General features: G+C 42.3%; 1 protein-coding gene and 1 long non-coding RNA gene across 3 annotated transcripts; both read left to right on the forward strand.

The window, feature by feature from the left end:
* The first annotated feature begins 35,020 nt into the window (after window positions 1–35,020).
* On the forward strand, window positions 35,021–61,664 carry LOC143973998 (uncharacterized). The gene is made up of 3 exons (XR_013272146.1): window positions 35,021–35,230; window positions 55,629–55,708; window positions 61,607–61,664. It is a non-coding gene; the product is annotated as an uncharacterized LOC143973998 (long non-coding RNA).
* Window positions 61,665–61,676: 12 nt separating this feature from the next.
* On the forward strand, window positions 61,677–326,655 carry TRPM3 (transient receptor potential cation channel subfamily M member 3). 2 transcript variants are annotated; one of them, XM_077474953.1, is made up of 24 exons: window positions 61,677–61,811; window positions 64,925–65,138; window positions 66,061–66,185; window positions 76,853–77,024; window positions 109,597–109,771; window positions 141,271–141,394; window positions 148,313–148,385; window positions 151,586–151,686; window positions 151,824–151,958; window positions 160,925–160,975; window positions 189,764–189,904; window positions 195,890–195,919; window positions 211,726–212,015; window positions 221,660–221,888; window positions 223,231–223,398; window positions 224,046–224,126; window positions 235,285–235,422; window positions 238,174–238,302; window positions 247,923–248,174; window positions 260,831–261,005; window positions 294,756–294,906; window positions 302,588–302,787; window positions 319,961–320,093; window positions 322,488–326,655. In XM_077474953.1, the coding sequence occupies exons 1-24, from the start codon at window positions 61,809–61,811 to the stop codon at window positions 323,917–323,919; spliced, it is 4,722 nt and encodes a 1,573-aa protein (XP_077331079.1). In that variant the 5' UTR covers window positions 61,677–61,808; the 3' UTR covers window positions 323,920–326,655. The 2 variants fall into 2 exon arrangements, with proteins under 2 accessions (XP_077331079.1, XP_077331080.1); XM_077474954.1 differs by lacking the exon at window positions 224,046–224,126.
* Window positions 326,656–576,716: the final 250,061 nt, after the last annotated feature.

Here is a 576,716-nt window from a genome sequence, read left to right on the forward strand (position 1 = left end):
TATATATATATATATATATATATATATATATATATATATATATATATATATAGATATATATATATATATATATATATATATATATATATATATATATATTATCTCACAAAAGTGACTACATCCCTCACATTTTGTAAAAAAAATTATTATATCTTTTCATGTGACAACACTGAAGAAATTACACTTTGCTACGATGTAAAGAAGTGAGTGGCATCTTTATCAAACATGATAACGAATTCAAACACACCTCCAAGACGACCACTGCCTTGCTATAGAAGCTAAGGGTAAAGGTGATGGACTGGCCAAGCATGTCTCCAGACCTAAACCCTATTGAGCATCTGTGGGGCATCCTCAAACGGAAGATGGAGGAGAGCAAGGTCTCTAACATCCACCAGCTCTGTGATGTCGTCTTGGAGGAGTGGAAAAGGACTACAGTGGCAACCTTTGAAGCTCTGGTGAACTCCATGCCCAAGAGGGTTAAGGTAGTGCTGGAAAATAATGGTGGCCACACAAAATATTGACATTTTGGGCCCAATTTGGACATTTTCACTTAGAGGTGTGCTTACTTTTTGTTGCCAGCAGTTTAGACATTAATGGCTGTGTGTTAAGTTATTTTCACAAGACAGCAAATTTACACTGTTATACAAACTGTACACTCACTACTTTGTAGCAAAGTGTAATTTCTTCAGTGTTGTCACATGAAAAGATATAATAACATATTTACACAAATGTGTGGGGTGTACTCACTTTTGTGAGATACTGTATATACATATTCACAAATTAATATGTTGTAATCAAATGTAATCCATTTATAAATAAAGTAATGTATTATTTCCATCTGTGTCCTTGCTATTGAAATTAAACTTCACTTGTTGGTTTGGTGATCAAACAGTAGGTGAATACATCTCCACAATGGAGGCATAGGAAGCAGTAAAAATCCCATATATGTTCTCACTTTTCCCCATTACATATTAAATAATGTTTATTGTGGCCTATAAATCTGGTGATCACAAAGGAAATGAGGAAATATCTCCCCAATGGCGACAAAACAGTCCTAAAAACCTGACAGATTTTTTTAACCCATTCTCACTCTATTGAAAACTCTATTGAAAACTAAGCAAAGATTATAGCTAGAGTTGTGCTTTAAAAATGAGTGAACTTTCTACCAATGTAGCCTGTGCTTCTGTCCAAGATTTCAAGTAGACAAGGGAGCACATAAGAGATTACAGAGGAGCTTAAAATGATTGTAAACTATCACCTTGTAAAACAACCCATTTAGTTTAAAATTGAAATGAAATGCAAAACATTTGTATATAGATATAAAAAAAAACACTATACATGCATCTTTTCCCTTTTTTATAAGTGATTACATTCCCTATATTTTCAGCTGCATAAGAGCTGGGGAAGGAGAAGCAACAGCACACTGAACTTTTCAGTGAATGGCTGTACAGTGGGGGCGTGTCAGGACAAGTCTGATCATTATAGGAGAGCAGGCTGAGTTCCCAACATAGCTAGAGAACTGACCCCGTTGTGCTATCCTGCTTAGTGTGGTCAGTTTCTAATAAGAGAGCAGAGGGACTGGCAGGATCACCAGGGATTTCACACAGGAAGTAATAACAGGAGACTTTCTCATACAAGTACATGGTATAGCAGGCATATATCAGAAATTTGAAATGCTGGGGTAGCAAACACTTTAAAAAAAGAGTAAGTGGTCAGGATTAAGGAGGACCCTCCTTTCCACTGCTGACCATTTGGACATTTCTGTGGAGGGAGCAGAGCACAGTGTGAAGGCTTATGTTAATAAAGTGAACCTAACAAAATTTTTATGGATTTAAATGGAACTCCAGGAATTATCTTTTTTTTTTCAAATTTACATTGATCCAGTTTGGCTTGATGTAAGTTTCCATAGCTGATATTCATAGATCCACCAGGAATGCTGAAACCGTACTACTATAGTAGTCTGCACTACATACAATGAGAGCCATGATCTTCCAGGTGCTGTTCCAGTGGCTTCCTCTCTGCATACTGAACTCACAGAGTAGCTTGCTTGGCACCCCCCCCCCCCCCCCATACAGAGAACATCTTGTATTATTTTTTCAGTTAAAAATTACATAATCAGTCCATCCTCTCTACCTTGTATAATAGGAAAATGTATTGCATTCATTTAAAAAAAAAAATACGAGAGACATTCTCTGAATGGCAGCAGTGCCAAGCAAGTAATGCTTTGTGTTCAGTGTTCAATTAGGAAGCTGCTGGAGCAGCAGCCAGAAGAATATGGCAATTACTATATATAGTGAGGACTGCCACAGTTATTTTCTGCATTTCCAGCAGCCCTCCAGATATCAAATATGGAATATTTTACCAAGTCAAGCTGAACCAATGCACATTTGCAAAAAAAAAAAAAGGAAAATCCTTGGAGTTCCACTTTAAATCGAGATTTCCTCCTTGAGGATGAAGTTTCATAGCACACTGTGGGTGTGATTTACTAAAACTGGTGCACACAGAATCTGGTGCAGCAGTGCACAGTAACCAGTTAGCTTCTAACTTCAGCTTCTTCAATTAAGCTTTGACAAAAAAACGTAGAAGCTGATTGGCTACTATGCACAGCTGCACCAGATTCTATGTGAACCAGTTTTAGTAAATCTCCCCTTTTGTCACTAAGGGCGTGGTTTACCTGACTTCAGAAATAGGTTCATCACAGGTTAACAAGTAAAAGACAGTGACAGACACAATGTTTTTTTTTTACTGAAACTGGAGAGTGCAAAATAGATGCAGCTCTGCATAGAAATTAATCAGCTTCTAGCTGTTTTATCAAAGCTTAAAGAGGAAGTAAACCCTGATGGGTTTATTTCCTCTTTGATTCCCTGCAAAGGTAAAACATAATGGGCTACTGTGCATCGCATAGTAGTCCATTATGTGTCACTTACCTGACAAAGGAGCCATCAAAGTCACCGCTGTCCCCTGTAGTTCGAGTGTCCATCTTCTTGGTGGTTCTCGCTGCTCCGGCGCTGCGATTCACCGGAGCAGCAATGACGTCACTCCCGCGCATGTGCACGGGAGCCGACACTCGCGGCATTTTGCAGCGATCTGTGGCTTGCCCAGTGCGCCTGCGCACCGCTGTCTACGACGCATTGCGCCGTAGACAGCGGTGGCTGTCTTCAGGTAAATATCTCCTAAACCGTATAGGTTTAGGAGATATTTCTTGGACCTACAGGTAAGCCTTAATCTAGGCTTACCTGTAGGTCAAAGTGCTTTGTAAGGGTTTACAACCACTTTAATTGAACATGCTAAAGTTAGAAGCTACCATGCACAGCTGCATCAGATTTTGCACTCTCCAGTTTTATTGAATCAATCCCTTAGGCCGCGTACACACGGGCGGACTGTCTGACGGACTTGGTCCGCTGAAACGTGTTTCAGCGGACAATCCGCTCGTGTGTGGGCTTCAGCAGACTTTTTCAGCGGACAGTCTGGCGGACTAAGTCTTTCGGAATTTCCGTAATATTGTCCATCCAAACTTGGTTTCAGCGGACAGTCCGCTCGTGAGTAGGCTGGTTCGACGGACTAAGTATGGCGCATGCTCAGAAAGGATTTACACGGCCGAAGGTTGCATTGCAGTGTATTGGACGTCGAATTTCTAGTCCCGTCGTACGTGCCGTACACGTCATCGCGCAAGCTTTCAGCGGACTGTCTGTTCGTCGTGTGTGGTCAAGTCCGTTCATTCAAAAGTAGGACGGACTGTCTGTCGGATTGTCTGACGGACTTCGTTGGACGGATAGTCTGCCCGTGTGTACGCGGCCTTAGTGTGGTATCTGTAGGTAAGGCTTAATTTTCATTTTAAAATGCTGTTTTTATTTTTTTATTTTAGACAGAGTGGATATGGATTAGGATGCTTATTAGGATTGTCAGGTTTGTCATTATTATTTGTCATGTGTTCCATTATTAGTGAAAGTGGAAGTAAAAGAAAATCACAAATTTTTGGTTGTCCCCAGAAAAGTAATCTTCTTTTGACCCTGGTGACAACCAAGGATTCCTTCATTTTGGAGGGATTTGCCCTCAATTCCCATTTGAACTATGAGACAGGACATGAAGGTGAATCTCCCCAGTGGAACACAGATGGCAAAAATAAACTGACAGGGCTTGTAACCCTCCCGCACTTCATCCAAAAGCTCAGTTGTGATTGAATGCACAATTTACTGCAGGTTACAGGGAGACAGACTGGCCAGGTGGCACCATGACAAGAGGGCATACATTAGGAAACATTGACGAATGGCAAAGAGTTTGAACAGGGGCCTCTGCAAGTTATGTCTACTTCTGCAAGCACACTATCTCCCACTTAAAAAAGAAAAAAACTTTCACTATAAATAATGAATTTAGCCTTTTTAATGTTAGCATGCAATCTGACAAAATAAAAATCCTTTACTAAACAAACATATAGAGAAACTGACTGCATTCATTGCATATTTGGTTCCTAGTTTTTTGTTTTTTTGAATATTGCATTTTGGAATCTATGCATATGATCCCTTTATTAGTAACTTGAGGAATTAGATGTTTAATGTCTAGATGTTATTCAAGTGATATTTGTGCCAGTACAGTAATTAGTGATCTGTAAAAAACCCAAATTAACTATAGCAGACCTGATATATGTAGTAAGCAGTAAACTGGATCAATGTATTTAACGTTGCTTCAAATTACTCACTTTCTACACTTACAACTGTTTGTTAAGTCATTTATAAAAATGTCCTTATTTTCAACTCTAAAGAACAAGTATCCAAATCATTGCTAATTGAGATATGACTTAGATCACCAAAAGGTTCTTGATTTTCAATGGGCAGTGGTGTGGACAATGCTGTGTATTTGCATGTAGGCCTTCATTTGTTTCTATGAGAACCCTTTCACACTGAGCCACAGGCAGCATTAGCGGTAAAGCGTCACTAGTTTTAGCAGCGATTTACCGCTTTTTTACCATCGCTATTCGGCCGATAGCGGGTTGCTTTTAACCCCCACTAGCGGCCGAAGAAAGAGCTAAATGCGCCCGTGTCGCGCCACTGCCGAAGTGCTTTGCAGGCGCTTCGGCAGCAGTGCCCATTTATTTAAATGGGCAAGAGCGGTGGAGGAGTGGTGTATACACCGCTCCTCCACGGCCCCAAAGATGCTGCTTAAAGGCCTTTTTTAACTTCCTGCCAGTACAGCACCCCAGTGTGAAAGCACTCAAGCTTTCACATTGGGGTGGCAGGGAGACGTTTTTCAGGTGCTTTATAGGCACTAGTTTTAGCCCTTTAGCTCCTGAAAAACGCCTCAGTGTGAAAGGGGTCACAATGTTTGAACATTAAATACAGCACAAGCCATTACATAACCATAACGGTCTACTATAATTATGGGTTCATACTGAATACAGTACCTTCCCCAAAATGTGCAAGTCAGTAACAGAAAAGGTCAGATTAAAATCTCATATCAGGGTGGGCATTCAGAGAAGGCTGACACGTTACATAAGCCCCCCACCAGAACACAGTTCAGCCTAAGGCAAAAAACAGTGAAAGTCAGATGGAATGCAGAGGTATTATAAAATCTCTATTAGCAGGCTGTAAACCATCTGCAGAACAACTCATGAATATGCATCCATGAGTCTGTTTAGTTTTGGCTTAAAATTGACCTTCCAGAGCCAAACGCTATACATGTCTCATAACAATGTGCTACAATGGAGATATTGTCACAAATGTGACTAACCTAATACATGGAAAGATTTCAGTCAGTTACATATTAAATACATCTATACCACAAGGTCCTACACACATTAGCCCTCTTAAGTAAAATGTACATAATATCCATATCATATTTAATCTTTAATGCATTGTAATTGTATTCTGTTCCATAATATGAATGAATGAATAACTTATATAGCGCTACATATGCAAACTAAATCGCCTCAAGGCACTTTTGCCACCAGTGTCCATCTGGGTCTTCAGAAATCCAGAACTCCAGAGATGGGTCTTGAGCTCCTTCCACATGGTCTTCTTCCAAGCGAATGTCCACGGGTAGAGCATTCCATAGACGTGGTCCTTGGACTGCGAACCTTAGTTCACTTTTTAATTTATATCAGGTCTTAGGGAATGTGGAGGAGGTTCTGGTTAGTTGACCGGGGGGGGGGCGACCTGGGGTGTAGGGCTTTATTTTGCAGAGGTATTGCAGGGCTTTTCTTTGTATACATTTGTGAGTGAGGCAAAGGGTCTTGATCGTAACCCAGTCCTTCAAGGCTAGCCAATGGAGGGTCCTCAGGGACGGGTGATTGTTTCCCAGGTTTTTTTTTCCTGGTACCAGTCTGGCTGGTGTGTTCTGGACGATTTTCAGATGTGAAATTTGATAACTGGGAAGTCCTAGGTAGAGGGAATTTGCGTAGTCGAGTCAGGAGTTGATGATTGTTCCAACTGCTGCTGTATCTCCTTTCAGGATGAAGGGGATGAGTGTACGCAATAGGCGAAGAAGGTAGTGGGATTTGCTGATTACTGATCCTATTTGTGCATCCATTGTCATGCCTGAGTCAAAGATGACTCAGAGGCTTTTGGCTTTAGTGCTGGGGGTGATGGGTTGTCTGAGGATGGTGAGTGGTGTGGACAACATGCCAGGGTTTTTGTTTCGGTTTGCATGGAGGAAGGCTGGTTGTAGTAAAACAATATCATAAAGAAATGTAGGTGTACTTTTACTAATGAAAAAATTTGCATTAAGGATGTGTCCCCTGGAGCATAATAAAACACTTCAACACTCCTCAGAACCTTTAATTGGGTGTTATTTCTGTAAACACCCTCTGCAGGGACCGGGAAAGTTGGCTGTATTTGCAGTTCTGGTCTCTCATTCACCATTGGAACTATGAAGGAATACTTAGAGTCATTTATAAGAGGTGGTGACTGTGATATATCAGAATAGACTTACTCTGCATATGAACTGGACTCTGCACAGAACCAGAGACCAGGCATACTTTGCTTAAGTATTATTCACTTTTATTACTTTTTGCTTTACTGGAGCTTAGTACCTATTTTTTTTTTTTTTTGTGTGTGTATTTCTGTTGTAATTTGTTTCTTGCACCACTTTTCCTACCTTTTAATAAAACAATATTTAAAAATTGTTAGGCTGTATATCTGAATTTTTTTGAACAGATAGTAAAAAAAAAAAAAAGTCTGCCTCCGTGAGGTCCTGTATTGTAATCTCTGTTACATACCTGCTTGATGTAACAGTCAGTGTTACAAATGTTACTTGTAGTGGTGGCTACAGCATGGTTGTACATTGGATCATCATATTTTTGGTTTCTTAATGAGCATTAGGATAAAGAAGGTCATTTAAATTAGATTTAAGAGTGGAATTCCTTGGGTAAAATTGAAACACTTTAAAAAACAAAGTCTGTATTAAACCTCTATACACATACTGTATATGCTGGCTTGTTTGGGAAATAAAGACCCAAATATGCTGTAGTCACACGGGCAAAGTGTTTGTGCCTTGGGCAGTTGCTTGGTTTGATTTATTGTACTCCAGCTCTGTTTAAAAGTGGGGTGTGGTTAAGCTTTCCAAAATGTCACTGCATATGCTAATGATAATAATGCCTAATTCTCTACAGATTATAGGCCTTAACCACTTGCTTACTGGGCACTTAAACCCCCCTCAGTCCCAGACCAATTTTCAGCTTTCAGCGCTGATGCACTTTGAATGACAATTGCGCGGGCATACAACACTGTACCCAAATGAATTTTTTTCCCCACAAATAGAGCTTTCTTTTGGTGGTATTTAATTACAGCTGGGGGTTTTATTTTTTGCTAAACAAACAAAAAAAGATGCAAAAAAAAAATCATGTTTAATAGTTTGTTATAAAATTTTGCAAACAGGTCATTTTTCTCCTTCATTGAAGTGCGCTGATGAGGCGGCACTGATAGGCTGCACTGGTGGGCACTAATAGGCTGCATTGGTGGGCACTGATAGGCTGCATTGGTGGGCACTGATAGGCTGCACTGGTGGGCACTGATAGGCATAGTTAAGGCGGCACTAATAGGCACAGATAAGGCGGCACCGATGGGCACAGATAAGGCAGCACTGATGGGCAAAGATGGGCACAGATAAGATGGCACGGATGGGTGGCACAGATGGGTGGCACGGATGGGTGGCACTAAGGGGCACTGATAGGTACCACTGATAGATGGGACTGATGGGCACTGATAGGTGGCACTGATAGGTGGCTCTGATAGGTGGCACTGCTGGGCACTGATGGGCAGCACTGCTGGGCACTGATGGGCACTGGTAGATGACACTGATGGGCACGGATATGTGGCACTGGGGTGCAGCACCTTTGTTGAGGCAGATTGTGAGCACTGCTGAGTGGCACTGTGGGCACTGCTGGGTGGCACTGCTGGGTGGCACTGTGGGCACTGCTGGGTGGCAATGTGGGCACTGCTGGGTGGCACTATGGGCACTGCAGGGTGGCACTGACGGGGGGCACTTATTTTTTTATTATGTTCAGTGATGAGGGGGCAGGTGGGCGCGAGGAGGAATAATAGCCGATTACCGGCTCCGTTATATCACATGATCAGCTGTCATTGGCTGACAGCTGATCACGTGATAAGGGGTCGGGATCGACCCCTTGCTTGGATCGGTGATCAGGCGAGTCTCGTAGACTCGCCGATCACAGAGCGCACAGCGCGCGCCCCTCAGGGGACGCGCAGGCCGCTCGTGCACGGGACCACGTCAATAGACGTAGTCCCGGCAAAGGAGATCCGCGCTGTAGCCGTCATTCGGCTATAGCGTGGGTCTCAAGTGGTTAAAACATTTCATGAACATATAGGACACAATGAGATGTTCTTCATCACCTTATGTTCAAAGTTAGGTGTCACTACAAATCAGTAGAGCAGTAGATTTTAATGTTTTTTTACATCTCTAGTTACTACCTTTAGTAATGCAAGAATTAATATGGTATCACTCCATTTGACATAAGAGTTACTCACAAAGAAAAAGGCAAAGCCCAAACAATGATTGCTTAGCCCAGGGAATGGTTGTTCCTACATTGCCCATACAACCAGGTAGGTGAAATGTGCTACTGAACCAGGATTGAGGGCACAGTGCTATTTCCACAAACAGTGGGAGGTGGGGGAGATTTACGAAAAGTGGTGCACGCAGAATCTGGTGCAGCTGGGCATGGCAACCAATCAGCTTCTAACGTCAGCTTGTTCAATTAAGCTTTGACAATAAAATATAGACGCTAATTGTTTACTATGCACAGCTGCGCCTGATTCTGTGTGCACCCGTTTTAGTAGATCTCCCCCAGTGTGATACTGAGTTTGGGGAGGAAGGAAGTAGCTTTTTCTAGGGTGCCACAAAGATTTCCAGGTAGATTTTCAAGCTGGGCAATTTACATAGCTGATGTGGTGCTAAACTTGGGATGGAGGGAGTGTTTTTCTCAGAGATACCACTTACTTGGGTTTGGGTAAATGGGTTTCCAATTATGACCAAAGATTACAGGGACATTTTCAGGTAGATGTTATACTGAATGGAAAAAAAATGTATGCAAGAAGATCTTATCTGTTGTATAAATAGAACCCTTGGTGCTAGCACCAAGAACAAACACACACGTATGTCAAGCAATTTTGTTCCATTCACTCTTTACTGTGAAAGCTGCCTTGTATATATGTACAGCTATAGAGGAAGATAAGTTTTACTTAGCTACCTTAACTGAAGGTTCACACTTGTGCGATGCGGGAACCAGCGCAATTACAGCACCGGTTCCCGCATCGCATCTTTCCCATAGGCAGTTCACACTGCCTCTGTGAACCGCTGTGGGTTTTAATACAATGTTAATGAGACCCCCAGATCAGTTCAATGATCACAGTGCAAACTGTAGATTCGGATAGGAATCAGATTGCATGGGCGGAAACACCCATGCAAACCGATTCCTGTGTGGGGAGGGGGGGGTCCCTGCACTATTTTTCTGTGTGATTCTAATGCAAGTTCAGCCATAAAACTGTATGGCTGAACTCACATTGCTCAGACATCGCATGTGATCATTGTATGATAATGATGCATGATATAACTCTTGATGCATCTTTCTTGAGTGGTCCCATTGAGTATAACTGGAAATCTTATCAAATTATTCCCTGTTATTGTGTTTTTTTTACTCTCACTCTTCTCTTTCTTTGTTATTATTAGTATTAAAATACAATAAAAATAACAGTTGATATAAAAATATAAAATGTATGTTACAAACAGGTGATTGATTTATTTATCCATTTACTGTATAGCTGAATAATAATGTAACATGCATGGATTAGATATACTGTTCAGTTCAGCTGATAGTTCTGCACATAGAAAAGATTACTTGTTTGTTGCTCTCAAAGCATAATGCCTTGGGAATACACAAATACTACTTTTAAAGTGGTACTTGCATTTTCAAAATGTTTCTTCCTGGAGTTCCTGACACATAAACAGACACAAAGGGTGTTCCTTGGTGTTGTGGACTGATGACCGATGAAATTTTAATATACCGTACCAGTTTCCAGCAGCGTTGAATTTAGGTCATATATGCTTGCTGGAGCACTATGAATTTCTGAATGTGTCTGTGCCCTAGAGCCTGCTTTAAGCTGCATGGAATCACAGGTAAACCACTGTACAGTAAATCCTTTTTATTTTACTGTTTGAGGAAATGTTATGGAAAATAAAGCAGCCTTGAGACTTATAGAATTAGATTTACAAGATTGTACGAACTCTCTTCGGTTTGTATGAAACAGGAATAGCTAGTAAATGAGAACCATGAAAAATATATTTTGCTATCTCTATTTTAGTTAAAGTGAATCTCAATTTTCAGCCAGTTGCTTTACATGGTTTAAGCAATTAAAAGTAATTAAAAATAGGATGATTATTTTGCCTTGATACAATAAGCACAATAACTTCACCAGTTTCAATAAATAGTGCTGGATGGTTAAAATGCTTTGTAAATAACACCTCTATGCTACAGATGCACTGATTAAGGGCTTTAAAGCTCAGCTCTACACATATATACGACACAAATTAATTCAGTTTTGTATTTATTAATACAATGATGCATTTATCTTTTTTATGCAAGAGTTTACATGAATTTGACTTGATATCATCTTGCAGTCCCATATACAGTATAGCTTAGACCAAGGGAGAAACAGCACATGGAGTTAAAGGGGTTGTAAAGGTTTGTGTTTTTTTTTCACCTTAATGCATCCTATGCATTAAAGAGGAGGGCCAGCTGTAATTTTTTTTTTAAAGCCAGCAGCTACAAACACAGACTTACCTGTACAGGGCACGCGCGATGTCGGCCGCCCGAGGCCGACCCGCCCCTACGGCTCTCGGGTCCTGGCGCCACCATTCTATCTAAGGGAAGCAGGCAGTGGAGCTTTGCGGCTTCACTGCCCGTTTCCTACTGCGCATGCGTGGGACGCGCAGCGCTTTGTGAATGGGGGCGCGCTGTGTTCTGGGACACACAGTGCCCCATTACCCAGAAGACAATGCGGGGAAGAGAGTGAAGACTGAAGATCACCGCGGAGTAGGAAGAGGCAGATTAGGACGATCTGCCTAGCAACAGGCATTTCTGGTAAGTTTAAAAAACACTATTTTTTTGCAACATTTTAACCACATGCTGACCAGGACATAGCCGAAAGACAGCTACAGAGCGGTCGGCTTGTTCTGGGTGGACATCCATGGGATGTCCTCACAGAATCTTGCTCCCGCGCGCCCCCTGGGGCACTCTCCCCCGGGAACATCTGTGACCGCCGAGTCCAGAGGACCCAGCGCATCACGGATCACGGTAAACGGCCGCTGATAGTGGCCGTTTGCCATGTGATCACACCTTCAAATGACAGAGCGATCACTTGTAAACACGTCATGACGCAGGTTCCTCCCTCCCCTCTATGTACCGATTGGTACAGTGAGAGGGGAGAGGGGGAGAGATGGCAGCAGTGCTGTGGGCTGGATGTGTAGTGCCCACAGCACTGCTCGTGACAATCCTCTGCACATACTATGCATCACTGTGTAATACTCTGCCAATACTGGGCAATACTCTGCAACACTGTGTAATACTCTGCCAATACTCTGCAACACTGTGCAATACTCTGCAACACTGTGCAATACTCTGCCAATACTGCAATACTCTGCTAATACTCGCAAATACTTGCCAATACTTGCCAATACTCTGCCAATACTCACCAATACTCTGCAATAAATTTTAACAGAAACAAATAATTTTTTTTTTTTTTTTACCAAATTTTCTGTCTTTTTTGATTTATAGCGCAAAAAATAAAAAACCCAGCAGTGATTAAATACCACCAAAAGAAAGCTCTATTTATGGGAAAAAAAGGAGAAACATTTCATATGGGTATAGTGTTGCATGACTGATTAATTGTCATTCAAATTGTGAGAGCATCACAAACTGAAAATATGTCTGGTTAGGAAGGGGGTTTAAGTGGCCAGAGGTGAAGTGGTTAATGTAGTTTTGTTTTTCGGGGTGGCCCTCCCCTTTAAAGAGGAAGTAAAGCAAAATACACCCTGCAAAACAAAGGCATAATGAGCTAGTATACATAGCATACTAGCTCATTATGAATTACTTACCTGAGATCGAAGCCCATGCATCGGCCCTCGTTTGCCTCCTCTGACGCCGCCATCTATCCCGGAGTGACTTCTGGGTATCGTGGCTCCGGCCATTCACAGTGACGTCACTCCCACCCATGTGTGCTGGTTCCGCTAATGGCATGATCGCCGTTAGAAACGGCAAGCTCAGTGCATCTGCGCTCGATGTCTACAGCGTAGTAGCCGTAGACATCGGTGCCGCTACTTCTGCAATTATCTAAACCTTTTAGGTTTGGGAGATATTTCTTGCACCTACAGGTAAGCCTTAATCTATGCTTTCATGTAGGCTAAAGTGGTTTTAATGGGTTTACAACCACTTTAAGGTGAAAAAACACCTGTCAGTGACCAACCCCGAGCCCCTTAGTTTTACTTACCTGAACCCTCAAACTTGTCCCACTGTTGATTAGATAGATTGATAGCAGCACAGCCATTGGCTTTTTTATTTTATTTTTTATTTTGAGAAGGAGGAGACAGGAGAATATCCTTAACATTCTTGGAAGGTAACACATGGATCAATCTCGTATTATGTTAATTGTGGTTTTCATGTGTTTTATATATGTGTATGTTAAGCATGTTTAGATATGTGTGTGTATATATATATATATATATATATATATGTTTGTGTGTGTGTGTGTGTGTGTGTGTGTGTGTGTGTGTGTGTGTGTTTTTTAATGTAATGATATGGAATGTTTTTATGTGAAAAATATATTAATAAACATAATTGAAAACAATCAAATCCAATGACACGGCCGCTGTAGGACCGGGTCAAGTTCTGCATTCAGCGTCTATGGACCCGGGAGTGCGCCCACAAGGTAACCCCCCAGGAGAGCGCTTCTCCCGGGGGGTTATCTGATGCGGGGAGGAGCTAAGACAGCCGCCGAAGGACCCCAGAAGACCAGGATTGGGGCAAGTATGACATGTTTGTTATTTAAAAAAAAAATAATTACCTTTAGTGTCACTTTAATCAGTTGTGCAGCTGTGCTGATGTGCTAACAATAAATATGCTGATAGAAGGTGATACCAGACTGCTAGAGTAATGAGCTCAGCATTGAGCTGTTTCCTTTTTTTCACTGTTCAGTCAAATGCTGGGGGGAGGATCAAGACCTGTAAATTACTTAACTGAAACAGAAAAATAGCAGGTTCTGACCTTGCCTGTGCATTGTGGAAGGGCTGTGTAAATTTCAGAACTGGTTGGACACAAATACAAATCCTTTCTCATCAAGACAGCTCTCGTATATGCATTCCATCTATGTATTTAGCTTTTTGCCTGGAATTCAGTTTTGAAGTATAACTAAAGACAAACCCATTTTTAGTTTTGGATAGAGTGGAGATGGATTAGAACACCTGTCTGTTTCTTGTGCGGTCTGTGTCCCCGCTAGGGAGATTCACCCTCTCAATTTGTCCTGTTTACCATTATCATCGAAAGTAAAAGTAGAAGACAATCCCAAATTTGGGGTTGAAACTATAAAAGTAATTGAGGCTACTCTTCCAATGGGGACAATAGTTCTGGTGATAGCAGTGACATCCCAAAAATCACTCACTTTGGAGGGATTTCCCTCACTTCCTGTTTTGACAGGAAGTGAAGTGAAGTCTCCACAATGGGACACAGATGGCAAAAAAAAACTGACAGGGGTTATAGACCCCTCTTACTCTATCCAAAATGAAAAAAAAATGCCTTTAGTTCTACTTTACATTGAAGTACATGATAACAATGTAGAAGTCTATGGTAAGCCTTAGGTACAGACGTGACTGTAAACCAGAAGAAGAACAACATAAGAGATTGCATGGAGATTAGTGTAGGTTGGGATTGTCAGTATAAATCACACTCAGTTCTCTCCCCTATTTAGAATTATACAATAAACATGGATTTTGCTTCTTTTCTTTTATAATTATATTCCCTGGCGGTACGATTATTTCGGATTTTAGGTGCTAAAAGCGGTACCATTATTTTGCATGAAAATTTGGCGTTTTATATTGTAGTCCTGCAATTCTTAGGAATAACTCACTTAAATCTGTCCAAACCAGAGTCTAGCAGACATCCCGGGTATAATAAAGTTTGAAAAATAAAATCATAAATTATAATATAATAAATAATTATAAATAATTGTACCAAATAATAATATAACAATAATAAAAATGATTCAATAATGTAATCACATCAAAAACACTGAAATTTGCTCAGTTGCAGAATTGTCACTGTCATTACTTTTCAGTATTTGATGACGGATCTCCCCACAAATCGCTATCGCTCAATTCTGCGAGTGATTCTAATTTATTATCGCTGTTTTCTAGCTGGTCTAAAACCATTTTTGATGTAAAAGGGCAGTTTTGGTTGCTATGGACAATCTCCAGTTTCCAGGCATAAAGAACAGGTTTTATTACATAAAACTGCATGCAGGACACTGGGCAGACCACTAGGGACAACGGGGATGTGAAATATTTACATACAGCAATGTAATCTGTAAGATTACATTATACTGTATGTTTACTGTTTGTTTCACTTTTTGAATTTGGCGCCGATCTCCGTCCCCGTGCGTCGCAACGCTCGCAGGGCACGGAGATCGGCGATGTGATGCATCGAGCGAGACACGGCTCGCTCGTACAGCGAGGAGACAACGCTGGATCCGAGGGAGAAGGTAAGTAAACCTCCTCCTGGATCCATCGATGCGGTCCCGAGTCTGGCTCGGGGATACCGCTTTTGGTATGAAAATTCCACCCCGAGCCAGACTCGGGAATACCGTCAGGGGGGTTAAAATATAAAAAAATAAGGTGACTGCTATCCCCTTTGGTAGGCACCTCTTCAACTACTTAAATTACCGTGATGGTATGATTATGTCAGATTTTTGCATCTTAAAGTGGTACAATTGTTTTGCATATAAATTTGGCATTTTATATTGTAGGCCTGTAATTTTTAGCAATAACACACTTAAATCTGTCCAAACAAAAGTATAGTAGATATCCCAGGTATGATAAAGTTTGAAACACAAAAGCATAAATTATAATATAATAAATAACTATAAATAATTTGAAAAAATAATAATATAATAATAAAATGAATTTCCCCACAATTCACTATCTCTCAATTCTGCAAGTGTTCTAATTTACTATCGCTGTTTTCTAGCTGGTCTAAAACCACTTTTGACGCAAAGGGACACTTTTTGGTTGCAATGGACAATCTTAAGGCAGAAAGAACAGCAGTATATAATATAAAACTGCATGCAGGGCATAGGGCAAAGCACTGGGGACAAAAGGGAGGTGAAATAATTTGATACAGTAATGTAATCTGTAAGATTACAGTGCACTGTATGTGTTATGAATTTTGTACTTAACACATACAATAAACTGTAATCTGCAAGATTACATTAATGTATCAAATCTTTTCACATCCCTTTTGTCCCTAGTGCTTTGTTCAGTGCCCTGCATGCTCTCTGTATTATATATACTGTTCTTTCTGCCTGGAAACTTGACAACGTCCATGGCATCCAAAAAGCATCCCTCTACGTCAAAAGTGGGTTTAAACCAGCTAGAAAACAGCAATAGTGAATTGGAATCACTTGCAGAGTTGAGCGATAGTGATTCGTGGGGAAATTCGTCATCATACACTGAAAGTGATGACAGCGACGATTCTGCGACTGAGCAAATTTCAGTGTTTTTGATTTGATTACATTATTGAATAACATGTATTAGCATTATTATATTATTATCTTTTTTATAATTATTTATAGTTATTTATTATATTATAATTTATGATTTTGTGTTTCAATCTTTAGCATGTCTACTGGACTCTTGTTTGGACAGATTTAAGTGAGTTATTCCTAAGAATTACAGGCCTACAATATAAAACTCAAAATTTCAATGCAAAACAATGTACCGCTTTGACAATCAACAATCTGACATAATCATATCGCAAGAGAGGTTAAACCAGCCATGGATCAATGGATCAATAATTTTGATTCATCTATGGGCAGGCTGGTTTTACAGAAGTTGATGTCTCCATCAACTTCTGTACAACCAACCTGTTGGAAAATGTAAATGGTTTCTTAATCAGTGTCGCCGACTATAGTGTATTCTGACGATGAGGAAGACTACCAGTTGTCAAAATACAATAGATCTGCAGGAGGGATTCCCGCTGGATGGATGAGAAAATTATGGCCTTCCTAAGGGTAGGGGAAAGTAATTTATGGTGATCATAATAAACTGCAACTAGGGGTAGAGGAGTTAACATAAGTGGCTTTTCTGGCTAGAAAAGATTACAGGCAGTGTGTACTATATAAATAACAGAAAATTCTGTATAAATGTACAATATGGTGTTAAAGCACCAGTGTGAATTCCATGATTTTTTTTTATTATACAGAGAATTATAAGAGGGTTTTTTTTACCTTATTTTTTTACACTGAGCTAGTAGAAAAGGTGAGTTATATGAGCAAATAATTTTAACCCAAGCCTAACATGTTAAGACCAATATGAATTCATTTCATTGAACGTCAGCTAATGAAGCTTTGGAGCTTTAATTATCCACAGCTTAATAAAAGCCCTAATCTGTATTAAATGAAATCCTTCAATAAATCACATGGAAACAATGTGTAAGTAATAATCAACAAGCCTTGTTACAAAAGCCTGCTGTGGCAACAGTACTGGAATGTACTGTGTAATCAGATTCCACAAGGTTTAAGAAACACAGCCTGTTATCTAACAAGTGCTACACTACACAATCGGCGCGCTTTCCTGCAGACAGCACTCTGATTCTTAAACAAGGTCATTTTTTACCTCGGGAAGGTCAGCAGCTTTCAAATGGTTTTTAAAGTTGAACTCCAGGGACCAAAACCATGAAACTTTGCTGTGGGTCCATCTCCCCACTACAAAATTTAACTGCTCATTTTGCCAAGGAGATGATAAATAGGGTGATATACTTACCCTATTCTTGTTACCATCAGATCTTCTCCTCTTCATGTGACCTGTCCCCCAAAGTCTCTTCTCTTCGCCGCATGACCAGTCACAGTTTTCTGATGACCATACAATGCAGGGCCAGCAGTCACCTTATTTGCTTTATTTAACATCCCCTAGGAAAATGAGTAGTTAACCTTTGTAGTGGCGATAGGGGTGGGAGACTCACCGCAAGGTAAATACATTTCTTCCCAGGGTGGATGGATAATATGTAATATATATACACTATACTACACAAATGTAACACATACCACTTCGAGCCTTGTACCCTCCTTGACCCTTTTTGATTGCTCCCTACCATGAAATTATATCTACTTTGGGTAAAAGTGTATTGTATTTGACTTGTCAAGTATGCATAACTCCACAGGTCATGTCAGCTTATACACATGTTTGATATCAATTATTTTAATTGCATATATTACTGATTAGTTACCAGGTTGGAATAAACCTTAACATCTTGGAATATGCAAATGTCTACCAGAAATGTTCAAAGGATGTTTATCTTTATAGTGACAGACATTGCTCCCATAATATTACACTTGATATCTAGGAACGTACCTGGGTTCAGTTTGTGGGAGGTTTGCTGAACTGTGATGACATTTTAAATGTAAACCACACCACCTAAAGTCAAATTTTTAAAATCAGTTTTGGCCATTTTCAAGGCTATTAGCCAAGGGATTGTCAAACACCATTTAGGTGAAAGTGAATAATCAAAAATGCCCAATTCCTTTAAAGCGGAGTTCCACCCTAAAGTGGAACTTCAGCTCATCGGAACCCTCCCCCCCTCCAGTGTCACATTTGACACCTTTCAGGGGAAGGGGGATGCAGATACCTGTCTAAGACAGGTATTTGCACCCACTTCTGGGCGTAGACTCCCACGGGAGTCTATGCCTCCTCCTGTCCCGCTGCGCTGTCTGCTGGGACACACACAGGTCCCAGAGACAGCGCGGAGCATTCTCATTGCGCTGCGTGACTCGCGCATGCGCAGTAGTGAACCAGAAAGTGAAGCTGCAAAGCTTCACTTCCTGATTCCCTCACCGAGAATGGCGGCGGCAGCCGCCGAGAGCCGAGGGATTGCTCAGTTTCAGCTGCTGACATCGCTGCACTCCAGGAATGGTAAGTTGCTGGCTTTTAATAATTTTTTTTTCATGTGGACTCCCTCTTTGAATAACATATTTAGGAGGATACTGAAAAACAGCCTGTAAAGTTGTGCACCTGTACAATGTATACAATGCATTACAGCAAAAGTGATATTTATAAAGAAAAAAATATATACAAATTCAACTGCAGGTGACAGGACACCTGTCTGCTTAGTTTTCCTTGTGAAAAACTCAGGCAATCTTTGGAGGACTGTGTATGTATGTGTCCTTCGCGCTACTAGGAGTGGTAAATAATAGTGTCTATCTTAAAATAAAATGACGTGATATATAAAATTGCTGCAAAATCTAGAGTGTTCACATAAACACAAACTAAATGGTAAAATGAAATATGGGGTCATTGAGATTTTTATTGCACAAAATCACCCCATATTTAATCTTCGGAGGACCTCCATGCTGTTAAAATAGAAGAAAAAGCCAGAAATGTCCCTTTTTCTATAGTACATCCAAAAAAATAATAAGGTCCCTTCACAAATTATGCCAGAATCCATATGCCTGATAAGGTTTTTTTTAGGGATTTTCACAGGGAATACCATGAAGAAAAAAAGGCACAGGTTTCCCTCTCAAAATCCATATCAGACCCCTCAGGACCGTCAAGAGTTAGCCCATGCAAAAGGCATAAAAAATTGATTTGGTAGTAATAAAATGTATCACTTCCTCCTGTAGCCAAAAGTTTAGCACAGCAGGTGGCGAACACCCTTTTTAATTTACACATTCTCAGAATGATGAAAAGGGCAAAGTTTGGACCAAAGCCTACTTTGGTCCAAACCAGAAGCTCATGCCTGCTGATAACTAGTTCATGTAGATATTTTTTGTAAAATCCCTCAGAAATTCCATATTTCTTATATGTTTTAAAGCCAATCCGGGCCAATTTTTTTTGACCTTATAGTGAGCTTTAGTCAGATTAGCTGTGTGTCTGTTAGCATTCTCTACGCATAAAGTGTATCATCTTAGCCACTTGCTGTGTTAATGTTCTCCAGCAGGTTGCTGGAGATATCATTTTGTGTTGAGAATGCTAATACATGGCTAGAAGCACAGCAAAAGAAGACAAATTAATTAGGATTTTTTTTTAACACTATTGATTACCACAATCAAACAAAAGCACAGTGGATAAGTACATAATAGACCACTTAATTTTATTAATTTTAAGCTGGCATTTGCTAAAAATGAATGAAGTTTGATTGCAACAATATTTATTATGAATAAAATCATAAACACTTAAAGTAATTAATTGAATGAATCATGAAAATGATAAAAAGTAGCCCCAAAATTTTGGACCTTTAGTAAAGAGTCATGTTGTAAAGGATTTTGGTGGTAGGGGATTCAACAAAGCTGCCATGCACATTGGTATTATACATTACATTGGTTTTATATACGCTGAAGCATTTTTAAACAAGGTCTAAAAGTAATCTGCAGATAATGTAATCCAATAGTATTCATACACATTAAGTAGGGTATATTGGCATTACTTGAACAGCAGTAATGCTCATGACATTACCACCCTTGAAAAAAATAATACATGGCATTCTATGAATGGTGGCAATGCTAGCTCAGTGCAGGATCCCGAGATTGCATATATTACTTTAGTAGCACAGAATACTACAGTGATTGTCAGCTTCCCCAGCAGTCCCTACAGTATGGAATATGCAATATCTATGCTGGACCAATGTAAGTATGCAATAAAGATCATATCTGGTATTCATCTTTAACATTTTACCCGACCCCCTCAGTGAAACTCAGAATAATTACACTAAGGATTAAAGAATGTACCACAATTATTGGGAAAAAGCACAGTGGACAGTAGATAATAGATGATTTTTTCCCATTAATTTTGTCGCCACATAGAGTTTGCAGTGATTGTCCAGCTACCACTGCATACATGTGCCCACTCTTCCTGCGTATTCCTATGGCTTGGTCCATATATCTTTGAATGGCTGGGGGCATTAAGTATCCATCCCATAGCCTCCCTGGCGGTATTCCCGAGTCTGGCTTGGGGTGAGATTTAATTACCATAAGCGGTATTCCCGAGCCAGACTCGGGGTGGCATCGCTGGATCCATGTAGAGGTTACTTACCTTGTCCCCTGGATCCAGCGATGTCTCCCCGCTGTGATCAGCGAGCCGCCGTGTCTCGCTCGATCTGTGACAGTGCCGAGCTCCGTTCCCTGCGAGCGGTGTGACGCACGGGCATGGAGTTCAGCGCCAAATTCAAAAAGTAAAAAACACAGTATAGATACTGTACAGTATACTGTAATCTTACAGATTACATTACTGTATCAAATAATTACACATCCCTTTTGTCCCTAGTGGTCTGTACAGTGTCCTGCATGCAGTTTTATATTATAAATACTGTTCTTTATGCCAGGAAACTGGAAATTGTCCATAGCAACCCAAAAATGTCAGTTTACATCAAAAGTGGTTATAGACCAGCTAGAAAACAGCAATAATAAATTAGAATCACTTGCAGAATTGAGCGATAGTAGTTTGTGGGGAAATCCGTCATCAAACACTAAAGTAATGACAGCGATAATTCTGCAACTCAGCATATTATTTATGGTGGTTATTTATTTTACTATATATACTGTATATATATATATATATATATATATATATATATATATATATATATATATATATATATATATATATATATATATATATATATATATATATAAAATATTATATTATAATTTATGATTTCATATTTCTAATTTTATCATACCCGGGATGTCTATTAGACTCTTGTTTGGACCGATTTAAGTGAATTATTTCTAAGAATTACAGGCCCACAATATAAAATGCCAAATTTCCATGCAAAATAATGGTACCGCTTTCAGCACCTAAAATCTGAAATAGGTTAATATCCACATGCATGATAAAATTTTGTGCCTAAACCTGCCCCATTTTGGTAAAGTGAGCAGAATGAGCCCTGAATCTAAAACTTACACCACGACAAATGTACACAAACTCCCTAGCTGCTCCTGAAAATGTAAGTGAGGTGAGTAGTGTTTGGCCTGCTAGCTATTGAGGCATTCAAAAAGAAATGGTACGCCTTACAGTTTGGAAATAGCTTTCATAAGAACATTTGTACTGTGCTTATGTAGGGTAATACAATAGGGTTTGTTTACTAAAGGCAACTAGACTGTGCACATTGGAAAGTGCAGTTGTACTCTGCAAGAGCAGCTGCTCCAAAGCTTAGTAAAAGAGAAAAAGCGCTGTTGCCTTCCATCATCCAATCACTTGCAAGCAAAAATGGCGATTTTTTCATTTTCCTTGCACATGGTTGGATATTCTTTGCAAAGTGAAGCTTTCCCACCTTTCGGTTCAGCTGCTGTGAGAAAAGGATATCTCTGTAAAAAATGGACTCCCAGTGTGACAGCACTAAGGGGTTGATTTATTTAAAGTAAATAAAACTTGTAATTGTAAAATGCAGTTGCAGTCTCAAAGGACAGTTGCTCCAGAGCTTAGTAAATGAGCAGAAGCGCTACTGACTTCATCATCCAACCACGTGCAAGGGAAAATGCTGAGTTTTTATTTTCCTTTCCTTATTTTCCTTGCATGTGACTTGGATATTCTTTGCAAAGTCAAGTTTTACCTCATTTACTAAGCTTTGGAGCAACTGCATTCGCAGAGTTCAACTGCATTTTGCAAAGTGCACAGTCTATTTGCCTTTAGTAAATCAAGCCCTAAATGGCTGCACTCTCATGTTGTGCCATGTCATTTTTCATACCCAGAGGTGCCTGGTATTTCTTTTTGAGCAGAACAGAGTAGCAGGGAAAGTAAGTAATAGTAAGAATATTCTGGGGAGGGGGATTAAAGCAATCCTGTCGCTTTCCCCTAATGAGAAAAAACATAGGTTTTCTTTAAGAGAACTCTCACAAAAACTATTTCTTTAGGCCTCAATGCTCTAGACAAGTCTATGTCCTTTAGTGGTTATACATATATAACAAATAATAAGTTCCTGACATACTTGAGTCAACCCTATGCATCTTTCCACTGGATCAGACCAAGTTATTTAACGTTTTAAAATTGCAACTGTTTAAATGTCATGTTAGACATCATAGTCTGTATTGCATGTTTCTTTATTACAACATACGCGTATGTTCCACTCCATTGTCAATAAAACTTTTTGGGAAAAATAAATAAATAAATAAATAATAAATTGCAGAGCTGATGTGCTTATGCTACTGCACCTTTAACTCACTTGGGCTTTAAACTTCACTTTTATTTCATATAATTAAAATATTATAACTATGTATAACCTTAAACAAAACCCAAATCTCAATTATCTCTGTTCCTACAGAGAATTATCAGGAGTATCGATCATTTATGATGGTTGAAGGTCTTAATATTTAGATGCATTGTCTGCGTAGTATCATTCTTTCTCATAGGATATTGCTATCTCCCCTAGAAATCACTAGTCTACTGTTTAGCCAATGCATCTATATCCCCTCTGGTCCTTTAATATATCTACACATAACTATCTAATCAATGTCAGTCGTAAACAGCAATAAACTATAACTTACAGTCTAATAATTGTTTTTTAAGTTATACACTTGTAGTGAAGTCTCCGGTAAAAGTGGTTTAGATGAGTGGTGGCATAAGAGCATTGCTTAGGCAATTACTAATCATTTGCTTTAAGGAAAGAGTTGACCTCTGATCATTGAATGCTTGCATGATCAGTTCCTTTGTTCTAATAGTAAGACCTCTTCCTGAGATAATGGCGAATTTTGGATCATGAATAAAAAGCTCATTTATTAGAAAACCTATGACAGAATGCAACAATTTTCTGTAATTTGTAATGCACTCAGTTTGCAACTTTCAGCATTACAGTATGACTATTCCATGTTATGTACCTAATGGCTAGAAGCCCTGCTTGACAAAAAAAAAAAAATCTGATTTAACCACTTCTTGTTTGCAAGTTAAAATCAGTATTGTTTGCTAGAAAATGACCTAGAAGCCAAACATTATATATATATTTTTAACAAAGACTCTGGAGAACAAAATGACGGGCATTGCAATATTAAATATCACACGGTATTTGCGTAGCGGTCTTTCAAACGCATTTTTTTTGTTAAATGATACACTTCGCTGAATTAAAAAAGAAAAAACCTGTAAAGTTAGCTCAATTTGTTTGTATATTTTTTTGTTAAATGATACACTTCGCTGAATTAAAAAAAAAAAACTGTAAAGTTAGCTCAATTTGTTTGTATATTGTGAAAAATTATGTTATGTAGAGTAAATAGATAACCTAACATGTTATGGTTGATGACAAACTACGGTACTTAAATATCTCCATAAGCAACGCTTTAAACATTTTTAATGGTTACCAGATCAGAGTTGCAGAGGGGGTCTTTTGCTAGAATTATTTGAACACTGTTTACATTTGCGGACCCGACTTATGTATGTGTTTCCTTTGGTGCGCGGGGACGGGGACGCTTTACTTTTTTTTCCTTATTTATTTATTTTTTTATTTTTTACACGGTCTCTTAAATAAAAAAAACTCTGATCACTTTTATTGCTGTCACAAGGGATGTGAACATCCCTTGTGACAGTAATAGGCAGTGGCAGGTACTCTTTATGGAGGGATCTGGGGTCTAAAAACCATGTTTTGACCATGTGAAAGCCTCCTAACTTTGCTGAAGGAATGCTGTTAAACCCTCTTGGATCCTATGCCTCTGTCTGGTATTCCTACATCCATTCATGTAGCCCAAACCTTGTGGTAAGGAAAAGCCATAGGTCCTTGTCAACCATTTGTACTGTGCTGTTATTCTAATAATCTTCTCAGTTGAAATCTGAGAGTGAACACAGAAAAGAAAATAATAAAGATTGATAAAACCTGAAAAAAGGTAGGATTAGATCGTCTGACTGAGACAATTATATTTCAATTGTCTCTATGAATATCTGCATATTTTTTGGAGTATCGGAACACAATCCAGGGTGTCCAAATAGCATGACATTTTTCCACAGATTCATTGGCTTGGGCCACTGTTTCCTCCATTGTGTATGTGTCTGTTACTTTGTTCAACCATTCAACCACTGTAGGGACTCTGGAGGACCGCCAGTACACCGGCACCAGTGCTTTGGCTGCATTAAGGAGGTGTTTAAGCAGTGAATGTTTGTATCTCTTCAGGGGTACGTCAGTAATGTGTAGAAGACAACAAGCCGCATCTAATGTGGTTGAGGTATCTGTAATTTGTGTGATCAGAGTTCTCACCTCATCCCAAAAGGGCGTCAGCTTAGAACAACTCCACCAAATATGCGTGAGTGTCCCCACATCTCCTTGGCATCTCCAGCATATTTCTGGGACCTGTGGGAACCATCTATGTAATTTGTCAGGGGTGTGGTACCAATTTTTCAGCAGCTTGTAGCACGTCTCTTGTGTTTTTGTGCTAATAGAGCACTTGTGGGCCAGTGCACAGGCGCCCCCCCCCCATTGAGAGTCAGTGATATTCTTCTGGAGCCCAATAGACCATTTTCTCCTGAATCTGTCATCAACGTGTCTAGTTAGCTTCTGTAGCCAACTGTAGGCCACTGAGGTCACCCTATATAGTCTCTCGCCAGACACACAAACCACCTCCAAATCAGTCAACTGTCTATTGAAGTATTTTTTGTGTTTTGGGGAGGTAACAAAGCTTCTGGTCTGGAAGTATGTCCATAGAGGAATCGAAGGTTCCTCCCAATCCCTCCTAAGAGCCTCCAAGTCTTTCATTTTGCCACGAGATAAGCAATCTTTCACCAATCTTGAGGCATCAGAGGTTGTATTATGAAAGAGAGCGTTCCCCATTCCCGGAATAAAGTCAGGGTTGTCTTGGAGCGGTGTCAAAGGGCTAAGAGGGGTCGGCACAGCAAATTGCTTTGTGTTTGCGTGTAGTACTGTCAGCGTAGTCTCTGTCAGAGGGTTTAAACTGATCGTTTCCTTAAGTCTGCTCAAGTTAGTCCATGGAGAAAAGCGCAATCTGTTTTCTGTGAGCATATCTTCCAGTCTTACCCAGTCTTTGTCTTACCCATGACAGTGCCAATCAATTATCCTAGTGATTTGCGCTGCTAACTGATATTTCTTGAAGTCTGGCAACCCCATCCCCCCCATTTCTTTGGGTTTCGTCAATAAAACAAATCTGATCCTCGCTCTCCCGTTATGCCATAGGAAACGCAGGACCAAGGAGTTTAGTTTATGGAAGAAACTTCTGGGGATGTGAACTGGCAACGCTCTAAACAGGTAGATCAGCCTTGGTAACACAGACATTTTCAGGATTGCCACCCGGCTGAACCATGAGAACAACCCCAAGCCCCAAGACCGTAAGTCTCCTTCAATTGTTTTCAACAGCGGGGAAAAGTTGTGTTCGAAAACCTTTTTGGTATCCGGGGTCACCCAAACCCCCAGGTACTTAAGTGCTACAGCCTCCCATTGGAAGGGACAATTTTGCTTGGTTCTGCTTAACTCCTCCGGAGTCAAGTCTACGTTTAAAGCCTCAGACTTGGAGTAGTTAATTTTTAAATTTGAAATATAGCCAAATTTTGCAAATACTTCCAGTAGATTGGGGATCGTCGTATGTGGTTCTGTCAAAAAAAACACCAAATCATTGGCGTAAGCCGCAACTTTAAACTCCCTGTCCCGAATCCTGAATCCTCTAATCGAACCATCGTTATTGATTGCTCTAATGAACGGCTCGAGGGATAAAATAAAGGGGTGACAAAGGGCAACCTTGTCTAATTTCGTTCGCAATGATCACTGGTTCCGACAAGGAGCCGTTAGTCCTCACTCTGGCTGTGGGATTTTGATAGATTGCTGAGATCCAGGACATCATCCGGGCCTTCAGTCCCACCTGTTTACACGTAGCCATCATATAATCCCACGCCACTCGATCGAAGGCCTTCTCCGCATCCGTGGACAGGAGAAGGCCTCCGATCTTCCCCAAATGAGCCGTCTGCATCAGCAAAAGTGTTTTAATAATGTTGTCTTTGGCCTCCCTCCCTGGCATAAAGCCAACCTGTTCCGGACCAATCAACTACGACAAAAGTGGGCTCAATCTATTAGCCAGGATCTTGGTCAGGATTTCGAGATCCAGATTTAGGAGTGATATTGGCCTGTAGTTCGCACACGATGATGGATCTTTATTAGGTTTGGGTATCACCGCTATATGGGCCGACAAAAACTCAGGAGTGACCCTCTGTGGCGAGGACAGGGAGTTCAAGGCCTTTTTTAGAGGGTTGGAGAGAATATCTAAAAAAGTTTTATAATAGATGGCTGAATAGCCATCTGGCCCTGGGCTTTTCCCTGTCTTTAAGTCGGTTATAGCTCGTTTAAGTTCTTCGTCTGAGATCTGTGCGTCAAGTGATATTGAGTCATGTTCCCCAAGGGTAGGGAGTCCGCTCTCTCGTAGAAATTCTCTAATAATTTGGGATCTATTTCCGTCCAGGTCCTTGGGTCTGTGTTGAGGGGGTAGGTTATATAACCCCATGTAATATTTATGAAAATGGGCCGCAATATCATCGTTATTTACATCTAGGGAACCCTCCGTATTTCGAATGCCATTGATCTGGCCGGAATTATGCTCTCTCAGGGCCCTGGCTAACAGTCTGCCTGCTTTATTTCCCCCTTCATAGTAGATCTTTTTTTTAAAGAAGAGCAGACGCTTGGCTTTAATGTGCATCAAGTCCTGTAATTGCTTCCTGGTGTTCAGTAAGTCTGTGGCCGTACGTTCGCATAATGTGCGCTTGTGCAATGTTTCGAGTCTGCCTATTTTCTCAAGTAGGCCTGTCATCTCTTTCTCCTGTTCCCGTTTACGTCTTGCCCCCAACTTGATTAGTACCCCCCTAATAGTACACTTGTGCGCTTCCCAAAGCACTAAAGGCTCTGTGTCAGGTAGATCATTAAGTGAGAAAAACTCTTGGAGAGCCGTCACAATCTGGGGCAGAATTATGGGGTCTGTCAGGAGGGAAGGGTTTAGTTTCCAAGTGTTGCTTTTCTGTCTCTGTTTACTGAAATCCATTGATACAGCAATGGGGGCATGGTCAGAAATAGCCTGTGTGCCGATTTTGGCTTCACTAATCGCCGGCAGGTCACGCTGTGTCACAAACAAATAATCAATGCAGGAATATTTATTGTGTGGGATCGAATAGTATGTATAATCCCTACCCTCTGGGTTTAGTAGGCGCCAAGAGTCTACTAATTGCAGGGTCTGTAAAAGTTTTTTGATCTTCTTCAAAATTTGAAATGTGACACAGGACCTACCCGTGGAAGTGTCCGCCAAAGGATCTAGTGGGATGTTAAAGTCCCCGCCTAGAATGATACAGCCCGATGCAAAGCCCTGTAACTCCCTCACCAGGTGTCTACAAAATTGAAGATGACTTGTGTTGGGGAAATAAACATTGGCCAGAGTGAGAGGTCTGCCCCTGTAAGAGCCTTTCAGAAAAATGTATCGTCCCTCTGGATCTGACACCGTCTCGGACACCTCAAAAGGGGTGTCCTTACCCAGGAGAATTGAAACACCCTTCGTCTTTGACAGGCTATTCGTTGCATGAAAAGCTTTCGTAAAAAATTTATTTGTCAGTCTGTGCGTCTGGCGAGAAACGAAATGCGTCTCCTGAAGGAAGACACATTGTGGCTTACCTCTTTGCAGTTCTCTAAGTACCGTGGTTCTCTTTTCTGGGATGTTCAGTCCCTTCACATTGAGCAAAATCACCATAGGCATGCGCCTCAATGTTGCGTAAGCCATTTATTTAGCTATGTGAATCAGTATCACTGGATAAATTTGTCAAGACAAATCCAACCTACAACGGTATGAAATACAAGATTAGTGGATATCAGTGTATAAACAACCCTCAAAAAGTCTATCTTACTCCTTGACTATGTATTTCAATAAAATGCTAATAGTAGAATATAGGTAAGACAGAGAGAGAGTGAAAGAGAGAAAGAAAGAGAAAAAAAAAAGGAAAATGGGGGGAGGGGGGTTAGATGGGGGGAGGCATAATAGGGGGTAGAAAGATAGGAACAGCAGAAAGGAGAGAGCTGTCCCCAGTTAGTAAGTAAATTATTATATAACCTCTGAGCCCAACCAACAGGGTGTTAAATTAGCCTCTCTTAGGATCGGAAAAATATCCCAGTCCAGAAAGGCTTGGTAGGAACGTGGGTCAGACCAGATAGCGTAACGTTCTATCTAAGGAGCCGACCAGATTATGCGGCTAATAACACAACAATACAAAAAAGAAAGATATACCCAGCAAACAACCAGACAATTCGGGTACAATAGTACCAACAAAGCTTGAAAATGTCAACTATAATTGCGCTGGGATAGGGGAGAGAATCAGCAAATTATCAACCAAATAATGATTTAAAAGTTTGTCATCAAAGCTCAACCTCTCACAAGGAGAGGGTCTACAGTATATTCGCAGCAGCCCACAACTGCAAGTCACTGTCCATCTGGGTTTGCGTTACATGTAACAAAAAGTTAAATAACAAGGTATGCCATTCCTCGGACCTCCATCAAGGATTAAGGCATCCTAATTCTGCTTGCCTTCTTCCTTTGCCATGAGTCCAGCAGTATAGATGGCCTCTTCGCCTGTGCCTGCTGTGGCATTTTTATTTGCCTGTCCAACATAGTATAACCGACCCACACTATAAGTGGGCAAAAATAATACAGCAAATGGGATGAAGGAACCGTCACCCGGAAAACAGAAGTGTATTAATGAGGCCCTATGCACTTGAAGGCTTGTGGCATGTCCTTCTAAGCTTTAGTAACTTATGAGGGCATTAAAGTAGTTCCCCAGGAACAGTGACTATCCATGGATCACTAAGTAAATTAGCCTTGGCCCTCCTCCCTGGACCTGGATGGTGTGGGTCTGGAGTTAGGAGTCCCCATGGAGGAATGGCTTCCTTTGTTGTTCCTCAATCGCTTTGTCAGGCGTTTTTCCGGGGTAGATAGAGGTGAGCTGGGAGGGCTCTTGTTACCCAGCGGCATCTGAAACTCCTGATACCAGTCAGGTAGAGACACCAGGTCTATATGCAGGGCCTCACAAAAATCTGGAAGGTCTTGGGGGGTACGAAGAGAGATCTGTTTACCTCCCTGCATGACTACCAGTGCGAAGGGAAAGTGCCATGTGTACCGGATCTCTTTTTCCCTGAGGACATCAAGCAGGGGGCGCATAGCTCTTGTGTTACGCAATGAGATTTGTGATAAGTCCTGAAAGAGCATAATGGAGGCTCCGTTGAAAATTATGCGATCATTCCTCCTGGCTCTTCTCATTATATCCTCCTTGAGGGGAAAGCTCTGGAGGCAACATATAATGTCCCTGGGGGGTGCCGAGTCGGGGCCCTTCGCCCTGAGTGCTCTGTGCGCTCGTACCAAATCTATTGCAGTGTCTTCTTGTCTGTCTAATAGGCTGTTAAAAAGTCTCTGCAACGCTGGGACAATTTGTTCTGATTCCACAGATTAGGGTATCCCCCGTACCCTAATATTGTTCCTCCTCCCCCTGTTGTCCAAATCTTCCAAATGGCGATTCATTTCAATAAAGTGTGATGAGTGCACCTCAGCCACTGACTCTAGGGCCCGTATCTCCTTATCCCTTCGCTTCCCTGCCGCCTCCGGTGCCGAGATCTTTTCCGTGAGGACAAGCAGATTGGATTTTAAATCCATGATGGCAGCTGAAAATGTGGACTTTATGTCTGCTGCAAAGCCCGACATATGTTCATATGTGAGGGGTTTGGAGGGGTGTGAGAGACTCCTACCTGCGTCTTCAGTAGCGGACTGCGAGTCTTCACTGAAATCCTCCTCCTCGCCATGTTCCTGCACCATCTTGTCCGGCCCGCTCTGTCTCTGCATGGATTGAGAACAGAAGATTTCATTGATATTCCATGCGGTACCGTTGGACAGGGTCCGCCGGGCGCTGGAGTGAGGGGTGAGCTGGATTTTCCTACCGATAGCAGGCTGCTAGTGCTTGACGATATAGTCTCTTTGCCGATTCTCTCCCTGAACTCAGCTAGTGCGCCGCCATCCTCGCCGCTGGCTAAGCCACGCCCCCCGTAATATGTCTTTCTTATACTTTTTGTCAAAATCTTAATAACAAGATTAAAACAGGAAAAATCCAGTTCGCTCAAGCATTATATTTCAGGTAAAGGCGGAGTGTCCCCCCATGGGTTTGCTTTCATCCACTTGTTTCATTCACCCCTAGGTACTCCCAATGATCCAGCTGCATGTTTCATAACATAAAATGAATAAAAAATAAATAAAAAAATGTGGCCTATACCTTTAGCGGTTTCAATTTTTATAAAGCAATTAAAGCAATAAAATATTAGACTTGTGCACAACTGAAAATTTAGTTTCGTTTTGTTTTCATTCAAAAAATACATTAGTTCAATCTGTTATATTTGTTATGTTACGTTAATTCATTTTTGAATAATTTGTTACTTCAGTAGAGTGTCGATATTCTTTATACCAAATCGATTCATTTTGTATGGGGCTTTGCTGGGCATAGTGAAGATTCCTGGAGTAGGATTAAGGGCCCATTCACACTATGTGCAATTACCTGTGTTTTCACTTACTGGATGAATGCAGAGGTAACTGCAATGAAACATAGAAAACAATATGTGTTTTCTATGTGTTATGTGCACACTAAAAATTATATAGAGTTTATATGCTTTCCAGAGATGTGCGTTAAAATGCAACTTGTTTTTTTTTTTTTAATAGAAAGTGGAAACAGAGCCGCACACCATTGCCTTTATTCAGTGAAGCTGGTTTCCAAAACAGCCCTGCCTTAGGCCATGCCCCTCTGGTGCATTTCTGTTTCAATATTTTTATTGAAGTTTCAAGAATTATAACAAGCCATGGTTTGCCCATGCAGGGGTGACATCGAACAGGCATGTAAAGAAACAGCGTATGAACATGTAATGAGTAACATAACAGTAAACTGTTACCAGGACCATAAGCCTCTATTCACACCTGGGTGTTCCAGAATTGCGGGTGATTCTATCCCCGATTCCAGAATCGTGACAAAACGAGGGACACGTTTGCAAAGCTATTACTTCTAATGGAACCTCAATTGGGGTGTGATTTTGCCACGATTGTCACGCGATAAATCACACTGCAATTGCGCCATATTGCAACTTGTGATGCTGTCGGCCAATAAGAAGCTCCTGCTCCTTTTTGAGTGGCAAAATCACACTGTGATTGGGGTACCATTAGAAGTAAGATTTTGGAATGCCCAGGTGTAAATGAAGCCTAAAGGATCAGCTTAAAAAATAGGCAGCTATCACAGGCTTGATTACTCTGTTCCCTGGAGGACAGCAATCTACATTGATAGCCTCCATATCAGTAATGAAGGGAAAAGGGAGGAAGCAGAGAAAGAGAAAAAAAGAGAGCGGAAGAAGAGAGAAGAGGAGAAGGGGACCAAGAGAGTGCCCTCCGGTGCATTTCATCCCAATTGGTCTTAGTAGTAGAGTATATATTGGGGTAAAACGCATCAGGGGTGCAGCCTAATTCATCAACTGTGTTTTGAAAGCCAGCTACACTGAATATGGCCTATGGTGTACATCTCTGCTTTCAAATTTTGCTACACATAGTGAGTGAGACGAGCACTTGATAGCTGGCACCTGATGTTGTAACAGGACCTGAGGAGCCGTTTTAGTGCCGGTTCACACTATGCGGTGCAGGGACCGCATGTTATTTTGAACAGGATTCACACCGCATTCCTGTCCAAATCACATGTGATTCTTCAGCAGTGCGATTTGAGCCATTACTCTCTATGGCTCAAATCGCACGGAATCTGTAACAAAAATGTGCAGCACCCTTTTTTTGGTCGCACAGGATCACACTGTGTATTGCAAACCAATTTTGGGGTATCGTTAACTTAGCATACACACCCTTAGCGGTTCACATGAACGGGGTGCAGATTGGATGCGATGCGGAATCTGCACAGAATTAGTAGCAAATTTGCACAGCATCAGTGGGAACTGGCACTGACAGGGCTTTGAGTGATGCAGTTTATTGTTGGACCTTTACATGTTTGCATTTTTTCTGACAGTCAGGCACAAAACCACACACAAATGTACTGCACCACAAAGCACCTTTCATTCATAACAATTAGATCAGAGGAAACATACCTTTGAAAAAAAAAGAACTATGCAGAAAAACTCACATAAGTGTGCACACAAACATGCAGAAATGCACATAAAAAATGTGCAGAAACGCATGTAACTGCAGGCCAACAGAAAAATGTTTTTACAGCTTTTTTATGTGCATTATAGTGGTAAGGGTTCCTAAAGGTAAGTATTTAGATACAGTATGTTGGAAGCACTGAAGGAGTAAGGCTAAACTTTAACCTTCACTAATTGTAAAGATAACCTTTAACCACTTACTGACCACCCTGTAGCAATTTTACTGCTGCAGTGCTGCATGTGTGCGCTGGATCACCTATATATACGTGATCCAGCACATCCAGGTAGCGGATGCGAATGTGCGTCACGGTCGGGGGGGAGCTAATCAGTGGGTACTGCGGACTTGATGTTCGCTGGCACCTGATGATCATCCTGCAGAGACACAGAATGGTGGTCTGCCTATGTTACAAGGCAGATCACCATTCTGACAGGAGGAAAGGCATGGATCATGTGCCTCTACAAAACAGGGATTCATGTCTTCCCCTAGTAAAAGCACCTCCCACACTGTACAAGGACACAGGCTAGGCACACATTTAACCCTTTGATTTCCCCTGATGTTAACCCCATTGTCATTAGTACAGTGACAGTGCATATTTGTGCAGTGTCACTGGTCCCCAAAAAGTGTCAAAAGTGTCAGAGTCCGAATGCCCAATATCAACGCCCCGCTATAAGACACTGATCGCTGTCATTACTAGTAAAAACTACTAGTAAAACTACTAGCAAAAAATAAATAAATAAAAATGAATAAAAATATCCCATATTTTGTAGACACTATAATTTTTGCACAAATTAATCAATATACGCTTATTGTTTTTTTTTTTTACCAAAAATACTATATGTAACAGAATACACACAGCTATAAGTTGCTGATCGCCGCCATTACTAGTAAAAAAATAAAAAAATAAAAATGAATAAAAATATCCCATAGTTTGTAGACGCTATAACTTTTGCACATACGAATCAATACACGCTTATTGTTTTTTTTTTACTAAAAATACTGTATGTAGCAGAATACATATTGGCCTAAATTTATGAAGAAATTATATTTTTACATTTTTTTTTGTTTTTCTTTTGAAATTGTCTTTTGAAATTTTTATTATTTTTCTTTTGAAATGGTCTCTCATTTTATGTTCATAACGCAAAAACAAAACGCACAGGTGATCAAAAGAAATCGCTATTTGTGTGAAAAAAAGCATAACATTTTTATTTGGGTACAGCGCCGCACGACCGCGCAATTGTCAGTGAAAGTAACGCAGCGCCGTATCACAAAAAAATGGCCCGGTCATGAAGTGGGGTGAATCTTCTGAAGCTGAAGTAGTTAAAGTCCAACTCCAACAACAGCTTTTTTTTTGGATAAAGTTGAAAAGCAACAGTTTTCCAAAGCTATATGTGTTAAATTTGTAAAGATTGAAGGATGTTGAGGGTATTTCTAAATCATTTTCTGTATAGTTTTTATGGATGTTAATACCTATGAAATAGACAGGAGATGAGTGATTCTCCCTCACTTTGTTTCTGATTGACAATGACACCCATCAGATAGCAGGGAAATGATAAGCGATCTCCTGAATAAGGACCCAGACATCAATATAACGTTTTTGTCTCTTAGCATGTCTGCTGTCATCTAACATCCTATTCTTTCAAATCAATGACTCTACCTACGGAAGTTGCTAGTATAAGCAGACAATTCATTCAAATCCTTAGTATCTGTCTGGTGCTTAGCAGTTGAATGTTTTCAATATCCGTGCAGTTTTCATGTACTTGTCATTTAAGCACTGCCAGTGAAGAGCAGCAATGTTAGTGGTTGCAGCAATGTGTACGACGTAAAGTACCCCAACTGGTCTGCTGTAAACACACTGGATTCATTCTTTGCAGATTAACAATACACTTGTGTGTGCAGATTCCTCAGCGCTTTAGCACACTGTGCCTTTTGAAGAATTTGCTTTTTACAGCTAAGCTTTCAGAGGCCAGTACACCTTATCACACTTTCACATGCTTTCATTCTGGAGCAAAAAAATAAAAAAAAAAGCAGCCTGTCAGGGCTTGTGCCAGTTAAATCCAAGCTCTCAGGGGATTTTTATTTATTTTTTTGGCGTCAGATTAGATGTTGAAATCATGCAGTGTACTTGGGGTCTGCCGTGAATGTCTGTGGAACTTTTAATGAGGCTAATCCCACAGCACTACATTCCAAGTAGCTAATGGGCTCAGGTGCAGTGCAGAGTCTGCCATCAGTTCAGGAAGAATGGAGTGGCTTGTGCGGTGGGCGGTCGCGTTATTTGAATAACGGTCAGCAACAGAGTACCATGGAGGACACACACTTCAGAGGACTGACTGCCTTTGGTGCTCACGGTGCTTGCAACTCAGGTAAAAATGTTCTTTTTTTTTAAACACTAACTCTTACTAAACAGAATGTTGTTCTTCAGCTACAGAATAGTAGATTCAATATAACATAAAACTGTAAAAAATATTTATTTAAGCAGCAAAAAAACTTCTAAAATACTGAAAAGTGACATTTTAAATAATCACCTAAATTTACCATGATTTAGTTTACTATTAAGGCAACTTAACATACCTTTACACCTTACATAGCCACTAAGGGTGATTTACAATAGAAGTGGTGAATGTTCACTGAACAATACAAATGCTCTCTTAGTAAATAAAACTCTACAATACTGAACATTTTCATTTAAAATGATCACTTAACTTTACAGTGATTTAGTTTACTATTGAAGCTACTCAACATACTTTTACACCTTACATAGTCACTAAGAGTGATTTACTATAGGAGTGGTGAATGCTCACTGAACAATATGAATGCTCGCTTAGTAAATAAAACTCTAAAATACTGTAAAATGTCATTTAAAATGATCACTTAACTTTACAGTGATTTGATTTACTAATGAAGCTACTTAACATACCTTTACACCTTACATACCCACTATGGATGATTTACTATAGGAGTGGTGAATGTTCACTAAACAATATGAATGATCTTTTAGTAAAAAACTCAAATTCTAAAAAAAATTAATAAAAAATAATCACTTTAATTTACAGTGATTTTGTTTACTAATGAAGCAACTTAACATACCTTTACACCTTACATAGCCACTAAGGGTGATTTACAATAGGAGTGGTGAATGTTCACTGAACAATACAAATGCTCTCTTATTAAATAAAATTCTAAAATACAGATTTTTTTTATTTAAAAGTATCACTTAACTTTACAGTGATTTGGTTTACTAATGAAGCTACTTAACATACCTTTACACCTTACATACCCACTATGGATGATTTACTATAGGAGTGGTGAATGCTCACTGAAGAATATGAATGATCTTTTAGTAAAAAACTTGAATTCTAAAAACATTTAATCAAAAATAATCACTTCAATTTACAGTGATTTTGTTTACTAATGAAGCTATTTAACCCTACATACTCACTAAGGGTGTATTTTCTATAGGGGTGGTGAATGTTCCCTGAACAATATGAATGCTCTCTTATTAAATAAAATTCTAAAATACAGATTTTTTTTATTTAAAAGTATCACTTAACTTTACAGTAAATTAGTTTACTATTGAGGCTACTCAACATACATTTACACCCTACATACCCACTAAGGGTGTATTTACTATAGGAGTGATGAATGTTCAATGAACAATATGAATGCTCTCTTATTAAATAAAACTCTAAAATACAGATTTTTTTTCATTTTAAATTAGCACTTAACTTTACAGTGATTCAGTTTACTATTGAGGCTACTCAACATACCTTTACACCCTACATACCCACTAAGGGTGTATTTACTATAGGAGTGGTGAATGTTCAATGAACAATATGAATGCTCTCTTAGTAAATACAACTCTAAATACTAAAATACTGTAAAATGTAATTTAAAAGGATCACTTAACTTTACAGTGATTTTGTTTACTAGTGAAGTTTCTTAACATAACTTTACACCTTACATACCCACTATGGGTGATTTACTATAGGAGTGGCAAATATTCACTGAACAATGCCAATGCTCTCTTAGTAAATAAGACTCTAAAATACTAAAAAATTCATTTTAAAATTATCACTTTAACTTTACAGTGATTTCGTTTACTAATGAAGCTACTTAAAATACCTTTACACCATACATACCCACTATGGGTGATTTACTATAGGAATGGTGAATGTTCACTGAACAATATGAATGCTCTTTTAGTAAAAAAAACTCAAATTCTAAAAAAATTTTATAAAAAAGAATCACTTAAATTTACAGTGTTTTTGTTTACTAATGAAGCTACTTAACATACCTTTACACCCTACATACCCACTAAGGGTGTATTTACTATAGGAGTGGTGAATGTTCCCTGAACAATATGAATGTTCTCTTATTAAATAAAACTCTAAAATACTGATTTTTTATTTATTTAAAATTACAACTTTACAATGATTTAGTTTACTATTGAGGCTACTCAACATACCTTTACCCCCTACATACCCACTAAGGGTGATTTATACTATAGTAGTAGTGAATGTTCACTTAACAACATGAATCTGAGTGCTCTCGTAAGCTGGCCATACATTATACAATTTTCTTGTTCAAATTTCTTTAGATTTACCTTCAGCTATGTAGTGTGAGGGCCTGCCTGATTTGTATACAAATTTAAAGTGTTTAGGTTTGACCTCGAATTATATGATTTTTGGAAATCAAAAATAATATGTATAATGCATGGCCAGATATAGGAAATGCGGTGAAGCTCTGTTCCTGTAAATGTCCAATCATGTACAAGTGACTTACTGAAAAAACAAAAAAAAGATATTGCCTTGCATAGGATTGGTTGATTGCAATGAGCCCAGCTTCCTCCATTAGATCAACCCCATTGTCTGATACTAACCATTCCGACAAAGTTAAAATACAATTAGGTATTATATGAGATACAATTGATTGTAAAGGATAACATTGCAATATAAAAAAAGCATGTCTAAAATTTGGGATAAAGTTTTACTATATATGAAAATTGCTCCTAATGTAGGTGCATGGATTAGCACAGCATCACTGATCACAGTCTTTACTGCAATAATGAACATCTATTTAACTACAGTGGAATGTTTAGGTTGGCCCTCCCGCTGTGGACCTGTACATTTGTTAACCTGTAGATGAAAATGTCACTTTGTATGGTCAACTAATAATATTTATACAATAAGGATTATTAGATGTTCTTAAAGCATGGTGGTGTAGACGTATTGTTAGAATATACAGGCATACCCCACTTTTAAGTACACAATGGGTTTTATTTACTAAAGCTGGAAAGTGCAGAATCAGGCTCACTTCTGCATAGAAACCAATGAGCTTCTAACCCCAGCTGGTTTCTATGCAGAAGTGAGCCTGATTTTTCACTTTCCAGCTTTAGTAAATAAACCACATTGTGTACTTAAAAGTGGGGTATGCCTGTATACAACTCTTGGATGAATGAACTATGTCAGGAATGCTCATAGAAGAAGCAGCTTCAGCTATTTCTAAGCAGAAGTTACTTTCTGAACTTGATTTACTAAGGTCATGGTCACGTTCCCAGCGTTGGTGAAAAATGTTCATGCTCCCTCACCATCAAAATCATGCTCACTTAGACTATGTCATCTATTTATGGTTATGTTCATATGCATTGGCACAGGTGCATTGACGCTTGATCTGTGAGAATAAACTTATCAATTTAATATAATAGTTAATGCTTAACCACTTCATTACAGGTCATTTACACCCCCTTCCTGCCCAGGCCAATTTTCAGCTTTCAGCGCTGTCACACTTTAAATTACAATTGTGCGGTCATGCAACACTGTATCTTAAAATATAGATCAGTCCTGATGTACTTATTTCCCTAGGGGACTGAAAATGCCAGGTCAGTACAAATACCCCGCTCCCCAAAAAAATAACCCCTTTTTGGAAAGTAGACAAGATATTTAGTATGAGGCATGGTGAGTTTTTTTGAAGTTGTAATTTTGTTGTCACAATCTTTTCTATACATACTGTCACCAGTACAGTGCAGCGCCATCATATAACTGGTGTGGTGGTGATCAGGGTCACTGACTGGTGACAGTATGTAAAAACAAATATATATATATATTTTATCTTTTTTAAGATTATTTTTCCACATACTGTGGCCAGAACAATACAGTGTTACTATGGTAATACTGTACTACTTTGGGGGAGGTGATCAGGATTTTCTTTTACACACTAAAATTGCTTGTAACAAAGATAACCACTGTTATAAGAAACCATTTTTATGAATGAAATCCATTCATTTAGTTAGCTAATCACCTGGTACAGATGGGCTGTGATTGGTCCTATCTGTACCATGTAATCACTATGACCAATCACAGAGATCAGGACAATAGCACACAATGAACGGTATGCATGGAATCCATTCATAGTGTACAATTACCATGTGATCTGCTGTGATTGGTCACAGTGTACAGGCATCGGTGCGGTACAATGATCTTTCATCCACTGCATACAGTGGACACAGCAGGTGACAGGTAATGCCACAGTGCCATCCATGGGGTGTGCACAAGGCGTGATCCTGAGAAGATGTCATATGATGTCCACCCAGGATGGGAGAGATCCCACCTGGCCATCATTTGCCTATATGGCAGGCAGGAGGTGACTAAAGTGATTGTAAACCCCTATTTTTTTAAAATAATAAACATCTCAAGCTTACCTGCTCTGGGCAATGGTTTTGCACAGAGATGCCGCAGTCCGCCTTTTCTGGGGTAGCCCACCGACACTCCAGGCTCCTCCTCCCCCGACCGAGTGTCCACTCTAGCAAGCCGCTTTCTATAGGGGCACTCATGCAGGCTCGCTTCCGAGTCAGGCTCTGTGTGTCCATAGACAAACTCCTTCCTTACTTGCTATGATTGACAGCAGTGGCAGCCAATGAGTCTATAAAGAGGGAGAGAGCCGCTAGTCTCATGCACATCGCTGGATCAAGATCGGGCTCAAGTAAGTATGGGGGGCTGGGGGTGAGCTGTACTCAGAAGTTTTTTATATATATATATATATATATATATATATATATATATATATATATATATATATAGTAAATAAATATGTAGACTATAAAATAAAAAATGTAAATAGTCTATTTATGTGTAAATGTACATATGTATACTTAGATACATTCTTCCATTTTACGGTCCGTCCATGCAACTGAATTTCAGGATGCCCCTTTTGCATAATGTATCCTTTAACCTTAGTAGATGACTAGGTGATTCTATGCTTTATATTTGTATTGTATTTTGTTAATTTTTGAAGCCATATTGTGAATACTTTTCTTGTTTCTGGGTCGGTGAGGGTTCCTACTCACAGATGATATTTTTATATATTGAACTATGTGAAAGGATTTAATAAAACCTTAAAATAAACTAAAACAATCCTTCATTTACTATTACTATTTTTTTAACCTTATTTATTCAATTAATTTAGTCATTGCACTTGATATGAATGTTGAATGCTGCCTGATCCATGGATTTTAATAGAGCAAGATTATTCAACATGTGTTGTAAGATTCTTTCAGCGTCGCTGATGAAAAACCACCCCCTCATTTCAGGTGTTTTACCTTAATTCTTTCTGTGGCCATTTGATAAATAGGAGGGTTAGCCTTTACTAGAGTGAGCAATACCCAGGATTCTCATGAGTAAAGCTTCAGTTCCTGTATTTCTTTAGGTGTAGATGAGCCTTAGAAAATATCCCAACAAAAGTTAAACCACTATTGCAGTGGCTGCCTGGAATTTCAGCTCAGTGTAGACGTCTGAGAAAAGCAAAAAAGTTTTTTTCTACATGTTACTGGTGTTGTGGCATTTGAATTTTTTTGACAACTTTAGAAAATCACAGCATCTGCAGAATTAGATGAACAGCTAATTTTAGTAGCATAAACATAAATATTGGCTTTAACTCAAATTCATGAAAGAAAAATCTGCCAGTAGCTGCCAGAGAGATGGCTTAGAAGAATAGCTAGATACACAAATGCATATATTAGGAGTAACTTAGGACTTAGAAATATTTTGATGGTGTAAGCTCCCCAGGCAGATATTCATATGCATGCCAGCAGAATGTGGAATCATAAATATTCATAAACGTTCCTTTTATTTTTTATTGATTAGTTTATATTATTATTTCGTTTTTTAAATTCAACAACATAAATTGCCATTTTTCAAATATAGTCCGAAGAAAATAATTATATTGTTATTTATCTTTTTAAGTGGAGTGGTAGAACATAAAACAATGAAATATTAAATGCTGATATGTTTAATTTTTTACTTCACTTTAAGCAAACATATCCAAACTTATATTATCTGGGACAATTAGGAATAATAGTAAAAAAAATAAATAAAAACAAATAAACCATTGTCAAATATTTGTATCCAAAACTAGTCCAAAACGAATGTTTGCTTAGTCCTGAGGGGGGGGGGGGGGGGGGTTGTATGTATGTTGAAATAGGCTATTAAAACCAAAAGGTTGTGTGTTCAGGTTTCTTATTCACTTTTATTAAATGAAGGTAAAGTAACCTTGCTGCATTGTTTATAGTGCTGTAATAAATACTTTGTCCCTAATTTTTCAAGCTGCAATAGTATGTAATGCACCTTAACACTAAGCTGAAAAGGCTTTCATTTTATCACGCCTTCAAGTGGAACTATGGGCAAAGTCAGAAATGATGTATATGATGTCTGTCATTAGCATAAATGCAACCGTTTTCGTTTTTGAGTGCCCATAACGGTTTTATTACCTGTTGATACTGCCAGGACATCTATTATTTTTCCACATCCTGTGACAAGATGACAATTCTTTTCATTTTGCTATGAAATCATCCAGCAATGTTTTAAACCTGTGGATTGGGAAGTCTTTGATTAACTCCTGAATGTTGAAGGTAAAAAATACACTTTAGCACCCCAAACCAGTTTTGCAACTTTGACATGCATTAATAAAACTGTACATATATTTGAAACTACTTAAAGTTATTGTAAAGTCTCATTTAAAAAATAAAAATAAATAACAAACATGTAATATTATGCAGTTGGTTTTGCACAGAGCAGCCCTGACCCTCCTATTCTCGGGTGCCTCTTTGCTGCTCCTGGCCCTCCCTCCTATCGAGTGCCCCCACAGTCAGCAGATTCTTATGGGGGCACCCGAATCACAGGTCCATGTGTCCATTTAGAGACAGAGCCCTGACTCAGCCCTGCCCCACCCCCTCTCTCCGCTGATTGGCTGACTGACTTTGATTGACAGCCACAGCCAATGGCACCGATGCTGTGTCTCAGCCAATCAGGAGGAGTGTCCCAGATGACTTAGACATTCGTGTACATCGCTGGATAGAGATGGGGCTCAGGTAAGTAATTAGGGGGGTGCTGGGGTGGCTGTTACACACAAAAGGTTTTTTTTTATATCTTAATGCATAGAATGCATTAAGATAAAAATCCTTCTGCCTTTACAACTCCTTTAATGTATCTTGGTGAATTATACCTTAATGTATTCAGGACACAGTGTACCTTAATATGTTAGTCAATTTTTTTTATTATATTATAAAAAAGCTGGCCAAATAAACCAAAAAGGTGTTTTTAATTTTAGCTGTTTATTTCTTATTATTATAATAACCCACCATCAAAGAACAAGACAAAATAAATTCTCCTACTCCCAACGCTAATGGTGATACCCCATATGGGTAAATTATTTGTTGCTTACGCCCATAGTATGGCCCGGTAACAATAGTGCACATTTTTATTTTGATTTCCTCCTACATAAACACACCAATACTTAATTTAAAAAAACAACAACTTTTTTTTTAATACTAGTTAAAACATACTGACACTGACACCAACCCTGACACTAAAGCAAACTATATGATGCCCTGAACTAACTATTATATCTTTATTTTCATTTATGTTTCACAAAACCTTTTTTTTTAGTCATCCACTAGGGAGAAGATAAAGAGGCTATGCATATTTTCCTCCTTGCCAATGAGAAATAGTAGAGGGGCAGGTTCTATTCACAGTGATTACTGTGATTGGCTATCATTAGACCCAAAGTTGTCAATGACATCTCAGACTTGGTACTGGGCTGAGCACACTTTCAGCACAAACACAGGTACACATTTATGTGGGCCACTTCTGTGATGCTGCATATATGTGTTACACGGATGGAGACAGGCTAACATGTAGTTTTAAGAGACAATAAACTACGCCTAATTCCTGAATGTTTTAAGCAGTTAAAGCAAATTATTGCTAGTTTTTATTTCTTTTGGAAAAAAAGATTTAAACCATATGAACAAGTGCAGACCAGACGCAGGTGCCAATTTGACTGCTGTGTGGGTGCAGCAGTGTCCCTGAATGCATCCCATGTGAGCAAAGATGGCCTTTTGCACATGTGTATGGATAAGTATGTCTGTATGAATGAGACCCAAGAGTACTGTAGATGGATCCAAGTAAATATTCAGCTGATTAAATGGTTTATAATAATTTTGAAAATTGTGGTTTCTTTAAAAACATATAATTTTTAAATATATAAAAACATTTAAACAATATCAAGGTAAAATAATTAATTAATATAGATTGTCAGAAGAAGGTCATGTTTTGCTTCCAAACTTGGTAAACGCCTAGCTGAAAGTTCAATTTAAATTAACTAAATATATTTCAGGTCGATCAAAACCAAAGATATTCAATGTCCCAAGGTTTTCTTTACTTAAAAAACAGCCATAGCCTGTTTGGAACAGCCTGATTCCTGCCAGTAGCTGCAGCGTTGAACCCTTGTTGTCTGTAGGGAAGCCATGAGCTCCTTGCAAAGATCCAACACACCCCCTGATTAGTCAGAGCTAAAGCTCTCTAATCACCAGGAACCAGAGGTTTTGCTAATCCCAGTGCTATTGGTTTGGCTCAAGAGGGGGGAGTTTTAAACTTCTGCAATGATACCACTGCTCTCCTACAAAGAACAAGGGTCCACACTTTGGGGGAGATTTACTAAAACTGGTTCACTCAGAATCTGGTGAAGCTGTGCATGGTAGCCAATCAGCTTTTAACTTCAGGTTGTTCAATTAAACTTTGCCAATAGAATGCGGAAGCTGATTGTTTGCAGAGCTGCACCAAATTTGAACTTTTGCACTGGACTTTTCACATTTGCACCAGACTTTGCCCTGCACTGCAGCTACTGACAGGGGTCACACGTTTCTACTTTGGCTGAAGTTGTAGAAATAAAACAAACTGTAAGGCATTGAACATTTTCTGTTATGATGCACCTGAAATGTATTTGGCTGATTTAACTAAAGGCTCCGATCGCCTTTATTTCCTACTAGAAGTATAATATTTGGGCTACTAGCGTGTTTCCTAGACAAATAACTAGTGGTTGTAAAAATAAAAATAAACTGTGGATATCAACAAAGCAAAGCATAGATATTTGGTCTGTATAGTCCTGAAATAGCTAGCTAATAGCAGAGACTCAGTGGCTCCTTGCACATTGTTATATAGGCTGGCATGTGCCCATTCTTGTCTATGCTGCAAGTTCATTCCCCTACATAAGCCACTCTTATCCCAGCTGTGATCATGATGGATGAATCATATAGTATTGTAAACATCAAAGAATTGTGATGAAAAGTCATACAAGTTTAGCATGCCCTTACACGGCTATACATTTAAGTATTAAAGGAAAGCAACAAACAGAATTTATAACCTACTTCCTGAAAGTTATCCTTAGTTTGTAATGAGTTCCAAACAAAAGATGCACTTGACTGATGAGCTGAGCTTGAAAAAAATGTGGCAAAACATTTATGGTGTAATAATGTTTGGGAAAATTGTAATACAAGTAATAATACTGGTGTGCACTACCAGTTATATGTAGCACACTGAATGCAACTGGAAAGCTTTTGTCTGGCCACAAAAAGGTCAATTTCAACCATTTAGTAATTGCAGCAGGCGAGCAAGATGTTGATCAAAGAGAAGCTGAGTTTGACAGAAAGGTTCTTGGAACCAGCGCTTGATTGTTTCCCTTTTCTTAGGAAAAGATCGCAATCTATTCATCACTCTCACACTGAACATTGCAAAATGACTGGGAGACTGCTACAGTCAATCATTGCCGTGATTGTTTTTTAGGACAAATAGAAATCAAAGTCATCTAAAAGACTTCAATGACTTATCAGCACAATTCTGTTTCTAGTTTATAACCATCTCTACCCAGAAAGGTATAACTTTTGAATAGTAATATTCATCTGAATACGAAGAAAATAAAATTGCAAAACTAGTTTATGACATGTACTTTACAGTTTTTCTTTTGAATCCCAGTGTCTATCCCAGAATCCTAATCCCAGTGGTCTATTTGCAACTTTTTTTCAACCAGTGCTCTATTTTCAATTTTCTTTTCCTTTAGCTTTAATATATAGAAATTTATGAATAAGTTCACTGGTTGTCAACTTGATGTTCCCATTCACTACATAGACCTGAGAAATACACATCCCTCTTCTTAGCACAGAATTAACTGCACAGATGTATGGGTAAAATATCTATATTAAAATATAACGTTTCAGAAAGAAGAAAAAGTCCACTAATTCATAAACACTGCACATAAAGGGGTTGATATTCTAAAGGAGTAGGGAATGTTCACTTGTCATATAATACCATATTATTGTATAAAAAAAATACTATCTTTTCCTGCACATGATTGGATGGCTGAAGTGAATCCACCTATTTACTAAGCTAATAAAAAGACATGGGGATTGATATATTAACATCCTTATATGCATTACTGAACTTAGGATCGATATGCTAAAGAAATACTGTAGAGCAGGGTTACTTTGAAAACTGTATGTTCACTTAGCTTGGTAAATAAGATGAAGCCAGGTTTACTCTGAATCAGTGGTGGCCCGTACACTGTGGGCGCACGAGGGCTGCCTCCCCCCATCCATGCACCCGGCCCCTTTCATGATGCCGGACGCATGGATTCCCATGGTGGGGTTCGGGAGGGGGTGGTACTTTTTGAAGCACCTGAATAGGCTTCAAAATAGGGTGGGCTCGGGGCGCAGAGAGTGCGCCCTGATCCCACCCAATTGTGTGACGATAGCAAATTAATTTTTGCTATTTTCACACTAACCTTCCTCCCCCGCCAATCAGGAGGCAGGGTGTCAGACCTTTTTCCTGACTGGCCAAAGCGCTAGGCCACACTATTGGATGCCTGGCGCTTAGGAGGAGGAGCGGATTCAGTCTTCTGGTGCACTCACTGCACTAGGAGGAGCTGCTGCCTGGCGGTAAGTCAGGGGGGTCTGTCAGAGCCACGCACAGGGGGGTTGGGGGTGCTGCCAGAGCCGTGAACCCAACTGAGTGGGGGGGTCGGTGGGCACAGTGGCTGCATTTGACAGGCACAAGTGACTGCTTTTGATGGGCACAAGTGGCTGCATTTGATGGGCACAGTGGCTGCATTTGATAGGCATAAGTGGCTGCATATGATAGGCACTAATGGCTGCATTTATGGGCACAAGTGGCTCCATATGATGGGCACAAGTGGCTACATATGATGGGCACAGTGGCTGCATATGATGGGCACAAGTGGCTGCATATGATGGGCACAGTAGCTGCATATGATGGGCGCAGTTGCTACGTTTGATGGGCACAATGGCTGCAATTGATGGGCACAGTGGTTGCATTTGATGGGTGCAGTGAGGCTGCAATTGATGGGCACAGTGAGGCTGCAATTAATGGGGTTCAACATTTTTCAGTTTGCGCCCCCCCCCCCCCCCAAAAAAAAATTTTTTTAGCACCAGCCACCACTGCTCTGAATGCCCAGCATTTCTAAATGTAAACTTAAAAAGCTGAACTTTTACTTACACATGATTGAATGATTAAAGTGAACACCGCTTCACCTCATTCATCAAGCAAAGTGAAGTGAACATAAACTTTCCAAAGAAAACATGCTCTTTACCTTTAGCAAATCAAACCCAAAATACAGTAATGCCTACATGCTGCATATATAGAAGTAGAAAATGTCAATTGAATAAAGTTGTGTTAACTTTGAATATCCAATAATTTGAAAAATAAATAAAAAATTGTAATTGCATTGTTGCTTATACATGACTCTATGATTAATGTGAACACAGCATCACCTCATTCACTAAGTTAAGTAAATAAACACTCTTTTTTGCAAACTGTAGGCAGGTATTCTGTATTTCTTTAGTAAACTAGCCTTCATATAATTTAATGTACATTGAAGGACTGCCATCGAGAATTAACATGCATAAGGCAGATCCCTCCCACCCAGGAAGGTTGACAACAGAAGCTGTTGTTTTCCTGCCTGCAGCAGAGCTACCACATGCTTTGATATAGCTTACTTATAGCTATACTTTCTATGCATTGGCCCGGATTTACTAAGGTTTGTACATCAATTGCGCTTGAACTGTTACATTGTATCATAATATGAGATTGTAAAAAAAAAACAAATTTGTAATAAAAAAGCCTTAGTAATTTCTATAGTGGGAAGTATTGTACTGTTTATGCACGTAACTTTGTGCACGTGACATGAGCAGAAGTTCAAGCACCTAGCTGTAGTATAAGATTTAATATGCTGGTTATTGGAGTGGATATTCCAATGATAAATATCTGTGCATGCTCTACTTATACAGTATATCAAAGCAAGTTAAAAATGTAACGTAATGCTTTATTGTATGTGCTTGTTGTAAAACTTTATGTAACAATGGAACATGTATGAAAAATATCTATGCGTATTTATATTTTTATGTATGGGGTACCTGGGGTGTTTGTAGGAAAATGCTTTTATAAGTATTTGGCAACATATGTGTAACAGTGTTTTATGAATATATTTGTTTACTGGAAGCAATGTAATTTTGTGATATTATGTAATGATTTTCATATGTTGGTACCAAGACTTGTAGTTTTTGTTAGGATCTTTTGTGGTGCGCTACCACTACTCTTGGGTGGAGGAGGGGATGGGGCTTATAGTGGCACATGCAGCAAAATGCAACACCTCCTCATCACCTATCAACCGCCCCTCTGAAAAGCCAACTATTGAGGGTCGCTCTTCAGAAAGCTACCACAAGTGTAAATAAGCCCTAAGGGAGGGAGAAAGCTAAGGGGCTCCTGAGAGAGTCCTGAGGAGAAAAGGGGAAGTCTAGCGCTGAGTTGTCCCCCCCCCCATGTTCTCACAGTTCACATTTCAGTCTTAGCGTGGTGCCTGTTTGAAGGCAACTTCTGCATCTTCCCATCATGGGTCATGTGATATGTCACATGAGAAGGGGAGACAGCAAGAAGGCCAGTTTGCTCTAACTCCCCTGAAGCCATGCTGAAACTGTGGTGAGTTCTCATCTTCTTTCCACCCACAGCAGGTTGCTATGAGTATTACGGTGGTTAAGTTGTTTGAACTTCCGCTGAGTAGCACCAGGGTTATTGGTTGGAATCCCAACCACGGCACTACCTGCCTGGATTTTGCATGTTCTCCCTGTACTTGTGTGGGTTTCCTCCAGGTACTCTGGTTTCCTCCCATGCTCTAAAGACATGCTGGTGGAATTATTTGCTCCTGTCTAAATTGGCCCTAGTATATGTATGTATGAATGTGAGTTAGGGACCTTAGATTGTAAGCTCTTTGAGTACAGGGACATGTGGACAGGGACATGTGAATGTACATAATATGCGTAAATTCTCAGTGTTATATAAATACCTGTAATAAATAATAAATAAATATTGGTGGGAGGAAAGAGCAGAATCCTCCCTACAGCAGCTATCAGCTCCCTTGATATTCTGATAGAAGTGATGCTGCAGTCATTCCTGCCAGTAAGCCCTTGTACACACGGTCGGACATTGCGACGGAAAATGTCAGATCGGACCATGTTGTCGGATAATCCGACCGTGTGTGGGCTACATCTGACTTTTTCCGTCGGAATGTCCGACCAACAAAGTTTGAGTGCTGGATATAAAATTTTCTGACAACATGATCCGATCGGACTTTGTCTGATTGTTTGTAGAGAATTCCGATTGGACAAAGTGCCACGCATGCTTAGATCAAATTTACGAGACCAAAGCTATTGGCTACTAGACTGAACGTAGTCCCGTCGTAACGAAATAACATCATCACGTTCTGAACGATCGGATTTTCCGACAACTTTGTCCGACCGTGTGTATGCAACACCAGTTTAGGACAAAATCCGTCAGAAAAAATCAGACGGATTTTGTTGTCGGAATGTCCGACCGTGTGTATGGGGGCTAAGGGGTAGGAAAAGTGGAGGAGCAAGAGAAGATCCCAGGGGCATTGCTTAGGGCACCTCATGGCAAGCAGTAATGTAATGCACTATGCACGCTGAAACATATGATAGAAGTGCCCAAACTGTTAACAGTGAGGGGGCCTAAGGTCATTGTTAAACAAAATATGAGTCTTGTTGTACCAATAAAATATACTCTGATTGCTGTGCCACAAGTGAGAGAGTGAGAGTCCTCATATAAACCTCAGCAAAAAAAAAAAAAAAAACTGTCATTCCATATGTTTTTTTTTCCACACTTAAAATAGTCATAGAGCTAACACTGAACCTATCCTAAAGAAGAACTTAATTAAAGTAGTCAGGACCTCCTTAAAAACCAACAACTGTTGAGGCAATTAACACGTTGGTGAAAAATAAATAGTGTAGAGCAGGGGCGCTCAACCTTTTGAAGCACGAGGGCCACTTAAGCGACTTGGTAACTGGTCACGGGCCACAATGAGCAGAGCAGGCAGATGTTTGGTCCGTGTCCGCTCTGCATAGACATAGCTCACTTTATTTTTTTAGCGGATCGGATTGGAGGTAGGACACAAGTCGGTTTACATCTGCCACTCCTTAGAGGTGAATGGAGGGTCCAAATGGGTCAGACTGACCGTGTGAAAGGGGCACAAGGCTGCTTTCACACTGATGCACTGCGGTTTTTCCGCACTGCGGGTGCAACGCAGTGTACCTTTGAATACATAACGCAGATTGCAAAGGTTCAGGGTGTGTAAAATGCACAACATACAAGGGTCTGGAGTTTGTAATACATAGAATGCAAGGGACAGGAGTGTGTACTGAATTATAGGGGTCAGGAGTACAAAATGAAAAGAGTGCAGGAGTCGGTGGTGTGTAACGGACAGTGTAGGGACCAGAGACTGCAAAATTCTCCCAACAAGCAAAACTCAACCCCCATTTAGGGGGAAATGCCCACAACCACACTCCCAGCACAAACCCTCTCGCCTCTTCTAGCATGACTCTTCTCTATCCAATCTCCCCTCCCATCAAAAATCTACTTCCTCAGCCCACATCCTCTTCCACCCCTCCAAATCCCTCCCCAACACTAATCCCCCTCCAATTCCCCCTTCCAGCACAAATATTCTCCCCCTTCCACCACAAAAACCCCTACCAACCATAATCCTCTCCCCTTCCCTACATAAACACTCTATCACACCCCCCACAAATGTCCCTTCTAGTACAAATCACCTTCCACCCAGCACAATCCACCCCACCCCCCGCCCCCAGCATAAATTTTCCACTCCAATTCCCCCTCCCAGCACAAATCTTCCCCTTCTAGCACAAATCCTCTTCTCTATCCAGTTTATCCCTACAACACAAATACTCCCTCCCAAATACCTCCTTCTAGTACAAATCCTCTTTTTCCCCCACCCACCTAAGTTCCCCCTACCAGCACAAATCCCACCAAATTTCACTTCCCAGCACAAATGCTTCTCCCTTCCCAAACCTCTCCTTCTAGAAAAATCTTCTTACCTCTCCAAATCCCCCCTCCCCTCATAACTGTTGTTATAATGTGCAGCCAGCAGGGAGAGATGCTGGCTGCTGTAGTGTTGCCAATTGCTGCACTGGGGATCTGGGGCACCCCACTGAAAATGCAGGCAAGTGTCCTGGGCAGGATAATTAGTTCAATAAATGACATAAATCAGCGGATCCACTCATGAGGATGTCATCTTCTTGCAGGAAGGGGAGGGGCTACACATAGTCAGCCATAGTGGAGTTCACACTACATATCTGAGCAATGTATACCTTAGTGCTGAGAGAAAGCACTATTTCCTTTGAGTATGCTTAGTTGTTACTTGCTTTTTAAAACATTTTGATTAAATGGCCTTATACAATTATGGAATTTTTTTTCTGCCTAATTTATCTCAGTGGGGATACACGTTTGTCCTGTGATGGGAAGACCAAGATTAATCACAAGTGTTGTTAGACCGGATTATTTACTTGACTGGTTCTATGTTTTAGAATTATTCACCATCTTAAACATTGTGAACTGTTTTTACTTTTTGTGAACTTTCCTTTGTGTGAAGGGGAGACTAATCATCTTATTAATAATGATTTTCACATACTTGTTTGTATATGTGCATATTATATGCATTGCTTTTGGCATTTCTAGACTGTTTGCACTATTTTTAGTGACATTTACTAAACTTGGAGCGGCCAGAACCTGGTGAAGCAGTACATAGCAACCAGTCAGCTTGTTCAATTAAGCATCGATAATAAAGCTGGGTTCACACTGGTGCGACATACGCCTCGACTTTGGGAGCACATGTCGCATGACGTGTAAAAATCAATGGTTCACTTTTGACAGCAGTCTTAACTTGTCTGACACAAGTCGGTCTGACTTTGAAAACGGTTCCTGCACTACTTTGGTCCGACTTTGGTCAATTTTCAGCCTATTCAATATCATTGAAGTTAGATCAAAGTCGGATCCTCATCCTAACGATTTGACTTGTGACATCCGATATGGTGATTATAGCAGCAAGAAAAGGAATTTATGTCACTCTGGGATTGTTTTGATTGGTCAACGGACAGGTCGTACTATCTCAGTGATGGCGAACCTTGGCACCCCTGATGTTTTGGAACTACATTTCCCATGATGCTCATGCACTCCGCAGTGTAGTGGAGCATCATGGGAAATGTAGTTTCAAAACATCTGGAGTGCCAAGGTTCGCCATCACTGTACTATCTCAAAGTCAGAGCAAAATTGTATCCTGTTCATTTAAGTCGGATGGAAGTAGGACCGATGTCGCAGGGCAAAGTTGGATCGACAATCGTATAACAGTTGTGTCATACCAGTGTAAACCCGGTCAAAATTCTAGAAGCTGATTGGTTACTATGCACAGCTGCGCCAGAATCTGTGTGCTCCAGTTTTAGTAAATTCCCCCCTCAGTATCATTATAATTGTATATGTGTACATTTGTTATATTTATAGCGCTAAGTGCTGAGTGATAAAAGTTTATATTGTTATTTTTTGGGTTATTTTTTAGACAGTCACTGGCTTAGCACTGATAGCACTTTATTTTCAGCAGGGATTTTTATATTTGTGTGTTAAATATATTTATAGCACTAAACCCTGTGTCACCCAAATATAGATCTTGCACTTAGCCTGCAGTAAGAAATCATTAATAATTGCAGTTCCTAATTAATATTGGTACATTGAGTAAAGCTGTGGGCAAGCAAAGAATAAATGCCTCGGCTGCTTTTTAATTCTAGTCCAGTATTTTAAAACGGCAAGTAGTTTTAAGAGTACTGAAACGAACACATTTCCAAAGCGATGATGTTATGGATATATTAAGAAAGAAAATATTGATTAGCCATAAACTTATATAGCACATAGTCTGTGTTTCAATTACCACATAGCATTGTTTGAAGTATGTACTGGCATTAATAAGGGAATTGAACAATAGTTTCTCAAGAGAAAATTCATACCTCCCTTCATAGCCTCAGTATGTCTAGAATGCCTAGGGCAAAATAAAAGTAAGATTGCAGAAAATGACTCTTGTAAATGTTTCTTGCTAGCACAAAAACAAGTATTTTCTGGTGCAAAACAAGAAAATTGAACAAATTCAGAAGTGCATACATGACCTGCCCTTTCAATTCCAGTTTTGTTGAGAAAAAAGTCCTCTAGATCAATCACTAGACTTTTGGAAAACTTTACTTTACTTTTGATTTGTAGTTACTGATGCAGGTCCTAAAAGTGGATTTTCTGAAACTGACTCTCATCTGACCTCATACTCTATACACAGGTCTGAAAAGAGCAGAGAGATAGCAATGGCTGCACGCAATATCCAGTTGAAGTTTTTGGCAATAGTTATGGCCAACAGCAGATTTAATATGGAGAGATACAAAATATCTTATGTAGAATATACAGTATCTCACAAAAGTGAGTACACCCTTCAGATTTTTGTAAATATTTTATTATATATTTTCAAGTGATAACACTGAAGAAATTACACTTTTCTACAATGTAAAGTAGTGAGTGTACAGCTTGTATAACAGTGTAAATTTTCTGTCCCCTCAAAATAACTCATTACGCAGTTATTAAACCGCTGGCAACAAAAGTGAGTACACCCCTAAGTGAAAATGTCCAAATTGGGCCCAAAGTGTCAAAATTGTGTGTGGCCACCATTATTTTCTAGCACTGTCCTAACCTTCTTGGGCATGGAGTTTACCAGACCTTTACAGGTTGCCACTGAAGTCCTTTTCCACTCCTCCAGAATTATTATATTATTATACAGGATTTAGATAGCGCCAACAGTTTATGCAGCGCTTTACAATATAAAAGGGAGACAATACAGTTATAATACAATAAAATACAAGAGGATTAAGAGGGACCTAGTCAGAAGAGCTTACAATATAATAGGGTGGGGCAGGTGGTACAAAGGGATGTAACTGTGGGGAATGAGCTGTTGGAATTGGTAGGAGATTAGTTGGAGACGTGATAGGCTTTCCTGAAGAGATGAGTTTTCAGGGATCGCTTGAAGGTAGCAAGGGGAGGGGATAGCTGGAAAGGTTTAGGTAGCGAGTTCCAGAAGATGAGAGAGGCTCTGGAGAAATCCTGGAGACGAGCATAGGAGGAGGAGATGAGAGAGCTTGAGAGCAGGAGGTCTTGAGAAGAGCGAAGAGGACAATTTGGGTGATATTTGGAGACTGTATTGGTGATGTAGCTTGGGGCAGAGTTGTGAATGGCTTTGACATCATGGAGCTGGTGGATGTTAGAGACCTTGTTCTCCTCCACCTTCCATTTGAGGATGCCCCACAGATTCTCAATAGGGTTTAGGTCTGGATACATGCTTGGTTAGTCCAACACCTTTACCATCAGCTTCTTTAGCAAGGCAGTGGTCATCTTGGATGTGTGTTTGGGGCCATTGTCATATTAGCATACTGCCCTGCAGCCCAATCTCCGGAGGGAAGGGATCATGCTCTGTCACAGTATGTTACAGTACATGTTGGCATTCATGGTTCCTGAACTGTAGCTCCCCAGTGCCAGCAGCACTCATGTAGCCCCAGACCATGACACTCCCACGACCATGCTTGACTGTAGGCAAGACACACTTGTCTTTGTACTCCTCACCTGGTTGCCGCCACACACGCTTGACACCATCTGAACCCAATAACTTTATCTTGGTCTCATCAGACCACAGGACATGGTTCCAGTAACCCATGTCCTTAGTCTGCTTGTCTTCAGAAAACTGTTTGCAGGCTTTTTTGTGCATCATCTTTAGAAGAGGCTACCTTCTGGGAGGCAGCCATGCAGTTCAATTTGATGCAGTGTGTGGCGTATGGTCTGAGCACCGACAGGCTGATCCCCCCACCCCTTCAACCTCTGCAACAATGCTGGTAGCACTCATATGTCTATTTTCCAAAGACAACCTCTGGATATGATGCTGAGCATGTGAACTCAACTTTTTTGGTCAACCATGGCATGGCCTGTTCTGAGTGGAACCTGTCCTGTTAAACTGCTGTATGGTCTTGGCCACCGTGCTGCAGCTCAGTTTCAGTGTCTTGGCAATCTTCTTATAGCCTAGGCCATCTTTATGTGGAGCAACAATTCTTTTTTCCAGATCATCAGTGAGTTGTTTGCCATGAGGTGCCATGTTGAACTTCCAGTGACCAATATGAGAGTGAGAGCGATAACACCAAATTTAACACAATTGAGCCCTATTCATAGCTGAGACCTTGTAACACTAACGAGTCACATGACATCAGGGAGGGAAAATAGCTAATTGGGCCCAATTTGGACATTTCACTTAGGGGTGTATTCACTTTTGTTGCCAGTGGTTTAGACATTAATGCCTGTTTGTTGCGTTACTTTGAGGGAACAGCAAATTTACACCGTTATACAATCTGTAAACTCACTACTTTACATTGTAGCAAAGTGTAATTTCTTCAGTGTGGTCACAGGAAAAGATAGAATATAATATTTTAAAAAATGTGAGGGGTGTACTCACTTTTCTGAGATACTGTATATATATATATATATATATATATATATATATATATATATATATATATATATATATATATATATATATATAGTTTATGTACTATTATTATTAATATTATTTAATTTATTACAAAAAAGAAATTCATCACAGGTGTATATTGTATCGAAGTACAAAAGGTTTATGAAAAAGTAGGAAACTGAATGATATGCAGGTAACAAAACGTTGAATGTACTTACGTACTTATCTTTTTTTCTTAATTTAGGGAAAGATAAAGGTTACATGGAGCTGCATTTAAAACAAATCATCATGTGCATTATAGTGGTGTAATGAATCCAGGCCTAAAGAACAAATGATCATAGGTCTGTGGTAGGGATGTTATAGTGCCCCTGATTGTACATAATACATCACAACTAGTCAATCAATATTTTTTATATTAAATTATCATTTAAGATAAGTAGGCTGCTTATAACTTTTCTTTCCAGCTTCTGTACTGTTACTTCACATTAAAATGCTCATGATTTACTTTTTTTATTTTAATTTCTTTAGGCCCAGAAATCATGGATCGAAAGAGTATTTCACAAGAGAGAATGCGTTCACATTATACCCAGCACCAAAGACCCCCATAGGTAAGTAATGCTATATAAAAAAAAATAAGAAAAGATCTGTCACACAAGAGTTTTAGTCTTTTTTTCTACTGAAGGAATGGCTTCTGATGTCTTCCCTTTACATAATCCCTAAGTCTTGTCTTCACATGCCAGTACTAAAAGCTTAAAACTGACAAGCCTTACAGAGATTCTCCAATAAAATACTTACATTTTACTTCAATATGTACGATATGGGAGACATATCTTCATCTATTTCCAGTAGGATGACACAGCTATATATTCCACACAGAACATATAGGATACCCAAGTGGTTATAAAAAATCAGATATAGAGACTCTCCTCTTTATCTAAGCCCTTGTACACGCGGTCGGACATTCCGACAACAAAATCCATCCGATGGATTTTGTCCGAAACTGGTGTTGCATACACACGGTTGGACAAAGTTGTCGGAAAATCCGATCCTTCAGAACGTGATGACGTTATTTTGTTATGATGGGACTACGTTCAGGCTAGTAGCCAATAGCTTTGGTCTAGGAATTTGATCTGAGCATGCGTGGCACATTGTCCGATCGGAATTCTCTACACAGACAAAGTCCGATCGGATCATGTTGTCGGAAAGTTTTATAGCCCAGCTCTAAAACTTTGTCCGTCGGATATTCGGATGGAAACAGTCCGATGGAGCCCACACACAGTTGGATTATGCGACAACACGGTCCGATCGGACATTTCCCGTCGGAATGTCCGACCGTGTGTACAAGGGCTTAAATGTCTTGAGAGCTAGGCGATCTAATGCATATGTTGTGGCATTGTCCCAAATTGTTTAGTCATTGACAAGAAATAGTGGATATAATTAATACGGTGTAGGATATTCAAATTCCTCTCATCTCACTTATTTTTGGGTGGGTTGAATTTCTTTGAGGTAAATATCTCTTAAATCTTGGCTAATAATTGCCTTCTGTTTTTGGCAAGAAAATTAGTGGCTAGAAAATGGCTTTCTCCAGCTCCTCTCACAGTGGGTGATTGGATTTAGGATGTAAATACTTCTCTCAATTGGGAATAATTGATATATCAAAGAAGAGGATGCCCTAATAAGTTTGAAAAAAATGTGACTTGCATTTGTAAATGCAACCTAAGGTTGCCCCCTGAGGAATTTATCCAAGATAGGCTACTATGTTAATAGTTTATATAATTATATTTTAAGCGATTCTGTAGTGAGTTATATTTATATATAAGGCTTATGTTATAGCATAGGAGTACTACCTGCTGAACAAGCTGAGATTGGTGTTTGTTTTATAGTCATATGACTATTATATGATAATATTACCCTTACAGGCTTTTATATTATTGTGTAAGAAAAGGGTTCATCAATTAAAATGATTAATCTCGAAAACAGGCAACACACATGTAGTTTCTAGGTAAGTAAATTACCAATACAGTTGATTTTCAATTGTCATCAGGGAGCTGCAAAGCTGAACTTGGATGTATTAGAGTGATATTTCTGATTAACAAGATGTATGTATTACAGTAATGGCTGACCAAAAAGACAAATGCTTTGGCAGGTAAAACAGTATATGCATATACTGTATTTGTTTGTCTGGATTTCCACTATAAAGTAGATGACATATAGTGTTTGCAAACTATTACATAAACTCATGCAAGTGACTAGCCTCAGGTGATACACAGATATGAAAAAAATCCTATTACTTCACTTGTACCTTTATAGAGGAAGTAAACCCTGATGGGTTTACTTACTCTTTGTCTCCCTGCAAAGGTAAAACATAATGGGCTACTATGCATCGCATAGTAGCTCATTATGTGTCACTTACCTTACACAGGAGCCAGCGATGTAACCATTGTCCCATGTTGCATGAAGCGTCCATCTTCTTCTGGGTATCGTTGCTCCGGCGCTGTGAGTGGCCGGAGCAGCGATGATGTCCATGCCTGCATTGCATAGTGGAAGGAACATGGACCTGTCATCCACCTGCTCAGCGGGGATCAGCAAAGAGATCCCCTACTGAGCCGGCTGAATTACTTGGACAGATTCCACCCCATGTGAAAGGAGCCCAAGGCTTCATGTACACTAGCACTTTCCGTTGAAGCTCACATAAACGCAGCAGCTCCTAAAATCTACTAAAAGCATATGTGTAGACTTTTATGGAGCTATGTTTAGGAGATTTGGCCAAAAATGCCAAAAGCCAAAACTCAAGTTTTGGAGCTGACAGAGTAAGCTAGTGTACAAGTTTGGAGCCATTTCTGTCTTCCTTCTCAAAATGCTAGTTGTCTGTCTCCAAACATTTAGGCCTCATGCACACAGCTGCTCCTAGGGGCATCTGATGTGCTTTTTTCATGCCTCTAAACGCCCCTCCATGTTAGCCTATGTGTATATGCACAAATAGGCTTTTAGCAGCTTTTAGTGGCAGGAGCTTTTAGAGACTTTTGGAGGCAAGAAAAACCCCACTGCCAGTGCATCCAGGAGCAGCAGAATTTGGACAGAACAAATGCTTGACGCTACTAAAAGTTGCTAAAAGCTGCTAAAAGCTAGTGCTTGAGTATTAATTAATTTCAATGGTCAGAATACATGATTTATTCTGGCCAAAGAAATGAATTAACGCCCAAGAGCTTGATGCCTCTAAAAGCTCCTAAATGCTTGTAAAAGCTTTAGACCGGGGGTCTCAAACTGGCTGCCCTCCAGCTGTTGCGGAACTACAAGTCCCATCATTTCTCTGCCTGTGGGAGTTATGCTTGCAACTGTCAGCCTTGCAATGCATCATAGGACTTATGGTTCCGCAACAGCTAGAGGGCCCCCAGTTTGAGATGCCTGCTTTAGACACTTTTAGACCTCATACACACAGGACATTTAAAAAATGCCAGCGCTGCTGCCATGAAAAAGCATCCTTAAAAACACGTTTTTGAATAGCATTTTGTGGGTGTTTATTGGCGTTTTTTCATGTTTTTGGCCTTCCTTCAGTAAAAACACTCCCTATAATGTAAAAATGTGTTTAGCAGCATTTAGCCACATTTAGCAGCATTTTTGGGTTGTTTTTTGGTTTTACAGCTCAGCGTCCTCTGCTCCTGGATGCACAAGCTGTCTTTTTTTCTACCGCCCCTAAACGATTATGCCTCCAAATGCCCCTGAACATTCATGTGCGCATGCACACGTAGGCTAACATGGAGGCGCAATTAAAGGCAGTTAAAAAAAGTCAGACGCCCCTAACAGGAGCTTTAACCACTTGGGTACCGCGCTATTGCCGAATGACGGCATTAGCGCGGACCTAGATTTCCAGGACTACGTCTATTGACGTCGTCCTGGTTACGAGCGGCCTGCGCGCCCCCTGAGGGGCGCACGGCGCGCTCTGTGATCGGCGAGTCCGTGAGACTCGCCTGATCACCGATCCGTGTAAGGGGTCGATCCCGACCCCTTATCACGTGATCAGCTGTCAGCCAATGACAGCTGATCATGTGATAGAACGGAGCCGGTAATCGGCTATTATTCCTCCTCGCGCTGACAGCGCGAGGAGAAAAAAAAAAAGCCGATCACCGGCGGCCGTGATCGGGACATCAGTCCCGATCACGGCCAGCAATGAAAGGCACCACATGCCACCTGCCAGTGCCCACCTGCCTCCCGCAGTGCCATCCTGAAAAATAACAAAGTAAAAGTAAGTGCCCCCCGTCTGTGCCCATAATGCCCACAATGCCACCCCACAGTGCCACCCACAGTGCCACCCACAGTGCCACCCACAGTGCCACCCCACAGTGCCACCCACAGTGCCACCCACAGTGCCACCCAATCTGCCTCAAAGGTGCTGCACCCCAGTGCCGCCCATCAGTGCCCAGCAGTGCCGCCCATCAGTGCCCAGCAGTGCCGCCCATCAGTGCCCAGCAGTGCCACCTATCAGAGCCACCTATCAGTGCCACCTATCAGTGCCCATCAGTCCCATCTATCTGTGGTACCTATCAGTGCCCATCCGTGCCACCCATCCGTGCCACTTATCCGTGCCACCCATCCGTGCCATCTTATCTGTGCCCATCTTTGCCCATCAGTGCCGCCTTATCTGTGCCCATCGGTGCCGCCTTATCTGTGCCTATTAGTGCCGCCTTAACTATGCCTATCAGTGCCCACAAGTGCAGCCTATCAGTGCCCACCAATGCAGCCTATCAGTGCCCACCAATGCAGCCCATCAGTGCCCACCAATGCAGCCTATCAGTGCCGCCTTATCAGCGCACTTCAATGAAGGAGAAAAATGACCCGTTTGCAAAATTTTATAACAAACTATTAAAACATGATTTTTTTTTTTTTTTTTTTGCATCTTTTTTTGTTTGTTTAGCAAAAAATAAAACTCCGAGCTGTAACTAAATACCACCAAAAGAAAGCTCTATTTGTGGGAAAAAAATGATAGAAATTTCATTTGGGTACAGTGTTGTATGCCCGCGCAATTGTCATTCAAAGTGCATCAGCGCTGAAAGCTGAAAATTGGTCTGGGACTGAGGGGGGTTTAAGTGCCCAGTAAGCAAGTGGTTAAAAATGTCCTGTGTGCGTGAGCCCTTACAAGCGTTTTTTCTGCTAAAACGCTGCTGCTCTCTAGGAGAGTTAAAAAAAAACGTCCTGTGTGCATGAGGCATTAGTCATTGAGCTGAAACATGTTTACAGCAACCAAAGCAGAATGAAACCAATGTACATTATCTGCATACTTGTAGGTTAGTTACTCAGTAACTACTGAAGACACTGGGATTCATTTACTAAAGACAAATACTCTGTACAATTTGAAATGGGAATTTTACCCAGAGCTTAGTGAATGCAGAGAAACTTCCCATTGCAAAGAGTACCTGATCATGTGCAAGGAAAATAAAAGCAGAATTTATGTTTGCATATGATTGGATGATGGAAGTCAGCTGATTATTCCATTTATTCACTAAGCTCTAGGGAAAATTTCCTTGCAAAGTGAAGTCTATTTGCGTTTAGTAAACCAACCCAACAGAATCAGCATGACAAATAGTTAACTAAAAGATGTTTGGGATGACAGAATTCATATTTCTTTAGTGCATGTTTTCTTTAAATATGACATCTCATTGACAATTTAGCATGTAAGCAAAGTAAATGAATTTTGGAACGCCATCTCTCATAGTTCCCGATGAAAACTGATGGCTGACTTTTTGTGGCATTCCAGAGCAAAAAAATGATCCTAGGAATCCAGCTTCATATTCTGTCGATCAATAAACTAAGCAAAGCAACTGTCCATCTCTGGCTGAATCCTCTGTGTAATCTTGTAATCTAGAAAGAAACATGTCTCTCAACACTGTAGAAGTAGTCCAAGTGAGACCATTGCATGGAGCTGTAGATCCTGAATATTAGAAGACCAACATGTGAATTAAAGTGCATCAAAAGCCTTTTTAATATAGTAGGGAAGAGACAGAGAATTTATTAAATGGTCATTGCTATATCCATGTCCCTACTCTGGACATTCTTCCTCCCTTTTTGTCCTGTAATCTATGTCACCAATTTAGAAAGTGACAGGAGATCCAAAATGTTACTGTTGTTAATAGAAAATGAGGTGAGTGAAAACCTTCCAGTGAAGACACCTGCGGTCTACCAAATTTCCAATTGGCTTTGGCTAAATAACAATACAATTCTAAAATCCAATAAGCTGTTATCAAAACTGCAACATGAATGAGAACATCTGTGTTGTCATGAATCTACATTATCTTAATACAAAGTATTTGGGAAAGGGCACAAATGAAGTTTAATCCAAGTACAAACAAACAAAACATTGAATCTGATATCTTGCCTACTACTCTGCATAGTGTGAATGCATTACACAGCACTGACACTGTCCTGGGAAACATGATCACCTTTTTTTCATTCTGCAGAATGCTGTGCTGTCATTGTAAAACACTAAGTGTATTGTTTTATTCGTACTGTAGGTGTTGTTGTGGGCGGCTCATAGGCCAGCATGTTGGGCTGACTCCAAGCATATCAATCATCCAAAATGAAAAGAATGAAGGCAGACTGGGGCGTAATGATGTTCAGTCAGAGAAGTGGTCAATCGGAAAACACACACAGCTGAGCCCCACTGATGCCTTCGGCACCATTGAATTCCAAGGAGGGGGGCACTCCAATAAGGCTATGGTACATTTGCATTATTTGTTCTTGAATTTCTCTGCATAGTGACAATCTTCCTGCACAAATTCACCTTATCCTGTTGTACATTATGATTAACACTATGCATATTTCATATTCATAAGTTGTTTAGTACTAGAGTGATTAAGAAATGAAGTAGCATTGTTTTCACAAGAGATGCACATCCAGAAGCAAAGCAATCAACCACTAGCACCTTTGGATTTGACCAAATTATAATAATAAAAATATAACTCCAGATATCTTCAAAATAGATCATTGATAGGCAAAAGTGTTATACTGAACCAGTGGCGTCCCATCCATTAGGGGCGCAGGGGTGCCACCCCCTAATCCATGCACCCGACCCATAAGCTACATTCAGGGTGCCAGAAGCGTGGATTTGAATAGGTTTTTTTTATTGAAGCACATGATTAGAGCCTGAGGCTCTTAATTGGCTTAAAAAAAGGGTGGGCTCAGGCCTGAGAGCACTGCGCCCTGAGCCCACCCAGTTGTGTGACAATAGCAAATTAATAGTCTCTATTGCCTTCTTGATTCTCCTCTCGGCCAATCAGGAAAAGTGGCTCCTGGGACCCGATTGGCCAGGAAGTCTTAGGACTCCCAGCTAATCAGGTCTCTATTCAGCCAGACGAAGAAGCAACGTCCCCCGGCTGTTCCCTGGAGCAAGGAGCAGCATCGGCATCAGCCTCTTAAGGTAAAACCTCTGATCGCTACCTCCCGTCTCCCGTCGGTGGGGGGGTCAGGTTTGTTTGCCACCCCTCCAAAATATTAAGCACCAACCGCCACTGTAGTGAACATATTCTTCTCAAATTTGAGAAATTTTTAGACTATGTATAAAGGTTTGGTCATCCCTATGGGGTGGACTTACAGACTCATTAGCTATATATACTTATTTTGTTACATACAGTGTCCACCTCATGGGGATTAATATCAAAACATAAACTAGTCCAAGAATAAGTAAAAAGGAAACACTTTAACATTATGAACCAGACAATCCTTAGTTCTTTGCTCACATGGCTTGATTACCAAAAAACTAAATTCAATAAGGTTTATATTAGACTTGTGCACAACGGAAAATTTCGTTTAGTTTCGGTTCGTTGTCATTCGTAAAATACATCATTTCGTTCTGTTATATTCGTTATGTTACGTTAATACGTTCTCGGATAATTCGTTATTATTCGTAGATTGTCGAATTCATTTGTTCGTATTCGTTGAAATTCACAAAATAGACATTCGTGATAATGATTCGTAGTTTGGAAAGTCGTTTGTTTATTGAATCTTTTAACACACACAATGACAACGTCTCTTCTCCTCGGCTCAAATACAATACAACACCCTTCTAACTCAGTTCTCAGGAAAGCACTTTACCAGTAATCCATCCTCCGGCAAAAAATTAATTAGCTGATTGGACTATAAGATTTACTTTGAGCTGACCTTTTGTTTCATTAGATCTTTAAAGAATTTTTTTTTTTTTTACCCAATCATGTCAAATTCATTCGAATTCATTTGTTATATTTGTTTCGTATTCGTTGTTATTCGTTATTTTTTTATTCGGACATTCGGATGCATCCAAATGTCCGAAAGATGCAAAATTCGGACGAATTTCGATTCGTTACGAAACGAATTGCACAAGCCTAGTTTATATGCTACAGTTCATTTACTAAAGGAGCAGGGGTAATTCACTTAGTAAGGTGAATATTCTCTTTGCAAAGTGAAAGGTGGAAAATAATATAAACCTTTTTTGAATACCTAATCATATGCATGTTTTTATTTCTTTTGCACAGGGTGATCACATGTCCATCATATTTGCGAACATTGATTTTGCAATTGAAACGTACACTTTGTCAAGTAAAAAGCCTTTAGCAAATGAATCCCACTATGCACAGTCATGTCTACCATGGCTGGCAAATCTTTATAAATTATGACCAGAGCATTTAATTCATGTATATATAACCACGTATTACATTAAGCAGCTTTCAGCAGAAATAAGTAATTCTGCCCAAATTCTGGCTTCAAGCAAGAAACTTGGTAAATGTATTACATGAGGCAGGATTTTAGGCATCATACTTTAGCTTAGGCACCTATGTATACAGCACACTTCAGCTATAGTGACTTTAATACTCATTGTTATAGCTGTTACCTAAACAAATATTAATGTGTAGTATGTGCCTATTTACATATTTACCACCATGGCATTTTCAGTTGTCATGGGAATGTTCCATCTGATTTCATCCCTACATAAGAAGGGATTTAACCCTCCTTCAGCTTCTGGGTATATACGTTTACATCCTAATATTGAAGGCTATCTGTGAAATGTTCTTGTAGGTGGAAAAATATGTGCAGCGCTCAAGCATGTAACCATAAGTCTGGATGGACCAATGGTGTGCAATAAACTTTTTCCAGAGATAGAGTGAACACAATAAGGTACTCTATCTCTGGAAAAAGTTTATTGGCACATCCATTGGTCCATCCAGACTTCATTCCAGTCAAATCTATCTGGAAGCGGGGCCATAAGAACTCTTTACATTACCTTTGTATTCAACATATGGACTAGGTCCTATATCTTATTGTGTCTCAACAACACAATTTGAGTTTCTATACTCTTGTTTGCACTTACATTTTTTGTTTGATCACAACTGTATGATTATTTATATTATTTGTAGTGTATTACTTACAATTCACTGTATGTCATGTTCCCATCCTTACGGTTACATGCTTGAGTGCTGCACATATTTTTCCACATGCTACTTTGAACTTTGTTTGTTTGAGTGTCAGCTGCTAAATATATATTTATTAGTGTTCACTGAGGTTTAGCGCAGTTTTTCCCCCCTTTTTTCACTTAAATGTTCTTGTAGCCTGAGCTAATGACATCTTGAGACATCTTGAGAATATTAGATTATTTTAGAAGATTTCATACCAATGTGTAAATTTAATTCAACCTTATATTTACATATATTATTTACAACTTATGCTTGAGACAAAAAATGTAATACAGAGCTGGGTTATATGGTAACACATTTCCATACCCTTATGTTGTTACAACATAATAATAATATATTTATGTAATTATTTATATTACTTCTTTGTTTGTTTCTGCTTGTCTCCAGTATGTGCGTGTTTCATTTGACACCAAGCCTGACCTGCTGCTGCATCTCATGACGAAAGAGTGGCAGCTAGAACTGCCAAAGCTCCTCATATCTGTTCACGGAGGCCTCCAAAACTTTGAGCTCCAGCCAAAACTGAAACAGGTCTTCGGGAAAGGCCTAATCAAAGCTGCTATGACAACAGGAGCTTGGATATTCACTGGTGGAGTCAACACTGGTAAAAAAAAAAATAAAGCACTTTGTAACTGATGGTTTAACAATTTAAAAAGACATGGGAAAAAAGGAAAATTAAAATTTACTAAAACTGGAGAGTGTAAAATCTGGTGTAGCTCTGCATTAGAAACCAATCAGCTTGAGCTGCATTATCTGCACTTACTAAAATAAAGTATAAACGATGATCAAAGTACACATCTCATGGGAGCTGCCATTACAGAAATCTGAGTGAGTTGAAGCCAAATCATAAGCATGACAGACAGGAAACTAGCAATCTCACAAGGATAGATCATCAATGGAAAGCAATATAATTATCTAATGGCATGTTTATTTTAAAGTGTTTCTAAAGTTAGTTTTGGATAGAATGTGGAAGTGTTACAACTCTTCGGGTTTTTATTGTCCACTGAAACAGAAAAGGATTGGCAATCAAAAATTTGTGAATTGTCACAAAATCAGAAATAAAGGGGAAATCCTCCAATGGGGATATCTACTCTGATGTTTACGATTTAAGAGGTAATTTCCACTTACCTTGTAGATATTTTCTTCCACTTCTTGTTGTGTTCTTGGGAAGAAAGTTAAGAAAATCTCCTCAATTGAATGTGTATTCTTCCATACTCCATTCAAACAAAATATAAAAAAAAACACTTTAGCTTTATGTGTATTTTAAAATAGAAAATTGTGTTATTTTCAGGTCAGTCATAGACAGAAGTGTTTAAAAGATTTTCTAAACAGTAATTTCACATTTAAAAACGTACATAAGGTAGTAATTTTATTGACGATAAGCAACAAACAGCTTGCGTTATATTTTCAAAGCAGTATAATAAATTGGATAAGAGATATGGCATTTGATAAAAGTTCAGAATGTCCCAGTTATGTTACTTAGAATATATTATGTTATGTTATTTAATATGAATACAATTTTCTAGGTGTCATTCGTCATGTTGGTGATGCTTTAAAAGATCATGCATCAAAATCTAGAGGAAAGATCTGCACAATTGGTATTGCCCCTTGGGGAATAGTAGAAAATCAAGAGGACCTTATTGGCAAAGACGTAAGTTATCTTTTTGCTAAGATGTTTTTATAATTACACTTCATAATCTGCAATTCGTTTCCCGATGTTGTACTTATACACACGTTAATGTAAAACCAATTGCTGGAGTCTACCAATTAAAATAATTCATCATCACAAATCAGTGCTTAAATTATACGTACATTACAAAGAATATGCCAGCTTTTCAATTATTTGATTACAAACCTATCATATTTAATGCCAAAAGAAGTATAAGTTAGTGAAGGAGTACTGAAGAATGTCTTACAATAGATAGTGTAGGGAAAGAAAGAGTGCAACATCACAGATTTAGGAGCTCAAAAGTATTTATTTATCATAAAAGGCATTGATCCCAGAGTGGGGCTGGTCAGCACTTGAAGCCCAGATGAAGGGGGAACATTGCTAACCCCCAAAATGTATTGACTTTTAGGATTAGATACTTTAAACTGTGGTTTGATACCCTTGTTTTTTTCCCCATATACTTATCTGTGTTCATGTAAGGTGCCTTTGAAGGATCTTTGTTTTTGAGCCCCACCTAGCAATAGTCATTGTAGTCTGAATAATCACAGTCTGAATGCATTTCGTTGACAGGCTTTCACACTGCATTTTTCTTTATAAAGTTCAAATAGATGTTGTACATTTAGATTGTAACACCTGTGCAGTTTTATAATTTCCTATAATTGTCCAACAAATTGTGTGAAGAATTACTTCCATTATCCAAGCATGTGAAAAGAAATTGCCTGTTTACTTATTTCATCAGAAAATGATTGGATACTTGAAGCAAATATTCATACGTTTGTGTGAAAATTCTCTATTCCTTTAATAAATCAGCCTATTTATGTTAATAGATGGATGAAATGTGTTTTCAGGTACATTTAATTTTCCTGTCAGGTCAGTTTGAGATATTTCTAAGTTAATTTAAACATACTTCTGATTCGTTTATGACTTCCTGTCAAGTTGCTTTTTAACATATTACAAGCTACATCAAGCTGTTTTTTAATATCTAATGGCTTGTATGGCTAGAAAAACAGTTGTCCAAATTCCCTGGAGAAGGAAATACAACTGTCCTTGTAGGGAACAAAAGCTCAGAATGGCTTTTTGGGTCTTCATCCAAATGCCAGATGTTTTACTAGTTTGCCTGTAGCCAGACACCATATTTTATCAAAGATGGTACTCCTTCACTTACTTAGGCCTCATGTATAGTGATGGACGAACTTCCGACGGGACGTTTCGCGAACGCGGACTGCGAACGTGGCCGATAGTTCGCGAACCGGAATGTTCGCGGCGGGCCCCATTGACTTCAATGGGAGGCGAACTTCGCAAACCTACAGGTCAAATTTGCAGCCACAAAATAATTAATAGCTGTGCAAACATAGTCCCACCACATGGCCAATGACATAACACATGTATGAGGTGAATCTGGGATCAACAACTACAAGCATTCTTTTTCTATATGGGAAATTGTTGTGACAATTCAGGACTGTGGAGCGCATGAAGGCAATGGAGGAGAGGGAAGGTCAGGGACCAGGGTAGGCAAAGAAGAGGGTGCAGGAGATGATCACCAGCAGCGTGACATACAGCAATGACACCTGACCGTGATAGAGTCACCTGACAACAGCACCGTGATAGAGAGCACTGACATCAGCACTGACATTAGCAGCTTGACATAAAGCACTAACACCAGCACCGTGATATACAGCACTGACAGCAGCACCGTGATAAAGAGTACTGATATCAGCACCGTGATATACTGCACTGACACATGCACCGTAAGCAGCCCCAGGAGGAAGTCAGCATAGCACAGGGATGGTGGGAGCCCCTCATAATGAGCATAGCACAGGGATGGTGGGAGCCCCTCATAATGAGCATAGCACAGGGATGGTGGGAGCCCCTCATAATAAACATAGCACAGGGATGGTGGGAGCCCCTCATAATAAGCAGCCCCAGGAGCAAGTCAGCATAGCACAGGGATGGTGGGAGCCCCAGTAGAAATATGACACCGCTCAACCTCTTCAAAGAGGAGGGTACGGGCATATAGTACGGTGTGCTTTTTTTGGACAAGGAAGTGAGCCAAATGAAGAAAGAAGGTCTCTGTGCTCGATTAAAAAAATTGTTTATAGACATATACATGGTCTACTGGTCACATGTGTTGAATTCCTCCGAGATCCATGCCTCATTCATTTTTAGAAATGTGAGGTAGTTAACACTGTCGTGAGCTAGGCGAGTACGCTTATCAGTCACGATCCCCCCTGCTGCGCTGAACGTCCTTTCGGACAGGACACTGGATGAGGGGCAAGCCAACAGTTCGATTGCAAATTGGGCAAGCTCTGGCCAGAGGTCAAGCCTGCCCACCCAGTAGTCCAGGGGTTCATCACTCCTCAGAGCGTCCACATCGGCCGTTAACCCGATGTAGTCAGACACCTGACGGTCTAGGCGTTCCCTGATGCTGGATCCGGATGACACCTGTCGATGGGTCGGCTGAAAGAATGACCTCATATCCGAAGTCACCAACACATCTTCAAACCGGCCTCTTCTTGCAGGCGCTGTTGGATTGGTACCCACAACTCCTTCTCTGGGAGTGGGAATTGCTCCTCTGCCAGCGCACGCAAAAGCAGAATGCAGCATTTCTCAAAACAAGGCCTGGAAGAGCTCCATTCTGCCCGTCCTCTGTGACGGCGGTAACATTTTCGCCATTTTGTGTTTGTACCGGGGGTCTAAGTACGTTGCCACCCAGTACTGGTCCTTGACCCTTATGCTTTTTATACGGGGGTCCCTATTAAAACACTGGGGCATGAAGGCCCCCATTTGCACTAAAGTGGAAGCGGTGTGGTGGCCTGGCTCCTGCTCATCATCCAGGATAATGTCGTCCTCTTCATTCTCCTCTCCCCATCCACGCACAACAGGGATCCCAGAAAGGTTTAAAGCATGCTCTTCTTGCTCCTCCTCATCCGCCCCGGCACCATCCTCCTCTGACTCCTCTTCAAACTCCTGTTGTTGACTTGTCTCAGATAGAGTAGCCCCCCCTGGGAATTCATCCAGCATTGCGACTTCCTCATCTTCCCGCTCCTGCTCCTCCACAGCTTGATCAATGACACGACGCAATGCACGCTCCATAAAGAAGGCATAAGGTACCATGTCACTGATGGCGCCATGGCTGCGACTGACCAGTTTGGTGATCTCCTCAAATGGGCGAAGAAGTCTGCATGCGTCGCGCATGAGCAGCCACTGGCGCTGTGAAAAAAAACCCAGCTCCCCAGAACCAGTTCTGCCGCAGAGTTCATACAGGTAGACGTTAACTGCACGTTTCTGCTGGAGCAGCCTATCAAGCATATAGAAGGTTGAGTTCCATCGCGTCAGGCAATCGCAAATAAGACGTCTGACCGGCAGATTGTGTCGCCGCTGAATGTCAGCAAGGTGAGCCATGGCCGTGTAAGATCTTCTGAAATGGGCCGAGATTTTCCTTGCCTGCCGCAAGATGTCCTGGACCCCAGGGTATTTGACAACGAATCGCTGCATGACCAAGTTTAAGACGTGTGCCATGCATGGCACGTGTGTGATTTTGCCCTATTACAATGCGCTAAGCAGATTGGCACCGTTGTCACACACCACTTTACCAACTGTCAAATTGAGCAGTGTTAGCCACTGATCTGCCTGTGAATGCAAAGCTGAAAGGAGTGCCGGGCCAGTGTGGCTCTTGGCTTCCAGGCACAACAGACGCAGCACGGCATGGCAACGTCTCACCTGGCATGTCTAATAGGTTCTGGGGAGCTTGGGCGGCGCAGCGGAAGAGACGCTAGCAGCGGAAAAGGAGGAGTCAGCCGAGGAGGAGGATGGAGTAGGAGGAGGAGGAGAAGAAGAGTCAGGCCTGCATGCAATCCGTGACGGTAAAACCAAATCTACATGGGTGCCACGGGTTACATGCTTGACGGCCGTCAGAAGGTTCACCCAGTGGGCAGTAAAAGTGATATACCTTCCCTGCCCGTGTTTGCTAGACCACGTGTCTGTGGTCAGATGTATCTTGGCACCGACACTGTGTGCCAGAGATACATTCACTTGCCGCTGAACATGGCCCTATAGCTCTGGGATGCTCCTTCTCTGAGAAATACTTCCTTCCTGGGACCTTCCATCGTGGTGTTCCAATGGCCACAAATTTGCAAAAGGCCTCCGAGTCCACCAGTTTATATGGCAGTAGTTGGCGGGCTATCAGTTCTGACAAGCCAGCCATCAACCATTGGGCAAGAGGGTTATCCGGCGTCATCATTTTTTACGCTCGAACTTTAGGCCCACGAAGCCTGCCTTTTTGCAGAAAAACGTGAGCTTGGCGTGATGGAAGGTGGAGTGGAGGACAATTGTGAGGAGAGAGGAGAAGGAGAAGTAGAAGACGAGGCTGGACGGTGAGAGCCTGGAGTGTGGCTTTGTGTGTTCCGTTGCTCCCACTCGGCTCGGTGATGGCTGCTCATGTGCCTTCTTAAGGCGGTCGTCCCTAGGTGAGTGTTGGGCTTACCGCGACTAATGCGCTGACTGCAAAGATTGCAGAAGGCAACACTATTGTCAGCAGCGGACACGTTAAAAAAAGCCCACACTGCGGAGCCATGTGCCGGTGTCCTGGGAGCGCCAGATGTGACCGTACATGGTCGATGACTCGCTCCTGATACATTTGCAGTCTGCTTTGTCCCTCCTGTGCAATGTAAGTTATTCCTGCTTCTCCTCCCTATCTGCTGGTCCATATCTCCCTCTGAACTCCCCTCCTCTTCCTCTCTTGTGGGCTCCCACGTGACACTACTAGACACGTCATCATCAACGTCACCTTCCCCACCGCTATAAGTAGAGATCTCGGAGTAGGCAGCAACACCAGGGACCAACCTCCTCCTTGGGCTGATCTGGGTACTGTCGTCAGACTGCTGAGTAGCGGTTGTTGCTACCTCCTCTTCCTGATCCAATGCCAGGAGTGGCTGCGCATCAGAAATGTCCTCTTGATATGGATCGGAAAATAATTCCTGTGACTCAAGCGGAAGGTATGTGGTGTTGGTGGTAGTGGTGTTGTTGGTGGTAGTGTTTTTGGGGGTGCACATAGCAGAGAGTGAAGAAGAGGGTGCAGATAGAGAGGATGAGGAGGGTAAAGAAGAGTAAGGCTGAGCGAGCCACTCAACCAAGTCTTGTGTGTCCTTTAAAGTAATTGAACGCACCTTCTGCAACTTCCCACTTTGGCTCAAGCCTGTTGCTCCTGCCCTACCCCTACCACCCCTGTGGAAGGGCTTGCCTCTTCCTCTGCCTGTCATTTTTTAAATGACCCTGTGACAAAACTATCAGTCCCTATACCGATGAAGGACTGCTGCAGTATAGGGCAGCGGTCAGTCAGCAGTAGTGCACCTCAACCCTATGTATTGTGGACCTATACCAGTCCTTATAGAATGGCAGACTGTACCTCACTCAACCCTATGTACTGTAGTACCCTATACCTTACCAGTCCTTATAAGGACCTTTGTGGAACAAGTAGGTTGTGTGTGAGTGATTAGCAGACTGTACGTCAGTCCCTATACCGATGAAGGACTGCTGCAGTATAGGGCAGCGGTCAGCAGTAGTGCACCTCAACCCTATGTATTGTGGGCCTATACCAGTCCTTATAGAATGGCAGATTGTACTTCACTCAACCCTATGTACTGTAGTACCCTATACCTTACCAGTCCTTATAAGGACCTTTGTGGAACAAGTAGGTTGTGTGTGAGTGATTAGCAGACTGTACGTCAGTCCCTATACCGATGAAGGACTGCTGCAGTATAGGGCAGCGGTCAGCAGTAGTGCACCTCAACCCTATGTATTGTGGACCTATACCAGTCCTTATAGAATGGCAGACTGTACTTCACTCAACCCTATGTACTGTAGTACCCTATACCTTACCAGTCCTTATAAGGACCTTTGTGGAACAAGTAGGTTGTGTGTGACTGATTAGCAGACTGTACGTCAGTCCCTATACTGATAAAGGACTGCTGCAGTATAGGGCAGCGGTCAGCAGTAGTGCACCTCAACCCTATGTATTGTGGACCTATACCAGTCCTTATAGAATAGCAGACTGTACCTCACTCAACCCTCTGTACTGTAGCACGCTACACCAGGTTACCAGTCCTTATAAGGACCTTTGTGGAACAAGTAGGTTGTGTGTGAGTGATTAGCAGACTGTACATCAGTCCCTATACTGATGAAGGACTGCTGCAGTATAGGGCAGCGGTCAGCAGTAGTGCACCTCGACCCTATGTATTGTGGACCTATACCAGTCCTTATAGAATAGCAGACTGTACCTCACTCAACCCTATGTACTGTAGCACGCTACACCAGGTTACCAGTCCTTATAAGGACCTTTGTGGAACAAGTAGGTTGTGTGTGAGTGATTAGCAGACTGTACGTCAGTCCCTATACTGATGAAGGACTGCTGCAGTATAGGGCAGCGGTCAGTCAGCAGTAGTGCACCTCAACCCTATGTATTGTGGACCTATACCAGTCCTTATAGAATAGCAGACTGTACCGTACTCAACCCTATGTACTGTAGCACCCTAGACAGACCAAGTTACCAGTCCTTATAAGGACCTTTGTGGAACAAGTAGGTTGTGTGTGACTGATTAGCAGACTGTACGTCAGTCCATATACTGATGAAGGACTGCTGCAGTATAGGGCAGCGGTCAGCAGTAGTGCACCTCAACCCTATGTATTGTGGACCTATACCAGTCCTTATAGAATAGCAGACTGTACCTCACTCAACCCTATGTACTGTAGCACCCTAGACAGACCAAGTTACCAGTCCTTATAAGGACCTTTGTGGAACAAGTAGGTTGTGTGTGACTGATTAGCAGACTGTACGTCAGTCCCTATACCGATGAAGGACTGCTGCAGTATAGGGCAGCGGTCAGCAGTAGTGCACCTCAACCCTATGTATTGTGGAGCTATACCAGTCCTTATAAAATAGCAGAGTGTACCTCACTCAACCCTATGTACTGTAGCACGCTACACCAGGTTATTACCAGTCCTTATAAAGGACCTTTGTGGAACAAGTAGGTTGTGAATGATTAGCAGACTGCAGCAGAAGGGCAGCAGTCAAGTATAATATTCTTTCTATATTTGGAAGAAAGAATATTATACGTGTACAAGCCTATTACCATACCACTGATACCAGTCCTGAAAAGAACCTTTGTGGACCTAATATAGTAACAGCTACTGATTAAACTGACCCTCACTGCCTCACACACTGCTTCCTGCCTGTCCCTATATAAACTGACAAAACAGAGGCTGCTGGAACAATAACTGGTTACTGGAATAGCACTTTTGTGGGCCTGATAGTAACAGCTACTGATTAAACTGACCCTCACTGCCTCACACACTGCTTCCTGCCTGTCCCTATATAAACTGACAAAACAGAGGCTGCTGGAACAATAACTGGTTACTGGAATAGCACTTTTGTGGACCTGATAGTAACAGCTAATGATTAAACTGACTCTCCCTGCAGCACACACCGTCCTGTCCCTTTCTCTAAACTGACAAAAGACACTCAGTAGCACATCAAACCTATATACACCTAACACCTATACCAGTCCTGAAAAGAACTTTTGTGTACCAAATAGCTAGCGATTTGGGTCACTGCAATCTCTCCCTGCTCCACACAGCAACCTCTCCCTATAGTGTCAGAAGAAAGAATGTAAAATGGCCGCCGGATCGGGTGTATTTATTAGTTAGGGGGAATGTCCAAGTGTCCATGTGCTGTAATGTCTCAATTGGCTGTCCTGTACCCCATGATGGATGTGTCATCATAGGTCAAAGTTCTTTTACACAGTAAACACGGAAGTCCGCCGGGCGAACGGCGCCAATAATCCCCCGAACGGGCGGACCGCGAACAGCTGAAATTCGCCGCAAAACGACCGCCGGGCGAACCGTTCGGCCATAACTTCTCATGTACACAGGGCAGTTGAAAACCTCTTCTGAACACTGGAAACTCTCTGTATCTCTGTCTCTCGCTCTCTCTCTCTCTGTCGCTCTGTCTCTCCCTCTCTCTCTCTCTAACTGTCTCTCTCCTCTCTGTCTGTCTGTCTCTCTCTTTGTTTCTCTCTGTCTGTCTCTCTCTTTCTGTTTATCTGTCTCTTCTTTCTCTGCCTGTCTCTCTCTTTCTCTCTGTTTCTCTCTCTCTGTCTGTCTGTCTCAATCTTTCTGTTTATCTGCCTCTTCTTTCTCTGGCTGTATCTCTCTCTGGTTCTCTCTCTCTCTCTTTCTTTTTATCTGTCTCTTCTTTCTCTGGCTGTCTCTCTCTCTCTTTCTTTCTGTTTATCTGCCTCTTCTTCCTCTGGCTGTCTCTCTCTCTGTCTCTCTTGCTGTCTGCCTATCTCTGTATGTCTCTCACTCTCTATCTCTCTCTGTCTCTCTCTCTGTTTGTCTCTCTATGTCTGTCTCTCTCTGTCTCTCGCTTTCTATCTCCCCATCTCTCTCTCTGACTGTCTCTCTCTCCTCTGTCTGTCTGTCTCTGTTTCTCTCTCTCTCTCTCTCTCTTTCTTTTTATCTGTCTCTTCTTTCTCTGTCTCTATCTCTGTCTCTGTTTCTCTCTCTCTTTCTCTCTCTCTCTCTCTCTCTCTCTCTCTCTCTCTCTCTCTCTCTCTCTCTCTCTCTCTCTGTTTCTCTCTCTCTTTCTGTTTATCTGTCTCTTCTTTCTCTGGCTTTCTCTCTCTCTCCCTCTCTGTCTCTCTCTGTCTCTCTGTGTCTGTCTCTCTCTGTCTGTGTCTGTTTTTCTCTCTCTCTCTAACTGTCTGTGTTTCTCTCTCTGTCTGTCGGTCTGTCTCTCTCTGTCTGTTGATCTGCCTCTCTCTGTCCCTCTGTGTCTGTCTGTCTGTCTCTATGTAATGAGTTTCCCCCTCAAAAAAAAGATCCATAACGGAATCTTTGAAGTTGGTAGAGATTTTAAAGGGAACCCACACAAAAAATGGCATTTGGCATCACAAAATCCATACAAGACCATACTTAGCTCTTTTTGGACTGGTGTATGTATTGTCTCAAGTATGCTGATTACCCCTCTACGTTTTGTTTTGGGAGTACATATCAAATAGCCTTTTTGACGTGCAGAATAGACCAGGGACTGGGCCTAAGTAGTTTAGTAAAAGACAGCTGTGAGGGCTTACAACAATCTGTCCACAAAAATTCTGTGTGTTGAGCGAATTAACATACATATTTAACCAATACTTACATTTATTTGCTAACTGAATCCAGCATTCTATCGATTTGCTAGATTGTATCTTTTCTTACAAAGCCTTATTTATTTCCAATGCTCCTCAGCTCCATCTAGTGGCCATAATGTGGTATTTTACTATTGCCTATAATGAAGAAACATTTGTTCAGAAGAGAAAATAGTCTAAAAAAAACATTCATTATTGCCCAAATCATCCAGAATGAATGTACATGCAGATTCACTTGATGAATGTGTTAGTGTCTGGAAGTCAATATCTGTATATGGCATGGTACATCCCCTGTCTCCTATGATACATTACTGCGTGGAAGCTATCTATTCAGGAAATGAGCATGGGTTTGTGGAAGCTGTGCCCTATACCTGGAAGTACAAGTTTTTTTCCCAGTGCAAAGTGGCTTATCTGAGCAGTAGGGAGGCACTGTCAGGCTATGAATAGGAAAGTTGTGGCATGAGTGCACATGAATACAGAGTTATTTTAAACTCACAAGATATTCAATCTACAGGTGTTAGTGGCCAAATGTTAATTGTATTTTTTTTTCTAAATAGAATTACAGTCAATGGGTGTCCCTGAATAATTGTAATACAATGAACTTAGATTAGGTGCCTAGTGCAGTAACCGAATCCATATAAAATAACTTGCATTTAATTTTTCCTTGTTAAAAGTTTTTTTATTGATCATACACCAAATTAAAAGTGTATTAATTACATGTACAAAGATACATAGGGTAAGCTTTTTTGTTACACAGTATTACTCATATAAATGTTTAACATGAAATTTTAAACATTAATAGTCAGGTACACATGACTTAAAATAAAGGTGGAAAGAAATACATTAACTTCTTTTAAGGGTATTTAATATTTCTGTGCCACCTATAATTATGAAATTATGAAATTAGTTAGCATTTCGTTTTTCAATGTAATAAATACATCTTTATGAGCCATACTTACTGTAGATAGACTTTTATCCTTTGAAAACACTTCAACAGTTTGATAATGTGTTTTTTGTGCAGAAGGAATGCTATACACTTCTCAGCACTACCACACAAAGGGTTCTGTGTAATCTGAAAAAGGATGTTAAAAGGTGGACACCATCTTTAAGGGACCATGTTACAAATCTAGTTACCTGGGTGGTAAGGTTTTGATGGAAACAGCCAATGATTTAGCAAATAGATGAAGGTACATTGCCCTAGAACTGGTATGTGATACAGGAGTCATGAAATAGCTTCTTCTATCAGTTATTGAAGTGAGATCATGGAAGTGTTAAGAATAGTAGTAGTAGTAGTAAATGAGAAAAAAAAACGTAAAAACTGAAAATGGGCATTATGTGTTACAACTGGCTGAAAAATCATGTAACCCTTATGCAGAACTTGTTTAGGATAATGTTATGCATTCTATACTGAATATTTATATTCATTTCCTCCTTTACTAACATTACCAATTATACTGATTTTTAAAGGTGGTGCGACCTTATCAAACCATGTCTAACCCCATGAGCAAACTTACAGTACTTAACAGTATGCACTCGCATTTCATTCTTGCTGATAATGGGACAACCGGCAAGTATGGAGCCGAAGTCAAACTAAGGAGGCAACTGGAAAAGCACATATCTCTGCAGAAAATTAATACAAGTAAGCAAATGGCTGAAATTGTTAGTATGGCAACACTGTTTGATGTCACTGTTTTCTTTTCTCAACTACCAGATAACTGTGCACTTCACCAGCTACATTTTCAGGGACTGCTATATCTAGGAGAAAATCTTCAAATCTTGGGACTATCCAGGTTGTTACAAAAAACTATCAGCAAATGTATTGATCTAAACCATCGATGTTAAATTAGCTGTACTTCTAACTAAAAACATCAGGTATTAAGCAGACATGGATTGGCCATTTCTTATCAAAAAGTAAGTGTCTGTTTCATGCTGGCTTAGAAATATAATATCTAACAGCCCACACACTGGTCTGAAGGTTGCACTTACAGTCCAAAACCATTAAGAAGCATCCGGAGGTGGCCACGCCTTCTGAAACATTTTGCCCTACCAACTGGGGGTTTAGTCATAGAGGTCAGTGGAGCAGTGCTGGCTGAGGCTATCATATACACGCTACATGGCCCAGGCTGGATGAGCGTTGTCTTAAACTTGTTCTACTGGCGCCTCTGGAAGTGTGAGATTTGCACCAGCACCAGAATTCCTGATCACCATCAGGGAAGCATGCTGCACTCTTGCTTGGAGCAGTTTTACAAGGTCTGACAGGTCACACTTAGAAGCATTGCTGACATAGGCTACAGAATACAAAGGGTCATTATATATCTAGGAATGTCACCTGCTACTACCTTGTAACTAGGGTATGCTTTTGATCAAATGTACAGCTATCCTTTAAAGTTTAACTCCAGGAAAATATCAAATATACAGCTGAAATACATATATGATATCCATTTTACCTGTCAAAGAATTTGTATTTCTGGCCATATAGTCCTGCTGGACAGAGGAGCCATAATGGGGACCTGGCTATTTAAACATATGTAAACCCCTAAACAAAAAAATATTCTTGGAACTTACCAGTCTTTCATTGAGGTGACTACATTTGTTTCTTTCCCTAGGCTTTTGTTTCCTTTTTACTTGGTGATCCTTCTCACTTACTATACTGTGTCTATGGAGGGAGTCATTGTTGCCACTCATGCTGGACTTCAGTCGTGTCTTCCTTTCCCTCATTTGCATGAGTGAGAGATTAAAAGTTTACAGAGGGGAAATAACATTGTTTGTGCTTTCTGTTTACTTGACAAGGACGCTGCATTTCTGCCAAGATCAATAGGTGTTTTCTCTTCTAGCTCAAAATATGTAATTAGCCTGAAAAATTAAAACTGACACTGCATCTAAGGACTGGTAAACTGCAATATATAAAATGTTGGTTCCTGGGTTTAGATATCCTTTATAAATATAGTTATGGTACCTCCCTGCCACCAGGCTGTGTTGGAACAGCAGACTAATTATCTTATCCCTTGCTTTTCCCTCATCGTGCTGCTTATCAGAATATTTGCATGCACTACTCCAGACTGACTGCTAGTGCTGTCCCTTCCATCTGTCAGCATACAATTCTATTGTAAAGAGGATTACAAGAGTCTGATACCATGTAAAATTCACTCTCACTAGTTACATTTAAAAATACAAATTATAAGTGCACAAGTGCATTATTTGGTGTATTTAAATATTTAAAATAAATATTTAAAATAATTTCAATGCATATAGTGATACCTCTATTGCTTTAGAGTAGGAATGAGGGCTAAAGATTATGGAAGACCGGAGGATTCATTTTTACTAAATGCTAGGGTCAGTAGCAAGAGTCCATTTTACGTTGTGTACAGAAGAGTGCAGTTATTAGAATAAGATGTAATGAGTTCTCTCTGCTTTTTTTGTTGCTTCTACCAATCTACCTTGTGTATAAAAGAAACATTGAATGTAAATGGTAGATTGACATATTGGAATTTGTGAACATCGTATTCCTATACAGTTTATTTTATGCCTGCAATAACCATAGCCATAAAAAAGCCTAGATCATCTAACCTGAATACCTAAGTTCTGTAAAGTTGTCATGGTCTTTCCTAATACAAGCAAAAAGGGGGGGTCTTATTCGTAATTTCTTGATATGTTCATATGTTCATCCTTTAATGAACGTGACTTAATAATGATTCCAGATTACAGTTATGTAAACTGTTTACATTTCTCTAATTTGGTATAACAGTAAAATGGGCAGTGACCCATACTTACTAATTAGATTGATCTTTTTCTTAGCCTGACTATGGTAAACTAAGATTTTTATAGGCTTGTTACTGTATTTTTCATTGCACTTCATGCAGCTTTGTGGAAATAGCCAGAATAAGGTTGTGATGTTTTAAAATATTACTTTTTATCTTCTTCAGTTAATTTTCAACATGCTGCATTGATTCACAAAAATGCAGCACACAGTCGTATAACTGAAAACTGAAAATTCCTGTTACTGAAATAAATGAAAACATGCATGAAAAACAACAAAGAAAAATGTTTTGTATTGTTTAAATGACCCTATTTTACAATAAGGACCTTGTGTTTTCTCTGGATAGATCATAGACTAGAAAACAGTCCTCAAAGCTAGTGATGAGCCAAACACCTACGTTGGGATGTTAAAATTGTACCTTAATGAAATCAATTGAAACCCAATCTTAGAAAGCTATAATGCCATTTTCTTGGCTATTAGACAAGGTATTGTCAAACAAAGGGCATGGCAAGTAGATAGTGCCCTAAGTGACATGTACCAAAGCAAACTTTTAAAAAACAAATTTGCTTTGGTGGGGAGCAGTGTTTTTTTTAAATGCTTATAGGGCAATGTGAAGAATTCATATAACATGCTTAAGGGATGCCTCCTGTAAGCCTGTAAAGTGATCTGTGTAATGTATATACAACCAACTACATTAAAATTGACATTTAAAGGGATTTGGTATGGATATGTCTTGGGGGTACCCCATGCAAAAAAAAACAAGAAAAAAGCATGCTTCCCCAATATCCATAGTAGACCCTTATCTGAGCATGCAGGGGAAAATAAGCATGTAACTCCACATGAACTATACCAGGCCACATACCCTCAAAAAAAAACTATTCAGCACAACCATGGCCCAGTGGTTGAGGGGGTCTGCAGCAGGGGACTTGTTGGAATCAGAAACTCCCTTTAAAATAACAGGACACTTAATTATCTGCCCTCTCCCCACATAAATGAGTAAGGAGTTAATAATACCCCTACTTATTCACAAAAAACAATGTAAAGTTAATAAACAGACTGATACATATTTACACTGATACTGATACATATTTGGGGGATGATCACTGGGTGGGCAGAGCCTGATGGGGAACCCAGAGGCTAGTGCCCCATCAGGTCTGACTGGCTGCTGATTGACAGCACACAGCAGTTGGCGGGTTCAAAAGCAGTTATTGGACTGACTAGTAGCTATGGATCTGCCTTATGCCTTGTGCTTTCAATCAACAGCAAGACAGACCTGATGGGAAACTAGTCTCTCAGTTCCGCATCAGGCTTCTCCCACCCCAGTCTAAATTTCTTCATCCAGATGCTTTCAGTGTGACAGGTGCAGTAGTCATGGTGGAAGGGACTGAGTGTACTGAGGAAGGACACTATGGGGGTTATTTACAAAAGGCAAATCCACTTTTCACTTTCACTCATTGAAAGTGAACTGAAAGTACACTTGGAAGTGCAGTCACTCTAAATCTAAGGGGTAGATCTGAAATGAGTGGAAGCTCTGTTGATTTAATCATCCAACCATGTGCAAGCTAAAATGCTGTTTTTTATTTTCCTTGCATGTCCCCCTCAGACCCACAGCGACTTTACTTCCAAGTGCACTTGCAGTGCAAAGTGGATTTGCCTTTAGTAAACCCCCTATGACTTCAGTGCAACCACTGACAGATTCATGTACCTGTCTTTGCTGCCTCTCAATGGATTTCTAAAGGGAGTCTATGACCCCCTTTATGGATCCCCAGATTATTCTGGTAACTTGTTAAATCAATGCATTATTGAATATTTATATTATAGGTATCTCCTAGGTTTTAGATTAGGTTCACAGCTCCTGTCAAACATGGTGATTAGTAGTGATACATTGGGGGTTATTTACTAAAGGCAAGTGCACTTGGAAGTGCATTGCAATTGCACTTGGGAGAGCAGTCACTGTAGATCTGAGGGGGATATGCAAGGACAATAAAAAACAACATTTTAGCTTGCACATGATTGAATGATAGAAATCAGCAGAGCTTCCACTCATTTCAAATCTTCCTCTCAGATCGACAGTGACTGCACTTTCACGTGCACTTGCAATGCACTTCCGAGTGCATTTGCAGTGCACTTATAGTGCACAGTAGATTAGCCTTTAGTAAATCAACCCCATTATATCATTGCTATAATGATTCTAAGGCCTTGTATAGACAAATACAACATGCCTTCAGGTGCATTCAGCTTGCATTTGAAATGTGCCTGGAGATGCAATTTCTTTCATTCTGACCTCCTTCCTAGCTGCTTGGGATTGCTTTGAGCTGTTTTTGAATTTCCAATGACTTTGTGGAGACAAGAAGTTGTGACATAAACAAATACAGCAACAGTGTATATTAACTCTAATACAGCATTGTTTATGCAAATTATGTCTATAAACTAAGGGACCGTTTAATGATGTCATGGTGACATGTACATAAAACATTTCACCCATCTGTCCCTAGCATTTATGGCTGCAGTCCAAACACTAAACAAAAAAATCTGGGATCAGCAAGTTTGCTCCTACTTCCTAAAACTTACCATGACCAGTTATCAAAATTAATATTTAGCCACACTTGCTGTTGAAATCTTTCCACACAACACTTGCATACAGATATATACGGTTTCCATGTATTTATCCTGCTTTCTTTTTTTTGTCACATAAGGGATCACTTTAATTTAAAGCATCACATTAGTATATGTTATTTGTTTAAAAAAAAAAGCAATGCATGTGTTATTTGGGGAAAACAGAAGATGGCAAAAGCTTATTTTTGTTCTATTCAGCACATTCCCATTGGTGATGCTTAAAAAAAAGAGTCTTCACTGATAATGCCTGTGTATATGACTTTTTTCTTCTCTTTTATTAGTTACTATGAAAAGCAGAAATAACACGCTTTTTATCATGCATGTTATGGATAATTTGTTTGCTACAGCTGTGTATATGTTGTATATGGATACTGAGGTATAGATATGTTCTGCAATTTGAGTTTAGGTCAAGAGGACAGGAATGTATAAAGTAATTAAACAGCTGTACTATCAAGAAAAATGCTCCAAAGCGCTAATGTATGAATTTGAAATACAAGGCTGTGTCTCCTTCAGCAGAGACTGGTGGATACCAGATAAGAAAGCTTATTTATCAAATTAGCTATTTCTTTTCATGCAAGTATTTCACGCTATGTCAAATCCAGAATTCAACAATTAATTCTCATTGCAATGCCAGACAGGCTACAAGGAATGATTATCTCATTAATGATGAGTGTTTTCAGTTCCTTTTAAACTGTATAATTAAATGTATAACTGCTACTTCAGAGCAAAAAATAGTCTACAATAGGCAAGCACCAGCTAAAATATTTTCTTTATTTTACTTACATTTTTAAAGTTTTCAAGTTATTTAGTTATTATGGAAAAAAAAAAATATTTCAGGAACATTCAACTGTAGATGACTAATTTTTGTGTGCTTAATAATTTTAATTTGTTTTGAGTCCATCCAGTTTAACATTCTACGTTTATACAATAAGATTAATAAATCTGCAACAGGAAGGCGAAGTGGTCACTCTCTGATGCTTGCATGTACCTCTCTATGTCTTCCAGAGCATCTGAAACCTCCAAAACTAAAGGTGTTCTGGCTGGTTTGTTCAACCTGCCTCTCTGTATCTATTGACTTTTTATATTGATGGGCAAGCTTAGTAGCCAATAGCAAAGCAAAAGGGCAGGAGGAGGGTAATCTTTCATGCTCCAAGTTGGTATTTGCCTACTGAAAAGGTACCTGAAGCCAATAACAGATAACCAGAAGTACTACAAGCACTAAAGGCTACTTTCTTTGCATTGCTTTTGGATATTTAAAATGTTATTGATGTTGATAGCTATTTTAAAGCAGAACTCCATCTATTTTTTATTTTGAATGGGTGGGATAAGCGTTGATTCCCCTTATCCAAGCTGCCACCATGCATGACTCCAGCAGGAAGATCCCCCACCACCTTTGACCCAGGCATAACAGACAGGGCTTTGACATAGGGTGAACTCTGAGGGCTGGGCAGTGGCAAAGCTAGACATTCCTTCACCCGGGGCAAAGAGCCCCTCATAATATGCACAGCAGAGGTACAGCCCCAGGAGTAAGTCAGCATAGCACAGGGATGGTGGGAGCCCCTCATAATAAGCAGCCCCAGGAGGAAGTCAGCACAGCGCAGGGATGGTGGGAGCCCCTCATAATGAGCATAGCACAGGGATGGTGGGAGCCCCTCATAATGAGCATAGCACAGGGATGGTGGGAGCCCCTCATAATATGCACAGCAGAGGTACAGCCCCAGGAGGAAGTCAGCACAGCACAGGGATGGTCGGAGCCCCTCATAATGAGCATAGCACAGGGATGGTGGGAGCCCCTCATAATATAAAAATACAAAAAATGCGGCGCTACCTAAAAGACTAATAGAATGCAATACTAAAACACATATAGTGCAACAGTGAATCCACCTCACTAGAAGTGAAAAAGTGCAATATTCAACCGTGAATACTCTAGTATCCAATAAAATAAAGTGTATAAATCTTCAAAACATCATGCTTGAAATAATAACAAAATATTAAATGTGAAAATTGCTGAATAAATACTCTTATAAAAACAGTACAAGGAATGACAAATAATAAATAAAAGGTGCTTCTCTAATGAAGTCCATGCAATTAAACAGTGAACATGTATCACAGTTCATGCAAAATTAATAAAGTGTTCTCCAAATCCGTGACTATCCACCGATCAACTTCAGTGCCCAATTTCAGTGCCACAACTCCGTGCACCAACTATTTCCCCCAGCCTCTCACCTCAGAAATCAAATATAAAAGCACTGCAACAAAACCGATATTCACTCGTCCTTAGCAGTCCAGCTTCAGCAGGATACCACTGTATATATAGGAATAGTGTTTCCCCAGTATCTTCAAACAGATGAAATGATCGTTTGTGGTACATAGGAAAGATAAGGGGAGGCTCTCATGGGTAGTAATCAACAGCAGCGTTTTAATAGATAAAATAAATCACTTACATTAAAGCAAATGACAGCAAACATCGCAAATACGAACGGAGCAAGTGACAACAAAACTCCGCAAATCCGAACGGAACTTCCGGTCTCGGCCGCGAACGGAAGTGATGAGTGCAACACCAAAAGCTCCCTCCCTGACGCGTTGCGTCACGACCTCGTGACTTTTTCAAAGGGAGCCCCTCATAATATGCACAGCAGAGGTACAGCCCCAGGAGGAAGTCAGCACAGCACAGGGATGGTGGGAGCCCCTCATAATAAGCATCCCCAGGAGGAAGTCAGCACAGGGATGGTGGGAGCCCCTCATAATAAGCAACCCCAGGAGAAATATGACACCGCTCAACCTCTTCAAACAGGAGGGTACGGCATATAGTACGGTGTGCTTTTTTTGTACAAGGAAGTGAGACAAATGAAGAAAGAAGGTCTGTGTGTTCGATTAAAAAAATAGTTTATAGACATATACATGGTCTACTGGTCACATGTGTTGAATTCCTCCGAGATCCATGCCTCATTCATTTTTAGAAATGTGAGGTAGTTAACACTGTCGTGAGCTAGGCGAGTACGCTTATCGGTTACGATCCCCCCTGCTGCGCTGAACGTCCTTTCGGACAGGACACTGGATGAGGGGCAAGCCAACAGTTCGATTGCAAATTGGGCAAGTTCTGGCCAGAGGTCAAGCCTGCCCACCCAGTAGTCCAGGGGTTCATCACTCCTCAGAGCGTCCACATCGGCCGTTAACCCGATGTAGTCGGACACCTAACGGTCTAGGCGTTCCTTGATGCTGGATCCAGATGACACCTGTCGATGGGTCGGCTGAAAGAATGACCTCATATCAGAAGTCACCAACACATCTTCAAACCGGTCTCTTCTTGCAGGCGCTGTTGGATTGGTACTCGCAATTCCTTCTCTGGGAGTGGGAATTGCTCCTCTGCCAGCGCACGCAAAAGCAGAATGCAGCATTTCTCAAAGCAAGGCCTGGAAGTGCTCCATTCTGACAGCCCTCTGTAACATTTCCGCCATTTTGTGTTTGTACCGGGGGTCTAAGTACGTTGCCACCCAGTACTGGTCCTTGACCCTTATGCTTTTTATACGGGGGTCCCTATTAAAACACTGGAGCATGAAGGCCCCCATTTGCACTAAAGTGGAAGCGGTGTGGTGGCCTGGCTCCTGCTCATCATCCAGGATAATGTCGTCCTCTTCATTCTCCTCTCCCCATTCACGCACAACAACAGGGATGCCAGAAAGGTTTAAAGCATACTCTTCTTGCTCCTCCTCATCCGCCCCGGCACCATCCTCCTCTGACTCCTCTTCAGACTCCTGTTGTTGACTTGTCTCAGATAGAGTAGCCCCCCGGGAATTCATCCAGCATTGCGACTTCCTCATCTTCCCGCTCCTCCTCCTCCACAGCTTGATCAATAACACGACGCAATGCACGCTCCATAAAGAAGGCATAAGGTACCATGTCACTGATGGCGCCATGACTGCGACTGACCAGTTTGGTGATCTCCTCAAATGGCCGCAGAAGTCTGCATGCGTCGCGCATGAGCAGCCACTGGCGCGGTGAAATAAAAACCCAGCTCCCCAGAACCTGTTCTGCCGCAGAGTTCATACAGGTAGACGTTAACTGCACGTTTCTGCTGGAGCAGCCTATTAAGCATATAGAAGGTTGAGTTACATCGCGTCGGGCAATCGCAAATAAGACGTCTGACCGGCAGATTGTGTCGCCGCTGAATGTCAGCAAGGCGAGCCATGGCCGTGTAAGATCTTCTGAAATGGGCCGAGATTTTCCTTGCCTGCCGCAAGATGTCCTGGACCCCAGGGTATTTGACAACGAATCACTGCACGACCAAGTTTAAGACGTGTGCCATGCATGGCACTTGCGTAATTTTGCCCTGTTTCAATGCGCTAAGCAGATTGGCACCATTGTCACACACCACTTTACCAACTGTCAAATTGAGCGGTGTTAGCCACTGATCTGCCTGTGAATGCAAAGCTGAAAGGAGTGCCGGGCCAGTGTGGCTCTTGGCTTCCAGGCACAACAGACGCAGCATGGCCTGGCAATGTCTCACCTGGCATGTCGAATAGGTTCAGGGGAGCTTGGGCGGTGCAGCGGAAGAGACGCTAGCAGCGGAAAAGGAGGAGTCAGCCGAGGAGGAGAGGGAGGAGGATGGAGTAGGAGGAGGATGGAGTAGGAGGAGGAGGAGAAGAAGAGCCAGGCCTGCCACGGGTTACATGCTTGATGGCCGTCAGAAGGTTCACCCAGTGGGCAGTAAAAGTGAAGTGATATACCTTCCCTGCCCGTGTTTGCTAGACCACGTGTCTGTGGTCAGATGTATCTTGGCACCGACACTGTGTGCCAGAGATACATTCACTTGCCGCTGAACATAGCCATATAGCTACGGGATGCCCTTCTGTGAGAAATACTTCCTTCCTGGGACCTTCCATTGTGGTGTTCCAATGGCCACAAATTTTCGGAAGGCCTCCGAGTCCACCAGTTTATATGGCAGTAGTTGGCGGGCTATTAGTTCTGACAAGCCAGTCGTCAACCGTTGGGCAAGAGGGTTATCCGGCGTCATCATTTTTTTACGCTCGACCATTAGGCCCACGGAAGACTGCCTTTTTGCAGAAAAACTTGAGCTTAGCGTGATGGAAGGTGGAGTTGAGGACAATTGTGAGGAGAGAGGAGAAGGAGAAGTAGAAGACGAGGCTGGACGGTGAGAGCCTGGAGTGTGGCTTTGTGTGTTCCGTTGCTCCCACTGGGCTCGGTGATGGCAGCTTATGTGCCTTCTTAAGGCGGTCGTCCCTAGGTGAGTGTTGGGCTTACCGCGACTAATGCATTGACTGCAAAGATTGCAGAAGGCAACACTATTGTCAGCAGCGGACACGTTAAAAAAAGCCCACACTGCGGAGCCATGTGCCGGCGTCCTGGGAGCGCCAGATGTGACCGTACATGGTCGATGACTCGCTCCTGATACATTAGCAGTCTGCTTTGTCCCTCCTGTGCAATGTAAGTTATTCCTGCTTCTCCTCCCTATCTGCTGGTCCATATCTCCCTCTGAACTCCCCTCCTCTTCCTCTCTTGTGGGCACCCACGTGACATCACTAGACACGTCATCATCGACGTCACCTTCCCCACCGCTATAATTAGAGATCTCAGAGTAGGCAGAAACACCGGTGACCAGCCTCCTCCTTGGGCTGATCTGGGTACTGTCGCCAGACTGCTGAGTGGCGTTTGTTGCTACCTCCTCTTCCTGATCCAATGCCAAGAGTGGCTGCGCATCAGAAATGTCTTGATATGGATCGGAAAATAATTCCTGTGACTCAAGTGGAAGGTATGTGGTGGTGGTGGTGTTGTTGGAGGTAGTGTCTTTGGGGGTGCACATAGCAGAGAGTGAAGAAGAGGGTGCAGATCGAGAGGATGAGGAGGGTGCAGAAGAGTAAGGCTGAGTGAGCCACTCAACCAATTCTGGTGCTTCCTTCCGCACGCACCTTCTGCAATTTCCCACTTTGGCTCAAACCTGTTGCTCCTGCCCTACCCCTACCACCTGCCTCTTCCTCTGCCTGTCATTTTTTAAATGACCCTGTGACAAAACTCTCAGTCTCTATACTGATAAAGGACTGCTGCAGAATAGGGCAGCAGTCAGCAGTAGTGCACCTCAACCCTATATATTGTGGAGCTATACCAGTCCTTAAGGATTAGCAGACTGTACCTCACTCAACCCTATATACTCTAGTACGCTATACCTTACCAGTCCTTATAAGGACCTTTGTGCAACTAGTAGGTTGTGATTAGCAGACTGTACCTCAGTCCCTATACTCATAAAGGACTACTGCAGCAGAAGGGCAGCAGTCAAGTATAATATTCTTTCTATATTTGGAAGAAAGAATATTATACGTGTCCAACGCTATTACCATACCAGTCCTGAAAAGGACCTTTGTGGACCTAATAGTAACAACTACTGATTAAACTGACTGTCCCTCACTGCCACACACAGCTTCCTGTCTGTCCCTATTTAAACAGACAAAACACAGGCTGCTGCAACAATAACTTGAATAGCACTCAAAACTATATCCTGTACTACTACACCATACCAGTCCTGAAAAGGACTTTTTTGGACCTAAGAGTAACAGCTAATGATTAAACTGACTGTCCCTCTCTGCAACACACAGCGTCCTATCTGTCCCTCTCTCAGCACTGACAAAAGACAATCTGCTGCAACAATGACTTGAATAGCAGTGCCTCAAACCTATATCCTGAACTACACCTATACCATACCAGTCCTTAAAAGAACTTTTGTGGACCTAATAGCTAGCGATTTGGGTCACTGCAGTCTCTCCCTGCTCCACACAGCAACCTCTCCCTATAGTGACAGTAGAAAGAATGTAAAATGGCCACCGGATCGGGTCTATTTATAAGTTAGGGGGAATGTCCAAGTGTCCATGTGCTGTAATGTGTCAATTGGTTGTCCTGTACCACATGATGGATGTGTCATCATTGGTCAGAGTTTTTTTACACAGTAAACACGTAAGTCCGCCGGGCGAACAGCGGCAATAGTCCGCCGATCCGGCGGACCGCGAACAGCCGAAATTCGCCGCGAACCGACCGCCGGGCGAACCGTTCGGCCATCCCTATTTGCAGATCATGTGCACTAGAGCTTGAATCTTAATTAACAACTTGGTGCAGCATGCAAAGCACTGCCCCACACAGTACAATGTGGTGGTACATACCTTTTATAATTATTGCTGGTGGTAGTAAATTAATTTCAGCCAAAATTATTTGCATTATATTGAGTAATTGAATGTCTCCATTTAAAAATAACTAATTACAGTATTTGTTACTGATTTTGTCCTTATTTAAAAAAAAAAATAACCTGTGTATACTACTATTAAGTAATGTTTCTCAAGCTCCAACACCCAAGAAGTAAAATTGCCACACTTTGTGGCCGCTAACTTATCAGTGTATGTTGTAAAAGAAAAAAGGATAAAAATACAAACCTACTGTAGTTAACAGGCTATTTAATACATTTCAAATTAGGAATTGTTTATCCAAGGCGTAAGCCAAGAAAGAAAGTGAAATAATAGTGTATTTGGGTCTGCTGCTAAACTAAAAGGGAAATATATGGAAACTACTAATACAACTATTTTTTGCCATAAAAACATCAATTTGAGCTAATGCAAATTACTGTCGCAATATCAAATCAAAGTCAAGGTCATAAACTCAATGATATTGATCTCTAAATAAATAGTGTGCTGCCTGGATAAGGAGATTTAACAAGTTTAGTTCTAGTTAAAAGCTTCTGATTATGTGTTGCTCAGTATGAGCTCAAAAGCTCAATTTTACTTTGGTTCTAATTACAATTGACAGTGATAATCCAGTACCTAAACCATTACCAATAACGGGGGCTTTTAAACATTTCACTTAAGGATTAATGTGTATTTGAATTTTAGATATATGTAGTCTTTTTAATGTTTAGCCTATATAATAGTAGGGGATTTTTAAAGCACAAACGGTGCATCAAAATTAGCTTTAAAGAAGAAAGAAAGAAATAAGAAAAATGAAATATGTTTCAAATTATTGGTTGAAAAACAGTTAGCTTATATAAATAGATTGACTGTTGCGGGAGTGCTGATATGATACTGCACAGATAAACTGGAATCAAGCAAAAATATTTCTACATATTTTGCACTTGTTCAAGCTATTGTTTAATTTCCCAAATGAAAAATCAGTGTGTAAATTATATATATATATATATATATATATATATATAGAGAGAGAGAGAGAGAGAGAGAGAGAGAGAGAGAGAGAGAGATAGAGAGATACGGAGAGAGATAGAGAGAGAGAGAGACAAAATAGTTTAAAGATTCTTACATTTTAGAAAAAAGTTTGAGAATCTAAATTTTGCAGAGGCTTGTAAACATATGTAATGTTTATATTACAGAGAGATTTTTTTTCTACTCTGAGACCAATTTTTTTTTATTTTGGGCAATAGCATTTTTATCTGATGATGGAGGCTGAAGGTGGTCACCACCAAAAGCTACTGCAAAATATTTTTTTCTCACTGTGCCATAATAGAATTTATGTAAACCCCCAAACCAATTTTCAATATGTTTGGTATTATGCCTCATCTAGTGTTCCTAAGCAAATATTTTTTAATCTGTTGCTAAGTTTCTTACCTGAAGATCCAGTAACAGGGCTTCCTGTTGTAGGCAAGCAATGCTAACACTGCCTCACAATAATAGCAGTATTGTCAGACTGTGGTGTGATTTACTTCAATTGGCTGTTGAGCTGCCTATCCAATTTGGGCATGTCTCCTGCAGCCTTGTTAGAAAGCCCAAAAGCCAACTGTAGTAGTGTGCATTGGCAAGTGGCCAATGTTACTGCTGTTTGCAAGGTAGTGGATTCCTGTTGTCAGCTTGAAAGTACTGTTGCAGATTCACATAAAACAATTTGGCTTAGAAAACTTTATACAATAAGACCTGATAACAAACATACTGGCAGACATACATTATTCAGGAATACCAATATATCTAAACTTATTTCCAGATCCCACCAATTGATTAAAGTTCTTGTTTTAACTGATATAGAACTTTAAACACTGGGGGTGATTTATAACAGAGAGCGGGTATCAATATCAGCTATAAACAGGGCATTGCAGTGATTACACCACACTGTATCCGCATTTTACATTTTATTCATGACATGCATGCTAAGGAATCTTCAGGTGGTCTTCAGATGGTTTTCTGCATGTCATATTATCATTTGACCTGCTAAAGTCTGTTCAGAATACCAGTTCAAGGGAGACAAAAACTTTTATGAATGTGCTATATTTTTTAAGCAGAGGTTTGACTGTGGTTGGGCCATTCTGTTGCTTTATAAATTGGGCCCATGAAGTTGTATTTATGACTTTCCTGTTTTACTTATCTGCAAACTTTTATATGTATTTTTTATTCTATTCTGTGCATTATTTATATTTTAAACCTGGAAACAGTCATAAATATTAACCATGGGTCTAAGAAATGTTTCTGGCACTGTATTTATTGCTGCAACATTTTCTGCTTATTTTATGGAATCTAGCCATTTTAGTGCTAGGGGATTTGGGAAAGTGTCTATCATTTTTTAGCTGCAGGATATTGTTAAGGGTCCCAGAATGGATTCAGTCATGGATTCATAGTAAACTTCTTGAGGATGAAGGGCTTTCCCTCTAGCACTAAAAACTAGGAAGTTCATGACACAGTTTTAGCTAGGATAGTTAACCCTACAGCAGTTTTGGCATATGAAGGATGCCAGCAATAATCAAAGATAAAATCTCTATTTTTATGCTATTTGGGTGTAATATATGCAACCATTTAATGTATTTTAAAGGGACTTCTCTGAACAGTTTATGTAAATGATTTGTGTTTGTATACTGTATGTATACACCATAGATATGCTTTTCAAGACCGTTGAAGTCATTATTAAATATTATGATTATACGCGTGTTATTTCAGATACTGATACACCAATGTAATTTGCCAGAGATTAGATTATGCACCTTATTTACTAAAATATGGAGAGGGGAGTGGTGGTCCTTTATTCTAGATTTTAACTGCCCCTAAACATGAGTGGATGTTTGAAGTTACTTTAGGTTTACGTCATTTTACTTCACTTCTAATTGCCTTCCTTCATACTTTTGTAAATCACAAGAATGATATTATTTGAAAAAAAAATACAAAATCTTTGCTTCCCAGAATAAAGATAATGTTAAACTGGTAACTAAATCTCAATGTCTGAAATTAAAATCATGCATTGTGTATTTTAATACTGTTTAGTCAGCATACCCCGAAAAGATCGCTGATCCTGTCACCTAGCAGTGTGGAAATATATTGCACTCGCTAGATTAAAGGTATATCTAAACATAAGAACCAAGATTTTATATATTGCAAGTTACCATTTCTTAGATGTGGCTTCTGCATTAGTTTTCCTTTTTTCAGGCTCCATAACCCTTTGAGAACCATAAGATTACCATCATCAATATAAAAATAATTATATTTGTTTCCCTTTAAGAATTTATTTGAACAATAAATAAAACCATTTCCACACTTGTGTCATTTTTGGGAGAGGAATTATGACAACCATTTGTTGATAAGAACTTATATTTTGACTCAAACAAAAAAAAGTATTTTAAGTTCTTAATCAGATGATACAGGCAATTAAAAACATGGGACAAATATGTCCCTTGGTCCTCAAAGGATTAAGTGACACTAAATTATATCCATATCTCCAAAAATGTTCCATACATGTTCACTACCTAATGGCCCTGTAATCTATTTTTCATAACATAATTTCTTTCTGTGTTTTTCTCCCTCTATGTAACATCCTTATGAGCACAAGAGCCTCTCCTTTTCTCCCTCACTTATATTTGTTTGAAACAAGCAGTTGATCACATTAGTTGCAGTCAAATACACTGCTTTATGAGCACTACAAATCCTATAGTCTATATGCAATAAATCCCAACTACCCCATTACAAGGCTTCCCTCACCACTCACCAGACTAATGGCTGCTGGCTCCAAAATGTGGTCCTTAATCCATTCTCATCAAAGGCAGAGAAACAAGAATGGAGCTGTTCAACTTTGAAGATTCCAAGGTTAATTTATTGCTATCACCTGATGCAAAGAAAATCCACCTTACACATTTCACTCCAACAGAGGCTTAGTCATACAGAGGCTTAGTCATATAGTGCCTATAGAATTCCCATAGACCATAATTACAGTCCCTAGTTCGTCTTGGGAGCGAGCAAGAGTGGGTGGCTATGCTCCTACATATAGTGAAACCATGTAGAAAAAATGTAGCCACCGTTTAACTGGAAGTCAGAACACATCGGCAAAAAGAAAAGTTTAGCGTCACTTTTTCATTTTACCTAATGATCAGCCAGTTACACTTTGTATGGTGATAAGGCTCACCCTCCATACTGTATCTATGGAGAAGTGACAGTTTCGCCTTGGACTACAGAACATCTCCTTTTTTCTTTTTTCCATTACATGGATGAGGTGGTGTTCTGTGGCATACAGAGGTGATGTGGGTAGAAATGGTAACATTGCTTGTTATATCAATGCAGCAGAGGTAGAGAGCATGGGAATTTACAAGTTTACTGGATTTTTGTCAAGTTCAACATGTATTCAGGTGTACTGAGAACATTCTAAAGATACAAAACACAGAGAAACATGTATGCATTGGAGAGATGTGCTGAATATATATATATATATATATATATATATATATATATATATATATATATATATATATATATATATATTGCTTTGCTCTCATACTTTTGCCCTACACTTTAACTAAAGTGAACTAAAGTGGGGGGGGGGGGGGCGTGGCTTGATGTCGGACTGAGTGGCTCTCTGGCTCCTTTGTTCCATCCTATGGGGAATCCTGCATCCTACCTTCCTAAAATCAGCACCCTGACTTCTACGCTGTAGTCCAACACCAGTGCACTTCTTTTGCAGCTGTAAAAGATCGCCTATTCACTGAGGGTCTGCAGTATGCTACGCTCTTCCCTGCTAAGTTGCAAATCATTCACGATACCAAAGCTCACTTCTAGACTAATCAGAAAGACACCATGGCTTGGCTAGACGACCACCTCATCGTTATGTGCCACTACTGCATTGAGTCTGAGAATGGGCTCTGCTCCATTCTACCTTTTGTTCATCCTAGGCCCTATCCTGTTACAACTTATGTACCCATTGCACATTGTGCCTTTCCTGGAGCTGAACCTTTTATTCTACAAAGACCATTTCTACACTAAATTGAGCCTTCCTGACTTCAGTACACCTCCCGTACCAGTTAGTTTCAAGGCTATGGGACATTCATAACCTCGGTTGCGGGTTTTTCTGTGACTGTGATGACCAAGCGGGGTGGGTTGGGGGTTCTTTTTTTGCCCTCTTTTTTGCCTTTCTCATTGAGAATGACTAACATTTGGGAAATTTTTTCGTTTCTCTTGTTTTTCATGCTGTTTTTTATTTTCTGTCTCTCGTGCTCTCAAGTTTATATGTCATGAGTGGTATTGCATATACTATTTCGTTCATATTCAGTATCCTTATTGTGGCTCTTATGTATTGACTGATTTGATATGTCTAGGTCACTACAAATTATCTTGTGGAATACCAGAAGAAATATAAGCCCCATATAATTTGTCTTCAAGAAACGCACCTTGTTGGTACAAAATTACTAGCTCTTAAACATCCCTGGCTAGCCAAATCATTTCATGCCAACCACACCTCCTATTCCCGAGGCGTTTCTATTTTTTTAGCCAATTCCCTTCTGGGAGAGGTTGTGACGTGTAATACTGATCCAGAATTGCAATTTATTATTCAAATGCTGAGGATTGCCTCAGTGCCATTTACACTGGTGAACGTCAATGTCCCCCCCCCCCCATTCTTCTCGGATTTAAATCTAAATGATCCCTTCTGCTTCTATCTAAGCCTGATGGCACCCTGCTTTATGTAGGGGACTTCAATGCGGTTTTAGACGGTACTGTCGACCGATTGGGGGTGGTGGTAGACTCAATCCCTGGCTTATTGATTGGGTGCATGTGTATGGTCTCACTGAGCTATGACAGTGGGAGTACCCAGATGTCTGTCAGTATGCCTGTCACTCTGATTCCTTCCACACCATGTCTCGCAAAGATATGGCATTTGCTTCAGACATTACATGTCCTTTCATTTTTTTATGTATTTATTTGCCTAAGGGATATCTGAACATGCACCTCTTTCTGTGGACCTTCTCCTTCTACCATGTTCGAGTCCCGTTATGGGGAGAAAGTAGACAAGGTATTGTGACCTACTGGAATGTGAATTTGGGCACTGCCAACCTCTCTACTGAGTGGGAGGTTTTTAAGACCATGCTGCGGGGCACTTTTATGTCTATTGCTAGTATACTACATAAGAATACCCAACAGTGTACTGAAGAGTTGGAACAGGCCATGCTGGCTGCAGAGTTTGCCTATGCAACTGATCCTGATCCTAGCACCCGAGACTCAGGGCTACATGGCCATAGGGAATATGATCTCAGGCTGCTGGGTCTTACTAAAAAAAAAAAAAACATGCTTTATGTCACCCAGAAAATATTTTAACCTGATAACAAGGCTTACTTAACTAGACCTGACCATACTCCTATATCTTGGGGTGTTACCGTCCATTTTTTCTGACCATACTCCTATATCTATTCCTTGGATTCTGACACCCCAAGGACATGTTAGTGATGTCCCTCCTGACATAGTTGAGGCCTTCCTATCCTTCTACAGAGATCTTTATGCTACCAGAGTCCAATATTCGGAAGGTCAATTATGTGACTACCTGGCTCACGTAACTCTCCACTTCTTTTCGACTCAAACACGAGAGGAGCTGGATGCGCCTCTCTTTGTTGAAGAACTCACAATAGCCATTTCCAAGCTGCTGACACGTAAGACACCTGGCCGAGATGGTTTCCCAGCTGAATGGTATGCCCACTTTCATCACTTATTATGTCCATTCCTTCTACAAACATTCAATAAGTCTTGGAGGCTGGAATCCTTCCTCCCACTACGCGTGAAGCACTGATTGTGCTGTTATTGAAACCTCATAAATATCCCTTTAAATGTGACTCTTACCACCCTATATCCCTGATCAATGTGGATAATAACATCCTAGCCAAAGTGCTGGCCAAATATCTAAATAGGTTAGTTGCGAAATTGGTGCATAGTGACCAAGGAAGTTTTATACCTGGTCGATTTACCAGGATGAATATTTGTAGGCTATTCCAGAATCTGCACTATCCACATGAATGTCCCCCTACCTGTGTCATTGAATCTCTGGATATGTGTAAAGCTTTCAATAGTGTTGAGTGGCCCTACCCATTCCAAATTTTGCAGCTCTATGGCTTTGGCCTTCGCATCGTGGCATGGAAACGCCTCCTGTATAGTGCCATAGTGGCCCGTATTACAGCTAACTCCCATGATACTGATGCCTTTCCAATGCATAGAGGTACTATTCAGGGGTGTCTTTTATAACCCCTCCTATAAGCCTTGGCTATGGAACCCCTTGCCATACGTATCCGTATTTGACCTTTAATTAGAGGCCTCCCTGTTGGTACGATTGAGGAATGTATTTCACTTTACACAGACAATACTTTAGTTTACTTGGCTGTCACGACTGACATCCAGTATCTGCCAATGCTTGTACCTCTACGGAAGCGGCTATTGTCTCTTTAGAGAATCTTCATAATCTCATGTTGTGTCCCGGCCGGTCGAGTCTGCATACCTCCATCTCCCTATTTAAACTTATAATGATCAACATTTCTACTGATTCATGGTTATCATCCCACAATAATCCTTTGTGGTTTAACCCCAATTTACTGGAATTGTATTCTTTGCCTGATACTAGATAACCCTATACAGGTACCACCTTTGAAGTAAAATTATTGAGTTGTTCAGACCCTACTAAAGTTATCTCCACTTACTATTCTGCCCTCGTGACAGATTCTAACCCCATGTTCCACACTGCTCAAGGGAAATGGACATCCCTAAACATACCCTTCATAGAAGCAGACTGGACTGAGTTTAGTTATACTTAAATAACACCTGCTATCTGATCCAAAGACTGCATTATTCAACTTAAGATATTCCATCATTCACATCTTACACCTGCTAGATTACATAAAATGGGTTTATCTCCCCCAGCTGTGTGCTCCCGAGGTTGTGGCCCGGCCGCTGATTTTCTGCAATGTTTCTGGACCTGTCCTCTGTTTCAGGAGTTCTGGGTGGACATAAACTCCTGTATTTCCTCCGCATTGGGTCTGCCAAATATACTAAACCCCAAAAACTGTCATTTTTGGTGACCTGTCGATTCCATCCCATGCCAAGAAACTGCTTTGCATCATATATATATATATATATATATATATATATATATATATATATATATATATATATATGTCCCTTTTTTTTAATGTCCTGGAAGGGATTGAGGCCACCTACATGATCTCATTGGTAACAGTTGGTTAATTACTATTTATCCCTGTATAGACTTACCTTTGAGCACCGTAAAAGAGTCAAAACTTTTCATAAAATCAAATGCATAGCTAGCCCTTTAACTCTGACACCTATATTGTTATGATGAGCTATGACCTTCTGTTTCTGTCTACTGTGTACCTCGCTCTGGCAGTTCTTCTGTCCACTTATATATCTGTGAGACTTTAGATTTTTTTTAAAGGTAATTGATTACAGGAGATGTGTGGGCTGGTTGAAGGAGAACTTTTTATTACCTGTAGCTTGATTTATTTATTCTTTTGTATTATGTACTGTGAATTTTTAGTTTTATTTTTTTTCTCTAGGGTTTTTTTTGTATGTATGTCTTACAAAAAACTCAATAAATATATCTAAAAGAACTAAAGTGCACCTGTGCTTTCTTCAAACATCCAGGTGGAAGTTTTCTTGCAAAAAAACTGGATGCATGAAGTGAACATAAAAGTGCAATACATATTAATAAACGCCAGGATCACAGGATACACATAAACCTATTTAACAGTATAATCCTCAGCAGGTAAAGTGATGATAGAATACCACCTACAGCTTCTGTTTCAAAAACAATTATGGGACAACTTGTGGGCAGATTTTGTGTTGTTGTGCGAACATCAAAGAACAAGTACAGTGAATTTTACTTAAAAATACAAGAAAATAAATCAATATGGCTACAAAGTAATTATAGCCCCAAAGGCAGTAAATAATTTGTGATCAGTGTGAACTAACTGATTTTATATTGTCAAAATTAATCTTTATAGCATAAGTAATAGGTGGAAGAATATAATTTCACATTGAACTCCCTTTTCTCCACCTCTGGTTATAAAATAAGAGAGAGGACACACAACACAGCTGGGTTTTTTTGCTAAAAGAATATTTACATAGCATAGCAAATAAGGTGAAGATTAACCTTCAATCATCTAATCCTGTGCAGGTAAACGATTATATTTTTTTAATTTTCCTTGATCCATATTCTCTAAATAAATATTACTTTTGCACATTGAAATTCCTTTTTTCCTCAGCACATCTGACCCAGTAATTATATTTTACCTATGACAGTTAAATTAAAAAGTAATACAAACTTTTTTTTAACAAACTGATGAAAAAATGTCATGTTTCATCTGTTGATTTAATATTACCAAACTTGTTAAGAATATTTTTGTGCTTCATTCATTATAAACATGCATTCATCATTTAACAGATGGCCATTGCTTTATTAACGGAAGTCATGTGACCCGTGGGCTTCCCTTTGTCATCCTATGCCTGAGAATATATGAAGGGGGCTGGGAAGGCAAAGGGACGTTCAATTGTCATTGCTGACATCTAACTCAACCATCATTCCATCATTAGCCACCTCAAAGTACGTCTACCTGATGCTTATAAATAGATAAATATCCGTAAAATGTTTAATTCTGCAAAGTTTGAGATGTATTATAATTAGTGAATTATAAAAAAGTGTCTGGATTTATTCACTTCTGCAATGTTTTGAATTATTTCCTGATACTGTAATATTTGGCAACTATCATAAATGTTTACAGATATTTTTGAAGTATGATCATTTTGGCATCAGACTTATATCTCATTATATTAGTTTGTAAAACAAATGCATAATACATTGTTTCCTTTCTAATTTGCAATTTGTTTGTGGGCATTTTCATATGAGCAGAGGTAATTTGTAAAGCTGTAATTCTAAAGCAGTAGACAGAATTAAGTGTCATATATTTCTTTACACCAAAAGACACAGGAACATGTATAACAACACATACCTAGAAAAGATCATAACCCATTCTTTCAAATTCTGCCAGAACAAGAATTGCAGCAGTCAAAGGTGAAGTACAAATCGCTGGCACACACTTCTTTACAATTGACATCTATTTAAAACCCCTTTTTGGAAGATGATTTATAAAAGCTGAAAAAAATAGGCATATGGAAACCAATGAATTGATCATCCAAATGAAACAAGGAAGCCAAATAATGAAAATAGGAAGGAGAAGCATGCAGCAAATGTGCTCTAGATCTCCTGTCTAAGATTCAGTAAATGCATATAAGATCTAGTAAAGCGGTTGTCATTTATCACAGTGTATTACAAAGAAAATACATGCTAGGTATTTTGGGCACATATTTATTATTTCATGCAGTCGTCTGACTGGGATTCCATAAATAACAAATGTAACATTAATGAAGCCAAAATTTAGCCGAACCTTGTTTTCAATAAAAGGGGGATGAGATGGGATCATTGTCAGGTTTTTAATGCTGTATCTTTCCACTGTAGAGATGTTCACTGTTTGAGACATAAACAGTAATTAAAAACAGCTTTTTATATAGCTGAGAAGTATTAGAATATCTGTCAGATTCCTATTGTTATCTAAACCCTGACTGAGAAACCTTCCCATCACATTCTGTTGTGGTATTTAACCGGTTCCCGACCAACGCACGACGATGTACGTCGACAGAATGGCACGGGCAGGCATATTGGCGTACAGGTACGTCTAATCTTCAATGGCGCCCTACCATCGGGACGGCGCGCTCCCGCGCTGGTCGGGACCCCCGTGAGTCCGGTCGCGGGACCCGCAGACTCGATCGCCGCGGGCATACCCGCGATCGTCTCACGGGACGGCTGAATGGAGGAAATGCCGTGTAAACAGCATTTCTCCATTCTGCCTAGCAACTAGTGACGCTGATCTCTGCTCCATGTGATTGGAGCAGAGATCAGTGTTCACTAAATGAAAGCCCAACCCCCCCACAGTTAGTAACACACCCCTAGGAACACTTAACCCCTACACTGCCACCCACTGGTTAACCCCTTCACTGCCAGTGTCATTTACACAGGAATCACTGCATTTATATAGCAGTGATTACTGTATAAATGACAATGGTCCCAAAAATGTGTCAAAAATGTCTGATGGGTCCCCCACAATGTCGCAGTCACAATAAAAATCGCTGATCGCCGCCATTACTAGTAAAAAAAAAAAACAATAAAAAATGATTAATAAAAATGCTATAAAACTATCCCTATTTTGTAAACGTTATAACTTTTGCGCAAACCAATCAATAATCGCTTATTGCGATTTTTTTTACCAAAAATATGTAGAAGAATACATATCGGCCTAAACTGAGGGAAAAAAATGTTTTTTTATATATTTTTGGGGGATATTTATTATAACAAAAAGTAAAAAATAATGTGTTTTTTTCAAAATTGACGCTCTATTTTTGTTTATAGCGCAAAAAATAAAAACCACAGGGGTGATCAAATACCACCAAAAGAAAGCTCTATTTGTGGGAAAAAAAGGACGTCAATTTTGTTTGGGGGCCACGTCGCACGACCGCGCAATTGTCAGTTAAAGCGACGCAGTGCCGAATCGCAAAAAGTGGTCTGGTCTTTGACCAGCAAAATGGTCTGGTCTGTAAGTGGTTAAACTTTACCACTTACCCATTAGAATAAAAACACGAAAACTATATAGAGTTAATACACAATTTAACATGATGGGGTAATTACATTTGAAACAATAGTTTATAACTACCTACACAATATCTTCATATGGCTGCCAGCAAATGGAACCTCTGAGAATCGATTAGTTGAGTCTTCATATCTATGTAAACAGTATTCATCTTCATGCATAACAAAAATCGAATTCAGCATATGGGAGGAGGGAACCATATGTTAATTAAATGCATTTTATGCAAATGTGCCTTTACTCTGTATACAGAACTCATTTAGCAAATCATATTACGCTTGTTCTGTTGTATTGTACAAATAAAGCGTTAGCTCAGTGACTATATATCATTCATCAGTTTTTTTTTAGGATGCCTGGGGACTTCTCTGCATTAAAACCTGTCATATACTCCAGTGGGCCAAGTTGGAATGATTCATACTAACAAATGAGTGGCATACAACTGGAAACATTGTTATAATTAAAGTAAACATGTTGCCCTCTTAATGAAATGCAAACTGCCTGGTATTATTTTGATCCAATTGCTTCTATTCTTTAAGTCGCCAACGCGGAACAAGTATGCAGAACAGGAAAGTTAATAATGTCCAAAGTTATTTTCTATATATTTGTTCCAGGTCAGTGACTCAGTGGGGCTGTTAATTTTGCAAATTGAAAGCTAGAAAATTAGGTGAACCTGTGTTCACTTTGAATACCCAATGTATGTGAGAAATTAGAAAAATTCTTTTTTTTTGCTGCCACATAATTGCTTAATGGACATGAACACATCTGCATTTGGTTTACTAAGTGCAAACATTTATTTTGTTAATTGAACAGACTCTATTCCTTTCTTAATCATACTTTACAGGACACAGTATTTTATGCCATTTGCTTATGAAGCTTCCGTCAGGTGATTGGACACCGGGCAACAAAGCTGTATGGACTGCCTGTCCCCTCCCACTCCAAGCAAGCCAACATTTTTCTAAGTTCTTAAGTGAATAAAAAATATCTCTTGAGAGAGGCAGACTCCTTTTTATTTTCCCTACTTTTACTTGTTTTGCTTTTTTTCTTAATATATTCGTCTATTGTTATTCTTTTGCTGAAACATAGCCACTGTGGCTTCTTTTGCAGCTTTCATGTTGTTTGACTCCTAAGCTGAACTTTGGGGGACCGTACCTGGACCCCACCAGAAAGAATAACATGGGGCCAGCATGTAATGTGCTTAGGGCACTAGATCCTGCTTTTGGTGCTTACCGAGGCACTCAGATTCAGGGGCATGGTCCATCTGCTGCTTGCCTCTCTATCTGCATATAGCACAGTTATCCTCCAGATCTGCCTAGATTTCTTTTACAAAGGTTTTTATTGCAAATGAAGTATTACAAAAGTGTACAAAAAATTACTGGTTACAGTAGACATCAGACAGCATCATTTATATAAAAAAATAAAAATAAATAACAAAACAACAAAAAAGACCCGACATCAAAACGTTGGCTATAGTGAGCTGTGTACATAACGCTCATGAAAATCACGAAATGAAAATCCTAAACGATTCTGAATGACTTAATCATCGGCAAAAAATAGCCAATGTAGACAAAGCGTATGAAAACAAAAAAAAAAGAAGTACACATTGGAAAATAAGATAATTAAGAAGTGCAATATAGCCCATCGGGTTCGGATATTTCAGTCTACCATAACCATCAAAATTAACTTGGCTCCGTCTCGGCCAAAGTCTTTAGAGAAAAAAAAAGACTAAGGCAGAAAAGAAGAGATAAATGAAAGTAGGAATCAGAAAGAGAGCAGAAAGAGTAAAAAGAAAAGAACAGAGGAGGGGAGGAGGAGTCCATTCCACTAAAGGGAGCGGGGGGTGCACACGGAGACCCTAGATAGACAAAAGTTGGCTGTTGAATCTGGAAGGTTGGACAGAGGATATCCAGGGCCCCCAGGTTCTGAGAAACTGGTCATGGGTATCGAAAGCCAAGGAGGTAAGTTTTTCATTTATCATGATGTCGCTCATACGGTTTTTAACTGCCTCGAAGCTGAGTGTAGGCATTTTCCAAGACTTAGCAATGATCAATTTTGTTGCATTAAAAAGGTGTTGGGCTAGTTGACGCTCTGGGCGGAGAAGTTCCGGGATAGGTTTACATAATAGAGCTGCATAAGGGTCTCTTCTCAGGTTGGTATGGAACATATTTCTTAACAGGGCGTATACCCGAACCCACAATCTGCAGGCTCTAGGGCAGGTCCACCAAATGTGGGCCATGGACCCTGGTACCGGGCAGCCCCTAAAACAATTAGGGGAATGTGAAGGAATGAATCTTGCCACCCTCTCAGGCGTGTAGTACCACCTATAAAAGACCTTATATGCATTTTCTAATATGAGAACATTCCTGGAACTTTTCATGAGATTTGTGGTCATAATCTGCCAATCTGCCGGGTCCAACCGCGTCCCTAATTCTTTTTCCCATTGGAGATGATATTTGGTTGTTGGGGGTTTGTTGGTAGAAATAATAGAGGAATATATCAATGATATTGTCCCCGGGGAATGAGGAGTAGCCCTACATACCTTTTCGAAGGGAGTTAGAGAGAACGGGTTGGCTGAGCCCGAAGGAGCTGTTGTATGAAATGTTTGAATTGTAGGTAACTGTAATGTTCCCGTAGGGGAATGTCGTGAGAAGAACGTAGCATAGCAAATGTAACTACTCTCGTGGGAGTGAGCAAAGAATGGACATCTGTGAATCCATTAGTGGCCCACCAAGAAAACTGACCAGGATTGTCTCTACTAGGGGGGAATAATGGGCAATAGGAGAGGCGTAGCAAAGGCAGGTGAGGGGATATGAGACCAGCCGAATATTTTATCGAGTCCCAGATGCGAAGCAAGTGGGCCATACACGGCCCTACGCCTTTCGGCCGCTGCGAGGGAGGGAGCCATGGCACAGAGGAAATGGGAATAGGGTGCGAATCCACCAGATCAATAGTGGCCCAGAGAGGCATTTGATAGTTGTCATTAAAACGAGTGATTTGGGCAAGATTGGCCGCCATATAGTACGCTCGGAGGTTGGGGACCGAGAGACCCCCTTCAGACCGCCTCTCGTACATTATCTGCTTATTAATTCGGGGGCGAGAAGCAGCCCAAATAAATTTCAAAAGTTTACGCTGATGGATTCGCAATATATGGGGGGGAACTGGAACGGGCAAAACTCTAAAAAAATATAACAACTTTGGGAGATAAGTCATGCGGATTGCAGTGATTCTACCGAACCAGGAGATCGGGTAATGAGACCAAGAAGATAACAGGGTGTCTAGCTTACGAAAGAGGGGGGGGAAATTAGCCTGGTACAAACCATCATATTTGGGGGTGATACAAATTCCCAGGTAGGGTAGTGAGGGAGGCCATTGAAAGGGGAAACTTTCTTTTATGGTTGACAATTCCGATGGGGAAAGGTTTACTGACATAGCTTTAGACTTTGAGGGGTTAACACGTAAACCGGACAGGGACGCAAATGTCTCCAGGAGAGAAAACAAATTGGGAAGCGAAATTCTAGGTGACGTCATGGTTAATAATATATCATCCGCAAAAAGCGAAATTTTATGCGGAAAACCTGCTACTTCCACGCCTTTGATATCTGGATGTGAACGGATCGACTCCACCAGCGGTTCCATGGCCAATACAAATAAAAGAGGTGAAAGCGGGCAGCCCTGACGAGTGCCCCGTCGTATAGGGAACACATGGGATTCAAACCCATAGTATTTAACTTTAGCTTGGGGGACATCGTACAGGGCTGCCAACCAACGCAGGAATGAGGCTCCGAAACCGTAATGGCGGAGAATGGTCATAAGATATGGCCAAGACAACGTATCGAAAGCCTTGTTCACATCCAGCGACAAAAGCATAGTTTTGAGGGATCGACTATGGGCAATATGCTGTAATTGGATAATTCTACGAATGGCCGCTCCAGCCTGCCTCATCGGAACGAATCCTACTTGGTCCTTTTTAATGAGCCGAGGGAGAAACGAATTTAAACGGTTGGCCAAAATTTTCGTAAGGATTTTCATATCAATATTAATTAAAGATATAGGACGGAAATTCGCCCAGGAAGTATGGTCGCGGTCAGGCTTCGGCAACATCACTATATTAGCTGTCAGTAGGTCTGATGAAAGGCTCTGCCCTTGCTTGACGGAGTTATACATGGCCGCCAAGGGGGCTGCAACTACATCCACCATTTTTCGATAATATAGTGCCGTGAAGCCATCCGGGCCTGGCCGCTTCCCGACCTTGAGGTCCTAAATACTTTCTCTGACCTCAGTCTCCTGGATATCACGGTCCATAAGAGTCATCTGGGCCTCTGTTAAAGTGGGCAGGGCTATTCGCTGGAGAAATTCCGTCCTATCCTGTTCTGTCTTAGAATCTTGGGCTGAGTATAGGGAGGAGAGTCTATACCGAAATTCGTCCAGTATGTGTGCCGGATTACTGGTAAGCTTATTATTATACCTGGTACGCAGAGTTATAGGGGTCAGTTTAGGGTTAAACGTTCGCAACCTCCTAGCCAGGGCCGCAGTGGGTTTATTCGACCTAATATACCAGCGTTGGCGAGACCAGCGCAAAGTGCGTTCTGCTTGTTCGGTAAGACTTAAGTCTAGTTCCATGCGGGCCTGGTCTAGGAGCTTACGATTAGCAAGAGAAGGAGTTTGCTTAAAAAGCGCAGAAATGGAGTCCAAACGGGACTCCAACTTTCTCTACGCCTCCTGCCTCTCCCTTTTGCGTTTAGATGCTATTTGAATGATACGACCCCTGAGTACCGCTTTATATGCCTCCCATAGCGTCACTGGGGGGGAAACTGAAGTTAAATTAAAACGGAAATACTCAGATGACGCCTCTAGTAAGGTATTATGAATGTCTCGTATAGATAACAATGAGTCATTCATAACCCAAGGGGAGGGTTGAGAATTACGCATTAAGGACCGACAAACCACTAGAATGGGATCATGGTCTGTCCAGGGAGCTGCCAAAATAGAAACAGATTCCACTAGGGGGAGGTGTTTTCTATGCATTATAACATGGTCTATTCGGGAATGAAAATTATGCGGGTGGGAATAATGTGTGTAATCTTTGGTTGTCGGGTGTAACTCACGCCAGAGGTCGACCAAATCATGGGTGCGTAACGAACAGGAAAACATTTTAGCTGCGGGGGAAATGGCCTTCTTATCGGATGGATACTTGTCTAATATAGGATTAAGGGCCACATTGGAGTCCCCCGCCAGCAATAGGGTCCCCTTCTGATGCGACGCTAAGAGGGAGCAGATATGTGACAAGAAGGGACCTGGATTAGAATTGGGAGCATAGTAGGTCAAGATAGTAACTTCCGTATCTTGAATGCTGCCCAAAAGCAAAAGATATCTGCCTGCAGGATCTGCTATCTGTTTGTCGCACCGAAAGGGGACCGTCTTGCGAAAGGCAATTAAAACTCCCCTCTGTTTGGTCGGACCATTGGCCTGAAACACCTGTGGATATTGGGAGTCGAAATAGTTAGGGTGTGAAGCAGAGGAAAAATGGGTTTCTTGGAGACACGCGATATCAACGCGTTGCCTTCTGAGATATTTAAACGCTTTTACTCTCTTGGGGGGTGAATTCATACCTTGGACGTTCAGTAACAGCCAACGCAGGGTCATAACGAGTAAGCAGAGAACCGCTTATCAGAGGCTCCGCGTGCATCCCCTATGGACTCAGGAATAAGAAGAAGAAGGGTTAGAGTAGAATAGGAAGTATTAGCATAAGAAGAGATATTAAGAGAGCCAGAAAAAGTAAGCACAGAAGAATCAAAAAAAGCTCGGAAGAGAAATAATAAGAACCACAACTGTGCATGTAAGCGTAGGCCTGGTGGCCTACCAAGAAGTCGGAAGTTGAGAGGGACCATAATCCCACGCAAATACCGAATCTAGGGGGGCGCAGTAGTCCACCTGGCCCACTCGGTCTATCTTAAAAAAATTACAATAAAACAAACATTGAACTTGAGCACTAAGTTACATAATTATTGACTGTAAGTAGAACAGAATACATATGGTAATGTCAGACACGGAGTGCTGGTACTAAAACAACACCAGCGGGTCGAGACAAGCTCGATAACTAGTAGGTCACACAAAGTAAACTGCCTAGATTTCTACAGTGCCTGGACACAGATAGCTTAACCATTTCTGCTCTGCAGTTATAGTTGTACCCGTAGTGGAATATCCCTCACTACCCATGAAAAGGTTGTGCCATCTCTTGTTCAGCAAACAACTTAGAGGGGTCGCCAACAGACCTAATTCTGTTAAGACTGCTGTCCCCAAACTCACTACCCTCCTTTAAAACCTACTTAGCTGCTTATTATGAACTCTCCTCACCTCCCTAAGAAGAATTTTCAGCCACTATGTCTGAAATTATGGATGGGATCTCAGCTTTCTTTACTTTGACTGCTTTTTTGCTGTCAAAGTTGCCAGCTTTGCAATAAGATCTTCATGTTGCTTTTGATCAAGGGGTTATAACCTTTGTTCTAGCACAGGGAAGGTTACAGGGTTTCTTCCCAAACCTGTTCACAGTTCCAAAGACAAACATAGACATTTAACTTACACTGGATCTACTCATTCTCAACAAATTCTTTCAGGTTAAAAAATCCATATGGAATCTGTCCACTCAGTCATTGCTTCCTTTCAGCAGGAGCTTTTCTGACATAGACATAAAGGATGATTTTTGCACATCCCCAATTTTCGGGTGTTTACCAAGGTGCAAGCTCCTTTTCTCACTCTGCTTTACTATCCTCATTGTGGTGTACAATCTACTGCTGAGGAAACAGTAGGCTCAGGCACAGTGCAGACCCCACAAGGATTCAGATGGATCCTAAATCTTCAGAAATCACATTGCCTGAAGTATTTGGGCCTAACTTTAGATATTGCCCAGAGTCTTCCTTCCACCAGTCCATGAGTTGCAAAACCATCTGTTTTTGCACAAGGGTTTTGGACCTGACATGGCCTCCTTTGAGATAGTTCCTTATATGCATTTTAACTCCAACCTGTTGCAACATTCGAGCAGGGTAGGACAAGTAGGCTTAGACTCTAGATTGTCATGCACCTGACCAGCAAGACCAAGCTTGCCCTGGTATGGTGGATCTGCAGCCCAGCACTGGATTTAGAGAAATAATTTCTCCCTATGGTCTGGAGGATGCTCATGATTAATGCTGATGAATATTCTGGAGATAAGATAAGGGCAACTCAGTTGCCCCTTCAATGCTGGACCTCTCAGCTTACCCAACCAGGATTCAGTTGAACATTGCCACAGCCATGGCTTACATCAACCATCAGGGGGGCACCATAATCCATGCAGATCAAACAGAAGCAGGCCTGATCCTCACTTGGACAGAGGCTCCCATTCCAGATCTGACTCCCGTTCACCTCCCAGGTGTGGAAAATTGGTAGTCAGACTTCTTCAGTGGTCAGTGTCTAAACTTCAGAGAATGGTTCCTTCTACTGAAGGTGTTTAATGTGCTATCGCAGGTGGGAATGCCATACAAGCACCTCCTGGTTTCCAGGTTCAACAACAAATTGGCCATTGTAGTTGCCAGGATCAGACATCCTTGGACCTTCACGGTGGATGTTCTGGTGACTCCTGGATCTTCTGTTCTAAGAACCATTCTGCTCAGTTTCTGTCTTTAACTGCTTGCCTTTTGAACCCCCGTTCTTGAGGGACAGAGCCTATTGGACTCAGTCATCTCTATGCTCTTAAAGGCTAGAAAAGTGACTTCTCAGAAAGTCTATCATTGCACTTGGAAGTGCATATCTGCCTTGAGTACCCTTTAAGGTCAAGTTTCGACCTTTACAATTCTTTGGTGAAAGCTTGCCTCTTATTCTTTAGTGAAAGCAATTATATTGGGTGTCACTCATAATGCTTCCAGTGTGCATTATACAGTAGCTCCATAGTATCTCAAACTGGTTCTGTAGGTTTTGCAAAACCCACCCGTTGAATCTATCAGGGATATCTCGTTGTCTACCCTTAATTATAAGATTACGTCTCTCATTGTTATGTCCCGTGCAAGGTGAACTTTTCAGCATTAGGCATTTATTTGCCAGATTTGCAATGGGGCCACTTTGTCTTCAAAATTGTTAGGCTTTACCAGATGCTAGTTTTGATTGTAAAGTGCTTCAAAGTGTTCTCTGAGTTCCTCTGAGCTCTTCCTTGACTCATTTGTTATTTGGGACTGTTACTGCTTTTGGATACCCAGATTGTCTAAGTCTTAAAGAGCCTGTATCCTGTAATGTATGATTAAGAAAACAGGATTTTTTCTTAAACATGAAATCCTTTTTTTTAGTATATTACAGGAAACGAGCCCCCTTCTATGTGTTTTGTATGATCCAACCCTATTATTTCTTGTTTAAAAAAAATGGAGGCTTGCTGAGAGTGGAAGAGATTATACAGGACTGTCCCTACAGCATAGTTTGCTAGTATCCAATCACCTGAAGGAAGCTGTATAACCCAGTGGTCTAATACCTAAAGAACCTGTATCTGGTAAGGTACCTCAAGAAAAGGATTTTACAGGTATGACAAAAATCCTATATCAGTAAAACAACCCTATCAAATTGAAGCCAGAGAGTCACAATGAGAACCAGGCAAGTAGCATTTCCATAGTAACATGCCATTAATGGTAACCTTCATATTTTTCTCATGCAAAGTTTTCTTCAAATAAATTAGTAGCATATAGGGGAAACAACTACCACTGTAAATATATATATATATATATATATATATATATATATATATATATATATATATATATATATATATATATATATATATATATCTTTCTGCATTTTTATCAGTATAATATTTATCATTTGAAATACAACAGGAGTTAAATAATCTATTTATGTCATGTTGGGGACATGGCTATTGTTGTGCTTTTACAGGAATTGGTCAAGGAGTTCCAGTGGTGGCTCTTATTGTGGAAGGTGGGCCGAATGTGATATCGATTGTCCTGGAATATCTTCGTGACAGCCCACCAGTTCCTGTTGTGGTGTGTGATGGAAGCGGACGTGCATCTGATATCCTTGCCTTTGGTCATAAATATTCAGAAGAAGGAGGGTAGGCAGATATGCTTGTGATATACTTATGTTTTAAATGACATAATAAAACTTCTGAGTACATCTGTTACAGTATTTAGAAAATATTGTACAATAAATTAATGTCACCAGACCAGTAATGTATCTGTATGTATATAGGTAATGCATTAATGCAAACTCAACATTTATAAAAGAGGCAAGTTAGTAAAAAAAATCATAGCATAATGCAGGTGAAAAAAATGCCTAGGCTGAACTTGTATGCTTATAGGAAAGCGATGCTTATATTTAAAGAAATATATAACATATACTGTATATTTCCAACACAAGCCATTTTGTAATCCAATAGTATATATAACTATGTAATTCAATTTAGTGACTGTCACTTAGGATCTTTTGCTCTCTTTTTATGGAACTTCCCCAGAAATGTAATTCTCTGCTTGTTGTAATTTGCTCACTGCTTTTCCTAGCAGTTTGCCTCTTTTTATGTGATTATAGCAGGCAGCCTCTCCTATTTGGAGGAAACTACTAAAATGCATGTCAAATACTACATATCAATGAAGAGTCCACAATGTATGTAACTGATTTAATCACTTGACCTCTGGAAGGTTTTACCCCCTTCATGACTAGAGCACGTTTTACTATGCAAGACTACACTATTTTAACTGGAAATTGCACAATCATGCAACACTGTATTCAAATGAAATTGATATCATTATTTTCATCATCATTTTCTTTTGGTGGTATTTGATTACAACTGGGTTTTTTATTTTTCATTATATAAACAAAAAAGACAGAACATTTTGAAAAAAAAAATTCTACATATCCAATTAAAAACATTTAAAAAAAGTCTTCATAAAAAAAGAAAAGAAAAAAAACAATAAATGTATTCAAATTGGTTTGTGTGAAAGTTATAGCATCTACAAAGTTTGCCATGTAAGATGCCTTGAAAAAGTATTCATACTCCTTGAAATTTTCCACATTTTGTTATGTTACAATCAAAAACATAAATTGCTTTTCACAGATGCTCTCCATTAAATCTGACAGAATTAGAGCTATTTTGCAAAGAAGAATGGGCAGAAATTTCACTCTCTAGATGTGCAAAGCTGGTAAAAGACATATACAAAAAGACTTGCAGCTGTAATTGCAGCGAAAGTTGGCTCTACAAAGTATTGACTCAATACCATTGCTTGCCACACTTTTCAGATATTTATTTGTAAAAAAAAATTGAAAACCATTTATCATTTTCCTTCCAATTCACAATTATGTGCCACTTTGTGTTGGGCTATCACATAAAATCACAATAAAATACATTTACATTTTTGGTTGTAACATGACAAAAGGTGGACAATTTCAAGGGGTATGAATACTTTTTCAAGGCACTATATACCGGAATTTACACAGCTATAATGCTGTACTGGTAATGGCTGTGGTCAGTGGTCACTTAGACTTACTGGAACTGTGATAGTGTGGCAGGCAGTCTGGTGCTAATAGACTTTCACTGGGAGTTACAATAATCGACTAACTGACATTAACATCAATAGTGACACTAATACAGTAATCAGATAGTGTACACTGTATTAATGGCAGTTTCTTGGAAGAGGTTACCATCAAGGGGGTAACTGTATGCCTAACAAGTGTAACATGTGTAATATGTGCTGCTTTTAACAGATATAGCAGTTTTTTCTCCCTGCTTTGCAGGCAGAGGAAACAGCCAAATAACTGATCTCTGTACAGAGCCCTATTTGTATGTAAACACAGGACTCTGTGCTGTGATTGGCTACAACCAATCAGCAGGTCTCAACCATAAATCCCTAACCCTAAAGCTAGTACACACTAACAGATCTTTTCATTCAGCCCAGTGGGCTGAACAAAATAAAACTGACAGCTCAGGTTGGAGCTGCTGTGCTAACAATCCAATATTAGTATAGCAATCTCCCCTGCTGTGTTATTGTGTTCTGACAGGCGGATTGCCCTCCCTCCCCAAAGATACTCTGGTCAGCTCTTTCAGCCATTGCCCCTTTGACAGAAGCCGGAAACTGGCTGATTTTTGTCCGACCGGGAGCAGTACACACAGGCCGAATGTCGGCCTGTTTCTATTGAACTGGCCAATGTCACCCAACGTTCGGCCCATGTGTACTAGGCTTTACAGTAACCTGGAACAGGCTAGATGATGTGCATGTGCGTGATCCAGCTTGCCCATGCCGCTGCCGCAATAATTGCACTGTGGGCCGATGGGAGCTGGTTGAGGTGGAAATTCAGTTGAAATGTATACACATATTATCTATGTAAAATAAATCTTTTTTTGTTGTTTTTTATATAACTTTATTATTAGTTAGTACAAGGCAAGATTGACATTCAAGTCAAGATTGACATTCTGCTCATTCTTTTTATGAAGCAGGTAAAAAAAGACAATTCCAGCCACGGACATCAGATTTTTCCACAGCCTTTCCTTTATCCAGGTCTTAACCAGTGATAGAAGGCAGAAAAGTCAGTCTGCTTCTCCCTTTGCCAAAAAGAATATTACGGTGTCACATTAAATCATTTAGTTATCATGGTGATTCATAGATTTGATTACCAGCTACAAATTAATGGCTGTATAATATTAGGCTGCATCTGTACCAGCTAAAAATTAATGGTTGTATAATATTAGGCTGCATCTGTAGTATAAACAATCAGTTCTGAGTGCACAGCTGGCCCAGGAGCAAGTAAAGAATTTGCATAATTCTACCCACCATCCCAGGATGAGGTACAGTGCCTTGCAAAAATATTAACCCCCTTGGCTTGTTACCTATTTTGTTACATTACAGACTTTCGTTCAATTTTTTTAAATCTGAATTATATGTGATGGATCAGAACACAATAGTCTAAGTTGGTGAAGTAAAATTAGAAAAATATATACATAAAACTATTTTTCAGAAATAAAAAACTGATAGTTGGCATGTGCGTATGTATTCACCCCCTTTGTTATGAAGCCCATAAAAAGCTCTGATGCAACCAATTACCTTCAGAAGTCACATAATTTGTGAAATGCTGTCCATCTGTGTGCAATCTAAATGTCACATGATCTATCATTACATATACACACCTTTTTGAAAGGCACCAGAGGCTGCAACACCTAAGCAAGAGGCACCACTAACCAAACACTGCCATGAAGACCAAGGAACTCTTGAAACAAGTAAGAGACAATGTTGTTGAGAAGTACAAGTCAGGGTTAGTATATCAATAAAATCCAAATCTTTGATGATCCCTAGGAGCACCATCAAATCTATCATAACCAAATGGAAAGAACATGGCACAACAGCAAACCTGCCAAGAGATGACTGCACACCAAAACTCACGGACCGGGCAGGGAGGGCATTAATCAGAGAGGCAGCACAGAGACCTAAGTTAACCCTAGAGGAGCTGCAGAGTTCCACAGCAGAGACTGTAGTATCTGTACATAGGATGACAATAAGCCGTACACTCCATAGAGTTGGGCTTTATGGCAGAGTGGCCAGGGGAAAGCCATTACTTTCAGCAAAAAACAAAATGGCACGTTTTGAATTTGCGAAAAAGGCACGTGGGAGACTCCCAAAATGTATGGAGGAAGGTGCTCTGGTCTGATAAGACTAAAATTGAACTTTTTGGCCATCAAAGAAAATGCTATGTCTGGCACAAACCCAACACATCACATCACCTAAAGAACATGTGGGGATGTTTTTCAGCAGTTGGGACTGGGAAACTGGTCAGAGTTGAGGTAAAGATGGATGGTGCTAAATTCAGGGATATTCTTGAGCAAAACCTGTACCACTCTGTGTGTGATTTGAGGCTAGGACGGAGGTTCACCTTCCAGCAGGACAATGACCACAAACACACTGCTAAAGCAACACTTGAGTGGTTTAAGAGGATGTGTTGGAATGGCCTAGTCAAAGCCCAGACCTCAATCCAATAGAAAATCTGTGGTCAGACTTAAATATTGCTGTTCACAAGCACAACCCATACAGCCTGAAGGAGCTGGAGCAGTTTTGCGAGGAGGAATGGGCAAAAATCCCAGTGGTAAGATGTGACAAGCTCAGAGACTTATCCAAAGCAACTTGGAGCTGTGGCTCTACAAAGTATTGACTTTAGGTGGGTGAATAGATATGCACATTGACTTTTTCTGTTATTTTGTCCTATTTGTTGTTTGCTTCACAATAATAAAAGAAAAAACATCTTCAACGTTGTGGGCATGTTCTGTAAATTAAATTAAATGATACAAATCCTAAAACAATCCATGTTAATTCCAGGTTATGAGGCAGAACAAAACAGGAAATATGCCAAGGGGGTGAATACTTTTGCAAGGCACTGTAAAAAACAAAACAAAAAAAAAAACGTATGTTTCATAGAGACATGCAGATACTTTCTGTTTTAAGTAGACCTAATTTTTTCACTTTCTACAAATGTTTAGAGCAAGAGAGGGAGAACAATGCCAGGATATTGTAGCAAAAGAGATGATACAATTGAATGAACACACCTAAACTGAAGCATACTGCAATCTGATGATAATTAAACATATTTGTTCATTTTGTTTGTAGCATTTAAAGCAATATTAAGCCTAAAAGCAACTATGTATTATTTTGCCGATTACTAATTCTTAGTTGTAGTGGCTGTATTTGTTTACTTTTTTAGGCTTTCTTTGCCCCTTTCTTCACCTGGTGATCTGGCCTGTAAGTCGATTGCCTTTTGAAACTCCTCTCTTGCAGATGTAACAGTTAGGGCCGGTTCACACTGCGGCGCGAGGCGAGGCGACACGGCTCGCCTCGCCTCGCTCCCGCAAGTCGTCCCCATTGAGTACAATGGAACCGTTCTGAGAGGAGCGACTCGAGTCGCTCCGACTCAGAAAAAAGGTTCCTGTACTACTTCGGGGCGACTTCGGGGGCGACTTGCATTGACTTCTATGCAGAAGTCCTCTGCAAGTCGCCGCTCACCCCCCCTGCAAGTCGCGGCGAGGAAGTCGGAGACGCCTCGCCGCGGCTCGCAGTGTGAACCGGCCCTTACAGGGATGAGACAAAATATTCAACATTGTCAGGGATGCCTACAAGGATCAATTTTATTTATTTTTGTAAAACCTGTATCTCAAAAGAAAAAAAAACAAAACAGTTTTCTGTAACTCACATAAAGTGTGAGTTGGAGTTTTTTTTCCAATTTGTTAGTGTATTTAAATCATGTTCATCTAACCATTCCTCCCCCCAAACTGACATTGCTGCTGTCCAAAGGTGTCCCCTGTGCTCCTTCACCAAAAGTTGGGGAACTTTAATACAGGAGATGTGTTATTAGCCAGATTACCAGGTGAAAAGGAGGGGAAAAGGCCTACAAATGAAAACAAATACAGCCATCACATCTAAGAATTGGTGATGATGAAGATATGAACAAGTAAAAGGTGCAATACTCTAGTACCTCAGTATGATTATATAAAATCCATAATAGTTCATAGGCAGATATCAGGAGGGGTAGATGAGTGTGTCAGGGCTGCCACCAATGGAGACCAGAAGCAAATTACAGTGAAACTGAGAGAAAAACACAAGGAGAGGGGCACCTCTGAATATATATCAAAACACTTTAATAGTAAAACAAGATCCACTCACATGGAAGAAAGTATTGTTGAGTGCATCTCTGGGCTGAGAAAGTAGGACAACAAGTCACAGTGAGTCCGCTTGTCGCTGGCAAAGTGCAGCACATCAGATCCCATGAATGAGTAGGACGGCGGACAGTCAGAGCCTATGGAAATCAACACTGCGGCTCCAAAGATCCTAGCTGGTGACTGGGATGATGGAAAATGGCCATGCAGTGTCAATCCCAAAGCAAGGCTTGGACAGCAAATAGCAAACCAAAATGTATAATTATTATTATACAGGATTTATATAGAGCCGGCAGTTTATGCAGCGCTTTACAACATTAGGGCAGACAGGACAATTACAATACAATTCGATACAGGGGGGAATCAGAGAGCCCTGCTCGTTAGAGCTTAAAATCCAGGAGGGAAGGTCAAGCTATACAAAAGGGTAATAGCTGTGGGGGATGAGCTAATGGAGAAAATAGTGCAGTTCTTAGATGGAGGCAGAAAAGGCTTCTCTGAAGAGGAAGGTTTTCAGGGATTGCCTAAAAGTGGATAAATTTGGAGACAGTTTGACAGATTGAAGTAGAAAATTCCAGAGGATGGGTGAGGCTCGGGACAAGTCCTGGAGGTGGATATGGGAGGAGGTGATGAGGGAGATAGAGAGCAGGAGGTCTTGGGAGGAACGAAGAGGGCGATAAGGTTGGTATTTTGAGACTAGGCTAGTGATGTACCTGGGGGCAGAGTCGTGGATGGCTTTGTAACTTATTGTTAGTATTTTGAATTTAATTTGTTGGGCAAGTGGCAGCCAATGGAGGGATTGGCAGAGAGGGGTAGCAAACACTGTGCGGTTTGTAAAGTGGATGAGTCTGGCAGCAGGATTCATGATGAACTGCAGGGGGGATAGTCTATTTAAATGTAAGTCAATGTGAAGGGAGTTGTAGTAGTCAAGGTGAGAGATAACCAGGCAGTGAATTTTGTGGTTTCATTGGTTAGAAAGAGACGTCGTTTTGAGATTTTGCGGAGCTTTGGTAAGTGATTGTGGCCAAAAGGAGAGTCAGAGTCCAGGATAACACCTAGCACGCTGACATGTGGGGATGGGTGAATGGTTGTGCCATTGCTCTTGACAGATAAGTCAGGGGAAGAGGCATGTGGGGGCGGAAATATTAAGTTTGGTTTTGGACAAGTTGAGTTTGAGGAAGTGGTGTGGCATCCATACAGATATGTCTGTTAGTAAGTTGGTGATGCTTGAGTAGACTGATGGAGTGAGTTGAGGGGGTGGAGAGGTAGATTTGTGTGTCGCCAGCGTAGAAATGATATTGAAAGCCGTGATAGGCCATCAGCTGACCCAGGGAAGAGGTGTAGATTGAAAATAAAAGAAGTCCAAGAACAGAACCTTTGGAGTAAATTTTATTTTTGAGGAGGAGGTGGTCAACCATTTCAAAGGCAGCTTAACGGTCCAAAAGTAGAGTACAGAATAGTGTCTGTTGGTTTTTGCAGTTAGTAGGTCATTTGTGAGTTTTAAAAGAGCAGTTTCTGTGGCGTGTTGAGTGCAAAATCCAGATTGAAGGGGATCAAGAAGGATATTGTTTTACTATTAAAGTGTTTTTGATATATATTAATATTGATATATTTGATATACAGTACAGACCAAAAGTTTGGACACACCTTCTCTTTCGAAGAGTTTTCTTTATATTCATGACTATGGAAATTGTAGATTCACACTGAAGGCCTCAAAACTATGAATTCACACATGTGGAATTATATACTGAACAAAAAAGTGTGAAACAACTGAAAATATGTCTTATATTCTAGGTTCTTCAAAGTAGCCACCTTTTGCTTTGATTACTGCTCCGCACACTCTTGGCATTCTGTTGATGAGCTTCAAGAGGTAGTCACCTGAAATGGTTTTCACTTCACAGGTGTGCCCTGTCAGGTTTAATAAGTGGGATTTCAAGCCTTATAAATGGGGTTAGGACCATCAGTTGTGTTGTGCAGGAGGTGGATACAGTACACAGCTGATGAATAGACTGTTAGAATTTGTATTATGGCAAGAAAAAAGCAGCTAAGTAAAGAAAAACAAGTGGCCATCATTACTTTAAGAAATTAAGGTCAGTCAGTCCGAACAATTGGGAAAACGTTGAAAGTGTCCCCAAGTGCAGTGGCAAAAACCATCAAGCGCTACAAAGAAACTGTCTCACATGAGGACCGCCCCAGGAAAAGAAGACCAAGAGTCACCTCTGCTGCGGACGATAAGTTCATCCGAGTCACCAGCCTCAGAAATCGCAGGTTAACAGCAGCTCAGATTAGAGAACAGGTCACACAGAGTTCTAGCAGCAGACACATCTCTAGAACAACTGTTAAGAGGAGACTGTGTGATTCAGGCCTTCATGGTAAAATAGCTGCTAGGAAACCACTGTTGAGGACAGGCAACAAGCAGAAGAGACTTGTTTGGGCTAAAGAACACAAGGAATGGACATTAGACCAGTGGAAATCTGTGCTTTGGTCTGATGAGTTCAAGTTTGAGATCTTTGGTTCCAACCACCGTGTATTTTTGCGACGCAGAAGAGGTGAACGGATGGACTCTACATGCCTGGTTCCCACCGTGAAGCATGGAGGAGGAGGAGGTGTGATGGTGGAGGTGTGATGGTGTGGGGGTGCTTTGCTGGTGACACTGTTGGGGATTTATTCAAAATTGAAGGCATACTGAACCAGCATGGCTACCACAGCATCTTGCAGCGGCATGCTATTCCATCCGGTTTGCGTTTAGTTGGACCATCATTTATTTTTCAACAGGACAATGACCCCAAACACACCTCCAGGCTGTGCAAGGGCTATTTGACCAAGAAGGAGAGTGATGGGGTGCTGCGCCAGATGACCTGGCCTCCACAGTCACCGGACCTGAACCCAATCGAGATGGTTTGGGGTGAGATGAACCGCAGAGTGAAGGCAAAAGGGCCAACAAGTACTAAGAATCTCTGGGAACTCCTTCAAGACTGTTGGAAAGCCATTTCAGGTGACTACCTCTTGAAGCTCATCAACAGAATGCCAAGAGTGTGCAGAGCAGTAATCAAAGCAAAAGGTGGCTACTTTGAAGAACCTAGAATATAAGACATATTTTCAGTTGTTTCACACTTTTTTGTTCAGTATATAATTCCACATGTGTTAATTCATAGTTTTGATGCCTTCAGTGTGAATCTACAATTTCCATAGTCATGAAAATAAAGAAAACTCTTTGAATGAGAAGGTGTGTGCAAATTGGTCTGTACTGTATATGCCCCTCTCCTTGTGTTTTTACATCTAAGAATTGGTAATCTGTAATATACTAGCTTTTAGGTTTTGGATTTAATACTGCTTTAATGTCACAATGACTTTACATTTTATCATTGCTTACCTTAGCAGAGATATTTCTGGTATAGTATGCAGCATATATTATTATTATACAGGTTTTATATAGCTCCAACAGTTTGCACAGCGCTTTACAACATGAGGCCAGACATTACAGTTACATTACAATTTGGCACAAGAGGAATCAGAGGTCCCTGCTCGTTAGCGCTTACAATCTAAAAAATAATTTATATATATATATATATATATAATTTCATTTTTTAACTAATAAGATAAAATATTGTGCTATATGGCACCTTCGTATCCCATTGTTACTTTTGAAGACCTTTAACCTTGGGTCACACCAAAAATACAGATTTTATTCAAATCAATGCCCAAAATAATTAGTGCATGGTAGATGCATTCCACCAGCAGAACATTTTATTATACATTGCACAGAGTGAATTTCTTTTCTATTCTTTTAAACCTGAAAAATATGTTTTACTTATGCTGTCAGCTTTTGCACTATTGTGGAAGTAAAGCTGTAAGAAATTTGCTGTGAAAAGAAGAGTTTTCTGCTGACATTAAACCAAATACTAAATGTCAAAACACTTCACAGATGAAAATGAAGATACAGCAAAGGAGAATCTAAGGAATAACGTGCATTAAAATACAAGAGGAAAGGCAGGCATTGTTAAAAAAGTTAAGCATGAAAGCCTGCCAAATACAAAGGTTTTTCAAAAAGTAGTTTCAGTAAAAATGTACAATGATTATTTATGTTTAATTTATATAACATTATGGTTTATGGATTATTATTAATAATAATAGCAATAATCTATATAATGCCATTTTCTCATGTGGTTTTGTACAAATGAAAATAGCACCCCATTGTACAGTCATAAGATGCACTATTAAAATGTATCATGAAACCTGCAATAGACAGTTTAATTATGTAAACTTTTTTGGGGGATGCACAATTTGAAAGAACAAAAAAGTCTCATAAACGCTGGACTTCCATCAGTAAACACAACCTGTTGGTGACATAATAGGGTTGATTTACTAAAGGCAAATAGACTGTTCGCTTTGCAAAGTGTAGTTGCTCCAGAGCTTCGTAAATGAGGTAAAGCTTCACTTTGGAAAAAATACCCCATCACCTCCAAGGAAAATAAAAAAACAGCATTTTTGCTTGCACATGATTGGATCATGAATGTTAGCAGAGCTTCCCCTCATTTACTAAGCTCTGGACCAACTTCTCTTGCAGAGTGCAACTGCACTTTGCAAAGTGCACAGTCTATTAGCCTTTAGTAAATCAACCCCTATGCTACTGCTGTGTAGGCATGGTCCCCTCTAGCTATTACATACAATAGGCTCGGTTTGTAAAGGTTTAACACAAGAATAAGGCCATATATTTTCAGTCATGTAACTGTAATTTTCAAATATCATTGGGTATATCTGAAAAACGACAAATATTTTTTATGGGAATAAGGATCATTATCCTGGTGCATCCATCATAATTCACTCATAAACTCCTACACTTTGCTACCTGTCAACAAACTGATTAAGAATTTGCATTCAGTTGAAAAGAGCTTTAAAGGTTAAAATCCCCAGTGGAAATTTGAACCTGAATGACTACTCTTGAATTGTTAAAAGACTGTAACCCTACCTCTAGAGATTAGTTCAGATTTTATTATTAAAGTTGCATATTCTTTCTATTAGACCAAAAGGGGTTGATTTACTAAAGGCAAATAGACTGTGTACTTTGCAAAGTGCAGTTGCCTTCTGCAAGTGCAGTTGCTCCAGATCTTAGTGAATGAGGTGAAACTTCACTTTGCAAAAAGTACCCAATCACATGCAAGGGAAATAAAAAAGAAGTTTGCACATGATTGGATGATGGAAGCAAGCAGAGCTTTTGCTCATTTACTAAGCTCTACAGCAACTGTTCTTAAAGAGAGCAACTGCAGTTGCCTTTAGTAAATCAACCATAAAGTGTCTGATCGGTATGCGAATCTAAAGCCCCATACACACTATCAGATTATCTGCTGAGTTTTTCCTTCAGATTTACCAAAACCATGTAGTAGAAGGGCCTGCCTGATTGCATACACATTGAAACTCCTAAGGTTTGTCCTCATATTATATGGTTTTGGTAAATCTGAAGGAAAAACTCAGCAGATAATCTGATAGTGTGTATGGGGCTTTAAGCATCTGCTTGAGCTTAAATGTGATAAGGGTCTGTATTGATAGGCTTTTGTTCGCCTCAAGCGAGTTTTGCATTTTTATACAGCTTATATGACTGCAATGCCCACTTAAAGCAGGTCAAATTCACCGGTCAGTGAATTCTGACTGATCTCGGAAGCGTGTCAAACTAATATCAAACTAATGACATTGGCATAAGCCCAAAGCCCATCAACACGGTTTGAAGAAGACACTGAAAACCCACTGCGATTAAAGGTTACAGCAGTCTAGAGAGTTTAGCCAACTTACTAAAGGAGTTGAGAATAATCACGTCACAAATTGTGTGAATATTTATTCAATCATGTGAAAAATAAAAATTCTGTTTATGTGTTTAAACTGCACATGATCAGGTATCCAGAGTGAACAAGAATTTGCTTTTCATATGATAGGATAGTTGAAAGTGGTTGTAAATATTAAAGGTTTTTTACTTTTTTGCATTCCCCACGTTAAGTGAAAAAAGCCTTCCAAGATCAGCTCCTGTCCCTCAGTCCCCCCTAAATACCTACCTGTATCTGATCTTGATTCAGCACTATACCCAAGAGCAGTAGCACTGCTCTTTCTCTCTTCCCACTGGACTTGGAGGCAGTAGTAGTAACCATTTGATTCTGCTTCTGTGAATCAAATCGAGTGAGAAGGGAGCAGGGGGCAGGGCTGAGCCACGCTATGTGGATTTATATATCGCCCACACATCTGCCCCCATAGCAAGTACTTTTAATGTGAGCAGACACTGAAGAGGAGTGGAGAGTGCCAGCAGGGGACCCCAGAAGAGGAGGTTCAGGGCTGGGAGCAGGTACTTATAACATGTTTATTATATGTATTATTTATCAGTCCGGAGCTGAGGCAGGAGACAGGTCAATCTCCAGGGTGGCCTTACAGCCTTAAACCTGGCTGAAAATTATTTTCCAACAGGAGCATAATACAGCTAAATACAGTACATCCATATAACCCTGAGAGGTCAAGCTACACTACCATAACAATTTAAGAGTAGAGATTCAGATTTTCGAAAAAGTCCATTCCACACTGGCTCTTTTAAAGCTGGGGTATTGTTATATTATTATTAATATTGCTGTAGTTCACATTTAAAAAAATAAATAAACAGCTAAGGCACGTAAGCCTAGAGATTATTTCACTGTTGAATATATCTTTGGTAAAAGTCTTCTTTTAAGTGGATGCCACTTCTATATATGTCTCCCTCACACCTACGATCTACTGACCTTCACCTACTGATAAAGTCTTGGGCGCCCTTACCACAACAATCATTTTGAAAGCATTTTATCCAAATAGTAAAACATCTTTAAAAAAAAATCTATAGAAATCTGTAAATCCCTATTTTTGTTTAGTGATAAAACAAACCCTATTGGAAAACACAAACTTGCTTTAGCACTGCACTGGGTCCTTGTGCTAAAATAAAAAAATAAAAAATATCACAGAAGGATGACTCCTGGAGAAATCTCCCCTAACAGATCCTGTGGTAGTAAATCAGAACTGACAGGGAGTCTGCTGTTGGCGGGGTGATGTCAGCAAATAACAACAGGTCAGTGAGTCTTCAGAGTGACATGATCCTGAAAACTTGTGCTAGACAGATGAAGGAGTTTCCTGAATTGGCTCCATTAGGGCAGGCATAAAGAAATTCCAGAAAAATTCTGTTTTAAACAAGTCTATAAATAAGGAACATTCAATGTTTTACTGGTGGGTTTGGATCACAAGATTATCCACATCAAAGATGCTGTAGATATTACACGTTAGACTGTATTTTATTTCAGGGTCTCCATGCTAATAATGGCCACACTAGACAACACTTTCTGGCTTTTTTTTTTTTTTTAAGTGGAACAAAAAGCAAAACATTTTTCTTTAATTTAGAGCAGGCAAATACTTTAACCTCTGTCAGTTACCCATGTAGACAAAACTAGAAGAGAAAGGAAATCTCCCCCTAATGAAGATAAATACTGTATTTGACAGCTATCACAAGAACGGTGGCTCACAGTAGATTTTGTCACTAAGCCTGTTTCTGTTAAACATAACCACAATTACCAAGACAAAAAGTAACACTAAATCTACCAAATAAGAATATACATAGCAAACCTGATTGATTTTAAGCTCCATCAAACACTAAAAATAACATTTTGTGTGGCATTCAAATTTAGGTGAGGATTGATGTTAACTAGGCACCCAACTCTTCAACAGTTTCAAAACAGCCATAGTAGGAGATTCAGACTGATTTGGTTAGTTATCAAATACTATGTTTTAGGTTGTAAGCCACCATGCTACCAATGCCACACTACTAAAAGCTACATTACATGAAAAAAATGAATAACTGGGGTTAATGACTGGGTAGATAAATGCAAGAATAATTTTATAATAAGTTTGGTTACACAAGCATTTCCAAAAGCAACACAGATGAATCCTTTTGCACCAAAAGATCAAGCAGGCACAAAAAATCTTCAAATACTGTTTAACTGTGTTAAATTAACTAAATAAGCTTCCTTGATCATTTCTAAAGAAACACAGCCCTGTAACTTTTAGACACATAATCTTCCAACACTCCTCTCATATCTTCTTAATGTATCTAGCTCATGTGTGAGTATTGATATTTTCTGATATCTACAGGGGTCTTTTTAGATAGTTCTGCACAATAGCTTAGCAAATTTTATAAAAAAATAAAAAAAACACATAACAGCAAGTTCTTTCATAGGGTGATCCGAAAAAAATAGGTTTTCTGTTGTTTTATCGTTGCATGGGCCAAGGTGTATCTAGGCAATAGTGAAGCAAAATTTAGATGCACAAGAATACACAGGTAAGCAAAGCATAAGGGTGATGTAATGTTATTAAAAGAAAGTGTTTTCATCTGCATGGGTCAATTTAGGTAGGTCTAAGTAGTGTATATGTAGTGTATATGTAGCATGGGTTGCGCTAACTCTAAATATAAAAGCACTACGGATACCCCAAGGAAATGGTCACATGGGAACACCCCAGAGTTATCAAATAAAGTGCATTATAGTGCCCAAACTCTCATAGTAAAAAACAAATCACAATATAAAAAACAAATCACAATATATAAAAAAAATTCCCAAATGAGTAATCACTCCTGTGAAGAAAGTGCACAGTGCATAAAGATAAACAATCACTTCAATAATGGTTGATTTCTCTTGTTTCAAAAGTGCTTCTTGTTCTAAATTTAAAGCGCTTCTTGCAATCACCAATCATGTGCTTACACCACCACCAGATAAAATGGCCACTCACCAGACCTAGTCTGTATCTGTGCCTTTAGTTCATTAAGGATAACGACTCCTTTAGGGGTCTCATCAACAGCCTCTCCAAGTAGGAAGGTAGAAACATTCTATGCTATTTGGCTCACAAAAAATAGGGGACCATCATGGTGCAGTAAATAAAGACAGGTTTATTAAAAAATAAAATTACAAACAACAGCTAAATGCTCACTCACATGTGCCAGAGCCGGCACTAAGCATGTCCAGCAATGCATGTGGGAGTATGGCTGGGGTCTAGCTCTTGGTATAGTCAGGAATCCTCAGTAATGATCCGTGGTTCTCAAACATACGTTCCAGTCCTTCTCCCTCCTCCACCGAACCCGATCAACGGGGATCCAAGCAGCCACAACGCGTTTCACAAAATAGGGATGTTGCGTCCTCAGGTAGCTCTAAGTAGGTCTAAGTAGTGGTTTAAAAAGTTCCAACAAATAATATGTAAATTACTCACCTGTCTTCCCATGGGGAACAATATAGTAGCATTTATTCTACAGACTACTGCTTGTAGCAAAACTATTAAGGCTGGGTTCACCCCTGCTCATAGCAGGGGGTCCGGTGCATCCCCGTTCACAGTTTCAGGTCCGAATTAGGTCAGAATTGTTGACTGAATTCAGACCTGAAACAGAGCCAAAGACACACAGGACTCTTCTGCAGTGCACTCCGTGGCCGCCCCGGAGATGTGGGAAACGGCTCTATTGAGAGCCGATCACACTCTCTTGTCATGCAAATTGGATGTTGGGAAATCTGCATTCAATTCGCAATTGTGTGAACCCAGCCTTATATGGTGGAGAGGTTTACCCTAATTAGGCCATTGTATGTTGACTATACCTATAGCCAAATAGTCTCTGAAAATAAACAGAAAATGTTCATCAGATGCAGCATGACAAAGTACAAATATGAAACATTCAGTAATAATGGAGAAAACATGTCAATTATTTTGGATTTTATTTCACAGTATTGACTTTTACAGATGATGCAGTTAATAAAAGGTATAATCTGATTGCTCTCAGCCTGAAGCTAATGTGTCAAATGGTATAGTATTAGATCCACCTATTCCTACAGTCGGGAATGTTTATGTGACCTGGTTTAGGCAGGCTACTAAATATAAAGATTTTTAAAAATTCATCATTTACCATTTTAAATCCTTTTACCACTGCAAATGACATTTCCATGGATAAACTGACTTCATAGGAAGGAAAATTTTATATATATATATATATATATATATATATATAAAAGCAAAGAAACATTTTCCCCTCCCGGTAATAAAAAAATTGTATAGTAATTTACTTTTAGTGAAAGTGGTTGTATATTTGTGTTGTGTGAAAAGGATAATGTTAGGATATTTATTGTGCTGGTTGAATGATTTTCATTCATTTAAATTGGAAAATACTGCAGTTGGCCACTAGATTTTACAAAATATTACAGGATTTTTTTTTTATGATGCTTAGTTCCTTCTAGTAACCAAATGCAGTATTTTCCATTTTAAATCAACTAAAATTTTTAACCAGCACAGCAAATAGCCTAATGACATTTGTTTTTGTCCCATACACTTTTATGTGAAATAGAATTGATAATAGTGATGCAAATACTGTACACTGTATTTCCACAGTATGTGTATAAAACCATGACAATGGCTTAAGACATTTTTGGCTCTGTTTTAGAAGACAAGATTCGCCACTCAAAACTTGATACAGACCAGAGCCCATCCACCCTATATGCTCATTACACAAGCTGCATAGGGCCCTGCCGGTGTGGGGGGCCCCCAAGGGAGGTGTGGCTCTGCTCCCGGAGCTCCAATCTGCTCGGACGATTGTTAGTAACAGCCCCTCTCACCTGTCACTCAGCCACCCGCTGGGCCCATCTGGGCTTTCGGGGGTACCGTTGTTTAGAGCGGGCAATTGGCTCGGCTGTTTTCCCGGAGGAGCAGGAGGGGACTTCCCCCCTCCCGCCTCTCTGAACGGGCCTCCCGTCCCACCTCAAGACCCGATCCTCGGTCTGCCACTTCCGGCAGCTAGAGACAAACTGGAACGAAGCTGTAAACGGTTTTGTTCCAGTCTCCTGATTGTAAACACGGAAGCAACGTCACAAAGTCACTTCGTGTTTACTCGGCTGCCAATGGCGCCGGTTTAAAAAAAAACGGCGATCTGAATACTTTGGAGTGCAAAGGAGGGATCTTTTAGACTCCCGATCCCTCCATAAAGAGTACCCGTCACCACCTATTACTGTCACAAGGGATGTTTATATTCCTTGTGACAGAAATAAAAGTGATAATTTTTTTTTAATTATATACCATTTAATTATATAAAAATAAATAAAATAAATAAGAAAAATATGTTTTTCTAAAGTGCCCCCCGTCCCCGTGAGCTTGCGCAGCAAAGAAAACGCATAAGGAAGTCATGCCCACATATGTAAATGGTGTTCAAATCACACATGTGAGGTATCGCCGTGATCGTCAGAGTGAGGCCGCATACACACGGGCGGATTGTCTGCCCAACTAAGTTCGTCAGGCAATCCGACAGACAGTCCGTCCAAACTTTTGAATGAACGGACTTGCCCACACACGGCACTTTTTGAGCGGACTAATACGGCGGACTAAGTCCGCCATACAATCCGCTCTACTTTTGAAATGAACAGACTCGCCCACACACGCGGAGGAAAGTCCGCTCATTTCGAGCGCGTCTCCAGGTAGGCGGGGCCCGCGAAGGAGACGTCGCTGGCCCCGCCGCCTGGAATGGACTTAAAGGGGAACCCCAACGCCGAAAAAAATCGGCGTGGGGGTCCCCCCAAGTCCACAACAGACCCTTGTCCGAGCACGCTACCCGGCCGGCCAGGAAAGGGGGGCGAGCGAGCGCCCCCCCTCCTGAGCCGTACCAGGCCACGTGCCCTCAACATGGGGGGTGCCTTGGGGAAGGGGGGGCCGCGCGGCTGTCGTTTTTCGCCATTCCACGAGTGCGTGCAATTATAAAGAGTGACATCTTTCACATTATACAAAAAAACTGGGCTAACTTTATGGTTTTATTTTTTTGAAATTCATGAAAGCGTCCCTTTTCCCAAAAAGTTGCATTTAAAACACCACTGCACAAATAATGTATGATATAAATATTGCAACAATATATATATATATATATATATATATATATATATATATATATATATATATATATATATATATATATATATATATATGTATATCATGTTTGGGGGTTCTAAGTAATTTCTAGCAAAAAATACAGATTTTAACTTGTAAACACCAAAGTAGTCAAAATGCACTCATTCTGTATAGGTTAAAAACAGGCACATCTTAATGGTGAAGTCCGGGTGGGCAATGTAGTAGGCGATCTGGCTCCAGAGAAGGTGATCCTTTAGCAATATGCAGTCCCATATGGTGGTGTCCCAGGCTGAGGTTGGCAAGGAGCAGCGGAGCAGCAGAGATCATCAGTCTGTAGGGGCCTAGATCGCATAGTGATGATGCTAATACGCTATTAGTATCTCTCAAAATCCTGAAGAACTGAGAGTAACTTCAACATACTTGACAGAAATGCAGATCTTTAGAATTATAGCAGAGTATTTCAAGAGGTACACCTATGCCTCTTGGTGAAAGCACAATTGAAAATAACATTGAAGCTGGTGGATCAGCTAGAAAGCCAGGCAAGCATCTTTTTCACAAACAACTAAAAGCGCTCTACCGCTCTGTCCTTGAGACTCCTTCAGTTCCAAAGCAGAAGTCATCCAGTCATTCAAATTTATTCACAGCTATGAATAAGGCGGTATAGCCAAAACTCTTGAGTGATCTTGTTTGTTGTTGGTTGCTCTTGTCTTTTTAACAATAAACTTTTGGATATTGATCAAAGCTCTGTGCCAGCCTTTACGATTGTTTGTGTCAGCTGTTTTTTTAGAACCCCCTACCCCCTATGAGGAGATTGGGACCCCCAGTGGTTGGGTGGGCTAGCATTTCATCTAAAAGTAGAGTTCTTGATTTATTTTGATCAATTTATTATTGATTTTATTAGTGAGGAGTTGAAAAAATGGACAGCAGTCCTTTTAAGATGAACAAAAAGTGTATTAACCACCAAAACTCAAGTGAGAGATGGTTAGAGCACAGGATACCCAAGGACACAGCAGAATCCAAGACAAATAATGCAGTCTTTAAAGGTAAGGACCTCCTAGTGCTTGGACAGTGGGGATATAAGTATTTATAATCCAGCATTATTAGAGCATCTTACTCTATTGCAAGGAACACTCTCCAGCAGCAAGCAATACAAAAACACTGGGCTCAAAGAAGACCAAGTGAATGCAGAACCATCAGTTCCGTATAGGCTGGTTACATCTTAGTAGCACTAAATTGGGCCGGGAGGCTACAGTAACAACAGCATAAGGTTACCCAATTTTTTAATTAAATACAGAACATCCTACTGATTATGCCTACTATTAACCGCATCTACAAAACAACTCCCTCATTTGTAGCCACACTCACAAAATCACACACCATTTTCACACGACTTGAAGCATTTAGTCACAGACTTTGGAGATCAAGAGGCAGACATTTGATGTATAAATACAAGATACCTCAGGCACCATGAGAAAGGCAATGATGTGGTGCATGTAGCATGCTGTGGCCAATTGTGGGTGTGGCTAAATCATTATAACAGTAGGTGGGGCCTAAGGGGGTATGAGCCTTTTGCTGCCATGGGTCAAGAGATTTTATACTTTTAGCTACAATAATTATTTAACAAATAGCATTATTTATCTAACTTATTTAACAACTCTTTGATATAAAAAAAAATTCTATACAATCAGGTTGTCAATATTAGTTTTCATTAAAAACAAAATCTATCACCATTATATATAAAACAACCACGTTTTCTACAGGGCTTGATCTCTGTATAGCCAATTATAGATGGTAGCATAAAATATTAGTACTGCCAGGGGCGGCACAATGCCACCAACACACCTCATATGCTGACTGTTTCCCAGAGCAATTGAGCTAGGTTCATGATGGTTCAGATGACATACTGTATACTTACACTATTTGGTCCTAAACACTTAAATCCAATCTGCTTTAGATTAGGGTGACAGTTTGTCTTACTCTTGAATTATTGGGTCCTGTGTGTAATCATGCAAAGTGGACAAACTGTTTTATTCAGCTTCTATCTTTCCATCTTGTATGGCTATAATGTCTGATCTTGTTAATGTGATTCTAAAGCTAGCCAGTCAAATAGAATGGGGGCCAAAACAAGACTTTTGGCTCAGGGTGTCAGGAAATATAAATTCAGTTCTGCTTCTTATCATTTTGCAGTAGATCCACAGTGAATTATTTTACTGTGGGGTATAGAACTGAAGAATATGCACGTGTGACATGCAAAGCCCAAAGAACCAGACATGTTTCTTATGCAACTTTGCTCCCCTGTAAAGTATAAACTGTCAAAATGTTACTTAAATCCAAAATTAAACATGAGTTCACTCCTTTCAGTACAGAAGATTAGCATCTCATGCATACTAATAAATGTGCATAAGCAAACATTGTTAATTTTATAACTGCCCATAGAGTTATTTTATGAGTATCAGTAATTAATTAATCTAGCTACAGAAAGCGTTAGATTTTTTAAAAGGGTAAATCCACCCCAAATTATTTATTTCATGAACACTAGCATCACATGTATCCATAAATTCTATCACCATGAAATTCTTAACAATTCAAAAATCTCTGAACTCCAGCCTTTCTACCATAGCTCTGATAGCTATGGGGCTTTATGTCCAAGAATAATTGAATTCATCCCGTGTTTAATTCTACTAATTCTAATTATTTTTTTAAAGAGTATGTTTTCATTTAACTTCAAGGTACATCTTCCATATAAGAACATAAACACACAAGCTTCAGCAACTGCCCCCATCAGTTACAGTCATTACCGTATATACTCGAGTATAAGCCGAGATTTTCAGCCTCTTTTTTGAGGCTGAAAGTGCCCCCCTCGGCTTATACTCGAGTCATCGCCGTCTGACTGCTCGATCAGCGTATCGAGCAGACAGACGGCGGACATACTACAATTTGAAAGCCGCGCCTCCTTCTCCGCCTCCGCCTGTGATAGGCGGAACACTGAATTTCCCAGCAGCCTGTGTTCCGCCTATCACGGACATCGTCTCATCCTCGTCCGTAGTACGAGGATGAGACGATATCGGTGATAGGCGGAACACAGGCTGCTGGGAAATTCAGTGTTCCGCCTATCACAGGCGGAGGCGGAGGCGGGGCTTTTGAATTTTAGAATGGCCGCCGAGGCGATCCTGGCAAGGCACGGGACGGAGGCAAGGCAAGGCACGGCACGGCACGGGGCGGGACGGAGGCAAGGCACGACACGACACGGGACGGAGGCAAGGAGGCAAGGCACGGCACGGGACGGAGGCAAGGAGGCAAGGCACGGCACGGGACGGAGGCAAGGAGGCAAGGCACGGGACGGAGGCTCGGGACACAGGTAGGCTGGACACACACACACACACACACACACACACACACACACACACACACACACGGACACACACACATGGACACACACACACAGGGATGGATGGATGGAGACACACACACACAGGGATGGATGGATGGATGGAGACACACACACACAGGGATGGATGGATGGATGGAGACACACACACACAGGGATGGATGGATGGATGGAGACACACACACACAGGGATGGATGGATGGATGGACACACACACACACAGGGATGGATGGATGGATGGACACACACACACACAGGGATGGATGGATGGATGGACACACACACACACAGGGATGGACGGACACACAGGGACGGACACACACACAGGGATGGACAGGCATGTCTCACCCTCGGCTTATACACGAGTCAATAAGTTTGCCAGTTTTTTTGGGGGTAAATTGGGGGCCTCGGCTTATATTCGGGTCGGCCTATACTCGAGTATATACGGTAATCATCCAACATATAGAAAATACATATAGAAAAGTAGGACAAACCTTCTTCCTAGTTTAGAAAACAAAAAGAGAGAGTATAAGTAAAGAAAAACTAGATAAGTAAAAGGTAATTTCAAGATTTACAAATAAAACATATCTCCTCCTTCTATGTCATGGACAAACAGCAGGATATTACAGGAAATCTGACCAAAGTGAGGAAGGTTTTTTCTTTGCTTCGATGACAACTCAAATTTTTGGGATTTCCCATTAGAGATATTGCTTCCAGGCCCTTTAGCTAAACCCAAGTGTAGTATCTGTTCTTAGCAGTGTCCAGTAGGGGGGCCTCACCATCATTCTGGCCTTTTGGTAGAAATGGCTATCTGTATAGTGTCTCTTCTGGTATAATGCAGGACCTGAGGGACCTTCCCAATGGTTAAGGAAACCGAAGAGTGCACCACATAAGGTGCGGGTTGGTAATAGTGGTATGGGGGGTTCCAAGAGGCCCAGTGCCTCCTGGTTTGAATGGTGTTACTTGGTCCAGTCATGGGCTGGGTAGGCAGAGAACCCCATGCTGTCAGTGCTGCCTGGGAGTTGGTAGTCCCTGGGGTTCTCTTTGCATTACTATGGGCCTGGAAATCCCACTTTGAGAAGAAGCACATGGCCATGGGGCTTCCCATTTTTTCTGCACTGCACCTCTTGGCTAGGTCTTTTGGATGAGACAGGGACAATTTTTGTTACCATGCCACCATGTATAACCATTGCATATGTTAGGGCACTTATTTATTTAATTTTTCTTCACATGTGTGTCACCTGAACTTATGTTTGTGTTTTCCGTTTCACCCAAATAGAGGGTGTGGGTCCTCAGGCCTACCTATTAGTCTAGGGAGAGGATGTGTGACCATTAGGTTCCTTCCCCACCTGAACCAGGGGGTCTTTATTCGGGAGAGCCCCTCACTTGGTACCCGGTGGATGGCTGCAGCTGACCATGAGAAGAGGGGTTCACCAGGCCTATTGGCTATTGGCTGTGCCACTGACCTTATTTGGAGAATGATGTCACCACAATCCCAATCCCATATGTATATAACCCATGATAGCTTGAAGATAGTGGTACCCAGAGGCATAACTAGAACTTTCAGGGCCCTGGTGCAAGAAACTATTAAGAGCCCCCTGATCCCCAGCTGTAGCCCTTCCCTCTGGGACCTGGGCTTTTTTTTACTGATCCTGTGTCCCTTCCCTCTGGTCCCTGGGCTCTTTCCACTGATAACATGGCTCTTTAGTCCCTTTATTACGGTCGTGCATTTGGACTCTTTCACATGTTCTGCAGTGGGCTCCCTTCCTTCCACCTTGAGACCCTTTGGCTTGTTATTTTTTTTTTACCATTTTATTTTATTTCTTTTTTGCAATTTAAAAAAATTTTTTTACAATTTTTTAGGAGCCCTATTGTGGGGCTTTGGTGACATTTCAGATGTTTCACCTTTGAGACAGAGAAATAAGATTGAGGACACAGCCCTCAATCTCCATCTCTGCAGCCTAAACTGCACAGAATGAATGGACAGGAATAGCTCTCTACAGAGCGTCCTGTTCATTCACAAACTGAAGTATAGTAAACACTGAATGCTGACTCTGTCCATTCAGAAAAGGTCATTTACTGGCACTTTCCCCGCTCTCCATCCTGAAGACAACCTCCGTAGCAGGGGCCAGGAGAATACACAGGGACCAGGGGCAGCAGGGCCAAGATAGGAGGGCTAGCATGGGTGGCATGTAGAGAAACTGATCCCTAGAGAGGAGGAGAAGCAGGCTTTCAGCGGCTGCAGGAGGAAAATTGAAGTAATCAGTTCCTCTATATGCCATCCCCAACTACCCTCCTATCTATGTGTACTAGGGAGATACACAAGCCCCCTGGACCATAAGGCTGGGTTGCAATTGTGAGCCCTGTGACTCCTGTAGCTATGCCCCTGATAGTACCGTTGGGATTGGTCATGTGAGTCAGTGGGTGGCCGGTATCATGATTGATGATGGATTTACAACAAGGCCCTTTTTTGTTAATTTTTTTTTGTCAAGCCTTTGGGCTTCTTTCTAGATGAATATGTACCCCATACTCATTCACATATGAGGGCACTGATGTCTGGGGACCCCTTATTATTAAAGGAGGATTCGGATTCTGATAAGCCCCACCCGCAGACCCCCACCACACCTGGGCAGGGTTGTGGGAAAGAGGCTCTTGTCCTCATCAACATAGGGACATAGGTTATATTAATCCATGTGGCCTAATATTGTTGCTTTGATTGAGGGTCACACACTTTTTTGGGGGGTTTTTCTTGTTGAAATCCCCCTTAAAATACATACCAGACCCAAACGGCCTAGGACCTCATGCTTAGGATTTTTTTTGTTCTTTTTACTGAGGTGCCCCTTTAAAATTTATATAAGACTGGAAGAGAAATATGGTTGTATCAAAAATGATACAACCATATGTATCATTTTTGATAAAGTGGATGTAAAGTTAAAACTTTTATTTTTGTTTTGGAACATCAATTCAGTCATTTTTTTTAAGAAAAAACAGATGAAGTTTACTTCAGTTTTTCAGCAGTTTTTCATCCATTTGCATAAGTTTTTACATTTTTTTTATATTTGCCAGCTAGATTCTTTATGCACTTGAGTCCTGGAGCCATTTTTTCATGCAAAAATGAACTGGTTGTCTCTTTACATTCAATTTTAGTCAAATCCCTTTTTTTAAGGGAAGCAGATGTTCATTCATTTACATCTGTTTTTCCATAGAGATGCATTGATGCCCATTTTTCCTCTGTCAATAGATGGATGAAAAACGGACGACCGATCTGCATGTGTGAAAGAGGCCTAAGACAGTTGTCATACTGAGCAAATGTCCCTACTGTAAGATTTCCTATCACCTCCTGTTCATGACAACTGTAACATTTCCTAGTGCTTTTTATAATAATGGCATAGGCTTTACCACAGCCTTACTTAATCCAACAAATAAGAAAATAGCTTGGATTTACATATACTTTAACTAAAACATTGATAGCAAAGGAAGCCCATGCTGAAAGAAATAGCACACTGCGATTTCTTACCTTCTTCTGAAAATGTTACTTGTTTGGCTGCCATGATGAACTGATGACATCAATTATTTCTTAGTCACTGATGTAGCGGCGGCTCCTGAAGAGGACGCGCTATGCGTTTTTCAAAGTTAAAGTTATGCCTGAACTGCAGTTTAGTTTGGGTACAATTATCTAAAATAGACTTCAGCGTCAGTCTGACTGGACTGTGAAATGTTCAGCCTGGCCACAGGGGGCACTGTCTCTTCTGGCAGGCATGGAACTATGGTCTGGTTAGGAGCTTAAGCTACTCTCTCTCTGAGCCCGCCCAGTGGGAGTGGTGCTCTCGCTGTGCTTTCTGGGAGAGGGTATTTAAGATTCAGACGTCACTGAAACGCAGACGGTTCGGAGTTCCAGTCCAGAATGATGTACTGACTTCATGGTCCTGGTCCTCCTGACCAGCCCCCAGGAAGGCTATGGCCTGGGGTGCGGATCCACCCGATTTTGATGTCTCAGGGCTGGCTAGCCGAGGCTAAAGAAGGATTCTGAGGTGGTTGGGTGCCATCTCCGATTTGGGAGAGACCCAGTGACTTCAAGCATTCCAGGGAAGGACTCTTCAGAAGAAGACCATGTACAGGTTGGTTTCTTATTAAGAGCCTGGAAGGGCTAAGGTACCTGAGAGAATACGGTCTTGTGGATATCGCCAAGCTGGCTGAAAGCCCCAGGTATCCGCCAAGTGTTTTCAAGCTTTCCCTACGTGTTCTACAACAACATCTGTGGCAGAGACATTATCTTGTACATTCTACAATGTCTGTGGCAGAGACTTGTTCCTGAGTAAGCACCTTGTTGGCTGCTAGGCCTTGTGAGAGAGGGACTGTCCAACTTTAGTGATCATCCAGTTGCAAATGGCTATTCTCTGGATGCAGTCAAAGTAAGCAAGTTCTTTAACATTTTGACTTTGACACTAAGAGTACCTGAACTTCGTTTCCAACTCTCTGATCCCAATTTAAGAGACTGTTCATTGTCTACGTTTTGCAAATAAAAACTATTCAAGTGGATCTGTTGTCGGTCTCTCAAATTACTGTGCCATTTACCACGGGACACCCCTGGACATGCAACAAGGAAAACAGAAGGTAACGGTATGCCCAAATATAGCCATCAGCTCCTTCGGTGGTTAGTGCTACACTAACAAGGACCAAGTAAACAGATGAGGAGTACCAAATTAAATCTGATTCACTTGCTGCCCACTTCCTCTAAGTCTGGGGTTTAGAAAATATTGGAGACAGCGTAAGACAGGAAACTAGCATTTTCTAGAATGAGGTCATCAATGGCAGCCTGCATATTTTTCTCCGTGTAGTTTTCCTTTAATACTAGTCATGAAGCGTTTAAAAATCATATAGGGTAGCCTTACGCAAACTTTTTTTTGACAAAGAGGACCCTTAAAAAAAGTTCTGATCTAAGGGTACACCTACTAATGTTTATTATATCTACAGCTCATGCGACATTAGCATGATGGTCATTGGCAAGAATGCTTCTAACATTTGTGGCCAGTGGTAAGAATCCCCACACTACAGATAGTTAAAAAGATTATTGGTGTCAGTGATTACTTGTCTATGAGTCAAAAATTGCTAATAGCTTAATACACCCCTAGAAACCTCTAGAGGAACCCTATTTGAGAAAGACTTATCTAGGATGAATACAATATCTCACATTACCTTTGTCTCTCTCTGCATGCTCTCTTGTCTTCTCCTTTCCACTTTAACAATAAAGAGATATTCTTAACTACTGTTTTAACCAGTAAACATTGGTGACAGATACTTTCTAACATAAAGTTAGACCTAGATACATTTTTCAGCAGGACAAAGAGCAGCAGCAACAGCAGCAAATCAATACCTTGGATAGTCCAATGTGATTTACCATGTTTAACACATTTACAACATAACCATTTATTTTTATTTTTCACAGACATGCTAAAATGTGAATTTTTGACAAAATGTATTTAAAAAAAAAAAACAATATATTATATCTAAAAGTAGAGGACCTGTAATTTTTATAACATATGATCATTTCACAACTGTTTATCATACACCTCACTACCAAACACTCCCACTCGGTTTAAGTAAAGCCAGCTCAATTTTTCCAGTTTATAGACCATAGGTTCAAGTAAAGCCAAATTCATTTTTCTAGTTTATAGAAAAGTTTAATTTAAGAACACATACATTAACTTATTTATTTCAAGTACTTATATAGCACTGTCAATTTACGGAGCGCTTTACATATACATTGTACATTCGCATCAGTCCAGTCCCTGCCCTCAAGGAGCTTTTAATCTAAGATCCCTAACTCACATTACACATTACACATACAAAGACCAATTTGCACAGGAGCCAATTACCCTACCAGCCTGTCTTTGAGGTGTGGGAGGAAACCTACGCAGGCACAGGGTAGAACAAACTGTAGGCAGGTAGTGTCGTGGTAAGGATTCGAGCCTGTTGCTAGGCAAAAGTGACGACCACTACACCACTGTGCTCCCCTAGCAAAAAATATACAAAAAAACTAACTAATTTATTCATCAGTTTAGGTCGATATATACTTTCTTCTACATATTTTTGGTAAAAAAAAATCGCAATAGGCGTGTATTGATTGGTTTGTGCAAAAGTTATTGCATCTTCAAATCATGGAATAGATTTTGGTACTTTTAATTTTTTTATTGTTTTTACTGGTAATGGCAGCGATCTGCGATTTTTAGTGGAACTGTGACATTGCGGCAGACTAATCTGACCCCAAATGACACTTTTTGGGGACCAGTGACATCATTACATTGATCAGTTCTATAAGAATGCACTGGTCAATGTATATATGACTTTGGCAGGTAAGGGTTTAACATTAGGGGTGATCAAGGGGTTAAGTGTGTTCCCTGGGTGTGTTCTAACTGTAGGGGGATGGGCTACCAGAGACATGAGAGAGATTACTGACATATCATCTGGCAAAATGGGGAATTGCCTTGTTTACATAGGCAGATCCCCATTCTGCCTTTGTATACCATGATCGTGAGTTGCCGGTGGACATCAAGTCCACCGGACCCACGGGCACATACTCACGCGGCACGCTATCTCCGTTATCTCCTGTGCAAAGACCAACGTCGCGGTTCACGCAGGAGAGTCGACCTGCTGCAGTGTAATGATCGTGGATGGTCGGGAAGCAGTTAAAGTGTGAACTTTAAAAGATAGCTCTAAAAAGATCTGAAAAACTTCAAAGGTATATTTTAGGTTTTCAGGGTAGTTCAGGCTAAAAAGCATAAATAAGTCCCATAATCTTTATTTCTGATACAAAATGAGAGTGCTATATGAAAAAAATAAATTATACCAATATGCTTGCTTTTCCTGCCAAAGCAGCATAAATATGTTATATTTGTTTTTGAAATGTAATAACATAGTACAAAGGGCGTGAGGCTTTAGGTTACATAATCTAATGTTGAATGTCCAATATCTCAAAAACCAAAGAAACGGAAAACTTGTTTTTGTGGTACAAATCATTACAAACGCAGCACAAACTAATTGTATAATTGTTTTTGGTAATAACATGGGGCGAATTGAGAGAGGTTTCATCAACTATAATGCGCAATATCTTTAAAACCAAATCAGCTCATATGTTCGTTTTTGCAGCACAAATCGGCACAGATGCAGTGGAAGCAAATGTTATATTTGTTTTTCAATTTTAATAACATTGGGTGAAAACCGAATTGGCAGAGACATTCATTTTTGTGGCACAAAATAATGTTTAAGCTTAACAGCTGCAGTTCCTCACCCTGTATCTTGGTTGCATTCTGCAGAATGCAGTAAGCGCAAACTTTGCATGCGCACAAGTGAGTTGTCTCAATAGCTGAATACAACGGATGCATGTCCGTTTATTATAAATATATTAATCAGCAAGTAAAATAAACATTTTGGATGGTATGTTAATCAACATTTAAACATGTGAATGATAATTTGTTCAATGTTCACTCTTACCTTTCAATGGAACTGCAAGGCTTTGTAGTGAAAATCTTGTCATTGGTGGCTCTCTTTTGTCCTGATGGGCATCAAACATATGGGAACTGCCTTGTGCAGGTTTTCAAAGTTCCAAAAGACGTCAAACGCTTTAAAATATAAAGCATCAAAACTCGTGTGGTTGCACGTTTGGCAAACGTGTCCCGCAATTTCAGTCAAATGAAAAGATAATTTTTTTAAGTAAATGTAACTCAATTAGAATATGGAAATGCACATACCTTAAAACTTTTGTCTAGATTACTCAATATTATACATTATTTTTGTAAATGTAAAAGGCTTGTTTTAAGAACTAATGAAAATGAAGTAAGGTACTTAAAATATCAAAGTAAATTACTTAACATTTATTTTTATGTTGAAAAATATAAAAATGTTCATGTTAAAATTACAAGCCAGCAAGATAATTTTTATCAGTGCATCAGAGCCATCTATGTTCACAGATGCTATACCAGTTATGTCAGGCATGTCCAAAGTCCAGCCCGTGGGGGAATCATGGCCCATCTGTAATTTTGACATGTATATCTTTTGTGGCCTCCGATGAATCCCAGAGTGCCAGGGGGCCGCAAAAAATATATATGCTGACTGCCTTGGAGGGAAGGGGAGCGGGACGACTGCCATACATACAGGATAATTTTCTGTTTACATGGCGTCCTGTGTAAAAGGAAGTCCCGTCTCCTGTGCTGCCATTGGATGACTGTTCTGTCCATCATAGGAGGCAGGACTTTCTATTAAAGAGGAAGCCGAGAAAACAGGAGTTTCTCCTGTATGTCTGTTGGTGCTCATCCTGCCCCATCCCTGTCTCCTCCAAGGCTGCAGATGAGCATGAATAAGGCTCCACTGATTGCAATGGTGAGTTTGCATTCATGTCAATGGGGGTGCTGCATTCATGGCAATGGGGGTGCTGCATTCATGGCAATGTGAGTGCTGCATTTATGGCAATGTGAGTGCTGCATTCGTGGCAATGTGGATGCTGCATTCATGACAATGTGCGTGCTGCATTAATGGCATCATGGGTGCTGCATTCATGTCAATGGGGGTGCTGCATTCATGTCAATGGGGGTGCTTCATTCATGGCAATAGTGGGGCTGCATTCATGGCCCTTGTGAAGCTGCAGATGGGCACTGATTAGTCTGCATTTATGGGCACTGAGCCTTATTTTGCTTCATAGTTCTTTATTTAAAATGCAAGATTTTTTCCAGAAATTTAATTTTTAAACTTAAGGTGCGTGTTATAAGCCGATAAATATGGTATATCCAAATAAGATGTCCAAGCTCTTCTCTTCACCACATACAAACACAAAGGCAAGAGAATGCTTGTTGGACAGTGTATTAGTGTTTAGACGAACACACTTAGACCGAATTTTAATGGTTTAAATAATGTCAGGCAAAATGGTTGGCCCTCACGCACGTTCACTTCATCAAATCTGGCCCTCTCTGAAAAAAGTTTGGACACCCCTGAGTTATGAGATGGTTTACATTTTGTTACTGCTCTGCTGTAGAACTTAAGGTGGAGGTAGTAATAAGATTAAAAATGTCAGCTTGCATAGCTGTTTACCCCTTATGAACCAAGACAATTTCATAATTATTTGGCCTACTAAGCTGGCAGCAACTTTGTTATTTATTATGATTTAGACATAATACATTTTTTTTTTCTTTTTTTTGCGGGATGATAAATAAGGCTGTATTGTTATATTGCCTTTTGGTGCTTATGATATTTTCTGTAAAAATAAGGTATTAGAGTATTTTTTTCCTAATATGACACAACTGGTGTTACTGTAGCTATCAAGTACAAATTGTATTAATTTAACATGTTTATCAAAACATCAACATTTTGTTTCTGGTACAAACCATGGTGCATGAACTTACATAAGAATGAGGTTACCTATAAATTAATTAAAATCTTTGAAAAACAAAAAACAATACAAATAAATCATTTCAAAACAAATAAATAATGGGCTTACTAGGGTTATATAGGAGACATTTTATTTAAAAAAAAGACTTTTTATTTAACTTTGCAGGTTTGCTGCATCTATCTACATACAGGAAAATGTTGCTGGTAGACATGGGGTTAGGCACTGACAGCAGCCCTTTTGCTGTGACATACCAACATGTTTTCATACCAACCATACAGTAAAATGGGCTATTTTCAAAGAATCTGGGGATGGCGAATAATAATAATTGCGCAGCATATGCACAGTATGTCACAGTAGAGGAGCTGGCAGTATGTTGTAAACATTCACAGTCTGTGATTGTGCAGTCTCCAGTACCAAAACCTCTCTACCAACATATCTGATGTCAGATGTCAAATGTCATCATGAGATCTCCCTATGCTTGCATTTGATGTTATTATAAGATCTCCTTAAATATGTATTTGAGTTTATCATAAGATCTTCTTCTGTAAGCATCCTATGTATGCATCTGAGGTTATCATAAGGTCTCCCTACGTATGTATCTAAAGTCACCCTAAGCCCACGTACACACGGTCGGAGATTTTGCCAACCAAATCCGTCGGATTTTGCCCGTCGGATTTAGTTCGACGGATTGTGTCCGAAACTGTTGCATACACACGGTCGGGCCAAGTTGGCGAAAAATCCGATCTTTCAGAACGTGATGGCGTAATTTCGTTACGATGGGACTACATTCAGGCTAGTAGCCAATAGCTTTGATGTAGGAATTTGATCTGAGCATGCGTGGCACTTGGTCCGATGAAAATGCTCTACACATGATCAGATTAGGTCCGTCCGGCCCAGTTGGTCGGGAAATATTTCCAACATGTTGTAAAATTGGGTCGGACGGAGATTCGGATGGAATCAGTCCGATGCATACCACACACAGTCGGATTATCTGACAACGCGGTCCGATAAGACTCATTCCGACAGATTCTCTGACCGTGTGTACAAGGGCTAAGATCTCCCTTACTATACATCTGATGTTATTATGAGGTCTCCATGCCAATGTATCTGATGTCTATTTGAGGAGAAGGAGACTGTTTTGTTGTTCTTATGATTGCACCTTTAAGTGACACAGTGTCAATGTTTAGTATATATAGCCACTAGATTTGACCTTAGGAATATTATATTGTACTGTATTTCTCTTTTCAGCCTTATCAATGAATCATTAAGAGATCAACTTCTAGTTACTATCCAGAAGACCTTCACTTATACACGCACTCAGGCCCAGCATCTTTTTATGATCCTTATGGAGTGTATGAAAAAAAAGGAGCTGGTAAGTAAATTAAATGAGGGCTTTGTTTCTAAATCATGGATGGTGACACTAAATATGTAGTTGTGTTCATTATAAATGACATGTAATTCTAAGTAAAAAAGATGATAATACTTTGACACATTAAAAAAGCATGTATGTGTCTGTATACAACAATAACATTATCTGGTTTTATATTCCCATAATGTCCAGCATATGGCAACAACTGATTTTAACTAAACGTAGTGGTGGATAGACTGTAAATGTACTTGCTGTGTGGTGTAACTATGAAGTTAGTTGAATAGTGTATGGTATAATCTAAGTATTAGGGTTCCTTTACTGAACAGATTAAACGAATGGTCTATTTTTATAGGTTGATGATATGTAGAAGGGAGGTTTGCTAATGACTGTTCACAAGAGGACATAGATTGTCATTGCTTACTCTTTCTGCAAATATGTATTAAACGGCAGTCTCTGGCTTCATTGCTTAATGAGTCATTGACCTCAGAAAGCAAAATTATACTACTCAATGCTTCATCAGTTACTACCCTGGAATTAGAGTGCAAGCAAAACCAAGGGGCATGTACCTTGCTTTGTGACAGACTCTCTTTACACGTTCCTTCATATTGGCCATCGATAGGGATGATTTTAAATGAGACTTGTCTTGGTTGAAACATGGTTGAAACATGGATGCTGTCACTGCAGCATCACATTTTCACTCATTGTAAAAATGTTATAAGTCTAGTAGGCCTAAAAAAAGTGACCTGGAACAAGTATACAGTTGATGACTTTTGTTTTTTCTGACTTTCCTGATCTACATACTTGCTCCAGGTATTTAACTCAAAGTATGGTAGCCAACGAGTAAGCAACAGTCAGGTAACTGGTATTTGTGAAGGAGCACAGCAATAGTAGATTCATACTTTTCTCAAGAGAAACGTGAAGGCTGCTACTACTAAATGTTCCTTTTTATTTTATTTTTATGATACATTCCTGGTGGCCATGCCAATTTATAATATCAATACTTTGAGCCACTGACAACTTTGGGGGCTTACTTAGTCTACATACTTGTTCTGGGTCAGTGGGTCAAAATATTGGAGCAAGCTGGGCAGCATAAGAGCCAGATAACTAGCATTTTCAGAAAACATATTTGTTTATCTTAAAACTTAATTATTATTATTCAGTAGCTTGAAAAGCTTATAGATTCAATGGCCTATAATTAGTTAAACTCAATTTATTTTATGCAAACCCTTATGGATATACTTTATGTGGAAACTTGTTTTTTTTTTTTAGAAAGTCATTCTATTTTATTTAATTTACATTGTTTTCAGACTGGCTACCAACTGCACATCAATCACAGCTTCTATACAGTCATTACAAATGAGCTGAAATCACTGTCAGCACTTGTCTGCACATACTGTATGCTATTGATTGTGCAGGACGTTTCAAAATCACTAATCTATCTTTATTTAGACTTACAGTCCTCTACAAACATTGCTGTCCTGATGAAAAATCACCGGGGATTTTATAGCTATGGCCTTTACTTTTTCCAATAAAACAAATATGTTTTAGTTAATGCTTTGTGCTTCACTGAGAATAGGGAGGATTTGTAGAACAATATGTCTAGCAAGGTCTCAGAGGTTTATTGATTAATAACATAGCTTCAGAATCCAATAACTGGATTCATTCCTGTGTCGGGCCATGGTGTTGTAACAACATACTGTCAATGTGAAATAAAATAGAAGGTGTTATTATGACATAGCTACAGGACTGTTGTTTTAAGTGGGCAAAGAAGGGCATTTGCTTCAAGTCCACCAGCACAGGGACTTGTCTGAAAAAGAACTATTACTACTCCCAACTGTCCCTTATTTGGAAGAACTGTTACCCTTTTAAAAATAACTCTCATCATCATCTATTTTGGCTATTGTATACAAATCTGTATAAATAAATGCACTATTTAGTTGCCAAAATTATTTAAATTGCAATAGCATTAGCAGAAATAGAGTATCCAACACTGAAAAGTTGCTACATTTTGATACAACATGGTAGACATGTGCAAAAAGAAAAAATTCGTTTAGTTTCGTTTCGTTTTAATTCGTTAATTCATTAATTTCGTTTAGTTATATTCGTTAACTTCCTTAAATTCGTTTTCGGATTTTGTTTAGTTTTCTACCGAATTCGAAAAATCGGCCACATTCGAAAATATTTCAACGAAATTCGAAAATATTTCTACCAGATTCGAAATGATTTCAACATGATTCGACATTATTTCAACCACATTCGAAAATATTTTGTGACCCGAATTTAGGGCCATGTATCTCGGGGTCACTTGGTGCTAGACACTTCAAATTTGGATATGTTGTAGTGCTAGTACTATTGTGTTTGCATACCAAATTTGGGGTTTCTAGCTATAAGTGACCCCGAGATACATGGCCCTAAAGTCGGGTCACAAAATATTTTCGAATGCGGTTGAAATAATGTTGAATCATGTTGAAATAATTTTGAATGCAGTTGAAATAATGTCGAATCATGTTTAAATAATTTCGAATGCATTCGAAATTATTTCAACATGATTCAACATTATTTCAACCGCATTCGAAAATATTTTGTGACCCGAATTTAGGGCCATGTATCTGGGGGTCACTTGGTGCTAGACATTTCAAATTTGGATATGTTGTAGTGCTAGTACCATTGTGTTTGCATACCAAATTTGGGGTTTCTAGCTATAAGTGACCCCGAGATATGTGGCCCCAAAATCGGGTCGCAAAATGTAATTCTCTGCTCTAACAACTAATAACAGTTTGCGACCCGATTTTGGGGCCACATATCTCGGGGTCACTTATAGCTAGAAGCCCCAAATTTGGTATGAAAACACAATAATACCAGCACTACAACATATCCAAATGAAGTGTCTAGCACCAAGTGACCCCGAGATACATGGCCCTAAATTCGGGTCACAAAATATTTTCGAATGCGGATGAAATAATGTCGAATCATGTTGAAATCATTTCGAATGCAGTTGAAATAATGTCGAATCATGTCGAATTCATTCGAATTAATTCGTTATATTTCTTTTGTATTCGTTGTAATTTGTTATTTTTATTCGGACATTCGGATGCATCCGAATGTCCGAAAGATGCAAAATTCGGCCGAATTTCAATTCGTTACGAAACGAATTGCACAAGCCTACAACATGGTGCTAGCTCACTTTCAAAGTTACAGATTTCAAATCTGTTATCTTTATCCTGGCTTCATAGCCAGATTTTTCAGCAAGTGACCCACGAGTGCAACTATTATCAGACTAACAGGTCAGGAGCCTGCACGTTTAAAACAAGCAAGCATAAGCATCTACCATATTTTTATACCTGCCCTTTAAAGTTATGTTTTGTTAAGGACCCCAAGTGGCTTTGTGATGCTAGCAATTCACCTCAGAAAACAATCCTTGAATCTTTGTGGGTTGTAAAAATTAAGCACCAGTCAAGTAAGGAAGTTTTACAGAGTTTACTAAAGGACCAATTAACTTAGGGAAAAGGGGATTAGGATACTGAATACCAAAAAAGCCCAAATATAAACAGACTGGCATGCTTTACTATTCAACATGTAGAGCAGCTTCAGTACTGCATACTTACTGCTTGGATAAGCCACCAAAGTTACTTGCACTGCCTATAGCTGCACTGTCTATAGCTTCTAACTAACTCTTCTATCCACTTCAGCCCTGGAAGAATTTGCCCCCCTTACTGACCAGAGCACTTTTTGCGATACGGCACTGCGTCGCTTTAACTGAAAATTGCGTGGTTGTGCGACGTTGCACCCAAACAAAATTGACGTCCCCTTTTCCCCACAAATAGAGCTTTCTTTTGGTGTTATTTGATCACCTCTGCGTTTTTTATTTGTTGCGCTATAAACAAAAAAAGAGCGACAATTTTGAAATAAAGGCAATATTTTTTACTTTTTGCTATAATAAATATCCCCAAAAAATATATTAAAAAAAAATAATTTCTGTCACAGTGTAGACCGATATGTATTCTTCGACATATTTTTGGTAAAAAAAATCTCAATAAGCGTATATTGATTGGGGTGCGCAAAAGTTATAGCGTCTACAAAATAGGGGATAGATTTATGCCATTTTTATTATACATTTTTTTATCAGTAATGGTGGCGACCTGCGATTTTTATTATGACTGCGACATTATGGCAGACACATCGGACACGTTTGACACTATTTTGGAACCATTGTCATTTATACAGCGATCAGTGCTATCAAATGCACTGTTTACTGTATAAATGACACTGGAAGGGGTTAAACACTAGGGAGCGATCAAGGGGTTAAGTGTGTCCTATGATGTGATTCTAACTTTGAGGGGGTGGGCTACCACTGACATGACAGCGATCACTGCTCCCGATGGTAGGGAGCAGTAGATCTCTGTCATGTCACTAGGCAGAGCAGGAAAATGACTTGTTCACATAGGCATCTCCCTGTTCTGCCACTCCATAACATGATCGTGGGACATTGGTGGACATCGAGTCCACTGGACCCGTGGGCACGCCCATGGAGTATGCGTGTGCAGACCCACAATGCCGTGTCTTAAAGGGGACGTACCACTTTACCTCTAAGCGGCTAGACACTCTTTAGGAGGCGAAGTTTCACTTCTGGTGCTCCAGTCCTTTTCTTTCTTTGGCACTGCAATAGAGCTTTCCAAGGTCACTCACATATATTTATGCCCTTCCCCAGCATGTACCCCTGGCAATAAACCTCTTTGTGGTTTGCCAAGGAAATATAAATAGCAGAACTATCAACTAGAGCTCAAGCTGACTACAGCCCAGCAGCACTTAATGTAGGCCAAGGAAAATGCCTGCTTAAAGGCAGGGTCCCTACATTTATACATTTTAAATAATTGTCAAAATACATATGTACTTTATGTACAGTACATGGGACTTTGTAATTGTTGCTTTATGCTTATGTATTAGTTTCATTTATGCATTTTAAAATATGCAAATGTGGCCTGGATCTATATCTTTTTGCAAAGCCTTGCTTGTCTGACTGATTGTTTCGGTTTATAGAGGATTGATATTATTTGTTAAAAATAAACTATATTTTGATAATGCAATTCAATATAATTAATAGTGTTACTATTTTTTATGATGCAAACATATTCTGCAAAATATACTTTTACAATAAACACATACCACAAAAGAAGCTTTCAGTCTAATGTATTCATCACAGTCATGCAAACATTGAGTGGAAACAAGTTAGGGCCATTTTTGGCTGTTTTCCTATGTGCAAAGGATCCCAATAGGGCCCCTTTTGAGATTCTTTGCATGGTACTCAGCAGGTGGAACTTGGGCAACTTCTCGTAAGGGCGCATTTATGCTGTATGCATTGGGGCTGTGTTGGGCAGACTAAACAAGACAATTTTCCATCTGTTCTATTAGTTCAGTTCACACCACCACACTGTGGTAGTGTGTGTTGAATAAAATGTAGGACAAGTACCTTTTTTCAGAACAGCCTTCTTAGTTGCATGAAGATGAATGTAATGTAATTTTGTAATATTACAGTAGAGTTATAAAAAAATAAAAAACATGTTGCGCAAAGCACTCCAGTGGCTGCAGTGGAAGCTGGTGTGAATGGGCCTTAAAACTGTCTACACCTGCCATAACCTTCTTTCGGGAGTATCAAATGTCCATGCCCCCATCACATACTGTAGCACCTTCCTCAGATCACTTTGTCCCAAAAGGACTTAATATTCCTATATGGGTCTGCAGATGGAATTATGGTGTGCAGCAGTGGACACAGACACCTGCTGGAGTTGAGTATATCACTGTATCACTTGCAAAGGAGTGTCAGTTTGATTTCTCACACGGTCTCTTCAAAAGACAGTTACTGGATGGGAATAAAATAGCAATGTTTTAGCTTAATTATTTTAAAAAATTGGAAATAATAAGACATAACATGGTTCACTTTAAAGGTTCAGCCTTGGAGAGAGCAGTTTATGAAAACTGCTCTTAAATATGATATTTAAAACAATATTAGGTTCACATCAATTCACTTTAGTAAATAACCTTCAGCTTGTCCTTAATATGGATTGCAGGTTACCTAACCAAGAGTATTAGATGCAATCTTCTTTAGAATTATCATTCTAAAATGCTGGGAGGGAAAGAAGTGAAGAAGAAAAGTACAGTAGTTAATTATTAAAGATTTCGTATAATGTGAAGAAAAGAGGGAAGGACTTTGGAACATACTGATCCAGGAATAAATTGGCACATGTTTTCAATATTACATATTGGTCACTGAAATGTTTCATTATTAGGAAACAAACTTAAATGTAATAAAGTATACTTAGCGTTCTCCAAAGAATTCAGAAACCAAATTGACAAAATGAGGCAAGATTGACTAAATAATTCCATTCCATTTTACCACAATTCTGCCAACTTTGCCACAAAATGTCAACTTCAGTTTATAAAAGATTGCCTAAAATAGCTGCAATGTTAACATGCCATGTAAAAAAGGGTGAAAAGTGTTCAAAACATAAAAATAGGTGAATTGAAGCAAAAACTAAGAAAAATTAGTTCCTTGGAATGGAAGTGATTGCATTCAATTTAGTATAATGGAAATCCTTTGCAACAGTATTTTTCAACAGTTGTCTTTGTCATTTGATGAAATATGCAGTATGTAAAAATGTATATTTTGTCAATTTATATTCAACATTGTTCAAATACAACAAAATGAGTAAAGAAAGCAGAAAGCACAATCGTGTATTAGATATTTTTATCTAAAATAGAGGATCCATTGGTAATTAAACTCCACCTGTGATAAATTACATAATTTGAAGAACAATTTTTTCAGTGACTAAAATGACCTAAGATGACCAGTTATTTGGACCAGTTATTTGGAACATTACAATATAATAATGTCTATTTTATTGTTTTTCATTTTCCAAACTCCAGATTACAGTGTTCAGGATGGGATCAGAAGGTCATCAAGATATTGATTTAGCAATCCTCACAGCCTTGCTTAAAGGTAATTATGTGGAACATATATAATAATCATTCCATTCAATTAGAAGGTTAAAGTCTCAGACATTTATATCCATTGCAGTCAATGTCCCCATGCATTATTAGTATTATCATGTGCTATAATAATGTTGTAATTATTTAAGAATGTGCTCATTAACAAAGAAAACATTCTATGCCCTTGGTACATGCTTACAAATGTCAGTTAATTTAAGTTTATTTTTTACTGTGTGTTACAAAAACATTAACTACACCATAAATGCAAGAACATTAAGCAAGCCAAAAATATTAATGATTACATTTTTTAGACCTGTATGAAAACATAGAGGCAAAGGGGATTGCATGCAGTAGTCCTGGATACAGAAGGATAACTTAAAAAAAAAAAAGAAGTTAATAGGACTTTTCAGCTAAACTGTTTATTATTTGTTTAAATGGACATCAACTATTCATTAAAGTTTTTAATCTAAAGCAGTGGCGTAACTAGAACCTTCAGGGCCCCAATGCAAGAAACCATGAAGGGCCCCCCTGAACCCCAGCCAGGGCCCTTCCCTTCGAGTCTGGCGGTGGAACTCCAGGGCATGGTCACAGGTATGACCTTTGTGAGCCCTGTAGTTCCACCACTGGTATCATTAGTTTTTTTTTTTATAATTTTTTTTTAATTCTTAGGTGCCCCATTGGGGGACTGTCCCTAGGCAGGATGGGGTCCCTGTCCCCAGAAGAGATGAGGTCCTTTTCTCCAGGCAGATGTAGTTACTGCCCCAGGTGAGAAGGGGTCCCGGTCCCCAGGGGAGGTGGGAGTCCCTGTCCCCACGTAAGAAGGGGTCCCTGTGCCCAGGGGAGAGGGAGGGGGTATGTAATGGTGTGTGGGGGATGGGGTCCTCTCACTCACCATGACCAAGCTGTAGGCCGCGCACTCATCCATGTTGGCCTGGGCTCCATCCTGTGTGCTGGATGAGTCGATCAGCATATCTCCCAGAAAGACCTTTCATCATCTGTGTATGATGGGGGAGGAGGGGGGCTGGCACTCATAGGGCTGCACTGCATCTGTGTGCTTAAAGTTTGTTTACCCGGGAGAAGTATGCAGTGCAGTGTGGGCCGGACTCGGGGGAGGGCGGGACTCTGGCCGGGGAGAACAGATATCGGACTGAGCGGCAATGCATGGAGCAGGATAGGGGTACTATGAGGAGCCGGCTGAGGACACAGGTCTTGCGGGGAATGCACAACTAAAGAGCAGCCAGTGCGACAGTCGAGCATGGAGCTCTGCTAGTCACTCTCCACCTCCAGCCACCCGTGTGCATGGTGCACTGGTACGCCTAGCTGCCTATGCTGCTGCTGGCCATATGTAGAGGGGGCTGCGTGGGCCCCTTGCATCACAGGGCCCGGTTGCGGTCGCGACTGCTGCACCCCCTATAGTTACGCCCCTGATCTAAAGCTCAATTAAACTCGTTGCCTTTTGATTTACTTATAGTCTTGTATCCCTGTGTTATTTTGATTGGTAATGCCCTTAAAATATTTAACTTTTAATGATAATTCTGATGTATGCTCTTTCCAGTGCTCTGTGTTGGCATAGATAAGTAACAGCCACATCCCTCAACACAAGCATCCTCACACATATTTGTATAGCAATGGAGCCTGGCCAAATTAAAGTGTTGCATATGGAACCCAGTATTTTACCTAATATCTCAAATTCAACACCTTATTTTCAGTTTATTTGAGTAGGGCCATTTGATTATTATGTTAGATAATCCCTAGACCAGTGATGGCGAGCCTCTGCACCCCCGATGTTTTGGAACTACATTTCCCATAATGCTCATGCACTCTGCAGTGTAGCTGAGCATCATGGGAAATGTAGTTCCAAAACATCTGGGGTGCCAAGGTTTGCAATCACTGGTATAGTGTAGGGTCAGCGTAAATGTCTATTCACAAAGAAGAAAGAAGGTCTATACACTCGATGCAATGGTTCTTCTACATTATCTAAAATTTAAACAACAACCCCACAGCGTACAGTATTTAATGTGATCTATTGTTTTCTTTTAACTTGTTTTAAAAACTTCCCAAATTGAAAACAAACGTCTACCTTCTTCTACCACACAGTTAAATATATAGTTACATGGTTATTCCTTGCAGCATGTACTGTATAATGTGAAGCCAAGAAAACAGAGAATGTTCTATTTGTTATTTATTTATGAAATTGTGTTTTATTCATGTAATGCCTTTTACTGCTAATTCCACATAGTCTTCAATATTGAATGCTTCTTAAATAGCATCACAGTAAGTGTGTAATAACAGATGGATTTGTGCTCCCAACCATGACAACTTGACTGTAATAAACTGAGATAACTATATGCAACTAAATGTGGAGTAACGGAAACAGAAATATAGCAATAGCACCTGGGAAAATTAAAGTATGCACAAAGAACCCAGTTTTTCACTTAATATCCTTGAAGAAATATCAAATTCAAGATCTTAGCCCTTGTACATACGATCGGAGATTCCGACAGAACGTGTCCGATCGGAGCATTTTGTTGGATATTCCGACTGTGTGTGTTCTGCATCGGACTGTTTACATCGGAATATCCGTCGGACCAAATTTTTCAACTTGCCGGAAATATTTTCCGACAAAATGCTCCGATCGGACATACTCCGATCATGTGTAGAGAATTCCGATCGGACAAAGTGCCACGCATGCTCTGATCAAAGTCCTACATCAAAGCTATTGGCTACTAGCCTGAACGTAGTCCCATCGTAATGAAATTACGTCATCACGTTCTGAAAGATCGGATTTTCCGACAACTTTGTCCGACCGTGTGTATGCAACAGTTTCGGACAAGATCCGGATTTTGTCAGACGGATTTGGTTGTCGGAATCTCCGACCATGTGTACAAGGGCTTATTTTCAGTGTATTTGAGTAGAGCCATTTGATTATTATGTTATATGATCCCTATCTATTTGCATTATAGAAGTGCAGATATCATGCATTAGATACTGGCCATAGGCAGCATATTTCTCCTCAAGGGTTATGAATGTACCTGCCATTTCCATTTCTATAGGATTGGACATTAAACTAAGCTTAGTATATTATAAGCTATTACTTTCTGAAATTCCAAATACTGTTAAAACTTTGGCAAAAGTGTTTACCATTGTACAGTGCAAATGTGCTGTACTCCTTTTAAATATTGCTTTTCTTTTGTATCCTTTGTGAAACAGGTGCCAATGCCTCTGCTCCTGATCAACTGAGTCTGGCATTAGCCTGGAACAGAGTGGACATTGCTCGAAGTCAGATCTTTATTTACGGACAACAGTGGCCGGTATATATGTTTAATAATAATGCTAAAAAGTAATGTAGATCTCACATGTCTGGAAATTAGATCAAGAAGATGTAAAAGATCACCATGCAATTAATAGGGGTTTTCAATTTTTTTTCTCTCTGCTTTAAATTGGTTAGGTGGGGTCCTTGGAGCAAGCAATGCTAGATGCACTGGTACTGGATAGAGTTGATTTTGTGAAACTACTTATTGAAAATGGAGTTAGCATGCACCGTTTCCTCACCATCTCTAGAATGGAGGAGCTGTACAATACGGTAAGAAAAACAATACTTCATCCTGTAAAAAGTTTTTCATTATTTTAACAAAGCTACCCTGAGATTGATTTACTAAAGAAGTATAGGCTATTTACTTATCAGTGTGAATTTTCACTTTGCACAGAAAGTTTCCCCTAGTTTAGTGAATGAGGAGAATCTCTGCTACCTTGAATCATCCATCAACATTTTAAATGCTCCATGTATGTGAACAGTTATTCCTTGCAAAGTAAATTTTCACCACATTCACAAGCATAAGTTTACATTTCCATGCAGATTAAATATTACTGTGTAAAATGCTCTACTCCTTTAGTAAATCAACCATATTGTGTGATATTTGTCACTTTAAATCTAAACAACATGGTAAACATTGTATAATTTAACATAACTAAACCCAAGAGCAAACTTTTCATATAATACAGCGTACCAGTCCTTAGCTGTGGTAGATGCATTTATTTTCATTTTTAGGCTAATATTTTCAACAAGTACAGAAAATATCTGTTAAGTTTGCTAGAAATGCAGTGTCCTTGGAACTATGTAACAATCAAGTTTGTCATCATATATTTAAAGACTGTGCAGTTTTCTCTCCTTGCAACTAAACAAAAAACAAGCTTATCATTCTTGTGTAAACTACTAATCCCACCCACCTCCAGGTATTTAGGATTAATAGGGATGAGTGAATCTGCCTGGGTTTGATTCATGGGGAGAGGGTTCATTGAAACTTTCAAAACCCTAACTCAGCATTAAACCCCAGTGAAGTCTATCTTGAAATCTTTATACTAAGTTCTGGCCATTTTCAAGGCTAATCAGTAAGGTATTGTCAAAAAGGACATGCGGAAGTGTACACTGCCTTGGGGGACTTTTTAACAAAGCAAAACTTCTATTTACAAATATTGTACAGCACGGGGCGTGTCCTTTTAATTTGACTTGGAGTCCAACAGGAAAAATAACACTAATCCTTTATAATTAAAATTTGGTAGATGCATTTAAGCTGTATGTGGTTTTATAAAACAGTACAATTTTCATAGACAGCATCAGCAACAGCCTATTCTAGAATCCCATATTTTGGATATGTAAGTGATTTCTAAAAGTATAATTAAAGCCAAAACATTTTTCCATTTTGGGTAAAGTAGGGAATGATGAAATCCCCTGTCTGTTTTTTTTCCATCTATGTCTCATTAGGGAGATTTTGAGTTCAATATATGAGAGAGACGAGTCAGGTTTTATCTTGATTTATAAACAGCAGTGCATTTTTTTTAAAGAAAATAGTAACAAATAATGTGCAGTGGCTGGACAGCATGTAAGCAGCATGTTTAAACCAGAATGAAAGAGTACCACAAGTTACCTGCAGAGCTAATCTGTTACTTAAGGTTCTGCAAACATGCAAATCTGATCTGTTACCGTTATTTCTATAAACATGTGACCTGTTCTTACCTTGTTGTGGCTCAGAACTGTAAGCTACAAGCATCCCCACATTTCACCTACTGATTAATATACAGTAGCTATTGTTGGACCAACATCCATAGCCTGAACAATAGGAGGTTAGACTTTTATCTACAAGCATTTAAAAATCATCTTTAATAAAATAGGTCTATATATGAAGGTGAGCAGAATAGGCACAATGAACAGGCAGTGTTTACTGCAAAGACATCGTTGGAGTGTTTATATGATTTATTTTCAAAGATGGTGATTGCACTTTTTCACATACTTTGGGTTGGATTTTTGGTACATTTATTATTATTTTGTAGTTTTTGTGCTTTTTGTGGGAGGTCCTCTTGATATCTGTTTTATAAGCGCCACACTATATTTTTTCTTTTGTCTTTATTCTTTCAAGTGGCACAGCCTCTTTAAAAGATATTATCTAACTGGTTCCTAAATTAGAATTTCTATTTAGAGCTTGTAAATTATCATTGCAATTAAATGAGTCAGTTTGCAAAGTGAGTTGAACATACTTACTTTGTAACATGATTTTTAATTTACAAAGTTATTATTCACATATTTTAGTAAAAAAGCTGTAGCTGTATTCCGAATGCCCAATAATGTGCAAGGAAAATATAATAATACAAAAGAACAGGATCTTTACTTGTGTATGATTGGATAATTTGAATGAACACAGATTTACCTTATTTACTAAGTTATGTCAGAATTCTTCCTGTAAAATTAGTACAATTTATGCAACGTTAGTATTCTATACTCCTTCAGTAAATAATTCCCAATTCTGTGTAGAAGGTGATAAGTATTCTTTAAATGCTCAGCAACTAATAGACCTAGTATTCATTTTAGGCTCAAAGGGTCGTGATTACAGGAATAGTCAATTTCTTGGTAATTATTTGAGTACATAAGTTACTGGTAGATTCCCAATATAAAATATATTTTCAGGATGAACTCTTTACAAAGTAAATCATTTGTTGTTTTAACTGCCTTCATTGGAGTAGATTATTTCAGTTTCCTTATAAAAAAAAAGGGGGGTCGAGGTACAATTTTTACACACATTAACAACATAATAACAGTTCCAAAACCATAGCATAGCAATGGTCAAGTGATTGCTACCTGATATTGACCTCTTCACAGATTCACTACAGCAAGATAAATGTTTGGTTGATGTTGCAAATATAAATGTTTCATTTTCCAGATCAGAAATGTACTGGTAGAATGAGTTTTCTTTTCCTTTTCTGTTTATGTAAATGTGACAGAGCCCCAGAAATATAACAGAATATGTTAGAATTTACTGATGCTCTAGACTGTGAGTACCTTGTACATTTCCCTAGGGGTATATCATTATAATAATCTCTGATTCATACATATTGAGGAATTCTAATTTTAATCATAAAAGCCAGAGCAGACTTGTTGTTGATTGCTGTGCAGAGAAATTATACATGAAGCCAATAAAATTGATGTGCATAAAACTGATATAACCTACATACATCAGAAAAATATCTGTTCAAATAGCGTTTCTCTTTATATATAAAATAGATATAATGTTCCTCATTATACAGTATAAATTACTTAGAATGTGAGCATAAAATTAAAGAAAATGTCAGACCAAAATGATCATGAGATTATTGATTTGAATGAACCAATAAAGCAGCCTTTTCAAGTACAAGTTAACAGGAACATGTACTTGTATTTGCTTTGTCCTTACGCTGTGTAAACTTAGAGAAGAACTCCAGATGTTCCTCCCCAAAACATCAGATACATTGTGCATGTAAATGAATCACATCCACACTGTAAGTTTGTGTGTAACTTACCTCCTTTAGCAGTATACAGCCGATTTCTGTCTCTGTGGTGTTACTCCTCCTCTTAGCTGAATTTCAGAGTTCTTTCCTTTTCCAGTCCTAATACTACATGTCCCGTGATCCTTAGAGCCTCAGGACGGTCTATGGGATTCACTTGTACCAGTTCTGAGAGCTGATGTGGGTGGGTCCTAGGGTTACTTTGGGTGTTTCTGGACCTTCTTGTAGGTGGTAAAAGATGTATATGTGTCATACCTCCTCCTGTGTTATTCCTGTCCAAAGAATAATGGCTTACTGCAAGACTACAGAAGAAGGGCTATCAGAGGTTATTATGAAGGTGTTTCCTTCATATGTAAATGAATCGCTTCACAGAGAGCAGGGCTCTGGGAGGGTGTGAACCGAGGAGTGGGACTCTTCCTGTTGACACTGGTTGGCATATTTAACTGGGATTTAATTCTAATTGTGATCCATTCCATCCTGACCAGCAGCAGCACAGCTAGCTTTCAGAACAGGCTGTGTATGAAGGTGTTTCCTTCTTGAATAATACTGCGATCTGTGAGGTGGGACTAGGGAGGTTTGGGCTCTCCTCTCTCCTGTAGGTGTGACTGGACAAGATTGAATGCTAATTAGGATGTATTCAATCCCACTCACCATTAGAGCTGTGATGAAAGTTACCTCATTTGCAGAATCTGCAACACTACAGAGGGGAGTGTTACAGACTCTAGCTGCTGCAAAAGGGGCTGTAGAATGATCAGAGTATATCAGCAGGATATACAGAGTGTTACATGATACAAAGATACAACTAAACCCAGAATATCAGGGGATCTGCAGACAACTGAGCAACATGGTACACAGGTATGATCTATGCTGGGATTGATCATTCCATTCAGTTCTAGTAAAAAAAGTTGGAATTCAGCTTTAAACATACATATAGAGAATGATTTGCTAAATCAGTTGAAAATATTTCTCCTGAACTAACTAAAATAATGACGTGAATGGCTTCAGTGCTTCTGCTGCAAATTTTGAGGATGAATTTTTCCACAGTGCATATAGCTATAGAGGTCAATGTGGGCATGCTAACCTCTTTACATGAAAGTCTAGTATATCCCAACTATCTTTGCAATACTGCTGGTCTGCATTGTACTATAACGACTTATGTCAGAAGTGTTATGGTCCCAGGTATGAGTTCACTTTGATCCCATCTGTGGGTTTTCTGGTATCTCATCCATTTATTTTGGAATCTTACAATGTATTTTAGTCCACATATAGTGCACCTAGGACTTATGCTACCCATACATTTGAGATGGTAGATACTTGATCTGCCTGGTTTTGCATGATTAGACAACAGTCTCATATCTCTGGGATCTCCTACCTGCACATCTGCCCACCCTGATCCCCTAATATCTACAGGCAATATCTACAGACAACCTTATGTGGCTGGTTTAGGGAAATTTATGGCTGCATGTGTTGTAGCATTACTATATATCAGGGATATGCAATTAGCAGACCTCCAGCTGTTGCAGAACTACAAGTCCCATGAGGCATAGCAAGACTCTGGCGGCCACAAGCATTATACTAAGAGGCCGAGGCATGATGGGACTTGTAGTTTTACAACAGCTGGAGGTTCACTAATTGCATATTTTTGCTATATATATTCAATCCATATACTTTTTTTTCTATTGTGGTACAAGCTATGCGTGACAATTAGATTAGATGTTTCTACTGAACAAGCAATAAAGGCTGCATTCCATGCCAGTGGCTGATAATCGAGTCTATATTTTGTTCTCCATGTTTTAAAGCTGAAGTTTAGCTAACAATTATTCTAATCCTACAGCTTTAGTGGCCTAACTTACCTGTAATGAAGCTTTGGGTCTCCATGCTAAATTCAATAGAAAATGACCCCCAACAGGGTCTAGCTCCCTCTTTCCTCTTCCTCGCTTAAGAAAAGTTTTTTCATTGTCTTCACTGAATACATCCTCTTAATGGGGGACATGATAAATGACACATTTTTCCCACAGTTAGGAAATCTATGTGGGACACACTTCATTACAGGTAAGTTAGATCACTAAAGCTGCAGGGCTAAAAAATATTCTTAGTTAAGCTTTATCATTAAGTTACCTACCACCTAATTTGTCAATATTCCATGATCTATATGTATAAAATTACTCTTGTGGTCCATTGATATTTGTAATTTATGATGTGCACTAAAAATCCATTGGTATGATAACTGAATTTATATCTGAAGAAAGACATAGGGGTTGGTTTACTAAAACTGGAGAGTGCAAAATCTTGTGTAGCTCTGCATAGAAATGGATAAACTTCTAGGTTTTTTTGGTCAAAGCTTAATTTAAAAAACTGAAGTTAGAAGCTGATTGGCTACCTTGTACAGCTGTACCAAATGTTACAGTCTCTGGTTTTAGTAAATCAACCCAATAGTTTTTCCTCTATTGTACCAGCTTGACCAATCCAGAGGTTCATATCAGATGCAGAACACATCAATGTTTTATAAACAGCCAGACAATTATTAGATAAGTTGGGTCAAACAGCCATATAATGTATACGCAACTTTAGTCAGTGTAATCCATAAAATGTTTTTCTATTGTTCATGTAAACTATATAACAGTAGAGTAAATCAGCACACGGGCTATTACTACATGAAAATTAAGCTTGGTACACGCAGCAATTTTTTTTTCAAATCTCACAGATTCCTGCATCCACACAAGCAATGTGGATGCAGGGATCTCCCCCACTGCCCTGTTGTGCTTTGACAATGGGGACTCCTCCACTATTAGAAAGCACTAATCAGCATTGCAACCATAGTCTGCAGCTGCTGATTGAATCCTGTTTTTCCAGCAGGGTCATTTGACAGAAGCTAGTATAAAGATTGGCTTCTGTTGAATAAAGAGGGCTACACACAGATCGAAATTTGTCTGGGTTTTGCTGAACCAGCTAAATTTCGATACAGTGTACCCAGCTTTACTTTTTCAAAGTGGGTTACTTCATCATCAACAGTTGGATTTCTTTTCAAACTTGCAATTTTTTAGGTGAATGTTAAAGGGGTTGTAAAAGTAATTTTTTTCTTTTTTTTAAATAACAAACATGTCATACTTACCTCCACTGTGATCAGCTTGTTTTGCACAGAGTGGCCCCCGATCTTCCTGTTCTGGGGTCCCATGACGGCTCTCTCCGGAAGCTCTCTCCCGAGGGGGTTACCTTGTGGGTGTGCTCCCATCTCATACACTCTGCGTCCACAGATACAGAGTGTATGCCTCGGTCCTGCCCCCCCCCCCGGTGGCCACGTCATTGGATTTGATTGACAGCAGCGGGAGCCAATGGCTGTGCTGCTATCAATGTAGCCAATCAACGCCGAGACTCCGTGGAGAGGAGGATGCCGGGGATGAGCTGAGCAGGTAAACGGGCTTAGGTAAGTAAAAAGGGAGGGCAGGGGGGGGAGGGCAGGGGGGCCCATCCTTGCCAGGTGTTTTTTCACCTTATTGCATAGGATGCATTAAGGTGAAAAGACACAAACCTTTACAACCTCTTTAAGGCCCCTTTCACACAAGCAGACATACATGCATTCCTATGGGATAGCGGGTGTCTGCTATTATTTTCAAGTGCTTTCATTGTATGTATCAAGATGTTTGTCACATTTTTCTGTTTAATATAACTAAGAAAAATTCCTACAATTACACAAATACAATCTACAGTATAATGAAACAATGAAATAGGAGTCAAGAAGTAGATGTTTGGCTAAGTGTTCTCCTGATGACAACATACTGTCATCTTGTTGTAAATAAAGCCAATGCTTATGAAGCACATATGTGTTATCATTGTCTATTTTCATAAATATAGCCCAAATAGCTCATTAGCAGTGATTAAATGGCAATGGGACTCTAACCCTGAACGTCAAATTTCTTTACCAATAACATATCAAAATGTTTTATTTTACCACATAGTAACACCAGAGCATTGTACATTTGTGAATCATTTGGTGGTTGTGACTAGGGATGAGCCAGACACCTCCCCCCCCCCCCGGTTTGGTTCGGTTCGCACCAGAATATGCGAACAGGCAAAAAATTTGTACAAACACGCGTACACCATTAACCCCCCTGACGGTATTCCCGAGTCTGGCTCGGGGTGGAATTTTCATACCAAAAGCGGTATCCCCGAGCCAGACTCGGGACTGCATCGCTGGATCCAGGAGGAGGTTTACTTACCTTCTCCCTCGGATCCAGCGTTGTCTCCCCGCTGTACGAGCGAGCCGTGTCTCGCTCGATTCATCACATCGCCGATCTCCGTGCCCTGCAAGCGTTGCGACGCACGGGGACGGAGATCGGCGCCAAATTCAAAAAGTGAAACAAACAGTAAACATACAGTATAATGTAATTTTACAGATTACATTGCTGTATGTAAATATTTCACATCCCCTTTGTCCCTAGTGGTCTGCCCAGTGTCCTGCATGCAGTTTTATATAATAAAAACTGTTCTTTATGCCTGGAAACTGGAGATTGTCCATAGCAACCAAAACTGTCACTTTACATCAAAAATTATTTTAGACCAGCTAGAAAACAGCGATAATAAATTGGAATCACTCGCAGAATTGAGCGATAGCGATTTGTGGGGAGATCCGTCATCAAATACTGAAAAGTAATGACAGTGACAATTCTGCAACTGAGCAAATTTCAGTGTTTTTGATTTGATTACATTATTGAATCATTTTTATTATTGTTATATTATTATTTGGTACAATTATTTATAATTATTTATTATATTATAATTTATGATTTCATTTTTCAAACTTTATTATACCCGGGATGTCTGCTAGACTCTGGTTTGGACAGATTTAAGAGAGTTATTCCTAAGAATTGCAGGACTACAATATAAAACGCCAAATTTTCATGCAAAATAATGGTACCGCTTTTAGCACCTAAAATCCGAAATAATCGTACCGCCAGGGAGGTTAAAGTTTATGGGACACGAACATGGAAAATCAAAAGTGTTCTTTTTAAAGGCTTATATGTAAGTTATTGCCATAAAAACGTGTATGGAGACCTGGGTCCCGCAATGCAATATCCATATGCCAGATCAGTGCAAAAAAAGTTTTAAAGACAGTAGTTTTTTCAGGAGCTGTGATTTTAATAATGCTTAAAGTAAAGCGATAAAAATGAAATAATCCCTTAACCCCCATAGAGGAGAATGGAGAGCTGACAGGGCGGTCCCTGCACAGTGTGCAGGGACCGCCCTGTTATCCGCCGGCTCAGCGAGGACAACGGAGCAATCCCCGCTGAGCGAGCGGATCACCATGGGGCGGATCATTACTGACCCGTCCCGTGTGAAAGGGGCCTAACAATTCTTGTTGCAATGAAGTATAGCCCTACTTTCATTTTAATGATAGGCTTATTAGTTTCTATGCAGAGCTGCACTCTCCAGTTTTAGTAAACCAACCCCTATGTCTCTCTCAGTGCTGTGTGTCGTGCGTGTCTTGTGTGCATTAACATGCTCATATCTCTTCTGCTTTTATTCATTCTTTTTTGTGAAGAGTGAAACATCTTTGGAATAGTTCTTCATGTAATTCATGTTTATGTTCCCACTCAAATATTGGTTTGCCAGAACTGCTGCTGACTATGTACGAAATTATTTAGCAGATGTTTGACTGGTCAGGTCTTTCAGTACATGGTGTTTCTATAACCTATTTGCTTCTTTGTTAATTTATTTTCAAATTTTACTGTATTTCAGAGACATGGGCCATCAAATACATTGTACCATTTGGTCAGGGATGTCAAGAAGGTAAGAATTAGCTCATGATCAAGGTAATATTTGTATCTGTTTATAGATTCTAGAAACTCTCTGTTTTGCATGAGCTTTTCTGATGTGATTTATGTTTCTATGTATCTATTTTGTTTGACACCTCAGTTCAAAACACTCATCTCAATCAACATTATTTTCAAGTGCTTTCATTGTATGTATCAAGATGTTTGTCACATTTTTCTGTTTAATATAACTAAGAAAAATTCCTACAATTACACAAATACAATCTACAGTATAATGAAACAATGAAATAGGAGTCAAGAATGAGATGTTTGGCTAAGTGTTCTCCTGATGACAACATACTGTCATCTTGTTGTAAATAAAGGCAATGCTTATGAAGCACATATGTGTTATCATTGTCTGTTTTCATAAATATAGCCCAAATAGCTCATTAGCAGTGATTAAATGGCAATGGGACCCTAACCCTGAACGTCAAATTTCTTTACCAATAACATATCAAAATGTTTTATTTTACCACATAGTAACACCAGAGCATTGTACATTTGTGAATCATTTGGTGGTTGTGACTAGGGATGAGCCGAACACCTCCCCCCCGGTTCGGTTCGGTTCGGTTCGCACCAGAATATGCGAACAGGCAAAAAATTTGTACGAACACGCGTACACCATTAAAGTCTATGGGACACGAACATGGAAAACCAAAAGTGTTCTTTTTAAGGGCTTATATGTAAGTTATTGCCATAAAAACGTGTATGGAGACCTGGGTCCCGCAATGCAATATCCATATGCCAGATCAGAGCTAAAAAAGACAGTAGTTTTTTCAGGAGCTGTGATTTTAATAATGCTTAAAGTAAAGCGATAAAAATGAAATAATCCTTTAACCACTTGACCATTGGGCACTTTTTTTGCGCTATAAATCAAAATAGACTGATCATTCGGTAAAAAATAAAAAATAAATTCTTTGTTTCTGTTAAAGTTTATTGCAGAGTATTGGCGAGTATTGGCTGAGTATTGGCGAGTATTGACAGAGTATTGGCAGAGTATTGGCAGAGTATTGGCAGAGTATTGCAGAGTATTTCAGAGTATTGGCAGAGTATTGCACAGTATTGCACAGTGTTGCAGAGTATTGCACAGTATTGCACAGTATTGTGGAGTATTGCACAGTGTTGCAGTGTATTGGCAGAGAATTGCACATTGTTGCAGAGTACTGCAGAGGCAGAGTACTGCAGAGTATTGTCACTGTGCAGCTCTGTGGGCACTACACATCCAGCCCACAGCGCTGTTGCAATCTCTCCCCCTCTCCCCTCGCACTGTACCAATCGGTACAGAGAGGGGATGGAGGAACCGGTGTCACGTCATGGAGCGATCACATGGTAAGTGACAGTTTACCGTGATTCATGATGCAGCGGGTCTTCTGGACCCAGCGGTCATGGATAATTCCAGGAGAGCACCCCAGGGGGCACGGAAGAGCAAGATTCTGGGAGGACGTCCATGGACACCCTCCCAGAATAAGCCGACCGCGCTGTAGCCGTCTTTCAGCTATGGCCCTGTCGGCATGTGGTTAAATATCCATACCAGGCCCTTCAGGTCTAGTATGGATTTTAAGGGGAACCCTGTGTCAAAATAAAAAATCAATGCCAGACCCTTTTCCAAGCATGCAACCTGGCAGACCGCAGGAAAAGGGGGAATGATAGCGTGCACCCCCTCCTAAACTGTACCAGGCCACTTGCCCTCAACATGGGGAGTCCCTCCAAAACACCTTGTCTCCACAACCCTTGCCTGGTGGTTGTTTGGGTCTGTGGGCAGGGGGCTTATGGAAATCTGGAAGCCCCTTTAACAAGGGGACCCCCGACCCTGCCCCCCATGTGAATGGGCATCAGGTACATTTTACCCCTACACATTCACCAAAAAAGTGTCAAAATAGTAAAAATTACAGTAGACAATTTGGGACAAATCCTTTATTAAAAAAAAAAATAATTAAAAATGTCCCGCGTTGTAAATCCATTATCCATCACACTGCCCAACGAACCGAAAAAAAAAATGCGTCTTCATGGGAGGCTCCTGCCAACTGAAGCCTCTTTGCAATGACAGCTGTTATATAGCTGAGGGCGGGGCCACCCAGTGACGTAAACGGGTGACCCCGCTCCCTCTGATGCCCTTGACGTCAGAGGAACGTTACGGTGACGTAAACGGATGACCTTGCCTTCCTCTGACATAACGTGGCATCAGAGGCAGTGGGGTCAACCGTTTATGTCACTGGGTGGCCCTGCCCTCAGCTATATAACAGCTGTCATCATGAAGAGGCTTCAGTCAGAAGGAGCCTCCCATAGTGGCAGAGTTTTTTCAGTTTTTTTTCTCTGGTCCTCAGACGCTGTGATCTAGGATGAATGGACATCACGGGCAAGGGTTGTGGGGATGAGGCCCTCTTCCCCATCAACATGAGGACAAGGTGTTTTGGTGGACCCCAATGTATCCTCCCATGTTGAGGACATGTGGCCTGGTAAGGTTCAGGAGGGGGGCACTCTCTCATCCCCCTATTTTCCTGCGGCCTGAAATGGATTTTGTGGGACTCCTACACCATTTTAAAAAAAATGTGCGCAGGGTTCCTCTTAATATCCATAACAGACCTGAAGGGCCTGGTATGGATTTTGAGGGGACCCCCACGCATTTTTTTTACATTTTGGTGCAGGGTTCCCCTTAATATTCATACCAGTCCCAAAGGGCCTGGTAATGGACAGGGGGGAACCCATGCCATTTTTTTCAATGATTTTTATCTATATTTCTGGGATCCGACAATTCATTACAGCCGCAAGCAGTATTACATGACATTTAGAAATTTTGCTGTGGTATTGTTCTAAACACGGGGAAAATGCACTACTTTACAGGCATACTAAGGAAACCCCCTTAGGCAAGATATTTAACCACTTCCCACCCGGCCAATGCACATATACGGCCGGGTGGGAGCCGTCTACTACTGATAGGACGTTCAGGAACGTCCATCAGAAGTAGCGGGATTGCGCGCGCGTGCCCGCGCAGCGGCGCGATCCCGATGCGCCCGTGTCACCCGGACACGGCGCATCTCAGACCGGCAGGAGGGCTCTGTGATTGGCCCTCCTGATCACATGACGGCCGTGTCCAATCACGGCCGTCATGTGATGTAAACAAACAGCCGGTTGCTAGGCAATCGGCTCCTCCTCTCCTCACACAGAAGTCATCGCTGAGGAGAGGAGAGCAGATCGCTGCAGCCGGCTGATGATCAGTGAGTATGAGCTGTGTTTTACAGCTTTTTACTCACTGATCACCAGTCTAGTGTACACACAAATCACCACACAGTAAACACACCACACAGTATAAACACAATGTCCCCACACATGTCCCCAAAACATACATGTCCCCAAATAATAAAAACACATGTCCCTAATAATAAAAACATGTCCCCCACATATGTCCCACTAAAATCCCATGTCCCAATGATTATCTGCACACATATGTACGTGATCACCTGCACACATATGTACATGATCATTTGCGTACATATGTCCGTGATCACACAAACCAATTATTATACACTTAACGGATTTTTTTTTACCAAAAACATGTAGCAGAATACATTTTGGCTTAAATTTATGACAAAATTAGATTTTATTGGATTTCTTTTAAAATAGAAAAAAGAAAATATTGTTTTTTTTTTCCAAATTTCCGCTTTTTTGCGCTTATATCGCAAAAAATAAAAAACGGAGTCATGAATAAATACCACCAAAATAAAGCTCTATTTGCGCGAACAAAATGATAAAAATTTCATTTGGGTACAGTGTAGCATGACCGCGCAATTGTCACTGAAAGCGCTAGAGCGCTGAAAGCTGAAAATTGGGCTAGGAAGGAAGGGGGCGAAAGTGCCCTCTATTGAAGTGGTTAAAGAAATATTAAATTTTTATTGTTTCACTTCAAGCATTATTAAAATCACTGCTCCTAAAAAAGGACCACTTTTAAAATGTTTTTTGCATTGACACATGTCCCCTGGGGCAGGACCCAGCTCCCCAAACACTTTTTATGACAATAACTTGCATATAAGCCTTTAAAATGAGCACTTTTGGTTTTTCATGTTAGTGTCCCATAGACTTTAATGGTGTTCCGTAGCTTTCGGATCTTCGGTCTGGTTCGGCAAACAGGTGAACAACCAATGTTTGAGTCGAACATTGGGCTCATCCCTAGTTGTGATTACATAGTCACAAAACCATAATAATTTAGGCCAATAAGGACTTGTTCATAACAGTGTATAAAATTTTCAAACATCATCATGAAATATTAAAACTAAGAGCCATTTCCAGTACATTTGACATCTTATGTAAATGTGACGCAGAAAATTGCTATTAGGTCAAGCTCACAATAAGAATGATTTTATATTCCACTGAGCTGTACTAGGAATCCCCAAGGCAAATTTTATTTCTTTAATGGCCTACTCAGCTTGGTAACCTTATGATTTCAGCTTAGTATAGCATATAATGGATAGTGATGGCCATTAGGATAATAACAGCAATGGTGTTAAATAAGCTAATGTCAAAATATGGACATTTTCTTATTTTTTTCTACCTTGATAATATTCTCGATACATATCATTGTGTGTTGTTCTCACATATGCACCATCAAAAATATTTGTAGAATTTTAGTTTTAATGACTATAGATGCTTTTTGCAAGCACATCTTGTTAGTAAGTTAAGATAAACTGGAAAGATTTGGGAGACTTACAAGATTTTTTGCCATAGAATTTAATATAATATAATAAATGTGTATTTTGTAATGTATAATACACAATATCTTTACAATGCCGATTAAGAAATTAGTGGTATTCAATATTCGGGCATTAACTGACTGAAATGCATTGTTTTTTTACAAAATCAGCCAGTGTATAAAAAACTGTAATGTTCACAAATCACATACTGATGAATACAAACTATATATTGTTTGTTAAGTGTTAATGTTAATACTGATAGCAATGGGTAATTTATAAAGCAGGAAAAGTATGGATTCAAATTTCATAAGTTTTTTGAAAATACGTTTTGCCTAGGGTTGCACATCCACTTTCACATTTTGGGTTTTGTCTGCTGCATGAATATTACAGGCTTAAATTAATAAATGAAAGCTGAGTTATTGCTTTCTAGTAGCTTACAGGAAACTATTAGTTAATAATGTTTTTTGGTTTTAAAGAGTAAAGCCTAATGGACATGGGCTGAATGTCAGGCAACATCAGCCAGTTCAACAAAAAAGGGTCGACATTCGGCCCGTGTGTATGGCAACTGGTTCGACAGAAGCCAGCCATTCAGCCGACTTCTGTCGGACATGCATGCTAGAAAACTAGAGGCCAACCAGCTTCCGATTAGCACTCTCAGCCAATGGCTAAGAGTGCTGACTGGAGTGTTCTGGTGAGGGGGCTGTCCCCCTGTCAGAACACAGGCGCTCAGCAGGGGAGATTGCTGTACTAACATTGGATCATTAGTACAGCGGCTCCAACTGGAGCTGTCATTTTTTTTCTTGTTCAACCCAGTCTGAAATCTCCATCATCCAAAAGTCCAAAGCCACAGAAATATAACAAAGCATGGGGTTGATTTTCAGAAATTATCATTTCAATGGTTCCCACCAACAGGTATTTTAAATTAGTTTTTCTGGAAAACAAGTATGTAGCTCAAAACTCCAAAAGCTAGCAGGAATGTCTTCCTGTTATATATACTATTATTAGAGGAGAAATCATAGAATACCATAGTACAATTCTGATTAATTTTTTTTTATCTTAATAAAATAGGCTTTTTTTTTAACTTGTGACCATTTGCTGACTATTTTGCTTCTCTATAAATCAAAATGATATTTTAGGTAATTGACAGCTTTATGTATCCTTAATAAAAGCCCCCTATATACAGGTATAGGTGGTCAGTGGTAAAATAAAAGGTATCTTTGATTGGTGGTCAGTGGCTGCCTAACATACCTTCCGAATAACAATTTCCCTTAAATGTAAATACGTGCCCATTGTTACTTCATGGCACTTTTATAAAAATATTGCTTTAGTTTGGTGGTCTGTGGTGCCTTATGCCTGAAAATATAGCCCCCTATAATGGCAAACATGCTATTCTGTGCTCATTATATCATATGCCCCTCCTGTAATAGCCTGCTTTAGAGTGGTGATTTTTGCAGCCTCATGCCCCCTAATAATAACTCCCTTTACAACTGGGGGCAGTGGCTGCCCATAATGCATAACATTTACTTTGACTGGATGATTGAACTTGCTTGACCACTTTCTTCTATTCTAGTAGTTCTCTTTTCATGGACTCTGGACTGGCTTAGATTGGATGAAGGCAGGGTGTCTCTAAGCCCTTGTACACACGGTCGGAGATTCCGTCGGAAAGTTTCCTATCGGACCGTTTTGTCGGATATTCCGACTGTGTGTGGTCTGCATCGGACTGTTTCTGTCGGAATATCCGACGGACCAACTTTTCCAACTTGCCGGTAAAATTTTCCGACAAAATGCTCCTATCAGAGATACTCCGATCATGTGTAGCCTACTCCGATGGACAAAGTGCCACGCATGCTCAGATCAAATTCCTAGGCCAAAGCTATTGGCTACTAGCCTGAACGTAGTCCCGTCATAACGAAATAACGTCATCACGTTATGTACAATCGGATTTTCCGACAACTTAGTCTGACCGTGTGTATGCAACATCACTTCTGGACCTCTTCCAGAATTAATCCGTCGGAATTAATCCGTCGGAATTACTCAGACGGATTTGGTTGTCGGAATCTCCGACCGTGTGTACAAGGGCTAAGAGGTTTTGCTCCTTTATTCAGATAGTTGCTTCTGCTTGCATACTTTGAGCACTGTAAGATCCCTGTTGGTTAGAATTATGCTGCCTCCAGCAGGTAGATCAAGGTCCACTCTTCTCTTAGCTGAATCCAGTAATGTAAAACGTTTTATTAAAGGGGAGGTTGTGAGTTAGTGGGTTAATATAATGTTAGGTTACGTTTAAGGGATTTAAGCAGCAGAACCATGTTCAGTGTTAAGAGTAATATTTCATGGTTATGTCAAGGGCTATGCTTATAAGAAAACTACAGGCAAACAGCTAGAAAACACAATGGAAACATACAGTATCTCACAAAAGTGATTACACCCCTCACATTTTTGTAAATATTTTATTATATCTTTTCATGTAACAACACTGAATAAATTACACTCTGCTACCATGTAAATTAGTGAGTGTACAGCTTCTATAACAGTGTAAATTTGCTGTCCCCTCAAAATAACTCAACACACAGCCATTAATGACTAAACCACTCGCAACAAAAGTGAGTACACCCCTACGTGAAAATGCCCAAATTGGGCCCAAAGTGTCAATATTTTGTGTGGCCACTATGATTTTCCAGCACTGCCTTAACCCTCTTGGGCATGGAGTTCACCAGAGCTTCACAGGTTGCCACTGGAGTCCTCTTCCACACCTTCATGACAACGTTACAGAGCTGGTGGATGTTAGAGACCTTGCGCTCCTCCTCCTTCTGTTTGAGGCTGCCCCACAGATGCTCAATAGGGTTTAGGTCTGGAGACGTGCTTGGCCAGTCCATCACCTTTACCCTCAACTTATTTGGAAAGGCAGTGGTCGTCTTGGAGGTGTGTTTGGGGTCGTTATCATGTTGGAACACTGCCCTGCATCCCAGTCTCTGTAGGGATGAGATCCTGATCTGCTTCAGTATGTCACAGTACAGGTTGGCATTCATGGTTCCCTCAATGAACTGTAGCTCCCTAGACTGGCAGCACTAATGCAGCCCCAGACCATGACACTCCCACCACCATGCTTGACTGTAGGCAAGACACACTTGTCTTTGTACTACTCACCTGGTTGCCACCACACACGCTTGACACCATCCAAACCAAATAAGTTTATCTTGGTCTCTTACCGTTTGTTGCACCCGATTGGCGGCACCTCATTCAGCAGTCTCTGTGGAAGGGTTGGAGGCCTCGTGAGCCCCAGGCTCTCTGTGTTGTCCATCGTGTGGAGACCAGGGTTGGAGAGGAGGCTGGTGTCCCAGGATGCCTGGCAGAGCCCGCTGAGTGGTTCCTCAAGCTGTCAGCTCCTGGGGATCTCACTGCCGGCAGTCAGAGTGGGACCGTGATGCTGGTGTAGGCCTCCGCTCGCCAGGTCCCACGGGGGGACAGAGCAAGAGGAGAAGTGGAGGATTGCGGCCATTATAGGGTGGACTGAGATCCGCCGATTGGATCACCTCTCCAGCCGCATTTAGGGCTCCCTCCGTTGCAGGTTGGGCCAGGGCCATGGCCATGTCACCGCTGGAGGCCTTGTGCATGCCCGCTTTGCGCGCTAGGCCTCATGAGGGGACGGAGCTGGAAGATGTGGCTAGCAGCCGTTGTGGGGCAGACCAGAGTCCGCCGACTAGATCCCCACAGAGGCTGCAGTCAGGGCTCCCTCCATCAATGGTAAGGCAGGGAGTGGAATGCTGATGGTCCAGAGGGCGGCTCAGCTGCCAGCGGAACTTGAAGGTATACGTCCGCTCACAGCGCCATCTTGGACACGCCCCCATGCTTGTTATAGTTTACTTTGGAACTTAAGGGGTTTCCCATTTAGTAATGACACAATTATAGTGCATTGGTGTGGTCTGAAAATATAATGGTCATCAATACCGATACCAATGTATTTTTGCCGGAAGGCACTCAAACATTTCTGACATTTTTCATGATTTTCTTTTGCTCTTTACGAGCAAAAGGTGATGTTGATGTGTAAGTAATGCATATTGACATGTTCCTAGCATTTTTCATGGGCTTTCTGGAGCTGTTCAGAGTGTGTGGTCCCTGGTTAACAATGTTGTTAGTGTTTTGTGTCCAGAGGTGCAATCCATGTTGCTTGGCAACATTATAGTCAAAGGAGATTTTTGCATTGTCTGCACTTCTTTTTCTACTAGTTGGTTACTTCAAGCATTTTAAACCTAATTATCAGGGGATCTGACAAAATATCTTTATTTTAAAAACCATGTGATTAATACGTTTACTTAATCAGTACATAAATATTGTTGAATGAGAAGAACTATGGGTATAAGAATCTGTGAACTGACGAAAAACACAATGGTGGTGTCTTCTCACAGATAGTAGAAAACTAATATAAGGAATAAAAAAGTATTGGTGTTACTAAATTGACAACTTGTAGTAGGTGATGTATGCACCATAATAATTATTCCAAGTATATATATATATATATATATATATATATATATATATATATATAGCATTTTGTTGTGCAGTATTGCATAGATCTACTTTGAACAAAAACCTAGGAGTGTGGTGATGGAGGAGGTAAGCAGTAATGACTTAATGACTAGGCCACACTCAGAAATGCCCTAGCGGAGTCCTGGGAGTATTCCAGACAGGCTTCAGGATTTATGTAAATGGCCTAAACCTATATCAAGAACATTATTCAACTTTATGCAGAGCTGCAAACTTTGGTTTTATCTACAGAGGCCCCTTATCTGTATAGGCAGTTTTTGGTAAATCCTTTAACTGGTTGCCGACCAGCCGCCATCATAATACTGAGGAAGGTCAGTATGTTGATGCGAACCATCGTAGCTGTACATCAGCCCTTTATGCGGGGATATCAGGTGCGCACACGCCAGCTGCACTGCGGGGCTGCCGATGCAAGTGGCTAGCAGGCGCAATGACCGCCGGACATGTGTGATCGCCAGCACGAGGGCCAGAACAGGGTCGTGTGTGCGCAAAGACACAAATCCCTGTTCTGTGAGGAGAGGAGAGACAGTTTGTGTGTTCCTACTAGCTAGGAGCAACAATTTGTCATCTCCTCTAGTCAGTCCCATCCCCCTATAGTGAGAACACACACAAGGGAACACAGTTAACCTCTTGATCGTCCCCTAGCGTTAACCCCTTCCCTGCCAGTTAGGCTGCGTACACACGCGGGGACTGTTCGCTCAACTTTGTTCGTCAAACAGTTTCAGCGGACAGTCCGCTCAAAATTAGCATGGACGGACTTGGCCACACACGACGAACGAACAGTCCGCTGAAACCGTGCGCGATGACGTGAACGGCACGCACGACGGGACTAGAAAACGACGTCCTATACACTGCAATGCAACCTTCGGCGTATAAATTCTTTCTGAGCATGCGCGGAACTTTGACGAACAAGCCTACACACGCGGGGACTGTCCGCTCAAACCAAGTTTCAGCGGACAGTTTTTCGGAAATTCCGAAAAACTTTGTTCAGCAGACTGTTCGCTGAAACTGTCCGCTGAAAGCCCACACACGAGCGGACTGTCCGCTGAAACACTGTTCAGCGGACAAAGTAGAGCGAACAGTCCCCGCGTGTGTACGCGGCCTTACATTTACACAGTAATCAGTGCATTTATATAGCACTGATCACTGTATAAATGTCAGTGGTCCCAAAAATGTGTCAAAAGTGTCCGATCTGTCCGTCAAAAATTACTAATCACCGCCATTACTAGATTAAAAAAAAAAATAATAAAAATGCCATAAATCTTTCCCCTATTTTGTAGATGCTATAACTTTTGCTCACACCAATCAATATATGCTTATTGCGATTTTTATTACCAAACATATGTAGAATAATACATATCGACCTAAACTAAGGAAAATAAAAAGGCTTTTTAAAAAAAAAAAAATTGGGGATATTTATTATAGCAAAAAGTACAAAATATTAGGTTTTTTTCAAAACTGTCGGTCTTTTTTTGTTTATAGAGCAAAAAAATAAAAACCACAGAGATGACCAAATACCACCAAAAGAAAGCTTTATTTGTGGGGAAAAAAAGGAAGTAAATTTTGTTTGGATTCAGCATCGCACGACCGCACAGTTGTCAGTTAAAATGACGCAGTGCAGGAATCGCAAAAAATGGCCTGGTCATTGAGCAGCCAAATCTTCCGGGGCTGAAGTGGTTAAGCGAAAAACAAATAAAGTAACAATAAAAAAAGTGTGGTGTCCTCTCTAGACATCAATTTCAGTCCCTTATCAGAGCATGCAGCCTGGTTGGCAAAGGAAAGGGAAGCAGACAACAAGCACCCAGGCCAATGTTCTTAACATTGAGAGGGTACCTCGCCAGGGTCCCCCGCCCTCCATGGAAAAGGACCTTGTCCTGATGTTGACGGGTACAAGGACCTCTTCCCCACATCCCCAGCCTTGTGGAAGTGGAGGTGTGTGGGGGTATTTATTGGACTCAGGAAGCCCCCTTTCAAATGAGAGAGACACCAAATATAAAATCCCTTCTATATGAATGAATAAGTGGTTCTCATTCACAAAAAAAAGTGGCCAACTGTGTCCTTGAAGCCAGATACCATTGGAGCCCACACAAGAGGACATTTTTTTATTTAGCAGCAGCATTAATACTGCCACAAAATGAATTAATTCTAACTGCAGTAGCATCCAGAGGTTCACAAGTCTAGGCATTTGGTTCACCTGTTTGATGAACCATGAACATGTAATGTTTGCTGAAAACCCTGTGTCACAACAAACTCAAAATTCATACGTTTCCCTGTTAGGTAGATATTCCTTTATTACCTGTCTCTGTGACACCTCTCTTCAACTAATGTAGGGACATCTCCATTATGAGGACACATTCAGTAGTAAGCCACAAAACTGCTGACTCCTGTTGATAGAACAAAACAGGAAGAAATGAAAAAACTCTGACAAATACCAATAAACCCTCATCAAAGATGTTAAGCCTTGCCCTACTCTTTTTTTTTTTTTAAAGGGGGGCAAATACCCCCCCCCCTTTTTATAAAAAAAATATATATATTTTTACTGTTTTAACATACAAACATAAGAAAACCACTTCAATAATATTTTTATTATCAGCAATTTCTTCACACCTGTTTAAAAGAAAGATAAAAAGCATGTGGATATAACTTAAAAATTTAAAAAATTCTTAAACTCACCCTCTATATTGGCCTTTATAGTGGAAATAAACTAGTTGATTTTTGTGTTGTTTAACATGTTTAAAATGGTCACATATCTCATAGAATAGTGAGATATGTTCTAGAGGATTAACAGCACAGACTAAAGACAAACTGTACTCAACAAAAGAATAGCTAGTGAGCCCCATCTGGTGGTTTAATCTGCAACTTGCAGACTGAAACAAAACAACAGACTAAGCTTGTATCATTCCCAAATGAACTTGCAAACACATAGAACGTGTTTCTTAAAGGGCCTGAACCATCAAACTTCAGTACAATACAGCATACTGCATGCTAATGGTAATATGTCATGAGTTATTAACATATGGGAGCATAATACTCATCAAAGAAAGTTCTGTTTTAGATTTTAAGCTCATTTTTGTGTGAACGTTGCTTTAGCAGTTTACTTGCCAAGAAATGGAAGAAAGTGAGCTATTATACCGGTCTACAGGTCTTACTATTACACAACAAAACAAAACAGTAGACCTAAAGTATGCAACAGCAAAAACTTTTTTTCTAATTTTCCAGAATTTCCACTGCTATCTGGAGCTCTGTTGGAAAGATTTACCCTCACTTCCAGATTTGCTGGCACTGTTTTACCAGACAGGTAATGAGAGGGAACTATCTAAGAGCAACATAGACATAAATAAAACATTATTTTAGTAGAATACGGGAAGGCTAGAACCCCTGTCACAGTTTATTTCTGTGTACCGTTTTTTTCTCCATCATACTTTCTGGGGAAACTCAGCAAGACAGCAAGTGAGGGCAAATCTCTCTAACGAAGCCTTAGATAGCTAGTAAAAATTCCAATTCTTTCCCACTCTAAAACTAGACAAAAATTGGCTTCACATACATATTACAAAAATATAGAAAGAAAATGTACTGTACATTATTATTATTATTATTATTATTATTATTACAGATTTTCCCAGAAGTCTGTCTAAGATACAGGTCAGATTTCCGGCATAACCTGCAAAGGAAATGTCATTTTTGGTGAGATACTTCCAATAGGAAATTATGTCTAAGGGGATGCAGGCCATGCAGCTTTCCTCATTAGAGCCCTGTAGGTGCAGCTGCTGAATTATAATTATGAAACCACTACCATTAGATTAATTTTCCCACGTCGACACAGACAAAGGTAGGAATCTGCAACAAAGTTTATTAAAATCCTTGCAATGTACATAGATCACCTAAAGGGAAATGTTTTTTCCTCAACAGATATGGAGTTACTCGAATATGGACTTTCAGTAAAACAGTATTTGCATGCAAGTTAAAGTAGAATCCCTGCCTAACACTAATGCCTAGTACACGCTATAAGAAAATAAGATGAAAATAACAGCATTCGGAATGATCAATATTCAAATCCTTAGTACACAGTACAAGATCATGCTAAAAAATTGAACGAATATTCGGCCAATTTTTTTTTATAGTGTGTACTAGGCATAACTGTTTTTAAAAATGTTTAATGGTGAGGATGGAACAGGGTAATTCCCATAACATATCATAGCAAGGGTATTTGAAGGATTCATTTCGGATGCAGAGAACACACACAAAAAAAAGGGGGGGGGGTATAGGGGAGGGGACTGAACGGATGTGTAGAATCTGTCTAAGAAAGGAGAATTGGACTTGGGTGTAAATACAAAAAAGACATTTTTCACAGTGGCCAATGGAATTCTCCAGTTAGAAGCAATATCGGTAATTGTAGTTGGAGGTATAGATCAGGTCACCACAGGATCTCACTGATGAATGGGCCCCCTCAATCTGTTCTCTCCCCTAGGGAGGTGAGGCATTCTGCTTATATAGAAAATCTTAAGAGGGGGGAGGCCCCGAGGAGAGGGAAGGGGAGGTGTAGTGAGGGTATAGATGTCCTTTATCTAGTTAGAGGTTACTCTTGAGGTGTAGTTCAGTGTTGGTAGTGATCAGTTGTGCAATAGTGCCGTCAGCTGCTCCAAGTAAGACTGATAAGTTCTTTCATTTCAGAAATATTTTTCAGGCATGTGAACCATTCCGTGAATGAAGGAGTGTGGGTTGTTCCCAATAGTCAAGAGTGTAGGGCGTAACATGTGTGATCATCGAGTGTACTTCGGTCCAGAAGGTTTGTATGTGGGGGCAGTTCCACCAGATGTGTACCAATGTACCATCGCCTCTGTTAATTCTGTGTAACAGAGTGGGAGTTCAGTACCATCTCGATACAATTTTATATCAATTTTCTTGATTTGTTACATTGACAGACATTGTGTGTGGGTATAGATGTGATTCCAGTCTTTGGGTGAGAGGGCTAAGTCAATGTCTCGCTCCCATGCTGAACAGGCCTTTCCTATAATAGAAGGTCTATTTAGGAAAAGGAGAGCATGAATGGACGAGATGATATGTTGTTGGGGTGTATTTTTGGAACATAGGCTCTCATAAGGAGTAAGGGGTCGAGATTCTTCATTTGAACGATCTAACAAGTGAAGAAAATGGCGAAACCTGCATGTAAGACCATTGAGGTATTGGAGCATTTGATCGCTATGATATAAGGTCTGGCCTTTCTAGCACCTTGTCATTACGGAAGAATTGGTGAGCACAAAATAAATGGTTGGGGGAGTCATTGTTGGACATCCCAGCTGGAAAGTCTGGGTTGAAGGATATAGGTGTCATGGGTACCCCTATTGAGGATAGGCTATATTTCAAGTTAGCCTCTCGAAAACATTCCAACGAAGGGCCAATGAGAGGGTGTTCCTTGAGAGAGGGAGGAAGATGGTATGGTAGTAGCCATGGGATGGATTCCATAGAAAGTCAAGAAAGAATCCTCAAGGGTTACCCAGTCCTTAACTCAGCTGTAGAGATGGCCTTGTGGTTCGCCCCGAGGTCGGTTCGCTGCAAACTTTGCACGTTCGCTATTCGCCGAACCGGCGAACATATGGTGCTATTCGCGGCTGCCATATTCATTTTACATTGTGAAGAACTTTGACCCATGACACATCCATCATTTGGTAAAGGACAGCCAATTGAGACATACAGCACATGAACATACCCCCTACCTTATAAATAGACCTGATCTGGCTGCCATTTGACATTCTGTCTTTTGTCAGTGTAGGGAGAGGTTGCTGTGTGGAGCAGGGACAGACTGTAGTGACACTTATAATGTACACTTATAATATACTTTCAAATATAGAAAGCATATTATAGTGGATTTGTATTGTGCAACATTGTGACTGCTGAGCGGTTCTGCAGCTGTCTTTTGTCAGTGTAGGGAGAGGTTGCTGTGTGGAGCAGGGACAGACTGTAGTGACACAAATCGCTAACTAATAGGTTCACAAAAGTAATTTTAAGGCCTGACATAGGTGTACTATTTGGTGTGCAGTATATAGGGGTGCAATACACTTATAATATACTTTCAAATATAGAAAGCATATTATAGTGGATTTGTATTGTGCAGCATTGTGACTGCTGACTGAGCGGTTCTGCAGCTGTCTTTTGTCAGTGCAGGAAGAGGTTGCTGTGTGGAGCAGGGACAGACTGTAGTGACACAAATCGCTAACTAATAGGTCCACAAAAGTCCTGTTAAGTGTATTATTGTTTGGCATGCAGTATATAGGGGTGTAATACACTTATAATATACTTTCAAATATAGAAAGCACATTATAGTGGATTTGTATTGTGCAGCATTGTGACTGCTGACTGAGCGGTTCAGCGGTGATACTACAACTACAAAGAGTGACAAACGCAATTAGAAAAAAGTATTATAACTGGTGTGATAGACCAGTGGCCCCCCAAAATGACAGATTGAAGCTGGGTGTTAGAACATGGGCAGGGAAGGTATATAACTTGTACTGCCCACTGGGTGAACCTTCTGACGGCCGTCAAGCATGTAACCCGTGGCACCCATGTAGATTTGGTTTTACCGCCATGGATTGCATGCAGGCCTGCCTCTTCTTCTCTTCCTCCTACTCCACCCCCCCTCTCTTCCTCGGCTGACTCCTCCTTTTCCGCTGCTACCGTCTCTTCTGCTGCACCGCCCAAGATCCCCAGAACCTATTCGACATGCCAGGTGAGATGTTGCCATGCTGTGCTGCGTCTGTTGTGCCTGGAAGCCAAGAGCCACACTGGCCCTGCACTCCTTTCAGCTTTGCGTTCACGGGCAGATCAGTGGCTAACACCACTCAATTTGACAGTTGGTAAAGTGGTGTGCGACAACTGTGCCAATCTGAGCGCGTTGAAACAGGGCAAAATTACACACGTGCCATGCATGGCACACATCTTGAACTTGGTCGTGCAGCGATTTGTTGTCAAATACCCTGGGGTCCAGGACGTCTTGCGGCAGACAAAGGAAAATCTCAGCCAATTTCAGAAGATCTTACACGGCCATGGCTCGCCTTGCTGACATTCAGCGGTGACACAATCTGCCTGTCAGACGTCTTATTTGTGACTGCCCGACGTAATGGAACTCAACCTTGTATATGCTTGATAGGCTGCTCCAGCAGAAACGTGCAGGTAATGACTACCTGTACGAGCTCTGCTGCAGGACAGGTTCTGAGAGCTTGTTTTTTTCACCACACCAGTGGCTGCTCATGCGCGATGCATGCAGACTTCTGCGGCCATTTGATGAGATCACCAAACTGGTCAGTCACAGCCATGGCGCCATTAGTGACATCGTACCTTAGGCCTTCTATATGGAGCGTGCATTGCGTCGTGTCATTGATCAAGCCATCGAGGAGCAGGAGCAGAAAGATTAGGAAGTCGCAATGCTGGATGAATTCCCGGGGGGGCTACTCCATCTGAGACAAGTCAACAACAGGAGTCTGAAGAGGAGTCAGAGGAGGATGGTGCCAGGGAGGATGAGGAGGAGAAAGAAGAGCATGCTTTAAACTTTTCTGGGATCCCTGTTGTTGTCCGTGGACAGGGGGAGGAGAACGAGGACGACATTATCCTGGATGATGAGCAGGAGCCAGGCCACCACACTGCTTCCAGTTTAGTGCAAATGGGGGCCTTAATGCTCCAGTGTTTTAAGAGGGACCCCATATAAAAAGCATAAAGGGCAAGGACCAGTACTGGGTGGCAAGGTACTTAGACCCCCGGTACAAACAAAAAATGCCGGAAATGTTACCACCATCACAGAGGGTTGTCAGAATGGAGCACTTTCAGGCCTTGCTTAGAGAAATGCTGCATTCTTCTTTTAAGTGCGCTGGCAGAGGAATTTCCACTCACAGAAAAACAGTTGCGGGTACCAATCCAACAGCGCCTGCAAGAAGAGGGCGGTTTGAAGATGTGTTGGTCACTTCTGATATGAGATCATTCTTTCCGCCGACCCATCGATAGCTGTCATCTGGATCCAGCATCAGTGAACACCTAGACCGACAGGTGTCCGACTACATTGGGTTAACGGCCGATGTGGATGCTCTGCAAAGTGATGAACCCCTGGACTACTGGGTGGGCAGGCTTGACCTCTGGCCAGAGCTTGCACAATTTGCAATGGAGCTTTTGGCTTGCCCCTCGTCCAGTGTCCTGTCCAAAAGGACGTTCAGCGCAGCAGGGGGGATCATGACCGATAAACGCACTCGCCTAGCTCATGACAGTGTTGACTACCTCACATTTCTAAAAATGGAGGCATGGATCTCGGAGGAATTCAACACATGTGACCAGTAGACCGTGTTTAATTCAAATTCCTCATGACAGGCCACAAATATCTGCCACCACCCATAACAATTCATGGTCCCTGTCTTAGGTAAATACAGCGGCATAAAAGGACTTTTATGTCCGTTGAATGCCTAATATTTGGGGCCTGTAATGGCCGAAACTTATTTATCCTGTGAATGCCTAATGTACCTCCATACAAAGTTCTTTGTTGTCAGGTGAACGCCTGTTGGCTAATTTTTGGGGCCTGTACTGTAGGCCTAACTTGGACATCAGGTAGAGAAGATAAGGAGCATACTTCAGACAGGACTTCAAAGGCATAGCTAGGCACACTGCGAGTCATACTGATAGTAAAAGCAATAATAGTGGTATAGCTATATATAATCAGATACGTTCCTGATCCTTCCTTAAGATGGTAGTTTACTATATAGCAGATTGCATCCCTTGGTGCATCTCAGTGCCCTGTAGAGTCACTCCATGTCGATGGGTGTCTCCTGCAGCCTCTCCAGCAGGTCATTGAATATGGTGAGGATCGTTGGTGTTAGCTGGTTCTGTTCCACAGATTCAGGGAGGTCTCGGATACATAGGTTGTGGCGGCATCCTAAGTTATCCAGGTCTTCCAGGTGGTGGTGTATTTCCTGCAGCTGCATACTTTGTGTATATATGGTTACCTGGATCTGATGGCTAGCGGTATCATTGTGGGTTGTCACATCTTCTACCTCCTCAAGATGGCATGCTACTCCTTGTATGTTACTGCGGAGCTCTAAGATGGCAGCGTAGAGCGTACTTTTGACATTAGCCGCAACGTTCTGGATGTCTCCCAGGCTTAATGGCTGAAAGGTTTGTGGAGTAGATGTTGCCGGCTGAGCCGGGAAGGCTCAGAGGGGAGTCTGTAAGGTGAGCTTGCTGGTGCTGGGCTTTCGGAGGCCTGTGAGGAAGCTGGTGTCTCGTGGCTGGGTCTGGAATATTTCCAGAATATTGCGGCTGAGCTGTGTGCTAGAGTTGCGGGGTGAGAGGGAGTAGGGTATTGAGGAGCTCCTGTCCAGTTTCCCCATGTTTGCTTCACTGGATCCCCTCTTTATGAGGAGTGAAGGACCTTGTGGTGTTTGAGCAGAGTGTTTAGGCGTCGATCTTAGTCCGGGTCCTGGCCACGCCCCCTTTGAATTCTATTTTAGGTCACTACAAGTCACCTTTAAATTAAAAGGTAAACTTTAATGAAAAGAACTACAAAGATCTCATAATATGGAAATTCACAACTACATTATGGCAAAAAACAAAATGATATTTGTCAATTTTTCCTCACTTTACCACTGTCATTTTGAATACACAGTATCTGCTCTGATAATCTGCAGAACCTATTCATCTGAGAATGCTATTAAAACTTTCTTGGATAAAGCCGACTGTGAAAACAATAAAATGTATCTACTAACTTCAGCAGACCATTGTAATCCCACGATTGTTACTTTTCCCACAGAGGAAAAATACAATGGGTACATTGTTTTCAAGATGTGAATATACAGCAAATATCAGAAATGTTTGTAATTTGTAACATGGTAAGATATTTTACATGGAAAATAGTACCTCTGCAGTATAGTTTAGAGACAGACGATATTTTTGTAAACCTTATTACAAAAACTAGACTTCACCACCCAGCAGACTTATGTTTCTTCAGGCTTTTTTCTTAACTGTATAATCATAAGTCTTTGCTATTCTGTACACACAAATGCCGCAACCTACTAAAGGGATGAACAAGAGCTGGAAGAAATTTATATGCTATGCTTGATAATCAATAGCTCAACAGTGCAGCATTACCCACTTCAAACCTTGTCCAAATGATCACTCAATATCTACATAACTCATACTGTAAATATAAAGTGCACATTTCAGAATCTAATTGAATACTCCACATCAAGCACTAAGTGTGCTTGTATTCATATCAATACATCATAAAATCAATACATAACTTAAATAAAATGTGATAAAAAAATATTAATACTAATCATAAAGTGCTGTAATAACAAATAACAATGTACAGATAGATAGAAATCACCAACTCATCTTGTATCAACATGTATAAAACTGGGAAGCGAGAAACTACATAGTGCTCTCTAAAAATTTTTATTGAATTAAAGGGATTTAAAACACTTACAATGGAAATGTAAATACAGTTCATCGTTAAAAAAAATAGTCCATCCTTCCTGGTGGCTTCACTTCAGAATCTTGTAAACTGTTTGCCTCTCACTCCTTTTCTGACTAGAGTATTTAACTCCCTAGCAGATGGTTCTACCATCCCCTCCAAACTCTAGAGGCACACATCTCTCTTAACCCGAAGCCAGAAAAGGACCCCTTCCTTTGCACAAATTACTGACCCATATCCTTAATTGGGGTTGATTGAAACATTTTAGCCAAGGCATTAGCAATAGACTACAACCGCTATTGCCCAAACTAATACACCTTGACCAGGTCAGCTTTGTAAGTAGACGAGAGACTAGGTACAACACACTGAAAACCCTCCTACTGACAGATTACCCCCGCACTCATTATATCCCTTTCTGCCTTGTAGTGGTTGATGCAAAAATGGTGTTCAACCGGGTCAGTTGTATGTTCCTACGATTTTGAGGATCATTTCTCTTTACTCATCGTCATTGGCCAGGCTCAGGATGAACAGATCCCTGTCTCCTGCATTTTTTATCTATAAAGGAACATGCTAAAGATGCCCTCTAGCCCCCTATTAAACATTCTCACGATGGAACACCTGGCGATCGCATTGCGATAGAACCCACACATTACAGGTGATTCGGTGGGCCCTCTTCATACAAAACTGGCCTTATTTGCCGAGGACATGCTCCTATTTGTAACATACCCCATAACTCTCTTCACTCAATATTTCTGGAAATTCAAAGATTCAGTAAAGTTAGTAATTTGAAGGTTAATTACACAAACTTGGAACTTCTCAACATTTCTCTATTGGAAGCGGATATGAAGCAACTCTCTACAACCTTTCCTTTCAAGACCTGTATTTCCTTTATACATTACCTAGGGAGGATCCGGATAATGACTAAGATGTCCCAATTATTCTTATTGAATTTTTTCCTATTGCTTTACAAGGTGGATTTGGCTTCTTACAGCTCCATGAGACTTTTGTGACTTGGCAGGATCAATACCAGTTCATCTCCCTGCCTCATATTTTCAAAAACTTCAGTGCATGTTCTAAAAATGTATCTGGAATTCAGCTCATCCCAGAATTTGTTTTGTGACATTGTCCCTCCCGAAGTATCAAGACGGGAAAGAGTACCAGATGATTCTTTTTACCACAAAAGCAGCAGTGTTCACACGAATCCTTGACTGGCTTCACCACTCTTCGTCCGACTTGTGGGTTCAACTGGAAGGTCACATGAATCCTATAGACCTCTGCACCCTTCTGTGGACCCCAGCTGTTCTCGGTGAGGGCCCCTCCATCCTCGTTGACCTAATTCGCCAGACACACCACATGTGGGACCTCATGATACCCACCTTTAATTTATCTAAATACCTAGGCTACATGACCACTGGAGCCTAGGTGGTTATGATACCAATTATCATAATATATGTGTCAAAGCAGAGCTATAGATCTAACAATGTGCAAATAATGTGCAAAAGCACAGAAGATTTTTGCACATTATTTGTTAGATCTATAGCACTGCTTTGACACATATATTATGTAAGAAAGTAGAAAGGAGGCGTTTTCTGGGACTTTAAATGAGGGTACGCCATGTATAGGAGAAAATGACAACATAAAATGAAATTATAGTACATAATTTATTTATTACAGTCTAAAATGCATATCAGGTATTTTGTATCAAATAGATAGGTAGTCAACAGACTTACACTAAATATGCTGCTACATAGCATGCAATACAAATAAAAAAGTAGACATGGCAAATATACATGGTATAGTAAATCGATAGAAGACAAATGTAATAAAGACAAGTAACTGTTGGCATCTAGTGGCATTACAGCCATTCATCGGGAGTGTTATGATGTAATAAACTAGGAAATAAAGGACAGGGGTTAATGAAAATGCCCTTAGAATAAGGGAGGACAGGGGGCTTATGTCCCAAGATGGTGGAGATAGGTTGGGATATTTACTAACAGCCTCAATGCCAAGTCCGGTATCCGCCAAGGAAGATGGGGGTAAGAGGCATGATGTCTCCCCTGCCACATGTTATACCCACCTATAAGGTATACCCACCTTTAATTTATGTAAATACCTAGGCTACATGACCACTGGAGCCTAGGTGGTCATGATACCAATTATCATAATATATATGTCAAAGCAGAGCTATAGATCTAACAAATAATGTGCAAAAACACAGAAGATTTTTGCACATTATTTGTTAGATCTATAGCACTGCTTTGACACATATGTTATGTAAATTGGTATCACAATTTTTTAGCAAGCTGCTTTTTGAGTCTTACCAATTTCTCTACACTGTTTTAAGAACACAGAAGACTCGCCTGGGTTCTCTAGTCGTATTTGCTGCTAACTACAGCTTCATTCTCTGCGATGTCCCTTCACAACTCTTAAAAGTGGCTGCAAAAGCAACAGGCCCTATCTTACCTCCAATCTATCCCCTCGCTACCGGACATCCTAGCCAAACCAACTGACTTTGAATCGCTGCTTGTGCAGAAGGATCTACCAACACACTTGGTCTCCAAGTTATATTCTCTTATCCTGGTGGCGACACACCCAGACCTTCCTTCATACACGTGAACTTGGGAAAAGGATCTTCAACAGACTCACCCCCCTTTGGACTGGCATTGTTTTATCTTGACCCATAAACTGTCATTGGCCACAAAAACTCAATAAAAAGGGTTTAAATTAGTAACCAGATGGTATAGTTATATAGTTACATAGTAGGTGAGGTTGAAAAAAGGCACAAGTCAATCAAATCTAACCTATGTGTGTAATTAAATGTTACTATTACATTGTATATCCCTGTATGTTGTGGTCATTCACGTGCTCTTACAGGTTAAACCTCTTTTCTTCTAATTTTGATAATACAATGGTACAAGTGTCCATTGGTTCTCCATCAATTTAACTGCAACATTCCTGATACCTGTTGGTGGTGTCACATTTCAAAGGGCACTATGCTCCACATCTGGTGGGAATGCCTGCCTATATGGACGTTCTGGACATAGATTTTAGATTATTAGTGTAAACTTATGGTAACTTCTGTTCGCACATCCCCCAGGACAGTCTTTCTATCCATGATTCCTGGACCCTTCAAATCAGTGAAAAAAACATTCCCATGCACTTTGTCGCTGAAGCCAGAGCAGTCATTCCCTGTCACTGGAAATTGACCTCCATACCCTCCCTTGGGGAGTGGAGCAGAACAACTATTGGCACAGGAAGGGACGAACAGTTTTCTCACACCTGAACTGCATGGTCCATGTTCTGTTACTCATACAGGTTCCTGGTTTGGGCTGGCAGAGATTCTAACGCTGCCTTTTGCCAGCCATAACGGAGTGTCCTGCCCTTTTCCCCTCCCTGCCCTAGCTTTTTCTCCTCCCTTTTGATCCTAAGCCCTTCTCCCTCCTTTTGCTGTTTTTCTTTACTAACTTGCATCCTCTGTTATGCGAATACATTATGGACATCTTTATTATTATGTAGATGTGTTCCCCAATGCAGTTAACATGATTGTTTGAATTCTATATGTTTCCATGATGTTATCTGTTATCGACATAAATGTTTTCTATACACTAATCTGATACTGTACATCTATGGTATGCTATTGGTATACATTAAATCTTGATTCTGTGCAAATGTCCCTGGCAGTGGAAACTCTGTTGAATCTCCTCTGTTTCTGTTATTTGTATCTATAAAGCCTATCTATTAAGATTGAACAAAAAATAATCAATCCTTAAAAAAAAGACACATCCAGAGAATATACATATAGATACCGCTCACCACAAGGAATACTCAGTAGCGGCACTCACAACATTATGATGTCATCGGAAACAGGCTCTGCCCCTTTACTTGTTGTGCCCAATAGCAGAACTTCCTCAGAAGGTGCATAGAACATACGTGTGCTAGGCTCCAGGGCAGCTTTGGAGATGGAAGGAGGAGGGGGGGCGTTCATACAAACTGACAACTCCTCTACATATAGATTGCATATAGGAGACAAGGTTGGAGTGGTTAGCGCTTCACTATTGGGTTATTGATTACTTTGGAAGTTGTAGTAAGATCACTTTTTCAGTGTCAGCTTGCTCTCAGAGGTGATTGCACATAATTAAACAGATTGTTGTTGTTATGCTATGCATGCATTGCAGGTTTGAATGAGCAAAGCTACCCGGCATCTCAAGCGCAATTTGTGAACATATGCAAGTGTTATTCTCATGCCCTCGACATTGGGAGGGTGCTTTGATGGGGACAAGGGCCTCATCCCCACAACCCTTGCCGGTGGTTGTGGGGGTCTGCGGGTGGGGGGCTTATCGGAATCTGGAAGCCCCCTTTAACAAGGGGACCCCCAGATCCCGCCCCCCATTTGAAATGGTAATGGGTTGTACCCCTACCATTTCACAAAGAAAGTGTAAAAATTGTAAAAAAAAAACACACAGACGCCCTTGGGATAAGTCCTTTATTAAAAATAAAAAAAAATAAAAAAAAGATTCCAGTGGTGGTAATCCACTCTCGGTATCCTGTGATGGGTGATCATCTCTTCAGGGTCTAGCGATGGATGATCTCTCTTCTCCAGGTCCAGTGTCCAACAATGATGTCCAGCGCAGCTCATCCTGTCTCCACCGGAGACTCCGTGGGAATCCCAGCAGCCTAACAGGTCTCTTAGCTGAGGACGGGGCCACCCGTCACATGACGGTGTCCCCCTCTGACACAAGGGGAAACCCGGGCTTCCCCAGTGACTTGCGGGTGACCCCGCCCCCCTCTGATGTAATGCAGGTTTCCATTCTATAAATTTTAAAAATGTTATATTGTTTTCGCTTAGTATGCAGCAAAGTGAACAAACAAAAGAAAAATCTTCATTAAATGATTACAATGACTCCTTGAATCACCTTTGGCTTAACAAAAACATCATTATTTTGAAATTGTACTCTAATAACACACACAGTCTTTGATTTCAGCAATGTGTGTAGTGAGAATTCGACTGAAGTTCAAAGTAAAATTTGATTTGGATTTCAGTCACGAATTTTGTTACGTTATTCGGAGCATTCAATAAAAATTTGTTTATATTGTAATTCGGATATTCAGATCCGAATCTGTTAATACCGAAAAATGTGTCCGAATATTAATCCGGTCGAAACAAACTGTATATATCTAATATGGTCCTTTAAGACCATCCCAGTGTTGATGCCATCTGACCACACCCACAGTTTTGTTGTGGAGCACAATATTACCGCATACCATTTTTCTTTGTGGGGGGGGCGTTGGTGCAAAAAAAATAACCAGCCCTGGGTGCCAGATGTGCTAGCTACGCCACTGCACACCTTAATATACCATATGAATGCTGTACCCTGTGCATTTGTGTCCATGCAATGTGGGTGCAGAGTAAATACTGTAAGGCTAGTGTATGTGCATCAGTTTTTTAGTCTTGGTAAATCAGACTTTTAATGTCAGCACTAATTGCTCATGGAAATATACAGAGGTTATATTGCTGTTTTTTTAGGGTACCAGTAGATGCACTAGGGAGTATTCCAACTTGCTTGTTTTTTTTTTTTAACAAAAAAATTACTACAAATGTGAAATAAGCTGAGAATGGTGGTAAAAGCTTAAACCTGCATGATTTCATGCTCGTTTACAAAATACAAAATATTAGTATGTCGCATTTGCAGTGCAATTCATTGTAAATGGCACACCAAATGCAGCAAAAAAGACATCCGTATTTTGCACAAAAAATACATATAAAATGCTGCAAAATGCGTAATTAAAAATGTGCAAAGCTTGATGCTCAAAAAGTTGTATAAGCTATCTTGTCAGCTTTGTTACACATGGAGAAGTCCACTGAAATGAATGGGCTGCCTGATTTGTGTGGCAAAGAAAACACATATATGTACTGCACAGTTTAGCAAATTATTCAAAATTTTAGGAAAATGTAAATAGTTTTTTTGCACATGGTATATTTTGTAGCCTATTTGAATCTTCTTAGTCACACACAATAGATTTAATTTGGCCTAGCTACCTATTGTTTGACGTAATTTATGTTTTTAAAGGCCGTAACAGATCGTGGTTGAATTATGAAATTTACGTTGAGGGCTGCAGTTAAGGTGTACAAATTTTCCATGACTCTTTGAGTTTTTGTGTTCTGTCGTGAAAGGTGGTCCACATATTGCAGATATGCTGTAATGCATATCTAACAATATTGCTTATCCTTGCCCATTCCAAGTGTTAAAAATGGCTCATGCTGTGTTCAGCCCAACTATGTTTCAGTTTCTGTGTGTAGATGTTTTCTATATAAGAACTGTGAACTTTCTTCACAGTTGTGTAAGTGGTATTGATATTGTGTTGTCAGAACATATAGCACAAGTGCACTATATATGTGCTATATGTGGTTTAAAAGACAAAAAGGGCTTTTAAGCAGTTGGCAGTAGTCATTTCTGCACAGGAAATGGTTGGAAGAGCTTGGATGAAGATTCATAGTGGACAGGTAAGCTTAAGTTGAGTGTTTGTAGAACACAGGTCTGGTGCTTATTCCTACTTTGTATGTGCATTGGGGGCTGTACAAACCAAGATTAAGGGATTTCCTTTTCTGCCTAGAAATACATTTTGCTCCTAGCAAAACTATCTCTTGGTACAGGTGCAAGTTGTTCATTTCTAACCATTACTAGTTGATACGTGAGACCGGTGATACATAGTTTTTCAACACATGAAGAAAAACAGGGACCTTTCCAATGAATCAGTACAATGGCTTTTCAGAGGCACCTTGCACCTGCTTTAAGACAAGTTAGTTGGAAGCAAATTAGATACATAGTTGGGTGAAAAACTCTTGTGGGATGCCAAACAAAATAAGTATTTATGATTAATTCAGTTAACATATAAGGCATTTACAACGTATGTATTTACTTTATAGAAGCCCCTTATTAAGAAATAATTATTGATAGTTAAATATATAGAAAAGGGCTAAATAGAATATATGTCAAAATGCCAAGTACCGTACTCACTATGTTAGAATTAATATAAATACATTCATTACTGGGTACAGCAATCTTAACAAAAGAATGATTTTGAAAGTAATGGGCCACCTGCACATGGGCACCTGAGCCCATGCAATGTAAATTCCAGTGTATTTCCCTACCCGAAAAGACAAGGTATGACATTTTCTATTTTTTGCATAGGCCTATACACTGTACAAAAATGTTTATACAGTGGTACATTGGATTATGAGCATAATTTGTTCCAGAAGAATGCTTGCAATCCAAAGCACTCATATATCAAAGTGAGTTTCCCCATATGAAACAATGGAAACTCAGATAATCCATTCCAGTGTCACTGCTAGTGTATGCAGTACCACATGTAACCAGAGGTGGGGGGCACCGGAGACATTCGGAAACACTCAAAGAGCACTCAGTGCCACTCGGATGTACTCAGAGAGGCTCGGAAACACTCGGGGACGGTTTTATCTTCTAAACGACTCCGAACGGCTCAGAATGGCTCCAAGTGTCACCGGCGCCTCCGCACCTCTCGCCAAATGCGGTACTGCACATCCCAGAGGCTTGAATCCTGCTCGTTTTGAGAGACAATGCTCGCAAACTGAGTCAGGATTAAAAAAAAAGAATAGCTTATATTGCGAAAACACTCATAAACCACGTTACTCGCAATCCAAGGTATTACTGTATTAACACTGTCATATACCTGAGTACAGCTCCACACAGCCATCCTGTTCGATAGGCAGCTGTGCACAGCACCTGGCCTTTATGGATGGAGGAAATACTCTGGAAATTGCATCTCACAGGTTCAGGCACCTGTATGCATATACTGTACAGTACTGTGCAATAGAGTTTTTGTAAAAATGTACTCTCATGATTTGTTGGCAATTAATTTTCTAATAAAATAAGCAGCTAATTAAATTCAGTGATAATACAATAACTCAAACATTATTTTAAAAATAAGTTGTTGACAGTAAAAGTTTTATAAAGTGGGAAAGGGTTATATGTTGAATATATAACTAACCCAGGAGCCTCATTTTGTGCAGAAATAGCACCATGTTTTATGAGCCATGTAATTATAAATAAAACTATTTTAAATTGTTGCTAAACCCACAAGAGTAAAATCAGTGTGTATATGCAGTAAAGCATGCTTGTTATACTCACTGTGGAATCTAAGGGGTTAATCCTCCACATTGTGTAAAAAGTCTGTTTGATCCTGTGTTCTCTGATCTTCCCCTTCTTACACAGTCCCTAATCCATCTCCTGATAGTACAGAGCCTTGGGGGTACTCTGCACATCCTCAGTTTGATGTGTATTGCTAGAGAGTTTTTTTTTTCTTGGGCAGGTGCATGTGATCGGCACAGGGCCAATTAGCACTGTCCAGACAGAGGGCCAGGGGTCCTGCATCTTTACAGAACAATCAGGGGGAATGAAAACTATTCCTATAAACTTTAACCAGACACTCAAAAAGGCCTAAGACTGTTGTATACTGCTGATGAGAAAAGGTATTTAGCAGTTTATATTTACTAAAATACTTGCATTTCCATGATCTGTGTACTGTGGGAGACTAGATATAATGAATGCAGGATCCTGGGTTTTGTGTCACTTTAAATTTTACTATATTGAAAAAAAAAAAAAAGCTTTTTTTACTCTCAGGAAACCCTTCATAAATCTAATAAAACCATATATAGACATGCAATGTCGAAGAACTCCTGATAGCTTGATTCTTCTTTTCTTTGATGGTATATCAAGCCCTTCCCACAACTTTAACAATATCTAGAAACATGCTATCCTTTCAAGGGAATCTGCGTGCTAGATGTTCCGGATTAAAATTGTCTATCATCTGTGATGTTCATCGAATGCTGCATCTTCTTATTTCATTTATGTCTTCTTTCCAAGCGAGAATATCCAGGTTTCGGTTGGATCTATTTTAAGGTGAATTACATAGCCTAATATCTTTCATTTGTTTCCATACATTTCAATCCATTAATAATTTCATTTACTTTAATGATTGTTTGTATGTATTCTGATAAACATTGTTACCTCCTGTTTTGTGTGCGTGTTCCTCCATTGTTGTGTGTGTGCCTTTCCCACAGGGAAATCTACCTCCAGATTACAGGATAAGCCTGATCGATATTGGTCTCGTTATTGAGTACCTCATGGGTGGAGCCTATCGTTGCAATTACACCAGAAAAAGATTTCGAACTCTGTATCACAATTTATTTGGGCCCAAACGAGTAAGTAAATAATTTTATATTATCATTATAAATTGTAATACATGAATGCATTACCTTTCTACAAAGGCTATGTTATACATTGCATTTATGCTGTGCATCCCAGATCCTCCAGCATGGCCCATTCCAAAACATACAAAATACTCTGTTTTTGAAGTTTTTTTCTACCTTCCACAGCAAAATATCCTGGTATTTAAATACAGTTTCTTTAACAGAGTATCATAATATTTATCAAGAAAGTAAACTATGTTTTACTTTATGGTGTGGATGATGTTAGAGGTCCTGTTGTCTTTGTTTCTTTTTTTTTTATTAAAATTTTTTTTTATTAGAAAATCAAAGATTCCACACTTCCCAGATAGAATTATGTTTTTCCACAATTTCATTAAGTCTAGCCGTAAGCAGTTCCATTATTTCCACACCTCCTGTCTTCTAATGTCATACAGTAGATACAGTGGTGTGAAAAAGTGTTTGCCCCCTTCCTCATTTCCTGTTCCTTTGCATGTTTGTCACACTTAAGTGTTTCGAAACATCAAACCAATTTAAACAATAGTCAAGGACAACACAAGTAAACACAAAATGCAATTTGTAAATGAAGGTGTTTATTATTAAAGGTGAAAAAAAATCCAAACCATCATGGCCCTGTGTGAAAAAGTGTTTGCCCCCCTTGTTTAAACATACTATAACTGTGGTTGTCCACACCTGAGTTCAATTTCTCTAGCCACACCCAGGCCTGATTATTGCCACACCTGTTCACAATCAAGGCATCACTTAAATAGGAGCTGCTTGACACAGTAAGGTCCACCAGAAGATCCTTAAAAGCTACACATCATGCCGAGACCCAAAGAAATTCAGGAACAATTGAGAAAGAAAGTAATTGAGATCTATCAGTCTGGAAAGGGTTATAAAGCCATTTCCAAAGCTTTGGGAATCCAGCGAACCACAGTGAGAGCCATTATCCACAAATGGCGAAGACATGGAACAGTGGTGAACCTTCCCAGGAGTGGCCGGCCGCCAAAAATTACCCCAAGAGCGCAGCGACGACTCATCCAAGAGGTCACAAAAGACCCCACAACAACGTCCAAGGAACTGCAGGCCTCACTTGCCTCAGTTAAGGTCAGCGTTCATGCCTCCACCATCAGGAAAAGACTGGGCAAAAATGGCCTGCATGGCAGAGTTCCAAGGAGAAAACCACTGCTGAGCAAAAAGAACATCAAAGCTCGTCTCAATTTCTCCACAACACATCTTGATGATCCCCAAGACTTTTGGGACAACATTCTGTGGACCGATGAGACAAAAGTGGAACTCTTTGGAAGGTGTGTGTCCAAGTATATCTGGCGTAGAAGGAACACTGCATTTCATAAAAAGAACATTATACCAACAGTAAAATATGGTGGTGGTAGTGTGATGGTCTGGGGCTGTTTTGCTGCTTCAGGACCTGGAAGACTTGCCGTGATAAAAGCAACTATGAATTCTGCTGTCTACCAAGAGATCCTGAAGGAGAATGTCCGACCATCTGTTCGTGTACTCAAGCTGAAACGAACTTGGGTTCTGCAGCAGGACAATGATCCTAAACACACCAGCAAGTCCACCACCGGATGGCTGAAGAAAAACAAAATGAAGACTTTGGAGTGGCCTAGCCAAAGTCCTGACCTGAATCCTATTGAGATGTTGTGGTATGACCTTAAAAAGGCCGTTCATGCTCGAAAACCCTCTAATGTAACTGAATTAGGACAATTCTGCAAAGATGAGTGGGCCAAAATTCCTCCAGGACGCTGTAAAAGCCTCATTGCACGTTATCGCAAACGCTTGGTTGCAGTTGTTGCTGCTAAGGGTGGCCCAACCAGTTATTAGGTTTAGGGGGCAATCACTTTTTCACACAGGGCCATGATGGTTTGGATTTTTTTTCACCTTTAATAATAAACACCTTCATTTACAAATTGCATTTTGTGTTTACTTGTGTTGTCCTTGACTATTGTTTAAATTGGTTTGATGTTCCGAAACACTTAAGTGTGACAAACATGCAAAGGAACAGGAAATGAGGAAGGGGGCAAACACTTTTTCACACCACTGTATATATATATTTTGTGAACACCTTACGTGCTTGCATGCTAATTAAAAAAAAAATTAAAAAAGAACCATTGTAAAAAAAAAATAAAAAAAAAAATTATATTTTCTGTTAAGAAAGACACTCGTAGAACTGCTATGGTAACAGAGGTCTCACCACACTCTGGATCAAAATGTTTTATATGAGACTGTCTGCTACCCCTTATAGTATCTTACATTACTGTGATACTGTGAGCAAGAGTAATGAAAATCAACTTATTCTCAAGAACTATGCTCCATAGAATAGTTACTGTAAATAAACAAAATCCTTTAAAACTTACCTTGTTGTTTTATCTTGACAGTGAACGATTAAAAAGGAGAGATTAGTAAATCAGTCTTGCTTAAAAGGCGACCACTATGCCTACAATTTTGCCTGTCCTCAGCCATTAAGTGCTATTTGTAAAGGGATTTTAAACTTTAACGGCATACATTTTCAATTATGCTAAAATATTTAAATTACCAAAAATGAAAGTTTTTTGCCATTCTTCTCAAAATACTATATTTCTTTCTTCTTCCAAAACTGTGTCAGCAGCACTTGAATCTCTGTGTGATAAAGGATGAGTACTGTTACTATGCAATATATTATCTTAAATAGCACTGCATAAGCTTAAGTCTACCTAGTTTACAGTGTTCTCGACATAACAAGTATTAGCACTGGATGAAATAAAAATAGAGGAAAACACATCTGTATTAAACCACATCTGTATTAAACCATTTCCACAGTCTTAAAAAACAGTTTTACCTTTGGGAAGCAAAGGATTGAAGAAATCAGCAGACAATATAAATCATTAGCTGTTACCACCTTTTGCAGCAATAACTCAGTATCCCCAGCTCCCATACCATATTAACGTGTACTGATTACCTTCTATATTTTTTATGAGCCCATTAAATCATTTTGTATTTGAAAGTTTGACTTCTTATGAAGCTTTAGGCCATCCTACAAATTTTTGCCAATATAACATACTTTTTACGTAAACATTTTTCCTCAAATGTGATACATTTTTTTATTTTTTTCCTTTTCTATGTTGAAGAAAGATTTTAGCAAGTTTTTCTTAACAACAAAACTTGATGAAAACTTTGTAAAATAATTTCTGTTTTTTTAATGACTAAGGGCAGTTTCACATATAAGACATAAATTAAAAGTAAAAGTTTTTACATTTCAGTGCAGCAATTTATGCACATATGCATGTATAGGCATGCATACGCACCTACAGATGCATCTCAAACAATCAGAATATTATCAAAAAGTTTATTTATTTCAGTAATTAAATTCAAAAAGTAAAACATATATTATATAGAGTCATTACACACAGAGTGATATATTTCAAGAATTCCTTTCATTTAATTTTGATGATTATGGCTTGCAGCTAGTGAAAACCCAAAAATCTGTATCTCAAAAAATTAGAATATTACTTAAGACCAATAAAAAAAATTATTTTTTCAAAAAATACAGAAATGTTGGCTTACTGAAAAGTATATCCATGTACAGTATAGTATGCACTCAATACTTGGTCAGGGATCATTTTGCATGTATTCCTGTATCAATGCGATGTGGCATTGAGGTGATCAGCATGTGGCACTGCTGAGGTATTAGGGAAGCCCAGGTTGCTTCCTCTCGGGTCTTCTTCCTCTTGACAATATGCCACAAATTCTCTATGGGGTTTAGGTCAGGCAAATTTGCAGGCCAATCACAGTGATACCATGATCATTAAACCAGGTATTGGTAATTTTGGCAGTGTGGGCAGGTGCCAAGTCCTGCTGGAAAATGAAATCAGCATCTCTATAAAGCTGGTCAGCAGAGGGAAGCATGAAGTGCTCTAGAATTTCCTGGTAGAGGACTGTGCTGAATTTGCACTTGATAAAACACAGTGGACCTGCAAATGACATGACTCCCCAAATCATCATTGACTGTGGAAATTTCAAACTGGACCTCATACAACTCGGATTCTGTGCCTCTCCACTCTTCCTCCAGACTCTGGGACCTTGATTTCCAAATGAAATGTAAAATTGACTTTCATCCGAAAGAGGACTTTGGACCACTGAGCAACAGTCCAGTCCTTTTTCTCCTAAGCCCAGGTAAGACACTTCTGACATGGTCTCTGGTTCAGGAGTGGCTTGACACAAGGAACGTGGCATATGTAGCCCATGTCCTGGATACGTCTGTGTGTGGTGGCTCTTGAAGCACTGACAAAGGACGTAGTCCACTCCTTGTGAATCTCACTAAAATTCTTGAATTGCTTTGAATTTGCTTCATAATCCTCTCAAGGCTGCGGTTGTCCCTGTTGTTTTTGCACCTTTTTCTACCACACTTTTTCCTTTCACTTAACTTTCCAATAATATGCTTGGATACCGCACTCTGTGAACATCCAGCTTCTTTAGTAATGCTCTTTTGTGACTTACCCTCCTCTACTGAACCAGACTGAGAGACCATTTGAAGGCTCAGGAAACCTTTCAAGATGTTTTGAGTTATTTAGCTGATTTGAGTGTGAGACCATTAATCTACAATATTGAGCTTTTTCACAATATTCAAATGTTCTGAGATACTGAATTTTGGGTTTTCACTAGCTGTAAGCCATAATAATCATCAAAATTAAAAGAAAAAATGCACCTGTATATTGCAACACTGGCCATTAGGAGATTAAGAAGATTCTTATGCATATATACGCAAATGAATAATTTGTGCCTTTGCATGCGTGTATGCAAGATCTTTAAGAAACCTTTTTGACTACATTTACATGGGTGTAAAAACTTTACTTATCTTATTTTGTCATTTTCTAGCACACATTTTCCATCATAATAATCAGTAAATACTTGTATAAAACTGTCCTGTTGTTTTTCCAATACCTGCATCTGTCATATATGTATACCAATGTCCCTAGATGCAGATTTTTGGATTTTGTGTTACAGATCTGAATGCAGTACAGGTTTACACACCTGTGTCAATATCTCCATTGAAAACAATGCAGCTGTGTTCCGATCTATAAATAAAAACATTTTTGTAAATGTATCTTTTTACAGTCATATGAATGAAACCTTACACACAATCCGAAAATCGTATCATTTTGACACGATTGTACAATAATCAGATCGTTAGTACAGAGCTTTCGAGAGCTGATCACAACAGTTCATCTAATATTATCTGACCGGACAAACAAAAACTTTGCTTGGACGATATCAGATTGTACGATTTTCGTTTAATTAGTACAGTTGTCATCTGAAAAATACAATACAAATACACTACAACACATGACATCACTTCCGATATTTTATTCTGTCGTACGAGAATTTGCATTACTTTAGAATACTCTTCAGGTTCGATATACAACTAACATGCAAAAAAAAGTACGCTCTACCATCCAATTTTCGAATCGTGTGTTCGGGTCATTACTAAGGATCTTTCAGTCAACAAGCTCCTGATTATAAACATCCTTGCACTGCGCTGAAACTTGCATCACATCGACCCCTACTAAACAGCTGGAGTTTAGCATACAGCCACTCTTTAGGCAGTGTGAATGGGCCCTAAATTTATAGAAAGTTCGGAATGTGTTGATAATGACAGTACAGTCTTTAATAGCTCTGCAATCCATCATGCAGACTGATTTCTTTAAACGGACATAGGTTTTAAGAGCTATCCAGAAAGGAAAATAGCAGAGCAAGGTGGTGGGGCAAGGTAAGGGTATGGGCAAAGTTTTTCAAAAGATATGTAATGCATTGTCATACCTAACTGCCAGGTTGTATTGAAATATAAACAGTTGATTTGAAACGATGGGGCAGGTAATGATATAAGCTGAAAATGATAGCAAACTCTTTCTATGGTCATGGTAGATTGGATCCACATATATTTTATGTGTTTGCGTAATTTCTTTATTATTATTTCCTAAACAGCCAAAAGCACTAAAGCTATTAGGAATGGAGGTGAGTACAGTTTCTAAGTTCTTTTAACTTTCCTGTATTAAAGATAATATATCAACCACTGTCTTATTTTTGTTCATATATTCTGCTGAGAAATATAATGATGTAATGTAAAAATAATCATATCATGCAGCTTTGTTGTCAAACCTAATAGTCCTTTCATTCTTTAAAATATTAATAAGATGGACAATTCTATGGCAAGTAGACATGTGCAATTTGTTTTGGTCTAAATATAAATTCAGACAAATTTTTGTTTATTCGAAAATCCGGATGTATCCAACATGGATACAGTAATGTAGTTAAAGTAGATCCAATGTCAAATACAATGCCAAAAAATTTTGGCGTGGACTTTCCCTTAAAATTCATACCAGACCCGATGGGCCTGGTATGGATTGGGGAGGACCCCACGTTGTTTTTTCTGCATTTTTCACTGCTGGTATTCTTTTGTTTACATTTCAGCTGTCAGCAGGGAAGCTGCTCCTTAACAACCGTTACTTTTCACACAGAATTCGAATATATCGATAATTTTTTGACCGATCCAAATTCTAATCATTCAGAAAATTTTGAATTCATTTGAAAATTAATAAACTAAACTAAACAAATCAAATATATTAAATTAGTAATGTAACAAATCTTTTCCAAACGAACCAAAACAAATGTTTCTGTTCTGCACATGTCTAATGGCAAATATGAACCTGAAGGTGGGGGCTTTATAAACAGTTTAGACACCAGGAACCAGTTTAATAAACTTAGTGTAGCATGTTTTTGTATAGCTTTGGCATGATTTTTAAGAATATTACTGTGAACCTTTATGACATGGATTAAAGCTGACTAATGTTTCAGAGCAGTTTTGCACATGCCCCTTGAAGGACTTTAGTGTGAATTAGTAAATATCTAAGCATTGATCATTTCAGAGCTCAAAACCTGAAACAGAAATATTTTACTAATAGCCCATTCCTTTGTCTTTATGAGTAATGAAGCTGTACTTTTATAGAAATAGTTTTCTTCATCTTGATCCTAACATCACACCACTGCCGCATAACTTTTTTCAATGCCTATATTTAGATTATTTATTATTTATTATTATTTATTATTTAGATGAAGTCTTGCAGAGATAAAAAAAAAAGAGGTATAAAAAAGACATTTGCATAATGTGAATCTCACAGGGAAACTCAATGCAAACAGCTGAACTCTTTAAAATGTTTCCTCTTTCATCTACCAAAGAGATTTTCTGTAGCAAATTTTACTAGTTACACACATTTTCCACATTGTACAGTCGGGCAGGTGACACCTAAAAAACAAAAGATAATACGACGCACTCTGAATATGGCTAGTAAACAAACTCATATAGTGTTGAATGGGAATGAACATAGAGTATAAATAGTATTAATGACCACAATGGGCTGTTACAGTCAGTAATGTCCATGAAGTATAAGGTAAAATAATTAATATAGTTAAAATAATTAAAAAGAAACTGTCCATACAGGGCTGTCAGTTCCAAGTAGAAATGTAAAATGTGCTCTGAAAAAGACAAATGGAAGAGGAACAGCGCCTTCTAAGTGCAGTAAAATGGTAAATTTTAATAAAATGTTAAACATCAATACACTCACAAAAGTGGTTCATAGATGGGCATTGTAATAATTTCAGCATCTGCTAGTTGCCGTCAGAGAGGAGAGGCCATCAGCTGTAAATCCGGCAGAGGGATAGATGATGTGAATGGTCCTAGGCCCGGAAACACCACTGGATACAATGTTTCTGGAGGTCATGGAGTGCAAATACTAGGCACCAGCACTGGTGGGGAATGGCGTCACTTCCGGGTTAGTGGGGAGGAGCCCGCATTCGGGACATGTGTGTCCCTTCTTCAGGCTTTATTATAATGATAATAATACTAATAATAAGGGACACACATGTCCCGAACGCGCGCTCCTCCCCGCTAACCCGGAAGTGACGCCGATCCCTGCCAGTGCTGGTGCCTAGTGTTTGCGCTCCACGACCACCGGAAACATCGTATCCAGCGGTGTTTCCGGGCCTGGGACCATCTACATCACCTATCCCTCTGCCGGATTTACAGCTGATGGCCTCTCCTCTCTGACAGCGACTAATGAATGCTGAAATTATTACAATGCCCATCTATGAACCACTTTTGTGAGTGTATTGATTTTTAAAATTTTATAAAAATTTACCGTTTTCCTGCACTTAGAAGGCACCGTGCCTCTTCCATTTGTCTTTTTCAGGGCAGGTGACACCTGTAGGTTAATTATTCATATTCCTGCTTAAGGACTCAACCTCCTTTATTATCACTAGAGATGAGCTTGGGTGACCTCCGAACTGATCTCTAACCAAACACTTCACTTTTGCATTTTTTTTTACTCTGATGAACTAAAGGGCAAATTTGTTTATGTGAGCTACGAGCTGGATGATTTGTTTATGTGAGCTACAGAGCAAGAATAATCCTCCCCACAGTTCATCAAAGTACCAAGACTGCACAAGTTCAGAATTCAGTTAGAGATGAGTGAAAGGTGAAGTGAAATTAGGAGACCAGAACATTTCTGTTGTCTGTCAGCCATAAGGCCCATTTGTCATGACATTTAGAAGCTGTGAGATGGGCCTTGACATATGAGAGTTCCAGCAGGAGATGGTCATTAAGAATATGAATAACATCTTGTAGATGAAGTGGTTGTGTGGTTTTCCATCATCTCACAACAGCTAGTCTGACAACAGCGAGGGTATGAGTTGTGAATGAAATATGATGAGGCAAGGCCTGGATGCCTACTCCAAGGAGAGTCGGAATGATCACAGTTGCACCAGCATTTCACCGAATGATCTGCGAGTATGGAGGCAAGCTTGTAGGGAGTATAGTACCACTAATGAAATATCTTATGCAAGGATTCCCAGTGTGAGAGGCATTTAGAAAATGTTAGTGGGGGCATAAAGCATATAGTGCCACAGTAGCATAGTGAAGTTAAGGAGGCTCTCGTAGTAGGTGATAGATATTGATTTATTTTACAAGTCAGGTTGGAGGATTAGATGGTAGATGAAGGAGATTCCCTTAGTTTAAAATTTAGATTTTTATAGTGATGAAGCAAGTTCCAACAAAAGGAATGTTAGGCACGTTCATTTTAAAGCAGATATTCCTAACTCAGAGGTATTTAAGGAAGTCTGATGTGGGGAGATTTTATTTAGAACAGAGTTGAGAGAAAGTGATGGGTTTGTTCCCTCTAAAGACATCTCCAACATGTTGGATACCTGCAATGATCCCATTGTTTTAGTAATGAGTGGTGATGAGTTCCATGGAAGCAAGTGGAAGTATTCAAAGAAAAGTTTGGGGATGCCTCTGTAAATTTGTGGGATGGCAAACCAAAGTTTTATGGTTGCTGTAATAGAACTGAGATATACAGTATCTCCAAAAAGTGAGTACGCCCCTCACATTTTTGTAAAAAAAAAATTATATCTTTTCATGTGACAACACTGAAGAAATGACACTTTGCTACAATGTAAAATAGTGAGTATACGGCTTGTATAACAGTGTAAATCTGTTGTCCCCTCAAAATAACTCAACACACAGCCATTAATGTCTAAACCGCTGGCAACAAAAGTGAGTACACCCCTAAGTGAAAATGTCCAAATTGGGCCCAAAGTGTCAATTTTTTGTGTGGCCACCATCATTTTCCAGCTCTGACTTAACCCTCTTGGGCAGGGAGTTCACCAGAGCTTCACAGGTTGCCACTGGAGTCTTCTGCCACTCCTCCATGATGACATCACAGAGTTGGTGGATGTTATAGACCTTGCACTCCTCCACCTTCCATTTGAGGATGCCCTACAGATGCTCAATAGGGTTTAGGTCTGGAGACATGCTTGGCCAGTCTATCACCTTTACCCCCATCTTCTTTAGCAAGGCAGTGGTCATCTTGAAGGTGTGTTTGGGGTCGTTATCATGTTGGAATACTGCCCTGTGTCCCAGTCTCCAAAGGGAAGGGATCATGCTCTGATTCAGTATGTCACATTACATGTTGGCATTCATGCTTCACTCAATGAACTGTAGCTCCTAAGTGCAGGCAACATTCATGCAGCCCCAGACCATGACACTCCCACCACCATGGGCGTCCGCAGAACTTTTTTCAGGGGGGGGCATCATTTTAGGGCCACCCATGCACCACAATGTAATGGATAATGGCGGACAGACCCTCTTACCAGACCCAGCAAAACTATAGCAGTGTTCCCTCTGGCTGGACAATTGCTCACTCTGGGTTCCCCGGGGGCGATTCTGGTCAGTAGTATAGCATGTCTGTACCCTGGCAGTGGCTCAGTCTTTCTCTAGTGGCACTGGGCAGTGTGGCTCTCTCTGGTAGTGCTGGGTAGCGTGGCCCTCTCTGGTAGTGCTGGGTAGCGTGGTTCTCTCTCTGATGCTGAGTAGCGTGGTTCTCTCTCTGATGCTGAGTAGCGTGGTTCTCTCTCTGATGCCAAGTAGCGTGGTTCTCTCTCTGATGCCAAGTAGCGTGGCTCTTTCTCTGGTGGCACTAGGTAGCGTGGCCCTCTCTCTGGTGGCGCTGGGCAGCGGGGCTTTCTCTCTGGTGGCGCTGAGCAGCGGGGCTCTCTCTCTGGTGGCGCTGGGCAGCGGGGCTCTCTCTCTGGTGGCGCTGGGCAGCGGGGCTCTCTCTCTGGTGGCGCTGGGCAGCGGGGCTCTCTCTCTGGTGGCGCTGGGCAGCACACGCCTCTTTTTTTGTCCTGTAGCACTCACTCCCTCAGCTTTTTTCTAGGCTACAGTCTCTCAATCTCTCTCTTGATCGAGCTGTAGCCTCCTTCCTGTGGAAAATGGGGCTGCCAATCCTCGGGACTACATGTCTCATGATGCCCTCCTCTCCTAGTCTCCTTTGATTGGCCCTCGGTAATGGCCAATGTGGAAGGAAAGGAGTAGGCAGGAAGCTGGGCGGGGAACCTGGTGAGAGCCGCCGGCTCTTCTACCTGACAGGAGAAGGGGGGCCAGCGGGGGAAACTTCTGACAGCCCGCAGCTCGCCTTTCTCCTGACACACAGTCGCTGAGTTCTCTGCTGGACTGAGCAGGGAAAAGAGCCCGCAGACACACTATACTGATGGGGGGGGGGGGCTTGACAGCACCTTGATGGTGTCACCCCACTGGCTACCCGCACCTTCATAGTGAAGCCAATGTGCTGAATGTGCCGATCCGATACCCGATTCCAGGGGGGGGGCACTTGACCCCCCTTGCCCCTACCTGCGGACGCCCATGCCCACCACCATGATTGACTGTAGGCAAGACACACTTGTCTTTGTACTCCTCACCTGGTTGCCACCACATGCTTGACCATCTGAACCAAATAAGTGTATCTTTGTCTCAAGAGACCACAGAACATGGTTCCAGTAATCAGTGTCCTTAGTCTGCTTGTCTTCAGCAAAGTGGGCTTTCTTGTGCATCATCTTCTGGGATGTCAGCCATGCAGACCATTTTGTTGTAGTGTGTGGCGTATTGGTCTGAGCACTGACAGGCTGATCCCCCATCCCTTCAACCTCTACAGAAATGCTGGCAGCACTCATATGTTTATTTCCTAAAGTCAACCTTTAGATATGACGCTGAGCATGGTCCACTCAACTTCTTTAGTCAACCATGACCTGTTAAACCACTGTACTGCAGCTCAGTTTCAGGGTCTTGGCAATCTTCTTATAGTCTAGGCCATCTTCATATAGAACAACAATTCTTTTGTTCAGATCCTCAGAGAGTTCTTTGACATGAGGTGCCATGTTGAACTTCCAGTGACCAGTATGAGAGAGTGAGAGCGATGACACCAAATTTAACACACCTGCTCCCTACTCACACCTGAGACCTTGTAACACTAACGAGTCACATGACACGGGGAGGGAAAATGGCTAATTAGGTCCTATTTGGACATTTTCACTTAGGGGTGTACTCACTTTTGTTGCCGGTTGTTTTTGAGGGGACAGCAAATTTACACTGTTATTAAAAGCTGTACACTCACTACTTTAAATTGTAGCAAACTGTCATTTCTTCAGTGTTGCCACATGAAAAGATATAATAAAATATTTACAAAAATGTGAGGGGTGTACTCACTTTTGTGAGATACTGTAAGTGCTAGGACACATGAGTAGAGCAGAAAGCAGCAGCCGCGGTGTTCTTTGCACCACTTGTTCAGTGTGCAGCCAGGAAGACACTGTTGCCAGGCACCACCAGAATTTAGCTTGATCCAGGATAATGGCTTTATAGTATTTTAGGATGCTAAATGCACCCAATTCTGCCCACTTGGTTGAGGTACAGAGCAAGGAGCTCTGAATCTGGGACTGTTCAACAGAGATGAAAGAGTCCAACAGAGATCTTATCAATATGAAAGGGTAAAAAATGAAATGGAAGAGTCCAGAAGTTATATAAGATATGAGAGAGAAGGAACATTTTTAATAATGCTATACTGCCAGCTCTAAATGCTATAGTAGAGCAAAGGTCATGGCATATGTATTGCAGCTTCTCTAACAGCACTTCATAATGAGTATGAAGTAAATCAAAAGAGGGTGAGAGTAGTCTTATACCTAAATAGGTAAAAGACTGTTGTTGCTTGGAGAAGGAGGAAATAATGAAAAGGCATGACCCAAAAGCAGGTCGAGCATGAATGACTTGGTTGGTTTTATATAAGGAGACTAAGCTGAAATTTTCCAGTATGGATTAAAGAGCAGGGAGTGAGGTGATAGGGTCAGTAATAGACAGCAGCACATCATCGTCATACAGTCTGATTTTATGTTCTTGTTTACTGATAAGGATTCCAGATAATAGGGGATTAGAGTGAATGGATTCTACCAGGGGTTCCATAACAAGGGTAAAATAATAGGTGATAAGGGGCATCCTTGTTGGGTGTCATTAGTAATGTAAAATGGGTCAAAGAGAAGGCTGATGTCCAGAAAGTCTCACTAAGTAAGGTATACAGTCCCAGAGTAGCTTTGAGAATGTTGCACTGGAGACCAAATTTAGTAAGGACTTCCTGCAGATAGGTCAAATTGACCCTGTTAAACACCTTCTCTGTGTCTAGTTATAGGAGCAGGGAAGGATTTCTTCAGAATAACAAAAGGTACGAATCTGCAACAAAGGTTGTTATAATCCTTGCAATATACATAGATTACCCAGGGGGAAAGTTTTTTTCCCAACAAAAGTGGAGTTACGCTTTAACAAAGTCAATTAAAAAATGTTCAAAGTTTAGCAAAAGTGTTGCATGGTGATAAGGATTAGGAGTGCAGGACTGATAGGAATTTTATGATCTGTGATGGATAGTTAGTGAAGGTTAGTGGGCTAGTTTCTGGTCATAAGGATCTTTTGGAAGGATAAAATTTCCACTTCTTAGCTCTTGTACACACGGTCGGACATTTCGACAACCAAATCCGTCGGATTTTGTCAGACGGATTTTGTCAGATGGATTTTGTCCTAAACTGTTGCATACACACAGTCGGACAAAGTTGTCAGAAAATCTGATCGTACTTAACATGATGACGTTATTTCGTTAGGACGGGACTACGTTCAGGCTAGTAGCCAATAGCTTTGGTCTAGGAATTTGATCTGAGCATGCGTGGCACTTTATCCGATCGGAATTCTCTACACACGATCGGACAAAGTCCGATCGGATCAAGTTTTGGTAAAATTTTATAGCCCAGCTGGAAAACTTGGTCCGTCGGATACTCCGACGGAAACAGTCCGATGGAGCCCACACACGTGTGTACAAGGGCTTAGATATCAATAATATTTTTTATTTATCTTTAGCAAGATAAGCCAATGCCTTAAAGGGGCTTTGATAGTTCAGTTTTTTCAGGGAATAAAATAAAAGATTAGAGCTTGTACAGGGTTGAGAAAACAGAGGAATAAATAATCATAAATCACAGGTTCTCAAGAACAGGTAATGGTGGTCTTCCTCATTCTCTCCAAAAGTGTACTCCAACATAACTTTCAAGAGCTATAAAGACACAACAGACTAAATGGTCCCATCACTAAGGCCCCTTTCACACTGAGGCATTTTTCAGGCGCTACAGCGCTAAAAATAGCGTCTGTACAGCACCTGAAAAAAGCGTCCCCCTTCACTCTAGTGTGACAGCCGGAGGACATTCACACTGGAGCGGTGCCCTGGCAGGACGGTAAAAAAAAGTCCTGCTAGCAGCATCAGCATAGGTTTTAACCCTTTTTTGGCTGATACCGCCCCGCTAGCAACCGAATACCGCTGCTAAAATGACGGTAAAGCGGCGCTAAAAATAGCGCCGCTTTACCGCCGACACCCGCACTGCCCCAGTGTGAAAGGGGCCTAAATGTTTCTCAGTTGATTATTAAAGCTGTCTCTGAGCAGGGAATACACAATCTTTTTTTAAACAGCATAATCCTTAACTGAAAACACCTGTCAAAAACTTAGCAGTCTTGAAAGAAGTAATTAATTACCCCCTCAGTTATCAAATTTCATATTAGGTGCATATCTGAAGTTCATTATGACTGAGTCTAAAATCTTCGGAGTCTCACCAAAAGCAGCTCCCGCTCAACAAAAATGCAATTCTTCTTGGAAATATAGACTGCAACAAAACCATTATGTCATCTGACAAAGGTCCTCTTAAAAATTTATAAAATCTGCATGAAAAAGTGAGTGTGACTGTGAAAAAGTTTTTAACTCAGGGACGTTCTAGATACAACATAATTATACAAGGCATTCTCAAGTCAACCAAGTCAGGAGAGCTTGCACCTTTGGTGGAAGACATTTGAAAGCATATATTGGAATATCAACCTTTTACAAAAACAGATATTTTCAGAGTTGGCGAACCATTGTTGATTTTACCCAACAAGTCACAACATCTGTAGAATGTATCTCCACAGAATTTAGCTACAATGATTATTGCTTGAAAAAAAAGTAAACTACTGTATATATAATAACACAAGACTGGATATTTTCCAAAGAATAGAAGAAAAAACCTACTGCATTAGTCATCTCTTACAGGGTAAACAACTCACATGCAGATGTATATGCAGATGTATATTTCTTTTTTCCTATGTTGCTAAACTATCTTTTCAAAGACTATAATATATTGGATATTGAAGAATGAGAATATTTACCACCAGTGGTGGCAGGTGCTCAATATTTTTGGGGGGTTGCAAACAAACCTGCCCCCCCTCGTGGGAGATCGATGGCGGCAATCAGTGGCCTTACATTAGGAGGGCGATGCTGCTCCTCGCTCAAGCTTGCCGAGGGAAGAGGCAGGACCGTTGCTCCTCCTCCCAGCCAAACAGGCGTTGCTTCCTGAACAGGAAGTGGGTCCTGAGACCCGATCCTAAGGTCTTAAGACTCCCTGTCAATCGGGTCTCAGGACCCGCTTCCTGATTGGCCTGATTGGAGGAGAATCAGGAAGACATTAGCAAATATTAATTTGCTAATGTCATACTAGTGGGTGCCCTCGGGGCGCAGTGCTCTGCACCCCAAGCGATCCCTTTTTTTTAAATCAATTAGAGTCTCAGGCTCTAATCTTGTGCTTAAAAAAAAACCTATTGAAATCCATGCGTCCGGCACCCTTCATGTAGATTAGGGGCCGGGCACATGGATTAGGGGGGCTGCGCCCCTGCACCCCTGATGGACGGGCCGCCACTGTTTACCACCTCTTTCTCAGACAGACAGTAGAAAACGTAATGCTCATCAGCCAGCCATATCCATGAAGTAAGACTAAAAGAATGGAATGTTACCAGCATCTTCCCAAAAATACAAAGTAGAGACTGTGAAGGTTGATGAGGTGTAATACAACACCTTATATTCAAAGGAACATTAACCAATTTTTCCCATGAGGGATTTTATAGGTTGGAAGGCTAACCAGTGGCGGGAACTACAGGGGTCGCATTCAGCCACCATGGGGGGTTCCAAGATGGAAGAAAGGGGCCGCTGTGGGACAGACCATGCTGGCTTCAGCAGTAGGCTGAGCAATGGAACACCTGAGCCCTCAGATGGTGTATGGTGGCTGTAGGGGCTCTGATCACCCACACATACAAGTTTACTCACTCTGCATGATCGATGGCTCTCTAAGTGGACTCTTTGCATGCAGCAGGCAATTTCATGTGGGACAGCACCCAAAGCTAGAAGGGCTCAGAGTACACTCCACACTGATTTGCCATGTGTCAGCACGATGAGCCAACTTTGAGGTGTTTGCTCCACTCCCCGATCCTTCTGCAGCAGGTGTGAGATCACTGACAACTGCCCTGTGTGTGTTTTAGCTTATGGGTATCCCAGCTTCCAGGTCATTTCTCTGGCACTCAGCAATGCTTCTGTTTTCCCATAGCCTGTCTATAAGCACTGTGTGTCTTTTCCCTCCCACAATGGCTCAGATTCCCCGTGTCCCCTCTCTGTAATACACTCATAATTCAGACTGTGGTCACTGCAAGCCAAATCAGGGATTCCTTACTTACTCTCTCATGTTGTGCTAATCAGTGGTGGAACTACCAGGGTCACAAAGGTCACACTTGCAACTGAGCCCTGGCATTCCACCACTGTGAGGGGGGTCCATGACAGCAGGAGGGGGCCCGCTGCATAATATGTGAAAGGGTCTAATTGCGTTACCATAATAAAGGGCCCTGCTATGGGAGTAAAGGGCCAAGGGATCAGTGGAAAGAGCTCTGGACACAGAGAGAAGGGCCTTGAGCTTGATAGGAAGGGTCCTGGGACTGCTGGAAAGGGCCCCAGGACCAGTGGGTCAGGGGGGCCTGTCATGGTTTCTTGCACCAGGGCCCTGAAGATTCTAGGTATGCCTCTGAGGCTAACCATTTCAATTTTTAAAGGAGGGTTTTCTTTTTTAGGGGAGGTCAATGCAATCTCATGCATTCTCCATTATCACCTAGAGAGAATGTCTGTTGGGCATTAGATGATATAATACTGTATAAATTAACTTTGCTATCATACAAGCAAAGGTTAACGGGATTTTTTTTAGGGCACTTGCTTACTTCCTTTATTTCAATTTAATTGAAAAGTAAATATTTAATATTGTTTGTTTAAGTCTGTTTAAGTCTGTTTTTTACTTACATTTATTTCACATTATTAAGTTAGTAATGCCTTACATTATTAAACCACATGTGTTCTACTGGTTTTTTAGCCTAGATCTTAGTATATGCGGTTTTTACTTATGCATTAAATAAATATCCAGTAGGGATCACCTTTAAAGAGACCCTATTGCCATCTGGCACTCCATAAACTAATGGCAGGCAGGGAATCTGCTCCAAGAGTACTTACAGAAATGTTGCCTACTGCACCCCAACACAGATTGACACTTCTATGAGTGTAGGTAGACGATCCTTCCAGGCCTGCATAACCACTTTCCAACCTTTCAGTTATCATAGCATTTCAATAGCATGAAGAAAAACTCCCAAATGATTGCCTATAAAAGCTGCTTCATAATAATGATCTTATGAGCGTTTGTGCTATTTTTTTCCCATACAAGTGGAGTTACCCTTTAATCTTGGCTAAAATAAATATAAATACACATTAAACTCACACATTAAACTCACAAGTCCATAACACTTATCATAGGTTAGACTATTTCTCTCTAACTCAAATAGTCCTTCAGCATATTAAAAAGGTCAGCATTGGTAATTTTAGATATTCTGATCATGCCCCAGGTATTTTCCATAATAAATAATGGTAAATCAGAAGTAGTAAAATATATAAGCCCTGGACACTAAACCCTTAACTACTTAAATAAAATTAGAGGGGTATTTAAAGAATTTTATTAAATCAATGAAAAAGTCGTTCCCAGTGAAATCAGTGAAATGCTTGATTAGAGGAACTCGAACTGATCATCCAGCAAGACAAAAGAATGATACATGAAAAACATGAGTTGCTAACACATTTAAATAGTCTCAAGCTACATATAAAGATAACCGTAATACTGTGTCTATGAAAGAGTTACATTCTGGGGGGTAGACCTCAATGAATGAGGTCAATGAGTTTAAATATAAAATCAGGAGGACCAGAAAGGAACCTTCCATCTGAAATTATAAAGTCCGTAGAGTCCAAGGAAATTAACAAAAATATCCATTCCATTAAGAACAATATACAACTCTTCTGTGCTCAGATGTGGTGGATGTGGTCGGCATAAGTAGCAGTGTATAATTTCCACAGTGGTCCTCTTCTTGGCTTGGATTTTTTTACAAATCACCAGGTGCTCCCTAGGCCTTACAGCCCTATTTATACAGGGGGATTCAAAATACTAAGGCTGGGTTCACACCTATGCAAATTAGATGCGGGTTTCCACACATCCAATTCATAGCAGGAGAATGTGACTGGCACCCTATGCGGCCTGTTCACATATCTCATATCACATATCTCTGTTGCGGCTGGGGAGCACACTGCACAGAAATGTTGTGCGTCTTTGGCTCCATTTCAGGGTTGAATTCAGGCATAGATTCTGCCCTGATTAATCCCTAAACGGGGAATGGGGACGCACAGCGCTCCTGTGTGATCCGCAGCTGGTTTCTGTGTGAACCGAGCCTTAATAGAGAAAATCGAAAAGGGCACACCAGCTTAGTGCATTACCAATGGTACCATTTATTAGAATAAAAATAATAGACAATTACACTCACAAACACAGATGAGTGTTAGGCTCATAGCATAAAACAGAAGGAAGCTTTGAACATCAGTGTCAGGAGCGTGTAGCACTCCTGTTCCATGACAGCTGCTGGTCTTATTGCAGCACCCTGGTTTTGGCTGAGCCGCATTCTCCTTGTATGTCTGTCCACCTGCAAGGTGTTTGATCTAGCCAGTGTCTGGGTGGAGACCAGACCTGTTTTAGACCAGCCAAACTATGTTAGGGGTAGGGGTGACATTATCACAAGCCTTTAACAAGAAACTTTTTTCTGTGAATAGAGTCCACACAGGCTTGTTTATTGGCAGAGGACCTTTGCAAACTGACATGCCAAGCCTAGGAACTGTCCCTGCGCATGTCTGGGAACGCACCTCCAGCAGTAACTCAGGAAGTAGAGCCCAAAGTTAACCCACCTGATTTTTTTTCTGGTGATCCTCATATGTTTTCCAACTTTAAAAATAGTTGTATGATGAATTTGTCGTGGTCTCAGCCTCTTGCAATCCTTTGTACAACAGAGCTCTGAGAGAGGGAGAAGCAGCACAAGGAGCCAATCGGGTGTTCCGCAGTGCTAAACCGGCTGATAGAAGGAAAGAGAGCAGAGTAACAAAAAAATGAGGTTATTAGTTCAGTGTTGGGACCCTTACTTTTAACCTATTTACACTTGAATAAATAATATAGAGTTTGGGATTAAACTTATAATTTCAGTGTTTGCAGATAACACTGAGCTATGTAGTGGAATAACATGCATTTGTCATACATTCTAGGAGGAATACAAGTATAAAAGATTTAACCTTCACATGTGGAAAGGCTTTGTCAGAGTAAAGGCCCATACACACGATCGGACTTTTTGACAACAACATGCAAATTAGCTGTTTTAAGGCATCATCCGACCGCATGTACGCTCCATCGGACAAACTTTTTCGGTTTTCATTGGACAAAAGTTCGCTCTGCAAACAGACAAATGTTTTGGCAACAAAAGTCCAATGGAGCAAAGCCCGATCGTGTGTACAGAAAACCATAGGACTTTAGTCCAAAGTACAAACACGCATGCTCAGAACCAGAAGAATCAGCATAAGATCAGACAACAATACAGAAGTTGACCAAAGGGTGGTGGTAAAGAGCATAAAAAACACATGATTTGGTGAAAGTTGGCTGAAAAAGTCCTGCCATGTGTATTTTTAACAAGTTCACGGCCAACGCCCTTTGTACAGAAATTCATGGGAAAGTTTGTACAAAGTCGGATCGTGTGTATGAGGCTTAAGAGCTATGAAAATGTGGAATAGGTTTCCTCAGAAAAGCTAGCTAGTTCTGGTCAGTTCATTCGATTTTTTATTTTTTTTTAAAAGCTGTATGCATGCCTAAATGTATGAAAAAACTGGATATTGAAATGTACAGGTGATAACGCCTGAGATTGTTGATCCAGGGAATATCTGATTGCCTTCTGAGGGATCAGGAGGACATTTATTTTCTTCCCATTGGAGCAAATTTATTTATTTTTATTTATTTCAGGTTTCATTTATTTATTTCATTTATTTCTATAGAGCTGTCAATTTATGCAACGCTTTCCATATGTATTGTACATTCACATCAGTCCCTGCCCTCAAGCAGCTTACAAGCTAAGGTCCCTAACTGACATTCATACATATACTAGGACCAATTTAGACAGGATCTGATTAACCTAGTAGCATCTTTAGAGTCTTTTGAGTGTGGGAGGAAACCCATGGAGGCACAGGGAGAACAGGCAATCCTTAGGCAGATGGTGTCGTGGTTGGGATACGAACCAGTGACCCTTTTTGCTGCTAGGTGAAAGTGCTAACCACTACAACACTGTGCTGCCCATTTTGGACCATTCTCTATAGAGGATGGGGGGGGGAGAATTTGAATTTCCTTGGGATTCAGTATATGGAGGTGTTCTATTTATTTATTCTACGTATTCTTTTTTATTGGTTAAACTAGGTGGACATGAGTCTTTTTTCAACTACTATGTAACTACTGTATGTACAGTAATTAGTGTCCTGCTTCTCCTTTCAACTATCCATTCACAGGCTGGGGGCATGGGCAAGACCTGTAATGGGTTGTACACACAATCGGATTTTCCGACAACAAATGTTGGATGTGAGCTTGTTGTCAGAAAGTCTGATCGTGTGTATGCCCCATAGAACATTTGTTCTATGTTTGAGAGCTGGTTCTCAAATTTTCCGACAACTTGTTGTCAGAAATTCCGATTGTGTGTACACAATTCCGATGCACAAAAGTCAACGCATGCTCGGAATCAAGCAGAAGAGCCACACTGGCTATTGAACTTAATTTTTCTCAGCTCGTCCTACGTTTTGTACATCACTGCGTTATTGAAGTTCGGAATTTCCGACAACATTTGTGTGACCGTGTGTATGCAAGACAAGATTGAGCCAACATCCTTCGGAGAACAATCCACGGTTTTGTTGTTGGAAAATCTTATCGTGTGTACATAGCATAATGCGCTGTACACACAATAGGATTTTCCAACGACAAAATCCGTCTGATTTTTTCAGACGGATTTTGGCCCAAACTTGTCTTGCATACACACGGTCGCACAAAGTTGTTGGAAAATCCAGTTCAGAAGGAGGTGACGTACCTCATGTACGACGGGACTATAAAGAGGCCAGTAGCCAATAGCTTTTATCTCATAATTTATTCTGAGCATGGGTGGCACTTTTTGTGTCGGAATTGTCTACACACGATCAGAATTTAAGCGATTGGATTTTGTTGTCGGAAAATTTTGGATCCAGATCTCAAACTTTGTGTGTCGGAAATTCAGACGGAAAAAGTCAGATGGAGCCCACACACGATTGGAGTTTCCAACAACACAGTCCAAGCGCACATTTTCCATCGGAAAGTCCGACAGTGTGTACAGGCCATAAGTGTTACTTAATTGCAACAGAGAAACATCACATCTTCTGCTCTACCAGTCATGGCTGTGTGGCAGAGCTACGTAAATCTCAGAACTGGATAGACAAAAATAGTAAAAGTAAAACAGCTCCCAGATATCTATTTCATCTCTCTATCTTGGTGTTTACTTTTACACATCCAATTTGAAGACAAACAGTTCAGCTTAAACTCACATTCCGATAATATCAAATACAAGCTGAATAAAACTATTTTGTTATTTAGTAATGCATTGTTATTTCTAATATTGTTATAAGCTACCTATCTAAATATGATGTTTGTAATAGGATGATATCCCAATGAGGAGAGGAAGAAATACTACAAAGAAGAAAGAAGAGGAGGTGGACATTGACTTAGATGATCCTGAAATAAATCATTTCCCTTTCCCCTTTCATGAGCTCATGGTATGGGCAGTACTAATGAAAAGACAAAAGATGGCTTTGTTCTTCTGGCAACACGGAGAGGAGGCAATGGCCAAAGCTCTAGTGGCTTGCAAGCTCTGCAAAGCAATGGCACATGAAGCATCTGAAAACGACATGGTTGATGACATTTCACAGGAACTCAATCACAACTCCAGGTCTGTATAATTTAGTAGTAATGTTTTTTTTTTTATCACAATAAATATGAATAATGCAGCAAATTTCAGTATTTCCTAAAAATAATAATTAAAAAACAGCATAAAAGACATACACTATATTATCAAAAGTATTGGGATGCCTGCCTTAACACACACATTTTAATGGCATTTTAATGGCATCTCAGTCTTAATCCATAAGGTTCAATATTGGCCCACCTTTTGCATCTATAACAGGTTCAACTCTCCTGGGAAGGCTGTCCACAAGGTTTAGGAGTGTGTCTATGGGAATGTTTGAGCATTCTTCCAGAATAGCATTTGTTAGGTCAGGCACTGACATTTGATGAGAAGGCCCGGCCTCACAGTCTCTGATATAATTTATCCCAAAGGTGTTCTATCAGGTTGAGGTCAGGACTCTGTGCCGGCAAGTCAAGTTCTTCTACCACAAACTCGCTCATCCATGTCTTTATGGACCTTGCTTTGTGCACTGGTCCAAATCATTTGATGGAGGGGGGTTATGGTGTGGGTTTGTTTTTCAAGAGTTGGGCTTGGCCTCAGCATCAGGCCTCAGCATACCAAGGCATTTTAGACAATGTTTTGATCCCAACAGTTTGATTGGATGGCCACTTCCTGTTCCTGTTCCAATACAACTGCGCACCATTGCACAAATAAGGTCCATAAAGACATGGATGGGCGAGTTTGGGGTGGAGGAATTTGACCGGCCTGCAGTCCTGACCACCAGGGCCGCCTTTAAGGCAGGCCAAAAGGGGCAGCTGCCCTGGGCCCTGTCATTGTTGTGGGGCCCAAAGCAGCTGCCTCATACTTGCCAACTATCCCAGTTTACATTCCCTTGTCCATTGAGGTTTTAGTCCTGTGCTGTGTCCTGATATCTCAGTGTGAAGTGCTGCTACTAATTGTGTACAGATGACTCACCTGCAGACCCTGTGTTTACATGTAAATAACCGGCATTGATATGTAAATAGCAGTGACATGCATAATATAAATAGCTGAGGCCAATGGCATTGATATGTAAAAAAAAAGGCAGCGTTCATATGTATATCATGCCCCCCTGCAGTGAGGAGATGATGTGCTGTAACCTATAGCAACCAGTGAGCAGTATTACTGTACAGTAATCTCTAGCAGCCAATCAACAAGCAGAAATCATGTGCAACTAATCAGTGAGCCTTAAGGAGTGCTGCAACCTATAGCAACCAGTCAGTAAGCAGTAATGATATGCTGTAACCTCTGGCAAGCAATCGCAATCGCTGACTGATCTGATACAGTAAACTGATTTTAAGTCTAGCTGCTATTTATTGTATGTCTCAGAGAAGGTGGAGAGCGAAATTGCATGGTGGCCCTAAGAAAATGTATGCCCAGGGCCCAATCAATATTAAAGACGGCCCTGCTGACCACAACCCATCAGAAAACCTTTGGGATGAATTAGAGCGGAGACTGTGAGCCAGGCCTTCTCGTCTACATCAGTGCCTGAACTCACAAATGCACTTCTGGAAAAAATGGTCAAACATGATGCCAAGATCATGTGCGTGTAAAGGCATGCATCCCAATACTTTTGATAGTATAGTGTATATCAAGTAACCCAAACAAAAGCTTCTTGATTATTATGTTCTTTCATGCAAGCAGTGACAAACTTCTATATATAGAAAAAAACACTTGCCTACCAAGCCAATTTTTCCCACATACATGTAAAAATCTACATTTTTTGCTTAAAAACTTTGTATAACCACCAAACATTATATATTTTCTGAAAGCAATAGCCCTGGAAACTTGTTTTAGTTTAGTTAGTTAGTGGTTGTTGCGATTTTTTATTTTTTAGTATGTGGGTAGAACTTCAAAGAGAAGAAGTAAGTGAGAAATTAATAGTGGGGGTATGTTATAGGCCTCCAATATGAAAGAGGAGGAGTAGCTGGGCCTACTATCACAGTTAGAAATGTCATCTATGTCATCTACTATGTACCCCATGCTCATTCATTCGGCGGCATGGTATCTAGTGGCCCCCTTAATATTAAATTAGACTTCCAAATTCCAATAAGCCCTCACCCGCAGACCCCCACAACCACCTCATTAACATGGGACAAGACACTTTTCCAAGGGGGTCCCCCTGAGAAGGCACCCCCCGTGGTCTGGTATGGTTGAGAAGGAGGGGACCACATGACTCAAAGGGTCTAGTATGTATTTTGGGAGGGGCTCTACACAACTATTTTCATTTCATTCTTGCTGTAGGATGTGCTAAAGCAAAAATTACATTTACAAAAAAAAAAATTATACAGTTTAAATTGCCAGAAAATGACATCCATTGTCTGCGTCTTTAAAAAAAAAAAAGAAAGCACAAAAAGGTCCCCCAAAACACATAGCATACCATTGGAGGGAGAAATAAGCTGTCAATTACACCTTTCAAAGTCAATTACCAGCATTGTAAAACTTTTTTACTTAAAAAAACAAAGTGAGAGAGCACAAGATACGACCCTAAGGGCTTGTTCACATGTGACGTCAGGGGGTGGTAAAACCAGGTGCTTGAACTGAGGTTTTACAGCTCTGACCACCAGCATGAACACTAAAAAACTGCATTAGTTACACCACCTTCTGCACTTGTGAACAAGCCCTAAATGATCATCTTGCTTTTTGTTAATTAACCATTGTGTATAAAGGAAATGCATGAGTATCTCTTTTAATGCTATTAATCTAAAGGATAATTAATTATAACACTTTTAGAGCATAATAAATATAATGATTATTTTACAAGACAGTTTATACAGCGATGCCCCTTTTTCAATCTGTGAGAATATAATTTATCTGAGTAAATTATAACTGTCTCAGCTGCTCGGCAAATTGTCCTATCGCTTTTTATTTACATACTAAAGGTTTTATGTCCTAGTAGATTGTTTTCTAAATGATACGTTTTTTTATTTAAGATATAACATTTACGGTATGTCAAAATTCAACCTGATTTTTACTGACAAGCTAAACAGAAAGGTTTATTTTACTTCAATGTTTATATTATTATATTGGTCTGATGCTGCATCGGTCTTCCACCACCTTTAAGACTGAGAACCGAACAATCAAAGATCATTCAGTCCTTCGCCTTCAGCGATCAGAGAGCTGATAATTGTCAGCCACCAGCTCTCTGCTCTGCCCTTCCAGCGCTCACTGGAGCACTAGGATGTGAGTCAGCTGTCAGTCAGGCATCTGGGTGGATCCCGACACTAACGTCAGGATTTCTTCAGAGTCTGGACCACTGAGTGACATCAGCCGACATCGGGTTTTAGCTCACTGTTGGCTAAATACAGGTAATAGGAGTGCAGAACAAAGAGCTTTGGCCCTACTTTTCCTTTAATTATATACTGTACATGGTCTGCATTATTTTTATTTTGCTTTATTACTGATCTCCATTCTGATATTATTTTAATATCAGCCTTCAGTAATCCTCTGTATGACCTCACTGCAAGACGGAGAGGCAGCTCTCGCAGCTAATGAGGTCTCTACTAATTTGTAATAAGGAATGTGCTTGCAGTAAGATCTAAGACTTGCCTGAGCTGTCCAGCAGGGAGACTGATTCACAAGAATGTCCAAACAAAATTAAAAATTATTTGGTTGGTAAAACAGTCCACGTTTAGTATATGTACAGTGCCTTGCAAAAGTATTCACCCCCTTGGCATTTTTCATGTTTTGTTGCCTCACAACCTGGAATTAACATGGATTGTTTGAGGATTTGCATCATTTAATTTACAGAACATGCCCACAAGATGTGAAGATTTTTTTTATTATTGTGAAGCAAATAACAAATAGGACAAGATAGCAGAAAAAGTCAATGTGCATAACTATTCACCCCCCTAAAGTCAATACTTTGTAAAGCCACCTTCTGCGGCTATCACAGCTCCAAGTTGCTTTGAATAAGTCTCTATGAGCTTGCCACATCTGACCACTGGGATTTTTGCCCATTGCTCCTTGGAAAACTTCCCCAGCTCCTTCAAGTTGGATGGTTCGTGTTTGTGAACAGCAATCTTAGTCTAAGTCTGACCACAGATTTTCTATTGGATTGAGGTCTGGGCTTTGACTAGGCCATTCCAACACATTTACATGTTTCCCATTAAACCACTTAAGTGTTGCATTAGCAGTGTGCTTGGGGTCATTGTCCTGCTGGAAGGTGAACCCCTGTCCTAGCCTCAAATCACACACAGAGTGGTGCAGGTTTTTCTCAAGAATATCCCTGTATTTAGCACCATTCATCTTTCCCTCAACTCTGACCAGTTTCTGTCAGGGCTGGCTTAGCCCTTCCTCCTCTGGGCTGGCCGCTCAGCTGTCAGCTAATTTCCAGCTCTTTTCTCTTTCCACAGTTACCAGCTGTTCCCGATGATACTTGTCTGACCTGCCTATTTAAAGCCTTCCAGCTCACTTTTTCTTTGCCTTCGCGTTGGTCACATCACAAGGAACCATCTCCTGCTGTTTGTTTCAAGACTGGCTTGCTGACATCCCACCTTGAGGTCCTGTCATGGACAGACCTTAGGTGGCGTTTGTTTTGTCCCCAGTTATCCAGAAGGATAAGCCCCTGGTTTTGGTCACCCTTTCTTGGGCTGAGTCATCCATCGAGATACAGGCACTAATCGACTCTGGGGCTGCAGGCCTGTTCATTGATGCTGCATTTGTTTCGCAGCACTCGATTCTGCTGCAGCTGCGTGACACTCCACTTGCCATTGAGGCTCTTGATGGGAGACCTTTACAGCCTGCCCATGTGACTCATGAGACGGTTCCGTTGTCCATGGCCATAGGGGCTCTTCACCATGAGATAATCCAATTCCAAGTTATTCCCTCACCCAGATTTCCGCTGGTTATTGGTTATCCTTGGTTACAGAGGCACAACCCCTCTTTTGATAGGCTCCATGCTGAGGTTCTCTCCTGGTCACCACAATGCAGTGAGACATGCTTTCTGAAGGTATCCAAGGTCCTGTGCACCGCTTCACTCCCCTCCCTGCCGGAGGAGTACCGTGATTTTGGTGATGTCTTTGATAAAGGTCAAGCCGGTAGTTTGCCTTCACACCAGCCTTATGATTGCACAATTGACCTTCAACCTGGTGCCATACCTCCTCGGGGCTGGGTTTACCCTTTGTCGATCTTGGAGGATAAGGACATAGAGGAGTATGTCGCTGACGCACTTTCTCGAGGTTTCATCCGCAAGTCCTCATCTCCGGCTGGTGCTGGTTTCTTCTTTGTGAAAAAGAAGAGCGGTGAACTGAGACCTTGTATAGATTATAGGGGTCTCAATCGTGTCACGATTAAGAATGCCTACCCGATTCCATTGATTACAGAGTTATTTGACTGCCTCAAGGGAGTAAAGGTTTTCACAAAGCTTGACTTGAGAGGGGCATACAATCTCGTGTGCATTAAGGAGGGCGACAAGTGGAAAACTGCGTTTAATACCAGAATAGGCCATTATGAATACCTGGTAATGCCTTTTGGCCTTTGTAACACCCCAGAATTTTTCCAGGAATGTATTAACGATGTCCTCCGAGATTTGTTGCAATTGTGTGATAGCCACCACACAGATGTCTGTTGTGTACTTCAGAAACTAAGAGAGAACAATCTCTATTGTAAACTGGAGAATTGCAAGTTCCATCGTGTACAGGTTACATTCCTGGGCTATGTCATTTCCACTGCTGGTTTTTCGATGGACCCAGAGAAACTGTCGGCAGTCCTACAGTGGCCTCAACCCATGGGTTTACGTCCTCTGCAGCGTTTCCTGGGCTTTGCCAACTACTATCGGAAGTTTATTCGTAACTTCTCGTCTCGGTAACCCACAGAGTTGGTCTCCATTAAGGCCTTTGAGACTCTCAAGGCTGCCTTTGTTTCTGCTCCTGTGTTGGCACATCCTGATCCTAAGTTGTCTTTTATCCTAGAAGTTGATGCTTCTGAGACTGGAGTTGGTGCCCTTCTGTCTCAACATCCTAACTATGAGAGCGCTATGCATCTGTGTGGCTACTTTTCCAAGAAATTGTCACCTGCTGAGTGCAATTATGAGATTGATGACAGAGAGCTGTTGGCGATCATTTTAAACCTGAAAGAATGGAGACATCTCCTTAAAGGTACCACTGTGCCCGTTCTTATTTTTACTGACCATAAGAATCTTACATTCTTGCCTGAGGCTAAGCGACTCTCTCCCAGAAGGGCGCGATGGGCTCTTTTCTTGTCGAGCTTTAATTACATTGTCTCATTCTTACCCGGTACTAAGAATGTAAGGGCTGATGCCTTGTCACGACAATTTTCCTCCACTTCCAAGTCGGAGTCGGTTCCAGTTCCTATGATTCCTCCTGATCGTATCTTGGCTATGGTTTGCACCAGTCTTATTTCTCCTTTGGGTGACAAAATTCTTGCTGCTCAGGTCCATGCCCCTCCTGATAAACCTTGTGACCACTGCTTTGTCCCAGAGAGTCTCTGTACTGCAGTGCTCCAGACTTACCATTCTCCCAAGGTAGCTGGCCATCCTGGGAAGAATCAACTCATTTGGGCCATCTCCCAACAATTCTGGTGGCCTAGTCTACAGGCTGATGTTACTGCCTTCATAGCTGCCTGTCCCGTGTGTGCTCAGAATAAGACTCCACGACACCTTCCAGTGGGCCTCCTACAACCCATACCCAATGGAGAGAGGCCCTAGACTCACCTGTCTATGGATTCCATTGTGGAATTGCCCAACTCCCAAGGCAACACTGTTAGCCTTATGGTGGTTGACCGGTTCTCAAAGATGTGTCATTGTATTCCATTTAAGAAGTTGCCCACCTCTAAGGAACCGGCTTCCATTTTTGCTCGGGAGATCTTTCGCTTACATGGGCTACCCAAGGTGATTGTCTCGGATAGGGGCAGTCAGTTTGTCTCTTGGTTCTGGTGAGCCTTTTGTGCACAGTTGGGAATCCAGCTTGCGTTCTCTTCTGCGTTTCACCCGCAGTCTAATGGGGCCGCAGAACGAGCCAATCAGTCCTTGGAGCAATTCCTACGTTGCTATATTTCTGATCATCATAACAACTGGTCTGACCTATTATCGTGGGCAGAGTTTGCTCACAACAGTGCCTGGAATTCTGCCTCCCGATTGTCTCCATTTATGGCGAATTATGGTTTCCAACCTTCCATGTTGCCTGACTCGTTTGTTCCGCAGAGTATTCCTGCGTTAGAGGAACATCTCCGTGGTCTTCGTGCCACTTGATAATGATAGGTACAGACTCCATGCTGACCGCAGACACCTGCCTGCGCCTTCCTACCAGGTTGGGGACAGGGTCTGGCTGTCATCTCGCAACCTCCGGCTTCGTGTTCCCTCACTGAAGTTTGCACCTCGGTTTATTGGGCCTTCGAGTATCCGCTAACCCAGTAGCTTACGCGTTGGACCTTCCTCCTAGTATGCGCATCTCAAATGTGTTTCATGTCTCCTTATTGAAACCGTTGGTCTGTAACCGATTTACCACCTCGGTGCCACGTCCTCACCCTATTCAGGTTGAGAACCATGAGGAGTATGAGGTGCAATCCATTGTTAACTCCCATTGGTTCCGTGGGCTGGCTTAGCCCTTTCTCCTCTGGGCTGACCACTCAGCTGTCGGCTAATTGCCAGTTCTCTTCTCTTTCCACAGTTACCAGCTGTTCCCAATGATGCTCGTCTGACCTGCCTATTTAAGCCTTCCAGCTCACTTTTTCCTTTGCCTTCACGTTGGTCACATTACAAGGAACCATCTCCTGCTATTTGTTCCAAGACTGGCTTGCTGGCATCCCTCCTGGTTTCTTATCCTGCTTGCAGTTGCTCTCCTTGGATCCCTGACTTCTGGCCTGGCTGATTACCCGATCTGGTTAATGAACTTTGGACTGGCTGACTACCCGATCTGGTTACTGGACTCTGGCTATGCTTGACTATGCTTTTTTCTATTTACCTTTTATTTTTATTAATAAACAAGTGTGATTTGATTGTACTTCTGTCTCTGTCTGTTTCACGGTTTCTGACAGTTTGCCAGTCCCGACTGCTGAAAAACATCCCCACGGCATAATGCTGCCACCACCATGTTTCACTGTGGGGGTGGTGTTCTCTGGGTGAGGTAATGTGTTAGATTTGTGCCAGACATAGCATTTTCTTTGATGGCCAAAAAGTTAAATTTTAGTTTCATCATACCAGAGCACCTTCCTCCATGCATTTTGGAAGTCTCCCACATGCCTTTTCGCAAACTCAAAACGTGCCATTTTTTTTTTTTGCTGAAAGTAATGCCTTTCTTCTGGCTACTCTGCCATAAAACCCAACTCTATGGAGTGTACGGCTTATTGTCGTCCTATGTACAGATACTCCAGTCTCTGCTATGGAACTCTGCAGCTCCTCCAGGGTTACCTTAAGTTTCTGCCCTGCCTCTCTGAATAATGCCCTCCTTGCCTGATATGAGAGTTTTGGTGTGTAGCCGTCTCTTGCCAGGTTTGCTGTTGTGCCATGTTCTTTCCATTTGTTTATAATAGATGTGATGGTGCTCCTAGGGATCATCAAAGATTTGGATATTTTTTTATAACCTAATCCTTACTTGTACTTCTCAACAACATTGTCCCTTACTTGTTTGGAGAGTTCCTTGATCTTCATGGCAGTGTTTGGTTAATGGTGCCTCTTGCTTAGGTGTTGTAGCCTCTGGGGCCTTTCAAAAAGGTGTGTATATGTAATGACAGATCATGTGACACTTAGATTGCACACAGGTGGACATCATTTCACTAATTATGTGACTTCTGAAGGTAATTGGTTGCAGCAGAACTTTTTATGGGCTTCATAACAAAGGGGGTGAATACATACGCACATGCAAATTATCAGTTTTCTATTTCTGAAAAATTGTTTTATGTATATTTTTTGTAATTATACTTCACCAATTTAGACTATTGTGTTCTGATCCATCACATATAATTCAGATTAAAAAAACATTGAACTAAATAAAGGCTGTAATATAACAAAATAGGTAAAAAGCCAAGGGGGGTGAATACTTTTGCAAGGCAATGTAGTTTCATTTCTAAATATGTAGTTGATTTTCCGAAGTTCTACAATATTTGGATACATGGAAATGTTTGGGGAACTGCAGATAAGGCCTGTTTACTGGCCTTATTTTTCACTGTATTTTTTTTTAATGCAAGCAGTTTAGTACTTTCATTTGGCTTGCTATCAGCCTGATCCAGTCTACTATACAGTTCGTACGGCAGAGCTCAGAAAGGAGGAGCGAGAAGCAGTGAGTGATAGAAAGATGAGCTCATCGGCATGCTGCTTCATTCACTGTTCAGTCACAGGTTGGGGGTAGGAAGGAGACCTGTAAATGAAAGTAAACCTGCAGTAGAAAGTGAACCCACACATCTCCTTCTTTATCAGACAGGGCTGTGCTGTGTTGCAAAGCTGTGTTAACCTTAGGACTGCATAGTGTGCTTTCATTGTGCTCCACAGCAACCAATCAGATTTAAAATATTATTTTTTAACTGTCATTTCTCAGTACAGTGTTCAATCTGAATGGTTGCTATAAACAGCTAAAACTGCATATGGTACTTCTTTCCTATGACACCTTGACCAAAAAATACTATGTATCTCCACTATGAAAAAAAGGAACATTCATTGTAAAATGCAATATATAAGAATAATCTTTATGTTCCAGGGAGTTTGGGCAGCTGGCTGTTGAGTTATTGGACCAGTCATACAAGCAGGATGAGCAGTTGGCAATGAAACTGTTGACCTACGAGCTAAAGAACTGGAGCAACGCCACATGCCTGCAGCTTGCTGTAGCAGCCAAGCACCGGGACTTCATTGCTCACACATGCAGCCAAATGCTGCTGACAGATATGTGGATGGGTAGGCTGCGAATGCGTAAAAATTCTGGTCTAAAGGTTGGTGTCAAGTGAGGTGACTAAAAAGTAAAGCCATTTCATTTTTCAAGGTCATTTTAATCATTTCATTTTAAAAATCCATGACAAACATTCATTCTGTACGACCATAACTTCCATGCTAAAAAATTATAACGCACCCCCAAATTTGTATATTTTGAATATAGAGGATTATTTTTAAAAGGAAATAGTAGTCCTAAGATGTAAAATAATATAAATATGATCTCGTCAACAGATTTAAATTAACGAATGTTTCAAATTAACCTTGAAATACAAAGAACAATACAAAATATTTTTTATACATCATGTTGGTACAAGAGAAAAACGGAACTGTCACATATACAAACCAGCTAGTTTTTAATCTGTACACTATATTATAAAAATATCAGTAGAAACATTATGTTTCAGGTAATGATTAATGCATTCTCTTATCATCTCCTTTTTTTTAAATAAAGATCACAAATATATATTTGACAAACAGTATATCATAACATAATTATTTTAAGACAGCAAAAGGTCTTCTTAACCTGTCAAGTGGTCTATATACATTAAAAATAATATAGTGGAATGTAAGGAAAGGGTATTAGGTAAAAGAAAATACAAATTATTGTATTTTTATTTTTTAGTCAGGTAAATTTTAATTATTGCACGTAAACCTTATGGTTACTTTTGTTAGTTGGCAGGTGGGGATTTAAATTCTTTTGTGTGTGTTTACCAAGCTGTCTTTGACCACTTTGCTGAAAAAATCTTGATGTTTACAGAGCTGAATATCTATAACTCAGATTACATGCAGCTGAATAAGTCACACCATATACCCCCTTCTCTGTATGACCTTTACTTTCTGACAGAAAGAGACACTCAAAGGAAAAATTTGCTGCTCTTCTCCTTCATTATAAAACCCAGAATTCTTTTTAAAACCTGTGTCATGGGTCCATAACGTTACATGTTTTTTTTTTATTAACATTTAAATAAGTAGTAAAATATGTAAAATGGTTTAAAAGCATGTAAAAAAAACAAATACTCAAAACCGTTATAATTTCCATACATTTTTAAACCACTCCAGTACGACAGTAGTTCTGCCAACAGAAGGGCGTACTATAAAACGGGATTTAGAGAATTTAGTTCCTAAAAGCTTAATTCGCAAGGCTGTATTCCAATCCCTTAAATCTATGATAAGCATTTGCATTTCAATATCAGCAGTATCAACTTCCCCATCCAATGTTTCAATAAATAAATACTGTACAATGTATGCTAGATGACAACCAAAACTGATTTGTGTGTAACTACAACCCTTAATAATGCATATAATGCTGCATCTGACCATATCCTATTATTGCCTCTTTAGGTGATTCTAGGAATTCTTCTCCCTCCTTCAATTCTTAGTTTAGAGTTTAAAAACAAAGATGAGATGCCATACATGTCCCAAGCAAATGAATTGGAACTGCAAGAAAAGGAAGTGGAAGAACCAGACAAGACTGTAAAAGACAAAGAAGACGATGACATGGAGCTAACGGTACGATTGAGATTTGTAATGCTGATCTCTATTCAGAGTATATCCTCCCTAGAAATGCAATATAGTGTTATTATTGATCAACTGAATATTGCAATTTCGTGTGTCATGTGCAGTAATCTTACCTCTGTGTAACATTCCATCCACACTCGGTCATCCTGCTCAGCCCTTCACCTCTTTCCTTAAACACTTTTAACTTTACTAATACCCTGTTTTGGTTCACTCAAAATGAACTTTCGTGTATGCTTCTAACAATGACTCCTCTGGTGTCCGTGTCTTGAATTCATTCCCTTTCATGCATTGTTCTTGACTTTACTAATATTTTCTATATTTTATACAGTTATTTCGATTTGTTACGTATTTTAGATACTTTTCAAAATTTGAATAACTTACATGATGACAAAATTGCAATTTTTTTTTTTAATCATATAGCCTTTCCCGGCAATCAGTTTTAGTCAATATTTACCACTTTTTTCATCAATCAGCTGTAGCTTCCCCAATTTATTCTTATATTGGCTTCATTGGCTGAATTTTTCACTAGACAAATGAAGCTTTGATGTTCATGGAGGCAACTACCTACAGATATATGAAGGACAATAATAATCTTATTTAAAGGGATGGGCGGTTTAAAATAAAACTTTTTTATGCAGGGAGTGGTGAGGGTGTGGAGTCGCCCACCTGAGGAAACAATCCAAGAAAGAATGGTGGACTTCAAGACAAAATTAAATGCTGTAAGTACTTGGGACCCATTGTCGTGTCCAGAGGGTGAGCAGGATGAACAGATTTTTTATTTTTTTTTTGCTTTTACCACTCGTTCATTCCCTTCATCTAGTATTCTGGTTTAGATAACCCATTCACTTCATATTCTTAGCTCTATCTTTTCCCATTCTTCACCATACAAGGGTGCATTTAAATTGCATTTGGATGATCAAATTGGTGCAATTCTAAGTTAGCTAATCGAAGCATATAATAAAACAGAGTGCACATCCTGGAATTTTGTGAATCCATGTATTATATAAAATAAAATTGTTCTCATAAACAGTATATTTCACAGCGTTGTATACATTAAAATCTCCTTGGCTGTTGTAGTGTACCATTAACCATTATGAACACACAGTCCAGTCACCTCCGGCTGTAGCCACTGCTTTCAACAGCGGTGTGCGGCCTGCAGTGGTTGGAAGTACTGAACACAAGTGGAATGAAGACCAGACTTTGTGTTCACTTTGTGAGTACAATTTGGTTTGATTTAGTAAATTTTACAAGTTAACAAACATCTCATGTGCATCCCATGCTAACAATTGCTGAATGAGAAAACTTGTATTCAAAGAGTTGATATATTAAATGCAAATAGGCTGTGCACTTTGCAAGTGAATGTCTAATTTATGAAGGAATTTTCTCTTAGCTTAGTGAATGTGATGCTAATTCACTTTGCAAAGAATACTCAGTAAGTGCAAGGTAAATTATAAAAAAAAAACAGTAGTTTGGCTTGTACCTGATTGGATGATGGAATTCAGCACAGCTTCACTTCTAAGGGCAAATTCTTTTGCAAAATAAACAGCCTATTTACCTTTAGTAAATCAACCCCTATCACATCATCCATTGATGCAAGTGCTGAAGGTTGTATAAAGAGACAAGCACATGTTTCACAGCAGGACCTTAGCAACATAGCGTGTAAGTGAACCCCAAAGGGATTGACATGTTTTATATATGCAGCATTATAAAAAATAGGGTTCTATTACTATTGCTATGCACGATGAGGTCTCTATTGACAAAAGCAAATAGAAGAGGTAGAGGTCCTGAAACCTTATTGCAGCAATTGCAGAGATGGAAGCAGTGGATCAGCACAATTAAGAACAAGAACTTGTACCCAAATTGACTGTTCTTCTCAAGCTTGCTTACCATAAATATAGATGCATACTTAAAGTGGTTGTATACCCACATTTTTAACTTTTACCTACAGGAAAGCCTATAATAAGGCTTACCTGTAGGTAAAAAAAATATCTCCTAAACCTGTACGGTTTAGGAGATATTCCCCTCGGTATGCGCCGCTGACTGCAGCGGCGCATGCGCACAAGGGGTTTCTCGCCGTCAAAATCCGGCAGCAGCCGAGCGGCCGGACTGAAATCTCCCGCGCGCATGCGCGGGAGTGATGATATCGCGGCTCCGGCCACTCACAGCGCCGGAGCCGCGATACCCGGAAGAAACGCAGAGGGAGCATGTCAGCTCCCTCGGCGTGGATCGGGCCAGATGTCGGGGCCTCGTTTTAAGGTAAGTATTTCATAATGAGCTAGTATGCGGTGCATACTAGCTCATTATGCCTTTTGCTTTGCAGGTTTAAAAAAAAAAAAAAAAATGTGCGGGTTTACTACCGCTTTAAAGCAGTAACCAGCTCCAGATAACAAGTGAAAAACCCATATCTCCCAGGAGTCCTGCACAGAGATTAGGGAGCATTTGACATGCACGTGTCTTTGGGTGATGAGAAAGTCTTCACAGCGTCTGTTTTAGAAAGCCAAAGAAAACATTTATAGGAAGCTATTTTGTCATCTCCTTACCCCTCTTCAAACATTAAAATGTAAGTTCACTTGTTTGAAAAAAAAAAAGTAAACTAAAACTATACACTTTCTTTAAGGCTTCTGGGACATATCAGAGAAATTTTTATTGGACAAAGTGGTTGTGTGCCAGCATGTGACCAATCAGATTCACTCTGATCCTTCCCAGTATCCCCAAGGAAAGTAGAACAGAGGAGTTTTTAAATCCCAGAACCACTGCACCAGCTTCATAGCCACTCATAGCTAATCACCCATGGAGGTAAGTGGTGGGGAGGGTGAAAAGATGAACTTACACTTTAAGTGCAAGAAGGTATAAAAAAAAATTTACGATAAAACTTTGATCTGGACGACTATGGAGAATTTTAAAGCAGTGAAGACGAGGGGATCTAACTGGGGGACATGTTGATGAATATGTCTCCTACATTGAAAGGGTTTTCAACATTAATAAAAAAAAGTGGTGAGTTTGTTTTATAATTATCCAGCGTTACAAATATTATAGCTATGACGGGAATTTATTGTACATATCAAAAGACAGAATCTATACTAATAGAGCTCATTTACACTTGCTTCGACTTCAACACATTAAAGCACCTATTGCTTCAACATGCTTTTTTGATGTGTTTTTAATGCTTCTGTGGAGTGGGTGCAACACCCACCAATACCCTGCAACACTCTGCAATGCTCTGCAACACCCACCAATACCCTGCAACACTCTGCAATGCTCTGCAACACCCGCCAATATCCTGCAATGCTCTGCAATGCAATACTCTGCAATGCCATTTTCTGAGATACCCAGCCATACTCTGAGATACCCAGCCATACCCAGCCATAGTCGGTGATACCCTGCAATACCCAGCCATAGACACCCCCCCTCCCTCTCCGGTGCTTCTACCGACTTGCCAATACGATCAAATCCAGATTTTTTTTTTCAGGCTTCCCAGCTTAGAGGTGAGATGCGGGGTCTTATTGACCCCATATCTCACTGTAAAGAGGACCTGTCATTCCATATTCCTATTACAAGGGATGTTTACATTCCTTGTAATAGGAATAAAAGTGATCAAAAAATTTATTTTTTGGGGAAAAAAATGTCAAACTAAAATAAATAAAGTAAAATGAACAATAAAAAAAATGTTTTTTTTTTTTAAAGCGCCCCTTTCCCCATGTGCTCGCATGCAGAAGCGAACGCATACGTAAGTCCCGCCCACATATGAAAGCGGTGTTCAAACCACACATGTGAGATATCGCTGCGAACGTTAGAGCGAGAGCAATAATTCTAGTCCTAGACCTCCTCTGTAACTCAAAACATATAACCAGTAAAAATTAAATCGGGGATTTAAGTAGCGACGTTTGGCGCCATTCCACGAGCGTGTGCAATTTTGAAGAGTGACATGTTAGGTATCTATTTACTCGGTGTAACTTCATCTTTCACATTATGCAAAAATTGGGCTAACTTTACTGTGTTTTTTTTTTTAAGCACAAAACATTTTTTTTTCCAAAAAAAAGCATTCGAAAAATTGCTGCGCAAATACCATGCGAGATAAAAAGTTGCAACGACCACCATTGTATTCTCCAGGGTGTTTGCTAAAAAAACATATATAATGTTTTGGGATTCTATGTAATTTTCTAGAAAATTATGATTTTTATATTTGGAGAGAAATGTCAGAAGTGTCCTGGGTGCTCCAGAACGCCTGATGGCGCTCCCTGCATGTTGGGCCTCTGTATGTGGCCATACTGTGTAAAAGTCTCACACATGTGGTATCGCCGTACTCGGGAGTAATAGCACAATGTGTTTTGGGGTGTAATTTGTGGTATGCATATGCTGTGTGAAAAATAAACTGATAATATGACAATTTTGTGAAAAAAAAAGTAAAAAAAATCTTGATTTTGCAAAGAATTGTGGGAAAAAATGACAACTTCAAAAAACTCATCATGCCTCTTATTAAATACCTTGGAATGTCTTCTTTCCAAAAAGGGGTCATTTGGGGGGTATTTGTACTTTTCTGGCATGTTAGGGTCTCAAGAATTGAAATAGGCCATCAGTACTTCAGGTGTGATCAATTTTCAGATATTGGCACAATAGCTTGTGGACTCTATAACTTTCACAAAGACCAAATAATATCCACCAATTTGTACTTATTTTTACCAAAGATATGTAGTGGTATAAATGTTGGCCAAAATTTATGAAGAAAAAATTACTAATCTGCTAAATTTTATAACAGAAACAAAGAAAAATTAATTTTTTACAGAATTTTCTGTATTTTTTCTTTTATAGCACAAAAAATAAAAAACCGAGCGGTGATTAAATACCGCCAAAAGAAAGCTCCGTTTGTGTGAAAAAAAGGACAAAAATTTCATATAGGTCCAGTGTTGCATGACTGAGTAATTGTCATTCAAAATGTGAGAGCACCGAAAGCTGAAAATTGGTCTGGTTATTAAGGGTGTTTAAGTGCCCAGTGGTCAAGTGGTTAATGAAGCCTGTTGGATGCCCTGTTTGTGTGTGTGTTGATATCCATGCCTGCATTTTCTCCAAAACAAAGCAAAGCTAAAGCTGAATAAAAGCCTCTCAAAAGCCTTAGGTTCTTCAAGCGAGCTTTGTCATAGGCTTCTATGGAGGCTTTGAAGACGCTTTGAAGCACCACTAAAGAGACATGGGTTATAACCTTTGAAGCAAAGCAAACGCAACGTGTGAACAGGACTGTAAGCTAACTATTTTATTTAGAGATAGGTACCTTTATTGCCATTCAGAGTGTCCAATGCCACAAGTGTAAAGCCCTTAGTGAGGCCCCTGTGCTAAACTAGAAAGCAAAAATGCAAAACCTGTTTTATGTTTGGAATAATAGGAAAAGAATAGAAATTCTGCTCAAATTCTGTTCAGATATTGTTGTTGATGGTTTATTCACTGGGCAGACTTACCCTTACTTTCAATCCTGTGACTGATTTCCAGGTTTTAGTGTAAATGAGTCTCTATAACCATAAAGAGTTTCTTGTTAGCCCAATCCTAAAGTGTATCAATACAAACCCTAAGGGAGGTTGTATATCCTTGATATTACCACACAAAGGAGTTCCTAATAGGGTTTGATATTAGCATAAAGTGGAAAATGTTTTAAAGTATAAAATGGCCTTTTCAAATCTTTTATTTCTCTTAAATTGAAACTTATAGGATTTCATTTATAGGACATACAAAATCAAATTGGAAAAAAAACTTTTATAAAACATGTCTCACTTTATTATACTAATACTGAACCTTGCTTGAGACACCTCCAGATAGCAACATCAAGAGGTTGCTTCAACCAAAACGAGGATATGCTGCTATAGTATGTTGAACAGAAATAAATTAATTGCTTAAAGCCTTTAAAAATGTATTGCACCTTTCTTTGTGTCTATAAATTGAGGAGTGTGCAGCATGGGCTTATTCCTGGTCTCAGTATAAAATGAGAGGAACTTATTGGTTACTCTAGGTAACAGGAGCTTTTTCTGGTTTGAACACTTAGGACCATGTTTGTTTAAAGAAGGCAACTGCTCTTTACTGTTTATTTTTAGGTGTTCTAAGGCTAATGTCAGATGCATTCAAAGAGAATAGTGCACGGTTACTTTAAGCCAGTCACTGTTGCTGGAGATGGTACATGTTCTCAGTGCCTACTGCCTTTGTGTTTTCATTGACTTTACACTAACCCCAAGCGATTTCTACATCCAAGCCATCTTGAAGTGTCATTGCAATTTGCATGGTTTGTCTCCTGATCCTGCATTTTACAGCAGACTCTGGAAATGCCGTCTTTATTTAAAGTCACAAATTAGGTGGAAATAAGGACAATGCTTTGAAAGTAGTCTCAAGCTGATTTGAAATTTAAATTCAGTTATATTAAGGATGTGTCAGGCAGTAATTAAAATTAATGAAATGCATGGACTCTTTTCAACAAGACACAAAGCTCATTTCTACAGAATAATACTTGTCAGAAATTTCAGTTTCGAACAAAATAAGACAAAACAATGGGTTTAATGTTTACTGCGAAATTCTTCAATTATAAAGTCATGATTAGTGTTATTCTACATTGATCAAAACCAGCACAACAAACCAAAACAGACAGGAAATGTGCAAAGATGAAAATTCAACTCAGCAATACGGCAGACTCTTTGAGTGGAAAGTAGAGTACATCCGGCAAATCTTAGCATCCTTTTTTTGTGACTAAAAGCTTTTCACAAGAAACAAAAAAGTAATTGTGCCCTTCACTGCACACGCAATATTTTTAATCACTGACATCTTAGTGGTCCTACTTGATAATAAGCATCAATAAAGTTTTTTACATTCACTATTGTAAAAAAAATAATTAAGGTAGTACCCGCTAAAAGATGGTACAATACTGATATTTGGCAACGGTATGCTATTGATGAAGAGAAATTACAGCCCGGCTCCTTTAACATAATTTTTTAAATGTTGGATAGAATAGGGAAAGGTAAGGATATCTGTCAAATTTTTATTGTAGTCTGTGTGTCCCATGGGCAGATTTCAGGATGTGAGAGGAAATATTTTGAATAGGGACACAAGAAACACACAAAATACATTTTTAGTAAAGCGAGGAATGTTTAGAACTTTTGGTAATGCTTTTATTGCTATTTCTTCTATGGTTGTTACCAAAAATCTCCCCAATGAGGTCATAGACAGAAATGTTAACTTTTCCCCACTCTGTCAAAACGTGGAAATATTTTTAGAGTTATGCCCCGTACACACAATCGGAAATGCTGCCAGCAAAAGTTGGATGTGAGCTTTTGTAGAAAATTCCGACGTTGTGTATGCTCCATCGGACTTTTGCTGGCGGAATTTCCGCCAGCAAAGACTGAGAGCAGGTTCTCAATTTTTCGGTCAGAAAAACTTACGATCAGAAATTCAGATTGTCTGTACCAATTCCGACACGTATAATTCCTACGCATGCTCTGAAACAATTCGACGCATGCTCTGAAGCATTTAGCTTAATTTTTTCGGCTCGTCATAGTGTTGTACGTCACCACATTCTTGACGGTCGAATGTTCAGAGAACTTTTGTGTGACCGTGTGCATGCAAACCAAGCTTGAGCAGAATAGCATCGGAAAAACCATCCAAGATTTTTCCGATCGGAAAATCCACTCGTGTGTACGGGGCATAAGGCTTAAACCTGATTTAAACAAATGTGTGTCTTGACATCAAAATTTCACCTCCTGTCTTGGGGGAATCATTTTTTCCAAATTTGTGTACTAAAAGTGGACATATTTATCATTACTGTGTGTCTACCCCAATAGGCTAAAATGCAATTTTTATGGTTACCACTAAGCAAACAATATACCCTACCTAGCAGATGTGCCTGTTATCCTGGACCCTCTGCACCACACTCAAATACAGAACATTAGGCACATATAAATTAAAAACACAGTTCATTAGATGCTATGCTCCAACTTATGGATTTCAGGTTCAATGTGCTGTGCCTTTTTGATTGGGATAGGTTCTGTAAAAATATTAATATTAACATCTTGCTGTTCCTTGGGTGGTGGTGGATCAGTTGCAGTTGTATGTCACATGTCTCTGTGTTACAATGATCTACTTATATTTCATTTATTGCTGTATTCCAATGTTAGGCCACAGATTCATGTGCTTGTTACAATTGGTAACTTCTTTCATCCTCTGACTGACTGTCGTTTGTTTCTTACCAGCAAACTTTGTTTTCCTTTTTAGGCTTTCTTTCTTTATTTTCAGCTGGTGATCCAGCCAATGAGCATGTTGTTTCAGACAAACCATATACCACTGACAGGGATGCTTACAATAATCATCATTTATTTAAATCCTTTATTCCAAAAGTAAAAAAAAAAAAAATTGCTGTACCTGCTTATAAAAAAAGTTAGCTGGAGTTTGGCAGCAAGTTGTTGGCGTAACTAAATCTGCTAGTACATATAAAATTCACCTCCACCCAGACTGACAATGCTGCTGTCCAAAGTTTTCTCTGTTGCTTCTTCATTAAGAGTATAGCCCCCGAAATACAGAAATTGTGCCCGGATCACCAAGTGAAAACGAATGGGGAAAAAAAATCAAAATGTAAAACGTATACAGCTACAACTCCTAAGCATTGGTAATCTGCAATATATTTCCAAGTAAAACTTATAACATTTAAAAAGTCCAATACATCTTATGTCCTTAAAATGCCATAGCAGCGCTCCTGTCAGTCCATCCACATGTGACAAACTTTTATATGATTCAGCATATAAGAAAAAGGTGAAATTGATTCTTTAGATGGGTGAAGCTTTCGTTACAGTGATCCTAGTTTTCGCTCCTGCACCACATACCCAGAATGCCACCACGTGAGTCACACTCCCCTTAGGGTATAACCTGACCAGAAGTTAATATTTCATATGCCTTAAAATAATCCTTTGCTGTCACTTTAAAGGCAAATCATCCACTAATTCTGTTGGGGTGGGGGTGTAGATGGCTCCAGTGTAGCAGGATCATATAAGAAAGTAAAAATGCCACATAGCATAATCCAGCTTTTAAAATTGTATTGTAGCCAAATGCCCCCCATACCAAATATATGTACTAGCTGGTAAAAATAATAGAGCAATATGTATAAAAAACGCAGCATAGTCACCAGTCTGGCTGTATAGGAAGCCGCCTGTGTCATACTAACAGTCGCGCTGTTTCTTCCTAGTAATTCCCAGCTGGCCATGACACACAAGCATCACTTCCGGTCATTGTGGAGATCTCAAACCTGGTGCACCTAGGTGCGTGATCTCCATGGCGTTTGCGCCAAAATCCTTTAGAAAAAAATCCACGGTTTTGTTGTTGGAAAATCCGATCGTGTGTATGGGGCATAACTACTTGGACAAAGGTTATTACATAAATGTGAATCCATGTCAACAGGTTGTTGGATGCTTAAAATTGTTATCCCATACAATATAATAATATAAGTAATATTGAATATTGTTTTGGTTATTGTAGACCTGCTATAGCCAAACCATTCTCTTCTAACTACCATTGTTCCCTGTTTACCTTTGCTGAGTGTGCAGTTATAGGACTGTTTCCATCTTCTATGGAAGAATTCACACGGCATTCCCTGCACAAAGTGCTGCAAGTAATCATCAAATTGGATGCATTATTTGCAATTATAGCAGTAAAGAACCAGCATTACTAATATAAAAAAATATTTTTACATGTTCTGTTGGTCCATAGAAAGGCTAAAAAGGTGCAAAGAACAGTCTACACAGTACCTCATATGTTGAAGCTGGAGAAAAGTATATAGAAGGGGCAAAATGCTCTTTTCTCAACTTTCCGGTCTCCATATTTGTCTGGATGTATGTCTGTATGTTTGCTTTGTTTGGATCTTCTCTTTTTTGCCTCTAACCCCAGTTACCTTTCTTGGTATAACTTGTGTGTTATTTGGCACTCTTTGATGCTCTTAATTATTTGTTTTTACTACAAATTGGTTTGGTGTTTGTGGCATACCTACCTGAATCAAGTTTGCTGTAAATGTTAATGTCGATTGCATTTCTTTTGCAAGTCTTTGTGAAGAAGGTATACATCATACCTCCCAACTTTTTTCACACAGTATGTAGGCAAATGACTAGTCCCCATATAAAAAACAAACACAGGAGGGTGCCTCCATCTAGGTGTAGCAATTTAGTTTAAAAAAAAGTATAAAAGACAATAAAAAATTCACTCAGTAGATAAAAGTGGATCAAGGCTTGTCATAGACCCATATAGACCAGCATTGGATCACCGTAATGCTGCAGAGTTCAGCAAGCACATGGTTAGCTGAAGCAGAGTTCTTGATGAAAGTGCAGCTGTCAGGCTTCAGGCTGGAATACAAGCATTGGCAGCTTCCAGAAGTGGCAAGATGGCCGCGGCTCTAATCAGCACCTCTCTCTGCTGAGTGATGACAGGAAGTGGAGGGGATGTGGCTACACGTTTCAGGGCAGACAGGAGGCCCTCTTTATCAAACCAAATGACTAGTCCCCACCACATAAAATATGCACTAATATGCACTAATCACTGGCTAAACCACAAAAATGCTTCTTTGACCTCTATTTTTCCTTCAGATAGGCTTTTCAAAATAACAAATGCAGTAATATAGAGGTTGGATAAAAGTTCAGTGCAGCATTACAGTTTTGGTAGTAAAATAGTACATTTTGTATAGGAATGTACACATCAGATCAAAAAGAGGGACATCTGAAGCTGTACAAGGGATAGAGGGATTTGGTCTGAAAGAGAGACAGCCCCTCCAATGATGGACAGCTGGGATCTATGATGCACAATGAATGTTCCTTAAATGTAACCTGTGACTGTGGGCTTAGAAGAACCACGAGCATCTGCTGCATGTAAGGTGCCATAAATCTTGCTGACTGTATCTGTATCTGGACAGTTTTTAAACAGCATTACAAGGCCTTAAAAGGTGAAATTCTTTCACAAACAAATTTAGGACTGCTTATAACCAATAAGTGTCGGAGAAGAATCCTATTTGTGTTTAACACTTATTTTGCAGTTATAAAAAATATGTAATTAAAGTAGAACTAAATGCAAAACTTTTATTTTTTTCATTTTGGATAGAAAAAGGGATGGGTATAACCCCTATCAGTCTTTTTTTGCCATCTGTGTCCTATTGGGGAGGTTTTCAGTCACTTTCTGTCCAATAGCCACAACAAGAAGTGGGAGGAAATCCATTCAAAGTGAGGAAATCCTGGGGTGTAATCAGGGTCACCAGAAGATTTCCCCTCTATTCTCGTTCTAGTGTCAACCCAAAATTTAGAATTTTATTTTTCTCTCCCTTTTGATGATAATGGTAAATAGGATAAATAGAGAGGGTGAATTTTCCTAAGGCCCCTTTCACATAACCGTTGGGTCCATTCACCCCTATGGACTGGCGGATGTAAAGGGACTTGTGTCCGTTTACACCAATCTACGAGTCTGATCCAGTCCATTGAAAACAAACGGAAGGGGATCTGTTCTCCTCTGTATAGGAGGATCAGATCCGAGGGAAGTCTGGTGTAAACCAGTAAAACAGAGCAGGCTGTGTCCATGTCTACTCTACATAAACTGAATGGACATGAACCTGTCATCTGCCCGCTCTGCTCGGATCAGCAGGGGATCAGTGGACAGTGGACTGGGGCACAGACAGCAATAAACACCTGACAGGTGCTCTAATCTCTCTCCCCTCTATCTTAAAAACAAAATAAGAAACAAAAAGTACAGTAGAAATGCAGTACACTTTGAAAACTCTACAATGGCAAAATTTTACCTGGAAAGAAAATGAAGTAAGGAAAATTTTGTAACACGGAACATATTGCTTATGCACCTTCTGAGTAACAAATCAAATATACTCTTTTACAGGCAATGTTGGCAAGAGGTAATGGAGATTCATCCAGAAAGAAAGATGATGAGGAGCATCCAAGACACCGGCTTATACCCCTGGGAAGGAAGATCTATGAATTTTACAATGCACCTATAGTTAAATTTTGGTTTTATACAGTAAGTTTTCTATACTTGCTTACATTATTAATATTATTACTACAACAGTACATAGTATTGATATATATCCTGCACAGTAGTAGGGGATATTCAAAGGGAGTGCTAGCTTATTAATATCTTTTACATGTTTTTGATCGTACCTAGTACATTACATCACAGATTTAATAAAGACTCAGATCATTGCGATACTAATAAGGTTTTTTAACCTCTGTATGCCACATTAAAGCTTTGTTCACACAGGCTTCAGCTAGTACAATAGCAAAGTGTGCAGTTGCAAAGTTTCCAACAAGCTTCAAGCAGCTTTGTTGAAACCAGCCGACACATCCTTAACAACAGCTGACAGCTGAATGTAAAAAAAACATTGCCGGCAATAAAAAATTGTGAAAAAAAATGGCAGTCACCCCCTCAAACTATTCCAGGCCCCTTTGGGTCTGGTATGGATTTGAAAGGAAACCCCATACCAAAATTAAAACAAAATGGCTGGGGGTCCCCCCGCCAATCTATACCAGACCCTGAAGAGGTTTTAAAATGTCCTGTGTACATGAAGCCTAATAGTACCTTGTAATATCCTTCATTATTGAAGTATAAATGATTTAGATGTCCTAAATACTAATTTATGCCATTCTGCCAGTTCATTTCCTTACCCAGGTCCTGTTCCCATTTTTCAATATAAAGTAAGGATAACATGGACTATATTATGGAGATATGACCTGTCATCCTGTCCAGATTCCTGCAAAGATATTCAAATGATATCATTGTATTCAGATCCGTTTGTGATTGGGTTATGGTCCATGTGGGATGACGGTTCAGAGTGTGGAAATGTATTAGTTGAGCTAATTGTGCAGCATGAATGTATTTTATGAGACCTTGCATTCCCTGTCTTCCTTGGCATTTAGGGGTTTATAGCATCCGCTTATTAACTCCAGAATGTTTATTACCCCATATTAATTTTAACAATCTCCTTTGGAGAGAAAGAAGATCAGATTTTGAGTTATCTATTGAGTTCTTTCTGAAAAGATATAAAATTGGCAGAATATTAATATTAATAGAATGTAACCTCCCAAACCATGAAAGTGGGGAACTGGGACCACTTCTGGAGGTCTTCTGAGAGTTTTCTGAATAGGGGAAGGATAGTTACATTTATTCAGATTCTGAAAGGAAAAAGCTACATTGATGCCCTGGTAATAGAGGGCTGCTCATTTAGTAAATTATGGTACTAAAGCTTTTAGCAGGCAGATCTGAATTTACTGCAAGGTTACAAAATTAATGATTGTTGTGTAGTATTTTGTACATAAATTTCAGTTTATGAAATGATTGTTCTGGTTAAACACAATTAACTGCCTTTTTTTTTAAGGGCAGGGACTCAGAAACAGTTTAAACCAGAGACAGACAGGAAGTTTGCAGTTTTAGAAGTTTAGATACTTGAGAAACCATCATTGATGGGATGGCAGTGGGTACTGACAGAGCATGTTAAAGGGGTTGTAAAGCTTTGTGTTTTTTTTTTTAAACAACAAACATGTCATACTTACCTCCTCTGTGCAAAGGTTTTGTACAGAGTGGCCCCCGATCCTCCTCTTCTAGGGTCCCCCAGCTGCGCTCCTGTCTCCTCCCTGCATCGAGTGCGCCCACAGAGAAGCACTCCTATGTCCTGCTGCTGTGTCCATTGACACAGACAGCAGGACTCGGCCCCACCCCCAGGCTCCAGCATCATTGGATTTTATTGACAGCAGCGGGAGCCAATCGCTGTGCTGCTATCAATCTATACAATGAGGACCGAGACAGTGGTTGGAGCTGGTGTGCTTGTCGCCATTGCTGGAAAGAACTGGTTCAGTGTAAAAGGGGGGCTTTGGGGGGGAGTGCTGCAGGACAGCAGGGGGTCTTTCACCTTACACACTATAGAGGGATAGGCTTTGTTCATATTTCATGTCTGAGGTTTACAACCACTCTAAGTTTTGGCACATTCAAATAGTGCAGCACAGAAAATGCAGGCAGCTCAGTGATGGAAACAGGCACCAAAAAAGTCTGTTTCAGCTATTCTTGTATTTGGTTTCATGGAAACATGCAGCAACATTCCCTGTTTATGGGAATGAGCCTCAAATGATTGTGTTACAGTAAAGCTTTTGTCTCACACAATTCCCTAAATTAAAATAAAAAATAAGGTACATGCCATTACCTGCAGCTTTAACCAAATTTATCTTCAAAACCGTACCAGATTCCAAGAAGATCCAATGCTAATTAAACTTGCTGAAAGTCTTAATTTACATACGTACATTACATTCAGCCCTCTCCCACCCATTTAGGAAACTGCCAAGTCAGTTGTACCAAGCACTGTCACATGGCAGGCAGATGTGAACGATTTCCCATATCCCTGGGACTGGGTATTCTTTGATGGGCTTTGGTAGTGCGTAGAGTGAATTACAGCAGGGCCAGATTTGCTATTAAGCATAACAATCTCAAGTCGAGGGGTGGCAACTCTATACCTTTTAGCTGCTTCTGGACCCACCCTATTAAAATAATCCTTCATAATCTTACACCAATGTATGTTGATCACCAGATAGTCATCAAAAGGATTAGTTATAGCCCTCTTTCTAATTCAATTAATGAATTTCGCACCGTGTAAGATTTATTTTTGCAGACCAAACAATGTAATGTCAAAATTACCATAGGGAAAAAGGAACACGTGTAAAACAGCCTTGTATTCTGATACAATGACTTTTTTATTATAACGCTGTTGTGTTTTTCTTTATACAGATGGCTTACATGGGTTATCTTATGCTCTTCAATTATATTGTATTGGTAAAAATGGACCGCTGGCCCTCAATGCAGGAGTGGATTGTTATTTCATACATCTTTACACTGGGAATAGAAAAAGTGAGAGAGGTAAAACACAGTGTAATTCCAAGCATGACTTTTTTTTCTACAATCATGTGTTTCGCATCATTGCCAACACACACTACAATGTCTTCCATATTCTTTACATATTAAGTTATCATTACATCTAATGTTATTTGTTAATTTAAGTGTTAACTAATGTGTTTTAATGTTATTTAAGTGTTTATTTTCTATATAGTTCTACTTGAAGGTTATATTTATCTGTGATGATTTTCTTTTTAACATTCCAGTTTATGGCAAATTAATTTCTGAAATGTTCAAATTGTAAAGGTTTGTTCACACCATACGTGAATGAAAACTGAATGGGACTGATGAGAAAATCACACAGATTTCACTTTCAGAGACATGAGTTCCACATCAGTTTTCATGCATGTTTCAGTGAGCTTTCATGCACGTTAACATCAGTTTTCATCCATGTCAGTTATGTGCCCTGTTCACACCAATGTTGATGTCATATCAGTTTTTTTTTTCCTGTGCAGAAAAGAGCTCATGTTGCAGATTCCTGCGAAGAAAAAAACGGCATGTTGTGGTGTGAACAGGGCACATAGCGAACGCATGCAGAAAAACTGACATATCTGCACCATGTTGTGAACAAGGTTAATGCCGCGTACACACGACCGGTTTTCCCATCGGAATAAACTCCGAAGATTTTTCCGACGGAGTTCCGCTGGAGCTGTCTTGCATACACACGATCACACCACAGTCTGATCGTTAAGAATGCGGTGATGTACAGCACGTACAACAGGACTAGAAAAAGGAAGTTCAATAGCCAGTAGCCAATAGCCTCTGTCTGGTATTTGCCTCAGAGCATGCGTCGTTTTTGGTCCGTCGGAACAGCATACAGACACGTGGTTTTCCCGATAGGAATTGGTTCCGTCGGAAATATTTAAAACATGTTCTATTTCTAGGTCCGTCAGAATTTTCGTAATAAAAAGTCAGATGAGGCATACACACGGTCAGAATATACGATGAAAAGCTTCCGTCTGACTTTTTCTGTCGGACATTCCACTTGTGCGTATGCGGCATAAGGGTGTTTTTTAACAGCAATTTTACGGCAATGTGAAAGTTCTGCCTGAAAAATGTATGTGGAAGTTTGCAGACCGGCCACTAGAGGTCTCTAAAATCTCATGAATTGTGCTGTACTATTAGTTCCGCTATGAACCAATACGGCCTTAGTGTGATAATAAGGGAGTGATGATCAACAAGCATGAGTAAAAAAGCGAATTTTGTTGTACAATACACTGAGGATTGTCTGAGTTATCCAGCTATGCGTTATAAAGCCAGACAAAGATCTAATATAGTTAAAATATTCTAGAGCATATTTATCAAGTAATGAACAATCAACTGGCAATCAGATGACTAAGAGGTTATTTACATAATTTTTAAGTGCATTTACCATAATGCACCAGATCTAGTTCAATCCAAAGCAATTCAATTATATGGAAAGGTATCAGTGAGAAAAAAATTACACATATATAACGACGACATTGCCAATCTGTGTCTCTTTTTGAAGATGGCAATACTTTGAAGATGGCACAGATTTTTATCAATGATACCAGTTTAGGATTTGCTGTACTATGTTAACAATAGACTGGTTTTCCTGCAAATGCAGTCAAACAGGTTGATTGCAGTGCCAATGCAGGCAAACCTAATTTGAATTCAGAGATTTAACTGCTTAAAAATATACCAATATGCCTGATTTATTATTTATAAAAAGCGTTTGAAAAAATAAATAAATAAAAGGAACATCCCTCGCATTCCCAGGACTGGTTAGAAAGTTAAGGGGAAAACAAAACTGACTCTATGGCCCAAAAGGTAAACTACTCTTTAAAAAAAGACAAAGGGGGTTATTTACTAAAGGCAAATCCACTTTGCACTACAAGCGCAAACTACAAGTGCAAAGTGCGACTGCACTTCCAAGTGCACTTTCAGAGCAATTTAAAGTGCACTTTGTAGTGCAAAGTGAATTTGCCTTTCGTAAATAACCTCCATAGTGCAAAGATGAGACTTGATCGCCAGTGATATAGGAGAACCATCAATCAAAGATCATCCAATAAGGAAGCTGACTACAGTAAACAGCAATCTGGCTGCTAGAGATTAATGGGCTGAACCTTGTACATGCCACCGTGAAGAAATGTAATGAACATAATGATATTCATAAAAATGCCTATTTTCTTATGTGTATACATTAGGGATGAGCCGGACACCCATCCCGCCCCACCCCCCCAACCCCCCCCCGTTCGGTTCGCACCAGAACATGCGAACAGGCAAAAAATTAGTTCGAACACGCAAACACCGTTTAAGTCTATGGGACACGAGCATAAATAATCAAAAGACTGTTGTAAACACAGGAAGCATGCGCCCTTTTAAATGCATATTATAGACACCCCCCAGGTACGAAATTTAAAGGAATATTACACTTTTATTGTTTCACTTTAGGCATTATTAAAATCACTGCTCCCGAAAAAACAGCCATTTTTAAAACTTTGTTTGCATTGATACATGTCCCCTGGGGCAGGACCCAGGTCCCCAAACACTTTTTTTATGACAATACCAGGCATATAAGCCTTTAAAATTAGCACTTTTGATTTCTCCCGTAGACTCTTAAAGGGTGTTCCGCAGCTTTTCGAATTTGCTGCGAACACCCAAAATTGTTCGCTGTTCGAACAGCCAATGTTCGAGTCGAACATGAGTTTGGCTCAAACATAAAGCTCATCCCTGGCAGGCATGTACTGGCCATAGGGACTATAGGGAGTTTCCCGGTGGGCCGATGGCTCAGTGGGCCGGTTTCAGTGACAGCCAGTGGCATCGCTGGGGGGACTTTTGGGGCTATAGTTCCAAATCTGGGGCCCAACCACAGGATCCCGGCCCACTACCTGCCCTCTTTCTGGTGACACTGATGTAAGGAGGGGCTCTCTGGGGACCCTGATGTAAGCCGGAGGCTCTCTGGGGAACCTGATGTAAGAGAGAGGCTCTCTGTGGACCCGGATATAAGGGGTTGGCTCTCTAGGGACCCTGATGTGAGGCGGATGATCTCTAGGGACTCTGATGTAAGAGGGGCTCTCTGGGGACCCTGATGTAAGGGAAAGGCTATATGGGGACCCAGATGTAAGGGGAGGCTCTCTGGGGACCCTGATGTAAGGGGAGGCTCTCTGGGGACCAAGATGTAAGAGGGGCTCTCTGGAGACCCTGATGTAAGGGGGGCTCTCTAGGGGCGTTTTTGTGCAATTGTGTACAGTTTATATACTGTTTTTTGCGTGTTTGCAAAATTAAAGTGGGCCGTTCTGCATGAAGTCCAGGGCCAAATTTTTGTCCCAGTCCAGCCCTGATCCCTGGTATACATGTTTCTATGAAACTCCTTACTTATTATATAGTAAACAGCTTAGCTCTGCTTTGGAACCAAAGCGCCAAAACCCTGCTGCCCCCGCACTGGAGGTATGAGGAAGTAAAGAGAAGAACCAGCAACAACCAAGCCTCAGCATCAAGTTTCTGCATTCTTCTTGTATTTCAGCCAATAAGATGTACCTTTTAGACTGACCGCATTTACATGATGACATATGCTTTATTGTCCTTTGTTTATAAAATGTTGGCCACCACCCTGCAATAAACAGAGATGAGGATGTAATCGACCTGAGCAGATTTCAGAGTGGTTACTCCCGGCGTGCATGCACATCTACATTTCATATTAGGAGCAGCAGCAGATATCTAACCTTGAGCCCGATTGTGGTTCAGATCCATTACACCACTTGCCTTACTAAAAAAAATGCAGAATATGTTTAATTGTACACACCAAACAAAGTTGCCTATCTGTCCAGAGTTTTATTTTTCTATTTAGACAGCTGTATACAAGCCTCTTTAATAAGAAGCCATGGTATTTGCAATGGCATTCCTTGTAGATTAAGCCATATGTATTGTACTACATCATGTGACTACAGCCAGTGGTTCCACTTTATGTGAGAAAGTTATAAAAGCTGTATATATTTGGATTATATAAATCCCAGATTAACATAAATCAGTGGACTTTCTGACTCACTGCGTGCAGCATTGGAGGTTACCCAATTGATATCTCCTGCCTGGTGTTGCTCTTTAATACGCATAAAAACACTAGGGAGTGCATTTATTTGTCCTGTGTATTAAAAAAAAAAAAAAAAAAAGGCAAGCACATTTTTGCTAGTAAATTGCAAAGAGAAAATATCAAATAATAATAGTAATCATAAACATAATACTAACTAAATAAATACCTGTCATTTTAGGTAATTTTAGTGTGTTAATTTTTGGCTTTTAAAATCTGTCCCTTAAAGCATTACAGCTGAGGATAGCTGTAGAGTAAAGGACATGGACAGATCTTGGGTCCCAAAGAGGAATGGCTGAGTGCTATACACAAGGACTTAAAATCCCATTTGCTTTGACATAGATCACCACGATCCATGTCAAAGCAAATTGGATTTTAAGAACAAAAATCACGAGGTGGAAAAATGAAAAGGGTTTTATGACAGACAATTATTATTGTGCTCAGAGTCATTATTAATTTATATCCAAAATGGAAAGTTGATTATTATCAGATATTACAATGAAGGCCCATACAATGGTCAGATGAACTCTGAATAGGCAGTTGACTTGCATGTGGAGCCCGTAAATGACACATTCCAAGGGGTTGATTTAGTAAAGGCAAATAGACTGTGCACTCTGCAAGTGCAGTTTCTCCAGAGCTTAGTAAATTAGGTAAAGCTTCACTTTGCTAAGATTACCCAATTACATGCAAGAAAATAAAAAAAAACTGCAATTCTGCTTGCACATGATTGGATGATGGAAGTCAACAGAGATATTCTGTTCATTTACTAATCTCTGGAGCAACTGCTCTTGTAGAATGCAACTGCACTTTGCAAAGTGCACAGTCTATTTTCCTTTAGTAAATCAACCCCCAAGTGTCAAATACACAGAAAAGATTTATTTTTTCATGTTTGACTAATGACCTAATAATGTAAAGTGCATTTTTCTATATACTCTTTCCATTTCAGCAACTGTTGCCTTAAAGCGGAGCTTCACCCAAAGGGGAAGCTCTGCATGCTTGCCCCCCCCCCCCTCCGCTGCGACATTTGGCACATTTTGCTGTGCAACGGGATTATGTGGCAAATCGCGCCTTTAAAAATCTTGCCAGAAAAGGAGCAGGAGCTTCTTCTCTGTCGACAAATGCGCATAGGGCAGCTCATTGAAGTGAATGGGCTGGCCCTATGCGACACGCAAAACCGCATGCAAATCGCTCAGAGTCCCCTTTCAATTCATTCAGCTGTCAACTGGGGAATTCCTGCTGATGGTTGTATATAAACAAAGTAGCCAGGATTGTGTAAAAAAATATATAATTGGCTCCCCAACATTCATACCAGGCCCTTCAGGTATGAATTTTAGCGAGGAAGCCACACACAAAAAAAAAAGGCGTATGCTCCGCCCAATATTTATACCACACACATATGAATTTTAAGGGGGAACCATATGCAAAAATACAATAAAAAAGCATGAGGTCCCACCTAAAATCCACACCAGATTCAAACATACAATCTGGCTGGCCAGGAAAGGAGGAGATGAGAATGCAGACCCCACCTTGTGAATCATACCAAGCCACATGCCCTTAGCGTTGAGAGGGAGATCCTTGTCCCTATGTTGATGAGGAAAAGGGTCTCTTCCCCACCACTCTGATCTGGTGATTGTGATGGTCTATGGGCACAGGGCTATCGGATTCCTGTGAAGTCACTAACCAAATATGGGAGTATAGATACTTGAAAATCCGTGCCTCCCTGCACATTAAACAGAACTTCAGTAATTTTTCCATTTTTCCATCTATTAAATCTTCTACCCTTGTTGTTTTATCTTTGGATAGTAAAACTTTTTTTTCTGCCAGTAAATACCTTATACGGCCTACTTCATGTTTCTTGTCTAGAAAAATGCTTAGGCGTTTGACATCATGCACAGCTCTCTCTCTCACTTTTTTGAGAGTTTGCCAGGACGGGAGGGGGGGGGGGGGGGGGGTGAGTCATAAGAGGGCCAATCAGAGCTGCAGAGCTGGAGGTCTGCCTCTGTGTGTTTGTGTAAATCCAGGAAGTAAACAGTCAGCTGCTTCAACTGCCCACAGTTAAAATGGCTGCAGCCAGACTTAGTGGAGGGTGATTTCTGCAGCATATTTGGCAAGTACAGAATCAAAGTATATATAGAATAATATGCAAAGTGGTTGGAGGGAAGCTACAGAATGGCAAAGATGTGTTTATTACAAATTATGTGAGAAAACTCCAGTTCCTCTTTAATTAAAGTTCTAAATAGCAAGTCAGTTATTATTAACCGCTTCAGCCCTGGAAGATTTTACCCCCTTCCTGACCAGAGCACTTTTTGCGATTTGGCACTGCGTCACTTTAACTGACAATTTCGAGGTCATGCAACCTTGCAGCCAAACAAAATTGCTGTCCTTTTTTTCCCACAAATAGAGCTTTCTTTTTGTGGTATTTGATCTCCTCTGTGGGGTTGTGCTATAAGCATAAAAAAGCGATAATTTCGAAAAAAACTCAATATTTTTTCCTTTTTGCTATAATAAAATATTCCCCAAAAATATATAAAAAATTCCTGCTACATTATGGCGGACACGTTGGAAAATTTTGACACATTTTTGGGACCATTGGCATTTTTACAGTGATCAGTGCTATAAAAAATGCATTGATTACTGTAAAAATGTCACTGGCAGGGAAGGGGTTATCACTAGGGGGTGATCAAGGGGTTAATGTGTTCCCTAGTGTGTTCTAAATGAAGAGTGGAGTGGACTGTGTAGGGGAAGAAATAGATCGCTCTTCATACACTGTATGAACAGACGATCTGTCACTTCTCCCCTCAGAGAACCGGAAACTGTGTGTGTACACACACAGATGCCGTTTCTCCGTGTACCCCGATCGATAGCAGGAGCCCGGCTGTGATCACGACTGTTAATGTCACTTGCATTGGCTCCGTGGGTGAGCAGGGAGCGCACGAGCACCCCTAATGGCCACAGGGCAAAGCAAGCTTATATAACATTGTTTCGCCCAGCCGAGCCATTCTGCCGCAGTTAAACTGCGGCAGCTGGTCAGCAAGTGGTTAACTTAGTTAATGCAACATGCACTTGTATACTAGTCAACTGGAAGTCTCATACTCCTCCAACAATAGCACAATGGCTGAATCAAGCTAAAGACATTAGAATGATGGAAGATCTGAACGGTTCAATCAAGGGCTCAAACAACAAATGTAGAACTACTTGGATCTACTGGTTGGAGTTCTCATGTACAGATGAATACAAACAGTTGTTTTCTGGGTGATGACCTTTCTTCACCAAGTACGTATTTAAAATGCCAGACACGGAGCTTAAATTCCATGCTATTGGGTGTTTTCTGGCATTGGCACCCTCCCTGTAGTAAGGGGAAGGTCTTATTTCCTTGTGGACTCCCCAACCCTTCTAAATTCCTAAAGCCAGGTACACATGGGGCGAATATCGGCCAAAACCAGCCAGTAGAAACTGACCAACTTTCGGCCTGTCTGTACAACTGTCTATCCAATGGAAGCCAATCTCAAGTCCAGCTTCTGTCGAATGAGCATGCTGGAAAACTAGCATCCCACCCAGCACTGGCAGCCAATGACTGGGGGGGGGGGGGGAACTAGCATCCCACCCAGTACTGGCAGCCAATGACTGGGGGGGTGGGTGGAACAAGAATCCCACCCAGTACTGGTAGCCAATAACTACCAGGGGGATAGCCCTGTCAGAATACAATAGCATAGTGGGGGAGACTGCTGCACTAATATCGCGCATGTTAGTATGGTGATCTGTCAGTTTTCTTTTTTCATTCAGCCTGCTGGATTGAAAAGGGACTAAGGCCGCGTACACATGGGCGGACTATCCGTCCAACTAAGTCCGTCAGACAATCCGACAGACAGTCCGTCCTACTTTTGAATGAACGGACTTGACCACACACGACGAACAGACAGTCCGCTGAAAGCTTGCGCAATGACGTGTACAGCACGTACGACGGGACTAGAAATACGACGTCCAATACACTGCAATGCAACCTTCGGCCTAGTAAATAATTTCTGAGCATGCGCCATACTTAGTCCGTCCAACTTGCCTACTCACGAGCGGACTGTACGCTGAAACCAAGTTTGGACGGACAATATTACAGAAATTCCGAAAGACTTAGTCCGCCAGACTGTCCGCTGAAAAAGTCAGCTGAAGCCCACACACGAGCGGATTGTCCGCTGAAACACGTTTCAGCGGACCAAGTCCATCAGACAGTCCGCCCGTGTGTACGCGGCCTTACAGTGTATACCAGGCTTAAAGGGTAACTCCACTTTCGTAAATAACTTTTAACTAACTTGTAACTCCACTTTAAGAAAAATAGCAAATAAAGAAAAAATATTATAGAGTATATAATTGCGACACAAGTCATATTGTAATTGAATGTTATTAAAAAATACCTTTCCTTTTCAATCTGCAGCTCTGTAATTTTCTGAAAATGCAATGCAGCATGTCTACCTGGAGGTGTCCAAATGTGTACAAAACTCCCCCAGAAACATAATTTCCTTCTTGTGTGATTGGCTTACTGATTTTCCCAGAAGTCTTCACTAAGATACAAGTCAGATTCCAGGGATCCCCTGCAACAGAAATTTAATTTTTGGTGAGCTACTCCCAATAAGAAATCATGTCTAAAGGGATGCAGACCCAGAAGCTTTCTTCATTAGTGCCCTGCAGGTGCTGCAGCTGGTTGATAATTATGATACCACTCCCATTAGATACACTTTCAAAATGGACACAAACACAGGGGTGTTTTCAGAAAAACGAAAGGTAGGAATCTGCAACAAAGTTTGTTAAAATCCTTGCAATGACATGGATCACCCATGGGCAGTGATTTTTCTCAACAAAAGAGTTACTCTTTAACTCTTCCTCTTTTCCCATAAGAGCACCAGCCCCATCCTTAATACCCATTGGCTACAGCCTTTTGAGAACTCATTTTACTTGTCATTACTTCATTACTGGGGTTGGGCTCATCCCTATCCCTGCTCCTGTTTTATAATTAAAAGTTTGAATATTGGGTATTCTGTTTACATACAGTAAATTATCGAGATCGGCAAGAATGGTATTGCTACTGATAACAATAAGAATTTAGTGAGCAATTTGTTGTATTTTGCAATATATTTGCTTATAATTTATGTAGTATCTGCTTATGATGTATGTACACTGTATTCATGTTTCTGTATCTAGATTCTGATGAAGTGATACTCTGAAATATTGTAAACTGTAATTGTTTTGATTGGTCCCATTTATGTTGTATGCTTTCTTTGATGAAAAATAGAATGCATTAATAAAAATACAAGTGCTAAATAATTCCACCTTGGGTAATTCTGAAAGAAATGAACAGAATTATGACATTAAATATGATATGATGTCCTGACAAGCTGAACCTGATGTTATAAATTACATTTTGTTTGCGATCTTTCTCCTGAAATGCATGTTTATAGATGGTGTTTATAAATTTCAATCAATATTGGACATAAAGTTCCTGTCATCCCAAGTATTGATTGTGGTCATGTGCTGTGTTTCCACACAGATCTTAATGTCTGAACCAGGGAAGTTGTTACAGAAGTTTAAGGTTTGGCTGCAGGAATATTGGAATGTGACAGATCTCATCTCTATCCTTCTCTTCTCTATTGGAATGATATTTCGCTTACAAGAGCAACCTTACAGCAGCTACGGGAGAGTGATATACTGTGTAAACATCATCTACTGGTATATACGCTTGCTTGATATTTTTGGTGTCAACAAGTATCTTGGACCATATGTTATGATGATTGGAAAAATGGTAAGTCAATTCTAAAGCATAATGTCAATGTGATCATTCAACCTGTGCTTTGGTTTAGAGAAAGGCTCCATTTGGAAAATGGAAATGATTGCGTGATTGGCTCATTGCCAAAAGTATATGGAGATGGAAGTCCGAATGAAGACATCAACTGTTATAGGCATTTTAATTTTTCTGACAAACTTTCTGTATGTCTAATATGGGATTGAAATTATGCCCCTTTTCATATCACAACACCAAGATTCTCAGGTGATGATAAGGAAGGCAGGCCCTACCACACCCCCCAGACGTTTTTAGAAAGCACTTACTGAACCAAGTATCAGTTTCTGCTGAACAGGGCAAGGTAATACTTTGAAATAATATTTGGTTAAATCTTTGCAATATATTCAATTCACTGGGATAAAATTGTTGTTAAATGGTTACATCAAGTGTGCCAAAACTGAAATTGTACAACATTTCGCAGTAACGAAAAAAATTTTTTTTCCAAAAGTGTTGATAAATGTAAAGTTATGCACTTGGGGGCTAAGAATATGCATGCATCATACATACTAAGGGGAGTATAACTGGGGAAATCAATGGTAGAGAAGGATTTGGGTGTGCTAGTAGAACATAAGCTTAATAATAACATGCAATGCCAAATTGCAGTTTTCAAAGCAAGCAAAATCCTTTCTTGTACTAAGAGAGGTATGGTCTCCAGAGACAGAGATATCATTTTGCCCCTGTACAAATTATTAGTAAGACCTCATCTGGAATATGCAATTCAGTTTTGGGTGCCAGTTCATAAAAAGGATATCGGGGATCTAGAGAAAGTGCAGAGAAGAACAACCAAACTGATAAGAAGCATGGAGAAACTCAGCTATGAGAATAGATTAGCTGAACTGAATTTATTCTCTCTTGATGATCAACATGTATAAATACATAAGTGAACTTGGTGGTGAGTTATTCTCTTGGTCATAGCAGAGGACAAGGGGGCACTCTTTATGTCTGGAGGAAAAGAGATATCATCTATGCAGGTCTTGAGAAGAACGAAAATAATTATTAGGTTGGTATTTTGAGACTAGGTCAGTGATGTAGCTGGGGGCAGAGTTGTGGATGGCTTTGTAAGTAGTTGTTAGTATTTTGAATTTAATTAGTTGGGTGAGTGGAAGCCAGTGGAGGGCTTGACAGAGAGGAGTAGCAGACACAGAACGATTGGTAAGGCGGATGAGTCTGGCAGCAGCATTCATGATGGATTGAAGGGGGATAGACTATATACAGGAAAGCCAATGAGGAGGGAGTTGCGGTAGTCGAGACGAGAGATCACCAGGGAGTGAATTAAGAGCTTTGTTGTGTCATGGGTTAGAAAGGGGTGTATTTTGGAGATGTTGCAGAGATTGAGGTGGCAAGATTTGGACAGTGATTGGATGTGTCTTAAAGGAGAGTTCATGGGATGGGCTTATAGTTGTGTCATTGATTTTGACAGAAAGATCAGGAGAAGAGGTACAAGGGGAAGGAAAAATGATAAGTTTGGTTTTAGATTAGATTAAATTTGAGGAAGTGGTGTGACATCCAGACTGATATTTCGGATAGTAAATTAGTGATATGAAAGGAGACTGAAACAGTGAGCTGAGGGGTAGATAAATAAATGTGAGTGTCATTAGCGTAGAGATGGTATTGGAAGCCATGGAAGGCTATCAGCTGACCCAGGTTGCGTGCTCCGATAAGGGTCTGGTATGGATTTTTGGGGGGACCCAACACCATTTTATTTAAATGTTTGTACGGGGTTCCCCTTAAAATCCATACCAGACCTGATGGGTCGGGTATGGATTTTGAGGGGGACTCCCCCACCATTTTTTAAAAAATTTTGGCACGGGGTTCCCCTTAATATCTATACCAGACCTGAAGGGCCTTGTGTGGAATTTAGGGGGATCCCCATGCATTTTTTTTTTACTTTTGGTTCTGGGTTCCCCTGTGGGGAAATCCTCATGCCGTTTTTATCAATGAACTTTTATGTGCATTGCGGACCGACAATTCATTGTAGCCGCGAGTACTTTTTAATGACTTTTTTTTCCTTTAGAAATGTCATTTTGCTGTCAGACTATTTTAAACACGGGAAACATGTGCCCCTTTACAGGCATACTATAGACACTCCCCAGGTATGAAATTTAAAGGAATATTACACTTTTATTGTTTCACTTTAAGCATTATTAAAATCACTACTCCCGCAAAAAAACTGCCATTTTTAAAACTTTTTTTGCATTGATACATGTCCCCTGGCGCAGGACCCAGGCCCCCCAACACTTTTTATGACAATACCATTCATATAAGCCTTTATAATTAGCACTTTTGATTTCTCCCATAGACTTTTAAATGGTGTTCCGCGGCTTTTGAATTTGCCGCAAGCACACAAAATTGTTCGCTGTGTGGTGAACTGGCGAACATCCAATGTTCGAGTCGAACATGAGTTTGACTTGAACATAAAGCTCATCCCTGATTGAAAATAGGAGAGGTCCAAAAACATAACCTTGGGGGACCCCAACAGAGAAAGGAAGAGGAGAGGAGGAAGTAGAATTGTAAGTAACGCTAAAGGTGAAGTTGGATAAGTAGGAAGAGAACCAGTGAAGAGTACAGACACAGAGACCAGGCATGGAGATTTTTGATGAGGAGGGGGTGGTCAACCATATCACAGGCAGCAGGTCCAGTAATAGGAGTACAGAATAGTGTCCCTTGGTTTTGGCCATTAGTAGATCATTTGTTCATTTTAGGAGAGTAGTTTCTGTGGAGTGTTGAGGATGAAATCCAGACTGAAGGGAATCAAGAAGGCTATTATCAGCAAGGTGGTTGCTCAGTCAGTTGTAGATCAGACATTCACGGAGTTTGAATAAAAAGGGGAGCAAGGAGATGGGGTGTAGGTTGGTAAGATTGGATGGGTCCAGTGAGGGCTTCTTAAGTATGGGGCTGACAACTGCATGTTTTACAGAGTTAGCAAAGATGCCAGAAGAGAGAGAGAGAGATTGAAGATGTGGGTTAGAGAGTGTAGAATAGAGCCAGAGGGTGAACATAGCATTTACCAGGTAACAGGATCCAGGGGCAGTTGGTTATAATGGCGTTAGCAAGTAGTTTAGCAACCTTGTCTATAGTGGCGGGGTTGAAAGAGGGAAGTATGAAATGATTGTATCTGTGGGCTTGAAGTGTGGAGCGTGGAGGGTTACTGAACAGTCGAGATATCCTCATGAATTGTATCAATCTTCTGTTTAAAGTGATTGGCGATCTCCTGGGCAGTGAGTGAGTTGGTGGGTGGAGGCAGTGGAGGATGAAGTAGTGAGCTGAAGGTAGAGAAGAGTTGATGGGGACGAAATGATAAGGTGTTAATGAGAGAGATAAAGTAGGTCTGCTTGGCAGTGAGAAGGCAGGAATTGTATTTATGGAGGACAGATTTATACTGGCTGAAATCTTTCTGGGACTTCGTCTTACGCCACAGATGCTCAAGAGCATGGCTGTGTTTTTTCAGACTTTTAGTGTCATCTGTTTGCCAAGGTTGAAGGGGACGGGGCCCGATTCTGTGTGTAGTGAGGGGGGCCAATGTGTCCAGTTAGGCTAGAAGTGAAGTGTTGTAGGCAGAAGTGGCTAGGTTGGTACAGGACAGGGGTGCGATTTTGTCATAGAGGTGGGCAGTAGAAGAGTAGAGAAGAGAAGGGTTGAGATGGCATAGGTTTCTACGGGTAACCAATAGGCAGTTGGAGGGAGAGGAGGTGAAGGTGGAGGAGAGGAAGAGAGTGAAACTAATAAGGTAGTGATTAGATGGTGGGTAAGATAGGTAAGGATAGTTGCAGAGGTATACGCTCACTTTATTGCTAAAATTACTGTGAAATTCAAGACTTAGCTGGGTGTACTAAGATGTCCCCTGCCTTTTTCTGACTGCAGGTGTTCTGTGAGATGAGCAAACCTGGTAGCTGTGGAACACATGCGCAGCTGAGAAAATGTCACTTCCGTTAGCTAATCGGACAAGTTATCAATTTTGTATAAAAAGTACAATGTTTAAATGTAGTTTTTTATTTTTAGAACTGTAGTCACAATAGCCTAAAAATAGATCCAGTACCACACATTCTGCAATTTCCCTGTTGCCACAACTGAATGTTGGACATTTCCTACTAGACACCATAGATATTTCAAGCACTGGTAAAAGCAGACAGAAACAACCTAGGTAACAATTACTACTGGTAAGGATGACTGTTTTGTTGCTTACCATATTACATTTTTTAAACGATAGGGCTGTGTAGATAACTGTAGATATTTCACCAATTCTATATATTTTTACATATAATACTTATATAGTACTTTTACTCGGCTAGTGGTAATCCAAAGTCTAGCCAACTTTTGTATCCCTGATTGCAGATTTTATAAGCCTTTGGGCAGGATAACATTTTTCCTCCTAGGTAGACATAAGCTTTATCCCACCCACCAGTAACGTAAAACTTGTCCCTGTGTATGTGGAGGATACCAATGATCCATGGAATATGAATAAATAATTGCTTCATAGCATAGCATGATGGTATCAGTATAGCTCACCCACAATGTTTCCACTGCTCTACCAGAAATTAAGCAACTAATTAAAAAGCACTGGCACTTTTTTCTCATTCAGTTCCTAAATGTTTGTTTTTTGACAGGTAATTATATACATCTGATATTTACAATTTTTATAAACTGGTGGCAAAAATTCCAATAGAAGCTTAGTTTTGAATGCAGACCAGAATAGCAGGATGATGTTACACATATTTGAATGAGTCAGAGGAGACACATTACTCCTACTCTGCTAATAGGGGTGATGCCTTCTAGATCCTCTAGCACGTGCACAGCTAGCACTGGATTTTCCTATTAGACAGCACAGTAAGCACTGCACACACAAAAGTATGGAAGTACCTTAATATGAAATGTCCATTTGTAAAATAAGGATTTTATACAAATAATAAAAAAAACAAAATCATTCTGTGTAATTAAAAAAAAACATATACACACACACACACACACAAATGAAAACATGAAATAGGGCATGAACCATCAGAGATAATGGCACAACATGACTTGCAATGATCAACTTACCAAAATATAAAATTATGCCAGGCAACCAGTAAAGTAAAAAAAGTAGCCAGAAAATTATCATGGTAATTGGGTCCATTAATATATTTGATACAAGTTTAATAGTGGTATTCATTATAAATAGTTAATTATAGCAGTCACGTCTAGATGTGGTATAAGCAATTGCAATGTTTGATAGCTGCAGCATAGAAGGGTACATGTGAAATACTGTGTTTATTAAACTTTTATTGAATGAGTAATAGTAAAATTGCCAAGTATTAAAAACAGTTTAGTTTCTAATTTACTGTGTACTGATATATCACATTTTAAAATCTGTGTGATGCTCAGTACATCTGTTTGTTCTCTTCATTAAACCTTAAACTTCAGAAGGCATTGAGCTAAGTAACATACATTTTCAGAGTCTGAGACACATTTTAAATTGCCTTTTTTAAACATCTTTACATGTATTTTAGCACTAACCAAATGAAAGAGGAAGGACAGATTTTACTTAACCACTTCCCACCCGGCCGATGCATATATACGGCCGGGTGGGAGCCGTCTACTCCTGATATGACGTTCAGGAACGTCATTCAGGAGTAGCGGGATCGCGCGCGCGCGCGCCCGCGCAGCGGCGCGATCCCGATGTGCTCGTGTCACCCGGACACGGCACATCTCAGATCGGCAGGAGGGCTCTGTGATTGGCCCTCCTGATCACATGACGGCCGTGTCCAATCACGGCCGTCATGTGATGTAAACAAACAGCCGGTTGCTAGGCAATCGGCTCTCCTCACACGGAAGTCACCGCTGAGGAGAGGAGAGCAGAACGCTGCAGCCGGCTGATGATCAGTGAGTATGGGCTGCTTTTTACAGCTTTTTACTCACTGATCATCAGTGTAGTGTAAACACACAACACACCACACAGTACAAACACAGTCCCCACATATGTCCCCAAAACACACATGTCCCCAAAACATACATGTCCCCAAATAATAAAAACACATGTCCCTAATAATAAAAACATGTCCTCCACATATGTCCCACTAAAATCACATGTCCCAATGATTATCTGCACACATATGTACGTGATCACCTGCACACATATGTACATGATCATTTGCGTACATATATCCGTGATCACACAAACCAATTATTATACACTTAACGGAATTTTTTTTACCAAAAACATGTAGCAGAATACATTTTGGCTTAAATTTATGACAAAATTTGATTTTATTGGATTTCTTTTCAAATAGAAAAAAGAAAATATTGTTTTTTTTCCAAATTTCCGCAATTTTTGCGCTTATATCGCAAAAAAAAAAAAACGGAGTCGTGAATAAATAACACCAAAATAAAGCTCTATTTGTGCGAACAAAATGATAACAATTTCATTTGGGTACAGTGTAGCATGACCGCGCAATTGTCACTGAAAGCGCTAGAGCGCTGAAAGCTGAAAATTGGGCTGGGAAGGAAGGGGGTGAAAGTGCCCTGTATTGTAGTGGTTAAGAAAAGACATCAATATATTTAAAAACACTCACAATAACAGTATCTTTAACACATACAGTATAGAATAAACCTGCATTAAAGCTTGTATCTGCCTACTCCAAGGACTGCCAGTATGCCTGAACTTTTTATTTTTTTATTCAGATTTTATTTTCTGCTTATGAGGTGCCTATAGACATACAGTAACACAAACATGAACAATACAGTTACACAGGTAACGATAATTGTACAAGCATTGCAATACAGCAGCACCATGAAAGAACAGGGCATTAAAAAATATCAGATGAACGGCTCATTGGGGTTGATTTATTAAAGGAAAATAGACTGTGCACTTTGCAAAGTGCATTTGCACTATGCGAGAGCAGTTGCTCCAGAGCTTAGTAAATGAGGAAAAGCTCTGCTGAATTTCATTATCCAATCATATACAAGCAAAAAGGCTGTTTTTAAAATTTTACTTGCACCTGATTGGGTATTCTTTGCAAAGTGAAGCTTTACCTCATTTACTAAGCTCTGGAGCAACAGAACTTGCAGAGTGCAATTGTACTTTGCAAAGTGCGCAGTCTATTTGCCTTTCGTAAAACAACCCCATAGAGAGCAGGCATAGAAAATAAAGGCAATTGTCATGAAAAAAACACTTATGCCGCGTACACACGAGCGGACTTTTCAACATCCAAAGTCCGACGGACTGAGTCCGTCAGACTATTCGATCGTGTGTGGGCTGCAACGGACTTTTGACTCGCCAAAGTCCGAAGGACTTTAGAATATGGAACATGCTTCAAATTTTCCAGACGGAACTCCGCCGGACCCGGTCCCTTCCAAAACTCCGCTCGTGTGTATGCTATTCCGACGGACTAAAACCGACACTAGGGCAGCTATTGGCTACTGGCTATGAACTTCCGTATTCGAATCCAGTCGTACGTCATCACGTTTGAATCCGTCGGAGTTTAGTGTGATTATGTATGGCCAAGTCCGCTCCGCCGAAAAGTCCGTCAGAACTCCGTCGGAACTCCGGCAGAACTCCGACGGAACTCCTTCGGAAGTCTGTCGGACATAAGTCCTCTCGTGTGTACGGGGCTTAAAGGATACCAAGGAGCATACTTTTTGCACCTCATCTCAAAAAGGCTTATTCACATCTTTGTGTGTGCATTCCTGGTCTCAGAAAGTTAATCTAGGACATCCCCAGTCTCATTAAAGCGGTTCCAACTAAGATTGTATTTTTTAAGGGAGCCCCTGTTTATATGTGATTTTTTTCAAATGCTATCAGCTTATTAAGTTCAGAGAACCAGTTTTGTTTTGTATGAGCAACACAGTAATGGTGAAAGCATCCAGGGGTGACCAAATATCCAACTATTCAAGGAAGTGGGTGACTACGAATAGAAATATCATATATTTCGTCAAGTTTAAGGATTATTGTATCACAGTAACTTACTAGTTTTGGACAACAGCAGAGGAGGTTAATCAGATCGCCTGGCAAAGCCCCACACTTAAAACATCCTGGGGAGTGTCTACAACCAACGACATGAAAGAAAGGTAGGGTTCTATAAGCCCTGTGGAAAATGAAAAATTGAGTCAACTTATGAGTGGGAGACAAAGAAACCAAAGTAAGGGCCCTGAAGAATTTCCTCCCATGGTCTCCCGGACAGTTCCTCATGCCGGAAATTTGGTTGGATACCAAACAGGAATAAAATACAAGCTAGTTTTAATTATTAACTCTTAAAACTCTATAGCCTTAAATATATCTTTACCTCCTCATATTTTATAACAAGCACCAACATCCCTCCCTTTCTCATGGTCCACTTCACGCCTAGGGATAACTCTCACACCCATCTTTCTGACATTTTCACTGCCAATTATCCTCCAATTTTGCGTCAAATATCTATGCTTCTGACACAATGGTCCTCTCTACCATTATCCGGAATAGGTAAAATTAACGTAATAAAGATGGCTATACTGCCCAAAATTCTTTATCTTTTTCGAGTTTTACCTATCCCTGCAGCATACTTTCTCAGAATACTACAACGTAAGGCATTAACTTTCGTTTTGGGCTTCTTTAAGCCCCATCTGCCCAAACACACTCTTTACCTTCCAAAGCAGAAAGGGAGACTTATGTTTCCTAATTTTACCCCCTATTACCATGCATCTCAATTAGCCCATATCCCTAAATATCACGCAAAACCTGAAATTCCGCTTTGGGATGCACTGGAATCAATAGATTGCAATAACCAATCTCGTATGGTCTAATTCCTTCGACCGTAAAAAGAAAACAATAATCCTAAAAATAAACATACACTAGCCATTTGAGATACATTTAAATTAATAAATGGACTACAATCTCCCAATATACCTCTTTTATCATTTCTTAAAAATCCACTTTTCTATCCTGCTTGGTCTTACCCTAAATCTTTTAAAGCATGGACCTCCACTAATCTAACTCAACTCTGTGAACTAGCATCCTCTACTTCATTCAAAACTTTCCCTGACCTATGTGAAAATCACAAACTTCCTAATTCAGAGCTCTTTTGATATCTTCAGATTAAACATTTCTTTATGCCCTATATACAAGGAAGAATTAATTTAGACAAATGAACTTGCTTTGAAAATATATGTAAACGTTACCCACACACTAAGGGAATTATTTCAACTCTTTACACTCATCCTATTACTAAACCCAACTCAGACCCACCATCATATGTGCCTAAGTGGTTGATGAATCTTGGGTTTTCGTTGGAAGCAGACGAATGGGATAAGATTTGGATCACAACTAAGTCATCCTCACAAAATATAGCTGCCTTAGAGACAAATTACAAAGTACTCACACGGTGGTATTTGGTCTCTGTCAGAATCATGAAATATGCTCCAAATTATTACGCATCTTGTTTTCGTGGCTTTGGTGATCTTGGATCATATCTCCATACTCAGTGGGATTGCCCGGTAGCAAAAAAATTCTGGAAAGATGTATTTCTTATTATTTCAACACTGTTGGAAATCCCTAACCGGCCACTCTCTCCTACCACCAATTCAAACTCTTATTACAGATCACTGCAGCTGTGAAACAAACAATTGCCAAAGCTTGGAAAACCCCGTACTTAATAGTTGCTGAAACTAAAAATAGAGTCAAGCAAGCAATGATCCATGCCAAAACAGAGGCTATAACTCAAGATAAAATATCCAACTTTGAGAACATATGGAATCCCTGGGTGACCACAATATGTATTATAAGATTTTAGATTCTATAATAATTTTTTATTATTATTATTTAAAAACTATACTCTTGATAATATTTAAGACCTTTTTTTTATCTGAGGTCATCTTATATTAACCTGGTCTAAGTTGGTTTTATCCTTTCTTATACAATGTATGACGTAATCTTTTGAGTAGTTAGATCCATGCTAAAATTGTTTTAGTTTATGTTGGAACTACAACTCAATATTATTACCATATATGTGATCTTTTCTTTTGCTGCCACCATATGTACTTATGTATGCTAATTGTTAGAATTCAATAAACAAATTTGACAATTAAAAATAAAATAAAAAATACAAGCTACTTTGAGCATATCAGAGCTTTCTCTATGGCTCTCATTCATGAGTTAGCTGTTCTATGCAGAAAGGGGGAGGCTATAACATCAGTAAGTTGACAATTGCTGGTCACTCTTCTGATCAATAATCAGCATTTTCTTTAGATTAACCGCTTCACCCCCGGAAAATCTTACCCCCTTCCTGATCGGAGCACTTTTTGCAATTCAGTAATGCGTCGCTTTAAATGACAATTGTGTGGTCGTGCAACGTTGCACCCAAACAAATTTTTTTCCCACAAGTAGGGCTTTATTTTGGTGGTATTTGATCACCTCTGCAGTTTTTATTTTTTGCACTATAAACAAAAAAAAAGGGCGACAATTTAGAAAAAAAAAATATACCCCAAAAATATATAAAAACTATTTTTTTCCTCAGTTTAGGCCGATATGTATTCTTCTATATTTTTGGTAAAAAAAATCAAAATAAGCATATATTGATTGGTTTGCGCAAAAGTTATAGCGTCTACAAAATAGGGGATAGTTTGATGGCATTTTTATTATTAACTTTTTTTATTAGTAATGGCGGTGATCTGTGATTTGTATCATGACTGCAACATTATGACGGACACATTGGACACTTTTGACACTATTTTGGGACCATTGTCATTTATACAGCGATCAGTGCTATAAAAATGCACTGATTACTGTGTAAATGACACTGGCAGGGAAGGGGGTAAAATACTAAGGGGCGATCAAGGGGTTAAGTGTGTCCTAGGGAGTGATTCTAACTGTGGGTGATGGGCTTCCACTCACATGACAATGATCACTGCTCCCGATGACAGGGACCAGTGATCTCTGTCATGTCACTAGGCAGAACAGGGAAATGCCTCGTTTACATAGGCATCTCCCCATTCTGCGGCTCCGTGATGCGATCGCCGGGACACTGGCGGACATCAAGTCTGAGGGTTCCGCATGCATCCGCTAGCCCCGCCAATTAAAGGGGGCATACAGGTACGCCCATTTGCCCAAGGCTGCCACTGTGCCAACGTATATAAGCGTGCAGTGGTCGGTGGTTAATAGAGGGATCGTTCTGTATGAGACCAGATATGTTTTTTAAGTAATCATACACTGTAAAATTTCAAATTCTCAAATGTTGGACTTTTCAGTATACCCTACTGCAAATAAATAAACCATTTCAATTTTAAAGAGGACCTTCAGTAATTTTTTTTCAATTTTCCATCTATTAAATCTTCTGTCCATGTTGTTTTAAATTTGGATAGTAAAACTTTTTTCTGCCAGTAAATACTGTACCCGATACAACCCACTTCCTGTTTATTGTCTGGTAAAAAGCCTAAGCTTATGACATCATGCATAGCTCCCTCTCTCACTCTCGTGAGTCATAAGAGGACCAATGAGAGCATGTTTATGTCTGTGTAAATACAGGAAGTGAAGAGGCAGCAGCTTCAGCTGCCCACAGTTAAAATGGTTGTAGCCAGACTTAGTGGAGGGAGATTTCTGTAACACATTTGGGAAGCGCAGAATCACAGTATATATAAAATAATATACAAAGGGGTTGGAGGGATGCTTCAGTATGACAAAGATGTTTTTAATTACAAATTATGTGAGCAGACTGCATTTCCTCTTTAAGTTTATGGAGAATGGAGAATATAGCCAATTAGGCATAAAAATAAGAATTCCATTATATGAATCCTGGCACTCCTTGGAGTCCAGTGTACAAGACGTGTATTGTTTACTGTTTAACATATAGAAGGCACACAGGAAGGTAACTTGCTACAAAGTAGACTTGAATGGATGATCGATAACAGCCTTTCTCAACCTGGAATCCACCTGAAGATGCCAGGGGTTCCTTGAGTAGTAGTGAATTGATCTCCCACCTACAAAGACCATTGGTGTAAGGGTTTACTTCTACATTGTCTAGTTTTACTACAGGACACTTTTTCACTATCTGCATTTTTTAAATCAATTATTATTCATTCTATTTCAAGACTGGAAATGAAAATATTTTAATCATGTATAGCAAGCGGGTGTTAAACATTATCTATCCTTGGTGTCCAATACACTAGGTGTGTCACATTCTTTATTTAAAACTTTCTATCTGGCTGATCACGCTAATGTACTGTAAACTGCAGGTAGTCATTTTTAGCAGGGGTTTCCTAAGGCTTGAAAATTATTTTCAGGGTTTCTTAAAGGTAAAACAATTGAGAAAGGCTGATGTATAAGTGCAGTCATTTACATTATACCCATCTCCATTTGAGTTAATTTTGGTATATAGAAGGGAGAGGGTTCATCAGAAAGGAATAATCTATATGGATGATGTTGTTTGAACACACTTAGGTATACTACAGAGCCCTGTGAAAAAGAGTACATTTTAGGAAATGGTTCACTTATCCAGTGCGTTTTCCATCAACTGCTTATTTATATACTGTAAAATCTTAGTTGCATGTTTCTTCATAACAGCCTAATTTTCTTACTATTTCATTTCTGTAATATCTCCCCAGCTATCCTATCAATGTAGTGTGGAAAGACTAATCTTTTTCCTTTTTCATTTCCTATATCCTAACTTATGCAGATGATCGACATGATGTACTTTGTGATCATTATGTTAGTGGTGCTGATGAGTTTTGGTGTGGCAAGGCAATCTATCCTCTTCCCCAATGAGGAGCCATCATGGAAACTGGCAAAGAACATTTTTTACATGCCCTACTGGATGATCTATGGTGAAGTGTTTGCCGATCAGATAGACCGTAAGAAAGTCTTTTATGATTCTTTAGCTATTCAGATAATTAATACAGAAGAAACAAAGAATTCTTGTTTTAGTCATGTTCAGCCAATACATGGCTCAAATAGCAAACCATTCTCTGTGTTGTGGGAGCATTAATGGAAAATCCTGGTGGATAGAGGAATCCTCCCCATTGTGCTATTGTATTCTAACAGCAATGACTCCTCTGCTGTCAAAATATACTGATTAGCACTACAGCTGAACAGGAATGGCCATAGATGGATCAAAGTTCGTCCCATACTTACTGAACTGGACAAGTTTTGATCCATCTATGTCCAGCTAAACTTTTGTATTATAATCATGGAACAAGCACCACCTGCACCACCATAGACAAGCCAAAAGTGTTTCTTCTTGGTTCTATACTGCAATGGTCTATTTCAGCAGCAAGTTTTTAATGTGTGCTGTATCTTCTGAGTCTCATGGGCTGCTCCTCATGGCAGTCCAAAAGCATAATTTATACGTCAACACCCTCTATTCTCACTATGTATAAACACAAGAGCTTATCTACACACTATGTGCGTGTCTATTGTAGAATTATACAATCAGCAGCTGCCTAATTGATCATTTCTAAAAATGAATTTCATCAAATACACTATACAAATGTTCGGTCAGCAGATGAGGAGCCCAAAAATATAAACAGTCTCTCGGCTGCTCACTGCTGCACCAGAACTGCAGCGCTCAAAAAAATAGTCCAAAAGCATAGCTTACAGTTTACGTGGCAAAAAAAAAAATCTACTGAAGCTGTAAAATCCAATAGGTACCCCAAGGGATCTGAGATTGAATTTCAGATCCAAAGAATGCTAACGTATTACTGAACATGACACGAGTCAAGACTGTACAATGTGATTTTTATGGGGTCTGTGATTAAGTGTTTCCTAGGGGTTAAACAAAACTATTTTTTAGTCAAATGGAGAGCGCTGGGGTGGGCCTTATTGATGCTTATTGGGTTGTGTGCTGGAGATACTAAACAAGTGAAGCTGAAAGTTAGCTGTTGTGTATACACATAATTAAATACTGTTGAAGGTGTCTGTAACAATGAGAATGCTAATAAGGCAATTCAAGTGAAACAGAGCTGCAATCAGCAAGGAATAGATCACCAAAGCAGCAGTTTACTGCTGCAGGAATTGGCAACAGCTCTGTCCAAGCTAGGGCAGGCCATACATTATGAAATTTTCAATTTTCTTTCCTTCAACCATGAGTTGAAGGAAAGAAAGACAGAATTTCTCATGCAGCACTATTGTGTTCTGCCACTGGGGAGCAAAGGGAGCCTTCAACACTGGCAGAATACAATACAGACTTCCCCACTGACAGAATACAACGATCACTGCCAGCGGCCATAGCCGCCAGCAGTGACCACACAAAGGAATATGACAGTCAATGGATTGACTTCAGTATAACCAACCTACCCATAGATGACTCCAAATTTGTCAGTTTCCTGCTGAACTGGCAAAATTCCAATTTGTTATGGCCAGCTTAAAGTGGAGCTCCAGGCTCCCTCAGAAAAAAATAAAAGTCAGCAGCTACAAATACTGTAGCTGCTGATTTTTAATATTAGGACACTTACCTGTCCACGAATCCAACAGTGTCTTCACCCAAACCAATTTTCCAGTCAGCTGTCGGGTGCTGTAACTGCCATCTCAGCTAAGGAAAACCAGCAGTGAAGCCTTGCGGCTTCACAGCCAGTTCCCTACTGCGCATGTGCGAAGCGCCCTGCATTTTGTGAATAAACCAGCGGCAGAGGAAGGAGGAGGGGGACCAAACTTCCAGCTGAGTTTGTTATGACGAGCTCAGCCAGAAGTGGCAATGGGTGCCTGTCAAAACCAGCTCCCCACTCCCCCCGAAAGGTTCCAAATGTGGCAGCAGAGGGGGGGCAGGCAAATGGAGCTTCCCCTTTTGGGTGGAGCTCTACTTTCAGTGCCATGACAGCTATTGTGATATCGCTACCAATATAAACATTATTTAGAAGACTATTTGTGCAATTCCTAAGCATGTAAATGATACAGTATCGAAAAAAGATAAACACAATAAAGTAAACGCAATAAGCTGAGTCCATAAAGCAATACATTTCAAACAACAGCAAATATGACTTCTAAACTCATCTGAAGAGTTTAACACAAACACTTGAAAGAATTAAAAAAATAAGTTAACCAATACTATACATCTTGTTCAATTTAAACACTCATGTCATTGAAGGTCAACATTTAATAACAGAGACACTAAAGTAATGGAAGGCTTGCGGGACAGCACAATGTACCTAGTATATTGACAGAAGGAAATTAGGTCAGAAAGACAATGTGCTGTAGCAGAAGCATTTTTGGGTTATCAAGGTAAAGATGGTATGTGTGGACTATATAGTCAAAAGTGGCATAAGGTATAGACAATATTGTTGTGTTATTGTGTGCAGATATGTTATTTGATTTTTAGCTCGCAGGAGCAGGGCCCTCCTTACCCTCTTGTATTGAAGTGTATTGTTGCTGTAATGTCTCCCATTATATCATAAAGCGCTGTGCAAACTGTTGGTGATATATAAATCCAATATAATAATATGCTGTAGGCCAGTATAATATTCCATTATATTAACAGCAGGTCACTATCACCATGCTACTGATGCTACACAATTCCTGATTCACTGTAGCCTTTTTCATTTTTATCCTGTGTCTGCATACCTGTCATTAATTACATAGTTGCTCAAAAGTACAAATTTGCTACGGTCCAGGAAAAATAACTAAAAATAAAAAATAAAATAACTAAAAACACAACTAAAGTATGACAAAAAAAAATGTATTGTTATTGATTGCACCCACCCTGCATATTTTTTTTTTTTTAACTCCATCCAGCTTTCCCAAAGTTCCGACTTATTCCACTCTCATCCCAGTCACTATTTTAAAGCTGTTCTATTTTATATTTATGTCTTTCTAGTGCCTGCCAATGTGGTGCTACTAAACTTTTAGCAACGTTTATCAAGTGTGGTATTAGGGTATTTTTATAATGTTTTGTTGGAATCTCCATACCATGAAACAAACATACCCATGGGTCTTCAGGCAGTTCTATATCTGTAATTTCTTTGATCAGGGCTAGCACTTCCTTCCAAAAATGTTTTATTTTAGGATAGTCCCACTATATATGTGTCATATTCCAAATGGAATCACATCCCACCAGCAATTAGGAGATTTTTCTATTTGAAAATTATGAGTTATCTCCAGGGTTATATACCATCTAGATATACATTTATAGTTAATTTCTATAGTGTTTGTGTCTACGGCGAAACAAAAAAATAATTTTATGATTCTTTTTTATTGCACATCATTCACCCGTGTCCCCAAATGTTTTTCCCATTTTTAGATGTATGTCGGTCTCCCATCTCCGGCTAACTCCACTAGTATTTTATATACTTGGGATATCCCACTTTTGATCTTATTGGTTGTGGTAGTGATAATACAAAGTGCCTCAACTGAAAGTACCGCCATTCATCGATCTCCACCCATTCTTTATCTTTTATTTCCTGTAGTGTAAATAATTCTCCTTTTGTAAAATAAAATTGTGTCCCTTAATGAGATTAATGGTGAATTACATTTCCAGTTTGATTTTTAATGTGTTAAATCCCAAATTTTCAATACTTCCATATAGTGATGGCCGAACGGTTCGCCCGGCGGTCGTTTCGCGGCGAATTTCCGACTTTCGCCGTCCGCGGGTTCGAACGCCTTTTTCCGTCGTTCGCCCCGGCGGACTTACGTGTTTAATGTATACAAGAACTTTAACCTTTCGTGACACGTTTATCATGTGTTACAGGACAACCAATTGAGACATGACAGCTCATGGACACTTGGACATTCCCCCTAACCTATAAATACACCCGATCCGGTGGCCATTTTACATTCTTTCTTCTGTCACTGTAGGGAAAGGATCCTGTGTGGAGTAGGGACAGAGAAAACGCTAGCTATTTGGTACACAAAAGTTCTTTTCAGGACTGGTATAGGTGTTAGGTCAGCAGCCTGAGTTTCTTTTGTCAGTTTAGATAAAGGGACAGAGCGCTGTATGCTGCTATTTTAGGGACAGCTCAGCCAGATTAGTCTTTCTTCATCATCATCATCATCATCATCATTAGCTGTTACTATCAGGTCCACAAAAGAGCTGTTCCAGCTAATCGTTCCAGCCTACTCTTTTTTGCCAATTTGTATAGGGACAGGCAGGAAGCAGTGTGTCAGGCAGTGAGGATAATTTTAAAGACTTGCTGTTACTATTAGTTCCACAAAGGTTCTTTTCAGGACTGGTATCAGTGGTACGGTAATAGGCTTGTACACGTATAATATTCTTTCTTCCAAATATAGAAAGAATATTATACTTGACTGCTGCCCTTCTGCTGCAGTCTGCTAATCATTCACAACTCACTTGTTCCACAAAGCTCTTTATCAGGACTGGTAACTTGGTCTGTCTAGGGTGCTACGGTACATAGGCTTGGGTGCGGTACAGTCTGCTGTTCTGTAAGGACCGCTATCGGTCCACAATACATAGGGTTGCCGTGCACTACTGCTGACCGCTGCCCTATACTGCAGCAGTCCTTCAGCGGTATAGGGACTGACGCACAGTCTGCTAAACACTAATACACAACCTGCTTGGTCCACAAAAGTTCTTATAAGGACTGGTAACTTGGTATAGGGTGCTACGGTACATAGGCCTGAGTGCAGTACAGTCTGCTGTTCTGTAAGGACCGCTAACGGTCCACAATACATAGGGTTGCCGTGCACTACTGCTGACCGCTGCCCTATACTGCAGCAGTCCTTCATTGGTATAGGGACTGACGTACAGTCTGCTAATCACTAACACACAACCTGCTTGGTCCACAAAAGTTCTTATAAGGACTGGTAACTTGGTATAGGGTGCTACGGTACATAGGCCTGAGTGCAGTACAGTCTGCTGTTCTGTAAGGACCGCTATCGGTCCACAATACATAGGGTTGCCGTGCACTACTGCTGACCGCTGCCCTATACTGCAGCAGTCCTTCATTGGTATAGGGACTGACGTACAGTCTGCTAATCACTAACACACAACCTGCTTGGTCCACAAAAGTTCTTATAAGGACTGGTAACTTGGTATAGGGTGCTACGGTACATAGGCCTGAGTGCGTTACAGTCTGCTGTTCTGTAAGGACCGCTATCGGTCCACAATACATAGGGTTGCCGTGCACTACTGCTGACCGCTGCCCTATACTGCAGCAGTCCTTCAGCGGTATAGGGACTGACGCACAGTCTGCTAAACACTAACACACAACCTGCTTGGTCCACAAAAGTTTTTATAAGGACTGGTAACTTGGTATAGGGTGCTACGGTACATAGGCCTGAGTGCAGTACAGTCTGCTGTTCTGTAAGGACCGCTATCGGTCCACAATACATAGGGTTGCCGTGCACTACTGCTGACCGCTGCCCTATACTGCAGCAGTCCTTCATTGGTATAGGGACTGACGTACAGTCTGCTAATCACTAACACACAACCTGCTTGGTCCACAAAAGTTCTTATAAGGACTGGTAACTTGGTATAGGGTGCTACGGTACATAGGCCTGAGTGCGTTACAGTCTGCTGTTCTGTAAGGACCGCTATCGGTCCACAATACATAGGGTTGCCGTGCACTACTGCTGACCGCTGCCCTATACTGCAGCAGTCCTTCATTGGTATAGGGACTGACGTACAGTCTGCTAATCACTAACACACAACCTGCTTGGTCCACAAAAGTTCTTATAAGGACTGGTAACTTGGTATAGGGTGCTACGGTACATAGGCCTGAGTGCGTTACAGTCTGCTGTTCTGTAAGGACCGCTATCGGTCCACAATACATAGGGTTGCCGTGCACTACTGCTGACCGCTGCCCTATACTGCAGCAGTCCTTCATTGGTATAGGGACTGACGTACAGTCTGCTAATCACTAACACACAACCTGCTTGGTCCACAAAAGTTCTTATAAGGACTGGTAACTTGGTATAGGGTGCTACGGTACATAGGCCTGAGTGCGTTACAGTCTGCTGTTCTGTAAGGACCGCTATCGGTCCACAATACATAGGGTTGCCGTGCACTACTGCTGACCGCTGCCCTATACTGCAGCAGTCCTTCAGCGGTATAGGGACTGACGCACAGTCTGCTAAACACTAACACACAACCTGCTTGGTCCACAAAAGTTTTTATAAGGACTGGTAACTTGGTATAGGGTGCTACGGTACATAGGCCTGAGTGCAGTACAGTCTGCTGTTCTGTAAGGACCGCTATCGGTCCACAATACATAGGGTTGCCGTGCACTACTGCTGACCGCTGCCCTATACTGCAGCAGTCCTTCATTGGTATAGGGACTGACGTACAGTCTGCTAATCACTAACACACAACCTGCTTGGTCCACAAAAGTTCTTATAAGGACTGGTAACTTGGTATAGGGTGCTACGGTACATAGGCCTGAGTGCGTTACAGTCTGCTGTTCTGTAAGGACCGCTATCGGTCCACAATACATAGGGTTGCCGTGCACTACTGCTGACCGCTGCCCTATACTGCAGCAGTCCTTCATTGGTATAGGGACTGACGTACAGTCTGCTAATCACTAACACACAACCTGCTTGTTCCACAAAAGTTCTTATAAGGACTGGTAACTTGGTATAGGGTGCTACGGTACATAGGCTTGAGTGCGGTACAGTCTGCTGTTCTGTAAGGACCGCTATCGGTCCACAATAGATAGGGTTGACGTGCACCACTGCTGACCGCTGCCCTATACTGCAGCAGTCCTTCAGCGGTATAGGGACTGACGTACAGTCTGCTAATCACTAACACACAACCTGCTTGTTCCACAAAAGTTCTTATAAGGACTGGTAACTTGGTATAGGGTGCTACGGTACATAGGCTTGAGTGCGGTACAGTCTGCTGTTCTGTAAGGACCGCTATCGGTCCACAATAGATAGGGTTGACGTGCACCACTGCTGACCGCTGCCCTATACTGCAGCAGTCCTTCAGCGGTATAGGGACTGACGTACAGTCTGCTAAACACTAATACACAACCTGCTTGGTCCACAAAAGTTCTTATAAGGACTGGTAACTTGGTATAGGGTGCTACGGTACATAGGCTTGAGTGCGGTACAGTCTGCTGTTCTGTAAGGACCGCTATCGGTCCACAATAGATAGGGTTGACGTGCACCACTGCTGACCGCTGCCCTATACTGCAGCAGTCCTTCAGCGGTATAGGGACTGACGTACAGTCTGCTAAACACTAATACACAACCTGCTTGGTCCACAAAAGTTCTTATAAGGACTGGTAACTTGGTATAGGGTGCTACGGTACATAGGCTTGAGTGCGGTACAGTCTGCTGTTCTGTAAGGACCGCTATCGGTCCACAATAGATAGGGTTGACGTGCACCACTGCTGACCGCTGCCCTATACTGCAGCAGTCCTTCAGCGGTATAGGGACTGACGTACAGTCTGCTAAACACTAATACACAACCTGCTTGGTCCACAAAAGTTCTTATAAGGACTGGTAACTTGGTATAGGGTGCTACGGTACATAGGCTTGAGTGCGGTACAGTCTGCTGTTCTGTAAGGACCGCTATCGGTCCACAATAGATAGGGTTGACGTGCACCACTGCTGACCGCTGCCCTATACTGCAGCAGTCCTTCAGCGGTATAGGGACTGACGTACAGTCTGCTAAACACTAATACACAACCTGCTTGGTCCACAAAAGTTCTTATAAGGACTGGTAACTTGGTATAGGGTGCTACGGTACATAGGCTTGAGTGCGGTACAGTCTGCTGTTCTGTAAGGACCGCTATCGGTCCACAATAGATAGGGTTGACGTGCACCACTGCTGACCGCTGCCCTATACTGCAGCAGTCCTTCAGCGGTATAGGGACTGACGTACAGTCTGCTAAACACTAATACACAACCTGCTTGGTCCACAAAAGTTCTTATAAGGACTGGTAACTTGGTATAGGGTGCTACGGTACATAGGCTTGAGTGCGGTACAGTCTGCTGTTCTGTAAGGACCGCTATCGGTCCACAATAGATAGGGTTGACGTGCACCACTGCTGACCGCTGCCCTATACTGCAGCAGTCCTTCAGCGGTATAGGGACTGACGTACAGTCTGCTAAACACTAATACACAACCTGCTTGGTCCACAAAAGTTCTTATAAGGACTGGTAACTTGGTATAGGGTGCTACGGTACATAGGCTTGAGTGCGGTACAGTCTGCTGTTCTGTAAGGACCGCTATAGGTCCACAATAGATAGGGTTGACGTGCACCACTGCTGACCGCTCACCTATACTGCAGCAGTCCTTCAGCGGTATAGGGACTAAGAGTTTTGTCACAGGGTCATTTAAAAAATGACATGCAGAGGAAGAGGCAGGCCCTTCCGCAGGGGTGGTAGGGGTAGGGCAGGAGCAACAGGCTTGAGCCAAAGTGGGAAGTTGCAGAAGGTGCGTTCAATTACTTTAAAGGATGCACCAGACTTGGTTGAGTGGCTCGCTCAGCCTTACTCTTCTGCACCCTCCTCATCCTCTCGATCTGCACCCTCTTCTTCACTCTCTGCTATGTGCACCCCCAAAGACACTACCACCAACAACACGACCACCACCACCACCACCACATACCTTCCGCTTGAGTCACTGGAATTATTTTCCGATCCATATCAAGAGGACATTTCTGATGCGCAGCCACTCTTGGTATTGGATCAGGAAGAGGAGGTAGCAACAAGCGCTACTCAGCAGTCTGACGCCAGTACCCAGATCAGCCCAAGGAGGAGGTTGGTCCCCGGTGTTGCTGCCTACTCTACTTATAGCGGTGGGGAAGGTGACGTTGATGATGACGTGTCTAGTGATGTCACGTGGGTGCCCACAAGAGAGGAAGAGGAGGGGAGTTCAGAGGGAGATATGGACCAGCAGATAGGGAGGAGAAGCAGCAATGACTTACATTGCACAGCAGGGACAAAGCAGACTGCAAATGTATCAGGAGCGAGTCATCGACCATGTACGGTCACATCTGGCGCTCCCAGGACACCGGCACATGGCTCCGCAGTGTGGGCTTTTTTTAACGTGTCCGCTGCTGACAATAGCGTTGCCATCTGCAATCTTTGCAGTCAACGCGTTAGTCGCGGTAAGCCCAATACTCACCTAGGGACGACCGCCTTAAGAAGGCACATGAGCAGCCATCACCGAGCCCAGTGGGAGCAACGGAACACACAAAGCCACACTGCAGGCTCTCACCGTCCAGCCTCGTCTTCTACTTCTCCTTCTCCTCTCTCCTCACAATTGTCCTCCACTCCACCTTCCATCACGCCAAGCTCACATTTTTCTGCAAAAAGGCAGGCTTCCGTGGGCCTAATGTTTGAGCGTAAAAAAATGATGACGCCGGATAACCCTCTTGCCCAACGGTTGGCGGCTGGCTTGTCAGAACTCATAGCCCGCCAACTACTGCCATATAAACTGGTGGACTCGGAGGCCTTTCGCAAATTTGTGGCCATTGGAACACCACAATGGAAGGTCCCAGGAAGGAAGTATTTCTCAGAGAAGGGCATCCCAGAGCTATATGGCCATGTTCAGCGGCAAGTGAATGTATCTCTGGCACACAGTGTCGGTGCCAAGATACATCTGACCACAGACACGTGGTCTAGCAAACACGGGCAGGGAAGGTATATCAGTTTTACTGCCCACTGGGTGAACCTTCTGACGGCCGTCAAGCATGTAACCCGTGGCACCCGTGTAGATTTGGTTTTACCGCCACGGATTGCATGCAGGCCTGACTCTTCTTCTCCTCCTCCTACTCCATCCTCCTCCCTCTCCTCCTCAGCTGCCTCCTCCTTTTCCGCTGCTAGCGTCTCTTCCACTGCACCGCCCAAGCTCCCCAGAACCTATTCCACATGCCAGGTGAGACGTTGCCATGCCGTGCTGCGTCTGTTGTGCCTGGAAGCAAAGAGCCACACTGGCCCGGCACTCCTTTCAGCTTTGCGTTCACAGGCAGATGAGTGGCTAACACCGCTCAATTTGACAGTTGGTAAAGTGGTGTGTGACAACGGTGCCAATCTGCTTAGCGCATTGAAACAGGGCAAAATCACGCACGTGCCGTGCATGGCACACGTCTTAAACTTGGTCGTGCAGCGATTCCTTGTCAAATACCCTGGGGTCCAGGACATCTTGCGGCAGGCAAGGAAAATCTCGGCCCATTTCAGAAGATCTTACACGGCCATGGCTCGCCTTGCTGACATTCAGCGGCGACACCATCTGCCGGTCAGACGTCTTATTTGCGATTGCCCGACGCGATGGAACTCAACCTTCTATATGCTTGATAGGCTGCTCCAGCAGAAACGTGCAGTTAACGTCTACCTGTATGAACTCTGCGAAAGAAACGGTTCTGGGGAGCTGGGTTTTTTTTCACCGCGCCAGTGGCTGCTCATGCGCGACACATGCAGACTTCTGCGGCCATTTGAGGAGATCACCAAACTGGTCAGTCGCAGCCATGGCGCCATCAGTGACATGGTACCTTATGCCTTCTTTCTGGAGCGTGCATTGCGTCGTGTCATTGATCAGGCTGTGGAGGAGCAGGAGCGGGAAGATGAGGAAGTCGCAATGCTGGATGAATTCCCAGGGGGGGCTACTCTATCTGAGACAAGTCAACAACAGGAGTCTGATGAGGAGTCAGAGGAGGATGGTGCCGGGGCGGATGAGCAGGAGCAAGAAGAGCATGCTTTAAACCTTTCTGGGATCCCTGTTGTGCGAGGATGGGGAGAGGAGAATGAAGAGGACGACATTATCCTGGATGATGAGCAGGAGCCAGGCCACCACACCGCTTCCACTTTAGTGCAAATGGGGGCCTTCATGCTCCAGTGTTTTAATAGGGACCCCCGTATAAAAAGCATGAGGGTCAAGGACCAGTACTGGGTGGCAACGTACTTAGACCCCCGGTACAAACACAAAATGGCGGAAATGTTACCGCCGTCGCAGAGGGCTGTCAGAATGCAGCACTTCCAGGCCTTGCTTCGAGAAATGCTGCATTCTGCTTTTGCGTGCGCTGGCAGAGGAGCAATTCCCACTCCCAGAGAAGGATTTGCGGGTACCAATCCAACAGCGCCTGCAAGAAGAGGCCGGTTTGAAGATGTGTTGGTGACTTCGGATATGAGGTCATTCTTTCAGCCGACCCATCGACAGGTGTCATCCGGATCCAGCATCAGGGAACGCCTAGACCGTCAGGTGTCCGACTACATTGGGTTAACGGCCGATGTGGACGCTCTGAGGAGTGATGAACCCCTAGACTACTGGGTGGGCAGGCTTGACCTCTGGCCAGAGCTTGCCCAATTTGCAATCGAACTGTTGGCTTGCCCCTCATCCAGTGTCCTGTCCGAAAGGACGTTCAGCGCAGCAGGGGGGATTGTGACCGATAAGCGTACTCGCCTAGCTCACCACAGTGTTAACTACCTCACATTTCTAAAAATGAATGAGGCATGGATCTCGGAGGAATTCAACACATGTGATCAGTAGACCATGTATATGTCTATAAACAATTTTTGGAATCAAGCACACAGACCTTCTTAATTCATTTGGCTCACTTCCCTGACCCAAAAAAGCACACCGTACTATATGCCCCTACCCTCCTCTTTGAAGAGGTTGAGCGGTGTCATATTTCTACTGGGGCTGCTTATTATGAGGGGTTCCCACCATCCCTGTGCTGTGCTGACTTCCTCCTGGGTGTTCTTATTATGAGGGGCTCCCACCATCCCTGTGCTGTGCTGACTTCCTCCTGGGGGTTCTTATTATGAGGGGATCACACCATCCCTGTGCTGTGCTGACTTCCTCCTGGGGCTGCTTACGGTGCTGCTGTCAGCGCTGTATGTCACGGAGCTGCTGTCAGCGCTGTATGTCACGGAGCTGCTGTCAGCGCTGTATGTCACGGAGCTGCTGTCAGCGCTGTATGTCACGGAGCTGCTGTCAGCGCTGTATGTCACGGAGCTGCTGTCAGCGCTGTATGTCACGGAGCTGCTGTCAGCGCTGTATGTCACGGAGCTGCTGTCAGCGCTGTATGTCACGGAGCTGCTGTCAGCGCTGTATGTCACGGAGCTGCTGTCAGCGCTGTATGTCACGGAGCTGCTGTCAGCGCTGTATGTCACGGAGCTGCTGTCAGCGCTGTATGTCACGGTGCTGCTGTCAGCGCTGTATGTCACGGAGCTGCTGTCAGCGCTGTATGTCACGGAGCTGCTGTCAGTGCTGTATGTCACGGAGCTGCTGTCAGCGCTGTATGTCACGGAGCTGCTGTCAGCGCTGTATGTCACGGAGCTGCTGTCAGCGCTGTATGTCACGGTGCTGCTGTCAGCGCTGTATGTCACGGAGCTGCTGTCAGCGCTGTATGTCACGGAGCTGCTGTCAGCGCTGTATGTCACGGAGCTGCTGTCAGCGCTGTATGTCACGGAGCTGCTGTCAGCGCTGTATGTCACGGAGCTGCTGTCAGCGCTGTATGTCACGGTGCTGATGTCAGTGCTCTGTATTACGGTGCTGCTGTCAGTGCTCTGTATCTCCTGCACCCTCTTGTTTGCCTACCCTGGTCCCTGACCTTCCCTCTCCTCCATTGCCTTCATTAGCTCCATAGTCCTGAATTGTCAGAACAATTTCCCAAATAAAAAAAAAATGCTTGTAGTTATCGATCCCAAATTCACCTCATACATGTATTATGCTATTGTCCAGGTGGTGGGACTACGTGCTACCCCCTAATAATTACCCCGTGGCCGCAAATTCGACCTAAAGGTTTGCGAAATTCGCCTCCCATTGAAGTCAATGGAGCCCGCGGCGAACGGTCGTTTTCGCGAACGTTTGTGTCCGTTCGCGTTTCGCGTTCGCGAAACGTCCCGTCGGAAGTTCGTCCATCACTACTTCCATAGTCAAAACCTATGTTTGTGTATCTAATTCTCTATATAGAGAAGGAATCCATACAATTTTACCCAGTGCAGTACCGCTCAATGTTTCTTCCATTTTCACTTATCTTTTTTCATTTGTTTATTTTGTCCACTCTATCCCCTGTGAAATTAGGCTTGCATTAAAATATAATCTCAAGTCTGGAACTGTTAGTCCCCCTTGAAATGTATTTTTACTTAGAACCGAGAATTAGAAAATTGTATTCTCTAATGTTTCCTATTCTGCCAAATATATTTGTTATAATCACTTTTAGAATGTTAAAATACATCAAAGGGAGTGGGATTGGCAACATTTGGAATTTATATAATATTTTGGGTAATATTATCATTTTTGCCAGGTTTACTGATCCAGGAAATAGATCTAGTTGATACACTTTTTATTATTGATTTTTCAAAAATGGTATATAGTTTATTTGATACAGTTTTTCCAGAGTTGATGTCAGTTTTATTCCTAGATATTTCAAGTTTGATGTCTTTCATGTAAATGAGAACTCTTGTTTTAATTCTTGTTCTTCCCTTTTACTTGCATTTATGTTCAAAATCTCAGATTTTGCCCAGTTAATTTTAAAATTCTACAGTTCATTTTTCAAGATTTTCATCAAATTTGGTAATGTTATCTTAGGGCTTGCGATGTAGAATAACACATCATCTGCATCTGCCGCTACTTTATGTTCCTCTTCTCCAATCCTAATTTCTTTTATATCTACACTATTACGTATTGTTGTCAAAAAAGTCTCCAAGGAAAGGACGAACAGACGAGGGGATAGGGGACAGCCCTGTCTTGTTCCGTTAAACATTTCAAATGGTGCTGATGCCAGTCCATTTATCTTTACTGTCACATTAGGGTGATTATACAATGTTTTAATCCAGTTTAATATCCATGGACCAATAATAGAGTTTTTAGCCCGTTGCTTCTCTTCCCGAGACAAAACTGACCTGATCGGGATGTATCCATTCTCTCATTAGAGCCTTCATCCTTTGTGCAAGTATTTTGGAAAAAATATCTTAATATATGTGTTTAATAATGCTATTGGCCTATAACTTGAGTTTAGTGTTGCATCTTTCCCTTCTTTGGGTATTACAGTAATGGATGCTAGTAATGCTTTATTTCTCATTGCTAGGTGTGTTCCTTGCCCGTTCATATATGAGCACATTTTTGTTATGAAATGTTGTTGAAATATTCTAAAGTACCAGGATGTAAACCCATATGGCCCAGGGCTTTTCCCTATTGGTGCTTTTTTTAACACAAGGTTTATCTCTTCTTCTGAGATGGGCTTCTCTAGTCTTTTCAATTTATCTTCTGTTATTTTGGGTAATTTGACCTCTTTTAAATAGTCCCTTATATTCTCGCGTCTATTTGTTTCATTTTCCTGTGCTCTCATTTGGTTTATGGAGTACAGTGTGCTGTAATATTTTTGAAAGTATTTTTGGGGTTGAAAATACCATCTCTACTTCTTTGTCTTTTATTTTCTCTATAAAATTTCTATATTTTTTGTTGCTTAAGATTCTTGCTAGTTGTTTTACATTTTTGTTTGCCCATTGATATATTTTTTTATATATTCCCTGTCCCTGCTGAAGAAAGGAATCCCTACAACATGGTGCTGCCACCACCATGTTTTATAGTGGGAATGGTACGTTCGGGGATGATGTGCTGTGTTGCTTTTCTGCCACACATAGGTTTTCGGTTTTAGACCAAAAAGTTCAATTTTGGTCTCATCTGACCAGAGCATCTTCTTCCACATGTTTGCTTTGTCCCTCACATGGCTTCTTGCAAACTGCAAATGGGACTTCTTATGGCTTTCTTTCAACAATGGCTTTCTTCTTGACCCTAACATTATACGTTATAAAATTTATACCCGCCATATTATATCTCTATCTGCCCTTCTCCACCCCCCCCCCCTTTGTCTCCTCCTCTTTTTAAGCTCACTTCTTTAATTAAAATATTTTAGGTCTAGTGAGACTGGGGGGAGGGGAAGTAAAGGGTCAGAGACAGTAATTTGAGAATTCTCCAGACTCCTTTCGCCAGGCTCATTGAGGGGTTTTCTTTTCCTCCTCCCTCCCTTTCCCATACCCTTCCCTTTTGACCCTCCCATCTTCCCCCCACCTCCCCAGCCCTTTCCCTATACCCCCACATTGGCTCTGTATACTCAGTGAGAGCTTTCGGGTCCAGCATAGGTTCTATCATCTTGCTTCTACCCATGATGGACACTCTACCCTTGAGGTTGGGCACTGTCCTTGTACCCCAGCAGAGTCAGTCACCCTGCCCACTTTTGGGTGGGTGACCATGAGCCGACTTTGCTCCCAAAGTCCCATCTGCTGTTTTTCCATGCTTCTTCTCTTACAGTCCCTCCTGTCCGCCGTCCAAACCCCCTCCCTCCCACCCAGTCAGTTCTTTATTCTTCACTTCTCTTTGTCTATTTTCTTTTTGTTGACATTTTGGTTTTTGAGACCTGCCATTGTTGATCTTCAGTGCTTGTCTCATGTCTATCTGACCAACCTGGTGTATCTGGGATTGTGATGTTGAGTTTTTTTACAAAATTCTTCTAGGTCTTCTGGAAATGTTTTAATTCTTCGAGCACTACCTCTTCATATTTGCAGGCTTTACCCTTCTCAGTTTCTCACAGATCTGTTCCTTATCTTTATAATTCTGGAACCTCACAATTACATCTCTTGGGGTTTCCTTTGCCAAGTTTGGAGGTTTTCTGATCCTATGGGCTTTTTTGATCTTTAGATTATCAGTCGTTGTTCTTCCAAGCATTGGGCAAAACACTTTGTCTATGATACTTTGTAGGTCCTCTTCTTGTGATGTTTCCAGGAGACCCCAGATTCAGAGATTTTTTTCTTCTATTTCGGTTCTCCTGATCTTCCATTCTGTACCTTGTGTTCCTCTTCTCAGAATGTATTTTTTCATCTGTTGTTTAAGTTTTTATTTCTAGGGCGTGGGTGTCCAATTTTTTTTCTGTGTCTTTGACGTGTTTTAATATCTGACTCAGGTCCCCGTGTAGAGTTGCCATATCCCTTTTTAGGAGAACATTTCTGCCATTAAATTTTTAGTTGAGAGTTGGGATTCCATTATTTGCTCACATGTGTTCTTCCCTTCAGAGTCACTGTCTATCAGACTCTCGGCTTTTGATTGGTTTGAGCTACTTTTTCCCACCAATAGCCTGTTCTGCCCATTTTTATTTACTTAGTTGCCCCTACTTCCCTTCTGTTTTCCGGTGGCTGGACTACCCTAACTCCCCTCTTGTGTCAAATATTTTTTTAATAGTGCCAGGACTGGTACTTGTTTTAGTGGGTTTGCCCTTGCTGTGATCTTCCTCTCGTTGTATTCTCATGCTATGTGCAAATGTCCTCAAAACTGCTCCATTTAAGTTTCCTGTCAAGCCCAAATTCTCAAATTCTGGGATGCCAAGTTGTATGTTAAGGATGTTGTTCTCTAAGTGTGGTGTCTGGGCTGATATTCTTCTCATATTCTTCTCAAGCGTACTTATTCCCTCTTTAATGTGCAGCCTGTGTAATCTGAGACTTCCTCGTCAATTAGCACCATGCCCCAGACTCCTGGGTCAAAGAATTACCAGTCTAGTGCCTCACCTTGCACCCCGTATATTGCTACATGATGTTTACATTGTTTGGTAAAGATAAACCAGTGTACACTTGGGGGACTATGAAACCCAGTATCTCTTAATAACGGGTATGTCATTTGGCAGTCCCTGGGTTGATATAGGTGTGCCTTACAATCTCCATTGCACGTCAGATTTAAATATGTTAACCAACATACATGGATCCACTTCTTGTAACTCACTTTTGCGTATATATAAACTATTTTTCGTAATTCACAGTTCATAGTGTGTTAGCTTGCATTCACTATTCCCTAGTTTACAGTTCCTTTATTTGCCTGCTCATTTGATTATTGATGGCCTTATCTTTCTGTTGGTACATAGTTCTTTTGGTGATCCCTTTTTAGGCAGCCAGTACAAAACAGTAGGTATAGAAGCCAGGCAATATGAAAAGTTAAGAAGAGACAGGACTCGCCACTCTGGCAGATGGAACATTGAACCATGTGTCTGTCTAGCGCCTATTATGCACCATATTAACATAGGGCTTTGGGGCTGCGTGTTTATGATGTTTCCCCTTGATAAACTCCTTCTCTACTGTGGGGCCCTCGGGCTTGTCTTCACTCTTTCACTCTGGGGAAGATCTCTCTCCCTCCGCACTTGGTCCCATCAGCTCCGGGTGTCAGCAGGCTCCCTGCCAAATGTCCAGGTGACTGCAAGCCGCTTTTCATAACCAGCTAAGCTTCCCGCCGCCCATTGCTCGGCACCTGTCACTCTTCCTCTCAAACCAAGGCGACTCGGTGCCCCAGCATCTCGGCGGTAGGGGTGAGCCGTCCACCCCCCCGGTTCGAACAAGCAAAAAGTTCTAGCAAACATGAGAACCCTATTAAAGTATATGAGACACAAACATGAAAAATCAAAAGTGCTCATTTTAAAGGCTTATATGCAAATTATTGCCATAAAAAGTGTATGGGGACCCTGGTACTGCCCCAGGGGCCATGTATCAATGCAAAAAAAAAGTTTTTAAAACAACTGTTTTTTCAAGAGCAGTGATTTTAATAATACTTAAAGTGAAATAATAAAAAGGAAATATTCTTTAAAATATCATGCCGGGGGGGGGGGGGGGTATCCCCTTAGTATGCCTGTAAAATGGCTCATATGTACGATGTGTACAACATTGCCACAGCAAAATTACATTTCTAAAGGAAAAGATTTAATTCAAACTTGCTCACGGCTGTAATGTATTGCCAGCTCCCAGCAATATAGATTAAAAAATAAAGGGGAAATCGGCATGGGTCCCCCCCAGTCCATACCAGGCCTTCACGCCAAAATGGAAAAAAAAAGCGTGGGGTTCCTTCCAAAATCCATACCAGGCCCTTTGGGTCTGGCATAGATTTTAAGGGGAACTCCACGCCAAAATGGAAAAAAATATTGGCGTGGGGTCCCCCCAAAATCCATACCAGACCCTTATACGAGCAAGCAGCCTGGCAGGCCAGGTAAGGGGAGGATGAGTGAGCACCTCCCCTCCTGAATCATACCAGGTCGCTTACCCTCAACATGGGGAGAGTGCGTCACATGACATCACATGATATCAGAAGGGGGTGCGCCACTCGGTTACGTCACCGGGTGGCCCCGCCCTTGCCTATATAACAGCTGTCACAGCCAAGAGACAGCAGTTGCCGTGAGGTCTCCCGTCGAGCCAAAGCTTTTTTTTTCTATTTTTCAGGTCCGTTGGTTGAAGATGGATGGACATTGCGGGACAATTTTTTTGCTTTTTTAACCTCCATAAGGATTTACCCACTTCCTGACCAGGCCATTTTTTTCAATATGGCACTGCTTCACTTTAACTGACAATTTCATGGTCATGCAATGTTGTACACAAACAAAATGTATGCCCTTTTTTACAAACAAATATAGCTTTCTTTTGGTGTTATTTGCTCACCTCTGCGGTTTTTATTTTATAATCAAAAAAGATGACAGTTTAAAAAAAAAAAAATATTTTTTAAGTTTTGCTTTAATAAATATCTCAAAAATAATAATTTCTTCATCAGTTTAGGCCAATATGTATTCTTCTACATATTTTTGGTAAAAAAGTTTGCAATAAGCGTATATTGATTGGTTTTGCGCAAAAGTTACAGCATCTACAAAATAGGGGATATATTTATGGCATTTATGGCCCCTCGTTTGCAGACCCCGACAACTAATGGCCAGGGTTGTCCGGAATCGGCCCTTGTCCCCATCAACATGGGAACAAGGTGCTTTGGGGGACCCCAAAGCACCATCCCCATGTTCAGGGGCAAGAGGCGAGGTATGGTTCAGGGGGGGGGTGCTTGCTCTTACCCCCCCTTTCCTGGCCTGCCAGCCTGCTTCCTTGCTTAAGGGTCTGGTATGGATTTTGGGGGGACCCCACACCAATTTTTTTTTATTTTGGCATGGAGTTCCCCTTAGAATCTATGCCAGACCCAAAGGGCCTGGTATGGATTTTGGGGGGTCCCCACGCTGTTTTTTTTATTTTGGCATGGATTTCCCTTTAAAAATCTATACCAGACCAAAAGGGCCTGGTATTGAGTTTGGGGGAGACCCCATGCTGTTTGTTTTCTTAATTCTGTTATAGGGATCCCCTTAACCACTTCAATACACTGTATTATATAGTCTGCACAAGCTGCACTGTATATATAGTCTACACTAAGTGCACTATATATATATATATATATATATTATATAGTCTACACTGAATGCACTGTATATACAGTATAATATATACTACACAGTATATATATATATATATACATTGCCTGCACTGTATATATAGTCTACACCGACTACACTGTATATATATATATATATATATATATATATATATATATATACTAAACTGCCTGCACGCAACTAAAAAACCTGCCTAATCTAGCTAAAATTCTCAATCTCCACGTATCGCACTACATACAGCTGCCGTGTAAGCAGCCTTATATATAGTGTGGGGTGTAGACTTAGCTCCATGAGCCATGATTGGCCAAAGGCACCCTAGCAGATCATACTGTGATTGGCCAAAGCATGCAGGTCAGGTGCATGTTTTGGTCAATCAGCAACCGTCAATGCACTGTGATCACGCAGTGCATTATGGGGCGCTCTGCGGTGCTCAAATTGTGAACAAACGAACACCCAATGTTCAAGTCGAACTTCTATTTGTTTTGAACATCGGCACCATCTCTACTCTGTGACTTCCTCTCCTTGCTTATTTGAGACTGGGGTTGTCGTCAGAGCTGTCTCCTTCAGTTGGCCCATTCGCCTCTCCACCGATCGGCCATGTTACAGTCACCGGTATGGTAGCTCGGGGGGGGTGCCTCAGCAACAGGGGCCATGGGCGGCTTATAACATTAGATGCGAGTTTCACAAGTTTAACGTTGGCTCCTTGCTGGCACCATCTTCAGCCCCCCCCCCCTCCCATGTATGTATTCCTAACAAATAATTTGGAGATTTGGAGAAGGCTGAGAGCGATAGAAGGTGCTTTTTGAGTTAGTGTTCATGTATGTATTCCTAACTCAAAAAGTCCCTTCTATTGCTCTCAGACTTCCCCAAATCTCCAAATTCCTTGTTCGGTGGTGGCTAGGTTTGTTCACCATGTTCCCACTGTATGTATTACCATAGCCACCCTCTCTTGCTCACTTCCAAGATGGACTGGGAAATATAAACTATGGACTATGGGGGGGGGGGGGGGTATGGGGGAGGTTTTGGGAGCTTATGGAGGACATTACAAAGGGGAGAATTTTAAATATTTACTGAAAAATGGATTACAGGTTCATTAGATAGCAGATGTGCATGGATTATTTGTGAAAAATAAGGCTAGTGTTGAGTGTCACTTTCTGTATTGCACTGTTCTTTATCCAATGAAGGTCAAATACTTACAGTACAGCAAATATGACACAATTGTAAAACACCTAAATCTTTTGACTGTTTGGTACATTGAATCAATAGCTTATACAGTACCTTCTGTAATAATGTCTTTGCTGTTGTGACACATCTGATATTCAGTCCAGCCTAACAAGTGTCTCATGGACAGAAATACAAGAGGGCTCTCAAATGAGAGCATCCTTGAGTTTGTTGTTTTTTACTTATGCCATGTTATGGTAGTTATGGTAATACAATAGATCAAAAATTAAAATTACTGTAAAATATCTGCACACAAGTTCCTGTAACTGCTCATCTCATACACACCCCATTTCTCTTCTGATAGTTATACTGCTTTTATTATCTATTTCCATATGTTCATTCATGCACATTATGCAGAAATAGAGTAAAATGTCTTAAGAAAACTCATCACCATCTATACAGACATACCACTTCACACATGATTAAAGTTATAGTGCCCAGTTAAATCCCAAATTTTGTCCAGGAGCATCAAATATAAAAAGATCCTTACAAAGTTATTTATGACCGCTATAAAATTATATTGATTGTAATCTCATCTTCAGTTGAGCCATTTATATACATTCAATAACACCTCAGATTTCTAAAACACGTCATTGATTTTTTTTCTTGGTTTAGTAAGAAAGCCAAGAGCTCTCTCTTAAACGTTTCCTGCCTAGTATTTAGGTGTGTTAGTGTTTCAGTAGACCAATCCCTTACCACTAATCTGCTAGTGAAATCTCCTCAAAGGACAGTAATAAACATGTGACACATTCCCACTCTAATATCAAATAATTGAAATGAACACGGGTTCACTTCAGCACACTTCCAGGTATACTGAGTCAAGTTCCAATCTCACTTCACCTCCTCTCATATCACTTTACACATCAATAAATGAACTATTTATGATAATGGTATATGAGGGAAGAGAACGCTCTAGGGCAGGGGTCTTCAAACTATGGCCCTCCAGTTGTTCAAGAACTACAATTCCCATCATGCCTTGTCATGTCTGTGAATGTCAGAGTTTTACAATGCCTAATGGGATGTGTAGTTCTGCAACATCTGGAGTGCTGTAGTTTGAAGATCCTTTCCCTAGGGAATCCGAAATACCCCTGTGTTTACCCCTACTCTGTTAATAATTTGCCTAATTAGCCCCACAGTCCAGAATTTTACAACAGGGAGGTATTACTACCGTCCACATTCACAGATGCAAAACCAATTGCTGTATTGTTGCCATAAACATGTGTCTATTTTAGCTACTTTTTAAAATGCAGTAAAAAACAAAAACACAATACAATTTGTTTGTTTTTTTGTGGAGAATGGATGTTTTGAGATATATGTTGTAACTACAGAAGTCAAAATTTGTGAATATTTCTTTAGACCTGAATCACCAGGCTCACATGAAATCTCCACTTTTTTTGCATCTTAGCTTGACATAATTTTGTAACAGCATGTAGCCCTACATGCAACCAAGCAAAATTTCCATTGGTTTGGGATCAAGCATTTACAATGTAATTTAATGACTAGGCCTATTTTTCAAACTTGGTGTTTAAGTTAAAATAATTTTTTTTATGTTGGAAAATTACTTAGAACCCCCAAACATATTTTTTTACATTTTCAGACACCCTAGAGAATAAAATGGTGGTTGTTGCAATACTTTATGTCGTACTGTATTTGTGCCGCGGTCTTACAAAAAAAGTGGTCTTGGAAAAAATATACTTTTTTGAACTAAAAAATAAGACAACAGTAAAGTTAGCCCAGTTTTTTTATATTGTGAAAGATAATGTTACGCCGAATAAATTGAAACCCAACATATCATGCTTCAAAATTGTGCCGCTTGAAATGGCGACAAACTTTGACCCTTAAAAACTCCATAGGCGACGTTTACATTTTTTTACAGATTACCAATTTTGAGTTACAGAGGAGGTCTAGTGCTACAATTATTGCTCTCTCTCTAACAATCACAGCGATACTTCACATGTGTGGTTTGTTTCATATGCAGGCGCCACTTATGTATGCGCTCGCTTCTGCGCACAAGCTTGGCAGGACAGTGTGCTTTACATTTTTTTATTATTTATTTTATTTTTTATTTTTACACTGTCCTTTTAATAAGTGTGGGGGCCATCTTTTGCTGTGGAGATGACCGGGGCATGGCAGAAGCCCCTCTCTTTCCCCGATAAAAGTGATCTTGCGGTGAATAAGCTGCAGAAAACACTTTTATCAGAAAGAGGACCATTTGCCATTTAAGAATATACTGGGGTTATGGCAGCTATCTGCTGCCATAAGCCCTGTATTCTACATCAAAATACCAACATACAACGACAGCGGGTGGTTTATAAGTGGTTAAAGTGATTCTAAAGGCAGTTTTTTTTATCTTAATGCATTCTGTGCAAAAAAAAATTGTAGCTCCACCAAAAAGGGCAAGCTCCACTTGTTTGCCCCCTACCCCCTTACATTTGGTACCTTTCGGGGGGAAGGGGGAGCAGGTACCTGGTTTTGATAGGTACCCACTCCCACTTCCGGATGAGCTTGCCATGGCAAACTCAACCAGAGGTTCGCCCCCCCTCCTCCTTCCCCTGCTGCCTGGCCATTCACAACACACAGCATGCTTCACACATGCGCAGTAGGGAACCGGCCGCAAGGCTTCACTGTGGGCTTCCCTTAGTCAAGATGGCAGCAGAAGCACCTAGGAGTTGATTGAAAAATCGGCTCAGGTGAAGACACCACTGGATTCGTGGACAGGTAAGTGTCCTAATATTAAAAGTCAGCAGCTACAGTATTTGTAGCTGCCAATTTTTTATTTTTTATGAAGGAGTCTGGAGCTCCGCATTAGGATAAAAAAACCTTCTGTGTATAGCAGCCCCCCTTATCAACCCTAATATTTACCTGAGCTCATGTCAATCCAGCGATCTTGCACAAGAGGCTCGGCTTTTGGGGAATTTCTCTCCTCATTGGCTGAAACAGCAATTGGTGCCATTGGCTCCTGCTTCTGTCAATCAAAGCAAGTGAGCCAATGAGGAGAGAGAGGGGGCAGGGCAGAGCCAGGTCACGGCTCTGTGCTTCTTCATGGACACACAGAGCAGCGGATCAGCTTGTGTGCCCCCAACAGCAAGCTGTTTCCTGTGGGGGCACTCGGCAGGAGGGAAGGCCAGAAACATTGTTGAGGGACCCGAGAAGAGGGGGATCTGGGTTGCTCTGTGCAAAACCACTACACAGTGCAGGTAAGTATAACATGTTTGTTATTTTTAAACAAACAAAAAAACAGCACTTTAGTATCACTTTAATGCAAGAAACAAGACTACGGGAGATTATTTACAAAAGGCAACTCCACTTTGCACTGCAAGATCACTTGAAAGTGCACTGTAAGTGCACTTGGATGTGCAATCGCTCTAAATCTAAGGGGTAGATCTGAAATGAGTGGAAGCTCTGCTGATTTTATCATCCAATCATGTGCAAGGTAAAATGCTGTTTTTTTTATTTTCCTTGCATGTACCCCTCTGGATCTACAGCGACTTTACTTCCAAGTGGACTTTCATTGCACTTTCAGGTGCACTTACAGTGCAAAGTGGATTTTCATTTAGTAAATAACCTCCAATGTGTAGTGATCTAAGTCAAACCCAGCAATATTTTGGTGTCAGATAATAAAAATGATGAGATCTGCTTGCCACAGCCTACTACACTTTGTACAACATGATTACCTTGTGTTCTTAAGTAAATGAGCCTGATAAAATATATTTACAACCACAATGCTCATTTATGTTCATGTTCAAACACCAAAGTTGTACCACATATTACACAGCAACATTCACTAGCAGCACATTATCATCTCCAACACATTTTGGACAATGTTCCCCACTGTTGCATTCCTAGTTCTTTATTGATATATTGTTGTAGCCCTCTTATGTGGAGTTATGAGAACTGGCCCTCCCCAAACAGGATATTGTGCTAAACCTGTAGATAGATAAGAGAACCAGAACTTTCACTAATTGGAAGAGTGGGTTTGATAATGTAATTGACAGTTCCTTCACCCAGGACAGGTCCTCTGTGAACAGGGAAATAATAGGTACTGCAATTGCCATATAACATTAACCATAAGTATATAGATGCACACCAGTATGGAAATAATAATAATAATACAAACTTTTTTTTAAAAAGTAGTAATAGTACTTGGTAGTAATAGTACTTAAATGCAATGTAGAAACAGGTATTATTAGCTGTCATTGTTGTGGGGCCCAAAGCAGCAGCCTCATACTTGCCAACCATTCCAGTTTAAATTCCCTTGTCCCTTGAAGTTTTAGACCTGTGCTGTGTCCCGATATCTGTGTGAAATGCTGCTACTAATGCTGCCCAGCTTTGCCCTATTGCTGTGTAAAGATGACTCACCTGCAGACCCTGTGTTTACATGTAAATAACCGTCATTCATATGTAAATAGAAGTGAGATTCATATGTAAATATCGGAGCCTGGCGACATCGATATGTAAATAAAGGTAGCATTCATATGTATATCATGCCCCCCTGCAGTGAGGAGAAGATGTGCTGTAACCTAAAGAAACCAGTGAGCAGTATTACTGTACAGTAATCTCTAGCAACCAATCAACAAGCAGAAATCATGTGCTGTAACCTTTAGCAACTAATCAGTGAGCCTTAATGTGTGCTCTAACCTCTAGCAACCAGTTAGTCAGCGGTAATAATATGCTGTAACCTCTGGCAACGTATCCCAATCGCTGCCTGATCTGATACAGTAAACTGATTTTCTAGCTGCTATTTATTGTATGACTCAGAGAAGGTGGAGAGCGAAATTGCATGGGGGAGGGGGCCCCCCAAGAATTTTTTTGCCCTGGGTCCAATCAATATTAAAGACGGCCCTGGTCCCTAGTAGCATCTAATCTGCCTTGCAACTGGACCTCTAACTGCCAATTGGTCATTGGACGCCTAACCTAGCTCTAGCTTATGCTAGTTACTATGCACTGAGCTAAAACTAGCCCAGAAGGGACAGGGTTGACTAGATCAACAGAAGCTGCATATAAACTCTATTGCAATAAACAGATTATTTTCTATGTGCCCTTGTGTTGAGCCTATGTCGATTTAAGCACTGTGATTGAACCCTTACAGCAGGGCTGGACTGGGACAGAAATTTGGTCCTGGACTTCATCCGGACTGGCCCACTTACATTTTGAGTGTACCATCAGCACTCCCTTACATCAGAGTGTCCCATTACCAGCCCCCTTACATCAGAGTGTCCCATCAGCAGCCCCTTACATCAGAGTGTCCCATCAGCACCCCCTTACATCAGAGTGTCCCATGAGCAGCCCCCTTATATCAGAGTGTCCCATGAGCAGCCCCCTTATATCAGAATCTCCCATGAGCAGCCCCCTTACATCAGAGTGTCCCATTGGCACCCCCTTACATCAGAGTGTCCCATCAGCACCCCCTTACATCAGAGTGGCCCACTGAGCCATCGGCCCACCAGGAAACTCTCAGTAGTCCTGATGGTCAGTACATGCCTGCCTTACAGGGAACTTTCCCTTGAGTTCCTGTTTCCCTATGTCCCTATTCACATACTAGTTTGGGTGAAAGTCATTTATTCTACCTCTACGCTTTTGGATTGTTTTTAAAAAACAAAATTCTTGGGGGAAAACTAGGCAAAGCCAGAACATACAAAGTTAGTGCAAATAGTATTTTTAAGGGTAACACAACTAGGACCCCAATACTGCAAAGAAGTGTTAACTTTTTACTTATAATATTCATAAAAATAAGTAAATGTTTCACTAATTAAGTTGGAAAACATGTTTTGCGTTATAAGAACATATGTAAATTCAGATTAAAAAACAGACTTGAGAAATATACAGTATACATATTTATGGTATGCTGCCTCTCTTACGTTCATCATCCCTTATCGTATACGGTACAGTAAATATAGCTGGAATTCCCTACTTGACCACTTTTTCCAATACATTACATATTAAAAGTATGAATGCAATCAGTTCATATTATATCATGTTATATCATGTTATTTGGTACAACTACATGTTAAACCTGGCAATAAATCTCTTTTTTTCTGACCATCCTTTGCGAACCATTATGTGATCACATGAAAAGGGAAACTGATCTCAAACAAAGTAAGTGGGCAGTACATGCTGTAACTGTGCTCAGTGAAGGAATGTAGACAGAACAGACACATTTTGTAATGTGCTCAAATAAGCTTTACAGCAGGGAAGACTTACTTGCATATGCTGTACCAAGGTATGGATTGTACATTATATTATGTCACTACTTAGCTTGAAAGTCAGAATAAAGCAGACAGGCTTTTTTACATAATGATTTATGTGCTTTTGTTGAAAGCAGCATAAGATCAGAAGATTTTATTAAACATTGTATTTTTATATTTTGATTAAAATGTCACTGTGAAGAGATTGGTATAGTATACTCAAAATAAAAAGCAAAACCTCTCCATTGATAATTTGACTGATAATCCCCATAATCCAGTAACAACAAATATTCCTTTCTATACAATGGCATACTTGGGGGCAGTCTGCCCTGGGTACAGCCAAGTTGGAGTTGCTCTAGGATTGCACTTCTGCCCACCCAGCACACTACCGCTATGTGGGAATATGCATTTTAAAGGCTTCAGATGCAGTTGCGCTGATTAAACCGAGGCCTCTGCTCTGACATGTCATCATAACAGCTGAGGGGAATTCTGGGAATTCCCCTTATTAGGAGCTTGGTGGGGCAGAGTGCATTGAGTGGATGGAGGACAATGTTTTTGCTGGAGGGGTTGAAGGAGTGGGGAGGTTTTCTGGAGAAGTTGTGGAGTGATGGGAAAGATTTATTTTTGTTGGTGGGGTGGAGGGAATCTGAGATATTTGCCTGTGTGGTGATGGAACGAGGGGGTACATTTTTGCTGATGATGTGACAGAGTGAGTGGGGAGGTTTTTCCTAGAGTGGTGGAGGGAGGGAGATATGTTTGCTGTAACAAGTAGTTTGAGGTGGAGGGGGCATTTGGACTGTTTATTGCCCAGATGCCTGCTTTCTGTTCACATATTGTAATGCCCATCTGTTGTCTCAGTTGCCCATTTGATGTCCTCATATTGTCACAATTGCCCTTTTCTTGACCTGACATTGTCACATTTGCCAGTTTGTTGGCCATATATTACACAACTGACAATCTGTTGTTCATATATTTTTATGATTGCCAGTTTTTTTTTACCACATATTGTCATGATTTCCGATTTGCTGTTCACATTTTTTAAAGATTGCCAGTAAGTTGACCAAAATTGGAGACAGTGTCAAGATTGCTGCCATATTGTTACAATTGCCTGCTTATTGTCACAGTTGTCCACATATTGATACATTTCCCCATTTGCACAACTATAACAATCACCCATTTGTGATGAGTGTATTATCACAATTGCTAGTCTGTTGTCCACATATGGTCACTACCACCATTTTATTTTACCCCATATTGTCATGATTGCCAGTTTATTTTTTGTTATTTTAACAATATATTATCATAATTGCCCTTTTGTTGGCTTCATATCTTCACAAATGGCAGATTGCTGTCCCCATATTGCCCAATTGCTGTCTGCATACTGTAACAATTGACTGTTTTTTTCCCGAGTATTGTATGCTATTGCCTGTTTGTGCCCCTTGTATTGTCAGTATTGTAATTTTATCCTATGTATTACACTTCCTAGGGGGCCATATTACTATAATATAGTGCCATGTAAGCCTGTCACCATTGAAGAACAAAAAACAAAATCTTCACTGTCTCTGTCTGTGATTATTACTGAAAATTATTTTGAAGCTTGAGGAGAGTGGGTGGGGGTGTTAAAAAAGGTGTAAAGTACTCTAGGTATGCCACTAATTATATGTAAAATATGTGTTTTAATGGGAAGCACAATATTACATTCTCTGTATTGGAATATAACACACATAATGCAATATACATCTAACCTGAAAATACTCTATATCTACAAATCTGTACATATCTAAATATTAAAATCAAAGAGCATTTTTTTTAATCTTTATAAATGAGTATATAGAAAATACAATAATACATCCTCAGATACAACAGAATCCAGTATAATTCACATGACAAAGGCTAAAAGCCAATTCCAATGGAATAACACCCAGGCAAGAACAAATAGCTTATAAAACCCCAAAATGGTGCATAATATAACATTACTAGTAATTAAGTAAAAAAAAACATGGTAATGAAGACCCAAATAAGGATCCAATGCCTGTGCTTCTCAGGTCAGCAAAGAGCTGAAAGAAAACTCCGGTAATAATTCTTTTGTAAATTGTTAGGTTTACAGCAGCACACAACCAAAACATTTTTATGGACATCTAACTATATACAGGTAGGGAGGCTAACACAAATTGTAAAAATGTAAATAAAGTAGCTATTGTCTGGGGTGTGGCAACTCCACAATAATGCATATTGGACCATGAGGACAACAGCATGAAGAGAGAACTCTCCATCATGCTAGAAGAGCCATCAGCAGAAATGTAGGATTCATTTTTTTAAAAAGTATGCTTTTTTTTTTTTTACATTAGCGGAGCAATACATCCTAGATTTCCATTTCCTTTAGGGAGAGGGACTAAAGTTGAAAACTATAAACTCATATAGAAGGCTATACATAAAATGATCTTTGAGATGGCACCACATCAAGACATGAAAATTTGCCAAAGTTCTGAGAATAGAGACTGATGATAAAAAAAACAAGTAAAAAAAAAAACAGGAAATGATTAGGGATCTTTGGAGCAGCATCAGATTATTTAGTATTAACATAAAGTTTAAGGCTCCATGCACACTGAAGCTCAAAAAAGCTATTTCTGGACGCCAGATTGCTGGCAGAAAACACTGGTTGAAAAACCTGCTTTTAACAGCGTTTTATACTAGCGTTAATGAGCGTTAATGAGCGTTTTACAGCGTTAGCGTTAATGGGCGTTTTTTATAAAAATACACAGAGGACACTCCAAAAATCCCACAATGCATTGAAAAAAAGAATGCCGAACACTAATGAACGAGCGTTAATGAGCGTTAATGAGCGTTAATGAGCGTTTGTCGTTTTTTGCCGCTGAAAAACGGCACTTTGAACGCGAATTTCTGGCGTTCAGAAAAAAGCCCATAAACTCCACTGCTCATTAAAGCTGAAAAACGTCCATGTGTGCATGGACACATAGGCTAACATAGAGTGGAGTTTATGGGCTTTTACAAAAAACGCCCAAACTCCAATAAACTGCAGTTTATCAGCTTCAGTGTGCATGGAGCCTCAAGGATACATTCATTTTTGGTAATATGATACATGTTACACCTGTAATTAAGGTGTAACATGTAACATGTCATAAAAGAGCACCTGCCTGCAGCCCACCCCCCCCCCCCCCCACCTCGTTCTTACATTATGATGGCAGGTGGGGGAATTCTCTCCAAAAACAGTGTGGCTGTGCAGTGCTCCACCACCCACACAACCGCATCATTAATTCAGTTTCCTGTGAATGAATGAACTACAAGTACTGTCTGCGATTCCGGCAGACAGCTTGTAGTTATCCATTAACTGTAAAGATGCTGGTGAGTTCATTGAGTCTTCCTGTAGTGCAATAACTGTATGCCCATATGGGAGGTACAAACAGTGACCGGGAGTATGCAGGATCTGGCATTGCACCCTTGATCTGCTGATGCTGGTGGAATCTGTAATGCTTTACAGGCTGCAGTCTAAGGAAATAATAAACACACATTTTTTACCTGCAAAAAGATGTGCATTTATTATTTTTTACAAAAGGTGAACTTAGCCTTTAAATGAAAAGTATGGGGATAATGAAAAACTATATATATATTTTTATCATACTTACCTAGGTGGATGCTGCATCTGTCCCCTTGTGCTTTAATACTGAGAACTGAGTGATCAAACACTGCAGATCGATCGGTTCTCACAGCTTCTTGAGCAGAGAGCTAGTAAGTGTCAGCAACTCACAGCTCTGAAACCCCCCCCCCCCCATGCTCACTGGAGCGATGGGCTGTGGAAGAGGCGGGAGCTGCTGGCTCAGCCTCTCAGCGACTCGAGGTGTAGGCATGTGGGCAGATGCCAACCACATGGTTGCAATCTTGCCAGAGCCTGGACCGGCACTGTGACTTCAGCCGACAGCTTGCTTCAGCACGCTGTCTGCTGAAAATGGGTCACAGGAGTGCAGAACAATACTGGGGATTGTAAAACCCAGTACAGTACCACTTAGACTAGGAGAAGAAGGGTTGGCAGTTGGAGCCAATGAGATGCCCTGCATTCACATGCACTTGCAAATGGCATGTTAACAAAATAAGATGATGTTTTTCATTTGGTTTTGCTCCATCACTAATCACAATCTGGTGATCGGGAGATAATATAGCTGTTTTTCTTAATCACAGTAGAGAAAATTCAGATCAACAGCCTAACTGTGCTGCAGCACTGCATTGAAGAGTTGTCATAGTAAGCTTTAAAGACAACTAAAAGAAGATTTAAAGGAAAAAAAAGATAATTTTCTGGGAAGTGGCTGCCCTACATCAAAACATACTGGGCTTTTCATCTAATGAGGATGGTAGGTAGACAATACAGAATAAGAGTATTCCATGGAGGGAAACTTTATGGACTATAAATCATGGGCCAGGCAGGTAGGCTGAAAAAATATATATTATCCAAAAAAATAAGATTTTGTGTTTTGAAATCTGAAATGTGTTAGTCCCACAAAAGGAAATGTGGAAAGTGCAGAGACTGTTAAAGCGGGAGTCCGCCGTTTTTTTTTTTTAAAGCCAGCAGCTACAAATACTGCAGCTGCTGACTTTTAAAATAATGACACTTACCCGCCCAGCGCGCCCGCGATGTCGGCACTTGAAGCCGATCTCTCGATCATCTCTCTGGTGCTGCCGCCGCCATCTTGGGTATTGGAATCAGGAAGTGGAGCCTTGCGGCTTCATTTCCCAGTTCCCTACTGCGCATGCGCGAGTCGCGCTGCGCAATAAGGATGGTCCCCGCTGTCTCTGGGATCCGTGTGTTTCCCAGCAGACAGCGGGGGACCTTCGGAAAGGGGCGTAGATTATGCAGAAAGGGGTGTAGCTTCTGCAGATATCTATGCCAGAAGTGGGTGCAGATACCTGTACTGTACAGGTACCTGCACCCCCCTCCCCCCTGAAGGTGCCAATTGTGGCGCCGGAGGGGGGGAGGGTTCCAATGAGCGGAAGCTCCACTTTAGGGTGGAACACCGCTTTAATGGTGTACACTCATGGATTGGCAGCGAAAATAAATATTCCCAATTGTTGAGCAGAGAGGCATGTGATTTTGACAGGAAGAATACAATAAAAAGTTAGTCTTTATTAAGCCCCACTCATGTGTCATGCTGTTTACTGTAATTCTAATCTTTTGATTATGAAGCTGAGAAGAACATTATTTTCAGTAGTGATGCTGTGTGCTTTAGTATTTCCTTCTGAAATAGATATTATTATTTTTTTATTATTTTTTTTATATATATTTTTTTTTGTGGTTGAACTTGATGGATGGTGCCTTTTTTTCAACCTGACTAACTATGTAACTATGTAACACCTAAGCTAATTAAAGTGATATTTAAGAAGTGAAAAATGTCATGCAAACATTTTAACAATTTACCTTTTCATAGAAATAAGACATTCCAAAATTGTTATCATTTATATGCTATACAGTACATTTTAATACATAAGAACAAATCCTTAGTAAATGGATTTACTTTAGTAACCAGACCCTAAAGTTTTTTTACTGGTGTACTTTACCGATAAATTGTACATATTATATATATATATATATATATATATATATATATATATATATATATATATATATATATATATATATATATATATATATATATATATATATATATATATATATTATACAGTATAATATATCATATACTGCAACATGACATGAATAATATACGTGGCTGTTAAATAGATGGTATAATGACCAAAGTCAACTACTACATATATGAACTGGCCTTCAAATCTATACAATTTCCAGTTACTAAATAATCACTTGGTTAGAAAGAATTATTGTTACAGAAAAGCATAACATTCCAGAAGGGCAACTATATGTATTTGTGCATTTTATGTTCATGTCTAATAATGAATCAACCATTTATATAGCATTTTAAGGAACAATAAATTACTGAAGGAACAAAAATTTCACTCCAGAGATATATCACATTGAAGTACTCCAATAAAAGAAATGGCTTCACAGACAGCTATATTTCATTCGTGACTTTTTACTATGACTGCTGGTTACGCAATTCACAATTTTTAACTAAAACCCTTTTCTTCAGTAGCATGAAACAGAAATGAATCCCAGCAATATTTACCCAAAATGAAAGAGATATGGGTGATATTCATGTGAGAATAGAAAAAGGAATGAGAAATGTTGCGATGTTAGGAAAAGTAGGTGGTTTAGTGTGGTAGAATGGCTTCCAGGTCACAAGCAGAAGAAGGCTTTTTGTGAGGCCAGGGGTGTGTCTGGGGAATATAATTAAAGACAATTAAAGCCCAATTCTGGGAAATTTGAAAATTCTTCCTTGCACTGGGGCTGCACCCACACTGCAAGACTTAACTGCACATTTAGGCCTTAAGCCTGAACCCCACAGACAAATGCAATTTAGCTTCCCAGATATTTATTTGTCCACCTTCAACTCTACAGGCATTCTGCCTCTTGTAGCACTATCTCTGCCAGTACCATTCATTGCCCCAAACATTAGGCTGGATTAAACGCCTGTCCTTAAGCCAGGCAGGCCAGCACACAGACACACACCTCTCATATTTCTCTTCACACACAGCTGCTCTCTGCAACCGACTCTACTGTGGAAAGAGGGGCACTTCCTAGGATAACATGTGACTCCTGAAACAGTCTGCATCCAGGGTCAATCACTAGCAGGTAATGCTCCTGCAGTTAATTGCTAGAAACCCCGACTGGAGTTCCCTCATATGATCGCATACGGCCTCATTCGCAAGTGTGAATGAGGCCTAAAGGTGTGAATATTACAATGCATCCATAAAAGGTCATCCTAAGGTAACATAGATGTATAAAATAACATAAAATAAAAAGGCAGCACCCTACAAGTGTGCATGAAGGCTTATTAAGGGTAGAGTGGAACACGTCGCTATCTACTGGATAAATCGTAATTTATTTGATGCCTTTGGCATGCATTCTATTAGACAGACAACAGTGGCTATTGTTTTTCTGAAGTGACCATTCTGCATGAATAAAGCATGAGAGTCTTGTTATGAAGTTGGAACTTTCTACCCCAGAAATGTGTTTTCTGATATGAATCTATACTTTTTTTTCTAGCACCCTGTGGATACAATGAGACAACAGAAGATGGCAAAATAGTGCAGCATCCTCCGTGCAAGACTGGAGCATGGATTGTCCCAGCAATTATGGCCTGTTACCTCTTAGTTGCTAATATTCTTTTGGTAAACCTCCTGATAGCTGTGTTCAAGTAAGTTTGTCACTTTATGAGCTCAAATCTAAACTATTAGTAAAAGTGGCAGTGGATGCGCACATAATAAAGTCCCAGTGAAATAATATTTCTAGCAAAATGTCCCTAAACCATACATTTCTGAAACCATCTCCACAATGGGGTGAGCAGTAACATATATAGTAGATAAAGAAAGTCACTAGTGTCATAGCTAGAATTCATACCACTGCTTTCGTTTTCAAATCTGCATTAAAATAATGATTAATTTGTATCTGATTAATACCCATTGATAAATTAGTAGCAATGTGTTAGTTTCTGCTTTTATCATATTGAAATTAACATTACATTACATATACAGTTGCAAAAAATATATGTGAACCCTTTTGGAATGATATGGATTTCTGCACAAATTGGTCATAAAATGTGATCTGATGTTCACAAGTCACAACAATAGACAATCACAGTCTTCTCAAACTAATAACACACAAAGAATTAAATGTTACCATGTTTTTATTGAGCACACCATGTAAACATTCACAGTGCAGGTGGAAAAAGTATGTGAACCCTTGGATTTAATAACTGGTTGAACCTCCTTTGGCAGCAATAACTTTAACTAAACGTTTCCTATAGTTTCAGATCAGACGTACACAACGGTCAGGAGTAATTCTTGACCATTCTTCTTTACAGAACTGTTTCAGTTCAGCAATATTCTTGGGATGTCTGGTGTGAATCGCTTTCTTGAGGTCATGCCACAGCATCTCAATCGGGTTAAGGTCAGGACTCTGACTGGGCCACTCCAGAAGGCATATTTTCTTCTGTTTAAGCCATTCTGTTGTTGATTTACTTCTATGCTTTGGGTCATTGTCCTATTGCAACACCCATCTTCTGTTGAATTTTAGCTGGTAGACAGGTGGCCTTAAGTTCTCCTGCAAAATGTCTTGATAAACTTGGGAATTCATCTTTCCTTCGATAATAGCAATCTGTCAAGGCCCGGATGCAGCAAAGCAGCCCCAAACCATGATGCCCCCACCAACATACTTCACAGTTGGGATGAGGTTTTTATGTTAGTGTGCTGTGCCTCTTTTTCTCCACACAGTGTTGTGTGTTTCTTCCAAACAACTCAACTTTGGTTTCATCTGTCCACAGAATTTGCCAGTACTGCTGTGGAACATCCGGTTGCTCTTGTGCAAACTGTAAACATGCAGCTATGTTTTTTTTTGGACAGCAGTAGCTTCCTCTGTGGTATCGTCCCATGAAATCCATTCTTGTTTAGTGTTTTACGTATCATAGATTCACTAACAGGGATGTTAGCATATGCCTGAGACTTTTGTAAGTCTTTAGCTGACACTCTAGGATTCTTCTTCACCTCATTGAGCAGTCATCTTTACAGGACACCCACTCCTAGGGAGAGTAGCAGTAGTGCTGAACTTTCTCCATTTATAGACAATTTGTCTTACCGTGGACTGATGAACAGCAAGGCTTTTGAAGATACTTTTATAACCCTTTCCAGCTTTATGCAAGTCAACAATTCCTAATCGTAGGTCTTTTGAGAGCTCTTTTGTGCGAGGCATCATTCACATCAGGCAATGCTTCTTGTGAAAAGCAAACGCAGAACACACTGTGTGTGTTTTTTATAGGGCAGGGCAGCTGTAACCAACACCTCCAATTTCATCTCATTGATTGGACTCCAGTTGGCTGACACCTCACACCAATTAGCTCTTGGAGATCTTATTAGTCTAGAGGTTCACATACCTTTTCCTCCTGCACTGTGAATGTTTACATGGTGTGTTCAATAAAAACATGGTAACATTTAATTCGTTGTGTGTTATGCAGTTTGCAACTGTATATCAGTGACCTTCTGAACTTTAATATAATAAGAGTCGTACCCATAAGTGCAGATGAATCCTTTTCTTTTATATAGTACCAAAGTTTGCTCATGATCTAAATATTTTTACAACCTCAAAAGTGTTAATACCTAAAACAGAACTGTGGTCAGGCTATGGATATTCAACTATTTACACATTCTTAGCAAGCAGTAAATGTTTTTAAAAATAAATAAAATAAAAAAAGAGCCCTCACTAATCTCAGTACTTACAAACAATAGTTCTTTGATTAACCCCTTGTTTACACCCCCACCACCACCGTCCATGGTGGTTTCCAGGATCTTTTGTTCCTCCCAGCAGCCCAGGATCACGATAAATGGTTTCAGGATGAAGAACAGGCGGAGCTCAGGGAACAAAATGTACATTCCTTGATTTTCTCTGTGACTGATGAACCAGGAAATGGTGATCATTTTGTCACTTCTGGGTTCAGAGCTGTCATTTCCTGGCTGCTGTAGCTAGGGAACCAGCTAATTAGGGACAATGTGTGTATAATTGGTTTCTGCAGTGGAGAGCAGGGAAGACATTAGGTGGGATTTTCTAAAACTAGAGTGTGCAAAATCAGGTGGAGCTTTGCACAGAAATAGCTTCTAGGTTTCATTACCAAAGCTTAATTTAGGAAGCTAAAGTTAGAAGCTGATTGCCACCATGCACATCTGCACCAGTGCTCCAGTTTTAGTAAATCTCCCCCTAGGGGTCTATTAGACCACTGATGTCTCCATATAGGACCTGTCATTTCCCAGCGCTATTAAATACTGTAGGTGGATTGTTAGTTCTCTTTCGTGACGCTATATAGTTAGATAAATACATAAACAAATAATTGTTTAAAAATTGTAACCCCCCATCAACCTGCACTCACACCTGCCCCTGCCTAGGGCATGCACATGTATGTAAACAGCAATTGAGCCACACGTGAGGTATTGCTGCAGATGTCGGAGAGAGAGCAATAATTCTAGGGCCATTACCCATGGGCAACTCTAAACTGCTAACCTATGAAAGCTTTTAAAGCATCACACATGGACAATTTTGGGTTCTGTAGCATTTCACCATTTTTTACGGGTGCACACAATTTAAAGGTTTGACATGTTTGGTACCGGCTGTATTTCTCAATGCAACCCCATTTGTTATATTTTCGCAAAAAAATGGGTATTTTGTTGTGCATGTGTGCACTAAATGTTATTGCCACTGCCACCATTTGATTATACAGAGCCTCTGAAGAAATCATATACCTGGAGGTCTAAAGTAACTTTCTAGCAAAAAAATGCTAATTTTATCATTTGTAAAAAAAAAAAATGATAACAATGCTCTTTGTAGTAGTTAAAGTTCAGAGAAAATTAACTTTCTTCTTCTTTCAAGTGGGGACTCTTCACTTTGGTGTCACCCTCTACCTTTGCACGTGCTCTGTGTTTAGATTACTAAATTTCTGCCAGGAGAGAACCAAATGATTTAGGGATAGATATTTTCAGAACTTTCAGGATACATTACTCTGGGGTGCCTGCAGCTACAGAGGTCAGTGAGGACTTATTTTAAAGTAATTTTATATATAAGTATTAGAATGTTCGTAACCTGGCTACAGTTCTACTTTTAATGTTTTTCTTTTGTACATTTCTCTACTATAAATAGTTTTTAAGGTTGATTTAGGAATATAGAGTTGTATAAAGAGTTTAAGACATAATGGTTTACAAATGTTTTTGCATATTCCTTGTAAAATGTGTTGTTGTCTCCAGGAGCTTACAGTAACTACAATTTATGGGGTCCAATAGCTAAATGTTGATGCCTCCCCTGTTCCAAAAAAAAAAACTCTCTCTGTAAAACCTGACAATGTCAGTTGAGACAATAGTATAATTTATCCTAACAAAAAGTATGTCTAAATCAAGAACAGGCAGCAAGGGAGCTAATAATGTTTGCTAAAGATCATTGCTTTGAACAGAAGTTGCCAGAGAAGAGCAGCAGTTTTAATTCTTAACCTTAATTCTACTCAGCAGCTGACCAGCATTTTCAGCATTAGCTGTATAACATCTTGTGCCACGTACACACGATCGGAAATTCGGCCAGCAAAAGACCAATGAGAGCTTTTGGTCGGAAAATGCGATTGCGTGTATGCAAGCCAAGCTTGAGCGGAATTCCATCGGAAAAACCATCCAAGATTTTTCCAACGGAAAATCCGCTCGTGTGTATGCGGCATTAGAGCTTTGGTGTAAATTCTTAGTCCTCCCACCAATTTTACCATCCCAGTCAGCAAGTGCTGAACATGGTCTAGTAGTTTGTAAAAAAATGATATTTTTATTTTATTTTATTTTATTGCATAATCGTTAGTTCTCCTATGCACAATAACTTTACAAACTTTATACAAACTTCTTTAAACTGTTGCTTTTTAAAATAAATTCAAATCTTAACCACTTGCCGACTGTATAAAATAGATATATGGCGGCAAGGCGGCTCTGTTATGCCAGATCACATACTAGGTAAGTGATCTGGCACTTCTGGGTAGGGGGCGCGCATGCGCCACTGGCTACACGGCCATGCTGTGATTAAACACAGCACATGTCGATCAGTGGGTGCCAGCCAATGGATTACCGCCGACACCCGCTGATCATCATGAATTTACATAGAACAGAGCCCTGCCTATGTAAACAAGGCAGAGCCCTGTCCTGTCAGTAGGGAAGTAATGGATTTTCTTTCTTCATAAAGCAGGGGATCCATTGCTCGCCTTAGTAAAAACACCTGACATAATACACCAAAACACTCTCTAGGCACACGTTTAACCCATGAATTGCGTCAGTGCAATGACAGTGCATATTTTTAGCACTGATCACTGTATTAATGTCACTGGTTTCCAAGAAGTGTCAAAAGGGTCAATTAGCGTACGAATGTCTGCAGCAATATCACAGTCCTGCTAAGTCACTGATCACTGCCATTACTAGTACTGAATAAATAAATAAAAATTCCAGTGTACTTTTGAACCAATCAATAAACGCTTAAAGTGGTTCTGCACCTAAAATAAAAATATTAAAAGCCAGCAGCTACTTATATTGCAGCTGCTGACTTTTAATAAAATCACACTTACCTGTCCCAGGGTCCAGCGATGTCGGCGGCAGGTGACGAGCAATCGCTCGTCTCGCTGCTGCCCCCGCCGCCATCCTCTGTCAGGGAATTACAGCTTCACTGCCCGGTTCCCTACTGCGCATGTGCGAGTCGCGCTGCGCATCTCTTATGGTCCCCCGCTGTGTCTCTGGGAACTGTGTGTTTCCCAGAACACAATGGGGGGGCAGGGCGTCTGCGGGGGTCTGCGGCGGTCTGGCCGGAAGTAGGTGCAGTTACCTGGATTATCCAAGTAACTGCACCCCCCTCCCCCCTGAAAGGTGCCGATTGTGGCACCGGAGGGGGGGAGGGATCAGATTAGTGGAACTTCCCCTTTAGGGTGAAGAAACGCTTTAATGTTTTTTGTAACAGAATACATATTGGCCTAAATTAATCAAGAAATACGTTTTTTTACATTTTTTTTATTGGATATGTTTTATCAAATTTTACAGTAAAAAATATTGTTTTTTTTGTCTGTCTTTTTTTGTTTATATTGCAAAAAAATAAAATAAAAAAACACAGTGGTAATCAACTACCACCAAAATAAAGTTCTATTGGTAGGAAAAAAGGACATAGATTTCGTTTGGGTATAGCATTCCATGACCGCACAATTGTCAGTTAAAGTAACACCATGCCGTATCACAAAAAATGGGCAGGTCATAAAGGGGGGGAGTAAATCTTCCAGAGGTCAAGTGGTGTGTCACTTCTAAGCTGAGAAGAGACTTTGGGATTTTCAGTCACAGGAATACTGTGTGAGGCATACTGGGTTAATGTCAAAGTCCTGTCTATGATGACCAGAAGCTCTAAACCAGGGGTCTCAAACTGGTGGCCCTCCAGCTGTTGCAGAACTACAATTCCCATGAGGCATTGCAAGGCTGACGGTTAAAAGCATGATTCCTATAGGCAGAGGCATGATGGGACTTGTAGTTCCGCAACAGATGGAGGGCCGCCAGTTTGAGACCTGTGCTCTAAACTAAGGGTATAAATCTTCTCACAGATAGGGAGATCCAAAGGAAATCAGCAACAGCACGATCTTAAAGCATGATACTGTGCATCTGACCTCAGCTCTTCTGCAATGAAGGCATGAGACTACCTCCCTAGTGGGACCTCAGAGCAGCCCGGCTGTTTTTCTTTGAGTTGATTTATTGAAATAACTCATGATTAGTGTACACATTAAAGAAATCTATTCCAATTGGAAGGTAGGACATTGTCTTAAAAAGACAATGTTGAAAGAAAGAAATACAACTTGAATTTCTTTTGCATGATTTATTAAAACGTATGCATGGATGCTGGTGCATTGATTGTGCATGGGCCACACAATTGTATCTTTGCAGTTCTGACAATGCTCCTGTGATTTGCACTTGATATACATAGAGGAGAATCCCATTGCATAATGAGAACAGCGCTGTTTTTCTTTTTGTTTATGTGGTCATTTATGGAGGGATATGAGTATTTATACATGGGCCTTGTCATAAAAGAAATCTACAAACTGCCATTGCTTGTCAATTCTGCTAATTTGATCACAAGGCTGTCTCTGGTTATAGTGCTTTCCGGGTTACTGAACAGAGCAAGTATACAGGAAATTAAAGCAAAGCAGAGCTAAAGTCCTGCTGCTGTGTCAATTGACACAGACAGCAGGGCTCGGCCCTGCCCCCATCTCCTGTGTCACTAAATTTGATTGACAACAGCAGGAGCCAATGGCTCCCGCTGCTATCAATCTATCCAATGAGGACCCGAGACAGCGGCTGGAGCTGCTGGGCTTGTGCTCATCGCTGGAACGATCGGGTTTAGGTAAGTAAAAAGGGGGCTGTGGGGGGAGCTGCACTACAGAAGGTTTTTCACCTTAATTCATAGAATGCATTAAGATAAAAAGTCATGAGACTTTACAGCTCCTTTAAGACATGTGCTGGGGTTTTACTGCTGTTTAAGACTCTGTTTGGGAGATTTCCCCTCATTTCTTTGGATTGCAATGTTGTCACCAAGGCAGGAAATGAGGGGCATTTCCATAAATGACAGAGACAGCAATAAAAAAAAAAAAACAAAACATGTTTTAGTAGATTAGGGAGGGCTAGAATTCATGTTAGCTTTTGATTGCTGTGTGTCCATTGCAGATTTTCTCTCACTTCCTGTTTGGTGATTACATTGTAGCCAGAACAGAAGTGGGGGGTGGTCTCCTCAACAATTCATCAAACAGCAATAAAACACAGACAGGAGTTTTAAGTTACTCTATCCAAAACTAAAAAGAAAACATTTTGGGTTGGTGGTTTGCTTTATTCACATATGCCCTAGAGCAGGAATATGCAATTTACAGACCTCCAGCTGTTGCAAAACTACAAGTCCCATCATGCCTCTGCCTCTGGGTGTCATGCTTGTGGCTGTCAGAGTCTTGCTATGCCTCATGGGACTTGTAGTTTTGCAACAGCTGGAGGTCCGCTAATTGCATATCCCTGCCCTAGAGCAAGAGAGACAAATGAATAGTAACAGACTTTTTGAAAAAGCCGTAAAAATGCAAAGTGCAGCAGCCCACAGCAAGCAATCAGAAGTCATTCTTGTCTGTATAACTTCCTTAAAAATAAATTGAATTTGTTGTTAGGTGTTCATTTATTCTGCCATTCTCTTTTGCACTTTAGAATACGTTTGTAATCAATTTCTGAAAACAGTGGTAAATGTCCCAATAGTTTTTTGTTCACTTGGCCTTGAGTAATCATTTCAGTTGACACTGGTATTTATTTTTTTTCCAGCAACACATTCTTTGAAGTCAAGTCCATATCAAACCAAGTTTGGAAGTTCCAGAGATACCAGTTGATAATGACATTTCATGAAAGGCCTGTCTTGCCTCCTCCTTTGATTATTTTTAGCCATTTCACTATGATATGTAAGCACCTGTGCTGTCGCTGGAGAAAGAATGAAAGTGATCAAGAAGAAAGAGACTATGGATTAAGTAAGGCTTGCACTATAAAAAATAAATATTTATTTTGTATAAGTACATAGCACTATATGGGAACGCATTCATCGGGTATAACTGCAGCAAAAACATGTCAAAATAAGTGACTAAAAGAAACTCTTGATCAATGTAAAACTGACATAAAAGTATGCCCAGTAGAGTTTTACAATCACCCCCATCTTCCCTGAACAGTAACTTGCAATGGCTTTGGCGCTGACTCTAGTGACAAGCTATGTTATAGATTTAAAGGCATACACAAATCAAACTTTAAAATTAAGTGTGCCAATATTGTATATTCAGAGGGTTTTATTTACTTTCCTGGCCTTTTCCTTCCCATCCAAACATTGCACCATGTAAAATCCTTTGGTTACAAATAACCTGGTATTGTCTATCAGTCCCTTCACACTATCCTAATCCATTGCAATGTGTAAACATCTGGTATGTTGCAAATATCTTGCACATTAGCATGCACTACATTAATGGTTGCCAAATCACTCCTGAAGACCCACAGCCAGTGCATTTTACACTTGTCTTCACAAACTCACAGATAAGAGTTTTGTGCAAGTTATTTCACTAATATACAGTGAGGCAAAAAAGTATTTAGTCAGCCACCAATTGTGCAAGTTCTCCCACTTAAAAAGATGAGAGAGGCCTGTAATTGGCATCATAGGTATACCTCAACTATGAGAGACAAAATGTGGAAACAAATCCAAACAATCACATTGTCTGATTTTTGAAAGAATTTATTTGCAAATTATGGTGGAAAATAAGTATTTTGTCAATATCAAAAGTTTGTCTCAAAATGTGTTATATATCCTTTGTTGGCAATGACAGAGGTCAAACATTTTCTGTAAGTCTTCACAAGGTTGTCACACACTGTTGCTGGCATGTTGGCCCATTCCTCCATGCAGATCTCCTCGAGAGCAGTGATGTTTTGGGGCTGTCGCTGGACAACACAGACTTTCAACTCCCTCCAAATGTTTTCTATGGGGTTGAGATCTGGAGACTGGCTAGGCCACTCCAGGACCTTGAAATGCTTCTTACGAAGCCACTCCTTCTTTGCCCGGGCAGTGCGTTTGGGATCATTGTCATGCTGAAAGACCCAGCCACGTTTAATTTTCAATGCCCTTGCTGATGGGAGGAGGTTTGCACTCAAAATCTCACAATACATGGCCCCATTCATTCTTTCATGTACACGGATCAGTCGTTCTGTTCCCTTTGCAGAGAAACATCCCCAAAGCATGATGTTGCCACCCCCATTCTTCACAGTAGGCATGGTGTTCTTTGGTTGCAACTCAGCATTCTCTCTCCTCCAAACACGAGTTGTGTTTCTACCAAACAGTTCTACTTTGGTTTCATCTGACCATATGACATTCTCCTAATCCTCTTCTGGATCATCCAAATGCTCTCTAGCAAACCTCAGACGGTCCCGGGCATGTACTGGCTTAAGCAGGGGGACACGTCTGGCACTGCAGGATCTGAGTCCCTGGTGGCATAGTGTGTTACTAATGGTGGCCTTTGTTACATTGGTCCCAGCTCTCTGCAGGTCATTCACTAGGTCCCCCGTGTGGTTTTGGGATTTTTGCTCATTTTGACCTCTCGGGGTGAGATGTTGCGTTGAGTGCAGATCGAGGGAGATTATCAGTGGTCTTGTATGTCTTCCATTTTCTGAATATTGCTCCCATAGTTGATTTCTCGACACCAAGCTGCTTGCCCATTGCAGATTCAGTCTTCCCAGCCTGGTGCAGGTCTACAATTTTGTTTCTGTTGTCCTTCGACAGCTCTTTGGTCTTCACCATAGTGGAGTTTGGAGTGTGACTGTTTGAGGTTGTGGACAGGTGTCTTTTATACTGATAACAAGTTCAAACAGGTGCCATTAATACAGGTAATGAGTGAAGGACAGAGGAGCCTCTTAAAGAAGAAGATACAGGTCTGTGAGAGCCAGAAATCTTGCTTGTTTGTAGGTGACCAAATACTTATTTTCCACACTAATTTGCAAATATATTCTTTCAAAAATCAGACAATGTGATTGTCTGGATTTGTTTCCACATTTTGTCTCTCATAGTTGAGGTATACCTATGATGACAATTACAGGCCTCTCTCATCTTTTTAAGTGGGAGAACTTATACAATTGGTGGCTGACTAAATACTTTTTTTCCCCACTGTATATTTGTCCCTAACTCCTGAACATGCATTGCTAGTAGGTCTTTGAGAACTAGAGTTAAGCCTCATTGGTCTCGTTCTTAAAGAGGATCTAAACCCACTCAATAAAATCTCAGCATGATAATGTGAATTCAAAATGTGTTTTCAATCTAGTTAAATATGCAGTTTTAGCCCCTTAACAACCAGCGATGTACCCGTACGTTGCTGGACCTTCGGTGGTTATAATGGTATGACGCTGCATAATTTTGTATCAACATTTTTTTTTCTTTTACAAAAGTGTCAAAAAAGGCCTGAAACTGAAGCAGTTAATAAATACTGTATTTATCGGCATATAACACGCGCCGGCGTATACCGTGCACAGTTTAAGAGGGACGTTTCGAGAAATGTTTTCTTTTGTTTTAAATAAACCACTTTGAAGCAAAATGATGGTCAGTGAGAATCAATGCAGCCTCATTAGTGCCCATCTGCAGCCTCAATACAGCCTAATCTGTGCCCATCTGCAGCTTCAGTGCAGCCTGTTCTGTGCACATCTGCAGCCTGTTCTGTGCCCATCTCCCCCATCAATGCAGCTCACCAGCTCTCATAGAACATCACTGAGCCATCATCTGTTTACTCAGCTCTCAGTCAGCAGTCACATACACAGTCCCGCCTCCGCCATCGGTATTGGACCAGCTTCTGTGATAGACAGAACACTGGTCCAATGCCAGTGGTAGAGGCGGGACTGTGTGATGTGCGAGCCGAGTTAGAGCCGAGCGGAGAGATGTGTGGAGAAGAGATGACGGCTCAGTGATTTCCAGCAGTACTCGTCCCCCTCCTTCCCCTTCAAGGTACGCTGTCGGCATATAACACGCACCCTATTTCCAGGTGGAAAAGGTGCATGTTATACGCCAATAAATACGGTAATACCTGGAGATTAACAATGAAGGTCCTTGTCCTTGTCACTTCCTGATCACGTGTGACAGCTGTCTCCCAGCTGTGCTCCTGATTTGCCATCCTGTCACGTTCGCACCTGATGGAGAGAATAAGCAACCTAGCTGGCGCACATTATACAGGCATGCTCCACTGTTGTCACTATTAGGGATGAGCCGAACACCCCCCGGTTCGGTTCGCACCAGAACTTGCGAACGACCCCCGCGTTCGGCACGAACGTTAGAACCCCATTGAAGTCTATGGGACTCGAACGTTCGAATTGGAAAGTGCTCATTTTAACGGCTAATATGCAAGATAGTGTCCTAAAAAGGGTTTGGCGACCTGCCTCCTGCCTCAGGGGACATGGGTCACTGCAAAAAAAAGTTTTAAAAACTACCGTTTTGGCGGGAGCACTGATTTTAATGACGATTAAAGTGAAAAAAAAAAAGTGAAATATTCCTTTAAATATGGTGCCTGCGGGGTGTCTGTAGTATGCCTGTGAAGTGCCACGTGTTTCCCGTGTTTAGAACAGTCCCTGCACAAAATGACATTAAACGGAAATAACACCATTTAAAACTGCTTGCGGTTTTAATGTTATATCTGGTTCCTGCAATATGGTTGAAAATCATTGAGAAACATGGCATGGGTAGCCCTCCCTGCCCATTACCAGCCTATTTGGGTCTTGTACGCATATTAAGGGGAACCCCGTACCCATATTAAAAAAAGGAAATGCGTGTGGCCCCCAGGCCCTATATACTCAGAACAGCAGTATACAGGCGGTGCAAACAAGACAGGGACTGTGTAGGTTTGTTGTGTTAAGTTGAATCTGTTTGTCATTTTCAACCGGTACATTTTTAAAGTGTAGCTCCAGTCAAAAAAACTATCTTTAAGCTTTTTGGAAAACATAGGGAAGGGTTATCACCCCTGTATAATTTGTTTTGTCGTCCATCTTTTTTCATCTCACTTGCTGCTGTCTCCTTGCGTTTGCAAGTAGGAGATGTTTGTAAGTTGGATGTTTGAAAGTAGGGGCCTGCCCTATATTATAGCGGTATGTACTGGGTACAGAGCACGCAGACAGCACGCACTATCTCCTAACACTACTGACTGCAAGCTCTATTATTAACCACTTGTTAGCCCAATGTTTGCATAAAGTGAAAGATGAAGTTATGCTGAGTAAATAGATATCAAACATGTCACTCTTCAAAATTGCACATGCCCGTTGAATGGCGCCAAACGTCGCTACTTAAAAAATCCCCATAGGCGACGCTTTAAATATTTTTTTACTGGTTACATGTTTTGAGTTGCAGAGGAGGTCTAGGACTAGAATTATTGCTCTCGCTCTAACATTCTCGGCGATACCTCACATGTGTGGCACATGCGAGCACATGGGGACATGGGCGCTTTAATTTTTATTTTATTTTTTTATTGTTCATTTTACTTTATTTATTTTAGTTTGACATTTTTTTTCCCAAAAATATATTTTTGATCACTTTTATTCCTATTACAAGAAATGTAAACATCCCTTGTAATAGGAATATGGGGTGACAGGTCCTCTTTACAGTGAAATCTGGGGGGTCAATATGACCCCACATCTCACCTCTAGGCTGGGAAGCCTGAAATAAAAAATAAAAAAAAGATTCTGGCTTTGATCGTACTGGCGAGTTGGTAGAAGCACCGGAGGGCGGTGAGGGGTGGGGGGCGTCTATGGCTGGGTATTTCAGGGTATCACCGAGTATGGCTGGGTATCTCTGAGTATGGCTGGGTATGGCAATTTATGGCAGGGTATTACAGAGTATTGGCGGGGTATTGGCGGGGTACTACAGAGTAATAGCAGGGTACTGCACTGCAGAGTAATGGCAGGGTACTGCACTGCAGAGTAATGGCGGGGTACTGCACTGCAGAGTAATGGCAGGGTACTGCACTGCAGAGTAATGGCGGGGTACTGCACTGCAGAGTAATGGCAGGGTACTGCACTGCAGAGTAATGGCAGGGTACTGCACTGCAGAGTAATGGCGGGGTACTGCAGAGTAATGGCGGGGTACTGCAGAGTAATGGCGGGGTACTGCAGAGTAATGGCAGGGTACTGCAGAGTATGCACTGGTATTGCAGAGTATTGGCAGGGAATTGAGGGGTTAAATTCGGTGAGCAGCGATGTGGGCACTGCAGATGCAGCCCACATCGCTGCTGACACCGATCTCTTTCCCCTCCGCTGTACCGATCGGTACAGAAAGGGGAGGGAGGAACAGGCGTCATAACATGACGCCGGTTTGTTTCCAAGTGATCACTCCGTCATTTGACGGAGCAATAACGTGGTAAACGGCCGCTATGAGCGGCCGTTTACCGTGATGCGCCGGGTCCTATGGACCCGGCGGTCACGGATGCTCTCGAGTGTGCACACCTCGGGGCACGCGAGAGCAGAATTCTGGGAGGCCGTTAATTAACGGCCTCTCTGAGTTAAACAACCGCCCTGAAGCCGTTAATCGGCAATGGGCAGTTGTTAAGTGGTTAAAGCTAGATCACTAGCTATATAGGTGAGGTGAATATAGTGGTGTATACTGCAGTCAGGGCACAGACAACAACCACTACACAGCAGCAAGATAGGAAATCAGCCAAAAACGATTGGTGTGTACTGTGTTGAAGGTACACAGAACACCCACTGCTTCAGATGCAAAGTAACACACTACAGGAGGCCGCCTTAAAGGCGGCCTTATATAGTGTGGGGCGTGCACTACACAGCCTGAGCTATGATTGGCCACAGGCAGGATGCCTGTGGCCAATCATGGCTCTCCTCGCTGCCGGCGCTGCGATTGGCCAAGCATGCGGGGTCACAGTGCATGCTTGGCCAATCATCGGGCAGCAATGCACTGCGCCAACGCAGTGCATTGTGGTCCGCGCGCGCGTCACTCGAATTTTGACGCGAACGGCCAAAACGTTCGGAATTCGCCGAACGGCCGAACGGCCAATGTTCGAGTCGAACGTACGTTCGACTCGAACACAAAGCTCATCCCTAGTCACTATCTTAAAGCAGTTCCTCCAAAGCAATGATGTGCAGCCAATACTTGTACTTGTACAGATAATGCAAAAAGAATAATAAAATGGTGTAAATAGTATTTTACCCAAAAAAAAAAACAAACAGACAATGCTTTAGCAAACTAAATGTTATCCAGATGGGGATTCATTTTAACCTGTCATAGTAGAGTGCTGCAGTAAAATACTCAGTAGCCACTCCCCTTGGCCTTGGGCCCTTTAGTTTCCTTATTCGTATCAATTGCTGAAAACCGGACTTATTTGTGGTACTAAAAACAGCACTTTCATTTGCACGTTTGAAATAAAATTACAAATGTAAACTATTGAGCATTTAAGCACTTTATCAGTACTAAGTCAATAAGCAAAATATCTGCTACAATCTGTTCCCTGAGACCAAGTTATTGTTCCATTGAACACCGTTATCTTACCTCTCATGTGGCATAAATAAAGTGGAGTCACCCCATGCCCTTTCTGTGACAGTCATGTGTCAGTTCTCTCTGCATACATCAGCAACTATGGGGAATGGTTGTAGATGGATTTGTGGTCTTAGCTGCTGACTTGCAAAAGCACACTTTGCACACTTTGCAAGCAATTAACAACTTTGTGTAGGCAACATATTTTGGCAACATATTTTGGGGGCATGTGTTCAAACAAGCTTATAGAGAGGATTAGGAATGTACCAGTATTTTTACTTCCCATTGGGAATGTAAAGTTTAAGAACAACTCAACAACTGGGGTTGTAAAGCACTGTCCCACATTATTTTTTCAATGTGAATGAAAAATGTATTCTTAAAGTGGACCTTGCTGGGGTTTTGGCAAGGATGATTTCCAGGCACCTAAAAATGAACTTCCTTCTATGAAATTACTATTTTATTATAGTGAAAATGATTAGCTTTTTTCAGACCAATCAGCTCCAATTATGTAATCATGGTTCATGGCTTAGCTACAAATAAATATATGCAAATTATATTTTGACAAAAGTAAAGGGGTATCTGTCAGAACAGAAATATGGAAGTTGCCATTTCTTGCATATTTTGAGGCGATCACCTTTTTATTTCCTTCATTTATAGTCACGAGGAACGCATTTACATATCAAGTATCAGGACTTTACAATAAGAACCTAAATGTGTACACACTGAACATAAATTATATTATTCTTTCAAGCAGGGCCATGAAAAAAAATACTGTCAGCTTTTGAAAATTTGAATTTGTTCATTTACAGTATTTAGAACCGCATGTGCAAGTCGGCACTCCATAACAAAGTAATATTATTATAGCATAATAGACAAACTATTCAATAAAATAAGAGGATCGTTCAGAAGAGAAAGTAGCTTTAATCATTTGTCATCATACATCAGGAAATTGAATAATCTCCAAACAGGAAGAATCCCTTTTCTATGTCAGAGGATTACGTTTTCTGCAGGATCTAAGTGCCAGGAGTCACACATGGCACAGTGAGAGAATATCTCCCAGATAATTGTCATTCTGACCTTGTCTCCACTCTTCCGTGAAGCTTATGATAAAATTTATTAGGACAACATATGGATTAAAGGGTAACTCCACTTTTATGGGGAAAAAAAATTGCAAAAAAAGAAATATAGCATATACACTTGTAACACAAGTCATATTGTAATTGAATGTTATTAAAAATGACCTTTTCTTTTCAATCTGCAGTGCTGTAATTCTCTGTGAAATGTAATGCAATGTGGCAACCTGGAGGTGTTCTGTACACAGATGATGTACAGTACGCCCCCGAGATATGTCATTTCCTGCTTGTGTGATTGGCTTACTGATTTTCCCAGATGTCTACACTAAAGCCCCATACACACTATTAGATTTTCTGCAGTTTTTTGTCTTCAGATTTACCAAAACCATGTAGTGCAAGGGCCTGAATGATTGCATGCAAATTGAAACTCTAAGCCCTTGTACACACAGTCGGAGATTCCGACAACCAAATCCGTGTGATTTTGTCCGTCGGATTTTGTCCAACGGATCTTGTCCGAAACTGTTGCATACACACGGTCGGACAAAGTTGTCGGAAAATCCGATCTTTCAGAACGTGATGACGTAATTTCGTTACGACGGGACTACGTTCAGGCTAGTAGCCAATAGCTTTGATGTAGGAATTTGATCTGAGCATGCGTGGCACTTTGTCCAATCGGAATTCTCTACACATGATCGGAGTATGTCCGATCGGAGCAGTTTGTCGGAAAATATTTCCAGCAAGTTGGAAAATTTGGTCCGACGGATATTCCGACGGAAACAGTCCGATGCATACCACACACAGTCGGAATATCCGACAAACCGCTCCGATCGGACACATTCAGACGGAATCTCCGACCGTGTGTACAAGGGCTAAGGCCGCGTACACACGCGGGGACTGTTCGCTCAACTTTGTCCGCTGAACAGTGTTTCGGCGGACAGTCCGCTCGTGTGTGGGCTTCAGCGGACAGTTTCAGCGGACAGTCTGACGAACAAAGTTTTTCGGAAATTCCGAAAAACTGTCCGCTGAAACTTGGTTTGAGCGGACAGTCCGCCCGTGTGTAGGCTTGTTCGTCAAACTAAGTCTCGCGCATGCTCAGAAAGAATTTACACGCCGAAGGTTGCATTGCAGTGTATAGGACGTCGTTTTCTAGTCCCGTCATACGTGCCGTTCACGTCATCGCGCACGGTTTCAGCGGACTGTTCGTTCGTCGTGTGTGGGCAAGTCCGTCCATGCTAATTTTGAGCGGACTGTCCGCTGAAACTGTTTGAAGAACAAAGTTGAGCGAACAGTCCCCGCGTGTGTACGCGGCCTTAAGGTTTGACCTCATATTATATGGTTTTGGTAAATCTGAAGACAAAAATCTGCAGAAACTCTAATAGTGTGTATGGGGCTTAAGATACAAGTCAGATTTTGTGCATCCCCTGCAACAAAAATTGCATTTTTGGTGAAATATTTCCAAAGGAAATCATGTCTAAAGGGATACAGACCCTGCAATTTTACTCATTAGAGCTCTACAGGTGCAGTAGATGATTAATAATTACAAAACCACTCCCATTTAGTGGGAACATGGTTACACACAAACAGCTATTTCTCCAGAATAACAAAAGGTAGGACTCAATTTACAAAGATTACTCAGAGGGGAAAAAAAATTTCTCAACAAAAATTGAGTTACACATTATGATCAAATAAGTACATGAAGTACCTCTCTATGTCTCTAAACACTAATAATTTTATTTCTTTTTTAAATCGAGAGTGGAAAGGGTTAAAGAGAGTCATCCTGAGTCCAGTATAGAATGGAAGTACTATAGATATTATTCATCCCACACATGTTACAATAAATGCTCAAGGGTCCAGAACATTAGTAATTTTTGTTAATTGCAGACCTAAATATAAACACGTGTGTTGAATTTTTTTTTAAAGCAGCATGCCTTTAAAAAGACCTTGACCCCCACCCCAGGTAAAACAGATGCTTATTTTAGACCTTGCCTCCACTCTTTTCACTTGGGTGCTGGTGATTTTTCTTATGCCACATACACACAAACTGACTTTTCGACGGACTAGGTCCAACGGAATGAATCCATCAGATATTACAATCGTGTTTGGGCTCCAGCGGACTTTTTTTCCCCAAAAGTCAGATGGATCTAGAAATAGAACATGTTTCAAATCTTTCCAACGGAGTCCGGTCGAAAAATCAGTTTGTCTGAATGCTAGTCCGATGGATAAAAAACCAACGCTAGGGCAGCTATTGGCTACTGGCTATGGACTTCCTTATTCTAGTCCGGTCGTACACCATCAAGTTTGAATCCGTCAGACTTTGGTGTGCCTGTGTGTGGCCCAGTCTGTTCGTTCAGAATGTCCATCGGAACTCTGCCGAAAGTCCGTCGGGAAGACCACCGGACCTAGTCCGTCGAAAAAGTCCAGTCGTGTGTACGCGACATATGACTTCGCTGTGGAATCCCAAACATTGTAAAAAAAAAATACTGCATGATACCTAAATAGTGTGACTTTGCATTTTATTGCTTTAACCACTTGCCGCCCACCCTATAACAGAAACGCAGCGGCAAAGTGGTTTCAAAATCCTGACCGGACGTCATATGACGTGATCAGGATTTTAAGCCGCTGCGCGCCCCCAGGGGTGCGCATCGCGGCGCACGTTGTTGCGGGGTGTCAGTCCGATCTCCGACGGAGACTCTTTACCATGTGATCAGCTGTGTCCAATCACGGCTGATCACAGTGTAAATAGGAAGAGCCGGTATTTTTTTATTTGTTTAGCAAAAAATAAAAACCGTAGAGGTGATCCAATACCACCAAAAGAAAGCTCTATTTGTGGGAAAAAATGATAAAAATTTCATTTGGGTAGAGTGTAGCATGACCACGCAATTGTCATTCAAAGTGTGACAGCGCTGAAAGCTCAAAATTGGTCTGGGCAGGAAGGTGTTTAACCACTTCAGCCCCGGACCAATAAACACCTTAAGGACCAGAGGTCTTTTTCCAATTTCGCACTGCGCTGCTTTAACTGGTAATTGCGCGGTCATGCAATATTGCACCCAAACGAAATTTGCGTCCTTTTCTTCCCACAAATAGAGCTTTCTTTTGATGGTATTTCATTGCCGCTGCGATTTTTTTTTTGCGATATAAATGGAAAAAGAGCGAAAATTTTGAAAAAAAAAGATATTTTCTTCTTTTTGTTATAAGAAAAATCGAATAAACTAAATTTTAGTCATACATTGAGGGCAAAATTTATTCAGCCACATGTCTTTAGTAAAAAAAATGTCAATAAGCGTATATTTTTTGGTTTGCGCAAAAGTTATAGCGTCTACAAACTAGAGTACATTTTCTGGAATTTACACAGCTTTTAATTTATGACTGCCGATCTCATTTCTTGAGGTGCTAAAATGGCAGGGCAGTACAAATCCCCCCCAAATGACCCCATTTTGGAAAGTAGACACCCCAAGGAAATTGCTGATGGGTATGTTGAGCCCATTGAATATTTATTTTTTTTGTCCTAAGGGATTGAATAATGACAAAAAAAAAAAAAAAATTTTTTTTACAAAAAGTTGTCACTAAATGATATATTGCTCACACATGCCATAGTTATATGTGGAATTGCACCCCAAAATATATTCCGCTACTTCTCCCGAGTATGGGGATACCACATGTGTGGGACTTTTTGGGAGTCTATTCGCGCACGGCACCCCGAAACCCAATCACCACCTTCAGGATTTCTAAGGGTGCAAATTTTTGATTTAACTCCTCACTACCTATCACAGTTTCGAAGGCCATAAAATGCCAAAATAGCACAAAACCCCCCAAAATGACCCCATTTTGGAAAGTAGACACCCCAAGCTATTTACTGAGAGGCATGTTGAGTCCATGGAATATTTTATATTTTGCCACAAGTTGCGGGAATATTACAAACTTTTCTTTTTTTGCACAAAGTTGTCACTAAATGATATATTGCTCACACATGCTATGGGCATATGTGAAATGACACCCCAAAATACATTCTGCTGCTTCTCCTGAGTACGGGGATACCACATGTGTGGGACTTTTTGGGAGTCTAGTCGCGCACGGCACCCCGAAAACCAATCACCACCTTCAGGATTTCTAAGGGTGCAAATTTTTGATTTAACTCCTCACTACCTATCACAGTTTCGAAGGCCATAAAATGCCAAAATAGCACAAAACCCCCCCAAATGACCCCATTTTGGAAAGTAGACACCCCAAGCTATTTACTGAGAGGCATGTTGAGTCCATGGAATATTTTATATTTTGCCAAAAGTTGCGGGAAGATTACAAACTTTTTTTTTTTTGCACAAAGTTGTCACTAAATGATATATTGCTCACACATGCTATGGGCAGAAGTCAAATTACACCCCAAAATAAATTCTGCTGCTTCTCCCGAGTACGGGGATACCACATGTTGGGGGCTTTTTGGGAGCCTAGCCACGTACGGGACCCCGAAAACCAAGCACTGCCTTCCGGATTTAAATATAAAATGCTACCAAAAAACCTGTTAGCGATGGCAGGGATCAGGCCTGACTCTGCGATCGCTGCAGTTATGTGTTTAGTGTTTTGTAAGTGACAGTGATCGATCGATACTGCACTTGGGTGGGCTGGGCAGAGGGGCAAAACGCAGGTGCTAGCAGGTATCTGGGCTGATCCCGCTAACAATGCGTTTTTTTGGAACCCTAAACTGCTGGGGACGCTAGTATAGATCTGATCAGATCAGATATTGATCTGTTCAGATTCTATAGCACTACGGGAGGTGTATGCTTTGCGTGTGGGTGTTAGCGGTACTGGCACTAACCTAGCGCTGCCTGGGGCGACGCAGACCCTGACCCTAAAACCTAATTGATATCACCCGCCGGGTGATCAGGGGGTTAAACCTTTATTGGGTAATAAATGGTGGGTGCCCTGATGCTATAAAAAACAAACTAACCAGAGTCACCCGTAACACTTATACGGTGATCAGTGGTGAAAGGGTTAACTAGGGGCAATCAGGGGGTTCAAATTTTTATTAGGTAGTATATGGGGGTCCCTGGCGCTATATAAAAACCTGACGGGGAACCTAAATAACTAACTGGCTAACCAGCGTCACCAGTGACACTTATACTGTGATCGCTGGTGAAAGGGGGTGAAAGGGTTAACTAGCAGCAATCAGGGGGTTAAAACCATTATTGGGTAGTATATCGGGGTACCTAGCGCTATAAAAACCTGGCGGTGAACCTAAAAAAATAACTAGCTACCTAGCGACACTAGCGACACTGATGCAGCGATCAGAAAAATGATCGCTTAGTGACACTGGCAAAAGGGGGTGAAAGGGTTAACTAGCGGCAATCAGGGGGTTAAAACCATTATTGGGTAGTATATCGGGGTACCTAGCGCTATAAAAACCTGGCGGTGAACCTAAAAAAATAACTAGCTACCTAGCGACACATGCAGCGATCAGAAAAATGATCGCTTAGTGACAATGGCAAAAGGGGGTGAAAGGGTTAACTAGCGGCAATCAGGGGGTTAAAACCATTATTGGGTAGTATATCGGGGTACCTAGCGCTATAAAAACCTGGCGGTGAACCTAAAAAAATAACTAGCTACCTAGCGACACTAGCGACACTGATGCAGCGATCAGAAAAATGATCGCTTAGTGACACTGGCAAAAGGGGGTGAAAGGGTTAACTAGCGGCAATCAGGGGGTTAAAACCATTATTGGGTAGTATATCGGGGTACCTAGCGCTATAAAAACCTGGCGGTGAACCTAAAAAAATAACTAGCTACCTAGCGACACATGCAGCGATCAGAAAAATGATCGCTTAATGACACTGGCAAAAGGGGGTGAAAGGGTTAACTAGCGGCAATCAGGGGGTTAAAAACATTATTGGGTAGTATATCGGGGTACCTAGCGATATAAAAACCTGGCGGTGAACCTAAAAAAATAACTAGCTACCTAGCGACACATGCAGCGATCAGAAAAATGATCGCTTAGTGACACTGGCAAAAGGGGGTGAAAGGGTTAACTCTAGGGGCAATCAGGGGGTTAAATCTTTATTGGGGGGTGATAGGGGGCTACCCTGGACCTAACACTAACTATCCTGACAGTTTTTACTGTCACAACTGACACTGAATGCATTGATCAGTAAAGAAATGATCAATGCAATCAGTGACACTGTGACTGGGGGGGGGGGAGGGGGGGGCGGGGGGGATCGGGGAGCGATCGGGGGGGATCGGGGGGGGTTTGTGTGCCTGTGTGTACCTACATGTCAGTGTAGTGTTGGTGCACACTTACTATTAGTCTTCTCCTCGTAGTCCGGTCAAAAAGACCGCCCCGAGGAGAATGACATCACTTCCTCCTTCCTGTGTAAACAATACACAGTGGGAGGAAGCTTCTCATTGGCCAGGAGCGATCCAGAGGGGGTGGCCGAAAACGAACGGCCATCCCCTCATCACGGAGCGCTCCTGGAGGGAACCGGACCGTCGTATCCAATGGGAGGGGGTCCGATTGGACCCCCCACCCGCTGGAAGGCAATCACGTACATCTACGTGATTGTGCCTGCCTGTGCCATTGTGCTGACGTACATTGGCAATACGGCGGTCCTGAAGTGGTTAAGTGCCCAGTATTGAAGTGGTTAAGTGTCTGCATTTAGTGTATGTGTACAATTACATACCTTGATGATCTGAACATGTCATCTATAAGTGGGGCTATGAAGAATCACAGGGATCTGATCTAATCCCTGGGATTACTTTAGATGTGAGGTCTTTGTATAAATTAGAATGCTCGTTTTTTTATTTGCGTTGACTATTAAAGCAGTGTTAAAGTGTCATTAAACCCACATTATTAACCACTTAAGGACAGCCTCACGTCGATATACGTCGGTAGAATGGCGCGGCTGGGCACAATCATGTACCGGTACGTGATTCTTTAAGTGCCCAGCCGTGGGTTAGGAGTGCACCGCCAGCGGCACGCTCCCAACCCGGTCCTGTGCTCCGTGACCGTGGCCGCGGGACCAGCGGACCCGATCGCTGCTGGTGTCCTGCGATCGGGTCACAGAGCTGAAGAACGAGGAGAGGTCTGTGTAAATAAACCCCCCGTGCTTCCCTGTGTGGCTGTCACCGATCGTCTCTTCACCTTTATAGGGAATGACGATCAGTGACGTGACATGCCAGGCCACGCCCCCTACAATTAAAAAACCACATAACGTCATACATAACACTACACTGCCCCCTAGTGGTTAACTCCTTCACTGCCAGTGTCATTTACACAGGAATCAATGCATTTAAATAGCATTGATTGCTGCATAAATGACAATGGTCCCAAAAATGTGTCAAAAATGTCTGCCATAATGTCGCAGTCACAATAAAAATTGCTGATCGCCGCCATTACTAGTAAAAAAAAAATATGAATAAAAATGCTATAAAACCATCCCCTTTTTTGTAAACGCTATAACTTTTGCGCAAACCAATCAATAACCGCTAATTGCGATTTTTTTTACCAAAAATATGTAGAAGAATACGTATCGGCCTAAACTGAGGAAAAAAATGTTTTTTTTATATATTTTTTGGGGATATTTATTATAGCAAAAAGTAAAAAATATTGAATTTTTTTCAAAATTGTCGCTCTATTTTTGTTTATAGCGCAAAAAATAAAGACCAAAGAGGTGATCAAATACCACCAAAAGAAAGCTCTATTTGTGGGAAAAAAAGGACGCCAATTTTGTTTGGGAGCCACGTCGCATGACCGCGCAGTTGTCAGTTAAAGCGACGCAGTGCCGAATCACAAAAAGGGGCCTGGTCCTTTTGCTGCAAATTGGTCCGGGGCTTAAGTGGTTAAAAACTAACAGTAAATACTGTATTAAAACCTTTTCATGCTAACTCTGTCACTATGAGACTCATTTTACTGAAAAAAAACAGGTTGATTCTGCTGTTCTCTATCTCTCCCTCTTGTCCATGTGCCCCCTGTAGCTAGGGATTCTGCAGAGCAGCAGTTGGCACCTAGTGCACATGCTCAGTTTTCAGTGCATTTCTATGCTAAGCATTTCTTCCTGATAACATTTGTGCAGCCCATGTGACTATAGAGTCACACATGTGGGTGTATACACCCTGGTTAATAATATCACAAACAAACAAAAGGCTTCCCATTACACTTACCAGCCAGCCTGAAATCAACCAAATTGACCCTGCCTAACAATTTACGTTAAAAACAGAGGGTTTTGTTTGCACACATTTGCAAATAAATGCATAAGCTGCAGTGCCCTTATCAAGGCTCCTCTGTAAACTGCAGTCCTAACCCTGTCATTTTCAGAGTCTTGTAACTAGGAGCACATAGACCATTGGATAGGTTAGGGGTAGGTGTGCATGGAGGGAGTCCACAGGGACACATGTGACGCCCACAAAGGGCACAATGGCACTGAAGGCATCCAGTGTATCCCAGCACTCAACTAAACCCAACTGTACAAAAAAGTGGCAACCACCCCAACCTATAATCAGCCTTTACAGTAAGTTGCACATGGAAATTTGTGACTTTACAAACAGCAAAAGATTTCCCAGCACACTTACAAGCCAGCCTGAAAAACAACCAAATTGATCCTGTCTAACAATTTACGCTTAACTACTTAAGGATCGGAAGAATTTGCCCCCTTAATGACCAGGCCATTTTTTGCAACACTGCACTGCATCGCTTTAACTGACAATTGCGCAGTCGTGCGACGTTGTACCCAAATAAAATTGATGTCCTTTTTTTTCCCACAAATAGAGCTTTTTTTTGGTGGTATTTGATCACCTCTGCCGTTTTAATTTTTTGCGCTATAAACAAAAAAAGAGCGACAATTTTGAAAAACAAAATATTTTTACTTTTTGCTATAATACATATCCCCAAAAAAATGTAAAAAAAAATGTATTCATCAGTTTAGGCCGATATATATTCTTCTACAGATTTTTGGTTAAAAAAAAAATCACAATAGGCGATTAGCGCAGGGGAGCCAACCTGACCCAATATAACGACGGTGGCTGGTCGGCAACTAGTTAAAACAGAGGGTTTTGTTTGCACACATTTGCAAATATATGTGTAAGCTTCAGTGCAACTACACACCACCCATAAACTAGTAAGCACCTGAGATCTAAACAATAATTTCAGACAATAGCTCTAGGACTACAACTCCCTCCTCGGTATCATATATTACTTACCACAGGATGAGTATTCAGGTACATAGGGGTTATGCTAGTGCCCTTAGGAGATAAGACACTAGCAAACAAGGGCTGTGAGGACATAGCCTGCCATGTTTTTTTTTTTTTGCTATTGTCTTATCTCTCAGGTAGATATGCAGGATCCAGGGGACATGCCCTGAGAGAAGCAACTTCATTTTACTTTTCTCACAGTGATTTTTTTTTTCTAGCAAGTTTCTACAGTTTGCTTCAGAGCCACATGGGCTTATTGTTGTACACTCTTGGCTTTGCCCTGAAAGCTGTACTCAGACCAAATTGACTATATTGTATAATCTGAAACATGTTCATCATGCAATGGACAATATCAGTATAGCAGAAGATTTCTCCAGGCCAACATAATACTCATTGTGCTTTGTCCCCCAACAGAGTTATTTATAACAGAAGATGAACTAAAAAAAGTACATGATTTTGAAGAACAGTGTATAGAAGAGTATTTCCGAGAAAAAGATGACCGGTTTAACTCTTCTAATGATGAAAGAATAAGAGTCACAGCAGAAAGGTGAGTATGTGATTTTCTGTCTTAACAGTAGCTATTATAACAAATATTACAAATAATCATGAAACAAACCAATTGCTAGAAAAAAAGTCATTTAGATCATACATAGAACGTATCAAATACCAGTGGCCATTAGACATGTGCAGAACAAAAAAATGTGTTTCATTTTGGATCGATCGATCATTGTGCTGTATTCGTACTGAAATTAGTTTCATTTTGTTTCGTTTATTCGTTTTCGGTCAGATTCCAATTTTCCCAATGGAATTCAAGTATTCGAACTTAATTTGTATCAAAAATATCGAATTGATCTGAATTTATTGTGAAGAATAGCTGGTTCTATTCAAAATTCGAATTTCGGAAGACGGCTATATTCTTCCTACTTTATTCTATGCTATTCTATTTAAAATTAGAATTTCGGTGGATGGCTACATTCTTTCTATTTGATTATATTCTATTCCATTCCAAATTTTAAATTTCAAAATGCGAATATCGAAAGAAGGCTATATTCTTTCTATTTTATTCTATTCTAATCTATTACATCTTTTTCTATTATATTCTTTTCCATTCTATTTTTTATGTTTTATTCCATTCTCTTTATTTTCTTTTTATTTTCTATTCTATTCTGTTTTATTAGATTATATTCCTTTCTATTCTATTCTATTCTATTCCTTCACACTCTATTATATTATATTATTTTATATTCCATTATATATTATTCTATTCTATTTAATTCTAATATTTTATATTCTATTCTATTCTACTCTATAAAGCAGCCGAACTAGGGATCATCATCTTATTTCACTTTTATACCTTACTTTATTTATTGCAATATGTTTCCATTTCAAATTCAAATTTATATAAAAAGTTGGATAATTAATTTCATTACAATTTTTTTGTTGATTTGTTGAAATTCATTACTATTATTGATTTGAAAATTCGGATACATCCATTTAATTCTAATTTTGATTTGTAACACAACTAATTGCACATGTCTAATGGCCATAGCATTCCAATTGAGTGAAGATTAGAGTAACAACCTACTGGATGAGGAAAAATATTACAAATATTTTTTTTCTTTCACTTTATAAATGTCTAGCTGGTTCAAATGATCTTCTCTTGGTCAGTTTAACCGCAAAACCACGTACCCGTATGTCAGTACTTTGATGCTAAATACCGGGGTTATGGCAGCAGCTTGCTGCCATATCCCCAGTATTTTCTCTTTAAGATAAAAGTGGTCTCTGTGGCGGATTCACCACAAGATCACTTTTATCGGTGGTGGAATAGCTGCCCACCCCCTTCCACTACGCTCTGGTCATCTTCGCCGTTTACTGGACCCACGGTAGCGGCACAGATGAGAATTTTTTTATTATTGCATTTTAGTAAATATGAGATCTGAGGTCTATTTACTTGGCATAACATTATCTTTCACAATCTAAAAAAAAAAAATTGGGCTAACTTTACTGTTGTCTTATTTTTTAATTCAAAAACGTGTATTTTCTTTAAAACAGTACGCTTGTAAGACCGCTGCGCAAATACGGTGTGTGACAGAAATTATTGAAACAACCACCATTTTATTATCTAGGGTGTTTGAAAAAAATATATATAATGTTTGAGGGTTCTAGCAAAAAAAACTATTATTTTAACTCGTAAACAGCAAGTGTAAAAAAGAGGCTTGGGGCTGAAGTGGTTAATAGATAGATGTATGATTTGACATTTCTTTCTTGTCTAAACCTTATAGAAGGAATGAGTAACTATGAGTAGATGTGCTACATCAAACTACATAAATCAGAGCCTTTCATTCACCTTCTTCAGGTTAAGAATTTAATCTCTCCCAGGCTGCCTGCAAAGGGTTAAAGCAGTTTATTTAAGTTTAAGCATTCCTGAAATGTTACAGTGTGGCAAATATAAATTGTGTATCTGTATTATTATCGGAACTTCCTGATCCTTTTCTCATTATGAACCCAACTGACCTATCTTAATTTACCTCTGCTTGCATTAAGTTATGTCTAATTGGTTCTTGGCCTAATGTTTGGCTGTCTTACGAAACTGCTCATCTTATAATTTTTCAGGCACTGAATATCGTTTTTTTTCATAGACTATGTTTTCTTAACCTGACTGCAGGTTAGCGAGTGCAGCAAACTCATCATTGGTTCCTTGTGAATACTGCATTATACTTATACTCTCTGTCTTATGGCTGACATAGGGTCTGCCCTAACCCCCAACAGTTAGATTTTAATGCTAAATACTAGACTAGCATGTCTAAATCCAAATCTACACATGTAAATATCTACAAAGCTAGTTCATGTATTAAAGCATGAAAGCATTATGCATTTAAAAAAAAAAGAAATAGTGTTTTGTACAACAAAAGAAAAGTTATACATATATTTTCTTTTTCAGAGTGGAAAATATGGCTATGCGCCTCGAAGAGGTCAATGAAAGGGAACATTTTATGAAGGCATCTCTCCAAACAGTAGATATAAGACTTGCTCAGCTTGAGGAGCTGCTAGGAAGAATGACTACAGCACTAGAAAAATTTACAGGAGTAGAAAGAGTAGAGAACAATAAACCAAGGTCTAGAACTTCCTCAGATTGTACTGATGCTGCTTATATGGTTAGACAGAGCAGCTTTAATAGTCAAGAAGGGAATGCCTATAAATTGCATGAAATTATAGATCCTGTTGGTGAGGAACCATTGTCCCCTACATCACCCACCCTTATGCCTCGAATGAGGAGTCAGTCTTTTTATGCAACAAATTTAAAGGACAAAACTGGGTTAGAAAAATTTGATGGTTACTTTAAGGAAAGAACTTTAAGCCTACACCGTGCTATAAGCTCCCACTCTATATCTAAGGATATAAAACCTCCGCCTTCCCCATTAAACTCTTTGTCCGTAGCTCCAGACTCAAGGAGGCCTTCTTCTTGCATAGACATATATGTTTCAGCAATGGATGAGGCACAGTTTGGCATAGACTGTGGAGGAAGCTCAATGAATGTAGGTTGCAGTGATCACTTTGCAGATTCAGCTTTCATTAGTCGGGGCTGTAGTTCTTCTGGTCATTGTGGGGAGAGAAGGTGCAGCAGAAATCCTAGCTATGAGGAAGGTACAACGGACACCCTTGGAAATATTTCAGAAACCACAAGCTTGCCATGTGGCCAAAATCCCTGGGATACAGACCCACCAATGTATCAAACACTAGAACGCTCTAAAAGCAGTCGTTTTCTAGCTACATCTCCTTTCATCCTAGAAGAAACGCCTATAGTAAAATCTCAGAGTTTTATATTTTCACCCTCTAGAAGTTATTACAACAATCTTGGTATACCAGTAAAGACTGCAGAATATACAAGTATCACAGACTGTATAGATACCAGGTGTGTTAGCAATACACCCCAAGCAACTGCTGAAAGATCCACATCTCCAGGATGTGTTCGAGAAAAGGTAGAAGACCTTAGCTGCTGCCATCCGGAGAGAGAAGCTGAGCTTAGTCATCTCAGCTCAGAGAATGAGGATCTTGATGCAGATGGGAAAAACAAATGCATACCTTCCCAAGAAAGTTCATCATCAAGAACGATTTTCAATAATTTATCATTCCCAAAGATTGAAAGGGCAAACAGTTACTCTGCAGAGGAACCCACTACAGTGTATGGGCACACAAAGAAGAGCTATTCAATAAGTGATAAACTAGACAGACCGCGTACTTCTTCAAGCCTTAGAAATCCATTCCAAAGGAGCAAGTCATCCAGACCTGAAAGCAGAGGAGACTCTTTGTCTATGCGTCGACTTTCAAGAACGGCAGCCTTTCGTAGTTTTGAAAGCAAACATAAGTTTTAAAACTATTTTGTACATATTGAAAAGGGAAAATATGTAAGAGTTGCCTAACCACAATATTTTCTATCACCATACAGTGACCTCACCGTGTGAATCATTAAGTGAAAAACCCACCACTGCCACATGCCAAGCAATCACTTTACTTATCCTGTCCAAAAACTATTTTTAGTATAATTTTCAATACATAATGGTCGAGTCTGCAATATAATGTGATTCACGTGCATTTTAAATTGTACAAACATTTAAGCCTCTTTTCCAAGGGTTTTTATGATGAACGTGTCTCAATTTTCACAAAATGGTATATCTAGCTTAATTCTTGGGGTAAGTTAAGAAATTTGCACAGCACAGAAGGACTTTAGCATTGAAGCACATATATAATGTACTTGATATCTCCTGTGTTTGCTCTCTGTTAAAAAGCCTCTATTGTCCTGTTTAGTGTATTCCACAACAGGAGATCTCAGGTCTGAATCCTGTCCTGCCAACAACACTTCAGTCTTTCATGTCAGAAGAGCAAACATGACAACATAATTGCAGCATGATTAATGGCCTGCCTGTTCTCTATTAGCTTTCAGTGCCACACAACTATTCCGTTTTTTCCAAAACGAAAAGAAAAAAAGAAAAAGAAAAAATGCCTTTTGTATTGTTAACAGCATAAAGTTTTATCTTACATATGTATATATCCAAATAAACTGTCTTTAATGGGCATTCTAGCACAGTCAAGCAAGCTCAGGATGAATGTAATTTCATGGCTTAATGTAATATATTTATTTTTTTACCATGTGTTGTCAATACAGTTGCCTAAGTAAACGCATGCTTTAAAGCAGTGGTGATATTATGACGATACATGTTTGTGAGAGGAGTGTGATATGCTTAACCTCACTGTTTCGTTTCTGTGATTTTTTTTTTTTTTAATCTAAATTCCATGTTCTACGATCACTGCCAGAGTAGTTAACTTCAGATTCATTACATAAAAAAAAAAAAAAAAACTGAAAAATGTGTTTACTTTTTTAAAAATTCATAAAAGTCTTTTGTTTACTGTACTCGGGGGCGGATTTACATAGGCGGAGCTTGTAGGCACACACCTTAAGCCCATCCTTTACCCTTAGGTGCAAATGACTGACAGTGTTCTCAAAGTTTTCTTTTTCACAAGGTAGAACATATGTAAACAGTGACAAAGTCACATAAGGGGACAACCTTACTAAAAAACCTATTGCAAAAAATGACCCTGACTTTACTACAAACTAGGTGGAAGTTTGTGAGTGCATGCATTTATAGTATAAAAAAAAAAGGTACCCAAAATGAAATAAAAGGGAAGGTTAGTGGTGTGGACATTTAACATGGAATGGTAATTTAATTTATTGTGTGCATGTGAATAACAATTTTACAATATATTTATGGCAATGCAAACTACCAGAACAAGTAAATAAGCAATGTGTCTCATTTTAAGCGTTGGTTTCCTCACATAGACCTTACAAAGTTGCTCTTATTACAAAAGTGATGGATAGAATGTAATTCTTCGGGTGTCACATATTCCTTATAGATGCCTAGGGGTCAGATACAAATGTAAGGCCTACAGGGCTACTGGCACTAGACAGTGTTTAGTGCACTAGTTTAAACAGGTTGAATGGGGCATAAAAATTGGTGGTATTTACCTACCATGCTGCCCCCACCACCCTCCACTAATTCACAATGAGTGCCATTGCCTTTTTATACATTATATAGAATATTATATTCTGTCTATCAGTTAGTCATAGGTGTGTACAGGGGGTGTAGTGGGTGTCGAGGCACACCCTAATCCAGGGGGGTATTTTGGTTTACCCTCATCTCTGCGACCATCTCTGTTACCGGCTCAGGAAGGTCTGTCTTTGACTTTCTACCCCGACTGCCGTGTGCCTGTAGTGCCTCGCACACAGCACGCTGAGGCTTGCAGCCAGTGGGGACACTCAGATGTGCAGTATCTCCCCAGGCTAAGGAGGTGGTGAGCTGGGCAGGGGTGTCACCAATCTCTCCCTCCTATACACTGGTGGTGAGCTGGGCAGGGGTGTTGCCAAACTCTCAATCCTATACACTCACCCCATGTTCACACTTCCGCGTTTTGTGCGGGCCTCGTTTGAGCGGGGCACGGCAGCCCATTCAAATGAATGGGCTGCTCTGCCTGCATTTCTGCAAAAAAAAGTGTGTGCACCTTTTCAAAAATGCGGCCACAGGGAAATCAAAAACACCATGCAATTTCCCTGCAGTTCCCGCACCAGCAAACACATTGGGTGCTGTGATGCGTGGGGGTGCCATTCAGGAAGAGCATTGCGATTTGGCTGCGGGCGGTTGCGGACGAGGTAACACGCATAGGTGTGAACCTAGTCTTGCATGTGGCTGCTCTGGCTGTTTGAGCATCTGAGACTGGATAGGAGGCAGAGCAGAGGTGGCATCCTTGGAGTCCTCTTCTTCCAGTAATGTGGTAAGTGGCTAAAGGGGGAGGTCTACCTTTATCACTGCAGGAATTCCCCCTATGCCCCTTCTGTGCTGCTTCAAGCCTTATACAGCACATAAAGAAATGGAGAACCTCTCCCAACCCTCCCTCTACATACTACTACCCACTGCCTGGCTGTCCACACTGCACACAGCTCACTGACTGACTGTTCTCTCCACATTTTTGATACATTATAAAAAAAAAAAAATTAAGGTGTTTGTTCACATTGATAAGTGTCTATTTATTTTAAAAAAATTACATTTTAAAATGTTTGCTGCATATAAATATGTATATATATATATATGTATATCTACATAAATATATATATATATATATATATATATATATACATGCACGCATGTGTGTTTGAACTTAGGGGTGCACACCCTAATGCAATGGGCTTCGCACACCTATACAGTTAGTAAAAGCTTTTCTTTGTGAGGACTGATGTTGTCTAGGTTTTTTGATTATGTAAAGAGTGCCTGAGCCATGTTGGTGATTTTTGGAGAAGTTGAACAGCCAGGTGTTATGTACTTAATTCTAAAGGAACCACGGGTTATAATAATAGTGAAGCAATCCCTGTTTCCTATCATATGCACAGTATAGAATAGATGAAGAAAGGTCACAGACCAATTACGGTATATCTGGACACATGGTCACCTATTATGACTGAATAAAAAAAAAGTAAAGTTTATATTTATCATAGAGTAGTTACAAGAATGACAACTAAGCACTTTCTTGTTTGTGTGTTCTTTTGTAATCTGAAGTAAGTGAGCAAGGTATCTTTTATGGCACACAATATTGCCAGAAAGAAAGATTAAATCCATAATTTTTGTTTATTATAGGATTAGTTATGGTTATATTTTTGATTGGGCTGCCTTAAAAGCTTGTAGTTGTGATGCATGAGGCTGGTATTATTTTTGTATGCCTAAGGTTTCTATGCGCTTTAAAAAAAAAAAATGTCAGAACTTGGCTTTATACATTTTTAACATCTGAGGATGGCACATAGACTGCTAGAAATGGAGGACATAGTGTGCATTTGAGTTTTGATTCTGACATCAGTGATTTATTTTAAATAGATGTGGAATACAATGTTTGAATTTACCATGCTTTCACCCTGCATCATATTGGTTTACTTATAATTCTCCATACAAGTCACAATGTGAGTACAACTCAAACACATACCAAACTGATATTAAACTGACCTTGACCTAAACTCAAACAGATGTCAAATGCAAGCCATTTATCTGCACTTTCTTTTGTTTTAGGCCCATGTACACTAGCTCCAATGTCCCACATACAGGATTCTTCTTATGCCCTAAATTTTGAGAAAGTCCAATTGGAAAGATTATGGATGTGGAAATTGGGATGTAGAATTTTTTTTTTAAGCGCATAGCCATGGAAATAAAAAACTTGACAGCAACTGCTGGCTAGTCAAAAATGATATAAAAGCTAGGCCATAGTCCCACATGCCGTAAATCACGTTCTGATGATTTCATCAAACATAGCAAGGTGCATTAGTCTGCTTTATTGGTTTATTAATTTTACCACCTGTTGCAGAATTTAAACAGACAATCATCCAAGTTCAAGATGAATGGCTAATTAATGCCTCCAATAAAATAATCTCTCTCTCTCTCTCTCTCTCTCTCTCTCTTCTTCTTATAGGCATACCTCACTTTTAAGTACACAATGGGGTTTATTTACTAAAATTTAAAAGTGCAAAATCAGGCTCACTTCTGCATAGAAACCAATGAGCTTCCCAGGTTTTATTAGCTGTTACTATGTTTTATGTGTTATTTTCCCTTGCTGTTCTTATTATCAATGAATGAGAATGAGCAATAATGCCCAAAACCAAAGTTCAAGTTCTCAGAACCAAAGCATAAAGCACTTTGAGGCTCACTGAATCTGAACTTCACAATATGCATTTAGCTGAATCTAAATTTGGTTGGTACGGAATTAATGTCCCTGGTAGGCAAATCTTGTAATTCAATTCCTGAAATTTTCAAACATAATAGGCAAGCTATTGTCAAAAAGGGCAATATGAGCTGGGCACTGTCATGGGGCACTCTTTTATGTACATGCCGAAGGCCATTCAGCGAGCAGAGGGTCTTTTTTTAGGTAGGTTCAAGGCCAATATTTGAAAAAAACACAAATACTTAAAAACAACATGCATGGGAGATGCCCTCAAAAACTCCAAATGCTGTTACGAATGTAAGTGCTGTTAGACGTAGCCCTTTTAAAGTAACATTAATAAAATGGGAAAAACAATGTGAGGGGCTAAGCCCCTCATCCTTACAAGGCACTTTAACCACATGTCGAGGAGACAAAAGTTTCAACCCCACATCCTATCCCCCAAAAGATATGTCAGACTTTGAAGGGGGAATGGTACTTATCAGAATCTGTAAGCACTCTTTATGATAAGGGGGAAGCAGATATTTAGCTCTTCCCCTCAAAAAAATTATTATGGGGAACCTTTTATTACTCATTGTCACAAAGGGTTACATTTATTCTCAGACCCCTTCACAAATTACTTTAATTGTATTAAAACGCAAACACCAAACAAAAATATTTTTTAATCACCTGTTTAATTGTCCAGTGATTTAATCAATGTCAGTCTCCACCTGACACCTGCTAATCTTTCCTCAGTGCACTCCCACTGCATAATCACAGGTTCCCGACACTGCGACAATGTAAAGACAGCGTGGGACATCCTGGGTGACCTGATGTCATTAACCATAATTGTTCTAAATTTCAATGTGGTTCCAGTTTGGCTAATTTAAAATGGATGCATTAGGTAGATTGTCTATTCTTTAATTATAGGAAAGCCCAAGCATATGAGCTGTTAACTTCATTTGACAAACTGTTCACCAATGTGTGCTATATTCTGCCAATAAGAGAGAAGTTGTAGAAGTGATGCCAAAACCAAGCATGTGGGAAATACACTTCTTCTTACAAATATTTTAGGTACCATTTCAGAACAAATGGAGGTAATCCATACACTATCTGTATTGGTAAAACTTTACAAACATTTGGTGCATACTATTGCTGAATAGGCAAAAAAAACATAGGCTTTGACATTTACAATCGTCGTAGCTTGGATCTTGCCATTAGTAGTTCTGCATGCCTAAAGTTTCTCCCTGAACTGGCAACTTATTTTCAAACATTACAATTATTTGCGCCCTCATATACAAATTCAGCCCTGTTATAGAGTTCACTAGTTTATTGGGCATTTGCATTTCCAGCAGTTAAAGAATTACCTGGCAAAATGACTATGAAACACATTTCAAATTTAGCTGACTACAACATATGGCATTATATGCATTTTCAAATTTACTTTTCAAAACCATTATTTTCTTTTTATCTATACGATATGGCAACCTAATTAGCTTTTCTGTAAGTCTGTCTGTGGTGTTTGATACCGCTAAGGTATATAGCATTCTAATACCTTTAAGGTTCAACATATAGTATGACTCCAACAACTGTCATCGCACAGTTCACTTTGGAAAAGCAAATAACTGACAGCATTCACAGTGTGGTTATTCTTTACACCAGTCTAAAAAAGACATCTATTATACTTTAATAAGATAAGACTTGACAGCGAACTCGATATGAAACCTTTTGGAGCATTCTGAAAATGGAAAATGTTGCAGTGGATATCTAATAATAAATAACACAAATTTGCTTTAATCTGGACCAAATGACAATAAATAATTAGTCACTCAGCATTTTTCTAAACATTGCCTCCTAGCTGCCTTATTTTTTACAATAAAACGTTTGTGGCTCATCGGACTCTACTGACTGACTTGACCTTTAAAAACTATTTTGTGTGAAGCACTTTTCTGACATTTAACATGGTGTTGACACCTGTAAAACATGGCTATTCCTAATATATTTAGTGGATTGTTCATGAAAATAGTGAATCGGTACAATACCAGTTTCAAGTTCCTTACTCCCACACACTCCATGATACATGTAGTAGAGGTTGGCTTGTACAGCCTGCAAGTTTGAAGGACTAATCTGATCATGGCCATTGGAAACAAAGGTCACAGAATTTTAATAAATGAGCAGCTTACATGAATAGGCAATAAACAGAAAATTATGGGGAACCATTTATAATTGGTTAGAGCAAATAGGAACAAGAATGTTGCTGTACTGGTGTTCAATTAAAGTCACCATTTTTTTCTCAGCCTAAATGGAAACAGTGGTTAATAATGCACTGAAAATTGTCATCATCCACTGTCTCTTGTTGTGCTTTAGCCCTGCATAGCATATGCAGGATGACAAGACTACAAGAAAAACAGAAATGGAAGCCCGTTACCAAAGATAATTTAATAATTTTAATAAGCCTAGCTCTGAGGAAGGGGGTGTGCCCCTGAAATGCGTTAGCTGTACCCCATGTGCATGTCCGTGCACTGTTTTTATGGCCTTTTGACAGTTGCATTTTGTGAGTACCCACTTTTATATAAAAAAAATGTATTATTAAATTATCTTTGGTAATGCACTAGGTGTGCGCACCTTCCATTTCTGTTTTTCTTGTAATTCCTTTCGGATTACCCCATCTGAGGAAGGCAGCATACATTTTGGATACCATACATATCTTTCACACATTTTATCTGACATCTGTTACTCCATACCTTGGAAGACCTATTAGCGCTGGAGATGACTGTGTTTTTTGTAGGATGACAAGACTATTCTTTGGACTATAAGTAAACACTACCACGCCACTAATGCCTCCCTTTGACATTTCCCTACCCTGTATTTCCACCTAAATAGCATCCACTCTTTCTCATAAGTTCACAGCACAGGCACTCCAGATATAAGACTAATTTGATCATTTATCTAGAGCAGGGATATGCAATAAGCGGACCTCCAGCTGTTGCAGAACTACAAGTCCCATGAGGCATAGCAAGACTCTGACAGCCACAAGCATGACACCCAGAGGCAGAGGCATGATGGGACTTGTAGTTTTGCAACAGCTGGAGGTCCGCTAATTGCATATCCCTGATCTAGAGGATTGCACCCAAAAAATGTATTTCATGTTAATACACCAGAAGAACTGAAAAAAAACATGACTTTTGAAATAAACCAAAATATACCTAAGGGGATATGGACTTCTTTAATCCATAGGAAAGAAAAAGTAAGAAAAGGGACAACCTTGTATTAGAGTCACTGTAATATTAAAACAACATTTTCATAACCAATTGTTATAAAACAGAATATTAACATCATTTTACAAATCTGAAGCTTGGATATCACCATAAGCAGGGTCCCAAACCTTGTTAAAAGCCTCAACACAGTGAACATAGCATTCGGTTTTCTATTCACGGTAACAGCACAGGTCTCAGGGATAGAAAACAATAAATAGATTTAACTCCCTCTTGAATGTAGACAGTAAGACCTAGAAATTGTTTAAGCCACATAATGTTACTAATAATTAAGATAAGGAAAGGATATAAACAAGAACCCATGGTTATGTATTTACCTCATTTGTCCTTGGGGTGAATCCACAATCTGTAAAATATGTTTTGATGTTGAAACTGCCCTGTTCAAAAGATTTAATACATTATCATAATACACACAATTATAGCACTGCACTGCAGTGGGTAATCATATTTCCTAGTCCCTTACATCAAATAATGCTATTATGTAATTGCATAGTGCCAGAAGTGTGTTTTTGTATTTGTTTGATAAGAAATCTTGTTTCTTAGGCTGAGATGGATGCATCAATTTCAGTTGTGATTTGAACATGCTTTCACAAAAGTATACACCATGCCTTAGAATCATTTAAGGCTCAAATACATTCATGATTTTTATCTCCTAACCACTGAGGAATTAAATGCAGTTTTGTTCATTTCTTTGTGTGCAGTTAAAAAAGTTTGTGTAGTTGTTTTAGTGTTTCATAGAGTAAAAAAATAAATAAAAATTAGAACATCTGTCAGGTTTTTGCACCAATGAGAAGATTTCCCCTCATGTTTTACCAAGGTTTGCCAAAGTGCTCAGTATTGACCCTCAAGGATCAATGGGACTACCCAAGAGTCAATAAAGGTCTGGGGGTCAGTAAACATCTGGGGTTCAAAAAGTGGTTAATAAAAAGTTGGAGGATCAGTTGGGGTCAGTTAAAAGATAAATTCACCGTTTGGAGCATGTTACAGAATCCACCCATATTTAAGGTGGAATATGTAACATGTTCCAGTAGCTGCAGCCTTTCCCCTTCTCCCTGCAGCAGTGACTGGGGATCTTCTCTCCGTGCCTGCTGTCACTATTTAAAAAGTATGTACCTGTGCAAGGCTCTGCCCACACAGCCGCATCATTCATCCAGTTTCCTGTTAATGCACTAACTGCAACTACCATCAGCCATGGCTGACAAATTATAGTTCTGAAAGGACTGTGAGGTCCCTGATGTCTGGCCTCATAGTTTATTCACAAGCCCTGCAGCTGGTAAACAGTCAGCCTGTATGCAGGTATAGCCTGAAAGTTACAGGGCTTGTCTGCAGGAGTCTGGTATTGCACCCCTGATCCACTGATCATGGGTGCAGTGCTTTCCAGGCTCCTCAGGAAAAAAAAATATAAATGCACATTTTTTCCAGTAGAAATATATGAATTTATTATGTTTTCCCAAAAGGAGAACGTATCCTTTAAAGTGGATGTAAACCCACTCTCATGCTTTCTAAACTACTGCAATATTGGTTATCTAGAAGGATATACATGCCTCCTGCATGTATACTTATCTATGAGACCCGAAAAACTGCAGATTTTGTGGGTGGGTCTGTGGGGGTGGGAATTAAAAAATAATGCATGTCTTAGGTTAGTGCACGAGATATGTAAATCACCTGTCAATCACAGCAAAGAGGAAGAACAGACAAAGATTTCACAGTTTGTCCGTTTTATTTCACTGAAAAAAGATATGAGGATTGCTCAGAGCTGGATCAACTCTTTGTGGCAAGACTGGGCACAGCTGATCTGAAATCCTCTATATTGTGCCAGACAAAAAATATAAAAATGTGGGGCTTACATCTACTTTAATCTTCTAAAAGTCTCTTGTAAAGGTTTTTTTTTTGTTGTTTTTTTTTTTTTTTTTAAATAACAAACGTTATACTTACCTGCTCTGTTCAAGGGTTTTGCACAGAGCAGCCCCAGTCCTCTTTTTCTGTTGTGCCGCAGCGGCACTCCTGGCCCCTCCTCTTCATCTGGTGCCCCCGCAGAGAGCCACCTAGCATGGGGGCACCCATGCGGGCATGCTCACAAGCCCCGCTGCTGCGTCTATTGACACAGACAGCAGGATTTGGCCCCGTTTTTGTGTCCCTACATTTTATTGACAGCAGCGAGAGAATATTTAACATTTAGATTAATAATTAGTTAAATACTTTAATAAACAGTTAAATACTTTAAAATATACTTATTTTTAATGAAGACATTACTAGGAATATATCTATTATTATTATTCCTATTACAATTTGTAGTAATGTTGGTTAAAGTGGTGCTTATAAATTTTTTTCAGAAACTAAATATTTAGGGCTCAGTGGACAGCTGAAAATGGGGTTGTTAGCTCTCGTGGTAGATGTGGTTATACCGAGTTTTCTCCACGCCAGAAGTACGTTTCAGGGCTTTTCCTGTCCACTTTTATTTAAAGAAAGCAAACAGTTCACAAATACATATCTTCCCACGCTGGGGGGTTTTCACTATCAATACGACAAAACAATATTCCAGCCTCCTGGCTCTCTTTATCAGCCCTGTGGCTCAGGCCTCATGCCCTGGCCTTCCAGACCATCTAGCACTTGTCCCCGGTGTTAATACACAAATTCTGTACCTATTACAGCTCTGTGTCTTTCCTTTACAGCTTCTAGCTGTTCCATCTCCCATAGACTTTCTCTTAGACTTGGGTCTCTGGTTTGAGGCACCTCTAACCCCTGGGTTTGACCCTGTCTCTCGCCATCTTCCTCTCAGACTCAGGACTCTGGTCTGTTCCATCTCCCATAGACTTTCTCTTAGACTTGGGTCTCTGGTTTGAGGCACCTCTAACCCCTGGGTTTGACCCTGTCTCTCGCCATCTTCCTCTCAGGACTCAGGACTCTGGTTTGGGGTACCTCTGACCCACCCCCAGTAAGACCCTGTCTCTTGCCATTTTTCTCTAAGACTTGGGCCTCTGGTTTGGGGTACCTCTGACCCCTGGGTGAGACCCTGTCTCTCAGTTTTTTGGCCTGTCCTGTCCCTGACAGCATGGTGGAAAGGTGCACCTCTTGTCTCCCTTACAAAACACTGACCCCTTTGGGAGGGTGTGAGCACTGACCTCTAATTCTGTCTTTCCTAAAAGAACAGCACACACCTGTGCCATTACTGGGCCTGTTTTCTCCAAAACCTGGCCCAGACTACCTGTTCAAACAGTGGCACGGCCTCGCCACAGAACTTAGATGGGGACATAGACATGACAGGATTTTATTGCTGTTATATAGTAACTAACATTCTCAGAAATATGTTGCTAATCTTAAAAACAAAAGAGTATTTTGCATTAAAGGCATGCTAACCTATAACAAAAAATAAAACAGCTATTAAAAAATTGCAGAACTGTGAAATATAATTTGGATCCAGTTGGTTATAGTACTGCTCTTTGCACATAACTGTTTTGTGGACCTTTCTAAATAAATAAGCTTATTTGCATTCATGCTGGCCATTTCTGCTATATCTCGATAACTGATTTCATAGTCCATTCAAGAGCAGAGTATCAAAGATTTACAGTGCACCTTGGGAGCTGAGTTTTTGGGGTTGATGAGTTATTAAGAGCAAATATGCGGTTTACTTCACAAGGGAATCTTCCCTTAGCTCAGTGAATGAGGTGAAGCTTTGCTGACTTCCATCATCCAATCATGTGCAAGCAAAAATACTCTTTTTTGTTTTCCTAGCACATTATTTTCTTTATTCATTGCAAAGTGGATTTTATTAATACTAAGCTAAGGGAAAACTTCCTTGCAAAATAAATATATTATTTGTCTTTAGTAAATCAACCCCCTTGTGTTGGCTCAGCTTCAACATGAGCATACATGTTCATTGGAGGCCATAAAAAAGCACGTTTTAATTACCGCAAGATGGCAGTTTTCCTAAATGTATTAGGCCACACTGCGTTATCATACTGAAGGTAGGTAGTACTTATATGAGGAGTTCTTTGAGGACCTCTTCAGTCTTCTTGTTGCACATTAACATGTATTGCTTTAGGGCAGCCCGTTCATTTGAATGGGATACCAACACCATAATGGTCCTAAAATCGAACCTGCAGTTTTTTATTTGCAATACAGTGCACCACAATGCACCGTAGTGCCTTACCGTGAATGTACATTGGTTTACCATGTCAGGGTGCCATTCAAAATCAATGGCAATGCAATACAATGCACTGCATATGTGTGAAGTGAGGCTAAACCATACCACCAGTCTGGGATAATATAGAACAACTTCCACTCAATCTAAGAGCTGGGATGTTAAATTAAAAGCATTCTGTGGACATGAAAGGTGTTAAAATTCGTACACAAGTATAATTTGTACATAAGTCCATTTAGGAGTGTAGTTATTTTTATACTTCCAGACCAATGTTTTTTTTTTTATCATTAATCCTTTTATTCCATTTCAAAGAAAAATGTAAATACAAAACAGTGCCTAATGGGCATACTCAGGCCCAATGTAATACATAAATGCATAAACAAACCCAGCACCTTATCTAATAACAGTTAAAAGGTGTATGCCACCTACTAGTTATCCAATTTTAATCATTAAATACCTTTATTTAGTCTTATATGGAGACTTGACGCATTCGCTCAGCCTGCCGCAGGGGTAACCGGCCACTTCAAGAGGCAGTGTAGAACCCCACTACACATCCACACCTGTGCCAGCCCCCCATTTCTAGATGAAGCACATTCTTATCTACCTAATTCTTCCCTTATTCATTCTCCTCTCATTTAGGCCCTATTCACACCTCAGTGTTTTGTAGCTTCAAGCCTAAAGCTCCAAAACGCTGGAGGAGAAAAAAATCTATTATTCTCTATGGAGATGGTTCACATCTCCACTTCATGTCACCTGAAGCGCAAAAAAGTTCTGGAGATTTTTTATAGCTCAATTTGGGCAGATCTGGGCATTTTTCAGCTTTTTACCATGGTGACCTTTTGACCTGTACAAAATTGCAACAAACCCATAGCAAAACGCTGCAAAAAACACGGTACAAATCACTGCAACATAAAAATTGGTAAAAATTTGTGACTTTCCGCCTGAAAATGATAAGCTCAGGTTTGAATGCAGCCTTAAAAGCCAAAGGTGCGAAAGTTCAGCTCTTTCCCTTCCCAGACCAATGTTTTTAAGCAATCAAGAATGTTTTTAAGAATGCATCTATTCTGAATGAATGAAAAAATGTGTCTCAATGAAAATAATTACATATAGATGGGGGCGGGTGCCATCATCCTTAATTGACAATGATATAGAAGAAGGTTGTCTGGAGCTACTCCAATAGGAGTAGGAAATTTGAGTTTAGCATACTGTTGTAAAAAGTAATGGTGTACAATGATTATAGACCAGCTAATAATTTATATACACTAAAATTTATGAAGGTAAAGATTGATTACCATGAATTACACCAGATTATTACAATCCATGCCTACAGAACAACACTGCTGCCAGTGGTCAGCTTGTACTACTACAATACATCATAGAATGTGTATGAATGTATAGCTAGTACTTATTATTCAGGTGCTAATCTCATGTAACTCAGGATATATGATATTGTAACATAAAGTGAAGCAGTTCTTTAGTTTCATTTTGATGTATTTATGTAAGTCGGAGAGAGAAATACAGCACTTTTTTAAAGTATATATATATATATATATATATATATATATATATATGTCTTCCCAAATGTATTTTTCAAGGAACCAGCAGAGAGGAGAGATTCAGGAAAGAAGATTGGAAAATTAATAAAAGCAGATACTGCAGACCTCCTTCATTTTAGTGGAATGTTGTGAAAAGTGATATGGTCTAGTCACCCTAAATTAATGCACCAAACATCTGTATTTTGATACCTCACTTCATCTGTGTGTTTGTGACCTTCTCATCATGCGCCATAAATTCTATTGAGCCTCTTGGGTGGAGTGCTCTGCAAACCATTGTAATTAGGGAGTTAATCTGTTTCCAGCACTAGATATGGCAATATTTTTATTCAGGAAATTGATCAGACCCCTTGTGTAATCTGCTCCTGTGTTTTCCTTGACTCAAAGGGTGAACAACACACATGGTGACAATCTTATTTTCTTATCCCCAATAGGGACTGATCTGCACTTGCTGTCAAGTTGTAAGATGTCTGATTGAAATAAGAAGTGCTTGTTAGCAACAAAAGTATTTGTTATTATACCCAAGTAACCCCTACATGGTCCATTCCTTCCATCATGCAATTCTGATTTTGCCCTTTGCTTGGAAACACTGAGTGGTGTATGGGCATCCTGTTTATAAAGGACAGAATTGATATTTCTAGTTATGTGATGGTCACAACTAATTTTCATCATATGTCCATTAAGGTGAACATTTTAAATCAAACTATACCATACGATACTTATTTTCATTTCAAAGGTCAAAAGCCTACAAGGTCCCTTCTCTCTGGCTTCTTTCAGATGCATATTTTTATAGTTTTGTATTCAGGTATGGTAATCAACACCATACTGGTGACATAGTGGATTATATAAATTATTTGTCCTCCTAAGTAGGGAAGTCCTTCGGATAATCCCTACTTTTTGTTTTATTTTTGAGCATGGAGGTAGCTTTATTTTATTGCAAAAGCTGAACCTGTTAAGCAAATATTTTCTAATTGCAATACTAAGACCATCTGATTTTTCTTTGTGTGAATTCTTTCTATCTTCTTCCTTGAAGTTTTGCAAGCAACAGCTAGTGGGAGGACTTGCTGGCTCTCTGCACAGGCTATGTGTACCAAGGCTATGATGCTGTTACTTTTACACAGTATCTGGGTCTGAAAAAGCTTGTGGTGCGCACAAAGTGGACAGTGCCTTAAAAAAGTATTCGTACCTCTTGACATTTTCCACATTTTGTCATATTACAACAAAAAACGTAAATACATTTTATGGGGATTTTATGTGATAGACCAACACAAAGTGTCACATAATTGTGAAATCGAAGGAAAATGATCAATGGTTTTCAAAATGTTTTACAAATAAATATGTGAAAAGTGTGGCATGCATTTGTATTCAGCCCTCCTGGGTCTATACTTTGTAGAACCACCTTCCACTGCAATTACAGCTGTAAGTCTTTGTGGGTATGTTTCTTTGCAAAATAGCTCAAGCTCTGCCAGATTGGATGGAGAGCATCTGTGAACAGCAATTTTCAAGTCTTGCCAGTCTATGATTTCATCTTAACCATTCTATTGTAGCTCTGGCTGTATGTTTAGGGTCGTTGTCCTGCTAGAAGGTGAACCTCCGCCCCAGTCTCAAGCCTTTTGCAGACTCTAACAGGTTCTCTTCTAAGATTGCCCTGTATTTGGCTCCATCTTCCCATCAACTCTGATCAGTGTCCCTGCTGAAGAAAAGCAGCCCCATAACATAATGCTGTCACCACCATGTTTCATGGTGAGGATGGTGTGTTCAGGGTGATGTGCAGTGTTAGTTTTCCACCACACTTTTAGGCCAAAAAGTTCCATTGTGGTCTCACCAGATCTGACCAGATCACCTTCTTTCACATGTTTGCTGTGTCACCATGGCTTCTGGCAAACCGCAGATAGCGACTCTTTTGGCTTTCTTTCAACAAGGGCTTTCTTCTTGCCTCTCTGTCATAAAGCCCAGATTTGTGGAGTGCACGATTAATAGTTGTCCTGTGCACAGATTCTCCCATCTGAGCTGTAGATCTCTGCAGTTCCTCCAGAGTTACCATGGGCCCCTTGGCTGCTTCTCTGATTAATGCACTATGGCCATGTCTTGGTAGGTTTGCAGTTGTGCCATATGCTTTCCATTCTCGGGTGATGGATTGAAAAGTGCTCCGTGAGATGTTCAAACCTTGGGATTTTTTTTATTACCTAACCCTGCTTTAAACTTCTCCACAAGTTTATCCCTGACCTGTCTGATGTGTTCCTTTACCTTCATTATGCTGTTTGTTCACTAACGTTCTTTAACAAACCTCCGAGGGCTTCACAGAACAGTTGTACTTATACTGAGATTGAGACTGAGATTAAATTACACACAGGTGGACTCTATTTACTAATTAGGTGACATCTGAAGGCAATTGGTTCCACTAGAATCTAGTTAGGGGTATCAGAGTAAAGGTAATGAATACAAATGCACGCCACACTTCAGATTTTTATTTGTAAAAAGTTTGCAAAACAATTTATCATTTTCCTTCCACTTCACAATTATGTGCCAGTTTGTGTTGGTCTATCATATAAAATCCCAATAGAATACATTTACGTTTTTGGTTGTAGCATGGACAAAATGTGGAAAATGTCAAGTGGTATGAATACTTTTTCAAGGCCCTGTATATTGTTTGTAGCTATTAAGGAATATATTTAAATAAAATCTGCAACTTAGGGTGGAAATACTCTGTCCCTGTCTTTCAGCAGTGCTTCTGTGTTGCCACTCTTCACATGGGCCTTACATGGAGACTACAATTGGGCATTTCAACACACGTTATGCAAGCATGGTCCATTGTTGTCCTCATCAGGAAACCTACTCTGATAAATACCACTCAGAAATCGCTTGAAATGCATGTATGTAGAGCAGGACGGAGGTAAGTTCCAGCAAGGGAGCTGCAGAAAATCAGCAGCACTAGGGTGCAATAAAAGAATAAAAAAATAATGATTAAAATGGCCCTTGTTTATGATGCACAGTGTTCTAGAAAACTTATATCATTCAGTTAGGCTTTATTTCTACTTCCCTAATATTCATTTTTTCTCTCCCTGAACTGTACACATCCTCTACAGTCCTTGTATGAGCTTCCCCTGGATGTGTGCATACACCAGCAGTTACTGAACATCACTATTTGACTGTGGTGCAGTGACTACAGCTGAATGTGTCTGTGCATTGGTACTGTTTCATGTAGTCCAAATCAGGAGCACACAGGACATGATGACAATGCCACAGCAGAACTGATTTCTCATGCTAAGAGAATAAGACCTTGTGAAACACCTTACTCATAGGGTCGCCGGTATAAATAACTGAAAAAACAGCAAAGGGTTAAACTTTTTTATCATTACAGGAACAACATACTTGCATTGGTGTTTGGGTTTAGGTACACTTTAAAGTGGCTTTGTACAACATTGTATGTGTGTTTTTTTGGCTGGTGTTTTTACTTGTTTTATGCATTGCATGAGCATTTGTATATATATATATATATATATATATATAAAACAAAAAAAAAAACTTATATTAATGGAATCATTTATTTAATCGCTATATTGGAAAACCTTATATTGTTATCCATATATTTTTAGTTACAGTGAGATAACATGATACAGTTTACAAACACAAACCCACCTTATCACCAAATATCCAAACTATACAACGTTAATTACAATTTATAAAGCTTAAAGGCTGAGGTGTTGTTTCGAAAATCAGCATACAAGAATAATGGAAAGTATTTTAGTTTATGTGGCATGAAACGTTTTTTTTTTTTTAATGAAAAGACTATTTAGGATTTCTCTTCCAGATGGAGATTTGCATATTGATAAAACCCCTCACTACTTGAACACCCCTTGGGTTCAAAGCTGGATTTTGCATTAAACACAGTAGACTTGCACCTTGGGAAATCTATAAGTCCACGAGGCATTTTACGTTTCCTACATACACCATGGTAGCATTGTTTCAACAGGACAGGCACAGTTATTAAGATTTCAAATGCAATGCTAAAGGGATATCCGAAGACATTTTGCTGTGTAGAGGGATGGGCATGTGATAGATAGGCCGTTACTACTTTAATGGCTGTGGCCCTACAAGCTCCAGGTATGGAAATCTGCCCCTTTGATATAGATTTAGAAATATTTAACAAATAGCTTACAAACATTTAAAAATAAAAGTGTTTTGCCATCTACTGAAACAAAGAAAAAATATATGTGGACTTTATTCTATATACATGTTACTGTTATAAATATTTTCTACAGTCGTACTTTTGTGACAAAATCTTGATAGCAACTTAATAAAATGTCAGCAAAAAGGATTTAAGAGAGAAGACTGTTGTGTGTGGGTGATTAATGTGGCAGCATGTTCAGTGAGCCATTGACCTTTCAGCGTGCGCTAGTCATCATGTATTGAGACTTTGAATATAAAATACTGATTTAAGGTGTCCGTATTTTGTTCTCCAGGCCATAGAGGAGGAGAACTTTTGCTGCTACTGCTGTCTGGAACAGTGTTTGCAATACGATTTCAAAGACTATTATTAGGAATATATTTATACATGGTATAATGATCAATAGCTTTTGCGGAAAAGGGAAAATGAGGATGTCTTAAAGGCATCCCCTGACAATAATTTCTAACTGTTCTTCGTGTCAATTTCCTACATGTGATGTACATATGCAGTTAATCCACAGTGCAGCCTGTGCCATTTGTATTATATTGCTCAGTGTATGTGGAAACAAATGACTGTGGCAAGCTGTACACTGCTTTATGGAATCTCTGTGTAAATACAGGATTATTTTACAGGGAAATGGCTTTAAATAAGTTACTGAATTCACCATGCACTTTTAGGTTGTGTGTTTAGAAATGAGTAATGATGTAGCCATTTCAGGGCTTTATGTAACACATGTTTTTCAATAAAAGAAAGGATGTGGTTAAGATTTGTTTTCATGGGTGTGTTTTTTTTCTTGGACCTACAGGTAAAACAACATAGTATCTGTTTTGGTCATAAGTAATACTGTATGTAAAAATATACTAAATCGCTAATACTGTATGTAAAAATATGGTGATGTGAATAAATATTAAAATATGTGAGAAATAAATATTAAAAGATAACTAAATAATATTGCTGCAATTATATATGTGAACTGATACACAAAAATAAAATGTTTAAAATGAATAATTGCGCTAATATTAACCTTACTAATATTGCACAGTGTACCACCAAATTATGTGAATGATTATGAACATAACTAATACTGTGTGTGCAGATGTCTTGATTTAACCGCTTTCCATACATCGCTGGACTTTCATTGGTTGTAATGGGATAATGCCTGCACCCCGGTGTTGTTTTTTAGAGCCGACAATCGTCTCTCTTGTAATAGCAATCGGAGTGGCTTACTAGCCACTTGATTGCTATTACAAGCAGCGGGAGGAGACCACCCCCCTCCCGTCACCTTCTGCAGCTCTCTTGGGCTCTCCCGTCCCACTGGGAAATCCAATTGAGAAAAAGAGAAATCCCCCTTTGTTGGAACTTTGCAGGCAACACACACATGTATTTAAGCAAAAAAATATTATATTTATTGAATATACATAAAAACATAGAATCATAAGGTGATCAATATTAAAAAGACATATGAATATTACAAAAATATGCAAACATAAAAAAACAACAAAAACAAGTTACATGATGGGTAGGACAGCAAAATTAGTACTCTTGAGTATATAGTAATCCCCGGTATCCGGATGATTTCTCTTTTTCTCTTTTGTATATCAGGGATGTGGCAAGCACACTTTGATCTGACACGGTGAAACCCTCCTTTATGTCACTGGGAAATCCGAGTGACCAGCCGGTGCATCCGCCAACTGGCTGGACAGCCAAGTAAAGCTGGGATTGGCTTTGATCGGCTCTTCATAACAGTAAACCAGAAGAGATGACATCACTTCCAGTTTACTTGGAAACCACAAATTAAAAAAAGCACTGATCTTGGTGTTTTGAATTCTTTTAAATGTAGAGGAGGGATTTGGTGTCTTATAGGCCCCAGATCTCTCCATAAAGAGTACCTGTCACATGCCTGTTGCTGTCAGCAGTGTGAAAAAAAATATAAAAAAAATTGAAAGTCCTCCCATGCAAAGGCAAACATGTGTGTCAGTCCTGCATGCACGCGAACAGCAATCATCCCACACATGTAAGGTATCCCCGAGAACGTCAGATAATGGGCACCAGAATTCCTCTGTAAATATAAAGTGCTAACTTTGAAAGGCTTTTAAAGGGTCACCATGGATAGTAAACTGTACATCATTTGTCACCATTGCATGGGCATGTGCAATTTTAAAGCCTGACATGTATGGTATCTATTTACTAGGCATACTATCATCTTTTATACTGTACAAAAAAATTGGATTAAAGTGTATTTTTTTCTCAAAAATATTGTATTCGAAAAACTGCTGCACAAACACTGTGTGACATAAAAAAATGCAAAGCCCTTCAATTTATTCTTTAGGACCTCCCCTTTAAAAATATATATATATATATATATATATATATATATACATATATATATATATATATATATACATATATATATATATATATATATATATATATATATATATATATATATATATATATATATATATATATGTTTGGGGGTTCTAACTAATTTTCTAGCAAAAAAAAAACTGATTGTTACATGTGAACAAAAAGTGCCAGAAAAGGTTCAGACTGGAGGTGGTTAAGGTGTAGCTGCAGTGTATGATAGTCATTTTAATGCCTAGGTTTTTTTGAGTGGGGAAGAACTAAATTTCATCAGCTTTCAACTTGGAGTAGGTGTTCCCACTGGGGAAGTCTTTCTGCAACATTGACTACCTCCTCCTGCATGTTCTGTCCTGCTGTCTCTTAAAGAGGAAGTAAACTCTCCCATTCTGATGCTTCTTTTCATTTAGTCCATTATAATAAGTAATTATCAAACTATAGCCACTGTAATCCAGCCCAAATCGCATATTACTTACTGTTTAAAGAAACTTTAAAAAACTTGTTTCCAGGGGTTAGGCAGTGCCATCTTAAGTATTGTTTTCTGAGTTCACAGTGGAGTGTATTTCCCCCCTTACATTGAGCACTTCCTGTACTGATAACCAAGCCTCCTTCTCAATCCAATATTTCTATAGCAACCCTGCTTCCCTGTTCATAGCCGACTTGTTTTATTTCATAGTATTTACTTGTGCTGGTGTCTAATGTTTGCCTGTGTCAGTCTTATCAGCTTCAGTTGATAAGACTGCAGTAATGGTCAAGTTTGCACTGCATGTCATGTCACATGGTCACATGGTATGTAGGAGGAAGCTCTGAATGATTCTGCAGCCTCCTGGGATATCAGTGGTGTGCTGTAGGAAGTCCTGATAACAGATAGATAAGCAAATAGAGAGTGTGCCGTAAATCAGGGGAGATCTGGGCATTCTCAGTGACGTCATTCTAAAGAACAAAAAGGCTTACAACAATACTAAGCAAGTAAGGAGATATTTACAAGCAGTGTTCATTAGGGTTTTTATGCTGATTTAAATAGGACAAAGCTGTGGTGGAGGGTTAAAAACCACTTTAAGTGGCAAACAATAGTTTTGTCTTAGATGGGCTTTAATTAGCTGTATCAGTCACCAGTTGCATATAACCAATGTGCATAGTGCTACCTACTGTAAAACAAAAAGTGGAAATATCACAAGGCAAATATCAAATAATGTATATATCTATGTAACCGGGTGGGTCCTAAGAAAAAACACCAAAATTATCAATATGTAATACAGAGGAGTTACAGCACAGTGAGCTTAACTTAAAGCTTTATAAAAATATATGACAGCAAATTTAGGCATGCCTGCCCTTTTAAATTACTGAACTGCAGTGTAAATGGAAGTGTTCAGGTCCTAAATAGCTTCCATATATACAGCACATGACATACTAAAGAGATGTAACCTTTTATTAACTCTTATATAGAGCAAACTCTTGCTTATAAAAAGGGGGATTCTTAGTCTGTACATATTGCAATACATGTTCCAGCTTGCAAACTGGGTTAAAGTGACCCAGTTTTAAATCCATTATAAAAGGTCATTCTTACCCACTGATACATGCCTCGTGATCTCATATTCTCCTCGTACAATGCCTCCAATCTTCAGACTATATTACTCAATAGAATACAATAAAGCCCAATAGTGTAGTATCATTTAAAAAAATTAAATAAAACCTAATCACTTATGCACATCTGCACTAATAAAAATGCTCAGTCACAGTCACTCACTCCTCTTTGGTGTCTGGGTATGTTCCTGCGTATGTTCCTTAATCTGCCTTCCAATGAATTTTGTTTTTGTTTTATTTTCACCTGTTGACTCTTTCCGTAACAAACTTTGTGTTATAGTCTGACATGAGGAATAATGCCATGTTGTTAGTGGCCAGAGGGGCCAATGGAGAAAAAAATGGGTAGCAGTGGGGGCTGGAGGGATACATTGGAGGTCAGTGGGGGTCCAGGGCACACCATGGTGGTCAGTGGGGGCCAAAGAGAGGAGGACAAAGGGGACATTGGAGGGCAAAAGGGTACTGTGTTGGTTAGCAGGGGATGTAAAGCTATAGTGAGGGCTAATGGCGTACCATTGTAATCAGTAGAGGCTGTAGGAATACAGTGTAAGTCAATTCAGCCTGAAGAGATTCAATGAGTGATAGAGGGGTACATTGGTGGTCAGTGGGGGCAGGAGAGGTACATTGGTGGTCAGTGGGGGCCAGAGGGGTGCATGGTAATCAATGAAGGCTGATGGGGTACCTTGGTGAGTTGGGCTTTAAACATACTGTGCCATAAAATGAAACATAACAAATATGAGCATTGTAGGATACATTATTGCAATTTTACTTTAGTAACTTCTATGATCTATCGCAAGCCATTGGTAAAATATACCAGTTCTGCAGATATTTCTGTATTCATTATAATACCATAGGTTTATGCTATTTTTCTTTTAAAATATAGACCCTGATCCACACTGTGTGAATTATTTGTTCTCCTGTTACATAAAGAAGATGGTTTATCACAAAATGATATGTTAAGGCCTTAGAGAGAGATAGGAATAAGAGTAATATATGTGGTCAGACTTGTAGGTAAAAAAGGAGAAAAGTTTGATGAGGTTCTGAATCGAAAAACAAAATGAGAACATATAAAATCCTTTGCTAACTGTTCCCCTTTCATGTCTTTGTAAATCACCCATAGAAAACGTTGGTATATTTTCTGCTGAATATTTCATACAGCAGCAAGAAACTGCCAGCACCCTAAAAACTGATATACTGTCAGATCAGCGGTGTTGTGTATTTGTGAAGTAGAACTAGTAACTCAGACTAAAAGCTTTGTCACACTGCACTGCTTTCTATGCAAAACTCCTACAGAAGTATAGGTTCAGTTTAGATGTGTCTCATTGTGCTAGCTGAACACAAAGAGGGTTTTCATTAAATTCATCTACTGTACTATGTACAATGTGTATGGTTTATCTAAAGCACTAAATATGTCTCAAGACAAGAGGACTTTCACAATATTAATTTTGCTGGTAGATGTATGCTTTGATAACTTTACCTTTAGACAAAGAAGGTCATTGCCGGAAACAGAAGAGGAGACTTTTTCCTGTTAAGTTATCAATTACACATTTTCCCATCATATAAGTAGATGCAAAGTCAATCACTAAAATCTGCTATAAGTTTTAACATGTTAATGTAATTTCAAGCTACATTAATTATTTTTAAATCTACAGCTTTCATTAAAATAATACTCAGTGATCCTGCCATGAACATTTTTGCTTAGAGACTTCCTATTATATAGTGACCATGTCCGGTCTTCCATATCTAATATGCATTGCCATTTTGTCACACTGGCTTCTGTCGACTGAGACTACCAGTGGTTATTTCAATGCACATTATGTAGACATGGTCCAGAATTTTCATCCTCAGGGAAGCAAGTAGACATGTGCATTCGTTTTCGTCCGAATGCATTTTCGTCCGAATTTCAGGTATTTTCGTTTTCGTTTTGACAAACGATAACGAAAGTGCAGATTCCGAAAAACGAAAGATCCGACATAAATAAATGCTTTTTTTCGTTTTCGTTGTTACAACAGTTCGATATAGAATAGGAGATTCGACGTGACTCCATATGTCTATTGAACCTGTGGTCGAATGTGCCTAAGTTTCGTTTACCTCTATTAGTCCTATTATATAGAAAAGCTTCGACAGAGAGTAAATATTCGACATAGAGAGAACAGAATCGACAGAGAGAAACGATACTGGAATTGGGTGGGGGAAGTAAATAAAAAAAAAAAATGATAATATTCGACGGGATCGTTGCACGTTTATAATAATATTCGACGGGATCGTTGCACGTTTATAATAATATTCGACGGGATCGTTGCACGTTTATAATAATATTCGACGGGATCGTTGCACGTTTATAATAATATTCGACGGGATCGTCGCAACTATACGACACTGCAATCGTACATTTCGGCAATCGAATGCTCCGCCTATAGGCTATATAGTTTAGCAGCTCCATCGAATCTTCTTTATCCTTTCGACAGATACCATAAGCCTTCCAAGACAGATTCGACCGTAATTCATGTGGCTTTTCGGACGAATGCAATTTTTGCACGAAAAACGAAATGAATAAAAACGAATTTCGGGAGTAACTAAATAAATAAAATTTACGGACGAAAACGAAAAAACGAAACGAAATATTCTAGTCTGCACATGTCTAGAAGCAAGTGTGAAAAATGCCATGCAGCCATTGCTGGAGTGCATGCATGCAGATAAGACATGGCTACAAAAAGGAACTGTGGGAAATCTGCAGCAACAGGGTGCAACAAAGGAGGAAAAAGGTAAAAACATTATTTTAATACCAATAGGCAATTGTCTATGACAGACAGTGCTTTACCAAACCAACTTTCATTTACAACATACTTAGGGTTTACATTTGTTTTATTCATCTCATCTAATTTTTTTTACACATTTAAGCTGCAGCTGCCTCTGAGATTCATGAAAGGTGAAACACGGTTGGCTTTTATAGTTTCTGTGCTTACTATGTGAATATATGCATATAAGCCCCCTGCTCAACTCCTATAGATGGCCACCAGACCTCTGTTCACATGGTTGGTTTTATTGTCAGGTCTGTCTTGGGCTGGACATTATTTATCTAGATGTGTGCCTATTACACTTGCACCCTATAACTGAGAATGTAATTTCTACTTTGTTGCTGTTATTCAGAATTTACTAGGGACCTGGGAACATCACATACCTCCTTCTGGAAATCGCTGGCAATGAACAGCTTTTCCTTAGAACAGGGGTGCTCAACCTTTTGAAAAGCAAGGGCCACATTTGGTAACAGGTTGCGAGCCACAATTAAATTAAATGGTTCAGAATTTAGATTTTTTTAAACTTTTGAATACCTTATTGAAGATTTTAAAACAACGATCAGGATCATGATTTCCCATGGGACCATTCCCTGCTGGATGTTTACCCACTGTTTAATCACATTCATAAAAATCCAATTTTTTATTAACCAGATCACCATTAATTCCTCTCTTGCGCTCAGGTGTGACCAACCAAAAAAGCTCCAAACCAGTGTTGCAAACTTCATTATATCAGGGTATTTGCAGCAATCCTTTAAATTGCCAAAACAAGGGCTGCGGACAATTGAAACAAAAAAACACAGACCAGGGAATTACATACCCTAGTAGTGCAATAAAGTTCTTTGTTAAGCAAAAATAAAATGACACATAATGCACTCACATACTCCCAGAATGGCACCAAGCTCATCACTAGACATGTGCATTCGTTTTCGTCCGAATGCATTTTCGTCCGAATTTCAGGTATTTTCGTTTTCGTTTTGACAAACGATAACGAAAGTGCAGATTCCGAAAAACGAAAGATCCGACATAAATAAATGCTTTTTTTCGTTTTCGTTGTTACAACAGTTCGATATAGAATAGGAGATTCGACGTGACTCCATATGTCTATTGAACCTGTGGTCGAATGTGCCTAAGTTTCGTTTACCTCTATTAGTCCTATTATATAGAAAAGCTTCGACAGAGAGTAAATATTCGACATAGAGAGAACAGAATCGACAGAGAGAAACGATACTGGAATTGGGTGGGGGAAGTAAATAAAAAAAAAAAATGATAATATTCGACGGGATCGTTGCACGTTTATAATAATATTCGACGGGATCGTTGCACGTTTATAATAATATTCGACGGGATCGTTGCACGTTTATAATAATATTCGACGGGATCGTCGCAACTATACGACACTGCAATCGTACATTTCGGCAATCGAATGCTCCGCCTATAGGCTATATAGTTTAGCAGCTCCATCGAATCTTCTTTATCCTTTCGACAGATACCATAAGCCTTCCAAGACAGATTCGACCGTAATTCATGTGGCTTTTCGGACGAATGCAATTTTTGCACGAAAAACGAAATGAATAAAAACGAATTTCGGGAGTAACTAAATAAATAAAATTTACGGACGAAAACGAAAAAACGAAACGAAATATTCTAGTCTGCACATGTCTACTCATCACACAACATGAGAAACCACTTTCAGAACCCCTGTATGGATGCCACTCTATGAAATCCACTCAGCTCAGCTCCCCGTGTCTGTGTGTTGGTAAAGAAAAGGAAGAGCGAGACGCTGGCCACAAAAGCAGCTTTTGTATAACAGTCACCGGAGTTATGGAGGACCAGCTTTCATTCAATAAAGAAGCCTGCACCCGAGGGAGGTTGTGAAGGCTGCCAGCTACAGGTCTAGCATGGCCTTAGACTGTGTCCCTAAGGGGAGTTCAAGCTTGCTGTTAGTAGATCGACACAACTTACAGGTCCTGGAGATTTGCAGCAATATTATAACACCAACATAGAGAAGAAATCAGATATTCCAACATTCATACTGATTTGTTTATGTGGATACAAAAACCATATATCCTAACTGTCCCTCACTTGGAGGACTGTACCTCTTTTGAGACCAAATTCCCTTTTGCCTCCTACAGCTTCAGTTGTCCCTCTTTTGGTCTGATATCATATCCAACTGTCATGGTTATTCAATAGAGTTCGTCTGCTTACCTGTCTCCATGTGTTCATCTCTACAGACCAGCCGACCCTCACCTGACTGCTTTTGTAATCCATCCTCTGGCATGGCTCCACCCTCCTATCAGAGAACTCTATATTAACCTGTGCACTGCAGGCCAACCCTGCTGATCAACCTTTGTGTGTTTAGCTTCCTGTTACCTGCCGTGTGCTCTTCTGTTGTTCCGTTACCGACTTTGGCGTGTCCTTGACTATCCCTGTTTGCCTGTTATCCTGACCTTTTGGCGTGTCCCTGACTATTCCTGTCTGCTTGTGGCCCCGACCTTGGCTTTATCCCTCACTATGCCTATCCTCCTGTTGCCTACTGTGGGTGTGACCTGGAGCCAGTTGCAGACACCTGCTGGCTCTTAGACTCCGCGCCCCAGGAAATCTTACGCTCTAACCCCGGTGGGATCCGTCTTGGTATTCTGGTGGCCCTGCCTTCCTTATCACCTTGACCCCCATCCGCAGCAGGCAGCCATAGGGTCCACAACCTTGCGGTGCACTCCTGATCCTTACGGTGTGCATCTGTCATCTGGCCTCAAGGTGACCTGACACTAACAAAATGTGCTATTTTTCTATAAAGATGTTATGCTGCACTAATATTTTATCCAGCCTCTATACATTTGTTATTTTGAAAAAACAATATAAGGGAAAAATAGAGGTAAAAAAAAAGCCAATGTATGATTTAGCCAATCATTTTCTGCCCTGTACACACGTTCGGACTTTCCGAAGGGTAAATGTGCGATCGGATCTTGTCGCAAAATCCGATCGTATGTGGACTTTTTCCGTCAGAATTTCCGACACACAAAGTTTAAGAGCAGGGTCTAAAACTTTCCGACAACAAAATCCAATCATTTAAATTCTGACCGTGAGTAGACAATTCCAACGGACAAAGTGCCATGCATGCTCAGAATAAATTATGAGACAAAAGCTATTGGCTACTGCCCTCTTTATACTCCCATTGTATGTGTTCTACGTCACCGCATTCTGAACGATCGGATTTTCTGACAACTTTGTGCGACCGTGTGTATGTAAGACAAGTTTGGGCCAAAATCTGCTGGAAAAAATTTGACGGATTTTGTAGTCGGAATGTCCGACCGTGTGTACATGGCATTAGAACTTTCTGGGCCATCCATCTTTATCATTTTAGGAAGTTGAGATTTATGAGAAACAACAAATAAGAACTGCATTGATTTCTAAAAAAGGAAGAATCTTAACTACAACAGTATGCAGAAGAGACCAGTTTATTACTACCAACCATCCATTACTATTATCATCCTTTCTCATATGAAGAAATCAGGCACCACCCTTATAATCCGTGTATCTGTTTTACAGTAAAATTACAGAAAGATTATTAAAGGTATTAGTAAATTGAGAAAAAAACAAAAAAACATGTCTCCTTACATGAGGTAGCTATATGCGTGGGTTCCACCATGTTATACAATTTATTTAAAGGTAAAGATAGACAAGAACTTCACATACAGTAACTCTCTAATTGCTATAAATCTTATCAATAGCAGCCAGTGCCAGGACAAGATCACTCAGAGCCCAAACATGTCATACACCCCCCACCCCCCCATCCCAAGATGTATGAGCATTATGGGTTGAAAAAAAATTGAGCACTAATCTGCATATTCCCAACTCCTCCCAGGACAAATCCGCTCCCCTGCTGAAATCCTAGGAAAAATCTTAGCTTCGATCACTCCTCTCAGCTTTTTTTTTTTCTCCTAGCACAAATCTCTCCCCCCTCCCCCAAATTTCCCCTCCTAGGACAAATACCATCCAGTCATCCCTACTAGCACGAATCAATCCCCCCCTAAAAAAGTATCCTCCTATAACAAATCCTCTCTACCATATTACTTCTTCTAGCACAATCCTCTATCCCATCCCAACACAAATCCCCCCAAATCACCTTTCCTAGCACAAACCCCCAAATTGTCTCACCTAGAACAATTCTTACTCACTGCTGCCCCAAAATCCCCCCATCCAACACAAATCCCCTCCCCGCATCTCCTCGTGGAGCCCCCCCCCCACCTCACATGATGCTACAGTGCCCAGATCAGCCGTTCCCCTCTGCCCACCCCTTGTCCCAGGCCCTGATAGCATTAGCAGCATGCCTGCTTTAAACCCAGGTCTAGAACTTGCCAAAGCCTTAGTTCTCCATACTTGATTATTGAGCCAAGCATTGTACAATCAAACCCACACCACCACCTTCCCTATTCATAGGGATAAAGACAAAAATAGTATTTTTTTCATGAGTACGTGCAGGCTCAATGGTGGCCATACATTTAATTCCATAAATTATCATTTTCTTTCCTGATTGCTTTCTCATGATAGAAACAATTGCTCTATAGTCAACAACATAGATCGATGTGCCATGCACAGGAAAGTGCATCTCTGTTTTCACCAAGCAATCACATAACAATCATTTCTATGCTAACCGATCGACTCAGTTTGAATGATCCGAGTCTCAATTTATTTGAAGAGAAGTTATATCTATTCTGTAGTTTGCAGTTTGTAGTTCAATCATTTTGATCAAATTGCACCTCAACCAGATAATAGATCAAAGTGTATATGCCCATGAGATTGGTTGTATTTTTGCCATGAAGAAGCACATGCACGTAGTGGTCCTGCACTCTGATCTTCCATTGAGTCCAGTTTTCTGCATTTATTTCTATCCTGCATCCCATCTCTCTCTAGGATCTGAACAGCCCTCTTGTCTACTATACTACATTTCTGCTGGGTACTCTGACAGTATTGTCTAATTTACCATGCATACAGATTCCTGATCCAGCTCTGTGCTATTTAGTGCATACACATCCAGACGGCTATATTTATTCCGTGCACAATTTTGTGTACCTCTTTACCACAAATGGGATATTATCCTTGGTACTTCACTACCTCTTTTAGCCCAATTCACCTGTACTCCTTTATTCACTTTTTTACCCATAGATGGCGCAATTCTCCTGCCTTCCTGGAAACTGGCTGTGATGTTCTTCAAGGCTAGTTTCTTCTTCTAGCTGAACTTCTCTCATTCATCCTGCATGTGGAATTATATCCTATTTGATATGTTACTACCTCTGAACATGACCTCCCAACTTCCTGTGATTGAGTGCGCCTCTGCAGTCTGTTTTTGGGGTCCCTATTTGTCCCCCTATTAAGAGATTTTTTTGTTAGTTTTACTGTTATTTTTTTTTGCCTGCTCTGTGGGCATTGTACCGACACCCCCAGAGACACAAGATTTTTTTTTCTCTGTCACAGACTGTATTGTCCTTCCCTAAAGTTTGAGATATAAGTTTGATTTGACCATCTGTTATGGGAGGAATAAAAACAGGGTAGGTTTTACAACTCAGTTCTTTGTCAGGCTTTTGCTTAGTTATATATGTGTTCATTGGCATTTGAATACTTTATATGATTGTTATGTACATTTATTACTACACCCATGCTTCTGCATACTTATCTGCGATGCCTCCCTTTTAGCATATCTCCAATTAAAAGATGAACTATTTTAAGCTGGAATATTCCTTGTGGTGTCAAAACTAAATTTAAGAGATCTGTGTTCTCTAAATGTGATATGTAGCACACGCTGACCCCCAAAGGCATACAAGGAACCGCAGGGGCAGGAAGGCCTAGCATTTTGATCCTTGAAGGTAGTGGAATAATGTGTACAGACGCTTTATAGAGCTTGAACCTAGGCCTTTGGCTAATCATATTGTCACCCTCTAAAGGCATAAGGCCTAGGTTTATCTGACATTCAATTGTGTTCTTCTCCTAGAGGCCCAGAGGAATATTGGCTTCCCAAGGTCGCTCCAAAATATTTATACCTTCTCCTAGCCTGTCCTACTACCAGTAAACCTCCAACTGGTTGGCTAGAGATACAGTGCCTTGAAAAAGTATTCATACCCCCTTGAAATTTTCCACATTTTGTCATGTTACAACCAAAAACGTACATGTATTTAATTGGGAGTTTATGTGATAACACAACACAAAGTGGCACATAATTGTGAAGTGGAAGGAAAATGATAAAGGTTTTCAAATTTTTTTACTAATAAATATCTGAAAAAAAACACCTTTCACTGCAATATTAGCTGTAAGTCTTTTTTTGGGTATGTTTCTACCAGCTTTGCACATCTAGAGAGTGACATTTTTGCTCATTCTTCTTTGCAAAATAGCTCAAGTTCTATCAGATTGGATGGAGAGCATCTGCGAACAGCAATTTTTGAGTCTTGACTTTGACTGGGCCTTTTTGAGTCTTGACTTTGACTGGGCCTTTCTAACACATGGACATGCTTTGATCTAAAACATTCCATTGTAGCTCTGGCTGTATGGTTAGGGTCGCTGTCCCGCTAGAAGCTGAACCTCTGCCCCAGTCTCAAGTTTTTTGCAGATTGTAACAGGTTTCCTTCAAAGATTGTCCTGTATTTGGCTCCATCCATCTTCCCATCAACTCTGACCAGCTTTCCTGTCCCTGCTGAAGAAAAGCATCCCCACAATATGATACTCCCACTGCTATGTTTCATGATGGGAATGGTGTGTTCAGTGTGATGTGCAGTGTTAGTTTTCCACCACACAGTGTTTTGCTTTTAGGCCAAAAAGTTTAATTTTGGTCTCATCTGACCAGAGCACCTTCTTCCACATGTTTGCTGTGTCCCCTACATGGCTTCTCACAAACTGCAAACAGGACTTCTTATGGCTTTCCTCCAACAATGGCTTTCTTCTTGGCACTCTTCCATAAAGGCCAGATTTGTGGAGTGCACGACTAATTATTGTCCTGTGGACAGATTCTCCCACCTGAAATAGGATTCTTTGCAGCTCCTCCGAAGTAACCATGGGCCTCTTGGCTGCTTCTCTGATTAATCCTCTCCTTGCCCGACCTGTCAGTTTTGGTGGATGGCCATGCCTTGGTAGGCTTGAAGTTGTGCCATACTCTTTCCATTTTTGGATGATGGATTGAACAGTGCTCCATGAGATGTTCAAAGCTTGGGATATCACAATTCTTGAATACTTTTTCAAGGCACTGTATATATTTTCATAACTCAATATTTTGCAGTGACCCACACTATTACCAGGTTCACTTCTAAGCAGCTGGCAGAAGCAAACAATAACATATTTATTATAGTATTTGAGAGACCTAAAAAAGATGAACTATCAATCATGCTTAGACTGATTACAACTTATTATTATTATTATTCTTTAAGGTACTTATATAGCGTACATTGTACATTCATATCAGTCCCCACCCTCAAGTGAGAACATGCAAACTCCAGGCAGGTAGTGTCGTGGTTATCAACTTCAAGTTTAAATATACACCCCTGCTTAGAACAGGGTGTCTGCACTTAGGAAACAACACCCAGACTTCGGTTCTTGCATGAGACACTCATCATTGGTAGCACAGTTTTAATGCTCAGAAGGGGCTGGGTTGACTGGGCACATCATGCCACATTCTCCCAGTAGCTTATAGAAGTCACATTGCTTATTAATCTTACAGTGAACGTTGGTTTAACTAATCTGAAAATAGAGCCAATAGTGGCTCGAGTGGCCACCTCAGCCATCTCAGCCACTTCATGTTTGATACCAGCGAGCTCACTGCGAAGGGCTGTCTCCATTCTGGTGGCCAGTGAGTCTAGGTCTTCCCTAGTGGACAGCTTCTGCAGAAGATCCCATAAGCTCTGATCATTGAGGAGCGTCACAGAGGGCTCTCGGGGGGGGGGGGGGCACAGCTAGATGTACAGTGCTCCCCACATCCTGCATTTGCTGTGTACAGAGCAACGGTGTGCCGGATATGGATGCTTGGCATTGTGGAGCATGGCACTGTGAAGCCTGCGTGCCTCCGTGAGTCCACTGTGTGGAGCTGCCTGTCTCACCTCCTGGACTACAAAGCGAGGTAAGGGACAGTGAGCGGGGAAGGCAGGGAGAAAGATCGCTGGATGGGGAGAAGGGAGGCATGTCATTGCCTGGGACGTACCTTGCCTCCCCTCCGCCGTCCGTTGTCTGGCATCCTCCTGGCCTGTGCCAGCGTCATCTTGGCTGAGTCCGGAGTAGAAGAGGTCGGCTGGGAATCGCTCCATAGATGCAGCGGAGCCTCCCATGCAGCAGCACTATGTTCCCGGGTTCCTGGGCAGTGAGGAGAAGCTTTAACCACTTCAGCCCCGGACCAATTAACAGCCTAAGGACCAGAGGTCTTTTTACAATTTCGCACTGCACTGCTTTAACTGGTAATTGCGCGGTCATGCAATGTTGTACCCAAATGAAATTTGCGTCCTTTTCTTCCCACAAATAGAGCTTTCTTTTGATGGTATTTGATTGCCTCTGCGATTTTTATTTTTTGCAATATAAATGGAAAAAGACCGAAAATTTTGAGAAAAAATGATATTTTCTACTTTTTGTTATAAGAAAAATCGAATAAACTCAATTTTAGTCATACATTTAGGGCAAAATTTATTCAGCCACATGTCTTTAGTAAAAAAAATGTCAATAAGCGTATATTTATTGGTTTGCGCAAAAGTTATAGCGTCTACAAACTAGAGTACATTTTTCTGGAATTTACACAGCTTTTAATTTACGACTGCCTATCTCATTTCTTGAGGTGCTAAAATGGCAGGGCAGTACGAACCCCCCCCCCAAATGACCCCATTTTGGAAAGTAGACACCCCAAGGAAGTTGTGGAGAGGCATGTTGAGCCCATTGAATATTTTTTTTTGTCCCAAGTGATTGAATAATGACAAAAAAAAAAAAGTTTACAAAAAGTTGTCACCTAATGATATATTGCTCACACATGCCATAGTTATATGTGGAATTGTACCCCAAAATATATTCTGCTGCTTCTCCTGAGTACGGGGATACCACATATGTGGGACTTTTTGGGAGTCTAGCCGCGTACGGCACCCCGAAAACCAATCACTGCCTTCAGGATTTCTAAGGGTGCAAATTTTTGATTTCACTCCTCACTACCTATCACAGTTTCGAAGGCCATAAAATGCCAAAATAACACAAAACCCCCCCAAATGACCTTATTTTGGAAAGTAGACACCCCAAGGAAGTTGTGGAGAGGCATGTTGAGCCCATTGAATATTTTTTTTTGTCCCAAGTGATTGAATAATGACAAAAAAAAAAAAGTTTACAAAAAGTTGTCACCTAATGATATATTGCTCACACATGCCATAGTTATATGTGGAATTGTACCCCAAAATATATTCTGCTGCTTCTCCTGAGTACGGGGATACCACATATGTGGGACTTTTTGGGAGTCTAGCCGCGTACGGCACCCCGAAACCCAATCACTGCCTTCAGGATTTCTAAGGGTGCAAATTTTTGATTTCACTCCTCACTACCTATCACAGTTTCGAAGGCCATAAAATGCCAAAATAGCACAAAACCCCCCCAAATGACCGCATTTTGGAAAGTAGACACCCCAAGCTATTTACTGAGAGGCATGTTGAGTCCATGAAATATTTTATATTTTGCCACAAGTTGCAGGAATTTTACAATTATTTTTTTTTTGCACAAAGTTGTCACTAAATGATATATTGCTCACACATGCTATGGCCATAAGTCAAATTACACCCCAAAATAAATTCTGCTGCTTCTCCCGAGTACGGGGATACCACATATGGGGGACTTTTTGGGAGCCTAGCCACGTACGGGACCCCGAAAACCAAGCACTGCCTTCCGGATTTAAATATAAAATGCTACCAAAAAAAACTGTTAGCCCTTGTACACACGGTCGGAGAATCTGTCGGAATGAGTCTTATCGGACCGTGTCATCAGATAATCCGACTGTGTATGGTATGCATCGGACTGATTCCGTCCGAATCTCCGTCCGACCCAATTTTCCAACATGTTGGAAATATTTCCCGACCAACTGGGCCGGACGGACCTAATCTGATCATGTGTAGAGCATTTTCATCGGACCAAGTGCCACGCATGCTCAGATCAAATTCCTACATCAAAGCTATTGGCTACTAGCCTGAATGTAGTCCCATCGTAATGAAATTACGTCATCATGTTCTGAAAGATCTGATTTTTCGCCAACTTGGCCCGACCGTGTGTATGCAACAGTTTCGGACACAATCCGTCGGACTAAATCCGACGGGCAAAATCCGACGGATTTGGTTGGCAAAATCTCCGACCATGTGTACATGGGCTTAGCGATCGCAGGGATCAGGCCTGACTCTGCGATCGCTGCAGTTATGTGTTTAGTGTTTTGTAAGTGACAGTGATCGATCGATACTGCACTTGGGTGGGCTGGGCAGAGGGGCAAAACGCAGGTGCCAGCAGGTATCTGGGCTGATCCCGCTAACAATGCGTTTTTTTGGAACCCTAAACTGCTGGGGATGCTAGTGTAGATCTGATCAGATCAGATATTGATCTGTTCAGATTCTATACCACTACGGGAGGTTTATGCTTTGCGTGTGGGTGTTAGCGGTACTGGCACTAACCTAGCGCTGCCTGGGGCGACGCAGACCCTGACCCTAAAACCTAATTGATATCACCCGCCGGGTGATCAGGGGGTTAAACCTTTATTGGGTAATAAATGGTGGGTGCCCTGATGCTATAAAAAGCAAACTAACCAGAGTCACCCGTAACACTTATATGGTGATCACTGGTGAAAGGGTTAACTAGGGGCAATCAGGGGGTTCACATTTTTATTAGGTAGTATATGGGGGTCCCTGCCGCTATATAAAAACCTGACGGGGAAGCGAAATAACTAACTGGCTAACCAGCGTCACCAGTGACACTTATACTGTGATCGCTGGTGAAAGGGTTAACTAGGGGCAATCAGGGGGTTAAAACCATTATTGGGTAGTATATCAGGGTACCTAGCGCTATAAAAACCTGGCGGTGAACCTAAAAAAATAACTAGCTACCTAGCGACACTAGTGACACTAATGCAGCGATCAGAAAAATGATCGCTTAGTGACACTGGCAAAAGGGGGTGAAAGGGTTAACTAGGGACAATCAGGGGGTTAAAACCATCATTGGGTAGTATATCGGGGTACCTAGCGCTATAAAAACCTGTCGGTGAACCTAAAAAAATAACTAGCTACCTAGCGACACTAGCGACACTAATGAAGCGATCAGAAAAATGATCGCTTAGTGACACTGGCAAAAGGGGGTGAAAGGGTTAACTAGGGGCAATCAGGGGGTTAAAACCATCATTGGGTAGTATATCGGGGTACCTAGCGCTATAAAAACCTGGCGGTGAACCTAAAAAATAACTAGCTACCTAACAACACTAGCAACACTAATGCAGCGATCAGAAAAATGATCGCTTAGTGACACTGGCAAAAGGGGGTGAAAGGGTTAACTCTAGGGGCAATCAGGGGGTTAAACCTTTATTGGGGGGTGGTAGGGGGCTACCCTGGACCTAACACTAACTGCCCTGACAGTTTTTACTTTTACAACTGACACTGAATGCAGTGATCAGTAAATAAATGATCACTGCAATCAGTGACACTGTGACTGGGGGGGGATCGGGGGGCGATCGGGGGGGGATCGGGGGGGGGTTTGTGTGCCTGTGTGTGCCTACATGTCAGTGTAGTGTTGGTGCACACTTACTTTCTGTCTTCTCCTCGTAGTCCGGTCAAAAAGACCGCCCCGAGGAGAATGACATCACTTCCTCCCTGCCTGTGTATACAATACACAGTGGGAGGAAGCTTCTCATTCGCCAGGAGCGATCGAGAGGGGGTGGCCAGAAACCAACGGCCATCCCCTCATCCCGGATCGCTCCTGAAGCGAACCGGACCACCGTATCCGATCGGACCCCCCACTCGCTGGAAGGCAAGCACGTACATGTACGTGCTTGTGCCTGTACGTGCCATTGCAATGACGTACATTGGCAATACGGCGGTCCTTAAGTGGTTAATGTACTTTTATCCTGTGCAGATCGGCTGTCAAGGAGCCGCGGTCCGGGAGCCTAGGAAACATATGTCCTCACTCCTCCATGCCGAGACCCCTCAGAGTTTTCTTTAAAGAAGAATTAAAGGAATTGCTGGGAAATGTAGTCCCATTGAAGTAAAGTTAATGGACGGTAATCGGTCATGGACTGGACATTGAGCATGTAGCTAGCTAGAATAGGTTGTGATAGGGATATGATTGCCTATTTCTTCTAATAATGGACTCATACACATATGTTTCAGGACTGTTACTGATCAAAGTATGTCTGAAGTTTATAGTTCTATACTGCTGATGCAAGGGGGTGGCATTCTTAGAGAATGGCGTCTGCTTTCAAAAATGTAAATAATGTAGACATATATAGGATGTTCTCACGTTTCATGCTGCCCTCGGCTGAGAACCAGTTAAAATCACTGTGTACATATTGCACAATGCTCTTATAGGATAGGATGCTTTTGCATTGTTTGTTTTCTCTCTCTCAGGTGTTGCTGGGTCTTAGGCCGCGTACACACGCGGGGACTGTTCGCCCAACTTTGTCCGTCAAACAGTTTCAGCAAACAGTCCGCTCAAAATTAGCATGGACGGACATGGCCACACACGACGAACGAACAGTTTGCTGAAACCGTGCGTGATGACGTGAACGGCACGTACGACGGGACGAAAAATACGACGTCCTATACACTGCATTATAACTTTCGGCGTGTAAATCCTTTCTGAGCATGCGCGGAACTTAGTTTGACGAACAAGCCTACACACGAGGGGACTGTTCGCTGAAACAAAGTTTCAGCGGACAGTTTTTCGGAATTTCCGAAAAACCTTGTTCAGCGGACTGTTCGCTGAAACTGTCCGCTGAAAGCCCACACACAAGCGGACTGTCCGCCGAAACACTGTTCAGCGGACAAAGTTGGGCGAACAGTCCCCGCGTGTGTACGCGGCCTTAGAGTCTTCCTTGGCCAAGGAGAGACAGGGATCTAGCCGGATTACAACACTAACCATTTGTATATTGTTACAACTGTATATATTAGATAGATAGGGAGCAATGGTATTGCCTTACTGCCTTTAAAGTGTAAATAATCATCTTTGCTATCTATATGTCATACGTGACCATTTCATGTTCGATCATAATGTTTATTCATGTGGTACTCCACATACATTTGTTATCTTGTTATACTGTTAATCCTTACCTGTTTTCCCTACCTATCCCAGTTTTTCCATTATATTCGCTCTCAGGCTTGGGAGCTCAAATTGTTTTGCAAACTCTGAGGCCGCGTACACACGCGGGGACTGTTCGCCCAACTTTGTCCGCTGAACAGTGTTTCAGCGGACAGTCCGCTCGTGTGTGGGCTTTCAGCGGACAGTTTCAGCGAACAGTCTGCTGAACAAAGTTTTTCGGAAATTCCGAAAAACTGTCCGCTGAAACTTGGTTTCAGCGAACAGTCCCCTCGTGTGTAGGCTTGTTCGTCAAACTAAGTTCCGCGCATGCTCAGAAAGGATTTACACGCCGAAAGTTGTAATGCAGTGTATAGGACGTCGTATTTTCCGTCCCGTCGTACGTGCCGTTCACGTCATCGCGCACGGTTTCAGCAAACTGTTCGTTCGTCGTGTGTGGGCAAGTCCGTCCATGCTAATTTTGAGCGGACTGTTTGCTGAAACTGTTTGACGGACAAAGTTGAGCGAACAGTCCCTGCGTGTGTACGCGGCCTGAGATGTAGTTTCTTGGGCAGGGGGAGGATGTAGTGCTTTGGGGTTTAGTCAGAGAGCTCCTCACCAAGTTCCTTGTCAGGGGTAGCTACCAGAGTTAAATTGTTAGAGATACATTGATTTTTCCCTAAGTTTAAGTTTAAGTGTTATACTTTTCTCTTCTACCACTTGGTGGTACTAGATATGAGAAGGACAAGAAGTTGAAGTAAAGCTGAGAGAACTGTTATGTTTGAATTAGGAACTGTTACGTATGGTAGCCATAGGGGGACAGAAAACCTGCACGTGCAGAAGTGACCCCTTGCTGGGGCTTTTCCTGTACAGCTGTCCTCCTATTGAAGCCTCTGAGTCTGCCTATTGAAAATTGCAACTACTTAAGGGTGTCCTGGTCCCAACCCTCTTCCCCTTGCAAAGTATAAAAGGACTGTTAAAAGAAATAAAACCTCTTTTGCATCCAAGAAGTGTCTGGCGCCCAATGACTTTTACCACCTTTGCACCCACTATGCCTCACAACCCACTACATATTGAAGGATGTCAGCGGTCTGTGGCCTCAAAGGTTCTCATTAGACTGGAAGAGGTTAGAGATTCTGCTAAAGAATAATAAATGATCAGCATGCCCTGTTTCTTTGTTACAAGCGTATATGTTTATTGAGATTTTTATTTAGCAGCGTTAACACCTTTCACTGCCCTGTTGTGATATTGTGGTGATTGCTATACTTTTATAATGTAGAACAGATGGCAACTTTGTTTTGTATAATGTGTTGTGATCACCTCTTACCTGTACTATAAGTTATTCTGTAGATTGCCTGTTATCTTTTCTCAACATACGGTACAATTATTTTGAATGAAAATGCTTCAGGTCAACGTAACACTAGAGTAAGACAACTCACTTTCCTTAGGCCCCTTTCAAACAAGAAGTCCAATCAGATCTACCCCTCAGTTGTTCAGGAGGGCCTGATCTGAAGCTTCATGTTAGTCTATAGGTGGATGTTTGCAAATAGACCTCCAAGTCAGTCCAGACCAGAAAACGTTATGGAAAAGGTCTGTGTCCTTCATGGTCCACGTGAAAGTTGCCTTAGGCCCCTTTCACACTGACGTCCCGTTCAGGCCCGCCTGTCAGTTTTTCAGGCGGACCTGAACGGGTGCTCCATAGAGCTCTATGGAGCATCGGATGTCAGCGGTGACATGTCCGCTGACATCCGACCCGCTCCGATCCGAAAAAGTGTAACGGAGGAAAAAGCTATTTTTCCATCCGTCTGCGGATCGGATCGGGTGACGACGGGCACTGCGGTCCGTCGTCATCCGATCTCCCATAGGGGAGAGCGGCGTTGTGACAGGTCTGTCCCTGCGCAGTGTGCAGAGATGGACCTGTCATCTCCCTGCTCAGCGGGGATCGGCGGAGTGATCCCCGCTGAGCAAACGGATATCCACGGGGCTCAGAACTGATCCGCCCCGTGTGAAAGGACCCTTAGAGAAATAAGGAAGAGGCCTTTACCATGTCAGAGAATGAAAGGCATGCTAACTACAGGACAGTACTTGGGCCAGGGCTGGTGCAAGGATATTTGACACCCTAGGCGAAACCTAATTTTGCCGCCCCCCCCCCCCCCCCCCCGAATGTGGTGTGGAAAATGCACATGGATGGTGGTTTTCCTGCACCGCATTCTAGTGTGAACTGGGGCTAAAAGTCTGGTGTGTGAGGGCCAGCTCTGTATATGCCAGCAATCACCAGGTGGTATTGACAGGACAGATCCCTGGACACCTCATCTTTGTGTACTCCAGGCCTGGGCAGTGATCAGGGATGATAGATCAGATCAGAGATGGCTGAACAGTGATTTGTACATTTATGGAGGATTTCCCCCTCCAAAATACAAAAAATGTAGCAGCAATAAAGAATAGCTGCTGCTAATAAAATAAGTTACCTTGTGAGATGTAGCATGAAATAAAATCCATCTAAAAAGCAATGTGGCACAATGACTAAAAAGAATAAATATTAAATATCAAATATTCTACACCGCCACTCAAGACAATGTTGTTTTAACACACACTCAGCCACTAAAAAACACACTTATTGTATGTAGGCTGGGGGAGTCACATCTGTATAGACTGCCCACCTAAGGCTCGGTTCACACAGGGGGCGGCACGAGGCGACACGACTTGCCGCGCCGCGACCTGCCGCGACCTCAGCGGCGACTTGCAAATGACTTCTGTATAGAAGTCAATGCAAGTCGCCCCGAGGTCGCCCAAAAGTAGTACAGGAACCTTTTTTCTAAGTCGGAGCGACTCGAGTCGCTCCTCTTAGAACGGTTCCGTAGTACAGAACGGGGGCGACTTGTCAGGTCGCGGCACGGCAAGTCGCGTCGCCTCGTTTCGCCCCCTGTGTGAACCGAGCCTAACCTTACAATCACTGGGATGTCCAATTTTATTTATACTTTCTGGAAGGAATTTTAAGTGGATGCAGTGGATCCATGATCTGTCTGTGTTTGGTAGCAAAACGGACAAAGCAAAGTTGAAAGCAGTGTAAGGCTGGGTTCACACTGGAGCGATGCGGGAACGCCGTGAATCCGCGGCGTTTTCCCGCATCGCATGCCTCCCGCCGGCAGTTCACACTGCCCTATGCGGACTGCTGGGAGTGTCAGTGAAATCTTAATGACACCCCCAGATCAGTCCGCCTATCGCAGTGCGATCTCCAAACTCGGACAGGAATCGGATCGCATGGTGTGAACACCCATGCGATCCGATTCTGCTGCGGACCAAAAAAAGGGTCCTGTGCGAGTTTGGGGCGGGTGCGATGCGAATTCAGCCATACTATCTGTATACTATCTGTATGGCTGAACTCGCATCGCACAGAGATCGGATGTGATTTGCACTGCAGTGCGGTGCGAATCACATCCGGGTCTCCCACCCGCAGCGGTGTGAACCCAGCCTAAAGCACACATCAATACAAGAGGCAGCAAGCAGCATAGGTCTGTCAACCAGTGCAGGACATAATACTATATTTGACACATGTGTAGAGTGCAGTTCAGTCAGTATTACATGATGTTATGAGCAATATTACCATCACTCTGGTTGTGTCTCACCCAACCTGTGTGCATCTGCATACCTGTTGGGGCGCTGAAGCAGTGACAGGACATCCTTCCCAAAGCTATAGTCTGCTGCTCAATCCCACTACACACTGTGAGGATTCTGTATGTGCAGTTCCCCAGCCACCCTGGTGTCCTGTTTTCTGGCTCAGACCCTGTACAGTGCACATGGTTTGCCCGGTGACATATTTTTCAGCTACCTTCTTCTAACTGGGCTCATGGGGGACATGTGCCTGTTCTCCAGGCTCCACTACATGTGACCACAGCTTCACTGGGAGGAAAAAAGAGCTGAGAAGAAACAGCAGCAGAGATCATGAAGTCCCTTACCAGGAGGGGGGATGTTGGCAGTGTTGTGTCGGTGGGAGAGCGCTCTGATCCTGCAGAGTGCCCGCACAGTAGAGGCTAAAAGCATTGAGCCCTGGACAATAGACATTGCTGGAGAGGCTGAGGACAGGGGAAGAGGCGGAGTTATGGGGGGAGAACGGACCATGCAGCATATGGGAACTGGGCAGAGAGAGAGGCAGAGCTGGCTGTAGTGAAACACAGACAGACAGGTTACTAGCATTCTGGCACTGTGATGATCAGAGGCGCAGGGGATGACACAGTTCTCCGCCGCCGCTGCGCCTCTGACACTGTACAGAGGGACTCGGGAGCGGCTGCCTGTTGTGTTGAGACTGACTTAGTTACTGGCTGCAGAGAGAGGAAAGAGGGTCACCAGTGGCCGGGCGCCCTAGGCGGCAGTGCGCCCTAGGCGGCTGCCTAGTCCGCCTAGTGGTAGCACCGGCCCTGACTTGGGCACAAAAAAAAGAAATGAAGAAAAGTGACATTTCCTGTATACAGTCAACACCAGCCACAGAATGATAGCAGACATACCAATTTCTTTATCAATGATATCACAGAATAGAAAATCACAATTTACAAAGGTGTGTACCATAAATACCATTAAAAATACAATTAAAGTGCTAACTGTCTCTTTCAGAACACTGTGGCAGCCTTCCACAGTAGGGAAAGCACCTGGATCTGAAAACATTAATAACATTCAATGAGGAAACATCCTCAGCCATGTAACATAACAAAGCCACATAGAGATATACTGTATGTATATTATTTAGAGAAGGTGATATGAAAGTGGAAGCATCATGTGCATTTGTAAAGTAAAAAATGCAATTTATATGTATGAAAAACAATAACTTTAAATGTAGACGCAAAGATAACTAACCCTGCATCTGCAGATTTTACACTGTGGTTATTGCATACACATCAAGTCTATGGCCTAAGAGAACTCACCTATAGTGCACGAAGAGGCAGTGATAAATATTTCTTGGGCCACATAAGGAATGTTGATGATAAACATTAAGGGAGAACACTAGAGTACAGCATGCATTATTGTTGATCAGTGGAATCCATCATAATCCATGAAAATGAGAAACAATCTCTTCCCAGATACAGTATCCTGGAATGACACTAAGCCTAGCAGGCAGTACAGGGGTATTTAAAGGCAACTGGTCGCTGTACAATTTTAAATCAATCATTTTGAAGGTATGCTTGTAACTGCACAATAAATTAGAAGATATTGTTTTCTGGTCAGATAACCAAATATTTTATTGTAGTTAATGATTGTAGTAAATTAATCAGTAGAAGATCAACTCTAATTGGTCCATATGGGTTATTTACTGTACTATGTTTGTTGCACTTTACCGTAATAAATAAATCAATATGAGTATTATAAACTAATAAACGATAAACTTGTAAAATCTTTTATTCCTAAAATTCCAGTTTATTTTACAGCCTAAATCTTCCATCACATCCAGTTTCCCGTTTCATACAATCTCATCCAATTTTTTAAAATACATTTAATTATGTGCCATAATTTCTAGTTTGTTAGCAAAAGCTATGAAAAAACTAAATGTCCTTTCTTGCAGTGGGGCTGTGCAGTTATTTATATATATATATATATATATATATATATATATATATATAATTACATGTCTTTGATATAAAAAAATTAATCCCAAGTGTATATTAACCACTTCTCATATGCCCACAGGCTAGGAGATCTATTGTTGCTAGGGGGGTATTTTCTTGTGGGGTGATCTGTTGTTGCTGGGGGGATCTATTGTTAATGGGAGAGATCTATTGTTGCTGGGAGGGTTCTATTGTTGCTGGTGAATTATAGTTGTCGTGAGGGATCTATTGTTGCTGGGAGAGGTCTTGTTCGTGGGGGGATCTATTGTTGCTGAGGGAATCTATTGTTTCTGGGGGATCTAACAAATTTATTTAAAGCAGTAAATACAATTCAAGATATTAAAACATGACACTTATTTAAAAAAAAAAATCCTACTTACCGTGCAGTTTTTAACCACTTAAACCCTGGACCATTTTGCAGCTAAAAGGACCAGGCCCTTTTTTGCGATTCGACACTGCGTGGCTTTAAGTGACAATTGCGTGATCGTGCGACATGGCTCCCAAACAAAATTGGAATCCTTTTTTCCCACAAATAGAGCTTTTGGTGGTATTTGATCACCTCTGTAGTTTTTATTTTTTGCGCTATAAACAAAAATAGAGCGACAATTTTGAAAAAAAAAACTATATTTTTTTACTTTTTGCTATAATAAATATCCCCAAAAAATATATAAAACATTTTTTTTCCCTCAGTTTAGGCCAATACGTATTCTTCTACATATTTTTGGTAAAAAAAATAAATCCCAATAAGCGTTTATTGATTGGTTTGCGCAAAAGTTATAGCGTTTACAAAATAGGGGATAGTTTTATGGCATTTTTATAAAAAAAATTTTTTACTAGTAATGGCGGCGATAAGTGATTTTTATTGTGACTTCGACATTATGGCGGACACGTCGGGCAATTTTTGGGACCATTGGCATTAATACAGCAATCAGTGCGATTAAAAATGCATTGATTACTGTAAAGATGTCACTGGTAGTGAAGTGGTTAACATTAGGGGGCAGTGAAGGGGTTAAGTGTGACCGAATGTGTGTTTCTTACTGTAGGGGGGCATGGCTTGGCATGTGACATCACTGATAGTCTGTTCCCTGTCATAGGGAACGACAATCAGTGACAGGCTCACTAGGAAGCACGGGGAGAGGTTTGTTTACCGGGACACCGGCGGCGATCGGGTCTGCGGGTCCCTTGGGCACGGTCACTGAGCTCAGAACCGGGCGGAGCATGCGCGACCCACAGCTAGACTCTTAAGGGACAAAGTACCTGTATGTGCTTGTGCCCAGCATGCCATTCTGCCGACTTATATCGGCGTGAGGCAGTCCTAAAGTCATTACAATTGCTTATTTGATTTAGAGATTTATTTAAAAGCTTTCTTTATGTTGAAAGATTATTTAATTAATACGTTAAAAAAAGAATTTTTGTGTACATTGATACATTTTTTTTAATTAAAAATGTTTTAATTCATTTTAAAATGTTTGTTAACATTTATTTACAAGAGTGTGTGTGTGTGTGTGTGTGTGTATATGTGTGTACACACAGATGCACGTGTGTTTGAGCTTTGGTTTGAGGTGCACACCCTAATGTAATAGACTGTGCAAGCCTATGCTTCCACACCCTCACCTTAGTAGCAGAGTTTGGCTGTTCCTCATCCAGGTCTAAGCCTCCTACACAGCTATTTCTTTTACTGATAATGACTGTGTTTCAACCTACTCATGAAATTGATGATCATTAGCACCTGCTTGGTATATTTTATTAATCATGCACCTGAATTTAAACCTACAAAACACAAATTTACAAACTGTGCAAGTGTAACAATTGATGCCGGTTTTAAGCCAAAGGGTAGTCACACCAAATACTGATTTGATTTAGATTTTTTTTTCTGTTCGCTGTTTTTTTCTGTTTTACACATTCTAAAAATTGATAACATAATTTATTTTTGAAAATTGATAATTAAAATATGTATTTTTACATTACAGCATTTCTTCACCTAATTGAATATATACTACAGTATATATATATATATATATATATATATATATATATATATATACACACACACACACACACACACACAAAGTGCCTTGAAAAAATGTTCATACCCCTTGAAATTTTTCACATCTTGTCACGTTACAACCAAAAACGTAAATGTATTTTATTGGGATTTTATGTGATAGGCCAACACAAAGTGGCACATAATTGTGAAGTGGAAATAAAATGATAAAGGGTTTTCAACATTTTTACAAATAAATATCTGAAAAGTGTGCCATGCATTTGTATTCAGCCCCCTTTAGCATAGGTTCACACTGACTATGGGAATAACATTTCATTCTTGCATGTCAGTCTTGACATCGGGAGGTGATTTCAGAGACATCTGTGTGGGGTTCTGCACAGATGACAATGGAAATCACATCCCCAAAGCGCCAACAGTAGTACAGAAACTACTTTTGGAAATCAGTGAGGCGCTGCAAATGTGGTGTTGCACCGATTCGGACGCTGCCATTGCTGGAAATTGCCACTCAATTTCATTCCCGCATGTCAGTCCCGACTTCGGGGGCAATTTCAGAGACATCTGTGTGGGACTCTGGACATCTCACCCCCAAATCGCAAAAAGTAGTATAAAAACTACTTTTGGAAATCGGTGCGGTGCCGCAAATGCGGAGTCGCACAGATTCAGACACTGCCATTGGCGGCAATTGCCTCTGAATTGGCATGCAATTGGCAAGTCAAATCACATGCCAAATCGCTTCAATGTGAACCAGGGCTCACTCTGATACCCCTAACTAAAATCTAGTGGAACCAATTGCCTTCAGAAGTCACCTAGTTAGTAAATAGAGTTCACCTGTGTGTAATTTCATCTCAGTATAAATACAGCTGTTCTGGGAGACCTCAGAGGTTTGTTAGAGAACCTTAGTGAACAAATAACATCATGAAGGAACACACCAGACAGGTCAGGAATAAAGTTATGGAGAAGTTTAAAGCAGGGTTAGGTTATATAAAACATCCCAAGCTTTGAACATCCCACAGAGAACTGTTCAATCCATCATCCACAACTGCAAATCTACCAAGACATGTCCGTCCACCCAGGGCCGTCTTTACTATTGATTGGGCCCTGGGCAAAAAAAATTCTTGGGCCCCCCTCCCCATGCACATTGTCTCTCCACCCCAAGATTTGAAAAAACAAAACACACGTAAACTTTTGTATTGCATTGTATTGTAACTGTACTGTCTGCCCTCATGTTGTAAAGCACTGCACAAACTGTTGGCGTTATATAATTCCCGAACAATAATAAGAAGAATGATGGGCGAATAGATAGAGAAGTCCAGGATGATGGGCGGGGGGAGATAGGGGAGTCCAAGATGATTGGGGGAGGGAAGAGATGGGGGAGTTCAAGACGATGGGGGGAAGGGGGAGATAGGAGTCCAGGATGACACACAGGGATTGGGGGGGGGGGGGGTGTACTGTGAGGTGTTTGTATCATACAGGGCACAGAAAAAAATCACCACAAGGGGCAGTACTTGCATATCCTCCCCCCTCCCCCAAAGTAACCATCTATTGGTCACCTCTGCACATCAATTTTCTTACCTCTGCTCCCTCATCTACAGCTCACCTCTGTACCCCCCTCCATCCACAGCTCACCTCTGTATTCCCTGTCTACCTCTGCCCCCCTCCCCATCCACAGCTCACTTCTGTATTCTCTTTCTATCTCTACCCCGCCCTCCCCATCCAAAGCTCCCCTCTGTACCCCTCCATCCACCTCTATAGCTTTCCGTTCACCTTTGTACCACCCCTCCACCTCTGTACCCCCCATCCATGTTCATCTCTATATCTTTCCGTCCACCTCTGTACCCCCCATGTCCACCTTTGTTTTCCCCATCCACCTCTGTATTACCCCCCATCCATGTTCACCTCTGCATCCCCCCATCCACAGATCACCTCTATATTCCCCATCCACCTCTGTATTCCCCCCCCCCCCATCCACATTCATCTCTTTATCTTTCCATCCCCCTCTGTACCCCCCCCCCATGTCCACCTCTGTACCCCCCATGTCCACCTCTGTATCTCCTCCACCTCTGTACCCCCCCATGCCCACCTCTGTACCTCCCCCACCTCTGTACCCCCCCCCCATGCCCACCTCTGTACCTCCCCCACATCTGTACCCCCCATAATGTCCACCTCTGTACCTCCTCCACTTTTGTACTCCCCCATGTCCACCTCTGTACCCCCTCCACCTCTGTACCCCCTCCATGTCCACCTCTGTACCCCCCATGTCCACCTCTGTATCGCCTCCACCTCTGTACCCCCCCATGTCAACCTCTGTACCTCCTCCACCTTTGTACTCCCCCATGTCCACCTCTCACTTCTGCACCCCCCTCCCCCATGTCCACCCCTGTACCAGCAATTCTCTGCAGTCTGCACTTGCACTTACCTGATCACTCGGCAGTGCAACACAGTCTCCAGAGTCCCCTTATCAGACCCAGCACACAGCCAGAAAACTACCCTCGGCTGTGTGCTACACAAGTCTGCCAGGCGGGGGTGGAGGCAGGAGGAACACAGAGCACTGCTCTGTCGTTGACTCGGGTCCGCAGCTGCTGACAGAGGGAGAAGCGGGATGAGCGGGCTCAAACACGTGAAGCCTGCAGCTGTCCCGCTCTCCTGTATAATAATAAATATGGCCAGAACTTTGGAGAGCGTGGGGGAGGGGGTTTGAAATCGGCTGCGCGCTGCACGCGCTACTCCAGGAAAAATGCGGGAATCGCAGGGCTTAAGTGGCAGCTTGCCTTGGGCCCCCCAGCAATGACAGGGCCCAGGGTAGCTGCCCCTTTTGCCCTGCATTAAAGACGGCCCTGTGTCCACCTAAAAAACTGTCCGGGCAAGGAGAGTGAGCAGTAATCAGAGAAGCAGCCAAGAGGCCCATGGTAACTCTGGAGGAGCTGCAGAGATCCACAGCTCAGGTGGGAGGACACATACAATGTAAAACAATGCATGGTGATGTTTGCAATGTGATGCCATTACATTTTATTATTCATAATCCCCATATGAAGTCAGCAAAACTCAGGATTAAACATTTGAATTTAGACCTAAAGCCTAGGTCCCCTTTTGCACCAAAACAGCCCTGACCTGTTGTGGCATGGACATCACTAGAATTTCAAAGGTATGCTGTGGTCTCTGGCACCAAGCCATCAGTAGCAGATACTTTAAGGCCGCGTACACACGGGCGGACTGTTCGCCCAACTTTGTTCGTCAAACAGTTTCGGCAAACAGTCCGCTCAAAATTAGCATGGACGGACATGGCCACACACGGCACTTTTTGAGCGGACTGTTTCAGCGAACTGTTTGCCAAACAGTTCGCTCAACTTTTGAAATGAACGGACTCGCCCACGTAAGGCGGAGGCAAATCCGCCCATTTCGAGCGCGTGTACAGGTAGGCGGGGCCCGCGAAGGAGATGTCGCGGGCTCCGCCGCATGGAATGGACTTAAAGGGGAACCCCAACGCCGAAAAAAATCGGCGTGGGGTCCCCCCAAAGTCCACAACAGACCCTTGTCCGAGCACGCTACCCGGCCGGCCAGGAAAGGGGGGCGAGCGAGCGCGCCCCCCCTCCTGAGCCGTACCAGGCCGCGTGCCCTCAACATGGGGGGGTGCCTTGGGGAAGGGGGGGCCGCGCGGCCCCCCCACCCCAAAGCACCTTGTCCCCATGTTGATGAGGACAAGGGCCTCTTCCCGACAACCCTGGCCGTTGGTTGTCGGGGTCTGCGGGCGGGGGGCTTATCGGAATCCGGGAGCCCCCTTTAAGAAGGGGGCCCCCGGATACCGGCCCCCCACCCTATGTGAATGAGTATGGGGTACAATGTACCCCTACCCATTCACCTGTAAAATAAAAGTACCCAAAAAAAAAACACAACACACGAGAAAAAATATTTTATTGCACAGCTCCGGGGGTCTTCCGTCTTCGGGGGTCTTCTCGCCGGACTCCTCCGCTATCTTCGTGTAGCTCTTTTGCTAGCGGAGGAGTCCGGCTTTCTTCCTCCCCGCCGCCGGCCTCTTCTCCCGACTTCGGGGGTCTTGTCCCCCTCTTCGGTTCTTCTGCCGGGCCACCGCGCCTTCTTGTAGCTCTTTTGCAGGCGGTGGCCCGGTCTTCTGTCGCCGCTGCCTTCCGTTCTTCTGTCGCCGCCTTCGGTTCTTCTGCCGGGCCACCGCGCCTTCTTGTAGCTCTTTTACAGGCGGTGGCCCAGTCTTCTGTCGCCGCTGTCGCTGTCGCCGTCGCCGCCTTCCGTTCTTCTTCTTCTTCTTGTTCTTCTTCTTCTTCTCCAGGAGATGTTGACACGTCGCTCTCTCCGGCCGGAATGCCAGAGCCGCGCTGTGCGGTCACTTATATAGTGACAATGGGGCGGTGTCACATGGTATATGTCACATGGGTTGGTCACATGGGTTGATGTCACATGGGGACTATGACATCGTAAGGGGGCGGGGTCACCATGTGACCAACCCATGTGACATATACCATGTGACCCCGCCCCATTGTCACTATATAAGTGACCGCACAGCGCGGCTCTGGCATTCCGGCCGGAGAGAGCGACGTGTCAACATCTCCTGGAGAAGAAGAAGAAGAACAAGAAGAAGAAAAAGAACGGAAGGCGGCGACGGCGACAGCGGCGACAGAAGACCGGGCCACCGCCTGTAAAAGAGCTACAAGAAGGCGCGGTGGCCCGGCAGAAGAACCGAAGGCGGCGACAGAAGAACGGAAGGCAGCGGCGACAGAAGACCGGGCCACCGCCTGCAAAAGAGCTACAAGAAGGCGCGGTGGCCCGGCAGAAGAACCGAAGAGGGGGACAAGACCCCCGAAGTCGGGAGAAGAGGCCGGCGGCGGGGAGGAAGAAAGCCGGACTCCTCCGCTAGCAAAAGAGCTACACGAAGATAGCGGAGGAGTCCGGCGAGAAGACCCCCGAAGACGGAAGACCCCCGGAGCTGTGCAATAAAATATTTTTTCCCTGTGTTGTGTTTTTTTTTGTACTTTATTTCACAGGTGAATGGGTAGGGGTACATTGTACCCCATACTCATTCACATAGGGTGGGGGGCCGGTATCCGGGGGCCCCCTTCTTAAAGGGGGCTCCCGGATTCCGATAAGCCCCCCGCCCGCAGACCCCGACAACCAACGGCCAGGGTTGTCGGGAAGAGGCCCTTGTCCTCATCAACATGGGGACAAGGTGCTTTGGGGTGGGGGGGCCGCGCGGCCCCCCCTTCCCCAAGGCACCCCCCATGTTGAGGGCACGCGGCCTGGTACGGCTCAGGAGGGGGGGCGCGCTCGCTCGCCCCCCTTTCCTGGCTGGCCGGGTAGCGTGCTCGGACAAGGGTCTGTTGTGGACTTTGGGGGAGCCCCCACGCCGATTGGGGTTCCCCTTTAAGCCCATTCCAGAAGGCCTACCTTCACACGCGCTCGAAATGAGCAGACTTTCCTCCGAGCGGGAACAGTTTGCTCATTTCGAAAGTAGCCTACACACGGGCGGACTGTTCGCTCAAACACAGTTTCAGCGGACAGTTTTTCGGAATTTCCGAAAGACTTTGTCCGTCAAACTGTCCGCTGAAACTGTCCGCTGAAAGCCCACACACGAGCGGACTGTCCGCCCAAACACTGTTCAGCGGACAAGGTTGGGCGAACAGTCCGCCCGTGTGTACGCGGCCTAAGCCTTGTAAGTTGGAAGGTGGGGTGTCTGTGGATCGGACTTGTTTTTAGCATATTCTACAGATGCTCAATTGGATTGAGATCTGGAGAATATGGAGGCCAAATCAAAACCTCATATTCGTTGTTGTGTTCCTCAAACCGCTCTTGAACCATTTTTGCAGTGTGACAGGGTGCATAATCCTGCTAAAAGAGACCACTGTCATCAAGGAAAACTATTTTCATGAGCAGATGTACCTGGTCAGCAACAATGTGTAGGTAGATGGTATGTGTCAAAGTAACATCCACAAGAATGGCAGGACCTGAGGTATACCAGTAGAACATTGCACAAAGAATCCTGCTGCCTTCGCCGGTTTGCCTTCTTTTCAAATTGCATCTGGTGCCATCTCTTCCACAGGCAATCTTCTTATAGCCTAGGCCATCTTTATGTAGAGCAACAATTCTTTTTTTCAGATCCTCAGAGAGCTCTTTGCTATGAGGTGCCATGTTGAACTTCCAGTGACCAGTATGAGAGAGTGAAAGCGATGACACCAAATTTAACACACCTGCTCCCCATTCACACCTAAGACCTTGTAACACTTAAGCTGGTCATACACCATACAATTTTCTTTTCAATTTCCTTTAGATTTACCTTCAACTGTGTGCTACAAGGGCCTGTCTGATTGCACACAAATTGAAAGTGTTTAGATTTGACCTCATATTATATGGTTTTGGTAAATCTAAAGGAAATCTATAGAAGAAAATTGTATAATGTATGACCAGCATAAGAGTCACATGACACCGGGAAGGGAAAATGGCTAATTGGGCCCAATTTGGACATTTTCACTTAGGGGTGTACTCACTTTTGTTGCCAGTGGTTTAGACAGTAATGGTGTGTTGAGTTATTTTGAGGGGACAGCAAATTTACACTGTTATACAAGTTGTACACTCACTACATTGTAGCAAAGTGTAATTTCTTCAGTGTTGTCACACAAAATGATATAATAAAATATTTACATAAATGTGAAGGGGTGTACTCACTTTTGTGAGATACTTATATATATATATATATATATATATATATGGGCCCATCCATTAGAGGAGCACAGGTGCCCCCCCCCCCCGGAATCCCCAAGGTGTTGCAGCAGCCAGCAGGGTCTGCCGTAGCCATGCTGCATTTTTTTTTACTGAGTCCACTGGAGGCTGCATCTTCTCTCTCTCCTATGGATCACAGCGCTGGCTGCCTCTGTGTTGCCCCAGACCAGCTCGTGTGATAGTTGTGTTACAGAGCGGCCGCCGAACACAGAGCCAGCCAGCGCTGTGATCCAGAGGAGGAGATGCTGCAGGTACAGCCCGTCCTGTGTGCCACAGTGCCTGGATAGGAGGATCGGGGGGGGGGGGGGGCTGCCGATTCTCCCATCCAATCTATTTTACTGTCCCCAGTTCACCTTGTGCTCCCTGCCTCTCCTCCACCCCCCACACTCTCCTGCCCCCCCCAGTGCTCTCCTCCACCCCCACACTCTCCTGCCCCCCCCAGTGCTCTCCTCCACCCCCACACTCTCCTGCCCCCCCCCCAGTGCTCTCCTCCACCCCCACACTCTCCTGCCCCCCCCAGTGCTCTCCTCCACCCCATACTCTCCTGCCCCCCCAGTGCTCTACTCCACCCCCACACTCTCCTGCCCCCCCAGTGCTCTCCTCCACCCCATACTCTCCTGCCCCCCCAGTGCTCTACTCCACCCCCACACTCTCCTGCCCCCCAGTGCTCTCCTCCACCCCCACACTCTCCTGCCCCCCGTGCTCTCCACCCCCACACTCTCCTGCCCCCCAGTGCTCTCCTCCACCCCCACACTCTCCTGCCCCCGTGCTCTCCTCCACCCCCACACTCTCCTGCCCCCCCATTGCTCTCCTCCACCCCCACACTCTCCTGCCCCCCAGTGCTCTCCTCCACCCCCACACTCTCCTGCCCCCCGGGCTCTCCTCCACCCCCACACTCTCCTGCCCCCCGGGCTCTCCTCCACCCCCACACTCTCCTGCCCCCCAGTGCTCTCTTCCACCCCCACACTCTCCTGCCCCCCAGTGCTCTCCTCCACCCCCACACTCTCCTGCCCCCCCATTGCTCTCCTCCACCCCCACACTCTCCTGCCCCCCAGTGCTCTCCTCCACCCCCACACTCTCCTGCCCCCCGGGCTCTCCTCCACCCCCACACTCTCCTGCCCCCCAGTGCTCTCTTCCACCCCCACACTCTCCTGCCCCCCATTGCTCTCCTCCACCCCCACACTCTCCTGCCCCCCCATTGCTCTCCTCCACCCCCACACTCTCCTGCCTCCCCCAGTGCTCTCCTCCACCCCCACACTCTCCTGCCCCCCCAGTGCTCTCCTCCACCCCCACACTCTCCTGCCCCCCCCCAGTGCTCTCCTCCACCCCCACACTCTCCTGCCCCCCAGTGCTCTCCTCCACCCCCCACACTATCCTGCCCCCCGTGCTCTCCTCCACCCCCACACTCTCCTGCCCCCATGCTCTCCTCCACCCCCACACTCTCCTGTCCCCCAGTGCTCTCCTCCACCCCCACACTCTCCTGCCCCCCCATTGCTCTCCTCCACCCCCACACTCTCCTGCCCCCCAGTGCTCTCCTCCACCCCCACACTCTCCTGCCCCCCTTTGCTCTCCTCCACCCCCACACTCTCCTGCCCCCCATTGCTCTCCTCCACCCCCACACTCTCCTGCCTCCCCCAGTGCTCTCCTCCACCCCCACACTCTCCTGCCCCCCCAGTGCTCTCCTCCACCCCCACACTCTCCTTCCCCCCAGTGCTCTCCTCCACCCCCACACTCTCCTGCCCCCCAGTGCTCTCCTCCACCCCCACACTCTCCTGCCCCCCGTGCTCTCCTCCACCCCCACACTCTCCTGCCCCCCGTGCTCTTCTCCACCCCCACACTCTCCTGCCCCCATGCTCTCCTCCACCCCCACACTCTCCTGTCCCCCAGTGCTCTCCTCCACCCCCACACTCTCCTGCCCCCCCATTGCTCTCCTCCACCCCCACACTCTCCTGCCCCCCAGTGCTCTCCTCCACCCCCACACTCTCCTGCCCCCCCATTGCTCTCCTCCACCACCACACTCTCCTGCCCCCCCCCCCCAGTGTTCTCCTCCACCACCACACTCTCCTGCCCCCCCAGTGCTCTCCTTCACCACCACACTCTCCTGCCCCCCCAGTGCTCTCCTCCACCACCACACTCTCCTGCCCCCCCCCCAGTGCTTCCTCCACCACCACACTCTCCTGCCCCCCCCCCCGTGCTCTCCTCCACCACCACCCTCTCCTGTCCCCACCCCCATGCTCTCCTCCACCACCACACTCTCCTGCCCCCCCCCCACAGTTCTCTCCTCCCCTGTTCTTGCTGCCCCCCCTGCTCTCCAGCTCTCCCCATCCTTCTCTAGCCACCATCCCAGTGCTCTCCACTCCCCCGTTCACCCAGCAATGCTCTCCCCCCTGGCCCCCCCACAGTGCTCCCCCCATTCCCCCCCCCCACAGTGCTCTCCACTCCCCCCAGTGTTCCTCCCCCATTCTTCCCCCATAGTGCTCTTCCACTTCCCCCAGTCCTCTCCCCTCCATGCTCCCCAGTGCTCTCCCCCCAGTGCTCTCCCTCCAGTGCTCTCCCCCCAGTGCTATCCTCCCTGTTCTCCCCCGGTGCTCTCCTATCCCCCCTGTTCCCCCCAGTACTCTCCTCTCCCCCCTGTTCCCCCCAGTGCTCTCCACTCTCCCCAGTGCTCCCCCTCAGTGCTCTCCGCTCCCCCCAGTGCTCACCGCTCCCCCCCAGCACTCTCCACTCCCCACAGTGCTCTCCACTCCCCCCTGTTCTCCTCCTCCTGTTCTCCTCCCCCCTGTTCTCCTGCCCCCAGTGCTCTCCCCCCGTGCTCTCCCACCCAGTGCTCTCCCACCCAGTGCTCTCCCCCCAGTGCTCTCCCCCCAGTGCTCTCCCCCCTGTTCTTTCCCCCCAGTGCTCTCCACTCCCTCCAGTGCTCTCTCCCCCCTGTTCTTTCCCCCCAGTGCCCTCCACTCCCCCCAGTGCTCTCCCTCCTGTTCTTTCCCCCCCAGTGCTCTCCCCCCTGTTCTTTCTCCCCCCAGTGCTCTCCCCCTGTTCTCCCCCCCAGTGCTCCCCCCCATTCCCCCCCAGTGCTCTCCCCCCCCTGTGCTCTCCCCGTGCTCTCCCCCCTGTTCTTCTCCCCCCCCCAGTGCTCTTCAGCTCTCCCCATCACTCTCCAGCCCTCACCCCAGTGCTCTCCAGCCCCCCATTCTCCCCACCCCTGTTCTTTTTGGCTCCCCACGAGCACTCTCCACTCCCCACCCCTGTACTCTCCACCCCCCTGCATTTTTCCCCCACCCATGTGCTCTCCAACCTTACCAGTGCTCTCCACCCCCCATAGTGCTCTCCAGTCCCCTGTGCTTTCCACCCCTGTTCTTTCTGGCCCCAACTGGTGCTCTCAAGCTCCCGCCCCCATGCTCTCCACCCTTGTTTTTCTGCCCCCCAGTGCTCTTCACCACCCCACACTCTTAGCCCCCCCAGTGCTCTCAGCCTACCGTGCTCTCTATCGCTGTTCTTATTGGACCCCCCCCCCAGTGCTCTCAAGTTCCCCCCCAGCGCTCTCCGCTCCCCACCCCTGTGATCTCCACGCCCCCTCGCTCTTTGCCCCCACCTATGTGTTCTCCAACCCCGCCAGTACTCTCTGCTCCCCCTTCTCTCCAACTCCCACCCAGTGCTCTCCACTTCCCCAGGACCAGATGACAGGCTGACTGGGGCCAGAAAATGAGGACGGCTTAAAACGAGAACAGACTCTGCCTGCTGCTGGCCGTCATGGATATTCTGCTGGCATGCAAGGTACCGTACCGAGCATCAACAACACACCTTTCCACAGACAGGGACTGCAGACTGGGACATGGGGCACAGGAGGGCCTGCAATGATGGGCACAGTGAGACTGCATTCACGGCACAGTAAAGCTGCATTTGATGGGCACAGTGAGGCTGCATTTGATGGGCACAGTGAGGCTGAATTTGATGGGCACAGTGAGGCTGCATTTGATGGACACAGCGAGGCTGCATTTGATGGACACAGCGAGGCTGCATTTGGTGGACACAGCGAGGCTGCATTTGGTGGGCACAGCGAGGCTGAATTGGTGGACACAGTGAGGCTGCATTTGATATATATATATATATATATATATATATATATATATATCTATCCCTATGTGATTTCATATCTATATATGTCACTCTCTTCATCAAATGTGCTTTAAAATGTATGGTTTTCCCTTTCATGAACAAGAAAATAATGACGTTATGCTGTTGGGCTGGTCTAATAATGCTGTGAGGCTGGTATGAATTTTTTTTTCAGGGCTGGTTTTTGAAAGCATGGGCGTCCGCAAGATTACTCAGGTGGCTGCGTACCATGCCCATATAGCCTAGAGCAGGGATATGCAATTAGCGGACCTCCAGCTGTTGCAGAACTACAATTCCCATGAGGCATAGCAAGACTCTGAGAGCCATAAGCATGACACCCAGAGGCAGGGGCATGATGGGACTTGTAGTTTTGCAACAGCTGGAGGTCCGCTAATTGCAGATCCCTGGCCTAGAGAATGTACATCTTTTTACATTGCAATACATCTGTTGTTGCCATATTTTTATCTTGATGAAAACAGCCTATACAGTGACAGTATGAGATCAAAATATGGCCACAACAGATGTATTGCAATGTAAAAAGATGTACATTCTCTAGGCTATATGGGCATGAACACAGCCGCCAGAGTAACTTCCAATACAAAGTGAAGATGAATTATCTCTTATATAACGCATATGTATTTCCAGTGGAAAGATTTTCATGAGATTGTCAAAAAGGGGTGGAGCATGAGTGGCCTTAAAATGGTGCCGCCCCCCCCCCCCCCCCCCCCCTTGGAAAAAGTTCTGCGGACGCCGCAACTCTGAAAACTAGTAGTGATGGACGAACGTTTCGCCCGGCGGTCGTTTCGCGGCGAATTTCCGACATTCGCGGTCCGCACGTTCGAACGCCTTTTTCCGTCGTTCGCCGCGGCGGACTTACGTGTTTAATGTATACAAGAACTTTAACCTTTGGTGACACGTTTATCATGTGATACAGGACAGCCAATTGAGACATGACAGCACATGGACACTTGGACATTCCCCCTAACCTATAAATACACCCGATCCGGTGGCCATTTTACATTCTTTCTTCTGTTACGATAGGGACAGGTTCCTGTGTGGAGTAGGGAGAGATAAACCACTAGCTATTTGGTACACAAAAGTTCTTTTCAGGACTGGTATAGGTGTTAGGTGTTGATAGGTTTGCTGTGCTGCTGATTCTTGCAGCAGCCTGAGTGTCTTTTGTTAGTTTAGAGAAAGGGAAAGGACGGTGTATGCTACAGGGACAGCCAGATTAGTCTTTCATCATCATCATCATCATCATCCTCATTAGCTGTTACTATCAAGGTCCACAAAAGAGCTGTTCCAGTAACCACTAATCGTTCTCTTTTTTTGCCAATTTGTATAGGGACAGGAAGGAAGCAGTGTTGTCAGGCAGTGAGGGTAATTTTAAAGACTTGCTGTTATTATTAGTTCCACAAAGGTTCTTTTCAGGACTGGTATCAGTGGTACAGTAATAGGCTTGTACATGTATAATATTCTTTCTTCCAAATATAGAAAGGATATTATACTTGACTGCTGCCCTTCTGCTGCAGTCTGCTAAACATTCACAACTCACTTGTTCCACAAAAGTTCTTATAAGGACTGGTAACTTGGTATAGGGTGCTACGGTACATAGGCTTGAGTGCGGTACAGTCTGCTGTTCTGTAAGGACCGCTATCGGTCCACAATAGATAGGGTTGACGTGCACCACTGCTGACCGCTGCCCTATACTGCAGCAGTCCTTCAGCGGTATAGGGACTGACGTACAGTCTGCTAAACACTAATACACAACCTGCTTGGTCCACAAAAGTTCTTATAAGGACTGGTAACTTGGTATAGGGTGCTACGGTACATAGGCTTGAGTGCGGTACAGTCTGCTGTTCTGTAAGGACCGCTATCGGTCCACAATAGATAGGGTTGACGTGCACCACTGCTGACCGCTGCCCTATACTGCAGCAGTCCTTCAGCGGTATAGGGACTGACGTACAGTCTGCTAAACACTAATACACAACCTGCTTGGTCCACAAAAGTTCTTATAAGGACTGGTAACTTGGTATAGGGTGCTACGGTACATAGGCTTGAGTGCGGTACAGTCTGCTGTTCTGTAAGGACCGCTATAGGTCCACAATAGATAGGGTTGACGTGCACCACTGCTGACCGCTGCCCTATACTGCAGCAGTCCTTCAGCGGTATAGGGACTGACGTACAGTCTGCTAAACACTAATACACAACCTGCTTGGTCCACAAAAGTTCTTATAAGGACTGGTAACTTGGTATAGGGTGCTACGGTACATAGGCTTGAGTGCGGTACAGTCTGCTGTTCTGTAAGGACCGCTATAGGTCCACAATAGATAGGGTTGACGTGCACCACTGCTGACCGCTCACCTATACTGCAGCAGTCCTTCAGCGGTATAGGGACTGACGTACAGTCTGCTAATCACTAACACACAACCTGCTTGTTCCACAAAAGTTCTTACAAGGACTGGTAACTTGGTATAGGGTGCTACGGTACATAGGCTTGAGTGCGGTACAGTCTGCTGTTCTGTAAGGAGCGCTATCGGTCCACAATAGATAGGGTTGACGTGCACCACTGCTGACCGCTGCCCTATACTGCAGCAGTCCTTCAGCGGTATAGGGACTGACGTACAGTCTGCTAAACACTAATACACAACCTGCTTGGTCCACAAAAGTTCTTATAAGGACTGGTAACTTGGTATAGGGTGCTACGGTACATAGGCTTGAGTGCGGTACAGTCTGCTGTTCTGTAAGGACCGCTATCGGTCCACAATAGATAGGGTTGACGTGCACCACTGCTGACTGCTGCCCTATACTGCAGCAGTCCTTCATCGGTATAGGGACTAAGAGTTTTGTCACAGGGTCATTTAAAAAATGACAGGCAGAGGAAGAGGCAGGCCCTTCCGCAGGGGTGGTAGGGGTAGGGCAGGAGCAACAGGCTTGAGCCAAAGTGGGAAGTTGCAGAAGGTGCGTTCAATTACTTTAAAGGATGCACCAGACTTGGTTGAGTGGCTCGCTCAGCCTTACTCTTCTGCACCCTCCTCATCCTCTCGATCTGCACCCTCTTCTTCACTCTCTGCTATGTGCACCCCCAAAGACACTACCACCAACAACACGACCACCACCACCACCACCACATACCTTCCGCTTGAGTCACTGGAATTATTTTCCGATCCATATCAAGAGGACATTTCTGATGCGCAGCCACTCTTGGTATTGGATCAGGAAGAGGAGGTAGCAACAAGCGCTACTCAGCAGTCTGACGCCAGTACCCAGATCAGCCCAAGGAGGAGGTTGGTCCCCGGTGTTGCTGCCTACTCCGAGATCTCTACTTATAGCGGTGGGGAAGGTGACGTTGATGATGACGTGTCTAGTGATGTCACGTGGGTGCCCACAAGAGAGGAAGAGGAGGGGAGTTCAGAGGGAGATATGGACCAGCAGATAGGGAGGAGAAGCAGCAATGACTTACATTGCACAGCAGGGACAAAGCAGACTGCAAATGTATCAGGAGCGAGTCATCGACCATGTACGGTCACATCTGGCGCTCCCAGGACACCGGCACATGGCTCCGCAGTGTGGGCTTTTTTTAACGTGTCCGCTGCTGACAATAGCGTTGCCATCTGCAATCTTTGCAGTCAACGCGTTAGTCGCGGTAAGCCCAATACTCACCTAGGGACGACCGCCTTAAGAAGGCACATGAGCAGCCATCACCGAGCCCAGTGGGAGCAACGGAACACACAAAGCCACACTGCAGGCTCTCACCGTCCAGCCTCGTCTTCTACTTCTCCTTCTCCTCTCTCCTCACAATTGTCCTCCACTCCACCTTCCATCACGCCAAGCTCACATTTTTCTGCAAAAAGGCAGGCTTCCGTGGGCCTAATGTTTGAGCGTAAAAAAATGATGACGCCGGATAACCCTCTTGCCCAACGGTTGGCGGCTGGCTTGTCAGAACTCATAGCCCGCCAACTACTGCCATATAAACTGGTGGACTCGGAGGCCTTTCGCAAATTTGTGGCCATTGGAACACCACAATGGAAGGTCCCAGGAAGGAAGTATTTCTCAGAGAAGGGCATCCCAGAGCTATATGGCCATGTTCAGCGGCAAGTGAATGTATCTCTGGCACACAGTGTCGGTGCCAAGATACATCTGACCACAGACACGTGGTCTAGCAAACACGGGCAGGGAAGGTATATCAGTTTTACTGCCCACTGGGTGAACCTTCTGACGGCCGTCAAGCATGTAACCCGTGGCACCCGTGTAGATTTGGTTTTACCGCCACGGATTGCATGCAGGCCTGACTCTTCTTCTCCTCCTCCTACTCCATCCTCCTCCCTCTCCTCCTCAGCTGCCTCCTCCTTTTCCGCTGCTAGCGTCTCTTCCGCTGCACCGCCCAAGCTCCCCAGAACCTATTCCACATGCCAGGTGAGACGTTGCCATGCCGTGCTGCGTCTGTTGTGCCTGGAAGCAAAGAGCCACACTGGCCCGGCACTCCTTTCAGCTTTGCGTTCACAGGCAGATGAGTGGCTAACACCGCTCAATTTGACAGTTGGTAAAGTGGTGTGTGACAACGGTGCCAATCTGCTTAGCGCATTGAAACAGGGCAAAATCACGCACGTGCCGTGCATGGCACACGTCTTAAACTTGGTCGTGCAGCGATTCCTTGTCAAATACCCTGGGGTCCAGGACATCTTGCGGCAGGCAAGGAAAATCTCGGCCCATTTCAGAAGATCTTACACGGCCATGGCTCGCCTTGCTGACATTCAGCGGCGACACCATCTGCCGGTCAGACGTCTTATTTGCGATTGCCCGACGCGATGGAACTCAACCTTCTATATGCTTGATAGGCTGCTCCAGCAGAAACGTGCAGTTAACGTCTACCTGTATGAACTCTGCGAAAGAAACGGTTCTGGGGAGCTGGGTTTTTTTTCACCGCGCCAGTGGCTGCTCATGCGCGACACATGCAGACTTCTGCGGCCATTTGAGGAGATCACCAAACTGGTCAGTCGCAGCCATGGCGCCATCAGTGACATGGTACCTTATGCCTTCTTTCTGGAGCGTGCATTGCGTCGTGTCATTGATCAGGCTGTGGAGGAGCAGGAGCGGGAAGATGAGGAAGTCGCAATGCTGGATGAATTCCCAGGGGGGGCTACTCTATCTGAGACAAGTCAACAACAGGAGTCTGATGAGGAGTCAGAGGAGGATGGTGCCGGGGCGGATGAGCAGGAGCAAGAAGAGCATGCTTTAAACCTTTCTGGGATCCCTGTTGTGCGAGGATGGGGAGAGGAGAATGAAGAGGACGACATTATCCTGGATGATGAGCAGGAGCCAGGCCACCACACCGCTTCCACTTTAGTGCAAATGGGGGCCTTCATGCTCCAGTGTTTTAATAGGGACCCCCGTATAAAAAGCATGAGGGTCAAGGACCAGTACTGGGTGGCAACGTACTTAGACCCCCGGTACAAACACAAAATGGCGGAAATGTTACCGCCGTCGCAGAGGGCTGTCAGAATGCAGCACTTCCAGGCCTTGCTTCGAGAAATGCTGCATTCTGCTTTTGCGTGCGCTGGCAGAGGAGCAATTCCCACTCCCAGAGAAGGATTTGCGGGTACCAATCCAACAGCGCCTGCAAGAAGAGGCCGGTTTGAAGATGTGTTGGTGACTTCGGATATGAGGTCATTCTTTCAGCCGACCCATCGACAGGTGTCATCCGGATCCAGCATCAGGGAACGCCTAGACCGTCAGGTGTCCGACTACATTGGGTTAACGGCCGATGTGGACGCTCTGAGGAGTGATGAACCCCTAGACTACTGGGTGGGCAGGCTTGACCTCTGGCCAGAGCTTGCCCAATTTGCAATCGAACTGTTGGCTTGCCCCTCATCCAGTGTCCTGTCCGAAAGGACGTTCAGCGCAGCAGGGGGGATTGTGACCGATAAGCGTACTCGCCTAGCTCACGACAGTGTTAACTACCTCACATTTCTAAAAATGAATGAGGCATGGATCTCGGAGGAATTCAACACATGTGACCAGTAGACCATGTATATGTCTATAAACTATTTTTTTAATCAAGCACACAGACCTTCTTAATTCATTTGGCTCACTTCCTTGACCCAAAAAAGCACACCGTACTATATGCCCCTACCCTCCTCTTTGAAGAGGTTGAGCGGTGTCATATTTCTACTGGGGCTGCTTATGATATCCCTGTGCTGTGCTGACTTCCTCCTGGGGGTTCTTATTATGAAGGGATCACACTATCCCTGTGCTGTGCTGACTTCCTCCTGGGGGTTCTTATTATGAGGGGATCACACCATCCCTGTGCTGTGCTGACTTCCTCCTGGGGCTGCTTACGGTGCTGCTGTCAGTGCTGTATGTCACGGTGCTGCTGTCAGCGCTGTATGTCACGGTGCTGCTGTCAGCGCTGTATGTCACGGTGCTGCTGTCAGCGCTGTATGTCACGGTGCTGCTGTCAGCGCTGTATGTCACGGTGCTGCTGTCAGCGCTGTATGTCACGGTGCTGCTGTCAGCGCTGTATGTCACGGTGCTGCTGTCAGTGCTCTGTATTACGGTGCTGCTGTCAGATGCCTCTATCACGGTGCATGTGTCATTCCGGTATGTCACGCTGCTGGTGATCATCTCCTGCACCCTCTTCTTTGCCTACCCTGGTCCCTGACCTTCCCTCTCCTCCATTGCCTTCATTAGCTCCATAGTCCTGAATTGTTAGAACAATTTCCCAAATAAAATAAAAATGCTTGTAGTTATCGATCCCAAATTCACCTCATACATGTATTATGTCATTGTCCAGATGGTGGGACTACGTTTTACCCCCTAATAATTACCACGTGGCCGCAAATTCGACATGAAGGTTTGCAAAGTTCGCCTCCCATTGAAGTCAATGGGGCCCGCGGCGAACGTTCGGTTTCGCGAACGTTTGGGTCCGTTCGCATTTCGCTTTCGCGAAACGTCCCGTCGGAAGTTCGTCCATCACTAAAAACTAGATGGGGCAAGTACATTGCTAGATGACCGACCGTGGTTGTTTGTTGCTTCTATGCAGAGCTGCACCAGATTTTGCACTTTCTAGTTTTAGTATATATTATATATATATATATATATATATATATATATATATATATATATATATATATATTTCAATCAATCAAGAAATATATATCTCTGACTATATACATGACAGTTACTGTTATTTATTTGAGGTCCTATGTTTCCAGAAATGTATTTTCTCAGAACACTTTATGCAACATTGTAACTTTATACTTGATGTTTTCTTTTCCTCTGGTATTTAGTTTCATGAGGATCATTGCTGCTACATAGTATGTTGCATAAAATTGAATAAACAACTTCTTACACAATCACATAACCCGCAGCAATATATTTTACACAATCACATAATCAACAGCAATATGTTTTTAGTTCATCAACCTGGTTACATTAAGCTGCATACATCTCCTTTTAGTGAATATACCACTATAATGTATTTTATACATAATACTACACCAATATTTTTTGTGTTCATTTTTAATTACTGAATTTAAAATATGAATTTATATTCTCAACATAAAGAGGAGCTTCAGCCAGGTTCCCAACATTAAACGTCAGCAGCTACAAAAACTGTAGCTGCTGACTTTCAATAAACAGACACTTGACTGTCCTCATCTGGGCAGGTTCTTCGCTGATCTTAGGGTCCCGGCACCAACATGTTAACTGTGGGAAGCCAGCTCTAGCTGTTTACGGGTTCAAAGCTGGCTTCCCACTGTGCATAAAGCGGGAACAGGTACCTGCCAAAACTAGGTACCCGCTCCGCAAATGGGGGGGGGGGGGGGGGCGGAACTTACTCTCTTGGGCAATGCAAAACGAAGATCACAAAGTGGTTAGTGGAACAGTGGATGACTGTATTGGGGGAGACCCATTAATCTTGCCCCAAAACAAATAAAAAACATGAGCAATGAGACAACTTAGGCTTCATGCACACTGAACATTAAAAACGCTGCTGTTAGGGATCTCTGGTGTTTTTTTTTTGGTCTGCCTCTAAACGCCATGTCATGTTGGCATATGTGTCCATGCACACATAAGCGTTTAGAGGTGTGATAGAGATATTACATATTTCAAATTCCTTATTGAGGTTGGCCTCACAAATACCTAATAAAGCTTCTAATATGTTGGTTATTCTAGTCATTGGAATGTGATTGTAAGCTATATGGACAAGTCAGCCCCCTCTCCATCAGGAATGTGCTTCCTTAGAAGGTCAAATTGTTGTTTATAAGGGGAGTTGGCCAGGGGGGTGGTCTTTTCCTTGCACTCAAGTTTTTTATTACCACAGCCAAATCCTATAAGACCTTTGTCGCATCCAGAGCTTCATCATATAACATACAAGCGGGACGTGCATTGCGGCGATCGTTGTTGTGGTGTGTCATTCTGACACACTGCAACTCCGATCTAGGTAAAGAGTCTCTGACAGATGCCAATCAGTGCCCACAATGCATGCCAATCAATGCCCACAATGGATGCCAATCAGTGCCAACAATGGGCATCACTGATTGGCAGGCATTATTGTTTTGGCACTGATTGGCATCCACCAGTACCATCCATTAATGTACATTAGTGCCACCTATCAGTGCCCATCCATGGCCATCTGTGCCCCCTATCAGTGCCCATCCATGCCACCTATCAGTACCCATCCATGCTGCCTATAAGCGCCCACCCATGCCGCTTATCAGTCCCCATCAGTGCCACCTATGTGTACCCATCAGTGCTGCATATCAGTGCCACCTATCAGTGCCCATAAGTGCCGCCTATCAGTGCCCCATCAGGGCCGTATATTCATGCCAATCAGCAGTGCCTTCTATGTGTACCCATCAGTGCTACATATCAGTGCCACCTATCAGTGCCCATAAGTGCCACCTATCATTGCCCCATCAGTGCCGTATATTCATGCCCATCATCAGTGCCCATCAGTGCCACCTCATTGGTGCCCATCAGTACCGCCTTATCAGTGCCCATCAGTGGAGTCCCATCACAAAATGTACTCATTTACAAAATTGTGTAACAGAAACAAAAAAAAAATTTTTTTTTAAATTCTGTCTTTTTTTTATTTGTTTAGCAGAAAATAAAAAACCCAGAGGTAATCAAATAACACCAAAAGAAAGCTCTATTTTTAGGAATAAAAAGATAAAAATGTAGTTTGGGTACAGTGTAGCATGACAGCGCAATTGTCATTCAAAGTGCAACAGCGCTGAAAGCTGAAAATTGGTCTGGGCAGGAAGGTTTATAAGTGCCCAGTATTGAAGTTGTTAGTTAAGTTTTCTTGTGATATTTTCTTTATCTTTATTTGTATCTGTCATTACTTTTAATAAATATTTTACTTTTAAGTATTTGTGTGATCTCTCTTTGCACAAACACAACTCCAAAAAGGTGACAAAACAGAGGTGTTTAGATACAGGGGTGTTTGGAGGATGAAGAAAATATCACTGCCAGTGTTTCCATGAGGAGCAGCATTTTGGCAGAAAAAAAAAACGCTTGATGCGTGTGCTAACAATGGGCGCGTTTAGCACTTGGGCATTAATTCATTTCAATGGCCGTAATAAATTATTATTCTGTGAGGAAAAATTAAAGATGCAGCGCTCTCAACAGAAGCAATCCAATCCTAGTGTGCAGGCTGCAGCACAGGTGTCAAGGCTCAGTCTTCTCACACTAAATATAATATGTAAGAAAAAAAAGCCAGCAACTCAAAAGTCCTTGATGTAAAAATGTATTGGAATGTATGAAGCATTTCGGCATGAGCCTTAAGCCGCGTACACACGGGCGGACTGTATGGCCTACTTAGTCCGTCGAAACACATTTCAGCGGACAGTCCGCTCGTGTGTGGGCTTCAGCGGACTTTTTCAGCGTGCAGTCTGGCGTACTAAGTATTTCGGATTTTTCGAAATACTGTCCATCATACTTTGGTTTCAGCGGACAATCCGCTCGTCAGTAGGCTAGTTCGACGGACTAAGAATGGCGCATGCTCAGAAAGGATTTACACGGCGAAAGGTTGCATTGCTGTGTATTGGACTTCCTATTTCTAGTCCCGTCGTACGTGCTGTACACGTCATCGCGCAAGCGTTTGACGGACTGTTTGTGCATCCGTGTGTGGTCAAGTCCGTTCATTCGAAAGTAGGACGGACTGTCCGTCGGATTGTATGACGGACTAAGTAGGCCATACAGTCCGCCCGTGTGTACGCGGCTTTAGTCATGACTAGTGCTCATGCCGAAAACATGTCAGATGTTTTCTTTTTAATGCTCATATGTAGCCAATACATTTTTGCATCAAGGACTATTGAGTTGCTGGCTTTTTTTTCTTATAAATTATTATTCTGGAATATGAAATTAATGCCCCGGTGCTTTATGCACCTAAAGGGGTCTAGACTGGGTTTTTTTGCCAAAATTTACTGATGAATTCTCAGCGCAATCAATGCCTGAAGGGCCTGGTATGGATTTTGTAGGGGGGATTTTATTTTAGCAAGTATCTATTTTTTTTTACATTCAGCTGTCAGTGGGTGACCCCGCTGACAGCTGACTTGTCGTTAAGGATGTGGCGGCCAGCTTCCCAGCCTGCTCCTTAGCAACCAGCTATACACAGTGTGTTAAAGAGAAAAAAAGCAAATGCAAAGTGCATCAAAGAACAGAACACATCAAAAAAATGCAACATTTGTGTTTTTGATGTGGCTCCATTGAAGTCTATTACATCCATAGGACATCATGTTAAATGGGCTGTAGTGCGTTTCTGCAAAACGCAAAACTCACCAAAATGACCACAGCAATCACATGGTACCAGGGCATCTCAAATCAACCTGGTACAATCATCAGAGATCGACTGTATGCTGTGATCGCAATGCAATCGCTCAAAAAGGAACATGTGCTTCTTTTGCCATGCAATTTACCACGTGGCAATCACAGCGCGATTGGGGTGCCATTAGAAGTAATCGTATCACAATTGCGTCCAGCGCTTTGCAGCCATTTGAAATCACGGGACAGAATCAGGGGACAAAATCACTGTGTGAATGCAGAAACACATATTAATATCAACACAGGTGCTGTGGCTGATTAAGGTGGTAATTCAACTCAATTAGTGCCTTATCTGCATTAAAATAGCCTCAGAACCTGTGTAATTAACTTCTCAGATCCGCGCTATAGCCGAATGACGGGTACATCGTGGACCTACTTTGCCGGGGGGCACGTGCGGTGCGCTCTGTGATCAGTGAGTCTATTAGACTCGGCAGTTCACATATTGGAGTAAGGAGTCGATCCCAACCCCTTACCAGGTGATCAGCTGTCAGCCAATGACAGCGGATCATGTGATGTAAACAAAGTTGGTAATCCGCAATGTTTTCTCCTCATGCTGACAGCGTGAGGAGAAAAAAAAAAACGATCACTGGCGCCTCTCAGAAGGAAATCAGTCCAGATCAAGGAGAGCTTCTGCCGAATGATCAGTGCCCACCTGTGCCACCTGCCAGTGCCACCTATCAGTGCACAACAGTGCCGTCTACCGGTGCCCATCAGCACTACCTACCAGTGCCCACAGTGCCACCCATCAGTGCCCACAGTGCCACCTATCACTGCCCGCAGCACCACCTATCAGTATCACTAATCAGTGCCTCATCAACAGTGCTGCCCATCAGTGTCACCTACCAGTGCCCATCAGTGCCACCTATCACTGCTCATCAGTGCCATCTATCAGTTGTACCTATCAGTAACACCTATCAGTGCCCATCAGTGCCGCCTTCTCTGTCCCCATCAGTGCTGCCTTATCTGTGCCTATCAGTGCAGCCTATCAGTGCCCACAAGTTCAGCCTCATCAGCGCATATCAATGAAGAAGAAAAATTACCTGTTTGCAAAATTTAATAACAAGCTATAAAACATGATTTTTTATTTTTTTTAATCAAAATTTTCGTTTTTTTTGTTTGTTTAGCAAAAAATAAAAATCCCAGCTGTGATTAAATACCGCTAAAAGAAATCTCTATTAGTGGTAAAAAATTATAGAAATTTCATTTGGGTACAGTGTGGTATGATCACGCAATTGTCATTCAAAGTGTGACAGCGCTGAAAGGGGGGGGGGGGTTTAAGTGCCGGGCAGGGGTTTAAGTGCCGGGCAGGGGTTTAAGTGCCCAGTAAACAAATGGTTAAAGATAAAAGTAACACAGAACCTGTGTTTTAAAGGGATGAGTTTGCAACCCTATGTGATCTGATGTGATTGGCAACAGCAATCACATGGTACCGCAGCAGCGACAGATCGCACTGGAGTGCAGCCCATGGGAGGCGCACAATGCACCTTCCAGGGTCGCACTTTATGCGCCCCCACAGGCCGTTCTAAGGTAGTTAATAAACAGAAACTTACCAGCCCAGGAGTCCAATGTTGTCATCACTTGGGCCCGTCATTTGCCAATCTTCGAATCCCAGACTGTTGAAAGCCAGCTGTGACTTCCTGCGGCTTTAAGCTCGATTCACATCTATGCATGTTGCTTTTGAACATTTTTGCAGTGCTTTTTGTGGTGCTTGTCGCATTTTTAGACACGCGTTTTTACCGCGATTTTTGACGCATTATGCGGGGTTTTTTTTTACACTGTGGTTGCTTAGCAACCAGCTATATACAGTGAAAAAAAAAGAAAAAAAAATGCAAAACACAAATCGCGTCAAAATCGCGGTAAAGCCACGGTACTTGCATTTTTGATGCAGGTCCATTGACTTCTATTACATGCAAAACGCTGCATTTTTCATGTAAAAAATTCCCCGACCCTTTCCAAAAACCCAGAGGCACAAAAATGCATTTATATGAACATGTTCCATAGGAACCCATGTAAAAAAATTTCCCTGCATTTCTGCAAAATGCAAAATGCATCAAAAAACGTGTTAGTGTGAATCAAGCCTTACAGCCGGCTCCCTACTGTGCATGCAAAAGACACACTGCATTTTCAACACAAACAATGTTGAAAAATTTTTTTTCTATAAGCCAATCCTGGTACCGTTTTTTTAGAGAGGGCACTCGGCTAAAAGCCGCTCAGTTGTTATTCCGGAGGAGCGGGAGGGGACACCCCCCCCTCCCGCTGCCTTCCGCCACTCTTACCGGGCCTCCCATCCCACGGGAGTCCTGATCATGAACACTTTGAATTGCAAAGGATGGGTTTGGGGTCTTTTAGAGCCCTGATTCCTCCATAAAGAGTACCTGTCACCACCTATTACTGTTACAAGGTATGTTTACATTCCTTGTGACAGCAATAAAAGTGATCAACATTTTTTTTTAAAAAACACAATGTAAAAAAATAAAAATAAATGAAATAAAAAATAATACATTTTTAAAGCACCCCCGTCCCCGCGAGCTCGCGCAGCAAGGAAAACGCATACGTAAATCGTGCCCGCATATGTAAATCACACATGTGAAGTATCGCCGCGATCTTCAGAGCGAACGAAATAATTCTAGCACTAGACTTCCTCTGTAACGCTAACCTGGTAACCGTTATTCTTTTTTAAAGTGCCGCCTATGGAGATTTTTAGGTACCGCAGTTTGTCGCCATTCCACTAGTGTGCGTAACTTTAAAGCGTGACATGTTTAGTATCTATTTACTCGGCGTAACATCATCTTTCATATTATACAACAAAAATTGGGCTAACTTTACTGTTTCATTTTTTTACAATTCCTGAAAGTGTCTTTTTCCCCAAAAAGTTGCTTTTAAAAGAGCGCTGCACAAATACCGTGTGACGTAAAATATTGCAACAATCGCCATTTTATTCTCTATATTCTCTGCTAAAAAATATACATAATGTTTCGGGGTTCTAAGTAATTTTCCAGCAAAAAATACAGATTTTAACTTGTAAACACCAAATGTCAGAAATAGGCTTAGTCATGAAAGGTAGGTGAAACAAGTAAGTGCGGTTTATCAGCTCTCTCACACTGACAGGGTGTGTGGTGAGGAGAGCCAATCAGGAGCATCTCCTCACAATTGAAACCTGTACAGGTAATCAGTACACTGATCATCAGTGTTCTGATAGCAGTACAGCCCCAGCAATGCCCATCAGTGCCACCAAACAGTGCCCATCAGTGACGCTAATCAGTGTCCATTAGTGATGCCAGTCAGTTCTGCCTTTCAGTGCCTGCTCATCAGTACCGCCCATCAGTGTCACCTATCCGCGCCGCCTATCATTGCCCACCAGTGCTGCCTATCAATGGCCATCAGTGCCACCTATCATTGCTCATCAGTGCCGCATATCAGTATGTCCTATCAGTGCCCATCAGTGCGTCATTTAGTGCCTCCTCATCAGTGCAGCATATTAGTGCCTCCTCATCAGTGCCCTTAAGTACCCCCTCATCTGTGCTTATAAGCGCCACCTCATCAGTGCCCATCATTCAAGGAGAAAAATTACATATTTACAAAATTTACTGACAGAAACTTAGAAAAACGTTTTGTTTATTTTTCAAAATTTTTGGTCTTTTTTTTTCTTTTTTAGCAAAAAAGAAAAAAACTCTGCACTGATTAAATACCACCAAAGGAAAGTTCTATTTGTGTGAAAAAAATTATAAAAATGTCATTTCGGTACAGTGTTGTATAACCGCGCAATTGTCATTCAAAGTTGACAGCGTTGAAAGTTTAAAATTGGCCGGGGGAGGAAGAGGGTAAAATTGCCCAGTAGGCAAGGCAAGTGGTTAAATAAATTATTCTTCCTAATGTAGGCATGTATGGATCTCACTTGTTTTTCATGTACAGCTAGAATCGTTTCACTAAAAGGTTAGCTAGGGTCCTGACTTGAGGTTATCTCTTTCTAATATGTTAAATGGGAACAGATGAAAACACAAAATGTACTGTTTCATGAACAACAGCATAGGACATGTTTAACTATTTATGAAGTAGTTCAGATCTTTAAAAAAGGTCCATCATAAAATGTAAATGTCTACCATATAAATATTGAGTTGAATGTAAAGTATATTTCCTGTCTCTTTGTTTAATACAGTTGGGAAATTCGCTGAGTTGAGTATAAATATACTGTATGCACATACTTTACGTGTAAAGGATGAAGCTTTTACTTATGTGGGTTTAGGGATCAACTTTTATACCGTTACCTTAAAGATAAGCTACACTTTTGCTTTAGTTTGGCCATTGTAATATTTTAAAACTTGTATTAAATTTCAGTGCTGTTCCCTTGCTTCCCCATTTCTCAGCGTGTGCTTGTGTGAATGGCTTTCTGATTTTCTCCCTGAAGTCTTCAATGAGATAAAGTCAAATCTCAGGTATCTAATGCGATATGAGTTTCGTTATTGGAGAGAAAGTCTCTAAGGTTTGTCTGAAGCGACTCGCAGACAATGCAGGTTATCTCATTACAACAATGAGATTGCAGGAGGTGGTTACCGTGAAGACAGACAGAGAGAACTGGGTGCAACAGCTGAAAAGTTTGATAAAAAAAAAAAAAAACTAGCAATGCACAAAGGGGGTTGTTTTTTTAATACTTGCCGGGGAATTAATCTTCTGATCTAACTTTGCCCTACAACTTCATGTCCCACTTCCATGCGACTTAATTGAACGGGATTTGCCTTTGATCCGACCATACCAGGCCCTTTGAATCTGAGTCTTGAGGGAGAAACCACGCTAATTAATTTTATTATTTTATTAATTTTAGGGTCTGGTATGATATTTAGATGGGTCTGGTATGGACTTTGAGGGAAAACCCAATGCCAAAATATATATTTTTTAAAAACGGCATGGGCCCCCCCCCCCCAGATCAATAGCAGACCCTTATCCAAACCCGGCAGGTCAGGAAAGGGGGGGACAAGAGAGTGGTCACCCCCCCGGACCATACCAGGCCACATACCCTCAATATGGGAAGGTGGGTGCTTTGAGGCAGGGGGGGCTTTGCTCCTCCCACCCCAAAGCACCTTTTCCCCAAGTTGATGGGGACAAGGGCCTTTTCCCAACAATCCTGGGTGATGGATGTGGAGGTCTGCGAGTAGGGGGCTTATCTGAATCTGGAACACAGGTCCCGCTCCCCCATGTGAATGAGTAGGGGTACCCCTACCCCTACTAATTCACCCAAAAAATGTCTAAATGGAATAAAAACAGTCCCTTTTAAAAAATTATGAATGTCCCCATCGTAGCTTCAACATGTCTTCTTTTTCTGGTGATGTCTTCTCCCTCCAGTAAAATCTTCTTCCTCTGGTTCTGGTGTGTGCATTACTTATATAGCCATGGGGCGTGGCCTTCTGGTGATGTCATCGGGGGAACCTGTGCCCTTGTGACGTCACCGCCCGGGGCATGATGGGTCTGGTATGGTCTTGGGGGGGCACGCTGTTTTTTTATTTTTATTTTTATTTTTTTTTGCATGGGGTTCCCCTTCAAGATCCTCAGGGCATATGTCGCATGCCACAAGTCGGATCAGTTAAAATGATGATCCTACTTGGATGCAACTTATATTCAAATCAATGGGCTGAAATTGTGCTCAAGTCAGACTAAAGTAGTGCAGAAACATTTTTCAAAGTCAGACTGACACAAGTCGGACCGTTAGAGCGGCTCTCATAGGGAACCATTGATTTATACACGTCATGTAACATGTGCTCCCAAAGTCGGAGGGTATGTCACACCAGTGTGAACCAGGTCTACAGAAACTAGTAAAGTCTGCAACTGATTAACAGAGGGAATACAGCAGTTTTCCAGATAGAAAACTACAGCAAGTGCCCACCTTGTTATATGCGACGTGAGCTTCCAGCTCACATCCCTCTCTCTGCCCATGCAGTGATTTCACTATATGAGCAGAGACTGCACAAGGTTAACACCCTTCACCTCCCTCTGCTCTGAGCTGAGCAGGGGGGTGGGGAAGGGCAAAGCGATTATGCAGCCTCAGCTCTCTCTATTTTCTATGCTGCGTGCTGTGCCTTCCACAGCCAAAGAACAGATCGCTTCTAATTACCAAAATCATTTTGTTTATTTAGAAGCAGCATCTACTTAAAGCGTTTGTTACCCCAACACTTCATATTCCTGATATGTGGCTGCTGTACCATGTACTTTTATGAAAAAGTATCCTGTTCTCTTTGTATTGCTTACTTTATGTAAAATCCCTGGCATTCCTGCTAGTCCACTTGCTTTTCTATTAAAACCTGACCACACTAAGCAGGAGAGCACACTGTGGTCAGTTCTCTAGCTCTGCTGGAAACTCAGTGTGCTCTTCTCCAATGATCAGACTTGTCCTGACACAATGAACAGTCATTCATTGAGAAGATCAGTGTACTGATGCTTCTCCTCTTCCCAGCTCTTATGCAAATGAGAACAGAGGGAATTAGTTCATTTATTTAAAAAAAGGGAAAAACTGTATTTATAATGTTTTATATATATCTATACATACATGGTCTGCATTTCATTTCTATTTAAAATGGAATGGGTTGTTTTACAAGGTGATCGTTTAAAATCACTTTGATGTTCTAAGTTTAGAAAAGTTGCACAAGCATTGCAGACAATTAGCTAAGCTTCCTGCGACAGGTGCGACCTTGTTATATGGGATGTGAGCTGACAGCAGACAGCCCACTTCCCTCTCTCTTCCCGTACAGAGAATACACAGCATGAGCAGAGACTGCACAGGGTTAACACCCTCCTCCTCCTCCTTCCACTCTGAGCTGAGTGGGTACACCGGAACAGTTGTGAGATTGGAGTTTGCAGCTCCAGCTCTCCATTCTCTCTGCTGCGTGCAGAACAGAGAACTGACTGCTCCTAATACACAAAAGGGCTTGCACTTCTTTTGTTAATTAGGAGCAGCATCTGTTCCATGTTCTAATTTTAGAAGAGTCGTGCAAGCTTGTGCCTGCACAACTCTTTGTTAAATCTGAACATTATGCCTGAACAACTGTTTGTTATTCCCCCCTTCAAACCTATCCTAAAAAAACAAATCCAGGCTACTTAAAGCGGAAGTAAACTCATCCACAAAACAGTTTCATTTCCGGCACGAAAATGTAACACTCCTAATGCCCCATACACAGGGTCAGAAATTCCGACGGAAAAAGTCCGATCAGATTATGTTGTCGGAAAATTAGATCGTGCGTGGGCTCTATCTGACTTTTTCTGATGGAATTTCCGACGGCTGGAGAGCTGGATCTAAAATTTTCCAACAACAAAATCCGATCTGACTTGTTCCGATCATGTGTAGAGAATTCCAATGCACAAAGTGCCCCGCATGCTCAGAAAAAATCTGAAGATGAAAGCTATTGGCTACTGGCCTCTACGTAGTCCTGGCAGGTTTCGGCCAAAATCCGACGGATTTTGTGGTCGGAGTGTTCGACCATGTGTATGGGGCATATTAGTTGTGCTCTCAACCAAACTGTCAATCCACCCAATGGGTGGTGTCATAACTGATCACATGTGCGGCATAATGGAAGTTGTAGATTAAACAGAGGCAAAGATGTCAGCTTCCTTGGCTGAAAACGATAGGGGGGCTTAGTTCCCCTTTAGATAGGATTTTGGAATAAATGATTAGCAACTAAAAATGAAGAAATTAAAATAAGCACTTTAACCACTTCAATACCAGACAATCCCCCCCCCCCCCCCCCAGCTCAGGCCAATGTTCAGCTTTCAGTGCTGTTGCACTTTGAATGACAATTGCACGGTCATGCAATACTGTTCCCATATGACATTATTTGCATTTTGTTAACACAAATAGAGCTTTCTACTGGTGGTATTTAACCACTTTAATACAGGGCACTTATATACCTTTTCACTGTTTTACCCAAGCGCAGTTTATTTTTTCCTTTTTTTTTCACTTATATACCTTCCTGCCCAGACCAATTTTCAGCTTTCAGCGCATTTTGAATGACAATTGCTCGGTCATGCAATGCTGTACCCAAACTGAATTTTGATCAATTTTTACCACAAATAGAGCTTTCTTTTGGTGGTATTTGATCACTTCTGGGGTTTTTATTTTTTTGCGCTGCAAATAAAAAAAAAAGACTGAAGATTTTGAAGGAAAAAAACGTTTTTCTTAGTTTCTGTTACAAAACTTTGTAAATAAGTAGGTTTTCTCCTTCTCTGATGGGTAGTGATGGACGAACTTCCGACGGGACGTTTCGCGAACGCGAAACGCGAACGGACACAAACGTTCGCGAAAACGACCGTTCGCCGCGGGCTCCATTGACTTCAATGGGAGGCGAATTTCGCAAACCTTTAGGTCGAATTTGCGGCCACGGGGTAATTATTAGGGGGTAGCACGTAGTCCCACCACCTGGACAATAGCATAATACATGTATGAGGTGAATTTGGGATCGATAACTACAAGCATTTTTTTTTTATTTGGGAAATTGTTCTGACAATTCAGGACTATGGAGCTAATGAAGGCAATGGAGGAGAGGGAAGGTCAGGGACCAGGGTAGGCAAACAAGAGGGTGCAGGAGATACAGAGCACTGACAGCAGCACCGTAATACAGAGCACTGACATCAGCACCGTGACATACAGCGCTGACAGCAGCTCCGTGACATACAGCGCTGACAGCAGCTCCGTGACATACAGCGCTGACAGCAGCTCCGTGACATACAGCGCTGACAGCAGCTCCGTGACATACAGCGCTGACAGCAGCTCCGTGACATACAGCGCTGACAGCAGCACCGTGACATACAGCGCTGACAGCAGCTCCGTGACATACAGCGCTGACAGCAGCTCCGTGACATACAGCGCTGACAGCAGCTCCGTGACATACAGCACTGACAGCAGCTCCGTGACATACAGCGCTGACAGCAGCTCCGTGACATACAGCGCTGACAGCAGCACCGTGACATACAGCGCTGACAGCAGCTCCGTGACATACAGCGCTGACAGCAGCTCCGTGACATACAGCGCTGACAGCAGCTCCGTGACATACAGCGCTGACAGCAGCTCCGTGACATACAGCGCTGACAGCAGCTCCGTGACATACAGCGCTGACAGCAGCTCCGTGACATACAGCGCTGACAGCAGCTCCGTGACATACAGCGCTGACAGCAGCTCCGTGACATACAGCGCTGACAGCAGCTCCGTGACATACAGCGCTGACAGCAGCTCCGTGACATACAGCGCTGACAGCAGCACCGTAAGCAGCCCCAGGAGGAAGTCAGCACAGCACAGGGATGGTGTGATCCCCTCATAATAAGAACCCCCAGGAGGAAGTCAGCACAGCACAGGGATGGTGGGAGCCCCTCATAATAAGAACACCCAGGAGGAAGTCAGCACAGCACAGGGATGGTGGGAACCCCTCATAATAAGCAGCCCCAGTAGAAATATGACACCGCTCAACCTCTTCAAAGAGGAGGGTAGGGGCATATAGTACGGTGTGCTTTTTTGGGTCAGGGAAGTGAGCCAAATGAATTAAGAAGGTCTGTGTGCTTGATTCCAAAAATTGTTTATAGACATATACATGGTCTACTGATCACATGTGTTGAATTCCTCCGAGATCCATGCCTCATTCATTTTTAGAAATGTGAGGTAGTTAACACTGTGGTGAGCTAGGCGAGTACGCTTATCGGTCACAATCCCCCCTGCTGCGCTGAACGTCCTTTCGGACAGGACACTGGATGAGGGGCAAGCCAACAGTTCGATTGCAAATTGGGCAAGCTCTGGCCAGAGGTCAAGCCTGCCCACCCAGTAGTCTAGGGGTTCATCACTCCTCAGAGCGTCCACATCGGCCGTTAACCCAATGTAGTCGGACACCTGACGGTCTAGGCGTTCCCTGATGCTGGATCCGGATGACACCTGTCGATGGGTCGGCTGAAAGAATGACCTCATATCCGAAGTCACCAACACATCTTCAAACCGGCCTCTTCTTGCAGGCGCTGTTGGATTGGTACCCGCAAATCCTTCTCTGGGAGTGGGAATTGCTCCTCTGCCAGCGCACGCAAAAGCAGAATGCAGCATTTCTCGAAGCAAGGCCTGGAAGTGCTGCATTCTGACAGCCCTCTGCGACGGCGGTAACATTTCCGCCATTTTGTGTTTGTACCGGGGGTCTAAGTACGTTGCCACCCAGTACTGGTCCTTGACCCTCATGCTTTTTATACGGGGGTCCCTATTAAAACACTGGAGCATGAAGGCCCCCATTTGCACTAAAGTGGAAGCGGTGTGGTGGCCTGGCTCCTGCTCATCATCCAGGATAATGTCGTCCTCTTCATTCTCCTCTCCCCATCCTCGCACAACAGGGATCCCAGAAAGGTTTAAAGCATGCTCTTCTTGCTCCTGCTCATCCGCCCCGGCACCATCCTCCTCTGACTCCTCATCAGACTCCTGTTGTTGACTTGTCTCAGATAGAGTAGCCCCCCCTGGGAATTCATCCAGCATTGCGACTTCCTCATCTTCCCGCTCCTGCTCCTCCACAGCCTGATCAATGACACGACGCAATGCACGCTCCAGAAAGAAGGCATAAGGTACCATGTCACTGATGGCGCCATGGCTGCGACTGACCAGTTTGGTGATCTCCTCAAATGGCCGCAGAAGTCTGCATGTGTCGCGCATGAGCAGCCACTGGCGCGGTGAAAAAAAACCCAGCTCCCCAGAACCGTTTCTTTCGCAGAGTTCATACAGGTAGACGTTAACTGCACGTTTCTGCTGGAGCAGCCTATCAAGCATATAGAAGGTTGAGTTCCATCGCGTCGGGCAATCGCAAATAAGACGTCTGACCGGCAGATGGTGTCGCCGCTGAATGTCAGCAAGGCGAGCCATGGCCGTGTAAGATCTTCTGAAATGGGCCGAGATTTTCCTTGCCTGCCGCAAGATGTCCTGGACCCCAGGGTATTTGACAAGGAATCGCTGCACGACCAAGTTTAAGACGTGTGCCATGCACGGCACGTGCGTGATTTTGCCCTGTTTCAATGCGCTAAGCAGATTGGCACCGTTGTCACACACCACTTTACCAACTGTCAAATTGAGCGGTGTTAGCCACTCATCTGCCTGTGAACGCAAAGCTGAAAGGAGTGCCGGGCCAGTGTGGCTCTTTGCTTCCAGGCACAACAGACGCAGCACGGCATGGCAACGTCTCACCTGGCATGTGGAATAGGTTCTGGGGAGCTTGGGCGGTGCAGTGGAAGAGACGCTAGCAGCGGAAAAGGAGGAGGCAGCTGAGGAGGAGAGGGAGGAGGATGGAGTAGGAGGAGGAGAAGAAGAGTCAGGCCTGCATGCAATCCGTGGCGGTAAAACCAAATCTACACGGGTGCCACGGGTTACATGCTTGACGGCCGTCAGAAGGTTCACCCAGTGGGCAGTAAAACTGATATACCTTCCCTGCCCGTGTTTGCTAGACCACGTGTCTGTGGTCAGATGTATCTTGGCACCGACACTGTGTGCCAGAGATACATTCACTTGCCGCTGAACATGGCCATATAGCTCTGGGATGCCCTTCTCTGAGAAATACTTCCTTCCTGGGACCTTCCATTGTGGTGTTCCAATGGCCACAAATTTGCGAAAGGCCTCCGAGTCCACCAGTTTATATGGCAGTAGTTGGCGGGCTATGAGTTCTGACAAGCCAGCCGCCAACCGTTGGGCAAGAGGGTTATCCGGCGTCATCATTTTTTTACGCTCAAACATTAGGCCCACGGAAGCCTGCCTTTTTGCAGAAAAATGTGAGCTTGGCGTGATGGAAGGTGGAGTGGAGGACAATTGTGAGGAGAGAGGAGAAGGAGAAGTAGAAGACGAGGCTGGACGGTGAGAGCCTGCAGTGTGGCTTTGTGTGTTCCGTTGCTCCCACTGGGCTCGGTGATGGCTGCTCATGTGCCTTCTTAAGGCGGTCGTCCCTAGGTGAGTATTGGGCTTACCGCGACTAACGCGTTGACTGCAAAGATTGCAGATGGCAACGCTATTGTCAGCAGCGGACACGTTAAAAAAAGCCCACACTGCGGAGCCATGTGCCGGTGTCCTGGGAGCGCCAGATGTGACCGTACATGGTCGATGACTCGCTCCTGATACATTTGCAGTCTGCTTTGTCCCTGCTGTGCAATGTAAGTCATTGCTGCTTCTCCTCCCTATCTGCTGGTCCATATCTCCCTCTGAACTCCCCTCCTCTTCCTCTCTTGTGGGCACCCACGTGACATCACTAGACACGTCATCATCAACGTCACCTTCCCCACCGCTATAAGTAGAGTAGGCAGCAACACCGGGGACCAACCTCCTCCTTGGGCTGATCTGGGTACTGGCGTCAGACTGCTGAGTAGCGCTTGTTGCTACCTCCTCTTCCTGATCCAATACCAAGAGTGGCTGCGCATCAGAAATGTCCTCTTGATATGGATCGGAAAATAATTCCAGTGACTCAAGCGGAAGGTATGTGGTGGTGGTGGTGGTGGTCGTGTTGTTGGTGGTAGTGTCTTTGGGGGTGCACATAGCAGAGAGTGAAGAAGAGGGTGCAGATCGAGAGGATGAGGAGGGTGCAGAAGAGTAAGGCTGAGCGAGCCACTCAACCAAGTCTGGTGCATCCTTTAAAGTAATTGAACGCACCTTCTGCAACTTCCCACTTTGGCTCAAGCCTGTTGCTCCTGCCCTACCCCTACCACCCCTGCGGAAGGGCCTGCCTCTTCCTCTGCATGTCATTTTTTAAATGACCCTGTGACAAAACTCTTAGTCCCTATACCGCTGAAGGACTGCTGCAGTATAGGTGAGCGGTCAGCAGTGGTGCACGTCAACCCTATCTATTGTGGACCTATAGCGGTCCTTACAGAACAGCAGACTGTACCGCACTCAAGCCTATGTACCGTAGCACCCTATACCAAGTTACCAGTCCTTATAAGAACTTTTGTGGACCAAGCAGGTTGTGTATTAGTGTTTAGCAGACTGTACGTCAGTCCCTATACCGCTGAAGGACTGCTGCAGTATAGGGCAGCGGTCAGCAGTGGTGCACGTCAACCCTATCTATTGTGGACCGATAGCGGTCCTTACAGAACAGCAGACTGTACCGCACTCAAGCCTATGTACCGTAGCACCCTATACCAAGTTACCAGTCCTTATAAGAACTTTTGTGGACCAAGCAGGTTGTGTGTTAGTGTTTAGCAGACTGTGCGTCAGTCCCTATACCGCTGAAGGACTGCTGCAGTATAGGGCAGCGGTCAGCAGTAGTGCACGGCAACCCTATGTATTGTGGACCGATAGCGGTCCTTACAGAACAGCAGACTGTAACGCACTCAGGCCTATGTACCGTAGCACCCTATACCAAGTTACCAGTCCTTATAAGAACTTTTGTGGACCAAGCAGGTTGTGTGTTAGTGATTAGCAGACTGTACGTCAGTCCCTATACCAATGAAGGACTGCTGCAGTATAGGGCAGCGGTCAGCAGTAGTGCACGGCAACCCTATGTATTGTGGACCGATAGCGGTCCTTACAGAACAGCAGACTGTAACGCACTCAGGCCTATGTACCGTAGCACCCTATACCAAGTTACCAGTCCTTATAAAAACTTTTGTGGACCAAGCAGGTTGTGTGTTAGTGTTTAGCAGACTGTGCGTCAGTCCCTATACCGCTGAAGGACTGCTGCAGTATAGGGCAGCGGTCAGCAGTAGTGCACGGCAACCCTATGTATTGTGGACCGATAGCGGTCCTTACAGAACAGCAGACTGTAACGCACTCAGGCCTATGTACCGTAGCACCCTATACCAAGTTACCAGTCCTTATAAGAACTTTTGTGGACCAAGCAGGTTGTGTGTTAGTGATTAGCAGACTGTACGTCAGTCCCTATACCAATGAAGGACTGCTGCAGTATAGGGCAGCGGTCAGCAGTAGTGCACGGCAACCCTATGTATTGTGGACCGATAGCGGTCCTTACAGAACAGCAGACTGTAACGCACTCAGGCCTATGTACCGTAGCACCCTATACCAAGTTACCAGTCCTTATAAGAACTTTTGTGGAACAAGCAGGTTGTGTGTTAGTGATTAGCAGACTGTACGTCAGTCCCTATACCAATGAAGGACTGCTGCAGTATAGGGCAGCGGTCAGCAGTAGTGCACGGCAACCCTATGTATTGTGGACCGATAGCGGTCCTTACAGAACAGCAGACTGTAACGCACTCAGGCCTATGTACCGTAGCACCCTATACCAAGTTACCAGTCCTTATAAGAACTTTTGTGGACCAAGCAGGTTGTGTGTTAGTGATTAGCAGACTGTACGTCAGTCCCTATACCAATGAAGGACTGCTGCAGTATAGGGCAGCGGTCAGCAGTAGTGCACGGCAACCCTATGTATTGTGGACCGATAGCGGTCCTTACAGAACAGCAGACTGTACTGCACTCAGGCCTATGTACCGTAGCACCCTATACCAAGTTACCAGTCCTTATAAAAACTTTTGTGGACCAAGCAGGTTGTGTGTTAGTGTTTAGCAGACTGTGCGTCAGTCCCTATACCGCTGAAGGACTGCTGCAGTATAGGGCAGCGGTCAGCAGTAGTGCACGGCAACCCTATGTATTGTGGACCGATAGCGGTCCTTACAGAACAGCAGACTGTAACGCACTCAGGCCTATGTACCGTAGCACCCTATACCAAGTTACCAGTCCTTATAAGAACTTTTGTGGACCAAGCAGGTTGTGTGTTAGTGATTAGCAGACTGTACGTCAGTCCCTATACCAATGAAGGACTGCTGCAGTATAGGGCAGCGGTCAGCAGTAGTGCACGGCAACCCTATGTATTGTGGACCGATAGCGGTCCTTACAGAACAGCAGACTGTACCGCACCCAAGCCTATGTACCGTAGCACCCTAGACAGACCAAGTTACCAGTCCTGATAAAGAGCTTTGTGGAACAAGTGAGTTGTGAATGATTAGCAGACTGCAGCAGAAGGGCAGCAGTCAAGTATAATATTCTTTCTATATTTGGAAGAAAGAATATTATACGTGTACAAGCCTATTACCGTACCACTGATACCAGTCCTGAAAAGAACCTTTGTGGAACTAATAGTAACAGCAAGTCTTTAAAATTATCCTCACTGCCTGACACACTGCTTCCTGCCTGTCCCTATACAAATTGGCAAAAAAGAGTAGGCTGGAACGATTAGCTGGAACAGCTCTTTTGTGGACCTGATAGTAACAGCTAATGATGATGATGATGATGATGATGAAGAAAGACTAATCTGGCTGAGCTGTCCCTAAAATAGCAGCATACAGCGCTCTGTCCCTTTATCTAAACTGACAAAAGAAACTCAGGCTGCTGACCTAACACCTATACCAGTCCTGAAAAGAACTTTTGTGTACCAAATAGCTAGCGTTTTCTCTGTCCCTACTCCACACAGGATCCTTTCCCTACAGTGACAGAAGAAAGAATGTAAAATGGCCACCGGATCGGGTGTATTTATAGGTTAGGGGGAATGTCCAAGTGTCCATGAGCTGTCATGTCTCAATTGGTTGTCCTGTAACACATGATAAACGTGTCACGAAAGGTTAAAGTTCTTGTATACATTAAACACGTAAGTCCGCCGGGGCGAACGACGGAAAAAGGCGTTCGAACCCGCGGACGGCGAAAGTCGGAAATTCGCCGCGAAACGACCGCCGGGCGAACCGTTCGGCCATCACTACTGATGGGCACTAATGAGGCTGCACTGACGGGCACTGATGAGGCAGTACTGATTGCCACTGATGAGGTGGCACTGATGATGAGGCACTTATATGCAGCACTGCTTATCTTGTTGGACATAACATGATACCGAATCAGGATACCAAAACAACTTACTAGCAGTCATTTTGCTATATGGCGGGCGGGAAGTGGTTAATCACCACTGGGCTTTTTTATTTTTTGCTAAATAAATAAAAAAAGACAGATTTTGAAAAAAAAAAAGGTTTTCTTTGTTTTTGTTATAAAACTTTGCAAATGAATAATCTTTCTTCATGAATTTAGGCCAAAATGTATTCTGCTACATTTCTTTGGTAAAAATAACCCAAATCAGTGCAAATTATTTAGCCCGTAGAGTCCACAAACTACAGTATATATCTGAAAATTGATCAATCCTGATGTACTATATCATTTCTTGATGTCCAAAAATGTCAGGACATTACAAATCCCCCCCCCAAATGACCCCTTTTTGGAAAGTAGACAGTCCAAGGTATTTAGTAGGAAGCTTCCCTCCAACCACTTTGCATATTATTTTATATATACTGTGATTCTGTACTTGCCAAATATGCTGCAGAAGTCTCCCTAAACTAAGTTTGGCTGCATCCATTTTAACTGTGGGCAGCTGAAGCTGCTGCCTGTTCACTTTCTGGATTTACACAGACACACAGAGGCACACCTCCAGCTCTGCAGCCCCGGAGCTCTCATTAGCCCTCTCATTACTCACCCCCCCCCCCCCCTTCCTGGCAAACTCTCACAGTGAGAGAGAGAGAGCTGGGCATGATTCCATAAGCTTAGACTTTTTACTAGACAAGAAACATGAAGTGGTCTGTATGAGGTATTTACTGGTAAAAAAAAAAAATGTTTTACTATCCAAAGTTAAAACAACAAGGGCACAAGATTTAAAGCGGGAGTCCACCGGGACTCCGCGTTTTTTTTTTTTTTTTTAAAAGCCAGCAGCTACAAATACTGCAGCTGCTGACTTTTAAATAGTGACACTTACCTGTCCAGCGCGCCCGCGATGTCGGCACCCGAAGCCGATCGCTTGCTCGGCTGCCGGGTCCCGCCGCCATCTTGGGTATGGGAATCAGGAAATGGAGCCTTTCGGCTTCATTTCCCGGTTCCCTACTGCGCATGCGCGAGCCGCGCGGCGCAATCTGGACGGTCCCCGCTGCCTCTGGGAGCTGTGTGTTTCCCAGCAGGCAGCGGGGCACTTGCTGAAGGGGGCGGGCGCTTGCGGAACGGGGCGTAACGTACGGCCCGTTCCGCAGAGAGCTAGCCCGGAAGTGGGTGCAGTTACCTGGATTATCCAGGTAACTGCACCCCCCTCCCCCCTGAAAGGTGCCGATTGTGGCGCCGGAGGGGGGGGGGGATTCCGATGAGCGGAGGTCCATTTTAGGGTGGACCTCCGCTTTAATAGATGGAAATTTAAAAAAAATACTGAAGGTCCGCTTTAACTTTTTTCTTTCAAAAGAGGCAGCAGAGTTTTGCACTACAATATTTGACACTATCTCATGCTTTGTTACTGTGTCCAATCCTTACATTATGATATGTTGATTGACAGCACAGCTTACACAGGGTGAAGCACTGAAAGCCATTTTTGCTCTTTAAGATACTATCTTATTTTTTTCTTGTTCTGACACACTCAACTGTGACATGTTGAGAAGGGCAGACGATACACGGGTGATTTACAGCTGTCCACAGGAGACACCATAAAAGGTACATTCCTTTTACATAAATTGTTGCAGTTGGCCTATATTTTTGGCCATACCAGCTAGTAGGACAGTAAAATTTCAAGGAGCACCACTGCTAGTGCTATAGCCATTACTGAAATATGTACCTTTCAGGTCATTTAAATACTTCAAAGTCTGGCACTTTTACCCCCTTTCTGCCCAGGCAAATTTTCAGCTTTCAGCACTGTCACACTTTGTATGACAATTGCACGATCATGCAACACTGTACCCATATGACATTTTTTCATTTTTTTCACACAAATAGAACTTTTTCTTGGGGGAATCTAATCACTGGGTTTTGCCTTTTTCTTTTTGCTAAATAAAGTTAAAAGAATGAAATATTTGGGAAGAGGGCATTTTTCTTTGTTTCTGTTTATAAAATTCTGCAAATAATCGATCTTCATAAATTTAGGCCAAAATTTGTATTGCTACATTTCTTTGGTGAAAATAGCCCAAATCAGTGTTTATTATTTTGTCTGTAGGAAAGTTATAAAGTCCACAATCTATGGAATCATAGCTCCCAACTGTCCCTAATTTCAAGGGACTGTCCCTGATTTGGAAAAAAAAAATCACTCTGTCCCTCATTGTTCCTCATTTGTCCCTCATTTTGGTCTGATCTATATCTTTCAAAGTGTTTCTCTGTGCTAAACCTTTAATCCAAATTCTAAATAGCTGTGTGTGCAAAATTCAAAAGCCAGTATAAAGGAATAGTAGTGGTAAAAAAAAGCACTTGTGGGTTTAACTAATTTTTTTTTTTTTTTGTATGTTTCTCCATGTTTCTACATACTTTTGCTAATAAGTGTCCCTTGTTCTCATCTCAAAAAGTTGGGAGGTATGTGGTATATATATATATATATATATATATATATATATATATATATATATATATATATATATATATTTGAAAACTGATTAATCTGTACTGACTGTTCTTGAGGCCTAAAAATGCCAGGACAGTACAAATATCCCCCAAATGACCCTTTTTGGAAAGTAGACAGTCCAAGGTATTTAGTAGGAAGCATGGCAAGTTTTTTGAAGTTGTAATTTTTTTAACACAATTTTTTGTGGAAATTTTTTTTTTCATACTGTCACCAGTGCAGTACAGTGACATCGTATGACTGGTGTGGCAGTGATCAGGTACACTGACTGAGGAGAGTTAGGGATGAGCCGAACATACCCAGGAGAGTTAGGGATGAGCCCCCAGAACATATGAACAGACAAAAAATTTGTTCCAACATGCGAACACCGTTAAAGGGGTTATAAACCCTCATTTTTTTTTTTTATAACAAACATATCATACTTACCTCCACAGTGCAGTTTTACACAGTTTGGCCCTGATCATCAACTTCTGGGGTCCCCCGGCGGCTCTCGTGGCTTCTCCTTGCATGGGTAAACCCCCTGGGAGAAGCGCTTTCTCTGGGGGTTACCTTGTGAGTGTGCTCCCGAGTCCAGAATTTGCCTCTATAGACACAAAATGCCGGACTTGGCCCGGCCCCCCGGCCCCAGGGCCCCCACATCATTGGATTTGATTGACAGCAGCGGGAGCCATTGGCTGTGCTGCTATCAATCTATCCAATGAAGAGCCCAAAACCCCAGGTAGAGGGGAAGAGCGTGTATCTGCAGAGGGAACGAAGGGCTCAAGTGAGTAAAACAGCGGGGCTGGGGGGCCAGTCACTGTCAGAAGTTTTTTCTCACTTTAATACATAGGATGCATTAAGGTGAAAAAACACAAGGGTTTACAACCCCTTTAAAGTCTTTGGGACACAAAAGACAAAAATGCCCCAGGGGATATGTATCAATGGAAAAAAAGGTTTTAAAATGGCCGTTTTTTAGGAGCAGTGATTTTAATAATGCTTAAAGTGAAACAATAAACTGAAATATTCCTTTAAATATCGTGCCTGTGTGTCCCCTTAGTCTGCCTATAAAGTAGCACATATTTCCCATGTTTATAACGGTACCGCAGAAAAATGAAATTTCTAAAGGAAAAAATGTAATTGAATTGCTTCAGCCCCAGAAGATTTTACCCTCTTCATGACCAGAGCACTTTAAATTTTCTTCATCAGTTTAGGACAATATATATTCTTCTACATATTTTTGGTAAAAATAAAATCACAATAGGCGTATATTAATTGGTTTGCACAAAAGATATAGCGTCTACAAACTATGGGAAAGATTTATGCCATTTTTATGGCATTTTTCTTTATTTTTATTTTTTTACTAGTAATGGTGGTGATCTGCGATTTTTAGCAGTACTGCGACATTGTGGTGGACAGATCAGACACTTTTTTTGAGACCATTGAGATTTATACAGCGATCAGATCTATAAAAATGCATTGATCACTGTGTAAATGTCACTGGTAGGGAAGGGGATAACACTAGGGGGCGATCAAAGGGTTAAATGTATTCCCTAGTTAGTATTTCTAACTGTATGGGGATAGGACCAACTGGTGGAGAAGACATATCGTTGTTCCTACTCTCCCCTGGCAGAACAGGGATTTGTTTACACACACAAATCCCTGTGCTGGCTCTCGGGTGGCCAGCAGGGATTGTGCCCGCCACACGCATCCGGATCCTTGCCATGCACGTGCCTCCAGCGGCTCTTAAAGGGAAAAACTTACCTATTCGTTTTGCGCAGCCGCGCCATTTTGCCGACATATCATTGTAAGCCAGTCGGCAAGTGGTTAAAATGGCTCGCGGCTGTATACACAAAAATCATTGAACAAAAACGGCGTGGGTCCCCCCCCAGTCCATACCAGGTCCTTCGGGTCTGGTATGGCTATTAAGGGGAGCACCACAAAATGTTTTTTTTTAAACGGCGTGGGGGCCCCCTCCAAAATACATACCAGGCCATTCAGGTCTGGTATGGATTTTAAGGGGAACCCCGTGCCAATTATTTTTTTTTAAATGGCGCGGGGGTCCACCCCATAATCCATAGAAGACCCTTATCTGAGCAAGCAGCAATGGCAGGCCAGAAAAGGGGGACGAGCGAGTGCCCCCTCTCCTGAACCATACCAGTCTGCTTGGCGCGTACGTGCCGTTGCTTCAGTTACACTGTGCCATTACCGGCGGCTCCCGCGCATGTGTGGGAGTGACATCATTGTGGCTCCAGCCAATCACAGTGCCGGAGCCACGATACCCAGAAGCAACCCCCGGAAGTGATGTCGGCCTCCGGAGCAGTGAACGAGGACCGATACGGGGGCTTCGATCTCAGGTAAGTAATTCATAATGAGCTAATATGCTATGCATACTAGCTCATTATGCCTTTGTCTTGAAGGTTGTTTGTTTGTTTGTTTTTTTTAGGGTTTACAACCACTTTAAGCAGGGGCAGAAAAATTGGGCCTTGGATGTTGGTGGTGCCCTAAACCAAAAATATTGTTGGAAGCTAGCATCATCAAGATTTAGGAGGAATAGGATAAGCAGCATAGGCAGTCTTCAAGGGATACCAGATTGATAGCAAATTCAATCAGTTACATCAGCATCGGGTGCTTGATAGCAGCTGATCCAGGACTGATTAATTTTTATAAATGTGAGCCTATCAACCGAGTCTGTGGACAGGCGCACTCTTTGATCCATTACAAGCCTTCCAGCAGCACTGAATGTGTGTTCAGAAAGCACGCTGGATGCAGGACAGGCCAGTAGCTCGATTTCATATTGAGAAAGTTCTGACCAGTGGTCCATCCTCAAGACCCAGTAACCCAGTGGATGCACTGTTGAAAAGGTCTCCAAGTCTGCTCTTGCCCCTCAATATTCCTGCACCATATAACGCAATCTTGCTGCTGAGGACTGAAAAATTGTTTATAGGCATCAGTCAGCCGGCCACCTTCTCCACCGCTCTTCCTATGACCGAACGAAGCCTCAGAAACACGTTGTCCAGCACTAGGAAATGGTAACCTCCCAGGGTCTGGAAATGTGTTACACAAACTTTTCTTCAAGGCCTCCTGAAGATGTTTCATCCTCTGCTCCCTCTGCGAAGGCAGGATGAGTTCTGCAACTTTACCCTTGTAACATGGATCAAGAAGGGTTGCCAACCAGTAATGATCCCTCTCCTTGATACCACAAATCCTAGGGTTCTTTCGCAGGCTTTGCAGAATCAGGGAGGCCATGCAGTGTAAGTTTGCAGAGGCATTTGATTCTGAGTCCTCTGGGTCATTAAGCCACGTACAACTCCTTGGGTTTCTGGGGACTGAAAACCATCTCTTTAAGACTGCTGCGTGTTATCCTCTACATCCATGCTGACACAATCCTCCTCCTCCTCTTCTTCCTTTGTGTTTGGCTGCCACACAGGAATTCTATTTGGATAAAGAGGGCCTTGAGAGGAAAGGAAGTCCTCCTCTTCCTCCCGCTGTTCTGCCTCAAGTGCCCTGTCCATGATTCCACAAAGCGTGTGCTTCAGCAGGAAGACTAGAGACACAGTGTCACTGATGCAGGCATTGTTGCTGCTCACCATCCTTGTGGCCTCCTGAAATGGTGACAGGACAGCGCATGCATCCTTAATCAGTAGCCACTGACGTGGCGAAAAGAAGCCAAGCTCCCCTGACCCTGTCCTGGTGCCATACTTGCACAGATACTCATTGATGGCCCTCTGCTTTGTGTGCAGCCACTACAGCATTGCAAATGTTGAGTTCCACCTGGTGGGTATGTCACAAATTAGGCAGTTGGTGGGCAGGTTGCATTCCTGTTGAATGTCAGCTGTTACCTGGTCAAGAAATGCTGCACCAGCAAATTCAGGACATGTGCCAAACATGGAACATGGGTCAAGTGTCCCTGTCAGAGGGCAGAGAAGGTTGGTGCCCTTGTCGCAAACAACCATTCTTGGCTCAAAATGCCGTGGCGTCAACAACCTCTGAGCCTGCCCCTGCAGAGATGACAGAATCTCTGTCCCAGTGTGGCTCCTGTCCCCTAGGCAGACCAACTGAAGCACCGCATGGCATCTTTTAGCCTAACTGCTTGCATAGTCCCTTGAACGCTTACGGAGCACTGCTGGTTCAGAGGACAATTCTGCAGAAGAGGCCTAAGAGGCAGGAGAAGAGGAGGGGGTGGAGCAGTGAGCTGTGGAAGCGTGGTGGCAGAACAAGCTCAAACAACACTTAACTCCGCCCTGCATCCTTCCCAGCTGCCAGCAGAGTTACCCAGTGCACCATGAAGGAAAGGTAACATCTCTGCCCATGCCTGCTGGACAATGAGTCAGCGGTAATTTGCTGCTGACTGCCCTGTTCAAACGAGGCCAGAACATTGCCTTTCACGTGACGGTAGAGAATGGCCTTACTTGAAAAGAAATGCAGTTTTGGAACTTGCCACTGTGGTACATCACATTCCACAAATTCACGAAAGGGGACAGAGTCCAACAGCTGAAAAGGCAGCAGTTGTAGTGCTAACAATTTGGCCAAGTTAGCATTTAGACGCTGAGCATGTGGATAGCTGGGACAGAGTTTCTTTTTATGTTTCAGCAACTAGGGTAGCAAAATGTGCCTGCTCTAATCAACTGGTGGTGTACTGCTAGCAGATTGGCTGCAAGTATTTGTGGCACCTATTGCTATACCTGCATTCCTCTTAGTGCAGGTTTTTGGGAGGACTGGGGGTATAGTAGGGTTTGAGATCTCATATGAGGAGCAAGGAGAAGTCCACCTTTTTCTATGATGTGGGTTGTTCTGGTGCTGTTGCCAATGGACAGCATGGCAGGTCATCATATGTCTGGTTAAGCACATGTTGCCCAAGCAGCTGCTGTGCTGCCATTGTTTGATCCGCTTCAGACAAAGGTTGCAAACAGCAACGGCACAATCTGCTGCACACGTGTCAGAAAAAGCACGCACCAAGAAACTTTTGCAAGTCAGCGGGGAATCAGCAATGCCCTGCACCTGCAGAGCTTTTTGGTGTGATGCAATAGAGTGGCTACCCTTAAGCTGCCCCCTGGAGGACATCTTGCCTCACTATCTCCTTTTCCTCCTCCTCCTCCTCCTCACTTTCCTCCTTTCTTCTGTCAGGCACCCAAGTACAGTAAGTGACCTCATCATCCCCTCTCTCCTCGTCACTGGAGCAAACTTGGCAGTATGCTGCAGTGGGGGGAACATGACTGCTAGTTTCTTGTCCTTCTGTGGCACCCCCTCTCTCTAGGCTCACATTACTCCCTTCCTCAACCTGGGAACCAACATCGGAGCCTTCAAATTGCTGTGAATCCTCCAGCAGCAGGTAACCGACACTATTGTCGAATAATTCTGGTGACTCCTCCGTGCATGATGGTGGGCTATGGAAGGAGTAACTGTGGACAAGGAGCCGGTACAATAGGCCGCTTTGGCAGCTGTGTTGAAAGGCAAACTACTATGAGCCTGAGTGACAGAGGATGAGGAGGAGGAGGATGGATTCGTTATACACTCCATCATCTCGTCTGCATGTCATGGCTCAATAACATGGCCAGCAGCAGAAAAAAAGGACAAGCGTGCCCCACGGTCACCTGCAGAGAATGCACCATGTCCATGACCACCACTGTTGACTGTAGACACAGAGGCTGCTTGCCCTCTTTTAGTGGCTTGTGAGCGTCTGCCTCTCCTTGGTGGCCTTCTGGACATGATGTTTTTTTTGTAACACAGCACTACACTGTGTTATATACTGTGTACACCCCCTGCACTGTATTAGAAACTGTACACTGGCTGCACTGTATTATACTGTATACTGTGTACACCACCTGAAGTTTATTAGAAACTGTACACACTGTATTATGTGTATACTGCCTGAAGTGTATTATAAACTGTACACACTGTATTATATTCTGTGTACACCGCCTGCACTGTATTAGAAACTGTACACTGGCTGCACTGTATTATAGTGTATACTGTGTACACCACCTGAAATGTATTAGAAACTGTACACACTGTATTATATACTGTGTATACTGCCTGAAGTGTATTAGAAACTGTACGCCACCAAATGCACTGTATATATAGGCTACACTGAATGCAGTGTGTGTGTATATATATATATATATATATATATATATATTTATTTATATTAATACACCACCTGAAGTGTATTAGAAACTGTACACACTGTGTTATATACTGTGTACACCGCCTGTACTGTATTAGAAATGGTACACTGGCTGCACTGTATTATATACTGTGTACACCGCCTGAAGTGTATTAGAAACTGTACACGCTGCATTATATACTGTGTACTCTGCATGTACTGTATTAGAAACTGTACACCAGCTGCATTGTATTATACACTGTGTACATAGTCTGCACTGGATTAGAAACTGTGCACACTGTATTATATACTGTGTACACTGCCTGCACTGTATTAGAAACTGTACACCACCGAATGCACCATATATAGGCTACACTGAATGCAGAGTAATCACATGGTATAGATGGGCTGTGATTGGCCTTGTCTGTACCATGTAATCACTGTGACCAATCATGGAGATCAACACAATAGTACACAATGAATGGCATGAATGGAAGCCATCCATTATGTACAATTGTCATGTAAACCGTTGTGATTGACCATAGTGAATACATGGTACTGGCAAGAGGCCTGTACACTGATCTGTCAACTTCTGTGTCTAGTGGACAGATCACACTGCAGATTGACCCATTATGGAGAGGGCATAATATGATGTCTACCCAGAATGAGAGAGCTCCCATCTGGTCATTATTTGACTATAAGCTGGGCAGGAACTGGTTAAACAGCTAAATCAATTTGCCATGTGTACAGTGTATAAGCCCTGTGTTACAGCGGGCAACTATGAACTTTGTCAAAAATTTGCAACTTTGCTATTAGTTGAACAATGAGGCCTGATTCACACTAGTGTGAATTTAGATGCAACTTGAGTCACACAGAATCACGTGACAATGGAAATCACATTGTTTTTAATAGTGTCAGTTCACATCAATGTGACTCAGCATAGAGCTACTTTGGAAAAGGTTCCTGTGCTACTTTGGTTTAATTCCAGCGCAATTTTGGTCCCATAGAATATGCAAATCACAGCCAAATAGCATCCAAGCAGCATCCAGGTAGGTTTTAAGTAGCACTACATAATCACACTAAAAGTTGGATCACAGCAGTGAACCTAGCCTGAGGAGCCTGTTAAAATGTTTTGTTCATATCAATAAATGTATAAAAGGTGTATCATATGCCTATTGTTTTGTCATGTGTCCGCTATCCACTTTCTTCCCTTTGCCCCCATTTTCAAGTGCTTTGTCTTATGTAAGCAACACATAATTTATAACATGCGCTTCAATTACATGGATTTTCATTACATGAAGATCACAAGTTACATGTAACTGTGAAGCCGTATAGCTCTGTAACCTTAGGAAGCGACATAAGAAGGAACAAATGTATCTCAAATCTGGAATGGCTCTGACCTATATAATGTAATTTTACAGTTTTAGCAGTTTTACAGTTTTATTTTTGATTATATTGTTTTATTTTGCATTAAATTAATCAAGTGAGAATACATTAGATCTCTATTATAAAGACTTCAACTCTTTTATTACATACTGTATATCACGCATGCATCCATTAACCACTTGACCACTGGGCACTTAAACACCCTTAATAACCAGACCAATTTTCAGCTTTTGGTGCTCTCACATTTTGAATGACAATTATTCAGTCATGCAACACTGGACCTATATGAAATTTTTGTCCTTTTTTTCACACAAATAGAGCTTTCTTTTGGTGGTATTTAATCACTGCTCAGTTTTTTATTTTTTGTGCTATAAAAGAAAAAAGACTGAAAATTCTGTAAAAAAATGAATTTTTCTTCGTTTCTGTTATAAAATTTAGCAGATTAGTAATTTTTCTTCATAAATTTTGGCCAAAATTTATACTACTACATATCTTTGGTAAAAATAAGTACAAATTGGTGGATATTATTTGGTCTTTGTGAAAGTTATAGAGTCCACAAGCTATGGTGCCAATATCTGAAAATTGATCACACCTGAAGTACTGACGGCCTATTTCAATTCTTGAGACCCTAACATACCAGAAAAGTACAAATACCCCCCAAATGACCCCTTTTTGGAAAGAAGACATTCCAAGGTATTTAGTAAGAGGCATGAGGAGTTTTTTGAAGTTGTCATTTTTTCCCATAATTCTTTGCAAAATGAAAAAATTTTTTACTTTTTTTTTTTCACAAAATTGTCATATTATCAGTTTATTTCTCACACACAGCATATGAATACCACAAATTACACCCCAAAACACATTCTGCTATTACTCCCGAGTACGGCGATACCACATGTGTGAGACTTTTACACAGTGTGGCCACATACAGAGGCCCAACATGCAGGGAGCACCATCAGGCGTTCTGAAGCACCCAGGACAATTCTGACATTTCTCTCCTACATGTAAAAATCATAATTTATTTGCTAGAAAATGACATAGAATCCCAAAACATTATATATGTTTTTTTAGCAAACACCCTGGAGAATACAATGGTGGTCGTTGCAACTTTTTATCTCGCACGGTATTTGCGCAGCAATTTTTTGAATGCTTTCTTTGGGAAAAAAACTATTTTGTGTTTTAAAAAAAACAAAACACAGTAAAGTTAGCCCAATTTTTGCATAATGTGAAAGATTAAGTTACGCCGAGTAGATAGATACCTAACATGTCACTCTTCAAAATTGCACATGCTCGTGGAATGGCGCCAAACGTCGCTACTTAAAAATCCCCATAGGCGACGCTTTAAATTTTTTTTACTGGTTACATGTTTTGAGTTACAGAGGAGGTCTAGGGCTAGAATTATTGCTCTCGCTCTAACGTTTTCAGCGATACCTCACATGTGTAGTTTGAATACCGTTTTCATATGTGGGCGGGACTTACGTATGCGTTCACTTCTGCATGCGAGCACATGGGGATAGGGGCGCTTTAAAAAAAAAAAAAATTCTTATTGTTCATTTTACTTTATTTATTTTAGTTTGACTTTTTTTTCCCCCCCAAAAATTTTTTTGATCACTTTTATTCCTATTACAAGGAATGTAAACATCCCTTGTAATAGGAATATGGCATGACAGGTCCTCTTTACAGTGAGATATGGGGTCAATAAGACCCCACATCTCACCTCTAAGCTGGGAAGCCTGAAATAAAAAAATAAATAAATAAATAAAAGATTCTGGCTTTGATCGTATTGTCGAGTCGGTAGAAGCACTGGAAGGCGGCGGGGGGGGGGGGGGGGGGGGGAGGGGGGATGTCTATGGCTGGGTATTGCAGGGTATCACCGAGTATGGCTGGGATTGGCTGGGTATCTCTGGGTATGGCAATTTATGGCAGAGTATTGCAGAGTATTGGCAATGTATTGCAGAGTATTGGCTGGAATTGTACTGCAGAGTATTGGCGGGTACTGCAGAGTATTGGAAGGTATTGCAGAATATTAGCTGGTATTGCAGAATATTAGCTGGTATTGCAGAGTATTAGCTGGTATTGCAGAGTATTGGCTGGAATTGCAGAGTATTGGCTGGTATTGCAGAGTATTAGCTGGCATTGCAGAGTATTGGGGGGTATTGCAGAGTATTGGCAGGGAATTGAGGGGTTACATTTCGGTGAGCAGCGATGTGGGCACTGCAGATGCAGCCCACAGCGCTGCTGACACCGATCTCTTCCCCCTCCGCTGTACCGATCGGTACAGAGAGGGGGAGGGAGGAACCAGCGTCATAACATGACGCCGGTTTGTTTACAAATGATCCCTCCGTCATTTGACGGAGCGATCACGTGGTAAATGGCCGCGAGAGCGCAATTCTGGGAGGACGTCATATGACTGCCTCCCAGAGTTAAACAACCGCCCTGTAGCCGTCATTCGGCTATGGGCCGCTTGTTAAGTGGTTAAAGCAGTATTAAACCCAAAAGCAAATATTTAATCTATTTCCAGCTTACCAATTTGTAGGTGTGTGGTGTATAATATCCTACAGCAAGAAAGAAGAACCAAAAAAAAAAGTCTGAGATCCATCAGGAAATAAGTATTAGCCCTTGTACACAAGGTCGGATGTTCCGACCCCAAAATCTGTCAGATTTTTTCAGACGGATTTTGTCCGAAACTGGTGTTGCATACACACGGTCGGACAAAGTAGTCGGAAAATCAGATCGTTCAGAACGTGATGACGTTCTTTCATTACGACGGGACTATATTCAGGCTAGTAGCCAATAGCTTTGGTCTCATAATTTGATCTGAGCATGCGTGGCACTTTGTCCGATCGGAATTCTGTAAAAACGATCGGACAAGGTCCGATCGGATTATATTGTCGGAAAATTTTATATCCAGCTCTCAAACTTTGTTGGTCGAACATTCCGACAGAAAAAGTCCAATGGAGCCCACACACGGTGGGATTATGCGACAACATGGTCCGATCGGGCATTTTCCATCGGAATGTCTGACCGTGTGTACGGGGACTAAAAATTTATTGAACTACCTATTCTTTTTACACACACTGTTATTTGTTTACATTTTTCTCCTCTGGCGAGGAGAAAAATATACACAGTATCTTTTTCCTTTCAAGAGGAGAAAACACATACAGAAGTAGGCTGTACTGTGAAAGCTGATCAGAGGCTGTCACAGCAATTAGGTGATCAGGAACCAGGTCTTCCATTTCCCAGCCATTAGTATAGGCCCGTACACACGGTCGGACTTTTTGACAACAAACATGCAAATTAGCTGTTTTGGAGCAACATCCGACTGTGTGTACGCTCCATCGGACAAACTTTTTCTGTTTTCATCGGACTTTTGTTGGCTGTGCGAACGGACAAACTTTCTGGCAACAAAAGTCCGATGGAGCAAAGTCCTACCGTGTGTAAGCAAAAGCATCGGACTTTTGTACAAGGTACAAACACGCATGCTCAGAACCATTGCAAACGATCAGACTACAATACAGAAGTTGACCAAAGGTGGCGCTGGAGTCATTGAACGTCCTCTTTTGAAGCGGCGTCAGTACGTTGTGACGTCATTACGTTCGTGTTTGGTGTCAAAAAGTCCGACCGTGTGTATGCAATACAAACTTGTGGACAACACACTTTGTACAAAAGTCCACGGAAAAGTTTGTACAAGTCCGACCGTGTGTATGGGGCTTAAGAGATCCAGTGTTCTCAGTGAGAGCCCAGTCTCTGTGCTGGGAGCGCACTGTATAGCGAGCTCTCAGCACAAACACAGCAATGCATATGTACACTTCCATGGAAGAAGACTCACTTCAGACATATATGTGTACAGTTACCTGGAAAGCATTAATGTAACTTTAAATGTTGTTAATATTATCCAAGGTGATCCTGCCATGAAGATCCTTGTTCAGGAAATTCTTGTTACAAGGTTAGTTAGTTGCGCTCCTAGGTCAGTGATGGTAAAACCTGGCACCCTAGATGTTTTGGAACTACATTTCCCATGATAATCAACTACTTTAAATCGCATTATGGGAAATATAGTTCCAAAACATCTGGGTGCCAAGGTCCACCATCACTGTCCTAGGTAATCTTTTCACTTCCATAATCACAGAGGTGAATACAAGCCGCCATGCTGATACACATAGCACAGGCATGGTTCACCATTGTCCATCAGGAAGCTGCTCCAGAGCAATGATGTGCAGCTGGTGTTGGATAGAGTGCACTTAGATAGGACATGGTTAAAATAGACTGGAGGACATCAGCAATACTGAGGAAACAAAATAACATGAAAAAGAAGTAAAAAAAAAAAGAAGAAGAAGAAAATGGCATGGCAGTGCTTAGCCAAAATAGTTGCCTTCAAATTACGGTGTAGATGTACTTTAAATTCTTTCACCCATTGCAACCTTATGAAAAGCGTTCAGTTTATACATTTGCTTAAAAATGCTAAATTAAAAAAAAAAAAAAAAAAAAGGTATGCACTTTAATACATGCGGGTATTTTGTTAAGTGCACATTAATGCATCTCACTCACATAATCTTTGATGTGTGTTGCCACAGCATTCAATCAAGATCCTCTGCCCTTTCCCCTACTTACTTCTACCTATAATGATCACAGACTCCGTGGCACTTTTGAGTGTCAGGTTTGTTTTCACTAAGCCACAGACTTGAAAGACCCGTCTTGGACTGTGAAGCCTTGTGATGTACCTTGCATCCCTTGGTCATGAATTTGAAAAATGCAGTATTATACTTTATGCAAGTTATAGACAAGAATTATCTGTCAAAAGCTTTTTTGTTTTATAAGTACATAAAACACTGTCTTCACTGTAAATAGCCACGAAAACAGAAATACCAGTTTGTTACCATAAACCCATAAAGACATGCACCTGCATTGACCCCTATTTAAGATTAGTCCTGCAAAATAAAATAAAATGTGTGATCCTCTGCTCAGTATCAATATATATCTACAGATTACCGGTAGTTCATTTACAACAAAATGCAATTAGTGGAAATTAATAAAGCCCTAACTACACTTTTCTGCCAGTATGGCTCTTTAAAGTGGCCTGCGCCAGATTCAAAAATCCCTGCCACCAGTTTCAGCAGATTCAGTTAAAACTTAATAGCACCATTTTTACAAAGTGACACTATTACTGCACCAAATAAAAAAATAATTACTTCTAGTTTGTACATAACGAAACTGCCTACTTTGTATGCTGTGTAGCAGAGCAGCATGCTTGCCACCACTACCCCCTTCTCTCCCCACCTGTCACTGGTTGTTAACCACTTGCCTACTGAACACTTTCACCCCCTTTCTGCCAGGCCAATTTGCAGTTGTCGCATTTTCAACTGAGCGGTACTGCAACACTGTACCCAGCTGTGACTGGACACAGGTGGCCACATGGTAAAGAGCCGATGCGATTGGCTCTTTACCCCGATCTGTGATCAGCTGTGTCCAAAGGATGCAATGATCACAGATCACTGCCAATGCATGGAGAGTGCGCGGGAAGCGCAAGCATGGTAGGACATCATATGATGCCCTCCTAGTAATGTGTGACCATGCTGTAGCCATCATTCGCCTATAGCACAGTTGTGAAGGAGTTAAAGGTGCTATCAGCTCTACAGCCATAAGCCCCCTGACAAGCAATCACAGTTGACAGAGCCTAATGGGGAAATTGAGATGCTAGTTCCCATCAGGTCCCTTTTATCCTTGTGATTCTATAGCCAATAGAAGGCTGTCTATTGGCCAGTGGTGTATCATCCATGGGTGCAAATGTGTGTGGTGCATATGGGCTCTAAGGGTGGTGGGCCCACTGTGCTCTTACTCATTGCACAACATGGGAAAGTGCTGCTTCTCTGTCTTTTTTATCTTGGTAAAGAGCCTAGTGGGCTGCACATAACAATTAATCCCACGCCTGCTGGAGATGGACCCCATTGGGAGCCAAAACCCACAGCTTTTCAGGCATTTCTACTTTTAATGAGGGGGCAATACCAAAGCATCTTCTGGTTACTGTTATGTGTGGCCCACTTTGCTCTTTGCCAAGATAAAAAAAGACAGAGGTTTATTTGGTGATGGCTATACCACAGTTTTATGTATACTCTAAAGAGAGGCAGCTAGTGGCCTTATATGCCAATGACCCTTTCCTTATATATATAGCACCCTCTACTGTGTGCTAGAAATAGAGTAGTAAAATTTAGTTTAGCTCAGGGCTAAGCATGAGCTATGGAATATGGGCAGGGGCGGACTGATAACTGATGGGGCCCCTGGGCAATAGAAGGTCATGGGGCCCCCTGCGTCCCAAGCCACACCTGCACAGGGGGACATTGGGGGGAGCACACAGGGAGACACTGGGGGGGAGAGCACACAAGGGGACACTGTGGAGGGGGGGGAGAGTGCACAGGGGTACACTGGGGGAGGGAGAGCGCACAGGGGGACACTGTGGGGGGGAGAGCACACAGCAGGACACTGGGAGGGGGAGAGGGCACAGGGGGACACTGGGGAGGGGGGAAGCACACAGGGAGACCCTAGGAGGGGGAGAGGGCACAGGGGGACACTGAGGAGGGGGGAAGAACACAGGGAGACCCTGGGAGGGGGAGAGGGCACAGGGGGACACCTGGGAGGGGGAAACCCACGGGGGACACTGTGGGGGTGAAGAGAACACAGAGGGACACTGGAGGGGGCGCACAAAGGGGGACATTGGAGGGGGGCACTGGGGGGGAGCACACAGGGGAACACTGGGGGGGAACACACAGGAGAACAATGGGGGGAACACAAGGGGAACACTGGGGGGGGGGAACACTGGGGGGCACACAAGGGGACACTGTAGGGGAACACACAGGGGAACACTGGGGGGTGACGCAGAGGGGAACACTGAGGGAGAGCACACAGGGGAACACTGGGGGGAGCACACAGGGGAACACTGGGGGGGAGAGCACACAGGGGAACACTGGGGGGGAGAGCACACAGGGGAACACTGGGGGGGAGAGCACACAGGGGAACACTGGGGGGGAGAGCACACAGGGGAACACTGGGGGGGAGAGCACACAGGGGGACACTGGGGGGGAGAGCACACAGGGGGACACTGGGGGGGAGAGCACACAGGGGGCACAGTGTGGGGGGAGAGCACACGGGGGCACAGTGTGGGGGGAGAGCACACGGGGGAACAGTGTGGGGGGAGAGCACACGGGGGGACAGTGTGGGGGGAGAGCACACGGGGGGACAGTGTGGGGGGAGAGCACACGGGGGGACAGTGTGGGGGGAGAACACACAGGGGGGACAGTGTGGGGAGGGGGGAGAGCAAACTGAAGTGTGGCCCGGGCCCCATACATCTGCCCCCTCCCTCCGATAGTGACCCTCCAGTAAAAAAAAAAAAATTCACTCGCCCGATGCCTGTAATAATACCGCTAACGGCGCGCTGGTCCCCGCTGGTCCTTCCTCTCCTCGTCCGTCCTAGACTACTAGGTGATACAGTGCAAGCCTTGCGTTAGCGGTATTATTACAGGCATCGGGTGAGTGAAGCACCTGTGATAATACCGCTAACGGCGCGTTGCTTCCCGCCAGCCCCTCCTTGCCTCCCATCCATCATGGACAGGAGGGAAGGAGGGGCCGGTGGGGAGCAGCACGCCGTTAGTGGTATTATTACAGCCGCTTCAAGGGGCCTCTCGTTGGGCCGGGAACGGGCCCCTAATGGCTCCGGGCTCTCAGGCGGCGACCAAATTACCGATGGATCAGTCTGCCCCTGAATATGGGTCAGGGTTTACTAAGGTTCAGGGCAGGGTGACTTACCTGGCAGCTCTCTGGTGCCTCCCCCTGGTCTGAAATGTTGGAGAATCATCTTTAATTAGTAGGTGGAGGCTAGGAGGAGCTGTCTTAAATATTTATGGAGCCTCAGTCAATCCTCAGAGGTAGGCTTGCAGGGGGCTCAGACCACTCAATTAATAGATGTGGGCCATGCCAGCTGGGCAGTCCGGTGGAAGATGGAGATGCAGTGTTGAGGAGGCTGTCGGTGGCCCTCAGGGGTAACCCCTAGTCTGGGGGGTGTCCTGACTTGGTCAGGGTCTTGGATGCTGGAAGAATCCTGCTAAAGCACACAGGAGGAGGCTTTCATGGAGGCACAGGAGCAACAGAGGACAGGCTGAGTAGTCAACACTGTTGAATGCTAACAAGGGGGGAGGCTGCCACATGTAGCTAGTCTCCCTGAAGACAGAGGTGTGCTTAATTCTTCATCTTTCCCTGAGAGATTTCCTGAGAGTCAGTCGGATGGGCTGGTGAAGAGACAGTCTGGAATAATCAGTCTGGTGTAGGGAGTTAGCTAGGTAGTCTAGTGAAAGGGGCAGCTGCAGCTAAGTGGGTTGGCAGTGCCTGAAGAGGTGGTGCTGGGATCTGGAACTGCTCATGATCCAAAGCATACCACCTCATCAGTGAAGCATGGTGGTGGTAGTGTTATGGCGTGGGCATGTATGACTGCCAATGGAACTGGTTCTCTTGTATTTATTGATGATTTGACTGCTGACAAAAGCAGCAGGATGAATTCTGAAGTGTTTCGGGCAATATTATCTGCTCATATTAAGCAAAATGCTTCAGAACTCATTGGACGTTGCTTCACAGTGCAGATGGATAATGACCTGGAGCATACTGCGAAAGCAATCAAAGAGTTTTTCAAGGGAAAGAAGTGGAATATTATACAATGGCCAAGTCAATCACCTGATCTGAATCCGATTGAGCATGCATTTCACTTGCTGAAGACAAAACTGAAGGCAAAATGCCCCAAGAACAAGCAGGAACTGAAGGCAGTTGCAGTAGAGGCCTGGCAGAGCATCACCAGGGATGAAACCCAGCGTCTGGTGATGTCTATGCGTTACAGACTTCAGGTTGTAATTGACTGCAAAGTATTTGAAACCAAGTATTAAAAAGTTAAAGTTTGATGGATGATTGTTAATCTGTCCCATTATTTTCGGTCCCTTAAAAAGTGGGAGGCACGTATACAAACTGTTGTAATTCCTACACCGTTCTCCTGATTTGATGTAAATACCCTCAAATTAAAACTAAAAGTCTGCAGTTAAAGTACATCTTGTTTGTTTCATTTCAAATCCATTGTGGTAGTGTATAGGGCCAAAAAGATTAGAATTGTGTTGATGTCCCAATATTTATGGACCTGACTGTATACTAGACTTACTGCATATATATAGCAAATACACTGAAACTAACTGAATAACCTGCCTGCTTAATCTAAATCAAGCTATCTCTCTGTCCACACCAACAACACTACACACAGCAGCTGTGTAAGCAGCCTTATATAGTGTGGGGCGTGGACTTAGTCCCCCTGGGTCATGATCGGCCAAAGGCACCTTGCTTTTGGCCAATTATGGCCCTCTTAGCAGAGGGCGCTGTGATTGGCCAAAGCAAGCAGGTCAGGTGCATGCTTTGGCCAATCATCATATAGTCATGCACTGCGATCTCGCAGTGCATTATGGGGTGTTCCGCGGCACTTGAGTTTGCCACGAACGGCCCATAATGTTTGCTCTTCGGCGAACACCAGATGTCCAAGTTGTACTTATGTTCGACCTGAACCTCAAGCTCATCCCTAGTGGACAATGTCATTGCCCAAATATAGCCATTGACCATATTTGAGCAGTGAGGTCTCTGCTATCCCTGACTATGTTTAGGTGGCTGGGGAAGTCAACATACCATTGATAGCAGCAATTGCTAGGGATGCAGCATGTGCCAGCACCTGCTGCTATCTCATGAACCATTGACTGCAGGAAGCTGTCATATTTAGAAGAAGCTGTAGAAATATTGCTTCTATACATGATATGATTCTTGGCTCCCGTCAAACAGGCAAAAGTTCAGCTGTTCATCCTTATTTCCACCAGCCAAAGTTCAGTTATTCAGAATAACTGAAGACCAAGGTCATTCTGGGCCTGCTTCACCACCACTGCCTAATTAATGACTCATTCAGGGCCAGGAGGTAATGTAAACATTCACAAAGTGTAGTCAGCAGTGGTGGCATAGGTGCAAAATTATATCAGTGTTCCCTCCTTCTGAATTAATGACTGAGCACATGTATGCATTTCAACCCATATGGACATATACATACTGTATATGAACTGAGAAATATTAAAGTACGGGGACCAGAGGTCCCCAGACTGAGGACGCTGTCCCCGGATTTGTACCCGGATTGCAGGGGCAGCGACAGTTACAGGGCCGATCCTGGACGGGTGCTGAGGGGGGGGGGATAGTCTGGGGTGCCATACACTTGGGAGTTTCAGGCCGGCATCGCCCACTGTAACCGCTTTTATTTGAATCGCCGGGTGCCCACCATCACACAAGTCCCGCCTACTAGTTTAGCTCCTTTAATAGACATCACACTTGTCTAATGCCGGGACATGTGCTGTCTATCATTAGTAAAAGCCGGCCCAGGAGGCAGGACTTGTGTGATGGTGGGCACCCAGAAATTCAAATGAAAGCTGCTACACTGGGCAAAGCCAGCCCACATGATGACGCCGGCTCTCCTCTCTAATCCCCTGCACAGGTAAGGCTGCATACATGGGCACTGGTGAGGCTGCATACATGCGCACAGGTGAGGCTGCATACATGCGCACAGGTGAGGCTGCATACATGGGCACAGGTGAGGCTGCTTTGTTTGGCACTGGTTATGCTGTATCGCCTGGCACTTGTCAGGCTGCATTGCTGGGCACTGATGAGGCTGTATAGATGGGCACTGGTGAAGCTGCATTGCTGGGCACTGGTGAGGCTCCATAGATGGGCACAGCTGAGCCCAGCATTCTTTATGTAGTGCACTCTTGAGCCCTGCATTCTTTATGTAGTTCACTCCTGAGCCCTGCATTCTATATGTAGCACACTCCTGGGTACTACATTGTTTATGTAGTGCACTCCCGAGCCCTGCATACTTTATGTTTCACCCTCCTGGGCACTGCATTCTTTGTGTAGCACACTCCTGGGCACCGCATTCTTTATGTAGCGCACTCCTGGGCACCGCATTCTTTATGTAGCACACTCCTGATCCCTGCACTCTGTTTTTTCTTTATCTTATCGTCATACCATTTGGTAGTCATATCTCCAAAAATTCTAAGAAGTATCTTTTTTTATCTAACACCCCTTTCACACCAGGGCGTTTTGCAGGCGCTTCAGCATTAGAAATAGCGCCTGCAATCCGCCCTAAAGAAGCTGCACCATTGTGTGTAGTGTGAAAGCCCCGAGGGCTTTCACACTATAGCGGTGCGCTGGCAGGACGTCAGAAAAAAGTCCTGCCAGCAGCTTCTTTGGAGCGGTGAAGGAGCGGTGTGTTTACCGCTCCTCCACCGCTGCTCCCCATTGAAATCAATGGGGCAGCGCTGTAATAGCGGCGTTTTGCCGGCGGTTTTAACCCTTTAACCCTAAAAGCGGCCCGCTAGCGGCCGAAATGTGCCACAAATCCGCAGTGTTTTACCGCCGACGCAATGGGCGGTGTGGTGTGAAAGGGGTCTAATGGATGAAATGTGAGAAACGATGTATATATCATACAATCATTCCATAAACACATACCACTTACACTGAATATAATTTGAGGAAAATATGCTTATAAAATACCATCTGCCAATAAAAAAAAAAGTTTACATTTTAAAATCTGGTCACCTTATATTAAAGACCACTTTTTACACAGGATCTCACTGACCACTTTCTGCCAGCAAGCTCTTGCATACAATTCTACTCTCATTAGATAAGGCCCTAATACAGTGATGGCGAACCTTGGCACCCCAGATGTTTTGGAACTACATTTCCCATGATGCTCCACTACACTGCAGAGTGCATGAGCATCATGGGAAATGTAGTTCCAAAACATCTGGGGTGCCAAGGTTCGCCATCACTGCCCTAATAGATAGCAAGTACCTTATGCTTCTGGCAAGTAAAACAGACATAAATGAATAAATAAACACCTAGTATTATATTTCCTATTAAATCTTTTAGTACACGCTGTCTATTGAAGAAATGGTCCACTGTACTAAAGACAAATAATATATGTATACCGTGATATTGAGGAATTCAGCTCAGTATTTGCAATTTCTGTGAGTCCATGTCAGTCTGTACTGTGGTTTTAAGGCTTGCCATTCCATGTTTATTAAACAAACTTAAAGAAAAGTTCAAACAAAACAGTTGCCCAAGAAGGGGATTTTCATCAGCCAGAATAGATAGCAGAAATGCAGAGCCATCTGGCTTCCTTTTCAGCAACACCGCTGCTGGTCCCTCAGGCTGTCTCACCCAGCTCTCCTGGCCCACTCAGCCTATAGTTACAGCACCCTGCTGCAGGAGCCCACTCCTGGCCTCTCAATATGGAATCTCCTGGCACCCTAGGCTCTCCCACTCCTCCAAGACCTCCAAATTCTCTTGTTCCCCTGGACTCGCCTAGTCATTCTCAGACTCGCCTAGCCACCTCGACTCTCTCAGTCCTATGGATATACAATCTCTCCTCCAACATGGAGTGCTGTCTCTTGAGTAGAGCACCTGTCTCCATAGGGCAGCCTCAAGTTATGGTCAAGCGCACCTGGACACACACCCTGCTGGTCTTCAACAAGTCCTGGAAACTGGGTTGAAGATTTCTTCCCTCCCAAAGCACTTTGAAATCTCCAAACTACAGAGCCCTATCCAGGAATACCAAAATTTAGAAAAACAGTTTTCCCGACTCATAATCGATACTCCAGAGTCACACATTCTGTATACATGTTGTCCTTTTTTACAACCATTTTCACAGTGGCAGGGCCTCTCGCTGTCACAATACACACATATTACAACAATAAAAGCATTTCGCAACAAAGCAGCGATTCACTAGAAGTCGATTCCATAATGCAGTGTCCACAATAAAAGGAGAACCATTGCGCATTGTGTGACATCTCTCAATGCCTTCATTTTTTTTCATTCCTGGAAGAATAAAAGCATAGATGGCAAATGTCTATTCTGTGAATCCTGCTGCTTTCGATCCACACCTCCTAGGAGAGTTACGTAACCGTCATGGAGCACACATATGCACCACACATTTCAAAGGTTTTTTTATGATCTACTTCTGAAAGTTCCCAGTGCCAGAGAGCTTGGTATCAACAGGTTGCCTTTTTTTTTTTTTTTTTTTTTTTATAAAACATACTCCTAGAATACCTTGTATTTTTCCATTATCTTTTTTTTTTTTTTCTATTGTTAGTTATGTCCTTGCTCGGTAGGTATAATTCATATGACACACAGAAGACTTTTTCCAGGGAAGTCATGTGCAATACAAAATGATTGCAGACGTAAACCTATTAATCTGTCTTTTCTCAGTGTTTGCATTCTGTTGTGTGTGACACGCAGAGGCAGACTTGGGTAATTAGAGTTCACAGTGGCTGTGCAGCAGGAAGGCAGCTGAGCTCTGTGTTTTAAATGTTGCTCTAGTTTGTAGTGTGTATGTTGTACCTCTGTGGTTACTGTGACACACTGAGGTTGCAGAAGTTCAGTCTTAGTTCAGGGAAGAGAACATTCTGTTCCCGATCACAACAGGCAGGGCCGAGCCTTCTATCGCTGCTGTAAAACAAGATCAACAACATTAGGCGAAGAAAGCAAGCATAACAAGGGCAAATGACAGGGTCTCCTTACCACATTGCCTTTAACTCTCTGCTTCCCAAAGGCCTATATTGATTGACCTTTAGGTCAAATAGTATGCATACTTTCTTATACTCAGGCCCAATCAGGCCTGTGCCATCAAAGACATTGGAAATACATTTGCTTTTTAAATCATCAGTGAGCAAAACTACATTTTGCTTTAAAATGCAGTATGTGCTACTGCATTTAAACTAGATTTCTCTAATATTTATATAGCTCAGAAGTAGGGTTGCCACCTGTCTGGGATTCACCCGGACAGTCTGGGTTTTGAATCATGTGACCGGGTTTCAGGCGGACTGTGCTGTGGCTCCCCAAGTGACTCCAATATTGGAGTATCACGGTTTATGCATCACTTATTAACATTTATTTATATCAAATTTATATTTATTTGGCAACCTAGTGAGGTTTGCACCACTGGTATATGCTCATTGGTAATTTATTAGGATTGCACCATTGGTATAAGCACTTTTATTAGTCACTATAGAGGCACTTAGCACCTAACAAGTGAACAGGGTCTGTTGCCTTTCATTATATAGGTAGTGCCACTTACCCTTATACTTGCACTATATATGAGTCTTGTGTTTTCAAAATTGTTAGTGATATTAAAGGTATTTTTTATTTATTTTTTAATAACAAACATGTCATACTTACCTGCTCTGTGCAGTGGTTTTGCACAGAGCAGCCCCAATCCTCCTCTTTTTGGGTCCCCCACTAGCGCTCCTGGCCCTCACCCTCCTGCTGAGCGCCCCCAGAGCAAGTGGCTTGGGCTCACTCCTGTCCATTCACAAAGATCAGCAGCATTGTTAAAGAGGAAGTAAACCCTGATGGGTTTACTTCCTCTTTGATTCCCTGCAAAGGTAAAGCATAATGGACTACTATGCATCGCATAGTAGCCCATTATCTGTCACTTACCTGACACAGGAGCCAACAAATCACCGCTGTACCCTTGTCCCCTCCATCTTCTTGGTGGGTCTCGCTGCTCCGGCGCTGTCATTCGACGGAGCCGCGATGCCATCACTCCCGCGCATGCACACGGGAGCCACCACTCGTGGCATATCACCATTAACAGCGGCGCGCTCAGTGCGCCTGCGCGCTGCTGTGTACAGTGCATGCACCGAAGACAGCGATGCCTGTCTTTTGGCAAATATCTCCTAAACCGTGTAGGTTTAGGAGATATTTCTTGGAAAATCAAATCAAAGCCTGTGGCACTGCCTTACTTTAACTGACAATTGCACGGTCGTGCAAATGAAAATGTATGTCCGTATGTCCTTTTTTTTCCCACAAATAGAGCTTTCTTTTGGTGGTATTTGATCACCTCTCCGTGTTTTATTTTTTGCGCTGTAAACAAAAAAAACTGACAATTTTCGAAAAAAAAAACATCCAACAAAAAAATTGAAAAACATTGAATTTCTTCATAACTTTAGGCCAATATGTATTCTGCTACATATTTTTGGTATAAAAAAATAATCGAATTAATCGTATATTGATTGGTTTGTGCAAAAGTTATAGTGTCTAAAAACTATGGGATGTTTTATTTATTTTTATTTTTTTACTAGTAATGGAAGCGATCAGAGACTGTGATATTGAGGTGAATATTCTGACACTAACTGACACTTTTTGGGGACCAGTGACACTATTACAGTGATCAGTGCTAAAAAAATATGCACAGTCACTGTACTAATGACACTAGCTGGGATGGGGTTAACATCAGGAGCAATCGAAGGGTTAACATGTGATATTGCAGTGGCCATGCTGACACTAACTGACACTTTTTGGGGACCAGTGACACTATTACAGTGATCCTTGCTAAAAAAAAAATGCATTGTCACTGTACTAATGTCTGGGAATGGGTTAACATCAGGGGCAATCAAAGGGTTAACCCGTGTGCCTAGCCTGGGTTTTACTGCACTGTGTGAGGGGCTTTTACTAGGGGAAGAGGTGGAATTTATTCCCTGCTTTGCAGGGACACAAATCCCTTCCCTCCTTTCAGAACACCGATCTGCCTGGCTTTCTGACCAACGATCGATGGGTACTATGACACTGGAAGCGGCCCGCCAGCAGCACACATGCGTGCCCCCTACCCGGGAGTGTCAGATAATGTGTATATATATATATATATATATATATATATATATATATATATATACACATATACATACACATATATATTATATATATATATATATATATATATATATATATATATATATATATATATACATACATATACATACATACATATATACATATATATGTATATATATATGTATATGTTATCTGGCACACATTTGCCACCCTGTAGCAGTAAACTACTATATGGCAGTCCTGAAGCGGTTAATCACCATGAGGCAGTTGCAGGTCCCAGCTATTTAACAGCCAGTCAACAGTGGACCTCCATAGCATTTAAAATAATTCTCTATTTCTTCCTCCTAGCACACTGTCGTAGAGTAAACCAATCCCAAACTTGCTGTTACAGGTAGCACATATTTTTTCATGAATATGGCACAATAAATGATGTTACACATTTCTCATAGACAAGATGTGAGCATGAACAGCATACTGAAGGCCCCTTGAACTCCCTGTAGGGAAAGGGAGCCTTGACTGCTGAAAGCTTGGCATCTACGTAGGCATCAACCTTAAACAGGGAGGTTAGGTGGTTCCATTAGGATTGGCCACTAAGACGTGAGGTGAATAGGTAGAGCCTGAACTCTAGAGAAAGGCTACGTAAGGTCACGTCCCACTACTCACTACACAAGGAGATTGAAACATCACAAGGGTTAACCACCCGTCCATTGTGAGTTTTCATCACAGCTTTATTGGCAGTTTTTACGGGCCATGCCCTCAAGTTTAACTCTGGGGTCAGTTTAATGCCTGTTTTGCACTGATAGTGGGGACAGGCCTCTTAGCCCTTGTACACACAGTTGGACATTCCGACAATAAAAGCTGTCTGATTTTTTCCAACGGATTTTGTCCGAAACTGGTGTTGCATACACGCGGTCGGACAAAGTTGTCGGAAAATCCGATCATTCAGAACGTGATGACGTTAGTTCGTTATGACGGAACTATGTTCGAGCTAGTAGCCAATAGCTTTGGTCTCCTAATTTGATCTGAGCATGCGTGGCACTTTGTCCGATCGGAATCCTCTACAATCGGATCATGTTTTCGGAAATTTTTTATATCCAGCTCTCAAACTTTGTTGGTTGGACATCCTGACGGAAAAAGTCAGATGGAACCCACATTTATTATCCGACAACACGGTCCGTCGGACATTTTCGGTCCGATCGGACATTTTCCGTCGGAATTTCTGACCGTGTGTACAAGGGCTAAGCCCTTGTACACACGGTCGGACATTCTGCCAACCAAATCCGTTGGATTTTGTCTGACGGATTGTGCCCGAAACTGTTGCATACACACGGTCGGACCAAGTTGTTGGAATTTGCGGTTGCCAAGAACACGGTGACGTAAGCCGTGTACGGCGGGACTAGAAAAGGGAAGTTCAGCACCACGTTCGGCACCCTTTGGGCTCCTTCTGCTGATCTCGTGTTAGTAGAAGTTTGGGGAGAGACGATTCGCGCTTTTCAGATTTGTGATTCATATCGCTACTGCTCTTTGGTTTGTGCTTGTCTTTGCGTATCTGATAGTCAGTGCGTGCAGTCATTAAGTATTTGTTTCTCATTGTGGACTATATCTTGGTATAGTACGCTTTCATTTGCATTTTTTATTGTCTGCTTGCTTCTGCTAATCAGGTCATTCTTTCAGGCCTTGCTGTTTATCGGTGCTTTCTGGTGTCCGTTCTGACCAGCCGACCGTTTTAAACCATGTTTCGTCTACGTACTCGTCGTAGAGTTTGTGCTGTGCAGGGGCTTCGTGTTGGGGTTCTTACTTTGACGGTCCATGAACGGGGAGGCATTTGTGGACCAAGAAATGGTTGCGTCAGCGTGACCAGTTCTCGCACATGCCTTTGCTCCGTGAGATCCGCGAGAATAATCCTGATGATTTTAGGAATTATCTCTGGATGACGGACCCCGTTTTTCACCGTCTGCTGGCTTTGCTGACCCCTTATATCACCAGGCAGGATACCTGCATGCGGCAAGCCATCACTCCGGAGCAGAGGCTCTTCGCCACGTTGCGCTACTTGGCAACAGGGAGAAGCCTTCAGGACCTCAAGTTCTCTACAGGCATCTCCCCCCAGGCTCTGGGGATCATTATTCCAGAGACCTGTTCTGCCATCATTCAGGTCCTGCAGAAGGACTATATGAAGCTAAGTTTTATCCTTAAACATCACATTCTATGTATTTCATGATTGCTAATGTCTTGCATTTCTTTCCTCATTCCCTAATTACCATGATTGCAATATGCTCTAATTCATATGCTCTGCCCCTTTGTCCTCAGGCATATTTGCCTCACTAACTTCCCCACCATGCTCTTCTTGGCCCATCAAACTATAGTCTAGTCACTTACCAATGTCTTTTGTCAGCTCCATAGTATTGCTTTTCCCTAAACACCCCCTAAAATGTCAAAAAATGTGATGTGTGTGCTTCAATTCATGCAGTGACATTTTTGAAATTTTTGGGGTTGTGCCAAACTCATTAGTAACCCCCCTCTCCCCAACTGCTAGCTCAGCTGATAGCAATCCTCTATCTGATGACTTGACCAAACCCAATACACACTATACCTACCTTTTTGATGATCACATTTATGGATGAATTCACCTAAGCATGTAGTGCAAGGGCCTGCCTCCATACTTTCAAATGCTAATTATTTTTCTTTAACCTATTAATTATCTTGAAATGTAATAGCAGAATGTCAAAATGTCCTTCCATTTTGTTTTCTTTTTGGTATTATGACACTTCTTACCTGTCCGGTGGGCTGCCAATAGTGTAACTAAGGAGGGGCTTCCCAAAGTATCACATATTATTTAGGCATTCAGCTCTCAATCAAGTGGAGAGGGTTACCTGTCCTAAACATCCCCCCTCATTTTTTAGCAAGGGCCCATCAGATGGGGGGGGGGGGTGATGACTCTCATAAGGGGACCTTATACTTTAGGTTTTCAATACTCAGTTCCCAAAATGTTATACTAATTTTGACCAAAAATGTTGGTGTCTAATCTGCTTGTAATGTTGATTTGTCAAATTACTAATTTTTGTTCTTGTTTCACTACACAGTGTCCTTCAACGCCACAGGAATGGCAGACTGTGGCCTCCCACTTTGCCAGTTTTTTTCAAGTTGTGCCTTTTTCACCAGCAGTGCAAACCCAAGTTCAGAGCGAGATGAGGGGACAGTCTCTTCTTCAGATAATCTTATTATGTTGTGGGTCTGCTACACACAAAACTTTTTTTGGGTAACTAATTTATGTAGTGCATTACTGACCAAAATCATGCTAATTTTCTGCACCATGGCAGGAAAATGGCATGATTGTCCAAATTTACACCTCACTGTGGGTGTTTTTTACTAAAGGCACATCCATTATGCACCACAAGTGCACTGCAAAAGTACACCTGAAACTGCACTTGGAGTGCAAAGTGGAGTTGCCTTTAGTAAATCACACTCCTTCTCAGCACAAACTAAAATTGTACTACAAATACATTTTTGGCGCAATGAAAAAGGAAGCCACACATTGTTGAAAATTAAACTTTTTAATACAAGCACATTCACATGTGCGTTTCGAAAAGGTTTTTTACAAGAAACGAAGAAATTGTGTGTATCAAAAACAGAGTTTAATCCAAATTTTGTTTACTTGTTGTTTTTGTGTAAACAGGCATGTATCAAACCGTAAAATACAGAACACAGGAACTTACAAAGTTCAACTTTGAAAAGTGAAGACAATATCAGACATGAGTATGTACAAACTGGGCTGATATTGCCTTCATCACATGGGGTGCCACCCCTGAAAAATCCAAATTTGGAAGATGCACACAGTGTCTCAACATGTGCAATCTCCCATCATGGGGGATCAATGTACATGCTTTGGGGCTACAAACCCTTCATCTCAGACACTTTACACAAAACACGTACATTGATCCCTCATGATGGGAGATAGCACATGTTTACACACTGTGCATCTTCCAAATTTGTAATTTCGAGAAATACAACATTTTTTCTTTAAAATATCAAAAATAAAACCCTATCTAGTTTTGTGTGTTTCACACTCTCCCCAAAACATCAATGATGTTCTTCGTTTTATTTTTAACATCATTGATGTTTTGCTGTATATTTTCCAAATCCCGATTGCACCCCATTATCTCCCCAATCAGGATCTGGGCACTTTCACTGGTAAAACGGGAATCTTCTTCCACATCACCTACAAAAAAAAGCAAAAAAACACACCATGTAATAAAAATATGGTGACATACATTGATGAGCTTACCGGAAGCTGTGTTCTCTGACACATTGTGGTGACAATTTGCCCAACCTCCACGATCTCTCTGTCAGGTACTCACCAAAGCCGAAGTGCTGAGAGCGGCTTCCCTTGCAGCTGGGTGCACAGTACCCCTGAGGGTGGAACAGTGGGTACAGGGCACGGAGAGGCACGGGTTGCCAGCAGGTGACTTGTATGCAGCAGGTCTTCTGAAGGAAGAGATGCCCGTGCAGAAGATCTTGGAACTGGTAGAAGTAAACGCCTGCCAGGGGTTCCAACACCTGGAGTGAAGGCCGAGGGTCAAACACAGGTACAGTCCGTGAGACAGAGGATATTCCGGAGACAGGCCGATGGTCAAACACAGGTACAGTCCGTGACATAAATGATATTCCAGAGGCAGGCCGAGGGTCAAGCACAGGTATCAGTCCGTGAGCCAGCAAGGCTAAGTGCAGAAAGTCTGTTTAAACAAGCCAGAGGTCAGATCAGGAGAGAATCAGAGTGGTCTTCAAACAAGCCGGTTCACAACAGGAAGTGGTCAACAGGAACAGGAAACAGGAAACAGGAACCAGGAACACAGGTGAGCTGAGGAGACAAACCAGCAAATACACAGAGCACATTGATGCCTTTTATAGGACTGTCAGGCCAATCAGGTAAGGCCCATAGCCGTGTGCATAGGTTTGCACATGCGTGTACGACATTGTATCGTACGACGCATATGCATGCGTCGTTGTGCAGCTCTTCCCCGCAGGCGCACGGGGAAGTGCCGACGTTGAAGTCTGGTGATTCTCTGACAGTGCCCCCCCCAAGGGGCAGCCTCCGGATGCCCAATCTGGCTGGTAGCTTGGGGTGTCTCCGGTAGAAATCCCGTATCAGGCGAGGAGCGTGGATGTTACTGGAGGGTTCCCACGAACTGTCTTCAGGGGGATACCCTTTCCATTTTACCAGGTATTGGGTCTGTCTTCCCCTTCTTCGACAGTCCATTATGGCTTCCACCTCGAATTCTTCCTCACCTTCGACTTTGACGGGTGGAGGTGGTGCCACTTGTCTTCCGGTGAAGGAGCTTGGAATCACTGGGTTTAAGGATGCATGGAACACCGGGTGAATTTTGTATGAACTAGGTAGCGCCAGTTCAAAAGCTACTGGGTTTACCACCCTTTTGATTTCAAAGGGGCCAATGAACTTGGGACCGAGCTTCCGAGACGGGTATGGCAATCTCAGGTTGGCAGAAGATAACCAAACCTTATCCCCGATCTTGAAACTTGGGCAACTCCTTCTTCCTCTATTATAGTACACCTCATAGTCTCTTTGAGCCTTCTTCATGGCCTCCTGAATCTGTAGGAAATTGTCCTGAATTGACTTTACCCGTTCTTGGACTGCAGGAGCGGAGACTTCAGGGACGGAATCTGGCAAGAAAGAAGGGTGGTAGCCATAGTTCGCCCAAAATGGAGTTTGGTTGGTAGCGGAATGTACAGAGTTATTATAGGCAAATTCCGCGCAGGGCAGGAGAGAAGACCAATCGTCTTGGGAGCAGGAGCAAAAGCAACGGAGGTATTGCTCTAACGTTTGATTTGTCCTTTCTGTTTGCCCGTTGCTTTGCGGATTGTATGCGGAAGATAGAGAGGTCTTGATCTCCAGTGCCTTGCAGAGATTCTTCCAAAATTTGGAGGTGAATTGAATTCCCCTATCAGACACGATATTGGAGGGGACACCATGTAGCCTCACAACTTCCTTGATGAAAATATTTGCTGTAGCCGCAGCAGAGGGAGTGCCACACATAGGTAGGAAGTGTGCCATCTTCGAGAGGCGATCTACCACTACTAGGATCGTGGTAAACTTGTCTGAGGATGGCAGATCCACAATAAAATCCATAGAGATCTCTCTCCAGGGACGTTCGGGAACAGGTAAGGATCTCAAAAGTCCCCATGCTTTGGTGTTAGCCCCCTTATTTCGTTGGCAGGTAATACAAGACTGGACATAGTTCCTGCAATCCTTCCTCCAACCCGGCCACCAGAAAGAACGATAGATCAGATTAGCAGTCTTCTGGACCCCAAAATGTCCTGCCATCTTATGATTGTGAAAGGTCTGCAAAATCCGGAGCCTTACAGAGGGAGGAATGAATATCTTGTTGTGTGCCCATAGTAAACCATGTTTCTTTTCTAGGGAGGATGCTGTAGTTTCGGAAATTTGACCGGTGGCTTGTTTAATGGCTGATTCTAGGTCTGGCTGAATGATTTGGAGAAAGTTGTGTGGAGACAGAATAGTTGCAGGTTCAGATGGCTCTTCTGCTTCTGGAAACATTCGGGAGAGTGCGTCCGCTTTTCCAATTTTGGAACCGGGGCGGTAGGTGATGTGGAAATTAAACCTGGAGAAAAAGAGGGCCCAGCGTGCTTGTCGGGGTCTGAGGCGTTTGGCAGCTCTAAGGTACTCCAGGTTCCTGTGGTATGTGAAGATCATGATGGGTTGAGACGCACCCTCCAATAGATACCTCCACTCCTCCAGGGCGAATTTTAAAGCAAGAAGTTCTCGGTCCCCGACATCGTAATTCCTCTCTGGAGGACTGAGTTTCCGGGAGGCGAAGGCAACTGGGTGAAGCAGAGCCTTCGGGCCACTCCTTTGGGAAAGAATCGCCCCTGCTGCGGATTCGGAGGCGTCTACCTCCAATACATAAGAAAGACTTGGGTCGGGATGCCGGAGGATAGGTGCTGATGTGAAAAGTCTCTTTAGTTCATCAAAAGCTTCCTGAGCTTGCTGAGACCACTGGAATTTAACTTGCTGACGGGTTAGTTGAGTAATAGGGGAAATGATCGTGGAGAATCCCTGAATAAACCTGCGATAAAAGTTGGCGAAGCCAACAAATCGCTGAACAGATCTCTTGTCTGTGGGTGCTGGCCATTCTTGGATAGCTTTGACCTTTTGTGGGTCCATTGATATTCCCCCTGTGGTGATGATGAACCCGAGGAATTGGATAGTGTCTCTTTCAAACTCACATTTCTCTCCTTTTAGGTAGAGCCCGTGCTCTCTGAGGATGAGGAGGACCTTCCTGACGTGTGTTCGGTGTGTTTCTAGTGAGTTGGAGAAAATCAAAATATCGTCAAGATACACAATTACAAAGTTATCTAGATACTCACGGAATATATCGTTGACGAGGTGTTGGAATGTGGCCGGGGCATTGCAGAGCCCGAAGGGCATCACTAGGTATTCAAAGTGTCCGAATCTAGACCAGAAAGCCGTTTTCCACTCATCTCCATCGCGGATTCGGACTAAATTATATGCTCCCCGCAGGTCTAGTTTAGTGAATACCTTAGCAGTTCTTAGGCGTTGGAAGAGTTCAGGGATGAGGGGAAGCGGATACCGATTCTTAATAGTAATTTTATTAAGTTCCCTGTAGTCCACACAGGGCCTGAGTGAACCATCCTTTTTCTCAATGAAAAAGATGCCTGCGCCAGCTGGAGAAGAGGATGGTCGGATAAATCCTTTTTCTAGGTTTTCATCAATGTAAGAGCGCAGAGCTTCCAATTCGGGTTCCGATAATGGGAAGATCCGCCCGAATGGTATTTCGGAACCGGGTAGCAGATCAATCGGGCAGTCATAGGGCCGATGGGGCGGCAGAGTATCAGCTTTCTTTTTGTCAAAAATGTCCAAAAAGTCATGATAAGCTGAGGGAACATGCGGGAGATTATCAGGACTAGTCTGTATTGTCAAGCAAGAGGTGGACTTGTGGGAGGTTGGCAGGAGACAGTGCTGTAAACAGTAGGGAGAAGAAAAGCGTACTTCCTTCTTATTCCATTTAATCAGTGGGTCGTGGGCTTGTAACCAAGGAAACCCGAGGATGATCGGAAACATCGGAGAATGGATAATGTCGAAGCGAAGAAATTTGCGATGGCCAGAATCAGTGGATGTTAAGATTGGTACCGTTTCTTGGGTCACGGGACCAGAGCAGGGTAGGGAGCCGTCAGCCAGGTGGATTTGAAGATGTTGTTTCTTAGTGCAGAGAGGGATGTGCAGTTTCCGAGCTAAAGTTAAGTCCATGAAACAACTGCAGGCTCCTGAGTCAATGATGGCTCCCAGCCGAACCTCCTCTTCCGCCACCTGTAATGAAATCGGGAGGACAAGATGAGATTGGGTGAAACCTGAAATTTGAGAATTCACCGCAGCATGAGGTCGGCACTTACTGGGCCTTACTGGACAGCTGCGCAGGAAATGACCCGATTCACCACAGTACAGACAAAGATTGGCTTGACGCCAACGGAGTCTCTCATCAGGGGTGAGTGGAGCCCGGACTAGGCCCAGCTGCATGGGTTCACTGTCAGCAGAGGAGGAAGGGACTGGAGCAGGTATAGGCAAGGGGGGTACCCGGGGTAGCATCCACGTGGGTTTAGATGATTGAAAGCGCTCAGAGCGACGCTCCCGTAAACGTCGGTCAAGCTTGGTAGCCAACTGGACCAGGTCTTCTAAAGATGCAGGGGTATCTACCCGGGCCAGTTCGTCCTTTAGGGTCTCAGAGAGGACTAGGCAAAATTGATATTTAAGGGCAGCTTCGTTCCAGTCAGTGTCCCCAGAGCATTTGCGAAACTCTACAATATAGTCCTCTACTGGTCTTTTTCCCTGGGTTAGGGAGTGCAGGATGGCTTCGGCCGTAGCGGTGCGTTGAGGGTCATCATACAATTGTGACATGGCTACAAAAAAGGTCTCTACGGAATCGAGAAGGGAGCTCTTCTGCTCCAGGAGGTTATGGGCCCAGGACTGTGGTTCATCGGAAAGCAGGGAGATGATAAACCCCACCTTCACTGATTCAGAGTGGAAAGTCCGGGGCTGCAGGGCCAGGTACAGGAGGCATGCGTTTTTGAACGCCCTAAACTTCTTTCGGTTGCCCGAAAAACGCTCAGGAGTAGGGACCCTGGGTTCCGGAAGGGTCATGACTACTGCAGGGGTAGCACTGCCTTGAATCTGCGAAGCGGAAGAGCTGCTGGCTGTAGAAGGCGAAGGATCCGATGGATTGGGAGAGATCGCCAGGTGCTGTAGCCAGCCTTCAATCTGAAAGTAGCCATCCTGGAGTCGCTGCACTGCCTGAGTGAGGGCTGCAACCTGCTGGCAGAGAGCCTCAAGAGGTGAGCCAGCTCTGTCGGCTTCTGACATGGCTGGTTTGTACTGTCAGGTACTCACCAAAGCCGAAGTGCTGAGAGCGGCTTCCCTTGCAGCTGGGTGCACAGTACCCCTGAGGGTAGAACAGTGGGTACAGGGCACGGAGAGGCACGGGTTGCCAGCAGGTGACTTGTATGCAGCAGGTCTTCTGAAGGAAGAGATGCCCGTGCAGAAGATCTTGGAACTGGTAGAAGTAAACGCCTGCCAGGGGTTCCAACACCTGGAGTGAAGGCCGAGGGTCAAACACAGGTACAGTCTGTGAGATAAAGGATATTCCAGAGGCAGGCCGAGGGTCAAGCACAGGTATCAGTCCGTGAGCCAGCAAGGCTAAGTGCAGAAAGTCAGTTTAAACAAGCCAGAGGTCAGATCAGGAGAGAATCAGAGTGGTCTTCAAACAAGCCGGGTCACAACAGGAAGTGGTCAACGGGAACAGGAAACAGGAAACAGGAACCAGGAACACAGGTGAGCTGAGGAGACAAACCAGCAAATACACAGAACACATTGATGCCTTTTATAGGACTGTCAGGCCAATCAGGTAAGGCCCATAGCCGTGTGCATAGGTTTGCACATGCGTGTACGACATTGTATCGTACGACGCATATGCATGCGTCGTTGTGCAGCTCTTCCCCGCAGGCGCACGGGGAAGTGCCGACGTTGAAGTCTGGTGATTCTCTGACACTCTCCTTCCTCCTCCTCCTCCTGCTCCTCTGTTTCTGCTTTTGGAAGTTGCCCTTCTTTGGGAGGGGTGTGGTCCCTGGTGTCCTCATACTTGCCGAGTCTTCTCTTCCCTATGAGAATGTAAACAAAGAATAATTAGCACACAGAGGGCAGAATTAGGAATCGGAAACATTGCTTGGAAGTGTTGTACAATTGTGTTTTTTTGCCGAGTTCCAAGGTGAGAACATTATTGGGGACACTTTGTTAAGCTGGAATACTTACCTGCAGAACGATGTTTTTTACGAACGAATGAAACCATGAACTTGAAAGTGGCCATTTTAAAATGCACAACATGAAATCAAAGCACATGGAGCAGTATGCAAGCAAAAATAATCATATGAACACACGACAACTACTTACTTTTTTTTTTGCTTGAGCACGAGGTACTGCTCGTGCTCCCTCAGTTTCAGGTCTGACCAGCGTTTTCTCAGGTGATCCTTGGATCATCGTACCCCAAAATTCTTATGAAGACTCTTCACAACTTTAGACATGATCTTGGCCTTTCTGATATTTGGGTTTGGGTAAGGGCCATACTTCCCATCATAGTCGGTCCTGTTCAATATGTCCACTATCTCCAACATCTCTCCAAAAGACATATTTGAGGCCTTAAATCTTCTCTTCCTGGATCGGGACATTTCAGGCTCCGGGCTTTCCTCACCCTCCTCCTCATTAGTGGAACTATTATTAGTGCGCACCTGCGTTCTCTCCACCATGTGCTTTTACACATGCGCACTGTATATAAAACGCAACACGCATGTATCGTCCGTACGATCTGGGAAGAGAGTGAGGCGCGGACGCGACGAACGTGCAAACGAAGTGAACATTTTTAACTTGGTGCATCACTAGACTAGACTGCTTCTATCTAGGCCGATGTTGGGACAAGATTAGGAGGGTTTTTAATGGCATTATTAGTATTTGAGGGTTTGTCTTGTGTTGTGTCTTGCAGACAATATGGATCCATTCAAAATCCCAAATTTTATGGGGCCATTCCTCGAACTCTACAAGGAGATGCCTTGCCTGTGGCAGTTCCACAACGAGTTTTATGCCGACATAACAAAGAGGAACGCAGCGCTGGAGAAACTGCTTTCTTTGGTGCGGATCATGGTCCCCACGGCAGACATGGCCTATCTGAATAGGAAAATTGGGGCCATGAGGATTACATATCTCAGGGAGAGAAAGAAGCACCTGGAGTCCTTGAGAGCAGGAGATCCGGATTCGCCGTTTATTACCCCAGGATGGTTTACTTTGAAAGGCTGCATTTTCTGGTAGACCAGGGGGTACCCAGGCCACCACTCAGGCCACCACTCAACCGTCTTCCTTCAAGGCATCCTTCACCCCCAGCTGAGGCTTCCAACATCCAACCTGGACCTTCCAGGCAGCAACATGTGGAGGGGCCCAGCTTGAGACAGCTATTGCATTGTTGAACATATTTCTTGTGTTACATTTAATGATGTTAACTAGATGTTCTTATTGATCAGTAAGTTGTGATTTATCAAAGTGGTTTACATATCAAGAGACAGTAGTGACCAAAAATGATTGGGGCTGGAAAGAAAAATGCTGGTCTCAGAATGATAGTCTGTTCTATTTGGTAACATTCAATTATCAAAAGCCAGGAGCACAAAATGGTGTGATTGATGAGCAAAAAACTAAAACGATGTCCCCTTTTCATACACAAGAAGACCTCAGTCGGGGGGAGGCTGTGGCAAGTGGCAGCCAGGAGGTCGACCAATGCCCTCCTTCTCCTCCTCCTGCCCCAACTACAGGAGACCAGCCACAGCCTCGAAGGATGCCTGGAGGGAAGTGCCTAAGGAAGACGAGAGAGTGATGGCCTTTGTTCAGTCTGGTCTGCCAGAAGATGCAGCCTCTTGAAGATCCACATCCTGGGGAAATAAATGGCATCTGAATTTCCTGTTCTCTAGGACTTCGGGACCAGACTTCTCTCCCTGAGATATGTACTCCTCAGGCCACCAATTTTTTATATTCTAATTTGTTCATGTCTGCCCTGGGGGCCAAAGGCTGCACCAAAGTAACAAGTTTCTCCAGCGCTGCGTTCCTCTTTTTTTTTATTGCGACCAAAATAAAGGTTTTTTTTGTTTGATCAAACACTTGTGTATGTGTTTTCCTTCAAAAAGTACAGTTTATTTGTGAGCAGGCAGGTACATTTAAAAAAAAAAAAAGTGAAATGAATAACAAGGGGTACCAACAATAAACAACCTCCTGTAGATTAAAAAAGAAAAACAAAATATCAAAAATACAATAATGTTGTTGTGGTAAGTTTACACACAAAAAAACACCCCAAAAAAAGGAGAAATGAGCAAACTGTCTTTAAAGGAGATTTTTAGGAATTAAAAAAAAAAAAAACAGCCAAAAAATAATAAACAAAATCTAAAATTGTGTAGATGTGACGCAAAATAAAATTGTATTGCTGAAATGGTGAAAAAAGAGTAATGAAATACGTTCGGGAGAAGTGTGTGTGACTATGAGCATCAAAAGAAGTTCGTTCTTGCAGCATTGTAAAAAACAAGAGAATGCGCTTCATGAAAGAATTTTTAACATTGCAGCGTGACGAATGTGCTATATCACTTACGAGCAGTAGTTTTACCTGAACGAGCGCTTCCGTGTCAGAATTTGAATGTGAGCATGCGTGGCACCTTGTCCGTCGGAGTAGGCTACACATGATCGGAGTATGTCCGATCGGACCAGTTTGTCGGAAAATATTTCCAGCAAGTTGGAAAATTGGGTCCCACGGATATTCCAACAGAAACAGTCCGATGCATACCACACACAGTCGGATTATCCGACAAAACGGTCCGATAGGACACATTCCGTCGGAATCTCCAACCGTGTGTACAAGGGCTAAGACTATCTGCGTTTTGTTATGGATGCTCACAGTATAACTGTGACTGGAATTGTTATGTGGTACTTTAAATGTTGTTACATTTGGAAAGTTGAATAAAGCTATGGCCTTGCCCTATTTCCAACCTAATCAGCCTTTGTGTCTTTGTGGAGGGGCAAGGTTTTGTTACAATAGTTGGTCAAACGCACATATGCTTCTCAGCAGTCATGTATAGTTTATGCCGTGTACACTGATCTGTAATAAAATGTCATAAATCTGACTTGAGACATCATCTTTTTCTAGACATGTTCCCCTGATTGCTTTCATTTCTGGCACACATCCATAGTTATACTATATTATTAGCAAATGATATCTTACTTTCTAAGAAACCCCTCTGTCTTTTCATATATGCAAGCCAAGTGTTAGGGGTTATTACATGCAGAAGAAAACTGACTTTCTTAGAAGTAATATGTTTTTATAGGATTTACTAGGACATTGATGATCCTGTTTACAATTAAATTGGACATTATCATTTATATAAGACTATTTATATAAGGCTGCTGATTTTTGTTAGCAAACGTTACTTGACCCATTCAAGTTCTATTTGTTTATTTCATATCACATGTAACTCTGGATCAGATAAACTGCAATCCCTTAATATTGGAGCCAATGGTTGTCTTTGTTTATCTTTGACTTTGTATGACCATACCATGTGGCCAACTTACTAAGAGTTAAATAACGGACAACAAAATGCGATAAAATAGCACTTGCGGTAAATCAGTTTTGAAAGTACAATTCACTAAGAATTTTGCATTAAAAAACAAATGTGTGTGTTCGATCAAGCGGTAATTACCTAATTTTTTCATGCAGTAATTTTCAGCATTGGGCTGTAATGTCACCTGGTGGCCCTGCCCCTTGTGACATCACCGACCAGTGCATGTTGGGTCTGTTACCTCACAAGGGGCGGGGGCCACCAGGTGACTTCACCAGGCGGCCCTACCCCTTACCTATTTAAGAGCCTGCAGTAGGGGGTTATAATTTTTTTGGGGGGAGTTTCGGGTCTGGCGGTTGGCAGCGGCGTCATGATTGATGATGGATCTACATTGGAGGACAGTTTTTTTTTTAATAAAGGAATTGTCAAAAACATTTGTACTGGCTTTATTCACTTTTACGGTGCTTGGGTAGGTTTCTTCACATGGTGGGTGGGGCAGGATCTGGGGCCCCCTTGTTAAAGGGGGCTTTCAGATTACATAGTTAGTAAGATTGAATAAAGACACCAGTCCATCCAGTTCAACCTGAGTGAGTGTCTACAATTGTCCCTATCCCTGTACATTGCACACTCACATCAGGTCCCTACCCTCAAGGAGCCCACAATCCAAGATCCCCATTCATATACTAGGGCCAATTTTGGACAGAAGCCAATAAACCTACCTGCATGTCTTTGGAGTGTGGGAGGAAACCAGCGTACCCGGAGGAAACCCATGCAAGCACAGGGAGAACATGCAAACTCCAGGCAGGTAGCGTTGTGGTTGGGATTTGAACCAGTGACCCTTCTTACTGCTAGGTGAGAGTGCTAATCACTACACCACTGTGCCGCCAAGATTCCGGTAAGCCCCCCAAACAAAACCACACAACTCAGGGTTGTGGGTAAGAGGCTCTTGTCTCCATCAACATGGTGACAAGGTGCTTTTGGGGGCAGGGCCCCCCACAGAACCTCTCAATGTTGAGGGCATTTGGCCTGGTATGGTTTGGAGGGGGGGCGCTCGTCTTCCCCCTACCTTCCTGACCTGCTGGGCTGCACGCTCACATAAGGGTCTGGTAGGGATTTTTGGGGGGACTTCGCACCATTTTGTTTTTTTGCCATGGGGCCTGGTATGCATTGGGGGGCGGCCCCATGCTGTTTTTTTTCATTATTTTTAATTGCCGGCATTTCTTTTTACATTCAGCTGTCAGCAGGGCATCCTTTGTTAAGGACATGGCGGCTGGCTTCCTAGCCCGCTCCTTAGCAACCAGGAACCTCCACGCTGTTTCTTAAAAATACCGCATGTGATACCGCCAGAAAAACCTGGGTCATAAATATTGCATGTTTTTATACTCTCTGTTCCATTTGTGAATTGGACTTAAGAGCTCCCCGCATGTTTTTTGAACAATATTTACCAGCATATTTTTTCAGTTTGCAGTAAATACCATGTAATCGTTATTTTCATTTTTTGTGAATTGGACTTTGCAAAAATGTATGCAAATGAGTAAGGTGACCATGTTATCGCATGTGGTAAACGTTAGTGAATTGACCCCCATGTAACCGCCCCAACAAAACCCAAGAAATGCATAAAGGGAACACGTAGTACATTAATTCTTGCTGCTGACAGCTTTGTGCTTGTATTTTTGTCACGTAGCTCCAAGTACCATTCGTCAAATGTGTTACTTTCCTAAGTGTCCCTAAAAAGTGTCTCTATTGAGAAAGCAAACCCTAACATTTAACCCCTCCTCCCCTAGCCTTTGCTGCCTTAACCTTTAGGCCTCATGCACACGGACGTTTTTACAGCCGCTTTTTTGAGCTTTTTTTGCAGCTTAAAAACGGCTGTCCATGTTAGTCTATGGCTTCATGCCCACCTAGGCGTTTTTGAGCTGCAAATGGCATAGGCGTTTTTAAGCTGTAAAAAAAACCCAGGACCAGTGCGTTCCGTGGCGTGGAGCTAGAGCTGTAAAAACGTGAATCGCGCAAAAACGCGCACAAACGCGCAAAAACGCGCATAAACGCGCAACATATTTTCTTTGTTTTCTGAGTGCTATAGCCAAGAGATGTGTTTCTTAAAAAACGCTACTTAACGCTAACGCTAAAAAACGCGCAAAAACACGCAAAAACGCCAATGCAAAACGTGGTAAAAATTGCGTTTTTAACGAAGATTTTTCCAGGCGTCGGAGCTAGCTTTGCAGCCAGTTTTTTAAAACGTCCATGTGCATGAGTACTAATTAAAGTCCAACTGAAATTCCAGTAGCAAGTATGAATAATTGGATCATTTTTAGATCTCTTACTGTTATATTTTATTTAATTCAGACCAGCCACCAGCAGAACATCTTGAGCTCATGTTCCCTGTTGACTACAGAGTTGTAATTATTATGACTAAGAAGAGGACCTTGGAACGCTGCAGAGAGACTGCTGCTTTCACAAGAAATCCAGAACAATAGACTCAAAGAGGTGCTGAGAACTTTAAAGCCTCGTACACACGATTAGATTTTAAGCAGACAAAACCTCTGACTTTTGTCCGAAGGCATGTGCCTACATTTTGTCTTGCATACAAACAGCAAGGAATTGTCTGCCAACAAACACGAACATATTGATGTACTACGTGTTTTTTCAGCTCTTTAGCACCACCCTTTGGGCTCCTTCTGCTAATTTTGTGTTAGTAGAAGTTTGGTGAGTGTTGATTCGTGCTTTTCATTTCGGGCTTTTCATTTCGTGCTTTTCAGTTCGCGATTTACAGTTAGTTTCTGAACGGCCATTCTTCAACCAGACATGTTGGAGAATTGGAGGAGATAACGTGTTATTTATTATTGGCCTTGGAGTTATTGCGTTAACCCAAGTCCAGTCCAGGAACAGGAGGAGGAGGAGTTCTTGGACCAAAAATTGGTTGCTTTCTTAATCGTGACCAATTATCTCATATAACTTTGCTGCGGGAGCTCCAGGAGAATAATCCAGATGATTCCAACTCTTGGAATTGTTGACCCCCTATATTAAGAAGCAGGACACATGCATGAGGCTTTTATTTTATTTTTTGGTTGAATAATAATGATTTGATTTGGTATATTTTCTATGTTTTTGGATGCATAGAATGTACTTTTTGGTTAAGTTCTATTGGCAGATAGCATGTCTAATTTTATTTGTTTTCTTTTTTAATGCACAATATAAAAATTGTGTAGAATAATACCTGGTGTTTAGTAGGCAGTTAAATTTAAAAAAAATACAATGTAAAATTGACAAGGGACACTAACATAGTTATATCTTTGATTTTAAAAACTACGGGATACTGGTGCTGTGGTAACTTGCCCAAATAATAATAAAAAAAAAAAAGCATAATAATATTATTCTTGATATCACTAGAAAAAAAAGCCTTTGAAAATTTGTTTGCAATAACTCCATCAGTTTCACCAGCAAAGCAGCTTCATTATTATCCCATTAACCTCCCTGGCGGTATGATTAGTTCTGGTTTTAGGTGCTGAAAGCGGTACAATTATTTTGCATGGAAATTTGGCATTTTATATTGTAGTCCTGTAATTCATATGCCGCGTACACACGGGCGGACTGTATGGCCTACTTAGTCCGTCGAAACACATTTCAGCGGACAGTCCGCTCGTGTGTGGGCTTCAGCGGACTTTTTCAGCGTGCAGTCTGGCGTACTAAGTATTTCGGATTTTTCGAAATTCTGTCCGTCATACTTTGGTTTCAGCGGACAATCCGCTCGTCAGTAGGCTAGTTCGACGGACCAAGAATGGCGCATGCTCAGAAAGGATTTACACGGCGGAAAGGTGCACTGCTGTGTATTGGACTTCCTATTTCTAGTCCCGTCGTACGTGCTGTACACGTCATCGCGCAAGCTTTCGTCGGACTGTTTGTGCATCCGTGTGTGGTCAAGTCCGTTCATTCGAAAGTATGACGGACTGTCCGTCGGATTGTATGACGGACTAAGTAGGCCATACAGTCCGCCCGTGTGTACGCGGCTTTAGGAATAACTCTCTTAAATCTGTTCAAATCAGAGTCTAGCAGACATCCCAGGTATGATAAAGTTTATAATATAATAAATAATAATAAAAATTATTCAATAATGTAATCAAATCCAAAAACACGGAAATTTGCTAATTTGCAGAATTGTCGCTGTCATTAGATTTAGTGTTTGATGACGAATTTCCCCACAAATCGCTATAGCTCAATTTTTCAAGTGATTATAAATTATTATCACTGTTTTCTAGCTGGTCTAAAATCACTTTTGACATAAAGGGACACTTTTTGGTTGCTATGGACAATCTCCAAATTCCAGGCAGAAAAAACAGTATTTATTAGAGGTCGACCGATATGGGTTTTCCTCTGGCCGATGCTGATATTTAGAAATTGCGGCGGCCGATATATGATGCCGATTATTTGGGGCCGATATGTTAGGCCGGTTTTTCTTTTTTTCCCCCTTTTTTTTTCCCCTTCATCTCATAAAATCTAAGTTGGACACCTTTCACACTGGGGCGTTTTTCAGGTGATTTTGGGCTAAAAATAGTGCCTGTAAATTGCCTTCAAAACGGCTCCCCTGCAGTCTGTGTGAAAGCCTGAGTGCTTTCACAATGAGGAGATGCGCTGGCAGGACGTTAAAAAAAAAAATCCTGCAAACAGCATCTTTGGAGCGGTGTAAACCGCTCCTCCACCACTCCTGCCCATTGAAATGAAAGGGCACCACTGCTGAAGTGCATGCAATGCGATTTTGCAGCAGCGCTTCACTGCCCCGCTAGCAGCTGAATAGCGGGGCTAAAATGATGGTAAATCGCTGCTAAAACTAGCAGCGTTTTACGGTCAACGCCTGCCCGCTCCAGTGTGAAAGCAGCCTTAATAAGTGATGCAGAAAATTTCTTACACGTTTATTAAACAAAACAAACCTCCAATCAGTTCACTTGTATGTATAATTTAGATTTAAAAAAAACTATATATTAAATACACAAAAACAGGTACTCAAAACTTTTGGACGAAAAAAAAAGGGCTAACTTTACTGTTTTCGTTTTTTTTTTGTTTTTAGTTTTTTTTTTTCAGGGCACTGCACAGACCACTATGGACAAAGGGGGGTGTGTAATTTTTTTTATACAGTACTGTAATCTGTAAGATTACAGTACTGTGTGTGTTTTGTGTGTTTTTACTTTTTTGAATTTGGCACCGATCTCCGCTCCCGTGCATCGTAACGTCGCAGGGAACAGAGCTCAGCGGCATTCGGCCACTGTGTGAACCAAGCGTATGACAGTTCGATCACACAGCGTGGGGACATTGCTGGATCCAGGGGACAAGGTAAGTAACTTCTCCCTGTATCCAGCGATGCGATCCCGAGTCTGGCTCGGGGTCACCGCTTATGGTACTGAAATCCCAGCCCGAGTCAGACTCGGGATTACCGCTAGGGAGGTTAAAGAAGAAGAGAATATGCACTGCATTTCGAGATTTCATCATTTGCCACATCATGAAATGTTAATTCTCCATGACAAATGCTAGTTTACAAGATCGACCACTTCCTGCTTGTCCTTGCTTCCGAGCATGCGTGTTTGTACTTTGGACTTTTGTCCAATGGACTTGTGTACGCACGCTCGGAAAATCTGACAACAGACATTCATTCATGGAAAATGTTAAAAGCTGCCATCCAACATTTGTCTGTGGAAAATCCGACAATTGTCTGATGGAGCATACAAACGGTCGGATTTTCTGCCAACAGCCTGTCATCACACAATTCCCATCGGAAAATATGATTGTGTGTACGAGGCTTTAGACTTCCACATGTAGTCAGATGAAGGGAAATTTCAAACAAGCTCAACAGCTCTGTCGAGGCAGCTCCCACACAGCAAGATTTCTCTCAATGGGCTCCCCACAGGAGCACAAACCACTGACTAGAGATGGCCGAACGGTTCGCCCGACGGTCGTTTCGCGGCGAATTTCAGCTATTCGCGGTCCGCCCGTTCGGCAGACTATTGGCGCTGTTCGCCCGGCGGACTTCCGTGTTTACTGTGTAAAAGAACTTTGACCTATGATGACACATCCATCATGGGGTACAGGACAGCCAATTGAGACATTACAGCACATGGACACTTGGACATTCCCCCTAACTTATAAATACACCCGATCCAGCGGCCATTTTACATTCTTTCTTCTGTCACTATAGGGAGAGGTTGCTGTGTGGAGCAGGGAGAGATTACAGTGACCCAAATCGCTAGCTATTTGGTACACAAAAGTTCTTTTCAGGACTGGTATAGATGTTAGGTGTAGTTCAGGATAGGCAGTGCTGTGCTAGTGATTGTTGCAGCAGCCTGAGTGTCTTTTGTCAGTTTAGAGAAAGGGACAGGACGGTGTGTGCTGCAGGGACAGCCAGTTTAGTCATTAGCTGTTACTATCAGGTCCACAAAAGTGCTATTTCAATTATTGTTCCAGTAGCCTCTGTTTTGTCAGTTTATATAGGGACAGGCAGGAAGCAGTGTGTGAGGCAGTGAGGGTCAGTTTAATCAGTAGCTGTTACTATTAGATCCACAAAGGTTCTTTTCAGGACTGGTATCAGTGGTATGGTAATAGGCTTGTACACGTATAATATTCTTTCTTCCAAATATAGAAAGAAAATTATACTTGACTGCTGCCCTTCTGCTGCAGTCTGCTAATCATTCACAACCCACTTGTTCCACAAAGCTCCTTATAAGGACTGGTAACTTGGTCTGTCTAGGGTGCTACAGTACATAGGGTTGAGTGAGGTACAGTCTGCCATTCTATAAGGACTGGTATCGGTCCACAGTACATAGGGTTGAGGTGCACTACTGCTGGCCGCTGCCCTATACTGCAGCAGTCCTTCATCGGTATAGGGACTGACGTACAGTCTGCTAATCACTCACACACAACCTACTTGGTCCACAAAAGTCCTTATAAGGACTGGTAAGGTATAGGGTGCTACAGTACATAGGGTTGAGTGAGGTACAGTCTGCTACTCTATAAGGACTGGTATAGGTCCACAATACATAGGGTTGAGGTGTACTACTGCTGACCGCTGCCCTATACTGCAGCAGTCCTTCATCAGTATAGGGGCTGACGTACAGTCTTGTAATCACTCACACACAACCTACTTGGTCCACAAAAGTCCTTATAAGGACTGGTAAGGTATAGGGTGCTACAGTACATAGGGTTGAGTGAGGTACAGTCTGCTACTCTATAAGAACTGGTATAGGTCCACAATACATAGGGTTGAGGTGCACTACTGCTGACCGCTGCCCTATACTGCAGCAGTCCTTCATCGGTATAGGGACTGACGTACAGTCTGCTAATCACTCACACACAACCTACTTGGTCCACAAAGGTCCTTATAAGGACTGGTAAGGTATAGGGTACTACAGTGCATAGGATTGAGTGAGGTACAGTCTGCCATTCTATAAGGACTGGTATCGGTCAACAGTACATAGGGTTGAGGTGCACTACTGCTGACCGCTGCCCTATACTGCAGCAGTCCTTCATCGGTATAGGGACTGAGAGTTTTGTCACAGGGTCATTTAAAAAATGACAGGCAGAGGAAGAGGCAGGCCCTTCCACAGGGGTGGTAGGGGTAGGGCAGGAGCAACAGGCTTGAGCCAAAGTGAGAAGTTGCAGAAGGTGCGTTCAATTACTTTAAAGGACGCACCAGACTTGGTTGAGTGGCTCGCTCAGCCTTACTTTTCTGCACCCTCCTCATCCTCTCGATCTGCACCCTCTTCTTCACTCTCTGTTATGTGCACCCCCAAAGACACTACCACCAACAACACCACCACCACCACCACATACCTTCCGCTTGAGTCACAGGAATTATTTTCCGATCCATATCAAGACATTTCTGATGCGCAGCCACTCTTGGTATTGGATCAGGAAGAGGAGGCAGCAACAACCGCTACTCAGCAGTCTGACAACAGTACCCAGATCAGCCCAAGGAGGAGGTTGGTCCCTGGTGTTGCTGCCTACTCCGAGATCTCTACTTATAGCGGTGGGGAAGGTGACGTTGATGATGACGTGTCTAGTGATGTCACGTGGATGCCCACAAGAAGAAGAGAAGGGGAGTTCAGAGGGAGATATGGACCAGCAGATAGGGAGGAGAAGCAGGAATAACTTACATTGCACAGGAGGGACAAAGCAGACTGCAAATGTATCAGGAGCGAGTCATCGACCATGTACGGTCACATCTGGCGCTCCCAGGACACCGACACATGGCTCCGCAGTGTGAGCTTTTTTTAACGTGTCCGCTGCTGACAATAGCGTTGCCATCTGCAATCTTTGCAGTCAACGCATTAGTCGCGGTAAGCCCAACACTCACCTAGGGACGACTGCCTTAAGAAGGCACATGAGCAGCCATCACCGAGCCGAGTGGGAGCAACGGAACACACAAAGCCACACTGCAGGCTCTCACCGTCCAGCCTCGTCTTCTACTTCTCCTTCTCCTCTCTCCTCACAATTGTCCTCCACTCCACCTTCCATCACGCCAAGCTCACATTTTTCTGCAAAAAGGCAGGCTTCCGTGGGCCTAATGTTCGAGCGTAAAAAAATTATGACGCCGGATAACCCTCTTGCCCAACGGTTGATGGCTGGCTTGTCAGAACTCATAGCCCGCCAACTACTGCCATATAAACTGGTGGACTCGGAGGCCTATCGCAAATTTGTGGCCATTGGAACACCACAATGGAAGGTCCCAGGAAGGAAGTATTTCTCAGAGAAGGGCATCCCAGAGCTATATGGCCATGTTCAGTGGCAAGTGAATGTATCTCTGGCACACAGTGTTGGTGCCAAGATACATCTGACCACAGACACGTGGTCTAGCAAACACGGGCAGGGAAGGTATATCACTTTTACTGCCCACTGGGTGAACCTTCTGACGGCCGTCAAGCACAATTTGACCCGTGGCACCCGTGTAGATTTGGTTTTACCGCCACGGATTGCATGCAGGCCTGGCTCTTCTTCTCCTCCTCCTCCTACTCCATCCTCCTCCCTCTCCTCCTCAGCTGACTCCTCCTTTTCCGCTGCTAGTGTCTCTTCCGCTGCGCCGCCCAAGCTCCCCAGAACCTATTCGACATGCCAGGTGAGACGTTGCCATGCCGTGCTGCGTCTGTTGTGCCTGGAAGCCAAGAGCCACACTGGCCCGGCACTCCTTTCAGCTTTGCGTTCACAGGCAGATCAGTGGCTAACACCGCTCAATTTGACAGTTGGTAAAGTGGTGTGTGACAACGGTGCCAATCTGCTTAGCGCATTGAAACAGGGCAAAATCATGCACATGCCATGCATGGCACACGTCTTAAACTTGGTCGTGCAGCGATTCCTTGTCAAATACCCTGGGGTCTAGGACATCTTGCGGCAGGCAAGCAAAATCTCGGCCCATTTCAGAAGATCTTACATGGCCATGGCTCGCCTTGCTGACATTCAGCGGCGACACAATCTGCCGGTCAGACGTCTTATTTGCGATTGCCCGACGCGATGGAACTCAACCTTCTATATGCTTGATAGGCTGCTCCAGCAGAAACGTGCAGTTAACGTCTACCTGTATGAACTCTGCGGCAGAACCAGTTCTGTGGAGCTGGGTTTTTTTTCACCGTGCCAGTGGCTGCTCATGCGCGACGCATGCAGACTTCTGCGCCCATTTGAGGAGATCACCAAACTGGTCAGTCACAGCCATGGCGCCATCAGTGACATGGTACCTTATGCCTTCTTTATGGAGTGTGCATTGCGTCGTGTCATTGATCAAGCTGTGGAGGAGCAGGAGCGGGAAGATGAGGAAGTCGCAATGCTGGATGAGTTCCCAGGGGGGGCTACTCTATCTGAGACAAGTGAACAACAGGAGTCTGAAGAGGAGTCAGAGGAGGATGGTGCCGGGGCAGATGAGGAGGAGCAAGAAGAGCATGCTTTAAACCTTTCTGGGATCCCTGTTGTGCGTGGATGGGGAGAGGAGAATGAAAAGGACGACATTATCCTGGATGATGAGCAGGAGCCAGGCCACCACACCGCTTCCACTTTAGTGCAAATGGGGGCCTTCATGCTCCAGTGTTTTAATAGGGACCCCCGTATAAAAAGCATAAGGGTCAAGGACCAGTACTGGGTGGCAACGTACTTAGACCCCCGGTACAAACACAAAATGGCGGAAATGTTACCGCCGTCACAGAGGGCTGTCAGAATGCAGCACTTCCAGGCCTTGCTTCGAGAAATGCTGCATTCTGCTTTTGCGTGCGCTGGCAGAGGAGCAATTCCCACTCCCAGAGAAGGAGTTGCGGGTACCAATCCAACAGCGCCTGCAAAAAGAGGCCGGTTTGAAGATGTGTTGGTGACTTCGGATATGAGGTCATTCTTTCAGCCGACCCATCGACAGGTGTCATCCGGATCCAGCATCAGGGAACGCCTAGACCGTCAGGTGTCCGACTACATCGGGTTAACGGCCGATGTGGACGCTCTGAGGAGTGATGAACCCCTGGACTACTGGGTGGGCAGGCTTGACCTCTGGCCAGAGCTTGCCCAATTTGCAATCGAACTGTCAGCTTACCCCTCATCCAGTGTCCTGTCCGAAAGGACATTCAGCGCAGCAGGGGGGATCGTGACCGATAAGCGTACTCGCCTAGCTCACGACAGTGTTAACTACCTCACATTTCTAAAAATGAATGAGGCATGGATCTCGGAGGAATTCAACACATGTGACCAGTAGACCATGTATATGTCTATAAACAATTTTTTTAATCAAGCACAGAGACCTTCTTTCTTCATTTGGCTCACTTCCTTGTCCAAAAAAAGCACACCATACTATATGCCCGTACCCTCCTCTTTGAAGAGGTTAAGCGGTGTCATATTTCTACTGGGGCTGCTTATTATGAGGGGCTCCCACCATCCCTGTGCTGTGCTGACATCCTCCTGGGGCTGTACCACTGCTGTGCATATTATGAGGGGCTCCCACCATCCCTGTGCTGTGCTGACTTCCTCCTGGGGCTGTACCTCTGCTGTGCATATTATGAGGGGCTCCCACCATCCCTGTGCTGTGCTGACATCCTCCTGGGGCTGTACCTCTGCTGTGCATATTATGAGGGGCTCCCACCATCCCTGTGCTGTGCTGAATTCCTCCTGGGGCTGTACCTCTGCTGTGCATATTTTGAGGTGCTCCCACCATACCTGTGCTATGCTCATTATGAGGGGCTCCCACCATACCTGTGCTGTGCTGACTTACTCCTGGGGCTGCTTATTATGAGGGGCTCCCACCATCCCTGTGCTATGCTGACATCCTCCTGGGGCTGCTTATTATGAGGGGCTCCCACCATCCCTGTGCTATGCTGACATCCTCCTGGGGCTGCTTATTATGAGGGGCTCCCACCATCCCTGTGCTATGCTCATTATGAGGGGCTCCCACCATCCCTGTGCTATGCTGACTTCCTCCTGGGTCTGCTTACGGTGCAGGTGTCAGTGCTGTATATCACGGTGCTGATGTCAGTGCTTTCTGTCATGGTGCTGCTGTCAGTGCTGTATATCACGGTGCTGGTGTGAGTGCTTTATGTCACGCTGCTGATGTCAGTGCTCTCTATCATGGTGCTGCTATCAGATCACTCTATCACGCTACAGGTGTCATTGCTGTATGTCACGCTGCTGATGTCAGTGCTCTCTATCACGGTGCTGCTGTCAGTGCTGTATATCACGGTGCTGGTGTTAGTGCTTTATGTCACGCTGCTGATGTCAGTGCTCTCTATCACGGTGCTGCTGTCAGTGCTGTATCTCACGGTGCTGGTGTGAGTGCTTTATGTCACGCTGCTGATGTCAGTGCTCTCTATCACGGTGCTGCTGTCAGTGCTGTATATCACGGTGCTGGTGTTAGTGCTTTATGTCACGCTGCTGATGTCAGTGCTCTCTATCACGGTGCTCATGTCAGATCACTCTATCATGGTGCAGGTGTCATTGCTGTATGTCACGCTGCTGATGTCAGTGCTCTCTATTACGGTGCTGTTGTCAGATGACTCTATCACGGTGCAGGTGTCATTGCTATATATCACGCTGCTGGTGATCATCTCCTGCACCCTCTTCTTTGCCTACCCTGGTCCCTGACCTTCCCTCTCCTCCATTGCCTTCATGCGCTCCACAGTCCTGAATTGTCACAACAATTTCCCATATAAAAAAAAGAATGCTTGTAGTTGTCGATCCCAGATTCACCTCATACATGTGTTATGTCATTGGCCATGTGGTGGGACTATGTTTGCACAGCTATTAATTATTTTGTGGCTGCAAATTTGACCTGTAGGTTTGCGAAGTTCGCCTCCCATTGAAGTCAATGGGGCCCGCCGCGAACGTTCCGGTTCGCGAACTATCGGCCGTGTTCGCAGTCCACGTTCGCGAAACGTCCCGTCGGAATTTCGTCCATCACTACCACTGACATATAAAAAGGAGCACCAGAACAAATCTGTATGAAAGTGTCCAAGGTAAATTTTGGCAAAAAAAAGTAATATGCTCGTTTTGAGGGCAACACTACTCCCCCTTCAATAAGGCTGTATTAGCACCAGTATTGAACTCTCCTTGTGGAGTAACAACTTGACAGCAGTTGTTAAGCAGCAAGCTGCAGTCATGTTATTACTCCATGAAGGTAGTTCATTTTGTGTATTTCTATGCTTTACACAAAGGGCAGAGCTCCTTTTCTGCAGACTACTTATGGGTCTCACTAGGGATGAATTATAAAGAATGTAACAGTAATATACATTAGTTCTACTGGCAGGATCAACAGGTATTTATAACATGTTCCACTGGGTACTTACATCACATATACAATTTTATAGTTTCAGTACAGACATGTTTAAGCAGAACTCTAGCCACAAACATTAATATAAATCCGTAGGGTAAACAAAAAGTTACCTGTTGTGATTGAATGTAAAATATTCAGTTCAATTTGTAATCACTGTAAAATTCATTCATTAGTATACCCCAAATATTTTAACCAGCAGTGTGCTTCCAGCTATTTTTTTTTTGTTTACAAACGATTTTTATTATTGTAAAAAGTCATAGTTTACTACAAATGTATAACAGAAACATAGGTACATCCGATATATCAAGTATGTACTTAATATGAGGTGTATGGTACATAGAAGAACATAGCAATACAACATAAGAACAAACATGGTGAGATCTAAGTATGAATATTTCCTATCAGGTTATATAATTAAAAACACAGTTTTGTTTTATAATGATATGTGTTATTAGGCTATGTAAGGTGAAATTGGTATGTCCCAAGGGGACCATTTTTTTTTTAAATGTGCATGGTGTCAAAGATTGTATGGTGGATAGTTTTATTTGTTCCATTCTACTCAATACCTGGGACCAAGGGACTGTTGATAAATGCCAATTAAAAGCTATCATCCAGTGGATTGAGTTGAATAGTGTGTGTTAATATAATATGCTGTATGAGTACATTAGGAATATGTGCAAACAATAAACACATCATAGAGGTGAGGAGAATTTTTTTGCCTATAATATGTTCAATCTTAGCAGCTGCTTGTAGCCATATGGGTTTAAAAATTTTACAATTCCAGAATGTATGTAAGATGGTACCTTTGTCTGTGCATCCCCTGAAACATGTGAGAGATGGATAAAATGAGTTTATTTTAAACGGGGTTAGGTACCATCTGATGTATATATTGATGGCTGTTTCTCTAGCTGAAATTGAGCGAGTTCATTTCAGTAGGTTTTGGATCATAGTGGTCCATTCTGGTATTGTAAAAGATTGGTCCAATTCAATTTACCATTGAAGCATTGGTTTTGACTTTTCTGAAAGGGAAAATTAATTTAAATGGCAGTAAAAACGAGAGATCAATCCCCTATCTCTCGATGAGGAGATGCAGATTTGTTCAAATTGGGAATAAGGGGGTTGTAAGGTTAGGAAGAAGTATTTTTGGTGGAATTTTTCAATTTGAGTATAGTGGAGTAATTCTGAAATTGGGAGATTATATAGTTCACATAAATCTGAAAAAAAGGCAGAATTTATTATTTAGGGATAGGGATTTCAATGTAGCGAGGTTGTGTAGTTTCCATATATAGAAAGTGCTGCTACTTCTAAAGGCCAGGGAGAAGAGGGGGTCTCCTATAAAGGACGCTAGGGGAGGGGTGGTAGCAAATTTATCTTTATATCGGTGCCACAATTGATATGATTGAGCCACCACCATATTTAAGAGAAATATCTCTCTGGGCTGAATTGACTTGGACCTTAAAATAGCTTGAAGATGGAATAGTATAATTGTTGTTCAAAATGTAACCAAGAAATGTTATTTGTGTCAGAAACCATGAATCAGACCGAGACAGAAGTACAGTTAAATCACACTTGTTTAATAAAAAAGTAAATAGAACAAACGTAGTCAAAACATAGCCAAAGTATGGTAACCAAAATGGATAGTCAGACAAGCAGAGTCAGGAAGCCAGAGATCAGCGTAGTGGAACAGCAAGCAGGATTTGGAGCCAGAAGGAATGTCAGCCTAGCATGTCTTTAACAGGAATGCAGGAGATAATCTCTGTGATGTTGACCATGGTGAAAGCTGGATGGCTTAAGTAGGCAGGACTGACAAGCAGGATATCATCAACAGGTGAGTCACTGTGGAGAGATAGCAATTAGCCGACAGCTGAGCGGCCAGCTCAGAGGAAGGAAGGGCTGAGCCCAGCCCTGACAGTACCCACTCCTCAATGACTCCTCCCCCTCGGAGGACCACCAGGCTTGAGGGGAAAACGTCTATGGAAATCACAAAGGAGGACAGGGGCATGTAAGTCTGAGGATGACACCCAAGAGTGTTCCTCCAGACCACACCCTTTCCAATGCACCAGGTACTGTATGCGCCCATGGAGCCTACGGGAGTCAACAATGGACTGTACTTTATACTCCTCATGGTTCTCAACCTGTACAGGTGGTAAAGTAGTTGCAGACCAAAGGTTTTAATAAGGAGACATGAAATACATTTGACATATGCATATTAGAAGGCATGTCTAATGCGTAAGCCACTGGGTTAATCCTGTAAAGAATACGGAAAGACCCAATAAACCGAGGTGCGTCTTCAGAGAGGGAACACGAAATCAGAGGTTGCTAGATGACAGCCAGGTAGGAAGGCGCACGCAGGCATCTGCGGTCAGCGTGGAGTCTATACCTATCATTAGCATGTCGCAAAGCCTCCTGGACTTGTGCCCAAGTGGAATGAAGACCACGGAGATGCTCCTCTAATGCAGGAATACTCTGCGGAACAAATGAGTTAGGCAACATGGAAGGTTGGAAACCATATTTCGCCATAAACTGGGACAATCTGGCAGCAGACTTAAAGGCACTATTGTAAGCAAACTCTGCCCATGGTAAGAGGTCTGACCAATTGTTATGATGGTCAGAAATATAGCAACGTAGGAATTGCTCCAAGGGCTGATTTGCTCGTTCAGTGTCCCCATTAGACTGTGGGTGATACGCAGAGGAGAAAGCAACCTGAATTCCCAACTGTGCACAAAAGGCTCACAAGACCCAGGACACAAACTGACTACCCCTGTCCATGACAATCACCTTGGCAACCGTGACAATCACACCCTTCTGGGAGAGAGGCGTTTAGCTTCAGACAAGAATGTGAGATTCCTATGGTCAGTAAGAATGAGAACCGGCACAGTGGTACCTTTGAGGCGCTCTCTCCATTCTTTCAGGGCTAAAATGATCGCTAACAGCTCTCTGTCACCAATCTCGTAATTGCATTCCGCAGGTGACAATTTCTTGGAAAAGAAGCCACAAGGATAGCGCTCTCAGAGGTAGGACATTGAGACAGAAGGGAGCCAACTCCAGTCTTAGAAGCATCGACCTCAAGGATAAAAGGTGTGGGTTACCGTCCTTTCTGGTCACATCAGTCAGGGGCTTGACCAGAGATGAGAAGTTACAAATAAACTTCCGATAATAGTTGGCAAAGCCAAGAAAATGCTGCAGAGGACATAAACCCACAGGTCGGAGCCACTGTAGGACTGCTGAAAGTTTCTCTGGGTCCATCAGAAAACCAGCAGTGGAAATTACATAACCAAGGAATTTAACCTGTTGACGATGGAATTCGCACTTCTCCAAGTTACAAGAGATTGTTCTCTCTTAGTTACTGAAGCACACGACAGACATCTGTGTGGTAGCTCTCCAGGGACTTGGAAACTATGAGGATATCTTTGAGATAAACCACCACACATAACTGCAACAAATCTCAGAGGATATCGTTAATAAATTCCTGGAAAACTGCCGGGGCGTTACAAAAGCCAAAAGACATTACAAAGTACTTATAATGGTACTAAACACAGTTTTCCACTCGTCGCTCTCCTTAATCCTCACAAGATTGTATACCTCTCCCAAATCAAGCTTTGTGAAAACAGTTGCTCCCTTGAGGCTGTCAAATAACTCCATAATCAACAAAATCGGATAGGTGTTCTTAATCGTGAAACGATAGAGACCCCTATAATCAATACAAGGTCTCAGTTCCCCACTCTTCTTCTTCACAAAGAAGAAACCAGCACCAGCAGGAGACACGGAATTGTGGATGAAACCTTGAGAAAGTGCGTCTGCAACATACTCCTCCATGGCCTTATCCTCCAAGACCGACAAAGGGTAAATCCGTCCACAAGTGGGTATGGCACCAGGTTGAAGGTCAATTGCGCAATCATATGACCGGTGTGGAGGCAAACTGGTAAATTTCCATTGTTAAGCCTTAATCCAAGTATTGAAACATTTGTAAAACAAACTTCGAGAGATATCTGCAAACTATCATGGAGGAAACCTCATCCTGATAATTTGAGTGCTGATGAAATCAAGGCCTTTGACGCTTTAGGTAAAAATGTTAACATCACAATAAAACCCTCAGACAAGGGGGGAAATGTGGTCCTAATGAACAACATGGACTACGTACATATGTGTCAGGACATATTGGACAATAAGGATTGGTATAAGACCATTCCAAGCAAATTAATACAGACTTATTACATTCAATTTTACGTTCTAATAGATGCAGCATTCGAGAAAGGCGGCATTACAAAAGACCAATACGCCTCTATTAGGACCAAATACCCTAGGGATGCCACTTTCTACAGTTTACCTAAGGTCCACAAGTGTCAATCCCGACCTCCAGGCCGACCGATATTTTCAGGGAAGGGAGGAATAGCTGAAAACCTCAGCAAAGTCATTGATTCATTATTACAAACGTGTGTCGTTTGTATGCCGTCCTTTGTAAAGGATACCATACATTTACTACAAACGATTGAAGATCGGACCTTGTCAGACAACTCGATTCTGGTAGCCATTGATGTGGAAGCACTCTACAGTTCGATCCCCCATACCAAGGGGATCGAGGTAGTACGGTGTCTGCTCCAAAAGAGTGACAGATACGAGCACAAAGTGAATGAGTTCATAGTGGATGGTCTGGACTACATTCTGCATCATAATTTCTTTGCATTTAACAACTCCCACTACTTCCAGGTGCAGGGCGTGGCACTTGTTGTGCCCCGGCCTACGCCAATCTGTACCTGGGGGAGTGGTAGAAGTCCCTCCCGAATGACGGGGATCTCGTTGGGTATACACGCCACATCTCCATGTGGCGGCAGTACATCGACGAAGTCCTCGTCATCTGGGAGGGATCTGAAGCATCTCTGATGGAGTTCAAATCTCGTATTAATATAAACAAGTATAATTTGAAGTTTATATATATATATATATATATATATATATATATATATATATATATTAAAATATCTGGGTGTGGGTATTATTCACACACAGATTAGTGGTATGATAATAGATTCATGCCCTGCAGATATCCACTTATTACACTTTAAGTGCATATCTTTAACTCTATACCTATATGGAATTCTGCTGCAGGTGCGATCCGCCACACTGTCCGACCGCCAACGTCCGCACCCACTCCCTATGTCTATGGGGGGTGAGGTAGTAGCGCGACCTCTCATAAGCCACGACGTTGAACCTCAACTTCCTCTCTTGGCACTTGGCGACATTGTGGACCTGGGGACACCCTATATGTGTGGAGGGAAATTGAGGCGGTCTTTTTAAGGGGGAACTCCACTGAAATTACCCTTTTCATCTCTTTGGACGTGCATCATTGGGTAACCATATTAGAATATTAGGTACCCCTATTATAAACAAGCAATACTTGATGTATATATTTACTACATTTTTGTTTTATAACAGACCATTTCTCTGAAGAAGACCCCTTGAGTGGGTTGAAACACGTTAGGATTATACCTTCACTGTTGTTGTATTTGTACAGTGTTAGCAATAGTCATGTCTGTTTTTGCACGCCCATTGTTGTTATTGTATCTTCCATACAGTCTTTGTGCTATTGTTTTGAGTTTTTCAACTGTTCAGTGGAGCTCATGTTTTTACCCATGCGCTATATTTTTGTATGCTAATAAATATTGAAAATCTTTTATACTATATTGTCATACATTTATTGTTTTGCTGCCTAAAAACCCCTTTGTGGGGGAATTTGTTCAATTTTTCAAGTTTGTTCGGGGTGAGCAGCACTCTCCAAGCCCCTTCAGGCAGTGTGTTCTTTTTTAGTGTTAGAGATTTAGGGAATGCCTTGGACGATGGGACAACTCTAATTCTATCACGTATGGAATTTGCTGCCAAAGTCTCCTCCAACTATTATGTGGGGGAATTGATATCTGTCAAGACTATAAAAAAAAAAAAAAAAAATTTCGATTGTGCCTCATCTTGGGCATAAATTGAGGCAATACTGATTTGGTGACCTTTAAGAATGCATTTCAGTATCAGGAATCTACTCCCTGGGTCCTTGTATATGTTGAGTATTTCCCTGATTAGTGATCTCCTAATGAGGATGGCAGTACCACAAATCTTGGAAATATAGTCTGTACAATAATGCTGGCTATAGGCCAAAATATTGCAGGTGATTATTGGTGGCAAAGTGGGTTTCCTGCAGTAAAATAATATCCTCACCTTATCTTTTGCTTTTTTTTACTCAAAATGTGGCTAGAGATCAATTTCCAAAAAATCTGTCTGCATAAAGGTACCAACATCCCATTTCGTTTGAAAAATAGTAGAGTACTGGAAAGGGGATTTTAAAGGTACATATTTCAGATATACACTACAATGTATTATTGTAAAAGGACCAAAAACGTATCTTTATTTATACACAACACTCCAATAAAATGGATACAGACATGTATTCAGAGTCATAGGTATATGGATGGAGATTGGAGATTATGTCCGATATGGACGTCCCCGGTGGGGTTTCATGTGGCCACTTCGGATTGATCTAATGCTGTTTATGTTTACCGTATATACTCGAGTATAGGCCGACCCAAATATAAGCCGAGGCCCCCAATTTACCCCCAAAAAACTGGAAAACTTATTGACTCGTGTATAAGCCGAGGGTGAGACATGGCTGTCCATCCCTGTGTGTCCGTCCATCCCTGTGTGTGTGTCCGTCCATCCATCCCTGTGTGTGTGTCCATCCATCCATCCATCCATCCATCCCTGTGTGTCCGTCCATCCATCCCTGTGTGTGTATCCATCCATCCCTGTGTGTGTGTGTGTGTGTGTATTCATCCATCCATCCATCCCTGTGTGTGTGTGTGTATCCATCCATCCATCCATCCATCCCTGTGTGTGTGTGTGTGTGTGTGTGTGTGTGTGTGTGTGTGTGTATCCATCCATCCATCCATCCCTGTGTGTGTGTGTGTGTGTGTGTGTGTGTGTGTGTGTGTGTGTGTGTGTGTGTGTGTGTGTGTGTGTCCGTGCAGCCTTGTGTGTGTGTCCAGCCTACCTGTGTCCCAAGCCTCCGTCCCGAGCCGCCGTCGTCCCGAGCCTCCTCTGTCCCGTGCCTCCTCTGTCCCGTGCCTTCCGGTGTCCCGTGCCTCCTCTGTCCCGTGCCTCCTCCGTCCCGTGTCGTGCCGATGGATCGCCGCTCTTCTCGGCGGCCATTCTACGATTCAAAAGCTGCGCCTCCGTCCTCCGCCTGTGATAGGCGGAACACTCAATTTCCCAGCAGCCTGTGTTCCGCCTATCACGGACATCCTCTCATACTCGTCCGTAGTATGAGAATGAACGGATGTCCGTGATAGGCGGAACACTGACTGCTGGGAAATTCAGTGTTCCGCCTATCACAGGCGGAGGCGGAGAAGGAGGAGCGGCTTTTGAATTTTAATGTCCGCCGTCTGTCTGCTCGATACGCTGATCGAGCAGTCAGACAGCGGTGACTCGAGTATAAGCCGAGGGGGCACTTTCAGCCTCAAAAAAGAGGCTGAAAATCTCGGCTTATACTCGAGTATATACGGTATGTGTATTTTATTGATTTGTATTTTCCTTCTTTTCTATACACCAAAGGTTGAGAATCTATATCAGAATTTATCTATTAAAAATAAATTTTGAACAACATCCATTATTCCTGATGAAGCCGCTTTTGGCAAAACATGTAGAAGTTTTTGGACACAGTATTTTAAGTATGGAATTGCAGCATTTAACTGTGTCACTAATAGGGATTTTGTGTATATACCTATGACTTGAAATGGACGTCTGTATCCATTTTATTGGAGGGTTGTGTATAAATAAAGAGACGTTTTTTGTACTTTTACAATAACACGTTGTAGTGTATATCTGAAATATGTACCTTTAAAATCCCCTATGAAGTACTCTACTATTTTTGTTTTTTTTACGCTTACTAGGCAAATTAAAATCTTCAGCATTGTGTGATAATACTTTAAGTCCCATTGTAGAACTCATAGGTAGAGATTGATCTGATATGATAGCGATCTTTACTATAGTAGGGAATACTAAAACTAGAATTATATAACCAGAGCAGAGTATCTATCATATAAAACAGCAGGAATGATAACAGTAATGATGAACCTTAGAAAAAATATCATTGTATTGCATAAGATTAAGCACATATAACACCTTAACCACTTACCACCCACACACCGTCAAATGACGGCTGGGCAGTGTGGCTCTCATTCTGGGTGGACGTCATATGACAGCTTCCCAAAACCACTCCCCCGTGGGCGCACAGCGAGGCTATCTTGGCCGCGCCATGTTGCTAGGACACGGCGCGACCCCGATTTTCGTAAATAGCCGCAACCGCAGCTCTTTAACCATGTGATCAGCTGTGTCCAATCACAGCAAGTCACATATAAACACAGAGATGCCAGTAATCAGCGCTCCTCACCTCACACTGACAGAGTGTGAAAAAGGGAGAGCCGATCAGAGGCATCTCCTAACAGGTGACAGCTAGGTATGTAATCAGGGCACTGATCATCAGTGCCCTGATTACAATTAAGTGCCCACCATTGCCAGCAACGATTGCCCACCACTGCCAGCAATCAGTGCCAACCAGTGTCCACAATTGCCACCAATCTGTGCCCACAAGTGCCAGCAATCTGTGCCCACAAGTGCCAGCAATCAGTGGCCATTAGTGATGCCAGTCACTATCAGTGCTGCCCATCAATGCCAATCACTGCTGCCCATCAATACCACCCATTACTACCCATCAGTACCCAACAGTGCCACCCATCAGTGCTGCCTATCCATGCTGCCTATCTGTGCCCACCAGTTCTGCCTATCTGTGCCCACCAGTGCCACCTTTCTTTGCTCACCAGTGCCACCTATCTGTGCCAAGTGCCCACCAGTGCCACCCATCAGTGCCGCCTATCAGTGCCACCTAATCAGTGCCCACAAGTGCAGCCTCATCAGTGCCCCTAAGTGTCACCTCATCAGTGCCCATCAGTGCAACCTCATCAGCGCCCATCAGTGTAGGAGAAAAAATTACTTATTTACAAAATTTACTGACAGAAACTAAGAAAAACTTTTTTTTTTTCAAACTTTTTTTTTTTTTAGGAAGTGAAAAAATACCACCAAAAGAAAGCTCTATTTGTGTGAATAAGATGATAACAATTTCCCATGGTTACAGTGTAGCATGACCGCGCAATTGTCATTCAAAAGTGGTTAAGGAAAAAAAAGATTTTTTGTTAGACCTTTTAAAAACTTGTACAAATAGACTAACTTAATAAAATTTGGGTTTTTGCACCATCCAATTCAATGTTGTGTATGTTTCTGGATGCTCTTAATATGCTTTCTTTTGTGATGAACTCCTTCATGCACAAAATAATGTCACGTGAAGGTTTGTCTGGAGGTGATTTAGGATGCAAGGCTCTATGGATTCTGTCACAGGCAAATGATGATGGAGGTGACTCAGGAAGGAGATTGTGAAACAGTTTAGATACTGCAGGCATCAGGTCAGAGATTGATTCTGGCATGCCATGAATCCTTAGGTTGGTTCTGTGATTTTGATTGTCTAAATCTTCCACCTGTGATTGTAAATATGACTAGTTTTCCGTTAGACATTCAAAGTATTTTCTAAGATGGTTTCTAGAATGTCTAAAGGGTTGCTATTTCTTGTGTGAGTGTGCTTGTTGTTTTTTGGAGCTCATATTGTATTTTATCTGAGTTTTTCATAAATCTTAGTTAAGCTCGCATCTAAATCAGCTTTTGTGAACTGAGAGGAGTATTCACTGTTACTGTGATCGATGCACAAACTTCATAATATTCAGCATTCGTTGGTGAAAACACTCCTTTTTCACTACAGTTACTGGAATATGCTGACCCATTAAAAAATGGGTCACAAGCGCTTTTTTTTAAACAGCCTCCTGTTCCTCTCCCACTATATGGGGAGATAAGAATCAAAGGCAGCCTCTAATAGTGTTATTTTTTAATAATAAAAACACTTAAAACTACTCCCACAATACAAATGATCACATTACACAAGCCGAGAACGCTCAGTATTACGTCCTACATCCATCTGTGTTTCATTGAATAGAAAAACAAAAGTGGAAGTGACACCAACAAGTCCCTCCCAACTTGTTTCGTCACACTGATGTCATCAGGAGCGCCATGATGGTGCACCCCACCTCTTATATACCTTCGGCCACTATTAACCCATTAATCGGTAACCAATGAAATTACACTTCTCCTTTTATTATCAAATGCCTAAAGATCAATTTCATTAACCGTGGGCACTCTATTTAATATGATACTCTATGCTCCTGGTCCCTAAAGGAGCCTCGCATAATCTTAAGGGGAATTCTAAACCATATATTTGCTATTTAATGGAGCCGTAAAAAGCAGTAATGCGGCAATCCAATATATGTCTTGCTCCTTTAAAGGAGCCTCATATCATCCTAAAGGGGAATTCCAATTTGTAATTAGCGATCACAATCCAAGGATAATACACATTAAATAAGTTCTCAATTAGATATAATGTGACTTACTCAAATACACATAAAAAAAGAAAAACAATAAAATAAAAAATAGATAAAAACGAAAAATCCCTAATATTATACTAAGGGGACATAACCTGGGTAAACTAACCCCCTTTATTATATTCAAGAGCAGTTTTAGGGATTTTTAGTTTTTCTTTTATTTGGAACAGTTCAGTTCCAAGTGTGTGGATACACAATACACTATTCCACCACTGAAAACGAACAAACTGTGCATGGACCGCAAAAATTATATTGTTGAAGAATGAGAGCCTGTTTTTAGTTTCCTGTCCAGAAAAGTGGTAGTCTCTAAGGCTGCTTCCACATTGGGGCGGTGCGGGCGTCGGCGGTAAATAGCGGCGCTTTACCGTCATTTTAGCGGCGGTCTGCGGGCGCTAGCGGGGTGGTTTTAACCCCCGCTAGCGGCCAAAAAAGGGTTAAACCCGCCCGCAAAGCGCCGCTGCAGCGGCGCTTTGCCGACGGTATTGCCACGCTGTCCCATTGATTTCAATGGGTAGGAGCGGTATAGGAGCGGTGAATACACCGCTCTCCAAAGATGCGGCTAGCAGGACTTTTTTCACTGTCCTGCCAGCGCACCGCCCCAGTGTGAAAGCCCTCCGGCTTTCACACTGGAGTTAAAGGGGCCGGTTTTTTTCAGGCGCTACACAGGCGCTATTTTTAGCGCTGTAACGCCTGAATACCGCCCCAGTGTGAAAGCAGCCTTAGGTAGCATGATGTGTAGGTGGCTGTGTGCAGCTCCCGACAAACCTGACACCCCAGGATATTGCCTATATACTGTAGCTAAGCATAAATCCAGCCAAGGTGATATGGTAAAAACATATATGAAGCATTAAAGTGATTGTAAGGGTTTTTTTTTTTTTAAATAACAAACATATCATACTTAGCTCTACTGTGCAGCTCACTCTGCACAGAGTGGCCCCCAACCTCGTCTTCTGGGTTCCCCCGGCGGCCCTCGCAGCTCCTCCCCATATCAGAAAACCCCCTCGGAGAAGCGTTCTCCCGGGGGGAGGGTTACTTTGCGAGTGTGCTCCCGAGTCCAGCATTTGCGCCAATAGACACGAATGCTGGACTCGGCCCCGCCCCGGTGCTTGCGTCATTGGGTTTGATTGACAGCAGCGGGAGCCAATGGCTGAGCTGCTATCAATCTATCCAATCAAGAGCCAGGACCCCTTAGAGAGAGGGAGAGCACGTCTCCGCCGACAGAAATATGGGGCTCAGGTAAGTAAAAAGGGGGGGGGGGTAGGGGGCCAGTCACTTCCAGGTGTTTTTTCAGCTTTATGCAAAGGATGCATTAAGGTGAAAAAACACGAGGGGTTACAAGCCCTTTCAGCTAACACATTGTTGCATAAATTAGCAACCTGAACCCATGTACAGTATCTCACAAAAGTGAGTATACCCCTCACATTTTTGTAAATATTTTATTGTATATTTTCATGTGACAACACTGAAGAAATGACACTTTGCTACAATGTAAAGTAGTGAGTGTATAGCTTGTATAACAGTGTAAATTTTCTGTCCCCTCAAAATAACTCAACACACAGCCATTAATGTCTAAACTGCTGGCAACAAAAGTGCCTTGTAGTTAAAATGTCCAAATTGGGCTCAAAGTGTCAATATTTTGTGTGGCCGCCATTATCTTACAGCACTGCCTTAACCCTTTTGGGCATGGAGTTCACCAGAGTTTCACAGGCTGCAACTGGAGTCCTCTTCCACTCCTTCATGACAACATCACAGCTGGTGGATGTTAGAGACTTTGCACTCTTCCACCTTCCGTGTGAGGATGCACCACAGATGCTCAAAAGGGTTTAGGTCTGGAGACGTGCTTGGCCAGTCCATCACCTTTACCCTCAGCTTCTTTAGCAAGGCAGTAGTCATCTTGAAGGTTTGTTTGGGGTCATTATTATGTTGGAATATTGGAATACTGCCTGCAGCCCAGTCTCCAAAAGGAGGGGATCATGCTCTGCTTCAGTATGTCACAGTACATGTTGCCATTCATGGTTCCCTCAATAAACTGTAGCTCCCCAGTGCTGGCAGCAGTCATGCAGCCCCAGACCATGACCACCACCATGCTTGACTGTAGGCAAGACCCACTTATCTTTGTACTCCTCACCTGGTTGCCACCACACATGCTTGACACCATCTGAACCAAATAAGTTTATCTTGGTCTCATCAGAGCACAGCACATTGTTCCAGTAATCCATGTTCTTAGTCTGCTTGTATTCAGCAAACAGTTTGAGGGCTTTCTTGTGCATCATCTTTAGAAGAGGCTTCCTTCTGGGACCACTGACATAGACCAATTTGATGCAGTTTGCGGCATATGGTCTGAGCCCTGACAGGCTGACCCACCACCCCTTCAACCTCTACAGCAATGCTGGCAGCACTCATACGTAAATTTCCCAAAGACAACCTCTGGATATGACACTGAGCGCATGCACTCAACTTCTTTGGTCGACCATGGCGAAGCCTGTTCTAAGTGGAACCTGTCCTGTTATACCGCTGTATGGTCTTGGCCAACGTGATGCAGCTCAGTTTCAGGGCCTTGGCAATCTTCTTATAGCCCAAGCCATCTTTATGTAGAGCAACAATTCTTTTTTTTAGATCCTTTAGCGAGTTCTTTGCCGTGAGGTGCCATGTTGAACTTCCAGTGACCAGTATGAGAGAATGAGAGTGATAACACCAAACTTAACACACCTGCTCCCCATTCACACCTGAGACCTTTTAACACTAACGAGTCACATGACACAGGGGATGGAAAATGGCTAATTGGGCCCAAGTTGAACATTTTCACTTAGGGGTGTACTCACTTTTGTTGCCAGTGGTTTAGACATTAATGGTTGTGTGTTGAGTTATTTTGAGGGGACAGCATAATTACACTGTTATACAAGCTGTACATTCACTAATTTACATTGTAGCAAAGTGTAATTTCTTCAGTGTTGTCACATGAAAAGGCATAATAAAATATTTACAAAAATGTGAGGGGTGTACTCACTTTTGTGAGATACTGTATATGGCACGCTAAGTAGTAGCCACATTCAAGTCACATTATTTTTTTACATGTTGCCTCATTTGCTTTACTGCTAGAAGCAAGTGCTCCAACGGACAACAATGTTTTCCATTAAAAGGGTTGTTATTCTCAAACTGCCTTGAGATTTTGTTATGAGACTACTTTACATGTTTACAGTGTTAAAATTATTTTATTATAAAACAATTGCTTATTTGAAGAAAAAAAAACATTGCCCCTGACGTAGACATATATGAATCTCATTTGTTTTCCATTTACTGCTAAAAACTGAAGTAATTTTACAAAGAGTCAGCTAGGGTCCTGACACGTGGTTATCTTTTGTAAAAATGTTAAATGGGAGCAGATGAAAACAACACAAAGGGGGTTATTTACAAAAGGCAAATCCACTTTGCACTGAAAGTGCACTTGGAAGTGTAATTGCTGTAAATCTGAGGGGTAGATCTGACATGAGTGGAAGCTCTGCTGATTTTATCATCCAATCATGTGCAAGATAAAATGCTGTTTTTTATTTTCCTTGCATGTCCCCATCGGATCTACAGCGACTTTACTTCCAAGTGCACTTTCCTTTGCCGTATCAAGTGCACAGTGGAGTTGCCTTTAGTAAATAACCCCACATATTTACTGTCTCGTGAACAATAGTATAGAACACACCAGCTAATATATTTTAAAGCATTCTTATAATGAACAACTAAAACATCTATCATTAATAATTACAGAGTAAAATCTGAAGCGTGAAGTACTGTATATTTACAATCACACCCATCTTTCAGAAGTATCAACCGTAAAAAAGGTAAAATGGTAATCAGTTTCCACAAATGGGCAATATAATGCGTTTCTGGTGTCCTAAAATGAATTTTAATAAGTTTGTTTGCAATGTTACTGGCGTGCGCGTGTGCATTGGATGGACACTTGCGGGATCGTGCCTACGCATGCGCATTTGCGTCTGCCTTTGAGCATCAGCTGCGCTTTGGCCAGCACGTCCCTGACATAACCACAGATCTTCTGTGGATGTGGACTGCCTCAAATCCTTCTGTCTCTTCATGTAATCCTAGACAAACATGATGGTGTTGAGATCAGAGTTTTGTGGGGGTCAAGCCATCACTTCCAGGACTCCTTGCTCTTTTTTCTGCTGAAGATAGTTCATAACCCCTTCCCGCCAACCACCTTTCAGACCTTTCAGAGTTCTAAATGTTTGGAGGCAGAGGCAGGCATTCCAGTCATGTGATGGCTGTGATTTTCTGTCACAGCCAAACTTTCTAAAGAAAGGGCCAATTTACTGTCCTTTACACTTTAGGGAGGCTGTACTGTGCCCAGTGGGAGTAAACATTGCCTAATCTTTGGTAATTGGTGGAGAAATAGTTGGTGTTGTTTGAAGACATAGTGCCCCATTTGTGTTGTCAGTGGAAGGAATTATGCCCCATTGTTGGTGTCGAAGTTTGAAGACCACTGTCTTATATAAATGTGGTAAATACCAGAGAAATGGTAGGTGGCTTAGTCAAATAAAGTAGATGCACTGGTATCACCATTCTTCCTGTTTGTCAGATTACAATAGCTATTACAGCAAAATTCATTGGATTATTTAGCGCTTAGCAATAGTCTCTAGGGAAACTCTGTTAAAGGATGTTTTAGGAAGCCCTGTGAGCGTGCCAGTTAATGGGGTGTTCACACTACCAAAGGTATTCATTGATATAAACATCTGCCTGGCAAATATGGGTGCTCCAAAAACATAAACATGATTGCAAGTAAAACGTGAAGACAGAAGGTGAGTATCCAATATAACAGTTATTACACAGTTGTAATGCATAGTAAGAGTAAACCATGTTTGTTTTCTTATTTGTACTGGGTCTCATTTTACTGTGCTCCTGAGTATAACAGACTTTCTTTAACAATAGTATATCTGCTGGAGAACAAAGCCATTCCAACAAAACACACCTAAGGCAAATATGGAATGCAGGGCCTAGATACAATGTTTATTGCACTGTGTGCTGACTGGCACTGGAATCAGTAAAAAAAATGCCAGCCTCTGGTGTCAGTAATGTAAAGTGCCAACCTTTGATGCTTGGAATTTGCCTCTGGAATGTTTTAAACAAATATTGCCAGCATTAGCATCAATAAATATACAATTACTGTACCTTGCATTTGCACAATACAGGCATACCCCACTTTTAAGTACACAATGAGGTTTATTTACTAAAGCTGGAAAGTGAAAAATCAGGCTCACTTCTGCATAGAAACCAATGAGCTTCTAACCTCAGCTTGTTCAATTAAGCTTTGGTAATAAAACCCGGAAGCTCATTGGTTTCTATGCAGAAGTGAGCCTGATTTTGCAGTTTTCAGCTTTAGTAAATAAACCCCATTGTGTACTGAAAAGTGGGGTATGCCTGTACAGTGCCTCTCTGCAGTATCAGGGAATATATATTTGTGTCTTACAATCTACAATCAACATGTGTTGAAAAAAGCATTACAAGCTTAAAGTGTTATTAAATGCAAAGCCAAAAATGTAACATATTGCAACTTATCAATGATTAGATGCTGTGCTGGCTGCATTAGTTTTCCTTCCTTCCTATATTTTCCCCTCTATTTTCACCTGGTGCTCTGACCAGTAACTCATCTCCTGGATTAAAGTGCCCCACTCTGGATGAAGGACCATGGGAAGCACATTTGGATAGCAGCATTTCCAGTATGGGGGGAAGGGAGTGTTAGACAGATTAGCAAATTTAAATACACTAACAAATTGAAGTCAGGTGCCAGCTAACATTTTATAAGCAGTTCCAGCAAAGTTTTTGTTTTGTTTTTCTAGGATAAGGGTTTTACATTAATAACTAAAACTGGTCACTGTAGGCACGCCTATCAATGTTAAATGGTCTCATCCGTGTATTTGATGTATTTGCAAGAGGGCTTGTTCTTTTGAAAAACAGCAGACTCACTGGCTAGATCTCCAGGTGAAAATAAAGGAAAGAAAGTCTAAACAAGAAAATCAATGTAACCATCAAACCTAAGCCCTTGTACACACGGTCGGCCATTCTGACAACCAAATCCGTTGGATTTTGTCCGACGGATTTTGTCCGAAACTGTTGTATACACACGGTCGGACAAAGTTGTCGGAAAATCCGATCGTGCAGAACGTGATGACGTAATATCCTTACTATGGAACTACGTTCAGGCTAGTAGCCAATAGCTTTGGTCTAGGAATTTGATCTGAGCATGCGTGGCACTTTGTCTGATCGGAGTGTAGAGAATTCCGACAAAGTCCGATCGGAACATGTTGTCGGAAAATTTTATAGCCCAGCTGGAAAACTTGGTCCGTTGGATACTCCGACGGAAACAGTCCGATCGAGCCAACACACGGTCGGATTATCCGACAACACGGTCCTATCAGACATTGTCCATCGGAATATCCGACCGTGTGTACAAGGGCTAAGAATTGGTAAGCTGCATTATAATACATGTTTAATAATGGTTTAAGGACCTGGTATGGTTTTCCTGATTGGCCTCACACATTTCTTTTTTTTTATCTTACATTCTTGCTGGTCCTTGTCTCTTCTATGGTGTTGACTGTGTTCTGGCCCATCTTGGTGGTGATGGAGAAGGTGGTAGGTTTTTCAGTGGAGATCACCAACCTGGCTTTGGCAGGGGAGCCAGAATTACAAATCGTTTGGCAGGTCCGTCATTTCCGGGTCCCATGTCACATTACTTCCAGGCTGGAATCCAGAGCGGGGCTTGGAATGCACACTAGCTCCGGCAAAGTCATCCTTTCTTGCACATGCTGTACACTTATACATGTGAGTGCAATACAATTTCTTGTATTTTAAAACACTAATTTTTAATAAATAATACACTATGAAATCTTTCATCCTGTCTCCCACTGGGTCACTACATATATGATAACAATTTATTAATCGGAGAACTAAATTGGAGTCTAAACACCAGGGGGATCCCAGCCTTTGAAGGCAAAAGCGTTTTTTGTCCTACCTGTAAAAATGTGTCAAACATCTCTGGTGATTGTACATCCACATGGGCACAAGTGGTGAAGATTACAGGAATTTGACGCTGAAACAGTTTTTTTGGTGTTGGGATTTGTCACGTTGAACTTTACAATTTATTTAATTTACATATTTGAATTATACAGTATCTCACAAAAGTGAGTACACCCCTCACATTTTTGTAAATCTCTTATTATATCTTTTCATGTGACAACTCTGAAGAAATTATACTTTGCTACAATGTAAAAGCAGTGAGTGTAACAGTGTAAATTTGCTGTCCCCTCAAAATAACACAGTATTCCATCATGATAAATACCCCCCCAACACTCCAAGATGACCACTGCTTTTCTAAAGAAGCTGAGGGTAAAGGTGATGGACTGGCCAAGCATGTCTCCAGTCCTAAACCCTATTGAGCATCTGTGGGGCATCCTCAAACGGAAGGCGGAGGAGCGCAAGGTCTCTAATATTCACCAACTCCGTGATGTCATCATGGAGGAGTGGAAGAGGACTCCAGTGGCAACCTGTGAAGCTCTGGTGAACTCAATGCCTAAGAGGGTTAAGGCAGTGCTGGAAAATAATGGTGGCCACACAAAATATTGACACTTTGGGCCCAATTTGGACATGTTCACTTAGGGGTGTACTCTCTTTTGTTGCCAGCGGTTTAGACATTAATGGCTGTATGTTGAGTTATTTTTAGGGGACAGCAAATTTACACTGTTATACAAGCTGTACACTCACGACTTTACATTGTAGCAACATGTAATTTATTCAGTGTTGTCTCATAAAAAGATATAATAAAATATTTTAAAAATGTGAGGGGCGTACTTACTTTTGTGAGATACTGTATGTTCACATTTTTGCTAATGTTTATATATACACTTTAAAGGGGCAGCCATATTTTCTTGTTGCATTTCACTTTTTTCTTGAGGCGCCATGCACTAGGATTTTTTTCACTATTTACTAATATAATAAATGTTTGCTTTTGGAATGTTGCAGTTTAACACTGCTTCCTGTAAAAGGCTTGTTCCCAGTGCAGGTGAAGATATGATATCCACGCTCAACTTCCAGTAGAACCCTCTTCTAAAAAACAATAAAACCTTCTTGCAAAAAGGTCCCTCAGTTACCTTGCTTGCTTAATTTTGGTCCTCTACAATAGGCAAGCTAGAGCAAACATCCAAGGGTAACTTTGCATTGTGGACTTTATGGTCATCCCCAAGTAGCTCTTATGAACAGATCACAAGGAGACCCTGCATCCTTTAAATACATTGGCTTATCAAAAATGTCTCAGAACCACTATCACTTTCAATCTTTTCCTCAAGTGTTCATTAAACTTGTCTACAGGACCACCAACTAGTCAAGCTTTCCACCCTACCAAATACTTTTACAATTGCCTATATTAATTACAGTTAAAAAGAAGCAGTCTAATATGTCCACCTGTCCTTTTAAAACCAGATCTGGAAAACACAACTTGTTAGTGGTGGAGTGGAGGACTAGTTTGAGAGACACTACTCTAATCAGTAAGCAATAAATAAAATTTTGTTTACTGGGTTTTTCTGGTTTTACTGTCTATTGCCTTTATCCTCTCTGAATTTAGGTTAGCCCATATGGAAATCTGGTACTTTGTATAGTTTTATTTCAATCTTGAATGTGATGGGTAAAAGTCATTTCTTGCTTCTGACGTCACAACCAGTTGATATCCATGAATAATAAAACCCTGTCATTATTATTATACAGGATTTATATAACGCCAACAGTTTGCGCAGTGCTTTACAATACAATTCAACACAGTAGGAATAGGAGGGCCCTGCTCATGAAACTTACAATTGAAAGGACTCTATGATTATGCCATAGCCCATCAGCCTCCACATACATCACACATTTCAAAAGTTGGATTTTAACAAGCATGTAAGCCACGTGACAGCATAAATATGTGTTGTACACTGTTGTTGTTACTTTTTCACTAGTTGCCCCTCTTATGTGAATATTCATTTTCAATAATGGCCTATTTGCCTTTTTCTGTCTTTGCCGTTTATTACTGTAGTATCCAGCAGGACACACAGCTTTAGTGTGATACATGCAACAGTGATCCCTTTGTAACAAATGCTACAAAGACATAATTATTTTACTGAATGAACTATTGTTGAATTCATTCCTTTCTACGGTTGTGTTTTGTTAAAATATAATGGTTATCATCTTTGTATGATTATCTAGTCAAATAATAGGTCAAAGTGTTTTATTAGCCTACAGCAAGCAACAAGTACAAGATACTACACTTTCACACTGGAAACATGAAGACTTAAAAAAAAAAAATCGTTTATTGTTTAGGCCCCTTTCAAACGGGATGGATCAGTAATGATCCGCCCCGTGATGATCCGCTCGCTCAGCGGGGATCGCTCCGTTGTCCCCGCTGAGCCGGCGGATAACAGGGTGGTCCATGCACACTGTGCAGAGACCGCCCTGTCAGCTCTCCGCTCTCCTCTATGGGGGATCGGATGAACATGGACCGTCTGTCCGTGTTCATCCGATCCGCTCTGCAGACGGATAGAAAAATATGATTTTCCTCCGTCTGCAGAATCGGACAGTAGCGGAGGCGGACTATAGCGGGTCCCATAGGGATGCATGTATGTCCGTATTTCATCCGCAAACGGATGGATGAAATACGGACATACTGTCCGCATGTGTGAAAGGGGCCTAAGTTTATGTCAGAGCTATTGAGATATATACATTTGTGCTTTAGGAAGTATAATTATCTCCATTCAAACTATATTACAAAGCATCAGAAAGTTTTGGAAATAATAAGACACCCACAGCTTATTTAGCTTAATTCTCCAGCAGCAGAAATGTCTGTAGTGACCTATACATATAAATTACAGTCCCCTATACCAACCAATCCAACGGAGTGCTGATCTCTTTTTTTATAAACCTCACCAGTGTCGGCTGGTGGTCCATTTTTTTTGTCAATCCCTCTAGCTCTTCGCACTTACCCCATCTAGGTCCCGGGCAGCTTCAGCTCCTTCCTGCGTCTCCTCCTCTTCGTTGGCTTCACGGCGGCTTACCCTGCATCTCCTCCTCCTCGGTGGCCAATACGGTGAGTGTAAGGACCAGTGTTGGTCATCTTACTTTAAAAAAGTAATTAGCTAAGTTTCAAATTACTTCTCCCAAAAAGTATTTGCGTTAGTAACTCGGTTACTACACTGAAAAAGTAATTAGTTACTCAGCAAAGTAACTGTGACTTTTTGGGGTCCCCCCCAAAGTCCATAGCAGACCCTTATCCGAGCATGCAGCCCGGACAGTCAGGAAAGGGGGTGGGGACCAGGCCATGTGCCCTCAACATGGGGGTGCTTTGGGGAAGGGGGGCCCTGCGGACGTTGGTTGTCGGGGTCTGCGGGCAGGGAGCTTATCAGAATCCGGGAGCCCCTTAATAAGGGGGCCCCCTACCCTATGTGAATGAGTATGGGGTACGATGTACTGTGGAAAAAAGTGTTAATAAAAAAAACAACACAGGTTTTTAAAGTACTTTATTAGATATGCTCCCCGCCCGCAGACCCAGACAACCAACGTCCAAGGTTGTCGGGAAGAGGCGCTTGTCCTCATCAACATGGGGACAAGGGGCTTAGGAGTGGGGGACCGCAGGGCCCCTCTTCCCCAAAGCACCCCCCCATGTTGAGGGCATGCGGCCTGGTACGGTTTAGGAGGGGGGGCAGACAGGATGTAATTGCAGGAACGGCGTTACCATGAGGGGAAGAGTAATCAGTTATATTACTCGTTACCCTCTAAAGTAACTGCGTTAAGTAACTCAGTTTATTTTAACTGAGTTACTTACATCACTGGTAAGGACAGTGCTGGATCCCTGGACAGGTGAGTTTCTGTTTATTAAAAACTAGCAGCTACAATTTTTGTAGCTGCTGACTTTTAATTTTTACACATATGAGTGAAACTCTTCTTTAAGAATGTATATTTAATTAATTAAAAACATACACAACTGTTTGGAAACCAGTTACACCTAGTTAAAGGATTACAGCATTTAAATCCACTTATGTAAAGCAGTACTTGAGACAAACGAAGTCATACCAGGAAGTATATGTTAAATACATAATATAGTGAGAATGAAAAAAACTGAGTTAATTAAAAGGGAATGAAAATGTTTATTATCATATTAATGCAAAAAAGAAAAAACCTGGAATGCTTGATTACAGAAATCTATTTAATTACATGTGTATACAGAGGCCAAGCAATCTCTTGCGAAAACCTAGAAGAATAAAGCATCATATTTCCTAAATTCATGGCAGTACAAACGAATAAATTAACTATTCATGCTATATGACCCCAGAAAACTCACTCTTTTCCTGAAGATTTTGGATGCTCGCCTGTTTTCCTAACTCCCTAACTTTCCAACTCTACCTAACTCTATGTATTGCTACCCTTGATACAACTCTGGTGTTTCTGGCACTAAGCTATCCCTTCAGGGGTGCTCAACCTGTGGCTCTCCAGCTGTTGCAAAACTACAAGTCCCATCATGCCTCTGCCTCTAGGTGTCATGCTTGTGGCTGTCGGAGTCTTGCTATGCCTCATGGGACTTGTAGTTCCGCAACAGCTGGAGAGCCACAGGTTGAGCACCCCTATATCTACCCTTCATTAACTTCCAGGCATTCTCACTTGTTATATATTCCTTGCATGCTTTCTTAACTATGTTTACACTTTATCAAGCCCTCTCCCCAAGTTCTCACTCCCAGCACCTACAACTTACACTCATTTCCCTGTGCTAGTACCATCTTACATTTATATGTTTCCGTATAAGTATTCGCCACAATTACTCTGATGATTGGGAATTTAGAGCGAAGGTCCCAGACCTGATGTAAATGTCAGTCGAGACACAGAATATTGTCATAGGCCGAATACCAAATCCAATTTTATAGACATGTGGGTTTTCAACATAGATTTGATGCACTTTGTGTTTTGCACTTGACCGTATTTACAAAGACCCCTGGTTTTTAAATGTGAAATCCACTGGATGCACTTATTGAGAATCACACAATTCCCTTGCCATAAGGAAGTCTTATCTTTTAAACCATTTGTATAATTTTGCATAGCCAGCACACCAACATATATCATGATAGATCTTTGTTAGCAGCAAGAAAAGCCTGTCATGATATTAGAACCAGGAATAAAAAACTGTCAATCGCACAGATGACGAGAAACTCGGCATGCTCACTGGAGTGAGAGTAAGTTCTAGGGCTATCATTCATGGTTAACACTAAACTGAAGACCCATAAGAGATTTAAAGAGGTTGTAAACCTATAAGTAAGCCCATAAATAAGGCTTACCTGTATGTACAGTAAATATCTCCTAAACATGCGACGGTTAGGAGATATTTACTTTGTACTGCGCCGATGATGCCGTCTCTTCACTAGCTAATGTTTTGGCTGGCAGCTCCTGTGCGCATGCGTGGGAGTGACGTCACGTCCACGGCCCCAGGAGGAAGAGGGGCTAACATGGATGCGGCCTCCAGCAGGGACAGGACGGGCTTCATTTGCAGGTAAGTGTCACATAATGTGCTAGTATGCACTGCATACTAGCACATTGTGGCTTTACTTTGCAGGGAACAAAAATGGAAGTAAAACCCATAAGAGTTTACTTCCTCTTTAAAGCATCCCTCGGGGACAATTTGAGTACCGACGTTTGTCGCCACTTCCAATGTTGCTCAGCGATATTCCACCACAGTCGTAAACATAGATAGGCCCAATCAGGGCAATAGTGAAAACAAGCATTGAGCTATTAGGCAAATTGAGCCAATCCTGACACCTCCGACCAGGAATTCCACAAGTTTTCAAAATTTTCAGGGACAATTTCTGGGTTGAACCACAATTTTTTCCTGTGTTATGGTATTATTAACCAAATTTTTCCATTCTGGAACAGTGGGGGAGTTCAGGGAAAAGCCATTTTTGAGCTATTATGTTACCTGCTATATATATAGTAGCCTAATAATAGGAACCTGTGCATCAGTAGGTATAATTGCATCATCAATCAAGTTTGGTATATTGGCTTGATATACTGAAGGTATACAGGTAACAACCTTTTGCCAATGCCAGAGTAATGTAGAGCATCTGAAGTAAATATATTCAGTGCCTTTTCCCATAAGCCCTCATTTACGTGTCCCAGATCCTCCTCCCGCCCTTTTTTGCTGGTATGTTAGTCTGTGCAAGTATTTTGCCATACAACAGCCAATATAGTTAGGAAATAAGTCCCTTTTTAGAACTAGTTTGTGTTAATAATTGTAATATTGGATTCCGTTGTACCTTAATTATATGCGTACGGGTCTGGGCCATCAAGGGGTGTCTTAATTGTAGAAATTGGAAGAACCTACAGTGCCTTGAAAAAGTATTTATACCTCTTGAGATTTTCCAAATGTTGTCATGTTACAACCGTAAATGCATTTTATTGGCACATAATTGTGAAGTGGAAGGAAAATGATAAAGGGTTTTCAATTTTTTTTACAAATAAATATCTGAAAGGTGTGGCGTGCATTTGTATTCAGCCCCCTTTACTCTGATACCCCTAACTAAAATCTAGTGGAACCAATTGCCTTCAGAAGTCGCCTAATTAGTAAATGGAGTCCACCTGTGTGTAATTTAATCTCAGTATAAATACAGCTGTTCTGTGAAGCTCTCAGAGGTTTGTTAGAGAAGCTTAGTGAACAAACAGCACCATGAAGGCCAAGGAACACATCAGACAGGTCAGAGATAAAGTTGTGGAGAAGTTTAAAGCAGGGTTAGGTTATAAAAAAAATCCCAAGCTTTGAACATCTTACAGAGCACTGTTCAATCCATCATCTGAAATTGGAAAGAGCATGGCACAAATGCAAACCTACCAAAACATTGCTGTTCACCTAAACTGACAGGCTGGGCAAGGAGAGCATTAATCAGAGAAACAGCCAAGAAGCTCATGGTAACTCTGGAGGAGCTGCCGAGACCACAGCTCAGGTGGGAGAATCTGTTCACAGGACAACTATTAGTTGTGCACTCTTTTGGCCTAAAATCAAAACGCTATGTGTGGAGGAAAACTAACAATGCACATCACCCTGAACACACTATCCCCACCATGAAACATGGTGGTGGCAGCATCATGTCGTGGGGATGCTTTTCTTCAGCAAGCACAGGGAAGTTAAGTCAAGTCAAGTCAAACTTTATTGTCATTCTACTACACGTAAGAACATACAGTAGAACGAAATGTCGTATCTCACAGGACCACGGTGCTACATACAAATTAAACATAATTAGAAATAAAGCTGGTTGGAATTGATGAGAAGATGGATGGAGCCAAATACAGAGCAATCTTAGAAGAAAACCTGTTATGCCGCGTACACACGATCAGAATTCCGGCCAGAAAATGACCGATGAGAGCGTTTCATTGGAAAATGCGACCATGTATATACTCCATCGGAATTTAGCTGTCCGAATTTCCGCCAGCCAAAAATTGATAGCATGTTCTCAATTTTCCAGACGGAAAAACGTTCTATCGGAAATTCCGATCATGTGTATGCAATTCCGACACGGCAAAAATCACGCATGCTCAGATTCAACTACGAGACAGAAGCTATTGGCTACTGGCTATTGAACTTCCTTTTTCTAGTCACGTCGTACGTGTTGTACGTCACCGCGTTATAAATGATCGGAATTTGATGTGACCGTGTGTAGGCAAGACCGCTTGAGCCGAATTCCGTCGGAATTCCGTCTGGAAAACCATCAGAGCTTTTTCCGATGAGAACGCGGCATTAGAGTCTGCAAAAGACTTGAGACTTGGGTGGAGGTTCACCTTCCAGCAGGACAACAACTTTAAACATACAGCCAAAGCTACAATGGAACGGTTTAGATAAAAGCATATTCATGTGTTAGAATGGCTCAGTCCGTCCAGACCTAAATCCAATTGAGAATCTGTGGCAAGACTTGAAAATTGCTGTTCCACAGATGCTCTCCATCCAATCTGACTGAGCTTGAGCTATTTTGCAAATAAGAATAGGCAAAAATGTCACTCTCTATATGTGCAAAGCATTGATATTTAAATAGAGGCGACATTCATATGTATTTTATGCCCCCCTGAGGTCATATCCACCATTGCTTCTGCTGAATTCTGCCTTTTGGGGAGGTAAAGGGGTATGCTTGAAAGTCCTGCCTACAACCATGCTCATTAAGCCTATCATCAGCTTGTTCTGCAAAGGTAAGCAAATTGGAGGTGGAACCTTTTTTGAAAATAATCGTGAATTTTGGTGCATGTGAATACACACATCTCAGCAGATGCGTGAGAGTGTCAGTAACAATTAATGGCAATGCTGTGTATCTGGTAAAGGGCAGCACGTTTCTGTGGTGTCAGGAAAGCAATTTTTCATGAGTTCCCAACACACACAAATGTTACATTGATGGCTAGTGTAAATCTTCTCATTACATTGGTGGTTACTGTGATACTCCTTTTACATTAGTGATTTGTGTAAATCCCTCCTTACATTGGTGGTTATTGTGAGGCTCCATGCACACTGAAGCTCATAAACTGACGTTTTTGGGAGTTCGGGCTTTTTTTTTAACAGCCCATAAACTCCTCTCTATGATATCATATGTGTCCATGCACACATGGACGTTTTTGGACATTTATCAGCAGTGGAGTTTATGAGCTGTTGTCTGAATGCCCTTAAATCGCGTTCAGGAAGCTGTTTTTCTGACCACAAAAACCGCTTAAAAACATTAAACGTGCATAAACACTGATAAACCTTGATAAACGCTCAAAACTGTGGCTTGCAATGTTTTGATCCATTGAAAAAACATATATATATTTTTATTTTAAAAAAAACCACTAACGTGGAAAAACACAAGAATACGCTAATAAATGCTATTGCAAAAATGTTAAAATTTTTTTGAAAGACTCACCGCAAAACGACTACCATTTTTATAACATCATTTTAATGTCCAGTGTGCATGGAGCCTGATACTCCTATTACATTAGTGGTCAGTGTAAATCCTCATTACATTAGTGGCCACTGTAAATCCCCATTAAATGGGTGGCCAGTGTAGAAACGTCACTTTATATTGGTAATCAGTAAAAAATCCAAACTAGCATTTGTGGTCAGTTTCTTCCCTTACATTGGTGGTCCATGTAGAAGCCACTTTAAAGTTGACGGTGAGTGTAAATCCCCCCTTACATTGGTGACCAGTGTAGAAATCCCCCTTTTTTGGTCGATGATGCAAAATCCTCCATTACATTGGTTGTCAGTGTAAATTCTTCATTGGTGATCAGTGTACATTTCCCTTTACATTGTTGGTCAGTGTGAATTCCCCTTTACATTGGCGGTAAGTGCAAATCCCCCCTAACATTGGTGGTCGGTGTAGAAGTGTCACCCTACATTGGTGGTCAGTACTAATCTCCTCGACAATGGTTATCAGTCTAAATTCCCCCTTACATGGAAGTCATTTATATTCTCCCTACAATGCTTGCCTGGGGCCCAATCAATATTGAAGATGGTCCTGGTCCAAAAAGACTTCCATCTGTAATTTCAGCAAAAGGTGGTTCTACAAGGTATTAACATAGGAGGTCTGAATACAAATGCATGACACACTTTTCAGATATTTATTTGTAAAAAAAAAAAAAATGAAAACCATTTATTATTTTCCTTCCACTTCACAATTATGTGCCACTTTGTGTTGGTCTATCACAAAAAAGCCCAATAAAATACATTTATGTTTTTGGTTGTAACATGACAAAATTTGGAAAATTTTAGGTTATATGAATACTTTTTCAAGGCACTGAATGTTTTGGGAGATCATATTTATTTTGAAGCATCTGGTGCATTTTAAGTGTTTGTCCCTCAGATATTTGGTGTGCATATTTTGTGTCCGTATAGCACCACAGCCTAAGGCCTTGTATTCCATAAGGGGGTATACTGAGAAATACCTACACAGTATAGTTTTCATACCTAATGAAAAAGAAAAAAGGTAGGGTAATTTTGCTGTGCAGCAAACACTGCTTCCAGGTGAGAAATTAAAGGTTATTTGGTACAGCAAGTCAACAAGAGACCTTGAACAGGACCTGTCATGTTCTTCCAATCACAACTTTGTGGAGGACATTTTTAAGGTTCTCTTGAACCACTGTGCTGGATGGTCAGGGAAAGTAATGGTGCCCTATTTAAAGGGGAGTGAGCCTTGCTTGCATGCAGGTAGGCTGCGATAGATGTATGCAGGGCCGGTGCTACCACTAGGCGGATTAGGCAACCGCCTAGGGCGCACTGCCGCCTAGGGCGCCCGGCCGCTGGCTATTTTACTCCCGCACTGTCTGTCCTCCATAGAGCCATGTCAAGCAGCGCCACCAACCCCCGCCCCCCCTCCTCCCAGGTCTCCGCTCTACAGTATAGGGTTACCACACACTAAACCCTCCTCTCTGCTCTTCTATCATATGAGCAACGAGTGAATATGTCACATGTCTGTCCAGCAACCCCCAGGGCGCTCTCTGCTATATCACAGTGTCACTGTCAGGCAGCAGCCCCCCTTCTCCTCTCCCTCTCCGCTCTCCCTCTGACACTGTCAGACAGTCTGTGACATGTCATGTGACTGTCCCACCGTGGAGCACACAGCAACACTGTCCATTTCCTGTGTGTGTCCAGGCCAGCAGCACAGCCCCCCCTTGGCTCTCCCCCCCCCCCCCCACACACTCTTCTGGCCATCACTAGTGGAGCGGAGTACATGGATGGAGGATGCATGATGGGAATTGGATATAGTATAGTGTGGCAGTGGCTCTCTGGGCTTGGGGACAGATGTTGCCTGGGCTGGCTGGAACTGGAAGAGGCATCAGGCACTGCACCGACACAGAACAGAAGCAGCAGGCAGGTACACAGGCAGTACAGCAGAGTTGGTGCAACTGCAAGCGAGGAACAGGTGTTACTGGTGTGCTAAGTAAAAACTGTTGAGTTAATGAGATTGTATATGTGATGACAATGAAATGTAGTTTTAAAATGTGTGTGTATATGTATTATATTGACTGATCTGCCCCCCCCCCCCCCCCCGGCTGCATTTGATGGTCGCTGGCGAGGCTGTATTTGATGGTCGCTGGCAAAGCTGCATTTGATGGTCGCTGGCGAGGCTGTATTTGATGGTCGCTGGCAAAGCTGCATTTGATGGTCGCTGACGAGGCTGTATTTGATGGTCGCTGGCGAGGCTGCATTTGATGGTCGCTGGCGGGGCTGCATTTGATGGTCGCTGGCGAGGCTGTATTTGATGGTCGCTGGCGAGGCTGCATTTGATGGTCGCTGGCGAGGCTGTATTTGATGGTCGCTGGCAAAGCTGCATTTGATGGTCGCTGGTGAGGCTGTATTTGATGGTCACTGGCAAAGTTGCATTTGATGGTCACTGGCGAGGCTGCATTTGATAGTCCCTGGCGAAGCTGCATTTGATGGTCGCTGGCGAGGCTGTATTTGATGGTCGCTGGCGAAGCTGCATTTGATGGTCACTGGCGAGGCTGCATTTGATAGTCGCTGGCGAAGCTGCATTTGATGGTCGCTGGCGAGGCTGTATTTGATGGTCGCTGGCGAGGCTGTATTTGATGGTCGCTGGCGAGGCTGCATTTGATGGTCGCTGGCGAGGCTGTATTTGATGGTCGCTGGCAAAGCTGCATTTGATGGTCGCTGGTGAGGCTGTATTTGATGGTCACTGGCAAAGTTGCATTTGATGGTCACTGGCGAGGCTGCATTTGATAGTCGCTGGCGAAGCTGCATTTGATGGTCGCTGGCGAGGCTGTATTTGATGGTCGCTGGCGAAGCTGCATTTGATGGTCACTGGCGAGGCTGCATTTGATAGTCGCTGGCGAAGCTGCATTTGATGGTCGCTGGCGAGGCTGTATTTGATGGTCGCTGGCGAGGCTGCATTTGATGGTCGCTGGCGAGGCTGTATTTGATGGTCGCTGGCAAAGCTGCATTTGATGGTCGCTGGTGAGGCTGTATTTGATGGTCACTGGCAAAGTTGCATTTGATGGTCACTGGCGAGGCTGCATTTGATAGTCGCTGGCGAAGCTGCATTTGATGGTCGCTGGCGAGGCTGTATTTGATGGTCGCTGGCGAAGCTGCATTTGATGGTCACTGGCGAGGCTGCATTTGATAGTCGCTGGCGAAGCTGCATTTGATGGTCGCTGGCGAGGCTGTATTTGATGGTCGCTGGCGAGGCTGCATTTGATGGTCGCTGGCGAGGCTGCATTTGATGGTCGCTGGCAAGGCTGTATTTGATAGTCGCTGGCGAAGGTGCATTTGATGGTCACTGGCGAGACTGCATTTGATGGTCACTGGCGAGGCTGCATTTGATGGTCGCTGGTGAGGCTGCATTTGATGGTCGCTGGTGAGGCTGTATTTGATGGTCGCTGGCAAAGCTGCATTTGATGGTCACTGGCGAGGCTGCATTTGATAGTCGCTGGCGAAGCTGCATTTGATGGTCACTGGCGAGGCTGTATTTGATGGTCACTGGCGAGGCTGTATTTGATGGTCGCTGGTGAGGCTGCATTTGATGGTCGCTGGCGAGGCTGAATTTGGTTTTGCCTAGGGTGTCAAAAATCCTTGCACCAGCCCTGGATTTATGTTCCCATTAATTCCCCCTTACCTTCCTGTTTTTTTGGGGTTCACCTCATACTTGTTTTGCTGTGTGCTGGCAGTTGCTTTCCTGGAGTTATGCATTGGTCAACCTCTCAAAAAGATCAGCCCTTGCTCAAAAGGTAGGAAATTGACATGGGTAAGTATGAGGGGTTGCACCTTTGTTTTGGAGCCTTATCACTTATAATAATAGGGTATAATCCCCAATCCTCATATTTAATAGGTACGATGCTCAGGGGGTGTGGAGAGGCGATTCGTTGTACATCTTGCGGCATGTATGCATTCCTTGATCATCCGATCGAGAGTAAATACTGCTGTGCAAAATGTAAGCACATTGTTCCCCTGGAAGCCCAGGTTCTGAATCTGGGGAAGCAACTGTCAGCACTGAGAAGTCCCTCCATGCTAAAGGAGAGCCAGGAATGTACACGGCGGGTGTCGGCAGGGGCCAGCACAGAGGCGGGTGGAGACAAAGAGGTACAGGCACTAGGAAAGAGTAGATGGGTGACAGTCAGGAAGGGTAGAGAGCGAAGTGCAAGGGAGGCCGATCCAGGGCTGAAGCATCCCAATAAGTACGCTCCAATGAGTGACATTGGCAAAACCAGTCAGGGGCCAGCACTGCTGGAGCTGAGGGATTCTCCTGGCTGCCAGGAGAAGAACTCCTCCAGTGACACTAGGGGGAAGCAAAGGGAAAGGAAAGGCAGATTCTGGTGGTAGGGGACTCAATTGTTAGAAGGACAGAGAGGCCAATCTGTAACAAAGAACTGAAGTGCCGAACTGTATGTTGTCTACCGGACGCTCGGGTTCGGCACATCATGGATCTGGTGGACAGATTACTGGGAGGGGCTGGGGAAGACCCAGCTGTCATGGTGCACATTGGCACCAATGACAAAGTCAGAGGCGGATGGAGTGTCCTAAAGAATGCTTTTAGGGACTTAGGAGCTAAATTGAGGAAAAGGACCTCCAAGGTAGTATTCTCAGGAATACTACTGATACATCAAGCCACACCAGAAAGGCAGAGGGAGATTAAGGAAGTAAACAAGTGGCTGAAGAGCTGGTGTAGTAAGGAGGGGTTTGGGTTTCTGAAAGAATGGGCCGACTTTTCTGTCGATAACCAGTACTATAGAAGGAATGGACTGCACCAAAATGAGGAGGGTGCAGATGAGCTGGGAATGAAGATGGCCAAAAAGTTAGAGGGGTTTTTAAACTAGGCGATAGGAGGAAGGTCCAGAGGTAGAGATGGTCAGCACGGAACATATTCCAGAGGGTAGTTTTGGGGGCATTAGTGGTAGGTTGACCAAAGCACATGAACCCAAGGTAAGTATAGTACCTAGTCCTAGTTGCAATCTCGGAACACCCAATAAGAGGAAAATATGTGACCGGTCTAAACTATGTGGCATGTTCAACAATGCCAGGAGCCTGGCGGACAAGATGGGTGAACTAGAGATACTGTTGTACGAAGAGGATTTGGATTTTGTGGGAATTTCAGAGATCTGGTTCAACGGCTCTCATGATTGGCTGGCAACCATTCAAGGGTATACCCTTTATCGCAAGGATAGAGAGGGTAAAAAAGGGGGAGGGATATGCCTATATATCAAGAATAATGTACAAGTGAATGTGAGAGATGGCATCACTAAGGGAGCTAGGGAGGAGGTGAAATCCTTATGGGTAGAGCTTGAAAGGGATGAAGCTTAGGGGAAAATAATACTGGGAGTATGCTATAGGTCCCCTAACCTGAGGGAGGAAGGGGAGACAGATCTCCTATCACAATTTGGATTAGCAGCAATGCCTCAGAATCATAGAAACAATGTTGTCTGCTATTACCATAGTCAAATGGGCTTAATGGCATAGTTGCCCTTTTCAGGCAGGGTTTCCAACACAATGGAATACTATAGACTTGAACCAGTCGTCAAATCAACCATTCAAAGTCTGTCATCTGAAACTGCCAAAGAGATCCCCCTTTCCTAAGTAGGACCTATCACTGGTGCTCAACTTTCTGGCTTCCCCTCAATTTCTGAAAAAAATAAACTAGTTCTTTGTGGGTAATAACCTTGAAGACCACTTCCATATTACTGAGAAAATAGTCCAGCCCACCTATGAGATTGGAGTGCAAGGAAAACCTCATGCCATGGACCTGGGCAAAACCTTGAGAAAATACATTCAGGCAACAGAGCCTATTGGGAAGACTATTTGTGATCCCTATAGGAAAAAAAACAAGGGTAAAGAACCTGTGTCCAGGACCATTGTGACTTGGATTGTCTGGGTGATACGCAACATCTATAAAGATCAGGGCTTGTTTGCTCCAGATAAGGGTGGCCACACATTCAAACATAATTTTGTCGACTCCATGGACCTCAGCTTCTGCAGTTTCAATGGATGTGATCTGCAAGGCAGCCTCCTGGTTGACTCCTCACACCTTCCTTACACATTATAGGGTAGAATCAGCAACCTTAACAACTGTAAATTTTGGTCATTCAGTTTTTGTGTCCACCAGTGTAGGTACTAAATATTAATTGACTGGTGCCCACCCATGTTGTTAGTTATTTCCCACTTGTATACTGACATGAGTCCTAAGGAATAAGGAAAATTTTTATACAATACTTACCATAACCATTACTTTCCTTTCCTGATGGACTCCAGGGCAGCATGTGAGTAGGTGCAGAAAACTCTCAGAGTCCAAGTTCAGACAACCGAGATATAATCATAATGTAATCAAAGTTCGGCAATACATAGGATGTAACAGTGATAAGTGGTAGCAGCAGGTCTCAGGTATGACGACAGCCTGGCTTGAATGCAGCCTGGCCAGTCTGTACTCAAATGGGGAGGCTTTCAGGAAGAATGGTGTGTTCCTGCAATTTCTCTACTCATCTGGAGCCTCTCCCTGATGCTAAGCATTATCCCTGACAGGCAGGTGACCTGTCCCTACTCTAGCCACACATGAGATGTGCACCAAGCCCAGGAGCCAGGGTCTTAAATAGACTCTGCCTGACTCAAGATGGCTGTTAGAGTCACATGGGGTACCAGCATTAAACTGGATAGCTGCCCCCTGTGACCTAAAAAAACATAGAATAACAAAGTTCCTCTTGAATTCCTTTCCCTCTGCAATGCTGCTGTGATTGAGCGCCACCAGCAGTGAAGAAAAGCAGACTGCAGCTGCCTACAAGCATACAGGCTCACCTACAGTCAGGTCCATAAATATTGGGACATCGACACAATTCTACTCTTTTTGGCTCTATACACCACCACAATGGATCTAACAAGATGTGCTTTAACTGCAGACTTTCAGCTTTAATTTGAGGGTATTTACATCTAAATCAGGTGAACGATGTAGGAATTACAACAGTTTGTATATGTGCCTCCCACTTTTTAAGGGACCAAAAATAATGGGACAATTGGCTGCTCAGCTGTTCAATGGCCAGGTGTGTGTTATTCCCTCATTATCCCATTTACAAGGAGCAGATAAAAGGTTCAGAGTTAATTTCAAGTGTGCTATTTGCATTTGGAATCTGTTGCTGTCAACTCTCAATATGAGACCCAAAGAGCTGTCACTATCAGTGAAGCAAGCCATCATTAGGCTGAAAAAAAAAAAAACAACCCCATCAGAGAGATAGTAAAAATATTAGGTGTGGCCAAATCAACTGTTTGAAACATCCTTTAAAAAAAAAAGAATGCACCGGTGAGCTCAGCAACACCAAAAGACCCGGAAGACCACGGAAAACAACTGTGGTGGATGCCAAAGAATTATTTCCCTGATGAAGAGAACACACTTCGCAACAGTTGGCCAGATTAAGAACACTCTCCAGGAGGTAGGTGTATGTGTGTCAAAAATCAAGAAAAGACTTCACCAGTGAATACAGAGGGTTCACCACAAGATGTAAACCATTGGTGAGCCTCAAAAACAGGAAGGCCAGATTAGAGTTTGCCAAACGACATCTAAAAAAGCCTTCACAGTTCTGCTCATGATCCAAAGCATACCACCTCATCACCTCATCAGTAAAGCATGGTGGTGGTAGTGTCATGGCGTGGGCATGTATGGCTGCCAATGGAACTGGTTCTCTTGTGTTTATTGATGATGTGACTGCTGACAAAAGCAGCAGGATGAATTCTGAAGTGTTTCGGGCAATATTAACTGCTCATATTCAGCAAAATGCTTCAGAACTCATTGGATGGTGCTTCACAGTGCAGATAGACAATGACCGGAAGCATACTGCGAAAGCAACCAAAGAGTTTTTTAAGGGAAAGAAGTAGAATGTTATGTAATGGCCAAGTTAATCACCTGACCCAAATCCGATTGAGCATGCATTTCACTTGCTGAAGACAAAACCGAAGGGAAAATGCCCCAAGAACAAGCAAAAACTGAAGACAGTTGCAGTAGAGGCCTGGCAGAGCATTACCAGGGATGAAACCCAGCGTCTGGTGATGTCTATGCATTCCAGACTTCAGGCTGTAATTGACTGCAAAGGATTTGCAACCAAGTATTAAAAAGTAAAAGTTTGATGGATGATTGTTAATCTGTCCCATTACTTTTGGTCCCTTAAAAAATGGGAGGCACATATACAAACTGTTGTAATTCCTACACCGTTCACCTGATTTGATGTAAATACCCTCAAATTAAAGCTGAAAGTCTGCAGTTAAAGCACATCTTGTTCGTTTCATTACAAATCCATTGTGGTGGTGTATAGAGCCAAAAAGATTAGAATTGTGTCGCTGTCCCAATATTTGCTGTAAGTGAGATCCTGTTCCCTCATAGCATGTTAACCACTTCAATACCAGGCACTTTACTCCACTCTTTTCTCCACTGACGGGCACTGATGAGGCTGCATTGATGGGCACTGATAAGGCGGCACTGATGGGTACCGATGAGGTGGCACCAATGAGGTGGCACTGATGGGCACTGATGGGCATTGATAGGTGGCACTGGTGGGCACTCACAGGCAGCACTGGTGGGTACTTATGGGTGGCAATGATAGATGACACGGATGGGCACTGATAGGTGGGCACTGATGGGCACGCATGGACACTGATTGATGGCACTGATGATCCTGGCGGCATCCTTGGTGGTCCAGTGTGGGCATCCACGCAGGGGGCTGCGCTGATAAACAATCAGCGCAGACCCCCCCACTGTCAGGAGAGCCGCCAATCAGCTCTCCTCTACTCACATCTGCAGACACACGTGAGAAAAATCAGATAAACGGCTCTTCCTGTTTACACCGTGATCAGCTGTGATTTGACATGGCTGATCACATGGTAAAAAGCGTGGTTAGAGGCTCTTTACCGAGATTGTTGTAGCGGTGTGTCAGTACCACGGGCGTGCGCTGGCAGCTATCCTGAAAGACGTCATATGACGTCCAGTCAGGATAATTGAACCACCGTCTGGCCTATAGCAAAATGACAGCCGGGCAGTGGTTAAACAGCACAGTGCTTGTGCTGTCTAACCTGTCCCTCTGGAAGCATAATGGCTGCTAAACTCTGTCACCGTGGTCAGTTTACTTGCCTCCATCATCTGCAGCGCTACTCTCCCCCTTTCCCCCCCCCCCCTCCTCCCTGCCCGTCAGCTTTGTGTCTTTTATGTGAGCTGTCTCTGCCTCCCCACTCCCCTGCTGCTGTTAGTAGAAAAGTGAACTTTTAAAAAATTCACTGCCAGACCTACTCTTTTAAGTAGCCATAATATACTGTATAAGTTTTAGTAAAAAACAAAGCCTCTAAATAACTTTTTGCGTGCATCTTCAGGCCGTCCACGTGACTCCCTTCCTATCTACACCTCTGATTCATGGCTACAGCAGGAGGGGCTGAGCAGTTGCATGACCTCCCCGGCTGACGGCAGAGGGCGCTCTTGGCCCCTCCTGCTGTAGCCCTGGATCGGAGGTGTAAAGCGGTCAGGAGTCCCATGACCGGCCTGAAGATACATGCAAAAAGGTATTTAGAGGCATTGTTTTTATCAAAAACGTATACAGTGCATTATGGCTGCATACAAGTAAGGGGCTGGTAGTGAATGTAAGAGTTAGGGTTACAAACACTTTAAGGGTGTGTCAGCTGAGCATAAAAAAGGCTCTCCAGCCCACTTACCATCCACCCATCCAAAGGATCCTGGTATTTTTCCAGCGGAAATGAGTTTGGGTGTCCTCCAAACTCATCCTTATCTGAACTTGACATTAAATAAATATAGGCATGTGTCCATATAGGGCACTGGCATCACATATAGTATCTCACAAAAGTGAGTACACCCCTCACATTTTTGTAAATATATTATTATATATTTTCATGTGACAACACTGAAGAAATTACACTTTGCCAAAATGTAAAATAGTGCATGTACAGCTTGTATAACACTCTAAACTTGCTGCCCCCTCAAAATAACTCAACACACAGCCATTAACCTCTGGCAACAAAAGTGAGTACACCCCTAAGCCATTTTACCTGCTTGGTCATGTGATTCGTTAGTGTTACAAAGTCTAAAGTGTGAATGGGGAGCAGGTGTGTTAAATTTGAAGTTATCGCTCTCACTCTCTCATACTGGTCACTGGAAGTCCAAAATGGCACCTCATGACAAAGAACTCTCTGAGGATCTGAAAAAAAGAATTGTTGCTCTACATAAAGATGGCCTAGGCTATAAGAAGATTACCACGATCCTGAAACTGAGCTACAGCATGGTGACCAAGACCATACATCGGTTTAATAGGACAGGTTCCACTCAGAAAAGGCCTCACCATGGTCGACTAAAGAAGTTGAGTGCAGGTGCTCAGCATCATATCCATAGGTTGTCTTTGGGAAATAAACATATGAGTGCTGCCAGCATTACTGCAGAGATTTAAGGGGGGGGGGGGGTCAGCCTGTCAGTGCTCAGACCATACACCGCACTCTGCATCAAATTGGTCTGCATGGCTATCATCCCAGAAGGAAGCCTCTTCTAAAGTTGATGCACAAGAAAGCCCGCAAACAGTTTGCTGAAGACAAGCAGACTAAGGACATGGATTACTGGAACCATGCCCTGTGGTCTGATGAGATCAAGATAAATGTATTTGGTTCAGATAGTGTCAAGCATGTGTGGTGACAACCAGGTGAGGAAGCATAGGGGAGGGAACCATAAATGCCAATATGTACTGTGACATACTAAAGCAGAGCATGATCCCCTCCTTTCAGAGACTGGGCCGTAGGGCAGTATACCAACATGATAACAATCCCCAAACACACCTCCAAGACAACCACTGCCTTGCTAAAGAAGCTGAGGCTAATGGTGATGGACTGGCCAAGCATGTCTCCAGACCTAAACCCTTTAGGGGTGTACTCACTTTTGAGTTATTTAGAGGGGACAGCCAATTTAAACAAGCTGTACACTCACTACTTTACATTATAGCAAAGTGCAATTTCTTCAGTGTTGTCACATGAAAAGATATAAAAAAAAAGTACAAAAATAGGAGGGGTGTACTCACTTTTGTGAGATACTCTACATCCCGCCCCCATTGTTTACGTGCCTTGCAGGGCAGGGAATGACCTGGATGGCAGCTAATTGGACTAGAAAATAGCGCAAAGTTGAAGTTCAGATAGAGATGAGTTCTGAGAATGCCCAAGCTCATTCATTATTGTCCAGTATGCTGGTATGCCTGTGTATGCCAAAAGCAGAACACAATCATTGCACAAAGCAAATAAACTACATAAACTGTTTTGCAACAGATCATTATAAATTAAACTATCATTATGAGTTGCAGTAAAATATGTTGCCAAACACAGGTTAATATATCCTATTTTTAATGAATGTAAGAGAGTGTGTGTTTACATTGCAGAGCAGAAAATTACTAACATGTGGGTAGAAATTCCTCCTTTATCCTTAAAAAACAGCTCCTGACAGAATAGGCAGACATAACTGCTGCAATTAACGTCACAGCTTGTTTATTGTGTATAATATTTATGTCAAGTGCTCAGCACACCCCCTGTTCTGTGTTCCTGTTGTGCAATGGGAGGCGTGTTCCCTCGTCTATATCCTCAGCTACTGTGAGCTATAAATGTATACGATGATTCACAGCAATACTTTGCTGACCCCTAACGAATGGGGCCTTTCCACCAAACTGTCTGTGTTTTCCTGTTAGATGTTTCCCCCTTATAGAAATAAACAAGGCGGCTTCCATTTATTCTCTTACAAAAATAACACGGTAACATCTTTGAGTCTTTTGCAAATCCTAAGATATATTTTACTGGAAGCATGCACTTGCCTATCTGTTAACGAAAAAGCTGATCTGGGATAATAGAACCTACGCTGAGTTGGTTAAAATCCAGCAGGGGACTAGATGGCACGCCTTGGAAGTAAACTTCATGTCACAGATCTTTCAGAATGGAAGGTTGTTATAGCCCATGCAGTAATCACTCAGGGTGAGAGGGCAGAATGGGTGCTTTCACCCACCCCCATTTTTCATTTACTTCAGACATTGTCCGAATTGAAGGGTTTTATCTTGCAATGTTACCACATGCTCCTGATCCAGTTCCTAAAGGATCACCCTACCAGGGCGATGTCTCAGTGGGGGGAGGATGTGTGCACATTAACAGGTGACCAATGGAAGGAGGCCATTCAATCAACTAATATTTGCTCTCTTAATGTATCTCAGAAAGCATCACAATTATACGTTCTACTCAGAGTAAACTATACCCCAGTGAAACTTCATCAGATGGGCAGGCTACCTGACTCGCTGTGTGGTAAATGCAGATGAATGTCAGGGCATCTTATCCATCTCCTCTGGCAATGCCCAAAGCTTCACCGTTACTGGTGCATGGTACTCTCCATGCTTAATGGAATTTTCCAAGTATCTGTTCCTCTGAATCCTATCCATTGTCTGCTCGGAATTCTTGAAGAGGTCATCCCAGAGGAGATGACAAGAATAGCTTTTTCTAGGGCCTTATGTCAGGACAGGAAGGTTATTCTCCTTGGCTGGAATTCTGCGTCCTCCCCCTTAGTTAAAACTTGGGTGACTCATAGAGGTGGTGCACTTCTCCTAGAGAGATAAATTTATCAACACAGGAGCTGGCTACATAAATTTGAAAAATTGTGGTCTCCATGGCTCAATACTCTTGGGATGTCCCCCAGGGAACTTGTCCTGATGAGAACTTTGCAGTGTCCTGTGGGATGAGTGCACCCTGGGAGACTCCGGGGAACCTGGATGGAGTGTATATATCGCCATTGTCCCTCTATAGTTCACATGTTCTCAACATATGGGGGGTTATTTATGAAAGACAAATCCACTTTGCACTGCAAGTGCACTTGAAAGTGCACTGAAAATGCACTTGGAAGTGCAGTCGCTCTAAATCTAAGGGGTAGATCTGAAATGAGTGGAAGCTCTGCTGATTTTATCATCCAATCATGTGCAAGCTAAAATGCTGTTTTTTTATTTTCCTTGCAAGTCCCCCTGGGATTTACAGCGACTTTACTTCCAAGTGCACTTGCAGTGCAAAGTGGATTTTCTTTTAGTAAATAACCCCCATGATGTTTATATATCTGTTGATGCAGAATGTTGTGGTACATTGGGGGTTGAGTATTTTCGTACATGATAGGCAAAGAATGCAATATGTCTTTGGAACTGACATCCCTAAACTGTAAGTTGTAAATTACTGTATAATATGATGTACTAGAATGACAAGCTTTACTGAATTCTTTTCCTTTTCTGTACCATGTGATTTCTCAATACAACATATTCTGATTTAACAAAACAAAAATCTGAACAACCTTTAACATTCACATCTGCACATTTCCGGGAACATGCGCAGAAGTGTGCATATCCACGTACATTAGTGGATCGCACATAAAAACACGTGCCCCACTTTTGGTGCCATTATTTGTGAATGGCAACCCAAGCGTGGCAGGAAAATGTGCATTTTCCCACGCAATAAAAAACACACAACTAACGCGTGGTAAAAAACTCCTAGTCTAGATATAGAGATTGCAGAGATTTCCCATCACTTCCCACCCTTTAACCAAAACAGAAAATAAGAGGAAATCCCTCCAATATGAGGGAATCGTGTGGGTATCAATAGAATCACCAGACCTAGTGTCCCCATTGGAAAATGTCCTCTCTATTCCTGTTTGAATGTCAGCCCAAAAATGTGGATTCTCTTTTCCTTTCACTTTCGATGATCATGGTAAACAGGACAAATAGAGAGGGTGAATACAGACAGCAATAAGACCTGAAAAGAGTTCTAATCTCTCCGAACCCTATCCAAAACTAAAGAAAAAATGAATTGCCTTCAGTGACACTTTAAGTGCTCGTTTACACTTGCTTCAAAATGTGGCATTGGACAAGATTTTTTAAAGTACTCTGAGTGCCAATCAAAGCTCCTGGCACTAAATAAAATCATTAGCTTACAGTACTGTTCACACTGTTGTGTTTGCTTTGCTTCTCTTCGCTTCAAAAGTTATACCTCATGTCACTTTCTTGGTGTTTCAAAGCATCTTCAAAGCCTCCATAGAAGTCTGTGGCAACACTCACTTACAGCACGTGAAGCTTTTGAGGGGCTTTTATTCAACATTAACTTCATTATGTATTGGAGGTATGAGATATCCCAGGATCCTCTGGGAAACCAACAAGCAAACCAGAAAGATGTTAGTAGTTCATGTGGATATATTCTGGAAGTGTCTGGTTCAAATGTCACATCTGGTGTGCAGCATGAAGCAGCAGGAAGGTGAGTGGGGTTCAGACTGGAGTGGAGAAACTAGCAGACAGCTCACGTGGTGTGCAACATGGGAACGCTATAGCAGAAAGGTGAGTGGGGACTAGAAAGAGGGAACTGAATGGTGGAGGATTATCAGAGCTGGGGGACTGGAACAAGCGAAACTAGCAAATATCACATGTGACGAACAGTGTTGGAGCAATGTAGCGGGAGGTGAGCAGGAACTGGAGAGAGGAGGATCAGAAAACCAGGGGATCAGCAGAGCTGGGGGTTACTACTAAGCGGGGGATCAGCAAAGCTGGGGATTGCTACTGAGCAGGAGATCTGCTGAATGAGGGTAGTAAAAAGCTGGGGATATGCTGAATGAGGGCAGTAAAAAGCTGGGGATCTGCTGAACAAGGGTAGTACCCTTTTTCCCCTTATTTTCGGGGAAACAGGGTAGTAAGCTGGGGATCTTCTGAACAAGGGTACTAATAAACAAGGGGTCTGCTGAACAGGGGTACTGAAGAACTCAGGATTAGCTGCTGAGTGAGGGTACAACTGAGCCAGGGTTTTACTGAGCCCCTTTAAAACAAATAGAAAATCAACACACACGGGCATTCCTCAAGCTTCTTTAAGCTTCAAAAAAGTATGACTGAAGTATCACCGAAACATCAAAAACACATAAAAAAGCATGTTGAACGGGTAGGCACTTTAATGTGTGTTGAAGCTGAAGTGTAAATGAGCCCTTAATTCTTATTTACTATGATCGTCAGCTCCATCTAGTAGCAATGCTGTGTTTTCCTGATTCAGCCTATTTTAATAAACAAAAAGTATTTGAACTAGAGAGAAAAAAGCTAATAACATTTGTTTTTGTCCCCATTCGCACATAACATATATACATGCAGTTTTAGGCGACAAATAGCTCTGCCATGTTTTATAGGTGCCCTTAGTTTACAGTGCAGAGGTCTCCCTTTTATTATTTTCTTTTGGTTGAATGTTCTTAGCCAGAGGCGGCTCTTGGCTTTGGGAGGCCTTAGGCAAATCTGAGACATGAGGCCTCATTCACATCCATAACTGGAAAAATAATTAAAGCGATAAAAATGAACTGCATAAATTGCATATATTAAGAGTTTTAAATTCTATGAACTATGAATTAACAGTTTTTATAGAATTCTCTCTAACCAATTCTTATTTAATCAAATATATATATTACATATATATATTATATATTACACGCACATTTCTCCATTTACATGAAGGTCAGGGTAATATAACCCATCCAGCACAGAGTTCCCCCCATATATCAGAATGTCATTAACAATGTATTGACACCCACAGCGGTTCGCAGAGGGCAGTGTGAACTGCCTGCTGGAGAGATGCGATGCGGGAACCGGCGCTGTAATCGCACTGGTTCCCGCATCACATCAGTGTGAACCCGGACTAATGGACGGGCTGCCACTGCAAGAGATGGTCATAGACTGCAGACATGAATGGGCTGAAATTGCACTGCACTCGGGTCACATGTGAATTGCGCAGTGCGTTCAGTTCCCTCCACAGTGCTGGGGAGAGATGCTGGCTGCAATGCACAGTGGAGCTTGCGGCGTGCAGGAATGGAGACACCCCGCACAAGCCGCTGGCATTGCGGGACTCTGATTCACCAGGAATCCAGGTCGAGAATGGATTATATTGAAGGACGGTTACGGCGAATCATCGAGGTTGCGGTATGGGCAAATTAGGCGGCCGCGAGGCCCCATGTGGGGGCGAGGCCTAAGGCGACCGCCTAATTTGCCTAATTAGAGAGCCGCCTCTGTTCTTAGCCTATAGTGTCATGCCGCGTACCCACAATCTGACAATCCTTCCGTGTGTGGGCTCCGGCGGACTTTTGTTCCCAAAAATCCGGCGGACTTAGAAAGAAGTCTTGACTCAAAATTGTCCGCCGAACTCGGCAGTCCAGCGGACAATCCACCCATCTGTGTGCCAGTCCGCCAGACTTTTGAAATGAACGGACTTGCCCACACACGGAGTAAAGTCTGTTCAATTTGAACGTGGCTCCAGGTAGACGGAACTAGTGAAGGAAGTCAATGTCGCCGCCTCCATCGGCGAGATTGACACCTCGCTAGCCCCATCACCTGGTATGGATTTAAAAGGGAACCCCTACGCCGAAAAAATGGTGTGGGTGTCCCCCCACAGTCCCTACCAGACCCTTATCCGAGCACGCAGCCCAGCCGGTCAGGAAAGGGGTGGGGACGAGCGAGCGTCCCCCCCTCCTGAGCCATACCAGGCCACATGCCCTCAACATGGGGGGTGCTTTGCAGAAGAAGCAGAAGGTGGCAGCGACAACTACAAAAGACCGGGCCAACGCTAGTAAAAGAGCTGGAAGAAGAAAGCGGACGCCCGGCAAGAATAACCAAAGAGCGGGACAAGACCCCTGAAGTCAGAAGACCCCCGAAGTCGGAAGAAGCTTTGTAGCAGAAGTAACTGGCACAGGACGCCCTCATCCTTTAAAAAAAAACATTGCACCCAGAGCAGCCACCAGTCCTGCCCACCCCTTGTCCCGGCCCTATTGGTACGGTTCCAGGTCAGTAACTCAAAAGACTCTAGGGACAAAGAATCAGCATTTTAAGACAGAGATTAAGAATCAGAAATGGCAAGGCCCCTAGGTTTTATAAATACACAGGCCTTATATATTGTATGTTTAAATTAAACATAAACATAAAACATATTTTTCATTCTGTAGAGTAGAATAAGGAAAGTAAAATAGATAAGAGAGTAAAATGAGGTTTAGTTTCTAAATTAGATCATTACCTCTATCTATAAGCTCTTTGGGTAAATATGGTCCTGATGAGACAACCAGAGCTTAGGCTGTGAGCCCATGAAACCAGAATGTTAGTGAATATTCCATAGGAATATACTGAGAATGCACTCCGGGAAAGACATTCAGGAAATGTATCCAAAAGCAGAACCCTGGCTGGCACAGTGAGAACAGGAGGTGGATCCAGCCAAAATCATAAACAAGAATAAGAGCTTGGCATGAGATAAAACCCTGGTTCACTCAAGGTTTGAGTGGAGATCCACTTTAATCGCCTATAAATATTCTTTGGTAATGACATTGAATAATTTTGTTTTGGTTCTTTGGAGCTTGATTGTTTTCATTTTTTGTTCCAGAAAAATATAAAAATAGACTTAATTGGAAACAGTTATAAACCCTACACGTTACTGCATTTTCTTTCTCTTTTAAGGTAAATAACCACTATATCACTATCCCCATTTTTACAGTTTTCTAATGTCAGTGCATATATTCTAAATCTTGAACATACACATAATTTATAGGCACCCAAACCTGACTTGGCCTATGGCAACCATTCAAATGTCATATAAGCTGCTTTAATGTTTAAATCTACAGCTTTTATTCAGAAGCTGCTATTAGAAATCAGGGGGCCCCATACAGCCTACATTTTTCATTCCCTTTCCCTACAGCCTCAGCTGCACAGATGAATGAATAGGAAGCGCACTGAAGCTTCCTGCTCATTCACAAACTGAAGCATGGTAAACACAGTTCACCATGCTTCAGTGATCAATGGACACAGGAGTGATTGGTACAGATCACTCACTGTGTTTATTCAGGAAAGGAAGCGGACAGTAATTGACATCCCCTGTGTGCCTGCAGCAGCTGCTGGTGGGAGAGGGGGGAAGCCAACAGGCAAGACACTGTAGGCAAGACACACTTGTCTTTGTACTCCTCACCTGATTGTCGCCACACATGCTTGACACCATCTGAACCAAATACATTTATCTTGGTCTCATCAGACCACAGGACATGGTTCCAGTAATCCATGTCCTTAGTCTGCTTGTCTTCGGCAAACAGTTTGGCTGATCATAAACATCTGATATTTGCACTGCTTGCATTAAAAAAATAAATGAATGATGTATTATTAACTACAGAACAGCATTTTCATGAGTCATTTATAAATCCTTGGTGTTCAGCTTTAACCCCTAAACATTTAACCCCTAAAAATCCCATGCAGGGTCCATAGCTCTGCATTGAACATGATGACGCAGAGGAACAGTTGACTGCTGGAGTGTCTTCTGCAGGGGCAGTGGAGATAAGGTAAGTTAAAGTGCTTCTCCACTCCCATAGAGCAGTTGCCCCTTGCAGTGTGGGTGCAGCCCCACTGCAAGGGGGAATTTTCAGATTTCCCAGAGTTGGGCTTACATGGCTCCTAAAGTCAGGTTTCATTAATCTATAATATCTGTTTCCTAAGAAAATGGTCAAAGTGCTTTTAAAGAAATACATTTCTTGCAATAACTTTGTCCACTTAGCAACTGGGAACAACCCAGAGTAAACATTATTTGTAGGGACTGGATGTGCAAGTTAAACACTTTTCTATGATTTTTTTTTTTTTTTACACAATTCTTGCCAAGTCCAAATGCTAGGCAAATTTGAATTTTGCAACATTTCCTAAAAACCTTTATGCAACTGTCTTTTTGTGTAATTTCAAATGTTGTGTGATTGTGTTGAGAATATGAGTTTCAGTCAAAGTAGCACGATTAGAAGGAGCAAAAATACTTCTGTCATCTTATGCTTCCCTGATTTAAAGGTACAACACTTAAAGTGGTTGTAAACCTCACACATGAAATATGAACAAATAACATCATTCTATAGCAGTGTTTCTCAACTCCAGTCCTCAAGGTGCCCCAACAGGTCATGTTTTTTGGCTTTCCATTATTTTGCACAGGCAATTTGATCAGTTTCACTGCCTTAGTAATTAGCACAGCCGTTTTATCTGAGGTAAATCCTGAAAACATGACCTGTTGGGGCGTCTTGAGGACTGGAGTTGAGAAACACTGCTCTACAGTGTGCACTTGTCTAAATTAGGAGCACTAGGTGTTATTTCTCTCTGCTGCTTTGTTCCTCTGCTATCAGAATGAATCACTTGGTGTTCAGATTTTACCCCTAAACATTTAACCTGAACTATCAGCTTTTCTTTCCTTGCCATCAGTGGCGAAAGTTAAAGCTCAACTTCAGGAAACCTCAGCCTCAGTTCCATTCCTGTGTGCTGTGTGAAGGGGGGGGGGGGGGGCTGTCCCTTCCCTCCAATCAGCTCTCAGAGCTCTCCTCACTGAGCTCTGTAGAGTGTAACTTTAGCTCTCCGACCCTTTTATCGGGAACTCTCAGACAAGCTTATAAATTCAGCACTTTGAACAGATGTAGAGAAGAAAAGACTGCAGATAGACCAGGGGTCTTAAACTGGCGGCCCTCCAGCTGTTGCGAAACTACAAGTCCCATGAGGCATTGCAAGGCTGACAGTTACAAGCATGACTTCCAAAGGCAGAGGCACAATGGGACTTGTAGTTCCGTAACACTTGGAGGGCCACCAGTTTGGGACCCCTGAGATAGACAGATATAACTTATGTTTCATCTCTGTGTATCACCTGAGGATAGTCTCTTCACTGGGTATATTAAAGAGTTTACAACCACTTTAAAGTAAACTAGCCACAAGCATAGAAAAGTGAATTATACTTCTGCTTTTATGTATCTGCCAAGTGCTAACCCTATACCATGTTAAAAGGAGGGAGCTAGGGACAGTTGCTGAGGCTGTCCCCCTACAAAAACAGGGAAAATCTTGGTACCAATGAGCGCAACTAGACTGAATAAAAATATTTATTACATATAAAAAACACACATATGATTACAAAAAATCAATACATAAATGAAGAAAGTCAATACAGTATACATATACTTGTAGACTTCCAGGTGAATTTCTGGTTATGGAAATTTCTCACAGATTATGTAATCCTCTACCAGTTTCGCGATCAAAGGACTGCTTCATCAGGAGGATAAATCTATAAGGTAAATTACATATTTGAAAACCTATACAGAACATAACAACACAATATAGAAAAGATACATTTACACTAATTGAGTGTATCAAGGAAAATATATAGTAGAATAAAATAGCAATGGCCCAGGTACTGTCACTTACCTATGAGTCCAAGGCCAGGGGCATACTTCAATCACAGCAGGATCCCCCCATACCATGTTCTCAAGGCATAGATCCTGAACTCCAATTCAGTAGTATAAAGGTACCCTATGGTACCTTAAAATGACATGGTGGCCAGATGAAGTGGTAAGAATGCACCCCTGTCCCATTCGCCAGGCAATACTGCTCCTGAATGCAACCCTAACAGTTGAGCCAAGCCAAATACTCGGCTTACTCTTGCGCCCTGGTAAATCCATTCAAAAACCCTATCCGGCTTCAATTTAAAAAAAAAAGGCATTCAGGAGGCAGCAGCATTGCTTCCTGAATGTCTGCCAGACGCTTTTATGTAACTCTTTGTAAAACAATCTGTTGCAGATGACTTTTCAGAGACCTGTGCTAGGGTAATGAGCCCCGACTCTTTATATGGGTGATACGGTTGTAACTGGATACAGCAGCAAGAAAGGTGGATTTTAAATTCATTCACGGTGCCAAGAGATTATGTGCAACAACTCATGGTCAAGGATTCTGATTGTGAGCCAACAGAACCGGCTCCCAGGCATGTGACTGCTGTGAGAGCTGTTAGAGCATGGGTGCTCAACTTACGGCCCTCCAACTGTTGCAGAACTACAAGTCCCATCATGCCTCTGTCTTTGGTAGCCCTGCTTGTACCTGTCGGCGGCTTGCAATGCCTCTTGGGACTTGTAGTTCCGCAAAAACTGGAGGGCTACAAGTTGACCACCTATGTGTTAAGGGGTTAAAATAGGTAGGAATGCCAGGTCATTTGTGTACTTGTATGACCTCCTCTGCATGCTATTAAAGGTTTAGAATGCCCTGACCTTACATTCACTTTTAAATGTGGACTGAAAAACAAGATCCACTTAAAGAGAAAAATGGCTAACGTTTCTTTTCCTAGACCTCAGCCTTGAGTGCTGTAAATGTTCAACTAAGACCTTTCTAAAACCAAAATAAAATATAAACACAGGAAATAAACAGAGTGACTGTATATTGTTATCTAAGGTAGAACGATCACAACACAAGCACATGTGATGACAGTTATCCTCCCCGTGCATACGAGTAGTGATGGACGAACTTCCGACGGGACGTTTCGCGAACGCGAAACGCGAACGGACACAAACGTTCGCGAAAACGACCGTTCGCCGCGGGCTCCATTGACTTCAATGGGAGGCGAATTTCGCAAACCTTTAGGTCGAATTTGCGGCCACGGGGTAATTATTAGGGGGTAGCACGTAGTCCCACCACCTGGACAATAGCATAATACATGTATGAGGTGAATTTGGGATCGATAACTACAAGCATTTTTTTTTTATTTGGGAAATTGTTCTGACAATTCAGGACTATGGAGCTAATGAAGGCAATGGAGGAGAGGGAAGGTCAGGGACCAGGGTAGGCAAACAAGAGGGTGCAGGAGATACAGAGCACTGACAGCAGCACCGTAATACAGAGCACTGACATCAGCACCGTGACATACAGCGCTGACAGCAGCTCCGTGACATACAGCGCTGACAGCAGCTCCGTGACATACAGCGCTGACAGCAGCTCCGTGACATACAGCGCTGACAGCAGCTCCGTGACATACAGCGCTGACAGCAGCTCCGTGACATACAGCGCTGACAGCAGCACCGTGACATACAGCGCTGACAGCAGCTCCGTGACATACAGCGCTGACAGCAGCTCCGTGACATACAGCGCTGACAGCAGCTCCGTGACATACAGCACTGACAGCAGCTCCGTGACATACAGCGCTGACAGCAGCTCCGTGACATACAGCGCTGACAGCAGCACCGTGACATACAGCGCTGACAGCAGCTCCGTGACATACAGCGCTGACAGCAGCTCCGTGACATACAGCGCTGACAGCAGCTCCGTGACATACAGCGCTGACAGCAGCTCCGTGACATACAGCGCTGACAGCAGCTCCGTGACATACAGCGCTGACAGCAGCACCGTGACATACAGCGCTGACAGCAGCTCCGTGACATACAGCGCTGACAGCAGCTCCGTGACATACAGCGCTGACAGCAGCTCCGTGACATACAGCACTGACAGCAGCTCCGTGACATACAGCGCTGACAGCAGCTCCGTGACATACAGCGCTGACAGCAGCACCGTGACATACAGCGCTGACAGCAGCTCCGTGACATACAGCGCTGACAGCAGCTCCGTGACATACAGCGCTGACAGCAGCTCCGTGACATACAGCGCTGACAGCAGCTCCGTGACATACAGCGCTGACAGCAGCTCCGTGACATACAGCGCTGACAGCAGCTCCGTGACATACAGCGCTGACAGCAGCTCCGTGACATACAGCGCTGACAGCAGCTCCGTGACATACAGCACTGACAGCAGCTCCGTGACATACAGCGCTGACAGCAGCTCCGTGACATACAGCGCTGACAGCAGCACCGTGACATACAGCGCTGACAGCAGCTCCGTGACATACAGCGCTGACAGCAGCTCCGTGACATACAGCGCTGACAGCAGCTCCGTGACATACAGCGCTGACAGCAGCTCCGTGACATACAGCGCTGACAGCAGCTCCGTGACATACAGCGCTGACAGCAGCTCCGTGACATACAGCGCTGACATCAGCACCGTGACATACAGCGCTGACAGCAGCTCCGTGACATACAGCGCTGACAGCAGCTCCGTGACATACAGCGCTGACAGCAGCTCCGTGACATACAGCGCTGACAGCAGCTCCGTGACATACAGCGCTGACAGCAGCTCCGTGACATACAGCGCTGACAGCAGCACCGTGACATACAGCGCTGACAGCAGCTCCGTGACATACAGCGCTGACAGCAGCTCCGTGACATACAGCGCTGACAGCAGCTCCGTGACATACAGCACTGACAGCAGCTCCGTGACATACAGCGCTGACAGCAGCTCCGTGACATACAGCGCTGACAGCAGCACCGTGACATACAGCGCTGACAGCAGCTCCGTGACATACAGCGCTGACAGCAGCTCCGTGACATACAGCGCTGACAGCAGCTCCGTGACATACAGCGCTGACAGCAGCTCCGTGACATACAGCGCTGACAGCAGCTCCGTGACATACAGCGCTGACAGCAGCTCCGTGACATACAGCGCTGACAGCAGCTCCGTGACATACAGCGCTGACAGCAGCTCCGTGACATACAGCGCTGACAGCAGCTCCGTGACATACAGCGCTGACAGCAGCTCCGTGACATACAGCGCTGACAGCAGCACCGTAAGCAGCCCCAGGAGGAAGTCAGCACAGCACAGGGATGGTGTGATCCCCTCATAATAAGAACCCCCAGGAGGAAGTCAGCACAGCACAGGGATGGTGGGAGCCCCTCATAATAAGAACACCCAGGAGGAAGTCAGCACAGCACAGGGATGGTGGGAACCCCTCATAATAAGCAGCCCCAGTAGAAATATGACACCGCTCAACCTCTTCAAAGAGGAGGGTAGGGGCATATAGTACGGTGTGCTTTTTTGGGTCAGGGAAGTGAGCCAAATGAATTAAGAAGGTCTGTGTGCTTGATTCCAAAAATTGTTTATAGACATATACATGGTCTACTGATCACATGTGTTGAATTCCTCCGAGATCCATGCCTCATTCATTTTTAGAAATGTGAGGTAGTTAACACTGTGGTGAGCTAGGCGAGTACGCTTATCGGTCACAATCCCCCCTGCTGCGCTGAACGTCCTTTCGGACAGGACACTGGATGAGGGGCAAGCCAACAGTTCGATTGCAAATTGGGCAAGCTCTGGCCAGAGGTCAAGCCTGCCCACCCAGTAGTCTAGGGGTTCATCACTCCTCAGAGCGTCCACATCGGCCGTTAACCCAATGTAGTCGGACACCTGACGGTCTAGGCGTTCCCTGATGCTGGATCCGGATGACACCTGTCGATGGGTCGGCTGAAAGAATGACCTCATATCCGAAGTCACCAACACATCTTCAAACCGGCCTCTTCTTGCAGGCGCTGTTGGATTGGTACCCGCAAATCCTTCTCTGGGAGTGGGAATTGCTCCTCTGCCAGCGCACGCAAAAGCAGAATGCAGCATTTCTCGAAGCAAGGCCTGGAAGTGCTGCATTCTGACAGCCCTCTGCGACGGCGGTAACATTTCCGCCATTTTGTGTTTGTACCGGGGGTCTAAGTACGTTGCCACCCAGTACTGGTCCTTGACCCTCATGCTTTTTATACGGGGGTCCCTATTAAAACACTGGAGCATGAAGGCCCCCATTTGCACTAAAGTGGAAGCGGTGTGGTGGCCTGGCTCCTGCTCATCATCCAGGATAATGTCGTCCTCTTCATTCTCCTCTCCCCATCCTCGCACAACAGGGATCCCAGAAAGGTTTAAAGCATGCTCTTCTTGCTCCTGCTCATCCGCCCCGGCACCATCCTCCTCTGACTCCTCATCAGACTCCTGTTGTTGACTTGTCTCAGATAGAGTAGCCCCCCCTGGGAATTCATCCAGCATTGCGACTTCCTCATCTTCCCGCTCCTGCTCCTCCACAGCCTGATCAATGACACGACGCAATGCACGCTCCAGAAAGAAGGCATAAGGTACCATGTCACTGATGGCGCCATGGCTGCGACTGACCAGTTTGGTGATCTCCTCAAATGGCCGCAGAAGTCTGCATGTGTCGCGCATGAGCAGCCACTGGCGCGGTGAAAAAAAACCCAGCTCCCCAGAACCGTTTCTTTCGCAGAGTTCATACAGGTAGACGTTAACTGCACGTTTCTGCTGGAGCAGCCTATCAAGCATATAGAAGGTTGAGTTCCATCGCGTCGGGCAATCGCAAATAAGACGTCTGACCGGCAGATGGTGTCGCCGCTGAATGTCAGCAAGGCGAGCCATGGCCGTGTAAGATCTTCTGAAATGGGCCGAGATTTTCCTTGCCTGCCGCAAGATGTCCTGGACCCCAGGGTATTTGACAAGGAATCGCTGCACGACCAAGTTTAAGACGTGTGCCATGCACGGCACGTGCGTGATTTTGCCCTGTTTCAATGCGCTAAGCAGATTGGCACCGTTGTCACACACCACTTTACCAACTGTCAAATTGAGCGGTGTTAGCCACTCATCTGCCTGTGAACGCAAAGCTGAAAGGAGTGCCGGGCCAGTGTGGCTCTTTGCTTCCAGGCACAACAGACGCAGCACGGCATGGCAACGTCTCACCTGGCATGTGGAATAGGTTCTGGGGAGCTTGGGCGGTGCAGTGGAAGAGACGCTAGCAGCGGAAAAGGAGGAGGCAGCTGAGGAGGAGAGGGAGGAGGATGGAGTAGGAGGAGGAGAAGAAGAGTCAGGCCTGCATGCAATCCGTGGCGGTAAAACCAAATCTACACGGGTGCCACGGGTTACATGCTTGACGGCCGTCAGAAGGTTCACCCAGTGGGCAGTAAAACTGATATACCTTCCCTGCCCGTGTTTGCTAGACCACGTGTCTGTGGTCAGATGTATCTTGGCACCGACACTGTGTGCCAGAGATACATTCACTTGCCGCTGAACATGGCCATATAGCTCTGGGATGCCCTTCTCTGAGAAATACTTCCTTCCTGGGACCTTCCATTGTGGTGTTCCAATGGCCACAAATTTGCGAAAGGCCTCCGAGTCCACCAGTTTATATGGCAGTAGTTGGCGGGCTATGAGTTCTGACAAGCCAGCCGCCAACCGTTGGGCAAGAGGGTTATCCGGCGTCATCATTTTTTTACGCTCAAACATTAGGCCCACGGAAGCCTGCCTTTTTGCAGAAAAATGTGAGCTTGGCGTGATGGAAGGTGGAGTGGAGGACAATTGTGAGGAGAGAGGAGAAGGAGAAGTAGAAGACGAGGCTGGACGGTGAGAGCCTGCAGTGTGGCTTTGTGTGTTCCGTTGCTCCCACTGGGCTCGGTGATGGCTGCTCATGTGCCTTCTTAAGGCGGTCGTCCCTAGGTGAGTATTGGGCTTACCGCGACTAACGCGTTGACTGCAAAGATTGCAGATGGCAACGCTATTGTCAGCAGCGGACACGTTAAAAAAAGCCCACACTGCGGAGCCATGTGCCGGTGTCCTGGGAGCGCCAGATGTGACCGTACATGGTCGATGACTCGCTCCTGATACATTTGCAGTCTGCTTTGTCCCTGCTGTGCAATGTAAGTCATTGCTGCTTCTCCTCCCTATCTGCTGGTCCATATCTCCCTCTGAACTCCCCTCCTCTTCCTCTCTTGTGGGCACCCACGTGACATCACTAGACACGTCATCATCAACGTCACCTTCCCCACCGCTATAAGTAGAGTAGGCAGCAACACCGGGGACCAACCTCCTCCTTGGGCTGATCTGGGTACTGGCGTCAGACTGCTGAGTAGCGCTTGTTGCTACCTCCTCTTCCTGATCCAATACCAAGAGTGGCTGCGCATCAGAAATGTCCTCTTGATATGGATCGGAAAATAATTCCAGTGACTCAAGCGGAAGGTATGTGGTGGTGGTGGTGGTGGTCGTGTTGTTGGTGGTAGTGTCTTTGGGGGTGCACATAGCAGAGAGTGAAGAAGAGGGTGCAGATCGAGAGGATGAGGAGGGTGCAGAAGAGTAAGGCTGAGCGAGCCACTCAACCAAGTCTGGTGCATCCTTTAAAGTAATTGAACGCACCTTCTGCAACTTCCCACTTTGGCTCAAGCCTGTTGCTCCTGCCCTACCCCTACCACCCCTGCGGAAGGGCCTGCCTCTTCCTCTGCATGTCATTTTTTAAATGACCCTGTGACAAAACTCTTAGTCCCTATACCGCTGAAGGACTGCTGCAGTATAGGTGAGCGGTCAGCAGTGGTGCACGTCAACCCTATCTATTGTGGACCTATAGCGGTCCTTACAGAACAGCAGACTGTACCGCACTCAAGCCTATGTACCGTAGCACCCTATACCAAGTTACCAGTCCTTATAAGAACTTTTGTGGACCAAGCAGGTTGTGTATTAGTGTTTAGCAGACTGTACGTCAGTCCCTATACCGCTGAAGGACTGCTGCAGTATAGGGCAGCGGTCAGCAGTGGTGCACGTCAACCCTATCTATTGTGGACCGATAGCGGTCCTTACAGAACAGCAGACTGTACCGCACTCAAGCCTATGTACCGTAGCACCCTATACCAAGTTACCAGTCCTTATAAGAACTTTTGTGGACCAAGCAGGTTGTGTATTAGTGTTTAGCAGACTGTACGTCAGTCCCTATACCGCTGAAGGACTGCTGCAGTATAGGGCAGCGGTCAGCAGTGGTGCACGTCAACCCTATCTATTGTGGACCGATAGCGGTCCTTACAGAACAGCAGACTGTACCGCACTCAAGCCTATGTACCGTAGCACCCTATACCAAGTTACCAGTCCTTATAAGAACTTTTGTGGAACAAGCAGGTTGTGTGTTAGTGATTAGCAGACTGTACGTCAGTCCCTATACCAATGAAGGACTGCTGCAGTATAGGGCAGCGGTCAGCAGTAGTGCACGGCAACCCTATGTATTGTGGACCGATAGCGGTCCTTACAGAACAGCAGACTGTACTGCACTCAGGCCTATGTACCGTAGCACCCTATACCAAGTTACCAGTCCTTATAAGAACTTTTGTGGACCAAGCAGGTTGTGTGTTAGTGTTTAGCAGACTGTGCGTCAGTCCCTATACCGCTGAAGGACTGCTGCAGTATAGGGCAGCGGTCAGCAGTAGTGCACGGCAACCCTATGTATTGTGGACCGATAGCGGTCCTTACAGAACAGCAGACTGTAACGCACTCAGGCCTATGTACCGTAGCACCCTATACCAAGTTACCAGTCCTTATAAGAACTTTTGTGGACCAAGCAGGTTGTGTGTTAGTGATTAGCAGACTGTACGTCAGTCCCTATACCAATGAAGGACTGCTGCAGTATAGGGCAGCGGTCAGCAGTAGTGCACGGCAACCCTATGTATTGTGGACCGATAGCGGTCCTTACAGAACAGCAGACTGTAACGCACTCAGGCCTATGTACCGTAGCACCCTATACCAAGTTACCAGTCCTTATAAAAACTTTTGTGGACCAAGCAGGTTGTGTGTTAGTGTTTAGCAGACTGTGCGTCAGTCCCTATACCGCTGAAGGACTGCTGCAGTATAGGGCAGCGGTCAGCAGTGGTGCACGTCAACCCTATCTATTGTGGACCGATAGCGGTCCTTACAGAACAGCAGACTGTACCGCACTCAAGCCTATGTACCGTAGCACCCTATACCAAGTTACCAGTCCTTATAAGAACTTTTGTGGACCAAGCAGGTTGTGTATTAGTGTTTAGCAGACTGTACGTCAGTCCCTATACCGCTGAAGGACTGCTGCAGTATAGGGCAGCGGTCAGCAGTGGTGCACGTCAACCCTATGTATTGTGGACCGATAGCGGTCCTTACAGAACAGCAGACTGTAACGCACTCAGGCCTATGTACCGTAGCACCCTATACCAAGTTACCAGTCCTTATAAGAACTTTTGTGGACCAAGCAGGTTGTGTGTTAGTGATTAGCAGACTGTACGTCAGTCCCTATACCAATGAAGGACTGCTGCAGTATAGGGCAGCGGTCAGCAGTAGTGCACGGCAACCCTATGTATTGTGGACCGATAGCGGTCCTTACAGAACAGCAGACTGTACTGCACTCAGGCCTATGTACCGTAGCACCCTATACCAAGTTACCAGTCCTTATAAAAACTTTTGTGGACCAAGCAGGTTGTGTGTTAGTGTTTAGCAGACTGTGCGTCAGTCCCTATACCGCTGAAGGACTGCTGCAGTATAGGGCAGCGGTCAGCAGTAGTGCACGGCAACCCTATGTATTGTGGACCGATAGCGGTCCTTACAGAACAGCAGACTGTAACGCACTCAGGCCTATGTACCGTAGCACCCTATACCAAGTTACCAGTCCTTATAAGAACTTTTGTGGACCAAGCAGGTTGTGTGTTAGTGATTAGCAGACTGTACGTCAGTCCCTATACCAATGAAGGACTGCTGCAGTATAGGGCAGCGGTCAGCAGTAGTGCACGGCAACCCTATGTATTGTGGACCGATAGCGGTCCTTACAGAACAGCAGACTGTACCGCACCCAAGCCTATGTACCGTAGCACCCTAGACAGACCAAGTTACCAGTCCTGATAAAGAGCTTTGTGGAACAAGTGAGTTGTGAATGATTAGCAGACTGCAGCAGAAGGGCAGCAGTCAAGTATAATATTCTTTCTATATTTGGAAGAAAGAATATTATACGTGTACAAGCCTATTACCGTACCACTGATACCAGTCCTGAAAAGAACCTTTGTGGAACTAATAGTAACAGCAAGTCTTTAAAATTATCCTCACTGCCTGACACACTGCTTCCTGCCTGTCCCTATACAAATTGGCAAAAAAGAGTAGGCTGGAACGATTAGCTGGAACAGCTCTTTTGTGGACCTGATAGTAACAGCTAATGATGATGATGATGATGATGATGAAGAAAGACTAATCTGGCTGAGCTGTCCCTAAAATAGCAGCATACAGCGCTCTGTCCCTTTATCTAAACTGACAAAAGAAACTCAGGCTGCTGACCTAACACCTATACCAGTCCTGAAAAGAACTTTTGTGTACCAAATAGCTAGCGTTTTCTCTGTCCCTACTCCACACAGGATCCTTTCCCTACAGTGACAGAAGAAAGAATGTAAAATGGCCACCGGATCGGGTGTATTTATAGGTTAGGGGGAATGTCCAAGTGTCCATGAGCTGTCATGTCTCAATTGGTTGTCCTGTAACACATGATAAACGTGTCACGAAAGGTTAAAGTTCTTGTATACATTAAACACGTAAGTCCGCCGGGGCGAACGACGGAAAAAGGCGTTCGAACCCGCGGACGGCGAAAGTCGGAAATTCGCCGCGAAACGACCGCCGGGCGAACCGTTCGGCCATCACTACATACGAGGTAATGAGTAAGACTTCTGAAAGCAAGCCCTGGGTCAAATGAGGTGAATACGTGCACTGCAGAGTTTCCTATAAGGTTCTTTATTTTCTTCTGTTTCTGGTTTGAATTATTAAATTTGAGCCTGGAAAAGCCAGGCTGAAATATTACTGGATTTTATTAGATGGGAAACGTATTCATAAAAAAAGCCTCTTGCCAACTCAAACTGAGCAGTTTAGGTAAGAGCATTAAGTCTGTAGCATGTGAATAGACTTTTCTTATTCAGACTTTAACATTGTAAATATACATAAAGTGATTTACTGTATTTAGTGAAAGAGTGGTTTAGGACTAAAGTAAACAAATATTTAGCAGCTGTCCTGGATTCCCCAGGACCGTCCGTATTTTTTAGGCAGTTGTCCAGCAATGTCTGTGTCCCAAGCTGTAGGTATAATGGTTGTATTGGTAATGGTCACTTAGTGTATGGAAGCAGCCTACACATCACCCAGATGTCATCAGTATATTAGTACTATAGTATTGTGGCATTACCCTTCATAGATGCCAAGAAAAATCCACCTAGTGCCCCAGTGCCATTCAATCTACTATCACAAGTATTCCAAGCTGTAGGGAGACTGCCCTGGCAGTACTGTATTGCATTGCATACTGTAACAGAGTGTTGGGTGGGGTTTGAAGGGCCTTCCCCTCTTTGTCCAGACTTCTCTACTCTCACTTTACAACCTTTGCAGCTCTATGCTTTATGTTCTTGTATGCAGGGAGTCCAGGCCCCTCCCTTCACACTGTCTTGTCCACGCTGTCACAGCACACTGGCCAGTACCAACCATGCCCCTGTTCCTGGGCTCAGGATGGTCTTGGGTGAGGGTCTATGGAAGCTCCACACTGTTGGTAGGTGTCTTGGTCATCATCTACTTTTGCTTCCTCTGCTGCACTGCCTTCCATCTACCTAATTTTGTGGAGAAACAGTGGGGAAACAGTGCTAATCACAGTGTAGGAGGCAGTGCTGATCGCAGTGCAGGGGAGCAATGTTCATCGCAGTGCTGGAGGACAGTTCTCAGCACAGTACTGGAGAGCAGTGCTCATCACAGTGCTGGGGGGGTCAATGCTCATTACAATACTGGGAAGTTGTGCTCACCACAGTGCTAGGGAGGGGGTTCTGTGTGACTTACTGTACTGTGAGTAAAAGTGAGGGAGAATAACAGAAAAGGTGTTATTGTTTGGATGGGGTGCTGGGGCAGATACTGGAGGTGTATAGGGGGAAACAGTGCTGGGGTACCTGGAGTGTAGATGGGTCATAGCACTGTTGGTATCAGGGATGAAGTAAGGTAAAATATTATGTTGGATCACCTTGAGGCTAGGTGACAGATGCACACCATGGAGATCAGGAGTGCACCGCAAGGTAGTGGACCCTACGGCTGACTCCTGCGGATGGGAGTCAATGTGGTAAGGAAGGCAGGACCGCTGGAACACCAAGACAGATGCCACCGGGGTTAGAGCGTAAGATACCCTCGGGCGCGGAGTCTAAGAGCCAGCAGGTGTTCACCAGAGCCTCTAGTGGTGAGGATGGACTGGGTTGCAACTGGCTCCAGGTCGCGACCCCCAGGGTCCCCCAGCTCACGCCCACAGTAGGCAACAGGAGGATAGGGATAGTAAGGTAATAAGCCAAGGTCGGGGCCACGAGCAGGCAAGGACAGTAGAGTTCACGCCAAAGGTTCAGGGTCACAGGCAAACAGGGATAGTCAGGAACACGCCAAAAGGTCAGGGTCACGAGCAGACAAGAATAGTTGAGAACTCGCCAAGGTTCGTAACAGAAACAAATGTAGAGCGCACGGTAGGCAGGTAACAGGAAGCCAAACACACAAATGTTGATCAGAAGGGTTGGCCTGCAGTGCACAGGTTAATATAGAGTTCTCTGATAGGAGCTAGGGTGGAGCCATGCCAGAGGATGGATTATAAAAGCAGTCAGGTGAGTGTCGGCTGGTCTCTAGAGATAAAAACATGGAGACAGGTAAGCTTAGGTTAACAGTGCTGGGGGTATTGAAAAGTGTAGCAGGGGTACCAGTGCTGGGGTTATCTGAGATATAGAAAAGTCGGAGTGCTGTTTTCATTGCTTTAGACTTTAGGTCATCATTAACATGCAGGTTGGGTAGGGCCTTGCTTATAACCTGACTGCCAAACTCTTTGGGCATGGCAGGGGAAACATCTCATGAACCTGGATAGCAATAAGCTGTACTGTTGATACCACCCACACCTATTGAAAACATTGAAAAGGTTGCAGCCAAGCAATAGAAACATTCTCACTGTCACCACCTGTGAACTAACCTTTGTGGTATTGATGGTACTACCGTTCAGCCTGATGTACAAGAAAAAGAATAGGCTGCAGACCATGATTGTGACCCAAAATCGTATCATTTGGTAATGATTAAGCACTTATAATAGTGTGAAACACATCTACCGGGCACGTTGTTCTTGTGGTGTCACTCTTGGATGTCCCAATAAAGGATTTTGGATCACACAATCATGGAGTGCAGCCTATTCTTTTTCTTGCACTCGGGCACCCAAGAGTTCCATTAGGCTTCCTCATCTCACCTGGAGCAGCAAGCCCTCTCTGTCCTATTACCATTAAGCCTGTTCTCTATCATCTGTACATCTCCACGTGATCTAAGGCTACTGAGGCAGCACAGCGGCTTAATGGTTAGCACTTCTGTAGGCAGCAGAGTAGTTGATTTGAATCCCAACCACGACACTACCTGAATAGAGTTTACATGTACTCCCTGTGGCTGCATGGGTTTCCTCTGGGTACTTCAATTTTCCCCCATACTCCAAAGACATGCTTTAAAGTTAATTGGTTCCTGTCTAAATTAGCCCTAGTTTGTGAGTTAGGAATATGAATTAGATTGTACATTTCTTGAGGGCAGGTACTGATGTGATTTACAATATACAGTATACAATATGAAAAGCACTGTGTAAATTGTCTGTGCTACATCAATACCTGTAATACATAAATTATATTCTTACTGAGTCCACTGGTTTCCCTGACTAATCGCTTTGCAACCTTTGTCCTCCCACCTTGGGTACCTCAGCACCTTTTGAAGGCATTGTTCAGCCCCTTAAAGTGGTTGTACACTATGCTTTACCTTTGCAGGGAAATAAAGAGGAAATAAAACCCACCAGGGTTTACTTCTTCTTTAACATGGCCTTGAATTCCACAACACCACAAGCTAAATCCTACAGGTTCCTCTGCACAATGAGAGGACCACATTTCTTCGATAAATGTGCCAGAAAAGATCACTGTTATTGAGAATTTTTAGAAACTTGGAGCACAAATTGCTTTTTTTTCTTTCAAATCTTTTATTTAGTCAAAAGACGGGATCCATAGCATCAAAGCAATGAAAGCACAGGGGTACATAATATAACATAATACATTTTCACACAACATCAAATAAGCAGAAGAAAACCAAAGTCAACATGTACAACCTGTACTCGGATTACACCACTGTTCTAGGCCAACGTATAGTTAAATCATAACATCACAATTATTTAATCATGAGATAGGGTCCAAACTGGGTTACTATACAGAATAAGCCCATGGAAAATGTCTTAATCATTTTTTCCATTTGTTTCTCAGAGAAGAATACACGATAGAGCTGTGAAAAAATGGTGAAAAGATAGAAAGAAGGGAATAAATCAGAAGGTAAGAAAGTAGACTTGGAAGAAAGGAAAAGAAGAGAAAAGGGAAGGAGAAGAAAAACAGGAGAGAGGGGTAAAAAAAGGGGGGGGGGGTAGGGGAGGGAGAGGAGGGAATAGGAAAAATGGGGGAGAATGGTAATAAGTAATATGTAAAACTGCTGGTTATTGCTGCTAGAATTCATATGTCACCCACCAGTGCGCTGAAATTAATTCAGTTAACGGCATCTGTTTCAAACAGGGTCTGTCCTTCTAAGGAGAAGACAAACATATTTCATAATGTCCAAGTTTTGGAGTAGTGCTCATGTTGGTGTCATGCCCCACAAATTGCTTTTATTCAAGAAACTAAAATAATCAATCATAAATTCCCCAGAACAGTCCATGCCCCTCACACGCTATATTTTCAATTTAGCCCAATTATCTTTAGAAAAGGACTTAGATACACTTAAAATACAACTAAAGGCAAATCTTTTTTTTACGTTTTGGAAAGAGCGGCGATGGATTAGAACACCTGTCAATTCTTACTGCTGTCTGTGTCCCCATTAGGGATATTCATTATCTCCATTTGTCTTGTTTACCATTATCATCAAAGGTGAGAGTAAAAGAAAATCCTAAATTTTGAGTTGTCCCCACAAAAGTAATAGAGGGGAAATTTTACAATAGGGACACTACTTCTGGTGAACTGGGAGGCCCCAAGCGATTCCCTTAATTTGCAGGGATTTCCTCTCATTTCCTGTTTTGGATATGGGACAGAAAGTGAATGAAATCTCCCCAATGGGAGTGGCAAAAAAAAAAAAACTAGCATGACAAGACTGACAGTTATAATCTCTCCTTGCTCTAGCCAAAAAGGGTCCATTTAATTTGGAAAGCATGAGTCAAACTCAAAAGTTAACTTTAAAACAGGGGGGTGATTTCAATGTTCCCATAGTCCTAGCACTAGACACATCTTCGGTTACATCATCATTTCCCTACATGAGACTGAGATTGATCAAAACACAGCTTTCCTCTCTATGCCTACTTGAAATATGGTTATTTTTACATTTAGATGTCAGAGATTATATATATGATTTTACCCCTTGGGACAGATCCTCCAGACTTGAGCATTTTTTTCTGGCTCAACAAAATTTACCTAGTCTATACATTGCCACCATTAAACCAACAATACTCTCAGACCATATGTTGACTCAGAAAACCCATTCCCAAAATATCTCTATATGAAATTATGGAAAACAATACTGGAAAGAGAGCTACAACTAACATTTTAGACAACATTATAGGTCCGAGCCCACAAAAGTTTGTTTTTGTACTGTACATAAGAAAAAGGTTCACAAAATATTGATATGGTATTGATATTGGCATTAGTATATGGAGAATCATATTGACCACCAGAAAAACCTTCATGTGATCCACCCCTCTTCTCACAATATGTGCTGAAGATGCAAATCTAAGGTGGGGGGTCTAGCTATCATATCTTGTAGTTGTGACCAGGTGACACCCCATTCTGGCGAGAACTTCCTATCCAAGATCTTGAACCACCGAATAAAACAATACTCACTGATTCATCTCTAAGGCCAATCAGCCACAGGACAGCAAATCATGTCTGTGACACTCTCTGCATCATTTAAGTCTACCCAATGCCACGGAAGAGGTGAAAAGGAGGACCCTGTGACAGGCCTAAAGACATTAGAAAAAAGTAAGTAGAAACAGAAGCGAAAAATAAATGTCGGCGGCCCCTGGGGGAAGAACTAGGTGAGCAAGATGCCAGAAAGGAAGCTAGGTTTCAGGGACAATGTAACTTTTGTGTTCACATGAACAGGAGTTATGTCATCAGTGCTCACCAACAAGTCATGGAAAAGCAACAGAGAAAGATGGCAGTCGGTGGGAAACAGACTAGAGACTGTGAGCCTGGATATGTCAGTGTTTTAGAAGGGAACCCTGGCATGTAAGTTATGCTATGCTTATTTGCACATTGTTTATTACAAGTATTTAGACAGCGGCAACAATTTTACACATCACTTTCCATATATTGTAAATTTATATCAGTCCCTGCCCTCAAGGAGCTTAACATCTAAGTTTTCTACCTGTCAGGGGTTCAGGCCATCCAGGCGGCTCAGTTGTGTCCCTGTGTGCATGCGCGCCAGAACAGCGCTCCGGCGCATGCATATTTGCGGTCCGGCACTCAGGAGCACGTACATGCACACTGGTGCACACCTGTGCGCATTGGCACACGTTTAGCGTCCCCCTGGCGGCCTATAAAAGCTGCTCTGGCGCACACATCAATTGCTGGTTTGTCTTCAGCTCCTGTTACCTGAAAACCTGTTTGTGCATCTGATTACCCGTTGTGACCCAGATTGTTCTTTGACGCTGCTTCTTATTTTCTAGACTTGACCAGCGGCTTTGTTATATGAACTCCGCTTCTCTCCAGTGTTTGACCCTCTGCCTGTGACCCGGACTTGCCTCTTGTCTCCTGCCCTGACCCACGGCCTGTGACCCGGACTTGCTTGTGTCTCCCTAAGACACCTTACCTGAGCCTGTGCCTGTATCTAGGACTATCAGTGTTTGACCCTCAGGAGTCTCATTACCAATTAACCATAACCATATTTGTTTCTCAAGCATTTAAACATTGACAACCCTGTAGTGAGAAGATACAAAGAGCCTAAATATAAAGTGAAAATTTGTTTTGCATATGTAATAAACAAAAATGGCTGCCCAAACATACATATACTGTATTTTTATAGTAAAACATGGCATTTTTTAAATTACAAACAACTAAAACTTTCATTTGCATTAAACTTAGCACATTTACATACTGTGTGTATAAAAATATAAAACTACCATGATTTTCTTTTATAAACAAAAATTCCTTTGAAACTTTAGAGAAAGTTTCCTAAAAACTATAGTTGATGGAGATAAAAACTAGAAGCTATATCAGTGATGGCGAACCTTGGCACCCCAGATGTTTTGGAACTACATTTCCCATTATGCCCTGGCAGTCTGCAGTGTAGTGGCGCATCATGGGAAATGTAGTTCCAAAACATCTGGGGTGCCAAGGTTCGCCATCACTGAGCTATATCTTACTGCAGCTGCTGCTTGTAAAATATACAGGGGATCAGAATATAACAATTATGGGGTAATTAATAGGCTGCAAAGCTTAGAGCTGTTTAAAGCATATTTAAACCCGGAAGAAAAAAATCAAATATTGTAGCTCACCAGTCCTTAGCTTACCAATCCAACAGATGTGGTGGCTGCATAGGTTTTCTTTTTCAGGCTTTTTTTACAATTTTTTTTTATCTGGTAAATCTGTGGGGAAAAAAAATCTCACTGTATTTAAAGTGGTTCTAAAGCCTGCTTTTTTTTTTTTACCTTAATGAATTCCCTGCATAACATAGTTACATAGTTAGTAAGGTTGAATAAAGACACCAGTCCATCCAGTTCAACCTGAGTGAGTGTCTACAATTGTCCCTATCCCTTGTACCCTCACATTGGTCCCTACCCTCAAGGAGCCCACAATCCAAGGTCCCCATTCATATACTAGGGCCAATTTTGGACAGAAGCCAATTAACCTAACTGCATGTCTTTGGAGTGTGGGAGGAAACCGGAGTACCTGGAGCAAATCCAGACAGGCACAGGGAGAACATGCACCAAGCCCGCCTTGAGAGCAAGCCTGCAGGTGCACCCCCTTAGGAAGTGGATTCCTATGGTAGCGCACTGAAAACAGGAGGGGCCTAGAGTGCTGAAGAGGGATGCCAGAAGAGGAGATCGGAACCGCCCTGTGAAAAACCATTGCACAGAGTAGGTAAGTAGAACATGTTTTCTATTTTAATTTAAAAAATTGCAGCCTTTACAATCACTTTAGGGGGAGCCACTGTTGCCACTAAATTTGACAGCATCTCTACCCAGGACAGGGCCTCTGTGAACACAGGGGATTCTCTTCCTGGGAAATGAATGAGTAATCTAAACAAAGCAATTGAGAGCAGAGGAACTACTGCAACTAGCATATAACATTAATCATAAGTATATACAGCACATGTACACCAGTATGGAAATAATACAGGCTTTATATAAGAAAAGATTATTAATATTATATACAGCCAATACTATAAACAGGTTTCAGCAGAGGGCTCACTAGGCATCCTGATGAAATCATGCACATATACCTGGGTAAATACTGTATAGTTATTAAGGCAAAGTCCAGTTGTGGGGCCACTGAAGATGATCAGATGTGGCATCTGTCTTTGTGTTGGAGACCTGAAGACAAGATCTGCGGTGATGGGGAGATCCTTTAACTGGTCTCCAACCACCCTGGAACACAGTTTTTGATATGCAGAAACCGTGGTGTGGCAATAGAACTCAAAGTCAGCCTATCCACTATGCAGTTTAGTCCCTCTCAAGCAGTTTCTAATCGGACATGCAACCAGACCTCTAACAACCAGAAGTGACCATTGGAATGCCTACTATAGTCTATGCTGGTTTATCGAGCCCTAAGCTAAAACTAGCTATAGAGTTCCAGACCAGGAAAGACAGTGTTAACTAAAATAACATGAGCTGCTTATAAATTATTTTGCAATAGTTTCACCTACTAATATACTAGAATGTGATCACTACATACAGTAGCACAGACCTAGCTATATGGCACTGTATATGATATAATAACAATAGGACAGAGACACTCACAAGTCTGTCACAAGGATTCAGATATACACTCAAGAAGCTATCGGCAGCTGTAATGAAACTATTGGAGCATAGGAATATTTGCATAACATCTCTTCTGGCCTGGATTTAGCAGCATGGACAGGATATGTGGCTGAGACTTTCTCTCTCTCACCACTTCCTCCTTCTGGGGGTTTTCAGAGCCAGCCTCCCAGAGCCAGAAAGTGCTAATACATAATTATGCATAACATTTGTGATATTAGCAGCTAAACGTAGAGGGCAGCAGATCACTACACATCGTTTTATTCTTTCAGTTCAGATCAAAGTGAGTGACGAGGACACTTGTGGCAGGATTATCTGTTTTTTTTTTTTTACTTGATGAAAATGTTCTTAATCTGAAAAGTGGGGTTTCCTTAAATCTCGCTGCAAAAGTGGAAATACAGTTTAAGCTAGCCATACACAGAACAATCTTCTCTCGTTCAGCCCTCGGCCTGAGGGAGAGAAAATCGATCAATTCCTCCAACCACGTTAAACAGCATGAATGGAGGAATTTCCACTCTTGGCCATTTCATTCACCAGCTGCAGCACTGTGGGTGTCTGAATACGTAAAAAATTACTGCATCTGATGCAATTCAGTCACTGTTAAACTGATCATTTTCTACCTGGGTCAGTTGATATTTAACTGCTTTCTTACTGGGCACTTATACCCCCCTCTTGTCCAGACCAATTTTCAGCTTTCAGTGCTGATGCACTTTCAGTGACAATTGTGCGGTCATACAACACTGTACTTAAATTAAAATTTTATAATTTTTCCCCACAAATAGAGCTTTCTTTTGGTGGTATTTGATCACCTCTGCGGTTTTGCTTTTTTGTTAAAAAAATGTAAAAAGACCAAATTATTACATTTTTTTATATATTTTGTTATAAAATTTTGCAAACAGGTAATTTTTCTCCTTCATTGATGTGCGCTGATGAGGCGGCACTGATGGGCACCGATAGGTGGCAGTGATGGGCACTGATGGGTGGCAGTGATGCACACTGATGGGTGGCAGTGATGCACACTGATGGGTGGCAATAATGGGCACTGATCTGTCTCTTCCCCTAGCAAGTCCGATCCCCCATTCAGTTAGAACACTTAGCAGGGAACACAGTCAACCCCTTGATTGCCCTTAGTGTTAACCCCTTCACTGCCAGTGACATTTTTACAGTAATCAATGCATTTTTATAGCACAGATCGCTGTATAAATGCCAGTGGTCCCAAAAATGTGTCACAATTGTCCGATGTATCCGCCATAATGTCGCTGTCCTGATAAAAATCACAGATCGAATAAAAATGCTATAAATCTATGCTCTATTTTGTAGATGCTATAACTTTTGCGCAAACCAATCAATATACGCTTATTGCGTTTTTTATTACCAAAAATATTTAGAAGAACACATATCGGCCTAAACTAAGAAAAAAAAATAGCTTTTTAAAAAAAAAAAATGGGGATATTTATTATAGCAAAAAGTACTGAAATATTGTGTTTTTTCAAAATTGACGCTCTTTTTTTGTTTGTAGCGCAATAAATAAAAAACGCAGAGGTGATCAAATACCACCAAAAGAAAGCTCAATTTGTGGGAAAAAAAGACGACAATTTTGTTTGGGTACAACGTCGCATGACCGCGCAATTGGCAGTTAAAGTGACTCAGTGCCGAATCAAAAAAATGGCCTGGTCATTCAGCAGCCAAATCATCCAGGGCTGAAGCTGTTAAATTACCTTCCATTTTCAATCTGCAGCTGCTGTAATTTTCTGTAACATTCAATGCAATATGGCAATCTGGAGGCATTCCATACACATTTGGTATACATAACTTCCCCCTAGAAATGTACTACTTGTGTGATTGTCTTGATTTTAGGCATCCCCTGCAGTAGGCATTATACCCTTGGTATGATACTCACTACATGTTAAATATTTCTAATAGGGATGCAGACATTTCAAATGTCATCATTAGAACACTTTAAGTGTATCAGCCTATTACATTGAACACATATACTGTATTCCCATTCAGGAACCAAACTTCTAGGGACATACAGTAGTTAAACATACAGCTTTTGCCTAAAGCAGAACTTCATTCTGTCAATGAACATTTACTATTAATCCCTATGCTGCTATCATTAGTTAATAGATAAGAAAGTATAGCTTATTTACATTTTTTTTTTGTTTACATTTCTTTACTTACTTCCTGGTTTTAAGGCCTAGGCAAATTATGTCATACATCCCAGGAGTTTTTAGGAGGGGAGAACATGGTTTTCTCAGCACACCCTCCGGACTCCATGCCTGAGCTAAGGGCAGACTTATTCCAGTAAGTAAATTCTACATTAAATAAAGCATGGAGACATGAATGTATGGGCAAGTTTGCTTTTAATTTTGAAAATCAATTTGGTAGAATTTTTAGTTTGTGGTGCTCAGATGCAGTGTAGTTCAGCTTTAAGAAAAGTTACTGGTAGGACTTTGCTACAAAGTTTGTTAAAATCCTTGCAATGTACTGTAAATAGATCACCGAGATCTATTTTTCTCAGCAAAAGCTTTAAGCATAATGGGGTAGGTGAAATGTTTTTAATTCACTTTCAATGGCTAAGGCAGGGGTAGGCAACCTTTTGAGCACCGTGTGCTGAAAAATATTTTCAAAGAACTTAAGCGTGCCGATTTTATAACAAACAAAATTTCAACTTTCACTCATGAAAATTATTTTTTATAAAGTAAATGCTTTAAACTACTTGAGTAGTAGTGAGAAATTAACATCCTGCACTCACACACCTCAGATCAGCCCCAATTCACCTGCTCATCTGCCCCACCACTGTAACCCCCTGGCCATCTGCCACACCAGCTGAGAAACATTCTGGCACTCTGTGCAGCAGCAAAAGTTGGGTGTGATTTTCATTGCGCTGAATACTGGCTGTGGCTTAAAGGGACACAGAGTGCAGAGGGGTTCAGTAGTAAGTGACGCAAAGGTTCAGGAATAATTTCAACAAAATTCCCAGAAGCTCAACAGTAATTCCACAAACTGTCACCTGATTGTGGTTTTCTCAATCATAGGGAAATCCCTTCTTTCTGAGATTGGTAGTGTCAACCAAGCGAGTCATCTTCCTCCAGATGGTGGACGGGGCTAGCAGGACTGTGATTGGCTTTAGCAGTGGCCAATGACAGTCCTCCTCCACCGGGAAACAGGAACCACCCCCCTCCCCCAGCAGAATTGCACCCAATCTCTTCCCCATCACAAGAGCTGATGAACGCAGCTACAGCAGAGAGAACCAAACAATGTTTCCCATCTTTTACAATGTGTGGGGGCACAGTGCCTCCCCCCTCAGTGCAGGTGCGACGTGGGGAATTCTGAAATTGGAATGCATTATTGTCTCACTGACACTTTCCTGCTCTGCTGATGGGGAGGGGGTCGAGTGCCGGCAAAAGAGGCTTTGTGTGCCGCTTGCAGCACCAGTGCCGGGGGTTGCCTACCTTTTAGAACATGTTTCATGTAATATGTATCAACTACTCTTTCAGTAAAATAATACTTTATAAGATTAGTTTTGAACTTTCCTCCAGCTAGTCATGTCCCTGTGTTCTTGATATTGGCTTCATTTTACCAATACTTCCTTCTTGAATCTTATAGTATTCCCCCCTTGATGTATTTAAATATTTCAGTCATGTCTTCCCTTTTTTCCTCCAGACTGTACATATTATGTTTCTAAAGTCTCTCCTGATATGTTTTATCCCTCTGGCTTTTCACTTTTTGTTGCCAATCTCTGGACCAGTTCTATCTTTTCAATATCTTTTTGTAAGCGAGGCCTCCAGAACTGGCCTCAGTATTCTAAATGAGACATCATTAAAGATCTATATAGGGGAACTGGCTACAGTATTCTAAATGTGGCATCACTAGATCTATATAGGGGAATCGGGATATCATTCCTCCTGCTGGTGATCCCTCTAGTGATCCATAGAATTCTATTCGCTGTTCCCTCTGCCTGGTCACACTGTTTGCTCACTTTGCAATCATCTGACATAAGTACTCCCAAACCTTTTCCTGTAGTGTTGGCTAACACGGTACCCCTAATACTGTAGTCTATCAAGGGATTATTTTCCCTAGATGTATTATTTTACATTTCAAAACATTGAACTGCATTTTCCACTGCTTTGACCAATCTTCCAGCAAATCACGTTCCATGTTATAGATACCTTCAAGGATATCAACCCGTTTGCGCAGCTTTGTGTCATCAGCAAAAAATACATACCCTACCAATCATCCCTTTAGTTACTGTATATAACTTACAAATAAATTAAATAGAACAGGTCATAGTACAGAGCCTTGTGGTACACCACTAGTGACTGGTCTCTGTTCCGAATGAATGCCATTTGCAACCACACTCTGCTATCTATCCAAACATTGTGACAATTAACTTTGTGCCAAACTGGATTTTATTTCCTGTGTCCATGTTTTAGGTAGTAGATAATTGGGGTTTGGTCATGTCCCAAAATCAAAGCAAACCAGGAATTGGCTCAACACCCTCACTTTGAAGTGACTATTCTTGCTGGTCCACCAAGGCAGGCAACCCTTTCAGTTAATCAAATAAATGTTTCTGCACCACCCCCTCATAGTTCATTCTAACCTATGACAGCCTCCTATTATGGAAGTTGATACCGCTAAATATGGGGTGGGTGCTCTTTGCAAATACTGCAATTGCTCTGGAAACTTACATCCATGTGTTTTGCTTTTAAAGTAGAATTTCACGCTAGAAATAACTAAGCTTTAAGCTGAGAAATAACTAAGCTTTAAAGTGGTTCTTCACCCTAAAGGGGAAGTTCCGCTAGTATTATCCCTCCCCCCCTCCGGTGCCACAATCGGCACCTTTCGGGGGGGAGGGGGGTGCAGTTACCTGGATAATCCAGGTAACTGCACCCACTTCCGGCCAGACCGCCGCAGACCCCCGCATCGCTCCCCACCCCCGTTGTGTTCTGGGAAACACACAGTTCCCAGAGACACAGCGGGGAACCAGCGCAGCGCGACTCGCGCATGCGCAGTAGGGAACCGGGCAGTGAAGCCCTCATGCTTCACTTCCCGATTCCCTGACATAGGATGGCGGCGGTGGCTGCAGCGAGACGAGCGATCGCTCGTCATCTGCCGCCGACATCGCTGGAACCTGGGACAGGTAAGTGTGATATTATTAAAAGTCAGCAGCTGCAATATTAGTAGCTGCTGGCTTTTAATATTTTTTTTTTAGGTGCAGCTCCTCTTTAAGCTGCTCCCACTCTCTTCTAATGCCTATTCTAATTACCCTGTAGGAGGAAGATGCATATATTTACCTATTCTCAATGCACTCCAGTCAAGTAACATAATTGGCTCTCAGCAGCCCCCTTCGGGGACAGTCTACAATGGATGTCCCATAGTAAGCCTATGGGTGACATCACTGTCAAGGCATTCCATCCATTGTTGGTGCTCTCTCCTCTTGCTTGAAGCCGGATGCTGGGGACAGCATGTGACCGCACCAGAGCACTCTAAGCCCCTGTACACACGGTCGGACACTCCGACGGAAAATGTCCGATCGGGCCGTGTTGTCAGATAATCCGACCGTGTGTGGGCTCCATCTGTCTTTTTCCGTCGGAATGTCCGACCAACAAAGTTTGAGAGCTGGATATAAAATTTTCCGACAACATGATCCGATCAGTCTTTGTCCGATCGTTTGTAGAGAATTCCGATCGGACAAAGTGCCACGCATGCTCAGATCAAATTACGAGACCAAAGCTATTGGCTACTAGCCTTAACGTAGTCCCGTCGTAATGAACGAACGTCATCATGCTCCAAACGATCGGATTTTCCGACAACTTTGTTCGACTGTGTGTATGCAACACGAGTTTAGGACAAAATCCGTCTGAAAAAATCTGACGGATTTTGTGGTCGGAATGTCCGACTGTGTGTACAAGGGCTAAGAGTAGGTAAGTATATACATCTTCCTTTTTCAGGGTAGTTAGTAAATGAGTTAGAAGGGGAGTGGAAGCAGTGTTAAGCTTAGTTAGTTATAGTCATGAATTACACTTTAAGATCTTCTTTGTAGACAAAAATGATAACTCCGGAAATCAGAATCTCCAGCAGGGAAAGGAGTTTTTGAATAACCAACAAACCATGCTTCCCAGTATCATATAACCATTTAAATATGTAGATCACAAAAACTTCATACACATCAAGTCAGCCAAACAGCTTACTTTCAGACAAGATGACCACCTTTTCACTTGTTTCAATTTTATCAGAACCTATAGACCTGGATTTTTGAAATGTCAAATGCCCTTTCCTTATTTTTGCATAACCTCCAACTTAGAATCTTGAGAAATCATGTCCAGCTTGCCTAAGGAATAGTTTCTAGTAGTGTCATTTCTAGGTCTCAATGCCCTCCTCCATCTTAGAAGGACTATGTACACACTGACAAACCCACATTTTTACTGCAGGCCATGTAGGCATGTTTAAAACCATTTGCACTCACAGTTTGGTGGCCTTCACTGAAGAACAGCATCCCTGAATATGACAAGGTTGCCTGGTGTCTTATAGGTTGGAAATACCCCTATACTAAAAAAATCTTAGGCCCCTTTCACATGGGCAACTTCATGAAACAGGATCGGCTTGCTCAGTGGGGAATCTCTCTTCTGATCCCTCCCCGCAGCAGGCAAATGACAGGTCTGTGTCTGCTCCGTTATGCAGAGCAGGCATGGACACAGCCCACTCTTGTCTATTGGACAATCGGATGGAAACTGACTGCCTGTCTGTTTTCATCCAATGCTATCTGATCTGCCAGACAGATGGGGAATAGGTCCCTCATCCGTCTGTTTTTGGCAGACAGGATTGGATGGCAGAGGATGTCGGCAGACATGTGACCATAGAAGAGACTGGAGGGTCCGATCAGGTCCGCTTAAAAAACTGACAGGTGGACCTGATCACTCTTCCGTGTAGATAGGGCTTTACTGTTTTTAACAAGTCTCTGTCAAAATTGCCTAACATAGCACTGTTCTCTTCTCCAACGTGTTGGTTGACGGTGAACCAGTGTACAAGGTTAACAATGTCCTCCATTATAGAAAGGTTTGTAATTAAATCTGATATTTATTTCATAGTATATCGAAATACTGCATGTGTGTGGGCATGCATGACCTCGGAATGACATTGTGACAAGCATTTTTAAAATGTGTGACTGTTATTCATGTATACCAACTGTGTGTATAAGGGGCCCCCCAAACCTGAAGTGCCCGGGCCCCCCAAGGACTAAACCTGGCTCTGAAGGGGAGATTAGTAGGTTGGGGACAGTGGCTCTTGGACTGGAGGGGAAACAGCAGTGCAGGGTAATGGCAGGGTGTGCAGACACTAAAACCCCTTCTCTCCCAGAAGCCTGATATGGTTGTCTGGCCTACTCAATTTTTTGGCCCCTTTCACACTGACGATCCGTTCAGGCCTGCCTGTCAGTTTTTCAGGCGGACCTGAACGGATGCTCCATAGACCTCGGTGACAAGTCCGCTGACATCCAACCCGCTCCGATCCGAAAAAGTGTGATGGAGGAAAAAGCTATTTTGCCATCAGTCTGCGGATCAGATCGGGTGACGATGGACACTGCAGTCCGTCGTCATCCGATCTCCCATAGGGGAGAGCGGTGCTGTGACAGGCCCGTCCCTGCGCAGTGTGCAGAGACGGACCTGTCATCTTCCTGCTCAGCGGGGATCGACGGAGTGATCCCCGCTGAGCAAACGGATATCCACGGGGTGGATCATCACCGATCCGCCCCGTGTGAAAGGACCCTTACTTGTTTCCTGCTGGGTGCTGTGCATGTGTTCTGCTTTAGGGAATATTAGAGCTTGTACTGTTGTTTATAGGAGAATTGTTCTTTAAGGGCCAGTTCACACCAGACGCAGTTCTGTGTGCTTTTTCTCTGCACTAAAAATGCATGCACAGTGTTTTCCATGTATTCCAATGGCTCTAATTCACACCATGCAGTCAGTTTCTGGTCAGTTTCTGGTCAGTTTCCGGTCAGTTTCTGGTGCAGAAACTGACCGGAACTGACTGTATTGGTGCAGAAAAAACGGAACTACACGAAACTGCATGGAACTGCATGTGGTGTGAACTGACCCTAATAGAACAGTATATATTTTGCAATCTTTTGCATATTAATATTGCTCAATACATACTGCTTTCCATGACTGACACACCAATCATTGCAGTATGGACACTACTATCTCTACTATCTTGCTCTAAAGCCCCATACACACTATCAGATTTTCTGCTGATTTTTTCCTTCAGATTTACCAAAACCATGTAGTGCAAGGGCCTGTCTGATTGCATACAAATTGAAACTCCTAAGGTTTGACCTCATATTATATGATTTTGGTAAATCTGAAGGAAAAAAATCAGCAGAAAATCTGATAGTGCGTATGGGGCTTCACAGGTTACTTCAACTGATCACTCTTTACGCTGAGTTGTGTATGCCATACTCCTGTCCTTTGCACTCTGTATGCTTGGCTGTATATTATGTATGAATACCACTGCACTCTGTACGCTGGGTTATATATGACATAGTCCAGATCTAAGCACACAGTATGCTATAGTGTACAACTGTTGCTGATTGCTAAGTAGTCACTGACTATGTAAATATATGCAGAAAAACATACACTCACTGGCCATTTTATTAAGTACAATTGTTTGGTAACACAAATTGCTAATCAGCCAATCACAGGGCAGCAACTCAATTCATTTAGGCATCTAGACGTGGTGAAAACGACTTTCTGAAGTTCAAGCCAAGCATCAGAATGGGGAAGAAAGGGGATTTAAGTGACTTTGAACATGGCATGGTTGTTGGTGCCAAGCGGGCTGGTCTGAGTATTTCAAAAACTGCTGATCTACTGGGATTTTTATGCACAATCATCTCTAGGGTTTACAGAGAATGGTCTGAAAAAAGAGAAAAGTATTCAGTAAGTAGCAGTTGTGTGGATGAAAATGTCTTGTTGATGTCAGAGGAGAATGAGCAGACTGGTTTGAGATGATAGAAAGGCAACAGTAACTCTAATAACCACACGTTACAACCAAGCTATGCAGAATACCATCTCTGAACGCACAGCACATCAAACCTTTTAAACACATTTAAGCAGGCTACAGCAGTAGAAGGTGGCACCGGATGCCACTCCTGTCTGGTAAGAATAGGAAACTAAGGCTACAAGTTGCACAGGCTCGCCAATTGGACAATAGAAGAATGAAAAAACGTTGCCTGGTCTGATGAGTCTCGATTTCAGCTGCGACATTTAGATGGTAGGGTCAGAATTTGGTGTAAACCCTTTTCCTACGTAGATACCCCTGCGTATATTTGTGGGAGGGACGTCCCCCATAAGGGACAGTTATGATGTCTGATAGTGGGAAATGCCTTAGATATCGTACAACATAGGTTGGGGGCTCCATCACCACCTAGAGCAATTTTCAGTGGTTATGCTTTTTGTTTTGATCTCGTGGTCCTTAAGTTTTGTATAAATATGATTCCCTAGGTGGTCAGTTAGATGACTGCCTCTCAAAGTTTACGATGTCCCTGCACTTTATATGCAGTTTATAGTCAGTCATTGTCCTTCCTTTCTCTACAAGTTTATGTATCTCCATGGTGCCTCACCGGACTTTTATGGTCTTCTTCCGTTCCTTCTCCCCCTCATATTTGTGTGCCATTTTTATTACATGTACGAAGTACGCAAGGATTGTTCGATGCTCTGCTAAGTGATCTTTTTCTTTGTTCTTTTCAAAATAACTAATAAAAAGGATTGAAGCAGAATTTGGCGTAAGCAACATGAAAGCATGGATCCATCCTTGTATCAACGGTTCAGGCTGGTGTTGGTGGTGTAATGTGGGGGATATATCCTTGGCACACTTTGGGCCCTTTAGTATCAATTGAGCATCGTTTAAACACCACGGCCTACCTGAGTATTGTTGCTGACCATGCCCATCCCTTTATGACTACAGTGTACTCATCTTCTGATGGCTACTTCTAGCAGGATAATGCACCATGTCACAAAGCTCAAATCATCTCACCACTGGTTTCTTGAACATGACAATGCGTTCACTGTACTCCAATGGCCTCCACAGTCACCAGATCTCAGTCCAAAAGAGCACCTTTGGCATGTGCTGGAACAGGAGATCTGCATCATGGATGTGAAGCCAACAAATCTGCAGCAACTGTGTAATGCTATCAATGTCAATATGGGCCAAAATCTCAGAGGAATGTTTCCAACAATGTTTCTACAGTATCTCACAAAAGTGAGTACACCCCTCGCATGTTTGTAAATATTTTGTTATATCTTTTCATGTGACAACACTGAAGAAATAACACTTTGCTACAATGTAAAGTAGTGAATGTACAGCTTGTATAACAGTGTAAATTTGCTGTCCCCTCAAAATAACTCAACACACAGCCATTAATGTCTAAACCGCTGGCAACAAAAGTGAGTGCACCCCTAAGTGAAAAAGTCCAAATTGGGCCCAAAGTGTCAATATTTTGTGTGGCCACCATTATTTTCCAGCACTGCCATAACCCTCTTGGGCATGGAGTTCACCAGGGCTTCACAGGTTGCTACTGGAGTCCTCTTCCACTCCTTCATGACAACATCACCGAGATGGTGGATGTTAGAGACCTTGCTCTCCTCTACTTTGCCCCATAGATGCTCAATAGGGTTTATGTCTAGGGACATGCTTGGCCAGCCCATTACCTTTACCCTCAGTTTCTTTAGCAAGGCAGTGGTTGTCTTGGAGGTGTGTTTGGGGTCGTTACCATGTTGGAATACTGCCCTGTGGCCCAGTCTCTGAAGAGAGGGGATCATGCCCTGCTTCAGTATGTCACAGTACATGTTGGCATTCATGGTTCCCTCAATGAACTGTAGCTTCCCAGTGCCTAAAGCACTCATGCAGCCCCAGACCATGACACTCCCACCACCATGCTTGACTTTCAGCAAGATAAACTTGTCTTTGTACTCCTCACTTGGTTGCCGCCATACACAAATTAGTTTATCTTGGTCTCATCAGATCACAGGACATGGTTCCAGTAATCCATGTCCTTAGTCTGCTTGTCTTCAGCAAACTGTTTGTGAGCTTCCTTGTGCATCATTTTTAGAAGAGTCTTCCTTCTGAGACGACAGCTATGCAGACCAATTTGATGCAAAGTGCAGCGTATGGTCTGAGCACTGACAGGTTGACCCCCCACCTCTTCAACCTCTGCAGCAATGCTGGCAGCACTCATACATCTATTTCACAAAGACCACCTCTGGATATAACACTGAGCATGTGCACTCAACTTCTTTGGTTGACCATGGCAAGGCCTGTTCTGAGTGAAACCTGTCCTGTTAAACCATTGTATGATCTTGGCCACCATGCTGCAACTCAGTTTCAGGGTCTTGGCGATCTTCCTATAGTCTAGGCCATTTTTATGTAGAACAACCATTCTTTTTTTTTCAGATCCTCAGAGAGTTCTTTGCCATGAGGTGCCATGTTGAACTTCCAGTGACCAGTATGAGAGAGTGAGAGTCATAACACCAAATTTAACACACCTGCTCCCCATTCACACCTGAGACCTTGTAATACTAACGAGTTACATGACACTGAAGAGGGAAAATTGCTAATTGGGCCCAATATGGACATTTTCACTTAGGGGTGTACTCACTTTTGTTGCCAGTGGTTTAGACTTGAATGGCTGTGTGTTGAGTTATTTTGAGGGGACAGCAGATGTACACTGTTATACAAGCTGTACACTCATTACTTTACATTGTACCAAAGTGTAATTTCTTCAGTGTTGTCACATGAAAAGATATAACAAAATATCTACAAAAATGTGAGGTGTGTACTCACTTTTGTGAGATATTGTATGCCACGAAGGATTAAGGCAGTTCGGAAGGCAAAAGGGAGTCCAATCCGGTACTAGCCAGGTTTACCTAACAAAATGGGCAGTAAGTAATATAATGCAAGAAATTTTTACCAATGATTGTGCTGGGGTTTGTAAGTGTCTGGATTGATTGTGGCACGGTAAATAAAGCCTATCTTTTGGTTACAAAGACTATACCATATGTCCAGACGAAGCTACGCAATCCCCTTAGCGAAACGCGTTGACGTCATCAGCGTCACATGTCGCGGCTTGCCAGTCGTGTAACGGAAGGAAGCCGGCAGCAATTTTGAGAGACAGCGATATGGACGAACGATAGAGGAAAATACGTGGAATCAAAGTGCAAATACGGAATGGCGAAAAACTGTGAATACAGCTGAGGACCGTGGATATTTATTATTAAATGGTTCCACCATCATTCAGGGATCTGGTATAGAATTGCACACACGTGGACTTTACCATCCTCTAAACGCTACATATCGGATACAGCGACATTAAGGATATGGTATCGTATGGCACTTTTTTTACTGCACATATTACTGAAATCCAGCGTGCGTTTTTGACAGTTTATTAGCCTCTATATTAGTCTATCAATCAATGTACTGGATATTGACACTTGAACGGTGAATAAATAATGCTATCCATTACGACATGACCCATTTGTAGGTCCATGACAGATCCCTCTATGTCTGCAGTCCATTCCGCCCCCGTAGGTCCTGTATATGAACTCTATCCCCTAGAGGACAATTCAACACTACCGATATACCTATACCAGTACCCCCGGGAGAGAGCCATTAGAAATTAGACATTTCTTTTTTCAGTTACAGGACCCTTTGATATACTGTAGCCTCTCCCCTTTCTCCATTCCCCCAACTTTTTCTCTCCCCGCTTGCTATAGGCTCGAGCCTTCCAGTGACCACTGTGTGGATGTCACCACCTACTTTGCATATTTATGCAACAATTACGATACATTTAATTTTGATGGTGACACCCACACACAGATTCCTGGCGTCCGGACGCTTTGTTATATGTTCTATGTATTTCTTGTTGTCTGTATATGTGTCCTTCTGTTGTTACATCTAGAACACGTTCGATATGATATTCCTAGATGTTATTTAATTGCAGGTGTTTTCTATTATTTTACTTTCAATTTTGGAGTATTTTGTCTATACATAAATTTTTTGTATATTTATAATAAAATGAATTTACTATCTTCACATCGTATGTTGGGACACTCATTTTGTTTTTCTGGTTCCAGCCAGTCTTGATAGGAACACACCAGGTCTTTTTTGTTAGATATGCTACATAATCAACCAGAGTGCCCCAGCCCCTATTGAGCTAGCGATGTTTAGAAGAGATTTCATATGCTGATTACATGCCCTATTTTTATGTGTTTTTGTTGATATATATGGCATACAGTGCCTTGCGAAAGTATTCAGCCCCCTTGAACTTTTCAACCTTTTGCCACATTTCAGGCTTCAAACATAAAGATATAAAATTTTTATTTTTTATGAAGAATCACCAACAAATGGGACACAATTGTGAAGTGGAACGAAATCTATTGGATATTAGAAACTTTTTTAACTAGTAGCTGACCGCCGGCCGTCAAATGACGGACAGGCGGCGCACCTATTGTGGCGGGAGGCCGTCATATGACGGCCTCCCGTTTAAACAGGGATGCGCGCGATCGTGCGCGCGCATCCCTGTTTCTTCGGTGGAGGCGTGTCACGGAGACACCGCTCGCCACCGAAGGGGGTGAACAGCCATTCGTTATGGCTGTTTACCACGTGATCGGCCGTGATGAAGTCACGGCCGATCACAGATGGTCACACCCCGAACGTGCACGGCGCATGCGCGTGATCGCGAGCGCGCTGCGCGTGCACGTTGGTGGCGGCGTGTTCCCCGGGAACACTGCTCGTCACCGACGCTGGTAAACAGCCATTGGCCGGCTGTTTATCCACGTGATCGGCTGTGATCCTTTCACAGCCGATCACTAAAATGTAAACAAACCGCGGTAACGGGATGTTACCGGGTTCTCCTCCTCACACACCGATCGTGTGTGAGGAGGAGATCGCGGTAACATCTCGTTACCGCATACAGTGTACACCAAACATACTGATTGCCCCCCCCCCCAATAAAGAGGACCTGTCACCACCCCTCATAGTACCTGTCAATCACAGTCCATCAGAGTACCTGTCACAGTCCATCAGAGTATTTGAGTACCTGTCACAGCCCATCAGAGTACCCGAGTACCTGTCCCAGCCCATCTGAGTACCCGAGTACCTGTCCCAGCCCATCAGAGTACCCGAGTACCTGTCCCAGCCCATCTGAGTACCCGAGTACCTGTCCCAGCCCATCAGAGTACCCGAGTACCTGTCCCAGCCCACCAGAGTACCCGAGTACCTGTCACAGTTCATCAGAGTACCCGAGTACCTGTGCCGGCCCATCAGAGTACCCGAGTACCTGTCCCGGCCCATCAGAGTACTCGAGTACCTGTCACCGCACATCAGAGTACCCGAGTACCTGTCACGGCACATCAGAGTACCGAGTACCTGTCACGGCCCATCAGGGTACCCGAGTACCTGTCACGGCCCATCAGGGTACCCGAGTACCTGTCACGGCCCATCAGGGTACCCGAGTACCTGTCACAGTCCATCAGGGTACCCGAGTACCTGTCACAGTCCATTAGAGTACCGAGTACCTGTCACAGTCCATTAGAGTACCGAGTACCTGTCACAGTCCATTAGAGTACCGAGTACCTGTCACAGTCCATTAGAGTACCGAGTACCTGTCACAGTCCATTAGAGTACCGAGTACCTGTCACAGTCCATCTGAGTACCCGAGTACCTGTCACAGTTCATCTGAGTACCCGAGTACCTATCACAGTCCATATGAGTACCTGTCACCGCCCTTCAGAGTACCCAAATACCAGTCACCAAACCACCAGAGTACCTGTCACCAGGCCATCAGAGTACCTGAGTACCTGTCACCAGGCCATCAGAGTACCTGAGTACCTGTCACCAGGCCATCAGAGTACCCGAGTACCTGTCACCAGGCCATCAGAGTACCCGAGCACCTGTCACCAGGCCATCAGAGTACCCGAGTACCTATCTCCAGCCCATCAGAGTACCCGAGTACCTATTTGCAGCCCATGTCTCATAGAATATACGTTGGGGTGTTTACTTTCCAAAATGGGGTCATTTTGTGGGTAATTTCACTGTCCTGGTGGTCCAGGACCTTCAAAAGTGTAATGGGTAGGAATGAAATGAGATGTGTCATTTATGCTCCTAGAACGTCTGAAGGTACTACATCAATGTTAGTGCTCTGTATGTGGCCAGGCTGTGTAAAAGTCTCGCACACGTGGTATCGCCGTACTCGGGAAGAGTAGCAGAATGTATTTTGGGGTGTAATTTTTGCTATATACATGCTATGTGTTAGAAATATCTTATAAATTGACAATTTTGTGTAAAAAAAATGCGTTTTAATTTTTTTCCACATATTCCAAAAACTTCTGGAAAAAAATGAACCGTTCAAAAGACTCATTATGCCTCACAGATTATACGTTGGGGTGTTTGCTTTCCAAAATGGGGTAATTTTATGGGAAATTCCATTGTGCTGGTACTCCAGGGCCTTCAAAAGTGTAATAGGTGGTTGAGAAATGAGATGCGTCATTTTTGCTCATAGAACGTCTGAAGGTACTACATCAATGTTAGTGCTCTGTATGTGGCCAGGCTGTGTAAAAGTCTCACGCATGTGGTATCGCCATACTCGGGAAGAGTAGCAGAATGTATTTTTGGGTGTAATTTGTTGTATGCATATGCTGTGTGTGAGAAATAACCTGATAATATGACATTTTAGTAAAAAAAAAAAAAAAAAAAAAAAAAAAAATCTTCATTTTGCAAAGAATTGTGGGAAAAAATGACAACTTAAAAAAACTCACCATGCTACTTACTTAATACCTTGGGATGTCTACTTTGTAAAAAGGGGTCATTTGAGGGGTATTTGTACTTTCCTGACTAGTTAGAGTCTCAAGAAATTAGGTACACCTGATGTACTGAAGGCCTGATCAGAAGTGATCAATTTTCAGTGATTGGCACCATAGATTGTAGACTCTATAACTTTCACAAAGACCAAATAATATATACTAATGTGGGTTATTTTTACCAAAGATATGTAGCAGTATAAATTTTGGCCAAAAAGAAAAATTACTAATTAGCAAAAATTTATGACAGAAACGAAGAAAAAGGCATTTTTTTTACAATATTTACGTTTTATTTTATTTATAGCACAAAAAATAAAAAACCCACTAGTGATTAAATACCACTAAAAGAAAACTCTATTTGTGTGGAAAAAAGGATGCAAGTTTCATATGGAGTAATTGTCATTCAAACTGTGAGAGCGCTGAAAGCTGAAAATTGGTCTGGTCAGGAAGGGGGTGTAACTGCACTGTATTGAGGTGGTTAACTAATAAAAAAATGAAAAGTGGGGCGTGCAAAATTATTCGGCCCCCTTGCGTTAATACTTTGTAGAGCCACCTTTTGCTGCGATTACAGCTGCAAGTCGCTTGGGGTATGTCTCTATCAGTTTTGCACATCAAGAGACTGAAATTCTTGCCCATTCTTCCTTGCAAAACAGCTCGAGCTCAGTGAGGTTGGATGGAGAGCGTTTGTGAACAGCAGTTTTCAGCTCTTTCCACAGATTCTCGATTGGATTCAGGTCTGGACTTTGACTTGGCCATTCTAACACCTGGATACGTTTATTTGTGAACCATTCCTTTGTAGATTTTGCTGTATGTTTGGGATCATTGTCTTGTTGGAAGATAAATCTCCGTCCCAGTTTCAGGTCTTTTGCAGACTCCAACAGGTTTTCATCCAGAATGGTCCTGTATTTGGCTGCATCCATCTTCCCCTCAATTTTAACCATCTTCCCTGTCCCTGCTGAAGAAAAGCAGGCCCAAACCATGATGCTGCCACCACCATGTTTGACAGTGGAGATGGTGTGTTGAGGGTGATGAGCTGTGTTGCTTTTACGCCAAACATATCGTTTTGCATTGTGGGCAAAAAGTTTGATTTTGGTTTCATCTGACCAGAGCACCTTCTTCCACATGTTTGGTGTGTCTCCCAGGTGGCTTGTGGCAAACTTTAGACAAGACTTTTTATGGATATCTTTGAGAAATGGCTTTCTTCTTGCCACTCTTCCATAAGGGCCAGATTTGTGCAGTGTACGACTGATTGTTGTCCTATGGACAGACTCTCCCACCTCAGCTGTAGTTCTCTGCAGTTCATCCAGAGTGATCATGGGCCTCTTGGCTGCATCTCTGATCAGTCTTCTCCTTGTCTGAGCTGAAAGTTTAGAGGGACGGCCAGGTCTTGGTAGATTTGCAGTGGTCTGATACTCCTTCCATTTCAAAATGATCGCTTGCACAGTGCTCCTTGGGATGTTTAAAGCTTGGGAAATCTTTTTGCATCCAAATCCGGCTTTAAACTTCTCCACAACAGTATTATGGACCTGCCTGGTGTGTTCCTTGGTCTTCATGATGCTCTCTGCGCTTTCAGCAGAACCCTGAGACTATCACAGAGCAGGTGCATTTATACAGAGACTTGATTACACACAGGTGGATTCTATTTATCACCATCAGTCATTTAGGACAACATTGGATCATTCAGAGATCCTCGCTGAACTTCTGGAGTGAGTTTGCTGCACTGAAAGTAAAGGGGCCGAATAATTTTGCACGCACCACTTTTCAGTTTTTTATTTGCTAAAAAAGTTTAAAATATCCAATAGATTTTGTTCCACTTCACAATTGTGTCCCACTTGTTGGTGATTCTTCACAAAAAATTAAAATTTTATATCTTTATGTTTGTAGCCTGAAATGTGGCAAAAGGTTAAAAAGTTCAAGGGGGTCGAATACTTTCGCAAGGCACTGTATGTTAGCATGTACACAGTGAGTAGTCTCAAGTTTTAGGCCCATCCATGGGCGTCCGTGGAACTTTTTTTAGGGGGGGACATCATTTTAGGGTCACTCATGCACAGCCCCTTTTCAACAATGTCATTATCACATTATCATGGTCAGAGTCTGCAGACAGAGTACAGTCCTTAGGCTAAGTAATGGATAATGGCCAACAGGCCCTCTTACCAGACCCAGCGAAACTACAGCAGTGATCCCTCCGGCTGGACGATCGCTCACTTTTGTTTCCCCCCCGGGGGCGACTCTGGTCAGTAGTTTAGTATGTCATTACCCTGGTAGTGGCTCAGCCTTTCTCGCCCTGGTGGCGCTGGGCAGTGTGGCTCTCTCTCTGGTGGCGCTGGGCAGTGTGGCTCTCTCTCTGGTGGCACTGGGCAGTGTGGCTCTTTCTCTGGCTTCCGCCCAGCACACTCCTCATTCTTTGTCCTGTAGCACTCTCCCTCAGCTTTTTTTCCAGGTTGCAGTCTCTCAATCTCTCTCTTGATAGAGCTGTAGCCTCCTCCCTGTGGAAAATGGGGCCGACATGTCTCATGATGCTCTTCTCTCCTAGTCTCCTTAGATTGGCCCTCAGTTATGGCCAGTAGGGAAGGAGCGGGCAGGAAGCTGGGCGGGGAACCTGGTGAGAGCCACCATCTCTTCTCCCTGACAGGAGAAAGGAGGGGTGAGCGGGGGAAACCTCTGAGTTCTCTGCTGGACTGAGCAGGGAAAAGAGCCAAAGTCCCACTACACTGATGGGGGGCTTGATAGCAGCTTGATGGTGTCACCCCACTAGCGGGTGGCACCCTGGTGAGGACTGCCCGCACCCCGACAGCGACGCAACTCTGCTGAATTTAAGATCCGATCCCTGATTCCGGGGGGGGGGGGCACTTAACCCCCCTTGCCCCTACCTGCGGACGCCCATGGGCCCATCCCACATTTAGCACAATTTTGTCACATTCATAATTTACCATGGCACATACAGCATGCCACCTTGTTCCCAAGGAAGAGCCCCTCCCCAGAAACCATATATTATCTACAACCCTGAATGCATAACCAGAAAAAAGTGGATCACCAAAGAATACAAATGTTTACAAAATGAAAACAATGTGCATCAATTGTGAAAAACATCTGCTCCAGAGGAATTACCTTCAAAAAAGGATCCCCAGACAGAGGAAGAGATCTGTTACTATATCAGAATAATAAAAAAAATCTATACAAATAAAAAAACGTTACATCTCATTGTCGGTCTGATATGAAGTGTTCTATGAGTTCAGTCTAGTAGTCATGACAACTCACCTGTGATCAATTACTCTTCTAGAAAACCTTACAAACCAGACAGGAGGAAGAACTCAGAAAAAAATAATGAGGTTTATCAGGTAACTCCCTTCTCTTCCTAGAACATAGATTTGCCTGTCTAACTTCACTTTAACTGCTTAGTGGAGTTAATGACTGCAACCATGCTCATTATGGTATCTTGGTAACATAACTATTAAAAAATTACCATGCTTTTAGCTACAATAAAGAAGCAAGAGAAGCAAGAAGCCCGACTCCACTGCCCGTGACATTGCAATCCTTACTGGCTCTGACTGTTTTCACCCAGTCCTCTCTGGCATGCCTCTCCAGTCCTCCAGATAACACATGTCATTCACCAGCCCTCCTGGCTGCACACACTGGTTATTCCCGCCAGAAGACTTGCCCGGCAGTCAGGGGCGGACTGACAACTCATGGAGCCCCCGGGCAATAGGAGATTATGGGGCCCCCAGGCAATCCGAGATTATGGGGCCACACAGTATAGACACACACAGTATACAATCACACAGTATACACATACATGTACACACAGTATGCGCAGACATGTTTCTATTGGCTGAGAAGGTACTGGAGAGGTGGGGCAGCTATAATCTCGGGATTTTTAGACCAAAAGGATGTCAGTAAGGGACATTTCAGAGACAGATGTAAAAAAAAACACAGATTTTTACATACTGTCCCTGGTTTTTACTGAGGCTGGCAACCCTGATGGGGCCCCCTAGTGGCTCAGGGCCCTTGGGCAGTGCCCGAGTGGCCCAATGGTCAGTCCGCCCCTGCCAGCGGTACTAGCTCCTGCTGTCCTCTCTCTGACTCCTCACTGTGCTTCCTGTTCAGATCCTTCAGGCATTCTTGAAGGTATCCATCCTGCACCTGAGTCCCAGGCCCAATCCCCCCCCCCCCCCCCCACAGAATGTGGCACATCCTCAAAGGCTCCGACAGCCTAGCATTCCATCCTCATTTCTTCCACCCAACAACTACTCCCCAGCTGGGCTGACTCTGGGTATTCAAGGAGGCCTGCCCCCTCCCAGCCGTTGGGGATTGGTCAGGGCTCCCTGAAACACCCCAGATTGCTCATCCCCACTTCTCCTCTTCTAGAATCCTCTAGAAGCATGAGGGAGGTAACCATGGAGTGATGCTGTTTGTGAGTCACCAGCCTACTCTGAGACACTCCCAGCCCACACAGAGCAAAACAAACAGACCTAGCTCCCAGCTAGGCTGGTTTAAATTTACCTACTCTCACAAAAATCCTAACTTTAGCACCTACCTAAGTAGAGGGTGCTACATTCACCCACACCAAAATCCAGCTGGTCCCTCCACTGGGAAATTTACAAAAAAATGGCTCCTGGGCCCAGGAGCTAGGGCATCCCATAAGATAAATTGGAAAGGGGAAAAGGGAGACACCTTGGATGGGAAACTGTACAAATAAATTACGTACTAAAATAGAGGTATACATTTCTGATAGGTATTTACATCTGTACAGAATGGATAAGGCACTTCTAAGTACAGGTCCCCACAGCTAACAGTATATACACATCTGGACCAGAGCATCTCTCCCTAGAGAAAGATACTCTGTCCGCAAGAATTCTTGTCTCCAGCCACAGGGGGTGGACAGCCATACCATCCCAGACAATCCTAAGAGAAGACAAAAACAACACATCCTACACTTACACCTAACTATGTACTGTACATTATTTCTGTTTATCATCCTGCCAACGGAAATATAAAACAAAAGCACACACTTTTTTTTCCTGTCTTGTTCTGTCAGGAGGGGGTTATAACCTGCTAACAAAAACAATGGGAAAAAAAATAACATATATACAATGTGGACGGTCCTCTTCTGGAATTCCTGATTGAAGTGGGAACAAACCTCACCCAGATGTCCTTGCAATGGGAAGTCCTTCCACTGGGCACACAGGGTGGCAGGGAGATGTGTTCCTGCAAATCAGGGAAAGAAAAGAAAAAAACATACTCTTCTTCTGGAGCGTAGAAGCGAGGGTCAGGCAACCTCTTCCGGTTCCCTCCTTCTTGGCTTGAGACCGAGTAGCTCTGTGTGGGCCGACCTGCCCTAGCTATGAGCACCCGGTCCTTGTAGATAGATCTCCCAAGCCGCCATTCTCCCTGAATTTCTTTGAAACGGGCCCAGACCTCACTCTCTGGCACCCATAATGGCTGTCCCCATAATTGGGACATGTAGGAAATCCAAGATTAGGTCATTCTCCCACTATCCCCAGAGGTCTCCATGATGTCCATAATCTGGGGAGGGACAGGTCCCACTCCAGGGCTACCCTCCTCTGTACTTCTCTCTGGAAATGGGAAAACCCCTGCAGTTCTCTAGGTTCCCTCTTCCTTGCAGAACACAGGCATCCTGGGCCCTCATAACCCACTGATATTAGGTAGGTGCTCTGGTCTGGTTAATGGAAGGCCTGTGTAAGAAAAGCTGCCTGCTGCTGTTCAGGGATCCTCAGGCTCTAAAACTGGCTCTGACCTATCTTCCCCTTCAAGGACTTGGGATTCCCTGGCCTCCCACTCCTCTTCGAAACTCTCACTGGGTGACGACCACTCCACCAATCTCTCCAGAGATCTGAACTTGGCCTGCACTCTGGGGGACCCCCAATCAATGACCCAACCCTCACTTTCCTTGTCCAGCTAATCTGAAGGCACACCTTCCTCTAACATTGACTCTCTCTGGATGCCAACCGGGTAAGCGGTTCATCACAATGGCCACACCGGGCCCAGGCAGTGACTACCGCGGTCAGGATCCAGCACTATGGGCACAACAGACACAGTTGCTCAGTCCCCTCGATCACTCCCAGGGCAAACCCCCTGCAAGGCTCCAGCCAGACACCAGTAGCTACTGCTTCTCAGGTTAAGGTGGGTAGCAGCTGGCTACCTTCCACCTTCTTCCTCTACCTCGTAGTGCCTGCTGCTAGCAGGAAACATTTGGTCTCCTTCAAGGCTTCCAGATGGACTGCACCTGTGGAACTGATAGGCAGACTCCTCCTTGGGCACACTGCTGTAACCCCTTGTTGCACAAACTGAAGTTTGAAGGCATGCTGATGCTAGCAGAACTTGTCCAGGTATGTTGCCCAGCACCAACTGTGCCCAAGCAACTGAAGACAGATGACCGCTGACTTTCCCTGTGGTTGCCGATGGCAACAATAAAGATTTTAGCCAATGTCCTACTGAAGGGGACTATCTCAGCACAGTCCCACCCGCAGGCACCCACTGGTTTACCCCAATTACACTGAGCAACAGTAGACACTTCCAGGCACACTCCACTGCCTATAGCAGGAGTTTGGAGAAAAGGTTCAAGATGCCCAGCATTAGCAGTGTGCTGGGCATAGTTGTAATTCAGTGAGAGATGTCCAGCATTTGCAGATTGCTGGAAATATTTGGAATCCATGGGCATGGTCGCCCGTCGTGGCTGCCACGGGTGACAGCACATGGTGAAAAGTCACTGAATTGCAGGGTTAGAATAAGTGTCCGCCCCAGCTCTGGTTAAGGCAGCTGGGTAAGCAGGCAGTAATAACGGATAATGACTCCCACTGGTTGCTATGGGCAATGTCACTTATATTTACAGCTCTGAATAGCAGGCAGAGCACACAAGTCCTTCCCAGGTTTCAATTCCTCAATACTGGTAGAACAGACACAGTTCCCGGCTCGCTTCCTCAGTTGCTACAGGTGAACAGGTGATCCCGGATGAGTAGGGGCTGCTAAAAGTTGTGGCCCACCTGTTACCCTGCCCAGCTCGGTATTCACTTCCCAATCACTTTGGAGACAATGAACAGTCCAGATGTTTACTTTGTTATTTTATTGAGGGATTTGAACTTGGATATGGATAGGAGTATATGGGATGCACAATAGAATGAGCAATTGATTGATTGAATTTTCAATCAGTTGAGACATTGAGACATATACACTTTACAGCCTCAGTCTCCTCCAGCACAACACTTGCTTGCAGACTGTTTCTCTCTCTCTCTCTCCTGCACAACACTTCACTTCAAGGTACAGCTAGCACATGGTTCTGCTCAACACTGACCATAGAAATTGCCATTTGCAGGCTGCTCCTCCCCACTTCCCCTCCTCCTCTTCTAGAATCCTCTAGAACCAAGAGGGAGGTAACCATGGAATTATGCTGTCTGTGAGTCACCAGCCTACTCTGAGCCACTTCCAGCCCACACAGATCAAAACAAACATGCCTAGCTAAATTTACCTACTCTCACAAAAATCCTAACTCTAGCACCTACCTAAGTAGAGGGTGCTACACCACATTTGGCATGTATTTTTTTTCGGGGGATACTTAGTTTTGAAGGGTACCCAGCTCCCACTTCCACACGTGGTTCTCCTCTCCTTGCCCGGCCATTGCGAATGCGCAGCTCGACTCGCGCATGTGCAGTGTGCACCTGGCTGTGAAGCCGCAATCTGTCACAGCCGGGTGCCCACATTGCAATGCCGGCGCCACGGAGAGGTGAAGGGGAGATGCAAGACTTCAGGTGGCCGCATTGCTGGACCGTGGGACAGGTGAGTGTGTCTATTAAAAGTCAGCAGCTACACTTTTTGTAGCTGTTGACTTTTAATAAACACAGAAATGGCTGGAACCCTGATTTAAGAATGCTTTCAGAAATAGTAGCGTTTCATCAATTGCCCAATGGAAAGTAAATGAACAGAAGAGAAATCCATACCAAATCAGTGTTTGGTGTGACCACCCTTTGCCTTCAAAACAGCATCAATTATAGTGTTGAGATAATGGCACTGTGGGGGCCAAACCATCACTTCCAGGACTCCTTGTTCTTCTTTACACTGGAGATAGTTTTTAACCACTTGCTGACTGCATAATGGCAAAGTGACTCTCCTGTGCAGGATCCCGTACTAGGTGGCAAAGTGACTCTCCTGTGCAGGATCCCGTACTAGGTAAAAAAAGTTACATCCCGTACACACAAACACTGGTTAGGCATACATTTAACCCTCTGATCGCCCTAGATGTTAACCCCTTCCCAGCCAGTGTCATTAGTACAGTGACAGTGCATATTTTTAGCACTGATCACTGTATTAGTGTCGCTGTTTCCCACAGAGTGTCAGTTAGTGTCAGACTGACATACTTCTCACAGTCCAGCTATAAGTCACTGACCACTACCATTACCAGTATAAAAAATAAAATAAAAAATTACAGTGTATACAGTATATACCATAGTTTGCAGACACTATAACATTTGTGTAAACCAATCAATATACGCTTATTGGGATTTTTTTACCAAAAATATGTAGCAGAATACATATTGGCCTAAAGTTATGAAGAAATTATTTTTTTTTTCAAAAATGTTATTAGATATGTTTTATAGCAGAATGTAAAAAAAATTGTTTGTTTTTCCAAAGTTTCGGTCTTTTTTTGTTTATAGCGCAAAAAAAGAAAAAACCCAGTGGTGATCAAATACCAACAAAAGTAAGCTCTATTTGTGGGAAAAGTGATATGTTTGTGTACAGCATTGCATGACCGTACAATTGTCAGTTAAAGAAGAACTGCAGTCTGCTCACATAATTTGTAATAAAAACATCTTTGCCATTCTGAAGCTTCCTCCAACCACTTTGCATATTATTTTAAATATACTGCGATTCTGTACTTGCCAAATATGCTGCAGAAATCTGCCTCCACGAAGTCTGGCTGCAGCCATTTTAACTGTGGGCAGCTGAAGCTGCTGCCTGTTCACCTCCTGGATTTACACAGATGCGCAGAGGCACACCTCCAGCTCTGCAGCCCTGCAGCTCACATTGGCTCTCTTATGACTCATCCCCCCTCCCTTTCTGAAAAACTCTCACAAGAGTGAGAGAGAGAGCTGTGCATGATGTCATAAGCGTAGGCTTTTTACCAGACAAGAAACAGGAAGTGGGCTGTATAAGGTATATACTGGCAGAAAGAATATGTTTTATTGTCCAAAGTTAAAATAACAAGGGCAGAAGATTTAATAGATGGAAAGTTGAAAAAAGTATTGAAGGGCCACTTTAAAGTACAAATGCCAAAAAGCAAAAAAATTGCCTAATCATGAAGGGGGTTAAATCTTGCAGAGGTCCAGTGATTAATAAAATTGGCTGTATGTTTGGGGTTATTGTCCTGTTGCAGAATAAATTTGGGGTCAATCACATGCCTCCCTGATGGTAAGGCATGATGAATAAATATCTTTCTGTATTTCTCAGAATTGAGGACACCACTTTTGTCAAAGACAGCGCTAAAATTGTGGTACTCCTCGGGCAGGGAGGAGAGAGAAGAGGTGCACAGGACCTTGGCTACCTGCTGGAAGCATGACTTACTGCATTGTGGCGACCAGGAGAGAACCTCAGTACGCAGCCAATCAAAAGAGGGGTTGTGCCTCTGTAACCAAGGATAACCAATAACCAGCGGAAACTTAGGTGAGGAAATAACTTGGAATTGGATTATCTCATGGTGAAGAGCCCCTATGGCCATGGACAACGGAACCGTCTCATGAGTCACATGGGCAGGCTGTAGAGGTCTCCTGTCCTGAGCCTCAATGGCAAGTGGAGTGTCATGCAGCTGCAGTGGAATTCAGTGCTTCGATACAAAGGCAGCATCAATGAACAGGCCTGCAGCCCCAGAGGTGATTAGAACCTGTATCTCAACGGATGACTCAGCCCAAGAAAAGGTAACCAAAACCAGGGGCTTATCCTTCTGGATAACTGGAGACAAAACAATGCCACCTAAGGTCTGTCCATGACAGGACCTCGAAGTTTGGGTGTTACCTGGACGGGAAGGACAAGACTTCAAAAAGTGACCTGCCTGGCCACAATAAAGGCACAATCTCTCCCTCCTCCTAAGGGTTCTCTCATCCGCAGAGAGACACGTGAAGCCCGAGTGCATAGGTTCATCTTCACAGATGACTTGGTACCAGGAGGCATGGCAGGTGAGGGAGGCAAGGGTGGGACTGAAAAGTTTGGAGGCAAAAGTACAGGAGGCTTCCGCAAGCGCTCCTTAAAAGAGAGTCTTTCTCTGAGTCTGGAGTCAATGAGAATGGCAAACGTGATCAACTTCTCCAGCTCAGTGGGTATATCTTGGGCTGCTATCTCATCCTTGATGGTATCTGAGAGACCATGAGAAAAAGCAGCCATGAGGGCCTCATTGTTCCAAGCAACCTCTGCTGCCAGAGTACGGAATTCAATGGCACAATCAGCAACAGTTATTGTACTCTATTTGATGGATATGAGGCAAATGACAGCAGGAGTGGAGTAACTTAAGACAACAGTTTTTTGCATCTCCCATAGAGGGTTTGCCTAGGCCAAGGCTCTCGCAGAAAACAAAGATATCACAAAACCTACTTTTCTTCTGTCTGTGGGAAACGCCTGGGGCAGTATCTCAAAGTATATCTCAACCTGGTTGAGAGACCCTCTGCATTGGACTGGATCGCCCCCAAATCACTTAGGAAGTGGAGCGGAACCAGGCATACCTCTTATAGAGGTAATACTCAAGGTGGGTGCCTGCACAGAGACTGGAACAGCAGCTGGGAAAGCCTGCAGCACAGGTTGTACCGGAGCAGCCACAGTGGGAGATTCCAGGTGAACTGTGCGACTCAGGAGCGTTTGTAACGCCAAGGCAAACTGATCCATGCGATGATCCTGCTCATCCAATCTGGGAAAAAATATTACCAACAAGTGGATTGACTGCATCTTCTGCATTCATGGCCTTTGCCTACTGTCAGAAACCATGAATCAGACTAAGACAGAAGTACAGTTAAATCACACTTGTTTAATAATAGTAATAAAAAGGTAAACAGAGTAAACATAGTCAAAATATAGCCAGAGTTCAGGAACTGGAGCAGATAGCCAGACAAGCTAAAACATTAGGGAGCCAGAGATGAGCATAGGAGAACAGCAAGCAGGATATGAAACCAGAAGGAATGTCAGCCAAACAGGACCACAGGAGAGTGTCTCTAGAGATGTGACCAAGGCGAAGGCAGAATTCATCTGGGCTGGATGGCTTAAAGTGGTTGTAAACTCAATTTTTTAACTTTTACCTACAGGAAAGCCTATAATAAGGCTTACCTGTGGGTAAAAAAAATATCTCCTAAACCTGTATGGTTTAGGAGATATTCCCCTCGGTATGCGCCGCTGACTGCAGCGGCGCATGTGCACAAGGGGATTCTCGGCCTGAAAATCCGGCAGTGGCCGACCGGCCGGAATGAAATCTCCCGCGCGCATGCGCCGGAGTGACGATATCGCGGCTCCGGCCACTCACAGCGCCGGAGCCGCGATACCCGGAAGAAACGCTGAGGGAGCATGTCAGCTCCCTCTGCGTGGATTGGGCCAGATGTCGGGGCCTTGTTCGAAGGTAAGTATTTCCTAATGAGCTAGTATGCGGTGCATACTAGCTCATTATGCCTTTTGCTTTGCAGGTTTAAAAAAAAATAATAATAATTTGCGGGTTTACTACCGCTTTAAGTAGGCAGGACTGACTAGCAGGATATCATCAACAGGTGAGTCACTGTGGAAAGAAAGGAGCTGGCAATTAGCTGACAGCTGAGCAGCCATCTTTGATAAGGGAGGGCTGAACCCAGCCTTGACAAGACTCTGCTAAAAGCTCTAAACCCACCTATATAGTCAGTGTGCTAGTTGTCTGCAAAATCTGGGCCCAGGTTCGGAGACTTCAACCCTCCCAAATCTCTACAAAATCTCTGTACTCCAGGTGCCAAACCAGGTTTTACTAACTGATGAGGAAACTAAAAAAACATTTTCCTCTGAATCAAATAAGCACCCTGGAGCCCCTCAATCTGCTTGGATGAGCATCCTGGGTGATAGAAAACCCTTTCCACACCATGGCAGGACACTTTACTGTCACTATATATATTACATAAGCTTGTAACAGAATTACAGATGTAGAAGATCTAAAAATATGATATGCAAGTCATAATACACGGGCAAAACATCCTAATCATACACAAGCATAAACATGCAACAGAAATGCCTGTACAATATAGAAATAAAATATACGTAGAACCTCTCTTTCTGTACCGTCACACAGCTAAGATTCCAAGAAATAAGTATCTTTGGCAGAATACCTACCAACAATCACACAATTCTCAGAAAGTAATCTTAAAACAGCGACTTGAACTTTACCCTCTGACAATCATTATTCCTGTTGCACTGATAACATGTACTAGACATGGGCTTTAACTGAAAATAATTTGTGACTAATGTTCCCAAAAATTATATGTACAAGGCAACTTACAGCATATGGTAAATGGCTAACAGCATTAATGGCATACTTTTGTATATTTCAAGAACAATATTTGCCTCTGATTTATAGTTGAAGCAATTTTCAATGCAAGCCAACTATTTTACATCACCTGAGAAAAAGACCAGGCAATTACACCAAGCCTTCAATCTTTTTACATCATGCCAAGCATAAAAACGGCCTAAAACAGTTTAAAAGGAATGTTCAGCTTTTGTAATTTTAAGTGCATTACACTAAACTGCATACAAATATTGTGCTCACACACTTTTCAAACATAAAGGAAAAATGTAAACACTGTCTGGTTGGGGCTTATGTGATCTTTTCACAATCAATCTCATTGTAGGTACTTTGTTAAAGAAAAATATTTCTAAATAAAATTAAAAGTCAGCAGCTACAAATACAATAGGAGAATAAAGTAAAACAAGTATTGGTGCCATCTCAACCTCCCAACTTGGATAGATTGACAAACCCTCTAATAAAATAAATGGTGACCAGTATATAATTTACAGGTTATATTTTGCCTTAGATTTTTATATTAAGACCATGGGGAATAAAATAAGTGATAATACAGAAGCATAGCATTGAAGATGTTCCAGAAGCCCCTTTGGGGTTGATTTACTAAAACTGGAGAGGGCAAAATCTGATGCAGCTCTGTCAAAGCTTAAGTGAACCAGCTGAAGTTAGAAGCTGATTGGCTACCATGCACAGCTGTACCAGTTTTTGCACTCTCCAGTTTTAGTACATCAACCCAACTGTAATGCCCCATACACACGATCCGAAAATCGTACGGAAAATACCGCTTTCAAAGCGATCGTACGATAATCGGATCGTTAGTACAGAGCTTTCGAGAGCCGATTAGGACAGTTCATCCGATATTATTCTATCGGACATGCACGGAAATTTTTTTCGTACGATGCCAGATCGTAAGATTTTCATTTAATCAGTACCGCTATCGTTCGAAAATGCAATACAAATGCATTACAACACATGACATCACTTCCGAATTTTTTTTCTGTCGTGCAGGAATTTTTGTGACTTTAGTAAACTCATCAGATTCGATCTGAGATTAGTATGCAATAAAAAACGGACGATCATTCGTCCGATAATCTCATCGTGTGTATGGGGCATAAGAAATTCCAATCTGGTATACAAAGTTTAAACCTGAAGGTCATCTATGTCTGACTTCCCATGAGGGAAGCCCCAAGAACTCCTCATAAAGAACACAGCTGCAAGAAATCCTGATTAAATGTGCTATAACAGTAATAACTCATTAATGATAGTCTCTCTTTAAACCCCATCTCCAAGAATTAGACACAATCTACCCTTGTAGTGGAGCCACCCTGCACTGCAAGGGTTAACTGCTTGTTACATCTAGCGATGCAGGATTAATTCTTACCATATTACTTGCTCCTGAAGGCTCCCTCTGTCCATGTGACTGCTCCTACACAGCCTCCTCTTTATGGTGCTTCCAATTATCCACACACACACCTGTCTCCTCCATGTACATTGCAGGGTTAATAGTCCTGCATTGTTTGTGATGATTCTAAGGGACCGACTATAGCCTGGAGCACCAGAAGGAGAAAAGGAGAGTGTAGGAGCCTGCTGGCATCGGATGTAAGGTACGTAATGCAACCTCGTCAGCTTCCCTTAGGCAGGCCATACACGTTGCAAATTTCTTTCCTGAAACCACGGGTTGCAGGACAGAAATTCACTGGATTCCCCCATCAACACAGACAGTGCTGACAGGGGAATCAGCAATTGTCTTTTCCTGGTGGGTGGGTGGGGGGGGCAGGTGGGGGAAGCCATCCCTACCAAGAGAAGACAGTGATTATCGCTAGCAGCTGTAGTATCTGCTTGAGCTAGTAAATCTAGCAGGCTGGTTGTACCCAAGTTTATAAATAGATCGACTTGGTACAGTCAGCCCGCCCATTACATATTCATATCTCAGGTGAGATTCGAACTGTGTATGGCTGGCCTAAGACCTAATAAGGGTTGATATTGTCTTTAAAGTCAAACTCCAGGCAAAAAATTACATTTAAATGGTGCATTGTGAATCAACTACCTCACTGCTTAGTCTTGATTACAAACACCTCTTCCTTATGCCGCATACACACGACCGGACTTTTCGACGGACTTGGGCCGACGATCTTCCCGACTGACCTTCGGCGGAGTTCCGACCGAATTTCCAAACGAATGGTCTTGGCCTCACTCAAGCAGACCAAAATCCAACGGATTCGAACGTGATGACTAGAATAAGGAAGTTCATAGCCAGTAGCCAATAGCTGCCCTAGTGTTGGTTTTTGTCAGTCGGACTAGCATACAGACGAACAGATTTTTCGACCGGACTCAAGTCTATCGGAAAGATTTGAAACATGTTTTAAATCTAAAGTCCGTCTCATTTTTAGACAGCAAAGGTCCGATGAAGCACACACACAATCAAATTGTCCGGTGGATCCGTTCCGTCGGACCTTTGCTGTTGAAAAGTCCGGTCGTGTGTATGCGGCATAAGCCATCCTACAATGTAATGGATCAAAGTCACCTGTATAAGCCAAGATAATTTCCTGCCCTGGTAACCAGGCATTTCTCCCTGCTGTTGATTTTCTTGGACACTGGTCTCCTCATTGTCTCCATGAGTTATGCTTCCTCTGGAGCCTATGAGTGGTCTCCAAACTGCAGCCCCACTTGCCTTTATCTGGCCCTTGAGGCATTATTTCTGCCACTGACAACATTGGAGCATAATTCCATCCACTGACACCAACAATGGGGCACTATTCCTTCCACTGACAGCAATGATGAGGCATAATTCCTTCAATTGACAACAAAAATGGGGCACTATTCCTCCCACTGACACCAACTACAGTATTTCTACCCTAATACCAAAGATTGGGCATTGTTTACTCCCACTGGGCACAATTCGCTCCCCTAAAGTCTGAAGGACAGTAAACTGGCCCTTTCTTTAGAAAGTTTAAAAAACCCTGGCCTATGCCAATAAAAAGTGTCCACATCAAGAAAGAAGGGATGTGAAGAACTAGAAGAAGGACCTCATGACGTAAACAGAACAAGAGAAAACGATTGTCTCAACCACAGCTTCAGAAAAGTAAGATGGGCATTTGGAAAGTTTTCTTTATACCTGCTATTAGAGGAGGTGGGATTTGGGTTTTCCTTTCAATAAATTTTTATTAGTTTATAAAGGATATACAAAGGTGAGTGGTACAGGACAGGTTGACATTTACAATTGTAATTAACAGTCAATGTAATAGAGGGAGGGAAGAGGGGAAAGGGAAAGAAAGGGTGAAAAAGAAACGGGTAAGTGGGTGGTTACATAAACAGTAATGCAAATACTGGTTACTACACAGGAAACATCTTATCAGGGTTAAGATCTAGTTCACAGAATTCTTATATTTGTTGGTCCAAATTTTCCATTGCTTATCAAATAGATCGGTCAAAAGTGTAGTGTAAGCGCTCTGCTTATATGACTTAAGATGATCCAAAATGGTATGTGCTCATGTATACTAAAACATGAAAAAAATATGAAAAAAATAATAACCCCCAAAGAGATAGGGGTGATGCTACAAAGTAACAAAAGTTTATAAATACATAGAAAGTGACCCCTAAATATGTGTATAGACAAAAAATAAATATCAAAATATGTGTATAAACAAACAATATTTGTATAGAAACTGTATAAATAATTATCCCAGTGATAAGACAACCAAAAACTGTAAATGAATGATCACAGTAATAAAGTTCATAGATGTGCATATAGTCCAGATAAACATGCAATTTATCAATCCGGATGTATTGTGATGACAACAAAAATTCCTGTGGTATTGTGATCGAAGAGAATAGTATTTCACCCTGTGACGATCCCACCACCTTATAGGGCACGAGCTTACCAGATCTAAATGACCCTAGTAGACATACGCCTCAGGGGTCAAACAAAGCTTGTGATCTCAGCCAGTGTAATGGATATACCGATCATGGCATTTGCGACTCCAACAAACGACTAGATGAAGTAAGAATTCCTCAAGTACAAGTCCGACAACAACTCAGGCATGGGGAATGAAAGAATAAAGCCAACATGGCATAATAACGTTTTTAAAAAACTCTTTAATAAAAATATGGCTAAAACTCTCTGATATGCTGTATTACCCATCTTGGAAATGTGAGTTTTAGCCATATTTTTATTAAAGAGTTTTTTAAAAACGTTATTATGCCATGTTGGCTTTATTCTTTCATTCCCCATGCCTGAGTTGTTGTCGGACTTGTACTTGAGGAATTCTTACTTCATCTAGTCGTTTGTTGGAGTCGCAAATGCCATGATCGGTATATCCATTACACTGGCTGAGATCACAAGCTTTGTTTGACCCCTGAGGCGTATGTCTACTAGGGTCATTTAGATCTGGTAAGCTCGTGCCCTATAAGGTGGTGGGATCGTCACAGGGTGAAATACTATTCTCTTCGATCACAATACCACAGGAATTTTTGTTGTCATCACAATACATCCGGATTGATAAATTGCATGTTTATCTGGACTATATGCACATCTATGAACTTTATTACTGTGATCATTCATTTACAGTTTTTGGTTGTCTTATCACTGGGATAATTATTTATACAGTTTCTATACAAATATTGTTTGTTTATACACATATTTTGATATTTATTTTTTGTCTATACACATATTTAGGGGTCACTTTCTATGTATTTATAAACTTTTGTTACTTTGTAGCATCACCCCTATCTCTTTGGGGGTTATTATTTTTTTCATATTTTTTTCATGTTTTAGTATACATGAGCACATACCATTTTGGATCATCTTAAGTCATATAAGCAGAGCGCTTACACTACACTTTTGACATATCTCTCAGCTAAAAGGGTCCCTAATTTTAGCGTGTCAGCAGCCGATCGCTTATATATTTTTCTTTTCTTCTTTCCATTTGCGCAATATTGTTGTTATAGATTTTGTTATCAAATAGATCGCACTTCAATGCATTTATGGCAAGAGCACGCTCTATAGTGTGGTGTTGGTTCACTCTTCTAATCAGGTCAGAGATGTTTACCGTCATGGCAGTTTTCCAATGTTGTAATATCATGGATCTAGCAGAAAGAAGGATGTTGGAAATAACAATCCGCATATCATGCGGAAATTGTTCAATACCCATATGTAAAATTCCTAGGGATGGATTGGGGCGAGTGACAATACCCGTGAGCGATGTTATAAGTTGGAAAACTTGATTCCAGTAACTAACCAAGTTGGGACACTCCCAAAACATGTGCAGTAGATGTCCTAGCTGTCCACAATTTCTCCAACATGTATTTTGGGCAGATGGAAAAAATGTTGCCAGTCTACACGGTGTGTATTGCCACCTGTTAATTATTCTAATAGTCATTGCCCAATGATTAATAGAACGGGAGGCTTTTTGGATTTCTCGAAATGTGGTTGTCCACTGATCATCTGTAAATGATTTCCCTAAATCCGTCTCCCATTTAGCAATCGGTTTTGTTTTCACAAAAGATTGTTTAGCATGTAGAAGGGAGTAAAAAAGTGAAATGCCTTTCCTGGTGGGGCGTTCTCGAGTTAAGAAGTTCCACGCACTGGATGGCATTGTTATAGTAGGGGGAGGGTTACGTTTTAGAAAATGTGCCACTTGGATACATGTAGACTGGTACTTATTGGGGAGATTGTATTGAACCATAATCTGAGTGCTGGAAAGAGCTGTACCATTAGACAATAGGTCTTGTATGGTATGTATACCGTGGTTGGGGAACTGTTTTAGGGACAGCATAGGGATTTTATGCTCGAGCAGGCTAAGCGGAAATTTGTATTCCACAGCATTTTGAGAGTTATGGGTATGATGTATGAAGAACCTCCATGCTTGTAGGGAGGCTATAAGGGTGGGAGCCATGGAATGGAGAGCCCAGGGTTTCCAGACATCACTCGCGAGTAATGCCACTAGATCTGGTATTGGGGCAATATGCCTTTCCAGCTCAACCCAAGGTGGTGAATCTATAGTTTTGAACCAGTGTTGGAGTTGGTCCAGTCTAGATGCCCATAAATAATCAGAAACTTCTATCAGTCCTACTCCACCTACTCGGTTATGCGGAATCAGGTTGCCAGGAGAGCAGCGAGCTTTTTTACCATTCCATATGAATTTCCACAGAGTAGTAGACAAGGTTTTAAGGAAATGGGTTGGGATAGGTATAGGTATGGATCTGAACATATACAATATGAGAGGGAGAACTAACATCTTACATGCTGCCAATCTGCCCATCCAGGATAATTCGGTCTTGGCTATACATTTGAGCGTTTCATCTATCTTTAGAAGCAATGACTTAATATTGACGGAGACTAGAGTTTTCGTGGAATTAGTAATTGTTATACCTAAGTAGGGTATGCCATCTTCTTTCCATACATATGGAAGAGTGGTTTGAAGTTGGAGTTTGGTACGTTTGTCAATTCCTAAATCTAGAATCAAGGATTTGGCGAAGTTAACTTTATAGTACGAAATCTCACCAAAGTTTTTTAAAGTTTCATGGACTAAGGGGAGAGATCTGGTCGGGTTCGTCAGCATCAGTACAACGTCATCGGCAAACAGGTTAATAACGTGGTTACGAGATCCAAACACATGTCCAGCAATATCGGCCTGGGATCTAATGGCCTCTGCCAGAGGCTCTATCATAAGGTTAAAAATGGTTGGAGATAATGGACACCCCTGACGAGTGCCATTAGAAATAGGGAAAGGTGTAGAAAGCATTCCAGCTGTTAAGACTTGGGCGGAGGGATTGGAATATAAAGCCAACATTGCGTTAGAGATAAAACCTTGAAAGCCAAATTTTTGTAGAACTTCCTTCATATAACACCACTCCACCCTATCAAACGCCTTCTCTGCGTCTATGGAGAGCAGCAGAGAAGGAGTTTTAGTTAAATTAGCATAATGAACAATGTCAATAATACGTCTTGTAGCATCAGAAGTTTGTCTCCCCCTGATGAAGCCCATCTGGTCACTTTTAATTAAAGAAGGCATAAACTCTGATAGTCTAAGGGCGATAAGTTTGGCGTAGATCTTTATATCTGTGTTCAGGAGAGAAATAGGTCTAAAATTACTAGGGGTAGTGGGATCTTTACCAGGTTTGGGTATAGTGGTCACGTATGCTTTTAACATTTCATTTGGAAAGGATGCTGAGTGTGCTGCCTGTGTGAACATCTTTTGGAGATATGTGGAAAGAATAGTGGAAAAGGTTTTAAAATATTCATTATTTAGTCCATCAGGACCTGGGGATTTCCCATGAGGGAGTGAAGTAATGACTGATGTTATTTCATGGTTTGTGAACGGTGAATTCAGCAATTCAAGCTGTGATTCGGAGAGTTTAGGGAGATCTAAATCTTTGAGAAAATGCTGTATTTTGGGAACAGTGGGTTGAGGAGTGTGGGGGTCGGTGTTAAGATTGTAAAGCTCACTATAATATTGTGCAAATTGGTTTGCGATTTCTTGAGGATTGATTACTTTATGAAGGGATGTAGGATGTATCAGATGGGAAATCCTAGTTTTGGTGCGTATTGCTCTAATCCTGTTGGCAAGGTATTTACCTGCTCTATTCGCACAGGCATAGGTACGTAACTTCAAACGTCTAAGGTAGAAATCATAGTTTTGGGCCAAGTGATCTCTCAATTTTTCTCTAAGAGAGGTTATTTGGGTAGTCCGCTGGTGAGAGGGAGATGCTTTGTTGAGGGTTTCTAAATTGTGGATATCGGAAGTAATGGAGTCTATGGTTGCAGTATACTTTTTTTTAGCTCTAGCTCCTAGCTGGATAAGGACGCCTCTAATAAACGCTTTGTGAGCGTTCCAGAGTGTGAAGGGACTCTCTACTGAATGTTCATTTTGTTGGAAATATGTTTTAAGGTTTTTAGAAATCAGTTCTTTGGTATCGGGGTCCTGTAATAATCTAACACTGCAGCGCCAGATGGGTGAAGAGGAAGAGACACCCTTCTCATGAATAGAAAGTGATATGGCAGAATGGTCAGACCACGTAATATCATGTATCTCAGAGGATGAAACATTTTGTAAGGTCCATTGATCGGACAAAAAAAAGTCTATTCTGGAATAAGACCCATGTACATGGGAGAAGAAGGTAAAGTCTTTCTCGTTGCCATGTGTGCATCGCCAGACGTCGTACAGTTTTTCAGAGTGCAGGATCATATTTAGGCAGTTGTTGTTGTTGCGTTTAGCATTAGAAGTGTCAAGTTGTGGGTCAACAATGAGGTTAAAATCGCCACAAAGAATGAGACTGCCGTATTGGATAGGTTGTATTTTACGGAGTAGTCTATTTAAAAACCGAATCTGTCGGGTGTTTGGAGCATATAAAGATACAATGGTGTACGGTTTAGAATTAATATCACCCTGAAGAATAATATAGCGACCATTGTTGGCTGTGATGGATTTCTTGAGATGGAAGGAGACCGTGTCACGGATGGCAAGAAGGACACCTCCGCTTTTTTTATTCGGGTTATTTGCCAGGAATATATGTGGGTAGTTTTTATGTGTACATTTAGGATGGTTGTCCTGTTGAAAATGAGTTTCTTGTACACATAAAATATCCGCTTTTGGGATTTGGGTTTTAAAGATTAATTTGTCAGAAACCATGAAATCAGACCGAGACAGAAATACAGTTAAATCACACTTGTTTAATAATAAAAGTAAAAAGAACAAACGTAGTCAAAACATAGCCAAAGTCCAGTAACCGGAATGGATAGTCAGCCAAGCCAGAAGTCAGGGATCAAAGTAGTGGAACAGCAAGCAGGATTTGGAGCCAGAAGGGATGTCAGCAAAGCCAGTCTTTAAACAGGAACACAGGTGATAGTTTCTTGTGATGTGACCAAGGCAAAGGCAGAGCTCCTCTGGACTAGACGGCTTAAGTAGGCAAAACTGACGAGCAGGATCATCAACAGCTGAGTAACTATGGAGAGAGATGGGACCTGGAAATTAGCCCACTGCTGAGTGGCCAACTCAGAGAAGGAAGAGCTGAGCCCAGCCCTGACAGAACTCCAGACATTGAAACTTTTTTTTAACTATATTCATCAATAGCCAATTTGCAAACCCAGATATTACAGTATAAAAGTAGCAGTGACATTGTCACTGTAATACAGAGAACAGAGCCATTGGAGGAATCCAGCTGGCCCACCCACAACAAGCTGCCTGTACAAGACCGGTCAATGCTGCTCTCTCTGCTTGTGCTTGGAGACTGGTCTTGTCTACACCCCCTGCTGTAGTTTTCTGTAGTGGGTGAGCCTGCTGGGTTTCTTTATAATAAAGTAAAAGCGTCACACTGGATAATTGGACAGATCAGGAAGAAGTATGCAAAACACACCAAGATCCAAGATTTTATATGGCTCTTATGTTTAGACAGTACGTATCCCGCATGTCAGCGGGATTTAGGTTCAGGTTGAATCCCTTGTAAATCTGTAGACAATAAGTACAGAAGGGAAAAGCCTTGCAAATATTAGCAGCACGCACAAAAAAAAGTACATTTTATCCCTTCGTGCTAACATACACCTGCTGCTTACACACCCCCTTCAGTACATGAGAAGTGATAAGCGCTGTATTCATTCTGAGAAGTCTTGTGACTAATGTTTTTTCTTAGCACGCTGCAGCTGTTATTAGTACAGGGAAAAGTGAAGAAGAGGGAGGGAGAGGGGACTTAGAATCAACAGGAGGATAAACATGCAGAGGAGGCAGACAACATTTCCTGAAGCCTTTCCATTATGCAGCACGCCCACCATTAAAGTACATAGAAAAGTACATTGAGTCCTTTCCCTGATCACCCTACCCTTTAGTACCAGAACAGGCAGTGGGTTGTGTTTCTCACTATCCACGCACGTGGATCCCTCTCACATTGCCCTCCTCTGCTCACACCCTCTCCTCTGACTGTGCGTGACTGACTACCCACTCCTTCCTGCCTCTTAATGCAAACAATGAAACAGCAGAAATACACAAGGCTCTGGGTCATGCTTTTTCCGGAAAATGAACAGCAGGCTATTTTTGCGAAGGCCATACTAAGCAACAAGCTTAGAATTTCTCAGTAGCTGTCAAGTCACCGAAAGGAGGAAGTGTACTTTAAATCTGTGTGATGAAATGTATTGTGCTGTTATTTTCCAAGAAAGTACTCAGAGACACACTGTACTGCTGGCTCTGGAAATCAATCAATGTTCATGGAACACAGCAGAAATTGGATGGGAACATGCAGATTATGTGCTCTCCGATCAAAAGCTCACTGAGTCAGGAGAGAGAGTCAAAAACTGTGTATACTATTAGGCATTTATGAGGTCCAGGGCCTGTCAAAGCCTGCACTGGGAATATTATTACCAGAACATAGCTGTATTGATCTACTTCGAACTGTCTGCCTCATAGTAATCAATTGCATTCAAATGTTCATTCTTTATCTGTTATTTTCCACGTTAGGTTATAATTTGATTGGTAGCCCCAGAACAACTCAGTTTTCAATTATGATTCTTTCATATTTAAGGAATATTTCTATCATTCACTGTGTTATGATATTTAGGAATTCCTAAATATTCATGGTATTATAAATTGCTACATATGAGACTTTTAACATGGAGTGATTGTAAAACTATAGAGCAAATTAATGTTGAAAAATGTAAAGTTATGCACTTGGGGGCTGAAAACATGCACACATCGTGCATACTAGGAGTAGAATAGCTGGGGGAGTAATTCATTGAGAAGGATCTGGGTGTTCTGGTAGATCATAGTCTTAAAGTATAACTAAAGGCAAAACTTTTTTTTTAGTTTTGGACAGAGTGCAGAGGGATTAGAACCCCAGGTCAGTTTTTATTGCAAGCTGTGCCTGTGTTTGGGAGATTCACTCTCTCTATTTACATAGGTTGAATAAAGACACCAGTCCGAAAAGTTCAACCTGAGTGAGTGTGGGTACGTCTACAATTGTCCCTATCCCTGTACATCACACACTCACATTGGTCCCTACCCTCAAAGAGCCCACAATCCAAGGTCCCCATTCATATACTAGGGCCAATTTTGGACAGAAGATAATTAACCTACCAGCATGTCTTTGGAGTGTGGGAGGAAACCAGAGTACCTGGAGGAAACCCACGCAGGCACAGGGAGAACATGCAAACTCCAGGCAGGTAGTGTCATGGTTGGTATTCGAACCAGCGACCCTTCTTACTGCTAGGGGAGAGTGCTACCCGCCACACCACTGTGCCATTTACCATTATCATTGAAAGGGAAAGTAAAAGAAAATCCCAAATTTTGGGTTGTACCCAGAAAAGTAATAGAGGGGAAATCTTCCAATTGATACGATAGTTCTAGTTCCCAAGGTATGTCCTTAATTTGCAGGGATTTTCTACCACTTCCTGTTTGGCTATGGGACAGTAAGTGAAGGTAAAGCTTCGCAATGGGACACAGATGGCAAAAAAAAAATCTGAATGGGGTTATAACTCTCCTTTACCTAATCTAAAATTAAGAAAAAAGTTTTGCCCATAGTTCCACTTTAATACTAGCATGCAATGCCAAGCTGCAGTTTCTATAGCTAGCCAAATATATTCTTGTATTAAAAGAGGCATAAACTCAAGAGAAACAGACATAATTTTGCCTCTGTAGAAGGCATTAGTTAGACCTCAGCTGAAATATACAGTTCTGTATTGGACACCATTTAGCAAAAAGGGGATTGGGGAACTGGATAAAGTACAAGAAAACGGATAAGAGGCATGGAGGACCTCAACTATGAGGAAAGATTATATGAACTGAATGCATACTTTTTTGAAAAGGGACGATTTAGGTTGGGATATAATCATTGTGTATAAATATGTACGTGATCCTTATAGTAAACTTGGTGCAAAGGTTCACCTACCTTCCAGCCAGGGCCTACTTTCAGTTAAAAGAATGTAGGCCAAATCTGCATTCAAAACAAGCCTTCTTAAAATCTTCTGCAGTCAGTAATGGCTCTGTTCTGAGTTATTGTCGCTACTCTTCCGTTCCCCTTTGCCGTGTCTACATAAAGTGCAGCTTTCTCTGCAACGTTTATCAACATTCCGTTTATTCCCTGAGGCATCCTGCATGCTGACCAAACTTATGTGTAAGTGGAAATTAACGTACATCCTCATTGGTTGAGCTCTTTTATCAGGGGCAACTTGCCCCGCTCTCAAGCCAGGAAACTCAACATTGGCAAAGTTTATCCAAACTCTTGGGTGTGTTGGGTGTTACTGGCTTTGCTTTTTTCCTTGTTTATACCAACCTCGCTTGAACTCCTTTTGCCCTGACTTTGGAGATCCCTGTTTGTTTACAACCTCTACCATTGACACATGACTCTGATTACCTATGGCAATATCCACTGAACACAATCCCTCTACCCTGTTCCCTGGCAATGTTTTAGGTTGGTTGATTATGACCCCCTCTAGTTTACTAACTGTTGTCTTTTAAACTCCTGGATCAGTTGTGCTGTCCATTTAATTCCTGAATTGTAAACCACCTCCAACCTTATGGCCAGCCAGCCTATCCAGGCACTGTAATCTTCTGTCTAAATTCCTGAGGGCACCACAGTGCCAATGCATAAATGAACAGCAGGCAGCAGTGGTTAAAGTGCCTCAAGCTTCTAAGCACCTCTGTAATCCTCATTAAACATTCACTATGAATTAGCAATCTATGGTACTGTATGTAAGGAGAATAATGAGTTTCAAAGCCAGGTCTCCATTGCTAGAAATCTCCAAAATATAGCATAATATATTTTGTCCAAACAAGATGTCAGCTACATTTATATATTATCTTCTAATGCTACAGCTTATAGCAATGCCCCTTTTCTCCCCTGAACACAAACATAAACACTAATACTTGTTCTCAGACCTCACAATAAATTGTGCATATGGGCTGGGTAATGTGAACCTTGAAAGCTCACCACTAGGTGGGAAGACTGAGTGTTTAATATTGGCAGTCAACATGTGTACTTTGGCACAGAGCGCATTTAATTTTTAAACTGCAGTTGAAGAAACCCAAACTTCTATATAAACATATCTGTGAGTACAATTTAAATAGAAAGGTAACAGCATCTATATGATCCAGGTTTAACTACATGTTAATACAGACGATTAATGCTTATAATACTTTATTATGCAGAATTATTTAAAAAATACAACTTCTATTTTTTTTTAAATGACGGAAGTTTAAGTGAAAAAAAGATAAAATTGGATGAAAATAAAAACGCCAAATTATGCAGATATGTATTAATTAGAAACATTTATAGCACTGACTCCTGAAGGAGAGGCTGGTTTTAATGGGCTTACCGTTACCTTCTTCACCTCGATTTGCATCTAGGGGTTTCCCGTGGTAGATGGCCCATAAACTATAGAGACCGACGACAGATCCGCTTAAAGGAATTTTTATTTGCAAAAATGTAGTTAACAACAGTTTCTCAGTATAGGATCAGAGGGTTATGTGAAAAGTCCAGTATATAAGAACTTTCTTACTTTGAATAAAATTCAGAGAATAGCCATTCACAGCTGGATCTTCACCCTAGTTGGATAGTCCTTCTCTCACCAGGCCTAGCAGCCAACAGGGTGCTTGAGTCAGGAACAAGTCTTTGCCACAGACTTTGTTGTAGAGCATGTAGGAATAAATCTCTGCCACAGACTTTGTTGTAGAACATGAACAGGAAACTAGAAAACTTGTAGAACACTTGTGTGGTACCAGTATCTTGCAGCCGGTCTGGCGATACTGCACGAGATTGGATTCACTTAGGTTCTTCAGCTTTACCAGGCTTTTGCTAAGAAGCCAACCCTTCTTCTGAACAGTCCTCCCCTGGATAACTACGAAGTTGCTGTGCCTCTCCAGAACCTGAGAAGGCAAGTTTCCTTGCCTCGGGTTAGCCAGCCCCGAGACATAAAGTCAGGATCCGCACCCCAGGCCATAGGCGTCCTGGGGGCTGGTCAGGAGGACCAGGACCATGGAGTCAGAACATACTTCTGGACCGGAACCCCAAAACACGTGACATCCCCATCTTAAGTACCCTCTCCCAGAAAGCACAGCAAGAGTGACACTCCCACTGGGCTGACTCCGAGAGAAAGTAACCTTAAAGCACCCAACCAGACTGTGTTTCCATGCCTGCCAGAAGTGACAGCGCCCCCTATGGCCAGGCCGAACATCCTATAGTCCAGTCAGACTGATGCTGAGGTCAAAATTTGGAATAATTATACCTAAACCAAACTGCAGTTTAGGTGTAACTTTAAATTTCAAAAACACATGTTCAGGAGCCGGCGCTACACATTCATAGTATTTTATGACTGCAAATACTGTTAGTAAATATTTTTTATTATTATTATTATTATTCAGTATTTATATAGCGCCAACAGTTTGCGCAGCACTTTACAACAGGGCAAACAGTACAGTTACAATACGATTCAATACAGGAGGAATCAGAGGGCCCTGCTCATTAGAGCTTACAATCTAAAATAGATGGCTCCCTAGAAACCCAGCTCAGGAGCGGGCAGACACCGGGTGCCCCCCATATCGAACGGCTAGAAGAGGAAGAAGAGGACAAGTCAAAATAGCTGGTGGGGAACCCAAGAAAAGGAGGAATGGGGCCGCTCTGTGCAATACTAGTGCATAGAGCAGATTAGTATAACAATTTTATTGTTTTAATATATATTTTTTTTTTTAAACATTAACTTTAGTAACACTCTAAAGGTTATTTCTGCATGACTGAAAGCAATATTTTTGCGACTGCGCTGTATTTTTAGGGTATCCTATGGCCCTAACCTTCTCTCCCTAGAATTTATTAGCCTGAATAAACTCTCTTAACTGTTCAAAAGTGACAGGTACCAATCTGTTCACGTCCTTCCAACCATTTAAGATGCTAACTCTGAGCTGAAAGGTTTGCCCACCTGACCTTTCCCTATTAAAGAGATCACCATGTTACAAGAGATTGCTGGGTTAAATAGATTCTAGAAAATATTATATAGAATGCCATGAATGCCACGGCAAACATCTAGTAAGTTAAAGCTCAACTGAAACTTTATGTGTACACACAATTGCACTTTTCGACGGACTTGGTCTGGCGGACAATCAGACGGACTTTGCAGCTGAGGTCTGCCGGACTTTTAAATGAACGGACTTGGCCACTAGTGATGGACGAACTTCCGACGGGACATTTCACGAACGCGGCCGATAGTTCACGAACCGTAACATTCGCGGCGGGGCCCATTGACTTCAATGGGAGGCGAACTTTGCAAACCTACAGATCAAATTTGCAGCCATAAAATAATTACTAGCTGTGCAAACATAGTCCCACCACATGGCCAATGACATAACACATGTATGAGGTGAATCTGGGATCGACAACTACAAGCATTCTTTTTTTATATGTGAAATTGTGACAATTCAGGACTGTGGAGCGCATGAAGGCAATGGAGGAGAGGGAAGGTCAGGGTAGGCAAAGAAGAGGGTGCAGGAGATGATCACCAGCAGCGTGACATACAGCAATGTCACCTACACCGTGATAGAGTCATCTGACACCAGCACCATGATAGAGAACACTGACATCAGCAGCGTGACATACAGCAATGATACCTGCACCGTGATAGAGTGATCTGACACCAGCACCATGATAGAGAGCACTGACATCAGCAGCGTGACATAAAGCAATGACACCTGCACCGTGATAGAGTGATCTGACACCAGCACCGTGATAGAGAGCACTGACATCAGCAGCGTGACTTACAGCAATGACACCTGCACCATGATAGAGTGATCTGACACCAGCACCGTGATAGAGAGCACTGACATCAGAAGCGTGACATAAAGCACTGACACCAGCACTGTGATATACAGCACAGACACCAGCACCGTGATATACAGCACTGACAGCAGCACCGTGATAGAGAGCACTGACATCAGCAGCGTGACATACAGCAATGACACATGCACCGTGATAGAGTGATCTGACACCAGCACCGTGATAGAGAGCACTGACATCAGCAGCGTGACATAAAGCACTGACACCAACACCGTGATACACAGCACTGACACCAGTACCGTGATAGAGAGCACTGACATCAGCAGCGTAACATACAGCAATGATACCTGCGCCGTGGTAGAGTGATCTGACACCAGCACCGTGATAGAGAGCACTGACATCAGCAGCGTGACATAAAGCACTGACACCAGCACCGTGATATACAGCACTGACATCAGAACCGTGATATACAGCACTGACACCTGCACCGTAAGCAGCCCCAGGAGGAAGTCAGCATAGCACAGGGATGGTGGGAGCCCCTCATAATGAGCATAGAAAAGGGATGGTGGGAGCCCCTCATAATGAGCATAGCACAGGGATGGTGGGAGCCCCTCATAATATGCACAGCAGAGGTACAGCCCCAGGAGGAAGTCAGCACAGCACAGGGATGGTGGGAGCCCCTCATAATAAGCAGCCCCAGGAGGATATCAGCAATGCATAGCACAGGGATGGTGGGAGCCCCTCATAATAAGCAGCCCCAGGAGGATGTCAGCATAGCACAGGGATGGTGGGAGCCCCTCATAATAAGCAGCCCCAGGAGGAAGTCAGCACAGCACAGGGATGGTGGGAGCCCCTCATAATGAGCATAGCACAGGGATGGTGGGAGCCCCTCATAATGAGCATAGCACAGGGATGGTGGTAGCCCCTCATAATATGCACAGCAGAGGTACAGCCCCAGGAGGAAGTCAGCACAGCACAGGGATGGTGGGAGCCCCTCATAATAAGCAGCCCTAGGAGGAAGTCAGCACAGCACAGGGATAGTGGGAGCCCCTTATAATAAGCAGCTCCAGTAGAAATATGACACCGCTCAACCTCTTCAAACAGGAGGGTACGGGCATATAGTACGGTGTGCTTTTTTTGGACAAGGAAGTGAGCCAAATGAAGAAAGAAGGTCTGTGTGCTCGATTAAAAAAATCATCTACACGGTCTACATACATGGTCTACTGGTCACATGTGTTGAATTCCTCCGAGATCCATGCCTCATTCATTTTTAGAAATGTGAGGTAGTTAACACTGTCGTGAGCTAGGCGAGTACGCTTATCGGTCACGATCCCCCCTGCTGCGCTGAACGTCCTTTCGGACAGGACACTGGACGAGGGGCAAGCCAACAGTTCGATTGCAAATTGGGCAAGCTCTGGCCAGAGGTCAAGCCTGCCCACCCAGTAGTCCAGGGGTTCATCACTCCTCAGAGCGTCCACATCGGCCGTTAACCCGATGTAGTCGGACACCTGACGGTCTAGGCATTCCCTGATGCTGGATCCGGATGACACCTGTCGATGGGTCGGCTGAAAGAATGACCTCATGTCAGAAGTCACCAACACATCTTCAAACCGGCCTCTTCTTGCAGGCGCTGTTGGATTGGTACCCGCAACTCCTTCTCTGGGAGTGGGAATTGCTCCTCTGCCAGCGCACGCAAAAGCAGAATGCAGCATTTCTCGAAGCAAGGCCTGGAAGTGCTCTATTCTGACAGCCCTCTGTGACCACGGTAACATTTCTGCCATTTTGTATTTGTACCGGGGGTCTAAGTACGTTGCCACCCAGTACTGGTCCTTGACCCTTATGCTTTTTATACGGGGGTCCCAATTAAAACACTGGAGCATGAAGGCCCCCATTTGCACTAAACTGGAAGCGGTGTGGTGGCCTGGCTTCTGCTCATCAACCAGGATAATGTCATCCTCTTCATTCTTCTCTCCCCATCCACGCACAACAACAGGGATCCCAGAAAGGTTTAAAGCATGCTCTTCTTGCTCCTCCTCATCCGCCCTGTCACCATCCTCCTCTGACTCCTCTTCAGACTCCTGTTGTTCACTTGTCTCAGATAGAGTAGCCCTCCCCCTGGAAATTCATCCAGCATTGCGACTTCCTCATCTTCCCGCTCCTGCTCCTCCACAGCTTGATCAATGACACGACGCAATGCACTCTCCATAAAGAAGGCATAAGGTACCATGTCACTGATGGTGCCATGGCTGCGACTTACCAGTTTGGTGATCTCCGCAAATGGCCGCAGAAGTATGCATGCGTCGCGGATGAGCAGCCACTGGCGCGGTGAAAAAAAAACCAGCTCCCCAGAACCTGTTCTGCCGCAGAGTTCATACAGGTAGACGTTAACTGCATGTTTCTGCTGGAGCAGCCTATCAAGCATATAGAAGGTTGAGTTCCATCGCGTCGGGCAATCGCAAATAAGACGTCTGACCGGCAGATTGTGTCGCCGCTGAATGTCAGCAAGGCGAGCCATGGCCGTGTAAGATCTTCTGAAATGGGCCGAGATTTTCCTTGCATGCCGCAAGATGTGCTGGACCCCAGGGTATTTGACAACGAATTGCTGCACGACCAAGTTTAAGACGTGTGCCATGCATGGCACATGCGTAATTTTGCCCTGTTTCAATGCGCTAAGCAGATTGGCACCGTTGTCACACACCACTTTACCAACTGTCAAATTGAGCGGTGTTAGCCACTGATCTGCCTGTGAACGCAAAGCTGAAAGGAGTGCCGGGCCAGTGTGGCTCTTGGCTTCCAGGCACAACAGACGCAGCCAGCATGGCAACGTCTCACCTGGCATGTCGAATAGGTTCTGGGGAGCTTGGGCGGCGCAGCGGAAGAGACGCTAGCAGCAGAAAAGGAGGAGTCAGCCGAGGAGGAGAGGGTGGAGGATGGAGTAGGAGGAGAAGGAGGAGAAGAAGAGCCAGGCCTGCATGCAATCCGTGGCGGTAAAACCAAATCTACACGGGTGCCATGGGTTACATGCTTGACGGCCGTCAGAAGATTCACCCAGTGGGCAGTAAAAGTGATATACCTTCCCTGCCCGTGTTTGCTAGACCACGTGTCTGTAATCAGATGTATCTTGGCACCGACACTGTGTGCCAGAGATACATTCACTTGTCGCTGAACATGGCCATATAGCTCTGGGATGCCCTTCTCTGAGAAATACTTCCTTCCTGGGACCTTCCATTGTGGTGTTCCAATGGCCACAAATTTTCGAAAGGCCTCCGAGTCCACCAGTTTATATGGCAGTAGTTGACGGGCTATCAGTTCTGACAAGCCAGCCGTCTACCGTTGGGCAAGAGGGTTATCCGGCGTCATCATATTTTTACGCTCTAACATTAGGCCCACGGAAGCCTGCCTTTTTGCAGAAAAAATGTGAGCTTGGCGTGATGGAAGGTGGAGTGGAGGACAATTGTGAGGAGAGAGGAGAAGGAGAAGTAGAAGACGAGGCTGGACGGTGAGAGCCTGGAGTGTGGCTTTGTGTGTTCCGTTGCTCCCACTGGGCTCGGTGATGGCTGCTCATGTGCCTTCTTAAGGCGGTCGTCCCTAGGTGAGTGTTGGGCTTACCGCTACTAATCCATTGACTGCAAAGAGTGCAGAAGGCAACACTATTGTCAGCAGCGGACACGTTAAAAAAAGCCCACACTGCGGAGCCATGTGCCGGCATCCTGGGAGCGCCAGATGTGACCGTACATGGGACCAACCTCCTCCTTGGGCTGATCTGGGTACTGTCGTCAGACTGCTGAGTGGCGGTTCTTGCTACCTCCTCTTCCTGATCCAATGCCAAGAGTGGCTGCGCATCAGAAATGTCTTGATATGGATCCGAAAATAATTCCTGTGACTCAAGCGGAAGGTATGTGGTGGTGGTGGTGGTGGTGTTGTTGGTGGTAGTGTCTTTGGGGGTGCACATAGCAGAGAGTGAAGAAGAGGGTGCAGATCGAGAGGATGAGGAGGGTGCAGAACAGTAAGGCTGAGTGAGCCTGTTGCTCCTGCCCTACCCCTACCACCCCTGCGGAAGGGCCTGCCTCTTCCTCTGCCTGTCATTTTTTAAATGACCCTGTGACAAAACACTCAGTCCCTATACTGATAAAGGACTGCTGCAGTATAGGGCAGCAGTCAGCAGTAGTGCACCTCAACCCTATATATTGTGGACCTATACCAGTCCTTAAGGAATAGCAGACTGTACCTCACTCAACCCTATGTACTGTAGTACACTATACCTTACCAGTCCTTATAAGGACCTTTGTGGAACTAGTAGGTTGTGAATGATTAGCAGACTGTACCTCAGTCCCTATACTCATAAAGGACTGCTGCAGTATAGGGCAGCAGTCAGCAGTAGTGCACCTCAACCCTATATATTGTGGACCTATACCAGTCCTTAAGGAATAGCAGACTGTACCTCACTCAACCCTATGTACTGTAGTACACTATACCTTACCAGTCCTTATAAGGACCTTTGTGGAACTAGTAGGTTGTGAATGATTAGCAGACTGTACCTCAGTCCCTATACTCATAAAGGACTACTGCAGCAGAAGGGCAGCAGTCAAGTATAATATTCTTTCTATATTTGGAAGAAAGAATATTATACGTGTACAAGCCTATTACCATACCAGTCCTGAAAAGAACCTTTGTGGACCTAATAGTAACAGCTACTGAATAAACTGACTTTCCCTCACTGCCACACACAGCTTCCTGCCTGTCCCTATTTAAACTGACAAAACACAGGCTGCTGGAACAATAACTTGAATAGCACTCAAAACTATATCCTGTACTACTTTACCATACCAGTCCTGAAAAGGACTTTTGTGGACCTAATAGTAACAGCTAATGATTAAACTGACTGTCCCTGTTGCACACAGCGTCCTGTCCCTCTCTCTACACTGACAAAAGACAGGCTGCTGCAACAATCACTAGCACAGCAGTTCCTCAAACCTATATCCTGAACTACACCTAACACCTATACCATGATACCAGTCCTTAAAAGAACTTTTGTGGACCTAATAGCTAGCGATTTGGGTCACTGCAGTCTCTCCCTGCTCCACACAGCAACCTCTCCCTATAGTGACATACGAAAGAATGTAAAATGGCCACCGGATCGGGTCTATTTATAAGTTAGGGGGAATGTCCAAGTGTCCATGTGCTGTAATGTCTCAATTGGCTGTCTTGTACCCCATGATGGATGTGTCATCATAGGTCAAAGTTCTTTTACACAGTAAACACGGAAGTCCGCCGGGCGAACGGCGCCAATAGTCCGCCGATCAGGCGCACCGCGAACAGCCGAAATTCGCCGCGAAACGACCGTCGGGCGAACCGTTCGGCCATCCCTATTGGCCACACACGATCACTCCAAAAGTCAGACGGATTCGACCGTGATGGCGTAGAATAAGGAAGTTTATAGCCAGTAGCCAATAGCTGCCCTAGCGTCGGTTTTAATCTGTCGGACTAGCACACAGATGACCGGATTTTTCGACCGGCAAGTTTTATTTCTAGGTCCGTCTGACTTTTGGGAAGAAAACATCTGCTGGAGCTCACACACGATTGAATTGTCTGACGGATTCCAGTCCGCCGGACCAAGTCCGTCGAAAAGTCCGGTCGTGTGTACGCGGCATTACACCTGATTTGTGACAAATTTTGTTTGAAAATGCCTAAAATACAATTTTCTTTCAGTGAAAATGCTAATTTGAACCCCCGAACACACACACACACAGTCTGGTGCTCTGTAATGACATGGATAAGAACAACTACATCCCTTATTACAAGTCTCCTCACACAAACACGTATTACAGGAGAAGGGTGTGTCAGACCAGATCTATTACTGAGTTTTGATTACTGGGTGCACTGGGTCTAACTTTGGTGCCTTTTGGACTACACTGTTATAAAAAGACACATTAGAGAATAACTGTAACAGGAAACAGTGGGTAAGAATATAAAGATGAAGGTTTTTAGTTTATTGTGTATCTGACTGCATATCTATTTATGTAACTTCAATTGGGCGTTAAAGAAAATGTCATAAAACAGAAACAACCAATATAAAATTCTGCTATGTTAAAGAGCCTGCCTGGTTAAGGAGATTGCCGGATTAGAGACTGCCATGTTACATAGACTGATATGTTGCAGAGACTGCCCTGTTCGATTCTGAAATGTTAAAAAAACTGTTGTGTTAAAGATACCGCCAACTGCCATTCAAAGAAGTGTCCGAACAATTGCAAGAAAATATATCTCTTCACTCAGGAGAAATGATCATGTATTCCATACAATCCAGAGCAATAGGGGACACATAAAAACATTTCTCTGTGCTCGGTGTCAAGCAGCAGGTACTCTCTGCATGCAGTGGCATTGGTAACATGCTACACTCTGTTACCAATAGGCAGCCTTTCAGCTGATCCTACTGGAATAAGATCTGGAAACAGTGGGCATGTACACGAATGACACTATTCTTTACTTAGAGAAATCAGGCCTTCCCTTGTTTCAGCTTCTAATGCTATCAATCACCTGGGTGCCCATTCTGGTCTACAAATCAGCTGGGACGAATCCCAAATCCTCACTTTCCACAAACCGAAGTTCAGGCCCACCTACCCCTAGCCCGGATGGCCTCACTCCAATATCTCGGGGTACATATCTCCCCATCTCCCAAGGATTATGTACCATTGATTTACTGCCCCCTTGTTTACATTAATTAAGCAAAAAACAAAATTTAGGAGTAATAGGCAGAATCAATTTCATTAAAATGATTTTATTACCCAAAATATTGTATATCCTTTGGCAATGCCCTGTTTATTTGCCCCTGAAACTATTTAAGACCATAGACCAGTGATGGCGAACCTTGGCACCCCAGATGTTTTGGAACTACATTTCCCATAATGCTCTTGCACTCTGCAGTGCAGTGAGCATCATGGGAAATATAGTTCCAAAACATCTGGGGTGCCAAGGTTCGCCCTCACTGCCATAGACTCTATTCTAAACACTTTCGTCTGGGGCAATGGTAAGCACAAATTACCATGGTTAATTCTAAAAAATCTGCTATGGGAGACGCAGCCTTACCCGACTTCAATATATGCTACCTTGTGGCCCAGCAATCTCATATATATCACTTCGACAAAAACGATCTCGGAATCAAATCTTAGCCCCCGTTCATATCAGTGCAGCTTTGAAATTGTGCTAATTCAGTGCAATTTCAAAGCCGCACATCAGTGCAATTTGCACTGCTGATTTCATTGCAGCTTGCAACTTCATTTAACAGAAGTCTATGCAAGTCGCAATAAAATTGTCAAAAAGTTGCGCAGAAACCTTTTTCATATTTACTGCGACACGAGTCGCAGCAATATGAACTGTTTGATTTCTGGGAAAGGGTGCAATTTGGAACTGTAAAATCTCATGAAAAGTTGCACCAGTGTCAGTGCGGGCTCAAGGTCCGCAACCCATAAAAATATATCTATTGCCAAAATTTGGACATGAACCTTGACACCCGTTCCGTAGATAAATGCCAAGATTTTTTCTAGTGGTGACAGTGCAACTACATATCTTCAGATCATCCAAGAAGTAGATCACCACACCCTGTTATTATGTGGAAACATGAATATAAATTAACAATTATCAAAACTGGGTCACCGGAAGCCATAGCATTCTGTAAGACGTCAACTTTCATTTTCTAAATTGTACAAGAATATTTCTATAATATATCTGTATTTGCTGAGCATTATAAATGTACCTTTCTCAGCATACCAGCCTCATTATTTGTCCAAGTGGGACAGTTATTTATATGTTTACTGGGCAATAAAGTGTAATCCACCCTATATCACTCTCAACCAAATGCCGCCTGTTTGAATCACCCATCGGCTTATTCTTTCCATGTCTCCATAGGCCAGATTTCTGCACTGGATTTTCTAGCTCTGCCAATCTGTTTTAAAGCAGTCTTACGCTCACAACTTGAAGTTCCCTTGATTTTATATAAGGTTAGGTGCAGAATAAGGAGTGATTCTGCCCTACATGGCTTCATAATTTTAGAGGAGAACAGGCAAAGCTGGGAAATAAACACTGAAGTCTCTGTAAATAAAAGGGCCTGAGCTGACAGGTTTTTGATGGCTTCAAGCAGGTTTTGCATCCCCAAAAAGTCTACGGATGCAAATCCCACTACAAGCAGATCAGAAGGAGGTCAAATGAACTTGTCAACGAATTCTGAATGATTTCATAAGACTCTCAAATGGATATCAAACTAATGTTGATGTCCTAAAAGCCCTTTACTTACTGATATCCTTGTTTTGTTATAGACCCTGAATCTGGTTTGTTTGTACAGGACAAAATATCATCGCAAAATACTGCAATCCCTTCCAGAAGCACTATGAAAGGCTGTTTAGCTCACCACCATGGGGATCAGGAAGGTTGCCTCCCACCTACGGGATCCCCTTGGTGGCAAACTAGCCAGGAGGGACCTACAGCATATTTTCCTGGGCAACAAGCCGAAGCTATCTCTGGAGGGGCTCTTTGTCTCTTGTGTTAGGATGTTAGCAGTTGCATATTAAAATTACAATTAAGTGACTGAAAGATTATTATTGGAAAAGCTACACACATTGTTCTGTTTCTGTTAATTTCTATGGCAATAACACTATGCTTTAAATTGTACCCACTAACAATATATTTCTCTTATTTACTCCCTTTTGGTTAATTAAATAAACCATTGGAAGAGTTTTAGTATATCTGTTCCACAAATGCAAAAAAAATAAACTGTTCATCCAGCCAGAAATGTGAGCTGAAAACTTCCTTCTGCTTTCTATTAGTTATCACTGTTCCCACCTACCTACCATATGAAGTCCTAACACCATGCTATGTAGTCCTGACACACTCCCTGTCCTTGGGTGACAACACTACAAAACTATTGCAACCACCACATCTA

The sequence above is a fragment of the Lithobates pipiens genome, unplaced genomic scaffold, assembly GCF_037356315.1.
Source record: "Lithobates pipiens isolate NorthernLeopardFrog02 unplaced genomic scaffold, aLitPip1_a1.2 Scaffold_13, whole genome shotgun sequence".
Taxonomy (NCBI): Eukaryota; Metazoa; Chordata; class Amphibia; order Anura; family Ranidae; genus Lithobates; species Lithobates pipiens.

Excerpts from the sequence above, each read along its gene's own strand:
- TRPM3 (XM_077474953.1), top strand. Across the intron at positions 109,772-141,270 it reads AAATATTCAGAAGAAGGAGG|CCTTATCAATGAATCATTAA; the intron begins GTAGGCAGATAT and ends TTCTCTTTTCAG. Across the intron at positions 160,976-189,763 it reads TGGTCAGGGATGTCAAGAAG|GGAAATCTACCTCCAGATTA; the intron begins GTAAGAATTAGC and ends CCTTTCCCACAG.